At 42.5% G+C, this 452,749-nt stretch overlaps 6 protein-coding genes and 1 pseudogene across 41 annotated transcripts; 3 read left to right on the top strand and 4 right to left on the bottom strand.

Annotated features, from left to right (window-relative positions):
* Positions 1–15,376: 15,376 nt before the first annotated feature.
* LOC130851927 (endogenous retrovirus group V member 1 Env polyprotein-like) lies at positions 15,377–18,031 on the bottom strand (the record flags this gene model as incomplete). Its single annotated transcript, XM_057732595.1, is given in 1 exon segment — positions 15,377–18,031. A coding segment is annotated over 1 exon segment (1,506 nt), but the record flags the coding sequence as incomplete, so codon positions are not given.
* LOC130852597 (mitochondrial import receptor subunit TOM40 homolog) lies at positions 17,998–21,096 on the bottom strand (annotated as a pseudogene).
* A 2,684-nt stretch (positions 21,097–23,780) lies between these two features.
* Positions 23,781–145,839, top strand: CCNY (cyclin Y). Of its 2 annotated transcripts, none has more exons than XM_057731093.1 (10): positions 23,781–24,313; positions 113,486–113,560; positions 119,545–119,579; positions 126,619–126,719; positions 132,571–132,606; positions 136,109–136,166; positions 136,259–136,378; positions 140,479–140,645; positions 143,763–143,925; positions 144,618–145,839. In XM_057731093.1, the coding sequence occupies exons 1-10, from the start codon at positions 24,160–24,162 to the stop codon at positions 144,732–144,734; spliced, it is 1,026 nt and encodes a 341-aa protein (XP_057587076.1). In that variant the 5' UTR covers positions 23,781–24,159; the 3' UTR covers positions 144,735–145,839. The 2 variants fall into 2 exon arrangements, with proteins under 2 accessions (XP_057587076.1, XP_057587075.1); XM_057731092.1 differs by having other exon boundaries at positions 24,296–24,313; positions 119,545–119,842.
* A 20,608-nt stretch (positions 145,840–166,447) lies between these two features.
* APBB1IP (amyloid beta precursor protein binding family B member 1 interacting protein) lies at positions 166,448–268,292 on the top strand. Of its 3 annotated transcripts, XM_057733311.1 has the most exons (16): positions 167,001–167,061; positions 203,684–203,989; positions 210,329–210,482; positions 210,650–210,721; positions 213,040–213,127; positions 216,447–216,736; positions 219,211–219,288; positions 226,434–226,593; positions 227,733–227,854; positions 239,799–239,885; positions 242,689–242,832; positions 246,511–246,621; positions 252,773–252,871; positions 253,463–253,577; positions 263,684–263,787; positions 267,031–268,292. In XM_057733311.1, the coding sequence occupies exons 3-16, from the start codon at positions 210,357–210,359 to the stop codon at positions 267,541–267,543; spliced, it is 2,109 nt and encodes a 702-aa protein (XP_057589294.1). In that variant the 5' UTR covers positions 167,001–167,061; positions 203,684–203,989; positions 210,329–210,356; the 3' UTR covers positions 267,544–268,292. The 3 variants fall into 3 exon arrangements, with proteins under 3 accessions (XP_057589295.1, XP_057589296.1, XP_057589294.1); XM_057733312.1 differs by lacking the exons at positions 167,001–167,061; positions 203,684–203,989; positions 210,329–210,482 and adding an exon at positions 166,448–166,625; XM_057733313.1 differs by lacking the exons at positions 203,684–203,989; positions 210,329–210,482 and having other exon boundaries at positions 166,986–167,061.
* Positions 268,293–270,296: 2,004 nt separating this feature from the next.
* LOC130852072 (protein adenylyltransferase SelO-like) lies at positions 270,297–297,197 on the bottom strand. Of its 2 annotated transcripts, XM_057732720.1 has the most exons (19): positions 296,673–297,197; positions 293,232–293,350; positions 292,487–292,615; positions 291,105–291,169; positions 290,954–291,010; positions 290,764–290,862; positions 290,509–290,576; positions 288,127–288,214; positions 285,905–285,974; positions 285,055–285,127; positions 284,279–284,362; positions 283,373–283,502; positions 280,141–280,185; positions 279,955–280,036; positions 279,761–279,853; positions 277,473–277,552; positions 276,262–276,305; positions 273,512–273,591; positions 270,297–270,593 (listed from the first exon to the last, which is right to left on the bottom strand). In XM_057732720.1, exons 1-19 carry the CDS (start codon positions 297,010–297,012, stop codon positions 270,471–270,473), a joined length of 1,869 nt encoding a protein of 622 aa, XP_057588703.1. In that variant the 5' UTR covers positions 297,013–297,197; the 3' UTR covers positions 270,297–270,470. The 2 variants fall into 2 exon arrangements, with proteins under 2 accessions (XP_057588703.1, XP_057588704.1); XM_057732721.1 differs by lacking the exons at positions 270,297–270,593; positions 277,473–277,552 and having other exon boundaries at positions 273,510–273,591.
* Positions 297,198–297,273: 76 nt separating this feature from the next.
* On the top strand, positions 297,274–335,239 carry PDSS1 (decaprenyl diphosphate synthase subunit 1). 6 transcript variants are annotated; one of them, XM_057732277.1, is made up of 12 exons: positions 297,588–297,687; positions 297,998–298,081; positions 301,283–301,347; positions 302,198–302,318; positions 304,858–304,988; positions 311,359–311,500; positions 315,200–315,311; positions 315,406–315,515; positions 325,981–326,061; positions 326,166–326,279; positions 332,069–332,149; positions 334,793–335,239. In XM_057732277.1, the coding sequence occupies exons 3-12, from the start codon at positions 301,283–301,285 to the stop codon at positions 334,931–334,933; spliced, it is 1,098 nt and encodes a 365-aa protein (XP_057588260.1). In that variant the 5' UTR covers positions 297,588–297,687; positions 297,998–298,081; the 3' UTR covers positions 334,934–335,239. The 6 variants fall into 6 exon arrangements, 5 of the variants coding, with proteins under 5 accessions (XP_057588257.1, XP_057588258.1, XP_057588260.1 ...); XM_057732274.1 differs by lacking the exons at positions 297,588–297,687; positions 297,998–298,081 and adding an exon at positions 297,274–297,459; XM_057732275.1 differs by lacking the exon at positions 297,998–298,081 and having other exon boundaries at positions 297,560–297,687.
* Positions 335,234–429,307, bottom strand: ABI1 (abl interactor 1). 27 transcript variants are annotated; one of them, XM_057732262.1, is made up of 13 exons: positions 428,368–428,444; positions 387,243–387,410; positions 385,270–385,342; positions 380,704–380,781; positions 361,454–361,630; positions 357,620–357,634; positions 356,796–356,896; positions 355,368–355,508; positions 352,756–352,856; positions 347,349–347,525; positions 344,095–344,181; positions 340,210–340,395; positions 335,234–337,181 (listed from the first exon to the last, which is right to left on the bottom strand). In XM_057732262.1, the coding sequence occupies exons 3-13, from the start codon at positions 385,315–385,317 to the stop codon at positions 337,006–337,008; spliced, it is 1,287 nt and encodes a 428-aa protein (XP_057588245.1). In that variant the 5' UTR covers positions 385,318–385,342; positions 387,243–387,410; positions 428,368–428,444; the 3' UTR covers positions 335,234–337,005. The 27 variants fall into 27 exon arrangements, with proteins under 27 accessions (XP_057588245.1, XP_057588230.1, XP_057588227.1 ...); XM_057732247.1 differs by lacking the exons at positions 347,349–347,525; positions 385,270–385,342; positions 428,368–428,444 and adding exons at positions 347,110–347,217; positions 429,016–429,303; XM_057732244.1 differs by lacking the exons at positions 385,270–385,342; positions 428,368–428,444 and adding an exon at positions 429,016–429,300.
* Positions 429,308–452,749: the final 23,442 nt, after the last annotated feature.

The following is a 452,749-nucleotide window of genomic DNA, read 5'->3' as shown; positions in this document are numbered from 1 at the left end:
TGATTTCTTTTGGCAACTTAGGAAAATTTCAAATGAAAACACAAGGACAAGCCATGGGAAAATGGGAAAAATGCTTTGAAGTTGGAAGTTTTGATCCTCAGAATCCTCATTTGTTAAACGAGATGTAAAACATGATACAAATATGTAGACTCCCAGAGTAATGTATTTGGAGCATACTTATACTAAAAAATTATTTTTTTAATCTGAAATTTAAATTTTATTGAGCACCCTGTATTTTTATTTGCTAAATCTGTCAACCCTATATAGAAACTTTAGTAATTCTTCAAAAAATGGCTAAGTATGACTGTCATATTTGCTAAAAATATATATATTCTCTTCATTTCAGTTAATCATTTCGCCCCAAACCTTCCTAAGAAAAATGACTCTGCTTCGTGGCTTAAAAGGAGTTTTAAAGAAAATGAGAACTTACTAAAAGTCACAAACTGACCACTAGAAGGAGCCACATTGATTAAACAGAAATGACAGCCTATCTCCTGGGCTGCTTAGTCTTAATGCACGATTTCAAAATGAGCCTTATGTTAAAATTAATCACTTTTCTGAAAGATAAGGGTTTTTTTTTACTTCCATGAAATAACATAACCAATACATTCAATGTCTAAAAAAGGTAGCAAACAACACATGGTTTTCAACAAGAGTGTCCTTTGCGTTAAGCCTTTCCCATTTGCCATGGATGGAGATGGGGACCAGCAGGGAGTAGGTGCAGACCCACAGGAAATACCCAAATAACAAGCCCCTAAGATTGATGATGTAATACATTGAACTTAAAACTGTAAACCAGAATCGAATTTGACAGATGACTTAGTGAGTCTTTGAGGAAAATACCAGAAAAATAGTGTAGGAAAACTCTAAGATCTCTCCTCTCCACCCATGAGATGTCACCCTCCCCATAGTTCCCTGACTAGAGGGGGACCAGCTAGGACTCACTCATTTTACTGCTGCTTCCCCTTCTCAGACCTGGAAGAGACAGGATTGTTCTGTTTACTTTCCTGTTTCAAGGGACTCCCTTACGCTCTGGTTTAAAGTAAAACTCTGTTTTACTCTTACATTTTTCAATAATCATCAGCGTTAAAAATTATGCCCTTGTAGGGCTTCCTAGGTGGCGCCGTGGTTAAGAATCCGCCTGCCAATGCAGAGGTCACGGGTTCGATCCCAGCTCCAGGAAGATCCCACATGCCGCGGAGCAACTAAGCCCGTGTGCCAAAAAATAAAAAAAAAAAATGTGTTAAAAAAAAAAATTATGCCCTTGTAATAATCTATGAGCCAGCCCAATTTGCTCCTGGAAATACAAAGATGGAGCATTTGGAATTTAGAAAGCCCTATCTCTTTGAAAGCTTGTTTTGCAAGTTTATGATCTTAGCAGTTCTCAAAAGCAAAGACTAGTCTGCAAAAACATTTTTGTAAAATTTTTTCTTTGCCTTCCTTCCATAAGAATCACAATCCTGCCCAAGACAGATGGATGCTGCCAGCAGGATAGGGGGAGGTCATATACATGGAGGTACAGGGAGAAAAGCACATCACTTATTTAAAAAACAATATCCATCACGATTATTCAGCATGACAGTCAAGCCAGCTTTATCAAGAACTTTCTAATGCCTGATCTTCAGCCAGTAGTTTTTCAGATCCAAACAAACAAATAGTTCCTAACCTGTGTAACGGGGAGGAACCTTTGTATTCTATTACAAGTTAATCACTAAAGGGATGTTGTCTATAAGCTTAAATTATACATAATAGCCCATCTCTGGGAACCCTGCCTCCCAGGTAATGAGTATTAAGCTAAAATACCTTTGTTTAGCTCCCAGGAAACATCCTGACCAGGCCCACCTGTGAATGACCGCAGGGAGGAAAAAATTAACACATCACTTCTGGAGGCTGATGGGAACCAGGAAAGGTTTGATTTTACTCCCTCCCCTTTTGGTATGAAAGAAGCCTGAATTCTAACTCAGGCAAGCTGGTTCTTTGGGACAGGAATCCACCATCTTCTTGGTCTGCTGGCTTTCTGAATAAAGTCGCTATTCCTTGCCCCAGCACTCGTCTCTCGATGTATTGGCCTGTTGTGCAGTGAGCAGTACAAGCTTGGACTCAGTAACACCTGTACGTTCTCAAGTAGGATGTACAAACGTCCCTACTCTTCGGAGGTCATCTACTGGGGCCACTGCACCCGTCCACAAACATGAGAACAAAACGGATGTTTTGTTTCTCAGTGACTGAAGTAAGTACAATAGAAGAGTCTAAATGGCGGAAGAATTGTTCTAAAAGAATTTTTCAAATGATACCCACTGTTAAAAATTTCAGCACTGTCGTGATGAAGGAACTAATTGATTGAGGGCAGGCACGTGGTGACTATGTCACCTGCTGGATGGCTGGTTCACAGTCCTGGCAACCATGGCAACCAGTGTGAGAGGTGATGGGTGAATTTGGTGATCTTGCTAGGAACCCAGGGTTGTAACAGTTGTGTTTTGGTAGTTATTAAGTGTGGCAAAAGGTTGGATAGCATTTTGCAATTATGCAATAAACATCTATAGAAATACACGAAGGCCAATGAAATGAGAAAAGCAAAAGCCATTTTGCTGAGTTTGCTGTAGTAAGGGAGCTAGCCACCGTCACTTGCGTTTTGGTGGAGACTCAAAAGTGAACGAGTGGGAAAGCTGTAAGAGGTGTAGAAAGGAAAGGCTTCAGGTGTGCCCAGCCGGAGGCTCGTGGCAGGGGGAAGCTGGAGGTGGATAAACTAGAAGCGGACGTCCTATGTAATTGGTTGAGGGGCAGGTTTGGCTTTCTCTGGTTGGTTTTAATTTGGAAGTAGGGATGAAAATGAGGGAGGGCTGTCAGTTGTTAATCAAGTCCTGGCCATTTGGGGCCAATTGTTACAGAAGTTATTATTTAACTTCCTGGTTTGCTGCCAGAGACAGCAGTCTTGCTTCCTGTAAGTCTGATTTACAGGAGGCTGGCTTCCTGGGCTGGTGACTAGAGAAGGGCTTGGTCTCCCAGGCAGGTGGGTGCAGGTTGTGGGTCAGAGCTCGATTGCCATGTGTGGTCTGGCCATTGTCTGTGTGTACATTCAGTCTCTCCCATCCCATTCCTTAATCTATAACAGGAAGAAAAACTAAGCAGATGCACCCAAAAGATGTTGGTGAGAGATTAAAATTAAAAATTTTAATCATAACGGGAATTCCCTGGCAGTCCAATGGTTAGGACTCCATGCTTCTGCTGCAGGGGGCACGGGTTCAACCCCTGGTCGTGGAACTAAGATCCCACAAGCTGCGTGGTGTAGCTAAAAAAAAAAAAAAAAAAAATTACTATGCTCTTTTAGAATTAAGATATTTAAATTTCAAATACAGTCTTCATCCAAATAGGTCAGGTTGCACATTCTGGGTAAATCATTTATTTTATGAAAACCAGTGTCCTATAGTCATGGACTTTATTAGGTAGACTGCAAAGGTGCATGAGCTCTTACATACTATACACTGGAATGGAAGCCCCGGAAGGCCCCTTAGCCCTGGCATCAAGAATAGGCCTGGGGACTTCCCTGGTGGTCCAGTGGTTGGGACTCTGTGCTTCCACTGCAGGGGGCATGGGTTCAATCCCTGGTCGGGGAACGAAGATCCTGCATGCTGTTCGGTGAGGCCAAAAAAAAAACAGAACAGGCCCGATACGTAGCAGGTACAAAAGAAATATTTATTGAATGAATTAACGCATATTTAAATTTTTTTAAATGTATTTTTAACTATGCTAAAATACATATAACATAAAATTTATGATTTTAAACATTTTTAGGTATGCAGTTGAGTAAAGTACTTTCACATTTTGTAGAATCATCTCCAGAACTCATCCTGCAGACTTGAAACTCTGTACCTATTAAACACCAACTCCCCACTTGCCCCTCTCCCTAAGCTCTGGAAACCAGCCCCCAACCCCTGTCTCTATGAATTTGGTTTCCCAGGGCCTCATATACGTGGAATCATACAGTATGCATCATTTGTGACTGGCTTATTTTACTTGGCACAGTGTCCTCAAGGTTCATTCATGTGTAGCATGCATCAGAATTTCCTTCCTTCCTTTTTTTTTTTATCTCCTCCCACCTGTTCCTCCCCCCAAAATAATTAGGAAAGATATAACCTGAATATGAACTCATAACAGTGTCTTTGTTTCTCTTACTTCACTCATTTTTGGTATTTGGAAATGGGCCTCATTTCCCTCATCTGTAAAATGGGGTCATAATATATACATGTGCACATGCCCACTGATCTAGTCATCCTGCCTGGCACAAAGGAGGGGGTGGGGGGCTGTTAGCCCTCCCCTGCTTGACCCCTTCAGCTGGTTTTCCCCTCACTCCATCTCCCCCTACTCAATTCCCTTCTGTCTTCTTTTGACCCTCCCGGGAGCTGAGAGAGGAAGGGACCAGGGTGGGGGGGGGGTCATGACACACACAGGTCGTGACCTGGGTGGGAATGACCAAGAGGGAAGGACACTCGCTCTTTCCAGGACAATGTAGGGACTCTGGGGGAAAGGCTTCCTTTGTTTTCCTTTTTTTTTTTTTCTTTTTTACAACAAACTGCATATATTTAGAGTGTACAATTTGGTCTCCCAATCTCCCAATTCATTCCCCCCCCAACCCTCCCCGCTTTCCCTATTTGGTGTCCATATGTTTGTTCTCTACATCTGGGTCTCTATTTCTGCCTTGCAAACCAGTTGATTTGTACCATTTTTCTATAGTACACATATATGTGTTAATATATGATATTTGTTTTTCTCTTTCTGACTCACTTCACTCTGTATGACAGTCTCTAGGTCCATTCATGTCTCTACAAATGTCCCAGTTTCATTGCTTTTTACAGATGAGTAATATTCCATTGTATGTATGTACCACATCTTCTTTATCCATTCATCTGTTGATGGATATTTAGGTTGCTTCCATGCCCTGGCTATTGTAAATAGGGCTGCAGTGAACATTGGAGTGTATGTGACTTTTTGAATTATGGTGTTCTCTGGGGTATATGCCCAGTAGTGGGATTGCTGGGTCATATGATAGTTCTATTTTTAGTTTTGCAAGGAACCTCCATACTGTTCTCCATAGTGGCTGTATCAATTTACATTCCCACCAGCAGTGCAAGAGTGTTCCCTTTTCTCCACACCCTCTCCAGCATTTACTGTTTGTCGATTTTCTGATGATGCCCATTCTAACCGGTGTGAGGTGATACCTCATTGTAGTTTTGATTTGCATTTCCCTAATAATTAGTGATGTTGAGCAGCTTTGCATGTGCCTCTTGGCCATCCGTATGTCTTCTTTGGAGAAATGCCTATTTAGGTCCTCTGCCCATTTTTGGATTGGGTTGTTTGTTGTTTTGATATTGAGCTGCATGAACTGTTTATATGTTTTGGAGATTAATCCTTTGTCTGTTGATTCATTTGCAAATATTCTCCCATTCTGAGGGTTGTCTTTTCGTCTTGCTTATAGTTTCCTTTGCTGTGCAGAAGCTTTGAAGTTTCATTAGGTCCCACTTATTTATTTTTGTTTTTATTTCCATTACTCTAGGGGGTGGATCAAAAAAGATCTCGCTGTTATTTACGTCGAAGAGTGTTCTTCCTATGTTTTCCTCTAGGAGTTTTATAGTGTCTGGCCTTACATTTAGGTCTTTTATCCATTTTGAGTTTATTTTTGTGTATGGTGTTAAAGAGTGTTCTAATTTCATTCTTTTACATGTAGCTGTCCAGTTTTCCCAGCACCACTTATTGAAGAGGCTGCCTTTTCTCCATTGTATATCCTTGCTTCCTTTGTCATAGATTAGCTGACCGTAGTTTATCTCTGGGCTTTCTATCCTGTTCCATTGATCTATATTTCTGTTTTTGTGCCAGTACCATACTGTCAAGCCTTCCTTTTTAAGGCTGAATAATATTCCATTGTAGGTATATCCCACATTTTGTTTATCCATTCATTTGTTGATGAACGCTTAGGTTCCTTCCACCTTTTGGCTATTGTGAAAAATGCTGCTTTGAACAGCATGTACGAAAATCTCTTTGAGACTCTGCTTTCAGTTTTGGGGGGGTATATACCCAGAAGTGGGATTGCTGAATCATGATCATTCTATTTTCTTTCTGGGGGGAACCACCATACCAGTTTCCATAGCAGCTGCACCATTTTACACTCCCGCCAGCAGTGCACGAGCATGCTTCTGACTCCTAAGTTTGATTTCCTGGTGAGCTGGTATGGAGTGGATTAGAAGCAGAGCATTAGAAGGGTCCAGCAGGTAAAATAACAGCATGAAATGTCATCTGGCTATCTAATGTGGAGTGACAGGAATTCTAAGAAGCAAAACTAGTGCCGGATTATTACGATATTCAATAATGGATACTCTTAGTGATGCTTTGGAATGTAATGAAAAAGTTAACTTATGTTTGATTTCCATTGTATAAGGAAGCAGGCATCTATATTTATGTTAGAAAAACATCCATTGATAATTATGCAAGTTTTGAAGTGTTCAAATTACGATTTTCAAAACAAAGAGTTCCATCAAAATGGTGAAATGTTTCAAAGGGCTGGTTGTTAAGGAGGTCATTTTCATTTACCCAGGAAGTTCGCGTGTATGGCCTGGACCCCTCCCTATGTTGCCACATTAGTGAGACGTCGCTGTTTCCATGTATAATCATCACACAGAGGCCTTTTCACTTTTAAATCATGATGTAATAAGAACATATACTAAACCAAAATAATATTTTCAGCTAATGGTGTTTGTATGGTCGTGAAATGTTTATCGATTAAGGAAAGAGGGACTCCATTGAGCTAGGAAAACATTTTCCAAACTATTGGAGAATGACAGGTCTAACTAAATAATTACCATTTGGGGGTATATCTTGAACTGTCTTATGTACAGAGCACTAAGGATCTGAAGGAAGTGAGGAGGTGACATGGCCTGAAGAGGATCATGACCTAGTTATGACACACAAGGGGCATTATTACAGTGTGTGGGCTGCACATGGGAGGAAGGGGGGTCAGGGAGAGGTGTACCCTTCATCCCGGGCAGAACCACTGCGGCCACCCTGCTGATAGCTGGCAGGCAGGCAGGCTTGTCCAGGTGTGGCAGTAGAGGAACGGTGGTGAGCCTGTGCGAGCCAGGCCCCGGCCGCTGGGGACAGAGGGTAAGCTGGGAGGCAGGAGAAATGTTTGTCGGAAAGCTTGGTTGGGGTTCACCACCAGAGACCAAAGCCAAGGTTAGGGAACCCAAAGGGATCTGAACAGAAGGTATTGAGACTGAGAATAAACAAGTAACTGATAGTTAAAACAGCAGAGGGTCATTGAAAGGTGCATGGGGACATCGCATATTATGAGGTTATGCTTTCCCATACTTTTTTTTTTTTTAATGCTTTTCCATCTTTTTTTTTTTTTTTGGTTTTTTATTGGAGTATAGTTACTTTATGTTTCCCCACATTGAATTGGGAAAATACTGCTGTCGCTTTGCTTGCTCCACATCCCGGTTCCTTTGTGAAGTCGGGTGTGTTGTCATTCCAGGTTCACGTGAGGAAACTGGGTGGTGAACCCAACCCCCCTTCAGTCACATCCACATCAGGAGCTGAGCTGAGACTGGAATTCCTTGCCCTGGAGCTTTTTGCTACCAGGTGAGCCTTGGTCCTGTCATTTCCAGTGCTAAAAATCTTCTCCTTCCTAGAAAAAGCTTTCATTTCTAATAAATATATTACATCTTAATGGGCAGTGGGCTGTGGGGCCTGGAGAGTAGCTTGTGCAACAAATTCAGTCAAAAGTCACCGGTTAATACCAAGGTTTCCTCAGCAATGTTAGCTTAGGAAGTGGCCTGAATTGAAGGTGACTTGGTTTTTGAGTCTTTGTTAGAGACCTTAGGTTTGTTTTTTTTTTAATTTTATTTATTTATTTATTATTTTTTTGGGGGGTACACCAAGTTCAATCATCTGTTTTTATACACATATCGAGACCCTAGGTTTTTGGTGCCTGGCGCTGAGACTTTTATTCAATAGTACAGATCATATGCTGATCAGGAAGACTGTGCTGGACTTCATTTTAGATCATTTTAGATTTTTAATCTAAAATGAAGATATTTGTCTGTTTGCAGGCAATGAAGCGAGGGCTTTTGCATGTATGTTTGAACCTTCGGTGAATATTTCAGACAATCACTGAAATGTAAAACTACTGAGATTGTTATTTAAAGCTTTAAAAAAATTAACTAGATTGATAGAGAATGAATCTTGGCCACATTTTCTTTTTCAACTGGAAGTTCCCTTATTCATTAGTTGAATCTTTAAAACTGAGTTACTGCTACTTAGTTACAAATGAAATAGCTCAAGGCACTGCTGTATTCTAGAATGTTCTGCAGACAAGTGCAGCTTAGGATTTATAGTAACACTGCATTCTAAGGTGGAGTGGGCTCCCCTTCTTCGTAACCCATGGTGGGGAGCTCTTATAGAGAAAATAGCCTTGGAGCTTTGTGAAAGATCCTCTTGGGGTGTAAAGCAAAGGCCGGAATGAAGCCATCAAGGCATGTTCCTCTTTGAGAGAAAAGTCTGGGTAATGTGAAATGCCTCCGGGTAGTTCTATGCAATACGTTTGAGAGCCCTGCATTTGAAGAGGGAAGACCAGACTTCTGTCCAGGTCAACTCTGCCTGATACAGCCTCTTCTGGACACTCCGCCATTTCCATGACATTGATATCTGAAGTCAAAGCAAGATGTACAAATGGGATACAAACAAAACAATAAAACAAAAATTCAAACTGGCAACATAAAACTAACAAAAATTCAAAGTGGCAACATCGATGTGAGACAGATGGTGGTGTTTGCTGAAACTAAATTGTACAGTGTTAGGTTTATAGTAGCAGAAAGACGTAGCTTCAAGTCCAATTCTATTTTTTATTAAATAATATAACTGTAGACAGGCTTTGTTTGCTAAACTGGACTAATCAGACTTCATACAAAACCCAACTTTCCCTAGCCAGCAGTCCTTCAATGCCACTTTTAATGAGGTTTCCCAGCAAATTTCAGAACATCCAGTCTTCTAGATTAGGACCTTTTCTTTTTTTGGTAAAGGGCCAGATATTAAATCTTTTGTAGGCTTTGTAGGCTGAGGCAAAATTGAGGATATTATGTAGGTACTCACATAATAAGAAAATGTCTTGTCACACTTAAGAAGTGTTTTGAGATTAACAGTCTTTGTTTTTTTTTTTAATGTGTTACTTTTTCCTCTTACACAGTTTTCAGTGGAAAGCTAAACTAGATAATGAATTCTCAATAGAATGTAATTGCTGTTATTTTCTTTCAGAGGCTATGAAAAGTTTGTTCCCAAGGAAGGATTGAACGACATATTTGAAGTGAATAACTGGCAAGTTTAGACAGGGCTTCTTAACCTTGGCGCTACTGCCGTTGTGGGATATACAATTCTTGGATGTTTAGCTGCAACTTTGGCTTCTACCCACTAGATGGCAGTAGCCTCCCCCACCCACAGTGGGAATAAGTATCTCCAGGGCCTTCTTGGTGGTCCAGTGGTTAGGATTTGGTGATTTCACTGCTGAGGGCCTGGGTTCAATCCCTGGTCGGGGAACTAAGATCCCGTAAGCCTTGAGGCGCGGCCAAAAAAAAAAAGTATCTCCAGACATGGGCAAACCACTGTTTTGGATAAACTAGCAAAAGTGGTCAACTGAAGAAATATGGCTTAGGCAGGCACACGTGCACACACACGGCATATACATTTTTCTTCTGGAAGATCTGGGTGCTTTCAGATTAAAAAAAAAAAGAAGACGATGACATAAAGCATGGCAACCTAAGCTGTGAGTTCTGACTTTTGGCTTTGAAGTAGACAACTTAATGAATGATACTTTCACTCTGATGTTTTTCTTCCTAACGCAGTCAGAACTAGGCTCTGAGAAGTACAACTCCGTTTCGCAAGGGCTGTTTTCCTGGTTAATTACATTCCAGAGAAAGGTAATAAACACTTTTTACTGCCAAAAGATCACTATAAATATCAAAAGCTTCACAATGCAAAGAATAATGAGAAAAATATTTTCTCAGAAATTTCAACATATAATGAAAGGGGATTATCAGTGACAACGAGCTTTCTACAGGCATCACTAGCATCCTCCCTCCCCACCCCCAGATAATTCCCTGTCCTTCTCTCGCTAAGAATAAAGGAGGGAAAGAAGACTACTGGAAGACTGAGGGGGAGAAAACGGAGCCTGTTTTGGCCCTTGTCTAACCTCTTATGGGTAACAAATAGTCCTGGGGTGCCTCCTCGATGCCAGGCACCTGGCGAGCACACAGAGGAGTCCCGGAAGCATGGGTGCCCTTTAGAAGCTTACGGCTTAGTAGGCAGGATCAAGCAAATCAATGCATAAAAACAACATGAAAAAGTAGGAAGAAATAAGTGGTTTTAGATCAAACCCATGTGAGTTTTTGATCTCCAGCATCATGAGGGCTTGAGAAAAAGCAGTGCTTGTGCTGGGCCTGGGAGGATTACAGACATGTAGAGCTGGGACAGGGGAGGAGGAAGAGGGTGTTGGGGGGTGGGGTGGTTCGCAAAGCGAGAGGCGAGACTGGCGGGCAAGGAGTGAGAAGTTCTGATGGGCTGCAGAGAAGGTGGGCTTGAAGGCCATGGGGAGTGGAGCTTTTATTCTAAAACCAGTGAGAGGCTGGTTTGACATTTTAAGCTGGGTGGTGACAAGACTGCCCACTTCAGTAGCATTCACCTCGCAGCTCCTGGGGATCCCAGGCCTATTATTATTATTATTTTAATAAATTAATTGATTTATTTATTTTTGGCTGTGTTGGGTCTTCGCTGCTGCACAAGGGCTTTCTCTAGTTGTGGAGAGCAGGGGCTACTCCTCGTTGCAGCGCATGGACTCCTCATTGCAGTGGCTTCTCTTGTTGCAAAGCACAGGCTCTAGGCACGCAGGCTCAACAGTTGCGGCTCGTGAGCTCTAGAGTGCAGGCTCAGTAGTTGTGGCACACAGGCTTAGTTGCTCTGTGGCATGTGACATCTTCCTGACCAGGGCTTGAACCCGTGTCCCCTGTATTGGCAGGTGGATTCTTAACCACTGCGCCACCAGGGAGGTCCCATCCCAGGCATAGTTGAATGTTGAATTATAGCGGCAGGGTGTTTTGAGTTCCTTGGAGGCTAAAAATGTGAGGTAGAGACAATAAGTTAATACAACTTATCAACTATCCTTGTTTTACTTTAAAAATGCTGTTGGGTTTTTCATCTTGGGAACAGTGTCTGAACTGAGGCCAGTTAACTGAGATAAAGGTGTGTGGAAGTACCGGGCTCCTGGGAGACAGCCAGTGAATCCCCTGCTAACAGCCCAACACCAGCCACGTGGGGCTAGAGAGCCTTCTGGCCTGTGCTGGGAAGAGTACAAGATGGCAGAAATGACCTTCCCACGCCCTTTCCAAAGAGTTAGTAGAGGAGTCATGAAGGGAGGTCCACAAAGAAAAACAGTTTTGAACAGGAAAGAATCAATCTCCTGAATCAAGTTGCTCTTCAGCATGTATACCGAGGTCTATTCACAGTTTCCTACTCACAGGAATCCTCGGCTCTAGTTCCGGGGATGCTGAAGCAGTGCTATATTAAAATAATGTATTAGGCATTTAGTTCTTTTAATTTCCCTGGGGACTAATCTGCCTGTTAGAGAAATAAGTTGCTTTTGGCAGGAATTCCCTGGTGGTCCAATGGTTAGGACTCAGTGCTTTCACTGCCAGGGCCTGGGTTCAGTCCCTGGTCAGGGAACTAAGATCCTATAAGCCGCAGAGGGCAGCCAAAAGAAAAAAAGTTCCTTTTGCCACCAAAATCTTCCCTTGGCTCCAGGGCCTGCCTACTGCATCTTCTCATTCCAACCAGGATTCTACTCTGGGGAGCCCAGCATATCCGACTACCCCATCATTCTAGGTCAGAGTCCCTTATTATCTGGGGGCCAATCAGTGAACAGGAATACATGAAACTCTATCAAAGAGTAATATCAAATCCTGGCCAGATCAGGATTAGGTTTAGCTGCATATAACTTGGGAGTTCAAAATAACAGTGGCTTATATAACACAGTTTTTCTCTCTCATGTAAAAGCGCACAGGGACATGATTTTGGCTCATGGCTTCCCTCTTTAAGGTCACCTGGTATTCAAAACTGCATGCTAGAATTCCAGCCCCACTTCAGAAAAACAGAAAGGGGGGAGCCTTTTCAGAGAGCTTTCTTTTTTTTTTTTTCTTTTTCTTTTCATTTTTTGGCCGCACTGCGCAGCATGTGGGATCTTAGCTCCCCGAACAAGGATAGAACCTGCGCCCCCTGCCCTGGAAGCGCAGGGTCCTATCCACTGGACTGCCAGGGAGGTCCCTCAGAGAGCTTTCCTGGAAGATTCCGTTCATACCTTTAGCTGGACTTAGAGCCCACAGCTGGCCATGAGACTGAGGTGGGCAGATTATGTTCCTCACAAGGTGAAGAGCCCTGTCCTAAGGGAGACGGGAGAACAGACACTGGGTAGGGACGCAGCCTCTCCCAATCAGACCTGTGCCTGACTCTGTGAGGTGCTGACATCTGTCTTGTCCAGAGGACGTCCTGGTTCTCACATCACACATACACCTGCTACTTCTATTCTAGGTGAGTAGGGGGCAAGAGTTTGGCAAGAGAGAGACTGGACTCCTTCAGGCTGGTTAGCCTGGGGACAGGAGGTAAATTTTCAGCGGTGAGGTAGATAAATCAGTTTCCATGTAGGGCTTCATCCAGATACCCAGAGACTGTGGCTGTCCCTGCTTCATCACTTAGCCCATAAATACAGGTTTTGCTCATGGATAGGGGCTCTGCGGCACAGTGCTGTCTCTCCCTCTCCTTCCTCACGGCTGTGTTCTTCTCTGCTGAGCAGAAGCAGGACCTCAGAACCTGCCAGATGTTTCTGGCCCAAAAGGCTTGGCACTGGTGTTTCAGTCTGTTAGCTGTCTTTAACTGCTTGTGGGAATTTTCAATCTGATAGGATCTCTGGGTATAATTCTTTATTTCATAGGGATAAATCTCTCATCGTGGAATTTTAGGTGTATCCACAGGCAATAAAAGCACATATTTATAGGTAGCAGGCTTGGCATTTTTCGGATTTTACTACTAAGTGACTGCAATCACTTGACGTGTTCTAAACCTGTTCTTTTGACTGTTTACCTTGCTGGACTATGTGTTTCTCCAGGGTGAGAACTATATTCTATCCATTTTTGTGTTCCCAAGCTCCCCAGCTTGGTACTTTCAAAAAATGTTTCATTGGTAAATTAATCACCTACGCTGGCCAAAGTCAAGTTGCTATCAGTGTCAATACTTCCCCTGTAGCTGGTTACCATCAAGCACTCCGGGGGCCTAATTTAGAGGGAGGGGCAGCCACTGGAAACTAAGAAGGTGACAGGAAGAGCAGTGGTGGCACAACGAAGGTCTCACTTATTCCACACTGTCTTACAAACATCAGAGTGACTGATGCAGGAAACACGACCTGGTGACAAAGAGCAGATATACTCTGAGCAGGTATTTGGCCGGAGCTTTTAGCCACTTTCCTTCTTTTGACCAAAGGTCCATGCCCTGGGTTAATTTGGTTCAGTGTTTCCCCCCTTCTAGGAGGTGATTCAGGGGTTGTGCAAGTGATCGGTTCATATTTCAGGATATGAGTGTGTGGCTGAAGACAGACTGTCATTATGCTCTCCCTGATTCAGTCAGGGCAGTCTGTTCTCTCTGATTTGTTTTTATATGTGGATTTTTATAAATTGTTTAAGCTAATAGTGATATTGCTAATGTTTTAAATATTGTGATTCCGTTCAAAATCTTGTTTTAAAAAGAAAAAAAAAAGGCTGCTATAGCTAAAAAGTTCCAAGAGCACTGACTTGGCTATTCACCAAGTTCCATAATCACCTCTTTACAACAACCAAAACCTGAAATAGCGATTACAGAGGAGATGAAGGAAAAGAATTCTCACACGCTTCTTCCAGGTGGATGTTTTCTAAGAAGGCTGAGTGTCTGAGGACAGGGTATTGGGCTGCAGTGCTCACATTCCCTCTCCCCCTTCTGCCCCAAACCTGGGCTACATCTGTACTGAGGATTCAGACTCCCACATGATACATCATGGCAGATACTGTGGCTAAAGGCACAGGCTTTTTCTGAGTTAAAAAACCTTGTTGCCTTTGGTCAGGAGGGCTGGATCCCATAGAAATAACAAGTCTCCCCTCTCTTCAAGTCTAGAACTAGTCCTAAGCAGTCACTCCCAAACTCCTTCAAAAAGAGAAGAGGAAACAAGCCAGACTCACTAGAGTGAGTCTCCTTTCCACTCAAAGCGCCTGCAGGTTCCTTCCCTCGTTATTCCAGTCTGCTTCCCTGGTCTCCTCCTGTTCAGTGATTCCTGGAGGTGGGGCAGGAGGCTGGGGTGGATGCAGCTGAGAGGGGACCTCATGGACTAGATCCCCACTTAGGCCATTTCTCCGTAGTCTGAACTTCCACAGGTTTAATTATCAGAATTCAAGCATCTTTATTTGTAAAATGGAGGATAATAGCGTACGCTTGGCTGTAAAAAAAAAAAAAAAAAAAAAAAAACACTTAGTATCTGGCAGATGTTGAAGAAATGACACCTTTTGTTACCATCTTGGCGTCCCATTGCTTCTGCAGCCTTTCCTAAAGTGCTGCTGCCTGTCAAGCAGGAGGCATCTCTGCCTGAAGGATTTTGAAGTGTGTGTGCATGTGTGTTTTGGCGGGGGTAGGGGTTGGCACCCTGGTAGATTACTGGCAAGGCTTTTGTCCTTATCTTTCCTCTCCAGGCCTGCTGACTAAAAGTCATATTCTTGAAGAAGCCCAGGAAAAGCAGGTGCATTCCCAAGGGGAATATGGCTGGGACATCGGGGCAGGGGGCATAGTGCAGAAAATTCCCGTAGACCAGTAGCTATCCATCCTTTGGCAACAGTCTGTGGCTACCCTGGTCCCTGGTCATGTCTGTCCCCTCCTCCACATGGATATGCTGCACACATGTGGTTGAATGACCGGACGCTTCCTTTGCACAACACCCAAATCACAAAATAGCAATAAGAGTAGACAATACGGTAACCCCCTCCCAATTTTCAGCCATCTTACCCATGACTGTATATTCACTGACTTACAATTATGTCAAGCTTTGCTGGGAAGTAAAAGAGTCAGAACTGCCTTAATAATGAAAATCATTTCATGCTACCAACCCACCTCTTTGGGGCTGCAGTTCCTTAGAACTTTCCTTGCGCAACTCCTCGGCATCAGCATTTGCTATCATTTATTTTCCAAGCGTTACTGACCTGGGTCCTTGGACTCTTTAATCAATAGAAATTGACAAGAGGCCAGATGGGAATTTCAGACAAGACTTTATGGGGGCTCGTGCTGCAGCACAAGGGAGTGAAAGCAAGAACCAGGTGTCCTTGCCTGCTCCTTCACAAAGAGCTCCCTGGATCCTCAGATGGGGTGACAGAGGAGATGGATCTGCAGGCCAGGCAGGGGGCATGGCTTAGGTGGTTTGTCCATCCTCCTTGGCGGTGCAGTAAGTAAGGATCATGCACAGTTTTCTGCTTCTGCGCTGGCAACTCAAAATGGCAGACTTGCTCATTACTGCCACCAGGAAGGTTGTGGAGTGGTCAACATCGCCCCTACTGCACAGGTGTGAGGTTTAATCACTTGTGGTTGATTTACGGCCTTCAGCATCCTGTTGCTTAAGGAAGCTTCACCCCTTGGTGCGTTTATGGTTGCCAGCTTCCTGTTGTTCAAGGAGGTGCTGTCTAGGTGCAGGTGTCTTGGTAGATGACCCTACATCCCAGGGATCTCATTCTCTCTTGAGAGAGTCTACACCCATTATTCTTAAGGGTCAAGGGGCCGAAGGTCTCTTCTTCTGGAGCTACTTCCTGCTGAACAGGGGCCACAGATTCTAGCCTACCCTAGAGGTGTATAAGTCCCTTGTTGACTGTTCCAAGGACCTATAGGGACCTGGGTCACTTTCTGATGGAACGGGTTGAAATCCTTGGACCACCATGAGCCCCACTTGGAATTGTTGAAGCCTGGAAGACACAAATCTAACTAAAAGATTTAACAGGCAGGGTCTGAATAATAACAAAAGAACTGCTGCCACTAGAGGGCACAGGAGAGGCAGGAACCAAGTAACACTGGGGATATAACCTTTGAGTCCCATATAGTTTGGGCAGTGGGGCAGCTGAACCCATGTAACCATTTAGCTTGTTCATAAATTTCCTGAGTATTTAGTTCAACTTCCCTCAAGCTGTTGATGTATGTACTGCAAGTTTTGTTAATTATTGTATAGACACCCCCTTGTTCGGCCAGAAGATAATCCACAGTTAACCTACTGTGAAACACAACATCAGCAAAGGAATCTGGGGACTCCTGAAGGCCCCTTAAAGGCATCACCAGTTTGTTGTTGTTGTTTTTTCTTTTTTGGCCATGCCAAGCAAGGCTTGTGGGATCTTAGTTCCTCGACCAGGGATTAAACCCGTGCCCCTGGCAGTGTAAGTGTGGAGTCCTAACCGCTGGACTGACAGATTCCCATCACCAGTTGCTTTTTTTTTTTTTCCCCATCACCAGTTTTTGAGGCCAGGTTTTCTGTGGTCTGTGAGAGGTTTCCTAAGGTTGTTGTGTGATAGGCAAACCCCACCCAAAGGGTGGCAAGTTCTATGGCTGCCCCAATTCCTGCCAGGATTAGTCCGAGTGCCCAATTATGTCTGTTTTGAGAGGTGGCATTATATATGGTGGCGCCTAGTCCTTTAGGGCCCAATCATCCCAAAGTGCATTCTCCCCGGAAGTGAGCATTGTCTAAGCATGGATAGGCCATTGCTCAGAGAGGCCAGGAGAAGAAGGAATTTGGGTTCCCTTCAAAGGGTAGTTTATTTTGCAGTGGACCACAGAGGAACAGATATCCTGCGGGGGTGCAAGCTTGGCGGGGTGAAGTGGAATTAAACCATCGACATAAAAGGAAACCCCAGCTAGGTGCATTATTGCATCTGGGAGATGGCGGCCCTCCATCTAGTGGTCCTCTGTCTAGTTCTGAGTTTTCCTCTATTCCCTCCTTGTCACCGAAGGCAGATGGGGTCTGATAGGTGAGCCTCCAGGAAGTGGTTGCTCTTCCCTTCCAGTGTGTACAAGAGGTGTTGGCTTGGGTGCCTGGGGAGAGCAGAGATGGGTCCACACAGCAATGAGTCTGGCTAGGAGTGCATGAGGAGCTTGAAGTGGAAAATGACATAGGATAAATAGAGGGCAAGCTTCCCACATCACTAAGGCAGGTATCTGTCTGACAGGGGTGACAGGGTTTTCCTCACCCTGTGCAGAGAAGGGGCTGCTTGATCCAGAGGCCGGTTTGCTTCCAAGGGTTGGTAAGCTCTACACACCCCATATTGTCATGATCTTCGAGTTCCACTGTTAGAAGTGGCGTGCTCCTAACAGGTTCAGAAGTCAGGGTGAGATTAATGTCCTTGTCTACAGGCACAAACTGGAGCTGAGAAACCCCCTCTTGTGGGCGGGGAGGACAGATCCAACAATTAGAGAGATTACTTTCTGAGGCCAAAATGCTGGAAAAGTTGACAATTGAGTTTTCTGTCCAGGTTCCCCTTCCTTCGTTATTTTCTCTCCAACCCCTCTTTTTTTTTTTCCATGTATATTTTTTGTAGTTTTTTTTTTTTTTTTGTAAAATGTCCCGGTTCTTCCATAACTTATAAACATGATTTATACCGAGGGGTGGATGGGAAAGTGGGCAGGAGCGGAGTGACTGAGGATGGGGAAGCTCCTCTTCTTGCTGCCCCCTCGGGGCTGGGCCCAGGGCCCTTTGGGGGACGGGGACACCCCAACACCTCCCTGAGGTTGTCTGATCGCCTCTGCCCCTGGTGCTCAGAATCCCTTCCTGGACCCCAGGCCCACTGGGCACACTGCCCCTGGTACTCCGAATCCTGACATGCCCGTGGTTCCAGAATCCCCCTGCCAGCTGCTGGGGGTGATGGGTCCCCTCCTTTCCACTGCCCCCCTGACTCCCGAGGAGGAGGGAAGGGAGCGGGAGGCGGGCTCAGGTCTCCCCCTCTGTGGCAGAGGGAGGGGGAGGGGGGATCTGAAGGAGAAAGGGCATGGAAGGCGGGGGCCAGGAGGGGCTCAGCCAATGGTGAGGCCGAAGCCGCACTGGAACTTGTTCTTTCGGTGATTCAGGAAGGCCCCGAGGGCCAGCGTCAGGGGCAGGGGCGGGAGCTTCTTCTCCAGCATGGCGCCCACGACCTAGTTGCTGTCCACAGAGCCTTTGAAGAGGAGGTTGGCCTTGGGCAGGTCCAGCTGGTACCCGAAGGAAACACTTGTGTCCTGCATCCTTGTGCTGGCCTCAAACTCCACACCCACCTGCAGCTGGTCACTGGCTTTGTGGTAATATGTTGCGTGCATGCCCGCCTGACCCAACGTTACTGTCGCCAACCAGTTATTCAATGTATATTTCCCAGCTAGTGACATAACAGTGCCCTCCTCCCCGGGCCGCTGGTGGTAGACCAGCTCTCCGCCCAGGGCCAGACATGGTGTGATGCTCTGGAGGTAGTGAGCCACAAGGATTCCTGAACCCACCAAGACGTCTGGGTTCCCCAGGGTGATGGCTGCTGTGAAGTCGGAACCCCGGTACACCCCATCCACCTGCCAGTTCACAAACTTCAGCTGCTGGGTCTGGATGGCCACCTTGGACCTAAGGCCGGGGCCCAGCTGGTGAATGACCTGAGCATTGAGGCTGCCGTTGTTGTCCATGTCACCCACCAGCACAGGGAATGCCTCTGTGGGACTCAGCTGCTTAGTCCCCACGTACGTGACCCCAAAGTGGTAGGTGGACTCCCCGATTGTGCTGAGGGCTACTGTGTGGTTCACCTGGAAATGATTACTCAACCCTTTGTTGACTGTGAGCTTGACACCTTCCATCTGAATAGGAAACAGCTCCTTGCACTTCCAGTGGCACTCCTCGAACGTGCCCGGGTTGGGCAGGCAGCCGCAGGCTGCATCATCCCCGGTCCCTCCAGCGTTGGCGGCTGCAGTCCCGGGGGTCCGCACCAGCCCCAGCGCCCAGGCCGCCCCCGAGAGGCGGCAGCGTGAAGCCCGGAGGAGAGGGTGGAGGCGGTGGCAGTCTCACGAGGGGAGGCGCAGGCGGCCCTGCGGGCGGCGAGCTAGCGACCAACACGTTCCCCATGGTCGCCTGCTGCCGCTGCCGCCGCCGCCGCCGCCGCCGCCACCGCCACCGTCTCCCCAACCCCTCTTTAGGAGAAGGGCCAAGAGAAGGGTCCATGTTTTCCACCCTGTCATGGGTTCTGGTCTTCTAGACCCACGACGGGCAAAAGAGTTGCTTCCTTGGCAGGGGTGGTTGAGCAAACCGGCAAGAGGCAAGCAAAAATATAACAACAAAATTAGCAAATAGAAGTCCAGCCTACCATATCACCTTTCACTTATCTGTTAGTGGTGCTTGTTTTTTGAGTAAGTATCTCAGGTCTTGTACTAGCTCACAGGTGTGTTCTTCTGTTGTGGCCTGTGGGGTTTTTGGAGGCAGGAGTTTTAATCTAGATAATGTACCCAACTAGGTATTCCCTGTAGTTTAATGGCAGTGGGGGTGGCTAAAATTACTCTATAGGGGCCCTTCCATTTTGGTAATAGTTGATCTTCAGGGGATCCCTCCTTCCAAGTTTTTTTTTTTTTTTTCCTTCCAAGTTTTAAGAACTTGGTCCCCGAAGTTAATTTGTGGAGGGGCTACCCCTTCTGTTGTATCCCTAGTGGGAGCTGGCAGTGCCTGTTGGCTTAGTCTAAGATTGCCTTTCGAGCCTGTCCCAGGTTAATAACACATTGTAGGCTCTGTCTCACTTCCTCACACCTATGGTGAGCAAGGGCCTCTCATGGGTCATTTCAAATGCGCTAAGCTGCAGGAGACGCCTGGGGGCTACGTGAACCCTGAGGAGTGCAACAGGAAGCACGTTGCTCCAGGGTGCACGAATCTCTTGACAAAGTTTTCTTAAGGTTTTCTTTAAAGTATGGTTCATTTTTTCTCCTTTTCTTGAAGACTGGAGGTGCCAAGAGGAGTACAGATTATAGCTAATTCCCAAGGTGGTCGATAGGCCTTGGGCGACCTTCACTATGAGGGAGGGCCCGTTACCGCTCTGGAGGGATTTTAGATGCCCGAACCGAGGAATTGTCTCCTTTAAGAGGGACTTACAGACTTCAGTGGCCTTTTCAGATAGAGTGGGGAAGGCTTCCACCCATCCTGTAAGAGTACTGACAGACACAGTATTTACATCCTGACCATGGGGACGTTTGGGTGAAGTTTAATTGCCAATCTTCCCCCAGGTATGTCCCGCAGGGTTGAAGTAGCTTGAGTAATGAAAGAGGGATTGGATGGGCTTGTGGGTTATTATGGACACACAAATCATAGGCAAGGGTCACTTGTTTTATTGTTCCTTTAAGCCTCTTTCCTGAAAAGGTCCCTTGTATCAAGTCCCATAGTGCATCCCTCCCATGTGGGGTGGCATCATGTAAGCGCTTAATAAGCCTCCATTGTTGGGCCCCAGGGATAAGAAACTTGTCATCCTTTATATACCAGCCTGTGCCTTCTTTCTACAGCCCCATTTTTCAGCATTCTCTTGTTCCTGTGGGGAATACTGGGGAAGGCCAGGGAGTTTCGGGAGTGGGGCCAATCACTAGGGCCATGATCTGGTCCAGCTCTCGCGACTGAACTGCCTATTCTGTGGCTTGATCAACTTTGTTATTTCCTTGGCTTATAAAGGACGCTTCCTTCCAATGGCCCTTACAGTGAATTACTGCCACCTGGGTCGGGAGCTGCACCGCTTCTAAAAAAGCCAAGATTAAATCTTTGCTTTATGGAAGAAATTCTAGCAGTTAACATTTCCCTCTCTCTCCAAACGGCAGCATGAGCATGTAGCACATGGAATCCATATTTAGGATTAGTAAAAATATTTCTCTGGGCTGAAGTTTGGGGTGGTGGGGCCTTGACTTCTATGATTTCATTTAAGCTAACTATAGCATCCTGCCATTTGGGTTCCCATCTCTATAAAACTACTCCCATCAATCAACCATTCAGCCTCATGGTTGTCAAGGGGTTCATCTAGAAGACTGGATCTGCTGGAATAAGTTTGTTCTATTGTCTCTGTACACTGATGCAATAAATCTCCATTTTCAAAAGCTGGAAGAAGAGTTGCTGAGTTTAAGGCTTGGCACACTTTTAAAGTAACATGAGGGGTATGCATTAGGAGAGCCTGACGTTTTGCTAACCTTCTCCCAGTTAACCTGGTGTCCTTTGGCTTCTAACACAGATTGCACCTGATGAAGGGTTACTACAACTAGGTGTTGTCCCCGGGTGAGCTTAGAAGCCTCATTGACCAGTAGGACTGTGGTCGCTACCACCTGTAGGCAGCTGGGGCCTCTAAGGGTACTGAGTCCAGTTGTTTTGAAAATTAAGCCACTGGCCTTTGATCTGCTCCCAGCTTTTGGGTCAGGAGTGCTAGTGCTATTCCTGACCTCTCATGGATTGGGTGAAGGGTTGGTCTAAATGTAGAAACCCCAGTGCTGGTGCCCTACTCAACTTAGTCTTTAGGGTTTCAAAGTCCCACTGGTGATCCCTACTCCACTGAAGGGGTTCCCTTTCTTCTCTCTTTAGAGCCTCATATAGGGGTTTGACTATTAAGGCCATAATTGAGAATCCAGATGCACCAGAACCCAGCCATCCCAAGAAAGCCCCAGAATTGTCCCTATGTGGTTGGAGATGGTAATGCATTAATTGCTGTTTTCTGATATATGGCCAGGGTTCCCGTGATGGGTGCTAAAGCAAACCCTAAATACTGAACCTGTTGTTGTGAAACCTGAGCCTTTTTTGAGAGACTTTATATCCCCTTTCTGCCAGGAACTTTAGGACCATAACAGTATTCTGATCTGAATCTTGCTTTATCTCCCTACTTAGTAATAGGTCATCTACATATTGTAACAGAGTTCCATTTTTCAGGCTCCGTTCCTTCAGTTCTTTTGCTAATGCATTTCCAAAGAGACAGCAGCTGTCCTGAAAGGCCTGTGGAAGCACTGTCCAAGTGTAGTGAATAGCCTCCAGGGTGTCAAGTTCCCTCCATTCAAAGGCAAAAAGGTACTGGGAGTCTGGATGTGTAGGGGGACACAGAAAAATACATCCTTGAGGTCTAGCAGAAGTATTGAGCACTCCTGGCGTTTAGGTGAGGAGGGTGTATGGGCTTGGCACCATTGGGTGAATGGGATGGATGACTCATTCTTTGCTTGTAAGTCTTGCACAAACCGGTATCCCCATATACCCGTTAGGCATTCGGACAGGGAGAATTAGAGAAGGGGACTGTCAGGGCCGAATGAGCTGGGGTTGTAGGAATTTGGTAAGCAGAGGTGGGATGTGTCACCCTCATACCTCCACCCCAGCCTCAACACCTCAGACTTTAAAGGATAGTGCCTCTTCTAGGGGGTATTTTCCCCCAGGCTTTTTCTCTTTCTATCAGGGGACATGCTTTGCCTTTCCTGGTAGATCCCAAACCACAGGATCTACCTCTTCCCCAATTTCTTGGGTCATCTGGGGCTACTAACAGATGCATTCTCTGTTCTGATTTTCTGCCTTCTTGGACCTCACCCTGTTCTAAGAGTATACTAGCTCCCAGCTTATTTAGCAAATCTCTTCTGAGGAGGTGGACAGCCCATTCCGGCATATACAGAAAGGGATGAGTAATGATACCAGAATCGACCTCACAGGTAAGAGGTGGGGGGAGTAAATCGTCTTACCTTTGGCCGCCCATCAATCCCATTACAGTACAGTGATAGCTGGAGACGGGACCAGCAGGCCAAGTCGGGTCAGGGACACCCACCACTTATCCCAACAAATGGCAATGATACAGTTCAGAGCATGGAGGTTTTTAAACTACATACTAACAAATGTAATAAACTTTACTGACAGAGGGGGAGAACAGTTAAAAAAAAAAAAAGTTAAACTCGTCCAGAATTAGACAAAATCATGTTTACGCTGCCTTTGCAAAGCAAGACGTACACACACTGCGGATGCTAGGTATTAGTTCCCTTACTTTTCTTTCCAGTTAATACCTGCGTCCGTCACTAACACTTCGTGTTTCTGGGTCTCAGTGTCGTCAAGTGGAAAATGGGTCGCGCCAGGTTTCTCCTGTTCAAAGCGTTCCGTCCCCGCGTCTCGCCCCAGCACGCCTTCTCTGGCCACCTGGGAAAGGTGGGAGGGTTGTTTCTGCCGCCTTACTCTGTCCCCCCTCCCCCGGCAGGCGAGGGTGCAGCGTTGCAGTGGGGTTGCGGGGCGGGGACCACTCTCCAAAGTCCCCACACGCACGGCCGACGGCGAGGTCGGAGGGACAGGAGGGCGGGCGCTACTGGGCGGACCTGACGGTAACCTGCGGGGATCACGGCGGCGCCTGGGCCCGAGGTGCGTTCCGGGCCCTCGACAGGCGGCTCAGGACAGGAGAGCGCCCCAACCCTCCCCGGCCGCCTCCCTAGCGCTTCAAAGAGAAGAGAAAAAGAACCCCCACCCCGCGGCCCAGGCGCAGCACGCACCTCTCTCCCCTGCACCGGTTCCCCACGACGCCACTGCGCAGCCCGCGCGCGCGAGACCCGCCCCCTCCTCGATCGCGCATCCGCTTCCAGGGCAGAGGGCGGGGCGGCGCCGGGTGGGTGGGGCGCGGAGGGCGCTGGGGGCGGGGCAGCCCCAAGTGGGCGGGGCGCGGAGGGCGGGGTCGGGCGGACCAGGTCCAGCGTCCCCGCGGCCGTCCACGCCCAGGCCCAGCGCCGCGCCGCGCCTCGCCGCCGCCCGCGTTCCCGCCGCCCGCGGCCGCCCCGCGTCCGCCTCTCGTCCCCGCATCTAGGGCGGCCGCGCCCCCTGAACCGGAACCGCTTGTGCGGCCGCCGGCGCGGAGCCGGGCCGACCGGGAAGCGGAGGCGGCTGCGCGGCGCCCGTCATGGCGGCGGCGGGGTGAGCCGGGCCGGGCGGCCGCAGTCGCGCGGGCGCGGGCGCTCCTCCGCCGCGGACAGGCCGCCGGGCCGGGCGAGGGGAGCCGGGCCGCCCATGGCGAGGCCGCGCCGCCGCCGCCGCTGCTGACCCGGGGCCGCGCCGGGGCCGGGGCGCCCGCCATGGGGAACACCGCCTCGTGCTGCGTGTCGTCCAGCCCCAAGCTCCGCAGAAATGCCCACTCGCGGCTGGAGTCCTGCCGGCCCGACGCCGACCTGAGCCGCGAGGACACGGGCTGCAACCTGCAGCACATCAGCGACCGGGAGAACATCGACGGTGAGGCGGGCGGGCGGGCGGCGGTCCCCCCGATCCCTCCGACGCCCCGCGCCGCCTGAGCGCGCGCCCCGCCCGGCGGCCGTTGCCCTCGGCCGGCCTCCGCGAGCGGGCCGGGGTCTTCGCCCCCGAGAGCGGGCCGGGGCGGGGTCCAGGCCGGACTCCGGCCGTCTGTCCGGCGGAGCCGTCCGTCGAGTTACGCGCCGAAGGGTGAGCCCGTCGGTCCTCCGAAAGGCGAAGGGGATGGGGACCCTGGGCACGGCCGAGGACTGGGGGCCTGGGTCAGCTCCCCGGAAACTCGCAAATTGACTCCACTTTCTGGCCCTGACCCCATTTCCACAAAAAAAACTACCCCCCCCCCCCCAAATACCAACAAGAGAAAGCATCTTTGAGGGAGAGGGTTGAGAGATTGCAGTCAGATGGCTTCACTAGAATGCTTAAACATTTTTTCTTTGCAGTATTATCACAGTGATTTGCAGACAGCTTTGGAATAAGTACCCTCGTTTTTGCTTGGGGCTGAATTACAGTCCTGTGAATTTCCGATTGATTTGAATGACTTTTGGTTTGGACTGGTGTTTGTGAAGGAAGTTAAAGCACTGATCGCTGCACCTAGCAATGGTTGTTTATTTTATTGGTCTTACAGTATCTTTATTAGTACTATTTTATCAGTAAGCTACGTGACTTAATATCTATAGATGGGTAGTTTATGTATCATACAGTTGATGTAATTTTGACTTAAAAAATTTGAAATTGGAAATATATTTTTATGACAACTTGCCTTTTTTTAAACTGAAATCTTTTCGCAGCTGATGTGGTTGAACGAATCTGAAAAGATTTCTTGTGTGAATGAATTGGCACAACTCTGTCATAATTCATTCTTGTCACTTTTAGGATGGCGCATTCCATCTAGTGTGCAGAGCCAAATTTAAACTCTACCAAAGGGGAGAATTTTCTCATCGTTTGGCCTCATTTATTTTCTTCTAAATAGTAAATTCATCTTTTTAGGACAACAACTTTATTAAATGAGTACCATATGTAAAAGAGACTAATACAATTTCTGGTTTATAGTAGGCACTTAGTAAATTAGGGTTCAGTATGACATTTCCAGTGGTGCTATTTTAGACTTCCATTGTGTTGACCTACTCTTTAGCTGCTTTTGAACTGCAAGCATTCTTTATTTTTAAATTTATGCGTTTAAAAGCATCTGGAAGGATATGAAGCCCCGTCTATCTTGATCATTGCTATGGTCCCAAGCACCAGAAAGAAGTGTCCAGCATGTAATAAAAACTAAATATTGTATTTGAAAGGAGTGAATGAATTACTTTGTTGTAGAAAATCATTACTTAGTCCTATATAATGTTGGAACATTGGAAATAATTTCTCCCTTATGTTGTGCCCTAAAACTGGGTAGAGACATTGTGTTTTAAATAATGGATTAAAATAATACAAACAAAAGGAAGACTCACATTTCTTAGACCCAGGCTGCATGCTGTTATTGACTATAGTAAGGAAATGGGAAAACAGAGGTAATTGTAATCAGCTATTTGGCAATAAGGCTTAGAAGGATTTTGCCAGAAAAAAATAGAATGGTGTTGCCTGTTCTTTCATTTGGAAGAAATCTAACTTTTGGTCATCATTCGTTTTTGAGAAAGCATTTGGAAGACCACCAGCTCTAGTTTTGGAGGTTTGGGGTAGTTTGAGAGACTATAGAGCAGGTTAAGAGGTTTTCTAATCTGAGCTGTAGTGCCTTCTCACCCCATATTGGTGTGATGTTTGTTTTGTTTTGTTTTAAGATTTTTATTATTTATTTATTTATTTGGCTGCATTGGGTCTTTGTTGCTGTGCACGGGCTTTCTCTAGTTGTGGCGAGCAGGGGCTACTCTTTGTTGAGGTGTGGTGGCTTCTCTTGTTGGGGAGCACGGGCTCTAGGCGCACAGGCTTCAGTAGTTGTGGCTAGCAGGCTGTAGAGCACAGGCTCAGTAGTTGTGGTGCACGGGTTTAGTTGCTCTGTGGCATGTGGGATCTTCTTGGCCCAGGGCTTGAACCCACGTCCCTTGCATTGGCAGGTGGATTCTTAACCACTGCGCCACCAGGGAAGCCCCAGGATAATGTTAGTTTAAACCCAGAAATAACTACTTCACTATTTAAACAATGTACTGTCTGTCACATTCAGTCAATAATACGCATAGTTATCTATTCAGCTGTTCTCAACAATGTCAATTAGACCAGAAATCTAGGACTGTGCTTTGGTATTAGCATGTGTAAAGATCTCCAGTTGATTCTGAGATGCAGCCGGGTTGAAAATCACTGGCTTTTTGATTCTTGGAAGTGTTACTGTTATTCAGGAGCATTTTCCATGGAAATTCATTGTGTCAGAGGCTGGGAAAACAGAGTAGATTTGTTTAAGTTGTAGGGTATAGATGTACATATATATCTGTATTTTAACTTCTGATTGTTAGATGATTAGTAAACATTTAAAAACTGCATTTCAAGAGTTCTTGGTTTTAGTAGGTAACAAAAACTGAAGTGCCTAAGTACCATATTTCTTGTGTTTTGAAAGGCCTTCCAAACAGCTAGACTTGGAAAGTTCAGAGAAGTTCACGGAGCTGGGTTCTTTAGAGCCTGCTTCCTTAGAGCACAAAGATATGAGGTTCATGTTTTCCCTGCCCAAACACTGCAGGTAATGTTTGTAGAATTTCAGTGACTGCGTTAGGCTTCCATGACACCCACGGGCACCTTGCCTGCCTTTGTATTTAGTGTACCTTAGGTTATTCCTGTTTTAGAAATTTATATTAGACTCATCAGTTACCTAGGTATGACATCTGGTAAAATTATTGTGAGATTGAAAAATAGCAAAAACATTTAGCGACAATGCTGGTAGTAAGTACAACCCTTAGACACATTGCTTACTCTGTGCTGGATGCCGCTTTGCTGCTTGACATCAGCTCATCCGTTTAGTCCTCACAATAATCCTGGGGGTAATATTATCCTTACTTTAGGACTGAGAAATGAGGCAAAGAGGAGAAATGACTTGCCTAAAGTCATGGAGCCAGGAAACGACAAGGGGAAACTTTCCATTTTTGCTTGACTAGCCATCAAATATTAACTAAATATTAACTAGTCTGGGGTTGCCTTCTGGGGTGGGCTGTGTGGCACTGCGTCATATCCATGGTTTCTCTGGGAAGGACTTCCTCCATCTGTAACACTCTGGACTTACCTGATTAGATTATTTTGTGAGGGGAGAAGAGGAATGGACTAAAGAGAATTTAAAATTCGGTGAGACCACATAAATCAGGATAATTGTAACGTCTGGAGCAGAGTGTCATTTTGGGTTGACAGACTCAAACCTCAAAGTGATTGAGAGCCACGTCATCCAGGGATCAGCTGTCATCCTTGACAGCCCCATAGCTGCCTCATCTCATATCGAGTCTCCTAGGAAGGCATGACTCTCTCCCTTCAAAATATACCCAGAATCTGACCACTTCTTTGGTGGAAGCAGCCTGACTGGTCTCCCTGCTTCTCCCCTTCCCCACCACAGTCTGTTCTCACCACAGCAGCTATGCTGAGATCCTTTTCGGAATCTTAACACATCACTCCTCTGCTCAGAAAACTGCAGCGACTTCTTACGTCACATGGGATAAAAGCCTTACGGTGAACTTGACAATGGAGTCCTTCCAGGGGACTCTGAGGCCCTTTGTGATCTGCCTGCCCGCCTCAATCACTAGCTCTTTCCAGTCACACTGGCCTCCTTCAGTGCTCTTCCTTGAACACACCAGACATGCTGTCACTCCAGGACCTTTGCTCTGTCCCTCTGCCTGGAATGTTCTTCTCCATGTGTCCTCTTGTCCAGCCCCCTCACTACCTTCAGTCTTAGTTCAAGCCTCACTTTTTCAGTGAGGCTTTCCCAGTCACCCCACTTTAACATCCGTCTTGTCACCCCACCAGCAATCCTGATATACATTTTGTGCACTAGGGTTTCTTTATTGCATTTCACCTATAGAACATTGTATACATATATACGTATGTACTGTGATAATAACTATACTCTAGCATGTAAGTTCTAATAGAACATTTTTGTTTTGTTCATTGATATAACCTGAGTGCTCACAATAGTGCCTGATACCTTGAAGACACACTCAAAGTATTTGTTGAACGAATGCGTGAAACCAGCCACTGAAGGACATCCGAGTCAGAGCATCAGCGTGTGTGTTGGTTGAGTGAGAGGAAGCAGAAGGATAGGGAATGAATCGGACTAGCAATAGTGAAAGCAGAGTGGATGTGAAACTTTTCGTTTGGTTTGCATTTTAACCTGAGAGGTAAGCAGATAGGGTGACGTCCTAAAAATGAAACTTCAGAAAGATTTCATAGCGTAACAAAAGAAAAAAACACAACCAAACTGAAAGGAAACCATGGCTAGTGGAAATGTAACAACGTGGTATGTTTAGTCTTATTTCCCTGTCTGTTCAGATGAATGGCTTTAGCTGTGGTCTGACGTCCGTAAAGACGTCTGTAAGGGTCAAAATGAAACTAAAATGCTTCATAAACCAAAAAGTATTAGGTAAACATATGTGATTATGAACATAGCTGCTCATGGTGACTTTCTTGTATTAAAGGTGAAATGTGTCCCGGGATATACAGCACTGGTATCTGAGCCTCCCGTGGCCTCATCCCAGGCCCCCGAGGGTAGCTGGGGAGGTCCACTGTTGTGGGGAGCAGGGTTGGGGGGGAGGTGGCAAGAGAGCAGTCGCAGACCTAAGTGCCTGTTCGAGGTATAAGCTTGGACTCCTGCGGTTGGTTTCTGTGCCGTCTGCAGCCTGTGGAAATTCATCTCTTCTGTGCTCTTTTTCTCTAAGCTTTCCAGCCTGACGGGGCAAAACCATGCCTGTAGACTTCGCTTCCAGGCTAAAATTTATCAGCAGTGCTGCCTGCAAGGTTTGTAAAGATGCTCCAGGTGTGGGCTGACGGCGTATGGCAGTGGCTCTGTGACCTCCACTCATTTCCTCCCTAATTCAGAATCAGGGCATCATGCGCCCGCCCCTCACTTCACGGAAGAGGAAGCTGAATCTTGGAGAGGTGTAGACCCTTGTCCAGGTCATGCAGATCCTGAATGAGGGTAGGGAATCTCTTCACATCTTTCTCCTCGTTGTATAGGAGAGGTAATTGAGCCTTAAAGGTTAAGAAGTGTGCTCAAATTTCCACAGCTACTTAGTGGTTGAGTTGGGGTCCAGTCTGTCCTCACTTGCTAGAGTGTCACACCTCAACTGCCCTGTGACAGCTACTTAGGGAGGAAGTGATCTGTGCCTGGCCCACACCTGCCTTGTTTTCAGAGATTCAGTCATTGCCTGTGTGTTTTGGTTAACAGTACTTTGTGATTAGGATTTTTACTTTTCTCCTTTTTGAGAGGAGTGGAGATTAAATAATTTTGTGGGGTAGTAGATTTTCTCACCCTTTTCTGCAAAGCTGATTGTCTCTGTCATCTTAAGGAGATGAATTGCTTTCACGGTTCTGGCTAGATGAAACTAACAACACAAAGATTAAATCCATTCTTTTCCAGGAAAGGGCAGAACCAAAAGGAAAAATAGAATGAGAGGCAAGCCACGTGAGCAGCTTTGAAATCCTGTTTTAATCGTGCAGGGTCAGAGATTTAGCTCCAAGCATATAGTGTTGGACTTACTTTTAAGGAAGCAGTGTTTGGTGTTTTTCACAAGAGAGCTATTGACAGTATCATACTTTTCATACCTCAGAGTACAAGTCCTTTAACAATTCAACATCTAGGTACCCAGGGTAAGTCTGTGGCAGCACCAGTTGATGGTAGAACCTCTCATGCTTTTAGTATCATTTTCAGCTGGTAGCTGGGAGGAGGGAGAGAGTTCACTCTCCCTGTAGCCTTGTGTGTCATCGTGAAATGTTGAGTTTGTTGCTTGGAGTCTTAGGTAGGAGATCATTTCCTCTCTGTGCTCTAAGACCCACTGTTATCCTGTGCTACCGTTCCTGAAGAACAAGGGAGGGCTCTTCCTGGAGGGTTTACAGAATGTGCCTCTGGCTCTGAAGGTGGTGGAGGGCAAAGCGCAGGAGCCCAGTCATCAGGAGGTCTGTGCTCTGGACATGACTCCGCCTTTGCTGTGGGACCTCTGTCCTAGTGAGCCTCACTTTCCTCTCTGTTTAAAAGAGGGTGCTTAAAAATACTGCCTTGACATATGACCCGAGGGACCTAAAATGAGACTAAGATGCCTAATAAACCATGAAGTACTAAATGCACGTATGTCCTTGTGAACATAGTACTCATGTTGATTTTCTTCAATTAAATATGCAGTGTGTTGCCAGAGCTCCAACAACCTGTAGTTGAACTTTCTGTAGCCAGAGGAGCCAGAAGCCAAGGGGCTCATCCTGCAGACACATCAAGCATTCATGGTAGTACTGGAAGGATAAGGGAAATTTTAGAGCTGGGTGGGATGAGGTTATACAGAGCTCTGTGACCTTTGAGTGGAAGCTTGCTGGCAGTAGAATTTGGAATAGAAATCATCCTCTTTCTAGCCTTTATTGCCCTTCTGGGTTGCATCTTTCCGAAGTCACACCATGATGCCACGCAGTGAGAATGGAGTGAGTGTTTGAGACAGCTTCCCTGACTCCTGGGGATGCCCGGGCCCACCCACCCAGCCAGCCAGTGTGCTGGCTGCCCACGGAGCCGTAGTCCGGGAACGTAGCCTGTGCCGTGACAGAGAGGGTGAGGCCAGGGATTAAAAAAAAAATTCTTCAAAGAATAAGGTTTTTGAGGCATGCATGCAGGTGCTTAATTATGTTAAAATACTGCTTTAAATAAAGGGGAATTGATGGGCTGAAAAATAAGCTCAGGAAGCCCTGGGCAAGTTTTTGGGGGTGGTTTGTGCCCATTTCTTTCAAGGAAGAGTCTGACTGTCTGGGTCCACAGCTGCAGAGAGGTCAGAGGAGACCCTGCCCGCTGTTCCCTTGCTTGGCCGCTGGTGGCTGCTGGTAGCTGTTTCTCTTGGCTCCCTTCCTTTGCTTCTTCTCGGAGCTTCTTTTGCTCTTTGCCAGCTTGGAGAAAGGGGTGTGCTGAAGCTAAAATCCAGTGTGGTCGGCCAGACAGCCGACAGATTGGCAGGCTCCTCAGTCATCAAGATTTTGCCTGGAAGGTCTCTTGGTGGCTCTGAGAAGAGGGGTGACCTTAGGGATGGTCAGCTCCAAACTGCTGCACGCTGGGCTTCTCTGTTGCCTTGCTGGGGAGGTTACGCTTAAATACTGGAGTGGAAAACCCTGAAATCCTTTATTCTGCACCTTTGTCAGAATATTGACATTCTGTACATCAGTTTCGACTTTGTAAAGAAACTTTATTTTTTCGTATGGCTCAAAAATTGGACTGAAAGGCAGTCCTAAGAAGAGGGTTCTAAAATATTTGGGCAGTGGTAGCAGGTCTAGTCTCCCGTGGTTATAATACTTTGATTAAAAAAAAAATTGTTTCAACCTGGTTTCATTGTTCGATGGACACGTTCCCTGGCATATGTAATTTTCATTCCTGGGTCATTATTTTGTGGTCTTCTCCCCTGCTTGGGCTGTACAGTGGGGGCTCACTGGGTGTAATAGATGTGAGTGCCATGCTCAGCGGAGATGTACCAGCCTCCGTAGGCATGTCAGCTGGCTCCTGGTACTGAGAGAAGTACAGCTGGAGTACACTAAAGATAATTGTTAGCAACTGCAATTACATCCTTGCCAGTTTGCTTTGTGAGCTCTGCAGAAATCGTAGTTGGGTGGTGAAATGCAAGTCACTTCTATTTTGGACACCTCTGATTATAGACCTTGTGACTAAGGGGGGCCGAATAGGAAATACTGTGCATGGGAGTTCATATGTAATATGGCTGTGTGTTGCAACACTGTGTAGTGTTTGAAACATTTTGTAAGGGAGTGCATTCTTGTGGATGGATGATTCTGTTCCTGGTGTGGAAAGAAGCTACTAAAGATATTGTGATTATATTTGGTAAACTCACTGCAGATTTAGCATTAATCAGGGCAGTGAGTGAGTGATTGGATAGGTTAAGAGGTCTGTCATTCACCTCAAGAAAAGGTTTCACTCCACATTTAGAATTCTGTCCAGTAATGAACCTTGGCTCAGGACGCTAGTTGATGACAGCTATTCCATGAAGTGTAATCGTAATGGTCCTTTGAACTGTCTCTGGTTTTTAGTTGTGGATCTAGATTTTGTATAGTTGTTTACAAGTCCAGGTTTTAGGGCTCCCTGTGTGTCCTGCCAAAATCTAGGCGCAGAGTCGAAGTCGCGACACTGTGTTTAAATTCAGCTTCAAAAATTTCAAACTCACAAATGCATCAAGCAGTACTTTCATTTATAGTGAGCATTACTTTTGTCAGTTTGTGTGGATAATCTTTTTTCCCTCAAGCTATGTGTGAGTGATGGGCTGTTATTTTCATGCGTCGTTCTTGTTGCTCCTTTGCTTGAAAGGCATTGGTAAACGGGGAGCGTTGGAGATTGCCTTCTGTCTTCTGAGAGCTAAAGCCGATGAAGAGGGACACATTGTTCATTCACTTTAATGTTAGCATACATTTGACTTTTCTTAAGATAAATCTGATGTCTAACTTTCTGTTTCTTGCATTCTGTCAGAAGTCTGGAGGAAGCACAGCAAAGCTGGCCTTCAGAAGTGTGACTTCAAGTATTAACCTTACAGCCCTGACCTGGAGGAGGAGAGCACGTGTGCTTGCTGTGCACGCTGCCCTCTTCCGTGGAGCCCCGGGCGCGGCTGCAGGCCCCGGGCGCTGTGGAATGTCTCCTCTGCAGCAGGAGGGACGCTGCTCGGTCACTGGCCCCCGGGTGTTGGCGGTGCAGAATGGGAACAGAGTGTGTGCAGCGGGGCTGTGGCGGCCCCGCTGGTGTGGGGGGTGGTGGTGAAGGGGGACCCAGTGTAAGACCCCCAAGCAGGCACGGCCCCCAAGGGTAGTCCAGGAGGGGTCAGTGGCTTTGCTCCTGGGCCATGTTGGGTGCCTCATGCGCTTGAGAATGACTAGGACTGGATGGCAGGTGTGGCTGTGGTTTTCAGAGTCAGTGGGCTTGGTCTGCTGGGAAGAAGCCCTATGGGCTTCTGTTGTGGAACCAGGAGACGGTGGACAACTGGACCACATCGTCTTCTCTCATTTCACCAAGAATGTTCTGGGAGGAGCCTTTGTTGAAGCCTAAGTTGGGTTTTTTGAAAATGACTTATTCATGTGTCTGGGGTAAAGTGGCACTGTGACAGGAACAGAGGGAAGGATGGAGGGAGTCGAGGACAGGGTGTGGGGACAAGAGGAGAGAGGGTGGAGCCGACTGAGCGTGGGCTGCAGCCTGCGAGGGGACAGCTCTGTCTCCACGTAGGCCCAGCTAAGTCGGCCTCGCCCTGGCCGCCCAGCCTCCTGTGGCCTCGGGCTGGATCTGTGTCTGCACTTTGGATGCGGAAGGTTGACAGCCCAAGGCACCGAGCAAGCGCTCTCCCCACCGTCTGTGTCTGGAACATGATGCTCGACGACACTACTGATGTCCAGCAGAGAGGGACCCCAAACGGATTTTCATGGGTTTCTGTCTTGCTTAGCCATACTCAAGCGTGAGAGAATGTTTACAGAGACTGGCTTCTTGGTGTGAAACTCAGGGACACGATCAGTAAAGCAGGCATCCTCAGTGAAGCTCTACCAGGTCTCTCCACCTTGGCGTGGTTGACGTTTTGGTTGGGATGATTCCTTGTTGGTGGTGGGGCTGCTCCGTCCGCCCACTGCAGTGTGCTGGCAGCATCCCTGCCCCCACCCCCCAGGCACCAGTGCACCCGCAGCCCTGGTCCTGGCAGGCAGACGTGTCTCCAGACTCTGCCAAATGTCATTTCCCCAGAGGCCTACTCCCCTCTGCCCCTTTTGAGAACCGCTGAGCTGCAGGCTCTGTGAGTCAAGGTGAAAGAAAAACTAACTTTGTTGCGGTTCTGCACCTTCGTCACTGTCACACATCGAGGCCGAGGGCAGGCCTGATGGGCCCCAGGGACACCGTGTGAGTGACCCCGCTATTTCCCCACAGGGCTGCTTTCTGTGCTCATTTGGACTCCTCAGCCCGGGCACATGCTCTGATGTGGGGCTCTTCGTGGTACTGGGGACGGAAATCTGTGCCCGCGACTCTGACGGTGGTGCTGCCATGGTGTTCTGGGTGCACCTGGGCGGCGTGCAGTTCCTTTACTCAGATTAGAGAGTCATGTGTTTTTCCTCCACACGCTGTCTCCTTTTCCTCCCCCCCTTTCTTTTTTCCCTTGTTAGTGTAATATACTGAGAGGCAGTTTTATTTTTTTACTTCCACTTTAAATTAAAATCAGCTATTTTTTTGTGTAGATTTTTCATATTTTATTAGTACAGCAGGCTTTCCTTTGAGAATCTGTTTTGAGGAGGAATATAAAGATGGTCTGCTTAAGTCGGTAAAGCTCTGATCTGACTGTTTTCTGACGTGGCTCTGGCTTGGTTTGAGTGCTCAGTGCAGTTTTGTATTTTGGGGGGCCTTTTCAAATCTCATCACTGCAGCTAGGTGACCTGACGTCCTTAGGCAGGCAGTGGGTGAACAGAAGCAATGTTTAATTCAGGGTCTGGTATTCAAGGTCATGCTTAGTAGAAAACTTTGGGGGAACCCCTCTGGGTGTTGTGTCTGTGTCTGTTACACAATAAAGGAAAAAAAGTTTAAGGATGAATCCATTTAAGTCATTTGATTTCAAGAAGTTTCTTTACCCAAGTACATCACTGCTGTATGAGTTTCCTGAAATTGAGGTTTAGAAATTCAAGTCTTGGTGTGTAGCTTGCCTAGGTGAAGAAAGCGCCAGAAAACGTGGTGGTGCTGTATTCCTGAAAATTAAACCTTGCCTCTGTGAATATTTGAACCCAAAATGTCAGTCCCTTAGTTGTAAAACTCTCTGTAAAGATACAAATGGAAGTGGTTCCTGAAGATGAAGATGTTCTTCCAGAGCCTGAGGGTTGCAGGTGGACAGTCAGCGCCTGCTGTGCCCGCGTAGCACAGACCACTGGTTAGGAAACATTCTTGTTGTCAAGGGGCAGCTGTGGATTAGAGAGGTAGTGGTCAGCACCCTTGTTACAGAGCTCAGAGGAAAGCTGGCTGTGCCTGAGCCTTGACTGCAGTATTAAAAAGGCTCCTGGCGGTAAGATGGGAAGACCCAGCGGTCGGGGCTGGGACTGCTGGGGGGGTGGGGTGGCTGCCTGTCTGCGCACGCGCAGCGCCATCTAGCAGCACCATTGGGAGTAAGGATGAGCCCTTGGTCCACGTGGCACGTCTGGACGTGCCTCAGAGATGAGCCAGGCGAAGGCAGTCAGACTTCGGTCATTTCCTCTGTGTTCCTCTGTATTCTGAGGTCCCCCACAGTGACCTTCAGTGTTGTTTTTAGAGTGAATCCGAAGTTTAAGCAGGCCCAATACATGCCTGTGCGCATGAAATAAGAGGACTCTCAGGGGAGGAAGGTCTGGCCTTCCCCAAGCGAAGTGTCTTAGTTCTTTCAGCTGCTTTCACAGGCAGGTGGTTTAGAGAGTCTGTTTGCACAAGATGAAATATGGCAACACGTCTTCTGTACCATTTACATGGGGGTGCTTAGCAGGTTGTGGGGACCAGGAATGTAACTCTGAGGCAGAAGATTATGATTATAGAATATTTTAAGTACTTTGGTTTTAAGCTTATAAAACAAAACCATGGGACAAGATGAACAGAAGTGCTTCTCACTAGGTGCCCTTGCAAGACATTTTTTGGTGAACAAGTAACCAGTATATAAAGGGGTATCCAGTATGAACTTGAACCCTGATCTCTTAGTGAAGAGCAGCCCAACAATTTATGGGGCCATTTCTCATTATACGCCTTGGCCAGGTGGGTGCGATCACTAAGGTCCATGTTGGTTCATGTTGTTTGGTTTGCTCCTCAGGGTGTAAATAATTTACCTGATTTTCAGGTATTATTATAAGACACTTGGTGTATAATGTTTTGGCCTTCATTTCACTGGTTTTATTCCAGAAAGTCTACCTAAAATACACAGCTCTCGGTACCATTTTTATTCTAAATGACTGTTATTGTGGATGGTGGGATCAGTGTGTAGGGTGGCTGTGGCTGCAAAACTGATCCCAGAGTTCAGGAGTGGTGACAGTTGTTTAGTTTGGAATTCTCACTATAGGCAAAAGAGGCCATGTAAGCAGAATGCTAATGCTGTGAGGAACTAGACAAGCTGAGAAGTTAGGGGGACTTCCTTTCCTTTTAAACTAACGTGTAGCAAGTGGTAAATTCCTTGTGAGGAAGTACTTCTAGAATGTGTTCTCTTCAGCCGCAGAGAAGCAGGAGTTGGAGAGAAAATGGAATTCAGTAGCAAGTGTTGGCTGAGAGATGTCTGTTCTTCATTACTTAAAGGGGAAACTGGTGGTGCTTGTGATGACTGGGCTCGGAGCCCTGGCTGCCTCGGGCATTGTACAGCTATGCTGGCATTTTGTACATGAGCGGGAATTCGATGCCCCCTATTGGTGTTTAAGGTTCAGTTCTTCTGCAGGTCAACAAATATTGGTCAATCCAAGTACTAGTAAGTTCCAGATTCCCCACTGGATGCTGTCAATGCAAAGATCCATGTAGCTTGGGCTTTGCCCTCAAGGACTTAGTGATCCTTTAAGGGAGACAGATATGCAAATACGTGATTACAGTACTGTAGATAGAGGTAGAAGGGAGGCTGGAATGATGAGCTCTGTCTTAGGTGGTGAGGGGATGTGGTTAGGGAAGGCTTTGCCAAGGCAGCCTGGTGAGGGCAAGAGGAGTGGGAGTGGGAAGGGGCAGGGAAGGGTGCAGGGAAACTCTGCTTCCGGAAGATCCTGCCTGCATCAGGGCATGAGTTTGTTTTGAAGTCAGTCAGTAGGTAATGTTGAACTTGTCGGTGGCTTAGTCCCCAAATATCTTATTTAATGAATCGTGCTCATTAGGGGGACGTTTGTTCTAAAAGATTTCATAATGGGTGGATATGTGTTGGAGAGCAGTTTCTTGTGTATTTTGCATATACTCTGGATTGTGAGAAATGATTACTCGAAGTTGTAACGTGGAAGACGGAGTAATGTCTTGAGGACTGTAAAAGCAGTGTGCTGTCTTTGTTGAGTATGAGAAATTAGCCTTCACAGCATCGCAGAGCACTCCTGCCGTCCAGGACCCCCGAGGTCCTCATGCTGCAGGTCAGGCAGCCGAGCTGCTGGGAGGCTGCCCCTCAGCGCTCCAAAGCTCGTTCTGGGTGGTGGGCAGGCGAGAGCAAGTCTCCTGATGGGCTCAGAGCCTCTCACACTGGTTCTTGCCACAAGGTTAACTATTCCCCGAAGGAGATTAATCTTGACCCACCTGAATGTTCCTTCTTACATGATGGTAATCGGAGTGAGAATTATGTCTTAGAGAATTGTATCAGTCATCAAGCTGTGTAACAAACTACCCCCAAATTCCGTAGCTTAGAACAACAGTATCCTCATCTCTCAGTGTCTGTGGGTCGGGACTGGGGCACAGCTTAGCTCAGGGTCTCTGATGGAATTGCAGTTGAGCTGTCAGCTGGGGCTGTGGTCCTCTTAGAGCTCAACCAGGAGAAGAGAATCTCCTTCCAGGGCCTCAGGTGCTCGCTGGCTGCTGGCTGTAGACATCAGTTCCTTGCCAGCGTCTCCAGGGGCAGCTCCTACCATGGCAGCTGACTCCCCCCAGAACACCTGATCTGGGAGGGCAAGAGAGACCCCTAGGATGGCAGCCACAGCCTTTCTGTACCTGAATTAGAAGTGGCGTTCCATCATTGCTCAAGTCTGGCCCATACCCGTCGGGACAGTGTTACACAAGAGTGGGAATACCCGGAGGTGTTTGGGGGGTTATACTGGAGGCTGCCTACCACAAGCATTAAACAAGATTCTTTTGCTTTATTTATCAGAAGTCCACTAAAACTGCTTAAGCAAAATGGGTGGAGAGTGCGGGAGGGAATAGTTATTGCAAGTACATGAGAATATTTCATGGAAGGCAGGGACCAGGAGCATACCTGAGTCTCGTAGGGAACTGGAGTTGGGAGTTGGACAGCCTGTAGGAACAGAGGCAGCTGTCTCTTCAGTATTTTACTTTTAAATTCTCTTGTCAGGTTTAGTTGGTCTTATCTTTTTCCATATCTCAAATTTATTTTTCTGTCAATTTTTATTCTCTATAAAATACCTTCTTTCTTTCCTTCCTTTCTCCCTCCCTTCCTCCCTTCTTCCCTCCCTCAGCGTTAGGACCACAAAAGACTGACTAGAATCTCAGTGTTCCAGTTTCCCAGGAGAAGGGATTGCTTTCGCTCAGCCGAGCTGATGGGGTGGCTCCCTCTGTGCAAGGTGTCCAGTCAGCTGTGGTGGGTGAAGGTCAGGGTGGGGGTCTGGACATGACTGCAGAAGCCTTACCTCTGCTGTTGTGGAGATGGGTGGAAGGGTGAGGTTGCAGGGGTGGTAAATGGTTGGGGAAAGCACATTGTAGAGAAGGGCATTTGGAGATAGTTTTATTGGATATGTATTTTTAAAATCCATATTTAAGTTTTCCCTATTAGGAAAAGGAATTCACTAGTGGACCTAAAATGAATGAATTTGGATAAAGCCCAAGTTAGGGATAAGTCTGCAAATAGTTTTGAAAAGAGGAACCGTAGTAGAAAAGCATGGTTATCTCTATTAAGAAATTAAAAAACATGTTTTTGAGACATCTGTTAATTTGAAAGCTGGAAAACTTAGTAGCTTAGTTACTTAAGCTACTGTTTCTCTCTGGCTCTTTCTGAGCTTGCCCCTTATAAATTACAGGTTTATCCACTTAAAAAAAATAATGTTCTTATACTGTGAACATCTGTCAGCTTTCCTATCTTAGATTATTTTTTTAGCAGTTTATGTAACTTGAAATAAGCGTTTTTGTTCTGTTCTAAAACTGCACACTTAAGTGCCTTCATAACACTATGTTTTTGGTTTTAATTGATTTCAGTAGATTATAAAGATGCACACAAGCTTTTTATTGACATTTCTGCACACTTGTCTACCTTCATAGCATTTTAAAATGCTGCACACTTTGACTTAGCTATAAGAAGTTTTGTGTTATAAGGATAGGAACTGAAAACCTTTCCTAGAGGTATTTTTCTTTTTGCTTTGTAGACAAGCTGGTTGGTTGGTTTTGAGTTTTGTTCTTGGAGGAGTTGGGTTTGATTTGAACAGTCCAATAGTAGCAGCAATTAAAGCAGATTAATATGTGGTGAATACATAAGCTTGTACATCTTAGGATGTTGCTCTGTTGGTTAAAAATTGAAACTGGCAGGATGGTCTCTGCGAATGCTAAGCCCTCCCACGTCCCTAGGTCGGGGGTAGCCTGCAGGGGGCGTTGGCACAGGTGGGTGTGGAGACCCAGAGGGTATTCTGAGTGTTTCCAGGTCCACTGATGTCTGCAAGGTGTGCTGGCTGGTGCTCCTTTGGAAAAGTCTGCTCCTACTCTTTACCCTAGTACATTCCTCACACAGTACTCCGTTATTGGAGATGTAGATTTGGTAATCACGCTGCTATTTCATGTTGGAATCTGGTAGGGAGAAAGACTGTGTACTGCAGTTGCTGCATCTCTGGGAAGATGCAACAAGCTTCTCCAGCTTCTTCTTCTTAGTGCCTTCTTATGGTCCATTCTCTTCAATCTGTTCTTATAATCCAGCCTCTCTCCCCCTTCCAAACGTGGAGTTGGTCACGTCCCGCTGCTTACAACCCCACTTGGCTTCCATTGGGGTCACTCAGACAGTCTTCTGCCCACGCCCCTACCAGCGCACAGACCTCCTTCCTCATTTAGTGACTGCTCAGTGCTTCTCAGACTGCCAAGCCTGCCCCATCTCAGGGCTGTGCCCCCTTTATTCCTCCTGCCTCGTGTGCTCTTCCCAGGCTGGCTCCTGGGCAGGAACTCAAGCAGAGAGGGGAACCTTCTGCTACTGCCCAGTCCCAGCCCCATTGCCCTCTGTCAGCTTACCTTGTTTGCCTGTTTCTTATATGCCCTGCCCCATGCCTGCCAGAATGTAAACTCCAGGAGGGTAGGCACTCTGTCCATCTTGATCCCATTACCTAGAACAGTACTTCGTGCATAGAAGGTACTCAGTAAGTATTAGAATGAATAGAGATAGTGCATTCATTTTACATCTAATAAATGTCGTGTGATTCTTGACCTTGGTATTTTTAAAAAGCACAGGCCAGTTATTTTGTAAATTACCCCTTTGTGTGGGTTTGTCCAATGTTTTCTCTTGATCTGTTCAGGTTTTGCATTTTTGGCAAGGATACCACAAAGGTGGTGCCTCATGTCCTTGGGCACACGTGTCCTTTTCCATCCCAGCTCCGCTGATGTTGATGTTACACTTGGTTAAGCGGTGGTGTTGCCCAGGTTTCTTCAGCATAATGCAGCCTTAATTACTAGTAATAAGTAACTTGTGGGGAGATGAGACTATATAAATGCCCCGTTTCTGATCAGTGTTTTCTCATGAGCTTCGGTGTCCATTGGTGACTTAGCTCGTTCTGCGTTTTGGGTAGGCATCTATTGTGGGGGTGAGCTCTTCCTTCTCATTTATATATTTGGAGCCATGGATTCTTATTTTATTCAGTGAGTTGCAATATGTTCTTATTTTTTTTGTTGCTCAGATTGTCCCAGATTTGGTTGGTGGGAGCCTCTTCAAACTGCAGACTGGTTTCTTTACCAGCTGTGTCCTTTTGGTTTGTCCTCCTTGTTCCTTGAACACTTACTTAATTTCTGGCAGGATATTTGCCTTTTAGAAATAATTTTTCTCTTACTTTGGAAAAAGTTTCCCCCTTAAGAAAAATGGATGCGATACTTTCCTTTACAGAATGTCACAGTACCATCAGTAGCCCATCACAATGCCTCAAGATGTGACCTTAAGCAAGTCTCTCCTTATGTAAACTCACGTGATTTTTTTCCTTGCTGGTTCTGTGAAATCAGAGCAGCAGCTTATCTGCTGATAGATAGCTCAGGGACAAGATGGTTGAGTGAGATGTTGACAGTATATTTTGAGTACTGCCAGTGTGTAAAGCCTTCTGCCCGGAGCTGGAATAACTGAAGACAAGCCCCAGCTCTGCTTCCTAGGGTGGAGGGTTTAGTGGAGGAAGATGAGACTGTCTGTGCATAAGAATGAGTGAGGTCGGAAAGGTGGACTTTGGTAACAAACGGTCCTCTTTACCTGCTCATGCATGCAGGCCAAGGCAAGGCCAAGGCCTGAGCCATTTGACCTCTAAAGATACTGACAAATCACTTTCAGATTTAGATTGTTGATTACCTATACAGACAAAGGAGCCGGCTGCGTCCCATAATCTCCTCCCTAGTGGAAGGGGCAAGGGTGCGCTCAGAAGTCTCTTTTATAAGGTACGAATCCCACTCACGAGGCCCCACCCTCACGTCTCAAACACTCCCAAAGGCCCTGAGCTGAATAACAACACACTGGGCACGAAGATTCCAACATGTGAACTCTGGGGAGACACAGACTCTGCCCGTGGCAGAGACCACCTCCCATCAGCCTCCACCTCTCTCTGTGGCTGTTGAGAGACAGGTCCTCACGGACTCCTGGGTTCTGGGGAACTATGGTGGCAGTGATGTTCTGTTACAGCAGCCGAACAGCCTGAGGCAGCCTCCTGGCGCTCTGCAGGCCCCCTCCTCTGTGATCTGGGAGGGGCATAGGTGTTGCTGTGGGGCAGATCAGCTGCGCCCTGCCCCGTGGCTGTGTAGATCAGGGTGGGGTCACTGGGGCACTGTGGCGGAGCCATTCTTCTGCACTTTTCTGCTTCGTAATATGGTTGACACCTCCATACGGATATAGTCATGTGGCCTCTGAGTGTCGCTTACCTGGTTGTTCCATTTCCCCCTCGCCCTGGTCCACCTGGCTACACGTCTGTCCTGTGATTAGCTCTTGTGTGAATCAGGCTGTCCTTGGGACCTTTGTTTCTATCTGTGCTATGTTTTATATCCAACCTATACTCACAGATGGCATTTGAGAATTCTAGGTCAGGCATCCTGAGTGCCACGTTTAAGAGCATCTGGTTTGGGTAGTAGGCTCAGCTGGACAGAGTGGCCCAGGAAGCTGGTATGTTGGACCTGTGGGAGCTAGATGCGACAGGAAAGGGCTGGTGCCTGTGGGCTCACTTGGAAAGCTGGAGGTGGGATAGGGGTCTTGGAAAGAAAGTTATGGACGCGCCCTGCTGTCACATCCCCCAGCCCCAGACAGACTTTGAGTCCCTCAGAACACCCACCCTGCCCACCCGAGGGAATGAATGGAGCCCCCTTGGAATTTAGTGCCCCAGGATGTAGGAGAGGATTCAGAGCTGACCTTGGACATGGGAGGATACTGTGTTAGTGAATGGAAACTGGAAAAGGAGGAAGAATTGACCTTGAGGAAGGAGAGGGTAACCTTTTGGGGCATAGGCAGGTCTCTCTCAGTGTTAAGTGATAATTAGTTTTTACAAAGTTCATTTTAATATATTCCTGTTAAGAATGTAATTTTCTAGGTCTAGTAATGTGAAAAGATCTGAATGTTCTCATCCTCAGATTGGTGTCAAAGAGATGATGAAAGGATCCAGATTTATAGTCATTCTACTTGATGAAAATGTGTGTTTACAGCAGCTCTTGGTGATTTGGGATCCTTTGATCTCGTTTCTCATATGACTTCTGGTCCTTCACCCATAATTCAAAACAAGAGAGAAGGCAAGTAGGGGTGAAATTCAAATATTCACATTTAACTAAAGGTTCTTTTGATTATTCCTTTAAGTTATTCAGGCTAGCATGAAAGAAAGTTGACTGAATTTTATGTCCTGTTTGTCCCACGTGTAATTTAATTAGATATACCAAAAGATTGCTTTCTGACCACCAGACGTAAGTTTTTAATTTGGTTCACTGTAATGTTTTACATTTAACTAATTAAAAAATATGATGTGATGGAGTGGTCAGATGTACCACTAAGATGATTTTTTTAAATTAAAGTGTAATTGACTTACAATATTATGTTAGTTTCAGGTGTACAACAGTGATTCAGTATTTCTGTACATTACAAAACAATCACCACAGTAAGTGTAGTTACCATCTGTTACCATACAAAGATATTCCAGTAATATTGAGTATATTCTCTGTGCTGTACATTGCATCCTTATAACTTATTTTATAAATGGAAGTTGTATTTCTTCATCTTCCTCACCAATTTCACTCATCCCTCCACTCCCCTCCCTCTGGCAATCACCTGTTTATTTTCTGTGTCTGTGAGTCTGTTTCTGTGTTGTTATGTGTGTTCGTTTGTTTTGGGTTTTAGATTCCCTGTGGAAGTGCAAGCATATGGTATCTGTCTTACTCGGACTTGTTTCACTTAGCGTAATCCCCTCAAGGTCCATCCGTGTTGTCACAAATGGCAGATTTCATTCCTCTTTATGGCTGATACTCTGTTGTATGAACACACCACATCTTCATCCATTCTTCTGCTGATGGACTCACAGGTTGTTTCCATGTCTCAGCTATTGTAAATAATGCTGCTGTGAATATGGGAGTACAGATAGACTACTGTTTTTGTTTTCTCCGGATATATACCCAGAAGTAGGATTGCTGGACATGTGGTAGTTCTATTTTTAATTTTTTGAGGACCTCCATACTGTTTTTCACAGCGGCTGTGACAATGTACATTCCCACCAACAGTGTACAAGGGTTTCTGTTTCTTCACACATTAGGCTGATCTTTGTGTTCATAGAAGCGTAAAGTATCAAGAAATGACGTATTTCTAAAGAGTTTTGAATTCTTATGTGAAAGTCAGCTTCAATAGGAGCATTGCCTACATTAATATACTTACTAGACCTCTGTGAATTGTAGGTTTTTATACTTGATTTTTTCCAGCTACTGTTTGTGTTTTTTCAGGACTTTGGGTTCTTCATAGATTTGCCTATTAACTCTTACAGCTTTTGCACTTTTAAAAGCCACCTTCTTTTACAAATTGAGGTCTTTATGAAAGCAAAGGCTGTATACATTGGATTTGGGAAATGGTCCTAAGTTAGAATTGGGCCCTAATTACCAAAATTTGTGGACATTTTCTGAGTTCTCCTAGGGCTCATTTTAGTTCAAGACCACCTTGTGTATGCTTTTCAAACTAGCTGAATAGCATATGTTTAACAACCAGTTTAAACAAATGTGTTTTGTAACATGTTGAACTTTGAACATCACTGCTTTGGAAGGTGGAAAATTCCAAGTGCATGTGAAAGATTTTTTTTATCACTGGGTTACACACTTAACAGTCAGTTCTATCTCAGACTTGCCTAGTAGTGTTTGTAGAGCTGGTGAGGTTTATGGAGTATAAATAAGATAGGTTATCTCTTCCCTGGAGGACATTTGAAAGCAAGAGTAACATAAATTTGATACCCAGCTAGAAAAGAAAAGAAGAGAAAAGAAAAAAGAAAAAGAAAAAAAATATGTATGTTTAACTTGTCCTCGTGATATAAAGACTTGTGTAGCAAAGAGTGATTGCCTTTTTTTTACTGCAGCCTTAGTATCTTAAAATCAAACCAAAATCTAGATTTATTTCTTTTATGCTTAGCAAGTGAGGAGACATTTCTGTGCTTCCTACCACCAGTTGAAAAATGTTGAACTTCAAAAATGAGAAGTCACAGAAGAATTCTCCCTCATTTGTATGCTGTTACTGTCAAGATATTGGATTTCTTCTTGCAAATTGAGATGTTTTTGGTTAACTTCTCTGGATTTGAGGTTTTCAGTGTTCTTTTGCCCCTACTAATCTTTGTAAGCTTAGAAATCACCAGTTAAGTATATATATTATTAGGTAAAATAAAAAATAAAAAAGATTATTAATTTAAATAAAATCTTTAATTGAAAGTATTGTACCAATGTTAATTTCTTAGTTTTTTAAACTGTGCTGCGGCTATATAAGGTGTTATAACTTTGGGGGAAGCTAGGCAAAGGGTAGGTATGTGGAAAGTCTGTGAACTATTTTTAGAATTCTTCTGTCATCTGAAAAAATTTCAAAATAAAATATTAAAAATGACTGGACTAATTATCAGCTGCAAAATTATTAGTAATATATTCCAAAACCAGATAGAAGTCATTTGTCTGTTGTAGGTTGAATTCCTTGCTAATGTTCATTAACCTGAAAAATTGAGAGTTGATCTGTCTCAGGAGGATGGAAATGCTGTGCTCATGTGTTCAGGGAACGCAGACTCGTTCCTTCGCCTCTTCTGTTATGTATCTATATGTGTAGATAGACGCACAGATAGCAGTTTGCACACATATATGCAGTAGTAGCATCTAAAGAGGACACTGGCTTTCCAAAAAGATTATAGAATTTCATTTTAGCTCGTTACACCTTTGTTTTCTTGATGGGATTGGGGCAGTCATTTGCCTTTTATTTTGCAAAAAGCAGCATATGATTTGGGGCTTCATGTGTAAGTTGAGTGATCAAACAGTTTAATAGTGATTTGGATATAAATTTAAGAAATGAGATTTCTTTTTGAAATGAACTGGTTCTGAATTCATTTCTGAGGAACAGCATGAAGTTTCTTTGTGCAGCGGTCTTATCTTTGAACTAAGTTTAACATTTGTAGATTTCAACTTCAAAGGCTGTCACTTAGATACTTGCTATTATAAATTGTTGGTGACATCCCTATTAATAGATGAAAGGACCGAAGGTTTTTCAGCAGTTGCTGCGTGGGCCGTGCTGTTGCTTAGTGTGGACACTAACCTGGAAGCTTGGGCTGGGCTTTCATTCTTTATTAGTCAGACCTCACTTTATCCTCTTTGCCTACCCTTTTCCTTTTGTTCTAAAGCTTTCTGTGGTGATGGAAAGGTTCTGTGTCTGTGCTGTCCAGTATGGTGGTCGCCAGACACATGTGGCTGTTAGTGCTTGAAATGTAGCTAGTGTGACTGAGGGACGGAGGTTTACATTTTATTTATTGTGAAGAGTTTTACTGTGGATAGCCATGTGTGTCTAGTGGCTGCCGTTGCTCCTTCCTTAAGCTTGTTCCTTAATTCTACTTTGAATGCCAATTTAAGTGTAAAGGGACTGAACACAGACGTTCAGTTCTCCATTGTTAATATAAAATCTGTATTAAAGCAACATGGAAACCATGTTGCACCTTTTGTTTATTTGTTTGGCTTTTTTTTTTCCGGCCACGCTGCCCAGCTTGCAGGAACATAGTTCCCTGATCAGGGGTGGAACCCTGGCCCTGCATTGAAAGCACTGAGTCCCAACCGCTGAACTGCCAAGGACGTCCCCTGGGGTACCATGTTAAAACATAATTTTTTTTCACGTGAACTTTTCTGTCTTGGTAAAAATACTTGTATCTTGTCATTTTTAATCACTGTCGTAGTTTATGTTTTATGGTTCTGCCATCGTTTACTCTTCTCTTTATCCTTTTAAAATATTACATACAATTTCTATGTTACATGCAATTCTTACAAGACTAATTATGTACACTTATGTGGGGGGTACATCTTTGCTTTGTTACTCAGGAAAATCCTACGAGTAGAATTTCGCAGTCAAAGCGGAGATGTATATTAGAGTTTTGTTTTGTTTGGTGTTTGCTGCCAAAGTGCCTCTGCTGCCACCCCGTCCCCTGGCGACCCCCCTCTCCCCCAAGTTTGTGCTAGTTTACTCTGTAAACTGGCGTTTGTGGAAGGTTGTTCATCAGAGTGAGACACACTTTAGGGGTTGTGTGTTGACACAAAGACGGCTTTGAGGGGGCACCTGCACCTTCCTAAATTTTCTGTTTGTCTCTTCTTTCTGCCCTTTTCAAGGCAAAGATACAGTGACCCTGAATGTGGCATGGTGTCAGATACTTGACTTTCTGGGTTGACCTTGGGGGTGATGCTCAGCGCTGCCTCCTGGGGCAGGGTTGGGGCTTGTTTGGTGGGTCCGTGGGGAGCTCTTGCCACTGTTCTGTGGTTCTGTGCTGTCAGGTTGCTCAGTAGAGAAGCCAGTTCCTGGGCAGCGAGTCTGGAGCCTTCAGACCTCTCCCCAACGCTGCTGCCCCAGGATGGAGGCCCCAGATGAGCACAGGGGTGCCAGGTTCATGGCTGGCGCATCTCCTGCTGGACGAGAGTGAGCCATCTTCCATCAGGTCAGTGCTGCCAGTCTGGCCCTTTCTGAAAATAGGTGTTATTTTACATTTGGGACAAAAGGGGGCCTTTTTCTTTCACCCTTTTCTTAGGATGCTATCTAATCTTCCTTTTGAAAAAGGTCTCAAGTTCAGAGGCTTCTTGATAAGAATAAGTAGCCTGCCTTATTCTTAAATTATTTTATTTTTAAAGACAGTTTTTAAAAGAGCAGTTTTAGGTTCACAGCAAAATTGCGAGGAAAGTAGAGAGATTTCTCATATACATCCTGACCCACACCTGCAGAGCCTCCCCACTGCCATCATCCATCCCCAGAAAGGAACTTGTTACAGCTGATGGACCTACATTGACACGTCATCATCACCCAAAGTCCATGTTCACCTTAGGGTTCACTCTTGGTTCACTCTCTACATTCTTTGGGTTTGGACAAGTACATAATGACATGTATCCACCATGACTGTGTTGGGTAGAGTATTTTCACTGCCCTGAAAATCGACTGTGCTCCACCTGTTCATCCCTCCCTCCTCCCAACTCCTGGCAACCACTGATCTTTTTTACTGTTTCCATAGTTTCTCCTTTTCCAGAATTTCGTGTATTTGGAATCATACTGTATGTAGCCTTTTCAGACTGGCTTCTTTCACTTAGTAATATTCATTTAAGGTTCCTCCATGTCTTGTCATGGCTTGATAGTTCATTTCTTTTTAGCGCTGAATAATATCCCATTGTCTGAATGCGCCACATTTGTTTATCCATTCACCTACTGAAGGACATCTCAGTTGCTTCCGAGTTTGGGCAGTTCTAGATAAAGCTGCTATAAAACATCTGTGTTCAGGTTTTTGTGTGGGCTTAAGTTTTCAGCTCCTTTGGGTAAATACCAAGGAGCGTGCTTACTGGGTTGTATAGTATGAGTACGTTTAGTTTCGTAAGAAATCGCCGAACTCTCTTCCAAAGTAGCTATTGCATTTTGCATTCCCACCAGGAATGAATGAGAGTCCTTGTTGCTCCACATCTCACTAGCATTTGGTGGTGGTGGTGTTCTGATTTGGGCCATTCTAATAGGTACAGAGTGGTATCTCATTTTATTTCCCTGATGACATGCTTATTTGCCTGCATTTTAGAAAAAGTGGTAATATTAAAATTGTGGTGGGAACTGACCTCTGCTAGAATGGAACCTGGGGCAGTGCAGGACTGTTAGCACCGAGGTGAAATCCCCAGACTTGAGAATGGAAGGTGAAAAGCTTTTTCTTTGAACAGGTATTGAGCATGTGCAGTGTGTCAGGCTGTATGTGGATGGAAATAATGGCACTTGCTTCTCAGAAGAGGAGTTACGTGGGAAAGAAGATATACAACAGCAAGTCACAAAACAGGGCTTTATTAGATCTCTAAGAAGGTGAAAGAGGCAAATGGGTTAACATTCACGGAGCACCTGCTGTTACTTCCCTTCCCTCAACCTCGGTTTTCTCTTCTGTAAAATGGAATAATAAAAATATCTACCTCAGAGACCTGTTTGGGGGATAAAATGGGAAAAAAAGGTCAAGATCACTTACTTTGGTACAAAGTAAGCACTCAACAAATACTAATTGTTGTTAATAATACTAGGTAAAGGTCATTTCTTGTGAGGTGACATGGGCTCAAATCCTATCCATCTTATAGAGTAAAACAAACACCTTAAAACTTGGGACAGTTTGGGCATCTCTGGATTCTGAGTCCAGAGTGCTGACCTGTGTACCTTGGAACCAGCTAGTCAGGCATCTCTGGAATGCAGTTCCCCAAGAGGCTGGCTTGCCCTCCCGGGCAGCCACTTCTGTGGGAGTCACGTTGTTTGTTGGTGGAGGTGGGCAGGGTTGTCAGGGCACCCCTGTGCCTGTGTTTTTTCCCTGGACACCGTCACAGGTCTGCAGTGTGAAAGTGATTTTCCTAAACCAGAAAAAGGCACATCTGAATGACCAGAAGTAAAAGATTTCATTTAACAAAACCTCTCTCAGGGGACCTCTCATTTTGCCCAGTCTCCTGAGTAATGGGGTACAAAGAAGAGTCACATCCAGACCCCCCCACCCTCACCCCTCTTTAAAACTTTGGAGTATAGGTGCTGGTTTAAAGGGCTTGGTTACTACCTAGAAGGAAGGCCATTAGCTGTTTTTTATCGACACAAGGAAATGGGTAAGATTATCAGAAGAGTGATTTGGGTGCACCTGCTAAGGAAACTCTTGAAAGTAAGAAAGGTTAGAGCTGGAATTGACTACAGGTGAGGCTGCAAAGTCATCTTGCCTTGAGGGCAGTACGACAAAGGTGAGAACCGCTCCTTTGGGAAGGCAGCTTTGAAGCCAGAAACACCTACTCAGAGATCAGGAGACCTGCTCTACAGTTCACTCAGCCTCCTTTAGTGGCATGACTTTGGGCAAGTCTTGTGAGTTTTCTGGGCTTCAAATTTTCAGTGCTCATCTTTAGGAGTGATGTGCAGACTGTGTCCTAGTATTTTTCAGTTGCAGAAACTGCGCTGCCACAAAAATGGAAAAATCGTAGTCTTTTCCTAATTTGCAAAAAGAAAAAAAAAAAGCTTTCAAAATTGCATTGATAAGCTTTTCTTTGTTCTGAGTTTTTCTTATATAAAATTGTCTTAAACTTTTTCGCTTCTTTTTGTCTGCTACCGAGTATTGATAGGTAATATATGCGCTTGTTATTTTTAGAGATGTGGTTGTCATTGTATACCGCTAGGCTGTCAGAGGCATCTCTGTATTGGTGAAACCATTTGCAGTTTGTGGTGGCTCCATCTGCATCCCTGCCCAGAGACCAGAGGGCTGCCCTGGGGCACTGACTGCCCTGCACGGGCCCTTCCCAGTGGGATTAAAGATGATTTTTGAAGGAAAGAGTCATAAAATCCTAGATTTTAGATTCTCAGAGGGACCTCAGAGATCATCTTTCTCTCTCCTTAAATAAGGCTCAAAGTTATCCCAGGTCACAAGGCTGCCGAAAGGCCGATCAATGGGGCTGGGCGAGCAGCTCTCCAGACTCCAAGCTGGTGTACGTTCCACCACTGAATTCTGAGATCTCAGCGCTCTATTGAGAAACCCTTCACTGTTTTGCACTTTGCTGGTGTATAGGAAGGCGCAGCTGTGGCCTGCCTGTTGTCTTGAGGAACTTCCTGCTGGTCTGGCATCATGGACACCGCCCAGCTTGCTTTGTAGAAGTAGTCTAGTGCCAAATGTAGAAAAAGCGTTCTGGACTAATTCATCATCTGGCAGAAACAGCCTTGCACTGTGCTATGGACAGGGTTAGTTAAGAGTATCTGAGGTGCTGGTGACTGTGTGGGTACTGACTTCCCCCTGTGGGTGTCAGTGGGACAGAGGGACAGAGCAGGACAGATAAGTTTTGACAGAGATCCCACCCGGGACCTTGGACCCATTAGCACCATGTCACATCCCACCAGAGGCAGCAGCCTAACTGTTAAGTATGTGAACATCCTTTGGTTTCAGGGGTAAATTTGTTGTTAATCGCATTTGCAAAGCCAAGGATAAAAGGCTCAGCAGAATCAAGGGAGGTTGTGGTCTCTGGCAAGTCCTATACAGAACTGTTTCTGTGATCCCTGAAAACTTGGATTCTTGCTTTCAGAAAACACAGAAGAAATTCCAGTCAATTTTTTATGGGAAAGAATTATGAAACTATAAGAGAATAAATTATTGGCTTTGTTGATTTCAAAAAAAAAAAAAAAAAAAAGCACAGTGTTAGACCTGTGAGTTTCAGTTTGATTTGGGCTGACGGGGGTTGGGGTGGGGGCAGATCTTGCCACGGACGATAGCCTGGGAGACAGCCTCTGTGATAGCTCTGGGGCCCTGCTCCGCGGAGATAAGCCTGTGTGTGATTTTGGTGATGTGTGTGTGTAACCAGGCCCAGCTCTCAATAGAGGGCTGCTGCTAGTCACGAGGACCAGATATCTGTTAATGATTTTAGCGCTTTTCTAAGCATGGGAATATGCCAGGGTCTGCGTTCATAACATTTTCTCCTAAAAATACCTAACCATGTGAGGGCCTGTTCTGCCTGTTTTCCCGGAGCTCAGGGTACCTCGTTCCTGAACTTCACCTGAATTCCTTTCACGGTGTGCTGTAGGTGGAAGTGGATGGTGGACAGCATTCTTTGTTTCATAGCTTAATGTACTCTTTGGAGAAAACTGCTCCATTGGGCCTTCCCCTGTTAAAGTTATGTTGCCTGAGATTTTCATAGGATTTTTGTTAGTGTACTGAACCAGCTTAGGTGAGCTGAACGTATATAAAAATCTGCAATTCAAATGTGTTTCTGAGATTAAGCCTGCTAGTGTGAGATGGAATATTTTTCTGCTTCTGCACATTATCGCATTTGTGTGTTTCATAAATTGGACCCCAGAGAAATCAATATTTTATTAGATTAGAGGTGACCAAATATCTTAATAAAGGGCATTTGAATTCTGACCTGTGTTACTGTAGACTTGGCAGACTGTTTTTGAGAACAGTTGAAAGGGTGACCGGTATACCCTATCCTGGATCAGAATTCCCTGGGTGGTTACTTGAAAACACAGATTTCTAACTCTGAATCTGCAGGGATGAAATTGTGGAATGCGTGTTTTTAGTAAATCGCTCAGATGATTTGTCCTAAAACCTTAGCTCCTACAAGCCTCACAGCAGTCCCAGGATTTCACTGCTGAGGGCATGTGCTCAAAGAGGGGAGGTGAATTTTGTCTGTCACCCTACCCATATTCTTTGGGCGTTTATGTGTATTTGCTGTGTGCCTGGAAATGAGCTGGTTATGAGGCCTCAGTTGAACATTGTTCTAACTTAGCTCATAGACGTCGCAAGGTAATGATCAGGGGTCTTCTGTTCTGTTTCTGTTGCTGTATGGTCATCTGGAGACGTGGCCAGGGAGTTGCTGCTTTGGGTAAAAGCTCTTAGACTCTGTCCATTGTTGATTGCCTCCTCGGTAGCTTATTTCGCTTTTTGTTCTGTGAGGTTTTCTTAAAAAGGCTGGGTTTCTTTTCCTGTCTTCCCCACATAGCCTTCACAGCAGGACCGTATACGGATGATGTCGATAACAGCACTGCCCAGCCCACCCAGGGGACATAGATGGTGCGTGGTTCGTGACGGCGGGCTGGTGAGAGGGGACCTCCCCTTCCTTTCTGTTGCCACACTCACTCCTGCTCCCATTTCCCAAGGCTGGACTCAGTGGTCTCCTTGGCCTCCTTCTCCTTCGCCATCCTGCCAGGCTAACCCGTGAATGCTCTTTTGAAGAGTCTCTCCCTCCTCAGTGACCTTTGCCGATCCTCTGTGGCCTGGGAGGTTCTCCACAATCTCACTTCTGCCTGCTTTTCTAAACGTCTCGTCCTCCCCTTTCAAACCAAGTCTGCACCAGTTGGGACCTGTTTTTTCATCCTCCCCACAGTTTTAAATGTGGGGACAGGGCAGAGGTGTTCCCATGGCATAGGCTGCAGGGCTCGGGCAGGGTGTGGGGGTGCAGCACCCAATTTGGAAGTCAAGTGGGAAAGGGTAGCCAGAGTTAGGATGGGGACCAGGAGAGGCAGCCACAAAGGTCCAAGGAGGAAAGAACTGCAAGATGAAGAGGATGATCAACAAACAGTACTGAGTGATCCGGCAAGTGGGTGAAGACTGCAGGAGTTCCACTGTGCTTGGTGAGCAGATGATGGCAGTTTGGTGTGTTCCATAAAGACTTCAGTGGGAACAGAAGTTAAACTGCAGCAGTGAGGGGCCAGACCACTCATTTGCGAGATTTGCAAATGAAAAGGCAGGTTTTTTTTTTTTCCCCAAATGGCAGATTCTTAGGTGTATTGAAGGCTCTGAGGATGGAGCTGGTATAGAGGGGAAGAAGATCGAGAATAATTTAAAGAGCCACCGTAGAGGAGGAGGGGAGGGATGGGGTTCCCCCAGGGACTCCGTGGACTCTGAGAGGAAGGGGGAGAGGGCGGGAGGCAGGCGGCAACACTGCGTTCTGTCCTGTTGTTAGGAGAGGAGTCTCACTGCTGGCAGCGTGCGTGGGTGGGGCAGCTTGCCTTGATTCTGCAGAGATTAGTCTTGCACAGTCTGTCTTATATTATCCTCTTCTCTTGACAAAGCTTAGGTAACACACGTCTCTGGCGTGAGCCCTGGTGCGTTCTGTGGTGCCCAGACCATTGCTCGTCTGCCTGCAAGGACCCTCTGTCCCGTGTGTCATTCTCCCAACAGGCCCGGCTGTGTGCCGACGTGGTGCCTTCTCTCATGCCAACTCAGGCCTTCCCTGGAATTACTCTTTCCTGCTCCGCCTTCCTCCTCTGTGCTCATTACGTGTTCATTAACTGTAGATCTCATCCTGTAGAGAATGGAAACATATTCCCTAAAATTATGGTTATTTTTACTCATGCTTTTATTTCTTCTGCTAGGTTATAATGAAGGATTTTTAGATCCAGGAATAATTTTAAAGGTAATAAAATGTAGTAAGAAAGTGTATGTAAGTATCAGAGGACAAGCCTGAGTTGGGCTGACTTGAATTTGAGTCCTGGCTCTGCTTCTCCCGGGTATGGCTTGGGGTGGTTACATCCTGTTACCTTATCAGCCTACAAAGTGGGGATCATGAAACCTACCTTTTAGGGATGTGGGACCCAGGCCTGTCCACAGTAAGTGCTCAATAGTCCACACTTCAGTTGTTTATGCAGATTCCTTGCTTCCCAACAACGTTTGGCTGAACCTTGGGAGGGATGACAAGGTAGAGGAGAGCAGGTGAGTGTGTCCCTTCTTCCTCCTCGGTGTGGTGAGGGCAGGGATGTGAGGTTCTGCTCTGAACTTCCCGTGGCTGTGTGCGTTGTGAGATGCACGCAGTAAAGAGGTAGTGGATGCTCTTTATAACTGTATTCACTTGTTTCCAAAAGTACCTTATGCAAATAGCAGGTTCATTTTTTTCCTGGTGATTGCATAGAAGGAAGCACATATTTATTCTAGGAGAGTAGTGTACACATAGTTGATAGCATCATTTTGTACAGTTTTTTTTTTTTTTTTGATTGGCAGCTAGTTGGGAGTAGCACAGAATTAGATATTTATAACATTTCTGGCAAGAGGTGCAGCTTATAAAATTCAGGTTTCCCCCATTAAAGTTCCTCTGCTTTCTTTGACCACAGAACCCTGGGCATATTGAAATGATTTATTTTTTGGCCCTTTCCTTTCCAGAACAAATGCTGAGGCTTAGACATTTAGTGGGGCAGCTGTGTGAGGCGTACATACCACATAGCCTATGAAACCAGAGAAGGAGTATTACCATGGGGTTAATTTTTTCTTATTAATTTTTAATATATTTGACATTGTTGCTGGGTAGCTGATCCTTCCATTTTCTCAGTAGGAATACAAATGTTTCTTAACAGAGAAACAGGAAAAGAAGCTTGCTCTATGAGAATTCGACAAACCAGTATAAATATTTTAAAAGAGTATTCTGTTCGTCTCCGTAGCCAGTCACGCCAGGTTTTATCTCTCGTCCATCTTTGTGATAAATGAGTGCACATTAATTTTTAGTGCTGAAGACTATGTTTCATGACAAAGAGGCTAGTGACAAATGACATTTCCAACCAAGAGATTGTGTTGAGATGCTTTGCAGATGCAGATGGGGTGGTGTTTCATAATTGAGCCAGTGGGAAGCATTTCATTGAATGGTGATGCAACTGTGATCTTTGTGAAGTGTTTCTTGGTTTGTCAGATACGCATTCTGAAACAGTTATTTTCATAGCCTACTAGAGGTCTAACTGGAGGTCTGATACATGTGTCTATGGGAAATAGGTAAATGTGTCAAAGAGAATGCTGACAAAAGGGGGGGAAATGAAGTCATTGCCCGTGGAAGAGATTTGGATTGTTAAAACCAGGATGCAAAGGAGACAAAAAGTGTATTGTCAGCGCTTGGTAAGAAGTGGTGCTGAGCAGGTTCTCTGATGCTTGTCATTTGATAGAAAAGAAGAAGGGTTAAGAATGAGGATTCAGGTTTTAAGAAAGGAAGTTGAAAAGCTCCAGGGAAATGAATGTGGATAGGTCAGTGCCCCTCCCTCCCTCTGTCCTTCCCTTCCTTCCTTCCTTCCTTCCTTGCTTCTTTCCTTCCTTCCTTCCTTCCTTCCTTGCTTCTTTCCTTCCTTCCTTCCTTCCGAGTGCTCATAGAAGCTTTACTTCGAATAGCCAAAAACTAGAAACCACCCAGATGTCCTTAAACTGGTCAGTGAGCATATTATGGAACACTATACAGCAATCAAAAGGAATGAACTACCTACACATGTAACACCCTTTGTGCATCTCCCAGGTGTTGGGCTGAGTGAAAGAAGCCAGTCCTCAGCAGTGACACTGTGTACAGTTCGAAGTGTGGGGCTGTTCTCCTTTCACTTTCTTTGGTTCCTGCTCACCTTTCCACTCTTTCATCTCTCCTTCACTTTTGTCCCTAGTGTCTCTCTCTCTTCTGTTGTCTCTGCTGTGCTTCTTGGATTCCCATAAAAGACTGCCTGCGACAGACACCAGCAGGCAGACAGAGCACTGTGCTTCCTGTGCTTATTAAGCTCCTCTCCATGCACCTGTCATAGCACAGACTTGGAGAGATGGATTCAAAAGCCACCCTTTAGAGTTTCTGAGATACAGTAAAGGTAGCATAATGTCCTTGTGGTCTATCAATGCTGTAGCAAAAGGCAGAATTTTCTTTTTTTCCAGCCGAGTAATATTTCTTTGTATATGTATGCCACAACTTCTATATCCATTCATCTGTCAGTGGACATTTGGGTTGTTTTTGTGTCTTGGTTATTGTAAATAGTGCTGCTGTGAACATTGGGGTGCAGATATCTCTTCAACAGAGTGTTCTCTTTTTCTCTGGACATACACCTAGAAGTAGAATTGCTGGATCACATGGTAGTTCTATTTTTAATATTTTGAGGAACCTCCATGCTGTTTTCCATAGTGGCTGTACCAATTTACAACCCCACCAACAGTAAACAAGGGTTCCCTGTTCTACACGTTCTCACTAGCATGTGTTAGCTCTCATCTTTTTAATGATAGCCATTCTAACAGGTATAAGGTGATATCTCATTGTGGTTTTGGTTTGCGTTTCTCTGATGTGTAATGATGTTGAATACCTTTTTGTGTACCCCTTTGGCCATCTGTGTGTCTTCATTGGAAAAATACCTATTCAGTTCCTTTGCCAATTTTTAATTGGGGTATTTTGTTGTTGTTGTTGTTACTGAATTCTTCATATGTTTTGGATATTAACCCCTTATCAGATGTATTATTTGCAAGTATTTTCTGCCATTCTGTAGGTGTTTTTTCATTTTCGATTGTTTCTTTTGCTGTACAGAAGATTTTAGTTTGATGTAGTTCCACTTGTTTGTTTTTTTTATTTTGTTGCTTGTGATTTAGGTGTTACATCCAGAAGATCATTGCTGAGACCCATGTCAAGGAGCTTTATTTCTATGTTTTCTTTTAGGAGTTTTATGGTTTCAGGTCTATAAGTCTTTAATCCATTTAGAGTTTATGTTTGTGAGTGGTGTAAGATAGGAGTCTAGTTTCATTCCTTTACTTGTGAATATCCAATTTTTCAGTATCATTTATTGAAGAAACTGTCTTTTCTCCATTGTGTATGCTTGAATCCCTTGAGAAATATTAGTTGGCTGTATATGCAAGGGTTTTTTTTTTGGGCCCTCAGTTCTGTTCTATTACTGTATGTGTATGGTTTTATGTCAGTATCATACTGTTTTGATTACTGTAGCTTTATAATACAGCTTGAAATCAGGAAGTGAGATGCCTCCTACTTTGTTCTTTTTCAGGTTGCTTTGGCTCTTTGGAATAGTTTATGGTTTCATATACATTTTGGGATTTTTTTTTTCCTATTTCTATAAAAAATGCCATTGGAACCCTGATAGGGATTGAATTGAATCTGTAGATGGCTTTTTGTAGTATGGACATGTTAACAGTATTAATTCTTACAGTCTATGAACATGGGATACCTTTTTATTTATTTGTGTCTTCTAGATTTCTTTCATGAATGTTGTGTAGTTTTCAGTATAGAGAACTTTCACCTCCTTGGTTAAATTTATTTCTAGGAATTTTATTCTTTTTGATGCTATTGAAAATGGGTTTTCTTTATTTCTTTTCCAGATGATTCATTGTTAGTGTATAGAAAATGCTACTGATTTTGTGTGTCAACTTTGTATCCTGCAACTTTACTGAATACATTGATTATATCTAATGGTTTTTTGGTGGACTGTTGAGGATTTTCTATATATTAAATCATGTCATCTGCCAATAGAACCAATTTTACTTTTTCCTTTTCAAGTTTGATGCCTTTTCTTCTTCTTGCCTGATTTCTCTGGCTAGGACTTCCAGGACTGTGTTGATTGGGGATGCTGAGAGTAGTAGGCACTCTTGTCTTGTTCCTGATTGTAGAGGAAAAGCTTTCAACCTTTCACCGTTGAGTATGATGTCAATGGTGAGATTGTATTTTTCTTAAAGCCCTTTTTTTTTTTAACATAATGCAGATATTCTTTGATACTATACCAAAACTTGACAGTGATAGTTTATTATAGGTTAGTTGCAATGGGGAGTCTAAAACCATTTATTCTGTTACATTAAAATGTATTGATCTAGCTTGTAGATTGAATGGATCTTTTACCCATGCAAGTTTTGTAACATCATTCTTCGATCGTTTGGAAAATACTGGTTTACCAAGTTATGCAGATATTCCAAATATTGACATGTTTCATCCATCCATCTATCCATCTATCTGTCTATCTACCTAAAATTACTCTTGACTCACCTCTGATCTCATAAGAAATGTCTTTTGATTGTTAGAAACCTTCAAGGTTATGATGGCAGATATGAGTTTCCAGAGTTCTAACTTCTAGGTGAATGCTCACATTTATATCATTAGCAATACAGATTTGAACTAACATGCTCTCTTCAAATATTAACAAATAGCCAAGTCTGAATAACTGTGGTTTGTCCTTCTTTCTTTCAGGTAAAAATGATATGCTATGAAAATGGCTAGTTTAGCTTACAACTGAATAGCCACATGCTTAGGAGATTTTTCTCAAGGTAACCATTGAAATACTTGCCATTTCACCACATAGAATATTAAAAAGATATTTACTCAAGGGTAGAGGTCTAGTGAAATTAATCATCTTTACTATTTCATTGAGGGCATTCTTAAGTGAAACTGTCCCCACCTTCCACTTTTGTGAGTACATGAGGGGGAGAATACTAGAAGTACTGGTACAGTTTGGTGTCACTACCTTGATTTGTGCCAGGGTGTCAGCAGTTTTCACCACCATGGCCTTTGCACCATTACTGCAAACGTCAACACAATGAAAAGGCAAAAATTCTTTCTTTACAGTGCAGATAATTTCAGACCCCCTGAAAGCTTCTCGGGAGATTCAGGGACCACATTTTGAGGCCCACTGAACTAGCACATAGTAGGTATTAAGTACATACATCAGTTGGTGTTATTGTCTTGTATGATAATTCTTTATTTATAGCTCTGTCTTCTTTGATCCAGGCTCTTATCTCTTCATCTCCAGCAATGGGCACTGTGTCCCAGAGACAGTAGGACATTGATACATGTGGGATTAATGCGTGAACTCCTGTGGGTTAGTATTGGAGGAGGTCATGTTAAATAGCTACCTGCTGTGCTGGATGCTAAAGGGAAGGAGGCTGTTTTACGGGATGTGTAGTTCATCTTTTGGTGCTTTCTTAATAACTTCGATGGTGAATGACATTTTCCCCAAGGGTACCAGACGACTGCAGAATTTGATATTTGACATCTGGCTGTTTACCTACATCTCAGGGGTTCCTGTGGTGACATTTGAGCTCACGAAGATGTTTCAGGCAGCTGGAGCATGTGTGGTTTCCAGCCGTCACGTCTTTCCAGGAATTGGCCCATGTGTCCATTTGGATGTCCACAGGGAACACAGGTGCTAGTGCAGGGAGGGCACAGCTGGGACACGGGAGGCTGAGTAGCCACGGGAGGCTGAGTTCCACCCGGATCCATTTCTACATTAAGACCTGGTTTCTCAGCACTTTAAGCAATGTTTTTATTTGTTTGTTTTTGTTTTTAATTTCATGACAAAAAGTTCATGAGTTTTGGAGCCATTACCTTAAAGAGTTGGAAGAGTTTTTTGGTATGCTTTATCCTAATCCTGATATTTGGGTAATTAACCTGGAGGTGACTTGTTATATTTAGATTTTTTTTTTTTTTCAAAATTGACATCTGCTTCACTTCTGAGCTCTTCCTTATTACCAGTGTTGTTTTCAGTGGGAGAAGCCGCTTTCCTTTGTAAGTGGATTCTCTAGTGTGTGATCAAAATACTCCCTTCTTGCAGAGGGCTCAGAAGTTGAAAGGGAACCCCAGCTGTTGGCCTTGGAGGTTGTGATAAGGCATGATATTCGGTGTTTCACAGCATAAGAGATTGTGCCTGGTGTTAACCTGTTTATATGGGTGGCTCCTTAGAAGTCCTCTGGTACTGCTTCCTATGCTAGGGTGCAATGTACTGAGGAGGCCTGGGGGTTTTTGTTTTGTTTGTTTTGTCTTTAGTGATCTGAGCCTTTAGAGCCGAGCCAGAAGGAGAGCAGAGAGCAGGGCGGGGTGTTGGGGAGGGGCTGCCACCTGGGGGCCACAGCGTGCTGTCCCGCATCCCGCTGGCTCTGATCTTACTAGCTTGATAGGGAGGCAGGATTATTACCCCTGTTTCATAGATGCGGAGAGAGACTCACAGCTGCTGCTCTAAAGTCCTAGGTTAGTCAGGGGTGCAGTGGGCCCCGGTCCTCAGGGCTCCTGCTTCCTACGGACGCGTGTTGGATTGTAGCCATGCTCGGCTTGCTCTGTGAGAGGTGCTGGCGAAGCTGGTGTGCCAAGTGGCGACCTGGGAAAAGACTCGGATTGAAGTCAGAAGGAGCACTTGGAGGCTTGCGGAAGTGGAGTGGCCCCTGCCCGAGCTTGATTCATAGGTCAGGGGCTGCTGAGGCCACACGCACATGAAGAGTGTCCAGCAAGGCTTGTTATGACCACAGAAACTTCATGGGGAGCGCGAGGCAGGCCCTCAAACAGGCCGAGAGGTGTCTTAGGAGAGCAGGAAAAGGACCCTAGGGTGGCTTTCATTGTGTTTCCAGGGTGAGCCTGGCTGAGGACCTCCTTGCCTGCCTGCTTGGCTTGAAAGTCCTGCATGTGCCGAAAGGGGTCCCTGGCTTTCTTTCCAGCTCATCCCCAGAAAGCCTTAGCTCATGGTATGTATTGCATTCAATTCATGTAGCGTTTTGAGGGGTGTTTCCCTCCTCCAGCAGCAGTCCTCATCATCACTGTGTTTTTTGCTGGGCTCTGATCCATGAAGAGCAGAAAGATTCAGGGCACCAGGTTCGGGTCATCAGGGGCGTGGGTCTGAAAGTGCTGGTCCCATTTTGGTTTGTATTTTGAGGTGAATGCCTGGAGTCAGTCTGACATCTAGACATTGAGGCAAGTGTGTGTAGGGCATCAGAAGGGAATAGTGTAGTGAATCCTGTATATTCATCACCCAGATTCAATAATTCCAAGATATTTCCCAGGTACACCTGACTGTTACGCATAAAGCACTTAACTCTGCCTTCCTTTTGTTACCTCACAACAGCCCTGTGGGGCAGATATTATTTATCTCCATCTTTAAGATGAGAACACACTGACAGGCCCAGAGAGAGTAAGTAACTTGCCTAGGATCACACAGCAGCAGCCAGCCTTCAAAGCCTGTGTGCTGACTCCCTCCACTGCTCTGCCTGGGAACGCTTCTTAGCTGGTCTGACACAGTCCGCTGGAGTCAGACTAGGTGTGGGACCAGGAGATCTCTCTTCTTCATTGTTTCTTTTATGATGATTTTCTTGTGACTTTTCTCTTGCCATTATTCTTCGGCACCCAGCTACTTTATGGGCTTGAAACTTCTGTACCATTTTTACCCTGCGAAGCAGACAGTGGTGTACCGAGGACTGGGTGGTAGGAGTAGTCTGCTAGAGTGTGGGTGGTAAAGGGGTGCAGCGTCTGTAGGAAATTTAATAATAATAATAAAGCCATCCAGAAGTTTGTCTGCAAAGTCTGAAAGTCTAGAATTATGCCTATAATTCTGCATGTCGGTGATAACATATTTCTCCAACAAAAATCTTTTGTTGGTGTGTGTTCTGAATAATTGCTGTTGTAACTTGAGTTTTAACAATATATGTGTAAGCCTCAAATGAGTGCTTTTTGGTTACTTATCCTTTAATAGACGTTGTAGACTACATGGAAGTTAAAGCAGAGACTCCTAATTATACAGTTAGCCTCCAACACATGGTGGGGGATTCAGCTACATGCATTCATTTCGAGAGAAGATTTTTAAGAGTTTGGAATTGTTCCAGCTTGCTTCAGACATTCTTAATGTATTTAATCCCTGTGGTAGTGTATATTTCTGCATTTAAACAGTAGATTTGAAATGAGTAATAATAGTATTATTGAGGTTTGTGATTCTGTCATTCTGTGTGACCATTTGGAGTTTTTGTTTCTGCTTAAAAATTGGAACAGTGAAACAGCGCAGACCTGGAGGTGTAATATTTTTCTTTGGTAAGTGCAAATTTTAGTTCATACGTGAACTATTTTATTATATTTGCATAATATCAGTAAAGTTGAAATGTATTATTTTAAAATTGATGGTTCTGATACTAGTCATGAAAATAATGGATTTTTACCTAAGTGTTACTGACAATAATTTTTTCATATGAGGAGAGTGTTTTAAAAAGTGATCCTTCCTGGGTGTTGAATACACTAAGTATGCCCTTGTAGGCAGAGTTCTTTTTCTGTGATTCTTTTTTAAGTGAACAGAATGAGAATCTTTTCCGTGCAACTGGAACCTTTGGCAGGACAGGAAAAAAGATGCACACAAAGGCATTACTCTATTGAGGGATGAGTCTGTGCCAGAAATCACTGCTGGCACTTGCTGCGCCTTTATCTCACTCTGTGACTTTGTTCAGGGCCCACAGCCTGTGAGACAGAGCAGTGAGGCTCCAGCGGAGTCTGCTGGGCCTCTCAGCTGGCCAGCAGCAAAGGGTGGCATTGAGGCTGCTCCTAGGCGGTGGGCTGGCGGACATTCTTTGTCCTCTGCTCTGACCTGTAGTGTCGCTCAGGGCAGTGGTTCCTACTTGATTTTGCCCCCAGGGGATATTTGGCAAGGACTGAGACATTTGTTGTCACAACTGGAGGGGATCTGATACAGCTGGAGGGGCATCTGGTAGGTAGAGACAGGGATGTGGCTGAACATCCTCCAGGGCACTGGACAGCCCTCCACCCCCACGGCAAGGAATTCTCTGGCCCAGAATGTCCATGGTGCTGAGGAATTCTGACTTAGGGCAAATCACTTAAAATTTCTTAGCCTGTTTTCTCATTTCCTCAAAATGGAAAAATAATCGTGCTTTTCTCATCGGGATTTTGTGGCAAACTGTGGGAGATGACACATTGAAGAGGTCAGTTGTTGGTGGTGTAACGGTGATGGTTAACCTGGTGGAGGACCCGGAGGACGGAAACCTGCTGCTGTGACCAGTCGCTCAAGTGCAGTAGCAACACTGCGCCCCGTGTCCGCGTGCTCTAAGCTGATGGTGGTGCTTAGTATCTATCCACCCTCCCTCCCTCCTTCTTTCCCTCCCTCCCTGTGCAGCTTGCAGGATCTTAGTTACCCACCCAGGCCACAGTGGTCCTAACCACTGGACTGCCAGGGAATTCCCAGGATCCTGCCTTTAAATTAGGAAATTGCACTGGAAATCACTTAGAAACATTTGAACAGAAAGTAGAGTTTCTGGTCAAATGCTGGTTTGTCAGTATTTTCTAAACTGGTCTAATGAGCAGTTTAGAATGAGCAACCCCCTGGGCTGCTCATTAAATGACAAGATCCTTCCCCTGAAGACTTTCAGAGGTTTGGGGGTGTGGAGGTTGCAGGTACAATTGGAATCCTCCGTGTTAACAGTCGTCCTAGGTGATTCTCAAGATCAGGCAAGTTTGGGAGACAGTCCTTTTAGGTAGGAAAAGAGTTCCTTTGTCAGTGAGTTTGGGAAGTGCTGGCTTCTTTCCTCTAGCACTTGGCTGAGCCTTTAAAATGAGAATTTGCGTTATACCTTGTGGGGAGTGGGAGTAAGATTACATTAGGTGACATTTCCCAAACTTATTGACTATTGAATCCACTTTTATTACGCACACAGCAGCGTGGTGTTCCACAAACAACACTTTAAGAAACAACAAACTATAACAACCCACACTCCACGAATTCTAGTTAAAGGGGGCTTCCAGCTAGTGTTTCTAACAGGCTGGCTGCTTTGCTTTGTAATGTCCCAGAAGATAAGCAGTTGGGGGAAGCATGCAGTGGAGGAAGTGGGGTTGATGCAAATCACAGTTCACTGGAGTAGAACTTCAAGGCACATTGAGTCCCTTGGGTCTGCATACGCACCACTGAGATGGCCCCAGGCCGCTCCTGTGGGTGGAGTTGGCCTGGGGGCCTCCCAGCTTGGGAATGGGGGCGGAGCTTCCCTTAGGATGCACTTCTCTGGGCTCGTGATGGTGGCAGTCCTACCCTCTGGTTGATGCCTTGGAAGGGTATCTAATTTCTCCCCTAGGTCCGCACCATGCTTGTCTTAGGAAGTTTTGCCGGTGCTTAGATGGCTGATGAGTTCCTTTGGGGCCACCATTTCAGCCAAGGACCTTCATCTCTAGGAATGCACATCAGTGCACAGAGTCAAATTCCCCCAGCCTTTGCTCCCAGCAAAGGGATTGAGCTCCTCTGTATTTCACAGTGATTGTGGCAACAAGATAGTAGCAGAGACTCAGGTGTATAATAGCCGTAGGCCTGCTGAGAACTGATGGTGGCTAATAATCTGATTGGTACCTGCAAATTTTGGTTCATAGGTAAAATACTTTGTCAGCAGTTTCCCAGAGTGGAATATATACTCCCAGCAGCAAGTTTGAAAATTCTCGTTGTTCTGCATCCTCACCAGTACTGATCTTTCTTTTAAAGTAAGTGAAATTTCATTTCACTCTGGTGTTCCTAATAGTAGATAAAAGTTAAAAACCTTTGCAGTGTGCATCCTCGGAAGCATCACGTTCAGTGTGGGTATTGGGGTGTGCTCCATAAACGGGAACTCTGCGGTCTCTGCACCCAGGAATGAGGTGTTAGGGCTCCAGTTGAGAGTGACAGTGGCGCTCAGCTGAGCCACTGGAAAGAAAGGTTAGCACTGAACTGTCCATTGCAGTGAACATGAAGACATGATTTAACATAAATATGTGGGTCGTAAACATCACTTCATATCTATACTAATGTTTCTTGTAAATGTCTTGCTCCTTTGTCTGTTTATATATTTGTTCCCAACAATCTGATTAAAATGAGAAATAGAGGAATAGAATTGGATGTGCTTTTGGACCTTTGGATATGAAATTCTATTAGATTTAGCTGAAAATTTGTATCAGGATCCTGTGAAAGGGCAGCTGGCAACACGGGGACACTTAACGTGGTGTTGGCTGTCATTCAGGAGTCATTCGTCACATCCTGCGAGTTCTTTCTTTGTCTTTGTATCACATCAGAGTCTGTGGGGTCGCCTTCTTCCCTCATTGGTGCTGGTGAGAAGGCAGGGCTGGGGAGGAAGGGGACCCTTTGCAGAGCACAGTGGCTGCGTTTGTCTCTCAGGTCTCTCGGGAGAGCTGTGTACGTCGTGATCTGCTGTTTCTTTCCCCCTTCAGCGTACAAGGGGTCAGAGGCGCTCCCCTGAGAAAACGTGAGTTTGGAATGACTAGCGAGGCTGTTCTCAGTGCCAGGGGAGGGTAGTGATGAAGAGGAGACCCTTCCGCTCCATAACCAGAGAGCCTGAGCAGGAATGAGACTGTCTGATTAGCGTCCCGTCTGGTGCAGTTGTGGGACAGGATGGTGGACGGGGAGCAGCTTTAATCAGCCTGCTGACCACACGTGCAAAGTAGGACGTTGGGTGATACCTTGGAGAAGCCATGTGTATAGATCAGGAAAAAGAGCTCAAGCAAAGGGAGGAGGGGAGGATATACTTGTTCTTAAAAGCGATTATACTTTGCAGATGACATGATATTATATATAGAAAACCCTAAAGACTCTACCAGAAAACTGCTAGCACTAATTGATGAGTTTAGTAAAGTAGCAGGATACAAAATTAATGCACAGAAATCTCTCGCATTCCTATACACTAACAACGGAAGAGCAGAAAGAGAAATTAAGGAAACTCTCCCATTCACCATTGCAACAAAAAGAATAAAATACCTAGGAATAAACCTGCCTAAGGAGGCAAAAGATCTGTATGCAGAAAACTTTAAGACATTGATGAAAGAAATCAAAGATGACACAAACAGGTGGAGGGACATACAATGTTCCTGTATTGGAAGAATCAACATCGTGAAAATGTCTGTACTACCCAAAGCAATTTACAGATTCAATGCAATCCCAATCAAATTACCAATGGCATTTTCCACAGAACTAGAGCAAGAAATCTTACGATTTGTATGGAAACGCAGAAGACCCCGAATAGCCAAAGCAATCTTGAGAAGGAAAAATGGAGTTGGTGGAATCAGGCTTCCTGACTTCAAACTATACTACAAGGCCATAGTGATCAAGACAGTATGGTACTGGCACAAAAATAGAAAGGACGATCAATGGAATAGAATAGAGAACTCAGAAGTAAGCCCAAACACATATGGGCACCTTTTCTTTGACAAAGGAGGCACGAGTATACAATGGAAAAAAGAGAGCCTCTTCAATAAGTGGTGCTGGGAAAATTGGACAGCAACATGTAAAAGAATGAAATTAGAACACTTCCTAACACCATACACAAAAATAAACTCCAAATGGATTAAAGACCTACATGTAAGGCCAGACACTATAAAACTCCTAGAGGAAAACATAGGCAGAACACTCTATGACATACATCAAAGCAACATCCTTTTTGACCCACCTCCTAGAATCATGGACATAAAATCAAGAATAAACGAATGGGACCTCATGAAACTTAAAAGCTTTTGCATAGCAAAAGAAACCATAAACAAGACTAAAAGGCACCCTCCGAATGGGAAAAAATAATTGCCTATGAAACAACGGACAAAGGATTAACCTCCAAAATATACAAGCAGCTCATGAAGCTTAATACCAAAAAAGCAAATAACCCAATCCACAAATGGGCAGAAGACCTAAATAGACATTTCTCCAAAGAAGACATACAGATGGCCAACACACACATGAAAAGATGCTCCACATCACTCATCATCAGAGAAATGCAAGTCAAAGCCACAATGAGGTATCACCTCATACCAATCAGAATGGCCATCATCACAAAGTCTGGAAACCACAAATGTTGGAGAGGGTGTGGAGAAAAGGGAACTCTCCTGCACTGTTGGTGGGACTGTAAGTTGGTACAGCCACTATGGAAAACAATTTGGAGGTTCCTTAAAAAACTACAAATAGAACTACCATATGATCCAGTAATCCCACTCGTGGGCATATACCCAAAGAAAACCATAATCCCAAAAGAAACTTGTACCATAGTGTTTATTGTAGCACTATTTACAATAGCCAGGACATGGAAGCAACCTAAATGCCCATCAACAAATGAATGGATACAGAAGATGTGGCATATATACACAATGGAATATTACTCAGCTATAAAAAGGGATGAGATGGAGCTATATGTAATGAGGTGGATAGACCTACAATCTGTCATACAGAGTGAAGTAAGTCAGAAAGAGGACAAATATTGTATGCTAACTCACATATACGGAATCTAAAAATGGTACTGATGAACTCAGTGACAAGAACAAGGATGCAGATACAGAGAATGGACTGGAGAACTCGAGGTATGGGAGGGGGCGGGGGGTGAAGGAGAAACTGAGACGAAGTGAGAGAGTAGCACAGACATATATATACTACCAACTGTAAAATAGTCAGTGGGAAGTTGTTGTATAACAAAGGGAGTCCAACTCGAGGATGGAAGATGCCTTAGAGGACTGGGGCGGGGAGGGTGGGGGGGACTCGAGGGGGGGGAGTCAAGGAAGGGAGGGAATACGGGGATATGTGTATAAAAACAGATGATTGAACCTGGTGTACCCCCCAAAAAATAAAAAAAATAAAAAAAAATAAAAAAAGCGATTATATATACACAGTTTGCTTGTTATTTAAAAACTTACTGTGGATGGAGCAGGATAGAAAGCCCAGAAATAAACTATGGTCAGCTATTCTATGACAAAGGAGGCAAGGATATACAGTGGAGAAAAGGCAGCCTCTTCAGTAAGTGGTGCTGGGAAAACTGGACAGCTACATGTAAAAGAATGAAATTAGAACACTCTTTAACACCGTACACAAAAATAAACTCATAATGGATCAAAGACCTAAATGTAAGGCCAGACACTATAAAACTCCTAGAGGAAAACATAGGAAGAACACTTTTTGACATAAGTAACAGCGAGATCTTTTTTGATCCACCCCCCTAGAATAATGGAAATAAAAACAAAAATAAATAAGTGGGACCTAATGAAACTTCAAAGCTTCTGCACAGCAAAGGAAACTATAAGCAAGACGAACAGACAACCCTCAGAATGGGAGAAAATATTTGCAAATGAATCAACAGACAAAGGATTAATCCCCAAATTATATAAACAGTTCATGCAGCTCAGTATCAAAACAACAAACAACCCAATCCAAAAATGGACAGAAGACCTAAATAGGCATTTCTCCAAAGAAGACATACGGATGGCCAAGAGGCACATGAAAAGCTGCTCAACATCACTGATTATCAGAGAAATGCAAATCAAAACTACAATGAGGTATCACCTCACACCGGTTAGAATGGGCATCATCAGAAAATCAACAGACAGTAAATACTGGAGGGGGGTGGAGAAAAGGGAACGCTCTTGCACTGTTAGTAGGAATATAAATTGATACAGCCACTATGGAGAACAGTATGGAGGTTCCTTGCAAAACTAAAAATAGAACTACCATATGACCCAGCAATCCCACTACTGGGCATATACCCCAGAGAACACCATAATTCACAAAGACATATGCACTCCCGTGTTCACTGCAGCACTATTTACAATAGCCAGGACATGGAAGCAACCTAAATGTCCATCAACAGATGAATGGATAAGAAAGATGTGGTACATATATACAATGGAATATTACTCAGCTGTAAAAAGCAGTGAAACTGGGACATTTGTAGAGACATGAATGGACCTAGAGACTGTCATACAAAGTGAAGTGAGTCAGAAAGAGAAAAACAAATATCGTATGTTAACACATATATGTGGACTATAGAAAAATGGTACAAAATCAACTGGTTTGCAAGGCAGAAATAGAGACCCAGATGTAGAGAACAAACATATGGACACCAAGTGGGGAAAGCAGGGAGGGTTGGGGGGGGAATGAATTGGGAGATTTGGAGACCAAATAGTACACTCTAAATATATGCAGTTTATTGTATGTTAACTGTATCTCAATAAAAGTTCTTTAAAAAAAAAAATTACTGTGGGCAGTTTTCTAAGTTCAAAAAATGACAAAATTTTGGACAGTGTAATAAATTGGACAGTGTAGTTAATATATAGCAAGTGGCATTAAACCTGCTGCCAGCATCCACAAGATAATATTTAAGGCCATAGGTCGCTGATGGGTTCTGAACACAGCTGTAGAATTTCATACCGGAGCCCGGCTTTCCTGAAAATAACTGAATTAGGTGCGGCCTTCCCCTCTGGCCTCCGTCCTGCTGAGGCTGTGCTCCCTGGAGTCATCTTGAGCGAGCAAACAAATACCAGGCTGGGATCCAGGGGAAGCAGTCCCTTTGTACCTTTCCACGTTCATTTTCACTTAGCGTTTCAGAACGTAGCCTTGCAGGTAACTTTGGGGCTGTTTTCTGCTCTGGAGAGCAAGTCCAGAGGTGCAGACTCTCCCTGGCCCCTGATTCTGCAGCTTTTTGTGGTATCACATTTAAATGCAGTGCTCCATGGTAAGCTGTGTTTCTAGTCTCTGTTGACTAAGGCTGCAGCAGAATAGCCTCTGCTAGCAGACATTTCAGAAGGCTGCGTGAGCATCGTACACCTGGCACTCACACGTTCAAAGTGGTGGTGTTGGCAGAAGAGTTGTGACCTTGTGTTTGACTGGTTTGTCTCCCAAATGACAGCTCTCTTGGCTGATGAGTGTGTGAAGGATGTTTCGAGAGCCCGCCCTGGAGACTTACTGCAACATGGTGAATGTGTGCAACTCAGCCCTTTGTGCTTCTGGCTGGAGAGTTAAGGTTTAACGGCCTCACTCTCCTTGCCGAGTGGCTGATGAAGCATCTTAAGAATGGGTGTTCTGTTTCACATGTAAATAGCTGTATCTTCCCACTGAAGGGGTCTTGATTAATTTTCTGTTGTTGCCTTAACAAATTACTACACACTTAGTGGTTTAAAACACTGGTTGTTTTATCTGGTAGTTCTCTAGCTCAGAAGTGACAGCAGGTATCACTAGGTTAACATCAAGGGGCTGGCGGTACTTTGCAGCTCTAGGGGAGAATCCTCTTTCCCTGCCTTTTCCAGCTGCATTCCTTGGCTTGTGGCCCCTCCTCTGTCTTCAAAGTCAGCAGCCCAGTATCTCATGACTCCTCTTCTCTCATCATGTTTCTTCTACTTCTGTTTCCCACTGCTAAGTGAATTACACTGGGCTCACCCAGATAGTCCAGGATAATGTCCCGATTCTAAAGTCCTCGAGGCCATCTGCAATTTACATTCCCCTTCGTCATGTAAGGGAACATATTTATAGCTTCCTGGGGTTAGAATGTGGACATCTCTGGAGCCATTATTCTACCCACCACAGGCTCTTTCTGTATTTCCATAGTACCCTGATCTGTACTGAGCTGTATATAAGTTTTGCTTGAGTGTATTTCATTCCTGCTCAGTTTCACACACTCTTCTCCGACCACCGCATGGTCTGTGTCACCTTTGAATTCCCAGCATTTCCACAGCACCTGGCGCACATGCAGGGTGCTCAGTGAGTGCTCGCCAAGCTAAACAGAACTGTTTCAACCCCCCCCCGATTTTAAGAACGAATTTCAGAGCTAGAGAATTGTGACTTTTACAGCAAAGCAGTGAGAGCTCAAAACCCCTTTTTTCTCTTGACTCTTGTGAAGCCAGTGAATGCAAGGCTCGGACAGCCTGCATGTGCTGTAGAATGCGTTCCTGTCACCGTCTCTCAGGAAGATGCCCATCACCTGACACTGGTCAGGAGCATGAAACTGAATAAACCGAGCGAGTCACCGCTTGTCTCTTTGAAGACGGCTCTCCGCTAAGCAGAATATCACTTCATAATCAGTGGTGAAAAATGAAAAATCTCTTACCAAACATTCATCATTGACTTGCTCTTAAGGATAATACTTGAAAACTGTGAGAGCTGTCAGATTTTGCTTGTATAAAATATACCATATAAATTAGCACAATAGCATGATTTCATCTTGCTTTATGTTATGGCTGAATATGGGTCAGTTCTTGTCGGTTAATTTTGACTTTGTCCAGATGCCCTCTGTGCTGCCTTTCAGTGATTAATTACTAGGAGGCAAACCTAGAATGGAGAGACATCCCCCACAACTTGCCCACGCTACCTGGTGAGACAGCATCAGGAGCAGGAGTGCTGAGAAAACCCACATTCTTTGGCAAGATTGGCACACATTCAGGTGGTTTTAAAATAGAGTTGCACATCTGTTGCATTTGTCTTGGTGTTTGAATTTTTTAAATCAGAGCTTGCCCTAACCAAACAACAGGCTTTCTGAGTTTTTCTTAAATGCTGTTGCTTTGAGGGCAGCCTGCACGTGTGGTTCTGGTGTGAGCCGAAGGTGGATGGTTGTCACCGGTAGACAGGCTCCTTCACCTCCGCCTCACTCCAGATCCTTTGGGACTTCCTGGAGCTCAGGTTTCCATCTCATTTCTGTTTCCAGCACATGCCCAGCACAGGCCTCTTCCTCCCTCTGTGTCCCCTGCCCAGTGTATCTGCCAAATATCTCAGCCCCTCAGGGCCTTGGTAGTTAGCACTATGGCATAGGGCAGCAGTTTTCAAACTGTTGTTTATTTTTTGAAGTGTTGGGAACTCCTGTATTTAAAAAAAAATGCTATCTTAGATACTGAAGATATGGAAACTGGGTTAAGGTGGAACTGCTCAGGTGATGCTGAATGGGCCCCAGAGCCTCCCCTGCTCAGGGCGGGGACTGGGGCCACGTGTCCAAGGATCTCTCTGGTAACACAGAACCCACTTGAGAAATTCCTAGCAGAGTAGAAAAAACACAGACACCATCACTTCCTAGATGCAGCTTTGGGCAAGTCACCCTAGTTTTCAGTTTTGTTGTCTTTAAAATGGGAATAATAATACCTACTCCACTGGGTGGTTGAGATGAGATTAACCGGCCGCTCTCAATAAGTGGCAGCCTCAGCTGTTGCTTTTGAGAGCCTCTTCCTGGCCTCCTCCTCCCCCCTCCCTCCTCCCCAAGCCCTTCTCCCCTCTTCTTCTCCCCGCCGCCACTCCCTTCCTTTTCCCCTCCCAGGCCTGTTCTTATCTGCCAGTCCTTTATGGCTTCACTAGTACTGCCCCACTTTCTCCACGACCACCTCATTGCCTGTTCCTGTCATGTGAACCTCAGCAGTCTCTAAATTCCTGTGACATTTGTTATATGTTTCCTTAAAATGTTTTCAAAGTGAGATTTTCTGTACTTATTAAAGTAATTAGAAAGAAAATAACTATAAGATCTTTTAAGTCAGGTCCTCTCTTTTTATTTTTTCTCTTCCTAATGTGTAAATATAGTAGGAGACATCCACTTAATCATACTTAATCATACTTTCTGATAGATAAACTGCCACACAGTTCTCTCAGTCAGTCCTTAATTCAGACTCCTAAGACCATAAGTTTTGTAACTGCTTTTGAACTGGAGATTTACATTTTACAAAATGCCTTGTATTTGTCTAAAAAAATCTGAGTGTCCAGTTCAATAAATTTGTAGATGAAATGCCTCAGTACGTGTTTCTTCCTTTAAAACATCTGAAAACCTACTTCATTTTTACTGTTTAGTTTAACCCAACTGCATTTATGGAAGTGAGGTAGCCACAAGCCAGCTGGGAGGTCCTTTGGCCTGAGGCCCACGGCTGATGCGGCCTAGGTGGCGCGGGGGCCTGGGAACAGACCTACACAAGCCCTTGGCTTCCCTGGTCCTTTGGTTCTGTCCTTAAGTCCATCACAGCCTGGGTTGATAGCAGATTGCTGTGGAAATGCATTTTGAGTTCCAAACCAGTATTGTGCCACTCAACTTCGGGAACCTTGCAGGCTGACTGGGTTTCTTTCATATTTTCTTTTTTTATCTTTTCACATTTCATCAAGCTCCTGCTTTAGCGCTTGCTATGTGTATCTGATCATAAGGCAGCTAAAGGCATCCTGAAGTCGAGTCACATTTTGAATATCCCTCCCGAACGTGGCCAGACTAACCCCCTCACGTGCTGTGGGGGCTGTGGACCGCGTGTCTGGCTGCCAGCTCTCAGCTGCCCAGGCTCCTTGTCCACGTGCAGGCCTGATGTCCATGTGCATGGTTCCTTCCGTGGCTGCTGCCTTCTCTGCTCCCCTCTGCTGGACGCCTCCTGCCCTGCCCCTGAGTCTGGGCACCAGAGTGTTGAAGTGGTGGGAGGATGGCAACATGACCTTAGGTTCCACCTGCCTGTGGTGTGGATCAACGCAGGAAGCGTGCTTTTTAACGTCAGGGGTGAACATCTTTCTGCAAAGAAAGAGAGGCTGTTGTGTTTGTTTTCCTCACTTGAAAAGCAGTTGTATCTCTTCTGTAATAATCTTTTATTTTTATGTACCAGCAGGGGAGTGTATTACCAGACTTCCCTTAGCAGATCTCAGTAATATGCTCCTTTCCATGCCACAGAGAGAAAATTATCCTGTTAATTGGGAACGCTGAGAGTGCTTTCTCCTAGAGACTGGAAGCATGTTGACTGGACACTGAATCAGCCCGCAAACTGGTGTTTGCGGACACGTGCCTCAGACCTTGGAGATACGGCTTTATTGGGATGGAAGGCCACGCGTATGGTCCTCCTATTTATAGGGGCTCTCAGAAAACACGTGCAGCTGCAGCCTCACCATTGCCTCTTGGACGTACCCCCATCTCTCTTGCCAGACTCCAGCCACGTGGATAGCGTTCCTTTCTGTTTGGATTCCCTTCCAGCAACATGTGTTTGATGTGGGCAGTTTTGTAGAGGAGGCCTAGTGGCCTTTGTGAGACACTGAGAACTCATCCTTGTAGTGCAATACATAGGCATTTTATTCCAAATCTCCCTGGTACAGTGCTGGGGTTTTGTTTTGGGAGGGGAAGCCCAACAGTTGCCTTCTTCTCACCTCCTCCCTCCCACTTTGGGAATAAATGTTCAGGGCACTTCAGTGGGTCACTTTGAATTAGCCATTTCATAGAGGGAGAAGACACTTTGCATCACAGTCTTGATTGGATTACTTGAAATAACCTTTTGTGCTTGGTTAAGAATATGCTTTGTTGAGAAAGTGTATTTTTTATTCTAAGAAGTCAAAAAGAGTTTTTCCTAACCAACATCTCTCCCAGTCCTCCAACCGAAAGAACTAGCAGTAGGCGTTTCCAGAGTTATCTGTTGTTGGTTAGATAACTGGGAACAGGAATATTAATGGTGCAGTATGGGCTGAAACAGTGTTTTCAATGGAGAGAATTCAAATCATAAAGCAAGGGAGTCTTGCCCGCCCTGGGAGTCTTTGCAGCTTGTTGGCATGGAATGCTTGATGTTGTAGGTTGGGCTGTGGCACTGTTGCTGTGGCAACCCTAGCATGAATTTCCAGACTGTTGTGTTTTTCTTCTTAATAGTAGGCACCCTGTGGCAGTGATCTGTTGTTTTAATCGGCGCTTGTTTGCTTTCTTTTGGGAGAAGGAGAAGGTGGTGGAGAAGCAAAGAGACTCTTGCATGTGTACCTTCTGAAACGCGGACTGCAGTGAACTATGCTCTGAAGGGCACGCAGGGCTGTCAGGGGAGGTGCCGGCTGGCAGGCCCCTGGCGGGTGGCACTTGTGTTTGAGTGTGTTCCCATTTGGCGGGTGGGGGGGGTTCTGTCCTGGGTGCCATGTGCTTCTTCGCATCCTTGGCCCCCAGCTGCCCTGTAATCGCTCCCTCGCAGGTTTGGTGAGAAAAGTGGAATGAGGGGCTGAGGGCGGGCCTCTGCAGAAGAGCATTTGCTCCTGGGAGGGCGGCTGCAGTGTATTCCTCTGTGACCACCTCATTGCTCGGGAGGTGACAAGAAAATCCTGGGATCTACCAGAGGACCACAAAACACTTTTCCCTTCCAGCACTGTGCCTTCCGAATTAAACGATTGCCTGCCAGTCTTCTCCTTGAACAGCTGTAGCAAAAATTTGTTTTGCCATGGAGCACACTCAATTCTGAATTTCCTGAAGTTTTTTTGTGGGTGGGGGGCAGGTAGTGGCTGTTTAAGCAAAGGCATCTTCCTTTCTCAAGCTGAAGTGTTTTTTTACTCAAGGTAAGTGAAAAAATGGGTTGAGGGAAATTTATTTTCAGAGGAGAAGAGAAAAGGAACAAAAAATCTCCAGCTCTGCTGGAGGATGCTGAAGATGGAGTGAGCAAAGGCCTAGGGAAACTGACATTAGAAATTGATGTAAACAAAGTAACAAACTGTATTGTTTCATCATTGAAGACTCAACTTATGTTCTTGCCTTCCACCACCCTACCCTGCTTAATCCTTGTTCTTGTTCTCTGGTTCTGGAGAAAAACAGAAATCATTACTCCTTTGCCTCGACTCAGGCACAGAGATGAAAGCAGAAGTCAGGTTGACCCTATGCCATAGCTCAACTATTAGGTAGCGGAGCAAACTATGTTGAGAAGACTGTGTCTCCCTCAGGGACTTGCTAGGCTGTGTACTGCAGCCGGGAGCCACCAAGCTTCTGGCCCAAGGCCAAATCGTGATGCCGTGTATCATGGGGTGAGTCCTGCACCTGTCACGGTGACCCCACTCGACTGTGTTGTGCCCGGGTCACTGCAGTGAGCGCTTCAGTGCCTTTTGCTGCCTTTTCTTGAGCTCCTGTGCTGGGAGAGCCTGCCGTTCTGACACAGGCGTGGGTGCCAGCTGTGGGTGCCACGGCTGCAGCTGCTGTCCGGGTGTCTGAAGTGGGGCAGCTGGTGCAGGGCGGCCAGGCCACACACTCCAAGGAGTTTGAGTTACTGAAGTAACCGCTGGCAGCTAGAATGTAACAGCTGTGAAGAGAAAACCAGCTGGTCTCCTGCTCTCCAGAGGCTCTGCCAGAGTTGCAAGAGGAAGAGGAACAGAGCCGGGAACAGAGAAACGTACTGTCATTCTAAAGTGAAAGGAGAAATTGCCTTAATTTAAATGGATGTACAAATGATTCCTAGGGAAGAAAGACACAGTATAGGGAACACTTTGAAGAACTACTGTTAAAATAAAAATTAATAAAATGTATAGATATGCCCCTATGTGATAAAGTTGTCTGTGATTCTTATAATCAACTTGGATGGTACAGAAACACAAAGGAAGAAAAAAAATCAGCCTTGTCCTGTTCCCCTTGAAGGAGGAAACCGTAGATTCACGCGAAGCACTGACGTTCTAGAACAGTGTCAAAGCCCAGAATAAGTGGAGGCTTTCACAAACGCTGGAGAAAAGCAGAACAGTAAAAAAGGGTCTTATGTCATGATCACGACCAAGGAAGAGGCAGGCTCCCCAAGTGGAAGATGTTATAGAACAAGCAGCTGGGTTCTCTCCGACACTCCCCCCTGCTTTGCTTGCATACCTGCCTGACAGACTGGCCTGAGAACCAGGGTAGAGAGAGGGAGTTGCTGTGTTCAGGACAGAGCTCTCTCCCTCTTTCTTAAGGTAAATGTGGAGCCAGGGGAGGCTGAACTTGACCTCTCAAGTTCTCTTCTGCCCTGGAGCCTCTGTCAAAGAGTCAAGTTACAGGTATTGATCTTTCAGCCCAAGGATTTGTAGCCTTTCTAACTGTCCCTTCTGTGTTATTTTCCTGTTGCTATGTAACAAATCACCGCAAATTCAGCAGTGAAAAACAACATTTATTAAACACTTTAAGAAATGTAGTAATAAATACAATTATTCTAGCAGCTTCTGTGGGCTGTGAGTCTGGGCGTGGCTTAGCTGCGTCTCTGCAGGACTCGGTGGGATGGCTGAAGGCTTGGCTGAGGACAAATCTGCTTCCAGGCTGACTCACACCCTGACTTCATCAAACCCAGCCAAAGAGGGTCTGTAGCAGATAGAAGGCACGTCCTGTGCAGTCTGAACACAGGACTGGCATCACCTGTGTTCTGTGGACTAGGAGCAAATCACAGATCCCACCCAAGGCAGGAAAGAGGATTATAGGGAGTGTGTGCCCAGAGGTGGGAATCATTGCAGGGGAGGGTCTCAGAGGCTGCCTGCCACATGGTACAACTCCAGGGTGCGTCTCTTCATTTTGAGACTTTGGCAACCTGCCTTCAAACAGCTTGAGGTCCATGGTAGAAGAGCTACCAGAAAAGATACCAGTGAGGACGAGATGTGATCTGAACTTGGAAGTGGGAGCTCAAGAATTTCCACATACCCGGGTCCTCGGGACAGGGGCAGTCTGATTGGGAGGGGTGTGTGCAACGAGACCGACTTATTGGGGTGGTTTGGGAGGTGGAGCTAACTGGCACTGCTGTGAAGATGCAGAGACTCTTTTCCAGCCCAGAAGAGAGAGGAACAGGGTTAAGCTGGTCACGCTAGCCTGGTGGTGGGGTGCAGGAGCAGGAGGTGCTGGAATTTGATCAAGCACAGTGTGTTTCCAGGAGTAGGTTAGCGGGTTTCTGAGGCTGCTCTTCAGGGACATGGAAGGTCATGAGTGAGGGTGCGGCTGGAAGGGTAGGTTAGGGCAGGTTGTGTTCCGTCAGAGGACGTGGAGCTTGGTCCTCTGGGCAGATGGGGGCTTTAAACCAGGAGAATGAATCAGGACTGTCCACTTCAGGTAACTTTGCAGGCCAGCTCCCTCCTGCTGTGCCTTCAGAGGTGGAGAATCAGTCATTCAGTGAGCCGGGCGAGTGGCATTGCACGCTGTGACTGAAGAGCTGATGAGGAATAGCTTTTATATCAACAAAAACCAGTATTTGTAAAAAAGACATCTTTTCTTTTTTTTTTTCTTTAAGAACTTTTATTGAGATACAATTGACATACAATAAACTGCATATATGCAAAGTGTACAATTTGATATTTTTTTCCCTAAAAGACACCTCTCTTGATGTTGTATTGCCATGTTGGATGTGAAGAAAAAGTGGTGGCTTTCCTCCTATAGTTCTTTAAAGAAAAGCTTTCCACATCATTTTAGCACCTGATTTATAAAAGGAAGAGAAATTGGCATCCTTGGCACTCATGGCATCACTAATGACACTGGTGAACATTGTATACTGACTAGTGTCGTATGACGTGATCGGAAGCTTACGGTAGTTGGGTGTGTGTTTGTGTTAGGCTTTGTGTAGCCGTTGCCTCTGTTCCGGCTGCCCACTGTTTACTTTGATGAAGCTGGCGTTTGTGGGTTTCTGCAGATGTGACTTCAGCTCGGTACATAGCACTCTGTCTAGTCCTACACTTTTCAGGATTGACTCAGAACACTTCTTTCCCGGGGTGTTGGGAATTACCTTGGAGGTCCTGTGGATCTCTTCAGGTCACTTGTCGGTGAGAACGGGGAATCCTGTCAGTTGAGAAGAAGTTGAATCTGGGAGGACGAGTAAAAGAAGCCATGGTTTGGGAGAAGCACCGTGCCGTGTCCAGACTTACCTGAGAAGATGGCAGTGAAGGCACCACAGAGCAGAGTAAGGTTCCCCATGGCCCCTGGGGCTTTTTATCACGTGAAGCTGTGCGGCCGGGGTTTACTTGTGATCGTCCTGCCCCAGACATCAGGTGTATTTGACAGAGGTCACTCCGTGTGGCCTCTGGGAACACAGTAAACCGCTGACACAGGTGGCAGTGGGACCTAACTCCAGCCTGGAGGAGCCTGGGGGAGGAAGCGACAGCCTAAGCACAGAGGGAAGGGAATTCAAGTTCAGGAACATGCCCTTGTGCCTCTTACGTTAGCATCACTAATGCAAGCTTTTACAACTCGTCGACCTTCAAGTCTCAGGGTTTAATACAGCTTGCTTGAACAGGGTCATATGACGACCCTACTTCATCCTCTCTAGGGTCACTTCGGCAGGAGGTGAGAGATGGAAGAGGTACGTTGGAAGTGAGAAGCGTCCCCTTCTTACAGTCCACTGGCCTGACCCAGCCACTCGACCCAGCGCATGGCAGGGTGGCCAGGGATATGGGCAGTGTAGGGAGCATGTGGAGCGCTAGTCCGCTCCCCCGCCTGCCCTGCTTCTACCTCTCATGGTAGCTTTTCCGGCAGAAAGGTGCATTAGAATCCAGCATCTTTGTGGATCGTGACAGGTGTTCTCATCCTGCGTGTCCTCCAGGGAATAATAGGAAGAGCTGGTCCCACAGGCAGTGGAGCGTAGTGACCAGAGGGTGGGCTCCAGCACCAGAGTCTGAATTCCTGATCCACCACTGACTGTAACTGTGGGCAAATGGCTTAACTTCTCTGCCTCAGTTTATTCATCAGTAAAATGGGGTCTCTGATAGGACAGTTGTAAGTATGAAATGGTGATTAAATAACTAAAGTTTATACTATATATAAATAAACAAGTCCTACTATATAGTACAGGGAACTATATTTAATGTCTTGTAATAACCTATAATGGAAAAGAATCTGAAAAAGATATATATACACACACGTATAACTGTATATAACGTGTGTGTGTGTATATATACGTATATAACTGAATCACTTTGCTGTACACTAGAAACTAATACAATGTTGTAAATCAACTCTACTTCAATTTTTGAAAAATGGCTGGAGCTTAGAATGCGGCCTGTCAGCTGGTCATCACCGTCACTGTCAGCCTGTGCCAGAGATCTGCTTTTCTCCCGTGCCAGCAAAGCCGCTGGCCCTCTGTGTGTGGGTGTGTCAAGGACTAATAAACTAGCCTCATGTCTGTTTATAGTTTTCTTTTATCTGTGGGGGAAGAAACATTGATGGTCAGTTTCCATTAAAATGTTTGAGCCTGTTTGTCTTTGTCTTAATGAAAGTTAAAACCCAGTACCTCAGATGCATTTGTAAACGCTGGACACTTTGTAAAACTTCTGGTTGTCACAATTTGAATTCTTTGGTGTTTGCTTTCTGTGCCTTCTCTCAGGCGTTTGAGGGAACAGATCTGCATCTTTGCGTGATGTTCATTTATTTTAACTTGGGTGCTCGAGTAATCGTGAAGGAGACAGCTATCAGAGCTGACTTCGCAGTGCTCCAGGGAATAGTAAGAGATCTCACTCCAGGCTTCAGGGTTTCAGCATGTCTCTGGGTTGACAGAGCCATGAGAGTGAAGAGGAAGCTACCAGGACTAGTTCACCTCTCTGGCAGTCTGTTCTCTGTTGTCATCAGCTGTTTCCAAAAAGCCATCAGGGAGATGATGTGTGACATTCAGCTGATATCATTTGCGGTCAGTCTAAAAAAGCTCTAAACCCATGGCCTTTGGAGTGTCTCCTTTACAAAAAAATTCACCCAGTAAAGCTTGAGTCTGAGGTTGTTAAGTGTAAAATGAATTCTGTGCCACAGGGAGTCATTTGGCTTCAAGTTTCGTGAAGGGCTGAGAGTTTATGTAACAGAAGTCAGTGCAGCTTGCGCACAGTAACGTCCGGGAGCAGGGAAAGAGAGCGATTCCTCCTGTGGCCTGTTGAAGGAGCTGGTCCCATACCCAGCACGTACCTCGTCTGTCCCCGGTTGGGAAGGAGGAATGGAAGGGTTAGGAAGGCCTCCTCGCTTGATCACCGCTTCTTTTCAGGGAAAGCCGCTGTGCCACCATGCTCTCTGTTCCCCGGGAGGGAGGAGCTGGGGAGACAGGGCAGACACAAGCCCACACAGGCATTGGTCCGTCAGCTCCACGGGAAGCGTGCTGAGGGCGGAGTCTTGTCTGCATTCAGGTGTGGTCATAGTCCTGCTTCAGACGGATGGCAAGTGGGATAAGTGATAACTGAGAACACACCGCTGGGACTCAGGGTGGAGAGAGTGCAGGCGGGTGGGACATTGAAGGGTGGGGACGGGTGGCCTGGTGGGTCCAGTGTGGCTCTGGAGTCTGACCAGCTGGTGCCCCTCTGGCCCACTGCTTCCTCATGTGAGACCAAACCCAGGCAGTTTCTGTCATGGTTCAGTTTCCTCCTGGACGGAACGGGAGTACTAATAGTACTTACACCGTAAAGTGGTTGTGAGTTCATGAATGTTGAGTCCTTAGGATGCTGTCTTGACATACTGCAAGTGTTCAGTTGTGTTATTACTATTATTTGGGAATTCTTGAGGAAAAATGAATAAAAAGTAGGTTGAGGTAATTGTGAAGCACCTCTAATGTGATGTGATGCTAAAGAATTTGGAGTTCATCCTGTAAGTCCTTAAAAAATTAAGCAAAGAAATGGCATGAAGAAGTGTTTCAGAGATGTTGGAACACTCTCAGAGTGGTCCAGGGTGGCCCCAAGGTATCACTGGGAACCTGTTGAAATAATGAGCATGGGTGTGCCTTAGGTGTGCACCTGGCTGGTAACCATGGGAACATAAAAGAAGAGCTGGAACGCATTGGACTTTTCCCTTTCTTTGTAGTGTGTATTAGGTGTTAAATTAGAGGTTGAGAGTGATTGAATAGCTAAGTTGGAGACTGTCCAAAGCTAGATCGCCAGAGATATACCACTCACTGTAGTTTCACCCTTAGTCATTCATGTATGTACATATGAATTTTATGTATATATATATGATGTTTTAGGTTTTCATGCTTTCCCATCACGTGACTGTCTTCACTCTGCTGAAGGTAGGAAGTAGGTTGACTAATTCCTAGGTAAATTTTCCAATTAAAAGAAGAAGGAAATATGGCTGTCATCATTTGGTCCTGCAGATGATTTCCTCCTTATTCAATTGCATTTTTCTCTACTGGAAATGTTTGGTGACTCCTATTCTTAATTTTCTCTTTTTCTTAATTGGGGTCCTTGCCTGATTTTTCCTGTGCTGTCTCTTATGGCTAAAATAATGGAAGTCTGGTCATGTATATAGATTCCAGAAATTTTCACTTGAACCACTTTGCTCCCTAGAGAAATCTGCATCCTGCTTCATCTTTTGTTTGCATGTGGGAGTGTACAGAGCAGCGCCCGAGTGATTCATGTCCTGCTCTGTGGGAAGAAGGCTCTGGTATTGTTTGCCTTGTGTGCAGTGGAGCCGGCATGTGGGATCTGGCCCCATTGGTCCTTGCTCATGGGCAGGAGGGAGCTAGCTTGAGAATCTAGGTCCTTCTGGATATTTTGGGTCTTTCTCTCTGGTGACCTCTTGTTTCTCAAGAAGGTGTGAAAGTGTTGTGATGATATTTTTATGCCTCTGACTTGGCACAGGTAGCTTTTTGGTGACTTTATACCTACTCTTCTGGTGTGTCTTCAATTTGAGATTTAAAAAAAGATGAAAATGGCTGGAGTGCGAGTTGAATGAGGCAGAAGCCACACCTGTGATGGGGATTCTGGGGCGTGGAGCGTGGGATCCAGGGTCACCTATCTGGTCCCTGATAACCGAATCATAAGGAAAATTGCTTTCTTACCTCAAAATCTCAACTGAAAATAAAAACAAAGTCTCACCTACAAAATAGAAACTGGATGCTAAGTAAACTTCAAAAACAAAATTAGCTCTCAAGCTGCAAAAACAGATGCTTTCTTTTGGCAACTTTGCTTGTCAAACCTAAGCTGAATGTGAGTGGAGAATAATTCTTAACTATTAATTTGGAGTCTAGATGAAAATGAGTCTGAATTCTCATTTCAGGATCTTATTTAGCTGACTGAGATGAAAAATGTGTCACTGTTTACTAATTCACAATCATACCTTGTAGTATTTTAAGCCAGATCTGAGCATGTCATGGTCAAATGTAAATGTGCCTATTTCCATTTCTTTCTTTCTTTTTTTTTTTTTGATTTATTTTTATTTTTTAAGCCCTTTATTGGAATATAATTGCTTTACACTGTTGTGCCAGTTTTTGCTGTACACCAAAGTGAGTCCGCTGTATTTATACATATATCCCCATATCCCCTCCCTCCCGCGACTCCTTCCCACTCTCCCCATCCCAGCCCTCTAAGTCATCACCCATCACCGATTTGATCTCCCTATGTTATGCAGCAACTTCCCACTAGCCATCTATTTTACATTTGGTAGTGTATATATGTCAATTCTACATTTATTTCTTAACAGCACAGCCAGCCGAGTTGATAGGCCTGTCTAAGATGGGCTGTGTTGCCTTTGTGCCAACGCCTGCTGTGCCTAGGGGCTGGATCTTGGGTGCAGGACCAAGTCCAGAGGACCTGGCTGAGGACATGGGTGCAGCCACACAGGTATCCACTGGGCCACCTCCAGAGGAATCCACTTTTCTCGTGATATCTTTCTAAGGCCAAGTGTAAGAGAGAAAATTTCTTCTTTAGGTTGGCATTCCTGGTTTCGTGGATGTTTTTTTACTTAGTCTGCTCTGAAAGTTGCTGTCTCCATGCTGGAGGGCAGGCAGCATGGTTGTTTCATGTTGCTCTCTCTCTAACTCAGTAAATCCCAACCCTTGTCTCCTGTTGCTCAGCTTGACGCAGGTTTACGGGACCAGTGCCTTCCAGTCCTTTCCAGGTGCCCTTGCCTGTTATTCTCTATCCTTGACCTTGACAGCCCAGAACTTGCTAGTGTGCCGTTACTGTCTGGTCTGAAGTCTGTGGCCAAGGACTTTTGACTCCCTTTGGTACTTAGAAGAGTCAAGCTGCTCTTGTCAAGCACTCAGTTTCATGCCCCTTGGGCTTTTTTTCCCCCCCTCCAAAACTGCCCTGCTAGTCTCACCCTGTGCTGCCAAGCTCTCCTGGCTGGACCCTGTCATCCTGGAGTCTGAGTGACCCTTCCCTCTAGGCCTGGGCAGCCCCACCCCGCTTTCCGGAGCGCAGTCACTCGTCGTCGTCCTGCAGGATGTTTCCTCCGGTCTGCTCTCTGTTCTCTGCTGCGCTCTGTCCTTGTCCATGTGGTAGCCTGTTAGGTTTGAGTCCAGTCTCTCTGCGCTCCCTTCGGCTGTCTGCCTTCATAACAGCAACACCAGTACAGTGCTCGCTCTAGCCAGACATTGTCCTCAGTCTTGGGTGCTGTTGGCCCAGTCCTCACCACGGTCTTAGAAGGCGCATTATCCCCGTTTTGCAGGTGGGGCAGCAGAGGCGCAGAGAGGCTGGTGCACTGCCCCAGGTCTTCGGGCTGCCAGGTTGGGGAAGCGGAATCTGAACTTAGCGGGCTCTGGAGCCAGTTCTCTTACTACTGCTTTATACTGCTTGCTGGGTCTTGGTTTCTGTGTTCTCTGGAATCGTCTTTCCATGCAGCCCAGTGGTCCCCAGAAGGGTTAGCTCATTCCTGTGTGCTCTGCCAACCTTTAATACAGGCAGATGTGGTGTTTTGAAAAAAGCCTTGGGCTTCGGATTAGATCTGGGGTCCTGGCTTCAACACTTGCTTAATTGTGTGACTTCGGACAAGCTTCTTAACCTCTCTGATCTGTTTCCTCATCTCATAGGCATTTGAGAAGGTTAACTGTGAGTCAGTAGCAACGTGCTTGGCACATAATAGATGTTCAGAAAATGGCAGTTATGTTTTTTATGAAAAAGTTGAGAAATATGCGAGTTCATGTTTGCAGTTAGTTGGTTCAGGTTTATGATGGATGGGGCCAAGAAAAGAGACTTCTCAGTTTTCATATAGTTTGGGACAAAGCAAGGCTTTTTTTGTTTTTGTTTTTTCCACTTAAGAGCTGAAGGGAGAGAAGAGAATTTTTCCATTCAAAACAATACTTTTAACATCTAGTTAAGTCTGAAGATACTGGTTTAATCTTTTACATGTTTTTTTTTCCCATTTACTTTATCTCTTAACAAATGTTGACTCATTTAATGTCTAGCTAGAATAAAGGCCCTTATAAAAATTTTCTCTAAAAAGCACAATAAAATAGTATCTGCTTTCATCTAATTGCAGCCTTTGAAACTTGACTTCAGATGTCGTTAGGTGGTGCTAAATCACCCGCAGTTACTGCTTTAATTAACGGGGATGAGAATGCACTTGATCTGTGAGCCTCTGTTTTGAGTCTGCTTTGTGTGCTGAACTCCCCGCCTCCCCCAGTCTCCTTCTTGGGTACCGCTTCCTCGGCCTGGTGTTTGCCTTTAATTCAGTTCAGCTTCCCATAGACAGTCTGTTTTCATTTATTTAATCATTCTCTACCCAAAGAGGCTTTTGGGGGAGGGGCATGTACACTGAGGGGGCGGTTACAAGCAGCCGGTTAGTTTGGTAGAAACCAGTGTTTTATGAAGGAGCTTTCCCCCGAAGGTGTTGAATGGTGGCAGACATTGCAACTTGGTTTCGACTCCTGAGCCCTTTTGGAGAACTGTGCAAGGAAACCTCCTGTCCAGGAGGAACTTTGGCATGCCCGAGTTCCTGGGCTACTGGCTGTGGCCGGGTCAGGCAAATGATTGAAAGCAGCGGAACTCTTTCATAGATGCACTCCTTTGAAAGTTCTCACATTTGCTTCTTCTGAACTCCAGTAAGCCTGCACTCATCCAAAGGTCACTTTTTTGGTCGCCTAAAAGAACTCACGCAGTGGAATGTGGTGGTTAGAGAAGAGCCCTTCAGATGGCCCCCAAGTCCCCCTTCAGCATGGAGATGAGGAAACCGAGGCAGGGGAGGTGACCCCCGTGCCAGTAACATGCCCAGAGCAAGGTGGCGGAGCAGAGTGCAGGCTTGGCCCTGCAGCCAGAGTGCCTGGGCTTCCTCCCCATCCTGACCCGTCCAGTGTGAGTAGTAAGCCCCTCCCCCCTTCAGAGCAGCTGTGAGAGTTGGACGGGTTAATTCATGTAGACCCCCACTCACGTAGATCCCCACCGTAAACTCTCAAGTGTTATTCTGTTATAATTGTGGTAAACAGCCCCATGCATTTCTGCAATGCTTTGAGGCTTACAGAGCTTGTTCTCGCTCATTCTCTCATCCGATGCTCACAGCGTCTTCTCAAGGAGGTATGTCTGCTATTAGTGAGCACTGGCCCAGGGCCGCCCAGTGCTCGAGGGGTGCGTGCAGAAGCTGGTCTTGCACATTCTCAGGAATGTTGAGAACCAAGGTGTATGTCCCAAAATGTGTCTGAATAGACACATAGAGGTTACAGAATTCATGCTTTGAAACTCACGCATTTGTGTGATTGTAGAAATTCCCTTTGCTGAGAACCTGTCTGCTTTTAGGTACAGTTCCAGAGAAATGTCTAATCCACATTGTCTTCGGCTGCACGAGCTTGGAAAGTGTTAGTAAAAATGTCAGGTACAGCATTGATTCCAAAAATAAACAAATAGAACTGGGATTTCTTCCCAGCCCTGTGAAATGGCCGGGACCTCATCCTCTGGGGTTTTCTTTGGTTCTGCAGAGGTTTTGATGCTGTGTGCTTTGCTCCAGAAGTAGCGTGGGTGCCCTGCTTTCACTCCACACGTGTGCACACGCTGATCCTCTGCTCCGGAGATCACAGGCTCCCGAGAGAGGGGCTCCCTCCAGATGAGATGGGCTTTGGAATTGTAGTTCCCACTTACTTGACTTAGTCTTTTTTTTTTTTTTTTAATGAGCAAGCTTTGGTTTTTATTTCTGCATGACCCCCTCATCTGCCCAGCCCACTTGACTTACTCTTTACTGTTTTCTCCTGTTTCAACCGGGAACCTTGGATCAGCGTAAAGATTAAAAGTTGTCCTGTAAATTGGTACAACCTGATTGGAAGGCAACTGGACAATATCTGTTCATTTTTTTATTTTATTTTTAAAATTTTTAAGCTCTTTATTGGAATATAATTGCTTTACACTCTTGTACCAGCTTTTGAGGTACACCAAAGTGAATCAGATGTATTTATACATATATCCCCATATCCCCTCCCTCCCACGACTCCTTCCCAGCTTCCCTGTCCCAGCCCTCTAAGTCATCACCCATGATCGAGTTGATCTCCCCGTGTTATGCAGCAACTTCCCACTAGCTATCTGTTTTACATTTGGTGGTGTATATATGTCATTGCTACTCTCTCACTTCGTCCCAGCTTCCTCTTTGCCCCCCATCCCACGTCCTCCAGTCCATTCTCCACATCTGCATCTTTATTCTTGCCCTGTCACTGGGTTCATTAGTACCATTTTTTTAGATTCCATATCTGTGAGTTAGCATATGGTTTTTTGTTTTTCTCTTTCTGGCTTACTTCACTCTGTATGACAGACTCTAGGTCCATCTACCTCACTACAGATAACTCAATTTCATTCCTTTTTATGGCTGAGTAATGTTCCATTGTCTATATGTGCCACATCCTTACCCATTCGTCTGTTGATGGGCATTTAGGTTGCTTCCATGTCCTGGCTATTGTAAATAGTGCTGCAGTGAACATTATGGTACATGTTTCTTTTTGGATTATGGTTTTCTCTGGGTATATGCCCAGTAGTGAGATTACTGGATCATATGGTAGTTCTGTTTTCAGTTTTTTAAGGAACCTCCATATTGTTTTCCGTAGTGGCTATACCAATTTACATTCTCACCAACAGGCTAGGAGGGTTCCCTTTTCTCCACACCTTCTCCAGCATTTATTGTTTCTAGATGTTTTGATGATGGCCATTCTGACTGGTGTGAGGTGATACCTCATTGTGACTTTGACTTGCATTTCTCTCATGATTAGTGATGTTGAGCATCGTTTCATGTGTTTGTTAGCCATCTGCATGTCTTCTTTGGAGAACTATCTATTTAGGTCTTCTGCCCATGATTGGGTTATTTGCTTTTTTGGTATTAAGCTGCATGAACTGCTTGTATATTTTGGAGATTAATCTTTTGTCAGTTGCTTCGTTGGCAAATATTTTCTCCCATTCTGAGGGTTGTCTTCTTGTCTTGTTTACAGTATCTGTTTACATTTACTTATGCCCTATGACCAAGAAATTTCCATGTAAAGGCATTTATCCTGGAAATATTTGTCTACATTTGCAAAGGTCTAGGGCGTTCATCATAGCATTGTTTATAGTAACTGTCATTGGAGATTGGTTAAATAAATTATGGTACATTCCTAGAATGAGATACTGTATTTGGCTTAAAATGAGTTTTATAAGTACTAATATGAAAGTGTATCCAAAATGAGTAAGAAGGGCTCACTGAAGAACAGTAAGGTAAGAATGGTCCAGGGTTTGTTTATGACATTGTGTAGAGTGAGTGCACAGTGAGACCACAGAGGGAGAAATGAATGATTTAATTTGGAAAATGTTTGTTTTGCTAGTTCAGAGCAGTAGTGTACTTGAGTGAGGGAGTGTAAGATTATAATAGAGGACTTTCTACTTTATAAACTTTTACATTTGTGTATGGTGTAAATGTTTAAATAGTTACAGGGATTGCTTTTGCAGAAAAACTAAACACCCCGGCCAGTGCCATGGCCAGCCTTGACCCTGGGTCTCCTCTGGGAGGTACTTCCTTCTTCATGGTGCTCAGAGGCGTCGGGAGGGCCTGCAGCGTCCTGATGTCCCCTGGGGAGACTTGGCCCTGGGGTCAGCCAGCAGCACCAAGAAGCCCAGTCAGTCTTCTCACATCGGAGAACCTGGTTCGGTTAAAACCCTGGCTCCTCCTCCCCCTCCACCATCCCAGCACACACCGGGGCACACCCTGTTCACATACTTGCACATGCAGTGGGTAGCACTTAGGCCTTTGCTCTGAAACCTTCTCCACAAACATTCAGTGCTGGCTGCTTTCCCAGTTGGCAGCAGGTTCTCAGGAAGGTCTGATGGTGAAGGAGATGGCAGAACTGTAGAGAAATAAAGCAATGCCTCAGAAAACACCAGAAAGTCAAACTCCGCTTCACGTTGGTGCAAAGAGCCCAGCATACCTCAGTAGTCACTTCACTGGATTAATGACTTTGGACAGGCATCGAGAACAGGCAGAATGCTGTTTCACATACTCTGTTTAGGAAGGCAGGATGGTGTGCAGTACATTTTTAAAAATGCTCTTAAAGTTTCTTTAACTGTATGGTATATTACAGAGTTAGTTATCTGGAAATTCTGTGATGCTGAGCCAGTGGTTTCACTGACTTTAAAGCCAATATCCATCTCCCTGGAACTCTGTCTCAAAAATAAAATATTAAGTTGAGGCCAGAAATCTTTCTGGAAACCCTTCCACCGTGGTGCAATATTCTGAATTATCATTTCTGCGTGGACAAGCGCTCTGACAGAAAAGATTTCAAAAAATTTTGTCCTGAGGAAGAAGCCAGATTTCCACTCGTCTGCGTGTCACAGTAGGCTTTGTGGTTCCTTCATTATTATTAGATTGAAATGAGGAGAAGCCATCGTGCCTCTGGGGCTTCCTCTCTCGACCCAGACAGATGGAACCACAATTGCAGAAACCGTTTCTAAAATACATTGGTGCCTTCTTCAGAAGTATATCTTTGCCTTGTGCAGAGCAGAAATCAGATCCCTTTACCATCTTGGGCTTTGTGTTAGGAATTAAGTGCAGTGGACCCTATCACAGATTTATGAAGCATCATTGAAAACGCCACTGCTCAGGCTGCAGCACCAGGGCGTGTGACATGGCATGAACTTTGTGGGAGGACGCAGTTAGTATCTGGATGGACAGAAGCATTGAAATCTTAGGATGAAAACTTGGGCCCCTGCTGCGTCTGTTGTGGTAGTAGGGCTGGGGTGGCGTGCGGCCCTTGGGTGGGGGCGTGGGGGGAGGATGATGCAGGGCCCCGCTGCTCCCTCTGGTCGCCCAGCTGGTTCCCCGACCAACTTTGCAGTCCTCCAGGCCTGAGCCCAGCCCAGACCCGTTGAATCGGGAGCTGTTGGGTGGACCCAGACATCGGTATGTTTTAAGCGTCCCAGGTGAGTCTCAGGTGCAGCCAGGTGAGCACGGCTGCCTCGGATGGATGAGTGGGTGGAGAGGAGCCTTCCTCCCAGGGACAAGGAGGCAGTCACGTGTCTGTCACAGTCCTGCCCTCACATCCACTCAGGAAACCAGCGTGCCTTTTTCTGTTTGACACCTGCACGCATGTGAAGATATCATAAATTAAAAGGGAAGGAAAGGAAATGGAAAACAGGTTGAAACGTTAAATGACAAAAGTGAGGCTTATCGCAACTCCAGAGACCTGAGGATCTGCCGTGAGTTGGGGTCTCAGTTTGCAGCAGCCAGTGTCATGGGGGACTCTCCTGGTTTCACAGTAAACTGGGGCTTCCCAGGCCTGATCTTTTCAGTGGGCCCGGGGTACCGGGGCGGGTGACAGTGTGCTTGAGGTAGGGCCCGTGCGAGGGCGTGGCAGTTTGCACGCACGCAGGCACCTGTGTGAGTGTGGTAGTGTGGAGTGAACCTGTCTCACCACCCCGTGGATCACTGGATCAGAGCCCTCCTGCATCAGACAGAAGAGCTGGAGTCCATTAAATATCAGCATTCACAAAACTGCACAGTGGAGAAGATGCATAAGCCAAGGGTGGACAGGAGTATTGCTCTCTGCGTCTGTTTGTGTGCACGTCTAGGAAAGGCGAATGCAGCCTGGAGTGAGCGACAGAGCAGGTCAGGGCTTGCCCGTGGGTGAGGGCAGGTTGGGAAGGGGGCTCGTGAGCAGATTTGAAGTTATGAAAACACTTTATCTCAATTGTGTTGGTGGTCACAGTGTATAAATTTGTCAAAACTCATCGAAAGGTACACTCTGGATATACATTTCATTACATACAAATCACCTCAGTAAAGCTGATATGTAAGGAGTGGACAGGGATAAAGGTGGACGAGGAGTAACAGCGTGAGCAGCGGGCCCTGGTGTCGCTGTGCGCCAGGGTTTCTACGTCATGGGTGTTTTCCCAGGGAGGAACGTGGCTGTTTTCTGAAGCAGGTGCTTAAAGTACTTGCTTCCAAAGCTCATGTTGTAGCTTTCTATGCAGGCCAGCAAGGGTGCAGTCAAAAAAGCTGATTTCAAAAAACTTACAAAATTGTGTTACTCTTGGTAGTTTTTCTCTCCCTTTCTTTGATGCATATGGTTGTATGTGGTCACGTCTGGCCTGAGAATTCATTGCATGGTGGACAGGGACCCTCGAATAAACTCGCTGTGCTAGCTCTGTGTGTGGCCTGGGCCTGCCCTGGCAGGGAAAGACCAATTAACCTAAAGATGGTATTTTCTTCTCTTTAAAAAAAAAAGCCAAAACAACATGTTTCCTTTCAAGCTCCTCTGGAGCTCCTGCTGGTTGGCTGTAGTTTGGCAGAAGTCTGGTGAAGTTGGGGGGAGAGACGGCAGGTCTGCAGCACAGACGTCTGCTCGGCCGCTGGGCCATTGCAGCCGTGGGCCAGTTACACAGCCTCCAACCCCCAGGTCCCTTGTGTTAAAATGGATACAACAAGAGAATGTTTCTGAAAGCCTTCTGGTAAGAAGTAGCTGAAACGAGGCATGTAAAACCTTCGGTATTAGGCCTGGCACATCATACGTGTCCCATAGATGTTACTGCATGTGTGTGTGTAAATACCAGGCATTGGTACACACACGTTCTCCGTATATGTATAGAAGGGAAATTAGTTGTGTCCCACAGAAGCATATATGTAAATAAATAACATAGGTCATGAGGGAGTTGAGATCAGCTTCTAGGATTTGCCCACAGTAGGCTGTAGTGTCAGCAGGAGCCTGTCGGAGGTCTTGGTGAAACCGGCCAAAATCAAGTCTCAGATTCCATCCTTCGTTGAGATTTAAGGAGAAGCAACAAGCCGCACGCTGTTAGTTGCCAGGTGCGAGGGAACCGGTGCCGCACGTTGTGTCCTGGGCCACAGCCCCTCCTGCGCCTGGCAACAGCCACTTAGCCAGGATGTCAAAACTTCCCTGGGACCTGGTGACAAAGGTGGGGAAAGTCACTGTCCACCATGCACAGTTTGTGGGAATGTAAGTTGGCTCATTCTTTCTGTACGTAAGTCAGCACATTCTGATTATATGTTATTCTTTTATTCATCTAATAGCTGTTTATTATGTACTTACTGTACGCCAGGCTTTGGGTTAAAATGGTGAACAAAAACAAATGCTGTCACCGCCGCCATGTTGTTTATAGTCAGGAGGGCTGTGGGCGTTAGATCAGAGCCCTGCGACGGGTGCCGGGGCGGCCAGAAACAGAGAGCCAGCACTGCCTGGGCCCGGGGCGGACTTTACTGCAGACTTGATGGCCGAGCTGAGATCTGAGGGGTGGGCAGGCACCAGTGGTGGTGCAGGGCCTTTTGAGTGGCAGGGAAAGCGTGTGGACTGCTGCCTGCTGTCCAGGAGCTGCAAGAAGCCCATGTGGCCGGAACAGCAGAGGGAGGGAGGGAGGGAGGGTGAGCCCTGAGGGGTGGGCAGGGCCAGGTGAGGCCTGGCAGGTAGGCTGTGGCGATCCTCTCTGTTTACACTAAGAGCCGTGAGAAGCCAGGGATGGAGTTTAAGAAGAGAGGGAGGGCAGGAGGAACACTTGTCAGAGTTGGAGAATGGATTAGAACAATCTAGAGTGGAGGTATGGCGGTGCGTTGTGCAGGTGAGAGGTGATGAGGGTAAGATTGAGGGGGTAACACTGGCAGCGCATGTTGCACGTGTGAGGCGAGGAAGCTCTACTCTGGTTTGAGCAATTGTCTGGTGGTTCCGTGAACTTCAGGGAACTCTGGAATAGAGGCGCTTGGGACACGTCCAGACCTCTTCTCCTTTTTTTTTCAGTCAAAATAGTGATAAGTTAACTGTTTAAAATGAACATGTGACTCTCCTGGAGCCAGAAGCTTGAATGAAGCAGCATTTGCCTGGCCTTTGGACTAGTAGATTTAGGGAGTGGTCAGATGTACCGAGGAATTGCCAGCTCCTCTCCTGACTACGACTGCTTTTCCCTGGTCTGGGATTTTCTTAGGCTGCAGAGGGAAAGAATCTTGGGCAGTTGTCATTAGTCACTGCACCCTAGAGGCAGCTCTGCAAGCAAGTAGCTTTACGCTTCTCCAGTATGCTGAGTTCACACATGATTTACATCTGCAGGAGATTTAAATGCTTTATAAATTGTGGGGTCAGGTAAGCTAGGTTTGGGTATGGGGTCTGCCAGTTTCTAGCTTTGAGACATTGGGCCAGTTATTTAGGTCTCTCTAGGCCTCAATTTCCATTTATAATAAAATGGGGATAAAAAGACCTATGTTTATAGGGTTGCTCGCTTTAACTAGCTACGTTAGGACTTTGTTAACGTGTACCATACGCCACCAGCTCAGCCGACTGCCTGTCTGTGGTGGGCAGGGGAAGGGAGGATGGTGGGGCGTGAGGACAAAGCAGGTTCTCGTGTCCGCAGAGTGCATGCATTTTTTTAAAGCACATATTTGGGTTACATAAATGCCTTTCAAACACTTATGAGTGCTTGGCTTTTTTTTTGAGATAATCAGTATTGAAGGGTAGGAGACTTGAATAAGTGATATATCCCTATATTCCTTACATGGATAAAAGGATGGAATAATATTGCCTTTTTTTATTTTTTAAAGAAACGACCATTTTCAAAAAGCTAAACATAATTATTCTTTGTTTGTTGTGGTGTTTTTTACCACTTGTATAGGAGAACTAATGTATATACTTTTTACTTAGCAGAGAGTGGCTGTAGAAGTGTGCTGTCGGGGGGTGGAAGTAAAGGACAAGTGTGGGACTGGTCCAGAAGCTTCTTTTTTCCTACACCCTGCTTAACAATCAGTTGACCTTAGACATTCGTGTTTTCCTGGGGAATGACATCTGCACTCCCTTATCCAGATGATTCCCAAACGTGTATTTCCAGATGTGGCCTTTTTCCTTAGCTCTGGACCAGGGGTCAGCAGACTTTTTCAGAAAGGGCCATATGGTCTGTGTCTCACCTGCTCAGCTCCTCCAGAGAGCTGCAGAAACAGCCGCAGACAAGGTGTACGTGAGCAGGCCACCCCGCTCCAGATCCTTCCTTGCATGCCTCGCACAGTGTTTCTCTCCAGCTGTCCCAGAATGAGCTTTGAGGTTTCCGAGTGGAGCGTATGCCAGTGTTCTAGACCCCTGTTCCTGATATCCAGTTTTTGAACATTTGAACTTTGGAACATCTCCTCCAGGCAGTTCCCTGTGGGAAGGGAAAAAAAAAGAAGACCTCAAAAAAAAAAAGGAATGTCCAGCTCTTGGAAATACAGAGACACTAAGCAACAGAAGTGATGGAGCCGGAAGCAGATTCCAAAGTCGAAGGGACACATGGTTGAGCACACTGGGACCCAGTCCCTGGTCAGCTTTGCTTCCGATAAACATTATACAACACTTGTTTGCTAGTGACTAACACTTTTAATGATGCTGCTGGAGAGATCATCTAACTTATAAATTAGCTCAGCTGAAATGTCTGGATTTTCACGTAGCGTCGCTATGTCAAGACATCTCTTTTTACACGTGAGTTTGGTTTGTGTTTCCATGAAGTTGTTTAAGGATGAGTGCTCTTATTTCTGTTATGCAGCTGTGGGCTTGAGGCATTGAGGAATGGTGTGCGTTTTCTCCAGCTGAGAGTATTGTGGTTGCTCACCCAGAGTTCATGCTATATTGTTAGCAGCACCTCTCTGACGAGACCCCATTTGTTGGAAATATAAAGGCGGAGTCTTAAGGCGCTAGAATGAAATGAATAACATGCATTATATTATTTACTTGAGGCTAGGCCTGTAATAGAAAATGGAAGATGATAAATGTTTAAGACAAGAAGGGAAATCTTCTCCCCACCTTTTTTTTAATTAAAGAAAAAGATATGTTAAAATTAGACTGACTGAAATGGCTCCAAGTGTTAAATTTCCGAAAAGGTCAATTTCATAGACGTTCTTATACTAAAGGGACATAAAATCTAGCAGTAGAAATGTAATATAGGAACTTAATTCTGATTTCCAATTGCTACAGTGATGAAATAGTCTGAGAGAAAGTCCTTTTCCATAAAATCACGTACTTTGAGAGATGGGCTTTGCGCTCCTGGTTGCTTCTGTAGGGAAGGTCGTGGTGTGGGGCGGGGGTTCCGCAGCACTGACAGGTGTCGGGCCCCTTCCTTCTGAACACAGCCTGTTCCGCTGTGTTGCAGAATTGAGCCATTGTGACTGGGGAACAAGTGGGCTTTTAGACTATTGTTAGCAGAGAAGCAGAAACAGTCTTTTTTGAAACGACTTTCACTTTGGAAGGGACAGTGACGGAAAGATTAAGAGCTTTCCCAGATGTTATGTGTTTGTGACCTTAAGTAGTTACACAGAGTTTCTTGTGTATCTTCATTGTGTATGCTTCCTGTTTTCTTTATTTTAGTGCTCTATGAATATGACTTTAGCTTAGACATTAAGCTTTTAAATGGAAAAAGCAGTAGGTTATTAGCAGAAACTTGGTAAGAGTTTGTCGTATCTCACTTTAAAGTGTAGATGCCTTTTATATAAAGTTAATTTCAGTTAATGACTCACTGTAAAATTAAAGAGAAAGTGCGTTTTTCTGGAAAACAAACTTGGCTTTAGAGTTTAACATACTGAGAATACCCAGCCTTATAAGAGACTATATGAAAGGGAAAGTTTCCATTTGTAGTTTTAGATAGAAAAATTTTTAAACAGTGAAACAATTATGAAGAAAGTAGGTTTTAAATAACAGCTTAAAAGTCTGAATAAAGCAATATGAAAGTGTACCTGGTATAACCCATGGGCTGGAAAGGTCAGCTAGCCTCCACGACCAGCGCTAATGACCAGTTACCTGACCAGCAGCATCCGTATGGCCCCTGTGTGTAGGGTCACGTGCTGGCGTTGAGTCTTTGCAAACCTTGAAGTCTGGGCCTGTTGCCCTGCAAGGGTTTATGGCAGTAAGTTGGTGAAGTGGCTCTTGTGCTCAGAGATGGTGAAGAATTCTGAATGGCAGAGGCTAAACATCAGATGCATAGTTTTGGTCAAGCGCTGAGGAAACGTAGAGGAAGGGGCACCGTGTGAGGTCTCTGAGGTCCAAGGATGGATGCCGAATAGACCTCAGATGGGCTTTCCAGGCCAGAGGAGGGGTGTGGACAAACCTGAGGTGAAAGTCAGTCCAGAGCCGGGCTGACGGCGCTGATGGGTGCCTGTTTTATAAATAAAATCTTATTAGAACAAAGCCACCCCGTCTTTTACCTCGCCTTTGGCTGCCTTTGCCTGCCTTTGCCCTGCAGTGTCGAGGTGAGTAGTTGCTGTGAAGATCGTGTGGCCCAGGAAGCCTACGATATTTACTGTCTAGATCTTGATGGAGAACGTTTGCAGCCCACCTAGGGTGGCTCCTGAATAAGTACATCAGTTTGTGGAAGTGGAAGATATAGATATATAGGTAGTGGAATAAATAAAGAATACACGGTAGGTTGCCTTAAATGTTAAGCTTAGAACTTGGAAGCAGAAGCAGTGTGAGTTATTAAAGGGACATAAAATTAACTCACAGTTGATTAGTCATCAGTTATGATCAAGCTCATAGTGTGGGGAGAGAGATGGCTTTATAATTAAAAGATGGTGAAATAGTGTGATCGGAGACACATATAAATTGCTTGGAGAGGAGGGGCTTTGGTGGGAGTTAGGAAGGTCTGCCTGCTTGTCTTGACATTTGAACATAGTTTTAAAAGACTATACGTAGGAGTTTGCCTGAAGGACAAGGACTTTTCAGCCAAGGGAAAACCACTCAAAGTACAGGGGTGTGAAGCAAGCTGATATTCGGGGGAACAGAAGATACTGTCATGTTTGGAACATAAGGTATGAGCAGTGAAGTTGGAGTGGGGCTGAAGTGAGGGAGGCCAGCCTGATGATGACGGATGGTGAAAAACTACCGGAGAGCTGGGGGATGGGGTTGGGGTCCAGGTTTGTGTTATTTCCGCACCATTTTATATATATATATATATATATATATATATATATATATATATATATATTTTTTTTTTTTTTTAACAAATTATGTTAGATTTGTATTTTTCAAGGATAGTCCTAGTAAAACAGTGTGGAGACTTGGGGATGGAGGAGGCTAGCGGTACAGAGATAAGTTAGGAGGGTATTGCAGTATCCAGGTGACAGATGATGAGGGCTTAAATTAGGGTGGTGGACATAATGCTGGACCCGAGAAGGGCGCTTCTAAAGACAAGGGAATTGACTTTGCAGATGTGGATGTGTGACAGGTAAGGAAGAGTAGAGATCAGGGGAGTTTTTAGAATGTGTGTTTGGACAACAAAGTGACCAGCAGTGCCATTTCACTCACTTTGGGGTTATGGAGAAAAGAGTGTGTGTTGGTGGTGGAGGAGTTCATGCCTGTGGGCAGTGAGTGGAACTGCCCCTGAGCGGTTGGTCTGCAGCATAGGTCTGGATGACAGTGGAGAAGTGATCCTTAAAGACATTTGGGAGACTTCTAGGAAAGCAGGCTCTCTCCTCCCACTCCTGCTCCAAGCTGCCTCCAAACACGGCCCCTGTCTCCTCTCGACCGAAACCTCTCTCACCAGAGTCATCAACGACCCTCATCCCCAAATCCACCAACACACTCGCTCTAACCAGACCCCAGCTTTTCTGGAGATGTGGCTCCAGCTGAAATTGTAGTTGAAATTCAAGGAGGAGATGAGTTTCCCTAAGGAGAGCATGTAGAGCAGGACATCAGATCCAGGTGGAGCAGGAGGGATGTGAGATTCCAGGAGGTGGGCTCCGCTCCTCCCCACCCTCCACCCAGGGCAGGCTTTGCTGAACAGGCCACCACCACTGACCCCCCCCCCCAACCCCGAGCCTGGGGAGCCTCAGGGTCCTGCTCAAGGCAGAGCACTGGGGATTGACAGGAGAGGGGGCAAAATGCACATCGTTTGTGAAATACAAGGGGAGTCTAAGGGTCAGAGGAAGAAAACTGCATGGAGAGACTGAGCATAGAAGCTGGAGCTGGAGCCACATCTCCTCCAGAAAAGCTGGAGTCTGGTTAGCGCGAATGTGTTGGTGGATTTGGGGATGATTGTCGTTGATGACTCTGGTGAGAAAGGTTTCGGCTGAGAGGAGACAGAGGCTGTGTCTGGAGGAGGCTTGAAGTGGAGAGTAGGAGGAGAGTGCCTGCTTTCCTAGAAACCTGACTAGGAAAGGAGCTTTGTGGGGTGGGAACCAAAGGTGAGAAAAGGTAGAGAGTGCTTAGGAAAGAGTTCACAACCTAAATACCTTTTCTTTTCTGTGGTAAACCTGCTGATAGATGGTCCTTGTTGTTTTATTTGTAAACAATTTCAGACATAAAGTTGGATGGAACTAACTTTACTTGTAGTTATTAACATTTTGCCACAATTGTGTTATTTTTTTCTTTCTTACATACAATTTTCCCCCCGAACCATTTGAGAATAAGTTGCAGATAGATATTTCATGTCTTATGGACCTGTCACTTATATGTATGTTGTATATAATCAATTTAGTACCCTGTGCTCTCATAAGAAAAGGCTTTTAAGAAGCCCTATTGAAAAGTAACCAGGACACCCACTCTACCTCCTAAAATATTTTGTGGTTATTTGCCTAATGGGAGGCTTAAACACAGACAATTTGGGACTTGGACTATACTGTAAACTTCTGAAATACAAAATATTTTTTTAGTTATTGGTCTGTGTTGATTGGTAGCTGATCAGCAGAAAAGATAGGAAGAAACGATGGCTATTTGGACCTTTTTCAAATAATAATAAATGTTTGGTTCCACAGTATAACACTGTGTTATTTATTAATTGAGAAGTGAGATAGATCAGTGAGGTTCAAAAGTCTTCCATTCAAAACACTTAATGTCAAATAAATCCCTAAAATGTTGTTCTATTTAGACATTGGACAGATAGGCCCAGTGGAAAATGTGAGGTGCCCCCCCTAAATACAGAACATTTTAGTTCATTTAAGTAGTAACTTAATTGTCCTAAATCCGCTGCCCTGCAGAGCACATTTGTGTACAAGAAGTCGTTCTGTTGTCCTTTCTGTGCTTATAGTGAAAGCATGGTGGTACACATTTGCCATGTATAGTGTCTATTTGGAACACAAAACTCGGAAATAGGAATTATGATAAAACTGTATCAAATTGTCTTTCATGAGAGGCTTCCCCTCTTTGCAAGGGTCTTTGTTGGTGGCGAGGAGAGGCAGACAGACAGTGCTGGCTGGTCCTTCTGCCCCTGCCCTGCCCCTTGTGGGGTCTGTGAGGCTGGTGGCTCCCCTGGATGTTACCCCAGGGCTGTTCATGGTTCCCCCTCTGCTGGTTAGAGGGGAAAAGCGGGGCCATTTTCACGTATATTTAAAAGCAAAGGACAGGCGCCACCACTGTGGTCCTGAGATGGTGATGACGATGGCAGTAATGAGTCACTGTCGTCACTGCCACCGTTTCAGTCGTTCCTAACACTGCGCATTCCCGTTTCTGAAGGAAACGTGACGAGGGAGTTCCCTGATGATCTAGTGGTTAGGACTCAGCACTTTCCCTGCGGTGGCTCGGGTTCAGTCCCTGGTCGGGGAACTGAGATCCCACAAGCTGTGTGGTGTGGCCAAAAAAATAGAGAATCTGAATCCTAAAAAAAGAAGAGAAAATTATGACAAGACTGGAAATAATGTAAAATTTTAATTTCTAAGATTTCAAGGGTTATTTAGTAGCAGTGTTGTTTCAGTAGCTTGAAAGATTTATAAATAATAACCCAAGTATAGTGTTTCTGCCACGAAATGCCAGAAATAGCGTGTCTGACGCTTTGGGGAATTTTCAGGCTTCATGTGATTTCTGTTCACTGGTTTGCCCAGTCTATTTAGCCAAGGTTGGCTGTTTGTGCTGGGTCTGTAATTTGGGAAATGTGGTTGGACCCACCGATAGTTTGATAAGGAAATAATAGGCAGGAGACAATTGATATGCCTTTGGCCAAAATGTGTAGGTTTACACCCTGAGTGTCCTTGGGGAAAGGCGTGCGTGCACAGCTCAGGGTACCCCGCGGGCTCCGCTCCCCTCCCCGGGGCGCTGTCCCAGCCCACGCTCCTCTGTCCACGCGCCTCCAGCCAGTGAAGGACAGCGCTTGGCTCATGAAGCTGTGAGCCTCATTTTCATTGTCACGTGGCTGCTCAGGGACAGAAGCAGGTGCGGTGCAGGCTTTGCACAGGCAGCAGGTGGCTCAGTGGTTCTGATTCCTTTCTTCACTCAGCAGGTGAGTGCCAAGTACCTGCTCTGTGTTACACATCCTCGGGCTCAGGGGTACCATCGAGCAAAAGCAGGCAGACCCCTGCCTTTATAGAGCTCCCATGACCACAGGGGAGCAAGCAGACACAGTACTGCTAAAAACACAGCAGGAGACACAAGACATTACGCGTGGGATGTGTGTGGGGGTGTGTGTGCATGTAGCATCCTCACTGGCTGAGCACCTTTTAGGCTCTAACTTATCTGTGTCTGTTTCCTCGTTGGTTGAGTGAGGATAACAGGGTTGAGCGAGTTGTCCTAAATAAGTTAATATACATAAAGTTCTTAGAACAGTGCCTGACTCGGAATCACTGTGCTTATAAAGTGACCTGATTAGTTACTCTTATGTAAGTTGACATTTGAGCAGACCTGAAGGATGAGGGAGCCGGCCGTGTGGATACCTGGGGAAGAACTTTCCAGGCAGAGTTGGTGTGTGCCTGGTGGGTTTGAGGAACAGCAGGATGGCCAGTGGAGTAGGAGCAGAGGGGGTGATGGGAACCCTGGCAGATGAGGTGGGAGAGGCAGCTGGAGCGGCAGAGTGTGGCCCACCTGTGGCCATTGTGAGGCCTTCCCCCCTGGTACCCTGAGATCAGCACTGTCGTAGGACCAGGGAGAGGTGATGGGGTTCCAGCCCCTGATGGCAGTGGGGGGTCATGGGGGTTCGAGCCTGGGGAGAGCTGACAGGATCTGCTGACGTGCTGGAGCTGCCCCTTGGTGCTTGGTGAGCAGAGAAAGGCGGGGAGGAGCAGGTTGGCCCACTTGGATTTGACTTTTGTGTTAAATGGTCAGATGTAGGAGGATGGGCAGCGGGGGAGTTCAGGGGAGAAGGAGCCGTTGCATCCAGCAGACGTTTAGAGTGTGTGGCTGAGCTCCCCAGCCTGGAGTCCTGGGGAGGAAGAGAGGAGAATGAGGGGGCTGTCAGAGTGGGAGAGGGAGAGAGGGAGGGGAAGAGAGAGGGAAGAGCTGTGGGCGTTGCCTAGGCCCACTCAAGCAGCTATCAAGAATTTAAAGTGAGACAGCCACTGGGCTCTGCCTTTTCCTGCAGCCAGGGCTGGGAACAGCTGCTCGGGCAGAGGTGGAGGAAGTGAAGGGCTGGATGTAACCTGCTCTGGGGTTTTCATAGAGGTCTTCAGAGGGTGGAGGGGCATGGTGGCGAAGAAGTATACCAGGGAGCCGAGAGGACCGTGAGTTGTCCACCTGGGGTTGGATATTGAAGGTGCAGCTGTTGGTGGTGATGCTGAAAGTGGCCTCCTAGAGCAGCTTGTGCTGTGGTCCACATTCGAGGCTCAGAGTGATGCGAACAACTCCAGTGATTATTAGTTGTTTTGTGACTGAGACTTTGTTGTCTCTGCATGTACCTTTAGGTTAAGTGCTGCTGCGATGAGAAATGACGTGCAGTCTTAACCACCCCCCCCCCCCCCCCGCCACCAAATATCAAAATAGCCTTTTAGTTCAGCTCAGCAGAAGTATTGGTCTTCCTTAAACCAAGCATAACCTTGCTTATATGGAATGAAACAATATTCCTGTCCAGCAGTAAATAAATTTAACCTTTACTTGTTTAATTTTTAGTGTTTGTCTTCCCATTTCATGGTATGAGAGTTCCCCTACCAATTCTCTTTCTTTTCCATCTAAGTAACTGCTGAAGTTTCCACCATTTTTAGAGTAAATTTCTTTGTTCTCTAAGGTTGAAAATTTAATGGTAAAATTTAAAGCCCTGTAGCATTGGTATACCTAAAAAGGGAAGCTCTAACACTCTCTCCATTTTGAATATGCAAAATAAATATGCCCACAGAGAAAAAATGGAACATATAGAAAAGTTTTTAAAAAAAGAGAAAAAGCTCCATACTTGCCTTATACAGAAGTACTGTAAACATTTTTGTGTAATTTCTTCTAGTACCTATAAAAGCTGGATTTCTTTAAAATAAAACCACCACCATCAAAACAATGAAACCCAAACCTGGATATCATATAGTTGTGCTGACACTGTGTACACAATTTTGTATCTTCCTTTTCACTTAGCATGATGAATAGAAGTATTTCTCCAACTACAAATGCATTAAGCTTTTTATAAACATTTATTTTTTATTATTTTTAATAACTACAAAGTTTTCCATATAGATTTACCACCTATTTATTCAGTCCCTTATTCCTGCACATTTAGGTTATTTAGAGTTTTCTTTCTCCTATTATTATTATTATTTTTTTCTTTTCCTATTATAAATAATGCAGTAATGAACATCTTTGGGTTTAAAGCCTTGTCTGCATGTGAGATCATCTCACTCAGGTAGAATCCCAAGACTGAATGAATGACTTAAAGTTTTAGATTGCAGTCTGCAAAATTACTACATGAGAAGGTACATGATACTAATAATTTAATTACCAAAAGCTAATTATTGGATGTCTAAATTGAGCAGCAGTAGCTTATTTTAATTCTTTTTAATTACTTCTTTCTCTCAAGTGACTAGACTTTTTAAAAGATTTTAATCAAATAAAAGGAAATCTGGTCTACTCAAGGATTTTTGCAGTTGGGCATTCTCTCTAGTAATAACCATATTGGTGTTTTATGGATATACTTATGGCTTTCCAATATTTTGACTGTGACCTATAGTAAGAAAATGCATTTTACTTCTGAATCCAAATCCGTGTTTTCTGTTCACAAACACCCATGAAATAATATTTATCCTTATGTATTTCGTATTGTTTGTTATGTTCTAAACTTTTAATTTTTTAAAAAAAAAGTTGTCACAGTTCTGTAAATTGATTTTATAACTTCCTAAAGTGTTCAACTTGCAGTGTTTGAAAAACACTGTACTATATAATTATATAACAGATAGTGAATTCAGTGGAACACATGATTTTTTGGATGGCCTTTACTTTTTCTGTGTGGATAGGAATCCTGCGTTCTCTTTGCCGGCAGCATCTGAGACTTAAGCCCTGCTCAAGGGCACCGAGCTGTCAGCGGTGAGGCTGGGACTGGGGCATCCTGGGTGAGTCCCGGGGCCCAGTCCCAGCAGCAGGTTTTACGGTCTCTCCATCTCAACACAGGTGCCATCCCAGCCCATGTCCAGAGGGGTCTGTAGGGGAGGCTCTGCAGGCTGGTTAAGTGTAGGTTCACTGAAAGGCGTTCATCCTGAACGGACTGTGAGGCCCGCCCTGGAACAAAAGTAAACCAGGGTGAAACCCAGCTTTCACTCAAGTTTGCTCCTTGAGAAACTGGGCGACCCTGATCGTGGATGGAGGGGAGTCAGAAGCAGAAACAAGGTTTCTGTCAGTGGAGGACAGCTTCACAGCAGCGTGGAGGAGGGTTGGCTGGAGATGCCAGTCTGCCCACCTCTCTCGGCCCCTCACAACCTTGCCCTTGGCCTGCTGGCCACGTGGAGTGGTGCTATGTGACCCGCGCCTGCTGGGATCAGAGGCAGGTGTCTGGGCACTTTGAGGAGGAGGCTGGCAGCGACTTACACACAACCTCGCATCACTCTAACTCCTCAGAAGGACGACGTGGGTGAGCATTTTACCCGAGGGCTTCAGAGGAGCCTCATGTAGCTGCAGACTCTTCCCTTCCGTTGAGTACAGTAACCACGGCAGGATGATGTGTCAGTAAACTCTCTTGGACATGCTGATTATGGAAGAAAATACCTCTTCCCCCCACCAGGTGAAGGCCTTACTGAAATCCAAGCTAATCACTGGTAGTATTTTTCTCTTCTCAAAGGGCAGTTCATTGTTTCATGCAAACAAGTGACATTTCCTGTTTTCAGCGTAGTCACACTGGCCGACTGAAATTTAAAAACAGAAAGCAAGGATATATTGTTGATTATGGATTTCTTGGAATGCTGAGAAAAATTTTGCCTTAAAAATCATATTTCACCAAACCTGGCAGATTGTGGTAGGAAAAACTAGAATAAATGTGGCATTCTCCCGTTCTCTCCTCCATCACAAGGAGCCTACCAGAGGGCCTGCTCCCACAGTGCTCCCCAGAGCAGGGCCCAGCACCCAGCTGCCTCCGCCACCGGCCTGGGGGTGCTGAGCGGGCTTCGCAGCCTGGGGCTCAGCAGCGGTGCCTGGACCCTCCCCTCTGGTCTCTCACTGGGTCTTGAGAGGAGAGGAGCCAGGACTAGTGCTGAGCCTCTGGCGTTGGCCCATTTCATTGATCACTATTTACTAGATAACAGACCAGTGAACCTGAGTCCCATGCACCTCGCTTCTCTTTTCCAGTCATGATGACTGTTTCAGTGGCAGACTGGGTACTGGGCTGCACGTCCCCAACGGCTCGGTGTCTCGGGTTCTGCAGAGGAGGAAGGGTGGTCGTGTGCACTGGCGTGTGTATGCGTGCTCAGGGTTGTAAAGTTGCATTCACCATTCGCCAGATAGTTCTGGAAGGAGGGCTCATGCGTTCCCGTCCTCTCTGCGTCTCAGCATCTCCGCGCAGCCCGGACCGCAGCCTGACGTGCGGCAGTGCTGAGCACTCCAGGGGAACAGAGGAGAGCCCGCACCGTGCGTCTTGTGCTGTGCTCACTGCCTTAGTATTGATTCAGCTTTAGACAAGAAGTGCCGTCTTTAAACATTTTTGGTTTTGTGATTGTTTTAGGTCAGGTGCTGTTAAACCAGGCAACAGATCTGTGCCGGCAGGATGCTGAGGCACGATGGTTTGGAGCCTCCTGCGTGGCTTTCCTGAATGCAGATCTCGTCCGTCCCGCTGCAGCTCCACAGACTTAATTAGATGCAGGACAGCTGTGCCTCGGCACTTGCACCTCAGATTTTATCATTAGTTATGCATCCTGTTTCCTTGTGTCTGAGGTGACCCTCAGAGGCCACAGTATTCCCCTTTCTATTTTCCCCAGAATCGGAATGTTTGACAGGCAGGTTGTAGTTACAGATTGAGGTAGGGGGTGAATTCTAGATTTAACTTTTTCTTCCTAAAATATAAGCTATATGTCAAGTCTGAAAGTGAGGAAAGTGCCAATGGGTGATGATCTCATTTGTAGACCTGACTATGAATTTGACCACCAGGAATCATAGAGGTTGCTCTAGGATGACAGATTGGGACTGAGGAAACAGTCTTCAGACTCTGTGGGATGCAGTGGCTGTAATAGAGGTGGCGTTGTCCCTTGTCTCTCATCTGTTGTGCCGTCTGATTCAAGTAGGAGCCCAGTCTTTCCTCTCCCTCTGACAGTCCTGGGGTGCTGCACCCCAGTGCCCGCATTCTGGTGTTGCCCACCCAACAGGTTTTCCACGTGTAGGTTCCACTGTATTTGCCCTGAATCATATCTCCTGTTTCCTGTTTTTGATGTGATATCCTTTCGTAATCTTATTTTAGTTTTCTGTTTGGTTTATTTAGTTTCTTTAAGTGCTTTCAGATGATTCCTGATTTCCATAGCCCTGACTTCTATTTTTAGCGCTTTCCGCATCTGCTTTGGCTGTGACCCTCATTTACGTGTCTCATGGTGGCTGCCTTTTGGGGACAGTGGGGGTTACTTCGTGAGAATCTGACCCGAGGATCTCTTGCCACCCTCTTGCTTGTGTTCTGTGTTCTTTTTGGCAAGTGTGGGCTTTCAGTGGTTTTGTGCTTGAAAGTGGAAATAATGTCTGATTTGTTATTGGGAAGTCTCAACGTTAGTAATAACTTCATTTGTCCCTGATGTTATTCAATCCCGCCTGCTTCTAAGATGCATGAGTGAGTCTCTCTGTGGACTGACTGTTCTTGGTGCATTCATGTTTTTATCCCCACACCGCCCGCTCCCTTCGCCCCTCACTCTCCGCACAATGTGACTTGCTTCACCGCAGCCTCAGCGCTCTCCTAGGCTCTCCATGGCACTGCCCCTAACACAGCACTTGTCACTGCCCGGACCTGACTGCTTCCCCCACCCCCGGACCTGAACACTGCGGGGCACAGGGGCTTTCACATTGTGTTTCTTGCACGCGATGCCTGCATCGAGTCAGTTCTCAATAAATATTTGTCAACCGTTGAATAAAGTAATGATGGGGACTCAGATGTTTTTACTGGCTTTCAGGGTGTCATTTTTTAGTTTTCTGCAATAGCTGATTTTATCAATATTGCCCATACTGGACCTAGTTATTTGCCTGATATTAAAATATCAACGTTCCAAGTGCTATGTTTCCTGTTTCAATGATAACGCTAATTCATGTCTCAGGAGAGGCTGGTTGCTAGGAGATTATTTCTCTTTGAATTAATCTACATATGAGTTAATGGTTGGTCCTTGCCAGTTTTTCTTTTTCTTTTCCTTTCCTTTTTTAAAAAAGCTGAAAAGAGCTACTTCACTTGATCATTCTTTTATGTATTTCCATTATTCAGCTTGTTTGTTAATTATTGTTGAGCATTTGGACTTTGTACACAGGGTTCCTGTCCTCAGTTGGTACTGATTTGAGGGGATGAGGACCGCACTCAGACTTTATGTGGGGCTCCCAAATCCCATTGGCTTTGCACTGTCTCTGATCATCACAGGACCCAAGTGGCCTGTTAGAGTGTTAGCATCATCCTTATGTTATTGAGACTCAGAGAAGTAACGTGATTTGCTCAAGTGGCCAAGCAGAAACCAGAATTCAGTCTTCTTGTTTTCCGCTGTACATTTTTTCTCTTGTTCTCTGCTGGACCTTAAATACGGCAGCATGTGCTGCTCTTATGGTCTCTACCCGCTCTGTTACCGCGAGTTCCTGAGGGCCTAGTCTTGCCGTTTGTTGTGCCTCTTGACTGTTGATTGTGAACTGTGACAGATCGTTTCCTGTGTGTCTTGCTGTTCAGAATGGTGAGCCTGTCTTTAGAGGCCTCGTCCTCTGGGATTCCGGGAGGCAGGCTTCTCCAGAGCGGTTTGCAGTTACCCCTGCCAGGCGCCCAGGGATCTCGCTGGCATGTGACCAATTTGGTGTAAGTTCTTGTCATGGGGTTCTGTGCACTACATGAGCAGAGTAGAGTGGAACTCCAGAACCATGCTGGAGATACAGTCAGACCCATGGTTACCCATTCCTGGGGGGTTGGGAGACATTTCTCCCTCTGCAGCTCAGCCTCCTTTTTCATCTGGGTTTGTGGAAAACTTTTTCTTTCTAATTCAGTTTTTGTTGAGATTGTAGGTCTTTGAGGGTTCCAGACATGTATAAAAGCATCTGTTCTAACTTGTGTCCACTCTACTGGCTTATATCCTGTCCTGAAGGACATTAAAATAGGGTGACTTCTAAATCAAGACATTATAAATAAAGAGGGTAGAATTAGCAGTCATGCCAGGATAAGCGGTGTGAGCCAAGACGTGTGGTCAGCTTGGTTGAAACCCAAGACCCAGTTCACACAGCGGGACAGCCCTTGCTCTGCCGGAAGACTCCTGTTCTCTCTTTGGTTAGGGCCTCCGGCCATTTCCCTTGCCACACTTTCTAGGCTTTTAAATGGATGTCTTGTATTTTATCTCACATTTCTAAGTGCTTGTAGTGTGCGAGCTTTTAGGTTATCTGGCCTGCTGTATTGGCGGAACAGTCTGTCTCTAGTCTTAAGCGTTAGGATCTTTCTCTCCTATGGTTCATCCTAACACTGAATATTTAAAAGAGACAGTGGAGAGACTGGAGAGAGGATGAGGGAAGGAAAGAGGAAACAGATATGGGGGAGAGAAAATGAGTGAGTAGAAGAGAGACTGAGAGGTTGGAAAGAGGGAGGTGGAGACAGAGAGCACGCGAATGGGAGTCAGAGGTGTGTGCACAGAGATGCATACGTCCCGGCCCAGACCCCTGCTGGAGACCCACCATGCGGAGGGGTGCACCTGGGGACATGCCCTCACGGGTCAGAGTGGGGAGTGAGAACAGGAAATCACGAAATCTGAGTGTGTTAGAATAATTGTAAAGAATAAACGTGAAATCAGTGGGGGTACAAAAGATGGCTTTGGAATTAACTGGAATTGTAGTAACAGCAGTTTGCTGCTACCGCCACTGCCACTGCCACCGCCACTGCCACAGCCACAGGGTTATACATAAGGATGCTGATGCAGGCTGCTGGGATTGCGGCTAGTCTGGTGGCAACTGCGTGGCACAAACTAGTGGGGTCAAGCTCTGGGTTTTGGTCTCATTGGCACTAGCAAATGGAGATAATCACTGATTTTCAGGCAGTGGATCAGTAGTAGCTAAAAAAATAGAAGTAAACTGATCTGATTTAAAACTAACAGGCTTTATTTGTTGATTTTTCATCATTGGTTTGTAGATCCTACTCACATTTAGCAGTATGAGTACCAAGAATTGAAATGAAAAGTTTGAGATGATGTCCATGCCAAGTATTTCTCTAAAGACAGGAAAACAGACCTGATGGAATCATCCGAGATTAAAGTTGGGATTGTTAGCTGACCACAGCTGGCCTTCAGATCTAAGCTGACTTCCTACCACAGAGCTCTCAAAGCTATCAGGGGATCACAGGATCCTACAATCCTTTGGGCTCTGCTTACTGGTATTGTCAAGGCCAAAATGAACAGCCCAGCTTTTGGGTGATTTATTGGGACAGTGATCAGCCAGGCGCCGGGTAGTGTGGAGAAAGGTGGGAGGTGGGAAATTTCTGATTTTGCAGACCGTCTTTTATGTTTCCTCTTCGATCCAAATTAGACCCAGCACAGTTTAGGCCTTGCTGCTCTTTTCTGTTTTCCTTTTTCTACTTCTCCAGACCATCAGTGGTGGGTTATGACTCCCACTTATCTTAGGCGTTTTTTTTTTTTACAATAAGCTGTTTTTTTTTTTTTTGGCACACGGGCTTAGTTGCTCCGTGGCATGTGGGATCTTCCTGGAGCTGGGATCGAACCCGTGACCTCTGCATTGTCAGGCGGATTCTTAACCACTGCGCCACCTAGGAAAGCCCCTTAGGCGTTATTTTATCACGTGCGTCTTTTATAGCATCAGTGCTAGTTTAAAAGCTGAGATGAACAATGAACAATGCAATATAAATGTTGTATAAATAATTGCCCATGTATGGCAAATTCAAGTTTTGCTTTTTGGAAGTCTCTGGAATTTTTTTTCCCCAAGTATTTTTGACCAAAGATTGGTTGACCCACGGGTACAGACCCCGTGGGCACAGAGGGCTTGATGGCATTGCTAAATTAAACTGGCTCCCAAGCGTGCTGTTCGGTGTATTTTCAGTTTTGAACAGAGGGATCCCATCAGGCCTTGTACTCAGCGGAGCCCTGGACTGAAAGCAGTGTGACCGCATATTTCTGTTATCACCTGGAAGTCTGGCAGTGGCCTCTTAGAATGTTCTCTTAGTATTTTAATTTGACTTGTGTCTTAATAAGTACCGTTGTCATAAAGAAGCGGTGGTTCCAGACTGCTTCCTGAGCAGTAGGTTGAAGTCAGCTCTAGGGATTCCATCACATTTCCTAAAACTGCCTTTTCTTGCTGAAGTGCCCCTGCCTCAGAGGCTGCTTTATCTTGTCGTGATGGATCGTCTTGTCATTGTAAGAGGTGGGACGACCTCTGTCACCAGCAGGGAATGCCAAAGTTGTGAACGTCAGTTTGCAGCCAGGCCTCCTTAGAGAATAGAGATTGGGTGACGGAGGTTTAACACATCTTAACTGTCTCCAGGCTTGACGTGTGTCTAAAGCACTGAGCCGGCTGCAGGAGCACACTGTTTTTCAGTACCCTAAAATTTTAATAGTATTATTTACGGGGCTTCTATTTTGTGGCGCAAGTCCTGCTTATTGCTTTATGTGCTTAGCTGCTATTTTCACAGCACCCCGCCAGGCAAGGTGTTACTCGCCTGCTTTATAGCTGAGGGAAGGAAACCTGGAATAGGATGGCAATTTGCCCGAGGCCATAGAGGTAGCAGAGATGAATTCAGATCTAGATCTTTCACATTATAAAATGCTATTTTTACTCCACCATTTGAGCTTCTCTTTGGAGAATGAATGATTCCTAAAACTCCAGGAACATCAGCTTTCTGCTTTCCAGATGTGGGTTAGAGAATTTATAGAGTATTCTTGATGGTCTTCCATGCTTGTTGTTTTCTTTACTGGAGAGCGGGGACTTGATCTGTTTTGTTCAGTTCTGTGTCTTCAGGATGTGAAACTCAGCAGTACCTGCTGCCCAGAAGATGCTCAGTGATGGTTTGTTGAATGAGTGAAGTGTGGCAGGTTGGAATGACCTTGACCACCCCCCAGTGTTCATACTCGTGGTGTCTGATAGAATGCTCATTTACCTCCCCACAGGATAATTATGAAGGCATCTCTGGGATAGAAATAACGTACGCTGCAGTATGTAGTCATCTAAATGCATGTTTTGTCTCACCATTAATTGACTATAGCCCTTTGAAAATCAAGAGTCATTCTTAGAGCCATGAGCTAGTTCTTGTGGAGAATAGGAAAGGTAAAGACACAGATGTGGTTATCACCCCACAGTAGTCTTTTGGTGTCAGCAGGACTGAACCCAATACCTAGCATAGAGTTCAATGTAACCGAATTCAATTGTATAGCCTTGCTAGGAAAAAAAAAAGTGTAAAATGTTTGACTCTTAGAGTCCAGTTCTTTGTTTAAGCACTTTTGTCTTAAGCACACTGCTCTCTTTCTCGCAGGATTTGGTGGGAATCTTCTTTCCTCATTGTTCACTAGCTGGTCCCATGCACTGGTGGTGACTACATTGTAAGTTGTGCTGTAGGCTGTGCTGACCTTCCTGCAGAGCTGTTGGCCCCCATGTGTGTCACCACCCAGCTCGTCTCTGGGTCTTTGGGGATGGGGCTTCACTCTTCAGTAAGGGCGGTGGCGTCTGCTCAAACGACACCAAAATGGCACCCAGCCAAGTAAATATTTAGATTTTGTAAATCTAAGTATTTAGATTTTCTGGGCCAGTTAGCACTCAGGTACTTCAGGAGCTCAATGGGGGCAGGTGGGAGCTGTGTGCTCTGGGAAGGCCTGTCTAGGGGAGGGCTAGGGCCCTGGGAGTCTCCAGGAGGGGCTGGGGGTGGGGCGGAGGAATACTTGACATAGTGGTGACTTCAAAATAAGTACTGTCAGAACCGACTGTAGTGCTTGGCATTCTTTAGCGGGGAGGTTTATTTTGTCCGTGAGCTCTGATTTGAAGCTTAATAGTCCATGAATGTTTTCTTTCTAATTCTTGCAATGCGGAAGCATCCTTAAGCCAGTGGGGACCATCGCCCTCCTCGGAACGTTCTCCAGTTTGTTGGGCCTGTTCCCTGACTGTAGCGTGGGGAATTTTTTCTTCATGGCCAAAGTCGCAGTTTGTCATGACTTCAGAGTGTAAGTTAGAGTGACACGGCAGGTTTATTTTGCTTGGCTTATGAGAATGCTGCCTTTTCCCATTTTTTGTTCCCACCAGAATTGGAGTTCCCTTGCCAAAGGACACACTGTGATTCAATTTCTGTATGTCTCTTCAAGATCTGAGGCTGACCTCCTGAAGTCTGACTCATAGGAAGCACCTGGCAGTTGCTCATACCTTTTTGTTCAGTGCCATTTTGTATTTAAGTCAGCGCTAGATGATCCAGGGTCTGTGACTGGCCCACCTTCACAGGAAGGGCCGCCCGAGCACTCTGTCCCTTCACGCTTGGCCTGCGTGTCGCTGGCCTGTCAGCTTGCACCTGGCGTAGGGTGTACTGTGCACGTCACGGTCATGGAGTATGAATCTGCTTAGGACTGGAGAAGATGCACACCAGCTTGTTGTTAAATCCTTTTTTAAGTAACTTCCTGGCAGTGCATGAGACGTTGCCCCTGAATAAGTGGAAACATTTGGACACGCGTTCCCGTGAAGGTTCGCTGGTGATCTGTTCCGCTCAGCCACATTGCATTATTGCCTTATGTCCAGAAACAAGTCCTGGATTTTTCTCTGTGTGGAACCTTCCTGGTTATGTCATCCAGGATCTAGATCCTAACCTTTAAATCCCAGGGAGAACTTGGAAGCCAGCTTTAGGGGCTTCTGGATGTTCCTCCGTGTCAGCCTTTGCCTCCCGCGTGTTTCAGGCTCCAGTGTTTTGGGGGCACTCAGGATCTGAGCCAGATCGGGCCTGGCAGGGATGGTGGGGAAGCCCTGGACTATGGAGTCGCCGCTGGAGACCAGAGCTCCCGCCCGCGTTGTTGTCACCCTGCTCACTCGATCGATCAACACGTAGCTCTCTCGGCCTCCCTCACCTTGTCTGTGATGTCGTGTCAAGCCCGGAGCTTGAAGGCTGCCCTGAACTCTTCCTGACTTGCTCTGTGTCACTGAATGGGTAGAAATGCCACCTGGCCTGTCACCCACGCAGGAAACCACCTGGGACATGAGTGAGCGTTCTGATCAGGCTCCTTACAAAGACTCGTTTTCATCAGAAGTTTCTGGCCTAATTTTATCTGGTACAAATGGAAGCAAGTTTGAAAAATTGTTTCCTTTTTCTCCTCCCATCAAAATCCCTTAATACCTTCAGCTATGAAAGCACTGTGTATAACTTTAATACTTGTTACAGAAGAAGGACCAGATAATTGCAGTAGCATTTATGGTTCAGTAGGTGTTGCTTGCATCAAGCCCCCAGTGGGAGGTCAGCAGCTGTAGTCCTGCGAGCCATCGGCTGATGTAGAAAAGGCCTCGCCTCTGCGGACTGCAGAGGGGGGTCTCTGTGACGGGTGTTGCCTCCTGGGTACATGTGACCATCCTTGGTTTTTCTGTCCTCCTGTCTTTAACTGGATTGGCTATGAAAACTAAGGAGAGATGCTATCTGTTTTTATTAGTGTTGATTAGATTTCTTTGCAAATTTACTGAAATAATGGAACTCAAAATAGTTTTCATCCTGATGTTGGAAGCTGATTTAAGACCATTCTGACTTTCCATTAATTTTGATGATCTCTCTTCCCTCCTCTAACTGTAGTCTTTTGTTTTGCTTGGCCATTCTTTCCCTGTGGAACTTTTTTTTTCTAATTGGAGAAACTCTTTTATGATGGGATTGTAATTGTTTGTACTGGACTGACAAGCCTGTAACTCTTGGAGACTATTCTAAGGCAGGATTGCAAAGCCAAATGCCAGTCGGGGGAGGAAGGGGGAGGAAGTGAGCACCCCCTCCCCCAAATGCCTGTCAGGGGGATGGGGCAGAAGGTGGGGCTGGGCGCTGGGGGCGCTGGGGTCTTAGGTCCAGACAGTTGTACCATTGGGGTGGGGCCCGGTGTTGTCACATGATCTGATTTCTCAAGAGAAGCTGGAAACAGGTTTTTTAACCTTTGTGATATGTGTTTGAAATATACAAATCATTACATAATAGCTCAAATTTTTTAAAAAGGAAAGAAAATGAATGTATCCAACAAAACATATCCATGGCCTAGATTATGCCCATAGATGGTCAACTTGAGCTTTTGCTCTAAAGGATTAAGTTTTGCCTTTTCAGAAAATAAGTCATAATTAAGCAGAGTGTGTAGTTGCCGATTTCGGCGGAGATATGCTGTTTTAATCACCTTTAGCAAGGAAATATCACTCTCTTAACTGTGGATTTAGATGAGTCAGTTGTAGCACATAACTCTCCTTAATTAAATATGAGGACTTGTCCTGCTATTTTGTAGTATCCTGGGTGTAGAGCAGACTTTTAAAAAGAAAGTGGAGTTTTTGGCTAATAGCTCTCCAGCCAGGTGTTTAATTTTTATGTATGACTTTCTCAAGTTTCTAAATAGCATTGAACCTAGAAGAATCTATCAACACAGTAACTGTTGTTTTTTTCCAGAATCCTTGATTGTATTAGTAATTTAAGGTTGAAAAAATTGAAAATCTTGACTCCTTTAGTTGTCAGATGGGTATTCATATATATTCTTTTTCTTTCTTTAAAGATTTGAACATGGAATTCAATCCTTCAGACCATCCTCGGGCCAGCACAATATTCCTCAGTAAATCTCAGACGGACGGTAGGTTACTAATGTATTTATAATCCTTCCTCCCTCCCCTCCCCTTCCTCTTCCTTCCTTCCTTCCTTCTTTCCTTCCATGTTGGTAACTAGCCTGTCTTGATTTCCCACTAGATGTGATTCTCAGGATAAAAATAGAATCCCCTTTAGTGACCCCTAAGGACATTCTGTGGTGGTGGTTGCCTTGGGGTTTCTTTATTTTGTAGTAAGTTATGTCTTTAGAATTTACTATTTGAAGCAACTGTCCTCATTTTGCCAATCAGCCGGATTAGTTCTAAGTAGTTTCCATGATGAGAGAAATTTTCCTTTAAAAATTATCTTTGCATAAATTCTGTAAAGATCAGAAGTATTAGTATGTTAAAGAAAGCATAATATAACCCTAAATTAAAGTACCATTATCTCATTTGAGAGCCGAATTGAACCCATACACTAGGGGTAGATGTTTTCTTTCTGTCAAACTTCCGCTGACCAGTTTGTTCTCTGGCGTGGAATTGCCAGGCAGGCAAGTGGCAGCGGGGTAAGGGTTTGGGACAATGAGAAATGAGAATCAAAAGCAGTTTTTTGCACTGAATGTAGTGCTCTGAAAACAAGTTACATGACTGGCACACTTTCAAACTTGATTCTTGCTTCCTGTGAATTCAGGGTGCAGAGCAACATCAATCAGAAACTTTTCTGCCTAGATTCGCGTGGAATGGCATTAGAGCCTCTGAGCAGATGACACGTATCTTGGTTGCCACGAGGGGAAGGCTATCAGGATTCTCTGACCTAACATCATCTCCAGGTGTGAGTCAGGGACGTGTCACCTCTACTCCACCTCTCACCCCCTTCCTTTCCTGTCTGGTTCATCAGAGTATCAGTGACTCTGATCCTCCTGTTTTTTGCTTCAGTTTCTCAAATGCTGGCTCTTTCCTTTCAGTGTAAACCTACTTGAGTCTCACAGGTTAAAAACAAGAAAAGGAAAAATAACAGACACCGCCATTATGAGGTGTCCTGTCTCCCACCTGCTGAGCGAAAGCTCCTGTACCACCGCCTCCTTCTCTTCCCTTTGCTTTCCCACCAGGCTCCCCCCAATTCTGTGGCGTGACTGCTGAGGCTGCCGAGGACACAGCCTCTGGCGGCTCCCGCTCCCGTGTGGCACCTGTTCACACAGCCCAGATTGCTGAAGACAGGTCCAGCGAGTGCACGTTTGCTTTATAGATGATGAAAAGAAATAGGTTTTTTTTAAATAGGTAGATTTGGTAACTTTATGAGTTCATCCTTTGGTGAGTTGATCACAGAGAACTGGCAATTTGGGAATGGGTCCTGAGAAACCCTCCCTTTCTTTAAGGTGCTTCTCAGACATCTTAATCAGCTTCTTCGTTTATCCCTTTAATGTTAGTGTTTTCTAGGGTTCTGTGCTGTATACCCTCTTATCTTTTTGGCCTGCATACAGTTCCTCACAGCTTCCGTGCCAACTAGAATCTCCAGCCAGAGTTTGCTCTGCACTGTTCAGAACCCATCTGTCCAGCTGGCTGCTAGACATCTTTACACTGAAGGCTGTCGGTTCCTCTAACTCATTGTGTCCCAAACAGGACTTAGTAACTGGGGTTCACCTTCTGCCTTTGCTACCCTGCCTGCTCCCCAGGGCAGAGAAGGCTCTGCCCTCTTCCCAGTGCTCACCTGCTGCCAAGTGGAGCCGACGGCGCTTGTTTCTTCCAGCTCCAGGATCAGTGACAGCAGGCCAGGAGTGTGAAACAGCCATGATGGCAGCATTTACAGCATGGGAATTGGCAAATGCTGCACGCCAGGGCGTTCTTCTTTTTTTAAAAGGCATCTGTTAAACATTTATCAGCCACTGTTGCATCCAGGTTAATCGAAAGTGTATTAATTTCTACCTCTTCAGTGTCCCCTTACTCTGACTACTCTTCCACATGCCTGTTGCTGCCACCTTAGTCCAGACTCATAATTTCTCACTTGGATTCCTGCCGCAGCCTCTGGCCTGGCCTTTGACCTGGTCCCTTCCTAGTCCTGTGTCTAGGCTGCTGCTAGGTGGAGAGACTTTCTATCAATCAGATTTGATTGTGTCACTTCCTTGCTAAAACGTGTTTAGTGGTTTCCCAGTTGCATTGGTGTTAAATTCCAAATGGCTTAGCATGATATACGGGCCCTTGGAGTCCGTCCTCCACCTTGCTTTCCAGCCTGTTTGCTTTGCCCCTCTGCGTCTGCCACGCTGAATCTGTTGTGCCTCCCCCAGGGTGCAACTCACCTCCTGCTTCTTTGCATTTAGCTGGGTTTCCCCTTCCGTCTTCCACACAGCTCGTTTCTTCAGTCTTCAAGGCTCGTTTCTGCTCTCACTTCCTCCTTGAAGGTGTTCTTGACCCCTTAGGCAGGATTAAGTGGGCCTGAGGGTAGCCTGTGAATACTTTCTTCATATCTGAACCATATTGTGGTATTTAAAACTTTCCTCGTGTATATCATGAACTAGCCCCTGGAGGGAAAGGAATGTATGAGATTGGATCTCAGTATCCCTTTGCCTTGCTCTGCCTGGTACAGAGGATGTGTTCACCCTATGTGGTTGAAAGGAGAAAAAACACAAAAGCCAGGAGATATTCTTGATCTGGTTGTGATCTTTCTTCACTTGGGTAAACTTCCATTAACATTGCAAGACTGCCTCCCACTTCCAGGAGTCCTAGAGCAGTTAAGAACTGTGGGTACACCATCCCCCCAGGAAGAAGTGTTGTAATGTGAGGTTATGAGAACACGTTTTCTTTAGAATCTAGTGATCTCTTCTTGAGGTCGATGTGCTCCTTTGCAGTTGAGGATAGGCTTGTGGGTGGGAGACCATGGCTGGGGCCATGGCATTTATGCTGAGGCAGCTCTGCCCGGGACCACGGCCTTCACAGCTCTCTGCTCTGCAGACCCTCGTCCTCCCTCCTTCCCAGCACTCGGCCTGGCGGCCCAGGCTCTGCCTAGTGTGCTCCCCACTACCAGCTGTTCATGATTCTGCTTCAGATGTGCCTGCATTAAGTCATCAGGAGCTTCCTGGGTGTTAAGTTCCTTCTCCTGGGTAACAAAGCGATGAGGCTGGGCTGACCGTGATCATGGAAGGCGTGCCTGATCAGACCTTCCCACGGGCTGAAGTTAGGGACGTCCTGTCCCAAGCCCAACTGACTGCTCTCTCAGTCATGTCCTCACACAAGTGGGATGTCAGCGTGGACTTTCTTTGTATAAGAACCACGCAACGAAGAAGGGACCAAGGGCTCCTCGTGGTGGGAGAGGAGGTGCCTGTGAGAGAGATTCTTCTGCTCAGCCTGGCCTTTTTGTGCTCACATCTCTGCTTGTCTGGGAGAATTGCAGTTCCTTGTGTCTTTTCCTTTTCTATTCCATTTTAATTTGCTGTTTTCAAAGACGTGAGAGCCTACTCTTAAGTATTAGGAGAAAGCAGTCAAACTACATCTTTTTTATCTTAATTAGTTTGGTTTTTAGAAAAGTTCTTTGCTTTAAAACAGAAGTTGAATAAGAATGAAAATGTGTGTGTGTGATCTGTGTTTCTCAGGAGTTCCTTGAAATATTAAAGGAATAAAAATGACTTGTCCCTTGAATGCTTGAAGCCAAAGTAGAAGCACTAAAATTCAGAAATTAAAATATGAGCTCTGATTTTCTCTGCACATTCACTCAGAAACGCTGACACTGAGAAAAGGTTTTGTGACCTTCCTTTGTTTGGGGTCCTGCTTTTGTTCCTGGCAGTGTTGAACTTCTGCGTGATGAGAGGACCAGCCTTTTAGTTCTCCCTTAATCTGTTTTCAGGCAGCTGACCCCTGTGCCCGTCGGGGTTCCCAGTCTTCTTTGTCACCGTCCCGGACACCCTGTCTAAGGTGCCTGTCTCTCCAGTTCCCCGTCAGTCACTCTGTGTGTCTCCCCTACACCTTCCCAGGTTCCACAGGGGATGCTTTTGCAGTGAGATAGTGAAGAATCCGTAGGAGCCCGAAGCTCTTACGCTGGTGATTTTCATGCTATAAACCATGGAAAATAACTTTTAAAAGCTGTGAACTCCCTTAAATGTTTTTTGTTGACCATACCAATTTTTCATCCTATCAAAGGGTGTAATTTCTGATGTAAACATTGGTATTTTAAAATAAAACTTTCCTCTTTTAAAAAGTGTTTCAAATAAAATCTTAATACCATGGTGATTTGATAATCTACCATCAGTCATTTAAAAATGTATGAACATGCTCTCCTTTCACAGTTGGAAATTTCATATCATTCCTTTCATCTTGAACTTACATTTCCATGCCATTTTCTTCATAGAATTTTATCCAAATGTAATATATTTTGATTTCTAAAACTCACCTGTCACAGTATCATACTGCTCTTCTATGAAAGTGTGGCTCTAACTTGAATTTAATTTTTATTTCTCATAATTGTCTCTAAGTGTTATAAATAAGTTTTGGATTGCGGTATCATTATCATTAGTTCTCAGTTGATCAAAACAATACAAGCATTAAAATGTTAAAGGGTAAACAGAGAAGTGAAATAATTTTTGGAAAAACATTTCTTACTGAGCTGTTTCTGTGGATGACTGTCACATGGAACTGGAACGAGGTGCTAGTCATCAAATCCTCTTGTTTTTATGGCTACGTAAGTGCTGAGGAGCTTTGCTTATACACATCAGTAGATGGGGATGGAAGGAGTTTTGTTAATCACTGAATTCTTTCTACTCTACCAAGTTTAATGTCAAAAAACTCCAAGGGATTTATCATCCAAAATAATTCCTGATAGCTGTAGTTCAATCTTGTTCTCCTTCGGTTTTGTTGACAGTAAGGAATTGGAGTCCACTTGATTTGCAGAAGAGTTTCTCACTTGGTTGTAGAAGCTCCTCAGTGATGAGTTTCTGGAAAGTACACCCAAAAGGCTTTACCAGCCATATGAATGACTGTCACTTGCGTCCACTGCTCTTGTCACTTGGCGGCTTCTGGTCTAACCTGATGCACTCAGGAGCCTGGGGAAAGTGGACGTGGCGTCACCAACATCCGTGAGCCCTCTAGAGCAGCAACGGGCCTCATCTCCCCGCCAGGCACAGACAAGGAGCTCAAATCCACGTTGAATGAAAGTCCTACCTGCTCTTTTCCTCTTAGCTAGTGTTGCTGGCTTCTCTTTTGATTTAAATATGTCTCTGTCCTCTCCAGGGACCTGCTCATTACCTGTGTTAATTGATTAGTATATAGTCCCAAAAGTAAGTCTTCAGGAAAGAAAATGCAAAATTCAGTGATACTAGGTGGTGAAAAAGCTCCTCTGGGTTCCCTGTCCCCCTTCTACATCTTCGGGGCTGAGAGCTCCCATTTTGAGAAACACTGGGTTCTGGGACACAGAAGGCTGGGTGCAGACCACACTGCACAGACAGCAGCCTGAGAACGGCCTTTCAGAAGGGGTGGTGTTTTTTGCTGTGAGTTTGGCCTCCCTGAGGGAGCAGGATTCTCTGGGCGGCCTCCACAGAAGCCGGCTTTCCTCCCCAGCACCTGCACAGAGAGTAGTTGCTTTCTATGATCAGTAATGCTTCCGGCATACACTGTCCTGTATCTTAATGCTGTTATGGGTGTTGTCGTTACCACATTTCACCCAAGTAGTACACACCTTTATGGGTCTGGTTGGGTGAGAAATAAATAGTCCTGTTATTTGTTGATCATCTTAAATTAGTGGGTGCATGCAAGTTTTATGAGATTTACTAGTTACTGTTTTATTTAGTTATTGGAAAGCTGTTACCCCTCAGTTAACTATGGCTGCAGTGACTTTGTGGGGCGCTGTGGTGTAAGTGGGTTTATGTTTTGCTCTGTTAGCCGAGGTCAGACCTGCATTTGTGCAGGTCTCATTTCTTAGGTAGTAATTGAGCAGCTGGGTACGTTGGTTGGTGGAAGGATGGGACCTTGACCCAGAGGCCCATCCTCCGCAACCTGCAAGAGGTTGGCACGCAGGCAAGTAACGTTTCTGTCGCATCTTTTGTTTTCACAGTGAGAGAAAAACGCAAGAGTCTCTTCATTAACCACGTAAGTGGAGCTGTTCCTTGTGTTCTTCATAATGCCTGTCCAGTGCAGAGAGCTGCCATACTGTGTCTGTGATGGGGAAGTGGTCCGTGCCTCTTGTCCGCATGTGGAAGAATGGGAAGAACGCTGTCGCGCCCTGTTTGATCTGTGACTGGACAGGCATGGCTTGGCCCTTATCCCCGGGGCCAGTGTTTGTCCAGAAGCCCCAGACGCCTGCTGTGCCTGGGAAGATGTGTATGGACCGTGCAGCAGCGGACCCCTCACAGGTGCACAAGAGCACTTTTCACATTCTCGTCCCTCCCTCCCACCCCCTCCCCCGAGTGACTCTTTCTCTCCCAACTCAGTCGATTTTGAATAAGCGAACAATTGTTTTCCTCTCCCTCATTGTTTATAGGTCCAGTAGAGTCTGCAAGTTCTTTAATGCGCTAAGAAGGCATAAACTTGACAACATGTTAATTTTAAAACAATTAAAAAAAAATCCAGCTCTAGTCTTTTGGCCATTCTGAGCAGCGTCTCCCTGCCCTGCTGGCCAGGCATAAAGACACTTGATCTTTCTTGCTTGTGCAGAGGGTACAGCTGGCCTCCCTCCACCCCTGCCCCCGTGGTGACCCCAGCCTGCACCCCCCCCCCCCCAGGACTGTGGCGCCCGGCCACCAGGAGAGTTATAGCCACAACCTCTGTGCCCTCTAAACTTCTGCCCCATGATGAAGTAGGTGTGTTACCAAATAAGCACGCTATCAGCTCTCATATCGAAAACAAGAATGATGTATTTGGCTTCTCAGGATTTCTAGACTGTCCGCTTTTAAGTATTTGTAGCTCTTGAAGTACTTGACACTGAAGCTTTGTGCTAAACAGACTTAAATCCATAATATTGTTTTTTTCTGCCCTTTGAAAATCTGGGCAAAATGTAGCTGGAAAGAAATTCATGGCCAGGCCCTTGCACTCAAGGGCCTCCATGCTCGGCCCGTAGGAGACTGATTCCTCCGTGGAGAGTATCAGTATATATACGTGTGTAAACAGTGTTCTGAGGATCAGAGAGAAGGTCTGTAGTTTTTATCAGATTCTTAAAGCAATTCATGGCCTCTTCCCTGGCCCTCTCAAGTTTTGAAATATCACAGTCAAGCGTCTGTGAAATTACAACCATGTCTTAAGGAAAATATGCTGAAAATTGCCAGGCCTTTTTTTATTTTTTGAAAGCTGTGTAAGCTGGCCATTGAGAGTTGAGAGGTTTGAACCCGTTCTGCAAATCCTCAGTGCGGTTTCTTCACCTGCCAGGCGCACTGGGGCTCTTCCCCCTCGTCATGCCGATGAGGAGAAGGGCGGGGTGGAGCCGGCAGCGGGCCACCTCCGCCGGTCACTGCAGCCCCATCAGAGTGGGCTGGAGGGAGAGGTGGCTCTGAGGGTGGTTTGTGCCCTCCTCGTGCCAGGCCGCACATCCGTCTCACGTGTTCTCAGCACCTCTCGCTCCACGGTGCGCATAGCCCTGCACCTGCCCTGCGCTGTGCACCCTGACTCAGCGCGTCCTCTCACCCCTGCGAGCCCTCCCGCCTCCGACACAGAGCAGAAGCACTGAGTTGTTGGAATGTGCTCAGATGTGCTTATTCCTGTAAAAGAAATCTCTGTGCTGCCTTATGTAACAGATGACCGGGTAACACCACGACCCTGCAGACCGCATTGCAAAGTAGCATTTCAGCTCTGCCCACACTGGGAAAAGCCATCGGAATGTGCTGTTCCCACCAACTGAAAGAGAACGCGAGTGAAATCACCTGCAGCTTCCATTAGGCTAATAAACCAGCCATGCTTTGCAGGTTTTGAAACACTTGGGAGTCATAAATTACAGCACTGAAGACAAATAGTAGTAATAATAATCAGTACAGTCTGTTGAGTGTTTTAGCACATTTGTGCCAGGCTCTGTTCTGATTGGTTTACTGTACTTGATAACCACGCTCGGGAGATACTGTGTATCACACCCATTTTCCAGATGAGGAGAGTGAGGCACAGAGAATCAGTCAGATGAGCAGTGCAGCCAGCGCTGGGGCCCCGGGAAAGTGCTGTGCTTCTCAGATGGTCCCGCCAGGCCCCACCTGGACCGACGTTGTTCAGCTGATTTATCTGGAGTCGGAGAGAACAGTCTTTTCTGAATTTGGGCCCCAACTAAAATTCGTAATTCGTTGTTGAACTCTGGAATGATCGTTATTCTTTGCCCTTATTTATAAAACCTCTTTGTTTTTTGTTTGCTTTATTGTGAGGGATATTGTTTAATTTCTCCTTCAAGTTTCTGAAGAACCTGCTTAGGACATGTTGCTAACATAATCTACGAAGAGGCTGCTATTTAAGAAAAAGCAGTGGCTGTTGGTAAGCCATTTGAGGAGAGGTGAGGGCTGATGGTCATGACAGGGAAGCAGCTGCTGCCTGGTGGGGAGAAGCAAGGGTTTTCTGGCTCCTGGGCAGCAACCGATGGGAGCACTTGAAAGGAGCCGACTTTGGGGACCGTCTCCAGGGAAAGGGTGGTAGAGAAGGAACCCCTGGCTGGAAAAGAGGAGGCCTTTCACTGGCTGAGAATTGCCAACAGAGACTTAAAAAGTAAAAGGTGGCTGCATCTAAAAGAATTATTATAAATTTTAAAACTTTAAACCATTTGAGGAATAAGCCTCTGGAGGTAGGGAGTTAACAGTAAGTTAAACCAGGGCAAATTATATAGATGATTATTCTAATCAGCACCTGTGCTTTAGATGTAGATCAACAGTTACAGGAAAATTTAATATATTACAGTAGAGACAGTTGGGTTTTTTTTCTTTAAGAACTTTCATTGAGATACAATTGACATACAATTGACATACAATAAACTGCATATGTTTAAAGTGTACAATTTGATTTTTTTTCTTATTAGTAATGTATATATGGCAATCCCAATCTTCCAGTTCATTCCCCCCCACCCCTTTCCCCACTTAGTGTCCATATGTTTGTTCTCTACATCTGTGAGACACTTAGGTATTTTAGAAAGGCTTGTGTAAAGGGCTTTAAAGTTTGTAGTTTATTTAAAATTTGCTGATTTTTTAGGTTAGCTACTTTAATGAATCTTTTACTTAAAATGTGAACTGGGTGGCATTGTAGGGCACTTTCCTGAAACTTCGGGGAAACTCATGCCTTTTGCTTTGGCCTAAGTTTTCTATGACATTCTCCTCCCCTTGACAGCATGCCTAAAGTGAACTGGTCATTCTAAGTTAAAGGGGAAAAAAAGAGATTAAAACAGAATGAATCAGGAGTTGAATGGCCAGCCTCCCTTACCCTCAGCAAAACAATTACAGTATTTGTCTTCATATTGAGAAGGTGATAGCTGTAAAAACTCTGAAGGAATAAAGTAACTGGGGAGCACTATTGATCAGGTAAGCAAGTTAGCTGGACTTGGAGCCAAAAGAATGTTATTCAAGCCTTAGATCTGTCACCTGATAAATGGGGCCCTTGAAGAAGCCTTGAAGTCTTAGTTCTCTGATCTCGTAGCATGACTCCCGGTCCTAATTCCCGGTCTACTGGTTCACATGGTAGGCTGAACGGAAGGTGATTTACAAACTGATTTTAGCATCTTCTGAATATGTTGCTGTTATTGCTCATTGGATTTATGGGTAAATGCTGTTTACTTTTCCTAGTTCTGTAGCAAAACTGATGAAAGTCTTTCTGGTGTGTTAGGTATGGATCTAATTTTGTCATTAAGTATGAAGCCATAGAAGTCAAGGAATGAAGCGAGTGTGACCCAGAAACTGAAATTTAAAAAATTTTAAACCTTGATTTTGCCTCTTTCGGGAGATTTGCTCTTAATAGGACACAAATTTATTAAGCACTGGCCCTGCTGGCGTCAGTACAGTATGCTTGGAGGGTGTGAAAGAAGCCTCAGTAAGATTTAAAAACCCAGTAAGATTAAAGAATCCCACTTCTATGTTGAAGTAATTTCAAACTTAAGGAAAGTTGCCACAGTAACCCAGAGTGGAGGCTCTCCACACTTCACAGGAGGAGCCTCAGATGCCCTGGTCCTCACCCCGCTCGTTCACATCACACAAGCAGTGATGACGTGCGGGAGACGCTCCTTTTCTCCTTCTTAATTGTTTTGTCTGGTGGATTGTGTAGAAATAATGCTCCACACACGGAAGCCTTGACACAGCCGAGAAGCGTGTGGGTCTGCGGGCCGCTGAGTGTTCTGGTTGTGTTTCCTCTCTTCTCCGCCTCTCTGTCCCCCTCTCCGCCCTCCCCCCCTTCCTGTCACTCTGGAGGCGGCGCAGCTAAGGTGACAATGGGGTGGCTTCCCTAGAGCCTCCCTCGTTTGCTGGGGAACCGTGTTGTCCCAGGGAGACTCGCAGTGAACTGGTGGGGTGTGGGGAGCCCCCCGCCTGGCGAGGGTGGGGTTGGCTCTCATCTTGGAAAAAGCATCACAGATCTGCCCCTGTCCCCCAGCCCGAGCTGCTCTGCCGGGTTGGGTTAAGGCAGCCGGGACGCTGCTGGAGGGGAGAGCGCAGCGTTCATCTGGCCTCAGCCTGTGACTTCCCGGTCGGTCCAGTCCCTTCGTGGTCCCCTCCCTGCTGAGGCCAGGGGTCCCAGCTGTTCCTCACCTTTTGAGCTCGGTCCTGAGAGGAGCAGGGCCTGCACCAGAAAATCCCTTTAAGAAGCTGATTCTCTTTCCCTCTCCCTTGAGGCGGAGGCTCCCATCCCAGCATCTGTGCTGCAGTCTGTTCTTTTATTTTTTCATTTATCTCCCTTTTATTTTGAAAAATTTCAAAGTTGTAGAACAGTTGTAATAGTAGTACAGAAGGTGCCCACTTACCCTTTACCCACATCCACCCATCTTAAACCAGTGTCGTACCACTTTCCGCTCCTCTCAACATTCCCGTGTTATTTTTTCTGAGGTTTGGGAGTAGGTTGCTTATATCGTGTCCTTTGCCTCCTAATACTCTGCTGTGTGTTCCCTGAGAATGAATATTCTCTGTGTGACCGTAACATTGCTATAAAAATTAAGAATATATCGTTGCCACAGTTCTGTTTAATTAACTGTCTGAAGTCCCGCAGGTTAAGTGGCCCCAGTGTCCTGTGTGGCGTGTGTCTCCCTGCTACCGGCTTCAGTGCAGGCTCACACGCAGCCTTCCATTGGTTTGCCCCTTGGCCTCCTGCAGTCCGGGAAGCTCTCGCCTGTCTCCCACAACATTGGCATTGAGGAATAAAGGGCCAGGTGTGTTTTCAACAGAATGTTTCTCATGTTGGATTTGTCTGAAGGATTCAGGATGCTCCCTGCCCTTCTCAGTGTATCAGATCTGGGACACACAGCATCCTTCTGACTTCACTTCGCAATTCCCATCACATTTTCATCTGGAAATTTGCATCAGAGGAAACAGTGGAAACCTCACAAGAGACAGAAGTCAGTCATTACTGTCCTTTGCTTCATTGTTGGGATTACTCCTGAAGTTCTCTTCTATCTATTCACTAACATACCAACTAATTACTGAATTTTTGTATTAAGCGTATCTGTTGAGCTTTTTTGCTGGTGGTAGATATTCCCCTGGTGGGGAAGATTTGATAAGGACTTTGAACACTTGCCGTCTATATTAGTAACTATTACTAGATTTCGAGTTCTTAGTGTGACTGAAATGTGATTGCTACATGGCCTACAAAAGAGAGACCAAATGGTTTTTAGTGCCTCTGCATTGTCTTAACAAAAATGTTGTGATTACTTTGATAGACGTGAGAAATGCCATGTTAAATTTGCGTTCATGTAACTTGAACTTGACAAGCTTTCCTTGTGCCCTTACCTTACACAGGCACAGAACAGTGTCTGCCTAAGAAGAAAAGCCCAAGAACAAGCCTTATCTTTTGAATTTTCTGACGCTGGTTATTTCCTTCTGACAGTCTCTACCTAAAACCAGCGCTCGGGAGGCTCGTGGTGTTTCGGTGGTGCAGCGCCCTCTGGCTGGGATTTTAGGAACTGTATACCCCAAGTAGTGACTGTTACCATGAGGGGAGATTCTGTTTATAACACTGCCTTCTGTTTCTCAGGCTGTTTTGTATTTCCATAATTTTATTACACAGGAAACCTTATTAAATAGGAAGTAAATGTTGAAGTATTGAACAGGGTATTTGGTTTCTAATGTTCATAAAGCATGGACACTGAGGGCTTCATTGTGGGTGGGCCAGTGAGGTAGGCGGTGCTGTTATCCTTAAGGAATTACTTTTTTAGTTGCTGAAAATGATACTTAGATTATCAGCCATAGCACCAGGCAAGTGGAAACTTGTTTGGATGATTTGATTTTTTTTTTCTAGCATGCTTTGAGCTAGAATTATCCAGATTGATGTCTACTAATTACATATTGCCCACGTAATTGCTGAAAATCTACTTACTATTCAATTAGATGTCATCCGTGTGTAATTTAAATTCTTTTTCCTTTAACAGTATATTTCAGAAGTAGTTCTTGGTTCTGAAGTTCTCCAGAGAGCTCAGAATGTATGTAGCTGTGGGAGAGCCAGGCGTGAGGCTGCCCAGGTGCCCTACCTGAACCTCAGCCGTTGGCTGCATTTTCAAAATCATCAGATAACTCTCACCTCTTTTTGTCTTCACTGCCTGAAATTCAAAATTCGGAGATTCTAAATTAACATTGGATGCATTATCCATGATCCCCAGATCGACTGTACCCCAAGAATAGAGCAAATGGGTGCAGTGGACTCGTGTCTTGATCCTGGTGCCTCAAACCAGAATGCTTCTTGTTTCTCAGTGGTTTTATGGACTCTGCAGCACACCCTTTGACACTTGACTGCAAGAGTGAACTTACTGTTCTGATGGAGGTTGGGGACCAGGAGTGGTGGTGGTGACTTTTCTATGTAGAAGAAAATGGCAATTCATTGTAGGAAGAAGGTGGTTTTTGTACTGTTCTTGCTGGTAATGTTAACATTTCTTGCTAAGACACTTTTCCTCTATAGGCTGGTCTCAAGGTGAAGGGGATGATGTTCCCTGGAAGAATTTTGAGCCCTGTTTAATTGTCCTTGTCTTGTTGCCATTGTTTTTTAGCATCCTCCAGGACAGATAGCAAGGAAATACAGCTCCTGCTCGACTATTTTCCTAGATGATAGCACAGTCAGCCAACCAAACCTCAAGTATACAATTAAATGGTGGGTATACACATTTTTCCTTAACTAATGTCTTTTCTGTTCCTTAACCTGATGGCTCACTGGTTGGTTGTGGGGTCTGGGAGTGGTAAGATTGGGCAGGCGGAGGCCATTGACTATTCAGGAAATCTTTTTAAAAAGTGGTTTTGGGAGTTAAAGTGTGGGGTGTTCAAAATATTTGTGTATATTACTATTTACATAAAAAGACCAAATTTTTCAGTGATTTTAAATGTAGGTTAAAGCATATTTTTTATTTTTGTGCATACTTTCCACCTTCACCACTTTTTATTGAAGCCATCCCGACATAACTCTGCTAGCATTTTACCTTCAGAATGTGATGGTTCCCATGTTGACTCGAGGCTGCAGGAGAAAGCAGGCCTGGCACCGTGGAAGTGTGCTTGTCTGCAGCAGGGAGAGTAGGCTTCTGACCTTGGCTCTCTCCCCAGCAGGGAGAGTGGGGGTGAGACCCTTCGCTTTGGGCTCTTACTGTAAAATGGGGCTTAAGGGAGGAAGGTGGAGGGATCTTTGGATAAAATCTTTTCCCTTTGTGGCTTCAGTTCCCTTATTTTAAAGTGGGAGGTGGGAGGGATGGAACGCTGGTTTTTCCTGAGATATTCCTGCTAGCATTGTGCAGCAGGCCTTGATAGAGGTGCTGGGGTCTGTGGTCTTCCGCTCAACTATGAAAAACCTGGGATATTTTGCCTCTGTGTTCAATTTAAGAAGAGTCCACATTTAACAGCAGTCCGTGTTAGTCTGTGCAGTGAGTATGCGCATTTCTAAGTAAGACACCTTCTTCTGTTCCGGTGGACCAGGCTTCCAGGCTGCGAAGCCCTGTCCCGCATGTGCCCACACATGACAGTCAGGCCTGCCAGGCAGTGGGGACATTGCCCCCTCCAGGGGGAAGGTGGGAGGTGGGGCTGCCTGGAGGGGTGCATGTTTCTAAGATCTAAAGGGGAATGTAGCTTCTTCCCCTCGTTACGTTGGTGGTTGAGGGCGTGGTGGTGACCGGTTGGCATCACCCCACAGTGGGTGCTCACAGCTGGGAGACCACAAGCTCCCTTGCTCCACTGTGCTGCCCTTGACGGAGCCGCTCCACCCTGGGGCGGGCTCTGTGCGGGGGGACTGGGAAGTGCAGCACTTCTGGGAGGTGCTGGGTGGAGCGAGAGCGTGGAGACCTGGTCGCTGGCACCTGCTGGAGCCCAAGAGCCCACCCTCCCTGGGGTCTGGAACCCTCCCTCCAGGGCCGGGGGGCACTGCGAGTGTCCAGGGCGTCCGACGCTGTTGGTCAGCATTTGCCCTGGGGATGACTTTACACTGCCACTGGTTGTCACACACACACTCAGGGGCCCAGTGGGAAGTCTGGGTGACAATTTGATATTTTGGTGTCGAGTCTGGGAGCTACAAGCTCCAACGTCACAAGTGTGGCCTATGAATCAGTGGTTCCAGCTGGTCTGCACCCGCGAGGCCCCGGGGCTTAGAGCCTGGCTGAGGTGTGACGTCTGGCCCCACAGGTGCGGGAGTTGGAATGTTAACCCCTCCAGGAGATTCTCATAGGCAGCCATGGCTGAGAACCCCTGGTGTCAGTGGACAACTGCCTTTGAGTTCCCTTAAAAGCTTAACCGGTGGTTAATACTGGGAGGAAAACCACAGCTGGGCTGGTGACGATGGCTGAGTGTGGAGAGGAAGTGTCCAGTGTGGACACTGTGGCTTCCCTGGTCCGGAGGACGCTGCCTCCACACCACCCAGATTTGAGATGCCTTCAGTCAGTAGCTTATTTGTTTTAAAATGTGCCCTGTTTTTAAAAATGTCCATTTTGGACCTGGGAGCTAGGCAGGGTGGACCCTAATTGTAGCAATACCATCAGAATCCTTGCCTGTAAATCCCTGTATGTCACACGTGACCTGGTGATGGTCATTTTGAGGTGTTAGCTGGCCTTGGCGACTTCAGCCAGGGCCTTTGACGGCATGAGGGGAACAAGTGAAGGGCAGGGAGGTGCGAAGCCTGAAGCCCGAATGCCCTCCTGTTCTAAAACTCTGCCTCACCTTACCTTGCACCTGCTAAGACCTTGTGAGCTCCTCCTCCAAGACATTAACAGTGATACAAACTCATGAATCAGTAGTTCAGCTTCCTGTGGGCAGAGTTCGTGGGCTGAACTCACCTCCTGATAACCATGTAGGACCTTTGAGAAAGTGCTCTGGGTTCTAACAGTTACTTTCTAAGCTAATTTTAGAAGAAAACCCTTCTGGGGAGTACCCTGGTGGCTCAGTGGTTAGGATTATTGGCGTTCACCGCCATGGCCTGGGTTCAGTCCCTGGTCCGGAAGCTGAGATCCCACAAGTCGCGCCATGTGGCCAGGAAAAAAAAAAAAAGGTAACAAAAGAACCAAATGGAAATCCAGGAGTTGAAAAGTGCTGTGAAATAAAATTCATGTTAAAAGAAAGAAAGAAAGAAAACCCTTCTGTAAATTGAGGATTTCGAAAAGGAACAACATATTTACAGATTCTGGTTAGGGAATGAGTAGAGGGTTGAGTGCAACTCTGACAGCCAAAGAGAAGCAGCGGAAGCGGGACACGTTCGGGCAGGGTTCCATGCTCATTTTCTTCACGGGCTTGGTGCCTGCTCTGAGAACTTGTTTACCCGTCGTTCTCCTGAAGGCCAGTCGCTGTGGTGTGAATTGAGTGTGCCTGCCCCCCGCGCATGTGCAACCGACCCAGGGCCCGAGTCGTGCGTGAGCACAGGGCCGGTGCTCAGAGGCCGGGTGGAGGGCGGCGAGAGCCATTCGCAGCTCCCCCCGTCCACGGTGCCCGGCCTGGGGGTCAGAGAGCAGCTTCGCACACCTGCCGGAACCCGGCCCCTCTGACTTAGCTCTAGGTAAGAAGCGCGGCGAGGGCAGCGCCCGCCGTCAGGAATGTGTTGTTTTCCTGGGCAAGGAAGTAGCATTTCTTCCTTCCCGGCTCCCCTGCCCTCCTGGCTCTGCAGCAGAGCCAGCTGAGCCATCCCTCTGGTCAGCCTGTCCCGGGTGACATCCCCATTTTCTGAGGACGTGGCAGACGGACCAGGCCTCCAAAGCTGGGCCTTGGGAGTGAAGTCTGAAGCCTGACATTGATTCCGTTTTCAGCTGACTGGTCTTTGCAGTCACTTCTTTCGTGATGACCAGCTGCACTAGCCCATGGAGCTGCAGCACACATGCATCCTCAGCTTGGTCGTCTCTCTTTCCCGGGTGTGACCTGAGCGGACACTGGCCTACAGAGCGATCCTGTGTTTCATGGAGGCCTGAGTTGTGATAACGTCCAAGCTTGCTTTCAGCTCTGGACGTTTGGATGGTAACCCTCGGGGCCCTGAAGAACGTCACTCCATCTACAGAAGCCGGAAGACCTCTTGAGGTGGAATTATTTATAGGGCAGCAACGATAATAATAACAGCTTTAGTTTTAGAACTTTATATTTGAGGTCATGCTTTCATATACTTCATTTGATTGTAATGACCACTCTGTGATGTGGGTTGAATTGTCCTAATCTTATAGATGGAGAAGTGAAGGCTCTGAGAGGTGGATGAACGCTCCTTGATGAAGGAGCCAGGTTTTGAACCCAGCTGGTCTGACTTCAGCCCAGTGATGTTTTTCCTGTGACGGGCTCCCTCACAGGGCAAGCAGGGACCATATTTTTCTCAATCAAAACAATTAAAGTAATCACTGTACCAAACCCAATCATATGAGACATTCAATTTAATCATCACAGCAGGACTCTTAAATGAATAAAACAGTAATTTCTTCCTTTTTTCCAGAGGCAGCATTATAGAATGAAAGGGTACAAAACCATTATACAAATCAGAAATCCTGACATCTAGTGTTTCTACCTAAATTTTCTCATTTATAAAATAGAATTGATAATATTTATTATTTTCCCATTGCAGGGCTTTTAAGGTACGTGAAGGCACTTTGAAAACTGTACCATTATTTTTTAAAACTTCTGAAGTCCCTTCACTCCACTTACAATTCCTTCTTCAGCTCAGGTGCTTTTCAAGATGTTAGGAGGAAGAGAATATGTTACATTTGCTCAGAGGTACTTTTAACATTTAGCTGAAACCACTTTAGTTAATAGATCTGGGAAGAGATTTGGAAGACCATGTTCTCTTTTGCTAGAGTGAGATGAGCTATTGTCGTGTTAAGTCGTGGGTGAACATCTGAGCTACGTGGGATCCAGGGTGCGTGTCCAGGTCTCTATGTGGGTGCCTCAGGGTGAGCTGAGATGTTTGGGACTGAGCCCTCTACCTCCATGTTGGTGCCCTGGATGGCGGTTTCTTTGCTCTGAGACCCAAAACACAATCTGATGCAGCCAGTTAGCTATGTTCTTAGAAGCTTAAAAAATAAATTTTGGCCTCCTCAATAAATTTTACAGTAAAATAAAAATTGTGGAAGGATCTAGACAAGTTACAAAAGAGGAAATTTTAAAAATTGGGCAATCAACACGAATAACGCTGCCAACTTGATAGGTAATTAAAGAAACTTGAATTGAAAACAGGTACCCTTTTTAACTGATCCAGTTGGAGAACATTTTTTCAAAACAGTGAAGGTGAGTGTTGGTGAGGATGAGGTGAAACAGACACTGGAGGGGAAGTACACTGGTACAGCTTTTCTGCAAAGATGTCGGGAGGTATATGTGGGGAGCCTTACAATTATTAATGACCTTAGAGCAAGTAATTCCAACTAGAGGAATTTTTTTTAGGCTCTTTTTTGGAATGTAATTGCTTTACACTCTTGTACCAGCTTTTGAGGTACACCAAAGTGAATCAGCTGTATTTATACATATATCCCCATGTCTCCTCCCTCCCGCTCTCCCGAGGATGTTTCCTTATGCAAATAATATAGTCATAGGTCACAGAAATATGTCTGTAGGGATATTCATTATGGTGTTAATCATAATTGCAAAGTATTAAAAACAACTTAAATGTTCAATAGTAGGGGAATGGTTAATTATTCAAAAATGTGATGGAATATAGTCAACTGTTTAAAGTCATGTTTTTAATAACGTTAATAGTAAGAAAAATGTTAATGAGGATAGAAGTGAGATGCCAGCCTCTTTGCTTACACGTATAATTTATAGGAAGATAGAGATGGATACCTCTGTATCTCAAGCTGATGGTAATCATCGGGCAGAGGGATTATTTTTCTGTATACTTTCTTTATCTTCCAAGAAGTTCTACAGTCTGAGTATAACACATTTTATAATCAGAAAAACATTACTTGAAGAAAATTCAGGGGAGGTGAATGTCTTCATTAAATTCAGATCTTTTTAAATATAAAGTAAAAGTTTAAGATATTAAAATGTAAGGTATTACAAATAAGAGTTATGGTACTATTTCAGCAAACAAATGGATAAGTTAGACAGATTGTCAAGAGGTTATTGATTTAAGAGAAAAAACGGCAAACCACTGTGGGTAATATTCATATTTTTCTGGTAGTTATAAAGAAACCACTAATTTTCTAAAATAGCAGGTGCTGAGTTGGAGGCTTCTAAAGGTGTTTAATTTCACCACCTATTTTTTACATAGTGCCTGTATTTAAAAGTGAGGAAAGCTTAACATTTCAGATAGAAAGAGAAATTTGTTTCTGAATATCACTTGTAGTTTTGTTGTTTCTGGAAAAGATTTAATAATTGCTGGGGATAAGTACCTGATTGATTTACTTTGAAGAGTGCATTTTCTTAATCAGCATTCTGAATTAAGTGGGGCTGTTCAGATGGATCATGTTACTTTTACTTAAATTTTAAGTATTTATGGTCAGACTGATGCCAAATAATATATAACATCTTGAATATGCTTATAAAACATTGAATTCCTGCATTTTATTTTACAGTGTAGCTCTCGCAATATATTACCACATCAAAAACAGGTATGTGGATTTTGATTAATTTTGTGCTAAAAAAAATTACACATTATCTACTGTTATGTTTTTCCTATTATGTTCTGGCTGCCTGCCTCAGCCTTTGAGTTTTGTATGCTTACCACATTTTCATAGAATCTCTAAAGTCAGTGTAATTTAGCCACACTTCCCAGGTAAGTGCTGAACTGCTTCTAGTCAGAGGAAACCAAATGAAGCCAGCAAAAGAGAACAGAGTTTCTTGACAATGTTCAGCCTCCTTTTGACTTTATTTTCTGTATAATTTGCTTAAACATTCTGTCTTTTATAAAATATTTTAACAATTTTCTGTGTGCAGCTTTAACATGAAAAAGTGTTTATAGCTTCAATTCAGTAGAAAAAGTTTTGGTGTAAATTTAGTCATAAACTATTTTAATGTAATAGAAATTCTGTCTCTGATAGAAGTCTGGAGATAGTTCAGTTAATTTTAAAAGTCAATTAAGGATTCCTAGGTGGCGCAGTGGTTAAGAATCCGCCTGCTAATGCAGGGGACATGGGTTCGAGCCCTGCTTCAGGAAGATCCCACATGCTGCGGAACAGCTAAGTTCACGCGCCACAACTGCTGAATCCAGCAAGAGAAGCCACTTCAATGAGGAGCCCATGCACCACAATGAAGGGTAGCCCCTGCCCACCACAACTAGAGAAAGCCTGTGTGTAGCAACCAAGACCCAACACAGCCAATAAATAAATAAATAAATTTATTTAAAAAATAAAAATTAAATTGTCAAAACAGAGAATCATAGAAAAATCATTTAAAAATTTACCTTAAACATTTTAATTCAACATAAATGTGTAAAAAAGTATACTCATTTGCCAGTTTTATGCAGCATCAAGGCTTCTGCTTTGAGCATGGGGCATTGGTTACTGAAGTGCCACACCTGTTTTGTGTGTTTTTGTTTGTTTTTGTCTTTGTAATCAATAGCGAGAAAAAATGTGACATTTGCAAAACAATGAGTGTAGAATCTGTCAGGTTTTGACCACACCTGATCTACAGCAAACTTATTTTTAGTGATTTCCTTTCACTGGGTCTTTCCGAACAAAGCCACTCTCATTGCAGTCCTATTTCACTGATTAATGTGACATTTACATTTGTTATATAAGTATAGTAACAAGTACAACTAGTGTGAACCCGATCTGGGAACCAGGAAAGCCACCTTCAGCTTAGTGTGGGTCTCAGTGGTAGGGGCCACATCCCTTCAGTCTGTTTTACCAAGGGGACAAGGGAGAGATGTGACAAGCAATGAAGTAGAGGTTAGATGGCAGAGTTTGTAGTGAACAGGTTGTGGGAAAACACAAATACTGGAAGCAAACACCCAGAAAGGTATTCCCTGTAATGACCTTTCTCTATAATGTAACTGTGATTCGTGGTTCATTGTGGTGCTTGAGAATTTCGGATTTATGAACTTACAAAACGTAGGAGGTTGGAACTTCACACCTTGGCCAGAATAACTTAGTGAGAGTGCAGATTTTTCTTACTGCTTATTTCTGTGATAGTAGCTCACACTTTTTCAACATTTAAGTCCTAACGAGCAATGTCATGCCATTAGTGAAACTCAGATACGTTCTTAAGCCAGTTTTGTGTTAGCATTTCTGATTCTCAGTGCTTGGAGTCTTACGGACCTCACAGTTAATTTAGAGCCATAGCCGTTCATAATAAGACCCAACTGTATTAAGTGCTTACTCTGGCCACCTGGTCAGCTCTGTACATGCCTCCTCTCATTTAATTTTTTATAATAACTCCATGAGGTGATTCTTTTTTTTAAGAATTTTATTGAGATATAATTGACACATGAGGTGATTCTGATATTGTCTCCATTTTACAGATAAAGAAACTGAGACACAGAGAGATTTTAAATAATGTGCCTAAGGATACACAGCTAATAAATTGGGGAATTGGGACTTGAACCCAAGCAATATACCGCTGAGACTTTTAATCCTACGTTCTGCTGGGTTAATGGGGATAAATTGGGCCAGAAGTAAGTGAGTGGAAGCGGAGAGAGTCCAACTGAAAAGTCAGGATGTGAAAACAAGCGTGATTAATATACAGATTGGAGCGAGAAGGTGTTTTGAGAAGAGGTGTCTGCAGACTCTCCGATAAGTCAACCTCGGGAGCTGGTGATAGATCCCTTAGCTTGATAGAGACGGTGCTGAGATTCATAGCTTTTAATGGAAGTGAAAGCAAAATCCACTTCCCAGAGGAGTCATTTTAGCTTAAATTCCGAATCTTCACTTACATCTCTGAACCTACATTTTGATTTTTAAAATTACTTGTGAAAGTTTCTCGAGAGTACTGAATGACGTTTCCTGGGCTCTCATTCCTCAGGAGGACTGAACAGGGCTGAACAGCCCAAGGAGGTGGGGGGTCCCTCTCTTGCCTCCTTGAGTACCTGGCAGAGGCAGTTAGCGAGAGAGGGACCCCAATTCCTCAGCGCCAGGCGCGCTTTATGTTTCCAGAACCCACTCTCCAGTCCTGACCACTGAAGCTTGCTTTCACTCAGGTTCATCTAAATCTTTGCTGTGTGTGCTTCTGCAGGCTAGTGAAAACAGCACAGGTGTAGATGCCCAGAACTTTAAAAACAGTTCCTATTGTGCAAATACAGTGATGAAAGCTGAGCTGTTACGCCAAGCTCTTTCTTTTTTATTTTTATGCAGACAGTAAGTTCATGGAGCAGAGCCTGTAGTGTTTGCCACAGCGGGTGCGTGTCGGACAGATCGGCACACAGCCTTCTGATACTCGCACACCTAATTGACGCTGGAAAATTACACGCTATTACCAAAGCAGTGGTTTCCAAATTTGGTTTTTAAAGAAAAAGAATTTAGGCCAAACTCAAATGACATAAAACAGATGGAAGTAGAGTTGTCACTTAGGGGGGTATGAACAGCCCCCCAGAACCCAGCACCCCCACTGAACTCACAGGGAAAGCCGCCACTTTAAATGGGTCTGTGCAGATACCAGCTTGGTAACAACCAGTTAGACTTTTCTACATGTTCCCTTTTGTTTTTCAGTATCCGGTTGTGAAACTCCTCATTAGTGAAGTTAAGCTGCATGTTCTGAAAATTTCAAGCTAATCTCCAGGACACGCTGAGTGTTCATTGTTACCCTCAGACTTCTTTCTTGTCGACCACAATGCAGTGGTGGTTTAAACAGATGCATCAGCCATTCTCCAGAAACAGGATGTTAAAGAAATGTAGATTTGGTTCATCTGAAAACTCAGGAAATGAAAATCTAGATTTTTTTTCACCTAAGTTAATTAAACTAAATGTGGTTCATAACCTTTATTTCTTGGACTGTTAAAAAATTATTATTATCCCCTAGAAAAACAAATTATAATTCATGAATAATCAATAGCATCTCTTAACAGGACTGCCTCTGTTTCTTGAAATAACAGTTAAATCAAAATATATTTTTGTTTCATTTTGACTGGCACTCATTCCTGCAGAAGGTAAACTCCGTTTTCTTGTTATTTCCCCCCAGGGACCCAGATGGAAGGATGCTCTTGGATATTTTCGATGAGAACCTTCACCCTCTTTCGGTAACCCTCTCCCCGGGTCTCAGGGTGTTGTCCCGATGTGTCTCTGTTGCTCTTGTCGGGCGGCCAGTCATTGAGAATATCTCCTCCCCCAGAAATCCGAAGTGCCACCAGATTACGACAAACACAACCCAGAGCAGAAGCAGATTTACCGCTTTGTTCGGACACTGTTCAGCGCCGCCCAGCTGACTGCGGAGTGTGCCATTGTCACCCTGGTGAGTGCCCGCGGGGACGTTGCAGAGTGGCGCGTGGGCAGGAGTGTCCAGCACGGCCCTGGGAACCACAGCCACTTCAGGGTTGTCTTTTGTCTGGGAGAATAGTGACTGGGTCTCCTAAAAGAAGGCGAGTGGTCTGCTCCGCAGTCCCCACCTAAAGCCCGCCATCAGATCACACTCAGAAGCAGGAAAGCTGAAATGCTATGAGCAGGTAAGTGAAACATGGGGCTCAGGGGCCCTCGTGAGTGTCCGGGTTTCTGGTGTTGGTTCCCTACGGAGCTATAATCCCATTGGTCAGATGTGATGAATTCATACACCGGAAGGACTGCTGGAATTGCTCACCTCTCTTTTGTGATTTTTGTGTAAATATGTGTCTGTAAGATATTCAGAGACAGCATGGACATAATCTGCACTTGAAGGCGCGAGATAAAAATCTGTAACCTTACTTAGATTCTGAACACCTTAGGGACGGACTCTTCAGATCACATCTCCTCTGGGAAACAGGTTTGACCGTGGAGCCCATTGTCACTGGCCTTTTGTCACTGACATGGTGTGCAACTCAGATAAGAAGTCAGCCCTGCCAGTGTGCGGGCTGCCCTGCGGAACCAGACAGCTGTCCCTGCAGTTCCTGAGGAGGGACGGATGTGTGACGGACAGTGTGCAGGACCCTTTGAGTCTGTGCCACACTAAGGGCCCCGTGCGCTCGGCTGATTGGACAGTAACCTGTTCCTGTTTGTGTGTTCGTTTCTTCTCTCATGGAACTTGCCGCCTAAGAGGTACGTAGACATTCGGCAAGCCTTCCTCAGGTGATCTGGAGTGCTGATAGGTCCTTAGGCCATGACTGAGAAGCATGGTTATTGCTGAGCTTTGTTCCTTCAGAGGATGTCAGGTCCTTACAAAACACCATGGGCAGCAGGGTTGACTTTTTTTTTTCTCTTTAATTTCTTGGCTGTGTCAGGACTTCGTTGCTGTGCGTGGGCTTTCTCTAGTTGCACCGAGCAGTGGCAACTCTTCTTTCTGGTGTGCGGGCTTCTCATTGCCGTGGCTTCTCTTATTGTGAAGCACGGGCTCTAGGCGCGTGGGCTTCAGTAGTTGTGGCACAAGGGCTCAGTAGTTGTGGCTTGCGGGCTATAGAGCACAGGCTCAGTAGTTGTGGCACACGGGCTTAGTTGCTCCACCTCATGTGTGATCTTCCCGGACCAGGGCTCAAACCCGTGTCCCCTGCATTGGCAGGCAGATTCTTAACCACTACACCACCAGGGAAGTCCCCGGGTTGACATTTTAATGAAGTGAGATTGTGATAAAAGGGTAAGAAAGTCAGATGGCACCATGGATAAGATTAGTACTAAAATCCATACCAGGATGAACGATTTACTTTGAAGCTTCTGCAGATGGACTGTGGTGGGGTTTTTTTTACCTTTCATCCCTAAGAAAATTGTGACCTGACTGTGCCCTGTAGCACCTTAGAGTTTGGATTTATTAGCGAGAAGGAGGTTAGTGTCCTGTGGAGGACACAGTTTCTGCAGAGACGTTGAGACCATGTAAAGTGTGTTCCCCTGTCTCCGAGGGTGATGGGGGGGGGGGTTAGTCTGTCTTCAGAGCACTACGGGAGTGGGGTGTATTTGTCAGTCGTTGGAAGTGCTGAAATCTTGCCTTGTCCTCTGACATCAGCTGGTGGATTAGCATATATGGGGGTCTGGCTGGCTACAGCCTACAGGTGAGCAGCTTCGGCACCCCCTCAGCAGGCACAGCTCTGCAGACCGATTCTCCGGGGCCTGCTTGGTTGGCCGGGTCATCCTGGGGCCTGTGGGCAGAGGGCAGACAGCTGCGTGCTCTGAGCAAGCCCCGCACGTGGTGACCCTACCTTCTCCCCAGGTCCCTAGAGATAGAAGCAGCCGTTCACAACAGGTCCCACCTAGAGCCGGCACAACTGTGTCTCTCTTGGCCTTTCTCCTGGGCCTTCTCTTGGTGGTGTGGCCTGCTGCCCACAAGGAACCAGACTGCAGCCTGCCTGTGGAAGGAGCTTCCAGAAGCTTCAGCTACTTGCTGCTGGGTGTATCAGGGAGCACCGGTCATGCCAGTCGAGCTCATCCCCCTCGGGCAGCCTGGCCGGTCCAGCCGTTGCTCTACGGCCATCAGGGCTGCCACTCAGCCCCTGGACCGCAGCCCCAAAGTGCTTGTCAGAGGCCGGTGCTCTGATGACAAGGCAACCTGTAGAATCTATCCATTCTGACCCCGAAGACTCCCTTTTTAGGTCACATTAGTGATTTCTAAGGAAGTCAAAAGCTGTTGTTCAGTTGGTGTCCATTGAGGTATCCAAATGTCTCATTCATGTGCTCCTTCAAATACTAGCAAATAGGAGGCGCTGGTGGGGTCCCCAGTTGCCTGAGCTCTGGGTAAGAGAGCCTAAGATGAACAGACCAAGTGCTGCTCTTTAAAATCGGAGGGAAACTTCCAGCATCATTGGCAGTTTGGTCACATGTATCCTGGATTCCACGAGTTTACCTTTTCTTCCTCCCCCACCCCTCTGAACAGTTTTATTTTGTACAATCATCTGAATGCTCTTTGTAGCTCTGTAAGTGCTCACTAACCTGTGTTTTCTAGAAACTCCTGAGGGTAGTCCTTCTTATGAAGTTAAATCTGAAAATGTAATTGAGCAGGAGTGTCCTGTTAGCAATGATCTAGGGAATGATGTTCAGAAAAAATCAATTGTATATTATTTTACTTGGCAGAGAATTAAAATACCCAAGAGGGAGTTTACTAAAGAAATTGCTGCTGACCCTTGAATATAGCTTCACTGGCAAGCTCTGCTAAATTACATGCTATTAAGTGGTGCTTATTATGAATACTTTATCTCCCAACATAACAACTGCCTTCCCTCAGTAGTGGAGTATGTTATCATATCTAATTCCTCTAGTTAGCCCTAGTGGAACATCAGACATGGTAGATGCCTGTTATTTTTTTTAAACAGTATCTTAAATACTATCTAGTGCACCTGTTAGTATCTATCAACTATGGTAAAGTAGGAAAATTGAGTAGCCTTCTTTTTGTACTGAGTCAATGAGAAGCTGTTTCATTGGGGAGCTTGGAGAGGTTTGCATAGCTCATATATATAAACAGTGTCTTAGGGATCTGGGTGAAGATTGTTCATAACAATTGCTTTAAAAACTCTGGAGTTAGGTCCAGCCTCAGTTTTCTGCTCTTAGTTCAGTTTTATCATACTTTTTTGGTAAGGAATACTCTATTTTATTTTATTTTATTTTATTTTTATTTTCATTTTTATTTTATTGCTGTACTGCACAGCTTGCAGGATCTTAGTTCCCCAACCAGCAGTCGAACCCGCACCCTCGGCAGTGAAAGCTTGGAGTCCTGACCACTGGACCGCCAGGGAATTCCTTGTCATAGAACTTTTTGATTCTCTCCTTGGTAGAACAAGAAGAGTTAGTCATCAACCTTTGTAAGAACTACGGGAGGAATCATTCCATGGTTCAGAATAGGTAATAGGTACTGAGTTTCAATTTGGGAAGATGAAAAAGTTCTGGAAATAGAGATCAGTGGTGGTGATTTCACAACACTGTGACTGTTCTTAATGGCACAGAAATGATGAAATGGTAAATCTTATGTGTATTTTACCATAATAAAAAAAATAGGTTTATCAACACTGCCTATAAATCTACAGTTACCTCAAAATAAAAAGTTTAATTTAGAAACAACTACAGATAGAAAAAATAGATTTCTTCCTTTCACATCCTTTGTTCTCTCCTTGTTGGCACGTTGGTGGTTAGTTGAATGTGTGTTGATGTCATAGTTGGTAGAGGTGAGAAATTAACCCACGGCTCCCAGAACCCATTCCTGCCCCAGAGTCTTAAGGTCTGTCCATGTCCACACGTCCAGTTACGAGGTGTGCCTCTCAGCCCATTTTTGCCTCAGACTCATTGGGCCCTTTGACTTTTTAAAATACGTGTGATCAGGCACCAACGCCTGTTTAGAGTTGAGCTGGGGGAGTGCAGTGAACAGCTGGGAGTTGGTTTGCGTGTGCTGGCGGGTGTGGAGGAGGAACAAGGCAGGTCACCGGGCACGGGCGTGCTCATGTCTTCCAGGTGTACCTCGAAAGGCTTCTAACGTACGCAGAGATCGACATCTGTCCAGCCAACTGGAAGCGGATTGTTCTGGGGGCCATCCTGCTGGCATCCAAGGTGTGGGACGACCAGGCCGTGTGGAACGTGGACTACTGCCAGATCCTGAAGGACATCACGGTGGAGGACATGTGAGTGCAGGCGGGGCATCTGCGGAGGAAACCCGTCCCTTTGTGGACATGCACAGTGTGGAGTGAGTGGATGTGAGTGCACGTCTCTTGTGAGCTGGCCGAGCAAGGACACGGTTGCGGATAGCGTTTGCAAAAACCTGTGTTTCTCATCCTGTGGGTCCCGAACAGGCACTGGTAACACTTTCTGGTTTGTGAAACTGATCCCTGAGACCGTATTCCAGGCGCGCCTTCCTTTCCCGCCCTGCTCCCCATCTGCGGTAGGGTTCATGCCGGCTCTGTACCCACTGCAGGCTGGCGACAGGCAGCGGCTGAGCCAAGATGCTGCCTGTTTCTGTTCAGTTTCAGAAAGATTTTCACTGCTTTTGTCGTGTTTTGCAAGTTCAGTTGCAAACGAGCGTTCTGTCCCCAAGGTTCCTCCCCCACCGCCCTGTGCCATCCTGGTCAGGCTGCGTGTTCTCCTTTCTTAGGGCACCGTCCTGAGCTCACACTTAGCTGCACCCCGGGGGCTGGGCGTACAGGAGGTGGGGTCAGAGCCTCTTTGGAGAAAGGAGCGGTTCAGGATGAACTTCTTACAGTTCCTTACTGTTTACAGGCCTTTCTGACCCAATTCTTGCTACTATTTTTCTCATCTTGTTTGTCTGGCTTCCTTGAGGAAGCTCTGGGCTGGAGGAGGTTCCACTGTGTCCCAGTCCACATCCGTGTCCCTGGACCCAGTGACCACTATGGGCTCCTCCCCAGCCTGGCCCCCCTTCCTCTGGTTTCTGGTTCTCTGGACACCCCATTTTTGTGCTGCCCTGGGGGCACCTGTTTGTATTTTGGGGGTCTTTTGCCGCAGAGCCTTTTCCTGCTGCAGACCTGCATGACTCCTTCCTGCGTCTGTCATTCTTTATCATAAAAAGTAAGAAAAATATGAAGTTTTTGATAGCAAGAAAAATAGAAATATATTTTTTTTAATTCTTGATTATATTTCAAGGTGAAAACAGTTACTAAGATAATTGTCATCCAGACCTTAAGTAGGCTGCTTCCACCTTTTGGCTGCTGTTTGTTTACTGACTTGAATTTATTTATTATTAAGTTTTATGTCAGGACTGTTTCCCCATAATTATCCCCTTCAGGGCAGTAAATCCATCAAGCTGGTTCTCTCTGCATCACTGTTAGTTTTCTGATGATTTTTCACACAACAAACTGTCAGATATCCCTGGAGGATGTACTACTGCCATTTGGAAATTCAAATTTGGAGGATTATTTTTATTTTCTAAATCTTGCCTTAGTCTGATAACAGCAGCTCTAAAATCTTTATTTCCCTCAACCTTAAACAGAAACATTCAAGAAAACACTCAAATAGTCAGCAAGGCTGTTTTTTCCCTAAGGAACCCTGGGAAACCTCCACCTTGTTCAAAACCAGATACCTCTTGACTTTAATCCTAGGTATACCCTCAACAAGAGGCAGTGGTGTCTAGATACCATTTGGGGCAGGAATAGCAGATTAATTATTCTCTTACATTTATGCTACAAACTTGCTGGTGTTGAGGAATGGGATTGCAGTGGCACCTCTTGGCCACCGGGCAGCCGTCTGTCCATAGGCAGCTCCCGGGTCGCCCAGGAGAGCACTTCTGCCTTAGCAGTTATTTTTGACACTGTTGTTAAGATTTTATCTGGGTTCCAGTATTTCACAGGATGACCTCTTATTAAGTCTTACTTAAAGGAGGTATAAATAAAAGTCATTAAAGTGTAAAATTTAGCACAACACATACATTTGGGGCTTAACTCCTTTCTCGAAGCTACACTGAAGCAGCCCCTCCAGTTAAATGACCTGAATGCGACATCTTGGTCTTTCCCTCCGAAGCGCTCAGGTCTTCGATGATAACAACTGCTGAGGTTTCTCAGTTTTCTTTTGCCTGGGAGCTTCTGGCGGGGAACCAGCCTCCCTGCTCACATCCCAGCCTCCCTGCCGCCTCAGTGCTTCCGCCCCTTGTTGTCACAGCAGCAAGAGATGGGCAAAGCCGTCCTTTGGCTCCGATGGCTTGGTGGGGCCACTCACCTCACTGGGAGCAGATTGGCTGCCCCCCCTCAGCCCCCCCCAGAAGCTCCCTGCCCTCACCTGGTTCCTCCCCCACCCCCCTCCCGGAGCTGCTGGCTTCCCAGACTCAGTTCAGCTCTCACTTCCGGGAAGCCTTCCCTCATCCCTACGCCCAGGCTGAGCTTGGTCCACTCCTTTCAGTAACAGTAATTATTGAGCACCAGCGGCATGTCAGGTGCTGTGCTGGGGCCAGGCTGCCCAATCAGATGTCACTGTTTCTGGCTCCGAGGAGACGAGGAGGGGAGCCTGTGACAGAGGACAGAAGTGAGCCTGGGGTGCTGCCCGGGGAGGTGGCCCAGGACCAGTGCTCACAGGTAGACCTGGCCCAGCTGTAGGTGGGTTGGCTCCTTTATGGACGAGGCACTATCGTGGAGCGGTTCTCAGCAGGCGGGCAGGCCTGGCAGCAGCTCGCAGGAGCGTTAGAGATGCCCGTGCTCGGGCCTACCCAGACCTGCCGGATCGGGGCGGGGGGGCCAGCAGTGGGTCCTCATAACCCTGCAGGTGATGGGTACACGGGCTGGGGAACCGCCTCCCCTCCCGCGGTCCCCAGGAAGACGGTCAACACGTCCCCACCCTCTCCTCCCTCCCAGGAAGGGCGGTCCTGTGGTCTCAGGGTGGCATGTCCTCTGGGTGGCTGTCCACGCTCTCTGGACTCCGCCTGCAGCTCTTGATTGTGTCTTCTGCCTCCTGTTTGAGCCTATGGTTCACGCAGAGAGGTTAGGCCAGAGCCTGCTGTGTGTGTGTGTGTGTGTGTGTGTGTGTGTGTGTGTGTGTGTGTGTGTGTGTGTGTGTGTGTGTGTGTGTGTGTGTGTGTGTGTGTGTGTGTGTGTGTGTGTGTGTGTGTGTGCGCGCGCGCGTGCGTGCACGCGTGCGCTGTCTCAGTGTCAGGGTCGCCCTTCCTAGTGACCATCCCAGATGATCAGGCCCCATCCTTCCGGGCACTGGATCGGGTGGACCTGACTGTGTCCAGCAGCCTGCCCGGGCCAGCCGCAGGTGGGGACAGCGGCTGAGCTGTGCGTTTCTGTCTTTCTCTGCAGGAACGAGCTGGAGCGACAGTTCCTCGAATTGCTCCAGTTCAACATCAACGTTCCCTCCAGTGTTTATGCCAAGTATTATTTTGACCTTCGTTCTCTGGCGGAAGCCAACAACCTGAGCTTCCCCTTGGAGCCCCTGAGCAGGGAGAGGGCCCACAAGCTGGAGGTGAGAGGCGCCGGCACCAGGCAGGTGCACTGCTGCCAGCTGAGCTGTGTGCTCACATTGGTTCCTGCCACTGCGTGTCGTTGTAAAGTAAGGGCGAAGTGCCCTGGATTTAATTTGTACAACCTCATGTTTTTAATAACCTTCTTAATATCAGTGTTTACTTAATGTGCATTCATTCTATTTTTAAAATCAGAGAAGCTTTTAAGACCCCTGTTTTTAAAAAAATGAGCCTACAAAAAGTTTCCCAGTATGCACTTTTACAAGGAAGAAGTTACCAGATGACCCTATCAATTAGGAATCCAAAAGGTTTGATTCTGCTTTCATTTTTCATTATTTCAAAGTATTTCCTCCAGAGCCCAGTTAGAGCTGGGGCCAGCCCCATTGGCCTTGGCCAGGGTTCAGGGCGGTCACTGTTAAGCTGTGTGACTCTTGTGTCTTATACTTGTGTATAGCTCAGCTTTGCACTTGCACCTAGCTCTTCCCATCCGACTTTTGACGGCGGCAGGTGTGGGGACAAGAGGGCTCACAGATGAGAGCCCTCCTCCAGAGGAGGCTCTGAGGCCCTCTGTACCTTCATCCCGAATGTCCTCAGTGTCGAGGACGCTGCTGGCCCACAGTAAGGATGGAGGGCCGGCCCGGGGCGAGGGCGCCGGCTCCCGGGCTGACCCGATTGCCTCTTTTCTGCCCCCCAGGCCATCTCCCGCCTCTGCGAGGACAAGTACAAGGACCTGAGAAGACCCATGAGGAAGCGGTCAGCCAGTGCTGACAATCTGACTCTGCCCAGGTGGTCCCCGGCCATCATCTCCTAACCGTGGGCGTCCCCGCTGGAGGCCGTGCCATCCCTCAGTTTCTCCTTTAGTTCGAGAAAAGACAGACTTGGGGTGGTTTTGTTTTGTTTCTCCTTTCCTTTTCTTTTTAACTCATAGCTCCGCCAGGCTGCCTTGATGTGCTCCTCCGCGCCGCGTGCACGCGCAGCAGGGCTCCAAGGACGCCGAGCTGGTACCGTGAGATCCGGTACCCTGGTACCGTGGTACCGTGGGATCCCGTCCCCACCTCCCCAGCCCCGGGAGCAGCGCTGCTTCCTTCGTGGAGGAAAAAGACTCTAACACTGGAGGAGGAAGGGAAGGGAAGTCGCATAGAGGCAGGGAGCGTGGCGTGGCCATTTCCTAAGTCCCCGGCGTAGGTGACGAAGTGGGATGTGCATTCAAGTCGCGCGCCGCGTGCACCACCCCACCCGGATCAGTATGTCCCGTAAGATTTCTTGCATTCCTTCTTGCTGCTTCTCGAGGATTTGGGGGGGATTTTTGTTTGTTTTATTCTGTTTTGGTTTTGGCCCCACAGAGCAGAGAATATAGTTTGTACCCACCATGGCACAGACATCCAAATAAATAGTACTGGCTGTTTCTCTCTGCACCACTCCTGCGAGCTGTCTGCTGAGCTTTCTTCCTCTCTAGGGGGAGCGCTTGTCACGTTTCTCTGCACCTTTATGTTAGACGGTTTTCTCCGCAGTGGCGAAATCAACTTGACTGTAGTGCTGAACCAAACGTGTCCCTCCCCCGCCTCCTCCCCCAGGAACGTTCTCGATCACACGGGTGCTTGTGCCTTCCGATCCTGCGGTGGTGTCTCTGCCCTGCCGTCCCGGTGGGGGCCGCTCCCCCGCGTCCCGAGTGGGGGCCCCCGCTTCCGCCCCTCCCCCACTTCCACGTGCATTGTGCAAGCAATATTCCTCTCAATTTTTATATGTTTACTTTAAATCAAAGTTAGTCTATTTGTATAAAATTTTTTAAAAATCTAAAATTTAAAAAAACGGGGGTGGGGGTGGGTATCCCCATGGAAGATCGTTGAAGGGCAAAATGTTCGTATTTACTGAGGTATTTTTCACAGAATGATTGAATAAAAAAACTTGCATTTTCATTGTGGGTGCTTAGTGAAGTTATACAAAATTAAACTGTGAAGGTTTATGCGTCATTAATCATGACCGTCCTTTTTCATTTCTGACTATTCCTTATTTCCCTGTGGGCTAGATAAAAATCTTTTATATCAAGTAAAATTACAAGGGTTAACGATAGGACATCACATTGAGTCTAAGAATCTGGGTCAGTGAAGCATACAGTACTTTGGGTTTTGCACATTTTCTTGAGTCACAATGACAGAGGATTCTAAGTTCTTCCTTCATCAGGTCTTTGGGGCAAATGGCAGCAGAAAATCTGTGTTTCACCTTCCTCCTGTGTGAGCTGGGAAAGCTTTGAAATCTTACGTTGTTAGTCTTGTGCCCCAAACTCATCCACCTGCCCGGCAGACATGCCTGCTCGCGCTGAGACAAGCGTGCTTAGTGGGAGGGACTCAGAAACACCCAGCATCCCGAGGACACCAAGCTAAGTGCTAGTTAGGTTCTGTGAAATTTGTATCATGTGTAAACGGAGCTGTTTGGGCCAGAAATACCGTCAAATTCATTCTGGCTTAAACTTTCAAAAGCAAACAAGCAGGATATGAAAAGTTAATTATCTTTCCATTGTAGTTGTGTTGATATACTCTGTATGGGTTCCCAAATCAGCTTCTCTCTTCGAGTAAGAGTTGGATTTAGAACTTGAAATAGAGACCTAAAAATGTAGAAAGTATCATTTTATATTCCCTAATCTATATAGCTTAAAAAGGGACATATTTTCTTAGCTGAATATGAATACCTCTCAAACATAAATTAGTTCCTCCCATGTAAAGTATCTTACGTTACCGATCCATTTCAGGAAGGAGGTTTTGCTACCTTGAAAGCAGACATCTTATTTTTATCCCTTTTATTTGAACGAGAGAGATTTGAAAATTGAATTATGTAAATATTTCAATGCATCTGCTCTTATTTTGTGGAGTTTCTTAAACTACTTAAGAAAATTGTATAGTCTATTTATTGTATGTATGTACATACAGTCTGATAACATTTAAAGTGGATTCCATAACACCTGACTCAGCCTTGTTTAGACCATTGAATATTGTTTTAGCCTTGTGCACTGGACTCTACCTCTGTATAGGAAAATTTTCCATATTAATGAGCATTGATCTGTATTAATTGGTTATGTTTCTTGCACTAAGGATTTTTAAAACTCTGCTGTAAGTGTAGCTTTCAGTTTTACTTTTGCAGTATGAATCACGTGACACGAAGGTAGCTACTTTAGGTTTGTTTTATTTTTCTACATGATGATGAAGACTTACATTTCGTTCTCTGGTTTGTTCTAAGTTTGCCAAAAACAAAAACAACAAAAATCCCCAGCAACAACCAGTACAGTACCTATTGATAAATCATCGTGATGTAATTTGTTTGCAAGGTGATTCATGCCCTACAATTAAAGCTGGATTGCTGTTTAGGAATACATTGTCTTAGTGTAGTTTTTGAGTGGACAGTTTTCATCATTTATGAGAGATGAAGGAAACCACACAACTGATTGACTTGAAGTTTAGATTTGACTTAAACAGCAAATAAAGTCACTGGGAGAGTAAGTATCCCAATGAATTTTTCCTTTCTGGTTTGTTTTACCTTTTTTTTTTTTTTTTTTTTTTAACTGGGAGACAGGAAAGAAGTCAGGGATTTAAAACCAAATTGGAGGGCAAGGTGGGAGGTCCTGCCAAGACCCCAGACTTGCCCTGTGCCTTATGCACCACTTGAGGCCGTCGGCTGACTCCTCTCCTGGGCCGGCTCCCCGAGCACCTCCTCCCTGAGCGCCTCCTCTTGGTCTTTGGCAAGACCGTCTCCATCTTGGGCATTCCCGGGTCTGGGGGTTTTGATCCTCAGCTGAGCTGCAGAGCAGAAATTTTGGGAGTGAGTGATTTTGATCCTTTCAGGCTGCTTTTGGTAACCTCTCACCTGGGGCCATATTTTACAGCTTCGAATTTTTTAAACAATAAAATATAATTCCTAGTTCATTGTAGGTACTTATTAAGTGTTAAATAAATAAATACAGAGAACAAATAGTGCCTGCCTTCCTGCTGCATTTTTTGAATATTACATTGAGATAAAATTGAACAGGTTTTGTGGATGCTGAGTGAACCAGTTCTTTTGAAGAGCAGTGGAGGAGTGTTACGGGTTCTGTAGGTGTCAAGTGATCCTCAGAAGGACTGGGGCCTCCTGGAGGCCTAGCGGAGCTCGCTGCTTGTGTAGCAATGCCCTGTCTCATCTGTGATCCCTTCATCCCCTTGACTTCACCAAAGTCAGTGTCTCAAGACTCCCTTTGGGTGGATCGTGGAGAGGTGGGCTGTCTTCTGAAAGGCCAATCAAGGAGCCCCTGCCCTTGTTGAAAAAGAGAAGGAAGTAGGGGACATACCCTCGAGTGAAATGGGAAAAAGACACTGAAGGGCTAATTTGGGATTCATATTTTAAGCTCTGTAGGTTGCAGGGAAGGCCCTGCACGCAACTGCATTCAGGTCATGACTGGCAGCCTGCAAATGTCGAGCCTTCCCAGCATTGCTGTTCGGAAAACAAATTATCCTCTCACAGTCGCCAGGGCTGCCGGACTCAGACTGCCCCAGCGCAGTGGCTCCCTTCCACTTCTTCCTGGTAGGTTTTCTTACTAAGTTTGCATGTCTGGAGCTGCTGAAAGTCAACTGTGTCACTTTCCATTAGAAACGTTCATCGCTGACTTGAAAGGGTCACGGGAGGCCTCTGTGTGTCTGCATCGCTGTGAGTCTGGGCTGTGGGTCAGTGCCCGGGCAGTCCTGGTGCCCACGTTGTCCATTGTAGGTCTTGCAGGAAGCACTCTGGAGGAACCTGTGTCCTTCAGGGACTTGGTCTGGGTAGAGAGCTATATTCCTTGAAGAACTTTGTTTAGCTAGAATGCAGGATAAAAGAATGGCATTCCAAAACAACTGCCGTTTTGGGCAAAACTATTAAATGTAACTAGAACTTAGCCATAATGTTGATATTAACGTTGTATTGATTTGTATTGTAATGGAAGCTTGGGTTTCAGTCTCAGCCCAAAGTTAACTTGCTGTGTGATCTTGGACAAGTTACTTCACCTCTGTGGATCACTCAGTGAACCTCAGTGGCAGAGATACACGTGCTTGTGTTTTCTCCACCTGTCTTACTGTGTTTCAGAACACAATCTGCTCAGCCATTCTTGCATTACGATGGTTGGACGCTGCTCTGTGTGGATGTAGGACGTCTGGGCCCACTGAAAGACAAGTCCGACCAGGTCTGTGAGTTTCCCCGAGGAAATCAGTTGTCTCTCCCAGGGCCCCCTCCCAAAAAACGGGTGGCCATCGGCAGATACAGCTGTTCTTAGGAGGAGGACGAGGGTGTCCAGAGTTCAGCTGTTGTTCATCCTTCCCAGGTCTGCCCTAATGCACCTGAACCTTCAGCTTCGCGTCCAGTTGTGTTTTACTGGACTTTGTGGTTCTTGTCCACGCTGATGGCCAGTGAAGATCCTGCAGCAGTGAAGCTGGGTGTAGGCGTCCCCCCCGATGGATGTCTTGAGGAGGGCGCTGCGTCTTTGTGCTCACCCCCAGGTGATGCTTAGCCTTCTTAGACCTGCAGGCCTCAAGCTCTGGGGGCCAGCCTGGAGGAGAGGGGCTGCACCCCTCCTCCCCCGCGGCACGTCCATGGAACTCGGCCACGTGCAGGCCTCCCAGACCTGCCTCTGCTCACCAGCTCTTGGGTCTGCTGCAGAGGACTTGCCTTTGGGGGGACCAAAAGAGGTGGGGTCCACTCCAAAGAGAAGAGCCGCGTTTGGGGGGCAGCGTAAGGTAAAGCAGGGTCAGGACGCCAGCGTCTGAGGCCTCGCCAGGGCACATTGGGCATTTGGTCTGTCGGGTCTCAGAGCTTTGCGGATTCCCAGAGCTTCATCTGTAAAGCAGAGCAGCACGTCAGCCCCGGGATCACCCTAAGATCCTTCCACTCCGAATACTCAGCCTGCAGGTCACTTAGTTCTGAGATTTCCAGGAGCAGCCTCGGGACCCAGAACAGGAGATTTACTCACCCCTGCAGGATTATGAAAACAGACTCAGAATTTGGGAAAGCCTATTGCGAAGCTTTCCAGCTCCTGTCCGTGGTTCTCCGCAGCATCCTGGTAGCCTCTTACATGTGAGCAAAACGGGAAACAAAACGTGTATCCCAGAATACTCTCCAGAACAGGTGTATTCGTTTTGTAAGGAGTAGACGTTAATGAAGGCTTTAACTCACATAATTATTTCATTCAGCAGGTACGCAAGGGCCGGGGACTGTGCAGGACGCTGTCAGCATGTCGGGGACTGACTTGGGGACAAGATAGGCAGCGTCTGCCCGCTGGTGGGGCGGATGGTCCGTAGGTCAGCGTGTCAGTAGCACACTTTGGACTGCAGTCAGGGTCGTGAAGGCAGTCAGGTGGCATGAGCAGTGGGGTGGGGCACTTTTTGAGTGGGGGGGGTCTCTGTGGAAGAGTCCTGGGGGGAAGCCACTCAGGAAGGGAGGAGAAGGCGGGGAGGGAAGGGCCTTGCAGGCCTCCTGGAGGAGCAGGGATTTCAGGGCTGGTGGGAGACCACCCAGGAGTTGGAACTAGATGCTAGTGGCCCTGCTGTGCCACACATGGCCCTGATGCGCAGGGAATAAACGCGGCATGGGGAGCGTGGTTCCAGCCTCCGTGCCTGATGGAGGGAGGGAAGGGCTGGGTGCTGGTCACAGATCGGACGTGGGAAGGAGCAGCCGGCACGTTCATGGGATCAGGTTCTCGTCGTGTGAGAGCGGAAGCATCTTTCCGTCCTGTGTCAGTCGTTTTGCCTAGAGGTTATCTGTTGCTGCAGTTAGTCAGCACACCAAGCACCTGTGTCTGCCAGGCTTCGTCCATGACAGGGATCTGTCAGGACTCAGACCCGTGGCCCCTGCCCTCGTAAAGCTGTATTGCTTTGGTCTGGACAATGGTTCTGACCCGAGAAGAAAGCAGACGCACGTCTTCGTCACTCCCGGGACACGACGCGGAGTCTCCGAGCCTGTCTCTGGCGAGAGGCGTGTGTATAAGGCGGCCTGCCCACAGCATCGTGCGGGCTCCAGGACGGCTTCGGCTCGGCCTCCAGGGACGCCCTTCCCGTCAGGTCTCAGCGCGAGTGCTTGAGTATCTGGACTCTGGGGATTTCACACGTGGCCCCAGCTGTCCCCTCCTCTGAGGCCATGGGCCATCCTCTGGTCTGCAAGGGTTCTGCTTGGACCATGGTTTTATTTTTCTGTACTTGCGAGTTCTCATTTTTAAGTCTGAGATATATTTTCCAGCTCAAAATACACCCAGGCTGTGACTGTCACTGGGTGTCTCAGTGTGGCTGTTTCTTCCTCATTGCTCACAGCTCAGAGGACATCCCCTCAGCTCGCTTTTCTGCCACCTCCTCTGGAGTCGCACGGACCCCTCCCTGCCACCACAGCTCGCTGTTGGCTTCCATGTTTGGGCCTTTGCCCACCATCCTCCGAGAGCACCGGCTGCTTCCCTTGGATTTAGAGCCTACCTGCCCCTCCTATAACAGAAAGCAGAACTGGTTGCTGTTGGGGGCCCGTCTCTGTGCAAAGGGGATCTTACATGGGGGAGATGCGGGGCTCCGGGATTTCAGCGCCCAGTGGAAAATCCTTGTTGACCAGGGAGAATGGGTCCTCGTTGCTCTGGCCAAATAACACCCAGAAGTTACTCACCCCCTGCCCCCTGGAAGCTCTCTGAAGCCAAGAATGTTCTGTGGTGTTCGTCTGAGAACTGGCGCCAGCTTCTCCTGTGCTGGGAGGGCCCCGGGGGATCTGACCCTGACCGGTTGAGTGGAGAAGATGGAAGAGGGAGTACGTGCTGCTCTGGGTTCCAGAGCGCAGAGCCGCAGCCAGCGGTCAGGCCAGTTCCATGGCCTCGGGTTTCTGCTCAGTCTAAGGAACACGATCCTCGAAGGGCGGCGGCCACAGGTGGAAATGGCAGCCTGGCCGTTGTGTTGACAGGGAGGAGTCTGACTCCTCCCCAGGTGAGCAGGACCCTGACCCTTGGAGACGCTGTGGTTGGAGACGGACCTGCTTTCTCTCTCGAGCCGGTGCCTGCCCACCTGCGTCTCTTCACTTCACCAGAGTGGCAGAATCAAGGCCTCTGGCACCACCTCCTAGTCACCCCTCACAGACACCCGTCAGAAGCGTCCCCTCTCCTTGCCGCAGGCCTCGTTGCCAGCATCAGAAGGCCTGGAGACCGGACGTGTAGACCAGGCCATTTAGAAAGGAGGCCACTGAGAGATGCAGCCAGCTGCCCTGTCCCTGCGTGCTCATGCCAGGTGGGCACAGCCCATGGCCGTCACTGCCAGCTGCTCGGCCCTTTCCCACGAGGCACTCCTCTCCAGAACCCCAGTGTATGTGGGACAGGGACACAAGGATGGGTCTGCTTTAGTGGAGGGAATTCCACCCGCTTAGCAAGCCCTGAAAAACTGCCATCCGATCTTAAGATTCAAAGAAACAAGTTTCAGAATCACTCCTTATGCTATTTTTCTGAGTCCCCAGTTCTCCTGTGCAGTGCTATTACAGAAGTTTCTGAACTTGAGGTTGACAAAGCAAAGATTGAAACGCGTGCTGGATTGATTGTTAAATTCACACTCAAAATCACTCTACCCTCCTGCCTCCCCATGGGGTGAATTTGTTAAAAAGAAGTCTGCCAGGAAGAGAACATGCTACATGTGATTTCTTGGATTTTCAGATTCGATACGTTGATTTTGCTTCCCTAGGAATCTTGGTGACACACTTACTAACCCTTACGGGATGTTTGTGCTCCACAGGGGGTAGGTCAGCATCATCTGGTGTACAGCAGGGGGTGAACGAGCACCCCAGAGGGGCTTGGTCACCCCGAAGTGGGACAGCACCCCCACGGGATATACACCAGGAGGTGCCCAGGCACCCCAAAGGGCGCACATCCACCTTAAGGGGCGCACTCCGCTTGCGAGGGGCACAGCACCCTCCTTGGCGGTGCCCTAGAGGGCACAGGGTGCTGAGCTGCCCCAAGGGGGACAGCACTCCCGTTGATTCAGTTTGCCTTCTTAACTGCGGTGACCCTGATTAAATCAGTCATCCTTCTTCATGGGTGTCAGGAGACTTAAGGCAGACTGATTGAATGGGGATCAAGAAACCGAAGGTGTTTGATTGGTTTAATGAATGTCAGGAGATTTAAGGACGATTGATTTAAAGGGGGTATATTCAAGGGAGCTGATTTAATCCGTGGGAGTCTCGTGATACCAGTGGCCTGACTGAATCATTGGTAGTCCTGTGAATTAAGAGGGCTTACTGTTTTAACTGCAGTCGGGAGATTCAGAAGGCCAGTTGGGACTTTCCTGTGGTCCAGTGGTTAAGACTTTGTGCTTCCACTGCAGGGGGTGCAGGTTCGATTCTTGGTTGGGGAACTAAGATCCCACATGCCGTGGGGCAGCTGAGCCCTGCATGCCACAACTACTGAGCCCGCACTGCACACCTCAGCTAGAGAGAAAACCCGTGTACCACAACTAGAGAGAAGCCTGTGCGCAGGTCACAATGAAGATCCCGCGTGCCGCAACGAAGACCTGACACAACCAAAAAAAAAAGTACTTCTTTGTTGTGTTCACTGAAAGAATAAAGCACACATATTGTTGTTAACTTCGTGTCTGAAGATTGCTGCGTGCTCGTGATCGGCAATGGAGTCCCTGGGGGTCCCCAGTGCAGGCGCGCCTCCTAAGGTCTTCTACTCTAAGTGCACTGACCTCTAATTGGTCCTTGGCAGAATTCACAAGGGCAGGCACCACTGTAGTGTGAAGACCACATTAGCCTGAAGGTATTAACATCTGTTCCTGTTTACAGTTTTCAAAGCAACCCTGGCCATGTTCTCTGCACACCCACTCTGTGATTCAGGCAGGAAGACATTATTAGCCTCATTTTACAGCTAAGGGTGGGGTGAAAACAAATGCCATCTTCTGACCTCCTTACGTTTCACAGTCTGATCTTGGGTGTTTAAACTGAATATTTCACACTAGTTCTCTTAGAAAAGGCACCCATGTAGAACACAGTGCAGAAATGAAGTTTCCCCGAGCTCCCTCAGACCCCTACCTTCAAACTACCCCTTACCCCCAAACCACCCCTTACCCACTGCAGCTTCCTGGACCTTACCTAACCGGGGCAGGAGGTCATCTTTAAGCTGAGACTGAAAGGATGTGAAGATGCCAGTCGAGAAAAGAGTCAGGAGGTAAGAATTCCAGGCAGTACAGAGCTAGAGTCTTAATACTCAGGAACAGAGAGGAATACACCAGTATCACTTGAACTTTGCTTGCTATGGGGAGAGACAGTTATGAGATGAGTTTGGAGAGCTGGAGCTGGCATTAGATCTTTTTTTTTTTTTTTTTTTTTTTATCTTTTTCTTTGGTCGTGCCACGCGGCTTGTGGGATCTTAGTTCCCCAACCAGGGATGGAACCCTGGAGTCTTAAACACTGGACCCCCTGGCATCAAATCTTGTAAAGCCTTGGAGGTCATGGAGAGGAGTTTAAATTTTATCCGAGGTACAAAGGCAAGTTTAAATTTTATGTAGCAGGGAATGACAAATCTGGCATGTTCAGGAAGGCATGATATATAATGGTTGATGATCCAAGCTCTAGAATCAGACCATCTAGATTCAAATAGCATTTCTACCACCTATGAAATCTGTGAATGAAGATGTTATTTAATATTCACGTCAGTTTCCTCGTTTATAAAATAAAGATAACACGAGCACAGCACAGGACTATTGAAATGATTAATTGTAAATCACTTAGAATGGTGCCTGGTGTCTAAAAAGCACTGGTAAGCATTACTTGCTTTTATTTTATTTATTTTTTAGTTATTCTGGCTGCTGTTTGGAGAATGAATTGGGGGCACGGCCAGTTGGGAAGATATTGAAATGGCCCAAGGGATAGTGCATGAGACTTGGACTAAGTAGGTGAGGATGTAGATAAAGAGACACATTTGGGAGGAGAGCACAAAGGGTCTGATGCATTAGACGAGGGTATGAAATGAAAGAATCAATGATGGTTTCGGGATTTGGCATTAAGGTTTGGAGGGGCAAAGATCTCTTTTACTGAAAATGAGAAAGATGGGGAGCAGAATTGTTTTAAGGGAAAATAAAAAATTTTATCTATATTAAGTTTGAGGTACCTTGTTGCATATTCAAGTGGAAAGGTCAACAAAGCAGTTAGTTAAAAGCAGGTAAATGTAGCTGAAGCTGGTTAGAATCTTGGGGCAGAGAACAGAAACAGGGTGAAGGTGGAAAGCATCGGGAAAGACTGGGAAGGACTTGAAAAGGGCAAAAAAGATGAGTGGGTGCCCTGCAGCTCATCCGCTCCATTCTCTCCATCTTTCATTGTCTGTGAGCTGTTTTGCAGCTCTGTAAATTGTAGAATATGGTTATAATACGAATGATTCTTGACCACAGAAATGCAGATTATGGGTGTTGGGTGAAATATAATTGACAATTGCCTTGGGGATAGATTAGTCTTATCTACTGATATTTGTAAATTCATTTCCACATTTCTTTATTGCATATGAATATGTGCCTCTTTCAGTTCTCCTTTGAAACTTACAGGTTCCTTCATAGTTAATGAATTTTAAAAAATCCTTGACAAGTGTTGGTTTTATATTTGTATGAGAATCATTTTTATCTTTTTAAAAAATTATCCTGTAACAGGAGCCAAGATACTTTTCAGTAAAAAGAAGATGGAAAAGCAGAAACTAACACAACATTGTAAAGCAACTATACTCCAATAAAAACTAATTTTAAAAAAAGATTAAAAAAAAAAGTCCTCAACCAGCCATCACCTAGGGCCTACAGGTAACTCAGTATCTAGAACAGGAGAAAGAAACAGAAGTGTTTATCCAGCCTGGACCTGCAGCAAACCAGTTGCTATGGGTCCCCTCATTGGGAGCTTGGAAGGAGACAAATGGACTGTTATTTGGAGATTAAAACATCACCTTAATGATAATAAGGGCTAGACTGGGAAGATGTAGTCTAGTATGAGAGTCAAATGGGCTTTCTGTCCCTGAACCTGAGAATTAAGCCAATCACCCAAGTTATGGCACAGCTGAACCAGGACAATTTTTTCAACAAATGATGCTTGGACAACTGGATACATGCATGGAAATAAAATAAATCTCAACCCCTACTTCAACCCACTCATAAAAATTAGTTCAAAGTTAATCGTATGCATAACTAAAACTACAGCTAAACGATAAAACTTCTAGGAGAAAATACTTGTGATCATAGAGCAAAGATTTCATAGATAGGGCATCATAAAACACATCATAAAAGAAAAAACTGATTCATTAGACTTCATCAAAACTAAGAACATCAAAATTAACAACAGGGAAAAATTCTTATTAAGTTGTTAAGATCTGCATTTCTTTATATGGAAATTATACCTCAATTAAGAAAAAGGTCTGTTGTAAAAAGGAAAAAAAATTCACTGTGCATCAGAGCAAATGTTCACAGAAGGAAAATAATAATCAAATGGTAGTTACTATTATATGCAAAGTATCACATCATAAATTTCCAACACATATCTGCTAACAACTTCTCTTACAAGCCTTTCACTGAAACTGAGATATATTTGAAAGTGAAGAAATTCTGTCAAAATAATTTTCTTTCATCTCTAAGAAGGATAAATAATGTAATGCAAAGCATAATTTTAAATGATTCTATTGAATAAGACCTTGTTGGTAACCCAAAAGCTTTAAGGAAATAATTTGTATTGATCTTACATCCAGCTCAGTGTTAAAGGCCAGCATTTAAATGTGAATCTGTAGGGACTTCCCTGGCGGTCCAGTGGCTAAGACTCTCTGCTCCCAGTTCAGGGGGCACAGGTTCAATTCCTGGTGGTAGAACTAAGATGTCACACAGTGTGGTTAAAAAAAAAAATGTGGGACTTCCCTGATGGCGCAGTGGTTAAGGATCTGCCTGCCAAAGCAGGGGACATGGGTTCGATCCCTGGTCCGGGAAGATCCCACATGCCGCAGAGCAACTAAGCCTGTGCGCCACAACTGTTGAGCCCGTGTCCTGCAGCTACTGAAGCCCGTGCGCCTGGAGCCCGTGCTCCACAACAAGAGAAGCCACCAAGATAAGGAGCCCGTGCACCACAATGAAGAGTAGCCCCCTGCACGCCGCAGCTAGAGAAAGCCCGTGTGCAGCAACGAGGACCCAACGCAGCCAGTAAATAAATAAATTAATTAAAAAAAAAAAATGTGACTGTGCCCACTAAAAGCTGCTGAATCTTAATTTGATGTTCTAAAATATTGAACAGCATCAACTGCAGTAAATTCTCATGCCCTTTTTTTTCTTTCCTTAATCAAGCTATTATAATCTTGCCATGTAGACATACATACAGAAAATTAACTATTTAAATTGGAAGCAGTTGAAATTCTTCTCTTCCTCTCAATGGAGTTTCATCAAATAGTCTGAGGAGTGTGTTGGCCTCAATTATCAGCAAAAAAGCAGATTAAAAAACTTAATTTGGATACAAAAGGCCTTTAATAAAGTTTCTGTTCTAAATTTTAAAAATATGTAACACTAGTGTTTCTTACATCCTGTGCTTTTTACAGTTGTGGGGCAAAACCCTCTTTGCTGTAGGATTATTTAAGACCCTGCTTGTAGCTGATGGCATCACACAGAGCTTCTGGAAAATCTGTAGCATTTAGTTTCATATTTCTTCCCATACAATTTTGAATTTTCTCTCATTATATTTCAGATCGAGACTTTCAACAACAAAATGTTCAGTTATGAAAACTCTAAAGCAGTGATTCTTCCCTATTTGATATTTGTTAAAAATATATTAATATTACAGACTAAAATTTTTCCTTTATTGTTGACAAGTAAGATTTTAATTAAAAATTCAGCATGTAGGTTGCTAAAGTTATGTTTGGGTTTCTTTGTGTTTTAAGTTTTTTAAAATTGTTTTTTGAAATCACGAATTGAAAAACAGTCCAAGGTACAAAGATTTTTCTTACAGCTCTGTTGATGTACAATTGACATATATTCAGTGGTAAATGACACATATTTAAGGTGTACTGTGTGGTCTGTTTTTGACATAAATACATATGCATGGAAACCATCACCAAAGCATGTTCATCACTTTTGAAAGTTTCTTAAAAGTTTCCTTCTGCCCCCCTGTAATCCTCCCTTTTTCCTTCCTCCCACCCCTTCTGGTGCTTTTTCTCACTATACATTAGTTTGAATTCCCAAGAATTTAAATAAGTGAGATTATCCAACATGTGTTCTTTTTTTAATCTTTTTTCACTCAGCATAATTATTTTCAGATTCATCCACATTGTGTGTATCAGGAGTTTGTTCTTTTTTATAGCTGAGTAGTATTCTGTGGTCTCCTTATCACACCATTTGTTTATCCATTCACCTATGCTGGACATTTGGGTTGTTTCCGATTTGGGACTATTACAAAGGAAGCTGCTATGAACATTTGTGTACAAGGCTTTGTGTGGACATATGCTTTTATTTATCTTGGGCCATTATCTAGGAGTAGAATAGCCAGGTCATGTGGTAAGTGTATGTTGTAACTGTTTAATAAACGGAAACCATTTTCTAAAGCTGTACCATTTCCACTTCCCCCAGCAGCGACTCCACACCCTTGCCAGCACTTAGTATGATCAGCCTTTTTAACTGTAGCCACTGTAGTAGGAGTATGCAATAGCACCTCCTACAGTCTTAGTCAGCGCAGAAGTTTTGATATCAACAAGTATCTTAAGATTTGGGCGAAGGCATCAGTATTTTTATGGCTCTGCCAGTGGTTGACAATAAAACTGGATAAAACATATCATCTCTTTTAATAGAGGAAAGACTTTAAGTATTGGTTTTATAGCTTGCATTTTCACACCTTTTACATTGACAGCCCTAAACCACTTTTCACCAAATTTGGTCTTTCACACAGAAGCCGACTGCTAGTAGCTGCCATTTGCCACCACTGTGTGAGGGGAAATGGGGTGGGAGAAGAGGTTTGTCAGGTCTTGCTAGGGTTAACACTGAGTGAGCAGAAACTGGATTTTAAAAATGTAATATTCTCTAACAAACAGAAACAGACTCACAGATACAGAGACCAAACAAGTGGTTGCCAGTGGGGAGAGGGAAGGGGGGAGAGGCAGTATACCAGTGGAGTTAAGAAATACAAACTATTTTATGTATAAAATAAATAAGCTACAGGGATATACTGTACAGCACAGGGGATATGGCCACTATTTTACAATAACTTTAAATGGAATATAAACTTTAAAAATTGTGAAATTTTTGTCAATCTGAAACTTATATTGTACATCAACTATACCTCAATAAAAATACATAAATAAGCCAAATGAATATATTGTACAGCACAGGGAATACAGCCAATATTTTATAATAAATTTAAAATGGAGTATAATCTATAAAAATGTTGAATCATTTTGTTGTACACCTGAAACTAATATAATACTGTAAATCAACTATACTTCAATTTTTTTAAACTAAAATCACAAAAATTTAACATTCTCAAAATGTACAAAGAACTTGCAACACAACAATAATACAACAAAGCCAAATAAAAATGGAGAAGGTGAAAAAAAGTGTGCAGCGTGATGACTACAGTTAATAATACTGGATTATATATTTGCAAGTGACTAATATAGTAGATCTTAAAAGTTCTCACCACAGGAAAAAAAATTTGTAACTATGTGTCTGTGTCCAGGTGGTGATGTATGTTAACTAGACTTATTCTGGTGATCATTTCACAACATGTACATATGTTGTACACTGGAAACTAATAAATGTTATATGTCAATTATATATCAATAATTTTTTTTCCCACACTGCACAGCTTGTAGGATCTTAGTTCCCCGACCAGGGATGGAACCCAGTCCTCCCACAGTGGAAGTGAGGAGTCCTGTCCACTGGACCACCAGGGTATTCCCTACATCAATAAATTTTTGAAAAAAGAAATTAGTGGAGTAAAACACAGCATCAGTGAGCTTGGTACCAAATCTAATTATTTTCTGGTTTGGATTTGTTGTGGGAAATGTAACAATTGGTACTGACTTTTAAATAATTCTGAATCTATTTATTATTTGACCTCATTTAACAATGCATTTCCCGTGAAGTGTTAATTGAGAACAAAGTCAACGGGGGGGGGGGGGGGGGGGGCGGGCAGCTTTTCTTGTCTGTTTATTACAAATAGGACAAACGGAACTAGCCCGTAAAGGTATTAAATTGCTTGTAAAAATCTGAAATTCACTTCTTTCTTGACATGAACTAGAAAGTCTAAACATCAGTTTAGTCAACTAAGGTGGCATGTTCTGCTGGTGTGTTTTAAAAAAGAGCAAAAAAAAAAATGGGCAAAAGAATTAGACAAATGCCTCACTAAAAGAGATATACAGATTGTAATTAAGTGTATGAATAGATGCTCAGTATAATTTGTCATTGGGGAAATGCAAATTAAAACAACGAGATACCACTATATACCTGTGAGAAAGGCTAAAATCCAAAAACATGACCACACCAATTGCTGGCAAGGATGCAGAGCTGCTAATAGGAGCTCTCATTTACTGTTGATGAGAACACAAAATGGTACAGCCACTTTGGAAGACAGTTGAGCAGTTTCAGACAAAGCTAAACATAGTCTAATCATACAACCCAGCAATCAGGCTCCAAGGAATTTACCCAACTGATCTGAAATATTATGTCCACAAAAAATTCTGCATGTGAATGTTAATAGCAGCATTATTCATAATGGCCAGAAACTGGCAGCAACCAAGATGTCTTTGGTGAGTGGACACACAAACTGCAGTATATCTACCCAATACAGTACTATTCAGCAATAAAAAAAAAAAAATTAGCTGTGAAACCACACAAAGCCATGAATGAATCTTCAGTGCTAAGTGAATGAAGTCAATCTGAAAAGGCTACATACGGTATGATTCCATCTACATAACATTCTGGAAAAGGTAAAACTTTAGAGATGGCAAAAAAAAAATGCTTTTTAAAGGTAAATATTCAGTCTGTCTTCTAGATGAATGTGAGGTTTTTTTGTTTTCTTATATATAATCTCTCTACCTACCCATCCACCCACCCATCCCCACATGCACAAACATTCTGAATGCTGGAATCATATCTATCTTAATGTTTGCCAGTATTCCAACAAAATCATAGCTGCTCTTCAACAAAAATGTTAATCAAATACTACCCACTATAGAGACTAATTACCAAATTTTTACTGATTTGCATTTACCATCAAAAGCAAATTATAACTTGTTAATTGGATATTAGCAAACATATTAGTTACTATCCAGGAGATAATATACCGCATGACCTCACTTCCAGAGCCAGAGCTAATCAGGATGGGAGAAAGACACCTAATCAAATGTGGCCAATCAGATTCTCCATCCTAGGAATTTGAAAGTGAAATATAGGGACTGTCTTCGGTCCCAGTTGATGTTTGAGATGGGACATGAGGTCAGTCTGCACTGGGTAGCTGAAGTGGATGCCTAAGGCTCAACATCACCTCTGCAGGAGTGGTAACGGCTCATAGCTGAGTCCCTCTCCAGAAACTGCCTTTGACCAAAGGGAGACACTTTGTCTAAGGGTATGCCCTCCTCCCCAAGGACAGCCAGCATCCAATGGCTAGTCAGTGTGGAGAGTCCTAAAGGCCTGCCTCCCTTGCCTACATTTCTCTGCAGAATTAGCTAAGGCCTCTGTTACCAATATGCCAGATTAACAGAATGATGGGGGAAAAAGCCACATCATCACCTCAATTGATGCAGAAAAAGCACTTGCTAAAATTCAACATCCTATTGTGATTAAAACTCTTAAGAAATTAGGAATAGAAACCCACAGCAAACATCACTAATCATTAGAGAAATGCAAATTAAAACTACAATGTGATACCACCTCATACCTATTAATATAGCTACTAGAAAGGAAGAGGATGTGGAGAAATTGGAACACCTGTGCACTGTTGCTGGGAATGTAAAATTGTACAGCCACGGTGGATAACAGCATGACAGTTCCTCAAAAATTAAAAACAGAATTACCATATGATCCAGCAATTCCACTTCTGGATATATACCCAAAATGATTAAAAGCAGGGATTCAAAGAGATATTTGTACACCATATTCATGGCAGCTTTATTCACAAAAGCCAAAATGTGGACGTAAACCAAGTGTCCATGTATGAAAGAATGGATACGCAAAATGTGTATATACAAGCAACGGAATATTATTCAGTAAAAGGAAGGAAATTCTGATTTATGCTACAACATGGACGAAGCTTAAGGACAACACGCAAGTGAAATAAGCCAGTTTCAAAAAGACAAACACGGTATGATTCTATTTATGTGAGACGCTTAGTCAAAATCATAGAGACAGAGAGCAGAAAGGTGGTTCCCAGGGGCTGGAGGAGGGCCGACTGGGGAGTTAGTATTCAGCAGGGACAGAGTTTGGGGTTTGCCAGATGAAAAGAGCTACAGAGGTGGATGGTGGTGATGGTCACGCAACATTATGAATGTATTTAATGCTACCCAACTGTACACTTAAAAAACGGTTAAGATGATACGTTTTCCATTATGTATCTTTACCACAATTTTTAAAAATTGAAAAGGAAAACGAGATGGAGAGACTTCCTAGTGGTCTCTGGTTCTTAATGTAGTCTCTGAAGAGATCCAGCTATACTTCCTGACTTCAATGAGCTGTCAGAGCTTTTCTGCAAGAACCTCTCCTTTGTGCCTTTGAATGGATTTTGTACCTTATAAATCAATCCCCATTTGTTTCACACTTTCAGCCAGTGATACTAGGTAGCAATACCTGCTTTTAAGAGAGGCAAGTTCTGGGGAGACACAGTGTACTCATATGTATCTCAGTATTTCACAGATGTTAATGCTTATTAACCTAACACTGGGCTCCCATGGGCATAGCCTCTGTGCAGCCTCAATGCAAAGAAACCAACAGCTGCATTTAATTTTAAACCAAGCCCACAATTCTTAAAACCTCCTTCTTCCCTTTCTTCTCACTCTCTTCCTCTCTCATACCCTGCAATGTCCCCAAACATCCTTCTCCTTGCTTTCCTCTCAGCTCCCCACCAAAACGTCTCTTCCAAGCCTTCTCAGTCTCTCTCTTCTTCCCCGCCCCATCCTTCTCCTCCCAGGGCTATTCTTCCATCCCTTCCTTTCTGGTTCTCCTCCCACGGACTATCTGGGGTGGGGGGTGGGGGGCGGGGTGGAGCAGGAAGGGCTTGGCTAATGGAGGGGAACAAAAGCCAGAGGGAGAGTTTTGTTAACAGGGAAGAGGAAAAATATACACTATATTCAAAACATGTAATTAGTAATAGCATGCTAATTACATAGACATATTAAAATAGAAGTCATGAACAGAGTTATTTTTTATTACCAATTTATATTTTATAAAGTAAAGCACAGGAGCTTTACGAGGTCAGAAACATGAGAAGCAGAGGTACCCAAGATGGTATCTTGAGAATCTCTTGTTGTGAACAAGCCCAAACTGAGAGGCTCACACAGCTATTGACCATTATTCCTCACGGATCTGTAGGTTGATTCAACTCAGCTGGGTAGTTCTTCACCCCTGGTCGCTCGTGTAGCTGCATTTAGATAAGAGCTGGGGGCAGAGTCCAAAATGGTGCCTTCACCTCATGTCTGATGCCTCAGTGTTCCTCCTTGTGGCCTCTCTCACCTCATGGCGGAAAAAGCCAGTTAAGTGTTGTCCACCACCATTTCTGCTGCCTTCTATTGGTCAGACCAGTCACAGAGCCTGCCTGGATTCAAGGGGGATGGAAAGAAATGGATTCCAGGCTCTTCATGGGGAAGTGAGAGATGGTTGTGGCCATCTTTGGAAGTCTGCTGCAGATGGCATAAAAGTTAGATATTTATATCAGAAACAAATATTCTGTACTATGAAGAGTGAGCCAAATAAAATAAATGGGCAAAACTTTACAAAATGCTAAACCAAAAGGAGAAAAATCCTTCCCCACTCAAAAAACAAACAAAACAAAAAACAAAACAAAAACACCCAAGTAGCAGAATTCTTACTTCAAGTCAACCCAGGTCCCTTGCAAAAAAATGAAAGTACTCTTTAGCCAGGAGGAAATGGGCCAAAATACATGTCAGACTTGGTGGATGTACCAAAAGACTGAGGTTCTAAGAAACACCATTAAAATCCAATTTGATTAAGTAAACTGAGTTCCCCTGCATTCTCTAGCCACTAGCCACCCTCTGCAGAGATATTCCAGGGAGTCCCTACCCAAAGAGTGTACCACGTGGAGAATCTTCTCCCATGTCATTGTTCCAGGATATTCGGTTCTTCCTTGCCTGTGATTCAGTCAGCCACCTCCCAAACTCGTTGATGGCCACTCCTGTGTCTTGAAGCTATTTCTGGAGCGTTCCTCTACCTGGGGCTTCAACTCTGCAGACTTTCCACTGCAGCTTTCTAAGGGAAAGTAGTTTATTCTCTCACACTCCATGTACCTTAAGTTCCGAAAGTGGGTTTGCTGTTCTCTGTGCACTCCATTGCTACCTGCAGACATTTTAGTGGCTCAGCTTTTTATTCAAAACAAAAAGCAACTAAGAAGCCCACATGCTGCAACTAAAGATCCCGCGTGCTAAGACCCAGTGCAGCCAAATGAACAAATACATATTAAAACAAACCCTTTCTCCAGCTCCCTGTATCTATGACTTGTTAACCCCCTGTCTCACCCCCAGCAGATGACCCTACTTCTTTTCTTACTTTACAAAAAAAACAGAGGCTTGAGATATTATTTTACACAATCTCATTGCTTTTAGGATAAGAAAACAATCCTGGACATTGTCCACGTGGTCCTACATGGCTTGTCTCTGCTGACCTTTCTCCATCTAGCCTTGCCTCATACCAGAGCTCCCAGGACACCAGTCCCACTGGTTTACAGTTGATGTCGAATCCCTTCTGCCACTCTCCCACCCCCACCCCAGCCCATCAGCAAATGCTGTTGGTTCTGGTTTCATAAGATACCCCGACTCCAAACTCTTCTCACCATCCCCATGGTTAGAATCCTAACCAAAGCCACCAGCATCCTTCATGTGGACTGTTGCCACAGCCTCCCGAATATTCTCTTACTGCTCTTCCTTTCGTGCTGTCCACCTGATTTTCCAATCATGAGCCAGAACGACGGCACAGAGCAGAAATCAAATCACTTGCTAAAAACCTTCCCAGAGCTCCCCATTGCAATCAGAATAAAACCCAAACTCCTCCAGGCTGAGCCCCAGGCCCTGCTTGGTCTGGTGCCCGCCTACTTCCTGGTCCCCATCCTCTACCACTGCCCTCCTCTTTCACCACAGTCCAGTTACACTGGCCTTTCTAACCTATATTCCTGTCTCAAGACCTTTTCTCACTCTTCCTTCTCTAGGAATGCTTTTCCAAGTCTCTGAATAGCTGCCCCTTTTCACTGTTTTGCAAAGAGATGTTCCCTGACCTTTCCCAAGAAAGTCATTCTGCTGCTTGACTTGACTTTTTACATCATACTATGACTCTGTTCAGAACCTCCCGATGGTTTCCCATCACTCAGACCAGAATAATCCCTTCCTTGCTGTTTTTCCAACTGGTCAAGTGCCCCCCTAACTCAGGGCCTTCAAAAGTGCCCTTCCTTTTGCCTGGAATATTCTCACCCACAAATCCACATGGATTAATCTCTCATGCATTTAGGTCTGACTCAAGTGTCACTTAGCTAGATCTTCCTTGATGGCCCGAATTAATACAGCAACTCCATCCCCACTCCAACCACTCTCCTTCCCCTTTTAATTTCTGTCAAAATGCTTACATGACGACGTGTTAAATATTAATTTGTATATCGTCTGTTTTCTCCCAACTAGAATGTACCTTCCATGAGAGCAGGAATTGCCTTCGTCATGACTGTTTTCATTGTTCTTAGAAGGGCAGGTGCTAAATCCTTTCTCATTAAGTATTTAATGGCTGAACTTTGTGAAATTACCCAATGAATGTATGGGTCTACTTTATGCCATTAGGTCTCCCGCACCTTCCCCACATATAAGTTCTTGAAGACCCAGCTGCAGAAGGGAAGAAGAGATGAATTCAATCACATTTCCAAATATAACTGATTTTAACTGCTGTGTTTTCAGATCTCACCCACTTTCTGTCTGGAGACTCCACTCCCGACAGTTACCGGGTTATTTCCACTTAGTCCTTTGCGATTACAAATCGTGTGGCCAGGAGTGCCCTGGTGCATACGCCTTACTTCTTTTGCATCACTGTACCTCTCCGTTTGCATCACATATCTGTAACACATTCTTAGAAGTGGGATCGCTGGGTCAAAGGGTCACTGCAGATGTAAATTAAATCTCTGTTGCCCAATCCCCGTCCACAGGGTTCGGACTATTTTGGCCACAGCCTCCCCCGCCGAGTGTCGTTAACCCGACAGTTGAGAAACCGCCCCTGCGGAGCGCGCCCTTCCCCGCCCGGGCTCCAGCCGAGACCGCCTCACCCGGCCCGGGGCCTCCCCTGCGGCCCGCGTGTCCCCTGCGCGCGGCCGGGAAGCCAGGCCTTGCACAACTGGCCCGAAAGAGGAAGCCCAGAAAGGGCTGAAGTCAACACTTAGGAAGCCCGTTGCAAAAGAAATCGGCTTCTCGGGCTTCTGTGGACCCGCCATCCGGCCCCCAGCCCCTTAGCCACGGATCTACCGCGGCGACAACCAAGGGGACGTTCCCGAGAGAGGAGGGCCCGCGGCGGAGGTAGGGGGGGGCTGAGAGGAAGGCGCAACTTTTCCCAGAATTAAAACCAAGCTATTTTCTTCCGGGGGGTGGGGGAGGGTGGGGGGTGGGGGAGTGGGGGCTGGGGTGGGGGGCATAAGACGAAGGCGGCACAGACCCGTGGAGTCGGAGACAGCAGCCCCCGGCTTCAGGCGTCCTTCACGTCCGTGGCTGCGTCCCCAGCCAGGCGGCCTCCTCGCACCTCCATGCGGAGCCGCGCGCCGAGCGCCCCACGTCTGCGCGCTGCGTGGGAAGGGCCGGACCCACACCACTTCCTCCCGGGGCCGCCGACCCGAGCCGGGGCGCAGCCCAGTGCCCCGCGCCGCCCTCCCGGCCGCCCGCCCGCCCCGCCGCCGCCCCGCGCGCGCCGGTCCCCGCCGCCGAGTCTCCGCCGCCGCGGCCCCGCGCAGCCGTCAAGGTAAGCGGCGCCCGCCGGCCCTGCCCCGGGGCCCCCCCCGGGAGCCGCCCCGGCACCCGCCGGGCTGGCAGCCGACCGGCGGGCCGGCCCGTGGGAGCCGAGGCCCGACCCGGCTCGCGGCGCCGGCCGGGTGAACGCGCGGCCCCCGCTGGGCCCTCGAGGGCGGCGGGTCCCCGGGGTCCCCTCCGGCGACCCCTGCCCTTGAGCCAGCCCCGCGGGGGGCTGGGGCTGGGGCTCGCCTTCCCCGCGTTGGGTTTCGGCAGCTTTGACTGATTTCCTGCCGAGGGCAGACGGGGGAAGCGGTGCGCACCCTCGGCCGGCCGGCGGGTCCGGGAGCCCCAGCCTGCCGGCATTGGGGGGGGCATCTCGGGGCGCTGTGCGTTGAGGGCAAGTCGTGTGAGAATTTGCGAGCGACAGTCGCACGTCTGGCGCGCCTTACTTTCCTCTTTGAAGACTTTCAGACGGCCGTTTCTTCTCTTTAAAAACAACTTTTCCCCCGAATTATTGGTCTTTCCGTTTTAAGATAAGAGAGGAAAGATTTGCACACCTGGCACCGGTGTTGTAATTCGGCTTGGAATGAATATCCAGAGCGCCCTTTGAGAGCAAGAAGGAAAGTAAACAGGGTGTCATCATATCCAGGGGGACCTCGGGGCAAGGGTCCGCCTGAAGACCTTCCCCGGGGCACCTCTTATTTTCCTCCTGGGAAGGTGTTTCTTCTCGTTCAGACCATTGTGGAAAGTTAAACGTGTTTGTTTGTTTGTTTCCTAGTGCCACTCACGGCAAGGTGGTTCAGAAATATGGTTAACGTGATCATTATAGAAAGAAATGGAGTATCAGAGGAAGTAACATAAAGAAAGAAGTCATGAGTTTATTACTCCTCAGGTGTGGATTAAATAAAGGCAAGAATGCTAGCTACTACTAATTTTAAAGTCTAGCCCTCTGAAAGGAGGTTTCAGAACCTGTGTCCCGTTGAATAAACCTCCAGTAGCAATTTTCCCTCTGGCCTCACTGAAATACTGGGACGACACATGGGCAGCCTTAACAGTAAGGCTGGCTAGCAAAACTAACAGAGGATCTACTAAGAAACTTCTGTAATGTCTTCCGGGTGGTGTTTCCTGTGTGCTCAGTGTGTTGTGAAAGGTCTAAAAAATTTCATGTCATCTTCAGACTATTAGTACTTAGTAACTTTCACATTATTACTAATATTTGTGTCTTTTCTGGGTAATTTGGGAGAGTTGGGCTCTGTTCCATATCTGCTTTTAATTAGAAAAGTGACGTTGATTAAGTTGCTTTGATCTCTCTGTACCTGAGATATCAGTAAAGATTATTGGCCTGCCTTCTGTCGTTAAAATAGCAGTTGAGGAATTGCCGTAGTTCTTTGAATTTGTGCTGTCTGGAATGCTGACAAAGTTAGACTTGCTGGTCACTAACAACAACAACAGAAAAAAAATGGAGAAAATGATCATGTTAACAGGTGTTGTTAGATTTTGAAATATTTTGGGGCCTTTTGTTTATGAGAAGTTTCTCTTAAAACATTCAGTTACTGGCCTGTATATAAGTTGGCAAATTTCTATTCTTTTGAAAAACTTCAGTAGGGAGTTGATGTGCCTTAGCTGGGGCAGGTCCATGTTAGATTTCAAAATTCTTCACGTGTTACTTCTCAAGAAATATAACTTTGTTATATGGATTACTTTATGATTTACTTTAAGTCTTAAGCACAATACTTACTGGGTTATGCAGTGTCCGTTAAATCTTTTGTATTTTCATATCCTGCCAATGGATACCAATCACCCACCATTTTTGCCTTTTTTCAAGAACAAATGAAAAGTTCTAGATATTTTCATATTACTATTGGAATGAACTCCTTGTCAAATGCATTGCCGTAATTGTCTGCATTTGATATGCCACTTTGAATTTCTTCAAACCATCCCACTTTCAAAAAGCATGACTATTTTCATTTATTTCTACTCCCCTTCAATTTTATTTTAATTATTTTTATACCCAATACCTTTTAGTGAGTGTAGAATCTTATAATAAATTGTTTGTGTTTCATAGTCTATCACACCAACATAGTTACAGTTGCACCATATCCCTACCACCTGGCCAAATTCCTGGCACCATAGTTGGGACTCAAATAACATTTACTAAATGTGCAGATATATCAGTTCCGCTTCTGGATTGTACCATCAATATGTCTTAAGCCCCGGAGACCCACCTGGCCCCGTCAGTACCACCCCTGAGGCTGGAGTAGGTCGAGATGTAGCACCACTCCAAGGCACCACCCCTTCTCAGCACATACTCCAGAGCTTGGAGTCATGACTCCGTTTCCGGACATGTCCTGAACATCATCTATGCACTTGAATCACTAAGAGTCATATTAGAAGAGCTGTTGTCTTTCTTCTCTGGCCACTCAGTGCCTCTTTATCACCAAATGGTAATCGTAAATAATAACTATGTTTATTTAGCTTATATTTTGTACCAGACCCTGTGTAACTAACTTAGATGTGTTGTTTCATTAAGCCTTGCATCCTGGGCTTATGCTATCGTTATCCCATTTTATCGTTGAGGAAATGAAAGCACCAAGAGGTTAAGAAGCTTACTCAGGGAGTGAGGGGCAGAGCTGACCTTTGAACTGAGCCAGTAGGACTCCAGCACTTGAAGTGCTGTACCAAGGACACAGGCTCAAATGGTGAAAAAACATGAGGGCTTTCCTCAGGGAAGCTCTGGTTTAATAGGGGAGACATAAATGGGTGGTTACGACTCCACATGTGACCAAGGGCATGTGCCGTGGGAGCACCCATTGGATTCCTGCACCACCCTGGGGTCAGGGAAGATGAAATGAAGGTAGGTGAGCAGAGAACGTGCCTTATTATAATGAGAAGACAAGCTTTAATCGCTTGTGAAGTTATTATCTTTATATATGTCTTTTGAAAAAATAATCTGCTTTAGCAGCAATCATGGGATTTCATTTTTATGTTTATTATATTACAATCCCGCTTGATAGTGGACTACATTGATTAAATCAATGAAGTAAGGAGTAGCTTTTTTCCTACGAATATTTCTGCTGGGGATCCTTCTGATTTGATCTCATATCACAGACTTACCAGTGAGATGGCTGTGGCCTGGGAGAGGGGATAAATGTGAAATCACACAGCAGTTATGTGTCCACAAACTGGCTGGAAGATTTATGTCCATAGATCTATAGCATATCAAACTGGAGGGAAAATGAAGAGTGGTAGTAGAAGAAGCAAACACTAGACTAGATTTATTTTTTCCTTCCTTTTTCACTATGAATTATTTCATACATGCAAGGGATGGTGTAAGATATATACGTGAATTACAGCAAGTAATAATAAAGCCAACACCTGCATACCTGTCACCTAGCTTAAGAAGTGAAACATTACCAATACATCTTCTGACTTCCTCCCAATAATATTGCCCTTTTTTCTTGATAGAGGTAATCATTATTCTGAATGTACTGATTTTTAAAAAAGCATTTGGAAAACACGTACATGCATTTGCAAAGATGTCAAACTGGGAATTAGAGTGCGTCAGTACTTGGGAAACTGAAGTTAGAATCTCCACTGACTCGATGCGTGGTCATGAATAGAGTGTTCTATTGAGTAAAGGCAACTTAAATTTAAATAGCAGAAAAATGAAGTGGACTGCAAATGGTAAAGAGTAATTCATTACTATGGAAGTAGTGGTATCTTAGTCATTAATGAAGTGACCAAGATTCATCAGGGGATAATAACTTTTAAGTGTAATAAAGCATATGTAACTTAGGAACTGCAAATTTCCATATTACTTAGATTTCCACTTTAAATACAATTCAGTCTTTCAAAAAAATATTTGCCAAGCACTATTCTAGGTGAACAGAAAAGACAATGATCTCTGCATGTGTGGACCTTATAGTCCAATGGGGAGATATAGACAATTATCAGAAAGCATAATAAGTAAGTAAATGATACAGCTATCAGTGAGTGAAAAGTCCTGCTTAAAAAGGCAAAGTTGAACGAAGGAAAAGTGCAGTATTAAATAAGATGGTCAGGCTTAGCCTTATTGAGAAGGTAAGATCTGAGCAAAGGTTTGAAGGACTTAACTAACTGAGGGAACAGTGTTCTGAGCAAAGGGAACAGCCAGTGCCAAGGCTGTAAGATGGAGGTAAGCCTGGTGTGTTCAAGGAATAAGAAGCCCGTGTGGCCTAGAGGTAAGTAAGCAGGGAGAGAATAACAGGAGATGTGGTTGGAGAGGTTAAGAGGAGGGTGAAGAGGTGGCAGACCAAGTAAGGTCTTGTAAGCCATTGTGAAAACATTGGCTTTTACACTGAGTTAAATTGAGGGGACGTTACAGGATTCTGAGAAGAGGAGTAACGTGATCTGACTCTCATGTAACAGGCTCACTCCGACTGCTTGAGAAAAAGCTGGAGCCTATTAGGAAGCTTTGGGAATCGGCATATATTTTAAAGGTAGAGCCAACAGGATTTCCTGGCAAAATGGATGTGGGGTGTGAGAGAAAGAGGAACCAAAGGTGACTGTAAAGTTTTTGACCCAAACAATGGGAAGGATGGAATTATCATCAGCCAACATGGGAAGTTTAGAGTGAAGCCATCAGAAGTTGAGTTTGGGACGTGGATCCTAAGTGTCAACTGGTAATAACTGTGTGCTTATTACATGTAAGGCTAAGGTCATTTAGCCTAAGTCCCTGTTTGGGAAGACACTGTTATTCTCATTGTACACATTAGAAATGAGAGATTAGAGAGTTTTAAGAATTTTACCCCAGATTACAGTTTAAGAAATGGGACGTAAACCAGATCTTGGGGATTCTAATGCTTTAACTCTTCTTTCAAAACTTGCTGAAAGTGGGACTTCCCCAGAGGTCCAGTGGTTAAGACTCTCCCTTCCAATGCAGGAGACGGTGTGCGGCCAAAAACTAAAACAAACAGGGGTGTGGCCAAAAGCTAAAACAAACAAACAAACAAACAGAAGTCTTGCTGAAGGGGACTTACTAGGTGGCGCAGTGGTTAAGAATCCGCCTGCCAATGGAGGGGACACGGGTTTGAGCAACTGTTGAGCCCGTGTGCTGCAACTACTGAAGCCCATGTACCTAGAGCAAGAGAAGCCACTGCAATGAGAAGGCCACGGATCACAATGAAGAGTAGCCCCCGCTCGCTGCAACTAGAGAAAGCCCGTGTGCAGCAACGAAGACCCAATGCAGCCAATAAATAAATGAATAAATAAAATTTTTAAAAAACATAAGACCAGATTCAGAAGAGAGAGACGCTTCCTTGTTGCACAGCTGGATTTCAAATGGATGCGAGTGTTAGAGCAGGGCTAAAGGTTCACTAGTAGCTGTTGAAGAATGGTAGATGACACTGTTACGACTTTTGGAAAGCTGAAAGTGAATTTTAGGAAGTGGCTACTGAGATAGAGGTAACTGACATTTCGTTTGTTTTGGTTATAATAGATGTCGGGGCAGTGTAATTATGAAATAGTAGCTCTTAGTAGAATGCTACTGACATCACTGTCTACATCATGGTCCATGAAATAGACTATTTTTTTTTCCACAGGCAAAAGTCCATTTTTTGATTAAGTACATTATTATGATTTCATCTCCAAAAGAATGAACAAATTAGGTGGCAGAAAAAATACCACAAAATCTTTTTCAGGTGATCTGCAGAATGGTCTCAATTCAGTGACTGATTAAATGAATCTGACTAAGGCTACTGTATTTATAGTATTAACGAGCTCTTTCATCTGTGCTGATAACATAAAATTCATAGTTGATAGTTCAGTGAACTGATGAGGTTTGGGATATAGTATTTGTTTATTTTGTTTTGTTTTTAGGGGAATGACTTCCTTCTGATGAAATTCCATAAATGATATGGCTTAGCAAATCGAGACTGTTCCTCAGCACATCAAGCCTATTTATTAACTAATGCAGTGCATTAAATTTCCCCCATTGTGGGACTTCCCTGGCAGTCCAGTGGTTAAGGCTCTGCGTTTCTACTGCAGGGGGCACGGGTTCGGTCCCTGGTCAGGGAACTAAGATCCTGTGTGCCGCGAGGCATGGCTGAAAATAAATAAATTTAAAAAAATAAAATTAAAATTAAAGCAAACAGTGCAGTATATTAAAAAAAAAATCCCCTGTTGTACTCAGCAAACAGACATGAAGTGGCTTGGGCCAGGAACGTGGGTGGCCCAGCGCAATGCTGTGAGCACGTGGCTCCTGAGACCACCGTAGGAGAGAAGAGCTGGGAGCTCACTGCACTGACCCTCAGAGCAGAGACGCATCCCTCAGTTGGAGACACAGAGGGAGCTTCCATGCTTACACAAGCACTCGAGTTGAATGAAACTCTGCTCAATGTACTGTCACTGAAACTTTTTTTTCCAGTTGCATCACGTTATCTCCTGAGGGCCAAATGTACCAGAGTAGAAGGTGTAAAACAATAAGATATGGCGCTGAACCTCCAGAAGCTTCTGGTCTAGTGGGAGACACAGGCCTGCAGATAAACACATTCCCGTGTGTGATGTGTGTAAGATGGTGACGGGAGTGATTCTAGGGAAGTGACCAAGAGGCACTTTGAAGGAGAAGGGTATTTCCAGGAGGCCCAGTGGAGGAAAGCCACCCCAGGCGCCACGTGTGTGAAATTGTTCAGCAGTGCTCGAGCATACAGTGCAGTGGGAAAGGAAATGAGGAGATTCTGATTTAACTCCTAGTGAGTAATATTCAGATTGCATTCGTATGGTACAGTACCACAATCTACTTATCTTTGAGTCAAACACTTAGGCACTTGTAATAACAGAACTGTTCTACTCTAGACCAGCCCTGTCCAATACAAACGTAATGCAAGCCACATTGATAACTTTTTATTTTATTTTATTTTTATTTTATTATTTTTGGCCACGCTGCACAGCATGCAGGATCTTAGTTCCCCAACCAGGGATCGAACCCGCGCCCCCTGCAGTGAGAGCATGGAGTCTTAACCACTGGACCACCAGGCAAGTCCCCACATAGATAACTTTACATTTTCAAGAAGCCATACTAGGAACAGTAAAAGAGAAACAAGGGGTGTTAATTTTAGTAATCTATTTTATTTAATATATATATATACCCAAATGGTCATTTAGTGAATTAATATAAATTATACTAAATTGCATTACAGTCATATTAAAATTGTGGATGAACTCTTTTACTCTTTCTTTTTTCATACTGTCTTCCAAATCCAGCTTGTTTTACACTTATGGCACATCTCAGTTCAGACTAGCCACAGTTCAAGTGCTCAGTGGCTACCTGTGGCTAGTGGCTACTGAATTGGATGGTGCAGCTCTAGGTAATTGCATAAATATTGTATCCTAACTACATGTTGACTGTTCAGCTGCATGGAGGGTATTAGATGCATTATGAAGTAAGCTAAAGGAAAAAAGACGGGCAAAGCATTTTCTATTACTGTGGGGTCTGTCCTTGGAACCAGATTTTAATGTATAATTAAACCTGCACCCAGAATGCTTTATTAGCCCTCTAGCAACAAAAACAAACAGCGTCAGATTGCCATTGCTTACTTTTGTTTGTATTCTCTCTCTTCCCCTCTGCCCGCGGCCACCCCGCCTCCGCAACCCCCATCCCTGCCCTTATTTTTTGGATTCTTTCTGAAAGTAACAGGGACTGAAAAAGAGTGGAAGTAAAAGGTAGAGCAGGATGCCCTAAACCCACATCCGGCAAAATGTGATCGGTTGCCCTAGGCAACGGTGGTTGTCAACTCTTCTTTTTTCTCTTTAGCTTCCACCTGCTAGCTCACAGGCATAACACACCCTCATCAACAGCAGCTCTCTTTGCAGTGGTCCTCAACTCCAAAAATACACCTCCTTTCAGGGCGGGAGGTAGTGCTAAAATTTGGATTGTGGAGTTGGAGGTGCCATGGGTACAGTTTGAAAAGCCTCAGGGAGATTCTGATGCAGTTACTCTCTTGTTCAGAAGGGTTAAGAATCTCTGTCCTAGGGACTTCCCTGGTGGTCCAGTGGTTAAGACTCTGTGCTTCTACCGCAGGGGGGAGCACAGGTTTGACCCCTGTGCAGGGAATTAAGATCCCACATGCCACACAGCGCATCCCAGACAAACAAGCAAGCAAACAAAAAACACACAACAACAACAAAAAACCTCTGTCCTAGAAACACCACTTACAGATGTCCTTCCCAGGAGCTTAGTCTTTTAAAAATGTGCCTGGCTACGGAAAAATGGCAGTCCAGGTACACAGAAATGCGACAGCCAGCAGCAGCCAGCAGTTACTTGGGACTTGGGAACGTGTATGTGGTGTGTGGATAAGTGACTGGCATTTATTTCCACTGGTGGCTTTAGAGGGAGATGTAGTAACAAAGATGATAATGTGATAATAATAATAGCTATATTAGTATCACTAATATCACTTTATATGTATCAGACACTATGCTAAGCACTTTACAGGCATCATCTCAGACCTATGACGTAGGGACTGTTTTCATTGCTATTTTACAAATGAGGAAACTAAACCAACAGAGACATTAAATCACTTGCCCAAGATCACCCAGCAGCTGAGTGTATTTAGTGAGTGGTGTGTGTCACGTGCTTGGATGAAAATACAAGATTCCCTGCGTAACCTCATTGTGTTGTGAAAGACACAAAATCAGTTGTATTCAAACTGGCCATATAGATAGTGTAACAGCAGCATTAGCAAAGTAGCTGCCAAATTCCTCCCCTTAATAATCACAGTCTGTGTCTTCAGAAGGCCACATGGCGTGATTGTGAACATGAGCTTTCGAGTTAGACCTGGGCACGGTCCAGTCCTCTGCTCACATGAGCTTGCACAAATTATTATTTCTCCAGGCCTGAGTTTTATAACCTATAAAATTAGAATAACGTCTCTACATCATAGGATTGCTTTGAGAATTAAATGAGATACTACAGGTGCCTGATCTGTAGCAATTTTTCCATGTTTATAACTCCTAGCATTCTTATTTTAAGGTAGGTGCTAATACATAGTGATATGAGCTATTAACATTGACTTCTAAGTATTGGGTTGGCCAAAAAGTTCATTTGGGTTTTTCCATAAGATGTTATAGAAAAACCCGAACAAACTTTTTGGCCAACCAAGTACCAGCTGTGGCACTGTGCTGGCTACTAGGAGAGTTAGGGTGTAAATTTTGCCCCTCTCAACATAGTTGAGAAGATTAAAAAAATGCACGTAGAGACAGATAAGCCATAAGGCAGCTTGTGAACTTCAAATTAGTGATCGTAACTCTGCTGCCACAGGATTTAGAGGAGGGTGGATCACCAGGATGCAGCCTCAAGCTTCCCATGGGTGGTGGGTGGGACCAATGTGAGTGGAGAAAATGGGGGAAACAGCACAGAGGTATTACAGACGACTGTCTGCACAGGGAAAGAGAAGTCACCTACTTTCAGCGTAAGCAGAGCTTTCGTAGGAGGAAGATGCTGATGGATTTGGAGAGCTATGTGGCGTGGATCATGGATAAACTCATCCCAGGAGATGTTTGCCCTGAACAGTTCTCCCTGCAAGCTGGGGAGATGCCTGGCTGACCTGTGCACACTGGGGACAGTGAGGGCCCTGGATTGGTCCTCAAGCATCTGCTCCTTGACTAGGAACACTGGCCGCCTTGCCACCCACTCCTTCGCCTTCTGCCTGCCTTCGATTGACGTGGACTTTGCACATTTGGTGTGTGTACCCTTTGAAAAGCCTGGTGACCTGGCCCTGGAGACTGCTAACCTTCCTCTGGGCTGCAGGACAGACCCTGATCACTCCTGAAAAAGGCCTCGGGGGGCCATTGCCCCTGGTTGATATTGACGGAGAAGGGCCTTGAATAACTCCCCCACAATTTGAAACTGCATCATCAAGGCATGAGAGAATAATTGCATTTTTCAAAAAAATATTTATCCAGTTATTTATTTATTTGGCTGTGCCAGGTCTTAGTTGCGGCACTCGGGATCTTCGTTCCCTCATGCGGGATCTTTAACTGTGGCATGCGAACTCTTAGTTGCAGCATGTGAGATCTAGTTCCCTGACCAGGGATTGAACCTGGGCCCCTGCATTGGGAGTGCAGAGTCTTCACCACTGCACTCCCAGTACGTGGACCACCAGGGAAGTCCCCAGTAATTCCTTTTTTTTTTTTAGATTTATTTATTTATTTATTGGCTTTGTTGGGTCTTCGTTGCTGCACGTGGGCTTTGTCTAGTTGCAGAGAGCAACGGCTACTCTTCGTTGTGGTGTGCAGGCTTCTCATTGTGGTGGCTTCTCTTGTTGCAGAGCATTGGCTCTAGGCGCTCAGGAGCTTCAGTAGTTGTGGCTCATGGGCTCTAGAGCACAGGGTCAGTAGCTGTGGTGCGCGGACTTAGTTACTCCGAGGCATGTGGGATCTTCCCAGACCAGGGATTGAACCCGTGTCCTCTGCATTGGCAGGTGGATTCTATTTTTTTTTCTTTTTTTCTTTCTTTCTTTCTCTCTCTCTCTCTCTCTCTTTCTTTCTTTCTTTCTTTTCTTTCTCTCTTTCTTCCTTTCTATTATTTTATTTTATTTTTTAAGCTCTTTATTGGAATATAATTGCTTTACATGCTTGTTCCAGCTTTTGAGGTACACCAAAGTGAATCAGATGTATTTATACATATATCCCCATATCCCCTCCCTCCCACGACGCCCTCCCACCCTCCCTGTCCTGGCCCTCTAAGGCATCACCCATCATGGAGTTGATCTCCCTTTGTTATACAGCAACTTCCTACTAGCTATCTGTTTTACATTTGGTATTGTATCTATGTCTATGCTACTCTCTCACTTCATCCCAGCTTCCCCTTCGCCCCCCACCCCCCCAACCCCGTGTCCTCCAGTCCATTCTCTGCATCTGCATCCTTATTCTTGCCCTGTCACTGGGTTCATCAGTACCAGTTTTTTAGATTCTGTATATATGAGTTAGCATACAATATTTGTTTTTCTCTTTCTGGCTTACTTCATTCTGTATGACAGTCTCTAGGTCTATCCACCTCATTACATATAGCTCCATTTCATTCCTTTTGATGGCTGAGTAATATTCCATTGTCTATATGTGCCACATCTTCTTTATCCATTCATCTGTTGATGGGCATTTAGGTTGCCTCCGTGTCCTGGCTATTGTAAATAGTGCTGCAGTGAACATTATGGTACATGTTTCTTTTTTGGATTATGGTTTTCTCTGGTATATGCCTAGGAGTGGAATTGCTGGGTCATATGGTAGTTCCATTTTTAGTTTTTTAAGGAATCTCCAAACTGTTTTCCATAGTGGCTGTACCAACTTACATTCCCACCAACAGTGCAGGAGAGTTCCCTTTTCTCCACACCTTCTCCAACATTTATTGTTTCTAGATGTTTTGATGATGGCCATTCTGACCAGCGTGAGGTCATACCTCATTGTGGTTTTGACTTGCATTTCTCTCATGATTAGTGATATTGAGCATCTTTTCATGTATTTGTTGGCCATCGGTATGTCTTCTTTGGAGAAATGTCTATTTAGGTCTTCCGCCCATTTGTCGATTGGGTTATTTGCTTCTTTGGTATTAAAGCTGCACGAGCTGCTTGTATATTTTGGAGATTCATCCTTTGTCTGTTGCTTCGTTGGCAAGTATTTTCTCCCATTCTGAGGGTTGTCTTCTTGTCTTGTTTATGGTTTCTTTCACTGTGCAAAAGTTTTTAAGTTTCATGAGGTCCCGTTTGTTTATTCTTGATTTTATTTCCATTATTCTCAGAGGTGAATCAAAAAAGATCTTGCTTTGATGTATGTCATAGAGTGTTCTGCACCACCAGGGAACCCCCAGTAATTCCATTTGTGACTGGTTATCTCTGCTGCAGAACTGCTGGGAGGATGTGCTGAATGGTGGAGGGCTTCAAAGTCTTCATCAAGAGGCAAATAAACGAAGGATGCCGAGAAAAACAATATATTGCTTAGCTGATCGAAATATAAATGCAAGTCATGAATTAAGTACTGTGAATATATCATCATTTAAAAAAAGTATTTGGGGATTTTCAGCTTAACTTTGTCAAGTTACATGGTAACTGTTATGTGAAATACATGTCAAATACATGCAGTTCTAGAAGTTGAATTTCCCTGTATTCCTGCTGATTCAGCTGTTTGGGGTTTTTGAGGTTGGTGGGGTGGGGGGATATTTGTTTTGTTTTGTTGGTGTCTGTGTGTTTTAACTGAAGAGTTAATTTCCATGCCAGGTTAACCAATGATCTTTCTATGGATGGATTTGATCTAAACTCATTTTGCTGGAATCCAGTTCTTTGTGGGAGCAATCATAAATTTATCCCAAATCCATTTGGATTGATTCTGGATTATAGTAGTATAGTTCTTACTGTTGCAGCTTTTTTTTCTGTGTATTGTTTTATCATAGTTTCTGGTTCATGGCTACATACATTTGCCCAAATGACTCCATGAGTATATTTTGATTGAATATGCAGAGAATTGTAAGTTTCACAGAAGGAGAAAGTGTTTTTTTTGGGGGGAGGGGGGGCTGGGTTTTTTTTGTTTGTTTTTAGCAATTTAAGTATAAAAAACACTCTATTCTCAATAGCATCTATTAAAAAATAAAGACTCATGCTGTACACAAAAACTAACTCAGAATGGATCACAAACCTAAATTTTAGTTAGAGCTAAAATTATAAAATTCCTTATAAGATAATATAAGGGCAAATTCGTTGCCACCTCTGCTTCAGAAAGGAAAGCTGTATCTTTATTCACGTTTATGAAATCTGGATATCTTGACTGTCTGACTAATACCTTTGTCAAGACAACCCCTTGGACAATAGGAAAGTGACTGGGGTGGAAGGTGCAGGAACCTAATGGATGATTTCTTGGAAATTTTACTGAGTTCTTGTCTGGAAAGGTCCATGAACACCTACCAAAGAAATTAACCAAGCACAGTATCCCATTTTTCTCTCAGTGTCCATATCAAAATGAACCTAAGTTATATGCTAATTTACCATCTCTCTTTTATACTAGGGCATCACCGGGCAGTTGCATTGGTGTTCAGCTGGTTCTCTGTGGGAATTATTGTGTCCTTCGGTGCATTCCCAATGCATCTGTGGAGAGGGATGCATTCCACGTCCCTCTACTTCGCCGCCATCTTTTTCCTCCAAGCTCACGTGTCTTTTTGAATTATGGTGTTCTCAGGGTATATGCCCAGTAGTGGGATTGCTGGGTCATATGGTTATTCTAGTTTTAGTTTTCTAAGGAACCGCCATACTGTTCTCCACAGTGGTTGTATCAATTTACATTCCTCCGGGCAGTTGCATTGATCTGAAGTAAGTTATTGGGGTAAAGTAGGTACAGAACAAAGACTGTAATATGCTCGCCGAAAAAATTATTCATATATATTTTATTTTATAGTTTAGATTCTGGTAAGATTATGAAGCACCAGATTCTTTGATGTTCTTGAATATATTTCTATGTTGTTATATGACAGTACTATGTATTTTATTCCTACACTATTACTGTTTTGCTTTAATTATTGCCATTGAGGAATTTCCTTTGAATTTGACTCTGGTTAAATTGTGTATGTGTGTGTAGCTTTTACTGTGGTTGTTTTCTAGATAACTTGAAAGTGTCCTTTTCAGATTTTCTTCTCTGATCCCTAAGTTGTTAGGAAAATGCTTTTTTCTTCAGGGTTTTTAAGTGTATTTAAAACTCGTGTTATTAATTTCTATTTTTATTATATTTTGGCTAGAAAATATAGCCTGTACAATTTCTCCTTTGGGGAATTTAGATTTTCTGACATATGACTAGTTTTCCATAAATGTCTTGTAAGCTAACCCGACTTTTTACTCAAATCCTCTGTATCTTTTTTTTCCCCATTAATCAATCAAATATAGAGAGGAAATTTGTTACCACTTCTGAGGTCATAATTTTTCAAGTCAAATCTTGAATATTATTTTCTGTGAAACATTGCTTTAGTCCTCAAAATAATTTGTAGAAATAAGAGAATATATTCTTGGCTGAAAAGTTTAATGATGACTCGGTTCTGAACCAAGACAAATAATGCTAAATTCTTAATTCCAGTTGTTGCCATCAGAGAAATAAAGAAAATAGTTGACTAATGACAAGAAAAACACTCCCTGGAAAGTTACTAAGCATAGTAACAAAAAATAAACAAACAAGATATCCTTTAAAAAACAGTCATCATAAAATTTGCCTATCAGAAACAACACATGAAGGATACATTTTAGTTTTAATTTAGGCTAAATTAAAGAATTGAAACTGAATTCTTTTCACTAAGCTTAAATTCTTTTCAGTAAGAATTTTTAGAATCTAGGCACGAAAGACAAGGGACTATTGCAGTGCACTTTCCACCTGAAATCATCCTCCTCAAATTGATTGCAGCAATGTTTAGGAGAAAAAAGTCACAATTGGGTGGGGTGGAGAAGAATCCCTTTTCTCCTTTTTGTGAGCAACCTTCAAAATAGAATTTAATAAAAAGACTACCTATGGAATGGGAGAAAATATTTGCAAACCATATATTGGATAAGGGGGTGATATCCAAAATATATGAGGAACCCATGCAACTCAATAACAAAAAAACAAGTAGTCCTATTTAAAAATGGGCAGAGGATCTGAACAGGCATTTTTCCAAAGAACACATACTGACAGCTATCTGATGCATGAAAAGATGCTCAACATCACTAATCATCAGGAAAATGCAAATCAAAACAGCAATGAGATTCCACCTCACAGCTATTAGAACAGCTTTCAGGAAAACAAGAGATAACACATGTTGGCAAAGATGTGGAGAAAAGGGAACCCTAGTTCCCTGTTGGTGGGAATGTAAATTGATGCAGCCACTGTGGAAAATAGTTTGGAAGTTCCTCAAAAAATCAAAAATAGAACTACCATATAACCCAGCAGTTCTACTTTTGGGTATATATATACAAAGGAAATGGAAATAGGATGTTTCCTAACCACTAGACCTCCAGGGAATTTCCTATGTATTTTTCTTAAATATGTTATTACGGTCTTCATAACCATTTTTAATGGTAACAACAACAACAAAAAACCACTGAGTGCATTACAATAATTAACTCTTCTCATCTTTGTTGAATATTTAGGTTGTTTTTAATTTTTAATAACGCTGCCATTTCATCTCCAGGCATATAGAGTTCTTTCATAGTTTTAAGATTTCCTTGTATTAAATTCCCAGAGGTTAAATTAACAAACCAAAGAGAATGAACATTTCCATGATATCTAGATATTTAATATATATTTGTTGATGAATGAATGGATATAAGGAGGAAGCTTCTTTAAAGCTCCTGGACTTTAGGTCACGCTTGGGAAGTACCTCACTGCTTGTGATGACCTGGAAACAGAATCCACTCTGGGTTGGACAGAGAGGAGGTATATGGCTGCCCAGAAAACTGGGAGATTCAGGGAGGTGCGTTTGATGTTAACAGTGAGGAATAGCAGTCAGGGGCCTTCCCTGGTGCTCCAGTGGCTGAGACTCGGCGCTCCCAATGCAGGGGGCCCAGGTTCAATCCCTGGTCAGGGAACTAGATCTCACGTGCCACAACTAAAGATCCTGCATGCCGCAGCTGAAAAAAAAAACAAAATCCCAAGCACCACAGCTAAGACCCAACACAGCCAAAAAAAAGAAAAAAAATTTTTTTTTTTTTTTTAAAGAGTAACACAGTCAGGAGAAATGCCCAGCTATACTTTCAGGACTGTTTTGGCAAAACCTTACTGCAGCCAAGACCCACTGCTGCATCTGAGGTGACAGGGAAAAAACAACTACCCACAGGAGATTCTGCTTCACCATCTGTCATTTTCACTTCGTGTTGCGCAGTCCCATCTAGCAGGTGTCACATCAGTGTGTCTACTTGACTGGGTCATAGGTAGAACCCTAGCTGCAAGGGAGCATGGGAAATGTCACTTTCAGATTTCCAGCTTCAGTATGATGGAAACACATCCTGCAAGGCACTTGAAGAGGGTGTTCAAAGGGCCAGTCAGTAGTATCTGCCACAAAATTATAAAGAAGGGAGGGAGGGAAGGAAGGAGGAAAGGAGGAAAAAAAACCCACCTTTTTTCTTCTCATAGTTTTACTATTATACTTAGATTCTTTTTTTTTTTTTTAATATTCCTTTATTTTTTTGTTTGTTTGGCTGCACCAGGTCTTAGTTGCGGCATGTGGGATCTCTAGTTGTGGCATGCGAGATCTAGTTCCCTGACCAGGGATCAAACCTGGACCCCCTGCACTGGGAGCACGGCAGTCTTAACTGCTGGACTACCAGGGAAGTCCTTGCACTTAGATTCTTAATCCAACTTGAATTTATTTTGTTTAAGGTGATAGGGTAGGGATCTGACTTTATTTTTTGCAAATGGGTAGCCAGTTATTTCTATACCATTTATTAAATAATCTGTTACTTTCTACTGATTATTAACTGCCAAGTTTTTCGTATATTAAATTTGAATTCTGAAATCTTTTTTCTTTTCTGGTTTTTACTGGTTTATGTGTGTAAATCCTGAAGTACCAAGAAGTTTTTTCTTTAAAATACATTTTTTTTGTTACTACATAAGAAGGGCCTTTTTTCTCAGATGTTTAGAATCAGCTTTTGTTTTGTTTTTTAATCCATTTGGTGGCTTAATTGGAATTCCGAAAAGTTTTGTACTCTTTAGCGGGGAGTTACATCTATACCATATTGAATGTTCCCTTCTAGTAACCTGGTATTTCTCTCCATTTGTTCAAGTCTTCATTTATGCCATAAGGTTTTTTCTATCTAGAACTGGCAAATTCCTTTTAATTTCTTTTTATATTTTTCATAGCTTTTGTTGCTATTGTAAATTTGATCCTTTTGCCATATCACTTTCTAATATTTATTGCTGGATATATAGAAATGTTATTGTTTTGTATGTATTTACCTTACATCAGCCGATTAATTCTACTTGCACCCAATTCTCTTGAATTTTCTACATAAAGAATCATGTCACCTGCTTATGTTAATGTTATCTTTTCCTTATTGCCTATGTGCCATATCCACTGCAGTGCTTTTTTTTAAAAAAGTTCTTATTTACTTATTTCAAAAACTTTTTTTTAATTTTTTTTGGCTGTGTGCGGGCTTTCTCTAGTTGCAGCAAGCAGGGGCTACTCTGCATTGCGGTGCTTGGGCTTCTCATTGTGGTGGCTTCTCTTGTTGTGGAGCACAGGCTCAAGGCACACAGGCTTCAGTAGTTGTGGTTCATGGGCTCAGTGGTTGTGGCTCACAGGCTCTAGAGTGTAGGCTCAGTAGTTGTGGCGCATGGGCTTTGTTGCTCCCTGGCATTTAGGATCTTCCGGGACCAGGGACCGAACCTGTGTCCCCTGTATTGGCAGGCGGATTCTTAACCACTGTGCCACCAGGGAAGTCCTACTGCAGTGCTTTTGTAAATAAAGTTTTATTGATACTAGCCATGCTTGCTTGTTTACTATTGTCTACAGCACGTTTTTTCCTGCAACAGCAGACTTTATGACCAGAGACCATATGTGCCAGAGACCATATGACCTGCAAAACCTAAAATATTTACTCTCTGGCTCTTCATAACAGAAGTTTGCTGAATCCTACCAGAGAATATCTGTAAATTTGAGATATTTTTTCTGGACTTTTCTTGTCTAAGACCACTTGAACAGACTGAAATATTAGCAATAATGATGAGACTCTTTGACTTGTGCTTGACTTTAATGGGAAGACTAGACTTGCTGTGTGTTACATTAGAATATTGGTTGCCTTTGGTTCCTGGTAGATACCCTGTATCAAGTTAAGGAAAGCACTGACCATTTCAACCTTCCTAAAAGGTTTTTGTCGGGAATGGGTATTAAATTTTACCAACTGCCCTCCTCCAGGCCTATAACAGACCGCTGTTTCCCTAGCTCTAGTGGTTCTCCGTACAATCCCTTCTCCTTAACATCTGCCTGAAATTTCTCCAAGTTTTTGGTCTGGCAGTGCCATCCTTCCTTGTTTTCCAGACTGATATGGAGTCATTTCCCTGGAATTTTAGGAGAGGGTGTGTATTCACCACCCACTAACCAGAAGTTATCAGTGCATTTTAAATATTCCTACCTATAAGTGAACATCACTGTGTGCCAGTTACTGTGCAAGGGTCTGACTGTGCTAATTTAGTCTCCCAACAATTTTATAAATTAGATTTCTTATCCCCATTTTATAGATGAAAAAACTGAAGCTCAACAAGGTTAAGTAAGTTGCTCAAGGTCATGCATTTAGCATGGAACCCAGGTGTGACGCATCCAGTTATCACATTCACACGTAGTAAGTTCTCTGATGATACTGCAGGGCTCCAACATGGACCATTTGAATGATGATCAAGGGTAATTCCAAGTTATTTTTTCACTGTTTTTATTTTCTTGATACAGATTAAATTAAATACAGATACAGAATCTGCTTAGTGATCTAAATAAAACTGACAGAAAACTCTGGAGCACTCTGCTTTCAAACACATTGTTTCCATCCTAGCTGGTTCTTTCTGACAGCTGTAAGAGAGAAATTTAAAATGCAGTAGCTCTAGACTGGGTATGATCCCGTGTAGACTGTGTGGAGGAAAAATATCATTAAATTAAAAGGCTCATTTGTCACATATAAAAATAATACCCATAGGAAATTGTGTGTAAGTATCCTTCACAAAGAAAGTGAAGAAACTCATCGAGTCAGCCGTCCACTAAACTGATGGGCGCCCTTCTTTGCTTCATAAATGTGCTCGGATCTCAGCTAGTTTGCTGTTAGTGATGCACTGTAGACAGGTTAATTTCTGTCTAGTTGGCTTATTCAAGGACACAAATTTCTGTATTTTTCATGACAAGCATCTCATAATTCAGGCAAAATAAATTAAATCAAATTATTAATGCTGATGTTTTATATGTTATATATTGAAATGATATAATAATTACTAATTATAATTAATAATAATGATTTTGGACGTCCTGATGAGTAGATAAAATGCTTAAATTCTCCACAGAAAAAAAAACATAAACCTTTAAAAAAATTTTTTTAAAAACACTGTAATTGTGTCATTGCTAATTTTTAATGTTTTCCATTTTCTTTTCTTTTTTTTTTTAGTAGCCACAAACAAAGTTTATTTAGTGCTTAGTGTATGCTGGGAACTATGCTAAATGATTTCCATGACATTTTCCCATTTAATCTTATGAAATATGTAACGTCTTCCCTATTTTGCAAATGAGGAAACTGAAGCTTATATTTCTTTTTTTAATATTTATTTATTTATTATTTATTTATTTATTTTAGCTGTGCCAGGTCTTAGTTGTGGCACGCGGGATCTTTGTTGCAGCATGGGGGATCTTTAGTTGTGGCATGCAGACTTCTTAGTTGCAGCACGCGGGACAGACTCTTAGTTGTGGCATGCATGCGGGATCTAGTTCCCCAACCAGGGATAGAACCCAGGCCCTTTGCATTGGGAGCACGGAGTCTTACCCACTGGACCACAAGGAAGTCCCTATATTTCTTTTTTCCAATTAATATGGGTCAGTTTCAGGATAGCTAATGTCATTTTTCTCTTATCTTTAAAAACCCTTTTTCCCATTATAAACCATGAACATAGAATTTGTTAATATATTTATTTAACTGTCCTAATATTATTTATTAACTAATTCAACTTTTTGTTGTATTTTAAAGATTGTTATCTTAATCTTTATTTCTTATCTTTTTACTTTGGACCATTCTAGACTTCTGTTTCATTGGTCAGTGAACCCTGGACCAGTAACATATTATTTTAATTATTGTATTTACTTCACTGGTGTTACTGTATTACTAGTATATATGTATATGTGTATACATATATATATTTACTTTACCATATGAAGCCATATACATTTTTTCTTTCAGTTTCATTGAAATATAATTGACATACAGCACTGCATAAGTTTAAAGTGTACAGCACAATCATTTGAATTACATATATCATGAAATGATGACCAAAATAAATTTAGTAAATATCTACCATCTCATATAGATATAAAATTTAAATAATAGAAAAAACTTTTTCCTTGTGATGAGAACTCTTAGGATTTACTCTCTTAGCAGCTTTCATATGTAATGGACAGCAGTGTTAATTACATACATCATGTTGTACATTACTCTGCCAGTGCTTATTTATCTTATAACTGGAAATTTGTACCTTTTGATCATCTTTATTCAGTCCCCACCCCACCCCACCCCACGCCACAGTAACCACAAATCTGATCTCTTTTTCTATGAGTTTCTTTGTTTTTGAAGCATGGTTGGCCTACAACCTCTATGTTAGTTCCTGGTGCACAACACAGTGATTCAATATTTCTCTTCTGTTACAAAATGATCAACACAGTTTGCCGTTTTCTCATTATCATTTTTAGATCGCTAAAGACTGACATTTTGGCATTCTTTTATGCACTGAAGTTTGACATAAATAGTCGTTTACCACATGTGCCTTTGTGTGATACTTATTTTCTCAGAGCCTCCATTTATTTCTTCACTTGCAAGTGGGACTAATATATTTTGCAGAGCAGGTGCAAGGAGAGGTATAACATAAAAGCACGGTATCGTGCTGGGCATGAGGAAGGTACCCTGGGGTGGCAGCTGCTGTGATCATTTGCTGCACTATTGACAAGCTGCGTAACAGACTGCCCCAAACTTAGTGCTGTCCAACAGACAGTTTTATTATGCTCACGGATTCTGTGGGTCAGGAGTTTGGACAGGCCACTGCAGGGCTAGCTGGTCTCAGCTCCATAATGTTCTTGACCTCAGCTGGGGAGACTTGAACAGCTGGGGGTGATGCGAACAGCTGGAGACTGGGCTTACCTGGAGGACTTTTCACTCACCAGCCTGGTCCCTGGACTGGGCAGGACTGGTGACTGGACTGTCTCCTGTGGTCCCGACTTCTCACAGGGTGACAACTGGGCTTCTACGAGGAGTGTCTGGAGGCAGTTCTGAGAAGCCCGGGGATGACCTCTCATGGCCTGCCCTGTACACTTCCGTAATACTGCATCCATCACAGCAGTCACAAGTCTGCTCAGAGTGAAGGGGAGAGGACAGAGACCCCACGTCTTGAGGGGGGAAGCATCCAAGGACAGGAAGCCACGTTTAAAACCATTATCACCATTATGCTGTGAATCTGCTTCTTCCATATGAATAAGCAAAGGAAGTGCTTCCAAATCCCATAGGAATTCAGTGTATATTTTCTTCAAGAGGTTATACGTTGCCCAGGACAGGAACATTAGTGGTAAAAATGAGCTGGATTCTCCGATACCTAAGGTTAAACACCTGGTTCTTTTTCATTCTGTATCTTTTTTTTTTTTCTAGCCACGCCACATGGCTTGGGGGATCTTAGTTCCCCGGGCAGGGATTGAACCCAGGCTCTTGGCACTGATAGTGGACAGTCTTAACCACTGGACTGCCAGGGAATTCCCTTATTGCATACTTTTTTTAAAAAATAAATTTATTTATTTATTTATTGGCTGTGTGGGGTCTTCGTTGCTATACACGGGCTTTGTCTAGTTGTGATGAGGGAGAGCTATTTTTCATTGTGGTGCGGAGGCTCCTCATTGCCGTGGCTTCTCTTGTTGCGGAGTATAGCCTCTAGGCACACGGGCTTCAGTAGTTGTGGCACACAGGCTCAATAGTTGTGGCACATGGGCTTAGTTGCTCTGCAGCATGTGGGATCTTCCTGGATCAGGGATCATACCCATGTCCCCTGCATTGGCAGGCAGATTCTTAACCACTGCTCCAACCTAGGAAGTCCTTTATTCCATACTTTTAAACAATAAATAGTTGGGACAGTTTCTTATGTATTTTTCAGTACTGAGATAATATGCGGTATGGAGAGTGTCTTCTTTCTTTGTGTTTGACATAAAACACAACTCACTTTTGTCTTTTTAAAAATTTATTTATTTATTTATTTATTTATTTATTTACTTATTGGCTGTGTTGGGTCTTTGTTGCTGTACGCCGGCTGCCTTCTCTAGTTGCGGTGAGTGGGACCTACTTGTTGCGGTACATGGGCTTCTCATTGTGGTGGCTTCTGTTGTTGCGGAGCATGGGCTCTAGGCGCTCGGGCTTCAGTAGTTGCAGCACATGGGCTCAGTAGTTGCGGCTCTTGGGCTCTAGAGCACAGACTCAGTAGTTATGGCACTTGGGCTTAGTTGCTCTGTGGCATGTGGGATCTTCCCAGACCAGGGATCGAACCCGTGTCCCCTGCATTGGCAGGTGGATTCTTAACCACTGCACCACCAGGGAAGTCCCTGTTTTTGTCTTGGCTAAAACTTTTGGTTCTCGTAATCTTTGTACATCCTATACTTTCCTGTGGCTTTTTTTTTTTTAACTTTGCCATCCATTTGTATAGCAGTGCTCTCAAACTTTAGTGTACAATCAAATCACATGGGAGGCTTGTTAAAACAAAGATTATTGGTCCTGACCCCAGAGTTTCTGGTTCAATCATTTTGGAGTGGGGCCAAAGAATTTGCAGTTCCAAGTGTCTGGGTAGTGCTGTGGCTGCTGGTCTGGGGACCCACACTATGAGAACCACTTTTACAGAGAAAGTGCAGAACCAATCCAAAGATGAGCTTGGGTCTCACTAGGTTACTCAGCTCTATCAGCCCGCCATGTGCTCTCAGAGTCTGGCAATCTTCTCGTAAAATATACGTACTAACTAAACAAGGGCCATGGTAATATGACCACTCTTACCAGTTTCTGGGCATTTCATGTGTATGAGACATTTGTAAGCACTTTGTATACGTTATCTTATTTAATCCTTACAAAAACGCAGAGCAATATCCCCCTTTTGTAGACTGAGAAACGGACAGCATTAAGGCTAAGTTTCCCAACATCCCACCGCAGTGAGGACAGAGCTGAACCCAGGTTCTCCAGCATCCAGAGTGCTGGCCTGTGCTCTCAGCTGTTATACATCCCACCATCTTCTCAGGCTGCTGAGAACAATTCCTCACCCCTACAGAATGAGTGATCTCTCTTCTCTGATCCCTTATTATTTTATGTCTTTTATATTATTGTTATATGGTGTTAAATTATGCCCATGTCTGTCACCCTGTTCAGACTTCTAAGTTTATTCGTCCGTTTAGCAAATAAGGAGGATCCTGGTCAGGAAACCGTTGGCTCAAACAGTGTGACATGCACCCTCCCCCTCCACAGTCATGATCGGAATATCCGATCAGCCTGTATCCTTGAGCATTGGAGCATCTGGTAGATGTGGTGGGGATCTTGAGGGGGCCTGCTTTTCTTTGAGGAGGTGACATTTAAGCTGAGATCTCAAGCACCATTTTTAAGCTACTGCATTCACCTAAAATCTCTTTCCTCAAACCCTAAGATGCTAATAAGACCCTAAGGCAATGATTCAAAGTGGCACTTATTTTAAGTAAAATAATTGGTGGTTCCATACTATTGCAACTAACTAATTTTGTGATCTAGGATAAGTTACTTAAACTTTGTAAAATAGTAAAAATAATGCCAACTTCAAAGGATTGTTATGAGGATGCCATCAGCCTTCTAGGCCTTCCAGAAGCTAGAAGAAGGGTTCAGTTCCAATTGCTTAGTAGTATTAGGTCCTACACTTACCAAATGCTTAGAGCTAAGGTAGGCCTGTTCTGCATACTTTACATGCATTCATTTTTGTAAATTAATTTATTTTTTAGGCTTTGTTGCGGTGTGCGGGCTTCTCTCGTTGCGGAGTGTGGGCTCTAGGCTCGTGGGCTTCAGTAGTTGCAACACACGGGCTCGGTAGGTGTGGCACACGGGCTTAGTTGCTCCGCAGCATGTGGGATCTTCCCGGACCAGGGATCGAACCTGTGTCCCCTGCACTGGCAGGTGGATTCTTAACCACTGAGACACCAGGGAGGTCCCTCCATGCATTCATTTATAGAATTCTCACTTGGACCCCACGCACTAGCTGATTATTATACCTTTTGAAGATGGAAAACTAAAACCCTGAGAGGTTAAGTAACTTGCCCAAGGCTACCCAGCCAATAAGTGGCAGTGCTGGGTTTTGAACCCCAGGCCTCCTGGTTCCAGACTCTGCCCTTTTTCCCAGGGAAGGACTCAGTGGTCCGCCAGCCTCAGCCCTAGGTGGGCCCACATGTCACAAGGGAAATGCAAACAAAATAGAACCCCCACCCCAGCACCCCAGCTACTTATGGAAGATAGTTTGGGAGAAAAATATTAGATGTTTTTTGTTTTCTTTTAAGGCATGAATCATCCTGAATGGCGGGGAGTAAAAATTCAGTTCCTTTCTTGCTTAAAAACAGGAGAGTAGAAAGTGTATCTTTGAGGAAAAAGAGAGAAAATTTACTAAGAGACTCAGGAAAGGAATTAGAACTGGGTTGCTGCTGGAAACTCTTAAACGTACCTCAGATTGTTCTGATATAAATTTTTTCCGGGGCTTTCCTGGTGGTGCAGTGGTTAAGAATCCGCCTGCCAGTGCACGAGACACGGGTTCAATCCCTGGTTCGGGAGGATCCCTACATGCCACGGAGCAACTAAGCCCATGCGCCACAACTACTGAGCCCAAGTGCCACAACTACTGAAGCCTGCATGCCTAGAGCCTGTGCTCCACAACAAGAGATGCCACCGCACTGAGAAGCCCACACACTGCAAAGAAGAGTAGTCCCCACTCACCGCAACTAGAGAAAGCCTGCACGTAGCAACAAAGACGCAACACAGCCAAAAAAAATCAATAAAAAATAAATTTATTAAAAAAAATTTTTTTTGCATGGTACGTATCATATTTTGGACACAGTCACAGAAATGGCCATAAATCCTTGCAGACAGAGTGAAAGCAAGGGCACGGTGGGACACGCTCTGCTCGAGCTCATTAGTGCAGAGTTTACCACCCTTGACTGTTATTGTTACTAAGAGCCCCAGTCCTTTGGAGGTTTGGGGCCAGGTGCAGAATATTGACCAAGGCACAGAAACAGAAATTTCCTCACCCCAACAGAAAGGCAACAAGAAGTGGTCCATATTTCGTTTTATCCTTAAGCCATGCTGCATACAATCTTTTGGCAAATGAAAACACCTGCCTCATAACATTGTTTCTTGAAAAGAAGGTCAAACGATCGATTTCCAGCAACAGAGAGCTGGTTAAATGGTACAGCACTTCCGCATCAAAGATGCTTGGAGCCGTGAAATGGGAAGAACTGTGACTGACAGAGAGGAACGCATGTTCCAGTTGCTACAGACTGAGTGGACTCACCTTCTCAGATACGTTGTCTGTCATATCTCTCTTCCCCACTCACTTCTGAAGGGGCTTCTTTTGGTTTCCACCCTCAACAGTCCTCCAGAGATAACCAGGGACTTCTGTTGTGGTTAAAGCCAGAGGTCATTTTTCAGTTCTTATCTTCAGAACATTCAACACAGTTATATTGTTGCATTGATCAGTTCATTACCAATTTCTTTTTGGAGGTGGGAGATGCTGTGTTGAACATTCAGGAACATTTTAGGACATAACAACATACAGTTGTCATAGAGTTACATGTCATTTCTTCTTAGTATTACAAAATGTGAGGCTTCACTTCTTCACATTGAGCATCTGAAGATTCTAGGACATGCCGAGCATGCCAGGACGCTTAGCCAAGTGTGCTCTTCATACCCCAAGCCTGTTCCTTTCAGCCTTTAGAGTTCACAAGATAGTTTTTAGGCTTATCACAGAAAGTCATGAGTTTTTAAAAAATATTTCTTGTTGGGTTAAATACAAAGATTTATTTTCCTTTATTGTCTTAAGTATTGTTGGAATTGAAACAACTTCTCTTGAATTCTAATTGCAAGGGTTTGATAGGTAGGGCTTTGGTACCTAAACGATAATCCTTTATGATACATAAATATGCCACATCAATCTCTTCTGAGTTTGGAAATTGTAATCTGAGCATTCTGGCAATTTCTGCTGCCATGAATTGCATGTCCTGGTCTATGAATGTCAGTCTCCATCAGGCATTTTTTCATTTCAGTGCTGCCTCATTGTGAATCTTTTTTTTTTTTGATGAGACAGTATCTTCTTATTTTGTTTGTTTATTTTTTGTCTGCATCATGTCTTAGTTGAGGCAGGTGGGATCTTTGTTGAGACATGGAATCTTTCGTTGTGGCACACAGGCTGCTGTCTAGTTGTAACATGCAGGTTTTCTCTCCTCTAGTTGCGGCACGTAGGCTCCAGGGCGAGTGGGCTCTGTAGTTTGCGGCATGCAGGCTGTATGGTTGAGGCTCTCGAGCTCAGTAGTTGTGGCTCGTGGGTTTAGTTGTGCCCGCCGCGGCATGTGGGATCTAGTTCCCTGACCAGAGATCAAACCCGGGTCCCCTGCATTGGAAGCATGGAGTCTTAACCACTGCACCACCAGGGAAGTCCCCAGTTTTCCTTTTGGTTTCAGTGTTTTTTTGATGTATTGCAGCAACCTGTGGATTTATTTTGCGATAAGAAACAACTCACAAAGCTGGCTAGCAGTCCTAGAGTGCTGTTATGGTAGATTCAGCCCCTGAGTGGCTATTTCCTGCTTTCTAAGCAAAGCCTGGAATGTGCTCTGCATTGTGCTGTTTCCCCCATCTCAGTGGACATGTCTGGTTCTCTTTACTCCAGTGATGGCCAAGGTCATGACTCTTCATTCTTAGGAATCTTTAGCAAATATCCCCCCTGCACTCCTGGAAATTAAAAAGCCATCTGACACTAATATTCTCATGCTTGGATATTTAAGAATTTTAGCAGTTGCTCAAGGAAATCTTCCTTGCACTAGAAAACATTGGTCTTCACTGCCAAAGCAAAATGAAAAATTGAAGCCAAAGTGTTTTGACCTCTTCCCCTCATCCTTTCCCAATTTCGGCTTGGAATTGGAAGAAGAGAAGATTAATATTTTAAAATTATCCGTGAAAGTCTTGTGATTACCAGATCATTTCTGCTTCAACCTGTTCATTAAGCACAGCATCTAGAGCCAGGTGGCCCCTCCTTTTCCACCTGTCTTAGGGGTAGGTGTCAAGGTCATGGCCAGATATGGACCCTTGCTTAGTATTAGCTGTTCTAGAGGGGGAAGAACTATGACATAGCACCCACCATCAAGTCTGTGAAGACACAACCCAGTTGTGGAGTCTTTAAAAGTGGTGATGTGAAAGATCCTCCCTTTGGGATGGGATGTGACTAGGTGAAAGCCTGTTTCTGTTTGACTTTCTATGTTGTGTGTGCCTTTTCCTCCTCTTACTTTTTCTGTGTGTGTTTGAACGTGTGTCATCTCTAGGCAGATGTACTATGAGTGTCTAAGTGTATTTTCCATCAGTGTTTTTCTTTCACACACCTCTCCTGATGTGACTTTTCATCCACATGGCTTATTTTCTGGGTAAGGCAGAAGGAACCAGTACAATGAAAGAGACTGGACTTCAGTTTGAGTCCTGTCCTGTGTGATCTTGGACCCATCACTGAAACTCCTAACCACAAGCTTCTCATCCATGAAGGTGGTAGTAGTATGAGCTACCCCCATGTGGTTTTCATGAGAATTAGATGAGATAACAAATCAACCCTGCACAGGATAGATTTATTTTTTCTGTTTCAGAGCCTTTGCCTGCATCTAACATTTCATTCTCACCCTGTTCCTCTTTCGTTCTTTTTTTGTTTTTTGGGGTTTTTTTGTTTGTTTGTTTTGCTTTGCTTTGCTTTTTTAAACTCACTGTGGTAGCTGTAGAATCATTTCCCTTTTCTTCTTTTTTTTTTTTATTTTTTGATTGTGACGGGTGGCTTACGGGATCTTAGTTCCCAGACCAGCGATCGAACCTGCGCCCCCTGCAGTGGAAGCATGGAGTCTTCACCACTGGACCGCCAGGGAAGTCCCCATTTCCCTTTCCTTATCTATCTCCCCCTCTCATCATTTCTCCTCCACTGCTCCCCCTTGAAGTCATTCATCCATTCAGCAAATACTTTTGCGGGTCTTCCGTGACCAAGACATGCACCATACTTGGTGCTAGGAACTTATGTGTGTAAGTAACCCCTGCCTCATGAAACTTGAATATATTGCATTTTAATTTTTTAATTTATTCATTCATTTAACAAATATTCACTCCGTGTCTATTGTGTATCTACATTGCTCTGCTTCCTGGGAACCCAGCAAGAAACAAAAACAGTCAGATCCCTGCCCTCATGGGGCTTACAGTCTGGTTGGTAAATGGAGAGAGAATATAAACAGGGAGAGGTGGGCTTGTGGAAAAGAGCTGATTTTGAAAGAGGTCAGGGAACACCTCAGGAGGGAGCAAACAGTGAAGCAAAGACCTAAAGGCAGTGGGGAGCAAGCCATTCAGGTCAGCGGGGAAGAGGGGCTCCAGGCAAAGAGAAAATAACCTGCAAATGCTGGTGGGGTCCAAGGAGCAGCTCAGAGGCTGCTGTGAGCCAAGTGGAAGGAGACGAAATCAGAGAGGCTAGGGGTGGGGCGGGACTAAGTAGTAGTATATGTGAAATATGAGAGAAGTTTGGGTTACACACTTAGGCTAGGGGTTGGCAGCTTGTGTGATATTTAAAACCATGAGACAGCATGAAATCAGCTAGAGAGTGGGCTTCCCTGGTGGCGCAGTGGTTAAGAATCCGCCTGCCAGTGCAGGGGACACGGGTTCGAGCCCTGGTCCGGGAAGATCCCACATGCCGAGGAGCAACTAAGCCCCGTGCACCACAACTATTGAGCCTGCACTCTAGACCCTGCGAGCCACAGCTACTGAGCCCTCGTGCCGCAACTACTGAAGCCCTCGTGCCTCGAGCCTGTGCCCTGCAACAAGGGAAGCCACTGCACTGAGAAGCCTGTGCGCAGCAGTGAAGACCCAACATAGCCAATAAATAAAAGTTAATTAATTACTTAAAAAAATCTTATTAAAAATATCAGCTAGGGAGTGAGTGCGGAAGGAAGGAAAACCAGGAGGTCTGAGAGATGAGGAAGAACCAACAGAAGAGGCTAAAAGGAGAGGCCAGTGAGGTACCTGAATCTTATACATTTTGGGGAGACTCCCTTTTTTAAAAAAAGAGTACCAAATTATGAATAAACTTAATTTAAATTAAAAAGTTAATATTTATTTAGAGTGAGAAAGGAATCACAACAAATTACTAATTTTTAAAAACACATACCACAGATCTAAAAAAAAAGATACAAATGAACTTATTTACACAGCAGAAATAGACATAGAAACCAAACTTTGGTAACTATGGTTACTATGGTTACCAAAGGGGAAAGGAGTGAGGGGATAAATCAGGTATTTGGGATTGGCATATACACACTACTATGTAAAAAATAGAAAAACAACAGGGACCTACTGTGTAACATAGGGAACTGTATTCAATGTCTTGTAATAACCTATAATGGAAAAGAATCTGAAAAAGAATATATTGATATGTGTGTGTGTATATAAACTGAATCACTTTGCCGTATACCTGAAATATTGTAAATCAACTATACTTCAATTAAAAAAAAAACACATACCGCAAAATCCGGAAAGTACGTTTTATTTATTTATTTATTATTTATTTATTTGGTGTGCCAGGTCTTCGTTGCGGCTTGTGGGCTCTTTCGTTGCTGCGTGCATGTGGGATCTAGTTCCCTGACCGGGGATCGAACTCCGGCCCCTGCATTGGGAGCGCAGAGCCTTATCCACTGCGTCACCGCAGAGGTCCCCCAAAAGTACATTTTTGTGTTTATTATTACAAATTGCCTGATATATGTTTTCCTACATTTTTGGCTGCATATTCTTTGATCATCTCTCCACATGAGGATGAATTCGAAATACAGTTTTCTGTAGAGAAAATAGAGAGCCAATTTTGTCTTTCCTCCAGCATGGTTGCTCAAAATTAATTGTTAGTGATATTTTAGAAAAAGTTTTACTTCCGTCTCACAGCTCTCTATGGTAAGGCCTCATCTGTAACTTCCTCTGTGGTTTCTTCTGCTGGAGGTGCTTCTTGCCCAGGAGCAAGACCTCAGAGAACTAACTGAGTCATTTGCTCTCCCTGGGAAGTCCAAGACCAAGGCACCAGCCGCGCCGATGAGATAGGACATGGCACCCATAGCTCCCAATTGGCTCAAGAAGCATCTGGTCTGGCTCAACGAGGACCACACAGTTTCTGCCCCCTCCCAACTGCTAGGCTGTGCCTGGGGTGATGCAAGGTGGCCATGGAGCCTGGGTCAAGGTGACTCCACGCAAGGAGCAGAGCAGAACAGCGTTTCCTTCAGATGTTCTCCTTGGAATAGAAGATGGAGGCCACAGTCCGTGAGATTTCCCTTGGGTCCAGCTCTGCTGGAGTCCAGATGAAGTGGAGGTAGTGCTGGCAGCCCACTAGCCCCACTCCAAGCCCTGGGACCACTAGCAGGGTGATCTCCCGGCAAGAAAACAGTGTTGCATGCTGTTGCTGGGATTCCAGAGGAAAACTGACTCAGTCTTGGAAGGAGCCTGCGAGTGAGGATCTCTGAAACCTAAGCTTTATTGGCTCCAAGGTCAAGGTCAGTCAGTCAGTCGCTGTTAGGAGGAAAAGCAGGAAAGAAGGCTTTCATGGAGGCCAAGTGAAGAAAGTATTTCCAAGAGCAGGTGATCAATGAATGGTGTTAAATGCTGTTGAAGCTGCTGAGAATTAATGATTGGATTTAGCAACATGAAGGTCGTTGGTAATCTTGACACAGTTTGGTGACATGATGGGAACAAAAGTCCACTTGGGGTATGTCTTGGTCCGTTTGAGCTGCTATAACAAAAATACCATAGACTGGGCAATGCACATTTATTTATCACAGTTCTGGAAGCTGGGAAGTCCAAGACTAAGTCACCAGCCAATCTGGTGTCTGGTGAGGGCCCTCTCCCTGGTTTGCAGTGGGCATCTTCTTGCTGTGTCCTCACATGGCAGAGAGAGAGAAGATGCAAACTCTCTCATCTCTTCTTATAAGGGCACTAATCCCAACGTGAAGCCTCCACCCTCATGACCTAATTACCTCCCAAAGGCTCCATCTACAAATACCATCACATTGGAGATGAGGTTGCAACATATGAACTTGTTAAGCCTCCACCCTCATGACCTAATTACCTCCCAAAGGCTCCATCTACAAATACCATCACATTGGAGATGAGGGTTGCAACATATGAACTTGGGGGGGTGGGGGTGGAGGGGAGTGTAGGACACAAACATTCAGCCATTGCAGGGTAAATTCAAGAGTAAATGGAGACAAGTAGGAAACAGTGAATACAGGTAACTGTTCATAGCAGTTGTGTGTATGAAAATTAATGCCCATTGTTCTTATTTACAAATGAGTGAATAGTATATTTTTCTATTTTTTGTCTCTTCAAAAAACCCTAAATTATGTTGTCACTTTTGTTTGATGTCACAGTAGATCCTACATACAAAAGCAGTTCCCCATGCTTTGTGTAGATGCTCAAAATAGAGTAAAAAGGGAACTTAAGAAAATCTCAAGATTGTAAAGTTCTCTTTTCAGCCCAAGTATATCCGAGTGACACTAGTCTACATCTTGTCTCCTAAAAATATAGAAAAGCCATCAGGACAGATGCAGGTGAGAACGTGTGTTCACTGAGCTGACCTTCCCCTGTGTCACACGTGGTTTCCTTTTGAATCCTGTTGCACATTTTGGGGTCTCTTTCTGCCATCTCACTTTTCACCTCCCTGGAGCTTGACTTAGCAGATTGCGTTATTACTCTGCGCTGCTCCACCGTGCGTTCACGCAAAAGTAAAACGATTTGGAAATAAGTTCATTTAAAAATCATACTTTAAAAAAATATGTAGCCCGTCTCATGTTCTGTATGTGTGTGTATCTACACTGTGACAAATTCTAAGGCTTTTCAAAGTATTCCCTTAGCGTTTTCTTAAAATTATTGAAATAAAATGTCATTTCAAGATTACTCTTCCATTGTTTTTTCCATCAAACTTTTGCCATCATAGTACTGCCTACCAAAGAATCCTGTTGTCTTGGGGGTTCCTTTTGCGTAGCCATAGGTATACACATCTACGATATCCATGTGAATTTCCTTTGTGATTGATTGCTGTGTTGGTTTGTATTGTTTGTATGACCATGGTGATTATTCTGTTAACTTAATAACTGTTCGTTAGCCTAGTTCTTAAAATTTTCACTGATCTCAAGTATACTGTGCAAAGCCAGTTACATTGGCCCAAGAGATTTCTTCTAGTTCTTTGTTGAGTCCTGTTTGATGCTGTGTGTAACTTTAGAGATGCTTCTGTTTCCTGTTTTAAAATGTTACACAGAAGTTTTAGCTCCCCCTTCCCCCAAACATTGCAAGAACCTTTAACCATGTGCTTTGCTGTTCCGTGAACCACTTCCTCTTGAGGAGTGCTTTCATTGCATTCTGAAAAAAAAACTACACTGAAGGAATCAGGCAAAATGCAATATTGTCTGTTATTTTCCAGTCGTCCTATACCCAGCTACTTCATAGTTTCCACCAGCATTTGTGATCACCTGGGTTCTGAACTACATATTCCATACCAAGTGTGATTCCTGTCATCAACAGATCTTTTTTAAATTGTGTCCTCTTTTGTATCTGTAGTTGTAATGTGTGGGCTGATTTTATTTTTCCTTGAAAAAATAATCAGGGACTTCCCTGGTGGTCCAGTGGCTAAGACTCCAGGCTCCCAATGCAGGGGACCTCGGTTCGATCCTTGGTTGGGAAACTAGATCCCACATGCTACAGCTAAGAGTTTGCATGCCACAACTGAGTTTGAATGCCACAACTAAAGATCCCGCATGCCACAACTAAAAAAAAAATATCCCACATGCTGCCATGAAGATCCCATGTGCCACAACTAAGACCTGGCACAGCCAAATAAAGAAATAAATTTTTTTTTTTTTAAAAAAAGAAAATATAAACACAGGCAGCTGTTTTTTTAAGTTAAAAATAATAAAAATACCAAAGCAAATTGATACTGACCGAGCCTCAGATTTTTCAGCCTTTTTTGTCATAAATTCTAGTTCTGTTTTAACCTCTGGCAATCTAGCTATAGACTCAAAACACCACTCTGCTTTCACTGGTACATGATAGTGCTACACCGTGGATAAATCCTGAGGACAAATATTTCATTCCACTTACGTGAGATGCCTAGAGTAACAGGCTTCATAAAGACAGAAAGTAGGATGATGGATCCCAGGGTCCCGGGCTGGGGGAAGGGGGGATGAGGGGTTATTATTTAATGGGTATGAAGTTTTGGTTGAGGAAGATGAAAAAGTTCTGGAACTGAATGGTGGTCATGGTTGCACAACAATATGAATGCACTTAATGCGACTGAACTGTGCACTTAAAAATTATTAAAATGGTAAATTTCATGTTATGTATATTTTACTTCAATTTTTAAACTTTTACCGAAAAAATGATGGAATGGAGGGTTAAAAAAAAGCCTCAATGCAAGGATGCAAACATTTTTCTTTATCTTCAACATGGAAAAACATACAGTATGTAGATGAAGTCTAGATATTTAATCCTTAATACATTGATAAAGAGAAACACAGTTGTAGAAGACCCACTGAGGAAAATCTTCCAGAGGTTTGTTCGAGCCTAGAACAGTGTCTGGGATCAGTAAGTGTTTGTTGACTGACTTAAATCGTGTAACCTCAGGCAAGTTAATTAATCTCTGGGTGACTTAGTTTCCTCACGGTTAAATGGGGAAATTAAGTGGCCTGTCTAGGTTGCTTGTGAGGATAGATTTAATCAGTCAATACATGTAAAGCCCAAGAACAGTGCCCGGCACAGAGTGAATAACTTATTAGGTGTCTTTTTTAATTAATTATTTTATTAGGTGTCACTCTTTTATCATCATCAGGCAGGTAGAGAGAATGAGAAGATTGCTCTCTCTCAACCTACAGCCACGCTCAGGAGCAACAGGGGGCTTTCTTCTGGGTAGATAGATGGCTGTTCTGGTGGAATTCTGAAGACCAGTTCTAGCCTAACTGACTGACTCATTTTAATGATCAGAAAGTCAATTTTACACATCCTTTATTGTTGCTTTAAAATTTTTTTCTAACAAGTATGTTGTTTTTTCGTTTAATTCTTATTGCTCTAAATTTTCATTCTCTTCGTGGTACCGGTATCTCAATGCAAGTAAAGATGATGCATGACTAAAAGCATGGCTGAAAAGATGAGCTTTGTAACCATCAAATTCGACCATCCACAAATTCATAATATCTTAATCTGGCGCTATAGGAAAATGGGCTTTTGACAAATAAGCTCCTTATAAAAATGTAAATAACACAAGGTTCTTCATTGTATTAATGCTGGCTGTCACAGAATACATCTTTCAGTAAAGCCAAGAATTGATCATCAAAAGGGAAAATTTTTAACCTTTTGATTTTTATGCAGAAGTTATTAGGACCACTTTTTTTTTTTGAAATGCGCTATCCTTTTTAAAAAAATTAATTTATTTATTGGCTGCATTGGGTCTTTGTTGCTGCGCACGGGCTTTCTCTAGTTGTGGCGAACAGGGCATATTCTTTGTTGTGGTGCTCGGTCTTTTCATTGAGGTGGCTTCTCTTGCTGTGGAGCATGGGCTCTAGGCGCGTGGGCTTTAGTAGTTGCAGCATGCGGGCTCAGTAGTTGTGGCTCATGGGCTCTAGAACACAGGCTCAGTAGTTGTGGCACACAGGCTTAGTTGCTCCGTGGCATGTGGGGTCTTCCAGGACCAGGGATTGAACCTGTGTCCCCTGCATTGGCAGGCAGATTCTTAACCACTGTGCCACCAGGAAAGTCCCAGGACCACTTTTTAGAAATATTTATTTATTTATTTGGCTGCGCCAGGTCTTAGTTGCAGCGCACAGGATCTTCGTTGTGGCATGTGAACTTAGTTGCAGCATGTGGGATCTAGTTCCCTGACCAGGGATGGAACCTGCGCTCCCTACATTGGGAGCGTGGAGTCTTAACCACTGGACCACCAGGGAAGTGCCAGGACCACTTTTTTAAAACCTGTATGAACAGTAGTCTTTTTAATTGTTTTCTATTTTATGAAAAATTCTAAGTTTATTATTACCTATTTTGTTTAATATACAAAATTGTTTTTATGAATATATTTTTTCTTTTTAAATGTGTCAAATAACCCTTTATTTTAATACTATTATGCTCAAAATTCAGCTCTGAACAAGAAAGTATAACGTGTTATGAGAAGAATATGTGTGATCTTGTATGTATTCATTCTTCTTCTCACAGATTTGCACATTTACACATAAACACATAAAGAAACCAAAATGTGACATTGACAAATACAAAAAGGTACATATAATTTATTCTCAATTTGGAAACCCAGTACAAGCCAGAGGCATACAACTAACTCTATGTAAATAGCAAAACACATATGATATCGATTGCAATAGTGGTGTAGGTAACCTGATTTATTACTGTATAATTAAGCTGTTCCATTTTTGTTCTAAAGTGAGGTATGAATCTCTGTTTAGGTTAAAATAAATTAGGTGTATGATGTGAATAAAGGAATAATTAAGACTGAGATATAACTTGTTTTATTTGTTAAATAATGGTGAATTAACCTGTTCCTTGAAATGTTAACTGACTTTAGGTTGAATTAGATAAGAAGGAAAGCCATGGATAACGCCACTCGAGTTGCATGGTGGCTATTAGGTTTTTCTCAAAGCAACAAAAACTGATTCAGGCCTAAATAATTGTGAGCCCCAGTGAACCTCTGTGTTTGCCAACAAAATTTATCTGTATAAATACCAGTATTTGCTCACTTGGAAAGCACTAAAAAAAAAGTGAACTATTGCTATAGTGAATGAGGTTCCAGAAACCTCTGGCTGTGATTACAGCTTGGAAACAGACTGTTTACTTATGCTGGGAGTTAAAGGAAACGTGGGATTTGGTGACCTCCAAGGACTGTCCAGCCCTGGAATGTCACATCTTTATGTGCAGGGCAAAAGACTCCCCATCTGAGGCACAGGAGGTGGAATGACAGTGACTAATGACTTCTTCCCCCTAGTCCGGGAGGTTACCTACACTCTCTGTATTTTCAACAAAGCACTTTTAAACCGAAAGATGAGCGAGAGCTAAGCCTTACTTAATAAGAGCTCCCAGTCTGGAAAGAAGTTCTAACACAGTAACAAAAAGAGCGTGATCCAGTATGGTCAGTGCTATTAGTGAGTGCTTGCTCTAAGTACTGTATGGTATTTTGTTTAAATGTCACAACAATCCTATGAATTACATATTAACCTTTTCGTTTTACAGATGAGTAAACAAACCCAGGGAGGTTAAATACCTTATCAAGGTGGTTGTTGTTGGGACCAGGATTTACTGGTAGGGTTACCAAGTGTGATGGAAAGCAAATCTCTCCACCAGGTATGAAGACATCCGTGAAAGCTGGATTCCAAATGACCTGTAGGGTTTTATGAAGGATAAGTGGACAGAGCAGGATGTCATTTGAAGGGAACAGCATATACCAAGACAAAGAGAATGTCTAAAAGCCTGTTCAGACAATGTCAAGGGCCCCGATGGGTAAGAGTTGAACCCTGAAAGGTAGGGTAGGGCACATTACGAAGGACTTTGAAAGGCGTGCTGGGACTTGCAGTCTCCCCACGTCATCGTGTTCGGCCATGGAAGGTTTTTGAACAGGAGACTGACACATTCAGATTCTTATTTCAGATTCGAAGCGATGTTGATGGGGCTCGATGGGGGATCTGGGAGCCTGGAGGCCCGATGAACTGATGAGAGTCTCAGCGGTGAAGGATGATGGAAAGGAAAGCTCTCTGCGGGGAAAACCAGCAGGTTTTTTTTTTAATGATTGGATGGAAAAATGGAAGGAGTCAGGGACTATGCCAAGATTCCTAAATCAGACTAATAAGTGAGTAATGACCAAGAGTCATAACGTACTAGGGCATGTAGGAGGAGAAGGCACCAGAGGGGGAGAACGACAGAAAGGCCCGTGGACTGTTGAGCGGGCTGTTTCAGGTGAGTCACTCAGATACAATGAAGTCTGCCCGGACCCAGGTCCAAGGTCATGGTTGCAATTGCTCATCCAAATGGAAACTTGCATCACACCTGAGCTAAACAGATGAGGATAACTTTCCCATGGGTATAAATAGATGTCCTATTAAGCATATATATATCAGAGTACTTAGGATAGACCTTTTCTTGTTCTATGGGGGTATAACTGACATACAACACTAAGTTTAAGGCGTACAACATAAGGATGGTATGTATGTATATATTGTGAAACGATTGCCACAAGTCGAATTAACATATCTATCACCTCACATAGTCACAATGTTTTCTCTTAAAGACAGATTTTAAAAATATGTGTATTTAAAGTTTATATATAAAATTTACATATGCGGGGAAGAAAAACTATCTGAAGATAAAAACTGAGGCTTAGAAGCTTGGGCCTTGGGGGAAGACTGAGCATTTGGGAAAATTCCCCTGTCATTCAAGGAATCCAAGGCAGAATTTCAGCCTAGATGTACAGCCTCAACCACCCACGCCTCTCCTACCCACTCTCCACACCCTGCAAAAAAAAAAAAAAAAAAAACACCCTAAAACAAACCAAAAACCACACTGAAATCTATCTGATAAAGAGCTATTAGTTTTTTTTTTAAATCAGCAGATTGTTGTTCTTCCCAAGACAGAAAAGGAATTCAGAAATGACATACTTACAAAAAGATGTTAATTCCACCCAATTGTGGTGTGCATATTGCTTGTTTTGCAATCCATTGCTTCACTAAGGCTTCTCCACTCTTTGGGCTGTTAACCCAAACAACACATTGAGCGCTCAGGGCTGGGTGTTTTCTTCCTCTCTTTTTAATCCTGATTTTGACCTTTAGGAAATACCCCATATAGACACAGCCCTGTTTTCTCATGCATGTGTGTGTGTATAGCCACTATATATACCCGTGGGACTCTCGTTCTGTCCATTCCGAAAATAAGGTTTTCTTGCAGGGACGACAAATATGTAAGATGGCTTGAATTTACACATGCATACACATTTATGTTAATAACAGTCCTTAACGAAATGTTTTATTATTTTCATTAAGGATACGACTCTTTTAGACTGTGATCCAATAACATATTTACTTATGACAAGATTTACAGAATAATTTTGATGTTGACTCCTTTAAATAATTCAGTATCAGCAGACTCTGGGGAAAAGGAATGAAAGGGCGGGGGGGAAGGTTTTTACCAGATGAATGTGGAGGGAGTGATCAGAGGTCACGAGAATGTGCTGCTATTTCAAGTTATTTCCATGTCAGGTGTATGATTCACTCTGGCAAGTCCTCAACCTGTTCCGTTTTATTTTCTTATTTTTTAATTTTTATTTCATATTGGAGTATAGTTGATTTACAATGTTGTAAGCAGAATGATTCAGGTATACATGTATTACATATATCCATTCTTTCTCAGACTCTTTTCCCATATAGGTTATTACAGAATATTGAGTAGAGTTCCCTGTGCTGTGCAGTAGGTCCTTGTTGATTATTTTGTATATAGTGGTGTGTATATGCTTCAGTCCATTCTGTATTGGTGATGTATACAGGCTGGGAAGCTAAGGTCTTTGGGATCAATGGCTGTTTCTGACCCATGGATGCCACATTTCCTTTCAAGGCTTGATTCTTCATTAGTCAGCACTTTTCAAGTGTAATGGTTTGAGAGAAAGCATCAATGACGAGACTCTTATTGCTAGCATCATCTTTGGTTCCTTTGAGTTTATTGTACCACTGACTGGCAGTTTGTGGGGTTTTTTGTGTGTTTTTGTTGTTGTTTTTCTTTTTTTATTTATTGGCTGCATTGGGTCTTTGTTGATGCACACGGGCTTTCTGTAGCTGCAGAGAGCAGGGGCTACTCTACATTACTGTGCACAGGCTTCTTATTGCTTCTCTTGTTGCAGAGCATAGGCTCTAGGCGCACGGGCTTCAGTGTGGCATGTGGGCTCAATAGTTGTTGCTCGTGGGCTCTAGAGCACAAGCTCAGTCGTTGTGGTGCACGGGCTTTGTTGCTCCGCAGCATGTGGGATCTTCCTGGAACAGGGCTCGAACCCATGTCCCCTGCATTGGTTGGCAGATTCTTAACCACTGCACCACCAGGGAAGCCCTGACTGACAGTTTTGAGGTCAGCAAATAAATCTATTTTTTTCCTATCCTGAATGGATTACTTTTCTCTCATGAAAACTTTGAAATATGTTAACACTAGTACTTGCTCTTAACTCTCCCTGTTAGTGATACTTATCTGAAGGATTCCTTTATTTTGTCATATTATTGTACTGCATAATATTCTTTTTTTATCTTTGGCATATTTATTTTTGTTTACATCATCATATTTTTTCATATATTTAAATTGTACAGTTTGATTTTTTTTTCTTATTAGTAATGTATACATGGCAATCCCAATCTCCCAATTCCTTTCCTCCCAGCCCTCCCCGCTTTCCCCACTTGGTGTCCATATGTTTGTTCTCTACATCTGCATCTCTCTTTCTGCCTTGCAAACTGGTTGATCTGTACCATTTTTCTATATTCCGCATATATGTGTTAATATACAATATTTGTTTTTCTCTTTTTGACTTACTTCACTCCGTATGACAGTCTCTAGATCCACCCATGTCTACAAATGTCCCAATTTCATTCCTTTTTACAGCTGAGTAATATTCCATTGTATATAGGTACCACAGCTTCTTTATCCATTCATCTGTTGATGGACATTTAGGTTGCTTCCATGTTCTGGCTATTGTAAATAGTGTACTGCATAATATTCTAAAGAAAATAAATTCACATGGGCATTTCTGGAACTGTTTTTTCTGCTAATTTCCTCTTATTAAAGTAATGTATGAATCATCCATTACAAGATTTTAAATACTAGATTAATTGTTTGAAGGAACACTTTTTGAAACTATGAGTACTTTGTTGACTTAAGTATTTTCTTTCCTCTATTTTGTAGGTAATTTGAAGAAGGGAGGGTGGGATTCAGATACATTATAAGCAACTGGGAGGGGATTAAAACCACATGTGCACGGATCCTAGCACTGACTCCCCTCCCCAGCCAGAAGCAGGGCCCACCTGCGTCTCTTTCCCTCCCTGACTACTGCTACTGAACACTAAAGCCAGCAATCGACATAGAATGGGATGAACATCTTCCATCTTTCTTCACTGATGCTGTTTGAGTCCTTCCTGTCTCTTAGACCTGCACACATAGACCCACACCTGCAGTGTCTGCCTTACCTGTCACTTCTGTACCTGAGGGCTTATCTGCCTACCTTGTGTGGTTTGACCCTGAGCACTCACTGAATGGCTTTGTCGGATTCAAACACATGCCTCCCTGTCCCATGTGTGTGTTCATCTCATTCTTTCAGGTGTGTCTGTTACTTAGAAATGCACTTGTCCTATCGTGTCATAGACTTCTTTTGTTTGAATGAAGTCCCCTTCCTGGCCCTTCCTGGTCCACCCAGTTTTGTAGCTACCCCATGCTCCTGCAAGATACCTCCTCTACTGGAAGCTAGATGGGGGTTCTGGAACATTAACAATGATAGCGATTCAGATATCCTCCCGCCAATATAAAGCATGCACATCGAGGGGGGGGAGTCAAGGAAGGGAGGGAATACGGGGATATGTGTATAAAAACAGATGATTGAACCTGGTGTACCCCCCAAAAAATAAAAAATAAAAATAAATAAAAAAAAAAAAGCATGCACAACTGAAAACTTGAAATGACTATTGAATGTACTCAGGAACTATAGCTCAGAGAGGCTTTTATGTTTCACTGGAAAGAGAGCCTAGAAGAATAGCAAAGAAAGGATTATTGCGGGGAGCAGGAAATTCAGATGAAAAATACTCTCAATCCTCATCTCATCTTCAGTGAAGACAGTAACGTTGTGCAGGGAAAAAATAGTTGTTCCTTCTTAAAGTTGGGAGAAGGGAAAGTACATGATGGGAAAATTAAGCCAGAAGATTTCCTAAGTGATGTAAATCCAGGACAACTGCTGAAGATAATCTGGGAAGATCGAACACTAGCTTTGCAGGGTGACTATTTGGAGGATATACACTGATTCACTCCAGATGGCTTTTACAGCCCTCATTCCTTCTGATTTCTCAGTGTCAGTGCTGTTCTGGGTGTTTCCTGTTAATATCAATCCAGCTTATAGGTCAGTTCTCAGCACACGGTTAAGCGCCACTTGAATGTCTTCACCGGCATCATCACCATCATCATCACATCACTGTGCTTTCAAGAATTGGGTGTTTTTTTTTTTTTAATTATTCAGGTCAGTTTAAAAAAATTTTTTTATATCCATAAATGCATGGGACTCATAATACACTTCTTTTGGAATCATACTATACATATGTCAGTAAATACAGATTTATAGCTTCACTTTATTATTTATTTATTTATTTTGGCTGAGTTGGGTCTTTGTTGCTGTATGCGGGCTTTCTATAGTTGCGAAGAGTGGGGGCTACTCTTCATTACTGTGCACAGGCTTCTTTTTGCGGTGGCTTCTCTTGGTACGGAGCACGGGCTCTAGGTGTGCGGGCTTCAGTAGTTGTGGCACCCAGGCTCAGTAGTTGTGGCTCTCGGGCTCTAGAGCGCAGGCTCAGTAGTTGTGGCGAACGGGCTTAGTTGTTCTGTGGCATGTGGGATCTTCCTGGCCCAGGGCTCAAACCCCTGTCCCCTGCATTGGAAGGAAGATTCTTAACCACTGTGCCACCAGGGAAGTCCCTTCAGGTCAGTTTTAAGTAAGCAAAGTCAGTACGAGAAAGGTCTTTTGTGTACACGTTTTATAAAGAGAGAACCCCTGATTAGCTGAAGCTATTAAATGTGAAAAGGTATTATTGCTCAAGTATTAGTTTGAAGTTATGATAAAGGGAAAACTAAGTTTTCAAGATAATTTATTCAAGGAATGATAGATCTGACTTTGCCTATTTTAGCCAAATAATATTTTTATTGAAGGATAGTTGCTGTACAGTATCATGTAAGTTAGATCACAGTTTTTAAAGGTTATACTCCATTTGTAATTATTATAAAACATTGGCTATGTTCCCTGTGTTGTAGCTTATTTTATACCTAATAGTTTGTGTTTCCTAATCCTCTGTCCCTATACTGCCCCTCCTCCTCCCCTCTCCCCACTGGTAAACACTAGTTTGTTCTCTATATCCGTCAGTCTGCTTCTTTTTTGTTATATTCACTAGTTTCTTGTATTCTTCAGATTCCACATATAAGTGATATCAAAGAGTATTTGTCTTTGTCTGACTTATTTCAGTTAACACAATACCCTCCAAGTCCATCCATGTTGCTGCAAATGACAAAATTGCATTCTTTTTTATGGCTGAGTAATATTCCATTGTATACATGTACCACATCTTCTTTATCCATTCCTCTGTTGATGGACACATAGGTTGCTTCCATATCTTGGCAATTCAGATAGTTTATATTAAATGCAAACACACACAAGTGTGCAGAGATAATAGTGTTATGGTAAAAAAAAATTAATCTTTTAGTGCTACGTATATCTATCTACATTAAAAAAGATCAGTCATGAGTTGATCATTGTTAAAGCTGGACAGTGGGTACATAAAAATCATTCTGTTATTCTCTCTACCTTTGTATATATTTAAAAGTTTCCATGTGAAATGATTAAAACACAAACACACTCATACACACACCTAAGTATTGGTTGGCTTAAATAATACGTGCTGATCCCCTACACTGACCAGACTTGTTAGCTTGAGCTGTAATTGGTACTAGTCTTCTGGTGTTTTAGAGCATTATGGGACCCTTGGAAATTATCTGCGGCAAACTCCTCATCTTACAGATGAAGCAGTTAAGTCCCTTTGCCAAACAGCACGTTACTAGTTAAGCCTCATAATCATGTCTCCTAATGTCCTAATCCACCCTTGCCAACAGTGCCAGGAGGAGAGCGACTAGGTACACCTCCTAGGGCATTCCTGCCCCATTTTATGGAAACATTTTTCCTCTCTTTGACATTTCTTTCACTTGGTTTAGCTAGAGAAAGGTTATAATGTAAAATACGTTTTATTTCGATCTCTCATCACTTGATTGCGTGGTCATTTTCTTTCTAAGTGTTTGCCACTCTAATATTTCCAAATAAATGTGCCAAAAGCTGCCGTTTCAGAGGTGACTCTGTAAAGCAAGGAATCATTTGGTAAATAATTTTACCTCTCGCTGACATGTCACCTGTGTGTAGGTTTTTAAATGGAAATGAGGTTCTATGTGTAGGTTTTTAAATGGAAACGAAGTTCTACGTGACTCTGATGCCATTACCAGTGGCCTGAGGCTTTCTCCTTTTCCAATCAGGGTGTCCTGTGGTGATGTGAATTCCTGAATGTCGTCCGCTTTGTCCACTTGGCCCCAAAGAGACTACTTTCGTCTGGAAAAACAGAGTCCAGTTGTCGCTCTGAGACAGTGCCTAGGGTTCGGTTCAGTCTCGGACCAAGCAAATTGGAGAGAGGTCAGGCGTGGAATTTCAGGCTGAAATGAACCTTCTTCTCCACAGCACTCTCTTTTAGATTTACTTGCCTGTCGATGGTGCTTTTGGGGGAGAAGAAAAAGATGGGACAGTTATCCGGGAATCAGGCTTTTATTAGGTTATTTATATCTGATCTCTTCCTTTTTCAGATGGGTGACTCAAACGAAGATATAGACCAAATGTTCAGCAATTTGCTGGGAGAGATGGACCTTTTGACCCAGGTAAATCCCCTTCTTAACTTTCAAACGAGAGAAAAATGGGTTAAGTGGATGTAGGCGAAGGGGATATAGTTGTCCATTGTACTATTTGTTCACCTTCTTGTTTGGCATTTTTTGAAATAAAAAATATTAAAAGAAAAAATGGGGTTACAGAATTTGATTTTCATATGACAGGAGAGCTCTCTTTTTAAAAAGGCTGGAAATTGACAATATGATATATTCCTGATATAACTCTAACAGTGGTGGGGAGAAAATAAACCTTTTTTCCTGATTTTACCCTTCTGAGTTCAATTAATTGAATACATGGGTCACACATACATTCTGTAATGGAAATTCTCAAGCTCATCGTGTTCACATATTTAGCCATGGAGGAATTTTCCCCAAGCATACCTTCTACAACCACCACCACTGAACGGTTTCCCCTGCAGTTACCTTTATATAAAGACTAGTCAGCTCGTTGCTTTCTGCATAAAGCACTAAAATAAGAATTACCCTATATTCCTAAATATGACAAGGATCTTAAAGTTTTCTACAGAGTAAATGTAGAATAATCTACTTTTAAAAAAATTTTTATTTTAGGAAAAATAAATCAGTATTGGTTAGCATCTGCTTTATATTCCGAACCAAATTCAAGAACATTTAGATTCTGTGGAAGAAGAGACAAAATGTGAGACTATAGGCTTAGAGGAAAGGGGTGCTGACTAATAATCGGGGGGTGTTAGGATGGAAGCCACATTGCTATAGATCAGAGGACTTTTTTCCTCCCACAAAGCAAGCGGGTTTGATGAACAGCTGTGGGCTCTCTGTCTGTTCACTCACTTATGCTCCGTAGAGGAGTGATTGTTCTGATTGGTCGGAGTCTGGGATTTTCATAGTTGAGTGTTGGGACTCTAACTCCAGAGGAAGAAGAGGGCCCCTCAGAGTGTCTTGGATCTGCCTTCACTGGAGGCCTTTCTGGGTTTTGATCTTTCTTTTGTGCTCAAGTGAGTGGAGTCCCAGGGTTTGCTTGGCTAAAACTGGGATTGAAGGCGTTCCTTCCTAAAACCAGTTTCCTCGCTCTTCTTTCCCTCTCTCTGCGTTTTACTCAAAGCCTGTTATATTACACATTCGTGTGTTCATATTTTGTTAGAGAACTACTTCTAATTTCTTTAAGTAGCCTAGTAAATTATATTCCTGAGAAAACAATGAGTTGGCAACCCTATTTGTGATGTTACACTTCCCAGTTATAGCATTTTAAAAACCAACTAGTTAATGAATTTTTTTGTACTTTCTTTCACTGAATTTTTTGTTCTGGTATTTGCCCCGTAGTTTCTCCATCAACCTCCCCCTTTCTTGGCAATTTTTACAAGCTCATTCTGGGTTTTAGAATGAATTCTGGGGCTGCAGTCACTTTCCCCTACATTTTATCCTTGATCCTAACTTGCTTGGGTTCATTTTTTTTTAACTTCTTCTTGATTAATGGCCTTTTTTTCCTATTTATAACTGATAATTTAATCTCAAACATATAATGATTGGTTTCCTTCAGAAACTTAAGACATGCACAAGGATATTACTTACCAAATCAAATAACATCAAAGAATGCACTCACTGTCATGAAAACATTCGTGTTTAAGAACAGGTGAAATCACGCCTCAAACTATGGATGTAAAAATATTTTAAAATATTAGCATTTAAATCATTGCAAGAAGTCACCTTTTCAATTAAGAAATAATGTTATTTACAAAGTTAGTAACTTACCATATCTTAATTTCTTTTTAGCAAGTTTTATTAAATAAGAGTAACAGCATTAACATTTTACTGTATAATAACAGATCGCATCCTGAAACAGCTCCTATCTTCAAGTGACTAAACATTCCTTTCTTTGATGTCACAACTTCAGTCCTTATGAATTGTATGTAGTGTACGTGTCACAAATGTATAATTTTTCCTGTTGTTTGTAAAAATGAATGGCTTCATTCTCATCAGTCTCAGTTGAATTGTTTCAAGATGTACCTTCTAGAATAATTTTTTATATGAAATTAATTTTATTATATGAACATGGCACAGTTGATCCACGTTCTTGGTAGAGAAAATTTCATTGTTTATAATATTTTGCTGTTACAAACAATACTGCCCTCAACATACTTACTACTACATTTAACTAATTTTCTGTAGGGAAAAAAATCACCTAAACCATGTTCAAGTAGGAATACAGTTTTTAGAGAACATATTTAAAGAGAACATGTATAAGCAGGAAATAATTCTTTACTTAATGATTACATTGCACTGCAAAAGTGTTAGTATCATGAGTAACCTTAGGGGGTGTGGATCTGTTTTCACAGAGTTTGGGAGTCGACACTCTCCCTCCTCCAGAACCTAAACCGCCCAGAGCTGAATTTAACTACAGTGTGGGGTTTAAGGATTTAAATGGTAAGCGTAATCATTTCTTTTCTTAAGTAATTTGAAATCATAACAGTGTTTAAAATCTGTACAGAATTGTAATTTGAAAACAGAATTTAAGGAACTTGGACATCATGACAAGTATAATTTTTTTTTAAGATTTATTTATTTATTCATTTGTTTATCTATTTTTGGCTGAGCTGGGTCTTTGTTGCTGCGAACGGGCTTACTCTAGTTGTGGCGTGCAGGGGCTACTCTGTTGTGGTGTGAGGGTTTCTCATTGTGGTGGCTTCTCGTGTTGTGGAGCACGGGTTCTAGGCATGTGGGCTTCAGTCGTTGCGGCACTTGGGCTCAGTAGTTGTGGCACGTGGGCTTAGTTGCTCCACAGCATATGGGATCTTCCCAGCCCAGGGATTGAACCTGTGTCCCCTGCATTGGCAGGCGGATTCTTAACCACTGTGCCACCAGGGAAGCCCCAAGTATAATTTTTGAAGTCCTGGATTTCATTCAGATTGTGTGCTGCTGTGTTTGGATTGAATCGAGAGGCCAAGAAAATATTTTTGCCTGTAATGAAAAGAAATACTCTCCTGCATTTGCTGAAAGTCTCAACACTACCTAATTTTTTAAAAAGTAAGGAGAGTTTCTTCTTATTCCTAAGCCATTACAGTAATAAGGTATAGTAATATAAGGAAATATTAATAAGGAAGTGTCCCTTCAAAGATATTCATGAACTGCCCATTTCATAATGATTGATAATGTATGAATAGATGCTTCAAAATATATTTTAATTAATGTATAATATAGTATATTTGCTCTATTTGACATTTTTTAATTCTCCCAGAGATCGCCATGTTCTTTTATTAACAAAAATCTCTCTTCCTATTTAGTACATTGAAAATCTTTAGCCCATGTGCTATTCAAATTACTGTGAATCTTGAAGTAATCGCTTCCAAATTAGTGAGAATTCACTACAACTCCTGGAAAAGGTTTTCCAAAGACTTGCGGTGCCAACCAAAACAACGAAAAACGAAATAATAGAAAAGCCCAGTTACAGAAATCCAGAGTTCCAAGTTTTATTTCCATCCCTCAGTGGGTTCCTTTGTTTCTGTTATTTTCTGTAATTTTTGGATAAACCCTTAAGGTGCCAGTACCTGTATTTTGATAAATTATAGTACATCTCTTCTGATTTCCTTTTTTTCCCACCCTCTTTTCTATTTGCCATATAAACTTTCCATTGCAACATGGAGTGATGGTAACATTTATGAAGTTTCAAAAAACCAACAGACTTTTGTAAAATTATGACGTTAATAGACACCATATACTTGCACATGTGAACAGTGAAGGTTTGCCTGATACACTCATAACAGCTGAATAATCAGTTCAATTAAAATTAAAATTTAATCAGTTATTTAGTTGTAGTCAACTCAACGAATGCTTTCGAAGCACTTAGTACCTAGTATCAAAAACTTACTGAAAATGTCAGAAACCAAGAAACCCAGCAGTATATAAACATAGTCATGTTAAAGTACAGTAACAAGAAACTCATGTCATTAAGGAGACAAGACCATAAGAAAGTACTGATTTGTACTGAAAATTAAATTTGTTGGGAATACAATAGGAATAGATTTTTTTGCTGTCTTCCCTTAAAACATTGCCTATAATGAGTCAAAACGTACTTTACCCCAAGTTAATTGGAGAGTTGGTGACAGATTTCTGAACAGAATCTCCAGTTCCTTATCACTCAATCGCATACCTATATGTTGAGGATTATAATTTGCTTTGGAAATTGTTACTATAAGTGTTATTGTGGGAATTTTGTCCCTAAAATTCTTATAAAGGAGTAAAATCGTTTGCTTGTGTGTCAACAGTCAAAATGTGATAATAACACTAGAAAATTAGGAATATGCTTCATTAGTTCTACATGTTTTCTCTGAGATTTTTAAAATTAATTTCACTTAATTTTATGAAGTTATATGCAAAACAACGGTGGTTTAGAAGGAAATAAGCCCTTTTTACCCAGTTGGGAGACCCAGACTTGAGTCCAAGAGCTGTACATACTGCTGTTAGCATCACTGTGATATGCTACATGGTGTTTGTGCTGATGATGTTTGGCAGTAAACGATTTCACCACGCTTTCTGCTCATTTGTTCCTGAGAGGGCTGCATTTCTCTGCCCGCATTTCTTCACCCCCGTTCACGCTGCACACAGCAGCTAGAATTCTCTCCTGATGGTCACATCCACCTTGCCCATCCTCTGTTCATCCCACTCACCATCCAGTGACTGCCTGATCAGCCACCGTGCTGTAGCAACACGACTCGTGGCCACGGCTGCCTGTGTGCCGCGTGGTCTAGTCAGCTTTCAGGATCCCAGGTCTCATCGCCACGGGAACCTCACACATGGAAGAAATCCCGGTGAGAATCATCCTCCCTCACCCTCACTCTGAAAATCCGGGTCTGCCCTTTCCTGTAAGAGTTAACTCCCAGCTCACTGTCTTATGAAGTCTTCACCACGTAATCCCAATTAAAAAAAATTTTTTTTCACTCCTTAACCCCCTTGGTGCTTTATTTCTTGCTATTTATCATTAATCGGTCTTTTTGTGATGTGAGAGTTCCTGTCATTGGATGGTATGCCCACAGAAACTCTGTCCTCACGCCAAGTCTCAAGGCATGTTAAATAAATCTCAGTCAGTGGAGACCTACTTTCCCTCCATTTCCAGCCTCTCCTCTCTCCTACTTTGTAAAACTCTAAGATCTTGCACCAGAATGTGGAAGAATTCCCTACTTAGGTATCTAATCAAGTGCTTGGATTTGACTTTATAGCTGACCTATGAGGTCCCCCAATATAGGGAAGACATTTTCCCCGCTTTTTCTTTTTCTTTTTTTTTTGGAGGGAAGGGGTTTTTTTTTAGGTCTATTGTGGTTTGATTGTCAAATACAGTTGTTAAGATACCGAAAGCGTCAATGTGATGATTTGGTATGCATATACATAGTGAAAGGATTCCCCCCATCAAGCTAGTTAACACACCCATCACCTCACATATTTACTTCTTTTTTTTTTTAGTGAGAACATTTAAGTTCTGCTCTTTCCGCAAATTTCAATCATACCATACAGTGTTATCAACTATAGTCATCATGTCATACTTAGATCCTCAGACCTGATTCGCCTTATAACTGAAAGTTCACATCCTTTTGCCACCCTCTTCCTATTTCTGCCACTCCCAGCCCCTTGCAACCACTGCTCAAATTTACTCTTTAAAATTACCTTCTTTCAAAAAAAAGAATTAGTCTTTTAGTTTTTCCAGATGCGAATCATTGTCTTGATCATTAATGTGATTGGTTTTCCCCATCAGAGTCCTTAAATGCACTGGAAGACCAAGATTTAGATGCTCTCATGGCGGATCTGGTAGCAGACATAAGTGAAGCTGAGCAGAGGACGATTCAGGCCCAGAAAGAATCCTCCCAGAACCGACCTCATTCAGCATCCCTGGATGTACCAAGTTTCAGTGGTGCAGCCTCTCTCGGTTACGGAGCAGATGTTGCGGCACCGAATATTGGCCAATATGAGGACTTACCACCTCCGCCAGCTGATCCCATGTTCGACCTCCCTCTGCCACCACCCCCTCCTGAACCTCTCTCTCAGGTAAGGCCATGGGGTCAGGACGCTTGACCTCTGCCACCCACGATCTCCAACTTTCTTCAAAGTGACAGTTACATTCATAAGTTTGTATGCCCAGAGCTCTGAGATTCAAAAAAACCAAGGATCCCAGCTGTGTTCATTGCAAAGTCAGAGCCTCCATAAAAGGACACACTGGTGTGTATAAAGAACATATTAGGGCCATATTCAGGAATTGTTATAGTTTGGCTAAAATCTACATTTGTATGCAGCTTTCCCTGATAATACTCAGCCTTTGAGGTCATGTTTTATGAACTTGGTATGAACTGTGGAAATGATTTATACATTTCTGTGTCCCTGGTCCTAGCCCAGTATGTGAAGAATAGAAGGGATTCCTTACATATTTTGGAATTGAACTAAATGGCAGCCACGTTCAGTAAGGCAAAGATATCTATGTATCGCTTGTAAGGTCATAGTTGGGAGGGCTGTTACAGGGCAGGTAGGTGTTGAGTGCTTGATAGTAGAAGATTTCTCTTGTGGCAGAGCACGGGCTCTAGGCACATGGGCTTCAGTAGTTGTGGCTCACGGGTGCTAGAGCACAGGCTCAGTAGTTGCGGCGCATGGGCTTAGTTGCTCCATGGCATCTTCCTGGACCAGGGCTCGAACCCATGTCCCCTGCATTGGCAGGTGGATTCTTAACCACTGAGCCACCAAGGAAGTCCCTGGAGGTTTGTACCTTTGACCAACATCTCCCTATTTCCTCTGTCCCCCAGCCCCTGGCAACCACCATTCTACCCTCTCTTTCTATGAGTTCAGCTTTTTTATGTTTTTTTAAATGAGATTTACCTTTTATTCATTTTTAATTTTTTTTAAATTTATTAAAAAATATTTTTGGCTGTGCCTTGTGGCATATGGGGTCTTTTTTTTTTTAATTTATTTATTTTTAGCTGTGTTGGGTCTTCATTGCTGCACATGGACTTTCTCCAGCTGTGGCAAGCAGGGGCTACTTTCGTTGTGGTGCACAGGCTTCTCATTGCGGTGGCTTCTCTTGTTGGGGAGCACGGGGTCTAGGTGCACGGGCTCAGTAGTTGTGGCACACGGGCTTAGTTGCTCCACGGCATGTGGGATCTGCATTGGCAGGTGGAGTCGTAACCACTGGACTGCCAGGAAAGTCCCCAAGTTCAGCTTTTTTAGATTCTCACATGTAAGTGAGATTATACCCTGTTTGTCCTTTTCTGACTTATTAGCATAATGCCCTCAAGTTTCATCCATATTGTCACAAAAAGCAGGATTTCCTTCTTTCTCATGGATAGATAATATTCCATTGTATACACACCACATCTTCTTTATCCATTCATCACGAGCAGACGCTTAGGTTGTTTCCATGTCTCGGCTGCTGTGAATAGTGCTGCAGTAGACATGGGAGTGCGGATCTCTTCAAGATAGTGGAGGGATTTCTTTCCTCTCCTTGAATAGATACCCAGGTGTAGAATTGCTGGATCATACGGTAGTTCTACTGGTAATTTTTTGAGTAACCTCCATACTGTTTTCAATAGCAGCTACACCAATTTACATTCCCACCAACAGTACACAAGGGTTTCTGTTTCTTCACTTCCTCATCAACACTTGTTGTCTCTTGGCTTTGATAACAGCCTTTCTAAAGAGCAAAGTCTCTTAATATAGGGTCCATGAAGATGTCAGGGAGGCCGTGATTCCCAGCTGTATGCAAAGTCACATGCATATGTGAAGCTTTATTGGGCCTCATGGCTTTCAACATATTCCTAAAGGGATTTGTGGCTCGAAAACAATGTAAGAACTACTGATATAAGGAGATATATGTCTACTTTCAAGTACTAAAATGTAACCAGAACAGCTCATTTCATTATAATTATAAATAGTGAGTGGAGCCTTAATAATCCTATTCTCAGAATATTCACTTACAAAAATCAAAGGGCTTTGGGCTCATAAAATATTTCACTCTCTTTTCTGCCTGCTCATGTGTGTTTGTCAGTGGGTTTTGGGGTTGGTTTTTTTTTTGGGGGGGTGACTTATAAATTTAAGTTTGAGTCTAAGTCTTAAAGAAAGGACCCTTTAGGAATCTAATAAAAACTAGGAATCCCAGAAAATGCATACTGATCCAAAAGAATGTATATAATTTCAGGAGGTGCTCAAATTCCTTGAGATTCACCTGTAGATTCCTCAGATTAGACCCAGTTTTGAGCCAAACAGAGATTTTTGCAGACTAAATATGTGAGACTCTGAATCGTCATTTCATCTTTTAAGTCACTATTCCTAGGATATAAAGGGTGACTGTCTTCTGTATCTCTGGGTTGAAGATTTCTGTTACAGTTACTTAAGTTCTGAAAATCGATCATGTGAAATTTGGTGTCCTATCACACAACCTTTTGTCAACATAAAGTGACTAAGACATTAGTGATGGTGGGAGTACTTACTCGCTGATGTTATTAATGGACTCTGTTGAATGTCTTGCCATTTTACAGGAAGAAGAAGAAGCCCAAGCCAAGGCTGATAAAATTAAGCTAGCATTGGAAAAACTGAAGGAGGCCAAGGTCAAGAAGGTAAACTATGAATTATTTTTGCATGGGGCAGTCAAATTAATGACATTTTACTATGCTTAAGGATAAAAAAAAGTTTTAATTTCGCGTGGTGCTTTCCAGTGAGTTGTAGTTTCTTAAATTTAAGGACAAAGATAAATTATTCTTTCCATGACATCATTTGGCTAATTTGTGATTGATAAACCGGGGACCTATGTTAGTGTAAACGTGGAAGTTTCCAAGTCTCTACCCCAGGTCTCCCTCCCCTAAGGATGCCCTCTGGGTTCTGCTCACTCTTGGGTAATAGCAGGTGGCGCCGCCTTCTGGGCCAACCTCAACTTCAGAGTTCAGCTTTCATTGGCATCACCTCATTTCCACGATTGTTTTTGTGCATTTTATATGCCGTCTGAGGCAGCCCCCAGCCTGCCCTGGATGTCCAAGTTCTCTCCTGAAGTACCAGTGTTCTTTGGCCTAGTGCTGTGTGTTCAAAGTTGCATAGGTTTTGAGTGACCTGCCCCAACCCTGTTGTCCCAATAAGCCTGTAATTTATCGTGCATTTTCTGTAGAGCATAGGTTTTTTCCAGAGACACATGTATTGTATTATATCAGAAACACATGTATTTAACCTCAGTAGAAGCCATCTACCTAATAATAAAGTGTTAATAATAGTTAATTTGGTAATTTTTAAAAAAATTTTATACAATTTTAAATTTATTTACTTATTTATTTTTTACTTATTGGCTGCATTGGGTCTTCATTGCTGCACACGGGCTTCCTGTAGTTGCTGAGAGGGGGGCTACTCTTCGTTGCGATGCACGGGCTTCTTATTGTGGTGGCTTCTCTTGTTGCAAAGCATGGGCTTTAGGTGTGCGGGCTTCAGTAGTTGTGGTGCAGGGGCTTAGTTGCCCCGAGGCATGTGGGATCTTCCCAGCCCAGGGCTCGAACCTGTGTCCCCTGCATTGGCAGGTAGATTCTTAACCACTGTGCCACCAGGGAAGCCCTTAATTTGGTAAATTAAGAGAAAGATAAACAGTCTCACTTCGACTCCTGAAGCATATACCATGACTGAGACTGGTTAAGTCTCAGTGAAAAAAGTTCAGTTAAGAACTTCTTCCTTATAGCTGGGTGAATTATTCTTCTCACACAGGGCATTTGATTTTATGTTCCTGCAGCCCCTCTCATGCTTCCTTGGGTGAAGGAGTTCACCACATGTTGATTGATATTTAATAAATATTCCTTGACTACCCCAGGATCCAGACTTTCAAGGTTCATCTGTAAGAATTTTTCCAGATGAGTCTGGTTCCATTCATTTCAAGCATGCATGAACCTTTTTACCATTTTTCTTCCCCATTCTGTACATGTGATTACATCCTGTGGGGGGTTATTGAACTGACCTATCCTCGGCTGCCTTCTCCTGCCTTGTCCTCACCCTGTGACCCCTGGTTAAATCCAGCCTCCTTCTGCTCAGCCTGGGCCCTCCAGGCTGCCTGAGCTCCCCGAGTCCAATCTCTCTCCCACGAACCTAGAAAACTATTTCCACTCTGTCCTCTCTCTGAAGACCTCCAGTACCTCCTTCCTCTCCCATGTTTCCTCAGCCAGCACTGTTGCTGCCCGTTGCACTGAGAAGTAGAGCAATCCAAAGAAAGTTTCCACAAGCTCCCAGCACACTGGCCTCCCGCCCGCCTGCACCTGTGGCAGGTGGTCCATGGTCTCTCCTATTCCTGTGGATGGACTGTCATGTTTCTAAGACCAGTCCCCACCCCACCCCCACGTGCTCCACTTCCCGCCTCTTTTCTTGTCCCTCCTCTGCTCAAGGATGCCCCCCCACACGCACACACTAAAGCCCAAATCCTCACAAGGACATCCAGCCCCTGCATGACCTGGCTGCCCCCCCTCTCCCAGCACTCCCACTCTCTCCCTCACCCTGTCTTCTAGCTTCCTGGTCTCACTGCTGCTCCACAGATGTTCCAGGCATGCCTTTGCCTCGCGACCTTTGTGCCTTGCCATCCCCCTGCCTGGAAAGCTCTTCCCCGAATTCCATTGGCTTCTCTCTGTCCCTCACTAGGCCTGATCAGCGACTCAGTGCTGCGCACACATGCACTCCTGACATCCCATACCTTCCCCTACTTTCCTTTCTCCGTGCCCTTCCCCATCCAGCATACTCTCCACTTTACTTGTTTATCCTGTTTAATGCCTACCTCCCCTCCCCACCCCCCGGGGAAGCTCCTCCAGGGAGTTTTGTGTTTTCTTCACTGATGCACCCTCATCTCATAGAACAGGTACTGGGGGTACAGAGAGGTGAACCGGTCAGGCGAGGTCCCTGCTTGTGTAGAGTTTAATTCTGGCAGGGGAGAGAAGTGCTATGAAGAAAATAAAGTAGAAAGGAGTCATACTGCCCAAGAGACTCTTTTTTTTGGGGGGGGGGGATTGCGGTAACATTGGTTTATAACGTTATGTAAGTTTCACATGTACATTCTTATATTTCTGCTTCTGTATACCCTACAGCATGCTCACCACCCAAAATTTGGCTTCCATCCATCACCATACTGTTGATCCCCTTTACCTCTTGAGTAAGAGGGGAAATAGGAGGAACTGAGGTCAGAGAGGCAGATGGGAGGTCACAGAGTCTCAGGTCTGAGGAAGAGTTTGGAAGATATTGTAAGTGCAGTGGGAAACCATTTAGCCATACCACACGGCATGCGGGATCTTAGTTCCCCGACCAGTGAATGAGCCTGTGCCCCCTGCAGTGGAAGTGCGGAATCCTAGCTTAAAACTTTGAGGGTTTTTAACAAGGGGTAATATATGGCTTTTAAAATTCATAGTGGCCATTGTGTGGAAAATGGATGGTAGGGGAAGGGATGAGAGCAGGTGACCTGTTCCATAGCCCTCTCTCAAGCACAAGACCTCACCGTAGATAAACGTGTGTTGAACTGAGTTACCGGTGGATGGCAGGGGAAGATGGGCTGACCTGAGCCACTGCCTTTCCCTTTGGAGGTGAAAAGACAAGAGAAAATGAGTAAAAATAAAAATTCATAATTAAACTATTTTAAACCAGTGGATGGCTTATAAAATGGGGGCCACGTTGGAGATATTCTCAGAGGAGAAATGAAAAGAGAAGCTGATTCTTAGATTAAAAAGGTAGAACAACTAGCATATTTGGCCAGTTTGCTTAACTGGAGATGAAGAGAACAGGGAGGAGAGAGCCGTATTTGGAGAGAATTTTGCCCTAATGTAGTTGAGGTGAATTGGAACAGTAGCAAAAAGCACCACCTGCCTCTAGTCAACAAAACAGATGTGAAACGGCAGCTGCCCTGATCAGTGGGAGAGGAAAGAAAATTAAGAAGCCCAGGTGTATATTTTTTCTGACTTCTGACACTCCAGACTTATTTCTAAAAACAAAAGGCTATGTGGCACAGAACATTAAAAAAAAATAACTGAGTCATAGTCATCTGTTAATCAAGTAACTAAGATGTACTAACACATAAGCTACCACGTGTTTTCTAAAGGATGGAAATCAAGTTTATCTGAAGTACTTTGCCTGCAAGTACTGTGTGGGGTGTTGTCATCACTTTGGATCACAAATGATGTACACAGTTTGTGTTGCAAAGCTTTTGGAACTGGAAACAATTGGATTCACACACTGATTTCATTTGTTTCTTTGTTTTAAAGCTCTGTGACACAGGAGACCAATTCCACTTGTAAATTTTATTATAGAAGCAAAAAAGTATATATATTGTAGATGGTTTAGGGCTAGGATAATTTTGTATTTATTAGTTTGCAAAAGAAAAAGAAGAAATGATATGGACTTCCCAGGTGGCACAGCAGTTAAGACTCTGTGCTCCCAATGCAGGGGCTCCAGGTTCGATCCCTGGTCAGGGAACTAGATCCCACATGCATGCCGAAACTAAGAGTTCACATGCTGCAACTAAGGAGCCCTTAAGCTTCAACTAAGGAGCCCGCCTGCCACTACCAAGACCCGGCCAAATAAATAAATAGATAAATAAATTTTTTTTCTAAAAAGATGAAATGATAAAAACCATTAAACCTTTACTGTGATGGATTAGAAAGAAGTTTTTTCACTCATGAATGATTTTACCCTATGCCTATGTCATATGGTGTTGATATGACAAGTGCTCAGCTTGTGAAATCACGTAACTGTGATTTAGGGTGTCATGTGTTGGTATAGAGCCACTCTTCAGCTTGCAAATGGGAAGAAAGCTGTGAAGAAGAGTAAATATGATTTCTTCTCACTAAAAGTCATCAGCCCTCTCTTGTTTTTTTGATTTTGTTTTCCCTAAGTTTTATAGTTGTAGATACTGGTAACTACATGTGGATTAAATTTAGTTTGCAATTTCTGCCAAAAACCAAACCAAAACAAAACCCAACCCTTTCATCACTGCATCATTGTCAAATTATGTGGTTTAGTTTTTTTCTCTCTTTTAAAAACAAAAGAAAACACCAAGGTGTGTTTTATTTTCTCAAGAATTCCCAAGCAAGAATGAAATGTGGTCAAACATCATTAATTTTTCCATCAGAAAGATTGTCTCCGAAGTCCTAACATTGATAGTGATTCTTAGGACACGTAGTTACTTTTTTTTTTTTTTCCATGTAGCTACTTTATAGCCTAACCCTCAACAGAGAGCAGTGGGCATGCGTTCCACAGAAAATAAGCCATGGTCATTCCACTATTTGAGGAATTTCTGTTTTTCCACGCAACCTCCATGCCTGATTTCTCCGGTCAGATGAATGTGTCTTTGCCACTGCGGTGCTTGGGCCTATTGTTTTAAATACATCAAAAGATGAACATACAACAAAAACAACTGTCCAGCTAGAGGTTTCTGGGCTATAGGTTTTCAAGGGGAAAAAAGTATTCTTTGGACAAGCCTTGAATAAAGGTCTGAGTTGAATGATCCCAGAAGGAGGAAATTCACTTTGATCGCCCTGAGTCTCGGGTGTGCAGGTGTGGGAAGAGCAGTTACTAGGTGTGTTTCGACTTGTGGTCCTTGACGGCTCCTCACCCGGATCCTTATTACCATCCACACCCTTGTGGTTGCTCTCAGTGACCCTGCCCAGGAGTCCACAGGAACTGCACTCTTCACTGTTAACTGTAGAGTGTCTGCAAGACCCGATCAGGTGGGAGTGGGACCAGAGGGGCAGTTTCCCTGCTGCTCAGAATCTAACATGAACTTTGAGGGAGGGAGAAGTGTTACCAGTTGTATGGCCTCCCTCTCCATTCCATCTAAACACTTTTTTTTTTGAATTATGATAAGCCGCATATGTGAATAACCAGGACCGACCTTAGACAGACAGGATGGTCAGCACTTGTCTCTATCTCACGCTTCTCTTTTCCAGTTAGAACAGAAATTTAAGCAAGAGTGTTGGGGGGTTTTTGAGGATGTTGCTTCTGGGAATTCTCTGCTGGCAGCATGTGGAGGCCGCAGGCTGGAGGTTGGGCAGGGATTGTCCGGAGAGGGAAAGGCAGCCCCTGCTTCCCATGTGGCACTCAAAGATGGACTCTACTAGAGCTAACTCCCACTTAATTAGGGAGGACCCGCGATCTTGGCAAAGAATAAAATAAGAACGTAGATCTTCCCAGAAGGAGTTATGGGAAATCTTCCCTTAAACGTAAGGGTCTAATAAATGTGAGCCTCGCGGGCACATTTCCACTGTTTCTTTTCAAGGCTGGATAGATATAGCACTGTTATACCCTGTAGCACTCATGACTAACGACTACTGCAATTAAAAATACTCTGCAGGGGCCTTCCCTGGAGGTCCAGGGGTTAACATTGCAGGCCTCCGCTGCAGGAGGCCTGGCTACCATCCCTGGCCGGGGAACTAAGATCCCGCATGCCACGTGGTGTGGCCAGAAATATATATATATAATAATATAATAGTAGTAATAACAATAATAATAGTATGCTACAGAGACACAGGTGTCAAAGAAGGCCTAAACCCTAACTCATTACTTCATGAATCACTTCTGTTATATTGAATCGGAATCATGGTCTCTCTTAGGGATCAGAAGTTTTAATAACCTTGACAAGCTGTCTGGGAAAAATCAATGAAATCCTATGTTCTTTTTTTTTTAAATTAATTAATTAATTAATTATTGGCTGTATTCGGTCTTCATTGCTGCGTGCAGGCTTTCTCTAGTTGCAGCGAGCGGGGGCGCCTCTTCGTTGTGGAGCACGGGCTCTAGGCACAGGGCTTCAGTAGTTGTGGCACGTGGGCTCAGTAGTTGTGGTTCAAGGGCTCTAGAGCTCAGTCTCAGTGGTTGTGGCACACGGGCTTAGTTGCTCTGAGGCATGTGGGATCTTCCTGGAGCAGGGATCAAACCCATGTCCCCTGCATTGGCAGGCAGATCCTTAACCACTGCACTACCAGCGAAGTCCCTGAAATCCTATGTTCTTATGAGTAAATTGTGCTCCCACCAAACCCTCCAGATTTGGAATGAAATAGCTGCCAATTTGACTGTGAATTCAATGCAGTAGAATTTTTTTTAATAGAATGAAAAGTACAGTAGATCAGTCATTTGCCTGCATGCCTGCATAATAGCTCTTTCACAGTCTACATGGATTTGGCTTAACCCACCTCTGATCTGCAACGTGTTCTGCTGTGACACCATCTGCCTCTCGATAAGACCCTTCGGTGATGTTGTGTCACTCTGCAACTCCCGACCTTCAAAGAGTTGTAGATTAACCAACTTAGTCTTACCTGTGTCGTGGAACTCTTGGGTTGCATGAACTGGGACCCAGCTCCACCTAAGCAAGACAGAAGAATTTATTATAAAGATACCGGGGTGGCTTTCAACTAAGCAATGCTTCTGGGCTGTGGGATGAACCCAAACAAGTAACGGAAAGATGTCAAAAAGGCAGGCAGACAGCACTTCTTGAGTTGTGTTGGTTTCCTGTCTCCCTCACCAGCATCCAGAGTCTCTGAAGGCTGGGCAAGGACTTTGCTTATTGAGTATTTATTTCTGATTTTGTGAGTTGGTTTCTCCACATCTATATTCCTAGCACCTTAAACAAGTGCTTGGCACATGAGTGAGTTTGTGGGCCACCTTCTTACTTAAATTCGCAGAAGCAGTAGCAACCTTAGAACCTTAACCTTCGTGGGTGGTCTTCTCCAGTTGCTGAAATTTACTGGCTGCCCTGTGGCTTTATCCTCAGCTCGTTGTCAAGGTGCACATGAATGATAACAGCACAAAGTCACTGATGGTGGATGAGCGGCAATTAGCCCGAGACGTTCTAGACAACCTTTTTGAGAAAACCCATTGTGACTGCAACGTGGACTGGTGTCTTTATGAAATATATCCAGAACTACAAATCAGTAAGTCCCACTCCCAGCAATAGCCTGTACTCCAAAAAAACCTGTGAGTTTGCTTTATTATAGGTTTTGGTTTGTTGCGAAGAAGAGTTTGATTCAAGGCTATCAAGACTTCTCCCCATCCATCACTTTCCTTAGGTCAGGTTCAGTGCTTGCCTCTTCATTTTTTGCGGCAAAGAGACTCGGATTGGAGCAGGTGGCCAGACCTTGGGGAATGTAAGCATTATTGCTACTACTTCTCTAGCGGATCCAAAAGGGAAAGAAAGTGACAGGGTGATACTTCTTACCACGTGCTTAGCAAGCTGAGGAGGTGGTGGGAGGACCTGGGTAGCCAACGTCTCTTTAGAGTTTGCTTCTTTAAACTCTAGGGTGATTCTGCCGCGGGCCTCACATCACTGTCCACTCACTCAGTGTCTGACACTTTGTCTAGTGGAAGAGGCTCAGCCCCAAAGAGCAAAGGAGGTTGTTTTTTTTTTTTTAAGCTAAAAACCCATTAAAGAAATACTCTGTTACTTCTCATTCTTAATACCACTCAAAGAACCATTGTCTCCTGCCAGAGCTTGTTGGAATACGGAGTTGCCTGTGGTAGAAGCTTTGGGTACACATCTTTCTGGAGGAAGTGGTCTTTACGGAAATAACCTCTTGAAGTTTTCTTCAACTCTCTGAGTCAAATAGAGAGTTGAAAGCCCTTTAAGGGAAGGTTTAGGGTTAGTTCCGATATTCGTACATTGTTTTTTAGATTTTTAGGGAGTGATGTTTTATACTACTCATCACTTATCTCCAGTTTCAGTCAAAGTTGTTTATCCAATTATTGCCTAGTTGTCCTCCTTCCAGACAGGATGTTGCCTCCATCTCGGGCTATTTAAAATAGTCAAAAATCCTAATATGGAAAAAGAGCAATGGCTGGCCATTATCACTATATTGTAGGTTCATCCGTCATTTTTTTTATGAAAAGTAAGTTGAAGACCTGAGACTGAAGAATACATGTAATAGAGATGTTACAATGTGACATCATGTGAGAATTAGACATTTCTAAACCGATAAGAAGCAAGAAGCATTGTGTTAACTCAATACCAGCTGATTTCTCTGTTAGAAACCTGGATGTCTTGGGTCTGAAAGAATGCTTTTTCTTGTTTCATCAGAAAGGTTTTTTGAAGACCACGAAAATGTTGTTGAAGTCTTATCAGACTGGACAAGAGATACAGAAAATAAACTGCTATTTGTGGAGAAAGAGGAAAGATATGCTGTATTTAAAAACCCCCAGGTAAGATAAGTTGTATATTGTTTAAACCATATAAAATATCCTTTTTTTTAACATCACCTGTGTACTCAGCACATCATTTATTATCTCACAAAATATCACAAATGTATTCCTTTCAAAGAAACACAGACAACTCTTAGGCCATATGTAAACTAAGAGCCCCTTGAAGGATTCAGAGAGAAAATAATCCATTTTGTTTCTTTTGATTCAGCATCCAAAATATTCTTCTCTGCTGACTCATCCTCCTCTTCTGTCCTTATAGCTCTTTGGCTACATCAATCCAATATATGTGATGCACTCTGAGCTGTTAACACTTCATATTTTAAAGATACCCTTTTCTTTGTTGTTCATATTTGGTGCTTATGGATGTTGGCATAAGTCAGGGGAGCACCTGGAAAATATACAACTCTACATATAGTCTACAAAATAAAAAGCATCGTTCTCCATATTGAAAAAACTTCCTCAAATCATGCGTACAAGGATGTCCCAGACTTGTCCCATGGAAGTCTCCAGCCAACTGTCTGCACATGGCGGGCAGGGAAGTTTACTCAGAGAGAGTTATGTTCAGGCACTCACCTGGGAAACCCGTTGGCATTAACCAGATAAAGAATAGAGTAGAAGTGAGCATTCTAGGCAGGGGGTGTGTGAAGATTCTGAGAAGAAAGAAGGAAGTTCACTTAGGTCATTATACGGCTGGACCATGGGGAGGTGGGGGTGGGGATGGAGGACGGCGCGTTCAGATACATTGGTGGAAAAGAAACTGATCGAAATAGCATGTTGGTTAAATTAAACACAGGTCAGAGATGAATGTTTCCAGTCACCAGTCCATGCAATCATGATTCTATGGGATTCGTTTAAAATATAGTTTCAGGCTGTTTACTCAGTTTTTAACGTTTTATGACTTTTATCTTCTCAGAGAACCAGCTTTTAGCTTAATCGATCTTTGCTACCGTTTTCTTCATCTCTGTTTCCTTTATCTCTGCTCCCAGCTTTATGATTTCTTTCCTCCCACTAACTTTGGGGGTTTTTTTGTTCTTCTTTCTCTAGTTGCTTTCCATATAAGGTTAGGTTGTTGATTAGAGATTTTTCTTGTTTCAACATTTTGCTGTTTTTACAAATCCAGTCTCAACCACTCATGCCTGCTTTGCCATATTTCTTTTATATGAAGCTGCATTTTCTTGCCACTGTAGGATTCATTCAACTTTGTGGTCATAATTCAGGATGTTGCAGAGAGGGTGCCCCGCTCTCTGTGGGTGGAAGAGCTCAAGTGTAGGGTTCGTTCTTGCAGAAGAATGACTTACAGAAACAGTGATGGTGAGTGCCTTGCCATCTGCAGAAAGTTATGAGAGGACAGAAGATTCTGGAGCCACTGATAGGGATCCAGGGTATTGTTCATTGCGTTCAGCCTATAGTGTGCTGTGTTCATTCCTACCATCCTGGTACCGGTCAGAGCCAGTGGAGGCCCAGCCCCACTTAGGACTCACCGATGCTGGGACAGGTCCTAGTCTACCTGGCCAGCAGCCGTGGCATCAGGCCATTGATTTACACTCACTTCACCCTCCAGTACTTCACCACAAGCCCCAAAACTTTAGGGACAGATGCCAAACAAGCATAATTGGCTAAGAACGAAATAGAGAGAAAATAAAAAAGCTTGGAAAGTCTGACAAATGGCCCAAAAAGCTTAAAGATGTGCAAAAATTAAGCACTACTCAATACTTAGTGCATCTGAGTAGCTAAGACCTAAAAAATAAGTCGCAGGGGAAGTTTTGAACCAATGTATTGTTTCTGCTGTGATTTTATTCTTGATCAGATTGTTTTTTAACAAAATCATATGGTCCTAGCAAGACCTCCTTTGGACTGGAGGGCAGCGGGAACAAGATGATCAAGGGCTTCGTAGATGGTGTGGAAGACGCGGGGCTTTATGCTGAGGCTTGCAGGGAGCCGTTGAAGGGTGTCGCGTTGGAGGACGATCACTGTGATCGCACAGTGGAGAGTGGATTTGGAGAAAGCAAAAGTGACAGCCTCCCTGTGTTGGAGAGGTGGTGCAGAAGCCCAGAAGGATCAGGTGATGATGGACGGAAGGGTACTGGGAGCGGCTCAGGAGGTGGAGTTTTCCAGTATATGATGATCACTTGGATGCTGGTATAATAAGGAGGCCTAGGAAGAGACACAGAGGATGCTGGTTCCCCACTGGGGAGTTAGGTAGGTCCTGATGCCCTTCTCTTGGGTGGGAAGCACGAGAAGAGAGAGAGGTTGGCATACAAACATGATGAACTAGATTTTAAACATTGCTGAGTTTCTCCTTCTCCTTCAAAAAAAAAAAAAAATCTCATTTCACCCTCCATAAATTCAGCATGAAATTTACACGTTCCCACTTTTGTATTTTCTATCAGATGGGCCATATTTTATCTACAAATGTCACTAAAGACCTGTTTCTGAATTTTGCCTTGGGATGTTTTCCTTTTCTCACAAGATGAGTAGAAATCTTTCCACCTTTGATATCCCCATCTCACCTGTTCTCCGACTCCAAGGTATTTATTTACGAGGAGAAAGAGAATTGACTGGATTCTGGTCACTTTCCCAATATCCGCCCCCCCCCCCCCCCCCAAACTTTCCTTGTGTGAAGGGACTTTCCTCTGTGATTGTAAAGGGAAGCTTCTAGAGATAAACAGTGACAGGAACTGACTTCTATTAAATAGTACTGGTTCTCAGTTCTTAAGATATATCAAACCTAAGAACTTTTTCTTTACTTGCAACATTTATTCCCGGGCCAGAAGCTTTTGTTTCTTCAGTTTTTTCTGGGGTGTCTTTTCCTCCTGCGTAACCTCCTCTTCTGGTTTAGGAACAGTCTTTTCTTTTTCAGTGAGGATCACGTCAGGGTGGCAGGGAGAGCTCGCGTATGGGTTGCTTTGACCGTGAGCTCTGTAAGGCCTGCACCGCGTCCTGAGGCCTTGTTCACCTGGATGTGCTCAGTGACCAGAGAATCTACGTCTAAGCACTTAAGTTCAGCATCACTCTATGCATTTTTGAGCACGTGCAGTAAAAATTCAGCACTCTTTTGGGCCACCGACCCTGCGTCCAGCCCCACTGTTTGGCCTGGGCACTCCTACCGACTCCACCCTTGTAACCACGCTGTGGCATGCATTGCTTCTTTAAAGTGACATCCTTCAGATACTTGGTGGCTTTTCGGATATGCGTACACTTTCTGGCCTGGGCAATTTCACGAGTGTTCTTAAAGTGAACATGAAAATATGAACCTCTTGATTTGCATGATTTTGTGGGGTTTTCTGGGTCAAGTGTGTCGTGAACCGTTTTTAGAGGTCACCTCAGGCCGCTTACCGGAAGAGCTTATTAAGGACTTGTTTTCACGGCAGTTTATAACAAAAGCTACGTGTTATCAGATGCAGAGATAAACTGATGATCCAGGGTAAGAGGGAAATTGCTAGAAACTATTAATAGCTACTGTATGCTGGGCTAGAAGCTTTGTGAGTGTTATCTTTAATCTTTACAGCTGTGAGGTTAAGAAGGATATATTGCTGTTCCTCTTTACAGACGAGAAAAGGGAGATCAAAGATAGAAAAGGAGGCCTTTGTTTGATCTTAAGACTATCACTGGGGACCTTGATGAGTGGTTTCCCTAGGTTGAGTCTTCTGTTCAGATCTCACTAGACTATAGGAAACCTGGAATGAAATTGATAGTGACTGAGGATGTCCTCAGACAAGGTAAATTGGATACAGCTAGCAGGACAATACCACAAATGGAATCAGCTGATTCAGAAGTTTCTACGCGGGTTCAATTTCCTGCAATGACAAGAAACTGATTCCAAGAGACCCAGATCAGAGTACGCTCAAATTTGCTCTTCTGCTCTCTGTCCAAAAGTGGATGCAAAGGCCTGGGCCGGGTTACCATTCCTGGAGAACCGTGTGCCAACAGTTACCTGGTAAGTGGCATCCTCTGTGCCCTCAGGAGACAATGGTGCGCGTTCTCATAGGTCTGCGGGTGTAGATCCCTGGAGTGCTTGAGAGTTCAGATTCTGTCTTTCTCCTTAGAATCTGCATTCATGACTCAAGGTCAGTCTGTTCTTGGCCTTCCCATGGCCTGTTTAATATATAAAATATGGGTTAGTATTTGCAGCTTGACGGAGAAAGAGCTTATGTGGCCCAGAATATCCGTTCTTCTGGAAAATTACTAAACTGCACAAAATTATGTAAAGTTTCAAGCTTAAAATCTCAACACCGAAATCTTTAATGCTTAAAAGGATTCTCTTATAAACTACTTATCTCTGGAGATAGGTCTAGGGAGGAGGCAGTAAAATGAATGCAAAGGGAGGTTTTGAGCTCAAATATTAGAAACGAGTGAGTAAAGATTTGGGAACATAGGTGGTGTGTTTTGCAGGCACAAATGCAAGGTACCATCTCCTCCCATGACTAGAAAAATGATGTCGTTCATCTGTGTCTCAAGTGTCAGCTGCTGACTGTGTGGTTTCAGCAGGCTTTCGGATGACACCTGAATTCAGCGTTCCCATTTGTACGATGTGATATGGCTGCGCTTCCCAACTCACAAGGTTAAATCCAGCATGAAAACCACTTGTGACATTGTAACATTATATATAAAAGTCAAGTGATTTGATGACAACGAAATTCAGCGGTCACCTATAAGAAAAGATGAACTGAAGCATATTAAAATTTTTAAGAGTTTATTTAAACAAAAATTGATTCGAATCAGACAGAACCAAATCAGAAGTCGGTAGGAGCACTCCTCAGCTAAGAACCAGGGGAAGGACAGAGAGAAGGTACAGAAGCCAAGAAAGGAAATTATTTGATTGACTACAGCGTAAAGCCTAGGTGACTGTTTGTGATTAGATGTCCTTAGGTTTCAGTTTTTTATAACCTTGAGGCTCAGATTTTGATTTCCTTACGTAGGCTGTCTCTCAGCCCTGTGGCCTCCTTGTCTAATTAATTTAATGAAAGTTATGTATGATGCAGTGATGGAGAGAAACCAGGTTCTGCAAATTTGTGGACCAAAAGGTGCTTAATTAGGAAGGAATTCCCCCAGGATGACTGGTCTGTACTTTGAGAGGTAATGCAGATTACCCCAATTTTAAATGAGGAAAAGCAAAGTCATGCATTCTCCTCCTGGTTGCTGTTACACCCGCGTCTATTGAATAGCTGCTGATCAGCTCTTTGGGACATCACTGTTTTAGCTTCACTCCCAAGAGGCAGGAACCACGTAGGAGCCTCCCTCGTGAACCTTGATGAGGGTCCAAGACTATCAGTGGTTCTTCAGAGCTGCTGCTGACGTCTGGGTGGGGATCGCTTGGTCGTGAGAAACTGCTCTACCTAGAACTTTCTCAGCGCGATTACTGAAAGGCTGCAGAGGCATCTCATGGAAGCACCACTAGGCTTCTCAGGGGCTGGCACTGTGAATGGAATATTGTAGGGACCACGGCCGCTAGCATCTTTGCCGCAGCCGTCCCTCAGGCTTCTAGCTCCTTCTGGCCCTTTGTCCCTCCACAAGCTATGTCCTTCCCCTCCTTCTCAGTGACCCCCCCCTGCTCCGCTCGTGCATCTCTTCCCACACAGCCCCTTATGGCCGGCCTCAAATGAAGGCTGCCTCTGTGAACGAAGGTCAAACGTCTGTACTTGGAAACCCCCTAGAACAAGTTTGAAAAATGATGTACCACCTCACACATCTGTAAGTTGAGATGCAAAGCATTTCAGAATTTTTCATCACAAGTTTTTTTTTTTTAATTTTTTTACTTTTTATAAATTTATTATTTTATTCTATTTATTGGCTGCGCTTGGTCTTCGTTGCTGCGCAAGGGGCTTTCCCTAGTTGTTAACAAGCTGGGGCTACTCTTCATTGTGGTGCACGGGCTGCTCACTGCGGTGGCTTCTCTTGTTGCGGAGCACAGGCTCTAGGCACATGGGCTTCAATAGTTGCGGCACGTGGGCTCAACAATTGTGGCTCCCGGGCTCTAGAATGCAGGCTCTGTAGTTGTGGCCCCCGGACTTAGTTGCTCTGCGGCATATGGGATCTTCCCGGAGCAGGGCTGGAACCTGTATCCCCTGCATTGGCAGGTGGATTCTTAACCACTGCGCCACCAGGGAAGCCCCCACAAGTTTAAATAGATGCCAAGAATGCAACGTCCAGCACATTATCAACTTTGGCACTTTAATAAGCTCACCAGTGGACCCTAAGTACAGTTCCGCGGCCATCCGATTCACAGCAGCGTCCATTTTTGAAGCACATGAACGAGCTTTTTTCTCACAGACTATTTTTTAGAGCAGTTTTAGGTTCACAGTGTAGGGGAGTGGCGGGTTGGAGGGCAGAGGGGGGACCCTCTAAAGCGTGGGGCCAGGACAGGGGCCCCTTTTGCCCAGGCGGTCCTGCCTCTTTGGGGTGAAGTGAGTTAGGGTAGTAGAACCTCACTATCCTAATTAGAGCAGCTTTGTTGACGAAGCAGCTGAGTTTTTCTTAGTTTCTCAGTCTGGTTGGCGTTAGGAAAGTTCCTCTTCCCAGTGGACTATAATCACAGGGTGGTCTGCTTATCCTAAAGGAGTGCCAGATGTTCAGGTGAACAAATGAAACTCAGCTGTAACCCAAAGAGTTTTGTTTTCTCAGCTGTGCTGACATACAGCCCCCACTGTACAAAGGCTGGGGGGGGGCCCGAAACCAGAAGAGAGGCGTGAGGCCTGAGGTCTGTGTCTGGAGGGGGAGATGCACCCTGGTATTAACATAAGCTGTAGGAGCCCGAAGAATCTCTTTCAGAGAAGGTGTTGGGAAAACAAATTAATGTAAGCTGGCCTGCTTGCTGTATTGCTGTTCATTTCTTTTCTTTTCTTTTTTAAATTTTTATGTATTTTATTTCTTTTTGGCTCATTGGGTCTTCATTGCTGTGTGTGGGCTTCACATTACAGTGGCTTCTCTTGTTGCGGAGGACAGGCTCTAGGTGTGCAGGCTTCAGTCATTGTGGCACTTGGGCTCAGTAGTTGTGGCTCGCAGGCTCTAGAGCGCAGGCTCAGTCAGTAGTTGTGGCGCATGGGCTTAGTTGCTCCGCAGCATGTGGGATCTTCCCGGACCAGGGCTTGAAGCCATGTCCCCTACGGTGGCAGGTGGATTATCTTAACCACTGTGCCACCAGGGAAGTCCCTGTTCTTTTTAGTAACACTTTTATGTTTCTGACTTTAAAATTAATATCAATTTATTGGAAAAAAATTGAAAAGTAGAAGAAAGGAAAATTAAACCATCCATATTCCCGCACTCCCACAATCATCACTGTTGATCTTTCAGTCAATTTCCATCCTCTGTTCTGTTTCTTAACCGAAACTTGGTGGTGGTGGTGGTTTATTTGGTTGCACGAGTGAGGAGCAGAGAGAGAGCCACAGTGTCACGCTTCCCCTCATGTGTAGAAGGGTACCAGCCACTGCAGGAGAACATTACCTCAGGGCATCTCTCCTCCTTTCCAACCTCCCTGTCCTGCCGAGGTTCATCTCTGACCATGCGGTACTAGGCCCAGCTGGAAGGAAAGTCATACAGGCATCACATTTACGGCCCCCAGGAGGGGCTCCTACTTTAAAAGAAAGCCTGGTCTTGACTTGCCTGAGAGCCCCTGACCAGTCAGTATGGGCATGTGTATAGGTCAGGGTTGGAGGCGTGAACACAACCTCAGAATCCCAGTGGCTTCTAGCAGCAGGGATTTCCTCTCTTCGGGGCCTGCAGGTCATCAGGGCCTCTGTCCGTGGCTCCAGAATGTGTGTCAGATCTAGGGAGTTCCACGTGCCTCTTATTGTGCTCGGACCAGCAGCCACCTGGGACACGCTCTCCTCCTGGTGAAAGGCAAGCCTGCGGAGAGTGAATGGACACACACAGCACCGCCTCTCAGGTCCTCTGCTCAGATGGAGGCACTGTCCCTTCCACCCACATTCTGTTGGCCAAAGCAGGTCACGTGGCCGGGACCAACATAAGGGGGCGAGGAAATGAGCTCGGGCCATTCGGGGCTGGGGGCGGCGCGCTGCACAGCCCCTAGATGACAGGCATTGGTGAATTCTGACACAGGGTGGAGGAGGAGGATTGGGGGTGATGACCTGGTCTTCGTCGTGTGTACCCCAGCCCTAGCACCAGGTTGTTCACTGGTGCTCCAAAGATACCCAATGTATTTTTTAATTGACCTGTAGTTAATTTACCATTTTGTGTTAGTTTCAAGTGTACAGCAGAGCGATTCAGTTATACATATACAAATATTCTTTTTCAGGTTCTTTTCCATTATAGGTTTTTACAAAATATTGGGTATAGTTGCCTGTGCTATACAGTAGGTTCTTGTTGTTTACCTATTTTATATATAGTAATATGTGTGTGTTAATCCCAGACTCCTAATTTATCTCCCCCCTAATCCCCCACGACCCCTTTGTTAACCATAAGTTTGTTTTCTATGTCTGTGAATCTATTTCTGTTTCATAAATAAGTTCATTTGTGTCATTATTTTAGATGCCACAAAGAAGTGATACCATATGGTATTTGCCTTTGTCTGTCTTACTTCACTTAATATGGTAGTCTCTAGGTCCATCTATGTTGCTGCAAATGGCATTACTTCATTCTTTTTGTACATGAATAGTATAAACATATATCACATCTTCTTTATCCATTCATCTGTCGATGGACATTTATGTTGCTTCGAAGAGCCCCAATATTTATTTATTTACTTACTTATTTATTTTATCTTTATTGGACTATAATTGCTTTACAGTATTGTGTTAGTTTCTGCTGTACAACAAAGTGAATCAGCTATATGTATACATATATCCCTATATCCCCTCCCTCTTGAGCCTCCTTCCCAACCTCCCTATCCCACCCCTTTAGGTCTTCACAAAGCATCAAGCTGATCTCCCTATGCTCTGTAGTAGCTTCACACTAGCCATCTATTTACATTTGGTAGTGTGTATACATCAATGCTACTCTCTCACTACATCCCAGCTTCCCCTTCCCATCCTCCCCTCCAGCAACCTCAAGTCCGTTCTCTGTGGAAGAACCCCAATATTTAACTACCTCTGGGCCTTTGTACATTCTTTTCCTCCTGCCCCGAATTCTCTCTTTATTCCTTTTTCCCTATCTGAATATAAACATCTTTCAAGGAATAGTTCCAACTTTGACCTCCCCTAGAAAGTCTTCCTTGATCATCTCAGCCCACAGTGAGTTCTTCCTCTCTGAAAACCTATAGAACTTGGCTCCTTTTGCATTTATGCAGTATCTTATATAGCTCCCCATCTATAGGTATATAGCCATCTGCTTATATTTATCTTCTCAGTGTGATAGAAAGATTCCTAAGAACAGTGATATTTTATATGTAAAGGGTACTCACAAATATTTACTCATGGATTGAGAAGCGTTTGATTTACCCTTTATTACAAAAAAGGTGATATTAAAAATGTATTTGCTGTTTCTTTCCTCTCCAGCTACCCTCAAATCTTGCATTTTCAGAAGCTGTGAGAAAAAGGGGCGGGCTGTGGCTGAAAGTTTCATTTCCCAATTTAAAGTTCCCTTATTGTTCAGCTCAGATTGTGCCCAACAAATAAGTAACTTTTGAATTCTGCTGCTTGCTATAGAGCACTCCAAATTCTCACCCAAGAGCAATCAGTCCTTTCTGAGGACTGCGCTGCGTGATATCTAGCTTGGAGTTTCTTTGTGCCTTTTGCATTTTCATTAAAACAAAAGCGCAATATAGCACCATCACTTGGAAGGTGGGGAAAGGGCATTTCGAAGCTGAACAAGTGGGAGGGGTCTCAGAGAAGACACAGTACATCCAGACCCTTCACGACAACATAAAATGAGACCCTTTGTGTTTAGTTTCATGTTTAGAAAGGCTCTCCCTTTATCTGTCCTGCAGAGGGCGACACATGCCCTCCTTTCCCAAATGATGGTGAAACGCACATGCTCTGGAGTCTTCCCCAGGTTCTCTGTCCGTTCTTTCAGCTCATACAGGATCATATTTTTCCAGGGCCCTAAAGCAAGTGTGCTTGCTAGGAACACACTCTGCATTCACTCTCAGGACTAGGTCATCACTTTTTTTTTTTTTTTGTAAAATACACATAACATAGAATTTACCATTTTAATCACTTTTAAGTGTACAGTTCAGTGGTATTAAGTCCATCCACACTGTCATCCTGGGTTCTCTCCTGTGGTATTTAGAGAATTTTAACGCTGAGAAAAATTATGAAAAACTTGAAGCTCTGGCACTGATTGTCCTCGGGCAAATCCCACTTAATCCTTCTGTTTCCTTATCTGTGAAATAGCAATTGGGATGAAATGAAAAGTGTACCTGTAAGGCCTCTGCATGGAGTTCTGGCAGGTGGTACCCACCATCCGCAAGCCAAACACGTAAAATTAGAATCGTTTCCAAATCCTATAATCACACAAATTCACATCACGCTGTCCTTTCAAGTAACACATAAAAGTTTAAGTCTTTTTAAAAACATATTAAAAGATAATCCAATAAGGATTATGGAAGGAGTTGTGCTTGACCTGTTTCCTCTAGTTAAGTTAGCAAGTTGCCAGTTATGCATCCTATTTCTAGATCTCCTAATTCTGCAGATTTTATTTGCCTGCAGTTTGCTTCCTCTCTGTCCTGTACACTCTGTTCTCAAACTCCAGTGTAAGTAAAAATCATCCAGGAAGTGGGCCAGAATGCAGATTCCCAGGCCCCCCGCCCCAAGATTCCAGTTCCGTAGGTTGGGGGCCCAGGAACATGCATTGTGTGCAGCACCAAGGTGGTGTGGGGATCACACTTGGGGAAACGCTCCCATCGTGTAAATAAACATGAGTCTAGACTCAGGAGAGTCCTTAATTTAGTCACTACGCTCCATGAGTAGATGTTCTAGTTTTAATACATTTTTTCAGGCATTGTTTTTTTACAAACTCTGCGTTTCCACATGCAAGTCCTAAATGCTTTAACTGTGGCGGTGGTCACGCCTGCACAATCCACCAACAGATGTTCCAAAGAGATAATCTTGGGAGAGGGCGAGAGCCCTGCCTCGCTGAGTCAGGAGCTGCCGGAATTAGAGTAGGTTTAGTCTCTCTCCCCTTGAACGTCACTGACCTTCAGTTTCAGAGGACGTGTGGTGTGGTGGTGAGAAGCCACACATCAGACACACTCAGCCCTGGCGTTCGTTCGGGCTGCAGCGCCCTGGCTGTTTCACCCTGCTGCGCCTCGGCTTCCTGACCTGTAAAGTGGGGGCCTGTCCCTTACCTCACAGCCTTGCTGGTAGCACTGGGGGTGAGGTGTGCAAAGAGCCTGGTTGAGGATGTGACACGTAATAGGTGCTGCCCCCAGACTGTGAGTGCTTCTAAATGGTGGTCTTCCTTCCCTTTGCTAAGCGGGAAGCCTTTCTGCTTCTCTCTGTCCTTAGCAGTTGTCAAGCAGCAAACCCTGTGTGATGATTGACCCACAATCATGCAGTTTTTAAAACTCAAAATTAGTTGCCAAGGCTTATTAAAAACCCAGACTTCACACTTCTCTGGAGAAGCCAGAATCGCTAGTCCTCAGGGCCTTGGGATCCTACGTGGTGCAGAGGCCTGGGACGTGGGACGCAGGCTCCACCATCCTCCAGTTCTGGGCTCTTCCAAGGGCACTGGGGTCTTCCAGATTCCAGCATTTCGTGTTCTAGACCATGGAACTTAACAACTAAATGACGCTGTATCCTTTGCTAGTGTTTTCTCTCTTTGGCTTGTTTCCTCATTGGCTGTGCGCTCTGGGAGGAAGGGAAGGCATTACTTCCAGCCAGTGGGGCAGTGGTCAGTGCTTGGCAAGCCCCTCCTTAAGCACTTGGCTGGCAGGTCCCCCGTTTACTGCCTCCAGGTGTGTCTCCGCTCTCCAGCAAGACCGCAAGTTCCGTGCAGTGGCCACCATGGTAGTGAACACTTAATGATCTGACCTCTTACTATTTTTTTTTAGAATTTTTACTTGGATAACAAAGGAAAAAAAGAAAGCAAGGAAACAAATGAGAAAATGAATGCGAAGAACAAGGAGTCCTTGCTCGAGGTAAGTTTAATTTTGCAGGTAGAAGAAAAGAGACGGATGTTAACTGTATCTCTTTTTAAATTATTTGCTTCTCAGAACAATGGGCAATTCTGAGACACACTGAAATTTCAACTTAGGGTTTTAAAATCAAATTATTATTAAATTATAGCTTTGTAGGCAATTCAACTGGTTCTTGGAGTCAGCTCTTAAGAAGTTTTGCTTTAGACAATATATTTTACTCTTCGTGAAGCTGGGTTGGTAATTCTTGACTAAAAGACATGAATCCACATAGAACTCATCTCTGACATTCCATATATTTCATTACTTCAGGGCTCCACAGGAGTCAGGCGTGACTTCTTTGCAGTGAATCCTGAGATGCCCTTCCAGCAGCCAGGTGTGGGAGGAAGTATGAGATTGCAGTTAGAGATCTGATCCGAGTATGGCACTGCCTGTTGGTGTTCACGTGTTGTTGGGCGCGTGCAAGAACCTTGCTTTACCCTGTTTCGTATTGAATTATTACAAAGATTGAGGGAGGCAGTAGAAGCACAGTGTGTACAGTACCTGTGTCTGTGATGATCACTACAGGGCTGTGTTCCAGAAGTTCATTTGATGGTTGATTTTTTGAAATTTCTAATAAGTTTGCACATAGCAACTTTGCTAAAAATCACAGCCCTGTTCCCCGCCCCTAATGCAGATGCGGGCCAGATCTCAGGCCACAAACGGGTGTGGGAGCCCCAGACAGATTTTCGTTGTCCCCGACAGGATGTTGACCGTTTCTTGAGTTAGTAGATTTGGGGCTTCTCTTGAAAACTCAGAAGACCTGGTGATACCTGGGTCCACGTTCCCAGCTGGAGCCAACTCACTGATGCTGAAGGGCACCCTCTCCCAGGCCCCAAGGTCTGCCCAGGCCCCTGCACAGGGTTCCAGCCCCACCAGCCTCTCCCGGCCTGTTCCCGATGGAGCAGGCACCATGACCTTGCTGCCCCTCGCTCCCAAGGTCCTGGAGACATGCTACAGGTTCTGGTTCCTGGGACTAAGAGCACAGTGGGTGTTTCCCAAGGAGGCCAACGGTGGCAGTGGGGACATTCTTTCTGCATTTATCAAATTCCAGGTTGAGATGAGGAAAATAAAGCACCAGGCATCCCCAGCAGCAAGGAGATTCAGGTTCTGAGCATCCCCAGCAGCGATGGACATGGACAGACATGGAAGAGGAGGGAGCCGTTTCCTGATACAGCCCTTGGCTGTTAATCAGTGCTTATTGCATCAGCAGCTGTTTGTAAATCAGGGACTCGTTATGGCTCCATTTATACAATTGCCTGAATAGTTCTTATTATAAGACTTCAGCAGTTTTTCAAAAGCCGGATGTGAAAGAAAATGCAAAGCATGTTATGCTGTGAAAAATCAGCATTATCCTGCTTTCGAATTTGGACCCCACATCTGCTTGAAGTTAAGAGATTATTGACAACTGATACCAGCGAAATTGGGGGGGGAAATAGAAACAAAGATATCTCCCAGTTCCACTACATATAATTTTACTTGAAGGATGTGAAATTAAAAGTTATTCTGCTTTTATGAGACTGAATGAAAAGAGGTTGAGAGTTATAAAACACAAAGCCAAAAATAAGTTTGAGTGTTTGAACCGAAAGATAGAATAATATGCAATTTTATTGCACTGCTTTTTAAAAGAAATGTATTAAGAATTTATAATTCTGTGCATGTTTTGATTTTTGGACATCTACACCTAGAAAATGTACTTTGTCACTATCTTTCTCTGATACTACAGTATTAATATTGCCTTCTTCATTTTTTGAGAAGAAACTACCCCCCCAAAAAAGGAAATCTTGCCATTTTTGACAACATGGATAGACCTTGAGGGCTAAGTGAAATAAGTCAGACAGAGAAAGAGAAATACTGTGTGATCTAATCTGTGTGTGGAAGCAAAAAAGAAAAAAACTTGAAACCATAGATACACAGAATAGATTTGGTGCCAGAGGTGGGGGTGGGGGTACATGCAGTGGCTAAAGGGGGTCAAGAGGTACCACCTTCCAGTTATAAAATAAATAAGTCCTGGGGATGTAGTGCACAGCATGGTGACTACAGCTAACAATGCTGTGTTATATATTTGAAAGTTGCTAAGAGAGTAGATCTTAAAAGTTCCCATCACAAGAAAAAAAAATGTGTAACTGCATGGGGTGATACATGTTAACTACACATGTTGTGGTGATCATTTCACAATATATACATACATCAAATCATTAGGTCGTATACCTAAAGCTAATACAATATTCTATGTCAGTTACATCTCAATTTAAAAGCAAATTATGCCAAAAATAAAATATTAGTGTACAAATATTCTATGTATAAAATTAATTATATATTATAATTTTTCTATTTACTATCAGTGAAATAGTAATTTTTTCACTTACGGGTAAAGGAAAACGTTTTCTATTTATCAGCTTACAGTAACAGAAATCAACTTTATGTAATGCTTACTATTACAACATACCAAGATTGTACTCGCAGCCTTCCTTACGAAGTTGGGGCTCTCATTACTCTGATTTTGCAAGTAAAGGCACTGAGGTTGTGTCACTTGCTCAGGGTCCCTGAGCTGAGTGATCAGGTCTAACTCAAGAGCTGAGACTCAGCCATCATGTTCTTCCTCTCTTTCAGCAAATGGTAAGCAGTGTCAGTGTACGCATTCAGTTGGAGCTGTAGACAAAATGATCTTTAGCTTGAAGGCTCGTTTGCCACAGTTTGCTTAAATGTGACAAAAATATGTGTTTTATCTTGCATGGGTTTTATCTCATCGGAATCTCAATTTCAGGAGAGTTTCTGCGGAACATCCATCATTGTGCCAGAAATAGAGGGAGCTCTTTATTTGAAAGAAGATGGGAAGAAATCCTGGAAAAGGCGCTATTTTCTTTTACGAGCTTCTGGAATTTATTATGTCCCCAAAGGGAAGACCAAGGTCAGAAAGAAAAAAAAAATACACTTTTGCAAAAAAGGCATTTCATGAAATTGAAACTAAAGAAATCCTCAAGTAGTCATTTAAATACACTCTTTTGTTGCAAGATTCATGTCACTACCGTGTTTATACAGATAACATATCCTATTTGTACAAAATTACAGAAATTCTTCTGAACCTTTCCACTGCTCTCTCTTGAAGGTGAAGAATTCTATCTACTTTAAAGTCAAGTTTCAGCAATTATGGCTGAAGCACTCTTCTGGAGATTAATTTGTTTCTTTACATATCGATTTTAGAGGACTTTCCCCCCCTTTTTACTCTGTTGTTCTGTAGTCATTATAGTAAAACTTCTTTTATCTAGAATCATAGAGGTATTAGAAGTCTTGATAGATTTTCATTTCGATTTTAGCCTTTGTAACTTGAATATTTAAATTGTTCTCTGAAGTATGCTATATGCATTTCCCTGCCTAATTTAGCAGAGTATCTTAGCTATCATTTCACTTGTACTTGGTGATTTGGGATTATTGCCTCAAATCTACAAGCACATAGTAAATTTGACGTCTTTGAAATGTACTTTTAACTCTCATTCTGACTCTTAGCTTTTTCTATGACCTATCGTAGAGGATGGCCTTTCCATCTTTTGCTCACCTTTGAAAAGCTGTAGGCTGTCTCTCTTTCTATATCTGGAGTAAGCCAAAGCATTTTGCCCTCACTGCTGCATCCAGGGCATCACCCAATGGCATGGTTTCAAATTCCAGGCAGCTTCCAATAAGGCTTGACTCACAGTCCTTTGCAGGTGAAGTCTTGGTGGCTATCTGGGGCTGTTCCCACTAGTTAGAAGACTGTTATCTCTGTGGAATGCAGGAGAGATTATGGGAAACTCTTGGTCCAGAGCAGCTGCCGCTCCTCTTTTGTCTCAGTCTTAGAACTCATACTTTCCAATCTGAGCTATCGTCATTCCAGCCCCACACACTGGGGACATAACAGTTGACCCATGAAAATCATTTGTTTTATTTTAGAAATGTTATGTCTTTGGCATTTACATATAAATAAGACATATAAATAAGCCTATCACAAACAAGACACTTAGTGACAAAAATTAGAAGTGTTCACATTGGAATTGGACAGGGGTCCTTTCTGTCTCTGCCCCCATTAACACTGGCATGGAGGAATTAGCCAGGAAGTCAAGAAAAAGAATAACAAGTACAATTATTGGAAAAGAAGAGGCAAAACTCTCTTTATTCACGGTTGACATGATTGTCCACCAGACCACATAAGACACTCAACTGAAAAACATAATAATTTGGTCCCAGTGGATCAAACACATTTACCAAATAAGAAATTGTTTTCCTTTATACAAAAAATATGCAAATTAAATATAATGCAAAAGGTTCCATGCATTGAAAGAACGAAAAAAAAAAATACACAATACCTAACAATGAACAAGAAAGGTTCAAGATTTTATATGGCACAAAATAGAAAATTTAATAAAGAAAATGAGTTAGAACTGAATAAATAGAAATGTACAACGTTGCTAGATGAAAAAATATTAATTCTCCCCCAATTGTTCTATATATTCAGTTCCAAGAAAAAAATTTCAATGGTTCAAAACCTGATTCTAAAATTCATCAGAAAGAGAAACTGTTCCAAAATGGACACACACAAAAATTATAAAGAACATTAGGGTAGAACCCCACCTCCCAGATATTGAAACATTAGACCAAAACAGTACAGGAAGAGAAAACAGATAAACAGAGAGCCATCTAATAGAAGAGAAATTCAAGTGGGCATTTTATAGCAGTGGGGAAAGAATGTGGTACTCAATAAATAGCATTGAAATAGTTGTATATCCATTTGGAAAAAAATAGCTTCCTGCCTCATACCATGTTCTAATTTAATCTTTGATTAAATATATTTGGAAAAAATTACAGAATATTAGGAGAAAATATGTCAGTATTCTCATAATTTGGCAGTGGGGGAGCCTTCTTAAACAAGACAAAAAATTCAAAATTATAACAGAAAATTGACAGATTTGACTGTATAAATTGACGGATTTGTTATGTTTTATGTCTTTATGGCCAGAGATACCAAACAAGAATTTAAAGACTAGCTCTAGCATCAGAGAGTACATTTGCAGCGTGTATAACCAAGTATGAATATCTATGAAACATAAAGACTTCAACAACTCATTAAGAAAAAGATGAAGATACAGAAAAACTGCAAAGGTTATTAAATGAGAATTCACAGAAAAAGAAATATCAATAGCCAGTAAATAATTAAAAAATTGCTCTGTCTTACTAGTAATCAGGAAAATGTAAATGAAATAAGTGAAATTTTTCCTCTTGTGAGGTGGATAAAATTAACAATATTGATAATATGCAAATTTCTCCAGGAGTGGGTAAGAAAAATGGGTACTCTTATGCCCGGAAGGTTGCAGTGTAAGCTGGTACAGCCAAATCAGGGAACGGTTTAGCAAGATCTGTGCAAATATATAAGGGAATACCCCTTTCAAGCCTGGCTCTGTGTTTGGCGATCTACCCCACAGAAACATTTGCTCATGTACTCAGTATATTTTGTAATAGCAAAATATTGAAATAACCTCTAGTCATCTATAGTAGGACAGTGTGGAAAAAATAGTTACGTCTATACAGTGTAATGTTACACAGCTATACAATGAATGTAATGTATCCTTTCATACATCCTGACATAGAAAGACCCCAAGGCATAATGTTAAGAAAAAGGACAAAGTCATGGAAAAATATTTTGAGTAAAATCTCGTTTATATTTTAAAAATTGTACATGTATATGTAGCTATGTAGGTATGTCTGCACATACATAGGTATATAAATGTATCCCCCAAAACATTTGAAAGAGTGTCTTCTCTGGAGAAGAGGATGAAATTAGAAAAAAGAGTGATGAAGATTTTCGTTTTACTATATATAACATAATTTATTTTAAAAATTATTATGAATATGTTTTATTTTTCTAATTATAAAAACTAAAACTTTGAAAATCCAGACGAAAATATCTTACAAGAAAAAAATGTATTACCATATAAAAAGGAATAATCGTGCATTGAGATGTAGCACTTCTACCTTTTATTTTTGATTCACTAACTCGGTAGAGAATTACAGAATGGGGGGGGGAGGTAATAGAACGAATTTGTAATTGAAGTGTAACCAAATATGTAGATTAGAGATTGCGGTCTTCACAATGTATATTGTGTAGAGGAGAGGGTTCTGTTTCCATAGCAACACCCCCAGCCCTAAAGAGAAGGCATGAAAAGAATCTTTTCTCTTCAGGAAGAAGTGCATGAAGTCTGTGCTAATTTTCTGAGCGTCAAATTTACCTCTCATCATTCATCCTGAAGGGGACTTTTTTCTAAATGCTCAATCATGAAATCCATCACTGACTTAGAATGGTAAAAGCCAAAATGAAATATCTGATGAGGTGTTCGGTCACCTTGTCTGGACCACATCAGTAATGATGTCTCAAAGTCAGCCAGTCATCTCTGGGAGTCCACCTGCAGGTGCTAGCAGAGCAGTGGCATCTTCCACTCCTCTTGTGGCCGAAATTCTGTATTTTCCTACTAAAATGTAAGCCTTCATTGTGCCATGAAGAACAACCTTGGGAAGATATTACCTGTCAACTAGTTTGAGGTTATTTTTTCTTTTCTTTCAGACATCTCGAGATCTGGCATGTTTTATACAGTTTGAAAATGTCAACATTTACTATGGGATTCAGTATAAAATGAAATACAAAGCACCCACTGACTACTGCTTTGTTTTAAAGGTAGGTTTAAGAAGTCCTTACTTTATCTATAAGCAATTTAAATTAATATTTCCTTTTAAGAAAAAAAAATGTTAAATGTTATGTAACTACAAGTATAACATAATAAGCTTTTTATTGTAAACCAAAATAGGAAAGGGGGAAGCATTTCTACCCATTCAGATCATTTCCCCCAAAACCTGTTATCTGAGTCTAAAACTTTCCAGTCAGTCTGTCTGGATTTCTTCATCACTTTATGAAAAACAAAGCTCTATATTTTGAACAAATTTTAGTTACGGTTTTATTGACAAAACGATCAATTTTTCAGTGCTTTTCTTTTCAGGCTCTTATTCCATTGTAAGACATTTTTAGAAATGCGGAAGTTGATAAGATTTTCTAGAAAAATATAGAAGAAACAAAAAAATAGGAAAATATATCTTTTTCTAAAAACAGTGTTAGTGGGTCCTGAAACTTTTTAAGGTGCATATTATCAAAAGGCAGTATGTACACTCAGGTGTCTGGGAAGGTTGACATTAGCGCCATATTTTGGAAGATTGGACAGAAGTAACTTTTATCTGCCAGATGTAACAACTGACTCCTAGAAATGGATTCAAGGAATTTATGCAGCTGTTCTGGCCATGCCATTGCCTCCAACACCACGAACGGCTTTCCCTTCACAGCCTCACACCAGAGAGCGCGGACTATCCCATTCCCTTTGGCCCGGGTGCAAGGCTGTGTGCAGAATTGTTTTCCTTTCCTCCAGATGTGCTTTATTTTGTACTGTCTTTTTATTGAAGTATAGTTGCTGTGCAATGTTATATAAGTGACAGGTGTACAGTATAGCGATTCACAATGTTTAAAGGTTACACTCCATTTACAGTTATTATAAAATGTTGGCTCTATTCCCCGTGTTGTACAGTACATCCTTGTAGCGTAGTTTACACCTGATGGTTTGTACCTCTTATGCCAATATTGCCCCTCCCAGAAGTCCCCCAGAATTTCTCCTTTCTGAGAGCCAGGCTTCCTCCGTCTGCATCTGGGGTGGAAGTCTGTGGAGCAGGTGTTAACGAGACCAGGTTCCCGGTGAGGTTCCTTTGTATGTCGGTCACCCCCCCCGCCCCGGGAGACCCCCACGGCATGTTTCTGGAAACGTCCCCATCTGGACTCCATGTGTGCACACGTCCTCCTGGCAGAGCTGTCCCCTCTCCCGAGGAAGTGGATCATTCTACCCATCGTTTTCACAAATGAAGGACAACACGGACATTTATGTTCGCAGCAGACGTATTCTCTGTCAAGGACCCCGTCACTGGAGATGGTCGCGAACCTACGCCATCGTTCCAGAGGCGCCCACGCTCGTGTGCCCTTGTCACACCCCTGTTACTGCAGGAGTTGGGTACCGGCTCGACCCACCCATCCCCCAAACCCGGATGGAGCGCAGGCGGCCTGGGCATCCCCTCCTACTGCTCCCATTGGTCTTTTAAAAGTGCAGCAGTTGAAAGGAGATGCCTTTTGTTTTCTTTTTTAATTAAACTGTATTTTGAGGATTGTACATTCATACGCAACTGTAAGAAATACCACAGAGATCCCAGGTGTCACTTACCCCCCTTCTTCCAATAGTAACATCTGGCAAAACCGTGGTACCATGTCATAACCAGGATGTTGACATTGGTCCAGCCAAGATCCAGGGCATTCCCGTCGCCACAAGGCACCCTCCTTTATAACCACATCCACTTCCCTCCTGTTCCCATGCCCTTCTTACCTAACCCCCTGGCCACCACTAAGCTGTTCTCATTTCTCTGCCTTTGTCTGAAAATGAGTTTTCTTAATGAAGGAAAGAACAAAAAGAACACGAGACATGTTGCACATGTAATGCAATGATTTAAGCACTTTCCATATATTAACTCGCTTAATCCCTTTATCGGCCTTATGAGGTGAGAGCCACAAGTCTCCGTGGATTGTGGATGTGAAACCTGAGCACAGAGACTCCCGGCCAGCAAGTGGCTGAGCCAGGATGAGCAGCTGGAGGGGGGTGGGGGTGGGGGGAGCCCAGGGGCCCTGCTCTCAGACACCGTTTGCTAGGATACAGAATCTCTTCTCTGCCTCCCCCAGCCCCAGCCCCAGCCCCAGCCACCTTGAACCGTGTCTTCGTTGTGTTTCTCGCTGCCCCCATGGCCCTTGTTTGCAGTCCTGAGACCCTGAGAAATTATCCAAACGGAGGGCCTCCTTCACCCACTGACGTCCCCGCTGTACTGCACCTCTTCCCACACCTGATAGGTAGGGAGAAGGTTCTGGAGAGAGGTTCTGAAATTCTGGTCAATAAACTGGCTGAGTCAGAGTCAGGAGAGGCTGGTTAGACATACAGGCTCCGGGGCCCTGACCCACCGAATCAAAACATTTAAGGATGGGGCCCAGGAGTCTTCGTTTTTCCTAAGCACAGTCAAGTTTTGCACTCAGAGGATTAGAATGTGTTCTAACTCTAAACATCAACAGTCAGGGCTTATCAGCTGGTGATGAAATACTCTTCAGAGCGGACAAATAGAATGAGAGTTCTCAGAAGAGGGCAGGGGCCGAACCCCATGGCCCAGGTCCAGAGGCCGGAGCAGAGACTTGCAGGAAGGGAAAGAAGAGATCTCAGACCTCGAGGTTCCCAGGCTGGGACCTGAGACCCCGTGAGCAGGGTGGGAACGGGGTTTCTGGTGCTGACTCACCGGCTTGGAACTAGGTCCCAGAATCATGGGTTGAACTGTCTGACCCAGGACACAGGTCACCCCGGGCTGCGCTGAGAGTGGCGGTGGTGAGACCCAGGGCAGGGCCTCCCCGACGGGGGCAGGGCTCCAAGGTGGAGAAAAAAGGAGGCCTGATGATCCAAGAACAAACGGGGGTCAGGACACACAGCCCAAGGGGAACGTGCATTTCCCCTTTCTCAGCCTGATGGTTGGTTCTGCTCGCACGCCAGTTTCCTTAGGGGAAATCACCCGCTCATTCTGCGTTTACGCGTGCTTCTGAGTTCCTTCCCAAAATATTAGGAAGTTTTATTCACTTGCTGAGTAGAAGGGTCTGTCCTCCTTTGGAGAACCTAACTTGTTTATGAATATTTCGGTCACTTATTTCCCTTTCTGTCCACTATGGAGGGGAAAAAAACCTCTTGATATGCAAAAAATATTTCATGAGAGTGAGCAGATGGACAGAATTCAAAGAATATGCACATACCCTGCAAAAGGAGCTGGGGATTCTGGAGAAGCATGTTAAGAGATTGTGTGATTCCACAGACATGCACGGCCTGAGAAGTCCAGGCCGGGAGTTTCTTACTCAGGATGAACTCACGGGTTATGACTGTCTGGGGCGGGGGGTGTGATGGTGGGAAGATGGGAATTTGAGTCCTGGCCTTCTCACCTGGCACATTGTTGAGACTCTCTAAGCTTCACTGCTCTCTGCTACAAAGAGGAAATAAGAACACTTCCTGGGGACATCCCTGGCGGTCCAGTGGTTAAGACTGCATGCTTCCACTGCAGGGGGCATGGGTTCAATCCGTGGTCAGGGAACTGAGATCCCACATGCAGCATGGTGTGGCCAAAAAGATCAATAAATAAAATTTAAAAAAAAAGAACACTTCCTGAGCAGATTAAACAGTATATGCCCGTAAGACTGCTAGTGCAATGTCGAGAGACATAGCCAGCCAACAAGAACTGGAAGGCATTCTTACTGTGCTCTAGTACCAATTAAATATTTCTATTGACCAGTCGTTCTCAAACTTCAGAGTGCATGGGACTTACCGGGAGACCTGTTAAAACACAGACGAAGAGTTTCCGATTCTGTGGGTCTGGGATCAGGCCCAGGAATTTGCACTTCCACCATGTTCCCAGGTGATGTGGATGGCCCAGGGGCCACACTCTGAGAAAGCAGTAGAGACATCACTTGTCCTTTAAGAGGTTGAGCGATAATCGGGCGGTAACTTTGTATGGGGACAGATGGTTACTGGACTTACCATGGTGGTCATTTCATAGTGTAGGCAAGTGTCACATCACTAGGTAGTACACCTGAAACTAACATAATATTGTACATCAACTATATTTTGATTTTTAAAAATTAATAAGTAAATTAAAAAAATTTTAAGAGGCTGTCCCTACTCACAAAAACGATGTCAAAGGCTGTCCGTACTCACAAGAAAGGACTTGGTACCCCAGAATCATTTCTTGTTATGGTTCTGCCACTCCCTTTGACCTTGGATAAATGGCTTAACCTCTCTACGATCCCTCTGAACAGCAGTCTGCAGTTGTCCTGACCTTTGTGTGCTGCACGGCACGTCCTGCAGGAGCTTCTCTTCTCCTATGGTCAGGAGCAGCCAAACCAATGGCGGAAGAGTCTGGCCAGTGGCGTGGAGCCAGCATTTTCCCTTAAACCTCTTTGCAAATATTTTTTCAGCGAAAAGCTCAAGGAAGTAAACCCCTTGGCACGGTCCTAAGACATGACAGAAGGATAAGCACAGGGACTTGCTATGTGATGTCCTGGGAGCCTAGAGGATTCCTGCCTTGACGAGGGAGCCAGAAAGAGCTCGTCTTAAAATCATAAAATCTGAGGATCGCAAGGGACCTTCTAGGTCATCGGATGCTTAATTCTCCTGTGTACAGTCCTAGTACACGTGTGATGTAAGGAAGCTGGTGAGACGCACCCCACGAATGTCGGAGAGGATGAACCAAAGTCTGCGTATCGACCTCTTCATCACAGAAGGAGCCATGGTTAGAACTCAAGAGTTCTTGCCTCTGTTTTGTGCTCAACAGCCATGTGTTTAAAGGAAGGACCACGTTTTACTCTGTTTGGATGAAGAACGTATTTAAGAAATTGTTGATTGTGCTGTTTAAGTGTATCCCTCCACCCAAACAGTTGCTTTCGTTGCAAGTACAATACAATTTCAGTCTGCTCCTGGGAACCTGGCTTTCCCATGACAGGACATGCACCAAAAACAAACCAAAGACATCTTAGTACACCCAGCCCAAGGTAACAACATCAGCTTCTTAAATTCCTCCAGAAAACAAACAAACAAGCAGCTATTTTCTAAGAAGAACTATGAACATGAAATTGCTGGAGAGACCCACGTTTTGCCCTCTTACAGGAGAGTCAGAACAGGACCGCGAATGGAAGTTAGGGAGCTGTTTCTGGTGCTGAAAGACAAGGATGTTCTGTGTGACCTGGGACCCCTGACTCTCCTTCCCCTTTGTGCCCGTCTGTCACTGTTCTCTTTGATCAGGAGCTCCTGGAAGCCTGGGTGACCCATGGTGCAGCACCTAGCTCATTGCACTTAAGGTTAGACAGACATAGTCCTTCTCTGGACCATTCATCTGGAGGCCAGAATGGTCCATTTGGGTAAGAAGTGACAAAAGATAGGGCAAAATCCTGAATTCCTGGTAGCAGAAATAACCCTAGGACTAACGGTGAGTCCAAAAGCATTAATTCCTTGACATAAGAATTACATCAGGGGACTTCTCTGGTGGCACCGTGGTTAAGAATCCACCTGCCAACGCAGGGCACATGGCTTCGAGCCCTGGTCCAGGAGGATCCCACATGCCACGGAGCAACGAAGCCCATGCACCACAACGACTGAGCCTGTGCTCTAGAGCCCGTGAGCCACAACTAGTGAGCCCATGTGCCTAGAGCCTGTGCTCCACAACAAGAGAAGCCACTACAATGAGGAGCCCACGCAATACAATGAAGAGTAGCCCCTGCTTGCATCAACTAGAGAAAGCCCATGTGCACCAATGAAGACCCAACGCAGCCAATAAAATAAATAAATATTTTAAAAATGGGATCATTTTATAAAAAAAAAAATCACATCAGGTAAGTTCTTTATCTGATAAATGGAGAAACGATTTGGATTTCTTGTAGGGCTAGAAACATGAGAGATGTGAAGGCTTTCAGATATTCAGAAAGCAGGAATGAAAATGATTATTGATAATATAGTAAAACGTACTTGTGGTAAATCATGTCACTACTTTCTTAAATTCTTTCCAAATTTAGCCTCTATGAAAAAGCACCCCACTTCCTAATCCTAAAATTGCTACCAGTAATTTTGGCCACCATCTCAGGAAATCTCATAAACGGTGAGAATTTTTGAAATGTTTTTGAAAAGTGTTAATAAGTGAAGCGTTTATCAATGGTCTTCGAAATGACTTTTTTCTAGCATCCCCAAATTCAGAAGGAGTCCCAGTATATCAAGTATCTCTGCTGTGATGACGCAAGAATGCTAAACCAGTGGGTCACAGGAATCAGGATCGCCAAGGTGAGAGAGCGTTTGGACTCACCCTGTCTTGAATTTGCTAACTGGCCTTGTGACCTGGGTCCAGTCTTTGTGCTCCCGGGAGACAGCTGATCCCTTCTTACTGAGTCAATGTCATGAATGGATCAATGCCACAGATATTACCTCATTTATTTGCCCATTGGTTTTTTTAAGTAAATGAGAGTGGTCGACACGTTGACCTCTCCCATGACCTGAGAGTCAGGGGTTTGCTTTCACATGAGACATCTCAGATATTGATTTATGGAGAGCTTTGCAAGTGTGGTGTGTAATTAAGAAACACGAGATACAATCTGCAGTAGAATTACAGAAAGACGTACGTCATCACGATGCATAGCTACAGCCCTCCTCTCATGGGGAAGTAAGAGTGTTACCTGACTGTGCTAGTCTGGAAACCTGTTTCAATATATGAAAACATGATTTGTGGATTAATTGAAATGCATCTACTCAAAAAAAAGTCTCAGGAAAGAAGTAAAAAGAGTAGTGATGAAGTCCTTTTTCCCCCTGAATTTGCAGGTGGCAGCTGAGTGCAGCATTTGGGATTACTCTGTTGCTTCTCTTGTGTTCTCTCCGCAGTATGGAAAGACCCTCTATGACAACTATCAGCGGGCCATGGCCAGGGCAGGCCTTGCCTCTCGGTGGACAAGCCTGGGCACTGTCAGCGCGGCCCCAGCGGCCCCGCCTCCCACAGGTACCACGCAGGGGGGAGCTGCTGACACCTGTCCAAAGCCCAGAGCTCCTGTTCAAGCTTATCTGACATAGTGGATAGAAGCAGAGCTTTGTAGACACTGTACCGAGTACATTTCCCTCCTGATGGTGACATTTAAGATCCACCCCCCCACACACACACACATACCCCCTGTATCTATTTCTTTATAAGTGACTTTTAGCAAAGCTGCGACCCTTTTTGCATGATATGCTTGTGGACAAGATGGTGATGACCCGCTTAGGATGAGCGTGTAGGGAGCTGTGTCTCATCAGAGTGTAGGTGTGATGTTTGTCCGAGGCTCCACGCGTGCCCAGCAGGCTGGCCACGCCGACGGTGAGATCATCCCTTGGTGTTTTGCCTCAATAACATCATGGCTGGAGCCCTGTGCTCCGTCCTGCACATCACATTTTAATGGTAATGTAACAGCTACGGGTTTCTATTTTTAAGAAGGAGGGCAAGACATTGAGGGACGGAGTGGGTGCTACACACTGCTTTATATATACTGTACATTATTTCTGGTCCTTACAACAACCCGGCAGGGTGTACATTATTACCTCACTCCACAGTTGAGGACACTGAAGCTGGGAGAAGCTAGTGTCTGGTATCGTCTCAGTGGTTGAGCTGTAATGCAAACACATTGTCTTTATGATACCTAATGGTTGAAAGAACTTGAACCATTTGTGGGCAGTGATTTAATCAATTGTGCCTCTTAATGAAACCCCAATAAAAACTCTAGACACTGAGACTTAGGGGGGCTTCCTGGTTGGTGAACAAGTAAAGGAATTAGGTGGGTGATGTGCTCTGACCCCAAAAAGAAAGGGGTCCGTGTCCAGGACCCACCCAGACCTTGCCCTGTGGGTGTCCTTTATAATAAAACTGTAACCAGTGAGTATAGAGCTTTCCTGAATTCTGAGGGGGGTCATGGGAACCTCTCAGTTTATAAAGGGCTGGTCAGACGTGGTAGGTGGCTGGCACTGAAGTGATGGCACCTTGTGAACGTGGCACCTGAAACCTGTGGAGTCTGGTGCCAACTCTGGGAGGTGTCAGAACTGAATTACGGTCCACCCACTTGGGTGGCAACAGAGCCCACATCTCGCCAGGACCTTAGCTCTACCAGTTATGTGTGTGTCAGGGGTCGTTGGGGATTTGGGGGATGCTGTGAGATGCTTTATGGTAGGGCACCACTGAGCCCACATCCAGGCATAGGCATCCCTCCTGTGACGTTCCCAGGAGGAAGAGATACAGACACAGGAACCACGGCAAATAGAATTCCGTGTTTGATCAGCCGGGCTAGTGTTCATAGCTCTCAATCCAAGGCTACCTGGTAGAACACACGAGAGCCTGTGGTTTAAACTCAAAGCATCTCTCTCCCCTAAGTCTCAGTCTTCACACCAGCCCCAGCCAGAGGCAACTATCCCACCAAGGATTTAAAGAAAAAGAGGAAGAAAAGAAGGGAGTGAGCGAGGAGGGAGGGGAGAAAGAAGGGAACAGCATGGCTGGGCTGGCCCTCAGCCCACGGCACGCTGCCCGCCGTTAACCTAGTAAATCTGGGGGTGAGAAGAGGGGAGGGTGGGGGAGTGAGGCTACTCCAGGGCAAGGAGAGGGGCTGGGACATCCTTTCCTCCCTGAGGGCTCGACATACCATAGACACCGCGTGCACCACAAACCCGTGGGTGTCAACCGCAGCCGGGCCCTTATACTGTCTGTGGCTCTTACTAAGTTTCTCTGGACCCGTGGTTCTCAACCAGGGGAGACTTGGCCCCCCAAGGAAGATTGGGTCACGTCAGAAAACGGTTTTGGTTGTCATGCTTTGGGGGGGTGCTTGCGTCATCTAATGGGTAGAAGCTAGGGATGCTGCCTGTCCTACAAGGCACAGGACAGCCCTGAACAACAAAGAATTTTCCAGTCCCAAATGTCAGTAATGTTGAGAGGACCTATCCCAGTCAATGTAATCTCCTAGTTTCTCTAATTGTTTCAGACATTTCTTCACTCTCCTCAGATTTCCAATCTCCAGCCCCTTGACTCTCAGCCAAAAAAAAAAAAAAAGGCACCATCAGCTTCCCATCACCGCACCCAGTGACTTACCGGCATGTGCACCCACCCTAGCCCGTGTCTCTCATGTTGCCCCTGGACAAGGGCCGGTGCGTCCGTGCGTGCTCTGGTCCCCTGTTCTTGCCCCAGCTGCAGGCCCGCAGCACAGCGCTGAGGCTGACCACGAGGCTTAGCTCAGACCCCACAGGCCAAGGGCACAGTCCCGATAAGGCTGCCTTTTCTTCAGGTGCCAGCTATGCTTCCGAGGTCCCCAGGCCACCCGAACTTTTGACCTTCTGGGTACAAATCTGGGGGTTCCCGGAACCCCCTTAGGTTTAACAGTTCAACTCACAGAACTCAGGAAAGTGCTGTCCTTATTGTTACAATGTTATCATAAAGGACAAACATCAGGACCAGCCAAATGAAAGATGAATAAGGTGAGGTCCAGGAGGGGCCCGGATGCAGGGGCCCCCTGTGTCCTCTGGAATCAGGGTGCGTCACCCTCCTAGATACATGCATCTGCCACTGGGAAGCTCCCCTGTCCAGGGTTTTTCCATTGGGATTTCACTTCATGGGTATGATTGATCGAATCATTGACCAGGTAACTGAACTCAAGCTCTAGCCCCTGTTCTCTACCCAGGTGTTGGGCTGGCTCACAGCCTCAACCCTTTGATCCCACGGTTGGTCTTCTGGTGACCAGCACCCATCCAGACCCACCTCATTTGCATAAACTCAGATGTGAGCCTAGGAGCTCATGAATAACAAAGACACTTCAGTTGCTTGGGAAGTACTAATTTCTGTGCCAGGAGCCCAGGACAGGGACCAGACAGATGCAATATTATGCCATTCTCTCCTACTCTCTCTCCTGCTCTCCTGTGTCCTTCTCATCAACATTACTCCCTTCTTCAAAGAAACAAATCAAATGTAAAACCCTCCTGCAACTCCACATCCCCCTCCAGCTACTGCCCCCCCCCCCACCCCGACAAGCAGCTATTCTAAAAGGTGGACCATATTCCATATTTGCTGTCTCCGTTTTTCTACTTCCTTGTCACTCTTCAACCCATTTCAATCAGATGTCTGCCTCTACTACCTGGTGGAAAATGCTCTTGCTGATCTCATCGGGGACCTCTGTGTTGCTAAATCAAACTACTATGAACCCCTCATTTTAGTCCACCTTTCAGCAAGCCCAACACAACTGCCCACTCCTCCTTGAACCAATCTCCTCTCTTGGCTTTCCAGATATCACACATTCCAAGTCCCCCACCCCACCCCCAACTCCTCTGACCACTCTTTTTTAACCTCCTCTAATAACTCTTCTTTTCTTCTACCCCACCTTACATTACCCCAGGTCGGGTCAATCCTAACCCTGTTCTCATTTTACACTGTCTCCCTAAGTGATCTAATCCACCACCAGCACTGTCTGTGTGCTGACCATCTATAACCTCGTAAATCCAATCCAGGCTTCTCTGTTGACCTTCAAACCCACGTCTCTAACTGTCTGCTCAGTGGCTTCACGTGGACCCACCACAGACACCTCAGACTCAACATCTGCAAAACTGCTCATCCCCTTATCCTCCAGACTTGCTCCCCTGTTTCCATAAATAACATCATCATCTGCCCACCTGCTCCTGCAGGAAACATGCAAGAAAAGCTCACTCAACTCCAAATCCAGTCACTCCTAAACCCTGTTGATGCTACCTTCTGACTATTGGTCAGATCTGTCCCTGCCCGTTTGTCTCCACTGCCATCAACTCCAAAGGCCCCATGATCTTCACTTGGCCCCACGGGGTGGTGCTCCAGCCCTTTAGACTCTTTCCACTGCTCTCAGATTAAGTCCCCAATCCTTAGCAAGGCCACCAAAACCTGCATGAAATGAGCCTCGTCCATCTCACCTGTTTCTTTCCCCACCCCTCTCTTCCTGTTCCTGCTGCGAAGCCCATCTGTTTTTCCCCACTTTTTCCAAGCCCCAAGCACCATACTTTCTCAAGGACCTCTCAGATGCTCTTCCCTCTCTTTATCATGCTCTTTGATTTCACGCGGCTAATTCCTGCCCAGCCTCGGATCGCAAATGAATTGTCCTCTGTAGGCCAGTCATAATGAATAATCTGTGTGATTATTAGTTTAGTATCTGTTTCCTCCTCCAGACACTGAAGGAAATCATGAGATCAGGGACTGCTTCTGTCTGGTACATCGTAGTTTTCCCAGCACAGAACGCAGTGCTGGGCAGATGATAGGCACTTGGCTCGAATTCAAAGATGGTTGGGACGACAGATGAAAAAATGAATTAATACCTTGCAGGGTTTCTCTGAGGGTGAAGTCATGCGAACGCCCTTAATACTAAATGCACAATACACGTTCATCCCGTTTCTCCTAAATGGATTGCTTAAATCCAGTTTTTGAAGAACACTGTTGCAGCAGTCAGATCCGATGTCCATTGATCAAAAAGGAGGATCTTTCCCGCAATGGAATGTCTCGTAGTAGATGGTAAATTAACCCATGTTTGTTCTGCTGTAGAGTCCTATTTATGAAACATAAGCCCTGCAGCCCTACAGAGAACAAACATGCTGAGATCTTAAAAACAGAACATACTGGGAGCATCCCTGCTTATTACTAAATGCTTCCATGAGGAAAACCTCAATTTAAACTTTCAGTTTATGCCTTAGAATGTACTGCCACAAGCACCTGCTGGGTGGGGTTTTAAGCTCTAAAGAGATACGTTAGTGGCCAGCTCGGAAGGAACTGAAGATGAGCTTGGGAGGCAGGGAAGCCACTTTCAAATAGAAGGTGAAGTTTATGCTCCTCGGTTATACATCTACACACGTGTACATGATGACCGTGAGCACATCTTAGCAACAAAGACCCGCTTGAAATGATCTCATCTTTTAAAATTCAGTTCTTGCCATATATCACCCAAGCCTCTCTTTCGCCTGAACTCCTCACACAAAATCAGTAGGGCGCTTGGAAAGTGTTTAAGGGACCCACATCCATCCAGGAGCCCGGGACAAATCGAACCCTACGTTCCTTCCGACACCCCTCCTCCCCAAAAAACAATGAAGGCAAATGCCAAGAATGGTGTTGGGGGAAAAAATAAAAGTTCCTTGGGATCAGAGGAGTTACTGGCTGATGGGCTTACGTGAACCTCAGGCTGTTTGGGGCACTAGTCAGGGAGCCTCCTTCATCACCCCAACCACTGCCTTTCTGAGTCACTGGCTGGCAGAGTGAGGGGTCCCCCACAGAGGAGTGATTTCCTGGGCCTCGGACCCACGCGAGACAGCTCAGAACAAGAACTGCAGGCGAGGTGACCTGGCGCTGGCACTAGCGCTCCCTGGGCAGGACCTGCTGTAAAACCATCTGAGAGGCGCTGGATGCAGTCAGCCCCAGGCCCCGTCAGTCTGATTCCTCCTCTGCTTCAGCTTTTCTCTGGGAATCTGAAATCCCTTTCTGCCCATCCCCACCGCCTTCTTCTCTTGCCCTCTCTGTCTTTACGTGGTTGGCCCAGAGTCCTAGAGAGGCAAGGCCAAGTGGTGCAGGGACACTGGCTGGGAGTCAAACCACAGGTGATTTGTGTGTCTGCTGTGGTTACCCAACTGAAAGTCCCGAGACATCGTTCTCTTACATCCGAAGTGTATAGCAACAAGTAAGGTATTCTTGATAAGCAGCAGGGTTTTTTCTTTTATATTAGGAAACAGCTGCGGAGGCTTTTTTAGTACTTATTAAATGGTTTTATGACTTTAGCAACTGTTTTTCCTCGAGACTCTCTCATGGAAATTGGCAGAAATCTAACTCAATCTAGTTTAAGCAAGAAAAACCAAGGGGGAGAGATTTATTACAGCACAAAAGTAGGAAATCTAGAGGTATGCTGCTTTCAGGCACAGCAGGATCCAGGGGCTTAAGCGATGTCATCAAGATACTGTTTCATCCTTTGACACTGTCCCCATGAGGTGGCAAGGACTGCCACTGACTCTCTAGGCTAATATTTTTCACACAGCTGGAAATCTTAGTACAAAGAGAAAGCCCCACTTCTCCATTGCATGCTTCTACCTAAATCATGTAGCCACATCCAAGAGGATGCCAGTACTCGTGGTGGAATCGGTCCTTCACAGACCACATGGGTGAAGAATGGGGTGAGGGGTCATTCACCTCCTGGGACTGCACTTGAGTCCTGAAAACATGTGGGGCTCATATATGTTTAATAAAGTTTCAACCCCAAATTCCTTTGAGGACTCCCAGAGAGATGTGGCAGTGAGAGGGGCCCTGTTGCTACTTGAGAGCTGGGACATTAATACGGTGACCCCAGGACAACCTAGATCCCAAGTTGGTGGCACCTACAGAATCTGTGGGTTATGTGGATACCCATAGATTGTCTCAGGATGGGGCAGAGAACCCACAGAAAAGAGGAGATTTTCTTTTAAAGGGAGGACGGCAGCGTGGAGCATCTAGGAGATTACTATAGAGGTGACTTCATTTTTTCCCACAGACTGGTAAAGACCAAGACATCCTGGTTACATAGCAATGTGCCGTGTTGCTGAGAAATCAGACTGTGTATGTGTTTGGGCAAAAGAAGCAAAAAATATATATAATTTGTGCCCTTTAAAGGAATTTCCCCTAATCGTCTTCAGTATTCAGCTTCAGTTTCTGTTTACTTTGTGCAAAGGTGCTTCCATTATCTATAAAGAAAGGTTATTGAATATGCAAACAAAGAGCGAAGAGGGGAAAGAGAATAGACCAAAGGACATGAGAAGATTGAGCACTTTGGAATTTAGGGGGTTTAAATCTCTCAGAGGCAGCATGGGATGGTACACAAGACCTCATGAAAAAATCTTAAATTTTTTTTAAATTAATTAATTTATTTTTACTTATTGGCCATGTTGGGTCTTCGTTGCTGCACGTGGTCTTTCTCTAGTTGCAGCGAGCAGGGGCTACTCTTCTTTGCGGTGTACAGACTTCTCATTGTAGTGGCTTCTCTTGTTGCAGAGCACCAGCACTAGGTGCACAGGCTTCAGTGGTTGTAGCACATGGGCTCAGTAGTGGTGGCTCGAGGGCTCTAGAGCACAGGCTCAGTAGTTGTGGTGCACGGGCCTAGTTGCTCAGGATCTTCCTGGCCCAGGGATCGAACCCGTGTCCCCTGCATTGGCAGGCGGATTCTTAATCACTGTGCCACGTGGGAGGTCCAGGAGACGGCTGCTCTTGCTGAATGAGGAACAGGCATTGTACAGCAAAAAAAAAATCCTGACAGCAGAACAAGTTGTTATAGCCTGTTTCAACCTTTTAACTGTAAAAATGGACATGAACAGCTTTTTATTCTGAAAGAATTTCAAACTTAGGAAAGAGTTGCAAGAATAATACAAAGAATTTCCATAGACTTTTTTTTTAAAAGAACTTTTTATTGAGATACAGTTAACAGACAATAAACTACATATATTTAGAGTGTACCATTTTTTTTTCTTATTAGTAATGTATATATGGCAATTCCAGTCTCCCATTTCATTCCCCCCCAGCCCTCCCCACTTTCTCCACTTGGTGTCCATATGTTTCCATAGATTCTTGACCCAGAGCACGGATACTGAATATTTGTCATCTGCTCTCTCCCCAACTCCCTTCATAAGTTGTCCACAGACTTTTTTTTTCTCTGAAACTTCTTGAGAGTAGATTGACTATATTGTGTCCCTTTGCCCCTTAAATCTTCTCTTTGTATTTCCTAAAAATAAATATGAGGCTGAGTCAAAAACTGTCCACACTCCAGTTATATTAAGACTTCTGTTGCCCACACCATGTTATAAGCACTTTCCATTCAAGGCTACTGCCTCCCCAGTCACTGCTGTGCAGGTATGAACATGTTACATCAGTTCATTTGGACTGTGGTGCGAGCAAAAATGGATGCCCCACTTGTGATTTGCACGAAAGAAGAGCAGCGTGCAGTGATTCGTTTTTTTTGTGGTCTGAGGGTGTGCACATCTGCACACTTCTGCCCACACTGTCAACATTCTGCAAAAACTTCATTTTGAGGTGCTAAAGCATCCTCCCTATAGTCCTGATCTTGCTCCATCGGACTTTCACCTGTTTGGTCCCCTGAAAGCAGCCCTATGAGGACGAAGATTCACTTCTGATGAAGAAGTGAAGACAGCAGTGCATTCGTGGCTTGCAGCTCAGCCTAAAACATTTTTTAATGAGGGAATACGAAAGCTTGTTGACAGATGGACAGAGTGTATTGAAAAGCAGGGAGATTATGTCCAAAAAATGATGTATTTGTCTTTTCTACAGGTTAATTAAAATAAATTCTACAGCCAGAGTGCGGATAATTTTTGACACCCTCATATATAAGTAAGGCTATTCTCTTAGTAACCACAGTATAGTTATCAAATTCAGGAAATTTAACGTTTCATGTTGTTAGAGTGTTTTTATGTAAACCACAGCCCATATTTCAGTTTTGCCAGTTGTCTCAATGATGCTTTTACAGCGATGCTCTTTCCTGGCATGGGCTCCATCCAGGATTGGGGTTTGCATTTAGGCATCATGTCTCTTTCATCCCTTTTCCTCTGGAACATGTACTCAGCCTTTCTTTGTCTATCAAGACAGTAACATTTTTTAAAGAAAAAGGACCATTTATTTTATAGACTGTCCCTTAGTTTGGATGTGTCTCATGTTTCCTCATAATTCATCTCAGGTAATGTGTTTGGGGCAGGGCTAAGCTGCTGTGTCTTTCTTGGGGCATCCCAGTTGGAGGCATATGGTGTCCATTGACCCTCACTGGAAACATTCATTCTGACCACGTGGCTACAGTGCTGTCTGATCTCTCTCCTGTGCAGTATTTTCATTTTGTACATAATACACGTAATTTGTACAGAGATACTTTGAGGTGATGGAAGTATCCGATTCCTCATCAAACTTTCCCTTCTTCTCTGTCTCCTGAAGTGCTTAATAACCTTCTTTGAGTTGTTTTGTAGATTACTGGGTTTTTCAAAATACTGGGAAAATATTTAAAGAGGCAAGCAAACAGTCATTTCATAAATATTTGCCAGGAGAGCAGGTTCTGAGCGGAGCTAAGGCAACCTTGGATTCACTCAGGGAGGAGGCCTCATGTGGGGGCTGGGGGGCACTTCAGTCATGGGAGGAGCAGCCTCAGGGTGTGGAGGGCTGGCCGTCCCCCCCCCCCACCCCGGGGTGGCCATCACCCCCACCCCACCCCCCCCCGGGATGCCCTCTCGGGAGCCAGAGACATCAACACAGAGCTTCTTCTCTCTCCCTCTCAAAACTGTGACATTCAGCTGGGCACACTTTTGTGCAAAAGGGCAAGTAAAAAGGCAGGAAAAGCAGCACATATCAGGACTTTCTGGGGGAAAAAATCTAATTCCAGGGTATGTTGGGGGTTTGTACATTTTGCTCGGTCCCCTCTGTCTACTGTTTTTGTGCCCTAAGTATTGTTTGTTGAGGATAACGTTCAAAAGTTGTTCCTGTACGTATCATGGTTTGAACCCGGATACATCCATTTCAGAAAACTCTTCAACAACAAGAATTCTTTTAAAAAGGAGCTTTTCAAGGTTTATTCTCCAATTACCAAAAAGTTTTAAAAGGCAGAACGTACTGTTCTCTAGAATCCCAATTAATCTAGATTCTGTGGCTTGTATAAAGCATTCACTTCCCAGAACGTTTTGCTGAATCTCATGAGGTACTGTGATAGAATCTCACATTTTTTTGTAAGCCCTGTACACCTGTGAATCCTTTTGTTTTGGAGACATAAACTGCTTTGTCTTTTCAGATTAACTCTCAAGAATGTTGAAAATACCTTGCCCGCTCTTCTTATTTTTTTTTAATTGAAGTATAGTTGATTTACAATATTGTATTCATTTCAGGTGTACAGCAAAGGGATTCAGTTATTTTTTTTTCAGATTATTTTCTGTTATAGGCTGTTACGAGACACTGAATATAGTTCCCTGTGTTATACAGTAACTCCTTGTTGCTTACTATTTTACGTACAGTGTTTTGAATCTGTTAATCCCATACTCCTAATTTTCCCTCCCCACTTGCCCACTCTTCATGTCTCTCTTCCTCCCCCTTAGGAGTTAAAACAGGCACCACCCAGGCCAATGGTCAGATCCCGCAGGCAGCACCTTCTGTGAGTGCAGTTCTCGGAGAAACCCAGCGACATACTGAAACAACCAAGGTAAGACGGGGGTGCCTGGCCCACTTCTGTCACCTGTAAGCCCATATTCCAAACCATTAGCTGTGTTCTAATAACTGTTCTTTTAAAAAGAGAAAATAGGGTTCCGAGAATTCAAAAGTCACTATAATTTCATTTAGATAATTGCTTCACATGTATATATTTATCTTAAAGTTACATAGACTAGAATGGAAAATTGAAACCAACTACTATCGCACAGCTTTGGAAAAATGTGAGAATTTTTTTTTTTTAATTTATTTATTTACTGGCTGTGTTGAGTCTTCGTTGTTGCACACAGGCTTTCTCTAGCTGTGGAAGGCAGGGGCTACTCTTCGTAGTGGTGCACTGGCTTCTCCTTGTGGTGGCCTCTCTTGTTGCGGAACACAGGCTCTAGATGCACAGACTTCAGTAGTTGTGGCACGTGGGCTCAGCAGCTGTGGCTCACAGGCTCAAGAGTGCAGGCTCAGCAGCTGTGGGGCATGGGGTTAGTTGCTCCACAGCATGTGGGATCCTCCCTGACCAGGGATCCTGCATTGTGTCCCCTGCATTGGCAGGCAGATTCTTAACCACTGCGCCACCAAGGAAGCCCGTGAGCATTTTTTTTAATGCTGAGGATTGGTAACTATTTTTAGTCTAGTTACATTTATTTTGACTGAAGTGATTTTTTATTTTTCATCTTACTTTTCATTTTTTTGGTTTAGTCAAGTAGTTTTAGCACTCTCTCAAAGTGGCACCTGCATTTTAAGCCCTTGGATTTTTGCTTATTTTTTCTGAATAAATTTGAACAACATGTTAGAAGCCCTTTATTACGAGGGGGAGTCAGAAATGATCCGCACTCCGGTTGTATTAAAACTTCTGTAAATTTTACAGCCAGAGTGTGGATACTTTTTGAGTAACCTCGTAAATGCTGATTGGGCCCCAAACGAGGTTAGAAGAGTACTGACAGGGTTCCACCATAAAACATGCATTGTTGTATTTTTCTGTTAACATTCTGCAAACATGCTCAGGGCGATGGGGAAGAAAACACATTTTAAAATAATATTCAAATTGGTATAACATTCTCCATAACTTTTTTTTTCAGTAGAGGAGATTAATGAAGATTCATTTAAATCTATCTAAAAATTATAGCTAAAAGTTATAATTTAGTTACTAGTCCAATTGGTAACATCTCTATTGTCTATTCAAAGTTCCATTGAATATTTCCCATGTGTGATTCAAACCAATCCTAAATGTGTTTCAGTAGTTTTCTACCTCATTCTCCCCTTTCATTTTGTCCATCAGCCAGTGGTGGAAACAGTTAAATCCTGTATTTATTGAGTTTCTTATAATTTTTGAAAACCATGGTAGACCATTAAAAGTTGTGTTTTTCTAATACTCTTATTAGCTTCTCAAGTCTCACCATCTCATCTCGCAGTTTTCAGCGATTATTATTTTCATGGTTTTTATAATGCCAGCTGAAGAGAAACATTTTTAAATGCTGAAAGCGATAAAAGGATCCCAGAATAGAAATCACTTAACTGTGTGTGAACACTAATTCCCAAACTGCCTGTTTAGAATTTAAAGGAAAAAATACAGCACCAGTTAATTCCTTATCATGCTAAACAGCTGAACTAAATAAAATAAACTCAACCATAAGGTATTTTGTTAGGGGGAAAACTTTTTCTAATCTCCAGTAGCAAGAGGTTATTAAGCAAAGAAAGAAAATGAAAGCCTGATAAAGTGTAAATTGCAATGATAATTATCACTAAAACAGAGGAATTCAATTCAGCTGCCTGAAATTCCTAAGGAATTTACATTACATATATATAATTATTATTATCTATTCGACTATTGGCAGATGAAGGGCTGAGCCTCTATTAGCCTCTGGCCAAGTTTGGTCTTTTGGTTTCTATGAATAGCATATGCATCATAATCTTTAGTTTTCAGCACCCACTCATATATTTACCTCATTTGATCTCATTATACATTTGAGACATAATAACAGGGGTTATCATGCTTGTTTGGTACCTGATTAGCCAGCTGACTTTCACACAGTTAAGAAAAAGTAAATCTAAGACTCTGGACCAAGTGCAGAGTCCTGGTCCACCCACCTCCTCCCTGAAAGCTGTAAAGCCCAGAGGAGTGCAGCAAACTAGCTTCTCCCCAGCCACCACCCCTCCACCCCAGTCCTGGGAAAATGTTCTCATCGTGCAAGTAAGGAAAGAGTGATCTAAGAGCCAGCAGAGCTGTCCCCAGCCAGGGGAGAGAGCACGTCTGTGCTCAGGTTTGCACACAGATTACCTGAAGCCCAGAGAGAGCTATTTCTCTTTTCCTTTTCCCTTCCATCTTCTTTGTGCTGATCAAAGTAGGACATTTAAACCAGGAGATTTGGGGAAGGTTTGGGGAAGCTCCTTAACCCAGGGGTCCCCAGCCCTTGGGATGTAATATCTGATGATCTGAGGTAGAGCTGATGTAATAATAATAGAAATGAAGTGCATCGTGAATGCAATGCGCTTGAATCATCCCGAAACCCTCCCCACCCCACCCCCACCCGGTGCTCCTTAGAAAAATTGTCTTCCATGAAAATGGTCCCTGATGCCAAAAAGGCAGGGGACCACGTAACCAGTCCTTCTGCCCCTCAGGGTATGGTACAGGAGCAAAATAATTTCAAACACCTGCCCCTGACCACTGCGTTTCACAACCAGCTCAACTCAGGCCAAGAAAAATGTTAGTGTGTGTACAGCTACGACCCTGGTGGCTCGTCTTGGGAACCATGGCATGAGTGGGAATTCCAGGAGAGCTGGTTTGCTTCCATTTTGAGTTGCTTCAGGCTGGGCGTAGGGTAAAGACTGAGGTAACCCCATCACTAAACCCTGTACCACTAGAGCTCTAAGATGCTGGTAACTCCTGTATCAGGCAGTTCCTAAGAGACACGTGTATAATCTAAGTATAATAAATACCTTGTGGAATAGGGCAGAGCCTTCCATTTACAGAAGAAGACAAGGTAGCCTAGCACCAGGTGATAATGCTAAATAATGTTATTGTTGGTAATCATGTGAAAGGCCACTTGGAGTCATTCTCGGACCCAGAGCACAGATGAGCTAGCTCAGGAACACCCTGGAGTCTCAGGACTGAGGGATTGACACCCTCCCCGTCCCCCCACCCGGGGGCAGACGCTTCCTAAATCCGGAGACTCACCCGTCCAGGGAACTGTCCTGTGCACGTGGCCGTGGGGTCAAGAATAACACTGTTGTCGCTTTGTTGAAGGACACGAAGCCCGGCCTCGGCAGCCACGACCCCGGAGCGCCCAGGGCCCAGCCCCTTCCCAAGGCCAGCCTGCCTCCGCCCCCTCCGGTGCGACGGTCCTCGGACGTCGGCGGCGGCAGTCCGGCGATGCCCCCCAAGGTCAAGGGCACGGCCGCCGGCTTCCCCGCCCCGCCCGACGACCTCCTGCCGCCGCCCCCGCCGCCGCCCCCGACGGAGGACGACGAGCTCCCTCCGCCGCCCCCCGACTTTACCGACACGCCCCCGGACTTCGTGCCCCCCCCACCGCCGTCGTTTGCGGGTGACGCGGGGCCTTCGCTGCCGCCGCCGCCGCCGCCGCCCCCGCCCGTCCTCTCCCCCGAGTCCGCGAAGCCGCCCCCCGTGCTCGTCAAAAAGCCGCCAGCTCCCCCCAAGAGGCAGGAGAACCCAGGACCACCCGGCGGGGGAGGCGGGGAGCAGGATTTCATGGCGGATCTCATGAAAGCTTTGCAAAAGAAGAGAGGCAACATGCCCTAAGGGAAACCTAGAAATATCTTTGAGTGATGGGTGTAATCATTGCTAACCTCAAGTGCATTTTTGCTACTTTGCTTCCATGACATCTTGTTCATTTTAGATACAGTACTGAAGTACTCAGACTAGAAAAGCCAATACAAAACATCTCCCTGTTGCTCAAGTACATTCATAATCCTTAACCTCAGACGGCGTTTACAACGTCTGCCTGAAGGTACATATCTTTCCTATGTATTTCCATTCCAGTGGATTTTATCTTCCCTTCCGACTTAACTAAAATGATGTTTTATGTTCATTTATTTTTATGTTCCAAAGCATCAAATCAATAAAAGTTTAATTTTTTTCCTAAAGGTGGCATTTCTAGAAATATCAGTATAAACCTAGTGAAGTCTCAATTCTATTTTGTAATATACTTGACCTTTTAAAAATCCTAGGGCTTCTAGTCTTGTTGATCTTTGACACATTTTCCATCTGCATCTCAGTGACCGCCAGAACTCTCAGAAACATCGAAAGAAGAGAAAGAAAAAACCGGGAGAGGGAGAGTGAATTTAGTTTCTTTGAGATTCACTGCTTGACTAATTGGAGTCTTGGACATACCCCAGTTTGGTTTTGGTTTTCTAATGGTTAAATAACACAGTAATTGGGGGGAAAAACGGTTTTTAGAGAGTTTTTGGATTCTGTTATTATAATGCTATAAGTTGCTATAAATAAAAATTTAGAGACAGGAAAAGGCAATCACATGATATTCTTCAACCTGGCATGTTTTCTCCCAGATAAATGTAATGTGCAGTTTTAACAACCAATTCATCTCAAGTTCCTAGTTACCCTTATCTCTTTTCTCTTTCTGGTCAGCTTCTGAGAGTCCTTTTAGATTTTCTTAGTTTTATCTCCATGGTTCTGTTTTATTTTCTTTTTAAATGTAAAACACCTCAAAATCTTCTTAAAGTGGGTAGAAAATAACAGCTAATGTGTTAGGCTTCCCCGGCTGTCCAGTGGTTAAGACTCCGTGCTTCCAGTGCAAGGGGCATGGGTTAGGGAACTAAGACCCCACCTGCTGGGCGGCACAGCCAAAAATAATAATAATAATAATAACTAATGTGTTATTTTCTACTTAAGGAAGGTGATGAATCTTCTAATATTTAGAAAAAAGTAAGCTCTAAATTGACATTTAAGACCACAAAAAAGCAAATTCAGATTTTAAACCCAAAATATTTAGTAATTAAAACTGGTAAGGTACACTAAATTTTTCCTAAGCATTGGGACCCATCACTATGGAAAACTAGGGCTCAGAGAGTAGGGCCGAGGGGACTGGGGGAGGGAAAGGGAGAGATGTGGTTGTTACGGGCTTCTCAGATGACCCTGAAACCATCGATTCAAACATATTCCTAATTTAACAAAGAATTGAGGCCTGAAGATGTGTTTAACCTACATCCCACAGAGCTGGGTCACTGCCCGGATCTCCTAACTTTTATCCATGCTGTACATTTATTTTATGGAGAAAAACTATAAAAATTCAAACATTAAAGTGAGTTTTTATATATATATAAATTTATTTGTTTATTGGCCGCATTAGGTCTTCGTTGCTGCTCACGGGCTTTTCTCTAGTTGTGGTGAGCGGGGTCTACTCTTCATTGTGGTGTGAGGACTCCTTATTGTGGTGGCTTCTCTTGTGGAGCACGAGCTCTAGATGCAAGGGCTTCAGTAGTTGTGCCACATGGGCTTAGTTGCTCCAATGCATGTGGTATCTTCCTGGGGCAGGGATCGAACCCGTGTCCCCTGCATTGGCAGGCAGATCCTTAACCACTGGGCCACCTAGGAAGTCCCTGTGAGTTTTAGCATTAGATGCTACGTATTTTAGAAAAGCTACGGAAGAGAATTAACTGATTTTGTGGTCAAAATATTGGTACAGTTTTCATGGTCCAAAAAGTTGACTGCACTATCTCTCTCCATCCCTGCCTTTATTACAGGATATAAAAGAAAACATTAGGAAATAGATGGTCCAGATGGTCCTTGCTTTGCTGAGTTCAACATGCACAGGTTTCAATAACCACAATTTAGTTAAATAACATGAGTCCCCAACGTGGTTCACATTTGCTACCATGGTATTTTAACTAGTAATTAGTTGTAACTAATAGTAATTATGCAAAGTATAAAAATCGCTGTTAGCTCTTCAGCCCACAAATCACTACATGAATAACAGATACATATCATGAACAGTAACCAATCACATCCCTTCTTTCAGCACCGTTAGGGAGTGATCACTGTATGTTTGTTACTCAGTTTATGCAGAGACAGAAAGGTGTCGTAAGGTGAGATGGTATTGTGTGTGTGTATCTTAAGTCATTAATGTTTGGAGATACAAAAATATTCATAGATTGAATGAAACTGTGTCTGGGAATTTCTTTAAAATACTTGGGGAGATATAAATTATACCTCAATTAAAACAATAACTAGGACCATGGGGGAAGTGGGTCGGGGTGTAAAAGAAGCAGAATCAATCATGCATTGATATTTAACAAGCTGGTTGAATGGTAAGTCAGGTTCACTAAGCTATTCTTTTTACTTTGGTAAATGGAAGTTATAGTAGACAAAAAAGCTTGAGTAGTACAACTAAATTATATTCTTACTTGATGTGCCTCAGATTGCTGGGTACGTGGTATTAGATGAAAACTTACAAGTTTGTTAAAAGATTGTCATAAGATTTTTTATTGAGAGTAACTCAGGTAGTTATTATTTATCAAATTTATTGATTGAAACAAAAATGATCACAAAGATGTTCCAGAGAATAGGTCCAGTTTATTTGGTTGAAAAATATTTTTATTATGAAATGCAGGATTGTCAAGAAAATGTAGGTGGTCATTAAGAATTTATCAAATAGATTATTCTGTGCTGGGTTTGATGACAGAAGTATTCCTTAATTGATTTTTCCCAAATTAAGATGAGCAGCTAACCCTGAGATCTTTGGCCCAGGAAGGCGTAGGTGAGGAATAGCCTGCTGTCTCAGCTGCAGGATGCTTCTGGAAAGGATGGCGAAGAACTTGCTGGAGGAGATGGACCTGGTAAACAATTTAAAGTAGATAAATGCAGATTATCTTACTCAGGATCCTTATTAATTTTCTAAGTTTCTGAAGCGACAAGGTAAATTTTAAATGTGTATGAAAATGTTTAAACATTTTATGTTTCATTAAAACTTCAACTATGGCTGTCACTTAAAATTGCTATTGTTCCACAGAAAGCTCCTTAAGTAGTAGTTTTTTTTGCTAAAACAGGAGAGTGAATATGTACAGCGTCACAGAGAATACATATATATCCCGATCATTTCTAAATTCCTTCACAGCAGTAAGAGAATTATAATTTTTAAAACTTTTAGACATATAAAAGGATGTCAGTGATTTACACTCTTTCCAAGTCAAGGGCATGGATTCCAACTCATGCTGCTTCCTCATTTGCAATTTTGTCCCATGGTATAAACTGAGGCATCAATGAACATACCTCTTCCACAATAATTCTAGGTTCAAAATGCATATTTTTATCCAGTTATAAGATAATTAAGTCATGGGGATGTAATGTACAGCATTGTGACTATTAGTTAATAATACTGTATGTATAATTGAAAATTGCTAAAAGAATAGGCCTCAAACATCTTCATCACAAGAAAAAAATGTAGCTGTGTGTGGTGATGAATGTTAACTAGACTTATTGTGGTGAGCATTGTACAAGATATACAAACATCAAATCACGTATACCTGAAATTAACAAAATGTTATATTTCAACTATACCTCAATTTGAAAAGTATATATAATATATATTATGCCTAGCTAACCTCACCTACAAGTTTAATAAAAGTTCCCCTTTTATACTTCACAGCAACTTGCAGAGGGTGAATTCTCAAGAAATGTTTGATGCAGGAATGTAAACATAAGTTGTGTGTGTAAAGTGTTATAGGTCTAAAAGTTTAAAATCTTTTTTCTTTTCCTGAATGGGAATTTAACCCTTATTTAACTTTCTGGGTCTGGTAACCTGGTAAGGTGGTATGTCCGCTGTATCACTATACAACACGGCTTGTGACTGACAAATAGCACTTGGCCTGGGCGAATTGTGAACACCTGATAGCATGCTTTGGGCTCTCTTTAGCATGGGGACTTGTGGTATAAGGCAGGTCTCTTGTGGGGACATTGGAAACTATGCCCATGGAGTTGTTACAAGAGATACTGGTTTCTGTGGAACGTGCAGCTCTTCAGCCAGGGCCACCCTGGCATCTTCCCAGGGTACATCGTGCCCCCCACTCCTCCCTGGAGCCTTACCGCTGTACCTTCCTGCCTGTGTGGACGCTACAAGAGCTCCTGCAAAGGAGGAACCTGATGGTGCCCTGCTGGTAAGCTGTGCTTCTGTCCTGTATCTTTCTGATCAAGTGGAGCCAAGAGCAGCCTGTAATAGTCTCAGAATCTGAACCTAGGAGGATGCCTCCCTACTGTGGTGCGCACGGCATCCTTACTCAGATATAATTTTGAGGGAAGGGAGAAAACAGGGAAGGAACAAAAGAGAGGGAAGGAAGGAGAAACAAGTCAACAACAGACATTATTATTTTTTAAGTGTACAATTTGATATTTTTTCTTACTTGTCATCTATTTTATGCATATTAGTGTGTATATGCCAATCCCAACCTCCCAATTCATCCCACCCCAACACCCGCACTCTTTCCCCGCTTGGTATCCATATGTTTATTCTCTACATTTGAACACAGCTTATTAAACACTTTTGAGTTTCCCCTGCTTAGACTAATTTATCTAAAGATAAATACTGAGTTAACTCCCTTCTCTTTGTTTTTCCTTAATACCCTAAAAAGATTACACTTAAAATATTTTATTTTCTAAAAGGAAAACCTAGATTTGTCAGGCTTATTAAACTACTGAAATAAAAAGTAAATGCAAGTTCCAAATTAGAAATAGCAAATACAGTTTCTGTGTTGTGCCCACTCTGATCAGTTGGTAGTGACTACACAGCATGCTGTGATGAGGAGGATTCTGACCCGTCTGAGAGAGAAAGGGGGCCGTGGTCATCAGTAATGTCTGCTCCGAGGCAGGACAAAAGAGGGACAGCGGGAGTGCGGAGGCTATTCCTCTTCTGAAAAATATATTGTGTGCAGTGCATTTTTTAAAAATTTTATTTATTTATTATTTTTTGGAGGGTTGCAATGCATTTTTAAACAGTTGATTAGGAAATATTTGAGGCATAGAAGAAGCTATGCAGAATAATATGATGAACATGTATGTTCAGTGTTCAGAAATGTTTCAATGAACAGAAATAAAATGTTTCCACTCAGCTTTAGAAATAAAATGTTTCCAATATGGTTGAAGCCCTGAGTATCCTGCCCTAACTCACATTTCCTCCTTATTGCAAAGCAACCAGCTATCTTTATTCATTTTGTTACTTTTATTATATATGCATATATCCCTAAAAACATATGACTTTACATGTGTTACATTAAATTGGGGCGCTACCACCTTGTATGTATTCCTTTGCGCATGCTTGCTTTGTCTAACATTATGTGTGAGATTCATCCAAGCTGATGCGTGTAGACCCAGTGCATTCATCTTCACGGATGTCAAGATTCATTTCAGTGGACCCAGGTTGCTAGTGCCATAGATGCCTGGTAGAAGCAAAAGCTAATTCCCTCTGGAGAGGTGCACCCTCAAATCAGGCTTCACTGGATTTCTGAGATTGAAATCCAAAAGTTCAAATAATGTAGATATATGATATCAAATGAATATTTAAATTTTTAAACACATTAAAGAATAAATTTTGAAATACGAGAAAAGAATTCACTGATAAAAAAAGAGAGACCAGGCAACGAGAATTCTGGGAAGCTGGTGCTTGCAGTGGTGTGGTTTAGTGTGTCTGCAAACAAAATAAGCATGTTTAAAATATGATACATTTAATAAAAAATAAGCCCAGAAAAGTCAACCACCTTACCTCTGAAAAATCATTCCTTTCTGCTTTTTGCACTGCGGATTCTGCCATCCAGTTCTTCAGCACGTATCTAGGATTAACAGCTTAAACGAGAGAAAAAGCACATCTTGGAGCAGTAATTACTAAGTTGACACAGGCCATGTGAAATTATCACTGAAATGAGATAACCTTTAAGAGCTTTACTGGAAGGGCTCAAGTGAGGAAAATGATCAGCGGCCGTTCGGATGGTTTATAAACAATGTACAGTGTTTATTACCTTGTGGTGCAGAAAAACTTTTTTTAGCATTATGAGCAATATTATGTTTTATTTTTCTTTTCAGTGTTTCATCATTAATTTGGTTTTTCACCATATTCAGTTCACTAATAAGCATTTTATAAAGAAGGAAAGAGTAGCAAATTCATCCTGGAGCCCAAGTGAAGGGAGGAAAAAAGTTGCTGCTTTTAACATCTTCAAACACAGAATTCAGGTCTGACTCAGGAGGACTGCTTAATGCTGACACTGACAAGAGCAAACAGGAAAGATTACACGCAGGCAAAACTGTAAATTTATATTTTTTAGAGAAACCATGCATTTTTTCATACTAAAAAGTATTATAATAATGGCACATTCCCGAAACTATGTCTTTATTTGAGATGAGTCTTTTCCAAAATGATTTATCAACTGGGTGGAGAGGAGGGATGTTTATCCCCACTGGCATAATAGAAATCCGGAGAGGACTCCGGAAATCACCGTTTTGTGATTCTCAATAGCATTTTTCTGAGTTACTTGAATGGAGGGAACACAGATTCCATTTCAACTTGGTTTTAAAGATCTGCCAAAACACGACAGATCATCGAAAATACAAGTGCCCATGACCTGGTCATTCTGCTTCTCTAGGAATAGAGTCTATGGAAACAGACTTAAACATTAAAAAGCATTATTTATATTAAGGAAAACTAGAAACAACTTAAATACCTAATAATAGGGGACTGGTTAAGTGAAACTTTACATAGCCTTTCAAAGATATATTATGCAGTCACTAAAAATGTTACGTTATAAGGAATGAAGTCGTTGGAAATGTTTATTTTTAGTGAAAAAAAGGATCTAAATTTCTACCATAATATGATTACTACTACATTTTCTCCTAATCAACACACACAGAAAAAGAGAGACTAGAAGTAAATGCATCAAAAAGTGAACAGCAGTGGTATTTGTGTGATGAGAAAACAGGTGACTTTTAAATTTTTTCTACAAGTTTGCATTTTCCAAATTTTAAAGAATTCACACAGAACTCTTAAAATAAAAACACACATACAATAAATATATACAATCCTTAGACAAAAAGGAAACTGACATCCAAGGGAAACTGTGGAAGCAGTCAGGCAGAGGGAGAGAGTGGAGGCACCCAATTAAAAGTTTGAGAGACTTGACCAACATTTTATAGAAACCTGGCAATGAAATACTGTTAAAATACATTGGGAATTGTAGCTGCAAGCAGAAGTACTTTGGATCAAATTATATACATACAAACTACCTGAAATGAGAAAATTGTAGATCTGTTTATAGGATTCTTTGAAGAGTTATCTAATTCTGCACATTTTTTTTTAATATGGTCTGGAACTTTCCCACTGCTCATTGCAGAAAGTAATTTTTCCTTTCCTTGAGAGTACATTTTTCAGCATTTATTATGTCTCTAAAATAACTCAAAGCTGCAGCCTTGAATTCACTAAATATCTTTCATTTTACCACCTCACCCATCTTGTCATAACCAAACAAATCCAAATCCTAAAGAGGACCACCACATTTTCTTCTTTCAATACTTTTTTCTCTTACTTGCTGAGCCTGTCCATATTGAGCTGGCCTATAAATTCCGCACGATTGCACCAGGGAACATAGTGGCTGCCAACTAAATCCGTGCTGAGCCCCACACAGAATCCTCACTTCCATGTAAACACTCAGCTTGCTTTTATTTCTACAATAATGTCCTGAGTCGAGAAGCAATCTCATCCCCTAACTTAACATGGAATATTAGCATCACCCTTACTTCATCAACCTGAATCAGCCTCCCTGATGACACATACTAGCTCTCCTGACGAGTCCTAAGTGAGGCAAGAGTACTGCAGGTCTTGAGTCCTCTATCTTAACTTCTTTGGTCTTGTTAGAACCCACACTGCAAAAAGAACTAACTTCCATTTTTTTTTCTTCAAGCCCAGTATGAAGTCACATGGTAAACTGAAAGCGTGTATCAAGGTGATCTGTTTTTAGCGCTACCATGTACTGGATGTGTATTACGGCCCAGGCACTGGAACAAGACAACCTACATATATTATTCCCCATCATTACAACATCCCTGCAAAAGATGCCTATTTTACAACACCTAAGGGTCTTGAAATTTGGAGAGTTAAGTATCTTTCATATTATACAGCAAAAAGTGGCAAGATGAGATTCATCTGTCAGATTGCAAAACTCATGTTCTTTCCACCATAAACCACACCACCCTCCTTATCTCTCCACCATCTAAGACCATATTATTTTAACATCAATATGCAAATTTATTGAAAGCAGGGCTATCATAATCAAGTTAAAAGTCATCTGCTGAATTTAGAAAGGCTCATGTGTGGCACTTCAACTCCACTACAATACATTCATCTAGAATTACTGTAGTGAAAAACAAAACAACAAATCCAGTTCCAAGTAATGACTTCCAGTTTTTAAAACCTGTTGCTTTTATGTAATAATCCTTAAAGCTGAAAAAATCAACAGGATTACCTACTTGTCATTCTTTTTCTTCTTTCAGAATCTGAATCATTCATGTTACTAAAAATGAACAAAACAAAGGACAGAATTAATCACTATCTCCCCAAATTATATCTTTTTTCCAAAAGGGTAAGAATTATTCACAAGACAAATATTGAAAAAAAATTTAAAAATCACATTGAATCAGTGTCTGAAAGGAAGACAGAAAATACTGTTTGATTAAACAGTTTGATTAAAAGTATTAAACTACCTTATTTAATTATTTTAGATAGTACCAAATCTTTTATTTTTACCAATTAAAAAAATACTTTTGTCTAAAAATAATCTAAACTCTCTGGCACCTCTCTTTACTTATCTTTTTTTTTAATAAATTATTTATTTTTAAATTTTATTTGTTTATTGGCTGCTTTGGGTCTTCGTTGTTGCACACGGGCTTTCTCTAGTTGCGGTGAGTGGGGGCTACTCTTCGTTGTGATGCTTGGGCTCCTCATTGTGGTGGTTTCTCTTGTTGTGGAGCACGGGCTCTAGGCGTGAGGGCTTCAGTAGTTGTGGCACATGGGCTCCGTAGTTGTGGCACATGGGCTTAGTTGCTCCACAGCATATGGGATCTTCACAGAGCTGGGCTTGAACGCAGTCCCCTGCGTTGGCAGGTGGATTCTTAACCACTGTGCCACCAGGGAAGTCCCTCTTTACTTATCTTAAACATAGTTTTCTGAAAATAATTTACCTTGTTCTTCATTACTCAGGGTTGGTCATCTTTATGAACAGCCCTCAGCTGCCATTAAACTGTGAAAAGCTATTTGCTCCTGTGCTTCCTGTGGTTTTCCTGTCTCTCCCTTCAGCCACCACCTGCAATTTCTTTACTCTTTCATGTTTGTTGCTTTGGATTCATTGTGACAGGTATGAAGCAAAGTAGCTTCTGACAATTGTATAAGATGTGGCAATTAATAGACACTGGATGAAAGTCTGGGGAGCTCTCTCTCTCCAGAGCTTCAAGGCATGGGGGACATAGGCTGAGGACACAGGGGAGCTGTGTTATCAAAGCTGAGGTGGACAGAAGGGTGCTCTCTGTATGGGTGAGATGTTACCAGATGCCTCAGCCAGAGCAGACTTCCTGGGAATAAATAGGAAATGCTGAAAAATGGGAAGGAAGTGAGGAATCTGATGGGTTGACGGTGCTAAATAACACATTACATGCTTTTTTAGGAAGTGATTAGGTTACCTTACCTCTTCAGTCTCAAAAGGTACTGGGACACCCAAGCAGGAAAGAGTTTGTGCTTTGAAATCATTTTCAGTGCCCAGAATTGCTGGAAGAAAATACAGTAATAGAGGGCTTATTATATTAATATTTGTTCACTTTAACTTTATGTCCCTTAAATTGTTATGTGCTTTAATAATAATTTATAACATCCAGATTTCTTTCTATTTCAAGTAGAGGTAGTACTAAAAAGGAATAATGTTTTCCTTTTCTTTATGTAATATTCAACTCAGATTCTCATTCATGGAGATCCATGTAATGGCCTGACTGAAAATAAACAAAATATATACAAAGTTCTTATAAATAGACATTACATGTGGATATTTATATTATCTAAACCCTTCCTTTAAATAGGGAACTTGCTTAATGTATAATTTACTTTAAAAACTTAACTTGCAACTGTGTTTTATTTAGTTATTTATTAATTCATTTAATAAATATTTATGGAATATCAACTATGTGCTAGGAACTGTGTTAGCTGGGAAGGATATAAAAATTAATAAGACATAGCCCCTGCTTTTAAAAAGGAAAGTGTGGGGACTTCCTAGGTGGTGCAGTGGTTAAGAATCCACCTGGCAATGCAGCAGACACGGGTTCCATCCTTGCCCCAGGAAGAGCCCACATGCCACGGAGTAACTAAGCCCATGTGCCACAGCTACTGAGCCCGCGCTTCAGAGCCCGTGAGCCACAACTATTGAGCCCATGTGCCGCAACTACTGAAGCACATGCACCTAGAAGCCCATGCTCTGCAACAAGAGAAGCCACAGCAATGAGGAGCCCACACACCACAATGAACAGTAGCCCCTGCTTGCTGCAAATAGAGGAAGCCTGTGTGCAGCAACGAAGACCCAACACAGCCAATTAATTAATTAATTAATTAATTTAAAAAAAGGAAAGTGTGTAAACAATTCAATATCATTTTAGAAGTGTTATAGAAATATACATAAAGGCTAAGTGAACACAAATAAACAATTAGCTCTAGTTAGTGTTAGGGAGTGAAAAATATTTCAAATGCAGAAGACACAGAAATTAACTATTAAAATGATTAAAAGTGTAATGATCTCATCTGTTAAATTTTCCCAGCTCAGTAATTTAAATATTAAAACCTGTCAAGAACTTGTTTAAATCACTTTAACATTACTTTGTCTCAGTTTTCTACACATTAAATGATAATTAGTTCTGATAGCTGAATCACTAATAATTTTTAAGTTAAATCAGAGATGCGTATTGGTTAACATTTTGCTGGATTTCTTTGCTGAATAGGTAGACATTCTTTTATTCAAATCACTCCTAAAAATGTAATTTATTGTTATTACATACCTGTGAGAACTATATACATATAGTTTTTATATATATATAATTTTTGTAGTTAACACAGAGATCATGATATAATGAAGAAATCAAAATTTTAAAAAATATGGATTTTCACCTCAAAAATAATAAAAACTGATTGCAGTATAAAAGATTTACTCATTATAAGTAGAGCTATATTTCTAAAAATCTATAATAAGTAGGAGTCTTCTGGTTAATACCCATATTATTCCTTAAATGCAACGGATTAGTATTGGAATAAAAAGGCAACACATTTCTTAAAACCGAATTAAGAACAGCCACTTTGGTAACAGTTTGGCAGTTTCTTAAAAAAATTAAACATAAATTTACTAAACAATCCAGCAGTTCCACTTCTAGTATCTACCCAAGAGAAGTGAAAACATGTTCACATAAAAACTTGTACATGAATGTTCATAGTTGTATTTATTCACAATAGCTAAAAAGTGGAAATGACCCAAATGTCCATCAATTAGTAACTGGATAAACAAAATGTGGTCTATCCATATAAGGGAGGAAAAAAGTAATAAAGAGGAAAGAACCACTGATACAGGTTACGACATGGGTGAACCTCAAAAATGTGCTAAGTGAAGAAGTCAGACATAAAAAAAGACCTATCGTATGACTCCATTTACAGGGAATGTCTAGAAAGGGAAAACCTTAACAGACAGAAAGTAGACTAGTAGTTGCTTGGAGATGGAAGTGGAAAAAAGGGATTGACTGCGAATGGGCACAAAGGATCTTTTCAGAGTGATGGAATTGTTCTAAAATTGAATTGTGGCAATAACTGCACAAACCTGTAAATTATTTAAAAATCATTGATTGTACAGTTAAAACGAGAGGAATTTTAGGGTATGTAAATTGTGCCTCAACAAACCTGTTAAAGAAAACTGAATTAAGAAAAAAGCCAAAAGTCACAAATTAATACCTGAGGAATGCTGAGCTGCTGTAACTGGCTTTGAGTGATCTCACTGAGCTGTCGAAATGTCATTGTAAAGTCAGCTTCTGTCTCTTCCATGAGCTAATGAAAATAATTACATTTAGCAATCTCACTCCTTCAAGAATAGGTGGAATAGTCATTCAAATGTTAATCAGGAAAAAAAGATAAAATGATAAACTCACATGTAAGAGAAGTGCAAGTAAATCATCATCACCCTTCCTTTCTCCAAGAAAGCCCAATTTGGCTTTGAACAGTTCTCTAAATCTAAAAGAAGTGTCAATTCGATTTGTTATTAAAATTATCACTATTTTAAGAATTGCCCTCAAATCAAGCAGGATGTTTTAATATCAAACAAACAAAAAACAAACCTTGTATAATAAAGGACGGGATACCCCTCAAGAATCTGAGCAGCCCTAGAGGGAGAAAAAAAAAAGACAGTTAAACCTTGATTTAATATTAATGTTCTTGAATTACATTTTACATGAACAAAATGAACCTTCTCATATATTAAATAACATTAGATTATGTGCTACTGATTCTATTTTAATGATTTAATTATATATCATATCTTAGAGAAGACTGTGAATATAAATTTACTGTCTCAAAGACTTGGATACAGTACAGGTCAAATCATATCATTCTTGAAATACACTATATACAATTAGCTTACAGGATAAATGTTAATATGTCTCTATTATACCAAAAGAGTTATATAAAGGGGGCTCTTTTGGTGTATTTTAAAAATTAACTTAGATCCAAAATAATGTATTACAGATACCTCACCCAATACAAAAACATTTTAGTTGCCTGAATGTATGAAGAGTGAAATGCTTCATAAAAATATAAAAATTAAAGAGTTCTTAACCTTAAACCCATTTTTAAACAAATTTTCTATTTCTTAACATTCTTAATGTATTCTAAATTATACAGAAGCGCAACACACTCTGAAGCTCCATCCCCCTGACCTTCCTGACCTCATCCCTACGACTCTTCCCCTTGCTCATTCTGCTATATAGCCTCCCTGCCCTTCGTGCTGGTCCTTAAACACCCACGCACACTCCCGCCTCAGGGCCTTTGCACAGGCCATTCCCTTGCCTGTAGCCCTCTTCCCCCACATATCTGTGTGGCTCCTCCTGTGATTCCCTCAAGCCTCTGCTCAAATCTAGCCCCTGACAGGGCTTGTGAGCTGCAGCAGGGCCCGACTCTATACCAGCCCTCTGGGTGTAAATGCTGCTGCTTCTCTTCTGCTTTCCAGATCTTGACAATTTCTTGTCTTTTCTTTCTTCCTTTCTCTCTCTCTCTTTCTTTTTCTTAGATTTATTTATTATTTATTTATTTATCCATTTTTGGCTGTGTTGGGTCTTTGTTGCTGCACTCAGGCTTTCTCTAGTTATGGCAAGTGGGGGCTACTCTTTGTTGAGGTGCACAGGCTTCTCAATCCGGTGGCTTATTTTGTTGCAGAGCACGCGTTCTAGGTGCACGGGCTTCAGTAGTCGCAGTACACGGGCTCAGTAGTTGTGACTCATGGGCTTAGTTGCTCTGTGGCATGTGGGATCTTCCCAGACCAGAGATCAAACCAGGGTCCCCTGCATTGGCAGGCGGTCTTAACCATTGCTCCACCAGGGAAGTCCCCAGATCTTGGCAATTTCTCTTGCAGTCAACCTAACCCTTGACCATACAGGGAAGGGCATTTTTGGACCAGTTTAGCTAAGTTGATACAAGGCCACTACACTACATATGGCTATATGATTAAGTCCTGGCCAAGGAGAAATAAGGGAAGTGATGTGTACAAATTCTGAAATGCGTCCTTAAATATTGAGGACTTTGCCTCTTTTCTTCTTCATGTTCCTACCTAGAATATGGATGTGACAGATGGTCCCATTTCAGACCATGAGGGCCACAGGCAATGGGTGGTGGCATGGAAAGCTAGAAGCAGTCTGGGACTCAGGCAACTGAGTCCCCAAACCAGGCCTGGATTACCAATGTGCATTATCATACTTTTATGTGAGAGAAAATGCATGTCCTTCTTGTTCAAGCCACTATTATTTGGGATTTCTGTTACAAGCAACTGAATCCACACTCTATCTAATACCCTACATCTCACTCAGAGTAAAATAAAAATATTAATGGTTATGTAAGACTTCAGAAAATATATCACCTATATATCCCATGTGAGTCAAGTAAGAAAGTAATGAAGGCAGAGACTTCCAGATGGAATAGTAAGAAAAACAGTGTCAGTGAGCAGCAAAGTGACGGGCCGTGTGCGGAGGGGAGTGGAGCAGTGAGGGCGAAGACTCGAAACAGAGGAGACACACGTCCAGGGAGAACCTACTCACAGTCTGAAATTCGATATTAAACTACCTCTGCAAACTCTAGCTGCTGGGTGATTCGAGGTGAAGCATAAAAGCATTCGGAAGGTCTCATTGGGATGGAGGGGCAAACAGAAGCTTCGTGAGGGAGAATGTTTGGAAGCTTGTTCTCGTATAGCAGTAGAGAAAGCGGCAGAAAGAGGCACATAGCTGTGGGGGGTGGGGGGTGCCGGGGTTTCTAAGTCAAAGTGGGGGGTGGGGAGGAATGCATGAGTGGCTCAGATCATAAAAGGGCAAGGAAAGTAGGGGGGAGACTAACATGCAAAATAAAGATAACACACAAGGTAAGACAGAAGGAATAAAATAAATCAATTATAATAAAGTGAACAGCCTGCATACATCTATTAAATCAGAAACCATCACACTGAGTTAAAACCTGGCTATGTTCTGTTTGCTTTTATAAGAAACATACTTTAAAACAATGTGATAAAGATAAAAAAAATAAAGTGAGACTCAAAGCAAATACAGCAAAAGTGAGCATGAATATGAATACTGGATAGGTTGAAACTGAGAGCGAAAAGTATGAATCAGGATGAAGGGGGTTATTGTATTGGGATAAAAGGCACAGTTTTTGAAGAAAATATAAGTAAAAAATCTGTAGGTACCAATAACAGCATATTGTATAAATTTAAAACAATTTGAAAAAATTGCTTACTAAAAATACAATTAAAGTGGGAGATTTTAATACACATCTCTTATGTGTATTAAAAGTTATCTAATAGATAAACAGGGTTAAAAAAAGACGAATAATATACTCGATACACTCAATTTCATATATATAAAAACCTTCATGCATATTTTATATTATCATGAAGTATGTAAAAAAACTTATTATGTTAGGCCATAAAGAAACTGTTACACATTTTGAGTAGATTTTACCAAACACAATCTTTGATCATAAAAACATGGGCAAAATAAGCCCAACTACTTAGATATTCAGAAATAGTGATAAATAACCCTTGGATCAAAGAAGAAATAAACCACAATTTCACAGCACCTAAAAAGCAATAAATAGGAAAACACTTTATCCTGATAACTAATGGAAAAAAGTCAAAACTGTACCAAAAAAAATAGACAGATAGATATACACATACATATATAGTCTGAAAGCCTGTTATTAAAGATTAAATAGTATGGTTTTAAAAATGTTTGTTTCTTGCTTTTCAAAAAATGATCATTATACAAATATATTTTCACACAGATTTAGATAGTAGATTTAGGATTTACTCACAGCTGCTTTTGCCTAGGATCCAGTAATGGGTTTAGAGCTTGTAACAACTTGTTTAAATTAAACATCCCAATATTGGCCTGATTTCCTATTTTATATCTTCTTTCATCATCAGATGTGTTTGGTACAAAATCTGTTTAGAACAAAAATATGATTGCTTTACAGTGGGGATAATTAGTTTCTTTCTTCATTTTTTAAAAATTATTTATTTATTTGGCCATGCCACAAGGCATGTGGGAATCTTAGTTTCCCGACCAGGGATTGAACTCATGTCCCCTGCAGTGGAAGCGTGGAGTCTTAACCACTGGACTGCCAGGGAAGTCCCTCTTTCTTCATTTTTAAGTTTATATTTAAACTTAATAAATTTATATTTATTACATAAAAATCTTTCTGACATTAAACATTTAACTCAAAAGTAATGTAAATACTTAATACCCATGCACATGAAAATCTTTTAAAATATGAATATCTGCCTGATAGAGGAATACATTTCTAAGCTACAAGAATTTCCAGGTTATCACACATGTACTTCAAACTCCAGCTCGACAGCACGTCCCCCACAAAGCCTGCTCTGATCCTTTTATAGACTAGTAAGTAACACATCCAGTGGCACAGATTAAGGCTCATGTGCCAGAACTCAGACCCACGTCTGTCTGACGACACATTCCCTTCCTCTCGTCACGTCATCTTCTCTAATACGTAATTCTTTGAGGGCAGAGACCACAGAGGACTCAATACTGTATCCCTGTGGCACCTGGAAGAGTCAGTAGCACATAAAACGACCATTTTATGAATGAACCCAGTTCTTCCTACCACCCCACCACTGTGTTAGCTATAACGGTTTATCTAAAACAAACCGGTGATCATTTTCTTAGTGAAATAAGGATTAGACATATGAATGATACATACCTGGATTATAGGCCTCCATGAAACCAAATGGACCATAGTCCATCGTAATGGATAACAAACTGAAGTTATCAGTATTACAGACACCTGAAACAGCACAACAAAATGCCAAAAACATGACAATACAATAATAAAGCATTTTTACCTGTATAAAATTATACAGAATAGGAAAGGTCATGAAAATGCATTTGTTTTAGAAATGAAACAAAATTAGATTATCAGTTCAGTTTAACTGGTGAAGTCAAATAGCTTAATATATATTAAAACTGTATTTCAAAATTAAATTTAGCCTTTTGTTGTGTACTCCTCCTCACCAAAGATTTCAAATACTACAGCAATAAAAGGCCCGAGAAATGAAAGCTCCTCTCATTTATCCTGAATTTCTAGCATTTTTTTAAAGTTAAAAAAATTTATTTATTTATTTATTTAGGCTGTTTGGGCCTTTGTTGCTGCACATGGGCTTTCTCTAGTTGCAGAGAGCAGGGTCTACTCTTTGTTGTGATGCGTGGGCTTCTCATTGCAGTGGCTTATTTTGTTGCAGAGCACAGGCTCTAGGCATGTGGGCTTCAGTAGTTGTGGCATGTGGGCTCAGTAGCTGTGGCTCATTTTAAACATGAGAAAATTGTTTTCTCTGTTGCTAAAAACAAATTCATATATTATGAATGTTATTCCTGCTCATTGGCAGGAATGTTTTGACATACACAAAAAAGAAGTGTTCTGCTTCAACAAATTAATTCTATTTTCTCATCAGAGGAATGAAATATCAGTAGATAACTTACCATGAGCAAAACCAACAGACATCCACAGGGCAATAAGCTGTGCGGTCTCAGACACCACAACAGAAAAAAAATCCTAAAATAAAATTAAGAAAATTTTCAGATTTTTCAGTAATGTATATTCTTTTAGGATCTTCCGATTTCCAACATGAAAAGATATTCTCAAAGGTGGGCCAAAAGATGACTAAAGGGATGAAAATTAGTACATGTAAGAAAACGATAGAAGAACATAGAATTATCAATCGAGAAATAATATACTAAAGGCTCAGGCATAGTATCATCACCAGGTTTTCTCCATGTTCAGTAAGAAAAGCATTAGAATTCAGTACAAGGGAGTTAAATGTATGCAAAATGCATTATTAAACTTTGAAATGAGTCACCAAGAAAAATAATGGAATTTCCTTCTCTGTGGCTGTTTAAAGAAAGAAAAAGGTTATGAAGATCAAAAATTTTCCACAGGAATAGAAAATCACATTTGCCTATTACATATGTATTTTAGAACTACTACTATAGAAATATCTATATATCGAACATGTGAGAAAAGAATATATGTGACCAAAAAAAGAAAAAAGAATATATGTGACCAACTTAAAAATGCTGCTCAAAAAATAATGTATATAGTCAGGATGTAGTTGCACCTGTTCTCTTTTCCTAGATATCCTTCAAACGGAACAACTTCCTTATCTATGTCTTGTTTACGAGGTGGTTCATTGTCTCTTCCTTTAACAAAATGTTCAAAGTGCTCTACATGTCCTGCTTTAACTTTAGTTTTTTAAGTGCTAAGTTGTGACCACTAATGGTGGCCGGCCAATGAGAGAAAACAGAGTGTTGCCCTTTTTTTGAAAATACTTACCACATATCTGTTAGGCTCCTTGACATTTACTGAGGGGAAGTGTTCCTGTATGATGAAGTCTAATAATGTCCTAGAGATAAAGGGGAGAGAGCATTAGGTTCCTCAGGGTACAGTATCAAGTATCCAGTCATCTCAGTCATGAATTCATTAGATGCATGTTCATAATTTTAAAAAGTAAAATAAGATTTTACTCCCAAAACAGCCATAGAGAAATATTTCCTCAGTACCAATCACAACTGGAAATATGTTTTCTAAGATATTAGATGCCATCTTCTTATGTTACAAATTCAGATTAGTTCAGTAACATCCACTGACAACCTCCATGTGCTAGGAAAAAGAATGACAAGACCCAGACCCAGATATTAAAGAGCACACATTCGATTAGGGGAGAAGAACATCTGAAGAATTAATGACATTACTGTATAATACATACAATAATAGAAATATATAAAAAGTATAAAGATAACAGGGCAGGGAATGATTATTTATGTGTGGAAGGTCATGTAATGTTTCACAAATAAGGTGTCAAAAAAAAAATGGCCAATGTTTGAAGTTAAAATTTTTAAGTTTCTGTATGTATCCTATGTTTTATTCTCTATTTTAACTGACTAGTGAGTCAACTAACTATTGATATTAGTGTTTCTTTCATTGGATAAGAGAGAATCCTGAAAAAAAAAAATTGGGGGTTGTAGATATGACTTGAGAATTATTAAAGCCCAACTGAAACAACAGGAGTGGATTAGAGTTTGTTTAGAGTGGATTAGACAACTGTTTTAGGCACTTGGGAAACAGAAAGGAATATATACAGTCATGTTAGCCAGTGCAGGCATTTTCAGGATAAAGTGGTCACCAATATACATCAAATGTCAGAGAGATAAGTGAACTATAACTGAAGTATGACGACCAGATGGAACAATTTCGGTGACATGGTGAATCTGTTCAGAAGTGACTCCAAAAAAACAACTGGAGGGAAGCCCATAATGAAGAGCCCACACAACACTGCAACGAAGACCCAGCGCGGCCAAAAAACAAAGAAGAAGAAGAAGAAGGAGAAAGAGAAGAAGAAACCAATCCTGCTAACACTTGATCTTGGACATCCAGCCTCCAGAATTGTGAGAGAATAAATTTCTGTTGTTTAAAAAAAAAAAAAAAGTCATGCTGCAATAAACATTTTTGTACAAATATCTTTAAAAAAGAAAAAAAAAAGCAAAACAAAAAAATGAGAAACAACACCCAGTGACAGGAAGCTACTCTCAACAAGCCGGGATGACCCTGAGTTCAGTACACATTTGCTGAAGTAAGAGACTCAGAGAACAGTCGTGACAAAGGTGATGACTTCTCTGCTCTGGGCCTTCACTTCCCTCAGTTCTCTCTCCGCATACTCTTCGTGGACCAGGTGTCTGGATTTACTAAGCTGATAACTACAGTGTAGGATCCATATTCCAAATAATTCTGGTTTCTCTCAGAGAATTTTTTTCTTATACATTTTAATGGCTTTTTAAAATGTATGATCTTAAGTGGAACAGAATTCCTCTTAAAGGAGGTAATGTTTTTGTTTGAAGAAATATGTCGGCTTAAGGAACATGGAATTTTGTGAGTGCAGATTCCACAGGCAACAAGATATCAGAGTTTGGTGAAAGCTATACTGCGTGACACAATGGGAAGAGCTTTTGCTATTTTGAAAGAATCGTTCCTCTGTCTTCCCTAAAGAAATCTTCAGTAAGATTTGTTCTTAAAGGCTTTGTGCAATTTTAGTCTATTCTTTGTTTGCTTTTGTCCCATTGAAGGGACTGAGCTTCATGTGTGGGTCAACCCAGCATGAAACAGGCATCGCACACATGTCAAAACCAGAGCCCAGGAAAGAACACACAAGACAGAGGACGCATCTTGGGAAGCCCGGAACTTGGAATGGAACTCACAACTGGGGAGTTTGAGTCACTTTCACCCAGGTGTCTCGGTGGCAGAGAGGCCCTCAGTTCCAACTGGGTGGCATACTAGATAAAAACATTCCTGGAGGAAAGGTTCTACTGGGTCTAAACACGTTTTTTTCAGCCTCCTAGAAACCCACATGATGTTAGGCACACAGCAAGTGTTGAAAATATCTATTAATTGAAATTTTGGGTTTTACTTACAAGCAAACCAAAAATATTTTAACTTCAAGGCACATAAATAAGCATTTCTTTCAATTGTCTTCTACCATTGGAAAAAAATGGTTTTCTAACCTTAGTAAATCCAGCTCACCATAATAAGCCAAAATTTCTAACGATCCAATTCTAAACCATGATTTTGCAACACGCAGCACTACTGCACCTGAAAAAGAAACATTTATTTTAGCATAAACTATTTTAAAGTATGCAAACACAGCATAATATGCTTTTCTTAAAAATGAAATTATTTTAATAAAAAAGAATATGGTGATTGAATTTATCAGAAAAACAATTAATTTACATCCTAGAAAGGGTCAAGGATTTTTCTCTTTTTCTTTACGCCTGAATCAGGATGTGAGGAACACATTCTTTCAGAAGTACCGAGGCCCCAACCTAGCGAAACGTTACTTGGTTAAACTGTTAGGCTCCCACTGTCTCCTCGATTGTGACCTTTTTCCTGTACCTTACCCTGAAATAGGGAATCAGAGGATTATTTCTGTGGCATAGTCAATGTATGTGCCTTCCACTTGTGTAACTAACTGGAAATTAACTTCAGTTTAAAACATTTGCATAAGTTCTAACTTATGAAAATACAGTGAATCTATGCATTTTGTGTTTGTGTTTGTAGCCTTCTGTTTCTGCCTTCTGTTCCGATTGCACACTTTAGTAATACAATTAGCATATGAATTCATGTTTCCTTGTTACAAGGAACTGTGTTCCCCTGTCAAGGTGAGGTGTGTCCCAGGTGACACAGCTGCTGCTCTGCTGGTGCCATCCTTCAGGGAGACACCATATTCGCTGCTGCCTCTGGGCCCTCATGCTCTTCTTCCTGCACTGCTCCCCCCCCCCCCCCCCCCACATCCTGAGAGCCCTCCTACTTTCCTAAACTTGTGCTCCAGATCAATTCCTACTTCCTCCATAAAGCTAACTGGATCCCCCCTTTCCTAACCTCACATTTACTTATTGTTCATTTGTTCCATGTGTTTAGTGTTTTCTCTATGAAGACTGAGTTTCTTAAGAGCAGGGACCACTCTGGTGAGTTTGCACTCACTACTCCTGGACCCCCAGAGATGAGTCCAATGGTAGGCACAGAAAAGGGATAATTAGTATTTTCTTGGTTGACTAAGTTATCCACATAGTCAGCGCTCATTCACACTAGTAATCTGAATATTTTCACTTTTTTTTAGCAATAAAAATAGTCACTTAGAAAAAAATAAGACCTCAATAGATGATTCTGAATGTTTACTGAGTGAATAGCCGTTGAATCACTGAATGTCCATCCTGAAAGACATAGAAGGTGTCATCTCATCTAACCCCTCAATTTCATTGGAGAAACAGGGGCAGAATGTGACTTGCCCAAAGTCACAAATCAGTTCCCACAGAGCCGGTGCTAGGGTTCACATATTCTTCTTGCCTGTCCAGCACTTTTACCACAGTGGCTGCTAGGCCGATATTAGGGAAAAGCACAATCAAAATATCTGTAAATGACTTAGATGTGGAAATTCTATAAATGGCCTAAAGAGAAGAAATACTTCAGACCATTTGAAACCATTCAGTTTGGTTTCCAAACCATCTGGTTCAAAATTTGGATTAACAGGGAATTTTCCTGGGTGGTCCAGTGGTTAGGACTCTGCACGTTCACTGCTGAGGGTCTGGGTTCAATCCCTGGTGGAGGAACTAAGATTGTACAAGGTGTGCGGCTCGGCCGAAAAAAAAATTCACATTAACAATATAATCACAGACATAAAAGCAGTGTTGTGCCCATCATATTAACAGTCTGTGATGGGAAACTCATGTCTAGTAAGCATAAACAGAGAGACATGAATATCTGCTGAAGGCCCATATGCGGTAACAGCATGCACTTTATCCAGATGAAATTAAAGGGGAGAGAAAGATACCATAAAGATAAATGCCACTTAATTCCTTTAAGCATGAAGCAACCCTGGGGGATTGTGTTCACAAAAATCTTATCAAAACATATTTTGCACTAAGTATAAAGAACATAAAGTGTGCTCTTGGTGAATCACTATGAACATCAGTAAAAATGCTGCCTATAACATCCTTCCTAATTTTTTATTTCTGGCCTACTAAAAGCTGAGGGAAAAGTTAACTGAACTTATTGGAAATAAACATGAAGTAAGAGCGGTCGGCATCTGCGGAAAGGTCTGAGGGGGTCTCCGGGGAAGAAAGCACATGAACGTTCGTGCACTGGCTTTGTAATGTTTTGCTGGCTGTCCATAAACTTCTCAGGTTCACTTCCCAGATGTTTGCTGTTTGAAATGGATGGATTAGTGATGTAAGGATGTGGGAAAGGATATTCTGTTGTAATATCATAATACTGAAATTATATCCCGAAGATCCACAGGTCATGTTTGAAGACCCCAAAGATGCCCAGTATCTGTTGGTCCTGAAGAACTTAGTCTCATTTTATGTAAGCGTTCTAAGAACTGTCATTACCTCGTTCTTTCACAACATTTCCATTGTAAAACTGATCTCTCCATACTGCGTCATCACTTACAACCAGACTGAAAGGTAAGAGAATCAAACAATTAAAATTATACTTTAACTGCCAGTGAGCTATCAAGAAGCACCTAAAACTCTAAGAAACAATGAGAAATCACGCTGTCAGGGGTTTATCTGCTCACTTGACTGACATTTCTGGATATAACGTGATGCAGTCCTAAAAGTTAGCTTCAAGGGAAGAGGAATTACCTTGCAGCTCTGCTGGTGGGAATTCCGAGATAGTGCATAGCCTCACTACACAAAAATTCTCTCACGGAGGAGCGAAGCACAGCTCTGCCGTCGCCATGTCTATGGGTAAAAGGATAAAAAAGATTTTCAATTATAATTAAGATAACATCAATTTTTACTTAGATGACTAAAAAAAAAAAAAAAAATGTACCGGGAGTATGGGGTCTTTCCTGAGCCTTTTAATTGGAGCTCCCACTTTTCACCCTGCCTTAAAAAAACAACAAAAAACAAAAAACCTAAATATTAGAAGCTTTGTGTTACTACTTAGCAGAAAAGCTATTATACCAGAAGACATGTAGTACCTATTCACGTAACTTCCAATAAGATGGGCTCTTCCATCCCCGAGCTGATCTGCCCATAGCCCAAACTAAGAGGGAAAGGAGAAAATTATTCATGTTTATTAACCTTTAAAACTTTTATTGTAACTTTATAGCCAAAGTTACTTTGTCAATTAAAGTTATACTTTAATGTAACACGTTAGTTACACTTTAGTTACACTAATCCCCTGAGAATGGATTAGTGCATTTTTAAGATTATAATCATCAACAACCTGAATAAAGGTGGAAATATAATTCAATCCATAAGACCTAAGTGAAATTCATTTCAAAAAATTAAATTTAAGACATATAATTAATTTCATCATCTTAGAGCTGAGCTCAAGCTTCTTAGGTGTAGAATACTGAGAACTGATCTATTTAATTCCAGAATATGAACTAGGAATGATTTATTAATAGAAAATTTGCCTGTACTTCATGTATACAACATAAAGTTGGGAACATACTTGTATCTGAAACAGTTGCTTTCGAATGTACGTGATTAACCGTTTCCAAACTTTTCTGTTACAATTTGTTTGTGGTTGTTGAACCCCCAGCTATGCCACTTACTAGCTGTGGGAATTTGTTTGAGTTACTTAATCTCACTGAGACTGACCTTTCACTTCTGTAAAATGGGAAAACCCTTCTCAGGTTGTTGTAAGAATGAATGTTAATATACACAGAATGCATCGCACTTTGTCCAGCATACCCAAGTGCTCGAAAGATGGTAATTATTAGTGTTGCCGACAATTACTCGCTAAATTAAACATCACTGTATCCTCTTAATCAATTAATCTTTAACTCACAAGAAAGTCATAGCAACTTAAACAATTGGTTCTGTTTCCTCTCTCTTTTTTTTAATCAGTCAGATTCCACACCTTGAACTTGCTGCAACATCTTACTTCTAGGTGTCTTCTTAATTGCTTCAGCATGTGTAACAGCCCCAATTAATCCTGATTTAATTTCTAGCAGTTTCTAGCAGCTCTAAAACTTTGCTCTACAGCTATCCTGACAAAATTACATTCTACTTGTCCTCCTGAGGCTTTTATATTGACTCATTGTGCGACCTGACTGCCTAAATCTCTTGCCAAAACTCCACTGAATGAGTTCTCTAGCAATAATTCACAAAAATGTTATACTGTGCTACCCCAGTTTCCTCAATTCCATGTGAGAAACTGACACCCTGGATTCATCACAAGAAATCATATCAGCTAATCTAAACATCTCATGATGACACATTCTTCTAGAAACATCTTGTTGAAGTCTCAATACACTAAGAGAAATTAATGCAAAATAACTTCATTAATAGGATAGCATTTCCACCAGCTGCTTATATTTGCATAAGGCAGTGATACTGGTGGTACTATTACCTGGTGGCCGCCGTATCTGTGAGCCAATGGAATGGATCCAAATACTATCTTTTCACCACTTACAAGCTGGATAAAATCATCTGTTTCTGAGACAGATAAATCAAGGTCCAAAATATCTTCTAGCACTTCCTGAGGCAGGAAAAAAAATTTTTTCTTACAAACTTAAGTAATCCTTTAACAGTTTTTGAGAAAATAAACTTTATGGAAGAAAGAAAATTAAAAGATTAAACTTCTTTCAAAATTACATTAACATTTTCCCAGAGAGATGTACCATACTTTCCAGGATTATTTACACTACTTGGGAAAATTAGGTCTATTAGATAGTTCTAAAATTTTTATATATTATTAGGCATGGTAAAATAATATTCCTCCTACCATATATTCTTTAAAGGAACTAGAAAAAATTAAATATCCTATTTTTATCCCAAATTCACTTATATCGTGAGAGAACAATTTAGAATTTATTAGAGCCCCTTTCTAAGAATTTAACTCATTTACCCCTTTTTTCCACAAAAGTGTGCTTTCCTTGTAAGATAACTTTAAAACGAAACTGAGTACTAGGCTCCAGGAATAAGTCTCAAAAAGTGATTTCTAAGGATGACATTCTCCAAGTTATAGATTTTAAACACAAAGATAATCATTTATCAATAGACTAACAATTTAACTCTGAAAAAAATGTTACTAATTTTTTAGGCAAAAGTTACAGTGAGTTAAGTATTTGTGTTGTGAAAAAGTAAAGCCTAACCTTTGAAACTGCTACAAGACGTACTCTTGATTTGAAAGGAATGGGGAAGGCAATTGAAAAAACACAGTTTTTCACTTTACGCACATGATTTTCTTTAACAGGATCAACTGGCAACACAGCTGATTAAAAAACAGACAAACAAAAAACTCTTCTGAATGTTCTCACTTGTTGCATATACAGCATTAATAGTCCTTAGAGCGGCTACAGTTCTTCAAGAAAATCAACAAACTATTTTGTTCACACTTTGTTATTCAAAGGCTGTCTTATCATTTTCAACCATATCTATCTGATATTCATATATTACAGTATATTAAACTGTCGAAGAAGATGCGAGATGAAAAAAGTTTAAAACAAGACACATACCCTGTCTTCAAAAATTTTCATTTATGGGAGACCAATAGGATGTGCAACGTATTTATAAATAAGAATATATAAATAAAATGAGGTGAGCTTCATTACAGTATCAGAATTACAGTACTGGTCAAATCAATAGATCCAACCAAAAAAATATTCAGCACTTAATCACATTCTTTCCGGTCTTCAGAAAAATCATACTTAATTGAAGGAAACAGATACGTACATAAGTAACTCTAAACCAGGCAACAAATGTTTTTTGTAAATGTACAAAATTGCTTCCAATCCCACCAGAAACTTCAAAACATTTGATACATGTCTGTTCATAAGGCTAGAATTTTAAAAATTGCCTCTGAAGAGATAAACTATGTATCATGAAGTCCATGCACTAAAGCACATGTACTTTACTTAAAAAGCTGTAGAGAGAAAGAGAGCTTTGGACATACTTTAGATACTCATAAAATGTTTACTTTTAAGTACAATGTTTTTTTAAGTACAATTCTTAAAATCAATATGTTTTCCTAATCCAAAGCAATTAAAACAAACAATAGGAGAGGATAGGTGTATTACTAAAATTACAAGGGACACAAAAACCTGTTTCTGGATAGAGATATTATCAGGATGTCACTGTCACCAAATTATTTACTAAACATGATGGAAATACAATCAAAATCCTATTAGGATTTTTTTTGTTAAGAAACAGAAAGCATAAATCTGGGAAAATAAAGACTTTTTTAAATGACAGAAATGGGAGCTTCCTTATCATTTCAAAAATTATAAAAATAACTAAAAACATTGCTATCTCAAAAATAGATGCAAAAATCAATGGGACTCCATGAAAAGCACAGAAACAGTCCAAAGTAATGTAAGAATTCCCTATAAAATGAAAATGATATTTTGAATCAGCAGAGAAAGGTGGCATCAGGTCAGTTTGTTCAGTTGTTTAGAATAACTCCTATTTATTCCAGCCAAGCCTAGGTGAACTAAATGACAGTTATAATAGAGACATTCTCCATATGAGTAAAAGACAGGCAAATGTGGGTCAGCTTTAGCTCTTTATACTTTCCCCTAAGTGCATGGTGAACAAGGCAGCATCATGGAACGAACCAGAACACAGATTTTAGGATCCATCAAGAAAACCTGACTGTGATTAGGAGTAGATGATCCAAGAGTGTATTTTCTTCTCTTTCAGGAGAGCCACTGGGTGGAAATAGACTAAATGATATAATTAATGCATTTTCTTTTATGATGCTCTAAAATTTTAGTAGAGCATGGGCAGTATATAATGTTTCACTAATACTGATGATTTTGTACTGATTGACTGGCATTTTGGCAAGGTAGCTGATCAGCTAACACCTGTGATCACTGGCCACGGAACAAAAGAGATAAATTGCTTCAGAGGTACCCAATCCTCACCCTTCTTACATTGAGCCAACTAATCAATTATAGACTAAGACCCCAGAGAAAATTCTGGAGGTATGTTACCCCTTTATCTTAACATTTCATAGAAATCAGTAATAGAAATAAGGATATTATTTCAATTCTTCAGAATTCAGTTTGGCCTAAGAATATGAAATCCACAAAAACTGCTAACCGTTTCAGTGCAACTCTTCTCTCAATAAATGTTTTTACCGCAGTTGCATTGATAATTCTTTTATCACTTACGTAAGAACATCAGGATGAGATGCTTCTGTGCAGTGCTATGAAACAAGACATGGTTAATATGTATATAGTATTTTGTATATAATCTCTCCTTGGCTGTAAAACCTGGTCCTACCTAGATAATGGTTTGAACCGTATCATCATTATGGAAATAAAATGTCCTCAAGTGTCACCAATCCTCCAATATCAAGATAACTTTGAAAATGCTTTCAACTATACACTTACTCCATTTTTATCAGTGTTACTATTTGTTTCATTTGTATAAGCGCAGTTTAAAAAAAGGCCCAAGCCATTTCTAATCTGCACACAAGAGGAGTCGGTTCTTTGGCAGTTACTTGCACAGCTTAGACAGTGTTTTTAACTTTCTAGACTCATGCTTGGCCTAGTTGGGTCAAAAGAACTACTTTTTATTCTGCATGTCTGTTGGTGGGCTATTGTGTGGAAGTGTAGCTATACTATAATGGTGGAGGCCTTCACAGATTTCATCTGCTTTCCCTACTTAGCCTTGCCATATTACGTCTTTTTAAGAGCCAGGTTATTGTTTTAATCTGGGTAAACAATTTCTAAATGAAAACAGCCTAAGAGAATTGTGTAGTGCTCTGTCTACCAACTATGTGAGCTTGGGCAAGACACCTAATTCCTCTGAATCTGTTTCTCTACCTATAAAAAAAGGGCAAATGATAATATTCTAAGTCACAGGAATGTTGCAAGCACAAGTGTTTACTGCAACACTCTTATTTTGGCAAACTCCACCTGTTGGGTATTTCTTAATATTTAAACCTAGATCACGATGAGCCACAGGTGCATATTAACAGCCTTGATTTGTAAAGCACCTGACAGACCTTCTACATAATATTCAAGATGGGGGGGGGGGGAACCCACCTCAATAAAACTGACATTTTTAAAGACTTATTTATGACATGCTTTTATTCAATTAAAAAAATTTTTGAAGATAAATGTAAAAATAATGTGCTCAGCTATATGGGTATTTGCATTCTTTAATGCAAAATGCATTGGTCAGAAGAACAAGAAAATCACAGTTGCCTGTTTGCTGGTCTGTTTTCTCGTGAGTATTTCGAGGACAGAGTAAGTTTCTTCTATTTCTGCATCCCTAATGCTTACAGTTTCCCTGATCGGCTTTGTGCGTTTATGTGCATGTACTGAATGATAGATTATATCCCGACTTCTGTTATAGAGACTCCCTCTCAGTACCATGAGAGAGTGGATCTGGCCATAGAATTAAGGAAAGGTCCTTCTAACCCTTATCGGGCATTAATCCTGTCCATTCTCCAGTATCCCTTGGGCGGGTTACAAGTAGGTTCAACATTACCGAATATTAAACAACTTCACACAGCTCAGTACACCCACGAGCGGGACTCACACACCCAGATGTGAGCAAGACGGCCAAACGAGGCCACAATATACCTATAAGGTTTTCAGAGGAGAGCGTCCAAAAGTCGAGAGACGAGGCTAACCTAGCTTCTCGTTCACAATAGCCCCGCTGGCGGTCTGACTTGTTACTGGAAAAATACAAAAGGCTGGCGCTTCCCTCAAGGCTAGGTGGCCGTAAGGAGCAGACGACGGCTTGGCAGGTGACCCCCAAGAGAAGCAGCCGCGGAAACTGGAGCCTCCGGATTAGGCAGCAAGACGGGAACCCGATTCTTCGCATCCTATTTCTGCCTAAATGCGCGGGAGGAGAGCTGGTGACGGTTCGTCGGGCGCCCGGTGGCATCTCTAGGTAACAGCTGGTCCGCCAGGGGTGCATTTTTGCGGTGATCGCTGGAGGCACAGGCCGGGAGGGGTCGGCAGGGGCCGCTCCCCGGGAGGAAGGTCACACTGGCTTCTCCCTGGCCGGCGGACTGCGGGGTTCCCAGGGGTCCCGCCGCCGCCGCCGCGCACGCCTCTGCGGCCGTCCCTGCAAGTCCCCGCGCAGAGGCGCCCCCGGGAAGGACCGGGAAGGGGCGGGCCGTGCGAGGCAGAGGCTCTTCCGGTGCCGGACTTCCGGCTCCGGGTCCCCGGAGGAGGGGCCGCCGGGCCCGAGGCGGAGCCGGCGCACTGCCGCGACTTTCAGACTCGGACCATGGCCGCGTGCTGGTGGCGTTGGCGGCGCGGCCGCGCCTGGAGACCGGCAGCGCTGAGCCCCGGGCCCGGCTCCCCCGGCCGCGCGGGAGGGTCCGGACCGCGCGCCGCCGCCGCCGCCGCCCGCGCGCAGGTGAGGCCGGGCGCAGAGGTCACGGCGCCCGTGACGGCGGCGCCGCGGGATGAATGGGCGCGGGCGGCGCGAGCGGCGGGCGGGGCTGCGAGGACGGCGCGGAGCCGAGGGGTGGGCGCCCGGCGTCCGTCGGCGCCCCGCGCGGGGCTGCAGGGCGCTGCCCTGGGGACGGGGCGGCGCGGAGCCGGGTGCCGGCGAGGCGCGGGTGTGGCCCGGTTTCCTCGTGGGGTGCGTGGAGGGCGTCTGCAGGTGTTCCCAGTTGCAGCTGGGGCTTCGGGGGCCGCAGAACTTAATCGGGATTTTAGAGCGAGAGGTGCTCTGAGCGCTCGGAGATACGGGGGGTCCGGGTAGCGTCGGAACTGGCCGGGAAAGGTCTGGTGGAGATGCTGATGCTTAGAGTGGCCCGGAGTTCAGTCGTAGGGCGGTTGCTTCGGAGGGAGGGCACCCCTGGACGGGCTGGAGGGCTCTGGAAGGAGAAGAGGCCTGAGGGCGTGGAGAACCCTTGATCTCTAAGTCGACCTTTGACTTCTTGAAGCAGAGTCAAGACTCTGAGCACTAACCGTGACTCCTTGACGCTCTCGCCTGCTGCCTTTGGACTCCATCTCCTGTTTCTCCCTTTCCGGTCAGTTTAGCGCTCGTGCATTGACGAGTGAGTCCATGAGTCCTTTTTTGCACTTGGTAGTGATTAATTCTTAACGTGTGGTAGGCTAGGCTCGTACTGGTTAGCATAACCACATAAGGTTTATGGACTCATTGTCTTTTGCTTTGCTTTGTTTTTTGTTTAAATGCAAGTTCTTTTTTTAAGAATTTATTTTTATTATTTTTTGGCTGCGTTGGGTATTCGTTGCTGCGCACGGGCTTTCTCTGGTTGCGGGGACTACTCTTCATTGCGGTGCGCGGGCTCCTCATTGTGGTGGCTTCACTTGTTGCGGAGCTCGGGCCCTAGGCTCGTGAGCTTCAGTAGTTGCAGCAGGCCAGGCTCAGTAGTTGTGGCACATGGGTCCCAGAGCGCGCGGGCGTCAGTAGTTGCGGCACGTGGACGCACTGTCTTTTTAGAGACTCCTGCCGTCAGGTAGTAATTGTTTGAGTTCACCTGTCAACTATAAGGCTCATTTTTTTTTTAAAGTTTATTCGAATTTAGGACCCTTCCCTTTCAGTCAGATTTGGTACACTTCGGTTTACCCATCAAACACTATTTCCCAATATGCAATATGTAGTATTTCTTAAAGTCTACTTTTGGATACATATGGATACAGAATCACAATTTACCCAAAATAGACATTTGGAGAGAGAATGGCAGCTGGGCTAGGCTATGGAGTAGACAGTAAAGAGAGAATATAGGAAAAAGAGTCTGCTCCATTTAAGCACAGTCCCAGCCAGCCTTCAGATATTTCCAGTACCACAGATGTCATTCGGAGAGATGGATGCACCCACCACTGATGCCACTGATACCTCTTTTTTTTGATGCTCTTTTTTTTTTTTTTTTTTTTTTAATTCCATGCCCATTAAGCAATTAGCCACAGAAAGAGTGCTTTCCTGGAGAGACTATGCTGGATGTCTTCCATGTCTGCCTTCATGACCGCAAGGAGGAGCTCTGCTGATAATGCCAGTACTGTGTATTTCTGATTCGTGTGTCAGTGGTGGTTTTCACTGTGAGTTACTACATGAGCCTTCTGGCGTCTGCCTCAGGAGGGTGTGTTTTGGCTAGTTCAAGTATCTCAGGGCCTCATAGTCTTTAGGGACAAAGAGCAGCAACAGTAAAGCCACGCTTGCCTCTCCTGAGCACCTGTAACCATTGCCCAAAGGTACTCTTAAAGCAGGAAGCTTGGTTGAGTACATACCCTATTAGATATGTACAGCTGAGAGCTTTACATATAGTCTCTAATCGCAGCATCTCTGCTAGTAGATATTATCAGAAAGCTGTCGCAAGGTAACTAACTACCAGGAAATGGGATTTGAGACCAGATATACCTTCCAGGCTTTTGACAAGTTTTCCGCTGCCCAGTGGTTAATACTGCTCTGTATTAGCTGCGTAATTTTAACTCTTCACCCCAGGTTAGGTCTCAAATTGAATAAACATTATAATAAATCCTAAATTCATGTGAATCATTTACGCATGAAGCCTGAAAGAAGTAGGTTAAGTGTCATGTAATGGTAAAATTAAAGGAGAGGATTATCTTTTTTTCTCCCCTTAGGACATTGTAATGCCTGGACGTCATAAATGTCCTTACTGGTTTAATGAATACGTAATGGTATGGTAAAAATAGAACTCAAGACCACCTTCTTTAGCCACTGCCTGCTTGGCAAAGTCAACCTTTGTTGTCATTTTAATATGTCTAAAGCACCATGTGTTCACAAAAGAAAACTCAGAAAATATGAATTAAAAAAAGGAATAAAGCAAAAAACTCCCACAATCCTATTTATTCCAAAATAATTTTTTTTTTTTTGGGCTGCGTTGGGTCTTCGTTGCTGCACTTAGGCTTTCTCTAGTTGTGGAGTGCGGGGGCTACTCTTCCTTGTGGTGCGAGGGCTTCTCTGGCTTTTTTTGTGGCAGAGCATGGGCTCTAGGCACTTGGACTTCAGTAGTTGTGGTGCACGGGTTTAGTTGCTCCGAGGCATGTGGGTCTTCCCGGACCAGGGCTCAAACCCGTGTCCCCTGCATTGGCAGGCAGATTCTTAACCACTGCGCCACCAGGGACGTCCCGAAAATAATTATTTTTAATACCCAAGGTTTACATGCTTCCAAACCCTGTTGTCTGTGGATTTTATTTGTGTGGGTGTACAAATTTTTACTGGAATTACATAATGCACACAGTTCTGTAGGTGCTTTTTTCTTTTGGTATATTGTATACATACCAGTATTATCAGTTTTTCAGACTTTTCTGAATTTCACGTTCCCCAGCTGTGTAAAAACAAGTCGTTGTGAGAGTCAAGAGGGTCAAATAGTGTGCAAGCATGTTGTAAGACTTTATTACCAACACAGCAGATAGTTTTCTTTTTGTAGTGCTAAATCCATCCTTTGTCAAAATATTTTCTTCAAATATTATAAGAGCCCTTCCCACATCAGATTAGTAAATTAGTAATTTTTGAAATGCCTGTGTCCCTGAGTCCTTCAGTGGGCTGCTGTATCTGGGGCTCCCCAGTGCCTGTCACAAGTCCCGGCCCATAATAGTGTACAGTAATTGTTGGAGCTTTTGTCGCCACCACCTGTGAATCTTTTAGAAGTCGCATCTGTTGGTCTTCATCTCTGATTAAGTTAATATCAAAATGTGCTGCTGAGCTTGTTTGTTAATATTACTCTTCAAGAAGTACCATTTCCAAGCGTATTCAAGAACGCTGGCTTGAAATAAGCAGTGTTTGTGTGACTGTAAATGTATTCCTTAACATTGAAATCCCTTTTTTTCCCACCATCTGGGCAGATGCTTTTGGGATCTTGATTACTGTCTGTTTTAAACCAGTTTAAGACTTTAGGAGAGTGTACACCACCCGGATCCTTACTGTTCCCTGCGCAGTCTTAGTTCTAGTGGAAGGGAGCTTCAGATCTGGAAGGACAGATATGAATATGGAGAGGTCTTTGGGGGAAGAGGTGGGCTTAGATGTTTTTATTTTCTGCTTTTCTCGTGTTTATATTTTCTCTGATGATGAGTATTGCTTTCATCATAAAGAAGGGAAACTTTTTGTTATCATTTTTCTCCTAAAGTCTACAGTCTCTAGACTAAATTACTTTTATTATTGTAAATCATGGGAGTTTTTATCCAGTGTTATAAACAAGTTTTTCACAAATATTCTTACTTACAAATTTCTTAATACTTTTATTTTATAGATGTCCTATTTTAATCTTATGAAGAGTTTAACATCTGCCTTTCCAAATATGTATAGTATATCACGGTAAGTTTATAGTCAGTATTGCAACTAAAATTATTAGCCATATTGCCAGTAAATTTCTATTCTAAATTGTGGTGGGCTAGTCCAACAAATTGAATATGCTGTTTAAGTGCCACAATATCTGCTCTATGTGGTCTCTGCCTTTTTAAAAAATGGGAATACAGTCGTCCCTTGGTATGGTGGTGGTGGTGGTGGGGTATTGGTTCTAACCCCCCCATACCAAATTGGGGGTGCTCGAGTCCTTTATATAAAGTGGCATAATATTTGCATATAACCTACGCACATCATCCCACATACTTTAAATCATCTCTAGGTGACTTATAATACCTAACACAGTGTACATGCCATGCCAGTTGTTGTAAATACAATGTAAATTCTATGTAAATTGTTGGCCGAGCGTGGCAAATTGAAATTTTGCTTTTTGAAGCTTTCTGGAATGTGTGTGCGTGTGTATTTTTTTTTTTTCCCTCCCTCCCAATCCGAGGTTGGTTGAATCCTCCACCCCTATGGGATATGGAGCCCATAGGTATGGAGGCCCAACTGTATAATAAAATTTAAACTCAGAACAAAGTGAACGTGGTTTATAGTTCTTTAATTTTGTGGGTTCCCAAGATCCTGGTTATAAAAATTGATGTGTTGAGCAAGATCGGAATGCTGTGTGTTTTTCTCAATGATGATGACCCTTCTGCATTCATGCTTAATTTCCAGCAAGTATCTGGGCTTTAATGTTCCGTCCTCTGCCTCTGCTACGTGTATATATGCATATGCGTAGGTCTGTGTAATTCTTAAGAGCGAAGTTATCTCAGTAAAATAGCGCTCAGTCTTCCGTCGTGTGCGTTCCTGCTTCTCCCAGGTTCCATCACACGACGCCCGCGGCATGCTGCTGTAGTAAAACACGGAGCGGTGAGAAATACAGGGATCCTTTTAAACTTGGCTGGAGAGACTTGAAAGGTCTGTACGAGGACATCAGAAAGGTAAGATATTTTTGATGATGCTGTGAAGTAATGTTGATTTCTTAGAATTATGAGGAAACAGTGCAGGTTTTCACATGTGGGTCGTGCAGTTGCAGACTTGATTCTCAAATGTTTCTTGAGCAACAAGTATGGGGCAATGTGGAGGATGCAATACAAGTTACCAACCAGAGCGGGGTGATGGCAGAAGTGGGAAACTGAAAAAAAAGGAAAAAAAAAAAAAAGCAGCACGTGCATGTCCAAAGAGTCATCTAACCTTTCCTCTACAAATCCGTCATCTGCTCCAGGCCTGGTGAGGCTCTGAGGCGTCTGGTGACTCCTGCTGCTGCCTTCCCGTCCAGTTCTGAGTATCAGTGCCAGGCTGCCCCAAATAGAGCTTTCTTCATGAAGCATCCTTTCCCAGAAATGTTCACGTGACCCTGGTCAGCTTCCTTCCCCTTTCAAAGTTCTGCTCTTTCCCCCCGTCAGCCCCCACCCCACCCTCCTGTTTCTACCACCTCCTACCCCGTGGACCACGCAGAGGCCGTGAAGGAGGAACTCCCTGAACGCCTGCTCGGAGCTGCTGGGTGCCTGCCTCCTCCCCTTCCGCCTCAGTGAAGTCACTGTTCCCTCCTTCCCAGTGTCGTCCCTGTACCTCTGGTTAAGTCCCATCCCCTTTGCCTCCTTCTTGGGGCCCTAGGAAATCCTTCTGCAATTCCCTGTTCTCGCGTCTTTATCTGCAGACTCGCCCTCTTCGTTCTCTTTCGGATTCATTTCAGATGCTCCAGCTTCTTCCTGTTCATCTTTTAAAGGACCATCCCATGACCCTGTGTCCTACCCCTTGCCTTCCAGTATCCTCTGCCCATCTCTCTGTTTTGCCCCTTCACCACGGCTCCACCATTGCACTGTGCCTTCCTTTCCAGCCTCTCCTCTGAAACTGCCTTTGCTTCCTTCTACCAAGTCCAGTGGGCACTGCTGGTCTGTATCTCCCAGACTCCTTGATTTGGACACGGTCTGCCACGCCCTGCTGCATGAAACCCACCATCCTCGTTCTCGTGACTCTCAGGCCATCCTGCAGTCTGCTTCCTGGGTTCCTCTCTGTCGCCTCTACCCTGTCCCCTCTAGTTTTGCCGTTCCCTGGGGTTCCGTCAGCTGCTCCTCTCTGTGTCTTCAGTGTACCCATTTCCACACTTATGACTCCCACATGATGCCTCTGATCCGGAAGGAATTTCCTCTCCTAAACTCTGCTCATTGGGCATCCCATGGCGTGGCCGTGACTGTCGCACACCTGGCAGATCTGAAGCTCTACGTGTTCCTACCAGTTGTTTTTTCCTATTGATTGAAGGTTGCCACCCAGGAACCTGGGAAGGATCCTCACCACAGCGCTCCCCACCCCCCCTCGTCTCATTCTTCTCTTGCCTTCAGTCCCCAGCCTTGGTTTCCGCTGCCCTGCCGCCCTCGTTCTCCTCCTCCCGCCCTCAGCCTGGGCCACAGGTGCCTCCTGGGTGCCCCCAGAGCCGCTGCACTTACTCCACGACAGCAGTCCTCACGCTGCTGTGCTGTCAGTACGTTGCAGTGTTGTTCTCCTCCCCCGTCTGGACGCGGAGCACCCTGTAGGCAAGAGGCTGTGCTACTTACCTGTGAAGCCCGTGCTGATTACCATCCTGACGGAGGGAGGGAGTGACTGGCCCACTGGACTGTGTTCACTGGAGCCCTGCCGAAGGGCCTTTGGGTCCGTTTGTAGCTCCCATCGCTCTTGGGGCGTAAGCTCAGATTCTCTCCAGCAAGTCCCTGAGGGGAGATACAGTAAACACACACGCCTGTCGCCAGGACGGCTCCCTCCTCTTCAGAAATCAATACCCTGCTTACCCTTTAATCCCCAATCAAAGCTTAAGTCCTCCATGAGACGCTCAGTTTTTCTTGTCTACACTGCTCTCTCCATTCTTTGAACTTTAATGCGTTTAATTGTTCAAGTTACCACCGTGTTATTCACTGAATATTTCATATGTTTAAAAATTTTGCTTCCCTAACTCAGTTGTAAGCTCCTTGCAGTCAGGTAAACCGTGTCTTACACTTTGCCTGCGAACCTTCGGCTTGTGTGGCTCAGCGACGGCCAAGCCAGGTTCTGAGGCCGGTTCTTCTCTCTGCCGTGTCTCGTCTTCCGGCCCCTGATGCCCCCTGACCTCCTGCCTCATTGGCTCCCACGCTCCCCATCCTTGTCCTCTCCCCTCCGTCTTCCAAGCGGCCACCAGCCCTGTTTCTTTCTCTCTCCAGCTGTCACTGGCCATCTGGTGCTTTCCTCCCCCACCTGCGTCTCTTGGAGTCAGCGGGCAGCGGCAGTGCCCACCCCAGCACTGAGGCCCCGGGGGGCGAGCCTGGCATTGCTTGCGGCCAGCCGCACACAGCCAGCTTTGTGGCCATACAGTGTTGGAACTTTTTCCCACTGAGTGTTGAATTTCTCAGTTGAAATGAATACACTAAAATCAAATCCAAGTTTTGTGAAAGAAATACCATTGACTGTGCAGTCGTGATGCTATGTTGACCCGGAGAAACTTTGTTTCAGGAACTCTTCATATCTACAGCAGAACTTAAGGAAATGTCTGAATACTACTTTGATGGAAAAGGAAAAGCCTTTCGACCAATCATTGTGGTGCTAATGGCCCGAGCCTGTAATATTCATCATAATAACTCCCGGTGAGTTATGTACTTTCTCTCCTCTCTCGGTTTTATATTTGGCAAACCTTCCTTCCCAAGGTTACTGTTTAGTTTCCTGTTTAAGAAGTAGCAGGTATCTGAGAATTCACTTTGTGGTGAGTAGTTTCTAGCTTTGTGACCCCAAGGTCATCCTGGAGGCTAGTCTGGGCATCTTCCTTTTCCATGCTTTTTAATGTCCATGGGAGAACAACTTCAGCTGCAGATAAACATTCTGGAAGGAATTTTCAAAGCCACATTGAGTTTCCTCATTGAGAAGTAAAGAACACCAGGAGGTATGTGTACTTGTAATCATTGTACACACAGAGCCGTTAGTCCAAGGGTTGATGGTGATAAAGTCATTAGTTAGGCTCGCATTCTGGGCACCACACCCGCTGCAGGGCCTGACTTCCTTCAGCCTTAGAAACATGCCAAAGAAAAGTCTTCTTAAAAGAAGGCATTTTGACAATCAGTCTTCAACTTTTGTGTTTCAAATATATGTAAATTTTTTAAATATTAAAACAACTGCAATGAAATCTTTAATTTCCTTTAATATTAAAGGAAAACAGCAAAGGACTTACACATTGCCATTTTTTTTTAAAACTCTTTGCCATGTTACTGGAGTGACTTCATAGTTTTTATTTTTACATCATGTAATCTAGCAATGGAGCCTCCAGTAGACCATAATGTCCTAACACAACTCCCCAGTGTTGAGCATTTGCATTATGTTCCCTTTCTCTGTAGGTAACCCTTGGAGGGACGCCTGAGGTTTGCCAGCACTAAATTGACGGATGCTGTCAGAACAAGCGTCCGATGCTGCCTCTTAGCGCGTGCTCGCCTCTGCCCGCAGCCGTTTGTGCCCGCCGCTGCGCCCCTCCAGCTCCAGGGCATGGCTCTGTGCCTCCGGGGCGCCTCCCACCTACCCCGAGAGTTTCCAAGTGCTCACAAGATAGTTTGAACAAGCAGTGACCGTTTTCCCATCATCAGGACCACTTCCACTTCACCTGGAAGGCAGAGCAGCAGAAATGCCCCCTCAGAACCAAACTTGGAATACCTCTCACGTGGTCTAGAGCTGGGTTTTTCAGCCTTGACTCTGCTGACGTTGGGGCCAGATAATTCTTTGCTGTGGCGACTGTCGTGTGTCTTGTAGGGCGCATACCTGGCCTCCTTCCACATTAGGTGCCTGTAGTACCCCACCTCCAGGTGACGGCAACCAAAAACTGTCTGCAGACATTGCCCAATGTCCCCTGAGGAGCAGAATCGTCCCTGGTTGAGAACCACGAGTCTCGAGATAGTGTGCGTTTATATCTTTAATTTCTCAGATTGACAGGTAATACAGTTCCTCACCCTCAGAGATAACACAGGAAGGAAAGTGTCCTGCACTGCTCGCTTTTAATCCTGTCAGCTGTTATCCCCAGTCAAAGCCTTCAGTTTACCTCCTTGAAACTGTATGAACTGTTGGTTGCAGAAAAAAACGGGAGACTATAACCCAGAGAAGGCATTGCTAGTTTAAAAAGGAAGTTCAGTTCTGCCTTCTGCAGGGGTGTTCTAGCCACAGCTCCGTCCCCCCGTAGGTGATGGCAGCAGGGCTCGCTGAAGGCACAGTGCGGAGGCCGCGTCCAGCACCGGGATGTGAGGCGTGACTGTGGTGTGCGTTTGGGTGGTACAGTAGCCTAATGATGTTACTCTCCAAGCCCCAATTTCTTGAGAATACTTACTTCCTAAGGCCCCTTTTGGATCAGGCTCTTAATGGGCCAAGTAGCTAGCTGTTACTTCCATGCCATTTAAAGCAGGAGGGGGCGGGGGGCTGGGGGAGAGCTTCTGGAGAGCCTGGGCCTCTTGTGATTGTGCTTGCTGAGGAGGTTTAGAACAGTGTGGGGCAAAGGTCACTAAAGATTCCAGGCAGGACCACACAGGCCTCTGTTTTGAGCTGATGCCACCAGAACCCCTTCCACTACTTCATCTGCTAGCTTGTTGGTGTTGGCAGAATTGTTAGAGGCCGGCTTCATCGTTGGACAGAGTTTAACGGCTCCTCTGAGGCTTATCAGACGTCATCGTCTTGCTTCTGGGATGTATTAAATAGGTTGACAGTAATCCTGGAGGGGATCTTAGAAAACAGAACAGAACGGATACCTTAGGAAATGGGGGGGGAGCTACCTTCGACTGAGTTTTCTCTTTTCTTTTATTAAGCTTGTCAGTTGTCCACTGTATGCTCCCTGCTAGATTACTTTACTGGGAATTCTTAGTCCATGGAAATCGTAGGGGTGGGGGTGCTCTGTGAGCCCCTTAGAATCGTGTGCAAAATTTTTGTTATGTTTGTATTTTTGGGGGAAAGGTATACATGGCTTATAATATATTCTCAAAGGGCAATATGGCCCCCAAAAGCTTAAGACTTAATCTTTACTTTCTTCTGTGTATCCTGATAACCACAGTACCTTGTCAGGTAAAGCAGGATCCATGCAACAGATAATCAGAAAAGTCCAGAAAACAGAGTTGTTTTGTATTCTGAGCCACGCTGCCCGGATCCCCCTTCAGTGAAGGACCTTCTGCCCCAGCTGCTGGGCGAGTGTTACTGGCAGAGAGCCTTCAGTTCTCGGCCTCTTCAAGGGTTGCCTCGGCTGCAGAGAACCCTCTAACCTGAACCAGTCCATCCAGGGACTGACAGGTGAAGGGCCATTCTAGCTCCAGAGCACGGGATAGAGAGGCCGCAGCTACAGATGGGCCTGCATTGCAGAAACTTCCCCCCATCCCGTCCTGTTTTCTCCTCCTCCTCCCTCAGGTGTTGATCCCAAGGGCACTTTTGAGTAGACATCCTGTACTTTAAATGTGAGATTCTGTGCTTCCCAGAGAACCCAACCAGCAACAGAGTTTGGCAAAACCCAGTTAGCTGTGGGTCGGGACTTACTTCATCAAAGAATCCAGATCAAAAGTGAGCTTTATAAGGAATAGATTTCTTTGAAATTGCTCTACTTATTGACTACATGTTGACACTGTCTCTTCTCAAACAAGCCAAACCTGCCCGACTCAGAGCCCTCATTGAAGGCAGCTGTTCCTAGCATCGGTCTTGACACCATCCATTTCTCGTGGAAATCTTGCGGCACTGCGAAGTGGGTATCACTGCCAGTGATTGGGGTCACAGGCCTACTCAACTTCTGCTGGGCACAGAGCTGTTGATCTTGATTGTGCAAACAGTCAAGTGGCATTGAATCCCACTAGCCCAGTTTACAAAGCCAGACATTTGATTAGATAGAACAGATTATAAGATGCAGTCTTCACATTAGTTAATAGGTCAAGCTTCCAAATGCGATAAAAATCTTAAATTCAGAGGAAGTAACTTGTGATTCTCATAAAGACAAAGGAAATTACAAAAGCTTACTCTAGGAAAACTAACAAAACAGTCGTCACAGCACCAGCTCACATAAGTGATTCCTAGGGTCAGGCCGCTGACGAATCTGGAATCATTCCTGGTTTCTATGCGATCTGAGTCATTGAGTCAGCTGCTGCTGTGGCTGTTGATGGGTTAGGAAGGTCAGTGCCAAACTAAATATTTTTGTCTTTAACCTAGGAGACGGCACTTTTGATGTGTCCATACTCATTATTAAAGTAGATCTTGAAGTAAAGTCTTTAACAAGGGATTCCCACTGAAGTAGAGGAGGCTTTGATAACCAGGTGGTTGTCCATTTCACGGGCCAGGTCAAGCCCAAGCCTAAGGGAACGTCACTGAGAGCAGGACGGCTGCAGGGCTTTGAACGTGCTGTGTGCTCGCTCTTCTGGCTCCTGCCACCCGGGGGAGCCTGATTCTGTCACTGAAGGAATCAGCGTCTACACGTTCATCAGCTGTGCCCAATTGAAAAAACCCAGATGCTGCATTATTCTGTCACACCCTGGGTCCTGTGGAGAAAGCCGGCCTGGATAAGCTGCAGGTCCGAGATATTGTCATGGGGTCGCTTCACATGTCCAGGGATTCCAAAATGCAGTGCTTCTTCAGTGGCAAGAAAATAACCAGTAGCATGAACCCTACATCATTTACAATGCCACTTTGCAGGCATCTGTTTTTATGTGGAGATGAATCTGAAGGATTCTTGGATGTCAGTTATTTCTCTTGATAATAAAACTGCCAATAGATTCATGACTGTTAGGCTCAAGCCTAAAAGGGGCATTCCCTCCAAAGAAAGTCTTCATTCTAGTCTGGTGTGCTGGTTTGTGTTTTCAAAGGGGAATGGCCAGTGACCAAGGAAAATGACCTACTAATAAGCAAGTTAGAGCTTATAGGCATCCCTCCTGCCCCCTGCCGTCTCTTAGATGGAAGGCACCTTGGGTGTTCATGCCAGTAGCATCCTCAGTGCGCCTGTAAGGAGTACAGGAAAAGGGAACAGGATTGCAGGGGCCAGAGACAAAGGCCAGGAAGCAGAAAAACGGCCACCTTTCGAGAGGGAGAGCGGCTTCTCAGGCCTGCAGTGTAGGGGCAGGGCCACAGGGAGGCAGCAGAGGCGGAGCTTGTGTCACATCCCTTCTTAGGAGAAGCTTCCATTTGGGGCTTACAGTTAAGTCAGATGAGTACCCCCACGTACAGAGCAGCATTTTCCCACCTGTGTGCTTCAGAATCACTGGGCCTGTGCTTCAAAATGCCAGTTCCTAAGCCCCATCATGAGAGACCCCAGTTCCTATATCTAAGGAGTTTTCAGTCTGTATTTTCAAGAGTTGATTTTGATGTGGGCAAGAGATGATATTTAAAAAACACTGATCTTGTCAGAGTTCTAACAAGCAAAGTGAAACGCTTCTTTTTTAGAGTTGTCAGAAGAAAATAAACAGAAGAACATTTGGAAATAGAAATAGAGCCTTCTGTAACCCACCTGAGAACTCGGGTCTTTGTATAAAGATACAACCTCTGTAGCTTTGGGAGTAGAGACATCTCTGTCTCTGTTAAAGTGAAACCACATTTACTATTTAAATTTATCTGCTTCCTTTATTTGTTCCAAATCAAGGCAATCCACTTGTTTGATTTTCCTTTTGGAGATAATGTTCCCACACTGGAGGTTTACTTGTCATTTCTTTAAAACTTGGCATATAGATCAGTATGAATAGGAGGAAAAAGCATTTTATTTAAATCACACGTAAGCCTGGTGAAGGGCACGTGGGGAGGCCATTATATTATTCCATCTGTTTCCGTCTGTGCCTGAAATTCTTCGTTATAAAACTGTTTGGAATCTAATGAAGGGGAAACAAACCTGCCTGTCGTGAGGCGCTGGCTGAGTCATCGTGCCCTCTTGCAGGTGTGAAGTATGGAGGACAGAGCCGCCTTTCGGGACGCGGGGGCTCTTTTTCTCCCGCCGTCTTGCCTGGCTGGCTTTTCTTAGCTCCTCTCCCAGAAGCTGGGAAAATGTGGTGGCTCCTCCACAGCAGGAAGTAGACATGGTGCCCAGTTTTTGAAAGCATGGCTCAGGCTGGTACTTGGAAGATTTCATCTTCAAGACAGTGTGAGTTGTTTCTGTAATCGGTAAATTTGGGTTCTAGACCAAAATGCAGTGACAGTATTTTCCAGATAGAAGCTGACACACGTTAAAGCCTAATTATGGAGGAAAAAGTACATCAGATAAAATAAAGCGTCTAAAATGTGATGATTATCCTCTGTTGGGGCTGTGTCACGACGCCAAGTCGCGTTCTAAGCAAGAATCCTGATTTCATCAATTTAGCCATGCAAAATGGCGTTTCTGCATACATGTAGAGTCTATGAAATTTCAAAATATTTTAAGAAATCTTTGTTTTAATATCTTGAAATTACAAAAAACTCCAGTGTCTCAGTGAGCACTGCCATGTTACTGCACCTTCCCAGCAGGCCCCTGCCTGCTGACATAGTTTGTGATGATGGAAGTGGTGCCTGACCTATACGTGCATGAAAAAGGCTAAAGGTCTTTTAAGGTAAGATCTACTATTAACCAGTAGCAAGTGTAGATTTCACCAGACTGAAATTCATTGAGAAAGTGTTCTGAAGAAATCGTCTTTCTATTTATTTAAAAAACAACGTAAACTTGATCACCTGACCGAGACCACTGTTACAGGACATGAAGCTGAGTTTTCAGTCCAATGGCCAGACTTCTGAGATGTTTATCCTTTTTTTGTTGTTAATTATACAAATTCTACTTCTCATTGTGGTGCCCCTAAAACATAATCTTGGTGCAGGGTATCTTGTACATTTTTAAAACGTTCTCCAAATGATAGAATTGGCTGTGCAGGGAAGACGAAGTTTGTATCCAGTTTCTCTTAGAGAAATAAAATTCTCTATCCTAGATCCGATGTCCAGTTTTCACAAGATGATTGCTGAGAAGGTTGTAGGCGATGTCTCTGTTAAAAAGCATTGCTTTCTGTTCACTAGAAACGTGCAAGCCAGCCAGAGAGCCATAGCCTTAATTGCAGAGATGATCCACACCGCCAGCCTGGTCCATGACGACATCATCGACGATGCGAGCTCCCGAAGAGGAAAACACACAGTCAATAAGATCTGGGGTGAAAAGAAGGTACAGCTTTTTGGTTTTTTAAATCTTTCTTATTAAATCCCACACTCTTTAGATTGCATTTATGTTTTCAGGTTTGTCTTATTGGAAAGTAAAGTGTGCTTCATCAAAGCTGCTCTTCCAGCTTTCAAAACAGTTTTCATATCTGCTCTGTACACAGATGTTTGATCATAGCACCATAGAAAGATTAACTTAGTATTTCTGCTTAATCACAGTGTTACATAGAATTTGGTTAAGGAAAGCATTTTTGTAGTTACCCAAAAAAGCACATTTCATGAGGAATTACACCTTTTACTCTGGGGCTCAGATTAATCAGATTCACTTTACTTAAGCATTTATTAACTGCCACACATAAGAGTGTCAAGGCAAGTAAATAAATAAAATTTTTTATATTTATTTATTGGTTGTGTTGGGTCTTCGTTGCTATGCGCAGGCTTTCTCTAGTTGCTGCGAGCGGGGGCTGCTCTTCGTTGTGGTGCACGGGCTTCTCATTGCAGTGGCCTCTCTTGTTGTGGAGCACAGGCTCTAGGCGCGCGGGCTTCAGTAGTTGTGGCTCATGGGCTCTAGAGCGCAGGCTCAGTAGTTGTGGCACACGGGCTTAGTTGCTCCGTGGCATGTGGGATCTTCCCAGACCAGGGCACGAACCTGCATTGCCAGGTGGGTTCTTAACCACTGCGCCACCAGGGAAGTCCCTAAATAAACTTTTTTAAAAAATGTATAAATACACAAACACACACATATATACACACATGTGGTATATTCATACCCATCTATATCTATCTCAGAGGGATTCTGTTCTCCCATGAATTTTTAGCCTTTTTAAATAGAGGCTTTATAATTGAGTTGGTTCACATATATTTTAAATCATATTTCCATATTATTAGCATGTCTTGAAGGGGGTGTGTAGAATGTGGAATCTTGTTTGAGGATATTTAAATCATGGATGGAGGAAGGGGATAAAGTTGAACAAATAAAAGGGAAGACCCACAGGCCTTCTGGGAGCAGGCGTCTCCCACCACACATGCCCCTCCATTGGCCGTCCTGCCCGTTTGAAACACAAACAAAACATTAATGAGAATGTTTCCCTCTCCATACCTTCCCCTCCCTCATCTGTCTTTAGTACCTGGTTCCCACCTGTTTCCTAATTGTATTCAAAGAAGAAATATACCTTAATTACTGTCTTTACATGCTGGTTTTGCTTTACTATACACGCTTTTATTGTATAATCGAGTCCTGCAATTTCAATTGTAAGCCTTTTATTGCAAATTTTAGATAAAAAGGTTTGGTGTCCTGTGGACAATTCTATGCATCAGAATGTTGGTTAAAAAAGGGGGGAGGGAGGTGGTGCAGGTTCATTTTGGAGAGGCCCTGGGTAACTCTGTGACGTGCCCTGCAGTCTGCTGTGTCCATTTTCAGGGCCCGTCCTAAAGCCTGATTCCTCGCGCGCTGGGACGGAGGAGGAGGAGGTTTAAGTGAGCAAGTGAAGGTTTTCTCCTGACTGGTTCCCTCTTGGGACTGCCTCTGCTGTTGGGGCCTCCTTCCGAGTGCGGGTGAAAGAGTGTGTCTCCATCGTCACCTGCCTCTTCCAGCTGCAAGGCTGGGCTGCCCTGTGCGGGGCCACCTGCTAGTCTCCTCCCCTTTCCTGCCCTTCAGACGAAACTTCCGTGTTACCAGTGAAGATCCATTCGTGCAGCAGCTCCTCCATGAGCCCTTGTTCCTCGCCTGTGTCCCTAGCGCTGGCTCCCTTCACCTCTCACCCCAGCCGTCCCCAGTCTGGCAGTTTCAGTTCCACATTCTGGAACCTTTTGGCCTCTGGGATCCCCAGGGCCAGGAAAGGAAAGAGGTAAAAGCCAAGGGCTTGCAAGCCTTCAGCTGCTAGTGATGTGGGCGGGTGATGGGCGTGTGAGTACGTAGAAATCATGATCGTGAACAGAGACTTTATGGGTGTGGTTTTTTTCTTTGTCACATTCTTTTTATTACAAAATATTGAATATATTTTATAATATAGGACTTATGCTTTACAGTAGGGCCCTGTTGGCTTTTTTTTTTTTTTAACAGATGATAAGCTGCATATATTAGAGTGTACAATTTGGTTTTTTTTTTCTTAATATTAATGTATATATAGCAATCCCAATCTCTCAATTCATTCCCCCCCAACTCTCCCCGCTTTCCCCACTTGGTGTCCATATGTTTGTTCTCTACATCTGTGTCTCTATTTCTGCCTTGCAAACCATTGATTTGTACCATTTTTCTATAGTCCACATATATGCGTTAATATACGATATTTGTTTTTCTCTTTCTGACTCACTTCACTCTGTATGACAGTCTCTAGGTCCATCCATGTCTCTACAAATGTCCCAGTTTCATTCCTTTTTACAGCTGAGTAATATTCCATTGTATACATGTACCACATCTTCTTTATCCATTCATCTATTGATGGACATTTAGGTAGCTTCCATGTCCTGGCTATTGTAAATAGTGCTGCAGTGAACATTGGAGTGCATGTGTCTTTTTGAATGATGGTGTTCTCTGGGTATATGCCCAACAGTGGGATTGCTGGGTCATATGGTAGTTCTATTTTTAGTTTTGCAAGGAACCTCTATACTGTTCTCCATAGTGGCTGTATCAATTTACATTCTATGGGTGTGTTTTTACATTTAGGTCAAGATACCTTATACCACATATGTTACATAAAATGATGAGAAATTGGTACATACAGCATATCACTAATTTTAGATACTAGAGAACTAACAGACTATAAAAACTTAAACTGTGGCTATGTTGCAAATTCTGTGAATTAACATTTCCATGAACTCTATAAGTACTCTGTAAGGTAGCATTTATGTATCTTTATGTAAATTAGCATATTTGATTACAGCATTTAATTCAATCATGTGTAATTTATAATTAGTTACAAATATATAATTCAATCATGTGTAATTTATAATTAGTTACAAATACAGTGCAGACATCTACTCACCGTCTAAAGAAGATTGGGGAAATGTTGATTCATGTTTAGTGAAGAAAATATTTTGTCCCGGAATGAGGGGCAGTGTAATAGTGTGCTAAGAACATTGAACTTGGAGCCAAGGTTCCTTGCTTTAGTTTTCATTGAGAAAAACATGGGTTGGGCCATGTGCTGGTGCGTGCTAAGTGCTAGCGGGATAATTCCCGCTCCGTGCCCTTAGGAGTTTGGCAAATAGGAAAAAAGTAGGAAGACGGCAGTGTCCAAGGGGTGCTGTGCTCACAGAGTGTCGGACCGAGGGGTCTGAGTGAACTTCCTGCAGGTGCCGCCAGAGCTCATTCTGCGCGGGGAGTTGGGAGTCGGCCAGGTGAAGACGGGGAGGGACTCTGAGCGGAAGAAACAGGAAGTGCAGAGGCATAGCTTAACTGAGTGAAGGCAACGGCCCTCTGCCGGGGCCAGGGTAAAGCTGGAGGGTCAGGTACTTGCGTCTGCAGGTGTCATGTGTTTAGCTCTGAGCTGGAGGGACAGGCTGGGTGATGGCTGAGAGCCCACCCAGTTCAAACAGCACCCCAGATCCGTAACTGATGATAACATAATCTGCTGAGGAAGAGGAAGGGGGAAACTTACGCCCAGGGTGACCCCTCCCTCCAGTTGTGTGTTTCTCTTCGGAGTGGTTGACTTCATTGTTGCCTCCGAGGCTCAGATACTTTTCTCTGAAGGGTGCTCTTCTCTTCTAGGCCGTCCTTGCTGGCGATTTAATTCTTTCTGCAGCGTCCATAGCTCTGGCGCGGATTGGAAACACAACTGTCATATCTATTTTAACCCAAGTGATTGAAGATTTGGTGCGTGGTAGGTTAATTCTGACTTTTCTTCTTTTTTGTTCAGTCTTAGTATTTTGTCAGGCCAAAAAACCCCTCACATGACCACTTTCCTTTTTTCATAGGTGAATTTCTTCAGCTAGGATCAAAAGAAAATGAAAATGAAAGATTTGCACACTACCTTGAGAAGACATTCAAGAAGACTGCGAGTCTGATAGCCAACAGTTGTAAAGCAGTATGTACGTTCTGTCTCTTTTCAAGTTAAAAAAAAAAAAAAGGCTCCTAGATCTTTCTTGGGAGCTAATTCTCCTAGAAGAAATTTCACTGAGAACCTTAAAATAGTAACCAAAATCCCAAGAGGTTGTTGAGAAAAGAATTGCATCCCTAGACAGTGGATAGCTTCTGCTGTGGTTTTCATTTTTGCTGTGTCTTTTGCTATGCAGACATCAACTTTTCATCTTTCCTCCCAGGAATTGAATCAAAATAATATATTCCCTAATCTGATTTCCAAATGGTATAATATTTTGAACAACTTATCATAAGTAGTTTCTCTTGCAGTTATCACACACAGTACTTATTACGTTGTACATATAAAAAGTTATGAAGTGCTGTGTCCTTTTTTAAAAATATTTATTTTCGTTGCTCTGGACTTTAGTTGAAGCACATGGGACCTTTGTTGCAGCATGTGGGATCTTCATTACGTGTGCAGAATCTTTGGTTGTGGCTTATGGACTCTTAGTTGCAGCATGCAGACTTCTTAGTTGCGGTGTGTGGACTTCTTAGTTGAGGCATGTGGACTCCTATTTGCAGCATGTGAACTCTTAGTTGCGACATGCAAACTCTTAGTTGCAACATGAGAAATCCTAGTTGCGGCATGCAGATTCCTAGTTGTGGCATGTGAACTCCTAGGTGTGGCATGCATGTGGGACCTAGTTCCCTGACCAGGGATCGAACCCTGGCCCCCTGCATTGGGAGTGTGGAGTCTTACCTGCTGGACCACCAGGGAAGTCCTGAAATGCTGTGTTCTTAAATATAATACTGACCTGGGAGAAAATATCTAGCTGTTAGATTGTACTAGTGTTGTATACACTGTTTTTTTTTTTTTTGGCGCACAGGCTAAGTTGCTCCATGGCATGTGGGATCTTCCTGGAGCAGGGATCGAACCTGTGTCCTCTGCATTGGCAGGCAGATTCTTAACCACTGCGCCACCTAGGAAGCCCTGTATACACTTTTTTATGAGTAGTAGATCCTCCCAATTATATGAAATATAAACAAGCCATTTTCTTTCTGAGTATAAATTAAGTGTGAACCGTAACTTTTTTACCCCTTGCTTTCTCTTTGGCCTTCCCTCCACTCTTCACATAGTTTTCTTTTTTAAAAATCAGTATTATCCTTAATCTGTAGACTAAAATGTGGTATTCACTGCTAGCTCATGAATGAAAGACAATTCTCTCCATAGAGTTGTCCATCTGACCATCTCTCAGTCTAGCAGATATAAGTGAGATGAAAACCCGGCAAGTCAGAGTCCCTTGTAATTAAAGCAACAAGAAAGGAAGACTTCTAAGAGGCAAATGTCAATTGCTGTCATGATACACTCTTAACATAATTACAATTAGAGAGCTTTTTCTCAGGCATCTCAGGTGAAAAAGTCCCTTGCCAATAGTGTCTCTCTTTGGAAAAGTGTCAAGAAATGTGTAATTATGAGCCAGAAAAGAATGAGGACAACATTTCTTCCTAAAAAGACCTAATTGAAACCCTTAGGAATGTGAATTATGTAGAACATGCTGGCCACAATCTCGGCCTTTTTTTTTAAAATTGAAAGAGCTTTTTTTTTTTATTTCCAAGAAATTGCGAGTGTGGTTTTCTAAAAAAAGAGAGACAGACAACAATATGACAGACACTAGAATGCTAAATGAAAGAAGGATTTAAAATGGGGGCCATGAATCTGTGACATTAATCCTTCATTGTTCATCATACCCTTGACACCAAAATCTCCATGAAGATGGAGGCCCAGCTTCATGAGGTACCAGTGTGTTAGGTGAAGCTCAGTGACAACTTCACAGGCCTGAGGCTGCAGTTAGAAGTACTAGCAGTTAGTTGGGCTGTTGGAACTGGAAACACTGAGGGTCATTGTCCACCCTGAGTGGACATTCCACAGGTGCAGGGCAGCAGGGCCGCTCAGGAGCCAGAACAGGAACTAGCGCAGTGATTGAACCCTGGGAAGGGTCCACGTCATCAAGGAAAGTCTTAATTCACTGTCCTTTGCTTAGGAAGCCAAAGATAGCACATGTGTTTGTTTATGAAGAGGACCTCATCCTTCACAGATGAGCAAGTTAAAAGTGGACTTGCATATTAACATGGCCCAACCCTCATTAAAAATATTTTATGCTGTCCACTAGGAGGCAGGCTGGCATCACCCCAGAACTAGCCACTTTTCATGCAATTTATTCCTAAACTCCAGAGCTGTTAGAATAATAAAGCAGAACCATAGTGTGAGCTCTCTGAATAAAAGTTTCTATATTTCAGTGCCTATCCGTAGAGATGTTCCAGAGGTGTCATATATTCAGAATTGCTATTTTTATGCAGTCTTGGTACTAAAAACGCAAAGACATGTGGGCTCTGGAAGAACGCATGCAGGCAAATTAGAGATGCCAAAAAGAAGGGGTAAGGAGAATTGAAACATCAGAATCATTACAGAAGAACTAATGGAATTCCAAGATGTAATGGGAATTTGAAGGAAACTTAGCAGTTTATAATTCATTGTCCTAAGGGCTATTTATGGAAAATAGTATTAAATCTAAGGGCTGTTCAGGATTGTTTTGGGACACTGATTGATGTTAAAACAGGAGTAACCTTAGAGATGATTAGCTGCTAGTTTCTATACATAGTCATGCAAAATACATTGTGTAGCTTACCAGTGACCACTGTGCCTTGCTCCCCAGAAAATCTGATGGGCATGAAACCAGAGAGGTCTGGTGGCCCATCCAGTGTTATTGAGTCGGACAGTAGCTGAGCTGGGATATGAACCCAGGACGGGGTATAAAAATCCTGCGGGTTTATTTTTCTTATTTCTTCCTGAATTTCTGTTCTCTTGAGCGCTGCATGTGGCCTGGAATCAGTGGACTGTCTTCCTATTGCCTCGTTTTCAAAGCTTACAGAGGTCCACCACAAGATTTTGGTTTGTGGGTCATGTGTGCCGAACACCTGTTTTTTTTGTTAAGATATTCTTACCTAATCTACAGATAGACCTTATTCAAATTTTAACAGTTGTCGTAATATTGTTACATCCATAACAAATGGGAAATTTTTTTTTCTGGCCCAGGGTGTAGTCCAGAGTCTCATGTTGCAGTTAGTTGTCAAAAAGCTTTTTTTTAATCTTTTTTTTTTAATTGAAGTATAGTTGATTTGAAGTATAGGTGTGTTAGTTTCAGGTGTACAACAAAGTGATTCAGTAATACATGTATCAGAATATTTCCACTATAGGTTATTACAAGATATTGAATACAGTTCCCTGTGCTGTACAGTAAATCCTGTTGCTTACCTGTTTTACTCATAGTAGTTTGTGTCTGTTAATCCCATACTCCTCATTTATCCCTGCACCCTATGGTAAACATAATTTTGTTTTCTACGTCTGTGAGTCTGTTTCTGTTTTGTATATAGATTCATTTTTCTTGATTTTTAGATTTCACATATAAGTGATATAGTTCTCTTTCTCTTACTTCACTTAGTATAATATTCTCTAGGTCCATCCACATTGCTGCACATGGCAATATTTCATTCTTTTTTGTGGTTCAGTGATACACACACACACCACATCTTCTTACCGATCTTGTGCTGATGGGCACGTGGGTTGCTTCCATGTCTTGGCTGTTGTAATAGTAATGCTATGAACAGACCTGGTGCCAGGCTGTGGTGTGGAGTGGGCTGGGGCCGGGGGCCGGGACACTGTGGCTACAGGCGGTTGTGCTGCCGCCTGGGACCTGGGCTGCCTCTCCCAGGACCTGTTGGCCCCAGAACTGGCTCCAACCTGCGGTGTGGGGGGGCATACCAGAGCATTCCCGCTGGGAAGCGACCCGCCGCGTGTTCCTCCCCAGGGGCTGTCCACCCACGACGAGCGTTTCTGTGGTGTCACCCAGTGCGTGCACTGAGTCTGTGTGCACGAAGTCTGCACACCAGGTCCAGTGCTGACGGACCCACCCCCGCCGTGTGCACGCAGACAGTGGGCGCTGAGGTGCGGCCTGGACCACCACCCAGGTCCTCCCGCTGTCTCCACACAGCGAGACCAGGTCCTGTCCCAGGGCCCGTCTGCCCCCGTCCTCCTGGGAGTCAGCGCCTGGCCGCAGCTTATACTGGCAGCCCTGTCTGGCACGTGTGTTGGGCTGGGAAGTGCAGAGAGGTGGCAGGTGGCAGTGTCCGTTCTGGCTGTGCCTGCTGGCAAGCCTGCCCACACACACGCCTCCCCAGCAGAGGCCAGGCCTCTCCAGCCCCCCGGTTGGTCCCAGTGGACCTCCCAGTGAACGGGGGGCTCCCCTCCTTCACCATCCCTCCCAGGGGCGTCGGTTTCATCCTGATGCCTTTTTGGTTTTTGTTTTTTTTTTTGGCCTATGTGGTGACGTAGAGATGAGTTTTCTTGTAGCTTTAGCTGTATGTGAGATTCCCTGCCAGTTTGCAGCTGATTTTCTGTGAGAATTGTTCCACGTCGATGCATCTTTGACGTGTCTGTGGGGGGAGATGAGCTCCACATCCTCCTGCTCCGCCATCCTGCTCTCTGCCCTGCATCTTCGGTCTCTTCTGATGGGGAACAGTTTCTCAGTCTTTCTTTGTCCTTATGTCACCTTGATCTTTTGAAGAGGACAGGCCAGTTATGTTGCTGAGCCCCTCAAGCTGGGTTTGTGTGGTATGTCTCACGATTAGATCTGAGGCTGTGAGTCTGGGGCGGGAATACTGCAGAAGGAGTGCTGCCCCTCAGGTCATCACGTGGGGAGGGCGCCCACCATGTTCCCTTCTTTCTGTTACTGGTGATGCTCACTTTGATCACTTGATTAAGGTCATGTCTGCCAGGTGCTTCTGTTCAAGTTTACTGTTTTCCCCTATTGCGGGGGGGTGGGGTATTTTGAGATTATGTAAATAGTTCTGTTTCATATCAACCTCTGATTCTAGTTTTAGCATCAATTTGTGATTCTTTCCTGAGATGGTTGCCAGGTGATGGTTTAATTCCATCATCATTTCTTCTCACATCACTTCTACAGGAGACTTGGTATCTTGTTCTAAGGAAGAGCTTATCTATATGGACTCTCGGGTTCTATTTTAGTCTATGGATTATAACCCTTTTTGTTATTTTAATGCTCAGTTTTCCCATATTTGGCCAATGGGGAAGGCCCTTTAACCTGATTCCTGTGTCCTTTTCATCTGTCCCTGTCATTCTTTCAGCGCTTCCTTAATTTCGGGCAGGAGATGTTCCAGGCTCATCTTGTCCTTCCCAGTGCTGGGAGCCATCATTTCTCCAAGGAGCCGTGGTTCCTTTTGGTGGAGGATGGCATTTAGAAGCCAAGATGTGGGCACTGGGTGTCATTGCTCCTTGGCTCTCTGAGGGGACAGAGCTAGGGAATCTGTGTGTGTATAATCTCCGTATGTGGGTATGTGGATATTTGTGTCTGTCCATCTTTTTTTTTTTTTTTTAATTAATTTATTTATTAGATGTGTTGGGTCTTTGTTGCTGTGTTCGGGCTTTCTTTAGTTGCGTTGAGCAGGGGGCTACTCTGATGTGGTACCCGGACTCCTCATTGCCGTGGCCTCTCTTGTTGTGGAGCACGGGCTCTAGGCTCATGGGCTTCAGTAGTTACAGCACATGGGCTCAATAGTTGTGGCTTACGGGCTCTAAAGCACAGGCTCAGTAGTTGCACGGGCTCAGTTGCTCCGCAGCATGTGGGATCTTCCTGGACCAGGGATCGAACCCATGTCCCCTGCATTGGCAGGCGGATTCTCAACCCCTGCGCCACCTAGGAAGCCCTGTCCATCTATGTTTACTCAGACCCCTGGCATACCATATTGTTATACTATAGGTTTCATGATTCCAGCATTCTGTCTTTCCATATTTGTAACTTCCTTCCCCAACAGTAAGAAACGTGGACCCCATTCTCCACAACATATTTATTTGCTCAATCCTAGAATATATGATGGGGGTTAAAAATTGATAATGCGTTTCTCTGCAAAAGAAACCCTATTAGTTCCGTATTTCCAGTTCCTTTTGTCTTTAGCCTGAGGATAATATTGTCAGAGTTCTATGTTCAAAAGTTTCCCTTCTCCCTGTCTCAGTGCGGTGGTTTTAGAGTTAGGTTCTTGTTTATGCCTTTTGAGGGATTGCCTTCCATTCTGACTGAGTCTGTGTTTTGTTTTGAGGTAATGGTTGTTTTTCGCACATGAAACATTAACATAGTTCCAGAATTCGTGTGTCCAGGGAGGTAACTGCCCGCTCATCCCTTTCACCACGGCCCCACCACATCCTTTCCACCCGCCCTGTAAGTCACCAGTCTCCTTAGTGTCTGGGTCCTCCTTCCTGTGTTTCTTTTTACACAAACGAGCACGTACACGTATGTTATTTCCCCTTCTTTCTTACAACGATCCGCAGTATTATACTCTGCTACTTTGTGTTGCTTCTGCATTTGCTTTCTTCGATTAACAGTAATTGTGCATTTCAGTCCATGCCGATTTGTAGGTATTCCTCTTTTTACACAGCTACATCCTATCGCATCGTGTGGACGTGCCATGGTTTACTCAGCCACTCCTATATACGGGCACCCGATTTCTGATACTTTATAATTACAAATAACACTACAGTGACTAAGCTTGTGCAAATGTATTTTTGTGTCGTTAGAGGTGTACCTTTGGGGTCTGTTTTGCAGTGACTGTGTATGTGGTTTTGTTAGAATCTATCAGACTTGCCTCCATGAGGGCTGTACTTATGCGTTTCCACCAGCAGTTTATGAGCAGCTCTTGTCTGTTTCCCCACAGCTGCACTAACTGAACATGGCCTTAGACTGTAATATTTGACAGTCTGATAGATGAGAAATGGTGTTACAGCGGAGTTTTAATTTATATCTCTCCTTTCTGAGTGAAGTTGAGCTCCTTTTAAGATGCTTAAAGGGCTGTTTTTATGTCTTTAATTTTTGTGAATTGTCTATTCATGTGTTTTGCCCATTTTTCTAACAGGTGGTTGGTCTTTTTTCCCTCTCAGTTTTAAAGAGCTCTTTATATATTAAGAATATTAGCTCTTTATCTGTGATATTATGTTGAAAATGTTTTCTCCCATTGTTTTCCGTTGGTTTCTTTTTTTCCCCCTTAATAATAAGTATCTTGAAGCACTTATTTTATTTCATTTCATTTCATTTCATTTCATTTTATTTTATTTTATTTTATTTTATTTGGCTGTGTTGGGTCTTCATTGCTGTGCACAGGCTTTCTCTAGTTGCGGTGAGCGGAGGCTACTCTTCATTGTGGTGCACGGGCTTCTCGTTGTGGTGGCTTCTCATTGCAGAGCACAGGCTCTAGGTATATGGGCTTCAGTAGTTGCAGCATACGGGGTCAGCAGTTGTGGCACACAGGCTTAGTTGTGCCTCGGCATGTGCGATCTTCCTGGTCCAGGGATCAAACCCGTGTCCCCTGCATTGGCAGGCGGATTCTTAACCACTGCACCACCAGGGAAGTCCCTCCATTGATTTCTGACAACAGCCTGTTTTGATATTTAAGTAGTGGTGGAGCTCCAGTAATCTCCATTATCTTTAATAAAGAAGACCACAGTACATGTATTAACTCTTAAAGTGGCATAAACACACACTTTAAAGATAGGGATGCTTGGTAAGTGTCAAGTGCTGTGCCCCTGCCAGTGTAAACAGGACTTTGATCTTTTTGAGGCAAGGCATAGGAGACGCTCCTGAGAGGCGTGGGCCTTCCCCCCACAGACACACATGTGCACCACATGGCCTGGCTATTACGTGCCTCCAACAGGACAGTTAGCTGAGCTCCGCTTTCTTTTGCTGAGTCACTTTTTTTTTAAATAAATTTATTTATTTATTGGCTGTGTTGGGTCTTTGTTGACGCACACGGGCTTTCTCTAGTTGCAGTGAGCAGGGGCTACTCTTCCATGTGGTGTGTGGGCTTCTCACTGCAGTGGCTTCTCTTGTTGCAGAGCACGGGCTATAGGCACGCAGACTTCAGTAGTTGTGGCTTGTGGGCTCTAGAGGGCAGGCTCAGTAGTTGTGGCGCATGGGCTTAGTTGCTCCACGGCATGTGGGATCTTCCCGGCCCAGGGATGGAACCCATGTCCCCTGCATTGGCAGGCGGATTCTCAACCACTGCGTCACCAGGGAAGCCCCTACTGAGTCACTCTTTGTCCTCCACTCTCCTCCAGAAAGATGTGCGGCGTCTCCGATGCTGAGGACGAGACGCCTTCATGTCACGTCCGCACCCCTGCTTAGTTTGGGGGGTTGCGTTGCTTCTGCCTTTCCTGGTTGAGGAGGACAGATCCAGACAGTCCTCACCTGGGTCTGGGGAGCAGGACTGTATGGGGGAGAGGGGTGCTCTTTGCTCTGCAGTGGTGGAAGTCTGAGCCGAAGCATCGCTTCCCAGCCTGGGGGGGCTGCTGCCCACTGAGGACACAGTAGCTGGCCTCTGTGTCTGCGCCGTGAGCCGCAGCCAGCGGTGCAGGGCCACATGACGTGGCTTCTCGGAGCCTTGACTTTGAGGCCCTTTAAGTAGCAGGGTAGCTGAATGGTTGAGAACAGTGTCTGGAGGAGACCGCCTGAGTTCAGCCCTGACTCCACTGTCTCCTGTGCGGTAGCGCCTGGTCCCCTCAGTGTGAGAAATCAGGACCGCGCCCGGCACACAGGGCGTGGCGTGCACAGTGAGCGCCGGCTTTACCATCGTCAGCCGCACCGGAAATATTTATGGGATGTTGTGAGATTTAACTAAGATAATGTAAAGTGCTTGTCATATGCGCTCCATAAATTTAAATTCATTCAGTCTAGAAAAAGTGGAGTTTTAAAAAAATCTTTGACTTCTCAGGAAGGAAGTTAGGACTTCTGTGCTGCTTTGTGTTCAGGAAACAGCATTACCCTCTCTACAGAATCGCTTCAGGAGTTACTTCTGCCTGGAAAGGGGTGTCATTGTGTTTTGAGCTCAGCATATCGCAGGCTGCCCAAGCCGGGCCTCCCTCTCCTTCCCTTAGGCACATTGATGCATTTTTTGACGTCTTTCAAAATTTCTACGCCGTCTCCTGCGTGTCTCGTAGATCCCTCCCTACAGCCCGTGGGTCAGTGCCTGCTGGTGGTAAGGTCTTTGCTGTTGAAAGCCGTTGAAATTATTATCCACTCAAGTAAGTGGCCGCCTGGCCTCTTATGATGTGTGCATTTTTATCAAGGACGTGTGACCAAACATGACGCAGGCACAGGCTTCATTCAGTCATTGGAAACTTTGGGGCTGCGCAGGTTATGTGCTCCGGCTGTAGCAGAGCTGCCAGGATACTCCCAGGCTCCTGTTTCCAAACCCGGTGGAGGCGGAGGAGGACTGGTCGTAGTAAGAGCAGACATTGGGAGTTGTAACTAGATGCCAGGCGCTGTGTTTACAAGTAGCATCACGTGTATTCCTCAGGGCACCCCTCTGCGCTAGGTGCTTTTGAGCCTGCATTTTACAGATGAGGAAACTGAAGCACAGAAAGACTCAGTGACACACAAAGGTCATGTGACCGTGAGGGGCGGCAGCGCAGCCCTCGCGGGCTGACTGTGGAGCCCACCCCCTGTGCCCCGCCAGGGCCTCAGCACCGCAGGGCCCCGGCCAGGCTCTCTCGGGGGTCAGGACAGACCTTCCTTCCTTCTTCCGTACCCGCTCCCTCACCCCACCTCAACCCCATTTGGGTTTTGAGCATCTTGCTCTCTGAAGTGCAGCCAGGCCTGCTTTGCATGCCTAGCAGAACAGCGGGAAGTGCACTGAGTGGCCAGTGCCAGCTGGGTTGTGTGGAGTTTTACGGAAGGCTTAGAAGTTCTATTTCTCCCCCACTAGTGAGGGAAAAAGAGCTTTTATACAGTTACGTGACTTCTTGTGAGAGAAATATGGAAACAGTAGGTCCAGGGGCAGGAGCCTTGAGATGTAAACACATCAGGAAATAACAGCATTTCAGAATTAAGTGAAATCACCAAAATTTGCTGTACGAAAGGACTGCAGATGGGGAAATAAACATGGCAACATCCTGTGTACAATTAGATCAGATTAGATATCTCTCCCTAAAATAAGACTAAGTCCGTAGAAAAATACAAATAACGCCAACAATTGGGCCAGCTGGGAGCCAGCATTTCAAATACTGGAGTCTGTTTCATTTGGATGTCAGAAAGGCTGACCAGCGGGACTGGTCTAGTTGTATTCGGTTTTTTCTGAGGGGTGGGAAAGATGGCTTATCCTGTGAAAAAAGGGGGAAAAGGAAAGTTTTCTTAAAGTTTAAGGAAACAGTCTGAAGCTGAAATCCTTTTATGACACGTGTTAGAAACACAGGCACTTTGTCCATGTTTGGTTTCCTGATAGCGGTCTCTCCGGACTGCACACAGTCCAGCCTCACTGCCTCTTTCCTCGGAGGAAGGAGGCGTGACACCCCTGCGGGGGCTGCCGCCCTGCTTCTGCCTGCCAGCAGCTCACCTCAGGGCCCCCCGTTTCAGGTCTCTGTGCTAGGATGTCCTGACCCGGCGGTGCATGAGATCGCCTATCAGTATGGAAAGAACGTGGGAATCGCTTTTCAGGTTGGTCCGCTGCTTTGTAAAGGGTGCGGCCTGTGGGTCCAGCGGGCAGGGCGGCGGGGATGCTGGGGTGGCAGCGCTTGGGACAGCCCTTTCTCCCTCTCCAGCTAATAGACGACGTCCTGGACTTCACCTCGTGTTCTGACCAGATGGGCAAACCGACCTCTGCCGACCTGAAGCTCGGGTTAGCCACTGGCCCCGTCTTATTTGCTTGTCAGCAGGTAGGTTTTCTGAACTCTCTTGGACACATTTCTGGGAAGCCCTGCAGGACCAGGACCTGCCGGGCATGGCTGAAGGGAAGGTTAGATGAGAAGGAGATGGAAAATGTTTCTGAGAGACCACAGCTCTAGATTTGACCCTGGTTCCGGGACCGAGGTGTCCAGACCAGTGGTTCCGCCTCTAAACAGTTTCCTTATCTGTAACATTGAGAAGATGACACCCTTCCTCCCAAGGTCCTTGTGAGGATTAACTGAGATGAGGTTCACAGAGATACTGTGTAAATTAAGTGCTGTGTGCACATGAGGAAGCACTGCGACTGCTTCCCTGTGTCTTGGGCACTGACAAGGCGGACGGTGTCCACATCTTGATGTGGCTGGACTCTGGCTGTGCCTCAGAGCCCCTTAAACAGGCCCAGGAAGGCCCTCAAGCATTAGAAATTCTCCAGCTCTAGAAGTTTAATGGGACTGTTTGCCGCTCTCAGAGAGCCTCGGCCATTGCCTCAAAAATGTCAAGACGTCAGTGGAGGACTTCCTCGGTGGCGCATTGGTGAAGAATCCGCCTGCCAATGCAGGGAACACAGGTTCGAGCCCCGGTCCAGGAAGATCCCACATGCCATGGAGCAACTAAGCCCGTGCACCACAATGATGGAGTCTACTCTAGAGCCTGCGAGCCACAACTACTGAGCCTGTGTGCCGCAACTACTGAAGCCCACGCGCCTAGAGCCCGTGCTTTGCAACAAGAGAAGCCACTGCACTGAGAAGCCCGTGCATCACAATGAAGAGTAGCCCCCGCTCGCCGCAACTAGAGAAAGCTCGTGTGCAGCAACGAAGATGCAACACAACCAATAGATAGATAGATTAATTAATTTTAAAAAGAGTCAGTGAAATGCACTGGAACCACAGAGTTCCTTCTTTCTCCAGATTGAGGGGCTGTCAATTAAGGAAGTAAGGAAAGCTGCCTTCATATTCTCCTTAATATGGGTGAAAAGCTGAGGTGGCTTCAAAGGTGCTGCAGTGACTCGCAAGGCAGCCGTTTCCGAGCCTGACCCGGCCACGCTGCTTCTGGCTGTGCCAACTGCTGTTTGAGAGAATTAGGACATTAGCTGGTATTTGGGCATCTTTTTAATAGATTTTCATCTTAGTAGCATTTAATTTGTTATTTGGCAAAGCAATAAGGTGTTCATCACCATGCCATGAAATTTAAAATTAGCTCTTTAGTCTAAAATTTTGTAACTTTTAGTCCTCTGAAGATTTTGCCTCTATTCTTTCTCAGAATTTACAAAGATACATCATGTCTTCCATAGACCTCAGTGATTCCATTTTCATCTTAGAGAAAGCAGTGACCTTGCTTTCAGTCACTTTTCGGTGCCAGAAAGGAGAGCATCTTTCAGCAGCGGCCCAGCAGAGCCAGAAACCGGGGGCTGTCAGAGGCGGCTGGGCTTGGGCAGCATGGCAGCAGACAGCAGTGGGCTGGGGAGCAGGCGCCGGGGACAGGGTGCTGATGCCCAGGCTCTGGCAGCCTCTCGGGACGCTGAGGCAGAGCTGAGAGGTGCAAGGGCTGCCAGGAGTGGCTCCTGAGCCCCACGCAGACTGACTCACCTGCGAGAACTCAAGAAGAGTGTTCATACGTGCACCATGTTCTGACAGAGATCTGTCAGATCCCCTCGTGTGCACGCAAGCATGAGTGAGGACTTTTTTTTTTTTTACTGTTAACCCACAAAAAAGCAGAGGACTCAGGAGCCACGTGAATGTAAGTCATCCTGAGATCAGGAGGGCGAGGCGCTGGTGGCCGTGTGCACAGCTGCAGACCTGAGTGTGCTCCCCAGGCCCTGGTGAGGAAACGTGAACGAGGAGAACAAGCTGGGCTGAGTGCACTGAGCTCCTGTGCCCCGGCCTGGGGCCATCAGGATGCCCGGGGCACGTGCCTGTCCCTGAAGCAGCCTGCTGCCTACTGAACAGCCTCAGGCTATGCTGTTGGAAATCTGTGCAAGTTGACATGATTGTCCCGAGCCCCGGGATACCTTTACCAGCTGAGTCCTGTTTCAGCCTTAAGATGACTGACTGAGAATGATTTCCTCTTCTCACTATGTGTCACCTCAAACACATTTCAAAAGAAACACTGTTGCTTTTCCCTCTCTACAAAGGAGTATGACTAATTCTGCCCTCAGATAGGGAGGGGCAGAGTCCGGAGAATGGACCACTCCTACAGGTTGACTTGTCAGTTATCTACAAGAGATTAAAAAATGATGGTTAAAAAAAAAAAAAAGGCAAGGAAAAGGAACAAAAAGCGTCCAGTGTCCCAAACCACAGCCCTGTGTGTATCACTGGGAAACCCCAGCCTCACAAGGCACACACTCACCCTCACCAGACAGGCTTTTCCCATCTGCCCAGAAAGCAGTAGGAGAAAAAAGGCACATGGCAGCCTTAGGAAAGGGCACAGAAGGAGGCCGAGTGGGACGTGGCTCTGGCCAGCCTTGTGTCCTGAGCAGCCCGATTGTTCTGTCTCGTGGCCCACGGGCCCAAAGTTAGTCAGGTACATCCGAGTTCTCTTCAAATAAGACATCAAGTTTAGACTCTACTACAGAGTATACTGTCAAAAATTAGATTCTTGGTCAGAAATTTGTCAAGATTTGTGGGGCTAAAATTGATTTGGGGTAAAACAAGTTCCAAAAATAACCTGAGAATGTGCAGGATCTCCACTGAATGGAAATGCATCGTTTTTAGAGTTTGCAAAGGATTCTTTTGTACGTTACCTTTGATCTCACAACCCCTCTTTGTGAGAGGTATTATGTTCCTTCTACAAATGAGAAAGTGCCGCTCAAACTTGGCCAGAATGAAACCTCTGGTAAATGGCACAGCAGGCAAACACTCCACGTCTTCAAAGAGCCGTGTCATTTCACCACACGCTGCCGTGGTAGTGCCACTCACTGCTCGTGGAGGTCAGCGCATGTGCCCGACGGGCCTTCTGAGCCCACGAGGCCGCCCGGAGCAGGGTTCTGGCTGCTTCCGCACTGAAAAAGGCCCTGAAGACACTCAAAGAGGAGTCAGTGTCGGCCTTCGGTATTTGTCCTTAACCTGCCCATCTAATGGGTAGTTGCAAGGTGTCTGTCATCTTTTTCCACAGGGAGGTGTGTGTGTTTGCAGATTAGATTAATTCGTCTTTGAACTTTTCTGCTTATGAACATTGAGTTTCGTTGGACCAAGACAAGCGACTTAGGGAAACCACTTTTCCTCTCTAGCTTGCTGGGTTGTCTTGAAATTGGAGTTTGTTGATAGTGAATTCCAAACAGAGGGAGTTTCTATTTTTGACATCTGTCTGCAGGGGTTTCTTGATAACAGGGGATTTAAGAAAACCTTCTGGGTTTCTGGGGAGGTCCCAGAGATGACAGCATCCTCCTGTTTTTATAGACAGTATATATATGTGTATGCATACTGTCTATAAAAACACAAACCTTATGTTAAAATAAACCTTTAAAGAGTAGAGGTTGGATTTCAAGATCTTCAGAAACCAAATGGAAGTGTTTTCTTTTTTTGGTGAAACTATGTTAGTTCCCAAACACCCTTTAAAAGCTCTCTCCTTTCTTCTTCTGCGTCTCTCCCTTCTGTGATCAGTCAGCAGACCTAAATGTCAGCATGTAGTCATGCTTCCAAGTGCCATCACCACCACCAGCGCCCCGCACCAGCTGCACGGGCTTCTGCTGTTGTTGTGACTGTTGGTGTCTTAGAGTCACCCAAGTTTTGCTTCCATAGCAAGCTTGCTACAATTTACTGGTCGCCTTTGTCGTTAGTTTATGGACAGATTTCACAGTTGGATTCCACTTCATCCACAGGTGATTTTTTCCTCCTCTTAAAATCAGAGCCTAGGCCAACAAGAACTTTTTTCCCAGTCAGGCTGCAGGCCGGCCAGTTCCTCCTGCCTGCTACGTTTCTCATTTCTTCTCACACATTCTGGGGACGGGATTGCCTAGGGGAAAGGTTTGACACTGATATTTGCATATTGAAATTGCACACACTACACATTTCAAAGGAAGGATGTAGTCACACGCAATGCAAAAAAATTTCTTTTTCAAATTTTGCATTCTCAAAGCTTTTTATAGTAAAAGGAATCAGAGAAACCACCCAGTCAGCACACTGTACCACAGTTGTTGGTACTGCAGGAAAAGTGCATCTACCCTGAAAAAGGTAATTTTACCGGGTACCCAGGACAGTATCACATTAGCTTTGAGGATATGGAGCCTTCTAGAAATCCAATTGTGAAATGTGGTATTAAGAAACTAGGACAAAGGCCTACTTGATTTGACTTTTTACCACTAAAATTGATTGATTTGAGCTTTCCTGATTTCTTTCCTGTGAAACTTAAATTTTTATTCTTAAAAGACCAGTACCTAAAACTACTTACTGGTTCTCATTTAAGAACTAACCAGTTGCCGGCTCTGTAGATTTCCTAAGCATGTTATTAGCACCTCTGCTTTGTTTGGACACCTCCTTTGCTCTGAAAGGAACATTCCTAATTCCTCACTTGCCATCGTCTAGTTGAGGTTTTCCTCTGTGTGACCTGTTTTTCCTCCTAGGATTACTAATACCGTGGCGGTGGATGGGACAACAGCTGACTTCATCCCTCAGGCTCACTGCCAGGGAAGCACCGGCAGCTGCTGTGAGCACTGCCCTGGCCAGAACCAGAACTCTTGTAACCTCTTCTTTCATGGGCCACAGGCTGTTAGAACTAACAGGTTTCTGATCATGTAGCTCGGCAACTTCCTAACGCAGTGACGAGGCTGAGGAGCTTGGCTGTGGCGGCACCAGGACTAGAGCTCGGATCTGGACACTGAAGTGGTTTGGTGTCCTGGCTTCCAGAGTCTGATCATGGTGACAGTTCTCCTCCCTTATTGCTGAGTAGTGTGGAACGTAGATTATCTCTTCAGTGCATTCTGTACCTGTTTTCTATTTTCCTTTTACTCATCAGCTTACTGGTCTTTAGAATTTACTGCAGTAACCCAACTGCTACTTCTACCTCTGTCTCCTAATTCAGTGGTTCTCAATCTTGGCTGCACAGTAGAAACACCTGAAGAGTTTTTGAAATAGCACACCGAGGCCAAGCCCCAAGCCAGTGTAATCAGAACCTCAGGATGCAGATCCGGGCGCCTGCCCACGTGGCTCCAGGGCCGGGCGCCGGGCAGCGCTGCCTTCGCCCACCCCCGCAACGTGCGGCCTCGCAGAGCTCTGCCCTGATTCCCTCTGCTCAGAGGCCTCGGTGGCTTTCAGGTGTCACTCAGTTCAGCACTAGACGCAGAATATGCCTGCCATCGTCTCAGGCCGCTGGTTCTCAAACTCGTGGGCAGAGACAGCAGGAGCGGCGTCACCTGGGAACGTGTCAGCAGCGAGTGCTCAGGCCCCACCACTGCTGAGTTAGACACCTTGGGGGAGAGGCCCAGTAGGCCCTGGTGATTCTGGTGCAGCCTAAAGCGTGAGATCTGCAGGAGAAGCCAGCACGGAGACTAGACGTGTGCACTCGCTCCTTCTCTCACCTGGCGCTGGACCGAGGAGGACAGAGCGGCAGAGTGGCCCCGGATCTGCAGCCGCCTCTCCTGGGCCCCGTCTCGGCCCCGGCCTCTGGCCCGGGCGTGCTCTCAGCCCTGCTGCTTTACTCGCGACAGCTAACTGCCCCCCGCCCCCATCATGTAAACATTCAGTCACCTTTGTGGGTTTTTTTTTTTACCTATTTCTACATACTAGTGCTTGAACATTTGATTTCTCCCAGGAGCACTAAACAGGTTTTCTCTCTTTCTGCTTAGTTCCCAGAAATGAACGCTATGATAATGAGACGGTTCAGTTCACCAGGTGATGTGGACAGAGCACGAGATTACGTATTACAGGTGAGATATGTCACAGGGAAGCAAGGCAACAGCAGGTACAGTGCGGCCAAAGAGTTCTTTAACCAAACAGGTAACTTCACATTTTAGACATAAGACCAAGTTTGGTCACATTCTTATTTGGCAAAAACTGAGATGGAAGAAGTTATGTAATTCATTTTTCTCCTAGAATTCTTCCCAAAGATGCTAATTTAATTATTGTTCTTGGAGAGGGCTTGGACATGGATGTGGGAGGCTCTCGGGATTCCCACGTGCAGTCAGGCTCAGGGCCCGTTGCTCTGAGCCAGGCTCCCCCTCGTCCGTCACAGCAGCCCGACTGCCCTCCCATCACCAGACTCCCCTGCAGACCGAGCCCTGGTCCTCGCCACGGCTAGACTACTCAGAGGTGGGCTTTCCTAGTCTATCCTACTTAACTGCTATACATGTGTGAATAAAGAAGTGATAACTTTGAAAAAATTTTAAACCAACATAGCAAATTAAACTTTAACCTTCAGGGGCTCTAAGCTTATTTAAAATACATTGTCACCTATCCTCAGAACTTTTCTGTGGAAGCCAGATCTTTGGCACGTTTTTAGTTTGGGTGACTGTGTTTTGAGAATGAGCCGTTTGGAGCCAACAGGTCTCATGAATGAGATGAAGTGAGGAATTTTTAGTAAACAGTTGTGGTCTGAAATCTGTCGTTAGTCAGTATTTGACTAATACTTGAAAGAATTCCAAATAATCACCTTTCAGATTTTTAAAATTTACACAAAGCAAAACCCCTTATATAAGCATCACAGTTTGCTATGCCTACCACCTTTTTAGAGGGCAGTTTGGCTGTACTGTTAAAAACTCAGTGTGAGGGCAGTGGGAGGTGATAAGTTGGTATATCTGGGAGTGGTCATGGCTTCAGAAATAATGATGTTACTGATGGCTAAAGTGACAAGTGACTGAAGAGAGGGAAATTATTTGTGGCTCTTATGCCAGTGAAGTTCCAGCAAGCCTGGGCAGAAATGGACTTAGGGAAAAACTCCACAGGAACGTTCCCAAGACTTTTTTTGGGGGGGGGGGGGGGGGGGCGGGGGCTGTGTTTGGTCTTTATTGCTGTGCGTGGGCTTTTCTCTAGTCGTGGCGAGCCGGGGCTACTCTTTGTTGTGGTGTGCGGGCTTCTCTTGTTGCAGAGCACGGGCTCTAGGAGCTCGGGCTTCAGTAGTTGTGGCACATGGGCTTACTTTGCGGCATGTGGGATCCTCCCAGACCAGGGATCAAACCCGTGTCCCCTAGATTGGCAGGCAGATTCTTAATCACTGCGCCACCAGGGAAGTGGAGGATTCTGGGTGAGTTATTTGTGGATGTGCAACAAAACTGGAAACACCAAAAAGAGAAACATGGGTACTAAAACCAGTGGAATGAACCAAAGAGTTCAATGAAAAGTCATCCTGAGATGGCAGCTGTACAGGAAAGCTACAAAGCAAAAGCAGTCAGTCTGACAAAGAAAAGGAGGCAATTACATTCAGAAGTGAGCTTCTGTACAATAAGGCATAGCAAACTAAAATGTCATATTTTTTGAAAAGATTTATTTTTGGCTGCGTCAGGTCTTAGTTGTGGCACGTGGGATATTTGTTGTGGCGCGCGGGTTCCAGAGCACATGGGCTCTGTAGTTTGTGGCACGCACTCTCTAGTTGAGGTACACGGGCTTAGTTGCCCCGCCACCTGCAGGATCTTAGTTCCCTGACCAGGGATTGAACCCATGTCTCCTGCATTGTAAGGTGGATTCTTTACCAGTGGACCACCAGGGAGGTCCCTAAAATGTGTCATATTTTAAGTCATATTTTGTGCCATTTGGTATAGAAAGTCAGAGGCCTTTCAACCATGATGTTGCGAATATTCTGTTCTGAATGACAGTGAAGGAAATAAAATCACAGAACATGTCTTGATTCTGCAGTAAACATTTTGACATAATGGAAATAGTAAATGTAATTATGTTATTAGTGTTTAGCTTCCAGAAAGAAAGAACCAACTTAAAAACATGGTTACAGAATGGAATGCAGATCTCTATAGTGTAAAGACAGAGACAAGGACAGGGGCCCTGGTGCCTTCATCTCATACGCGATGAAGACAGACGCTGATGTTCAGGGTGACACCAGTCACCAGCAGGGAATCTGTCTGTAGACGGAGGTCAGTGGTCAACTTAGGGAGACACAGCAGGTGGGCCAAGCCTTGTCTTTCTCAGCAGACATTACTAATTGAAACAGTAAAACCAACAGATAAAACTGGTGCCTTTGGAAGAAGGGAACTGTTGATTTTCATTGTAAGCTCTTCTGTATGTGTTAATTTCACTTAGAATTTTATTGCATAGATTTCAATATATGTAGAACTTTTTGAAACCTCTAATGAATGAAAAATAGGGGGAAACAGAAGGTTACTTGATATTAATGAGTTCAGTGCTTGGCATGCTAATAGAATAGAAACATGCTTTGGTCTGAGAAAGGGGCCTAAAGGAAGTTGGCAGAGGAAGCTCTATGGTTGCAGAGAGAACATTAGAGACACAGTCCAGCTCTTCACTAACTGGATCGCAAGAGTATGTTTTAATTCATTCTAGCAGGAATTTAAGAGCTGATCCCCAGTGGGTGACATGCATCTGTCCTGTTGCATTTTGTTCCATAGAGTGACGGTGTGCAGCAGACAACCTACCTCGCCCAGCGGTACTCCCATGAAGCAGTGAGAGAGATCAGTAAACTTCGACCATCCCCAGAAAGAGACGCCCTCATACAGCTTTCGGAAATTGTGCTCACAAGAGAGAAATGACAACCCTTTGTTATTTCTGGCAGCTATTTTACCAGACTGTGCCTAAAGAATTTTGTGGAATATACTTTACTTCATGTGCAGGTAACCAAAAAATCATTTTAAAAAATCATTTCCACCTTATTAATGGGACTTTTTTTTATTGGCAAGTTTTTCAGAAAACTTTTTAAATGTAATTAAACCATCTGAATCTGTCATTCTAGTCCTATAAACTCTAATCGAGGTATCTTGATGGTTATATGTGGTTTTGTTTACACGGTTAATATCCCCATGTAAAGCCATTACACAAATAAATAATCAGCGTTGAAATTCAAATGGTTTATCTTGTTTCACCATAAGGGTAAAGGCCGTAAAACTGAAGTCTACATTTCAATCCACATTAGATTTTAACAGTATCCAAAATTTCATATAGGAGAATGGTTTATTATAAAAGACTGTACATAAAATTTAGACAACAGGTTATATACAAAATTAAGAGAACAGTCCACTTGAAAGAATGAAGAAGGTACCTGATCACTAGTGATACTGAAATCATGTTTAAAATTAACAAAGGCAAAATGCGTATGCAACAGTCACATTGATTTGGTAGCAATAGTCTAATTTTCAGAAATAAATGTTTTGCACTAGTCTTACCATTTACTATGCTGTTGTAAGTCTGTAATGCCCAGTACATAACTGTAATTTGAAATCCAAACAAATCCTCAATACACAGAAACCCACAATCGAGTGCTCTAATTTAATATCCTAGGCAACAAAGAATTATACACACGGTAAGAAGAGAAACATCCCTCTAACCCTCCCTTAAGAGGAGACACACAAAGTGCACGTGTTGCATTTCAATTATGTCAAAAGACAATACAAATCTGTTGGTCAGGTATATCCCTGTTCAATAATTAATACACGGCGCACCTTTTTTCCAATTATTTTATTTTTAAAATCTTTTTATGTTGCTAGTGCCAGGAATGGGTTAAACAGTGAGTATTCAAAAATCAACTGTATCCACTTCTACCAAAAAAAATATGGAAAAGATAATTATCATTTCCTTTCATTGAACCAGTATATAACAGTCCACTGGAAAACCAAAGGACTGATAGAGCAATCCTTAGGAATTTTACCTACAACATGTGCACTCTGACACATTTTCTTAGCTTTGAAAAAGTTACTTTAAAAAGGAATTCAGCAGACTGACTTGTAAATAACCATCTCAGGATTTTAAATTCTGCAAAAATCAGCCACTGCTGTTGGGATAGGTTGAGATAAGGCTAAAATTTTTTTTCCAAGTTAATATATTGAGAAAATAGAACCATAATTCTGCAATAAATCAGTATCTTTTATTTATTATTATTTTTTTAAAGCAAACCAGTGAAGGAAAGGACAAAAACCTTTGGTTCACTTATGTATTTATGAATGGAAAAAATTTATAATGTAAGTTCACTCATTAAAAACCTTAGGTATGAACTACAACATTACAGGTAACCCTTTTTTTGTTTTTGTTTCACATGGAGACCTTAGAGACTCAATTCGTTTCAAGAGACCTAAGTACGAGTGCTCCAAGGAGGTATCACACAAATTGGAAGCATCTTGGATTTTTTCAGTATATTTGAATACATAACTCTGTATGCATGCTTTCAACACACAGTATATTTCAAGAATGAGAGAGTCTAAACACAAAGTATGACCAGCACCAGCATTTCAGTTTTCTGATTTTCATATTAGTCTGACAGAGCGTTAGTAACCATGCGGCACTGAAACAGGTAATGGCACGATCTGAATCATGATGTGTTAAATATTACACCCCATACCCCCGAAGAGTTAGGCTGGTCATGAAGTTAACATTGTGTAAGTACGTCTATAAGCACAATCAGTGATGGCCAGCCTCTTGTAGAGACTGCCGTTAGCAGTACACCAACTGCCTCAGAGATGTATGCTTACAGGCAGACATTCAATTATACCAATAAAACAGCATGTCCTGAAAATATGGGCACATTTTAAAACATTTTAAGACAATTCTGTTAACCATAATAGTCCCACAGTATGACTGAGTGATAATAAGAACCTACTTTCAAAGCAAAAATTTAATCAGTATAGTGCATGATTGATTCCACATAGTTCCCAGGAAACAGACCAGTCACTCGATTGCAGACTCCTTCATACCAGCCGTCGTCGTTCTTCTTTATTACATAGATGATTGCACCCTCCATAAATGACAGCTCATCATCCTTGTCTTTTGTATAATCATATATTGCCACAACTATGGAGAAAAGAGTTGAAATACCACGTGAGTGCACGATACCCAGCATTTAATCGAATTTTAAAATGTAATGCCAATTAAAAGTATAGCAAAACCAACTATTTTAATGACAAGTCTTCATTCTTAAATCTATATATCCAGGTGGTCAAGTAGCCAACCATGTGCCTGAATCACTGGCTTGATCTTCGAGCCAAACTGACAACTAACTAGGTTAGAGACGTCAAGAGTTTCTGCCAATCTATTTAGGAAAGATGTCTGAATTTTATGACTTATTAGATGTTTCAATTCATTTGTTCAAATATCTACTGGGTGCCAAAGCACCATTTTTTCAAAATAACTATTGAGCAAATCTGCGTAGCCAATCAGTAAACCAGGTAACAACCCAAGCTATCTAATTGAAAAATCTCATCCTACTCAGCCCAGGAAAATATTTATGTAATTTATGGGGCTATACCTAGATTTAAACACACACACACACACACGCACACACACACTTCGCTACCTTAAAGATCAACAAGAATTTTTCTTTATTTTTAAAGGAGATGGGGCTATAGCTAGATTTAAATAAACACACACACTTCCCTACCTTAAAGATCAACAAGAATTTTCCTTTATTTTTAAAGGAGAAACAGGTGAGTAAAGACTCATAATTAAGACTTAGGAGAACCGTTTGGCAATTCTGTGATTATGCTAAGTTCAAAATATCCACCTCCTTTGCAAAGTGTTGTGGAAAGGCATCAAAAAGTTACTAGCTTTCCAAACTATCGGTTTATGAATTTAATTATTCCTTCCTTCTGCCTTTATAACACATAATTCTGAAATGTGCAATTCTCTAGTATATGTGAAACAGTATGTCATACAAATTTTTTTTTCATTTACTTACCTCATGTAGTTTTTTTCTTAAAATAGAGTTTTTAAGACATTTAAGATATTCTGGAACTCATTTTTCCCCTAAGAAAGGCTGCTTTGCCCCATAATTATTCTGAACCAGTGAATTATATTGACAACAAGGAGACATGCAGCACTGATCTACAGCATCTCTTGCTACATTAAAGCAGGCAGTCTTGCCCCTGCACACAGCCGTGTACCAAGTACACTCAGCAAGTCCACTCTCCTCCACTTAACCCTGCAGCCGACCCACGGCACTGTGATCACAAGCTCACAACACACCAGTTTCAAAAACACCAAAACATACAGAATAAATAGCACATTATTTTCCTAGTATTTCTGGCTAAATAACCACCCAAGAAAACCGAGTGACTGCTAGAGACAAACGTTTTCTTTGTATTCAGTCACATTGTGAGTGGTACAGATGACTTTTACGCTGATTATGACAACGCCTGATACCCTCAAAGCCATTTAGCAAAATGAAAATATTATTTCCTCGTGTTCTTAGTTCTGCCTGTACAAAAAGCTGATAACACTGTGCCCAATTAATCGTTTCTATTTTCCAAATCCCCTCTGTAAATGAAACTTGGTCCCACCTAACCTCCCCTCCCTCGGTGCATATATTCTCTCATATAATAACTCACTGCTGAGTATTTAAACACTAACAATTCAGTGTGGGTCCTACTCCATATAAAGATCTAAACTCTCTCTTCTATATGTACTTGCTGTAGGGCTCTTTGGAAATAGAAATCTAGTATTCTTATCTACATCTATCTACATGATGAACATTTGAAGATAGCTATCTAGTCCCTCTGAAATCTTTTCCTCAACTTAGAAACAATACTTTCAACTGTTTCTTTTTATAGATGTACTTTCTAGATATTTCAGCCTCCTGAATATCCTCCTCTGAAGGCATTCTTTATTTGCAAGATCTTTAAATGTGGTCCTCAAAATTAAACACAATATTAGTCTAATGTAAGTGAATATGACCAGATTTGTACATATTAGGTTGAAGTTCAGCTAATGTACCCTAAGAATCTGGCTTCTGGAACAGTCATATCATACTGTTGGATTAACATTCAATTGAAATCCTATTAAGCCAGGCTTTAAATCATGTTGTGATTTATAAAGGTGACTATTAAAGGCTTTAAATACAATCCTACTAAACATCAACTTTCTGATTTAGACTAGGAGTCAGCAAACAATGGCCCATGGCCAAATCCAAGCCAATGTCTTTTTGTCAATAAAATTTTACTGGGACACAGCCACATCAACTCACTTGTGTACTGTCTACTACTGTTATTTTTTGTTGGCTGGTTTTTTTCTTTTTTTTGGGGGGGGGGGGGTGGCGCTGTGCTGCATGGCTTATGAGACCTTAGGTCCCCAACCAGGGATTGAACCCAGGCCCTCAGCAGTGAAAGCATGGAGTCCTAACCACTGTACCACCAGGGAATTTCCAACGACTGCTTTTGTGTTAGAACAGTAGGGTTGAGTACTTGTGACAAGACTGAATCACCAGCAAAGTTTAAAATATTTCATTTTGTTGGGACTTCTCTTGTGGCGCAGTGGTTAAAAATCTGCCTGCCAATGCAGGGGACATGGGTTCAAGCCCTGGTCTGGGAAGATCCCACATGCTGCGGAGCAGCTAAGCCTGTGTGCCACAACTACGGAGCCCGTGTGCAGTAACTACTGAAGCCTGCGTACCCACAGCCAGTACTCCGCAACAAGAGAAGCCACCGCAATGAGAAGCCCGTGCACTGCAATGAAGAGTAACCCCCACTCGCCACAACTAGAGAGAAGCCCAAGTGCAGCAACAAAGACCCAACATGGCCAATAAATAAAAATTTAAAAACAAAACCGAAAATATTTCATTTTGCAATATATACAAATGTCAAATTACTATGTTGTACACCTGAAACTATCACAACATTGTAAATCAACTACACTCCAATTAAAAATAAAAATAAAAAATAAGAAGGAATCCTTGCTTTATAACTGGGACTGTACAGGAACTAAATCATGTTGGCTGGTAAAGCTATTCAAAACATGGAGAAACACTGGACTAGGTGTTCTTTACAGCTCTAAGATACTAGAATCAGTTCTTTCCCTTTACAGCAGTTCAGTGGTGACTGTACCTTACCTTTCTCAATATAATTCTTGGGGGCCCAAGCAGGATCCCCGTCTGCATAGGGATCGTTGTACTGAACCACTGCAGCCTCCTCATCTTCATAATCCACCGGTGGCGGCGGCGGCGGCGGTGGCGAGTCATCAAACATGGGGATGTCATCTGGTGGAGGGGGTGGTGGTGGAGTCGGACTGTCAGCAACTAAAAAATTCAGATACTCGATTTGAATCAGAAATTAGACTAAATGGAAATTCGTACGTTTCAGAAAGCTCTAATTCATCTACAGCATGCACTATAATAAAACATGCAATGATCAGAAATAAAAGCGTGGTGTGTTAAAGCTTCTACTGCTTTTAAGAATAATTTTGCAATAATAAAATGAGCTAAAAAATATTAGGAAGTACTACAAACTGATGAATACAGAGGTTAGGAGACAATGTGTCTTTTTATAAGACTATACAGGAGTAAAGAAGTTCCCTTATTCCAAGGCTCAGGTCAGAACAATGTCTCTTTAGTGAGTCTACCTCCTTCAAAGCCTTATGTCACATTTATCATGTGGATGAGAGTAAATGTTATGGATCACGTCAGTTTCATGGTTCGATAGCCACGCATATTCATGGCCCTGATTTTGGCTTTTCATTACCTTTCGGTCCACAGAAATAAGTCTTCAGTGGGTGGATGTGTGTTTATTTTTGGGTTTTTTTTTTGGAGAGAGGGAAAAAAAAAAGCTACTGGTATTAGGTATGCTTCTATGTGTAGGTTTTCTATTATTTAAACTTTAACAAGAGGAAGTAAATTTAAAATTAATTCCAAGCTAGTAAAAAAAAAAATCTCATTGAATATTTTCAAAAATGTTTGTATTCATAATCAGCTTTTTTTTTAGTTAATCAACTTCTTAAATGTAGAAAGCTAAGACTTTTGCATTATTGCTAGTAAAACTAAGAGTGGGATGAGGGAAAGACTAGATCCTAAAGATCCAATTTTCTAAGAATACATCCACAATAAAGATTTTAAAAACAAAGTGCTGCAGGAAGATGTTAAAAAAAACACACACAACAAAAACAGAAAGGAACTAAAATCATGCAAAACAATAAAAACGACTTACACCTCAAATTCGAGATGGTCGTGGTATGTGTATGTGTGTGATTTAAATAATCAAAGGTGTAAGCAGTGAAATGGGAAAATGTCAGGCTAGAACTGTGTTCAATGAACTATTATGACACCAGGTAACAAATGCTCCCAATATTAAGGAATTCAGAGCTGAAGCACAACTAATTCTTAAATTTCTGATTGACAAATTTCTTTAAAAGTTAAAGACATATGAAAATGCTCTCACACAAACTGATACAGGAATTATACAGTATCTGCAGGGGAGAAATTCAGAATACCAACACACTAACTCAAATGCCAATTTCTGGGGCTATGTGATCAAAGAAAACAGTCATCATCTATTTGTAATATAGTTTTAAAGTTTTCTACACCCTATTTGGAATAATGCGGTGAGACTATAACCAAGGAATCCAGATTTAAAATATATGCAGATAATAACCCTACTTGATAACCACTTGAATTCTGTGATTTCTATTTTATCCTGTTGGGGGATGAAAAAGACTATGAGGAAACAAACCCTGTGCGCTGATGCTCTTTCCACAAGCTCTCAAACAGCAGCACGATTTTATTTTCCTCCAAACGCTAAGGTCCATTCTATTTCTGCCCATCCCTTCTCCATAAAGCTTGCGAATATTGAGAAGAAAATGCATGTGAATCCCTTCTGACCTTAAAGAGCCACAGCTCATATCCTTAATATGGCTTAATGTGTAAATTATATATGTTTGCCTGAATTCTTAAAGCACATGCACTCTTCATTTATACATAACTTACTAGTTCAATGTTTTCCCTCAATTCTGTTTATGTCCAACTGCTGTTAATCTACATTGGCTTATCTTCAAATCACATACACTGGGGCAAGAGTCTGGTCAGTCTAATTTTCTGTGCATAATACTCTGCCTAGCACCACGCGTAATTAGTTCAATAACGCTTTCTGATGTTAATCATAAACAGATGTAAACACACCGCTTTTTTTAGAGGCTCATGTCTGAAACTGAAACACACTGATTAATAGGTTAACTGCTATGTGCATTCAATATCGCCAATCTGAGCGCCATAAATGTTTACAAGGACACAGAAAATTTGTAATTCATAAAACATTTAAGATATTGATACACAATTTATCAACAATCTTCCTAACATGCTTTCAAAGAAAACAGACACCAAATAAAGCTGGGCATTCTGCAGCACAAGGAGAATTACTGACTTGAATTCATATGTTTGGGAAAAAGAGCTAAAATAGTACCTTGGGCCTCTTTTAGCAAAGACCATGCATGTACATTAACACTGAATTTCTATAATAAAGGGGTTAACCAAAAGCCTAATCAGTGGGCTTTGGATTCACTAAAGGGATGTTTATTATGGCCATTTTTACATATTTCCTAAAAATTCTTGGCTATAAGGCAGTTCAAAGGTTGAACTGGCTTAATTTTTAAACTCTTACAGCATTAAGGACCAGCGATTTACCTTCATCCACTTATTTTTAAAACAATGAGTCACTTATCTTTACATGTTTAAACACATTAGTTTCCAAACAAATGTAAACGATAAGGTTGGTTTATGCTCGCAAGTTTCAACATTATGAAACTAAATGTTTTACAGAAAGCCCATTAAATAACACATTTCTTAAAGGTAGGGACTTTGTCTTAGACTATGTGTATTCCTCCCAGAGCCTAAGACAGAACACTGAATAAACAAATACTTGGCTGGACAAAGGGAGGAAATGTGGAGAATGATAAAGCTGGGTCAGCAAAAGCTGCACAGTGGAATTTACCACCGTGTTTTCTCCTGGAAGATGGGCTGGCTGGTCATGGGATTTACCCATTCCTTCAAACCATTCTGAGATAAAGGTGAGGATCCCAACGGAAGTGATTTAGTACTAGACCATCTTACCAGCTTAATCTCAACAGCTATTTTGGTATAATTCAGTAATAGGGGTATTTTTCATTTTGCCAAATAACATTCACTATGATCATATAGTTAGGATTCTATCTCCCTGAATGTCAAAGTAATCAGGAAGTAATATAAAAACTACTCTATCCTAATTAAATCCATATATTCGAAATAATTTCCAAAAGTCATTAAACGTTATCTTCTTTCAGAGAAGACTTAAAAAGCTGACAGATTTACATGTTCAGAAATCATCCTCATGGGCCCACACGTAGCCAAAACATGACGCTTATTCTACATCGATTATCTATAATTTACTTATTCTTGCAGATTCATTTTTATCCTAACAAGAAATCTTTACATAGGTTCAAAATGATTTAGTATAAAAATCTGAGGCTACAAAGTTTCCTCCAAAAATGTTTTGTAACCAAAGGAGAAAAAAAAAGAAAAAAGAAACTAAAAAATGAAAAACTAAATAAAACAAAACACCCATCCAAACTGCATAATAAATTTAATCTCACAGTGTAACTATCTATATATCTTGATGAGTTTGCTGGCAACAGAAAACTAATTCTCCTAGTAACTACTGAAAGCTAGCAATTTCCACACAATTTGAATTTTTGAGTGTGACTATGCTTTCCTTAATCTGCAAAGATCAGACTTAATGTTTTACAGCATGTAAATACATAAGAAGACTGCAGTTCTGGAAGTCGTCTGAGCCAGCAAGCATGCACACAGCGGAAAACTGAAGCTCGTGCTCTTCAGTTTCAATAACGGATCTGCACCTATTTTCAAGATAAGATTAGCTTCTCAATACAAGTAAGGAAAATGACGCCTCATCAGCCATGCATGCTATAAGGAGACAGCCTCTACTCTTGGATAGCTCGGTTTTTCCAAACTTACTGTTTTCCTGCACCCTGGCCACGAAGCCTGTGAGAGGTATCTGTGGAGTCAACTGAGGCATAGGGGGAGGGGGTGGAGCAATAGAAACTGGCGGCAACAACACAGCAATGGGGGAAGTAAAACAGATAAAGGAAAGAAAAGGAAACAAACAAAAAGCAGAAGTCAGTTACAAGGACCACAAACATAAGTATGCAAAGAACAGTTTGCAAATGAAACAAAACAAAACAAAAAACAAAACAAAAACCTGCAGAACCTTCTTCAAGTTCATGTCCCACGAGCAAACCTAAAGCTGAGTTGTGCTTAGCTAGCTGGTTAATTTTATTAAAAAACAAATACCTTTATTTTAATCCTAATGTTATGTTGTTTGGGGAAGACTTACATTTACCATCACCTTCACTTTCACACTGAAAGTTCAGAATTCTAAAGAAAGACTTTAAAAAAACAGGTAACAGTGAAATACCAGTAAAGGTTTCCAGGATATTGTGTCTTTGCCTTCTCTCTCTAGCCTAGCAGGACAATGTTGTAAATCAGAACCCAAATAAACAAAACAAACATGTTATGCAATAGCCGTTTATTCTATGTATAAATAAATGCATTAATAGCAGGTTTCCTTTAAAAATAGTTCTTATTATATATCTAAATTTAAACATGGCTCTCTAGGAAAAACCCTTGTTTGTAAAACAAGGTTGTTATTATTTAACTTTAGTTTTATTTTTAAAGACACCACTCTTAAATTTACTAGGGAGTAAGAGTGCTCCATATATCATGTTCATTGTTCACTGAATTTCATGGGATATTTCAAGTGACCTTCTACCTTTCATCACTATTCTGAAAAAGGAAACCTAACAGTAAGTTAAAATATGCAATTATGTGCATTAAAGTAATTTCTAAAGAGTCACTGGGTGGCTGGAAACACTCCATCTTCCTTCTGGAGAACACATAATTCACAGGAAATTAACACCAAATGCTCATGGGGGCAACAAATGCATGAAAACTTACAACTCTCTAGAAGTAAGTATTCTTATGTTTACCACCCTGTCTTATTCTAACAAGGCAGAGATGGCCAAAGATTGCTCAGAAAAAAATCAATAGAACTGAATCACAAAATTCAGTTTACTGGTAGTCACCAAAAAGTGACACTAAATTGACAGGGAAAAACTGCTTGGCCCTCAAGGATCAATGAATTGAAAGATTGTTTCAAGTAATCCAATCTGCACATTCTGTTTGCTAAGCATAAAAATATGAAAGGTGTTCAGGGTACAAATAAGCAACAACTTAACAAAGCAATATATGTGCATTAATATTCACTGTATGGCTAAAAGTAACAGTCCGTTCACTATGAGATTTGTCCTGGTTCATTCTGATACCCTGTATACAGTATATACACATATGAGATACTTCTAATAAATAAAACATTATAGCTTTTTAACTTAAAAACAAAAACTCCCACAAGCCTAAAAAAATGTTTTAGAAACAACCCTTAGTAACGAGCCATGCTGGTTAGTACATGAAGAAAAAGAAAGGCTGTGTTGTGACAACACTAATCATTATCACCATGTTTAGACAGAAGGGGTGTATGCACATCACAACACTAACAACAGTCACACACCACCACTACTGCAACAGCAACAGTGACTCAGGCTGAAGGGTAATTAATTTGACAACACATAATAATCTACTTAAAAACTGAGGCTAAATTTGCTTTACAATATCCAAAAATACAGACATTCAGTAATGAAAATGTCTTGTTTCAGGATAAGCAACCCACCCAAGAACTGTTACAACAGAACTACACAATCATGCATTGGGTGAAGAGTCACCAGGAACCCTATTTGTGGAGCAAACTGAGGAAAAGAGAAAAAATGAACACAAAGATGGGATCTAAAAATACAGCATAATGTGAAAAAAAATTAAAAGTTCATGAAACTAGTGAGACTAGGATTAACTGTGGAATTCTCAGCCGCCAGCTACTTTTCATTACCAAAAGGAGACCAGGGTAAATGTGAGGTAAAATTCTAACTGGTAAAGTTGCTTAGTAGCTTGGATGAAAATTTTAGTGTGGAAAAGGGTTGTATAAATTTTGGGATTATCTGTGAGTTGTGATATTTCTGCTAAAGTGGTTTTCAATTCTTCGGAGCTTTTTTGTTTGTTTATAACACAATTAGTCTTTAAAATTTAACCAAAAAAAAAAAAGAGAGAGAACTTTCCTCTTAGCTCTACTTTAAAACACTTGTTCTACTTTTTATTTATGCATCATAAATAAAAAGAACTTAAAAGTAACTTCCCATGTAAGTATGGAGTATTCAGTGTTTTTAGGTAAAGTAACACAACATAACATGCAGCTCTAGAAAGTAGCTACAAAAGCCACATGGGAAAGTGTTTCAGTCTATGCCTGATGACCACCGCTTCAAGCCAATAACAAGTACTGAACAACTGGCTCATTTCAGATTTCTCCTGGTTGGACTGAGCACCTTGATATGCAAAGTGAAATTAATGACTACCCTAAGCAATTTGAACTTTCTCACATTTTATGCCAAAGCTATTTTCTAATCTTATCAGCCTTTAAACACTGACTGCAGTTAGTGTTGAGATGTGCAATTTGAGGTGAACAGAAAGAAATCAAAAGAAAGTCCTCCCCACTGTTATAATTATGAGAGACAGAATAAGCAGGCATCACAAATGGTTTTTAATGGTTTGGAACTCATTTCAGTATAGGTTAACAAGCTTAAAAGTGATAGCCAGCAATTTCGTTATATTATGGTAAAGAAAAATTGTCACAATGTTTTTCATTTTACTGTTACTGAACTGTATCAAATGTGCCAATAAAAATAAATCCAGCTTAATTAATTTCAGTGTTTTTCTTCTCTAGTTCTACTCAGAGTAGTAAACATTTCATCAGTTAAATTTTAGTATACAAGCATACTCGGTTAAGTCTGAATTTTTTTGAAAGTGACACGCAATTATTCTTAAAATGATACGATTCAAGGGTTTTTGTTTTTTGGTTTTTGGCCATACCGTAAGGGATCTTAGTTCCCGGGCCAGGGCTCAAACCCACGCCCCCAGCAGTGAAGCGCGGAGTCCTAACCACTGGAACGCCAGGGAAGTCCCCAAGGTCTATAGCGTCTTAAAACAAACATAAACATGAAACAACACGGTTTCAATTGTTGTCTATCACTGGCAAGAATAACAGTTTCAAATAATTTCCTTCAAAAGGAGCTCCACTGCTGCCATACGCCTGCAAAGCACAAGCTTACTTGAATTCTGAGAATAAAGTGGGCCTCCATTAACATGAGGCTGAGCAGAAAACTGAGCCGTCACAGAGGGAGTCCGTCTGTATCCACCAGAAGATGTCGAGGAAGTGGTAGAGTTGTGTCGAGAAATCTGCCTGGTCATTGTGCCATACTGGGAACCAGGAGCTGAGCCCGGGGCTGCTGAAAAGCATTAGTCAAAGGCAACCAACAAAGAACTTGAGCATCACACGTCACGTCACCTCCAGTGGCAGGACAAAGAGAGGGGGAGTCTCAGCACAAAATAAAGAGAAAAGTAAAGATAAAACACAAATAGCTCTATCTCTGAAGTTATAAAAAGAAGGAAAAACAGATATTGTGTGGAAAGTCCCAAAGTAAATAAGTAAATAACATTCTTAAGCCTTTTAATTTAGCATAATCCCAAATGGTATTTTGCTAATAAAATGTATAATTTTTTGGTATCATTTTAGAACATACAGCTTTTATTCGTCAACTGTGTCTCTCCAACAAAATAAGTACCAAATGATAGTCTGAGGTGGAAAGCATCAGGTTTCAGCTGTGAATGTCTTAATATCTGGTTTACAAACTTCTTCCTTTCCACTGGCAAACCTTTAGAAGCACAGTATAAGAATCTATCCAGCCAAACCCAGCTTAAAATATAAAATTTAAACAGTTAAGCATATTTCCCAATGTGGTACTATATTTATTTGAATGTTTAATGTATTAGCAGTTATTACCAATACATATTATAGTAGAATCATTTTTAAGAGAAGTACAATTTCTAGTTTCAAAGCACTTTATATATATACATATAATGTCAGATTTGTTGCATATCTCCAAGATTTTAAGAGTTACACACTTTGCCCTATCACTTACATTTCTGTAACTGATAAAGCTGAAAAAACTTTATAGACTCTATAAAACATGGACACTGTAAGGCAGCTTTGTGTAGAAAATCCATTATCTTTTTCCATATACTTGGAGGGCTTTTTTCCCATACTACACCCAAAGCAATTTTTTTTTTAATTATCATGCATATCTAAACTAACTAAAGCATTAACAATACTTAAAATTTTATTCAATGTCATCTTTACCAACATTTCAAAAGTTAAAAATTTTAAAGGTTAATATAAAGTTCAAAGCCTCTAAAGTTCACTATACCTTCCAAAGGTAACTTCAAGATTAACATTATCCTCCCAAACATCTGATCATGACTGAGTAAATAAAGACAACATCCTGGTTTCCTTTGATTGGGCTGTATAATTTAACCTCTCCTAGGAGTCATACAAATGATTAGAAAAAACCATACAGCAGAGGTTGTTCATTAAAAGAGGTGCTAATATTTAAAGTTTTGGAGCTCCCAAGCCACAGGCAGTCACTAATTATTTAACTCATCCACATGCTCATTTTCTAAACAGAAACACACTTTTTAAATAAGAGTCTATTCAAATGCCTTCGTGAATGACTAATTCTGTACAGGTAAGTTTTCCAAAGAGCTAAGAAGTAACCTTTAACCATTTTTAATAGAAGTATCAATAAAATGATTTTTATATTCCTTAAACTTGTATAAAAACTGTATAAAATCCAGGTTATTTTTCTTGGTGACTTAAAACCAAAATCAAGCTATTTATAGTAGTTCATCCAAACTATGCCTATTTTAGAATTTATTTTAATATTTTATTATGAAATAAATCATAATACCAAAGGGTGTGTGATTAATATATACATAATTATACATGCTATATATATAAATAATATATATATACATATACTAATATGTATTATATAATTATAGTGGTTACATGTAATTTGTTTACATAAATATTATTTATATATATTTATATATATATATAATTAAAGGAAAAATAAGATAAATACTCAGCTCCAAGAACTAGAATAATACCAGTATCACTGAAGCTTCCTGTTTGCCCCTTCTGGATCCCAACTCCAAAAGGTATGTGTTAAACATTCTCTTTCTTCACTGTACAGTAAGTTCCCTACATATGAACTTACAAAGATGTGAACATGCGTTCACATGTCCAATCATGTAAAGTTAGTTCATGTGTCCAGTGTATATTATCACGTGCGTGCATCCTCTACAAGTGGTTGTGCCTTTGTGTATTTTACTGTACAGTACTATATGGAGTACAGTATTACAGTATCTTTATTTCAAGCCCAGGAAGCAAGTGTAAAAGCAGCGGTGATGTAGCTGGCACTACTGTACTTTTCAAGGTTCTGTATTGTAAGATGAAAAATGTTTTATTTTTTGTGTTTATTTGTTATGCATTATTTGTGTGGAATGTATTATGAACCTATTACAGTACAGTACTACATAGCCTACTGTTGTTAGTTGGGCACCTAGGCTAACTTTGTTAGACTTACAAACAAATGGACTTAATAAATGTACTCTAGGAACGGAACTCAGTTGCATGTAGGGGACTTATTGTATACAGTTTTATAAAAATCACAGATAATTATAACCTTAAACAATACACAGATCTTGTAAATTTACAAACTTTCATAATGGAATGAGTAGTCTGATTATGTATTCTTGCTATTTCCCTTTGATATTATCTTTTAAGCTTCATCCATGTTGATAAGTATATCACTATATCATTCATTTTTATTGATTTTCATATGAACATGCTGGAATTATTTATGCATTCCACTGTTAGACATTTGGGTTGCATCCAGATTTTTGCTATTATTATTATACCACCACTGTGAACATTCCTAACTATGGTTCCTAAGTTTCTCTGGAACAATGGTTCTCAAACTTCAGCATTGTTCAGAATTTCACCTTGAGGGCTTGTTATACTACAGGCTGCCGGGCTCTAGTCTCAGGATTTCTGAATGAGCAGGTCTGGAATGGGACCTGAGAAATTACATTCCTAACTAGCTCCCCATGCTGCTGCTGCTGCTGCTGGTCTGGAAATCATATCCCAAAAGCCACGGCTCTAGTACAGTGGTTTTTAAACTTTATGGTCTTAGGGTCCACTCTAAAATTACAGAACCTCAAAAAAAAATTTTGTTGAAGTGGGTTATATAATATCAGAAATTAATTACTGTAGTTAATTAACATATTAGAAACTAAAACCGATTTATCTTTAAAACACATGAATACACAAATACACAATCCATTAGCTGTCAATGATGTTATCATATGTCATGTAGTCTCTGGAAAATTCCACTGTGTACTTGTACCAGAATTAGAATGAAAAAGGCAAATAAGTCTTAGTATTATTATGGATATAGTTCTGAACTCAAAAACTTCACGAAAGAATTTTGGCAGCCCCCAGGAGTTCCATGACCATATTCTGAGAACCAGTACTCTAGGGTAAAAATCTAGAAATGAAACAGATAAATCTAAGGTAGAAACCTGGTTCAACCTGACTGGGTAACAACAAATTATGTTCTAAAGTGAGTGTATCAACAAACTCCCACCAGCAATGTACCTTTCTGTTACTGCACATCCTCATCAACATTTGCTACTAGTGGACTTCTACATTTTCACCTCTCTGGTAGCTATAAAATAGTATCTTGTAGTTTTTATTTTTTTTCCTGATTATTAATTAGGTTGAGGGCATTCTTCTTCCACATGGACTTTCTGCCAACAATTTCTATTACTAGGGTTTCTTTCTTATTACTTCCTTCCCCCCTTTTCCTCTGAGTACAAGTGCCAATGTTTTGAAAAGAAGTTCCTAGATGGCTTTATTTCACCTAAGCTCTCATTATTTGAAACAGCTCTTTATCCATTTCCACCCAAATGCTACTGTGCATTTCTAGGCTGAATGGTTTTATACCGAGTCTATATTTGGAACTCCTTGTATGTTCAATCTGGTCTCCCCGAGCTTGGGAACAATTTAAATGTTTTTTATTGAACAAAATGTCTCATGGCATCCTTAGATGCCATAAATAGGGGCTATATCAGAGGTTTTCAACTGTGATCCACCGGAAGGACTCAGAGTACCCCACACCACACATCATTCTTTCATTTTTCTTCCTCCTGTCCCCTGTCTTCACCCCACTCCTTTGACTGTTGTATAAACCAGGGAGTTCCAAATCAAGTTTCACTTTAAAAAAATAGTACGTCATTAATAAAAAAATTTTTTTGAACAATCACTGCTATAATATTCATAGAAAAATCTAAACAAAGCAAATGCAAACCACATTATATTGGTTACAAACTAGCCATGGAAGCATTTGACATCACAGAGAAGTTTCTATGTAACTTCAGAGGCCTTTCACCAGAAGAAATTAGTGTAAATTAGATTTAATACTTTAAACTTTGTATCACTACCTACAACCTAATAACTACAAAAGCTAGCCCTCTAACAGAGGAGTTTACTATGAACTACACACAGTGAGTTAAACCACTGCAATGGCTACAGTCTCACCTATCACAGTGCTCACAGGCAGAAGTGGAGGAAGAGGTGGTGCTGCTGGAGCTCCAGAAGGAGGAGGGACAGAAATGTTTTCTAATAAAACAGTTTATAATTCAGGTCAGAGTGCAAGAAAGAGAACTAATCATTCTTAAACAGTAAGAAAGTTCGTTTTGGAAAGAAGGAAAAAAAAAAAAAAGAGAGACACCCCCATATGTAAAGCATGTGCAAATGAATAAGAATCTTGCTAGGTAGAACTAGGTAGAAAGGCTACTGAGTTCACACTTTCATTAACTATAAAATATGCCTGTTTTTATATGTAGCTTTTTCTCTTTTCTCAACAACATCCTTGAGAAACTAAGAATTTTTCCCTAACAAGTTTTGATTATCAAACTTACTTTTAAAACGTGTATTTTTAACACCATAACATCTTCCTTTCATTTACTAAATATCAAAGGACCAATTTAATGCTCTGCTATGATTTCTTCAGTTTTTATATAATCTAAAAAGTAACAGAGCTTTTCCTAGTTTAATCCCACTTTATATTCATGGCATTTTACTGAAATATGTATTAAATATCATACATAAATGTAGCAAAGTCACAGAACCAGCTCACACCAGAGCTGACATATTTACTAGCCTACAAGGCAACACCAAAGTTCCATGATACACAACTCACATTAAAGACAATGATCTTTCGGTTGAATTATCGACAATATTGGTTTGCTCCTGAAATAATAAATATCATTCTTGACTAGTGCCCAAGGCAAGATTTCCAAAGCAAAATGGCCAAAGTTACTCAATAAAGCTATTTAATATGCTTTTTTTTTAATAAGTAAGGAGAAACAGCTGCAAAACTCTGAGGACTGAAAACCAATCAAATTTTTTAAAAAAATTTGTTCATTTCATTCTGGCAACAATCACATAAACTTAATAAACAGTTTTGTCTAATGTAACTAAATTATTTCAGACTTCGGTAATAAAGCTCATAACTACTACCACATATGACAATGGGTGAGCAGACGACATACCTGGTCCAATAGTGGGTGGTGAGGGTGTAGGCACGGCAATGGGAATGCCAATACTGCTGCCGCCACTGTTCTCTCGGCTGCCACTTCCTCCGCTGCTTCCACTGCACAGGAGAGAGAGATCACGAAAACAGCAACCAGCTCAAAGCCACTAAGCACTCCTTTTATGACATGTGTGTGCATGTATGTATACACACTGATATATAAAGAAAACAGTCCAATACAAACTTTAACCCTAATTACTTGAAGTGATTTTTGTGTTTCACTCTCTCCATCTACTGAAGAAATACAGTCATATAACACTCAGAACTATAAAAGATCATTGAGAAATGAATGACCAATAGTACATCTAATAGTACAATGAGTCAACAAGGATTTATTGAAAACCTTGTATAAACAGCAGTGAACAAACAAGACATGAACTACATTGTCATGGAGCTCTTTGCTGAGAATGGGAAAACTGACATTAAAAAATAGTGTGATGGAAGCCACAAAAGATATTACAGAAGTTAATAAAAATGGTAACCAGTTTTAGTCTGAAATTAGTATATAAGCCTCCACTCATCACAAAAAATGTCAACAAGACGAAAATTTTTGGAAAAAATGAGCAAATGACAAAAAATAAGACAATAATGAAGTTTCAGCAAGGAACATGCTAGTACAGTTGACCCTACTAAACTCTAACCAATTACTTCTATGGATTCACTGTCCCTTTAGGTATACAACCTCACACTGACCAGCTTTAGTAATGCATGCGTGCACATGTCTGCAAATATACATATGTACACGTGTAGCCTTAAGCTCCATATTATACTTTTAAAAATCAACATCATTGGCTCAACAGGCCCAGAAACTCAACAAGGCAGTGATTTGCACTGCCTAGATAAATTTTTTTTCTCCAATATGATCATTCTATAATTACATTATCACATACTAATAGAAAGGGAAAAGAGCTATTTATATAACAAAAATAGCTTTGATATGGAGGCCTCCCTACTCCCAAGCTGGCCAATACTCTGCTTTCTGCCACCACCATATGACAGACAGATGAATATTTTTGCACTTATGCACTTCTACAATTACTGGCTTATGTGCCTTTGTTAAAAAAAACATGGGAGGTTGGCAGGTTACAGCCCGTGGGCCAAATTTGGCCCACGGTCTGATTTTTACTATAGCTGAGAACATTTTTTTTACATTTTAATTAGTACAAAAAAAATCAAAGGAGGAATAATATTTTATGACACATTAAGACTATACATATGAAATTCAAATTTCAGTGCCATATATAAAGTTCCACTGGAACACAGCCATGTTCATTCATTTACGTGCTGCTGGTGGCTGCTCTCATGCTACAATGATAGAGCTGAGTAATTGCAGCAGAGACCATATGAACCACAAATCCTAAAGTATTGACAATCTGGCCCTTTAAAGAAAGTCTGTTGATCCCTGTTCTAACAGAACAAGCTCCTGAAAAAAAGAACTATATCTCATTGGGATATCCCTAGTATCTAATGAAGTAACTTATTGAATATTATTAAACTATTCCTACATCCACTATAAAGAAAAACCATGCTTTGATATAATAATTCAATAATAAACATATGAAAAAAACCAAACAATTTTGGTCCCCAATGAACTGATCCTGATTCAGGAACTGCAGATATTGATATGACAATTTATTTACTAACAGTAGCAATAGCAACAAATAACCATTACATAGTATCTAAGAACTTGATATCCCATGTAAATGAATCCCCCAAAATGATTTTACCAAGCTGTATCCCTAACAAAAGCAACCTCAAAGTCAAGGTAAAGCGGTTCCTTGCCCAAGTTACTAAGTGAGAGGTAAAAATCGAAGAATAAAACAAATTCAGCTATTCAATAAATTTGTCTGGCTGAATAAAAGTACCCCAAAATAAAGTGGCTACTTCTGAGAGGAAGAAGGTACAGGCAATAATTGGCAAAGGGCCTGAGGAGTTGCAATAATGTTCCTTTTCTGATCTGGGTGATGGTTACATGACTATATTCAATTTTTATTAATACATCAAGTTGTTATACTTAATAAACTATATACTTTTCTGAATGTATGTGATGTTCCATAACCAAGTTTTTAAAAATCCAGTGTGTTTGCTGATTTATAGAACTTTTTTTAAAACAATTTATACAACATATTCCAGTACATCAACTCTCTTAAGAAATCTTTCCTCAGATCTAAACTGTCTTCTTTCCTCAAACCTCTTAACATTTAAATCACACTGTATAGTTTATGATATTGAATCTTTTATCCAAAAAATTTAAGAGTGGTTACCTTGATCTTTTCTAAAAGACTATTTTTTAAAAAACATTCTTTAGACTTCAACCAAATATACATTTGTACCTCTGTCAAAGGAGGAAATACTAGCAATCTGCTAGCAGTATAAACAGATACTAAAAAAAATCTAAAAAACAGAAGTTATGACATATACAGGAACATATACAATATTATCACCCTCAACTTTTCCATTCTATATTAGCATCAGAGGAGCACTTTAACTTTACCAGCAACTCTATAGGAGTTTGTTATCACTCAATAACACACATTCTCAGATGTTCAAAGGCTCAACCTGGAAATTTACCTGTGTGTCCTCGGTCTCTGATTTAGAGAAGCTGTCCTGCCTGGACTATGCTGACTTCCAAGCCTAGCAGGACTTGTCATGTAGTCATTAGGAACTGTTGGAGGTTTAACAGGTTCCAGGGTTTTGTAAGGAGTATTTCGTCTAAAGAAGCATAACAGAGAAAGGAATAATGAACTAAGAAAGATAAAATGGTATTTTCTCCCAAATTTGTGATTGTCCCTTTATAACCAAGTATAATACAAGTTTGGGGGTTTTTTTTAATAATAAAGTTTGTTTTTAAAAAATGTTTTAATTGGGGTGCATGAATTTTGTTACTTTAACACAAAAGCTAAAACTTGTTACCTTTTCTTAGGAAAACCACTGGAAAGGATAATTTAAAAGTTCTAACCTTATGTTTTAAGATAATGGTTATAATTTTTTAAATGTTCAGTAATATCAAATTTTGAAATACATATTATTCCTAGCTCAGTACAAGCCACTGTCCTTGTATATTATTATGGAAGCTAAATATCTCCTCTGCAATTTATTCCTACCTCAATATGGAAATGTATGAACAAGTACGTTCTGATCCTAGATGTGATGCCATTAATTCCTCAAAAAATGGTTTTAATTTTTCTACTTAATAACTTCACATGTTTTTCTCAGGGGTAAGAGGTTTACAGAATGAAAATAGAAACCAAGATCCTATAAGAAAATTGGTTGCTGATCCCTGTTACTATAAAATAGCGATTCCCCCACCCCTCCACCAAAAATAAGGAGCCTTTCTATAATGAGGTGAACAATCTTTCAGAAATGTCTTACCAAGTATTCAATATCTGTACTGCATTGAAAATTGGCAAGGTAAAAGCCACAAACTGTTATCTTTTCTACTTCTCCACTGGCCTTCTCACAAAGCTATTCTAGAATGAAGGGCCCCAGGGTTACCAGCAGAAGCACAGTTAGAAGCACTCCAAGGAAAGAGTCTCCAAGACTCAGGTGAAACAGAAATAGGGCAAACAGAAAAATTACAGGCTATGACACCAAAGTATGCAAAACAGACCACTTATTCAAAGTTCTGTAATATAAATATTGCAATACATGTAAAGATACCATATATGGAACCCTTTGGTCATTTCATTTTACATAAACGTAACTCAGATTTATATATAAATCTTTATATATTTTTTAATGAATTAGAAGATAATAAATAATGCTCATTTACACACATACAAAAAAACTTCTCTAGTACAGAATTCCTTAGAGAACATTTTAGAACAGGCAGATTCATTCTGGATTCTGTTCAAGGAAATAAGAACCAAAATGAATTTGTAAAAGGTAGTATCATATAGAGAGGGTCCCATCACAAGGGTCCATACATTTACTTAAGTCACAAAAACACCTTTTCCTTCGGGTTACAAATCCTCTTGTAAGATGTAGCTGAATTCTTACCCCAGCGTTCCCCGGCCTGCCATGGGAGGACTCGGTGGCTTCTGAGTAGGAGGATTTGTTCTCGACAGTGTGCCAGTTCTCGCAGGCTGGTTGTTTCCATGCTAAAATGTGGAAAGAAAAGCTTTTAGTTTTATATCAAATTGTTCTCTTGGTGTTTTGACACCATGTATTATTTTTTTTTAATATCAGAACGTGAAATAAGGATTCCCAGACAGTTTCAATAATAGACTTTGGTACTACATTTTAAGAAGTCAAGATACCACTTGCACTTCGCTTTTCTTATTATTTTGCGCCCTTCATAACAATTTAGTGCAGAATATGGGTGAGATTATTGAATTTTATATATTCTTTTATTGTTAAACATGTTCACCGAGCTCTAACTTATCTACAATTCAAATTCTGGGTTTCTTGAAATTTCTGAAATGTGTGCATGAATATAAATTGGAGATCTCAGAGTCAATTTGCTAAAATATACAACTAAAAAATCATCTCTATCCCAACAACTCAGTAACAAAGTCACATATAACGTCTGGGAAACCTCCTAATTGTAAGTCAATAAAAGCAAGGCAACTATCAAAAAATGAGCAAAGCAATAAATGTTAGCAAAATTAATGTTCCTATATAAATGCAGATGTCAATATATCTTTGATATATTAACACATCCAAGCTAAATGTTGCTGATTTGAACTGTTTATTTAATCTACATAAATCCTATAGGGAAAAAGCAGACAGACATAGGAAAAGTTTTCAAATTTTAGTGGCTCTGCAGCCTCTATCGATATAGAGGGAATACTGTGGATCAAACGATAAGCAGTATCTCTTACCTTGGCTTTTAGCCACTTTACGTTGGCAAAAAAAAGGGGGGAAAAGTAGAAATTAATTCTAGATAAGTTATATCTGATAGGACAGGTTTACATTTACAGTTACTCAATTCATGTTAATAAGCTTTTACCCAGCCATATTTCAAATATTCTGTAAAGAAAAGATATCCATAGGCAGTAGGGAAACATTCACCGGTATCACATATTTTTTCAAAATAAGATATTCATAAGGAAATCACTACTTAATTATGCCAAACTTATGCAGATCAATTAATTTCTTAGGTCAGTATTTTATCCTATGAAACATCCAACTGAATCACACCTGGATTTAGAAATTAAACTTGAATAATCTTATCCTTGAAGATAAGAATATATTGATGTGATAGCATTATAATACAGTAAATACTATTCTAAACTAACTTAGAAATATTCTAAGTATGATCACACATCTTCCCTCATTTGCTGTTTCAAGTGAACAAGAAACAAACAAAAAAATAGCATACAAGTATAAACTGGCCCCAAATGAAAGGATGAAAGGAGGATTTAATTGGGAATGAAAATTCTAGGTGAACTCTGCTACTATGCAATGGTGTTAACCTTTAACCTCTTACGGAGCAGAGCCTTGTGCGTACAGGTGGGTTCCGGAGTGTTGGAAGAAAATGATCTCTGTATCTCGCAACTCAAAATATAATTGATAGCAACCTACAAAAATTTTCCACTTCAACGCCCCCAAACACATTCAAAACTAGGCTTTTTATTCCCTTAAGATCTCACTTCATTTCCTTAACATTTACATTTATGGATGAGTCAGTTTACCATTTCCTTGGAATCTCAGGTTGAAAACAATAGAACTCTCTGATTCCTACCTACCTGCAGGCCCTAAGTAGATCATAAGCTTTGCATACCACACCTAGGGAAGTCTGTAAGATGCCTATTCTTTCTCTGAAATGATTCATTAGCTCACTCCTCTAATAAAACTGAAAACTTTGAAAAATAAAACATAGCGACTCCTAGATCACATGGTCTTTTCAAGGCTTGAAAACAAAGACATATGTGGAAAGTCCTTCATAAGTTATGAACCAAGCTATATAAAGCTGTTAATTATTATAACTGTTTAACAGAAATAATTTTAAATGTTTCTACTAGGTATTCAAGCCTTCTCTAGTCCAAGCACACTCTGAAACCCTGTGTTTCCTTTTACTAGGATGAACTTTAGGAGTTTTATTTTACTAGGATGGACTTTATTGTTCATCTTTTCATTCTCCTTTAGGCAAACTTTCTGGTAGTTTCTCTATGCAAGGATTCTCATCCATATCTTACATTGTTTCCAAAAGTCAAACCAGACTTACTTAAGACATTTTTTCCATATTTTAAATCCTTACTAAACTTATATGTACCATTTATTTCACAGCATAAAATGCATTAACACAATAAATATCAATTAAATGAATTTAATTTAAACTGATATTTAAATACCAAAACACTAAAATTTATATCACAAAACAAGAAAATATGATGGAATATTAATCTTGGGGTGTAGAATATAACATAAAATTTGGTAGCTATAAGAAGAAATATTAACATATTTGGACACAATTTTTTAACATTCTGTAAATATTTAAAATAAGTAAATAAATAAAAATACCAAAACATCAAAGTCAAAAGCCAAACAGCAGGATGAGGAAATATTTGCTAAACTATAAGGAGCTAATTTCCTTGATAGAAAAAAGAAGCCTTACAAATCAGTAAGAAAACAAACTTCTTCCAAATAGAAAAGTAGGCAACATATAAGAAAATAATTCTAGAACTGTAAATATAGTGTTCCAGTCCTTAAAAGTGCTTTAGGCACTAATTTAAAAATAAATTTAAACTTTTCCTGCTTGTAGCTTTGGCCCTGGCATTTTTTCATTAACTACTACCCAAATTTCCAGCTTTCACAGATCTCTACAATCCTCTAGAAATATTTAAGCCAACAATGACCTTTTAGGGAAATAAAACTGAAGAAATAAAGCCACAATGAGACTACTGAGGGAAAAATAATCGTGTGTATTTTTACATCACAGAAACAAAACGTGGACAAATAAGCCACATATCAGCTTCTGAGACACTGTTCTCACAGACCACCCACCCTCCTACCCACAGTCAAAAAAGTATTTCAAAACAGTCTGTACAATAATGTGAATATACTTAATGCCACAGAACTGTACACTTAAAATGGTTAAATGGTAAATTTTGTTATGTGTATTTTACAATAAAAAACTTAAAAAAAAAAACCCAAAAACCAGTGTCTAAAGTATCCACATTACAAAAAATAGATTGGAAAAATGCACATCTGTAGACTTTCAGTATATATTATGCTGTGTTTACAATTTCCATTTATACATATATAAGAACATAGTTAAATTTTCTCACCCAAAATTTCCTTGTAAAATTTGCTTTCATCTTATTCTCTGCTGTGTGTACTAAACTGTTAAACACAATTATTAATGGGGAGATAATAGAGGATAATCACTTCTAAGATGGTGACTTTTTTTTTTAATAAGTGTATATTGCTTTGGTAGGAAGAAAAACCAAGATTAAGCAAATAGGGAAAAAGTGAGCAAGTGAGAATGTGTGTGCACATGTATATGTATATACAATATAATTTTTGCATATGCGTATGTGTATATACATAATTTTTACTTTCAAGGCAGGTAATAATATAAAAGTTCCTCCATATTCTCAAAATTCAAATTCTGTAAATCAATCTAGTCTAAATACCTTAAATTAAAATTGAATTTAAGCTCTTAGACAACCCTAGCCACATCCTTGGGTAAAAATACAAGAAACAAGTAACCTCCTCTACAATTGCAAAGTGTTCCAACTTCCAAGCATGACAGTGAAGGGGAGATTTCAACAGTCTCAGAGAAAAGCAGAATAAAGATCAATGTTGCCAGCTATACTCCCCTCTTGATCAGGAACCCCATATAATTCAGAATGCAACAAACCCAGCAACAGCACCAGTCAGACAACCAGCTAGGAAAAGCTTCAAGATTCTAGCTGACTCCTAAAAAATTATTATAAATATTCTGGAGACGAGAAACAAAATTCAAATAATGGTCCGCTAGGAAAGGGACTACCAGATTTCAGAGGAATAGTTTATCTTCAGCAAAGATAGCTAAAGAATTCAGGTCATTCCAGATGCTTCCAAAATAATGCATGAATATCTAAAAAGTTGACAGGCTACAGATATCCAAGAGCAGCTAATTCTGCCATGCTAAGAAATGAACAAGGGCAACAAATAATCCCTTCCCTACAAGCCTGCTGGGCAGCAGGTGGGAGAGCGGGGAGTGGTGCACAGAACAAAATTACACACGAGTGTTTCATTCTGCAAGAACTGCTGAAATTACACCCACGTCCATACAGATGTAGTCATACACATGTATTTACGAATAAATGAATAGAAGCATTTGTAAATTATTCTCTAAACCAATTCTGGAAAGCATATACATTTTTTTATCCTTAAATATTCATTCAGTAGTGAAAATAAGACTTGGCATTCACAACACAAACTTATAACATTAGTCTCGGACTCGAATGGCTTAATAAATAAATGGCCATTTCAAGTTTTAATATCTTCTTGAATACAGCCTATTCCATGGGGAAAATTCTGCCAAGCGTAGTATAATACGTAACTAGTATTAAATAAAAATAAATGTTCTATGAAAACTGTAACACTAGTTACTAACAGAATCTATTAATTCTTTAAGAAAATCATCTTTATCAGCATATTTCCTATCCAAAATATTTACTGGATATGCAAATTATTTCAAGTGAATACAATATAACAACACTTACCTTGACACCATGGCCCACATCATCCAGCACTGTATAGTCAATAGGCTTCCGAATATACCTCACAGGGCGCTCCGTGTTTGCAGGCGCTATGATTTTGTGAGTTCTTGATGTGTTCTTATTTGTTGTCAAAATACCAATCTCTCTTCGAGCCACTTTCTCTTTATGGATGTCCACAGTCTGTATTTTAAATTTGAACAATGCAAGAAAATATTATTTGGAAGAGTAAATAATATATATGGCATCCACATATAATGGACCATAAGACTGTATCACATGTCTATTTTCCAGTAAATAATACTGTATCTTCCCCTTCAAAATTAAGCAAATTAATATCCTTGAGGCTCAAAACATGGACTATCTAAAGGTGATTAAAAGCACCAACTAAGTTACTAGTTTTGATTCCAAAATGATTCTTAAGAAAGCAATTTTCTTTCCTAAAAATCTGGTGTGTGTGGAAAGAGAGGGCTCTTGCTCTGTGTAGCCTACCCTTTATTTTGTGAGGATACAGACCAGAAAAAAAAATCAATAATTACAACTAGATGAAGTACTATAATGACACATGCACAGTTTAACTGAAATTAAAGGTGTTTAGAGCAAGATGTCCAACTAGGTTGAGAAGGCTTTACAGAGTAAGTAGGTTTTAAAAAATGAATAGAAATGTAAGAGGCAAATATGGAAATTATTCAAGGCAAAAAGAACAGCATGTTGCAGACAAAGGTGGTTACAATCTGGCAGCATGCAGCCTACACACCTGCAGGGTACCTAGCACTGGGCTCTACGGCTTTAAAACGTTTTTTGTTTTTTTCCCCCCTTATTTAATTGCCAACATTTAAAAACTGGATAGCACTCAGCATATGAGAAATAATTACACAACCATTCAACAATTTAAACTTTGGCCTCACAGTAATGAGAAACCAATAACAAATTTAAACTGAGTGACATCATCAGGTCTGCATCTTAAAAGATCTCTCTGGCACAGGTGTTGAGGACATATAGAAGACTACTGGCAGTGAGACCAGTTAGGAAGCAATTACAGTAGCCTAGGTGAGAAAACGAAAGGATGTAAACTGAACTGAAAGGGGGTGGGGAAAGTACTGTCAGGAAAAAAAAAGTTTAATGTTACGTGCATTTATGCACATCTTGTGAGAAAAGGTACTGAGATTACCTTTGTTCTGTATATTTACATAGTAAACAGCCTTAGAAGGTACAGCGTCTCCTCAAAGAGCAAAAGGCAGGTTTGTTTACTGTCCAGTATAATAAAGATACTATCACTCCCAAGGGCAAAGGGCAGGAAGGCTTACTGCCCATTATAAAAGGACCTGGTCCCCTAAGCTGGGAGTTCCTTTCCTATAACACATCTAATTTATCACCCGGCTCTCTGCAGTACCCCTGTAGAAACTGGGGTTGGTTACTTGACAAAAGTACTGACTATTGCCACGAGTAACGACATCCTTTGTGTCTGACCAGGAATCTCATGTCTTCTACTCAAATCCATGGAATTGTGGCAGGCTAACTTGTGAACTTCCACAAAGGGTAAAATCTCAAACCCCTCACAATTTTTGACAGTTCTGGTAATGAAGATGGAATGCTGACAAAGCTTTGTAGAATGGAATGAAAGAACAGTTAATAGCAACGGAGAGAAGTCCACGGTAATCGTGAGTGAACATGCTGATCAAATTGTATGGTCCCCCAGGCGATGTCTGGTCCTCGACTTTACTGCCTGTTAATGAGGGGGAACTAGGGTGGCAATTTCAGGCTGAGTACCAGGAAGCAGTTTCAAACACAGCAGCCTGAATGATGCCCTGGTTACTGTCAGCTATCCAACAAGCTCACCAGGTCAGCCCTGTGAACAACTAGTAATAAGATTTGTCTGGCTGAGGGAGGCAGAAGCACATTCTTTCAGACAGTGTCACGGAGAGAAATATATCTATACTGAGTGTGAAAGAAGGGAAACTTTGACCACTGTGGGCAGAACCAGGAGAATCTTTAGAAGTCTGGCTAGTTTGCTGGGGAGACTGAGGGGGTGGGAGGGGGCACATAATGCTTGTTAAAGAAGAATGGCAACAGCTGGCTATCTTCCTGCTCAGCGCCTCCTGCAGTCTGTCTTCTCAACATCCAGTCCATTTGAACCGAGTAAGAGACCTCAGGTTTTGGCAGTGGGCCCTGTCTGCTATAAGACAGCTCTGGCCCTTCTGGGAAACTTTTCCCGAAACAATCTCCCAAGGACACTGACTAGTCTTTGGGCTCTTCCGTAGTAAAGTGGGTTTTAAATGATGATGAAGGTGATTCACCAGAGAATGAGAAACTCACCCACAGAAATCTAGATGAAATTCTGTCAGCTTCAGAAAACTCCCCTAGTCCTTATGTTCAAATCAAGCAAGAATTGAAGGGCTGTTCTTTTGACAAAAGAGCAGCAAATAGTCCACATTAGGTGAACTCTTAAAAACAATGATGCCACCTTAGAGATTAAGCCCAAGTCACCCAAAAGAGTACAAACTCATGGTCCCCACCAGAAAGTGACATGGCTGCAGCTGCTGAATCAAGGTGTTCCCAACAGAAATGGATGATGTCAGTCAGCAGCGATGACCTTGTCATGAACACAGAATACAGGGCTTTAGGTGGGTCAAAAACACAGTTACAGTGCCACTCAAAACTGAATACGTTCACCTTGTTTACTGGTGCAGAGCTGCTCTCTCCCAACCTCCCCCTACGCCCTTTAGAGAGGAAGATTATTAGGGATGGGGCCAAGTTCTCCAAGTCCCCAGGGGTAATTGAAGACCAAACATATCTGGGTTAGCAAGATCACTCTGGGAAGGGGAGGGACATTTTATAGCTCTGAGTGATACATACTGGAGCCCGCGTCGCCTTCATACCTCATCCTGTGGAGGGAGAGGGTAACTGCTTTCAGCTATGAGGTTTGGGTGCGGTTCACACAGGGACGAGAAGCTAATGTGTCCTTCTGGATGGGGCTCTTGGGACCAACTAGATGTATTACTGTTGTGGCTTCCACCACTAAGGTAAAATTGGTACTGATATTTCTCATGCTTGCACGGTGAATGCTCTTAACAGTCAGAGGGGATTATGCCAACTGGGAAGAGCCGCACATAGAAAAGCCCCTTAGTGCTCCACAATCCTTATGACCCCTCCGATTACAAGCTTCTGTGCACGGATGATTTTACTGAGTGGAGCCTCTGGCAAGAAGAGCTGCCTCCACCAGAGGTGCCCCTTGGACATGGTATATTCAAGAAGGCAGCCAGCCTGGCCCCCGTGACATCCCAGCTTTACAGGAAAGAGTGGCAGCTCCCCGCTCAGGGAAAATTTATCTTCCATTCTGCCACCTAAACCAATGCTGCTGGTTCGATGAGGCCCTTGATTCACTCAGGATCCCCTAAGTGCCTGGGCCTAGTGCACTAACGATTCAACTAAGCTGAAACCCTGTGGTGTTCGGGGCGGGGGAGCTGCCTTGCTGTTCAATCCCAGCCCCAGCTACGCAGAACTGAAAGTGGGTGTGGCTGCTGTGCTCTGTGGGCAGAGCTCGAGGATGTTCTCATAGATCTGGCCGATACTGCCGGTGATAAACCTTGTTAGACTTTTACTGATCTGTGGCTAGTACCCATTGGTAATAGCTGTCTGGGTCTGCGACCTGGAAAACTACAGGCTGACCTCTTAAAGACTTGCCACATGAACTGCAGAGACAGACAGGTGCTGAGCAGACCATCTGGGTCACTGAGACGGGCCATGGTAAGGGCCCAATGTCTGATGACGCTGCTGATGGAGCCTGCACTGCCCGGACTGCCAGCACTGCGGGCGGTCCATCACCACTGCGGGCGGGTCCACAGACGGACCATCACTGAACAGACAGAGTACAGGACTCTGTGTTCCTTCTGTGGAGGCAACCACCGCGTCCCACACTTAAGAGTCCCAGAAAAGGACCCATTCTCCTCATGGTGAGAGAGGCCACATCTCCCGCCACTGGCAGACCAGCTACATCACACCTTTAACCCAGTCTTCAGACCGTCAGTGGTGCCTCATCACTGACAACACTCTCTCAGGTTATGGTATTACAATACCAATCCAAGTAGCTGACTCCAGCCACACCACTGTGGTCCCTGACACTCATCTGTGTCATGTTTTTCACTTTCCAAACCATTTGTTATCTGACAACGGTATATCTTTTATCACAAAAGTCACAAAAAATAGGTTGCTTGTCAAGGTATGTGATGGCCTTCCACACCCCCTACCATCCACAGGCATCTTGTATTGGTGAGTACTGAAACAGCATCCTCAAAAGTCAACTTAAAAAACTCAAAACAAAAAATAACTGGATTCAGGGCTTCCTAGGTGGCGCAGTGGTTAAGAATCCGCCTGCCAATGCAGGGAACATGGGTTCAATCCTTGCTCCAGGAAGGTCCCACATGTCGTGGAGCAACTAAGCCCGTGCACCACAACTATTAAGCCTGTGCTTTAGAGCCCGTGAGCCACAACTATTGAGCCCATGTGCTGCAACTACTGAAGCCCATGAGCCTAGAGCCCGTGCTCTGCAACAAAAGAAGCCACGGCAATGAGGAGTTCGTGCACCACAACGAAGAGTAGCCCCCCACTCACCTCAACTAAAGAAAGCCCACGCACAGCACACACACACACACACACACAAAAACACCCAATACAGCCAATAAAATAAAAAAACAAAACCAAAAAAACCCCAACTGGATTCAAAAATGGACAACGGACTTGAATAAACAGTTCTCCAAAGAAGATATACAAATGGCCAATAAGTACACGAAAAGATTTTCAACATCACTAATCACTAGGGAAATGCAAATCAAAACCACAATGAGACATTACACCCATCGGGATGGCTACTACCCCCACCCCCACAACAAAAAAGGAAAATAACTAATGTTGGCAAGGATGTGGAGCAACTGGAACCCTTTTACATGCTGGTGCGAATGTAAAATGGTCCAGCTGCAGTGGAAAACAGTACGGTGGGTCCTAAGTACTTCAACACAGAATTACCACATGATCCAGCAACTCCACTGCTGGGTGTATACCTCGAAGAACTGAAAGCTAGAGTCTCCAAGAGGTATTTATACACTTATGTTTATAGTGGTATTATTTACGAGAACTAAAAGGTGGAAGTAACCCAAGTGTCCATTGATGGAAGAACAGATAAACAAAACGTGGTGTACATGCATCCAATGGAGTATTATTCACCCTTAAAAAGGGAGGAAATTCTGACACGTACTACAACATGCATGAACCTGAGGACGTTACGTTGAATGAATGGCGATGGAGTTTCAGTCTTGCAAGATGAAAGCAGTTCTGGAGACTGGCTGCACAACACTGTGAATGTACTTAACACTACTGAGCTGTAAACTTAAAAGTAGTTAAGATGGGAAATTTTACATTACGTGTATTTTACCACAATTAAAAAAAAATTTTTTTTAATCAACTCTGAAAGATTTCTGACTATATCTCCCTTAGCTCTTCCTGGTTTACACACATCAGCAAAGCAGTGTGGTCTCTGACTGTGGCTATCCCCAGAAAGAGCTCATCTCCTCTCCGCCACCTGGGGTCCGCCCTGAGCACGAGGCTTCATTCTCTCCCCTAATGGAAGCCCCACACTAGCCTGACGGGTACAGCCTCTGGGTGGCAGCCCAGCCAAAAGGGGGCCCCGGGAATTTTAACTGGTTTAGCTGCCCGACTTCTCTTGTACTTCTGTGGTCTTACATAATAAAGATACTAACCAATGACAGAGTAAGTATTCCGCTCACAAAATCCCCTTACACTGGACCATGTGGACCACAGTGAGGGACATAATAGGGTCTCTAAGATTAATAAAAGTGCCCTTGTCCCTCTGGCACCTGACCCTTCCAGACAAAAGGTCAGGGGGAGGGTCAGGGATAACTGGGAGAAAGGGAAAGGTTTGCGACTGGAATGGGACACACTGATTCTGCAGCAGTGAAAGGAGAACGACCCTGGCACCAGTGGAAGAGACACTTTAAACCTCTGGGGGTAAGAGAGGGACATTTGTGATGCTGTCTTTCTGAATCAGCCCAGAAACCTTCCTCACAAAGGAAAAGTCCTGGGTGTGGCTCTCCCAGATTGTGCAAGTGACTTAAATTGAACAGACTGCGGCTCTGCCAGGCCCTGCTGGACAGCTCTGATCACAGTTGATCATCCTTCTCCTCAATATCACTGACAAACCTTAGTGAAGCAGCAGAGGATGGTCCTAGGCTCCTGAGCCTCCCACACAAAACACCTGCCAATACCTCCAGGTGTCTTTCCACCCCCCGCCCCCACTCCAATTCCTGTAGCTATCATTCAGCCATCCCAAAGGGCAGATGAATGATATCTGACAGGTAGCACAGACAAACAGGACAGACTGGACTGACTGCCTTCAGGTAACCCCTCCAAAAACAAATACTAGACTCAGTTATTTGTACTGACGTGGGAGCCCTAAGGCCTACCAGCTGTCCAAGAGGCAACACTGGAGAAACTGCCCACCTGTGCTCCCTGCGTAGGTCCCACCTGGGGGCGGGGGACGGATGGGTAACAGCTGTAAGCATCACATTCTTCACAGGGGTGCTTGTGCAGAAGAGCCAGGCATTAACTTACCTCGCTCCAGAAATGTGGTGACCTGCACTTCAGGGGTGATCATAAGGGATCTGCAAGTGTTTAAGCAAACACCACCACTAGATCCTGTATCCATAGACAGCTGCGACCTCTCCAAAGCAAGGCTCTTCTTGACTAGGGGGAGGGGGCCCTCCCAGAAGGATAACTGGCTTGCTAATTATGTGTACTCTGCTCTGAGGCATTTATCCCTAAAATGGGAGTTATCCAATTAGAAAAGGTGGTTTGAAATCTGTACCTGACTTTAGCTGAGGTGAACACTGACATCATATCAGCCCTGCAGCCATTCAGGTCAGTGTCAACTCACGGGCCAGGATTGCTCTGGATGACAGAACTGCCCTAGACGTCCTTCCTGCATGCCAGGCAAAATCTGGGTATTCCCTAATACTCCTGCAGTACCTGGGTCAAACAGAAAGTCAGTACAGAAACTTAAAGAGGAAGCCACTTGGCTCTCGAAGGCAGACCATGAAGGTTTACGCTATTTGTTCAGCTGCCTGCTCTAGGACCCTGGGGAGCACAGCTGAGGTCAATATCGCAGTGCGGCCTCATCCTGCTACCACCCTTTGACAGTAACCAAAATTACATGTTTTATGAGACAAACTGAATGGCTCTGGTCCCAGGCTCTGTCAAACAGATTACTCAGGGTGGCCAATGAAGAGCGTAATCATGGGACGTTTCACCAAAAGCCAAGTAGGTAGAGAAATGAGGGGTGAATATTGTTGGAAGGCAATTATCCTTGGGCCCACTGCATTTCTGTACATCTTGTAGTCAGAGCACTGCCTCTCTCTGTTCCAGACTATCCTGAGTTTGTCTACAGAGCAAACAGCCAGGAAGGATAGAAATGCCTCCCTCAGGAACAAAGGGCAGGTTTGTTCACTACTGGGCACAGTGAAGACATCACCTCCCTCCTGGATTAGAGTCAGGCAGGCTTACTGCCCACTGTGAAAGCTTGGGGGTTCCCCTCTGGTAATAACCTGTACTGCAAATACAGGAGCAGCCTCACCACAAGCACCACTCACCCTCCTCACAGTCCTCCACGGAGCGTGGGGCTGCGGGGGCCAGGACGAACGCTGACAACTCCGGCTCCTGCTACTGCCATGAGTGGTCAAGTCCAACATTTCTCTCTGAGCAGTCTCATGTCTTCTACCAGCATCCATGAGACGAAAGCAGGCTAACTTGTTAAACTGGAGTTAGCTAAGTGTGTGTGTGCGCGCACGCATCCCTACATATCTCAAACTCCCTCCTTTTCTAACAGGACCAGCACAAGATTAACCAGTACAAATTTAAGCTAAATTCTGCCTGACATGGAATTAAATTTAGGAAAAGTATTGAGATTTCATTGGAAAGTATAAAAACAAAAACAAAAACAAAAAAACTCACCTTGGTTTGCTCCTAACCCCCTGAATGCACATTCTCTGTCTCCTTTACAAGGTCACCTGATAGACATGGTGCCTCCAGGTTTAGTTACAGGCTCTTCCCCTTTATAACCTCTCCTTGGCAAATTCATCGACATTCAGGTCTAAATTACTACTACACACATGTAAAATTTTCTTTATTCTAGACCCTTCCTCTGTGCTACAGAATCATACAAACACCTGCGATGTTCCTCTTGGATAATTCAATGGTACCTCAAAATGAATGTGCCCCAAATCATATACAAAGTCGACTTTACTTCCTACTTCAGTTCTCTATCAAGTTATAAAGTTCAGACCTCTAGCACTTATTTCATACCCAATATCACTAAATCTTGCCATGTTTACCTTTAAGTACCAGAAATTTGTTTCCTTCTGTTTCCAACACTTTAATCCTAGTCAATCTATTATCATCTCTCACCTTGGTTACTGCATCCACCTTTTCACTGGTCCACGTGCATCCAATCTAGCCTCTTTCCAATCTGCTCTCCATGGTATAACCACGGTGACCTTCACCAAAAGTAAACTTGTGAAGACAAAATGAAAAATATCTGAAGGTATCTTACCTGCTTAAATCCTATTTAAAAGGATATCCCACATGGTTCCCAGTCTTCATGGGAAAAACATTCAAAATGGCTCAAGTTCTTTTCATATTTTTCTCAAACATCATGGTGTCCACAACTCTCCTTAAAATCATCTTTTTTTCATCCTTCCTATTTCCCTCACACACTGTAGAAGTATTCAGGACACTATTTCAAGTTTCTTGAAAAACCTTTTCTCTGAGTTTACTCCCTCTCCCCGGTCTCCCAATTCAGAATCATGAAGGTCCACATCACAACCCGTCCGGTGGTGAACAACCCTCCATATGGCAGCCTGCGTGAAGAAAGCAGCAGGAGGAGGGGAACAGGCTTGGACCATTTGTATAACAACAGCACGCATATGTTCACCAAGCCAGAGTTAGCTTTTCCAAGGAGACCATTCCCTTCTCATACTTGAATTTCCTTACTTTCACACTTTATCTTTAGATGGCAAAAGAAGCAGTCTGATATAAAGAAAACTAGTTTTCAATGCTAATAAACATAAAATTCAAGAGCATCCCAAGTTGAGAGGGACTAGCAGGCTGTAGCACCCTACAGCAATCCCTAGATCCATGAAGCACATGTGAAAACCACTAGTTTTTTTAATACCATGGTTTTGGTGTTTTTGATTTCATACTATATATTTCATATGTTGAATAATAGGGAAAATCAATAAAATGAGGTATTTATTTTAAAAAAAACACTAGTTTTTTTTAAAAGGCACACAAATGTGAAATCAGAAAGCCTTGGTTTGAACACTGGCTCTTTTACTTACTAGTTATGAAATTTTATACAAGCCTTAACTCATGAAGACTCCATCTTGTTTATATAAAATGGGGGCTGGGATAATATTAGAATCTATATAAATATTGCTTAATACAAAAAGTACTGAAAGTACTGACAAATATGATTCAGACTTAACCACACCTTAACCATATTTATCAAACTGTCCAATCTACAACCCTGCGATTAAGGCAAAGTATCTTCCAAAATATAAATATAAAAACATGGATATCGCACGTGGTGTATTAGAAACATGATAAACGTTGAACCTGGAGGACACTATGCCAAGGGAAGTAAGTCACACACGGGGGGCGGGGGGGGGGGGGCATACTTCATGATCTCACTCATACGTGGAATCTTAAAAAGTCCACCACTAGAAGCAGAGAGCAGAATGGCGGTTACCAAGGATGGGGACTCCGCAGGGGAAATGAGACGTTAGTCAAAGGGGACAAAGTTGCAGGTGTGCCAGATGACTAAGTCTAGAGATCCAGTGTACAGCATGGTGACTACAGGTAATAATACTGTACTGAATCCTGGGAACATGCTAGGAGAGTGGATTTCAGGTGCTCTCATCACACACACACGAATAAAAAGTTAGCTATGTGAGGAGAACATGCGTTAATTCGCTTGATTGTAGTCATATTTCACTAGGTATATGTGTATCAAAACATGGTGCTGTACATCTTAAACATGATTTTTTATCTTAAAAAATAAAATAAAAAGGGAAAGATGATGAATATGAATTATGCTCACATCTCTAGTTTTGCCACTAGCAATAAAAAGACTAGAAAACTCCTCAGAGCCCAGTTTAATAAGCATTAAGGTTTTAGAAGCTTGAAACTCACTGATTCCAAGGTAAACAAGTCCTAAATGCTAAACTTCATTTGAAAGAAGAAAGCAGATCTTACAGATATGGGTATCGGTGGGACAAACTAGAGAAAAGATAGAGACCAAAGACAAGTTCTCAATGAGCATGCCTGACGATTCAGCCCCCGAAGGAGAAGCGATCAACAGAAAGAATGCAAATGAGATGCATCTGGAAGTAGGGATAGACTCAACAGGCACAGGGCGACCACCTTGTAACAGCATGAGGATATTCTTAAAGACCTTATCTATAATCCAACACTCACAAAAATCCAAGAACTAAGTTTAACACAGGACAGTATTTCTGTTTCCTGAGTAAACATCAAATGACAAAACAGTTTAACAACTTCCCTGTCCAGTTTTGAAATTATGCAACAGTTCCTAATTTTTTTAACTTGAAGAAAATCTTCACCTTTAAAAAATAATTTTTTTTGAATTTTATTATTTTCTATTGCACTTTCAGCACATAAAATGAAACAGCACTGCTATGGGCTGGTAACAAAGACATAGCTGCAGTAGCCTAACACAAAGTAAATAAGGCTTTGGATCTGGGGAACGTAATAGGCACAACCTAGAGCTGATACAACACGACTAGAAAACTCTCCTGACAGACTTAAGATGACAAGTGCAAACAATATCAAGAGTTGTGAGAGAGAATAATAGCAATGGGGAACATAAGATAATCAACAGAAATACTCTACCCCTCAAAATAACCAGAGCACCTAACTAAAACCCTAAGAAACTCCCTTCCCATGCAGTTATAAACACTCAAATAGGAGCCTGACACATTAACCTGAAAAAAAAAAAAAAAAAAGCGTGGCCTTCAAAGCCAAGTACAACATACCCCACCTACTCACAACCAGATATACCTCTCATTCCTCTACTCCCATCCAATGTAGTGTTGATGACAAATCTTCCCAAACTAAACCTCAGCTTTAATGCCTCTTAATAAAAACCCTAAGTGGGTTTTTCAAGGTTTCAAAATATATACAGAAGGGCAAGGGGGAAAGAATGACCAAGGGAGGGAGGCAGGGACCTGCCTACTGAGGTTTACCATAAAGCCAAAGTAAATAAGACAGTAAGGTTCTTAGATAGGGTTAATATATGGATCAAGGTAACAGAAGCTGGAACTCAGAAACAAACTCTCCATCATAAGGAAACTTGTTACCTTACTGTGACTGCACGGGGTGGGGGGGGGGGGGGGGTGGGGGGGCCGAAGAATGCATTATTTAAATAGGGCAACTATTTTGCCAGACGGAAACACAGAAAATGGATGCCAACCTCACACTAGAGGGAAAAAACCAATTCCAGAATCATTAAATATAAATGCAAATAAGTGGCAAATTTATACCTGAAATATTACATTAATGCTAAAGAACTACTATGAATGACATGTACGAAATACAGATGAATAGTGGAAACATAATGTTGAATAAGAAAAGCAAGCGACACTGGGTTTTGGTTTTGACCACATACAGCCTAAATCTATTTTTTTTAAACCCAAACAAAATTAAACTAAGTATTTAAGGATACACATATATGTGATAAACTTTAAAAAGGCTAGGAAATAACAATACCCTTAGGAGTATAGATTGAAGCACAAAGGTAGAAAAAACAGAATTGACCGTTTCTAGTTAACTTTGGTGGTAGTCACAGACATTTATTATAAAATTTGTTACATTTATTCTTTTGAGTGTTACTAAGTATAATTTTTTAAAGTCTTTAATTGCACAAAAAAGCACAAACAGGCACAGAGAAAAAAATGACTAATAATCCTGAAGCATGATCATAAGATTCCATAAAAGAAACCTCACTTAGCCAGCCAAAGAGAAGAAAGAAGACTGGGGGTGGGGGGACTCTGGGTAAAAGGAACAGTGTAAGCAAAGGCAAAGAGGCACGAAAATACAACACCTGCCTAGAGATTAGAGAAACTTTTAAATAGCATGAATAAAAATAAGTAGAACTCTACTCATATTAAGAGTTATTAAAGAAAGACTAAAGAAATTAGGAAATGTTAAATTAACATTAATTAAAAAGGACACGTTCTTTTTAAAGGGTCAAGTGGGCCCTTTATAATATGAGCAGAATGGGAATTGAATAGGAATAGGTAAAATAGTGTAGAAAGCAAAGGTTCAAAGAACAATTACAATATTCCAAAAGTGATTCTATTTAGAAAGAAAAACACCATTTTCCAAAATGAATACTGAAATAGGCAAATTTCACAAGTAGAGATTTTTAAATTGCCTTTTAAGACATTATTATTGAAAATTATTATACAGAAATATGTTGTTTTAATTACACGCTCCCTTACCACTTTGGGAAGTTGCAGGGCGGCAGGGTAAAGAAAGCATATGCTCCTTTTAAATATCCTCCAGAAAAAAATCCTTCTTAATTATCAAAAGACAGGTGGGAAAGAAGTATGACATAGCAAAACTACTTAATATTTCACATATTTTCTAAACTATCACGCTGGAAGGCTTACCATCCCCACAAATAACAGTGCCAACACAGGGAGGGCATTATAGGTTTCAAGCAAAGAACCTTGTATGTAAGTAAAAGCACAATAAATGCTTGCTGAAAGAGTAACTGCAGAATGAAAACCAAAACACTTTTGCCCTGAATAGAAAAAGGACAGGAGTATGAAAGGGGCAGAAAAAGTGTAAAAGAGTCCTGAGACAAGCCACACACAGAAAGCCTTTAGCCAAGAAAGAGACAATCTTTGTCTGTTACTGCTTATTTGGACCAGACTCTGGAAATGGCCCTATGCCCAAAATTCTGTGTTACAGAGCTTTGTTCAATAAGCTTGAAACAAGGTCCCAATCAACTGCAAAGTTAACTTGATTCAGAATGACCTATATACACACACTATAAAACAGATCTATTCAGAAAAGATGAGCTGCAAAATAAGACTCTGGTGGAAAAACATAATATAAAACACTCAGGTCAGAATTATTTCGAAATATTTTATCCTGGGAAAAACTGGCTCTGTCACTAGCACTTTGGCCTACACCCAACTTAAGGACAACCCAAGGGCATTTTTCTGTCTCCTCCCCTCATGCTGAAGAACATAATACACACTATACAACACTCTACATGGCAATTATGTGTCCACCTCATAAAAAAATTTTTGTGCTTAATTTAGTGATAATGAGTTTTGATTCAAACCAGGATCTAAAGTAAATATGAACTTTTAAGAGACCATTAGATCACAGCTCGTCTTCTACATGTCAGGTCATAGATTTGTACTTATTCCCCAACTACTACTCCTTACCCAAGAATTCACATTTATTTTAATATCGCATGAGTGTCGTCCCCCCCCCCCACCCCGGGTCTCAGAAAGATAATACATTTAGAATTCTGTAGAAATGTCAGGCATTATAATCTAATGGACTTCAAGAGCACAGACTCAGGAATCACACTGCACAGATTTAAAAGTAGACTCTACCATTTACTAGCTGGGTAACCTTGAGCAAACTACTTAACTACTCTATGCCCTTAGTTTTCTTACCAGACAGACAAGGTTTAAAAACAAAGAATTCTATCAATCTCACACAGTTCATATGAGAATTAAATGAGGTAACGTATAAAAGATTTTCAATAGTGTCTGACATGTGGAAAGAACTAAATGTTAGCTATTATTATTATTATTCTCTGTTCCTCAATCCATATTCACGTGTTTAACTCTGAGTTTACTTACCAGATGATGTTAAACCTGTTAAAGCTTATAGCCAATAATAAATACAACTCTTATAAGCAATCTTAGAAATTAAAAATCATTACTTAGTTCATTTAAGATGTTCCAGCTATATTAAACACATAACAAGGAGTGCAAATCAGTATTATCAGAGGAGTCAAATCTAACACTTTAAAAGGATTTGGACTGTACTTAACAATAACCCCTTCTGAGCCTCATTTCTTTCATATTCATTGCAGCAGTATTTTTGGTCCTGTAATTCTTCTTACAAGAAAGGACAACATTTGGGGATATTTATACAGAAAGAATATTTAAAGGTACAAGTTGGTAGATTAAATTTAGAGGATTAATTACATTGATCTTTTACAAGAGCTTCCAATAAATGGTTGGATGTCAGAAAGCAAATGGAGGCATGGTACCTAACTGAAGAGAACAGAAGAAGCTAAAACCCAAAATGCCTGCAGGCAGCAAGGCAATTTACTCTAAAAGAAAAAAATAACTCTTGAGAGGCTCAGAATTTGGAAGGAACAGGTCCTTTAAACTACAAAAGTGAAAAACAGAATCAAAACCACAATGAGATACCACTTGACATCCCCTAGGACGGCTATTGAAAAAAAATAGGTAAAACAGAGCTTGTGCAGAAGTGGAGAAACTGAAACCTTGATACAATGCCAGTGCGAACGTAAAATGGTGCAGCCACTTTGGATGACAGTCAGCAGTGCCTTGAAGGGTTAAACAGAAGAGTTACCATAGGATCCAGCCACTCCACTCTTAGGTATATAACCAGTATAACTGAAAACATATGTCCACACAGAAACTTGTACACAAATGTTCACAGTATATCGTAACAGCCAAAAAGTAGAAACAGTCCAGATATCCATTAACTAATAAATGGATAAATCTGATATATCCATAAAATAGAGTATTATTAATATTACTTGGCAGTAAAAAGGAATAAGCACTGACACATGCTACAATATGGATGAGCTTTGAAAACATCACGCTAAATGAAAGAAGCCATCGCAAAGGACCACTTACTACATGATTCCATTTATATGAAATACCCAGAATAGGCAAATCTACAGGGATAAAAAGTAAATTACTGGGACTTCCCTGGTGGTCCAGTGGGTAAGACTCAGGCTGGGGTTCAATCCCTGGTCAGGGAACTAGATCTCGCATACCACAACTAAGAGTTTGCATGCCACAACTACAAAGCCTGCATGCCACAACTAAGAAGTCCTCATGCCACAACTAAGACCCAGCACAACCTAAATAAATAAATATCATTTTTTTCAAAAAGTAAATTACTAGTTTCTTAGGGCTAGGTGGAGAGACGATGCAGGGAATAGAGAGTGAGAGCTAGGATGGATAAGTGGCTTCTTTTCAGGGTCATGACAATATTCTAAAATTGCTGTGGTGATGGGTATGTAACTTGGTGAACAGAAGCCACTGAACTGTACACTTTAAGTGGGTAAATGGTACGGTATGTGAATTCTATCTCAATATAACTGCTCTTCTTTTAAAAGTGAGGAAAAGAGCTAAAAGCTGGAGAATTGAGTGCCTATATACTGAAGAGTCGAATTCCCCGTCCTTCCACTCACCATGTTCTCAAATGCCAGCTTTTCCTCAAAAACATAATTCTTATGAAAGAAGTTAGAAAAACTCTTCACTACAGAAATAGAACAGCACAAGAAAAGACTTATAATTACTGAAGATTTGGGTGGGGCCCTTGCTCAAAGCCCAATCACCCCACCAAGTGACAGTCTCTGTCACATATTTATAGTTTCTACTTAAGCATTTCAGTTCCTCATTCTTAAACAGAAGCAGACTAGGATCACCAGATTATTTGAGACAACACTGCATGGGGTGGGGTGGGCGGGGGGGAGGGGGGGGGGGGAAACGGGACCTAAAACAAAACAAAACTAAAATAAAACAAAACAAACAATAACAGAAAAAAAGAACCTGAAAAAAATATTTGCAGAGACTAGAGGAGTCCTTTTTTTTAAAAAAGGATTTATATTATATATGAAATATATATTATTTATATTATGTGAAATACATATTTATATATTATATGACGTGTAAAAGATAATTCATTAATAAATAAGAATCCAACTTGTGAAAAAGAGCAAGCAAATTCTTAAAAATTAAAAATAGTAAAAATTAACAATATAAATGTTTGATAAGCTGGAACTTGTAACTGAGGACGTCTCCTTCATCTGTGTTGTGAGAGTGAGTTAATTCACCGGTGCTCATGTATGTAAAAAGCCTGATACACAGTACTTACTATGAAAGTGTTCTAGAGAGCAAGGCTAGGTATAGAAAGGGGCAAAACAGAACTTGGCTTTTCACTATAATCCCTTAGGTAGTATCTGACTGGCCTGGACACATGCACATATTGTTAGACGGAGGGAGGGAACTGTGAAATGAAGCCCAATGACGACACCTGGGCAGGGAATAATATCTATATATCTTTAGCTCAAATGAGCCAGAAAAACAGAAAATAAAAATCCGTACTGAAAGGGAAGCACCTGACCAGACAGTCAAGAAGGGAGTAAGAATGCTTTGATTCAAGAAATTTGAGTTATTAAACTGTGTCCTTATCCTCTTTTCCAATGCAGCATAGAAATTACCCTGAGTTTGAGTTATAACTGCCAGTAAGTAGAAGACCAGTCCAAGTGAACGAACCACTTCTCAGTTGCCAGTCTTTGCTCATATTAAAAACAACTTAACAAATGTTTAGTTTTTTATCTAATCTCTGATTATTAAATTGTTTATAAAGTTTATTTTTACCAAAGAGATGCAATTCATTATGATAAAGTATTACAGAATAAACCTTGTTTTATTAAAAAAAAATAAAAGAAGAAGTAGGGAAAGAGGATGTGGTAAGAGAGATTCTTGGTCTGGCTGAGCAGCAGTATCAGAGTAACCCAGGACGGGCTGGGTCAGACTGAAAGGAAAAGACAGAGTTTGTTGATAAGAGTAAAACAGAGAACTCAACTAGAGAAATTGACTTTAATCACAGTTAAATGACAAGCTTGTTCCAAGATGAAATTCATTGAGGTGTGTGGGGTTGGTTTTTGTTTTGTTTTGTTGAGGCTAAATTAAAAGCATTTTAAATTAAAATAAAATAGGAAAAAAAAGTAATAAGACCTTACGTCTTATTAAAAGTCAGGAATACCTTGCTAACATAAGGAATACCAACTGAGGCAATATGACAGATTAGACAACCTGAAACTCTCCCACTTACAAACTGCCTAAAAATGCTTGATAGACTATGACAGTATCTCTTCACAATTCAGAGTCCAACATTAAATACAGCAAAGAAAATCCAGGGAGAAGGGAGACAGGTGGACTACAAATCAGAGCAGGAAATATGAAAGAAGCGACTCTATAGGGGCTTGCTGGCCACTAACCAACAAGCTTAGCCTTTTATGCCAAATGCAAACAAAATATAAGGTCTCGGCTTGTGCTAAAGGTGGGAAGATAGAACTGACATAGCAAAAGGACCTTTGCAGATGTGATTAAGGGTCTTGAGAAAGGAAGATTATCCAGGATTACTTATGTGGGCTCATGTACTCACAAGGGTCTTTAAAAAGGAAAGAGGGAAGTGGGACAGTTAGTGCTGAGTAGAGTGATGCCATGTGAAAAAGACTCAACAGGCCATTTCTGGCTTGAAGATGGAGGAAGAGGCCACCAGCTAAGAAATGCAAGAAGCCTCTGGAAGCTAAAATAAGGCAAGAGAACAGCTTCTCCCATAGAGAAGGAACACAATCCTGCCCACATCTCAATTCTGGCCCCAGTGAAACCCATTTCATATTTCTAAGCTTCAGAACTATAAAATACTAAAGCAGTATTGTTTTAAGACATTAACTTTGAGGTAATTGTTACAGTACCTCTAGGACACTAATACACATACACACACACACTGGAGGGGGAGGGGGGCAGTTATCCAAGAAAGTATAACATGTTCCCATGAACTACTCAGGTACAGAATTCTAAATAGTCGTGGACTGACAGTATTCCTAAAACACTTGCACAACAAAAACTGTCTAGGAATGTATCTTCAATTTATCTTATCAGTGTATTGCCCTTAGCCTGCAGAGAGAGCTCAAAGATGAGATCGTAAGATGAGCTCACAATCAAAATTTATAAAACACATAAGGAAATAATTCACCATAAGCAGGAGGCAGCATACACACACACATGCACATACATATATGTGCGCACATACACAGTAAGGCCTCCAAAGAACGTTAATCCAGAAGAGAGTGTTAATCCAGGAGAAAGGAAGGAAGGAAGGAAGGAAGGAAGAAAGGAAGGAAGGAAGGAAGGAAGGAAGGAAGGAAGGAAGGAAGAAAAAGAAAGAAAGAAGGAAGAAAGGAAGAAAGGAAGAAAGGAAGAAAGGAAGAAAGAAAGAAAGAAAGAAAGAAAGAAAAAGAAAGAAAGAAAGAAAGAAAGAGAAAGAAAGAAAAAAAGAAAAAGAAAAAAGAAAGAAAGAAAGAAAGAGAAAGAAAGAAAGAAAGAAAGAAAAAGAAAAAGAAAAAAGAAAGAAAAGGAAGGAAGGGAGGGGGGAGGGGAGAGAGAGAGAGAGAGAGAGAGAGAAAGAAAGAAAGAAAGAAAGAAAGGAAGGAAGGAAGGAAGGAAGGAAGGAAGAAAGGAAGAGAGAAAGGAAGAAAGAAAGAAAGAAAAAAGAAAGAAAAAGAAAGAAAAGGAAGGAAGGAAGGAAGGAAGGAAGGAAGGAAGGAAGGAAGGAAGGAAGGAAGGAAGGAAGAAAGAAAGAAAGAAAGAAAGAAAGAAAGAAAGAAAGAAAGAAAAGAAAGAGAAAAGAAAAAGAAAGAAGAAAGAAAGAAAGAAAGAGAAAGAAAGAAAGAAAGAAAGAAAGAAAGAAAGAAAAAGAAAGAAAGAAAGAAAGAAAGAAAAAGAAAGAAAGAGAAAGAAAGAAAAGAGGGGAGGGGAGGAGAGGAGAGGGGAGGGGAGGAGAGGAGAGGGGAGGAGAGGGGAGGAGAGGAGAGGACAGGAAAGGAAAGAAGAAAAGAAAAAAAAGAAAAAGGAAGAAAAGTAACAGAACAGATGACAAGAATAAAAAGTACACAGTAATGGTAGTTCATCTGAATCCAAATATCAATAACTACATTAAGTGTAAATGCCATAAATGCCCCAGTTAAAAGAAATATCACACTGTTTTGTTTTGTTTTGTTTTTTTGATTTTTGGCTTGTGGGATTCTCAGTTCCCCGGCAAGGGATTGAACCTGGGCCATGGCAGTGAAAGCTTGGAATCCTAACCACTAGTCCACGAGGGAACTCCCACGCTGTATTTTTTTTAAATCCAGTAATTCTCAGAAGAGACAAATCTTCAAAAAGCTGAAAGTAAAAGAACAGAAAAGATATATTCTATATATTAACATGTAGTATATTAATGATATCAAGACAAAATAAACTATAATTTTTAAAAACCCTAGAGCCTGAGAGTCCTTTATTTCATAGTAATGCTGTCTTTCATCAAAAATATTTTTACATGAATTTACTCAATGGAGGTTTTATAATTTACACTCTGCTCTTCAAAACAACAAACCAAAAACATCAGAGAAGCTACTTTCATGCCAAGCTTGGTTGAGGGACTGTTTTAGAAAAAATGAACACGTGCGACTGCGCATAAAACTGCAGGTGGCTAGAAAGGAAACCAGCTCAAAGGAAAAATAACTAAAAATAGGCTTAGAACAGTGATTCTGACTGCCTTCTTTTGGAATTTCAAATTATTTCAGAACTAAAACTGAGAGCTAAAATGCGTACAATTTGTTTTTAAGCAAGAGGGTTATTTTAGAAATAAATTCTGCCATGAATAAATATACTTCTTTATGTCTTAGAAGTGCTCACGTACCACTTGCAATTCAGAAGCCAAAGGATTTTAAAATCTGACATGATCTTAATGACAAAATATAGCAAAATAAATTATCCCTGATCAGTTGAAATAAAAATTCCTATGACAGCAAATTTTGTTGGATCTCTAACAAAATATTTTTAGAGATGTTAGCCTTGATGTACATGCCAGATTCTTTACATATTTCCTCTATCTTTAAATATTATTATGGATTTACAAGCCCCAATGCCAGACACACTTAGAAAAAAAGACTTAAAAGTAAACAAGTTTCTTTAAAAAATTAAGACAATGAAAGTGGTTTTTAACTAGGCAACTACTGCCTCCAAAAAGTCATCTTTAATTTATCACACGAATCTAATCATGAAGAAACATTAAATATATGCATATTGACATTCTACAAATTAACTGGCCTGTAATTTCCAAAGTATCAAGGTCAGATAAAGTCAAGGGTAGACTGAGAAACTTTTGCAGTTTGAAGAAGGCTGAGGAGACATGGTAATTAAATGCTTCTGAACTGGGCCTTTTTCCCATAAAGCTATTGAACACATTGGCAGATTAAGTAGAATTTGAGAATTAGATGATATCAATGTATCAGTGTTAATTACCTGATTTTGATGACTGTTTTATGGCTATGCAGTAGCAGGTACTTACGTCTAGAAAATACACACCAAAATATTCAGGAGTGACTGCCCAGCATAGCAGCAAGTTACTCTCAAACAGTCCAAAACAAAACAGTTCTTTGTCCTGTACTTGTAATTTTTCTGTGAGTTTAAAATCGTCCTTCCTCTCCCTCCAAAAAAAATATTTTAAGTCACCTTTACTACTTAGTCATAAAAATGAAAGCAAGACTTTTTTTTTTTTAAGTTCAGTGATTCAGAGGCATTTAGCAATCAATGTTCCATTAATCTGTGGAGGAACACAACCAAATAAGGTTTCTCTAAAGTAAAGATAGGATGATTATTTTTTTCATCAACTGAAATTAAAAGGGGACGGCCCTATTCAAAACCGTTACGAATTCTTATGGCCCTAAAGTCTCTGCACTGAGCTCCTCTCAAGAGATTCTGTGACCTTCCACTATCATCTCCTTCCCTTTTATTTGGTGAATAAATGAATGCATGCATGCTAGGTACCAGAACTACAGCAATGAGCCCAGTGAACCCTATGGAAGGCAGACACTGAACAGGACAAATTAACTATGTAATTCTAATAATAAATGCTACGAAAGGGAAGTACAGAATGCTATAAAAAACAATTAACAACTCGAGGATGGAAGATGCCTTAGAGGACTGGGGCAGGGAGGGTGGGGGGGACTCGAGGGGGGGGGCGTCAAGGAAGGGAGGGAATATGGGGATATGTGTATAAAAACAGTTGATTGAACCTGGTGTACCCCCCAAAAAAAAATAATTAAAAAAAAAACAAAAAAAAAACAACAGAGAATTCTAATAATATGTGCATAAGTGGGAGGCAGGACAGAAAGGGGAAGTGGGGAAAATCACCCTTTAATGAAATGTAGGGTAAGACCTCCAAGATGAGTGGGAGTCAGCCACGTGAAACACGCCTGTAACAACAGGAGCCAGGACACTGATAGGCAGAGAGTTTCTTATGCCTGGAACTTAAAAATCCTAGGTGGGTTAGTAGTAAGAATAAGGCTAAAAATAACGGCAGGTGCCAGGCCTCTTAAAGAACCTTAAATGCTGTTTAAAAGATTTTAAGATTTTTTTCTTGCAGTCACTGAATTTCAAACCTTTTGTTGTTCATCCTAATTTCAAGTGAACTCCTACATAGAATCTCAATATGTAATATAAACAGAAGCAGCACTTTCCTGTCTAAAGTGGAAACAGGGTCCTTTAGAACTTCACCAGCTGAGCCTCCTGCTTCCCTAAGCAAGGGCAAAGGCAAAAACAGGAGGAAAGAGGGGGCAGTATCAGAAATGACAGCTGGTGAGCTGTATTAGCCAGACTTCCAATCAGAAACCAATGAACTATTCCAATTAGAAAAATTCAAAGAGCACTTATAACATGAAGGAGCTAAACACAAAGGAATGTTGAGGGACAGGGGAACAGAAGGGAAGCTACAGGAACTAGTGTTAGCAGCAGGAAGAGCACCCCTAAATCCAAAAGGACAAGGGCAGGAGACATTACCAGAATGAGGAAGAGAAAGTCACACAGACAAGGCCACTGGGAAGGGCCTTATTGAGGGGAATAATGACTTGTCTTAGGACACAGCCAGTTCACCGGGAAGAAACCAGGGAAATAAATATTCTAAACTTACCTTCCTCACTGCTTCTGACCTTCCCGTGTGCACACTGGCTGCACTTTACCCAAAGTCACAGATGCCCACTGACATAACCCATACAGTAAACCCCCAGGGCAAAGATCAGCGGGGGGGTGGAGGGAGCAGGTCAGGGAGATTAGACAGAAGTTATCTCACGTAGGAGTAGGCACAGGAATACTAGGAAAGATCAAATCTAGTCTTCTGGAACCAAGGAAAAGGTTTCCATGAGGCCAAGATGATTAAGCTGAAGCCTAAACAATGAGCAGGAGTTAGCCAGGCAGAGGAAATCAGGGAGACAGACATTCCAAGCAAAGGGACTAGCCACTACAACGGTACACTGCTGTAACACTAAATGAATGAGGAGGTTTGAAGCACCGGGTGTGAAGGAAGGGAAGGAATGAAGCTAGGGAGGCGAGGGGAGACAAGATGATGCTTGCATCAATACCACGCCAACAATCCAGCCTTTGTCCTGAAGGTAAAGTTTAAGAATTGACAAGATATCATCTGATAGAGGTGGGTGTGGGTTTTTATTAACGGTAACAGGCACAGAGATTTTCTTTTTAATGGTAATGGTCAATTCTCACTCTTACTTGTTGACCAGTTCCTGCCTGGTCATTTCATAAGAACTGCAAGGCAGAGTGCGAGTACAGAGAAGAATGCAAACACTGACAATATCTAATTACAGGTTCTAATACACTTCAGCCTGTTTTAATTCTCCACACTTGAACCTTCTCAAGGAACAAGCAGGCAAAAATATTTTCAGTGACCACAGTAAGTACTATAGTTAAGATTCCGAACCAAATCACTGATAATTCAAAATTTACACTAGGGTACATTCATTTTCCTCTGAAATGGAGAACTTTCTAAAAACAACAGTGATACTTATTCACAAAGCACTACAGGTTTTCTAAAGTGCCACAGGGATAAAGATTCAAGGATCTACTCCTTGCCAGACCCTAAGGGAGACAGTAGGGACACAGTGATGAACCAAACAGATGAGGTTTCTGTCATCATTAAACTTACCTCTAAGAGAAGGAATAGTCATTAAATAAGTATACAAACAAACATTACGAATTTGTCACGTGCCACAAATAAAAGCAACAAGGAAGAGGTGAGGTAAAATATTTCTACATTTAGAACAAAGATATCATTGCTCCTTTCTGCAAAAGCAACATTCACGGAGTAGAAGGAGACAAAATCAAACCGCAATGGATTGAAGCATATATATGTTTCGAGGAAGAGGATGCCACAAGATGACAGGTTCAAGAACTTAGGCTGTGAATTGTCAAGAGAGAAAAGGTAATATCTCAAAAGGTACAAGGTAAGGAAAGCTTTTTTTAAGATAGGGTGGGAAATGCTTAATGTTGATTAGAGATGGAATTATAAGAGAGGCTGAATATAAGAGAAAGAATGGATGGTTCGCTATGATTACTAATAATGCCAATGTTTTATATCCAGGTATTGAGCTAAATGCTTTACATGCAATGCTTTATTTAATCTCTAAGGTCAGCTCTGTTGTCCCAACTGTGCATATGAGAAAACTAAACTAAAAAATGTTAGGTAATCCGAACAAATCACATGCTGGCAGAACTAGGATTCAAACCGAGATCTTTATGACTTCAAAGCAGGCCATACAGCACTATCTCATTCAAAAAATACTTTTCAAACCATCTCTTAAGCGCCAGGTAACTACGTACTGAGGATACAGAGATGAGGAGCTCCTGGGGCACAATCGGTCGGCACATGGTACTTACACGGGATGGTCTTTACCTTTAAAGAGAGAGGAAGGGGAGACACATATGTATAACACCTCAAGTCACTGATACAAGGAGGAACAAGTAAGATGGCACAGTACAAAGAGAGCGTCAGTAACTCTACCCCGAGCTAATCAGTGAAGACTTCTCAGATGGTGCTTGTGTTAAGCAGAACAGAGATGGAACAAAGTTAATTCCAAGTAAGACAAACAGATGATGGAAAAGCAAAGAGGCACAGAATTGCAATGCTGTGTTCAGAACACTTCAAGAAGTTGAGCATGGCAGGACTGTGATGAGAACTGAAAGAGATCAGACCAAAGGGCTTCTTATGCCAGGCTAAGATATCTGAGGTTTAAACCATAGGAAGTGAAGAACCATTTCCAGGCTTTGAAACAAGATTAGGCAATTGTAAAGACCCAACAAGTTATTAGGAGGTTCAAGCTGCAGCCTGGTGAATGGCTTCCAGACACCCAAAAGGTCAGAAGATCTGGAAAGAGACTCCCAAGCTAACCACTTATAACCAGACCAGAAGAAGGAGGGTTCCAAAGCCCCTTTTTGAAAAACATAGCCCTTATTCTAAGTGAGATAAGAGCAGTCCCCAGTTATTACTACTGATTAGGACAGAACTAAAACATGGTTTAGCCCAAACTCTGATCAACAGGGAGGGGTTTGGAGATTTGCTTCCTCAACACCACAGAGACTATTTGAGGCAGAATGTGGGCTTGGGTGATTCATTTCTCCAAAAAGCAGACTGAACAGAGGCAGGATAGCCTGCTGTCTGCCTTGAAAGTAAAGAACAGAGTCTCCAGTTTCCAAAGGATATCCTTTCCCTTGCTACAAGGCTTAATCACATCAGTCTGCCATCTGATGCTGGTTAGGGAAGACTGATACTCTCCTTTTCTGCTAAGCATGCTGTTCTGATTCAGGAGATGTATGCTTCTCACCAATCAGATAAGAGAAGCAGAGAAGCAGCTAAGGCATACACACCACTTCCCTTAACGTAACACAACCTCGTCATTCAGCTTCATCAATGAAGCCAAATCAAAGAGAAATGAACTATAATTTAAAACTTCAGATTTATTTTTCAAAACCAACCTCCAGGTACATTCCTCATTCCAAACAACACCTACATCCTAGTCACCCTCAACAAGCCATCGTCTCTTCATCAAATGCCATTACCTTAGACTGGGTGCATCTGCACTTCATGTCAATATGATATATGTACAGGCTCCCTTTAAATCCCAACTTAAATGTCTGTCACTCCTTCAACGTCACCCAAACGACATGCCCGCAGGACTATTTTCTTTATTCAAATGTTTATTAAATACTTTCATGTATTGTACTGAATAGTATACAGATCAACCCCTCCTAAACAGAAATTTTAACAAACACTTACTGAATGCTAAGCATATGGCGGGTTTAGTGCTAGGTTCTAGAATTTTTTAAATTGAGTAACAACACAATCGGCTGCCTTTCAAAAACTCCCAACTACAAGCAAAAACATACATAGTAAATGTAACATTTAGGGTAAATGGGTAAGGGAAAAAAAAAAAAAAAAAGACATAATTAAGACCAGAATGAAAATCAATGCAATGGTTGAAAATCAATTCCACACACACATTTCCATAAAACTGAAGAGGAGGGGATGTTGTCCAACATATTCTGTAAGACCAGCATTATACTAACACCAAAACCACAGACCAATAACCACTGGTATGTTTATTTTACCACACACACAAAAAAACTTTAAAAAAAAAAAAAAAGAGTAGGCTTATTGAAATCAAAGCTAAAGCTGCAAGTGACAATGACTAGTACCAGTAAGAAGATGAGTAAGGGATCCACACTTCCAGGCTACCTACTGATATTATGCTGCCAGTTAATTAAATGTGAATTTAAAGCTTTTTACAAGCTGTTACCTGTGAGATATGATTGATGGAAGACTCCATTCTCCGAAGCTGAGAGGCTTGGATGTCCAGCAATTGGAGTACATTGTTAGCCAATGCATTTATTTGATAAGCAACACTAGCTAGGGATTGGGTTGTGTAGGCTTTGGTCTCTTCTAAAGCTTTTCTCTTGTCTGTAGCCTGAAATAAGAACAAAAACAACCAATATTTATTTAGGTTAACATTCATTAAACATCTGTTCATAGAAAGGCAGAGTTATAATTATATTTTTTAATAGAAAAGCCCAACTGAATCAAAAAACTTATCGGATCAGTCTGATGAACCACAAAGCACTCCACCCTCAGACCCTAATAAAGGCATGTGCCTCAGGTCCTACTGCTCACTCTCTGCCTGCACCCTGCGTTGACCTCCCCAAGTATCCCCTCAAGGCATGCTGTGTACCCCCTCCAAGACTTGTGAGGAATTAATTTCTCTACTTCACTTTCCCTTGCGGTCTTTTGTTGAACCTTGAACTCACTGTTCATGACGCCCCGAGGCTCTACTTAACAAATGTTAATTTAACAAAAAAAAGTCACAACATCTACTAGTCAAATGATACGAACTACATCCATTCTACCTTACATTCCTGTTTACATTAATCACCATCAGAAATCCAAACCCCCCGTTAACCATTACAACCAAGCTTCTCACCTCCACAAGAACTACCGTAAATCTTATGACCCCAACCTTTGCCGATCCATTCTTCCCAAACTCCAGTACACAACTCAGAGTCAGAAAGTAAGAAATGTTCTGAGACAAAGTTCAAAGCAAAGTTCAGAGCAAAATTCAGAGCAAAATTCAAAGAAAAGTGATAAACTCTGGGGGTGGTGGGGGATGGAGGGGGCGGTGAGCAGGGTGTCCAGCAACTTGTATCACAATTAATATGAACCTAAAAATACAAAGGCCAAGAACAGACAGAAAAAATGGAATAGAGATCTTAGAGTTAAAAAAAGAAAAAGCATTGCAACACTCTTAACCATTTTTAAAAACATTCAACCTACTCATCACAGAAATAAAATGCAGATGCAAACTAATATAAGATACTTTCTCACCTATCCACCTGTCAAAAATCCAGAAGTAGGACTAATATAAGATACTTTCTCACCTATCCACCTGTCAAAAATCCAGAAGTAGGCAAAGTTGTGGGGAAAGACAATCTGATATACAGCTGGTGAGATCCAGCAAAACTATACATGGACTTATTTCTGCCCCAGTAATTTTACTTTTAGCAATCCATTGCAAAGAATTGCTAGCAAAAATATTATGTAATTATTCATTACAGCACTACTTGCAATAGTAAAAGACTGGAAACAACCGATATAACCATCGATGGGGGACTGGTGGAATAAACTATGGGATCTCCAAACAGTAGAGTACTAACTATACTGCTGTAAGAAGGAATGCTGAGGGATATCGTTATTACCACTACATTCGATCTCCAGAATACTGCTACGGTGGAGGGTTGCAGGGGGGGAGACAGAAGAAAAAAGAAGTTTATTGAATGCTACCACTTAAGGAATGGGGAAAGATACAAAAATATATGCCTTCACTTTTTAAGAAAAAAGGATAAAACATAACATCCTTAAAAAATAATTACATACGGGGTCGAGGGTAAATAGGTTGGCAAGAACATGGACAAGATTCTTTAAACATACCTGTTTTTAGATTTGTTTTTGGAATTATGCAAATAATTCACAGTTATAAAACAAAATTAAATTTTAAAAAAGAATTCCCAAAATTAAATGTAAAATTAATCAAATGAGCCTAACTGCACTCAAGTGATGGCTTAACCAAAGAGAAAATATCCTACAAGTGGCTTCAAAGCACAGAAATTTGATTGTACATTCTAACAGGGCTTATCCTTAGGACAAAAACAACTGAAAGAGGGGGAAAAAAAATTGAAACTGTTTTCAATCACTTTGTCCCTGACAGTCGATTTGGAATTATTATTCTCAGACTGTTGTTTGTGTAGTGTGGGATAAAGCAAGTCATTAATTATGTTTAAGTCACTGAGAACTAATATTTTTGGCATAATTCAAAAGAGATTCTGATTTAAGAACAAAGTTAAGAAAAAACCTGTAGTACTGGATTTAAACTGAAAGCATTCATTTGAATCTAATTTTGATTTTATCACATATCAATATCCCAGCTCTGTCCAACAAAAAGACCTAAACGTAAAACATGGTGACTGTAGTTAACACTGTATTATGTAATTGAAATTTGCTAAAAGGGTAGAACTAACATGTTCTCAGCCAAAGAAAAAAAAGATATACATGAAGTGTATACACGCAGTGATGGATGTGTTAACTAGGTATTGTCAATGGAATGATAGCAGATACAGGTGCCACTTTCAGGCCTAGCTGGCAAAACCTCCCATGCATGTTCCGATGCAATGGTTAAAGTAAAATGTGGCCCTACCAAAAAAGTAAAGTTGCACTTAACAGACGCCATTTTATGCTGCTTCTATTTTAAATTCAAAATAATTAAAATTAAATAAAATTTTAAAATTCATTTTCCCAAACTAGCCACATTTTAAAGTGCTCAAGAGCCACACGTAGATTGTGGCCTTACTGGAGAGAATGCAGTTCTAGTCAAAGTTAATTTCCTCTATAGACCATGGATTTAAAAGTTAAACCTGCACAAGAAATTATGGTTGTCACTTATTTCAGGTTTGTAAGTTTAGTATCCAATAGTGGGTCTGCCTCATTCTTTGATGCTTTTACTGTATTAACTGCCAAGCAGCCTTAGTATGTTCCAAAAGATCACATAAAATGGATTAGAAACCAGAAGACAAACAGCTAGCTTTCTCCAAGGAGCTAAAACAGACATTGTTAATCAATTACAGCCGTCTTCCTGCAAAAGCCTAAATACTTTTAACTCATCACTCTAGGAGGTGATGTGTGATATGTAACCCATTTGCCATCCCTGTCTTATGACACTGATGCAGTTTGCTTAAAATGGAAATAAACATATTCAGCTTTAAAAGTTAATTATTTTAAAGAGCTAAATTCAAAATAAACAATCTTAGTCAAGAACTAAACAGGAAATTCCTTAGATAACTGAATTTTCTGAGGAGCCCATACATAAAACTAGCTCTCTTCTTCCTCCCTTATGCACCTGTGGAAACCAAGCTTAGCTGGAGTAAAGAGCCTTTTCAAGTAATACCTACTTCTATTAAGTCCTTTTTTTGCCCCTCAAGGTGACTACACAGGCAAAATAATCTCGTTTTTCACTGCCTAAAGTGGAAATTATGAGCTATAAGCAATCTCTCTCATACTTATACATTTATCTTTAACCAACTTCCTCTCCTCCGTTCTCATCCTTTACATATGACCACAAGAAAAACTTTTCTCCCTCTACTAAGAGTAATTACTTAAATCCCCAAAGTGACAGAGAGAACATCCTCGTTATGAATATGCTTAAAAAGTAATGCATTCTAAGTGAAAACTAATACTGTTTAAACTTTTGCCTGTTTTTTAACAGATATAAATTGAAAAATTAATGTATCATGGTCTTATCATTAAAATAGACCTTGTTAACATTTTAGTGTATTTTCTTCACGTCTCTCAAGTATATGTATGTATACAAGAATGTAAAACTTATCATATTCTATAGCTACATATCCTGCTTTTTTCATTCGAAAATGTACCATGAGCATTTTCCCATATGCTATTCTTCTCTTCCTCTTCTTTTTCAAAAAACAATTTTCAATAGCTTCAGGATTATGGCAGTAATTGTTTGTTGCCTATTCTCATTTTAATTCCTCTAATATTAAAACCCTGATTTTAATCTGGCATCAACGTATTGGGCCCTATTAAAAAGCAAGTTCAAACCCAATTTCTTCTAAATAACCAAACAAGAGATGGCATTATTTTGTAGTTGTAGGAAGTTAATGGAAAACATGTACAGTGAATTATAAATACCTCCTACCATTCCCCTGCTTAGCAGTCTTACACATATACGTAGAAAGAACAATGATAACCTCATGTATCTGTCCTCCAACTTCAATAAATGTCATAATTAGTTTTATAAATTCACATTTTACTTGGTTTTATAGTGTTTGCCAAGTTTTACATCTGAAATACATTAAAAATTAAGTTTCGGACTTCCCTGGTGGTGCAGTGGTTAAGAATCCGCCTGCCAATGCAGGGGACATGGGTTCGATCTCTGGGCCAGGAAGATCCCACATGCCTCAGAGCAACTAAGCCCGTGCGCCACAACTACTGAGCCCACATGCCACAACTACTGAAGCCCACATGCCTAGAGCCCATGCTCCGCGACATGAGATGCCACCACAATGAGAAGCCCACACACCACAAGGAAGAGTAGCCCCTGGCTCGTCTAAGTTTCACTGATTTTTAAATGAAGTCAGGACCCTTTTCTTGGAAAATATCTTAAAATACCCATTTTAATATATTTTTATATCACATGAAATAAATACCAAAACACCAATACTGTCATTTTTCTCTAGCCCCACCTTAAATCTGTATTCCTCAAACACTACTACTGCTGATTTATTAAAAGTACTTGTTTGTTGGGAATTTCCTGGCAGTCCATTGGTTAGGACTCCATGCTATCACTGCCAAGGGCACAGGTTTGATCCCTGGTTGGGGAACTAAGATTCCACAAGACACGAGGTGTGGCCAAAAAAATTTTAAAAGTACTTGTTTATTTATTTTACAAGTCTAATAAAACTAATCACTTTCTCCCAACTCTTTTCTGTAACATTTTAGCTGTATAATTAAATTTCAAACACTAACCTATAAGCTAACTTTAAGAGCACTATTTCTAATTTAGGGCCTGACTATTGAAAGATGTCCTACAGAGAAAACAGAGCCTATACCTAGCACTATCCTATAGTGCTAGCCTGTCTAATAACACGTCAGAAAAATAGTATGACAAATTAAAATGTTCTTTCTTACTTACCTTGAACCCTTCCTTAAAGTCTGACAAGAGGATTTTAAAATAATTGGTTTTCTTTGAGGAACAACAATTTCTCTGTGTCCTAACTGCAAGTGGTTTAATGACCCTGCTTAGGGTCTCATGTGCATTAAAAAAGAGCTTTAACCATCTTGCTTCTGTCTTTATCTTTCCTCCCACTCTTTGTAGAAATGTCACAACATCATATGTTTAACAACTTTTAACTCTAATTCAAACTTCCCAGAAACTTTTCCAAAGTCAGTATTTTTCCCACAGAATATTTCAAATATTTAAATAAGGTCTTTCCAATTATATAACAGAAGCAATTTCATAATTCATTAAAAAATAACCCACATCCACCAAAAACCACCATATTTCAATGACTCCAACAGAACAGCTATGTCAGATGCACCATTTTTACGAGTGCTATCACTCAGGAAAAAACCTGCCAACTCAATTATGTGAGAATGCTTTCTTATGAAGAAATTTTATTTTATACTTACAGAAAATGCTCTTTGAGATTTATTTAGATGGTGAACTTTATATGTCACTCTTAATCATAGAGTAATACCAGCTGTAGAGTTCATTTTCAAATTTTTCCAAGTTTCAAAACAAACCCTTTACATCTTTTATTTTGTATGATTCAAGACACAACCAAAGATTGTTCACAGCTCTTGACAGTCATGTCTATTCAGTTTCCTTAAATCTAGAACATCCCCTCCCAATCCTGACTTTTTTTCTTGCAAAACACAGACATTACTCTAAAATTCCAGGCCAGTCATCTTATAGGAAGTTCTACAACCTGGATTTGTCTGTTTCCTCATGATTAGATTCAGATTAAACAGAGTGGCTGGAATAATATATGGGTGATGCTGTGAACTTTCCACTACAAATGATATATCTTTTTAAAAAAAGGCTCCACCTTTATTTCCAGGATTTTCTTTCAAGCTCCTGACACTAACTCTGCAAACTCTGATGCTGGTGCTCTCTTAATCTTACCAGGTTTCAAAAAACTTTTTAAGACAAAACCAAGACTCTTTCCTTTCTTCAAATGGTCCTTAAATGGTTTGATTCTATTCTTTCTTTAAACGGTCCTTAAATGGTTTGTTGACAGGTTGCAATAATCCAGTTATGCCAACAGCAAAACCATCCAAATTCATACAAGTGGGCACAATGACAACTGTTGCCTGGCTGGTAGCTTTTTAAGGACCACATTAACTGTAAAATGCATCCTAATTACAGAAATGTTAAAACACGAGGGTGAGGAGAAAGTTTCTTAGAACTGCTAAAATATCCTCTAAAAGGTTTTTGTTTTTTTTTTAAGTATGTTCATGTTAATGAGAAGGATTTAAAATGTCAACTTTTAATACCTATAACAGGAAGAGTTTTAGGTATTAAAACTTTATATATTTATATACACAAAACAAAACATCTATCAATACTTTGCTGAAGGCCACCTAAGGGTTTGGCTGGTTTGAGACTTGAGAAACTTTCCAGGAGGAATCCATAATCACTTCATGGAGAAGGATGAGAGGATTAGGGAAAAAAGAGCACACAGGCCAAATCCTGGTGGGAGCCATGCGGATTAGGGTATGCATACACTCAATACCTAGCTAACACTGAAAGGATCTAATTTTCTCCAACACAATTCCCATTCCAATAAAAATAAAAAGAAATCCTACCATGTCACAGCAAATATCCAGCAAGAAGAACAAAATGTTTCTGCATAACAATTCAGGTTGAAACCTAGTCACTGCAAGCTCTAGCACAGCTCCCCCCACCCCCACCTCCCACTTAAGCAAATGCTTACAGGCCTAAGAGCCCTTTCATTCCCAGCAAAATCCAGGGGAAATCTCTGCTGCCTGGTGTGTCACACAGTTTTGATGGACAGGAATGGAAGTTGTGGCACATGTTTGTTGTTTTTTTTTTTTTTTTTTTTTTATGGTGCACGGGCTTAGTTGCTCCGTAGCATGTGGAATCTTCCCAGAGCAGGGCTCGAACCCATGTCTCCTGCCTTGGCAGGCGGATTCTTTACCACTGTGCCACCTAGGAAGTCCGACACATGCTCTTCTTTAATTGAAGAGCTAACACAAAACAATCAACAGCTGGCACACTTATTAAGTAACATTCCAAATTCAACTCTAACATAGATGATGTTTTTAAACATTCACAAGTCAATTTATATCTCCAGGGCATTTCCAACAACTAGATAATTTGGTTCTGAAATTTTAGGTTTTACCCTAATTATAGCTTTGGTCAATGACACTTATCCCATACTACAGGATGCTAAAGGAATTATATTTATAAAAAAACAGGCTTGATGAAAACCTGCAAAAACCCTATTTTAGAAAGAGCAGCTACATTTAAACACAAAATTAGTTAAATGTATTATTATTGACAGAATATATTCCATAGGAGTCCAAGACACTGGGTTCCTTCCATCAACTCCTTCCATATTAACTAATTATCTTCTTATGTAATCTTATTTCTTCTTAAAAGGAATTAAACTGAAAGAGCCATGATGATCAAGAGTGCAGCTTGGGCAAGCACTTTCACATTCTGCCAAGGGTGCAATTAGACAATAAGTGCCACAGGTTTTTAAAATGTATATATCCTTCACTTCTAGGAATTTACCCAAAAGAAATAAAGCCAAGTGTCAAGAAACCGTACGTTCAAGAAGTTCCACACCTTTGTTTATAACAGCCAAAAAAAACCCAACAAAAACCAAAAACCAACAACTAGAAACAATCTAAATGGCCGACTAGTGGTTAAAATATTCATGTATTAGAATACCATGCAGTCAATAAAAGTGATCTAGATATTTACCAACAAGGAAACTGCATTAAGTCCGAATTCAACTGGGGGGACCTCCCTGGTGGCACAGTGGTTAAGAATCCGTCTGTCAATGCAGGAGACTCGGGTTCGAGTCCTGGCCCGGGAAGATTCCCACATGCCGCGGAGCTATTAAGTCCCTGCGCCACAGCTACTGAGTCTGTGCTCTAGAGCCCACAAGTCACAACTACACTGAGTCCATGCGCCGCAACTACTGAAGCCCATGAGCCGAGAGCCTGTGCGCAGCAACAAGAAAAGCCACCGCAATGAGAAGCCCAAGCACTGCAATGAAGAGCAGCCCCCGCTCACCACAACTAGAGAAAGCCCACGCACAGCAAAGAAGACCCAATAGAGCCAAAAAAAAAAAAGGAAAAAAAAAAAATCAAACTGAGAAGCAGAACCACTACGAGTTACAGAATGAGAAATTATAGAATTTTACCTTACACAATTATAGGAATAGCTGGGAAAGTTGTGAAGGAGGATCAGAGAGTCATCAATCAGTCTATCTGAGATGCTTAACACAACCAGAAAAGGAAAGACCGGCTGCAAAGACTCCTGGGGAGGTCAGGGAAACTGTAGGTCTCCCACCAGGTGAGTGGGCCTGATGGCGCTGTTAACCAAATCATCAGCAACCAGGAAAAAGGGCTGGACACAGAACAAAGGAGACCAAGGTCAAGCTGGAACCCACCAACACCTCTTCATCTCTCACTGCATCTTACCACAGAAACCTTCAGAGGTCAGTGGTGCTGCTTACACAAATTCTCTTTTAGCTAATTCTAACCCACAAACATGCAGGGAAGGAACCATACTATAACTATGCCATACATAGATCCAGCTTAAGTAAACTGATACAGTACAAACCACCACGGCACCCTCTGCCAATATGGCGCGCACACACACTTTTGTCATCACATTCAGCTCCTGAATAAAAACAGCAGCATTCCATGCTCCGCAGCGAGAGACCACAATGAGGAGCCCACACACCGCAATGAAGAGTAGCCCCTGCTCGCTGCAATTAGAGAAAGCCCGTGTGCAGCAACGAAGCCCCAATGCAGCCAATAAATAAATAAATCAACAAACAAAAAACAGAAGCACAATCATGCTTCGGTCTAACATGATGCAGCTACCCCTTATAGAACCGAAAAGATGCCATCTCCCCAAAACAGAATACAAAGTCTACTTTTTCTTTGAGTAATGTTCTTTCCTTTCCTAGTTGAGTTGTACTTTCCCTTTGATATCCTGTAACTTAAATACTGAAATACAAAGTTAACCATTAATAATACATCTTAAGTCAAATACAGAAGAATAGGTGTGAGGGAGGTACAGAGAACTGGTTACTATATACACAAATACTGAGATACAGAACAAATATTCATAACTACTACAGTTGTTCACTCTATAACTGGTCATGAGGTCATAGCTCGTGTTTATCATAATTTTCTCCTCCTACTAACCATTATATATTTCATTTGCCCTCAGCAACCATCTTCTCTGGTGGTTGTTCTTTGCAGGGTGGGCTGACTCAAACCTCCTCTGCCATTAGCAGCACTACTTGTATTGGGTTGCTTCAGTTTTCCATTAACTTTTTTATCATAGAACACGGGAGTGGTAAGAGGTACTCCCGATATATCTCCTGCATTGCAGACATACTCCTCTTTTCCCCCATTGTGTAGCAGCAACCCAGTTTCCACTTGAGGGTCAGGATCAATCACAATAACCAATACAGTAATCTCCCGCTTTGCCTGACAGCTCACTGGCACAAGGAAGCCAAAGCAGCCAGGTGCTCAACTTTCAATTTAACAGAACCAATGCTGCATTCCCCAGTAAAAGCACTCCTCTCTTTGGAACTAAGAACTCTAAACCAGCATGCCCCAGAGCTCTGGATAAAGAAGCAAGATTTTTGTTAGTGGATGGTGAGGGGTAATAGTGAGAAAAGGCCACTTCGTTTCCACTGCTTGATTCCCTGACTTACGAATGCTGGCTACAAGAGAAATCCTACCACATACCGGTGGCTGATTCAGAGACCAGACCACAGCTTAGAGAACATTACCCCAACACTGCAAAGAACTGCCACCAACTGGTCCAGTGAGTCTTCAAAAGGACATTCCACTGTTATATCAATTCAGCTCCTTCAGAGTAATGGGGAACATGGTAAGACCAATGCCACATTTCACTTGCTGTAAAATGAACTGCTTGGTCAGAAGCAATGTGATATGAAATACCAAAACATAATTAAGGCATTCTGCAAGTCACAAACAGTTTTGGCAGAAACAATGCAGGGAGGGAAAGCAAATCCACACCCAGAGTAAGCAGCTTTTTCAGGGAGAACAAAGCGCTGTCCTTTTGTTACTGAAGTAGTCCAATGCAAACCACCCGCCACCAGATATCTGGCTGGTCCCCCCAGGGGAACAGTGTCATTTTGGGGGTCAGTGGTGGCTCTCTGCTATTGACAAGATGGTCATTCAGCAGCAGCAGCAGCCAGGTTGGTCTGGTGAGTGGAAACCCATGTTTCTGAGTACATGCACAATCTCCATGCCTGCCGCCAGGGTGTCTTTTCCATGAGCCTGTTGGGCCAGGATAGAGGTGGATGGGGAAAGAGGCTGAAATCCAGAGGTGACATCTTATCCACGTAATCACTAAGATCCTTCTCTGCTGAGGCTGCTCTTTGATGGGCATTCAGAAGCATATCTATATATCTATTCCCCATACTTCCAATTATATTCCTTCCAAGCCCATAATCAATTAGCCAAACGATTAGCTGCTGCCATGAATTAGAGTGGGTCCACATCTCTAACCATCTCTGTTTCAAGACAAAACAACTAGCTGCACTGCTCAAAGATCTACCAGTGGGCTGCAACAAGGATTTACTGTATAGCACAGGGAAGTATATTCAATATCTTTTAATAATCTATAACAGAAAAGAATCTGAAAGAAAAAATATATATATAACTGAATCTCTGCTGTACACCTGAAACTAATACAATGTTGTATATCAACTATACATTAAAAAAAAAAAAAAAAAAGATCTGCCCACTGCGAGAATTTCCCTTCACCACTGCCCTTCTGGGTCACTGCTGAGAATGGCTATAATGCTATAGATGTCCATCTTGAGGTGGTACCAGCATATTATACAGAACCATCTGTAAACTAGACACAAGTTTTTTCTTCCTCAATTGGGACTCATGAGGCCATAGGTGTGGGTTGAGAGTAAAGAAGCAAAGAAACAGTAGTATGAATATACACCATATGGAGTATACACCACAATAGAAGGTATATAAAATACGCAGTAATAAAGGCAAGTTATAAAATGATTATGTGCCTGCTTGTTTAAAAAATGTGTATACACCTTAGAAAAGGTCTAAAAGGAAATGTATTAACAGATTAGTGGTCATCTCTGGGTGACTATTAAATATTCTTCATATTTCTCTGTATCCATTTTTTTATGATTATTACTTCAATAACAAAAAAAGAGATTATTTTTAACAAGAGATTTCCCCTGATATAATCTTAATGGGGAAAAACCAGAATATATATCTGAGTATACAGTGTGACCTAATTTTCTTTGGTATATTAAATTACCTATACAAACTAACCCATCAGATAATGAGAGAAGATACATCAGCATGTTAACAGTTGGATTATAAATAATCTGTGTTTTCATCCTCATTCTTTTGTGACATTCCCAAATGTTCTACAATAACTATGTAACATTTTTACTGCAACCATCTTGCAGATACAGGGGACTAAGAATAAGGCTATCTTAGTAGAGTATGAGGGGGAAACAGAATTTGAATCCTTGATGACAGTGAGCTAAAGAATTAACCAACAGTAGGATAATCTTACCTTGGAATTTCTTGTGATATAAAGTAATCCTTACTGTTTAATCCTAAATGAGATGAGTTTTGCTACCTGAAAACCAAACGCATCCTAAATAACTTAACTTTTACATGAGGGAGGGGGAATAATTTTCCCAAAAAAGGGTCTTGCTTAAACTTGAAATTAACAATTTATAGTAATACTCCTAATCATATAGACAGAAAAAAATCTATTACGATAACTTCCAAATTACCAATACTATTTTCTAAACTAGTCCACTGATTTATAGCTGACTGTGTTACTCATCACAATTATGTGAAAAATCAGTCTAGTTTGCCCTTCCCACAAGGCAATCATATTTTAATCTGTATTAGTCTGCTCAGGATGCCATTAAAAAAAAAACACAAAATGTCTGGCTTAAACAACAGAAATTTATTTTCTCACAGTTCTAGAGACTGGAAAATCCAGGATCAGAATTCTGTTTCTAGAGCTCTCTTCCTGGCTTGCACCTTCTCACTGTGTCATCACATGGTGGAGAGACTGATCCTCTGGTGTCTCTTCCTCTTTTATAGTAAGGACACCAGTTTTATCAGATCAGAGCACCACCCTGTCACCTCATTTAACTTTAATCACCTCTTTAAAGGCCCTATCTCCAACTCAGTAGTTATATCGGGAGTTAGGGCTTCAACAAATAAATTTGGGGGCAGGAGGCATAATTCAATCCATACCATCATTTTTCTTCTCAAACATTAGGAAAAATATCCTTACAAATACTCAAAATGTACTCTTGATAGTAATACTTTCAACAGTATGCACTGCTAGTTTTCAAAGCATTTTTCACATAGTAAACTAAGCAGACATCCTGGTTTCACAGATGAAGGCACTATATAAAGCTCAGAGATACTAATTTGTCCAAGGATCCCCTAAATAGTAAATGGTGGAGGTAGGGCTGTGTACCACACAGTTCTTAATCTTCTCATATGCCCTTAAGGGATAGAAATTTTATTTCACCTGATGTTCTGAACAACAGAAGCAGCTTGGGGGTCAGAAAGAGGAAGGTAAGAAAAAGCAAAAGATAGGGTTCAAAGCAGAAGGAAATGAACAAGAACATTAGCTTGGAGGTGAGCAAGCTTAAGTAGTCAGCAGGCCCAACAGGGAAATATGCCACGAAGCTAGAGAAATCCTACAGACCCTTCAGGAATTTGGACTTCATCCTGAGGCTAAAGGGGAGCCACTGAAGGATTTTCAGAAAGAAAGGATATGGCTAGTTTTTGGCTTTAGAAAGATCATCTCAGCTGAAGTTTTACAAAGTGGATTGGGAAAATACAGACAAGAATGGAGACAGGGGGACTTCCCTGGTGGCACAGTGGTTAAGAATCTGCCTGCCAATGCAGGGGACACAGTTTCGATCCCTGGTCCAGGAAGATCCCACATGCCACAGAGCAACTAAGCCCGTGTGGTACAACTACTGAGCCTGTGCTCTAGAGCCCACAAGCCACAACTACTGAAGCCCAAGCACTCTAGAGCCCGTGCTCCGCAACAAGTGAAGCCACTGCACTGAGAAGCCCGTGCACTAAAACGAAGAGTAGCCCCTGCTCACCGCAACTAGAGAAAGCCCGTGCGCAGCAATGAAGATTCAACACAGCTATAAATAAATAAACAAACAAATAAATAAATAAAATTTAAAAACAAAAAAGAATAGAGACAGGAATTCTGTTATAATATGTACTCTGCACCACACACAAAAAAGTCATCTTTATGTTAAATACCTCATAAAGACAACCAACAATGAGGAGAAAGAAATTTGGTAAGGTTAAGTAACTTGCCCAAAGCAGCACTGCTAGGAAGGATTAGAGTCACTAGGTCTCCAAAGGCCATCACGCTCTCCCCCCATGCCACACTGCCTTCCAGTCTACAATTCTAAAAGTGAACAAAGCATTATTCTAATGTGTCAGAGTGAAACCACTAAAGTATTTCCTTGAAGATGAGCCACCCCAAGTCATCATTAACTAATTTGTGTACCACATGAATTTTAATTAACTGGAAGGGAAAGAAAGAATAGTGCGAGAAAGCTGACTTTCTCCAGACAGCCGAGAATATTTTTGATCTACGAAACAATGAATGCTCTGCATAGGGGATCTATAAATGAAAAAACAAAAAAACTTAAACATTTAACACTTTTCTAAGTTATTCCTCACTAAAGGAACAAATTCACATCTTTAATTCATACCCGAAATAATGTGACTTCGCTAGGAAATTACTTAAGGAATATAATGCATCGTTTCACAAACTACAAGGTAAGGTGGTAGTTATTAACACTGTCACAATCAGCACCACCCTTAATTAACTGACTTGAGAAAAAATACTTCTGCTTAAAAAAAAAAATCAAGATTCTATAAATATCAACAGAAGTACCTTGTGCTACCACTGACTCTGCCTATTTTCCCACTCATACCAGCTTACAATACAGTCTCACAGAATCAGTCTTGGCTGTCTCCATCCTAGTGATTCATTAACCACATTTTCCAAACCAAAAATCAGAACTAGTATGACACTATCTGACAAACTACATTTACCCTAATTTCTTAATCTGTTATATAAAAGTATAAGAATTTCAACAGTATTAGACATCAGTTAACAAATTTTTATTGAAATCAACTAAATTTTGTAAATTACAGCTATTCCCCAAAAATGTGAGACACTCATTTTTACAACTATTCCAAAAAATCTGAGGCATGAACAGACATATATTCTATTAACACCCATCAGTTATAAAATAGAAAGAGACAAAAGAAGGAAAAATATTTTATTAACAAATTACTACATATTAAATCCAAACCAAATAATTTAACCAATTAGAAATCTAAATGCCAATTAAATACAATAATATTAAAAAGAAAGCCATCTAACAAAATGTATACAAGATCTAAATGAGGAAAACTACAAAAGTTTGACGAAAGAAATCCAAAAACTAAATAAATGGAGAGATAATCCATGGTCATGTATAAGAAGATTTGATATTGTCAAGACATCACTTCTCCCCACCCTGATCTACAGATTCAATGGAATCCCAATCAAAATCCCAGGTTGTTATTTTGTGAACATCGACAAAGTGATTCTAACGTTTATATGCAAAGACAGTGTCAGCCAGACAACTGAGTAAGACATCCTTGATCGTATCCACCTTCAACAACAATTCTGCATCCACCCTTGGACAAAAGGGAGCTGTGGGATCCAGAGAAGAGACTGTAAAACCCAGGTTCAGTGCAAGATCAAGAAGAGCTGTTTTAAGACAGACCTGTACTCATGGTCTCAGCTATAGACTCAGAGGCCTTGGCTATAGCCCCATTTAGCTTTGGTCCTGACACCAGCACCACATGCCAAGGGGCGTGGGAGGACTCCTAACCACCCACACATCAGGTAATACACATACAGACATCAGTCTCAGATGTGAACCATGAACTGGCCTGTGAACCAGCTCCAGCCCCTCGCAGCTGCAGTCCAGGAACCCCTAGAGAACTCTAATTTAGACAATCACCCACAGATGAGAGAACCTATGTTGAAGTCCAGGAGTCCAGTGGAGAAGTTTCAGCCCGCCACTGGAACAAAGTAATCTGAGAAAAAAGGCATTGGAAAGGGTAAGAACAACAGCTTGATTTAACCCACTTTACCCATCCCTCCAAGGCAGTACAGCTCAGAAACAAGAGAGCCCTTCTAAGACAATGACTTCTCCCTCAAGGTAGAGAGCAGCTGAGGGAGTGCCTGGCTTCCCCAGCTGTGTGACACACTGCCAAAGAAGCCAGTTTCTCTCTGGCTTCATCCTGAATACTGAGTCATGAGCACCAAAACTAGTAGGTGGAGAGTGGCTGGGAGACCAGCAGCCAGACCCTGGTGGGGAACACAACAAAAGGGAGGGGGATCTCACTAAGCACCATTAGGAGGCCCGCCCACAAGCTCCTGGGGATGCTTTGTCCATAGATCCCCCCAAACCGGCCCACAGGCACCACCAGTGCCCCGCACTCCCAACCACACATATGCCCACCTCATGAATGGCTCCCATGAGTGCTCCTGACAGTGGCAAGGGTGAGCTTTTGCAACAGGCTAGTGAGCAAGCACAGAAAGCCAGCCTGAACCTGCAGGCCTGTGAGAGACCTTAAACCCAAGCCATAAGCACCACCCTCTGGAAAGCAAAAAGGAGGCTGTCAGCATCCAGCTTGCTACTTTGCAGGATCAAAAGAATGCAAACAAGCTTAAGAATTCTGTCACAAGGAGGAGCAAGAAATGTGGAGCAGGAATATCCACAGAAGATCTATCAAAGCCTCAGAATCCCTAGCAGATCTGACAGAAGACATCTCTCTCCTGCAGTCAATTAGTAAAGACTGGAGGAGGTGACTGCTACTTCAAATGTGAAGACAGCAACACAAGAATTCAAAGAATATGAAAATTCAGGAGAAAATGATCCCATCAAAGGCTCACAGTTTTCTAGTAACTAATCCCAAAGACACGGAGTTCTGTGATTTATCCAAGAAAGAATTAAAAATAGGTATTTCAAGGAAACTCAATGAGCTACAAGAAATCAGAAAGATAATTTAACAAAACCAGTAAGCACATGAACAAAAATAAGAAGTTTAACAAAGAAACAGAAATCATAATAAATTCTGGAGCTAAAAAATGCAATAAATGAAATAAAAAATGCAACAGAGACCATCTACAACAGCACAGATCAATCAGAAGAAAGAATCTGTGAAGTAGGAGATAGGAACTTTGAAGTTATCCAATCACAAGAGAAAAAAGGAATGAAAAAGAGTGGGAAAAGCCTATGTGATTTGGGGGATATGATAAAAAGAAAAAATTTGTGAATTACTGGAGTCCCACAAGGAGGAGAGAGAGAGAAGAGGGCAAAAAGTAGTTTTAAAGAAATAATAGCATAAAACATCACAAATCTGGGGAGAGATTTGGACACCCAAGTTCATGAAGCTCACATGTTCGCAAACAAATTCAAATTTTCTCCAAGTAACATTATAATGAAACTGTCAAAAAGAATCTTAAAAGCAGCAGGAGAAAAGAAGCTTGTCACCTACAAAGGAATACCTGTAAGGCTATCAGATTTCTCAGTAGAAACCTTACAGGCCAGGAGAGAATAGGATGATATATTCAAAGTGCTGAAAGAAACAACTGCCAACCATGATTACTTTATCCAGCAAAGCTGTCTTTCAGAAATGAATGAGATATAAAGACTTTTCCAGACAAATAAAAGATGAGGGAGGTCATCACCACTAGATCTGCCTTACAAGAAACGCTGAAGGGAGTTCAACATGAAATGAAAGGATGCTAATTAGCAACATGAAAATATACAACACACTAGTTCAGGTAAGTATATCTTATCCAACAGCAGCAGAATACACATTCCTCTCAAGCACACATAGATCATTCTCCAGGATAGAATCTATATCAGGTCACAAAACAAGTCTTAGCAAATTTAAGAAAATTAAAATCATACCAAGAATCTTTTCTGACCACAACGGTATGAAACTAGATACTGATAACAGAATGAAAACTGGAAAGTCCACAAATGTGCAGAAATTAAACCACACACCTGAACAACCAATGGGTCAGAAAAGGGAAATCTAAAAATATCCTGAAACAAAATGGAAATACAACTTACCAAAACTTATGAGATACAGCAAAAACAGTTTTAAGAGGGAAGTTTATAGCAATAAATGTCTACTTTAAAGGGAATTCCCTGGTGGTCTAAGTGGTTAGGACTCAGTGCCATGGCCCAGGTTCAATCCCTGATTGGGGGGAGGGGGGATTAAGATCCCACAAACCACGTGGCATGGCCAAAAAATAGAAATGCATTTTAAAATAAATGTCTACATTAAGAAAAAGATCTCAGATAAACAACCTAATTTCACATCTCAAGAAAAAAACAAGAACTAAGCCCAAAGTTAGCAGAAAGAAGGAAATAAAGATCAGAGTAGAAATAAATGAAATAGAGATCAGAAAAAATAGGAAAGCTCAATGACACAAAGATCTGGCTTTTCAGAGAGATAAACTAAATTGACAAACCTTTAGTAAGACTAAGGGGGAAAAGATATGAATAAATAAAATCAGAAATTAAAGTGGAGATGACTCATATCACTGAAACACAAAAAAATCATAAGAAACTCCAATAAACAATTATACACCAATAAACTGGATAACCTAGAAGAAATGGATAAATTCCTGGAAACATAAAACCTACCAAGACTAAATCATGAAGAACTAGAAAATCTGAACAGACCAACAAGAAAGGAAATAATCAGTAATCAAAAATTTCCTGGACTTCCCTTGTGGCACAGTGGTTAAGAATCTGCCTGCTAATGCAGGGGACATGGGTTTGATCTCTGGTGCGGGAAGATCGCATATGCCGCAGAGCAACTAAGCCCGTGTGCCATAACTACTGAGCCTGCACTCTAGAGCCCACAAGCCACAACTACTGAAATCCATGCTCTGCAACAGGGAAGCCACAGCAATGAGAAGCCCTCACACTGCAAAGAGTAGACCTCACTCACCACAACTAGAGAAAGTGTGCAGCAATGAAGACCCAATCCAACGCAGCCAATAAATAAATAAATAAATTTATTTAAAAAAAATTTTTTCCCAACAAAGAAAAGCCCCTTACCAGATGGTTTCTCTGGTGAATTCTACTAAACATTCCAAAAGGAATTAACAACAGTCTTTCACAGACTTTCAAACACTCCCAAACTCATTTTACAAGGCCAGCATTATCCTGATACAAAAACCAGATAAGAAAACTACAAGGAAAAAAATTACAGGCCCATATGCCTGTTGAATATACATGCAAAAATTCTCAACAAACATTAGCAAACTGAATTCAATAGCACAATAAAAGGACCATACACCATGATCAAGTGGGATTTATCCCTAGGATTCAAGAATGGTTCAACATAAACAACATATGCAATAATTGTGATGCACATTAATAGAATGAGAGAGAAATATCATATGATTTTGGGACTTCCCTGCTGGTCCAACGGTAAAGAATCTGCTTTCCAGGGGACCTGGGGTTTGATCCCTGGTCAGGAAACTAAGATCCCACATGCCATGGGGCAACTAAGCCCGCACATAACTACTGAGCTCACACACCTCAACTAGAGAGCCTGCTTACCACAAACTACACAGCCCATGCACTCTGGAGCCCATGCACCACAACTAGAGAAGAGAAAACCCACACGCCACAACAAGTGAGAAGCCTGTGCACTGCAACAAAAGATCCCACGTGCCTCAACGAAGATCCTGCATGAGGCAACTAAGACCAGACACAGCCAAAAAAATAAAATAAAATAAAAATCATATGATCTCAGATGCAGAAAAAGCACTTGACAGAAATCAACATCCTTTCAAGATAAAAATTCTCAACAAATTGGGTATAGAAAGAATGTACCTCAACATGATGAAGGCTATAGATGACAACACCATCCTCTAAGGTGAAAGGTTGAAAGTTTCCCCTCTAAGATCAGGAATAAGACAAGGGTGCCCACTCTTGCCACCCCTATTCTATTGTACATAGTACTGGAAGTCTTAGCCACAGCAATTAGACAAGAAAAAGAAATAAAAGGCATTCAAATCAGAAAGGATGCACAAAACAGTCTGTTCACAGATGATATGATCTATATACAAAATTCTAAAGACTCCACCTCCCTCCAAAAATGTTAGAATATGAGAACTCAGTAAATTTGCAGGACACAAAATCAGCACACAGAAGTCAGTTGCCTTTCTATACACTAACAATAATATATCTGAAAAATAAATTTGTTTAAATCCCATCAGTGGCATTCAAAACATCAAAAACAACAAAATACAATTTTTTATTGGTTTGTATGGATGCTATACAATAACATCAAAAATAACAAAAATATGTAGAAATAAACTTAACCTAAGAGGTAAAAGATCTATATTGTGAAAACTACAACTTTGTGAAAAGAAACTGAAGACATAAATAAAAGATTTACCACATTCATGGATCGGAAAAATTAGTATTGTTAAAATATCCACACTACCCAGAGTCATCTACAGATTCAACGTAATTCAGAATTTCAAAACCACTCTTCACAGTTAGAAAAAAATTCCTAAATTTTGTATTGGAACTACAATATATTGGAAACAGCAAAAGAAATCCTGAGAAAGAACAAAGGTGGAGGCATCACACTTCCTGATTTTAAAGTATATTACAACTTAGAGGACTGGGGCGGGGAGGGTGGGGGGGACTTGAGGGGGGGAGTCAAGGAAGGGAGGGAATACGGGGATATGTGTATAAAAACAGATGATTGAACTTGGTGTACCCCCAAAAATAAATAAATAAATAAATAAAAATAAAAAAGTACAAAACTATACTAATCAAAAAAATTATATATATATATAAAATATATGGTACTAGTGTAAAAATAGATATATAGACCAATATAACAGAATTAAGAGCCCAGAAATTAACCCTCACATATACAGTCAAGTAATATTTGACAACAGAGCCAAGAATACCCAATGGGGAAAGGATAGTCTCTTCAATAAATGGTGTTGAGAAAACTGAATATTCACATGCAAAAGAATGAAATCGGACACCTATCTTACACCACTCACAAAAATTAACTCAAAGGATTAAACATAAGACCTAAAACCACAAAACTCCTAGAAGAACACAGAAAAGGGGCTCTCTGACATTAGTCTTGAAAATGACTTTTTGGATATGACACCAAAAGCACCAGCAACAAAAGCAAAAATAAACAGGTGGAACTATATCAAACTAAAAAGCTACAGCAAAAGAAACCATCAACAAAATGAAAAGGCAACCTATAGGATGGGAGAAAATATCTGCAATTCATCTATCAGGTAAGGGGTTAATATTCAAAATATATAAAAAACTCACATAATTCAATGGCAAATTTTTTTTTTTTAATTTAAAAATGGGCAGAGAACCTGAATAGACCTTTCTCCAAAGAAGACATATGAATGGTCAACAGGTACATGAAAAGAGGCTCAACATCACTAATCACTAAGAAAATGCAAATCAAAACCATACCTCACACATGTTAGAATGGCTACCACCAAAAAGACTAGACATAAGCACTGGCAAGGATGTGGAGAAAAGGGAATCCTTGTGTCCTGCTGGCGGGGTATAAAATGTTATACCCACCATGGAAAACAGTATGGAGGCTTCTCAAAAATTTTAAAACAGAACTACCATATGATCCAGAAATCCCGTTTCTGGCTATATATCTGAAGGAAATGAAATCAGGATCTCAAAGAGATGACCGCACTCCCATGTTCATCGCATTATTCATAGTAGCCAAGATATGGAAACAAACTTAACACTTAAGTGTTCATCTATGAATGAATGGATAAAGATGTGGTGCGCACGCACACACACACGATTATTTCTCAGCCACCAGAAAGAGCAAATCCTGCTATTTGGAACAGCATGGATGGACCTTGAGGGAATTATGCTAAGTGAAATAAGTCAGAGAAAGACAAATACTGTATAATATCACTTATATGTGGAATCTTAAAAAGCTGAACTCATTGAAACAGAGTAGAGTGGAAGGGTGGTGGGGAATGGGAAGATGCTGGTGAAAGGGTACAAACTTTCAGTTATGAGATGACTAAGTTCTGGGGATCTAATGTACAGCTTGGTGACAATAATTAGCAATAGTATAATTATATACTTGAAAGTGGCTTTCACCACAAAACAAAATGGTAATTATGTGAGGTGATGGAGGTGTTAACTGACCCTTTTGTGGTAATAGCTTGGTAATGTATACATGTATCAAATCACCAGGTTATATACTTTAAACTTACACAATGCTTCATGTCAACTGTATATCAATAAAGATGGAAATTTTTAATAAATAAAGTTTATATGGAGAGTCAAAGGACCAAGAATAGCCAATACAATGTTGAATGCAACTTTGAGACCCAAGCTGGAGGACTGACACTACTCAACTTCAAACTTACTATAAGGCTACAGTATCAAGACAGTGTGGTACTGGCAAAAGAATAGACAAATAGATCAATGGAACAGAAGAGAGAGACCAGAAATGGGCCCACATAAATATCATCAATTGATCTTCAACAAAAGAGCAAAGGCAATACAATGGAGCAAGGAAAATCTTTTCAACAAATGGTGCTGGAACAATTAGACATCCACGTGAAAAAATGAATCTAAACACAGACCTTATATCCTTCATAACAATTATCTTAAAATAGATTACAGACCTACCTAAAATGCAAAACTATAAAACTTCTAGTTTCATAGGAGAAAATCTAGATGACCTTGGGTTGGGCGATGACTTTTTATTTATGTATTCATTCGTTTTTGCTGCACGGCGCAGCCTGTGGGATTTTAGTTTCCCAACCAGGAATCAAACGCGGGCCCTCGGCAATGAGAGTGTGGAGCCCTAACTACTGGACCATCAGGGAAGTCCCAGGCAATGACTTTTTAGATACAACACCAAAGGCATAATCCATGAAAAAAAGAGAACTGATAAACTGGACTTCATTAAAATTAAAATTTTCTGCACTGCAAAAGACACTGTCAAGAGAATGAGAAGACAAGACAAAGACTGGGAGAAAATATTTGCAAAATATGCCTGATGAACTGTTATCTAAAACATACAAAGAACTCAATTGCAACAATAAGAAAACAAATAATCCGGTTAAGAAATGGACCAAAGACCTTACAGACATCTCATCAAGGAAGAGACACAGATAGCAAATAAGCATAGGAAAACATGCTCCACATAATGTCATCAGGGGAATGCAAATTAAAATGAATTATCCCTACACACCTATCATAATGGCCAAAATACAGAACACTGACAACACCCAATGCTGGTAAGGATATGGAGCAACTAGAACTTTTCATTCACTGATGATGGGAATGTAAAACTGTACAGTCACTTTGGAGGTGAAAACTTACGTAAGTACAAAAACCTGTACACTAATGTTTACAGGAGCTTTTACTCATAATTGCCAAAACCTGGAAGCAACCAAGACGACTGGACCAATAAACTGTGGTACATCTGCACAATGGAATACTATTCAGAGCCAAAAATAAATGAGCTATCAAACCATGAAAGGACAGGGAGAAAACTTAGATGAATATTACTAAGTGAAAGAAGCCAATCTGAAAAAGGCTACATATTGTATGATTCCAACTATAAGATATTCTTTAAAAAGCAAACCTCAGGAGACAGTAAAAAGATCACTGGTTGCCAAGAGTCAGGAAGGACGGATGAATAAGTGAAGCACAGATGATTTTTAGGGCAGTGAAACTACTCTGTACTGTAGTATAATGGTGGACACGTCATTCTTTGTTTGTCAAAACCCCAAAAATGTACAACACCAAGAGTGAACCCTAAACTGTGTAAACAAATAAACTATAGACTTTGGGTGATAATGATGTATCAACGTTGGTTCACCAATTTTAACAAATGTACCATCCTGGTGGGGGATGTGATAAGGCAGGAGGCTACACGTGTGTGGGGTAGACAATCTCTGTGCCTTCCATTCAGTTTTGCTGTGAACCTAAACCTGTTCTCAAAAAGTCTATTGGAAAAAAAAAGAAAGAGCTAGAGAAAAAAATAAATCCATTCACCTCAGTATGTCGGATCAAGCAGTTTTGGTGCATCAGTGGTACCGCAGAGTAACTAAGTTCAAGCCGTAGAACAGGGCTCAACAAACTATGACCCTCCAGGCCACTTACTCCCCATTTTTGCAAGCAAAGTTTTATTAGAACACATTCACACCTATTAATTCACATATCACCTATGGTTTTCTTACTACAGCAGCACCTGAAATAATTACTACCTGGCCCTTTATGAAAACATCTGCCCACTCCTGCACTAGAACAGTGATTTCCAACCCTAGGTGGACATCAAAACCCCTGGTGAGCTTTTTAAAAAAATTCCAGAGCCCTGGACCCAACCTAACCCTCACCTCCCATTAAAAAGATTACAATTTCATTGGTCTAGGGTAGGGCCATTAGCTATTACTATAGCAATACAAAAACGTGTACAATAACACAGGAAAATGTACAAGATAAAAATCAGCATATCCAATAATACACAAGATAAAGGCAGGACGTTAATACAGAGACCACAGAAAACTACATAATAAATTGGACCCATAAGTTTGGCTCTGATCTCCACAAATCCACAAAGATAAAGAAACAAGATTATTACATGATTTATAGTATTCATGAAGTCAAAACATCTTGGTGGAAGTAAACTTTTTTTTCTAAGACTTCTGCCTGACTGTAAAAGGAATGTTTTATTACAATTCTTCTCAGTGATATAAATATGTCATTTATTTCTCTCACCTTACACCACCTTACCTCTTCACTGAAAAACAAAACAAAAACCCTGAGAGTGGCAGGGTTTTCATAGACAGTACCATGCTACCTGCCTGCCTTTATTCTCTTTCTTTCTCTCTTTTTTTTTTTTTTGGGGGGGGGGGTGGTAGGGCAGAGGCTGGGGGAATAGGGGGAATAAGGATGAGTGTAAGAAACGCACAACTGAACTGCAGATAAGTGGCTCTATACTTCATAAGACAGTATTAAATTAATAATAAATCCACCAGTGTAAGCAGTCCCCAAGTTATGATGCTTAGTTGATATGAAAGGGATTTATTCAGACCTATAATACATTTCTCCTGCATTTACCCACTTACTGAATGGTTTCTGTTGATTATGCCAAATGTATCCAGACAAAAGAAGAGAATATATATTAGGACACAGAAAACGCACAAAAGCACAATTTCATCTTACCAGTGTTAAAATTAAAATGTGGTTTCTCTGTCCACACTACACTGGTTTTCTACACTTTAATGACAGCAGTTTAGGTATATTTTTGAGACATCATCTCTTCCACTCCCCTCCCTTGCATCTGACACTATCAAAAACAAACTACCTGTAGCTCTTTCAAACTTGCTGTGGTACACATGCTGTTCCTACTACCTAGATCCCTTGCCTCCCAACCTTCCCTTCCGCTTAACTCATGACTCAGATAAATTCACTCTATGAGATGTTTAAATTTCCCTGAAACTCCCAAACATTGAATTGTTCCTTAAAATTCGCTCCCTAAAAGTTTCTTTTTAAAAAGGACAGTTCTCAATCTGCATGTCACACATATTTTGAAAGTATTTATAAAGAGATTCTAAGTGTCTAAAAATCCAGCAATCTATAATACAGAAGATTATGACAACATCAAAATTAACATTAGAACGAGAACTTTGGCCCTCAGCCTCATGACACAATAGTACACAGCTAGAGAGACCTTAGAGTCCCTTTCCTCTCTCCTCCCGCTCCCCACTTCTGCCCACACTGCCAGCTACCAGTCAAGCCTTATTCCTATTTTCCAACCCACTGCTCTGCCAATCATTTCAGCTGTGGAGGAGTAAAAGCTGGAGTGTGTCGGAACCAACTGTGTACTAAAGGCTGAAAAAAGAGAAGGTCTATAAACTGACTTCTGTGACTGCAAATTACCTGCTGTGGGCGTATTGGCTTTATGCTGGAGAACGGCTCCAGGTAAAGTAAGTGGTCTTTGACTTCTCCCTTTCCCTACCTATGGTATCTCCTTCACTGAGCTTCCCGATTCTTCTTCTTGTACCTGTTCCTTCCTTTTCCATCTTAATTGCGGCTATCTCAATTCAAGAAATAGCCTTTACATCTGGACACATATAACAGTCCTCTAACTGGTCACTCTGCATCCAGTCTGTCCCTTCACAAATGCATCCTGCACCAATGGCAGATGAAGCTTCCTCAGCCTCTGTGCAGAGTGTAAGGATACAAACAAGCTGACAACCGTTTGGGGGAGGGGATGAGTAAGCACATGGGGAGAAGAAGGGGAATTTCAGGTTTTGCTTTTAATACTGAATTATCTGAATCTTTTACAGGAATCTATTAATTACCTAGAAACTCTTTAAAACAAAACAAAAACATGCTGCTTGACATTTTTTCTTTCCATAAGCAAAATTCTACTAACTGCCAAAACTAAAATTAAAAACCTTTCAAAAGTAACAATTATTTTCTTCTATACAGAGCATTTCCTCATTTAAATATAAGTACTATAAACTGATTTTCTCTTCCCTAAATTGTAAGGCTTTATAATCTTCTATCATGCAATGATTTTTACATAGCTATACTACATATAATACAGACATCACAACACCTAGAGTCTTTCACAGAGTAGGCAATTAATAACTATTTGTTGAATAACTTTTAACAGATCTCTACAGCCTCAAACATTCCTCTTTCTAGAAAAGAAAAATAAGTAGTCACAGCCTATCACAAAGATTGCAGGCACTAGGGAGTTTAGATAATTCACGACCACACTCTACCACCACCTCAAGACCAGCCTCCCCCATCAACTCTTGAGCTCCTTCCAATCCATACATACTCCAGCCTCCTTCCAACCTGTTCTCCACTCTGAACACAAGTAACCTTTAAAAAGTAAAAATGATAGTGTCATCCCATTGCTTAAAATTTTCAATGTCTTTTCATCAGCCCCAGAAAAAAGACCAACATCCTTAACATAGCTTATAAAAAAACTTATTTGATCTGGTCCCTACCTAAGTCCCCACAGATCACTTTCCCCTCTTCTCCCACTACACCCTAAAGCACACGGGTTTATAACTTGTTCAAAATCGTTCTGCTTTCCCTCACCTTTGGGCTTGTACACATAATGTTCCTGTTTGCTCTCGTAAGGACACTGTTGTTCCTTCTCTCAAAATTTCTTGGTTAACTACATTAAAACTGGTTAACAATATTCACCCTTCAGATCTCAATCCCAACATTACTTCCTTGATATGCCAGGCTGGGTGGGAGCACCTGAAATACACTCTCATGTCGACATGGGCTTCCCTAGATAAAATTTATTACAGGATGTGATTTATTTGATTAGTGAGGGAGACAGAGATTATATCCTAAGGGCAGCAATTATATCTGATCCTCAAAATATACTTAGGCACACAATAGGCAGTCAAAAGTTGCTGAATAACTGAATAAAGTGACAAACTAATATATTCTGTCATACAATGAAGCACGCTACATATAATTATACATATTTCATTCTATTGGGCATTCCTATGGTTCCAACTTGGGAACCCATAAAAATTTGCCAGTTTTCTTTAGGATCTTTATGGCATTCTCTGATTATTCTGAAAGAGTGAGAGTATCACCAGTTTGTCTCCCCACTATTCAAAGTAAAGTTGGAATATGACTGATTATTAATTTTAATGAAACATGGAGCTGAAAGAGGAAAAAGACTTCTCAATCTTTTTGAAAGAGAAATGGTTTGAAAGAGAAATGGATTAATCCAAAACTTTTTTTCATGAAAGGCCTAAAAACACATAATAAAAGAGGAAAATGCCAGAGAAACAGTTAAAGCATATTCTCCTTTTTGTCTTTTTCTCCCACTTTAGTTGGGTTATTTTTATTTTTTTTACAGACATAAATACAGGGACTTGGGACTTCCCTGGTGGCACAGTGGATAAGAATCCACCTGCCAATGCAGGGGACATGGGTTTGAGTCCTGGTCCCGGAAGATCCCACATGCCTCGGAGCAACTAAGCCTGTGTGCCACAACTACCAAAGCCTGCGAGCCTAGAGCCCACAACAGGAGATGCCACTGCACTGAGAAGCTTGCTCACTGCAACTAGAGAAAGCCCTTGTGCAGCAACGAAATGAAGACCCAACGCAAGCCAATAAATAAACAAATTTTTTTTAAAAAAGACAAATACATTAGTACAGAAAAGGAAGATATGTACCATAGGTAATATCAACAACAGATTTCTTCAAATCTAATTTGGAACATACTCGAATTAGAAATAAATTAAATGATAATAACTATAAACATTTTAAAATTAGTGTTTTATACTGCTTCATAAAAATCATATGATTTAAACAACTTCCTATTAATCAAATAAATTTATTCAAACAAATTACCAAACTTTTGGCATGGGTAAAATTTGGAGAAAACAGACATATGAAACTAAAACTATTTAGAAATTAGTAGTGAAAGGTGAAATATACAGAATAAGACCCAGAATATAAGAAACTATCCAAAATGATTAACATAGTAAATGCTGTACTAAGAGAATTCCTACACAAAGAACTTTAAACTTTTTATGAGGTATCACACAAGCTTTTAGTCAGAGATGCCCACTAGAGAAAGTGCTATACAGTGATATTTAAAATTCAGACTCCCATTATTACCATAAATGGAAGACATTAAGTCTACTAAACCAATCATCAATACCAACGTTTCTCCAGTGTGGTCTGTGGACTGCTGAGACTCCCTCACACCCTTTCAGGAGATTCACAAAGTCAAATACTAATGCTATTTGCCTTCTCTTCTGGCAAGATGCCTTTTAACATTCTGTGTGACAAAATGAAAAGCATACATGGGGACTTCCCTTGTGGCGCAGTGGTTAAGAATCCACCTGCCAATGCAGGGGACACGAGTTTGATCCCTGGTCTGGGAAGATTCCACATGCCGCAGAGCAACTAAGCCTGTGTGCCACAACTACTGAGCCTGCACTCTAGAGCCTGAGAGCCACAACTACTGAGCCCACATGCCACAACTACTGAAGCCTGTGCACCTAGAGCCCATGTTCCGCAACAGGAGAAGCCACCGCAATGAGAAGCCTGTGCACCACAGCAAAGAGTAACCCCCACTCGCCGCAACTAAAGAAAGCCCACACACAGCAATGAAGACCCAGTGCAGTCAATAAATAAATTTATTTTTTAAAAGTATATATAAAGTAATTCTGCTTCATTCTAAGTATGATAGGGAAGAGCACTTGTGCAATTTATTTGCAAGCTGAATAAGCCATTTCCATGAAACTTAAAAATATAACTTCAAAAACTATTTGTTACTTCAAAAAATAACTGACAAACTATGGTTAATCAAATTGGATATCTAGCAGATATTTTCTTAAAAATGAACGAAGTGAGCCGATCATTTCAAGGAAAATAACTGGCAATGTTTGTTGCCAACAGAAAAATTCGAGCTTTCAAGTAAAACTTAGAATTCTGGAAACCTTTCATCCACTGTGAGCTTGGAAGCTTTTCAGTACTTAAAGACTCATTTAAGATCTGTAGTGATATTAATGAATGTGATTTTTTTTCATATCATATAATGTAATGTGTCAACATTCAGAAGGACCCACATAAATAAGTGAAAAAATATTTTCCATCCAAATGACCCATGCAACAATTTTTAATGTACAGGAGTATAAAATGTTCATTGGTTTCAGAATCCACACTGCAACCAACCTTTAAGAACTACTATCTGGGAACTTCCCTGGTGGTACAGTGGTTAAGGATCCACCTGTCAATGCAGGGTATACAGGTTCAATCCCTGGTCTGGGAAGATCCCACATGCCACGGAGCAACTAAGCCCATGTGCCACAACTACTGAAGCCTGTGCGCCTAGAGCCCGTGCTCCACAACAAGAGAAGCCACTGATGAGAAGCCCAAGCACTGCGACGAAGAGGAGCCCCTCCTCCTCCTGCTCACAACTAGAGAAAGCCCACACACAGCCACAAAGACCCAACGCAGCCAAAAATAAAGTAATTTAAAAAAAAAACTAATACTACCTGCCAAGTTTTGATACAATATCAAAGAAAATTATCCATAATTCTATGCACAGGTTATTAAAATACTCCTCCATTTCCAACAAATAACTGTACAAAGACAGATTTTCTCATATACTTCAACCAAAATAAAATATCACAACAGGTTGAATGCAGAAGTAGATATGAGAATTTAGGTGTCTTCTAGCTGGTCACTAAACAGATGTGCAGTAATATAAAACAAGTTATAATGAGAACTTTTTTTTTCGTTTCGGAAACCTATGGATTTTTCAAGAGATTTTTACATTATGTTAAAACCCATTACATGTTTTTTAAGTGAATTAATAAATGTTTTAAACTTCTCCAATTTAATTTTAGATACAGTAAATACTGATAGATATAACCCACCTAAAGAAAAGCTTTCTGTGGTCCCTGATATTTTCTAAGCGTATAAAGGAGTCCTGAGACCATGAGTTTTAGTGCTGTTGACCTATACTGTGAAGGGATAAAGACAAAGCTGTTCTAATTTAATACAATCTCACTTATATTTTCTCTCTTCAGCAAGACTGAAAGACTGATTTCAATAAAAAAGATTTTAAGCATGTTTGAGAGGAATTGCAGTTCATAATTTGAATTAAGCCATTTCCTAAACAACCTATTTATTCAGTGTCTTGATACCTTAGTTACAGCACAGTAAACATTCAAACATTTGGTAATAACAAAATAGAAGGAATAAATATAAGTAAATGGGTGATTTTTTTAGAGGAAACTGAAGGACTCAAACAAATGAATGAAAAACATCGGAATCACAGGTCTAAAAGTCGGAAACAAACTACTAAAAACCACCAGAATTGCAACTTTGGTCGTAATCTAGTTCAAACTTGTCCTTTTCTGGAAGATAAAAGAGCTAAAGGCTGGTTAAAATACAACGAATTCGTGATAGAACAAGGACTAGAACTAAGCTTCCAGGCTCCTTAAACAGTTCGTGCAGACTTTTGAGAGGGTACGTACCAGGCACTGGGCAGACACTGGAGATAAGGGAATAAAGACAAACGAGGTAAACCTGCTTTCTTGGACTTCAGCATCAAATATCAAACAGATGTAATGAGCATCACAGAGAAACACAGAGGATTCTATGGGAGCATTTAACAGAGTATAAACTGACCTGGTGGGACAGGGAAGAGATCTCTAAGGAAGAAACCTTAGTAAGGTTATTCACCAAGCAACAGCCTCATCACTCCCCTCCTTCACTCAGGACTCACTAATTTATCACTATTCCTATCATTACTCTTAGTGATATCAACATTCACTCAGATAATCCACCCAAAACCTTTGCCTGTCAGTCACCTGACTTCTGAGCTAAAACAATTTTTTCTTCCATTTTTCCTTGATCGTTGTGAAACCCTCCCATGGTCACCACTAGTAAATACACCATTTCCAAAAATCTAGATTTAAAAAATCCCACATTCCAAACACCCAACTTCTATCTCTGTGGTTTACTTACTCTAGTATCTCGATTCCAACTATCCTTAAATTTCACAGGACTTCCCACCCATTAATTGTCCCAGCTTTTCCCAATCTACATGGCAACTAAGACGTGCTGCAAGTATAAAATACACATCAGGTTCCAAAGATTTAGTACTTTAGAAAGAATGTAATACCTCATTAACAAACTATGTTGATTACTTATTGAAATAATTATATTTTGGATGCACTGGGTTAAATAAAATGTTATTAAAATTAATTTCAACCTATTTCTTCATGCTTTTTTAATACGGTTATTAGAGAAGTTTTAAATTTCATATGTGGCTCACATTATATTTCTATTAGTGCTAATCTATGTTGTGATGACTCCTAAACGTGGATCTGCAACTCTGACTCCTCCCTAAATTCCAGAAGGACTATCTGGCCTATTTCACTGTCTAATATAACGTGGACTTAACACATATCCACAACAGTACTCTTGATATCCTCCCACCCCTATGCTACCATCCACTGACATAGTTAGGAAAACAGTTTACAAACTAGGAGTCATCCTCAGATTCCCCTTTCCCTCACATCCCGCATCCAATCCACCAGTAGGTCCTGTCCAACTCTGCCTTAAAGATACCCAACCTCTCCCCTCAATCCCTCGTCCTGCACCTTAAAGTGCAAGTTCCCTGCCTGGACAACCCTAATACTCTCCCTGCTGGTAATTCTTCATGTTTTCCACTCAGTAGGCCAAATGATTGTTTCAAAAAGTAGATCAAGCACTCTAATGATAACCCCATCACACCTGGAATAAAATCCAACCACTTTTCAAGGCCCAGAAGTCCCTATGTGATCTGGCCCGACAATCTCTCTGGCCTCTCTCCTACCTATGTGACCTGGCCCCTGACAATCTCTCTGATCTCTCTCCTACCAGTCTCCCTCTCACTAACTACCCTCTAGACATTACCCTTAGAAAGAGTCTTCCCATCTCAGAGCCTCTGCACTTGCCTTTTGCTTATATGTTCACATGGAAGATGCCCCTCCAGATCTCAATTCAAATGTCACCTCCACAGAGTATCACTTCCTACTTCCCAAGCTAAAGAAGTTCTCCTTCCCAATTCCAGTTTTCTGTGTCCTGTCACCCTATTTAATTTTCTAAACAGCACTTCTCCCAATGTGAAATAGTCTTTTTTCTTTTTGTTTGGGGGTGGGGGATGCTAATTATCTGTCCCCTCCTCTCTATAATGAAAACTTCCTAAAGGTAGGAACTTGGCCTCACTCACCATTGTATCTGTGGTACCCAGGGTAGTAACTGACACTCAGTAGGTACTCAAAGGATTTTGATCAAATGAAGAATGAATGAATGTAGTACTTTTTCATCTGAACTACAAGACCTGACAAATGAGTAATGTTCAGACCAAGAGGAACAAGTTTTCTAGTTAGAGAACAACATTTGCAAAGGCCGAAAAGAATTAAATTTCAAAAACTGAAAGGCCAATATGACTGGTGAGACGAGGGCAGTGGGATGAATGCAGCAAGACTAGAAAGGCAGGAGCTGTACCATATATGGTGAAATGGGCCTCATTGTGAGATTGCATATTTATGAGTAATCACTAACTTTTAAGCAGGTGAGTGACACGATCAGATTTCCATTTTGACAGTGCCACTCAAGCCACAGTGTGGATAATAGGGCAGTGATCAGAGGGGAATATGTGGTGATGTAAAGAAGACAACTATAGCAGTTGTCTAAGCTTTACAGCAGTGTAGTACAGTGGAGATGGAATAGACAAACTTAAGAGATATTTAAGAAGAATCAATAGGACCTGGAACAGATGAATCAGTAGTCGCAGCTGGGGAAGGAGGTTCCAGGGAAGAATAATGGGGGAGCCAAGAACGATGCCCAGGTTTCAAATGTGTGAGTGATTGAGTGGAAAGTCAGTAGTAGAAGAGACTGGCAAAAGGTGATGAGTTCAGTGTCCAGCGTCTTAAGTCTGGGGTACCTGTGACTCAAACAAGCAGATACTGAAACTGCAGTGGAAGAGAGAGATCATTCAGATGGGAATAAGTAAAACAACCTAAGGCGGCAGGTGTAGAAAGGAGCTCATACAAAGTCACTTTAATACTTAAAGGCAAAGGAGAACAAGGGGCCAGACAGTAACAGGAAAAGTAGGAAAGAATGTCATCATTCTTTAAAGCCAAAGAATCAGCTTTAAAAAAAAAAAAAAAAGAGGAAATGGTGAATTGTGTGAAGTGATGCTGAGAAAACAAGCAAGATGAGAACTAAACTGTGATCAAGAGGCTTGAGATGAATTGACTCTGACTGCACAAAATCAGTATAGAGAGAAGGAGTAAAGGTACAAGAAGTGTAAGCCTTCTGAAAAGGCAACAGAGGATCAGACCCAGAGCAAAAATAAGGACTGACCTTAGCTAGGAGGAAGGACACCTCTCCTTTATCTCAAGAAGGAAGTAGAATAGGATGGATGAGGACACCAGTAGGCTTGGAAATATAGTGCTAAGAAAGTGTATGTCTTCTACAAAGAGGTCTATTTTCTCTAGGAAATAAAAGATGAGAAGGGAAAGAGATTTTAAAAGGGTAGAGAAAATTTAAAAGTTTATGGTGTAAAATGACGTGGAAAACATAGTGGGATTGCTGGGTTACACTGAGGGCTCACTTCTGACTGGTAACAACGATTTTTAAATGACACTAATCGATCTTTTCAACTACACTGCCTTCTTAAAATAAGTGTTTGTTACGACAAGTCTTAGGTTGCCAATATTTGGACTGAGAGGTATCTTTTTCTATATGCTGCATTACATACCCTTCTGGTGTTTAAATAGAGGGCATTAATTCCCCCTGGCCCAAATAAAAAGGATTCTCACAGGACTTCCTAGGTGGCGCAGTGGGTAAGAATCCACCTGCCAATGCAGGGGACACGGGTTCCATCCCTGCCCCAGGAAGATAACACATGCTGCGGAGCAACGAAGCCCATGCGCCACAACTATTGAGCCTGCACTCTAGAGCCCGTGAGTCACAACTATTGAGCCCATGTGCCGCAACTACTTAAGCCCACACGCCTAGAGCCTGTGCTCTACAACGAGAAGCCCGCGCACCACAATGAAGAGTAGCCCCCGCTCGACGCAACTAGAGAAAGTCCATGTGCAGCAACGAAGACCAAACACAGCCAATAAAATAAATTAAAAATAAATAAATAAATAAATAAATAAAAAGGATTCTCACAAAGTACCACACCTGCCTTTCAAGAAAATGGAAAACAAAATTTACCGAACCCAATTTTATCACAGCATGTACAATAATAGGAATTAAATATAAAGTCAGGAAATAAACAAATTAAAGGTAAACTAAAGTTTTTCAATAATACACTTTTAACATTAGTATATTTGTTCCCTTTAAGTTTCAAGGAGATAAATAAAATTCTGCTCCAATCAAAAGCAGTTGAGAGGGCTTCCTAGGTGGCGCAGTGGTTAAGAATCCGCCTGCCAATGCAGAGGTCAAGGGTTCGATCCCGGCTCCAGGAAGATCCCACATGCCGCGGAGCAACTAAGCCCGTGTGCCAAAAAAAAAAAAAAAAGCAGTTGAGAATACCCAGCTGCGCAAACTATGCTTCATTTGAGCTCTGAATAAGAACATAACTCACAACTGATTTAATAATTAAATATCTCATAGAAGTGTTAGAATTTTTTAATTTTAAAATATACTACGACTGAAACACTATGCCTTACTATCAACAATATGAGTTTACCAATTGTACAGTATAAAGTTTAGATATATTCCTTCAAGGCTGTGTATGTGAATGACATTACAAGGGACTTGCCCCGTCTAAGCTGTATGTATTTCTAAAAAGTTTAAAATTCGTGCAATTACCGTATTTGATATTACTTTGGTAATCGGAGGGGATATTAACATTGCAGATAAAGTGGAAAATTAGGCTCCCAGCCTTAATTCACACTGAAATTCTGAAAGTATGTTCATGCCCGGAATTCCTTCTTAACACTGCAGTACAATGGTAGAAATTCAAAATTACCTACGTGCAAAATTAGGTAATCATGTATTTCATAACACAACACCATTACGAACGACTCCTAGATGTATATATGCAAAAGAACTGAGATGAGACACTCAAATACTGTACATGAATATTCACAGCAGTACTATTCACAACAGCCAAAAGGCAGAAACCACCCAAATGTCCAACAGATGAATAAACTCAATGTGGTATAATACACATACACTAGAATATTACTCAGCCACGAAAAGGAATACAGTACTAATACATGCTACCAAGTGAATGAACCTTAAAATCACTATGCTTAATAGACACAAAAGGCCACATATTATATAATTCTATTCATATGAAATACACAGAACAGGTAAATTCATAGAGACAAGGCAAACAGGTGGATGCCAGGTGCTGGGGGGTTGGGATAGGCACTAACTGCTTAACAGGCATGGGCTTTTCTGAGGAGCGATGAAAATGTTTTAGAATGCATCGAGGCAGTGGTTGCAAAACACTGTGAGTGCACTAGATACCACTGAACTATACACTTTAAAATGGTTGGTTTTACATTATATGACTTACAGCTCAATTTTTAAAATTCCATGATGAAGCAAAAATTGCAGCTGTATTCTAATCAACCTATGGCAGGAAGTACTAACAAAATTGGCTATAAGTTTAAAATATATTAACTATTTTAAAGCTCTCTACTCCTTATTGTCATAAATACATTATAACAACATTCATTATCTTTTTTCCCCACATACAGAAGTTGTGTAATGGATTTAGTAAGTCTTTTATCTCTTAGGGATATACACAAATATTTATGGATGAAATGATATGCCAAAAATGGACTTTACAATAATGGTAGAGAGAGAGGGGAGAGGATTACAGATGAAAGGAGACGGGCCATGAGTTGATAATTGTTAAAGCTGGATGAGGGACACGTGGGGGTTCAGTATACTATTCTCTCCACTTCTGAGTATGTTCGAAATTTTCCATAACGAATTTTTAATTACTATGCTAAAAATTAGTAAAATAAGACTTTTAAATGGTTTCCTTATACTTTAAGCTATACCTGAGCTGGAACTACCAATATTCTTTAGTTGATATAAATCGCAATTCCACAAACATTTGCTGAACTTACTAAGTGCGGATGCATATCAAAATCAGAATCTATTTGATAACAAATACACATTATCTTCCTTAGGATGTTTTTGTTTTGCTTTCAGATTTTTTTCACAAACACTAGTTCACTACCAACTATTTCTCAGAAAATTTCATTTTGTAAATGAAGAAAATTAAGTGTACCTACTTGGGTTGACACAGAGCGGTAATACTAAAGAATTTCAAGTCTCCTTTCCATGGAATTAATGTTTACAGTTAAAATGACTGGGTTAGCTATTTCCTTTAAAAACGAAATCCAGTAACTGCCATTTCCAAATGTCTTATCTTCTCAATACCTTACTTTTTTAAAAAATCCCTTATTTTTTAGCATGGTGTCTGATTAAATAAATATCAAAGTCTAAAATGTAGTTTCGGGGTTTGATTTCAAAAAACAAACCATAACTTCAGTAAAAATTACCATCAACACAAAAAGACATTAGAAAAAATATATAGCTCCCCCCAAATTCAAACTTTTTAAATGCTCCAAAATTAGCTTTTAACTATCACTTTTTACCTTACTTTTCGTACCAACACTATTTTCATGCAATTACATCTATATAATCTTCTCTAATGTTTGACTCAACCTCTTGTCCTCATATTAGCACGCTTCTTCTTTGGCTACTACATTCTTGTCTGCTAACAAATGTCTAATTCTTAGGACATAATTTAACCTAGATAAATGGAGTTATACTAAATGGCTACAGAGGGAAATCCCTGGTGGTCGAGTGGTTAAGACTCCACGCTTACACTGCAGAGGGGATCCCTGTTCGAGGAACTAAGATCCCACACGGCGAGGCATGGCCAAAAAATAAATAAATAAATGGCCATAGATCAGAATCCAAACTGCCCAAATACCTCTTTTCTACTTCAAGGAGTATTAGCATTCTTCAGCTATCAGAACCAACTGGAGAAAGCAGAAGCACATAAGAGGAATTAGAAAAGGGTTCTTACCCTAAGGGATTATTTCAACAACTTTCTAAAAAAAACCCTCTCCAAAAGATACAAACATGCTAAAACTGAGGATCTAAACAGACCAGAACTCGCTCACAGTACTACATATAAAATTGTTACTATACTATAGTTACAAAAGGATAAAAAGAGAGATGTTTTAATACATTCAAATGATATACAGCCCTAAAGAATACTGAGTACTCTTGAGAGCATTAGTAAGAATTGATATAAAACTCCACGCTTATGAATGGACTTTCATTAAGACCTAATATGCAGGGTCAGCTTCTGCCTGCTTGACAGCAGCATTAATGTTTAATTAATGTTATGACATGATATATAGGTCAATCTAGCAATTAACTGAGGATCTTCCATAAAATTATCTAAAATCCCATTTTATTTTATTTATTGAGATATAATTGACATACAACACTATATTAGTTTCAGGTGTACAATATCATGATTCACTATTTGTATATATTGCAAAATGATCACCACAATAAGTCCAGTTAACATCCATCACCACACAAATTTACAATTTTTTTTTCTTTTTCCTTCTTATGGTGAGAACTTTTAAGATCTACTCTCCTAGCAATTATACAATACAGTATTATTAACGAGAGTCACCATGCTGAACATTACTAAAACCCTATTTAATTCGTTTAGATTTCCAACCTACACCTCTAATTTTGCTAGCCACTGTTTTACGCAAAATTCCAAGTACGGCTAAGATTTCTACAATTCCAATCTGTCCTAATCTCTGCAATCATTTGACCGTCTTCACCTGAATATAGTTTGTGTGGAAATCAGAACCACTCAAAATATTTCAAGACATTTTTTTGTTAACTCCTACTAATTCTTCTACAAACTTCCTTGTCACAGTTGCAAAGCTGATACAGAACAGAAAAGGAAAGGTAAAGGCGCACAGGAAAGTAAAAGGATCCACTGAGCTCAGAAAAAAACTAGCCTATGATTCTTGTAATTCAACACTTCAAGTGCCAAAGCTACCATCTTTTGTGATCTGGGCAATTTCCCAAATTACAACCTGTTCTTATATTACAACTTGGAACTCAGAGGAAACAATAGTAAAAAAGTTGTTAGGTTCCCAGACATGACCCACAAGAGTCTATTCATTCCATGACATTTCTGAACTAGTCTGAGTTCAAGACTCATTCGCCTGTGGAGACAAGTATGATACGGAAACAGCAGTCTTTGGAGCCTGTCACAGTTAGGGAGAAATCCTAACTGCCAATCCTTAAACTGTATGATCAAACAAAAATTAATTCAACTTTTGCGAGTCCTAATTTCCTCATCTGTAAGAGAATACTGCCTATCACAGAGAGTTTTTCAAGGATTAAAGATAATACAAACCAACCAGCACAGACTGTGACAGAGTAGGTAGTCAGTAAGTAGAAGCAAGTATCCTACTCTTCCCTTTTCTATTAACCTCTTCATACATTCTTTTTTATCCACTTAGGATACAGAATCAGAAAATGTGAGTTTGATTCCAGGCATTATCTCATACAAGATATGGGACTTGAGCCTAGGTATTAAACATCTCAACCTCAGATTGCTCAGTTGTTTTTTTTAAATAAAAAAAAAAAAAGGAAAGGATGGGAGGAAGGAAGGGAAAAAAATCATAGAATTATTGTAATAACTGACGTTAGTTTAAAAACTGGAATAAACTGTACAGTACCAAAATGTCAGTTTTTACCTACTCCAAAGTGCTCCCGCTCAAAAAATTACCTGCCTCCCGACATCACACGAGTATAATGAGCAAATGAATATATACTAACGCTATGGATGGAGGCGATCAAGCTAACCTCCCAGACCTCCAGGATATACTTGTTAACCCAAATGAAGCCCCCGCTGGAGGAATTCCAGGGAAAAAAATTAAAGTTAAGCTATAAAGAAGACTTTTCTGTCCTTACTCAACCTATGCTGAGAAATCTTTCGTAAACAGTTTCTACCCCTTTTCACTTAGATCTCCTTCCTATTCCCCAAAATAGTCCCCAAAACAAAGGCAGTATGGACCCTAAAGTAGAGCAAAGAGAACTGGCAGATGGATAAATGTTCAAGTTGAAGAGTGACTGTCCTTGATATAATCCACCAGAAAATTCAAACTAAAGATGGAAAAAGGCAAAGATTTTCTTCATGTCTATATAAAATATACTTTCTATTTTGAACATTAGTTTCCCATAAGAATTTCAAAAACCCTGTCCTTTTTAAGACAGTGGACTCTTCTGAGAAGTTTTGCTATTAATAATACAATTTAATAATTAAAGTCAACAGGACCAAAAGAGCTAACAAAGTGCTCAAGGACTCAACCGCACTACAGCCAAAAGAACTTGCCAGCTAAACACCTTACCTGAACTGTACTTCCAAGCTGTAGAAAAACAACAAAATGAAAAGTAAATTCTCAGCATAAAAATCACTCAGGCAATAATTTAACTCACCTTGGGTATAAAAAAAAGTTCTCAAAATGCAAGTGACCATACACTTTCCTCAAGAGAAAGTATGTTTACATAGGGTGTTGGCCATTACCCAACTGGTCACAGAAGGGCTACAGAGAGATCTCAAAAGACATTTAAATGGATATTTCTAGCACTGTTTGTTCCCTCTTCACAGTACCACAGCACATCACAAAATCAGCTACCACCACATCAACTTCCACAAAGGGCTCCTCATCTCCCGAGCCTGTCTGAGCCTGACCCTGTCTGAGCCTCATAGGGAAGGGAGCTGGTAGCCGGCTTCATGCAGCCCAAAGTTTAAAACCTACTAATATCAACATTGCTGGGTGTGAATTTCTCCCCGCCCCGAATTTCTAAATATCTCACTGGTGTTAAGTTTAGGACCATCAAAAAAAACCTGGGGCCAGGCACAGCGGATCCTGGCATCATGGTACTAACATGCTTAAAAGACTACATGAGAAATAACATGATTTATTTAATTAGGGATATAATGAAATTTTAAAGTGCTTCACAATTACATGAGACGGTGGCAAGAGGGGGTAAAGAAAAGGGGACAGGAAAAAAAATTAGAGCACACAACTATCTGAAAAAGAATTAGTGAACAGACAGGTTAAAACACGCTTGCGTTGGCCAACACGTACCAGTTACCACACCATATATTTGTCAGATTTCCCAAGCCGCAAAACAAAAAGCCACCCCTTTACGAAGTGCCTATCTGTTCACTTCTACAAAGAAACGAGTTTTCTAGAATGGGGGCAATTTAACTTCCTGTGGTGTCCCTGACTTTCAAAATCCTTAAAACCTTCAGCAAACTGAGATTCACCTCAATTTTAAGGTTCTTAATATGAAGTTGAATATAAACGTGTTTATTGTTAATATCGATAAACTACAAGGTAACTTTTCTATTTGAAAACTATTCCACATTTCCAGTAGATTTTAGAATTTTTTTTAAAGCTAAATATAAAGTTTGCAAAAATTAGTACAGTAGACGTGGCAGGCATTCAACAAGTTTATCGGTGAAATTCCTGAAGTAAAAGCTTGAAAAAATTTATGAGATGAATTCCTAGCAGTGCTACTGAAGATACAATGTTACTAATATGGAAATTGAGAAATATTCAAAACATTCTGAAAACAGTATCTCCTTCTAAAAATAAAGAGGAAAAGCATTTGCCAACACAGAAACGATTGGTTCGTAAAAATGATAAGCACGTGGGATGGATTTCTATAAATACTTCAGTTCTTAATTGCAATAACCCCAAACCTTTCAAAGCACGTTTTGGTCATGCCTTACCACTAACAAGCGAATTTTTGGTGCCATTACACTGATACAAAGGACTCTGCTGCTTTTACCTGCTTCTTCTGCAAACTGTTAGTTTATGCAATTAAAGATCTACAAATCAAACCACCACACAATATAACTCACTTTCAATCACTAAAATAAAAGCAACCAACCAACCATCCGCCACAGATAAGGTCCCAAGAATTTTCTAATAAATTTACAATAACATATTTGACGTTATGGTTCTAGTTCGGGGATTCAGTCTATGCATGTACTTAGGTTGGAAAGAGAGAAACCTCAGAAAAAAAGCAACCGGCGATTACACCATTCTATTTTAAGTTACTCATGAAGCCAGCAGTTCAAGAACTTTTGGGGAAGAGAGAGTATTTAAGCCATTTTTCCAAGAAGTTAAGGGTAATTTCTATTTTACACGAACCATCGCCCTAACAACCTTTAGAATACATTACGGTGGGGGCGGAAGTGAAAATGATGGGGGGGGGGGGACACAAAAAACCCGACTTGAAAACGGACAGGCAGGCAGATTTACAAACCTTCAATTAAAGGAATTCGGAGATTCACTTCTCTTCTACGCCCTCCCTGGCTCCCCACCCGCTTCCTCCTCTCCCCGGGGAGGTCTGGGTGATGTGACTCACGACCGATTTTTTTTAAAAAATAAATAAATAAAAGACACACCCTCTGGGCTGAACTGACATAATCTCGCCCCCACCCCACCCTCCGCACCCCCCGCTCTTCCTCTCGCTCCCGCCGCTCCTCCCCGCGCCTCGTCCCGGCCCTCGGCTCTCCGCTCGCTCGCCGGCTGCGAGCCCCTCGTCCCGGCGGAGACGCGGCTGGGGGCTCCGGGACGGAAGGCCGGCGCGCGGGGGTGTCGGGGCGGGGGGCCGGGCCCGCGGGGCGGCGGGCGGCAGGGGAACGCCGGGCTGCGGCGGCCGCGGCCCCGGGCTCCCTCGCCCATTTTCTCTCTCCGCTTCTATGGGTTTCAACCACCAGAGCCACTTCCTGTATCGCAGCCCGACTCTCCGCGCCGGGCCACCCGCTCGCTCCCCGCCTGGGGTTGGGGTTGGGGTTGGGGTTGTGGGGTTGGGGTTAGGCAGGTCCCCACCCCGCCCAGGGGGCTGGGCACTCGGCCGGCCGGCGGCGGGTCCTCGGCCCGGCCGGCAGCGCCCGCCCGCGCGCCTCACCTGTATGTAGTTGTTCTCACAGTAGTCCGCCACCCGGGTCAGGTTCTGGTAACTCTCTATCAGCGCCCTCTTGCCGGACGGGATCTCCTCCTCTAGTAACATCTGCAGCTCTGCCATTTTCCACCCCTCTGCATCGCTTCCTCTCGCGTTGAAGAGATAGAGGCAGCAGGGTCCGCGGAGGCTCCGTGCGCCTCACAGCCCGGATACGAACCGCCTGCCCGCCCTCCCGCCTGGTATTGTGGGACGGCACTTCCTCCTCTTCCTCCTCACTCTCTCCGCTCGCCTCCACCCACTTCGCGCAGCCGCCGCAAGCTCGTTCTCTCGCGAGTCTTCCTGTCTTTCCCGCCCCCCCTTCCCTACCCTTCCCTCTTTTCCTCCCCCAAAGGGATTTTCTCCCCCCTGGGCACGGCCTTCTGGGAATTGTAGTCTCTCATAGGCTTGGCCGCACACCGAAAGCGCATGCGTCCAGGGAGCCGCCGGAAAAGACCTGGGAGGAGCGTAATGAAAGAACTTGGAACGAGGAGGGTGGTTTAAATCCCGAGTTTCTTGAGAGCTCCGGGAGATGGCGCCACAGGGTGACTGTAGGGAATGAAACCGGTTCCCCGAGAAGGCTGTGAAGCTTGGCAGAACTTGGTTGACTAGGAAACGGCCTTAAATCAGATATCAATCTGATAAGGATTAACAAGGACTAGCATATGGAAGACTCCAAATCTTTACTTCCTCTGTCTTGTTAGAGATAACGCGACTCGTGGTTTACTTTCTAAACTTCTGCCGCCCCCAATTCACTTAAAATTTAGGCAACACCTGATACTGCCTACTCTGTACCAAGCAATGTACTAAACATCGGGGATACAAGTTGAGTAAGGATACTCTGTATCCTTAAAGACCCACAATTTAAAAACAAACATATCTATATAACCTATAAAGTATATTTACTTTGTTGTGCACCTGAAACTGAAAGGGAGTCCCCTTAAAACCAAGGTCCTTTATTGAGTTTATGATTAATCTCTCTAAAACTTTCATTTCTTTCTCCCCCTGACCTCAATCCTGTGCTAATAGCACACTAATCAACCGGCATCAGATGACTAAAGTTACTGCTGTCGATAACATCATTAATGCACTAAAATCGCTGTTACAGGTATCAGCTGTTAACGGTATCATCGTTAAGGTACAAACTCAGCTTGTTTCTCCAGCGCAAGGTGAGCTCACAGACCCTGGAGCCATGAACCACCTGGCCAGAGAATCATAAATGGGAGACATTCTGACTCCTGAAATCACAGTTGAGAAATGTCATAGAAATGTCACAGGGCAATGTTACCAAGTCCAAGCTCAACGCTGCTCAACGCTGCTCACCGCATGACAGGCCAATAAATCGGAGACAAGGTGTTGAGGAAAGGAATACGACTTTATTCAGAAAGCCAGCAGACTGAACAGATAGGAGATTAATGTCTCTAAATAACCATCTTACGGTTTGGATGCCAGCTTCTTTCATAGCACAGACAGGGGAAGGAGATGAGGAAGTAAAGGAAAAAAGGCCATAAGTTTTGCAAATATCCCCTGGAATGGCCAGGCCAGCCTCGGGGAGGGGAAGTGTTAATTTCTTCTTTCTTGCAGCCACCCACAAGTGGACAGGGTCTGGATGTTTCCCTGAACAAAGGCACTTTGGTTTAACATTCAGGCAGAGAGGCAGGGTTCCCTGAGGCAGGCCACTCTGTATAGACAGTATCCTTTTAGTGAACAAAAGCAATGGGAAGCAAAGGTTAAAGTAAAAAAAACAGATCCAACATGCAGTCAGATTTGGCTCTTCCCTGTTACACATATTTTCATCTCTCCATGAAGTCATTTAGAATCACAGTAACTATAAGAATAATAACATAACCACCAAATGTTTAAAAATTGACCTATCAATTGATATTTATTGGATATTGCCTTTACTAGGGACCATGAGATGTTCAACCTCTACAAGCAAAAATTTTTGTCTCCCACTGAAGCAGAGTAGGACCCTCTGGCTCTTGCGCCTCCTCCCCGCCCCCACCATGTCCTCAGCCTGCCTTTTGTCTGTGGAAAAACTGTAGCCAAGGAATAAGTTTAATTAGAGAAGTGAGAAAATGCAGAAACAGAGGAAAACAGTCAAAGGAGGCCAAATAATAATAGTTTAGTCATTAAGCAAAGTCAAGGACCTTTAGTTCCTCCTCAAGGGCTATAGATAATATTCTGAGCCACAACTGTGAGCTGTCTTGTAGATACTGAAACCCCCACCAGGTGGAATAAGTTAACTACATGATGACCAGACTGTAGCCATGACATAAGCTGCCACAATTCCCAGAACTGGCATCAAAGAAATGGAAACAAACCAACCCTGGAACTGAAGATTAACTGTACTTAAAACAATCAAGATGACGCTGATCAGACCACTGACAACCAATTACAAGATGACTGTCAGAGGTGATTGTATTATTGCTACATGTAGTCCCCTCGCTGTCTATAAAAGCTCTTGCTCTCGCCCCTTGATTGTCGGAGGGAGGTGGGGAGTTGGCCTTTGCATAGGCGTCCACCCTATCCCCCCAACCACCCCTCCTCTGCCAAACGTCCCCTCTCCCCCCAGTTGGTGGCATCCAAACTAAAGCAAACTTTCCTTTCCACCAACCTGGCCTCTGTTGGCTTTTTTTAAATATAAATTTATTTATTTATTTATTTATTTATTTATTTTATTGGCTGTGTTGGGTCTTTGTTGCTGTACACAGGCTTTCTCTAGTTGTGGCGAGTGGGGGCTACTCTGCGTCGTGGTGTGCAGGCTTCTCATTGCGGTGGCCTCTCTTGTTGCAGAGCACGGGCTCTACGCGCGTGGACTTCAGTAGTTGCAGCACATGGGCTTAATAGTTGTGGCTTATGGGCTCTAGAGCGCAGGCTCAATAGTTGTGCTGCACGGGCTTTGTTGCTCCCTGGCATGTGGTATCTTCCTGGGACAGGGCTGGTACCCGTGTCCCCTGCATTGGCAGGCGGATTCTTTCCCACTGCGCCACCTAGGAAGTCCTCTTTATTGGCTTTTGAGTGGCGAGCAGCCAGACCCCACTTTCCGTTGCACTACCTGAAACAGAAAACAACCCCCAGTCACCAGATTCTTTTTTTTTTTTTTTTCCAGCCACACAGCTTGAGGAATGTTAGTTCCCCCACCAGGGATTGAACCTGGGCTGGCTTCAGAAGTGTGGGGTCCTAACCACTGGACCACCAGGGAATTTCCCCAATCAAGGATTCTAAGGTCTATAAATCAATAAATGACATACCCTCCATAATAATCCAAAACAGATATAACCTAGTCTTTCTTTAATATTCATCATTAATCTAAACATCATTTAATCCAAGTTATTGAAATTTGATGTATTCTTTTTTTTTATAAATTTATTTATTTATTTAATTTATTTATTGGCTGCGTTGGGTCTTTGTTGCTGCACACGGGCTTTGTCTAGTTGCTGCGAGCGGGGGCTACTCTCCATTGTGGTGAGCGGGCTCCTCATTGTAGTGGCTTCTCTTGTTGTGGAGCACGGGCCCTAGGCACGTGGGCTTCAATAGTTGCGGCACATGGGCTCAGTAGTTGTGGCTCATGGGCTCTAGAGCACAGGCTCAGTAGTTGTGGCGCATGGGCTTAGTTGCTCTGTGGCATGTGGAATCTTACCAGGGCAGGGCTCGAACCCGTGTCCTCTGCATTAGCAGGCAGATTCTTTACCACTGCGCCACCTAGGAAGTCCTGATGTATTCTTGAATTTGGTCTCTACATGAGCCAGATTTAACTATGGAAATCACTAAACTTATTTCCATATACTAATACATTTCAACAACATTGGGGAGTGATTAGGCAGGTGACGATGCTTTACTCTTTTCAAAGTCCTATTAGATTTTTTTAATGCTCACAACAATGAAAGAGAAATGACCTAAAGATTCTTTTCTATCTTTATCAAATAAGGAAATTTAAGCCTACGCAGCTTAACAGATTTAGCTAACGGCCACTGAAAACAGTAGTCAAGTTCTCTGATGTCTAGATCAGAGGTCTCTCTACTATCCAGTTAAAACTCTTAGGACTTCCTAGATGGCGCAGTGGGTAAGAATCCACCTGCCAATGCAGGGGATATGGGTTCGATCCCTGCCCCAGGAAGATACCACATGCTGCGGAGCAACTAAGCCCGTGTGCCACAACTGTTGAGCCCATGTGCCACAACTGCTGAAGCCCACGCGCCTAGAACCCATGCTCTACAACGGGAGAGGCCACCACAATTAGAGGCCCACACACTGCAGCAAAGAGTAGCCCCCGCTTGCTGCAAATGGAGAAAGCCCATGTGCAGCAACGAAGAGCCAACACAGCCAATTAAATAAATAAGTAAATAAATAAATAAATTTATATTAAAAAAAAAACTCTCTCTTAAAATATTTATGGCCCATATAAAGTCCATTCAATGAAGTTATCCCTCATACCTTTAAGGTGATTGAGTCGAAGATGCTATCCTTTGTATTTTTATTTAAAAAGAAAAAAAACTAATATTCCTTATAATGATAGTTTGTAATAAGGCAATATTTCCTTTAAAACCAAATAGGATTTGTGGGAATAAAACCATAAAACACAGCACCATACTGGAGCCATGGGCTTTCAGTATTTTTTGACATAACTCAAAATAAGAAACAATATTATACAATGTGAACCACAACATAGATATATATATACATGGAGGTATAAAAGTTTTTGCAAAACTAAGTACAGTACTCTGATTTTTCCTATTCTAATTCAATTTGCTTAATGCTGGAAAGGACTATTAAATTGATTTCATGACCCACTACTGAATTATGACCTATAGTTTGAAAACTATTTTTCCCTTCCACTAAATTAAACAAATATGACTAAGCATATGTTATTATCATAAATTTATAGTAAGTCATAAAATTTTAAAAATCACAGTTATTAACAGACCAGAAAAAATGTATTCAGAGACTGTACAATCCTAATTAAAATCCTGTTTTTTTGTAAAAATTGACAAGTTGATTCTAAAACTTATCTGAATGCAAAGGCCCTAGTACAACCAAGACAACAGAAGCGGGACTTCCCTGGTGGTGCAGTGGTTAAGAATCTGCCTGTCAATGCAGGAGACACGGGTTTGATCCCTGGTCCAGGAAGATCCCACATGCCACAGAGCAACCAAGCCGCTGTGCCACAACTATTGAGCCTGAGTGCTGCAGCTGCTGAAGCCCGTGCACCTAGAGCCCATGCTCCACAACAAGAGAAGTCACCCCCTGAAACGAGAAGCCTGCACACTAGGAAGGAAGAGTAGCCCCCACTCGCCACAACTAGAGAAAGCCCGTGCACAGCAACGAAGACCCAACATAGCCAATAAATAAATTTATATATATATATATTAAAAAAAAAAGACAACAGAAGAATGCAGTTAGAGGACATACACTACCAAATTTCAAGATTTACTAAAAAGCTACAGAAATTAGGACAAAGTGGACTTGGTGACGAACATAAAAATAGTTCTTTGGAACAGACATTAAAGTGTGCAGAAACTTAATTTATGACAAAAGAGCCAATGAAATTCAATGGGAGAAAGGATTCTTTTTTTCCCAACAAATGTGCTGGAGCCATTGGACATTTGTTTTTTGTTTTTTCAAATAAACATTGAAATCTACATCACACAATACTCTGAAATTTATTCAGGACATATCACAGTTCCAAATGTAAAAGGTAAAGCAATAACGGTTCTTCAAGAAAACATAGAGTAACTTCACAAGCTTGGGGTAGACAAACATTTCTTAAGCAGGATACAAAAACACTAAGAAAAAAAAGATAAATTTGCTTTTTGTTAGGGTTTTGTGTTTTATTTTGTGTATAAATTGCTTTTTTAATAAAATGAAAAGCTAAGCCATTGTAGTCATTTCCTATTTTTGCTGTAAAAAAATTACGACAATTAGTGACTTAAAACAACATGAATTTATTGTCTTGTAGCTCTGGAGATCAGAGGTCTCACTTCTTTGAACTAAGATGTCAGTAGGGCTTTGTTCCTTCCAGAGACTCTAGAAGAGAATGCATTACCTTGCCTTTTCCAGCTCCTAGAGGCTACCGGCCTCCCTTTACTATGGTCGCTTCTTCCATCTTCCAGTCAGCAGCACAGCATCTTCAAATTTCTCTCTGACTCTGCTTCTGTCATCACAACTCCTTCTCTCTGACTCTGACTATCACCCTCCCTCTTATAGGGATCCTGTGGTTACATACATCCCACCTAGATAATCCAAGATCATCTCCCCATTTCAAGATTCTTAACTTGATTACATCTGCAAAGTTCCTTTTGCCATGTATGGTAATATACTCACAGTTTGCAGGGATTAGGTTATGGACATCTTTGAGGGGCCATTAGCCTACTATAGCCATCATCAAAATTAAAACACTATTCACGAAAAGACACTATTAAGAAAGTGAAAACATAAGCCACAATACGTATTTGACGGAGGACTTGTATCTAGAATATATTAAAACAGAACAACACAAAAAAATACCTCCAAGTCAATTAAAAAAAAAAATTCCAAAAAAATGGACAAAAGAAGACAACTGGAAAAAAAATGGACAACTGCACTCCACAAAAGGCCAATGAATATATGAAAAGGCATTCAACTCATTATTTATCAAGGAAATGCAACTTAAAACCATAATACGGTAACTACAATCCACCAGCATGTAGTGTAAAGTTTAAAAGACTGCACTACACACCCATTAGGATAGCTAAAATAAAAAATTCTGACAATAGCAACTGCTACTAAAAATGCAGAGTAACTGGACTTTCGTATATTACTGGCTGCAAAATGCTATAGCCATTTTGGAAAATATTTTAGTAGTTTCTTATAAAGCTAAACATATGAGTAATAAATAACCTAGCAATCCTACTTCTAGATATTTACCCAAGAGAAACAAAAACTTATATTCACACAAAAGCCATGTGAATGTTTATAGTAAACACATTAAAAGCTGGTAATAACTCAAATGTCCTTCAGCCAGTTATTGGATAAACAAACTGCTACATCCAAACAACAGACTGCTATTCAGCAATAACATGCAATGAACTATATATACACACAAAGTCATGGATGAATCTCAGATGCATTTTGCTAAGTGCAAGAAGCCAGACACCCCTGACCCCCTCAAAAAAAGACCAACAGCACCTAGTGTTGGCATAATGTATTGCATCTAGCGTACACACACACACACACACACACACACACACACACACACACACACACACCCAGGGTATATATATGAGTATAGAACCATAAAAGAGCGCAGTCACCTTGGAAAACTGCTTGGCAGTACCTGTTAAAGCTAAATATACACCTCCTTAAGGTCCAGCAATGTACTCCTAGGTATTTATTCAAGAAAAATAAGTATATATGTCCACAAAAGGATATGTATGAGAATGCTCAAAGCAACTTTATTCATAATAGCCAAAAAATGGAAACAACACAAAAGCCTACAAACAAGGGAGAGGAGAGAGAAATGATGATATATTCACATAATTTAAAACCATGCAGCAGTAAAAGGACCAAACTGATAAACGCAACAACATGGGTGAATGCACCGCTAGATTCACTCTCAGAGATGACAGATGTTTTTATCAAGTGAAATTAACCAGACATAAAGAGTACATCCTACATGATTTCATTTCTATGAAGTTCAGAAACAGGCTAAAGTCATCAATGATGACAAAAATCATAGTTGTGGACAATTGTTATAAGGGATAGCTTGAAAAGGGGCATGAGGAAATCTGGGGCACCAGGGATATTCTCTATCTATTCACCACCTGGTCAGTGATTACAGGGGTACATGTATAAATAAAAAATCATCAAACTGTACTCTTAAAAGTAGTGTGCTGTACATAATTTACTGTATGTATATCTCATTTTTAAAATGAATAAAGAAAAATAATTTTTAAAAAATCTCACCTATAAAAAGGAAAAATCAACAGACAATATCAAGAACAAAACATATACATCTCAGCAAATTTACTGAATGTTAAAGATAAAAAATAAGGGACTGTTCTATAGAAAAAGTAGGTTACCATCAACAGAAAAAATATCAAGCCAATCTTTCCCTCTGCAACAGATGTCAAAAAACAATAGAACAGGGCTTCCTAGGTGGTGCAGTGGTTAAGAATCCGCCTGCCAATGCAGGCGACATGGGTTCGATCCCTGCTCCAGGAAGATTCCACATGCCTCAGAGCAACTAAGCCCGTGCGCCACAACTATTGAGCCTGTGCTTTAGAGCCCATGAGCCACAACTATTTGAGCCCATGTGCTGCAACTACTGAAGCCTACGCGCCTAGAGCCCATGCTCCGCAACAAGAGAAGCCACGGCATTGAGGAGCCCGCGCACTGCAAGGAAGAGTAACCCCCACTCACCACAACTAAAGAAAGCCTGCGCACAGCAAAAAAAAGACCCAACACAACCAATAAAATAAATAAATTAATTAAAAAAAACAAAAAACAAACAATAGAACAGTCTATAAAATCCTGAAATGAAATTAATGTGATTCAGTGATTCTCACCTAGTGTGGAAGATGAAAACATCTAAATATAAAGTTAAATGTACTTCATTGTAGAAATCTGAATTAGATTAATATAAATAAATGGTTATTATAATGTCAAGGGTAGAATGAAAAAGCTTAAAAACTACCAACGGAACAGACAGATTTTTCTACAAAATAATGATAATTAGTAGAGCTCTTATCAACAAAAACAGATACAAGAGGTCAAGGAGCTACTTCCCCAGAGTGCCGAGGGAAAATAACTCTCAGCCTAGAATTTAAATCCAGCTAACTGTCATTCCAAGGATGATATGGTTCAAACATAGAGGGAAGTTTACCACCCAGAAATCTTAAATTAAAAAAAAAAGTTTTAATATAGACAGAAAATGTGGAATAAAAGAAACAAGATGAAATGCATTGGTGAATTTGATTACCTATGGATTAACAGAATAAATTTCTTTTCAAGTTAAAAAATTAAATATCTGGAATTTTTCATACAGTATTTTAAGAGAAAAAAATCCAGTTATACAGTGCTTAAAAGACACACAACAGCCATATTGAAATAAAGGGATAGAAAAATATTTATCGAGCAAATATTAACCTAAAGAAAACTATTATAGTAATACGTCAAAGGAATTACAATCAAGGCCAAGAAACATTACAAAGGATACAAGAGGACCTTAGATGATAATAAGAAAAGGAACAGCACATCAAGTAGATAAGTAATTATAACTCTGTAGCAGCCAACATCACAGCCTTTCAATACATAAACCAAAATCTTTTTTTCTTTTTTTGGCCATGCGGCATGCAGTATCCTGGTTCCTGGACAGCCAGGGATGGAACCCGCACCCCCTGCAGTGCAAGCCCAGAGTCCTAACCACTGGACTGCCAGGGAAGTCCCTAAACCAAAGTCTTTACAAGGAAAAAATGGCATATCAACAATGATGAATTGAAGATTACTTTTTATTTTATTTCTAATTTTTATTTTTTTCATAAATGGAAGATTTTCACACATTCCTAGCACAGACCAAAGAAGCAAGTGAAATGTTTATATAAAATATTTCAGGGCTTCCTAGGTGGCGCAGGGGTTGAGAATCTGCCTGCCAATGCAGGGGACACGGGTTCAATCCCTGCTCCAGGAAGATCCCACATGCCTCAGAGCAACTAAGCCCGTGTGCCACAACTATTGAGCCCATGTGCTGCAACTACTGAAGCCCACGCACCTAGAGCTCGTGCTCTGCAACAAGAGAAGCCACAGCAATGAGGAGCCTGAGCACCGCAACGAAGAGTAGCCCCCGCTCACCACAACTAGAGAAAGCCTGTGCGCAGCAATGAAGACCCAACACAGCCAATAAAAATAAATAATATTAAAAAAAATAAATTTATAAAAAAAAAATATTTCAACAATAAAATTAACAAAAAAGCACAGATGATTAATATTAGCTATGAAAATGAGGACGTAACACAAACTGCAATGACAAAAAGTAAGAAATGTGCACATTTTCCAGAGTGACTAGGTTGAATAATAAATATCAATTATATCTGTATCTCCTTCAGTTTAATTGCTTGGGAGGAAGCAGGTAGAGACAACTTGTGTGAACCAGTTAATGTTGTTTATTTGTGCAGGGATGTGGGTTTCAAACTATTTCCTAAAAGACATTTTAAATTTGAGATTCAAAACCCTGTGCCTCATTGAAATGGGTCACAGACCTAAATGAAAGAGATAAAACTGTAAAATTTCTATAATAAAATTTAGGAGAAAATCTTAGTGCACTTGGGTTAAGGAAAAACGAGAAAGGATATAAAAACATAAAATATGAAATTAAAAAATGATAAACTGGATTTCATGAAAATTAAAAACATTTACTCCTAAAATGACATCTTTAACAAAATGAAGTATAGCATGGTGAAGTATAGCATTTATTCTTTCTTTTGGCTGCCCTGCGCAGCTTGTGGGATCTTAGTTCCCCAACCAGGGATTGAACCCAGGCCCTCAGCAGTGACAGCATGGAGTCCTAACCACTGGACCGCCAGGTAACTCCCTGATTTAGTATTTTTCTGTGTTTTTTTTTTTTCAAATAAATCCCAACGGAATAAAGAACAACAGTATTAAACTTGATGGATTCCTTGGGCTCAAGCTGAAAATCAGACACTGTACATTTCATTCCACAGATGTCTAGTCAAGCTAATCAATTTGGTCATGAAAAACAGTTTGTAACTGCAAATTCTGCACATGCTTGGGGAGAAATTGAAATTTCATGTATTTCGCTTTGAAATAGCAGATTGCTGACAACCATAAAATCTTAGTTCAGAGCAATGAGGAAATATGCCAGGCAAAATCATCATTTGGACTATCTTGGTACATAATAGCTTGTTATCTGACACACAAGGAGGGACAGTGTGTATACTTAGAGAACCTCAGACTTCTGGGAAGCTAATTCACAATATTGCATCCCAGGATACTATATTGGAAGTTAGTGGTCAGCAAACTAGAATGTAGAAGAGCAACGTGGTACAGTGGACAGAAACCAGAAGTCAGGCAACCAGGGCTCTTCCCCCCCACCCCCAGGGTTCCCATATACTACACCATGTGACATGATCATGTTCTCTAAAAAAAAAAAAAGAAAAGAAAGGAGAGGGGAGTGTATTCCTCTGCTCAAGCCACATAACAAAATAACCACAGCTTGTGTGGCTTCAACAACAGAAGTTGATCGCTTCACGGTTCCGGAGGCTAGAAGTCCAAGACCAAGGAATCAGTAGGTGTGGTTTCTCCTGAGGCCTCTCTCCTCGACTCTAAGATGGCCATCTTCTCACTTTGTTCTCACATGACCTTTATCCTGGTGTCTGTCTGTGTATCCCAACTCATCTTTTGAAAAGGACACCAGTCATATTGGATTAGGGTAGGACCCTGGGACCTCATTTAACCCTAACTACCCCCTTCGAAAGCCCTGTATCTCCAAATACATTCACAGTCTAAGGTACTTGAGGCTAGGACTTAAACATATGAATTTGGGAGGGACAAAATCTAGTCCATCACAGGTAGTTAAATGACATTCTAAGATTCTACAACCCTTGGGACTTCCCTGGCGGTACAGTCGTTAAGAATCCTCCTGCCAATGCAGGGGACACGGGTTCTATCCCTGGTCTGGGAGGATCCCACATGCCGCAGAGCAACTAACCCGTGCACCACAACTACTGAGCTCACGTGCTGCAACTACTGAAACCCACGCACTAAGAGCCCATACTCTGCAATAAGAGAAGCCACCACAAGAAGCTTGCACACCACAACAAGTAGTCCCCACTTGCCTCAACTAGAGAAAGCCCACTTGCAGCCCGTTGCAACAAAGACCCAAAGCAGCCTAAAATAAATAAATAAAAAAATTTTTTAAAGATTCTACAACCCTCAATTATTACCTTGCCTTGTTTCTTTTCAAATTAGCACTACCACCCAGGAATCCCCCCAAAAGGGAAGGAGGGTTAGTAGGACACTCTGAACAGTTTAGCAAGACAAGAAAAATTTCAGGGGATGAAATGAATTGTGAACCCTCCTTCAAATTTTATTATAGTTGATGGTGGGTGTCCTTTTATGCAGAGTCGTGATATTTGTAGCAGGTCAAACTCATGGGCCAGTTTTCAGGCAGGCCTGATGCTTTTAACACAGAAAGACCTTTTTTAGACACATTAAGCCAAGACAGTGTTGTCTCAGTGAGGAGCAAGCTGCTATCATGAAATAATTAAAAATTAGCAATGGCTAATGAAAGGTGCATGGGGTGCTTGGGGAAAATAAATCCTTTACATGAAATCTCATGTTGTGTTTTCTTCTTTTCCAGAAGCTTCAATATTTCCAGCATGATTTGAATGGATTAATCGCTTGTTAATTTTGCAAGCTGCTGAATCAACACATCCTCCTCCACTTCCCTCTCTCAGCTTCAAAAGGATGCTTGACACGACTGTGACAACCAGAGCAGCTGACCTCTCCAGCAACAGCAAAGGTCTCCTTCTTTGAACCTAGTGGCAAACTGGGTGCTAGTGATGGCCCTTCTCTGAACTCTGTCCCTCCAACCCTTCCAGTGGTTTTACCAATCCCTTACTGTTGGAAATATCTAGAGTAACTTCTTTCCCTGACTAATACAATTGAACAAAATGGCACTTAAAAAGTCTAAAGACAAATGACAATTCATGTACAGTTATTTAGTATTTCTTTAGTTGGAAGTTACAGAAAACAACTCAAGATACCATAGTAAGAAAAAGGAAAAGAGGGAGGAAAAAAGAAAAAGAAAAAAAGGATTATATTATGAAAATTCAGGCTTGTTCATAGAACTCAAAAACAGAAATGCAGTCAGTCCTAAGTAAGTGCTAGTACTAATCATGTAGATTCCTCAAAAAATTAAAAATAGAATTATCATATGATCCAGCAATCCCACTTGTAGGCATACACCCAAAAGAAATGAAAGCAAATATCTCAAAGAGATATTTGTATACCCATGTTCACAGTGGCATTATTCACAATAGCTAAAATGTGGGAGCAAGTGTCCATCGATAGATGAAAAGATAAGCAAAATGTGGTATATACTTACAATGGAATATTTTCAGCCTTAAAAAGGAAAGAAATTCTCTAATATGCTACAATATGGATGAACTTTTTTTTTTTTTTTTGTGCATACAGCATGTAGGATCTTAGTCCCCCCACCAGGGATTGAACCCTTGCCCCCTACAGTGGAAGCGTGAAGTCTTAACCACTGGACCACTAGAGAAGTCCAACATGGATGAACCTTAAGGTTATTTTTCTAAGTGAAATAAGCCAGTCACAAAAAGACAAACATTATGTGATTCCACTTATATGGGGTGTTTAGAGCAGTCAAAATTATAATGACAGAAAATGGAAGGGTGGCTCCCAGGGACGAGGGAGAGGGAAGAATGGGGAGTTTTTGTTTAGTGGGTGTAGAGTTTCAGTTTTACAAGATGAAAAGAGTTATGGGGATGAATGGTGACCTCGGCTTCACAACAGTGGGAATGTGCTTACTGCCACTGAACTGTGCACTCGAGAATGATTAAGATGGTAAACATTATGTTTATGTTACCACAATAAAAAAAAAGAAAAGAAGATCTCAAATCAACAACCTAACTTTTCATGTTAAGACACTGGAAAAGGATGAGTAAACTAAATCCACAGCAAGCAGAAGGAAGGAAATAACAAATATTAGAGGAAAAAAAGGCAAAAAAAAAAAAAAAAACCCTTCAGTCATCTACACTCAGCAAGTCTGCCCCTTTACCTGCATCCTTGCCTGTCATGAATATTTTTGGTGTTTACAGTTTTGGCCAGTATACTGGATTGAAAATGGCATTGCATTGTTTTAATTTGCATGCTTGAGTATCTCTTCATATGTTTATTATTTATTGATTACTTAGATTTCTGCTTTTAAAAATTGCCCAAATTCATTGCTTTTTTAATTAAGTTGTTCACTTTCTCTTATTGATTTGTAGATTCTCCTTATATGTTAAGGATATTAAATGGGTGGCAAATACATTTCTGCTTACATGACTTTACAATTACTTTAGTTTTTGCTTATATTTTGCCATTCAAAAAGAAAACAAAAAAAAAAAGGGAAAAAAAGGTAACTGTTCAATAAATATAAGCATTTCTGATCCAAACTGTTGTTTGCCCTCACAGATTCGTTCTTCCCTTCCTAGTGGTCTTTTGTTCTTCCCTTCCTAGTGGTCATCCAAGTAAACTACATTTCTCAGCTTTCCTAAGGGGATGCACAGAGCTGCAGGATGAAGTTCTCACCAACAGGATTGAGGGGAAGGGTTAGATAAAATTTCTGACTCACTTGTTTCAGTGACGCATCCCTGGACTCATCTCCTGGTTTTCTTTAGCACCAGCTGTCAGTGCAACAACTGAATCCAAGCCTTTTTATACTAAGTACATTTAAACTCCTTTACAACAGTTGTGTTCTTACAAGCTGAAATTAAATAAACTGTCCGCTGAAGACTTTCTACTGCCAAAACAATTAAAAAAGTCCAGTACAGCTGATGAGAATTCAAGAATAAGACTCAATCTTTGTCAGTGCATTTCATCTGTTATCTTGACAGGTAGGAATCCCATAAAATAATAAAGGCAGAAATTTACTAGATTTTGCCTCTTGATTGTACACTTGTTTTATTTTGGCAAATTCCAAGTGTGGATATCTTAGGCCAATACTCTACACATGATGGGGAAGAAGTTTAGACTCAACTATTCCATTACTGGCCAGTATTACACTCTTTTTCATTTTTGTAGAGAATTAATAAGGAATACTCTAAAAATGTTTGCGAGAATTCAGTTATAATCCTATAAGTTTAAAGAACACCAGTGTTTCTCATTAGAAAATTAGTGAATATCTCTATGATCATAAAATCAGTAAAATGGATCATAAACCAGGATTTTTAAAAATAAAAAAAAAGAGGAGACAATTTTAGAGTATATAACACAAGTATCTAATGAAAATTTTGTCTTAAATAATACATGTATGAGTACTCGGTGGTGATGGAAAACATATTTCTTATTTGGAAACCTAGTCTGAAGATTTTGTAAAATGCTTGGACCACCAAGATCAAGTCAATCGAAATGTCCTTATAGCAGTAGCACTTTGATATCAACCCAAGGGGCAGGGTCAACAGCAATGCAGTATTAATAGTCCTATAAGTATTTTGAGTAAACAGTATCTTTTTTTTCAGATTTTATTTATTTAGTTTAATTCACATGGTTTAATATTCAAAAAGTTCAAAAAGTATGCATTTCGGGACTTCCCTGGTGGCACAGTGGTTAAGATAATCCACCTGCCAATGCAGGGGACATGGGTTTGATCCCTGGTCCACAAAGATCCCACATGCCTCAGAGCAACTAAGCCCATGCACCACAACTACTGAGGCCTCAAGCCACAACTACTGAAGCCCGAGGGCCTAGGGCCCGTGCTCCACAACAAGAGAAGCCACCACAGTGAGAAGCCTGTGCACTGAATGAAGAGTAGCCCCTGCTCGCCCCCTAACTAGAGAAAGCCTGAGTGCAGCAACGAAGACCCAATGCAGCCAATAAATAAACAATTTTTTTTTGAAGTATGCATTGAGAATCACACCTGATCCCTAGCAACTAACCCCAGAGGCAACAAATGTGATCAATTTCTTATAGGCCTCGTAGCTCTTCTATGCACATAAAAACAAAATTTTTACATAAATCATACACAGTGTTCTGCCTTCTTGCTTTTTTGTTCATTTAACCATATCTCAGAGATCATTCTATATCGTACATTAAAACTGCCCTGCTATTCTTTTTGGTATTTCACTGAATGGATGGGCCATAATTACTTACTCAGTTCCATGTGGAAGGACATTTGAAGTGTTTTCAAACTTTATCACCATAATACTGCAGTGAAGAGTTTTTATTTTACATAAGGAAATATAGCCCTGTATGTTATTAAAACATATTTAAGGGAGTTCCCTGGTGGTCCAATGGTTAGGACTCAGCACTTTCACTACCCTGACCTGGGTTCAATTCCTGGTTGGAGGAACTAAGACCCCGCAAGCAGCCTGGCACAACCAAAAACAAAATAAACCAAGACAAAAGAAAACATATTTAAATGTTACTATAACTTAAATGGTTTGGTAATGGCACATGAATAGATAAAGAGACAAACGAAAAAGAATAGAAAGTCCAGAAAGAAGCCCCCAAATATAATGGGAACTAGTTTGTTTGTTCGTTCATTTGTTTGCTTGTTTAAGGCAAATCCATTTACCCGTTTGAAACACACTGGCTTATTCTGAAGGAACAGTCCAACCTTTTAGTTCTGATTAATCCTGGATGAAAATAGTTTACTGGATTTGGCTTTGCTGAAATAAACACAAAGGCTTAAGTTATCAAAAAAAAAAAAAGATTTGCATTGCAAAATTAATTTCTGTGAAATAGGATTTCTCCGTTTTCCTATGTCTTCACATTTTCCCAGGGCATATAATTGATAAAGTTGAGTTTTTATTGTGACAAAATATATATAACATAAAATTTACCGCTTTATTTTTAAGTGTACAGTTCAATACTGTTAAGTATATCCACAACGTTGTACAACCCTCACCATCGTCCATCTCCAGAATTTCTTCATCTTCCCCAAGTGAAATTTTGTACCCATTAAATAGTAACTCCCCACTCACCCTTCCACCCAGCCCCTGGCAACCAGCAGTCTACTTTCTGTCTGTATGAATTTGATTACTCTAGGTACCTCATGGAAGTATAATATTTGTCCTTCTGCAACTGGCTTATCTCACCTAGCATATCTTCAAACTTTATCCATGTAGTGTGCGTCAGAATTTCCTTCATGTTTTAAGGCTGAATCATATCCCATCGTATGTATATTCCACATCTCATTCATCCACTCATCTGTTCATGGACACTTGGGTCTACCTTTCGGTTGTGGTCACCAGCCCTGCTCTGAACATGGGTGTACAAACGTATACCTGAGTTTCTGCTTTCAATGCTTTTGAATACATGTCCAGAAGTGAAATTGCTGGGTCATATGATAATTCTAATGTTTCTTTTATTTTTTGGCCACACTGCATGGCTTGCAGGATCTTAAGTTCCCTGACTAGGGACCAAACCCGGGCCCTCGGCAGTGAAAGTGCAGCATCCTAACCACTGGACTGCCAAGGAATTCCCTGAAAATTCTATATTTAATTTTTTAAGGAATTGCCATACTGTTTTCCAGACAATAAAACAGGTGTGCTATCTTACATTTCCACCAGCAATACACAATGGTTCCAATTTCTCCACATCCTCACCAATATTGCTATCTTCTGTTTTTTTGCTAACACCCATGCTAACAGATGTGAAGTGGTATTTGTTGTGGCTTTGATTTGTATTCCCCTATTGATTAGTGATGTGGAGCATCATTTCATGTGCTCATTGGCTACCTGCATATCTTCTTTGGAGAAATGTCTATTCAAGTCCTTTGTCCATTTTTAAATCTAATTTTTGTTGTTGCTGCTGGGTTGTGGGAGCTAGTATTTTTAAAAGGGGGCATTTCAAATCGGGGGGAAGAAATGAATTATTCAATAAGCAATGTGGGGCAATTGGGTAAAATTCTACAAAATTAAGAATCGTTAGGGACTTCCCTGGCGGTCCAGTAGTTAAGAATCTGCCTTCCAATGCAGGGGACTTGGGCTCGACCCCTGGTTAGGGAACTAAGATCCCACATGCCATGGAGCAACTAAGCCCACACACTGCAACAAGGATCCTGAGCAACTAAGACCCAATGCAGCCAAAAATAATAAAACAAATGAATAAATAAAATAAAACAAAATAGTTACACTTTTCATATTTGCTTTTTAAAGGGAAATAAAATATTCACATAAAAATGTAGACCTTTTGTGCACCATGACCAGCCCCTCCACCCACCAAGGCAATCACGAGCATGAATTTAGTGTTTTATCTATTAAAAAATAATTTTACATATTGTTTGTATAAATAATTTGATTATGTTTTTTGTTTTATATATTTTACAAATTGATTTTTTCTACTTAACATGATATTCTTGTGATTTATAGTTGAATATGGTCAATTCCTTTTTCATTGCTATATAGTATCTCACTGTTTAAATGTTCCACACTTCATAATACATTCTCCATTTGAAGGTATTTTGGTAGTTTCAAGCCAGCTTTCTGATGGACATCCTTATACCTGTCTTAATGTACACGTGCGTGAGAGTTTTCTTGAAAATAAGGTAGAAAAGGAAAATGCTTCATTATTTGGGTATGTGTCTTTTCATTTCTAGTAGAAAATGCCAAACTGACTCCAGTGTGTTGTATCAATTCACAGTCTCATTAGGAGTGTATGAGAGTTCCTTATGTTTATATTCTCACTGGCACTTTATATTGTCAGACATAAACTATTAGCAAGTCTGATGAATAAGAAATGGTATTTCACTTTCGTTTTAAGTTGCATATCCTGATGGCTATTGAGATTGAGTATCTTCTCATTTGGGTTTTTGTTTTTTGTTTTTTTTTTTTTCCATTTATTTTTCCTCTTCTGTTTAAATGACAGTTCTTTTCTCTTACCCATTTTTCTATTGAGTTTTTTGTCTTTTGGTTTTAATTAATTGTAAGAGTTCTTTATTCTGTACAACACGTTTTGTCTGTTACAGATTATTTCAGTTAGAATTTCCACTTTCCTTCAAGAAACAACAAGAAAAAAACCTACAGAAACACAGATGTTTATATTTTTATATTCAGGAAATCTGGAACGACAAACAGACCAAGCAAGGCTGGTGCTGGTGTTCATGATGTCATCAAGGACCCAGGCTCCTCTTCTTGTTCAGTTTTCACCTCTTTGCTACGTGACTCTTGTCATTATGCGGCAAGATAGCTGCTATACCTCTATCCATTTCAACAACTTTTCATGAGAAGAAGGATGAGGGTAAAAAGCAAAGAGGCAAGCCAACTAAATCTTTATCTGTAGAAAAACCTTCACAGAAGCACTATCCAGCAACTGCCGTTATACTCATAAACCAGAACAGTGACACATGGCTGCCTTTAGCTGTAGGAGAGTCTAAGAAATTGAGTTCTTAGCTTTTCATAACTTCCATAGACACAAGGGAGAAGGGAGTTGGATATGGAGACTATCACTCAACATATGTGTTGAAAGATTTTTTTTCCAAATCTGTGGCATGCTTTTAGTTTTATACATATATACATATGTATCTTCTTTCACACCAAAGTTTCCAATTTGGATGTAGTCAAACATATTGTAGACTGAATGTTTATTCTGTCCCAAATTCACATCCTGAAACTCTAATCCTCAGTGTGATGGTTTTTGGAGGTGTGGACTTTGGGATGTAATTAGGCTTAGATTAGTTCTTAAACTTGAGACTCTCATGATGGGATTAGTGCCCTTACAGCCACCTGCAGGCCAGGGGCTCTCACCAAAAACACTATGCTGCTGGTATCCTGATCTTGGATTTCTCAGCCTTCAGAATTGTGTGAAATAAATCTCTGTTGTTTTAGCCACTCAGTCTATGGTATTTAGTTAATGCAAGCCTAAGCTAAGCCAAGCATGCATATTTTCTTTTGACAATTTTATTTCGGAGGCTTGTTATATAAACCTTTAACCCTTAATCATAAACAAGACCACTGTGTTGCACGACTTCAGGGGGCATCACCTAATATCTATTACAACATGAATGGTACCCTCTGATGTTGTGCAGTGCAGCAGCTGTTTTATTTTTCTTCTAAGGACTTTAAAGATGTATTTTACATATTAGATCCTTAATCTGTGTGGAATGTATTATGTGTGTGTCTGAGGTAGGGATCTTATTATCTTTGCTCTCTATGTGGAATTGTTCCATTGCTATTTATTTAGTAGTTCATTCTTCCTCCACTAAGTTTTAATTCCTGTCTATCTATGGCTTTTCCGTTCTGTCCCATTAAACTAAATATCTTTTTGTCAGTCAATATCACATTCTTATTAATTACTAATAGTTCTTTATTTAAAAAAATATTTATTTGGTTGCACCAGGTCTTCGTTGCAGCAGGCAGGCTCCTTAGTTGCAGCTCGAGGGCTCCTTAGTTGTGGCATGTGAACTCTCAGTTGCAGCATGTATGTGGGATCTAGTTCCCTGACCAGGGATTGAACCCAGGCCCCCTGCATTGGGAGTTCAGAGCCTCAACCACTGTGCTACCAGGGAGGTCCCACTAATGATTCTTAAGTACACTATTTGGCAATGCCAATCCTTTGCGGCAGAGATGGCTGTTCATTCACTAAGCCCAGTTTTCTTTTTCTACAGAAATTTAGCTAGACTAAAATTTTTCAGTCTTGCTTGAAGTTAAGTGGGACCAATATTTGCCACTTCCAGACCTGGAAGGTGATATTTGCCATTTCCAGAGCTGGCTCCTAAAAATCTCCCCCTGAGGCTCTGTCTTCTTCTGGCTGGAGGCAGCAGATCCAGTGAGGACCCTGAGGTCCTGTGGGATGAAGGAGCCACTGCACAGAAGGATCCTGCGTTCCTGGGTGACTGAGCAGAGTCCCCACCGGACCCTCGCTCTTCTTCCGCTGATGGGTGATGGCCTGCGGTATTCGTGAGAGAGAAACTTTATCGTGGTAACCCTCTGAGCTATTGCAGGTGTTGACTGCAGCAGGTAGCCCACCCTGATTAATACAATCTTCCATCATGTTCTTTTCGGAATCATCTTGCCTGTTTTGGACCTTCTTGTAGGGTTTTTAGAGTTAGTTTGTAAAGTTCCAGGGTCCTGTGGGGATTATAATTGGATTTACATTGTATTTATGTGTGAATTTCAGAAGAATTTTCATCTTAAAGTTTTGGAAATAACTATCATATGTCTATGTATTCAAATCTTTCATGCCCATGGATAAATTTCATTTTTCTCCACAAAGGTATTACATATTTTTTATTTGTCCCTAGTACTTTGGAGTTTATTGCTATTATCAATATGATTTTTCTACTACGTTTTCTAATTGATTACTGTCAGTTTAAGGGATCATTATTGATTGACCTTATGTTCAACAACCTTGCCGAACACTTTCTTCACTGTAATAACTGTTGCTTCTGCTACCTAATTTTTTTTTTTTTTTTTTGACTGCACGGTGTGGCTTGCGGGATCTTGGCTCCCGACCAGGGATTGAACCTGGATCTGAGGCAGTGAAAGCACCGAGTCCTAACCACTGGACCGTCAGGGAATTCCTTCCCCTAAATTTTCTATCTGGACAAACATAGCATCTACAAATAATGAAATATTTACTTTTTCTTTCCTGATTCTTGTATCTCATTCATATTTTTTTGTCTTGTTGCACTAGGTAAGACTGTCTTATCCCCTAAGAATTTGTAGTTTTGCTTTTTTTTTTTTTTAATTATTTTTGGCTGCATTGGGTCTTTGTTGCTGCACATGGGTTTTCTCTAGTTGCACCGAGTGGGGTCTACTCTTCACTGTGGTGCATGGGCTCCTCATTGCAGTGGCTTCTCTTATGGAGTATGGGCTCTAGCTGCACGGGCTTCAGTAGTTGTGGCACATGGGCTCAATAGTTGTGGCTTGTGGGCTCTAGAGTGCAGGCTCAATAGTTGTGGCGCATGGGCTTACATGTCCCACGGCATGTGGAATCCTCCTGGAGCAGGGATCGAACCCATGTCCCCTGCATTGACAGGCAGATTCTTAACCACTGCACCACCTAGGAAGTCCTGTAGTTTTACTTTTTACATCTAAATCTTTAATCTATCTGGGCTTGATTTTTGCACTCCAATATTAGAAAACTATAGATTTTGTACGTTTATCCCAAATTATTCATCTTCTTGAACTAATTTTGATAGCATTTTAGTTTATTCAATATTATTTTCCTAGACAATTCTATTATCGAAAAATGATAATTTTGTCCCTTCCTTTCTTATATTTATGCCTCATTTCTTTCTCCTCTTTGGCAGTCTTTCAGAGTGTGGCTGGTGTCTTTATTCACTCAGTCTGCCATAATAAAATACCATAGACTGGGTGGCTAGACAACAGAAACTTATTTCCTACAGTTCTGGAGGCTGAGAAGCCCAATATCAAGATGCTGGCTTATACACAGGTACTTTTTATGTCCTCGCATAGTGGAAAGAGGTCTGGCGTCTCCTCTTCTTATAAGGGAACCAGCCTTTTGCATTAGGGTCCCACGCTTATGACCTCATTTAACTTTTATCACAGGCCCTGTCTCCAAATACAATCACATTGGGCATTAGGGCTTCAACATACGAATTTTGGGGACATAAACATTCAGTCCATAATAGATGGTATTTCTGAACAACAGCCAAGGTTGGTTTTTTTTTTAATAAGTTTATTTATTTACCTATTTATTTATTTATTGGTTTCCATTGCTGCATACAGGCTTTCTCTAGTTGTGGTGAGTGGGGGGTACTCTTCGTTGTGGTGTGCAGGCTTCTCATTGCGGTGGCTTCTCTGGTTGCGAAGCATGGGCTTTAGGCACAAGGGCTTCAGTAGTTGTGGCACATGGGCTCAATAGTTGTGGCTCACGGGCTCTAGAGCGCAGGCTCAGTAGTTGTGGCACACAGGCTTAGTTGCTTAATATTTTAAAAATATTTAGTTATTTGGTTGCACCGGGTCTTAGTTGTTGCGGGTGGGCTCCTCAGTTGTGGCTGGCTGGCTCCTTAGTTGTGGCATGTGAACTCTTAGTTGTGGCACACATGGGGAATCTAGTTCCCTGACCAGGAATTGAACCCTGGTTCCCTGCATTGGGAGCTCCACCAGGGAAGTCCTAAGAATGCTTTATTTACTGCAGTGATCATAATGTATACAAATATCGAAGCACTATGTTGTACACTTGAAACTAATATATTGTTATATGTAAATATATCTCAATTAGAAAAAAAAAAGAATGCTTCATATTAGTCACTGTACTGAAAGTACTAAAAGGCATTAGTATTCTACAATATATATTTTAGGTAGAATTACAGGATTACATACTTGGAAGGCACCTTTGGAACTGATTCAACCCATCATATTCATCATTACATTTCAGTAGGAAGTACCACACCTAAACCAGCACAGCTACATGAAGGAGCTACTTTTTAAACACCTTTACCTGAATAACCTCAGTTTCTTTTCTCCTTATGCTATTCTCCTTGATGGGAAATCCATAGTACTAGCAAACGGAAGTACAACACAAGTCACTGGCAGAAAACCTCTTATTCATCATTACCTAAAGACCAATGTAGTACGAATTAGCTTATTACGTAAGCTTAATGAACAGTTGCCAAAATGACGTCCTAGATGTGAAATGAATACCCAAGCCCTTTTCTAAGTATGCACGACTGACTGAAACTGAAAAGGATATATAATAAAAGAGCAAGGAAAGAGTGGAGGAAGCGGTAGATATTAAACACATAAAATCTCCCTAGTTGGAATAAATCAGAAACATTGTTAGTCTTCTTACATGTTGGTGACCTGGAAGAAGTCCAAAATGTAAAGCAAGAGTTTTTTGCATGGACTGACTCTTGGCTCTGTTTACTTATTCCTGTACTTACTGTTACTTGACCTTGGGCAAATCAGTTAATAAGTCTCATCTCCCTCATTGGTAAACACCCTACAGCGTTTTTGGAATACATGTTATATGCTTGGCAAGTAACAGGCACTCAGTAAGCCATCGTCTTTATTAC

This window comes from Hippopotamus amphibius, chromosome 4 (genome assembly GCF_030028045.1).
Source record: "Hippopotamus amphibius kiboko isolate mHipAmp2 chromosome 4, mHipAmp2.hap2, whole genome shotgun sequence".
In the NCBI taxonomy this organism is placed as follows: Eukaryota; Metazoa; Chordata; class Mammalia; order Artiodactyla; family Hippopotamidae; genus Hippopotamus; species Hippopotamus amphibius.
The sequence above is the reverse complement of the archived record's forward strand: the minus strand, read 5'-3'. Positions and strand labels throughout refer to the sequence as shown.

Excerpts from the sequence above, each read along its gene's own strand:
- CCNY (XM_057731093.1), top strand. The coding sequence starts at position 24,160 with ATGGGGAACACCGCCTCGTGCTGCGTGTCGTCCAGCCCCAAGCTCCGC. Across the intron at positions 132,607-136,108 it reads TATTACCACATCAAAAACAG|GGACCCAGATGGAAGGATGC; the intron begins GTATGTGGATTT and ends ATTTCCCCCCAG. Across the intron at positions 143,926-144,617 it reads AGAGGGCCCACAAGCTGGAG|GCCATCTCCCGCCTCTGCGA; the intron begins GTGAGAGGCGCC and ends TCTGCCCCCCAG.
- PDSS1 (XM_057732274.1), top strand. The coding sequence starts at position 297,328 with ATGGCCGCGTGCTGGTGGCGTTGGCGGCGCGGCCGCGCCTGGAGACCG. Across the intron at positions 315,516-325,980 it reads TAGCCAACAGTTGTAAAGCA|GTCTCTGTGCTAGGATGTCC; the intron begins GTATGTACGTTC and ends CCCCCGTTTCAG. Across the intron at positions 326,280-332,068 it reads TCTTATTTGCTTGTCAGCAG|TTCCCAGAAATGAACGCTAT; the intron begins GTAGGTTTTCTG and ends CTTTCTGCTTAG.
- APBB1IP (XM_057733311.1), top strand. The coding sequence starts at position 210,357 with ATGTCGTCCGCTTTGTCCACTTGGCCCCAAAGAGACTACTTTCGTCTG. Across the intron at positions 213,128-216,446 it reads GGGGTTTAAGGATTTAAATG|AGTCCTTAAATGCACTGGAA; the intron begins GTAAGCGTAATC and ends TTTCCCCATCAG. Across the intron at positions 253,578-263,683 it reads AGCGGCCCCGCCTCCCACAG|GAGTTAAAACAGGCACCACC; the intron begins GTACCACGCAGG and ends CCTCCCCCTTAG.
- LOC130852072 (XM_057732720.1), bottom strand. The coding sequence starts at position 297,012 with ATGCACCCCTGGCGGACCAGCTGTTACCTAGAGATGCCACCGGGCGCC. Across the intron at positions 291,170-292,486 it reads ACAGATACGGCGGCCACCAG|TTTGGGCTATGGGCAGATCA; the intron begins GTAATAGTACCA and ends TTTCCCTCTTAG. Across the intron at positions 270,594-273,511 it reads AAAGGAATGATTTTTCAGAG|GTCCATCTCCTCCAGCAAGT; the intron begins GTAAGGTGGTTG and ends ATTGTTTACCAG.
- ABI1 (XM_057732271.1), bottom strand. The coding sequence starts at position 429,132 with ATGGCAGAGCTGCAGATGTTACTAGAGGAGGAGATCCCGTCCGGCAAG. Across the intron at positions 352,857-355,367 it reads CAGAGACCGAGGACACACAG|TGGAAGCAGCGGAGGAAGTG; the intron begins GTAAATTTCCAG and ends TCTCCTGTGCAG. Across the intron at positions 344,182-347,348 it reads ACTTTATTCTCAGAATTCAA|TTTCTATTGCTCCACCCCCT; the intron begins GTAAGCTTGTGC and ends TGTTGCCGCCAG.